This window comes from Petromyzon marinus, chromosome 35 (genome assembly GCF_048934315.1).
Source record: "Petromyzon marinus isolate PM22_M1 ecotype Great Lakes invasive population chromosome 35, UKy_Petmar_22M1.pri1.0, whole genome shotgun sequence".
Taxonomy (NCBI): Eukaryota; Metazoa; Chordata; class Hyperoartia; order Petromyzontiformes; family Petromyzontidae; genus Petromyzon; species Petromyzon marinus.
This window is the reverse complement of record NC_133701.1, coordinates 13,746,742-14,316,741: the sequence shown is the minus strand read 5'-3', so window position 1 is coordinate 14,316,741 and position 570,000 is coordinate 13,746,742. Positions and strand designations below refer to the sequence as shown.

The 570,000-nt window shown below is 48.1% G+C and overlaps 4 protein-coding genes and 1 pseudogene across 16 annotated transcripts; 2 read left to right on the top strand and 3 right to left on the bottom strand.

Annotated features, from left to right (window-relative positions):
* The first annotated feature begins 14,633 nt into the window (after positions 1 to 14,633).
* Positions 14,634 to 48,186, top strand: ERCC8 (ERCC excision repair 8, CSA ubiquitin ligase complex subunit). Of its 5 annotated transcripts, XR_004405243.2 has the most exons (14): positions 15,026 to 15,502; positions 17,639 to 17,734; positions 20,791 to 20,892; positions 22,925 to 23,048; positions 23,589 to 23,670; positions 23,844 to 23,912; positions 24,351 to 24,417; positions 28,239 to 28,363; positions 28,613 to 28,737; positions 29,020 to 29,217; positions 29,755 to 29,844; positions 30,330 to 30,435; positions 31,782 to 31,841; positions 47,051 to 48,186. XR_004405243.2 is itself a non-coding variant. In XM_032980097.2 (13 exons), the coding sequence occupies exons 3-12, from the start codon at positions 20,792 to 20,794 to the stop codon at positions 30,390 to 30,392; spliced, it is 1,044 nt and encodes a 347-aa protein (XP_032835988.1). In that variant the 5' UTR covers positions 14,634 to 14,657; positions 17,639 to 17,734; position 20,791; the 3' UTR covers positions 30,393 to 30,435; positions 47,051 to 48,186. The 5 variants fall into 5 exon arrangements, 4 of the variants coding, with proteins under 4 accessions (XP_032835988.1, XP_032835989.1, XP_032835986.1 ...); XM_032980097.2 differs by lacking the exons at positions 15,026 to 15,502; positions 31,782 to 31,841 and adding an exon at positions 14,634 to 14,657; XM_032980098.2 differs by lacking the exons at positions 15,026 to 15,502; positions 31,782 to 31,841 and adding an exon at positions 14,639 to 14,657 and having other exon boundaries at positions 17,639 to 17,757.
* A 1,314-nt stretch (positions 48,187 to 49,500) lies between these two features.
* On the bottom strand, positions 49,501 to 63,852 carry LOC116957753 (very long chain fatty acid elongase 4-like; annotated as a pseudogene).
* Positions 63,853 to 98,817: 34,965 nt separating this feature from the next.
* LOC116957751 (tyrosine-protein kinase SRK2-like) lies at positions 98,818 to 139,416 on the top strand. Of its 4 annotated transcripts, none has more exons than XM_032980094.2 (8): positions 98,818 to 99,398; positions 99,692 to 99,807; positions 103,562 to 103,722; positions 104,503 to 104,671; positions 109,897 to 110,055; positions 114,399 to 114,580; positions 130,590 to 130,746; positions 137,534 to 139,416. In XM_032980094.2, exons 1-8 carry the CDS (start codon positions 99,085 to 99,087, stop codon positions 137,935 to 137,937), a joined length of 1,662 nt encoding a protein of 553 aa, XP_032835985.1. In that variant the 5' UTR covers positions 98,818 to 99,084; the 3' UTR covers positions 137,938 to 139,416. The 4 variants fall into 4 exon arrangements, with proteins under 4 accessions (XP_032835985.1, XP_032835984.1, XP_032835983.1 ...); XM_032980093.2 differs by having other exon boundaries at positions 99,692 to 99,822; XM_032980092.2 differs by having other exon boundaries at positions 98,818 to 99,422.
* Positions 139,417 to 244,549: 105,133 nt separating this feature from the next.
* Positions 244,550 to 401,402, bottom strand: LOC142929848 (uncharacterized). 2 transcript variants are annotated; one of them, XM_076071956.1, is made up of 5 exons: positions 400,690 to 401,402; positions 395,234 to 395,405; positions 256,793 to 257,012; positions 250,580 to 250,814; positions 244,550 to 245,753 (listed from the first exon to the last, which is right to left on the bottom strand). In XM_076071956.1, exons 3-5 carry the CDS (start codon positions 256,964 to 256,966, stop codon positions 245,296 to 245,298), a joined length of 867 nt encoding a protein of 288 aa, XP_075928071.1. In that variant the 5' UTR covers positions 256,967 to 257,012; positions 395,234 to 395,405; positions 400,690 to 401,402; the 3' UTR covers positions 244,550 to 245,295. The 2 variants fall into 2 exon arrangements, with proteins under 2 accessions (XP_075928071.1, XP_075928070.1); XM_076071955.1 differs by lacking the exon at positions 395,234 to 395,405 and having other exon boundaries at positions 400,690 to 401,397.
* A 4,953-nt stretch (positions 401,403 to 406,355) lies between these two features.
* On the bottom strand, positions 406,356 to 537,863 carry LOC116957755 (CMP-N-acetylneuraminate-beta-1,4-galactoside alpha-2,3-sialyltransferase-like). 5 transcript variants are annotated; one of them, XM_076071951.1, is made up of 12 exons: positions 537,762 to 537,848; positions 525,233 to 525,318; positions 521,701 to 521,865; positions 516,225 to 516,267; positions 515,182 to 515,274; positions 507,471 to 507,565; positions 503,092 to 503,155; positions 502,344 to 502,436; positions 501,554 to 501,740; positions 481,353 to 481,499; positions 426,616 to 426,762; positions 406,356 to 413,607 (listed from the first exon to the last, which is right to left on the bottom strand). In XM_076071951.1, exons 3-12 carry the CDS (start codon positions 521,816 to 521,818, stop codon positions 413,518 to 413,520), a joined length of 1,077 nt encoding a protein of 358 aa, XP_075928066.1. In that variant the 5' UTR covers positions 521,819 to 521,865; positions 525,233 to 525,318; positions 537,762 to 537,848; the 3' UTR covers positions 406,356 to 413,517. The 5 variants fall into 5 exon arrangements, with proteins under 5 accessions (XP_075928066.1, XP_075928065.1, XP_075928067.1 ...); XM_076071950.1 differs by lacking the exon at positions 525,233 to 525,318 and having other exon boundaries at positions 537,762 to 537,863; XM_076071952.1 differs by lacking the exon at positions 525,233 to 525,318 and having other exon boundaries at positions 537,740 to 537,844.
* Positions 537,864 to 570,000: the final 32,137 nt, after the last annotated feature.

Below are 570,000 nucleotides of genomic sequence, written 5' to 3'. Positions count from 1 at the left end.
TAGTTTCCTTATTCACCAAGGTTCCTGTACCTGACACCATCGCAATCATTGAAGACTTGGTTAATCAAGGACTAAACACTGAGGTACCCCCCTTGTGAGACACTGTTTAACCAATACATACTTCACTTGGAATGGAACTTTCTACAAACAAACTGAGGGCACCCCAATGGGCTCCCCTCTATCTCCGGTTATAGCTAACATTTTCATGGAGAAATTTGAGACTGACGCCATCCAGACTGCCACTCTGCGCCCAACCTTATGGAAGAGGTACGTGGATGACACTTTTGTCATCTGGACACATGGCCGGCCTGCTCTAGACCAATTCTTCGACCACATCAATTCCATACACCCAGCCATCAGATTTACCATGGAAGTCGAAAAAGATGGCAAGCTACCTTTGTCGGATGTCCTAATTAAAAAGAGACCTGATGGTTCAATGAGCCACTCTGTCTACAGGAAAGCTACCCATACGGATGCTTATCTGAAACCGGATTCCCACCACCATCCATCACAGAAGAATTCTCTCATCAAGACTCTGTATCATAGAGCCCAATGCATATCCGACAAGGAACACATAGGCAGTGAACTCAAGCACGTACACCAAGCTCTTAAGGTTAATGGTTACTCCGACTTTACAATCCGCAAAGCTATCACTCAAACCACGAAGAAGGACCCTCTTGAGGAGCCTTTCAAAACCATCACTTTACCCTACATTGCGGGGATCACAAAAAAGATCTCCAAAATCTTGAATAAACACAAGATCCAGGTCCGTTTCAACACATTACATAAAATCCGTGATCTAGTTCCGTCTGTAAAAGATGTGATTCCGGACATACAATACCCTGGTGTCTACAAACTAAGTTGCTTCTGTGGTAGTAGTTACATTGGAGAAACCAAACGCCATGTCTCGGACCGCATTCGTGAACACAAAGCAGACCTTAAACACGGTAGGACCAACACCTCGGCCGTGGCAGATCATTGTTATAATTCAGTAGGCTCACATGACATTGACTTTTCCAAGACAGAGGTTCTTTGTAAGCCATCTGGCTACCATAAGAGATTCGTTCATTAGGCTATCCACATATGCAAGCACAGAGACAATTTCAACCGAGAACATGGATTCTGGCTTAGAAATCATTGGAAAGATTTGATAAACCATTTCAGGTCTTAATTGATTGTTCACGCTTACAGTGGCTTTCAGACAGCATACATTCAATTTTTCGTCTCCCCCCTCCTCTTTTCAGAACATAGATGGACTAGTCCTTCTAAATAAACTGCCAAATCGCTGCGCGTGGCGCTAACGTTTTAAATAAATAAATAAATACACCGTTTAAAAATACATTTATGCAAACCGACACACCTGATGACGACCGTTTGTGTTATGGTCGAAACGTCGTGAGAATTTTTATTGTTTTATATATATTTTATTATTTTATTGTTTCCCTTCAACGTGACTTTACCAAAAGGACTAAGAATATGAATTACTGCAGTCACGAAAGCTTAAAATCAAAATTTAACCGCCTCTACGGGGAGGGTTTTCACATAACTTTAAGATTCTTCAACAAACTCCGGGATAAGAAGGCTCAGCTGATCGAGTCTCTCATCTTTCTGAAGAGATGCCGCGACTCTGGGGTAATACCAATCGCATTTACACTGACCTCTGCTGCTGTAACTTCTTCTAATGCGAAATGAATTCTTTTCAAAACTAGCTTAGCTCTCATCTCAGAAAAAATCAGACTTATACGCACCGAACTAGATCAGTTAGACAAGACAATCTACAAATCACACTTTTCATTGACGGCAACAATGTCTACATCGGATTGGGAACATGTAGACAATATGACTGCCTCTTCAGCTGCTACTATGTCGACCAAATGTAAGGACAACCTGATTTCCAAATTTAACCTCCTATTCAACAAAAGACCGGACCCACACACCAAAAAGTTAGACGTTAACAAAGTCGTAATTAATCGCAGTAACAGTTCTATTTCCGATGGTCTGAAATCCGTTTTAGCTAAAGGTCTAAACTTTGCAGTCACACCTAAACACATACCAGTTAATGATATAATTGCCCAAGTAGACGTTGCTCTCAGTGGCCTGGGTCACATCGCTGCAGACGTAGCAAGATCTGAAATCGCTGCAACCCTCAAAAACGCTAAGATGCCAGCTAGCAACCTCAGCAAAGATGAGCGTTTTGAATTATATAAATTAAAAAAGAGGGATGATATTGTAGTCCTCTCAGCTGACAAGGGCAATGCTACTGTCATCATGGATAAAATAGAATACAACAACAAAATTAAATAATTACTCGACGATGGTAGTTATACAAAAATAAAAAGAGATCCCACCAACAGCCTCGTCACACAAACCAACAAAATAACTTCTGATTCAACCGCATTAATTGATCAATCTAAACAGTTTTCGTTGAAACCTTCTGCTGCCAGGCCACCAAGATTATACGGCTTACCAAAAATACATAAAGCAGATACACCCCTTCGTCCCATCGTCTCTACTATCAACTCCTCACCTACAAACTGGCTCGTTTTTTGTCTGAAATCCTGCGTCCTTTCACTGGAAAAACCACCTCTGCGGTACAAAATTCTACTCCCCTGGTATCGACAATCAAGGGTATTTCCCTGTCCCCAGACGACCTGCTTGTCAGTTCTGATGTAGTTTCCTTATTCACCAAGGTTCCTGTACCTGACACCATCGCAATCATTGAAGACTTGGTTCAACAAGGACTAAACACTGAGGTACTCCCCCTGGTGAGACACTGTTTAACCAAAACATACTTCACTTGGAATGGAACTTTCTACAAACAAACTGAGGGCACCCCAATAGGCTCCCCCCTATCTCAGGTTATAGCTAACATTTTCATGGAGAAATTTGAGACTGACGCCATCCAGACTGCCACTCTGCGCCCAACCTTATGGAAGAGCTACGTGGATGACACTTTTGTCATCTGGCCACATGGCCGGCCTGCTCTAGACCAATTCTTCGACCACATCAATCCCATACACCCAGCCATCAGATTTACCATGGAAGTCGAAAAAGATGGCAAGCTACCTTTGTCGGATGTCCTAATTAAAAAGAGACCTGATGGTTCAATGAGCCACTCTGTCTACAGGAAATCTACCCATACGGATGCATATCTGAAACCGGATTCCCACCACCATCCATCACAGAAGAATTCTCTCATCAAGACTCTGTATCATAGAGCCCAATGCATATCCGACCAGGAACACATAGGCAGTGAACTCAAGCACGTACACCAAGCTCTTAAGGTTAATGGTTACTCCGACTATACAATCCGCAAAGCTATCACTCAAACCATGAAGAAGGACCCTCTTGAGGAGCCTTTCAAAACCATCACTTTACCCTACATTGCTGGGATCACAAAAAAGATCTCCAAAATCTTGAATAAACACAAGATCCAAGTCCGTTTCAACACATTACATAAAATCCGTGATCTGGTTCTGTCTGTAAAAGATGTGATTCCGGACATACAATACCCTGGTGTCTACAAACTAAGTTGCCTCTGTGGTAGTAGTTACATTGGAGAAACCAAACGCCATGTCTCGGACCGCATTCGTGAACACAAAGCAGACCTTAAACACGGTAGGACCAACACCTCGGCCGTGTCAGAGTGAACACAAAGCAGACCTTAAACACGGTAGGACCAACACCTCGGCCGTGTCAGATCATTGTTATAATTCAGTAGGCTCACATGACATTGACTTTTCCAAGACAGAGGTTCTTTGTAAGCCATCTGGCTACCATGAGAGATTCGTTCATGAGGCTATCCACATATACAAGCACAGAGACAATTTCGACCGAGAAGATGGATTCTGGCTTAGCAATCATTGGAAAGATTTGATAAACCATTTCAGGTCTTAATTGATTGTTCACGCTTACAGTGGCTTTCAGACAGCATACATTCAATTTTTCGTCTCCCCCCTCCTCTTTTCAAAACATAGATGGACTAGTCCTTCTAAATAAACTGCCAAATCGCTGCGCGTGCCGCTAACCTTTTTTTAAAATAAATAAATAAATACACCGTTTACAAATAAATTCATGCAAACCGACACACCTGATGACGACCGTTTGTGTTATGGTCGAAACGTCGTGAGAATTTTTATTGTTTTACATATATTTTATTATTTTATTGTTTCCCTTCAACGTGACTTTACCGAAAGGACTAAGAATATGAATTACTGCAGTCACGAAAGCTTTAAATCAAAATTTAACCGCCTCTACGGGGAGGGTTTTCACATAACTTTAAGATCCTTCAACAAACTCCGGGATAAGAAGGCTCAGCTGATCGAGTCTCTCACCTTTCTGAAGAGATGCCGCGACTCTGAGGTAATACCAATCGCATTTACACTGACCTCTGCTGCTGTAACTTCTTCTAATGCGAAATGAATTCTTTTCAAAACTAGCTTAGCTCTCATCTCAGAAAAAATCAGACTTATACGCACCGAACTAGATCAGTTAGACAAGACAATCTACAAATCACACTTTTCATTGACGGCAACAATGTCTACATCGGATTGGGAAAATGTAGAAAATATGACTGCCTCTTCAGTTGCTACTATGTCGACCAAATGTAAGGACAACCTGATTTCCAAATTTAACCTCCTCTTCAACAAAAGACCGGACCCACACACCAAAAAGTTAGACGTTAATCGCAGTAACAGTTCTATTTCCGATGGTCTGAAATCCGTTTTAGCTAAAGGTCTAAACTTTGTAGTCACACCTAAACACATACCAGTTAATGATATAATTGCCCAAGTAGACGTTGCTCTCAGGGGCCTGGGTCACATCGCTGCAGACTTAGCAAGATCTGAAATCGCTGCAACCCTCAAAAACGCTAAGATGCCAGCTAGCAACCTCAGCAAAGATTAGCGTTTTGAATTATATAAATTAAAAAAGAGGGATGATATTGTAGTCCTCTCAGCTGACAAGGGCAATGCTACTGTCATCATGGATAAAATAGAATACAACAACAATATTAAAGAATTACTCGACGATGGTAATTATACAAAAATAAAAAGAGATCCCACCAACAGCCTCGTCACACAAACCAACAAAATAATTTCTGATTCAACCGCATTAATTGATCAATCTAAACAGTTTTCGTTGAAACCTTCTGCTGCCAGGCCACCAAGATTATACGGCTTACCAAAAATACATAAAGCAGATATAACCCTTCGTCCCATCGTCTCTACTATCAACTCCCAACCTACAAACTGGCTCGTTTTTTGTCTGAAATCCTGCGTCCTTTCACTGGAAAAACCACCTCTGCGGTACAAAATTCTACTCCCCTGGTATCGACAATCAAGGGTATTTCCCTGTCCCCAGACGACCTGCTTGTCAGTTTTGATGTAGTTTCCTTATTCACCAAGGTTCCTGTACCTGACACCATCGCAATCATTGAAGACTTGGTTCATCAAGGACTAAACACTGAGGTACTCCCCCTGGTGAGACACTGTTAAACCAATACATACTTCACTTGGAATGGAACTTTCTACAAACAAACTGAGGGCACCCCAATGGGCTCCCCCCTATCTCCTTTTATTGCTAACATTTTCATGGAGAAATTTGAGACTGACGCCATCCAGACTGCCACTCTGCGCCCAACCTTATGGAAGAGGTACGTGGATGACACTTTTGTCATCTGGCCACATGGCCGTCCTGCTCTAGACCAATTCTTCGACCACATCAATTCCATACACCCAGCCATCAGATTTACCATGGAAGTCGAAAAAGATGGCAAGCTATCTTTTTTGGATGTCCTAATTAAAAAGAGACCTGATGGTTCAATGAGCCACTCTGTCTACAGGAAAGCTACCCATACGGATGCTTATCTGAAACCGGATTCCCACCACCATCCATCACAGAAGAATTCTCTCATCATGACTCTGTATCATAGAGCCCAATGCATATCCGACCAGGAACACATAGGCAGTGAACTCAAGCACGTACACCAAGCTCTTAAGGCTAATGGTTACTCCGACTATACAATCCGCAAAGCTATCACTCAAACCATGAAGAAGGACCCTCTTGAGGAGCCTTTCAAAACCATCACTTTACCCTACATTGCGGGGATCACAAAAAAGATCTCCAAAATCTTGAATAAACACAAGATCCAAGTCCGTTTCAACACATTACATAAAATCCGTGATCTGGTTCTGTCTGTAAAAGATGTGATTCCAGACATACAATACCCTGGTGTCTACAAACTAAGTTGCCTCTGTGGTAGTAGTTACATTGGAGAAACCAAACGCCATGTCTCGGACCGCATTCGTGAACACAAAGCAGACCTTAAACACGGTAGGACCAACACCTCGGCCGTGGCAGATCATTGTTATAATTCAGTAGGCTCACATGACATTGACTTTTCCAAGACAGAGGTTCTTTGTAAGCCATCTGGCTACCATGAGAGATTCGTTCATGAGGCTATCCACATATACAAGCACAGAGACAATTTCAACCGAGAAGATGGATTCTGGCTTAGCAATCATTGGAAAGATTTGATAAACCATTTCAGGTCTTAATTGATTGTTCACGCTTACAGTGGCTTTCAGACAGCATACATTCAATGTTTCGTCTCCCCCCTCCTCTTTTCAGAACATAGATGGACTAGTCCTTCTAAATAAACTGCCAAATCGCTGCGCGTGGCGCTAACCTTTTTATATATATATAAATAAATACACCGTTTAAAAATAAATTTATGCAAACCGACACACCTGATGACGACCGTTTGTGTTATGGTCGAAACGTCGTGAGAATTTTTATTGTTTTATATATATTTTATTATTTTATTGTTTCCCTTCAACGTGACTTCACCGAAAGAACTAAGAATATGAATTACTGCAGTCACGAAAGCTTTAAATAAAAAATTTCACTCAGTAATGTTAAAGCGAGAAGGATATGAACTTGGGACCTTAAACATAAACACACTACACACTCAGTAAATGTTAAAGCGAGAATCATTGTATTATACTGATCGATAATACGAAGTTAGACAACGGGACCAAGTTGAGACTAGCATAACTGCATACGATTGATTGGATTATCCCGGTTGATAACACCACCTCGTCAACGAGGTGGGGCCTGATTATCATAAAGGCTATCATTCACATAACCACACCCATTTGTATAAATTAATATGATTACCTCTCGAATTAGCATAATTTATACGCATAATTACATAAATTAACATACTTTCGGATTAATTATGCACATTTAAATATTCTTTTAATTATCATTATTTACATCAATTTTCACACACCCACATATACAACACCGGGGTTGTGAGCGGTAGGAGAGTGGAGACCCAGGGTAGGGGAGAAATAGCACCAGGCTAGGGGGGACTACTTTATCCGGCTGGCCGAGTTGACCGAACCGTCGGCCAGTGCTGTGGGAAGAGCCCGTTAGCCTGGGAGGCGTAGGGATTCCCAGTACCTTTCCCCTGGGGAGATTGGCTTCGCCGAGTCCGGTGTTAACCCTTCCCCAACCCTTAGGCGGGAAGCCCTAAATAAACAGTTGGCGTCAGCCCCCACAACGACTGCTCTCTGTGTCATCATTTACGCCGCAACATATATATAAGATATATATTTAAAATTAACCTTATGACGATTGCTTGTGTTGCGATCGAAACGTCGTGATATATTTATTATTTTTATATCTACGTGGTTTTACCGAAAGACCCAAAGAATAAGACCTATTTCATTTTAAGGTTATAATCCCTTGTTCATCATGACGTCCTTTTTACTTTGATGTCTCAATAGCATTACGGAGATCGCGTGACATGAGGGAACTGCCTTTGTAGTGAGGGTTGTAAGTTGACGCCGAGGAGGGGGGAAGAGGCGTCTCGGCCCTCCATGTGGAGTGACGTCAGCCGCTAATTATTATGAATTGGGGGGTGTTCATTTGGAGGACGTCACCTTATAATGATTATTGAGGGGGGATGTTTGATGTTGAGTGACGTCACCTACTCATGATTATTAATGAGGAGAGAGGGTGCTCCATGTGGAGTGGCATCACCTGCTCATGATAATTAATTAGGGGGGGGGGGGTCCATGTGGGGGACGTAACCTGTTCATGATCATTAATGAGGGCGGCTGGTCGACGTGGAGTGACGTTACGAGTGTAGTGTTGTGGATTCTGGATACGTCGGACGCAGGTCTTGGAGGCGACACTATTTATTCAAAACAATATCCGGCAGTACAGCCCGGCACACTCAGGGCAACGGCCCTTCTATTACCCTTACCTAGGGAGGTACTGCCTCCGGGCTAACTCAGCCGATACAGGACTGCTACTCTAGATTCTCCGGCTATGGGTGCCTAGGGGAGGCTAATCTAACCCGACCTAGCCAGGGTGCGGGTTCCAACCACTGCCCCGCTCGGACCTGACCCTTACAAGGACATCGGGCCGGGGGTTCCCAGGGTCTCACCACTGAGCCATACAGAGTTCCGGCCCTGACAAGGGCAGCGGGGCTAGGGGTCCCAGGGTCCTAGCTGACCAGTCTTCTTGCTTCTGTCTTCAACTGGCCCCGAGCCTGTAGAGAGGTGCAGCTTATATACACCTCCCCACCCGAGGGGCGGGGTCCCGAGGGATCCTAGGACACCCCACAGCCCCCACCCGCTGGGAGGGGCTGCGGGGGATCCCAGAACACCCCACAACCCCCTCCCCCTGGGAGGGGCCCCGGGGGCTCCCAGGTCACTCCACAGCCCCCTCCTGCTCCGGGGCTAGGGATATTGCGACTGCCCCTACTGGACTATGTCAGCCCTTACAGGTAAGTGTACACAGTTCGTTTACGTCGCTACACATAGCCCATACAAGCCCCTACACGAGCGTAGCACACAGATATTCTTGGCTCATTAAAATAGATAATAATGGGGGGGGGGGGGGGAGTGTCCATTTGGAACGTCAACTGCTCATGATTATTAATAAATGGGGCTGGTCGATGTGGAGTGACATTACGAGCGTTAAAGACAGACATTCCTGGGTGATTATAGTAGGTATACGAGCGCGTATGAGATATAATCGAAGTTGTTTGTATTTTCCCCGTTGATGATCTATCTGGCTGCCTGCAACCCGCAAGTCGATGTGGAGACATGGCGAGATTAAAGCGTTTTTTTTATTACAGCAGTGATTAAAGAAGTCTAACTTTTTGGGGAAATCCCAGCTTCCTCGAGGGCCTCGGTGGTGATCTAAATTCAACAATTGAGGCTTTTTTTTAAAGAGTTGCAACGAGTTTAGGAGTAAAGAGTTTCCTGGAATTGAGCAAAATGTAATCGTGAGAAGGATGAATTAGACCTTAATGAGCGTTTTAAATAGAGTACAATAATTGACGAGGCATTTAAAGGATGAGTTGTAAGGAAGAGTTGTTTGTGAGAAAGAGCTGAGTTGCAAGGAGTTAAAAGTGTAAATGCATTGTAAGGGGGAGTTAGGAGTTGGAAAAGTTGTGAGGAGCCAGTAGTTGTGAATAGCGTCGAGTCGGTAGTTGTGAGGATAAATGAGGAATCGGTAGTTTGGAGGAGTCGGGAGTTGTGAGGAGTCGGTAGTTGTGAAGAGTTGGTAGTCGTGAGGAGTGGGTAGTTGTGAGTTGTGATAAGTTGGTAATTGTGAGTAGTGTAGAATCGGTAGCTGTGAGAAGTCGGCAGTTGTGAGTAGTCAGTAGTTGTTGAGAAATTAGGGCATGAGAGACCTTCACCCATGGCTGATCCATGAACCCGATGCAGAGGACGTACACACTCAGCAGGGAGTGTTGGATCCTAACACGCACACTCTACTTTAGTTCACACAGGGGGACGAGCTTACTAACACGTAGTTAGGTCAAAACATTGAGGCAGTTGTTTATCTTCGCTGTACAGCCAGTGGTGAGAATTCGACATTCCAATGGCGACATTCCTATGGCGGGGGTGAGTAAATTGGACTTTACCGAAAGAACCAAGAATATGAATCCCTGCAGTCATGAAAGCTTTAAATACAAATTTGGACAACCGCTGTTGATTTTCCTTCGGAGGTATGATAGGCTGATTCAATTCTCATCCCCAACCAGGTCTGCAACTCGCAACCTTTCCAATCGTGAGCCCCTTGTTTTTCCGCAAGTACTACTTCAGCAGTTTACTTGCTGTAGTTGTCTCACCTGATGACGATTGCTTGTGTTGCGATCGAAACGTCGTGATATATTATTTTTTCTACCTCGGTGACTTTACCGAAAGAACCAAAGAGTAAGGTATGTGTAAAGATGTAACTGTCGACCATTGTAATGATTTAACTCCGTTCAATACAATCCATATTCACATTTCATTTAACGATTTTATCAGTTTTGGTGCAACTCTGGTGATAATATCACCTTGAATATACCCAGTCTCAGGAAGCTAAGCAGAGTTGAACCTGGATACTACTCTGGATAGGTGACCATGCATTGTACAAACAAGCTGGCATGGAGCTTGCGGGCCCCATACAGGATGCTCAACCATGCAGAGCAATCTATTGTTGTGGTGTACTGTGTTCCCACGTCTATTTCTCCCCTCTTAATCGTTTCATCTGAGTCAGTATACTACTCTGGAGGCATATAACGAGTCTATGAAATTCCACAATTCCAACATCGTGAGTTTGATTCAGTTATCCATGTTGTGAAAAACATCAACGCGTTCGTGAATAACACGATGGCCTTATTTGTACAACTTGATCGGGTGCGTCTTATAATCTGGCAGGTGTGTGTGTGATCGGAATTCCATGCCTTTACTCGCTGCGTCTGATAAGCCATGAGATGCGTGCATGGCCATATTTGAATTACTTTATTGAGTGCGTCTTATAATCGGGTGGGTGCGTTTGTGACAATATGTGTAACTTTACCGAGTGTGTGTCTTACAGTTCGGTAGTTGTGTGCACAGGGCATCAAAATTGTACAGCTTTATTGGGAGCGTCTTATAATCCGTTGATTTGAAGCTTTCGTGACTGCAGGAATCCATACTCTTTGGTTCTTTCGGTAAAGTCACGTAGGTGTAGTGGGTTCCAGGACACGGAGACGGCAGAATAGAAGCAGCACTATTTATTTAAACCTTAACAAGGGTTACACTAGAAGGGGTAGCGGCCCCTCCACCCGTATAACTCAGGAACACACCCCAGGCTCTCTAGCCTAAGCTCTAGGCTCCCAGTTCCTCCTGGTAGGGCTCTAAGGGAGGCTATCAGATCCGGCCCTGGTTAGGCACAGATCTCGGCACCCCGCCGACCAGACCGGCCCTTAGAAGGACTCTGACTCTGGGGCTCTGGGGCCGCACCACTGACTTGCTGTGCCGGCCCTGAAAAGGGCAGCGGTCACAGGAGTTCCAGGGTCTCACCTAGCTGGCCTTCTTTCTTCACTGGTTGCTTCAGCCTCGGGCCCCACACTCTGCCCCGAGCTCCCTGGCTCCCCGCACTTTATACCCACTGGAGCCTTAGCGGACGTTGTTGTAGCCACCAAGGTGTGGGTGAACCACACCTTCCCGTGCCATGTGTTTATTCCCCATAGCACCCCTACATAGGTATAAAATAAATCAGGGCGTTTTGGGCGCAACACAAGCGTCCGTCATAAGGTGAGAAAGCATGATCTGCTGCTGAGGCAGACTGTTTTAAAAAGGTTTGAAATGGGTGTAGCCCAAGGGTAATAAAGAAGTGGGTGGGGCTAGTGATGTGAAATTAGCATGTAAATGGAAGATCGGAGAGCGGCCTCCTCAACGAGGGCACGGAAGTGGCTATGTTAATGTGAAAGATTAGCATGTTAATGTAAGATCGAAGAGTGGCCTCCACGAGGCAAGAGCGTCAACGAAAGAGAACCACCGCAACAGTGGCCATGCCAGTAATATACACAGCTCATAACACAGTAAGAACCAACTATACATCGAGGCTGAGGGAGCAGAAGTGACCATGTTAATGAGACCCCAGCCAGTTAATGCAAAAGCATCCCACAGGGCAATGCAACTCAGAGAGTCGGAGATAACAGCCAAATGGCAGGAAGGATGGAAGCATCACAGCGAGTTATGACTTTACCTGGTTAATAACACATCAGCTGTACTAACTCAGCTCACTTGGTTTCTCTAATTAAGGACATCTCACTGTCTCCAGATGATTTGCTTGTCAGTTTCGATGTAGTCTCTCTGTTCACCAATGTACCTGTACCTGACACCATTGCAATCATTGAAGACTTGGTCCAACAAGGACTGAATCCAGATGTACCAACTTTGGTAAGGCACTGCCTTACAAACACATACTTCACCTGGAATGGTACATTCTACAAACAAAATGAGGGTATGCCAATGGAACCTCCCTTATCGCCAGTGGTAGCGGATGTTTTCATGGAGAAATTTGAGACAGATACCATCCAGACATCCACCCTACGTCCTTCCTTGTGCGATACGTAGATGACACGTTCGTCATCTGGCCACATGACCTGCTAGCACTGAACCAATTTCTCAACCACATCAATTCCATACACCCGTCTATCAAATTCACCATGGAAGTGGAAAAGGATGGCAAGCTACCATTCCTGGATGTTTTGATCGAGAAGATACCTGATGGCTCGTCGGGACATTCGGTCTACAGGAAAGCCACCCACACGGATGCCTATCTAAAGCCTGACTCCCACTACCATCAAGCCGAGAAGAATTCGCTCATCAAAACACTACACCATAGGGCCCGTTGCATCTCCAACAGGCACCACCTAGCCAGTGAGTTGAAGCATGTACACCAAGCCCTCAGGATGAACGGATACTCGGACCGTACAATCCGCAAAGCTGTCTCCCCAGCCATGGGGAGACAACCTTCTGAGGATTCAACCAAAACCATCACTTTACCATACATAGCAGGGGTTACCAAAAATATTTCCTAAATCTTAAACAAACACAAGATCCGGGTTAATTTCAACACAGTACACAAAATCCGTGATTTAATCCCATCTGTAAAGGATGTGATTCCTGACATGCAATACCCTGGTGTCGACAAACTGAGTTGTGGTTGCGGCAGCAGTTACATTGGGGAAACGAAACGACATGTCTCGGACCAGGTTCGTGAACACAAGGCAGATCTGAAACATGGGAGGACCAATACCTCTGCCGTTGCTGATCATTGTTTTGAGGCTGTGGGTTCACACGAAATCGATTTTTCCAAGATGGAGGTACTCTGCAAACCTATCGGCTACCTTCAGAGATGTATTCATGAAGCCATCCAGATATATAAACACAGACACAACTTCAACCGAGAAGATGGGTACAAACTGAGCAATCATTGGAAGGACGTTATTAACCAGGTAAAGTCTTAACTGACTGTTTTTGTTTCCATCCTACCTGCCTATGTCAGCTGTTATTTCCGACTCTGTGTGTGTGTGTCTCTCTCTCTATGCCTCTCTCTTAGATCTCTCATGCTCACGTCCTTTGCATTGCACTCTCATGCCTTTGGATTGCACTCTCATGCTCACATGTCCTTTGGATTGCACTATTATGCTCACATGTCCTTTGGATTACACGCTCATGCTCACATGCCCTATAGTCCATCTCTCACAATTGCAGGACGTTATTAACCAGATAAAGTCATAACTCGCAGTGATGCTTCCATCCTTCCTGCCGTTTGGCTGTTATCTCTGACTCTCTGAGTTGCATTGCCCTGTGGGATGCCTTTGCATTAACGGGCTGGGTCTCATTAACATGGCCACTTCTGCTCCCTTTGCCTCGATGTATCGTTGGTTCTTACTGTGTTATGGGCTGTGTGTCTCACTGGCATGGCCACTGTTGCGGTGGTTCTCTTGCATTGACGCTCTTGCCTATTGAAGGCCACTCTCCGATCTTACATTTACATGCTAATTTCTCACGTTAACATCACTAGCCCCGCCCACTTCTTTATGACCCTTGGGCTACACCCATTTCAAACCTTTTTAAAACAGTCTGCCTCAGCAACAGATCATGATTTCTTACCTGATGACGGACGCTTGTGTTGCGCCCGAAACGTCATGATTTATTTTGTGACTTTACCGAAGAAACCAAAGAGCATGTTTGTACAGTATAACTTTATTCGATGTGTCTTAAAAACAGGCACGTGTACATTTTGACTTAAAACTTTCGTGATTGCAGGAATTCATATTATTTTGTTCTTTCGGTAAAGACACATGGATAGAAAAATAATAATGTATTTCTATTTCATTTTTGTCACTGAAAGAACCCGAATAAGTCAACATTATAGACTGCCATTACGCTCACTCAGGTTCAGTTTTATAACCATTGCTACAGTCTACATTATAGACTGCCAATAGGCTCACCAGCATAAAAAAACAGGCTGCAGTCTACCAGGCTACAGTCTACATAAAAGACTGTCAGTACGCTCACTTTGATTATTTTAATTATATTTTGTATTCTATCTACGTGACTTTATTGGGTGTGGTTTATAATCGGATAGGTTCGTGTGACTCTTTGGAGGAGGCTCGTGAAGTACGCTGCTGGGCAGTTGGGGGCAGTCACCCTCCATCAACAACTGAGGGCAGGGGAGCGACGCTCATAACAGCGAGCGGAGCGCCGGACGGATACAATTCAGCGAGTTGGCACAGCTGGTGCATCTCCCGGTCATTTCAGTCAACCAGCCGATGGCACCTGCTGGGTCTGTCCCGAGACCTCCTGGTCAGCGAGCCTTCGACACTTCATGTGGCCTCAAAGTGCACCTAGCCTGGCACAGACGCCGTGGTGACGTCACCGTCACTTCGTGGCGAATGGCCGGGTATTGGTGCGACTTAAATTGTCAAACGTTATTGGGTGCGTCTTATAATCCGGTACGGGTATGGGACCCGAATTTTATAACTTTATTGAGTACGTGTTATATGGTAGGTGTGTACGTGGGTGACCAGAAATGTACAACTTTGTTGGGTGCGTCTTATAATCCGGTAGTTGTGTGTGACTGGAATCGTATACCTTTGTTGGGTGCGTCTTATAATCCGGTAGTTTTGTGTGACCGCAATGTTTTCAACTTTATTAGCTGCGGTTTGTGGGAGAGAGACCCACAATTGTATAACTTTATTGGCACCGCGCACAACTTTCGCCCTATGTAGCAACTCACGTTCTGGTGCATACGGGTTTACCCTGTGGGTAGAATCCTCGATTACCACGCTCAACAGACGGATGCGCGAGTTTTCGATTGATCAATCGTTGAGGGGGGGGGGTAATTGATTTAATCGATTGCATGGAGGTCGGTCGGCGATGCCGAGCCGCCTCATTCATGGGCCGGGGCCTCCGCGACCTGGGCCTCGGTGCGGCCTGAGCGGGGGGAGAAGCCTGAAGTAGGCCGAAGTAGCGCGATATCGTTACCACTGTCTTGGGGGGCGTCATTGTTATTATCACTGCTGCTACAACACCAGTGGCTTCGTTATTATAGTTGCGTTGATGCTATGAGTCATGTTGGGTCTCCTGTCGTCGCGGCGCAACGGAGCGGACGAGCCGCCCAGGCTGCGCGTCGCCGAGTCCACGCGAAGGTGCGGCACGGGCGTGTGGGGGGGGGCTCTGTTTTCTTGCTTGCGGCAGCAAGGCATCAGCAGTGTGTCCAGCAGATAGATGTCAATCGTTAAGGCTCTGCTAGACATGATGAGAGGTTATTCGGTAGAGAGGTCGGTGTAATTTTTGCTTTTCGTTGAAAGTGCGGAGTACAGTAGTTTTGCTATAGGGTCCATTGGGGTTTCATGGGCCACAATTGCCCGGTGGTTTTTTACATTTTCCATTCATGGAGATGTGTACATGAACCTGTGGATGTTCTGATGCGGTTGATGGCCACGCCAGTGACTTCGAGGATTGGTGGCCTTTCCTTAAGACAGATGCGAATGCGTAAGATTTAGTGATTGTTTTGCGCGTGATTGAGAATGCCGTGGTCATTGCGAGATTGTGGGGTGATTGCGCAAGAGTAAGGAGGTACGAGTGAATGCTGGTGCTGCTGTGTGAGATTATTGGAGTGTGAGAATCCGAAAGTGTTGAGAATCCGTGAGATAAGTCAGTACCTCAGCCGTGATAGGGTGAGACTTGCCGAGTGCGTGAGGAGGGGAGATCAGTGACAGAAGGGAGAAGGGGAGACCTTGATGTCCCATTTCATGCGGGGGGGGCGGTCGGATGGCGTCTCGTGACACGATGGAGAGAGCGGCTCTTACCCCTATCGGGAGATCAATGGTCCAGGATGAGATCTATTAATCTAGTGGAAGGGGGGTCCTTATGACCCACAGTGTTGGGCTCTTAATGTCAAAAGAGTGAGGCTCCCTGTCACAAGACCTCAAGGTGGGGTGCTGCCTGATGACCCAATCGAGGTGACTGCTGCACAATATAGTAGAGGGGGGCTCAACGCAATAGAGAGTTGGACCCTTTATACCACAGAGGGGGCACTTCATGACCACGTAATTTTAAGGGGCCTTATCCTCAGCGGACGTGTACAGTAGATTCGATTGTCCACGTGAGGTTTATCTAATTTGTGGAGTAACTACGCACCTGAAATTTTGATATCAATTAATAACTCAAGGATGTTCCCTTAAGCCCAAATAAATAACATTAAAAATATTCTTGGAAATGCTTATTTCAAGTAAAATATTTAAATCAAACAAATATTTGCTCCGGTTATTCCGAAATTCACGTGATCGCCTCTACAGTACAGTCGTTATACATCTTTACAACAGCGGGCAGAGTTTGATGTTGATTGCCGTGGCTCTGCTATCCACTTAGTGGGCGGACTCTTCTGGGCGGGAGCAGCAAAGTAATCACTGCACGCGCATCATTGATCGTTAGTTTTTGTCATAGAGATCAGCAGAAAGTGTATATTTTTGCATTATCCGCGATTTTGAATTATCCACGTCTGTCCTCCCCGTCATTAGCATGGATAATCGAGAGTATACTATAGTTTGTTTTCCTATGTGGATGTGAAAGCTGGACAGTTACAAAGCCCCGAAGCAAACTAGAAGCAGCAGAAATGTGTTATTTTAGAAGGCTGTAAAAAACCCATCTGGAATAGACAACATGAGAAATACATGTATTTAAGATAGAAAGAGAATAAGAATAAATAATGAGAGAACGGCAGACTAAATATGTTTTGATTGGGGAAATGATGGTGAATTAAGTACATAAGCAATTGGATATAAATGGGAGTATCTTCAGTAAATATCACGGAAAGAGCTAAATGGAAGGCCATGATTGCAGACATCTTTGAGAAGAACATGGCAAATGAGAATGAGAGAGATCCTCAGCATAATCCATGCAAGGGTTGTACTGCTTGAGATTTCTCCCATGAGTGCCAGGTTCCTTTTGTGTGTGCATGATGGCGAGCAGTAGTGTAGCGGTTCACACGCTGCAATACGAACCCGGCAACACGATTTCGATTCCCGCTAACGGCCAACACCAGTGACGATTATCTGAACCGGTCCTGGGCCTCTCTGAGATTAACTCAGTCTTAAATGAGTACCTGTGTGATGTGTAAACATCACCACTGGGGATCTAAAGGCCACCGTGCGTGGTGCTGGCTACCCACCTCCTCGTGTGCCGTGTCGGCCTTCATAGGTGCTCACTAACAGCACTTGCCCCAACAGTCTGTTTAGGCTATACAGGGGATCTTTGTCTTTGCATGATTGTGAGCTGTGCAGGGTGTTCAACCTGGAGCTGAGCAGTGAGCGGGACGTGGAGTGCGTGCACAGCAGTGGCGTCAATGTCCTCGACATCGACCAAGCAGAAAATAAGTAGTGCGTGGCCACACCAGCAGCATGTAAATTGTCGCCTAACATGCGTGTTCTTTTGTATAATAATAAGTCCATCTTGTAACACGCCAATCAGTATTACACACACTCTTAAAGACAGAAAACTAGTCGGAGGCATGAGGAACCACAGACAAGCAGGAAGGCAGCCGCGCAGTGAGCCAGCGCCAATAATTGCCCAAGCTCTGTAGTCGTATATAGTAACGTGTCAAGTGTGGGTTTGCTGTACTGCCTTTAGAGTATTTATCATTTTTGACCAGGTCGCTTCTGAAAAATTGCTATATAGCTCAGTGGGCTTTACCTGGTAAAATAAAAACATTGCTGAGTTTTTAGTTTGGCAAGCCACAGTATGGCACCTCGACGCCCACGGGAAGTGAGTCTCGCATCATCTGCGATCCACCAACCCTTTTCTCCAAAATGCTGTATAACAGGCATAGCGTCAGCACTTCCCCAACTATAAAGGAGTTGATCAGCAATTTTTTTATTTTCACATTGAGGTTTGGTGGTTGAGCTAGCGGACGGTGTAGCCTGGTAGTAGCCTGTTCGATGGCTAGCGATGGCTAACCATCGAGCCATGGTTAGCCATCGAACAAAGGCGGTCACTGCATCGCGTACTTTCGGATGCGCTTCTGCGGCCGTTTGGAACACTTCCGTCCGAGATTAGGAAGCCATTGGAGCTATGCACATTTAAATCAAGGTTGAAAACCCATTTCTTTAGAGCTGCTTTTTGTGTTTAGTTGTCCTTCCACTGCACCTCCAATTATCATGGTTGGCAACGTACGGTGCGAAAGAAGTTCAACATACATGCATATAAATTTTGATTTAAAGCTTTCGTGACTGCAGTAATTCATATTCTTAGTTCTTTCGGTAAAGTAACTTTGAAGGGAAACAATAAAATAAAATATAAAAAACAATAAAAATTCCCACGACGTTTCGAGCATAACACAAACGGTCGTCTTCAGGTGTGTCGGTTTGCATAAATTTATTTATTTTTAAACGGTGTATTTATTTATTTATAAAAAAAAACGTTATCGCCACGCGCAGCGATTTGCAGTTTATTTAGGACTAGTCCATCTATGTTCTGAAAAGAGGAGGGGGGAGACGAAATTTGTTTTAATGTATGCTGTCTGAAAGCCACTGTAAGCGTGAACAATCAATTAAGACCTGAAATGGTTTACCAAATCTTTCCAATGATTGCTAAGCCAGAATCCATCTTCTCGGTTGAAATTGTCTCTGTGCTTGTATATGTGGATAGCCTCATGAACGAATCTCTCATGGTAGCCAGATGGCTTACAAAGAACCTCTGTCTTGGAAAAGTCAATGTCATGTGAGCCTACTGAATTATAACAATGATCTGCCACGGCCGAGGTGTTGGTCCTACCGCGTTTAAGGTCTGCTTTGTGTTCACGAATGCGGTCCGAGACATGGCGTTTGGTTTCTCCAATGTAACTACTACCAGAGGCAACTTAGTTTGTAGACACCAGGGTATTGTATGTCCGGAATCACATATTTTACAGACGGAACCAGATCACGGATTTTATGTAATGTGTTGAAACGGACCTGGATCTTGTGTTTATTCAAGATTTTGGAGATCTTTTTTGTGATCCCCGCAATGTAGGGTAAAGTGATGGTTTTGAAAGGCTCCTCAAGAGGGTCCTTCTTCATGGTTTGAGTGATAGCTTTGCGGATTGTATAGTCGGAGTAACGATTAGCCTTAAGAGCTTGGTGTACGTGCTTGAGTTCACTGCCTATGTGTTCCTGGTCGGATATGCATTGGGCTCTATGATACAGAGTCTTGATGAGAGAATTCTTCTGTGATGGATGGTGGTGGGAATCCGGTTTCAGATAAGCATGCGTATGGGTAGCTTTCCTGTAGACAGAGTGGCTCATTGAACCATCAGGTCTCTTTTTAATTAGGACATCCAAAAAAGGTAGCTTGCCATCTATTTCTACTTCCATGGTAAATCTGATGGCTGGGTGTATGGAATTGATGTGGTCGAAGAATTGGTCTAGAGCAGGCCGGCCATGTGGCCAGATGACAAAAGTGTCATCCACGTACCTCTTCCATAAGGTTGGGCGCAGAGTGGCAGTCTGGATGGCGTCAGTCTCAAATTTCTCCATGAAAATGTTAGCTATAACCGGAGATGGGGGGAGCCCATTGGGGTGCCCTCAGTTTGTTTGTAGAAAGTTCCATTCCAAGTGAAGTATGTATTGGTTAAACAGTGTCTCACCAGGGGGGGTACCTCAGTGTTTAGTCCTTGATGAACCATGTGATTCCGGACATACAATACCCTGGTGTCTACAAACTAAGTTGCCTCTGTGGTAGAAGTTACATTGGAGAAACCAAACGCCATGTCTCGGACCGCATTCGTGAACACAAAGCAGACCTTAAACACGGTAGGACCAACACCTCGGCCGTGGCAGATCATTGTTATAATTCAGTAGGCTCACATGACATTGACTTTTCCAAGACAGAGGTTCTTTGTAAGCCATCTGGCTACCATGAGAGATTCGTTCATGAGGCTATCCACATATACAAGCACAGAGACAATTTCAACCGAGAAGATGGATTCTGGCTTAGCAATCATTGGAAAGATTTGATAAACCATTTCAGGTCTTAACTGATTGTTCACGCTTACAGTGGCTTTCAGACAGCATACATTAAAAAAAAATTCGTCTCCCCCTTCCTCTTTTCAGAACATAGATGGACTAGTCCTAAATAAACTGCCAAATCGCTGCGTGTGGCGCTAACGTTTTTTTAATAAATAAATAAATACACCGTTTAAAAATAAATAAATTTATGCAAACCGACACACCTGAAGACGACCGTTTGTGTTATGGTCGAAACGTCTTGAGAATTTTTATTGTTTTATATATATTTTATTATTTTATTGTTTCCCTTCAACGTGACTTTACCGAAAGAACTAAGAATATACATGCATATATGCAATGCTTTCCAGAGAATAATGAAAGCCGGTGGTAGTACCTGCGTGTTGCTGTCTTTGTGAATGAAGTGGCTGTGGATTAATTTTTGTGCACAACAGTATGCTCTCTGGAGGAGCTGATGGAGTGATTGCCATCTACAACCTGGAGAATGTCTCCCAGAAACCTCAATACACATGCAAGGCCATCTGCACAGTGGGCAGGTGACTAAATTATGTTATTGTATTTCCTAGTAGGCATCTTACCGTTCTTTGCAAGTTGCATAAATTGTGTATAATTGTTAGTATTTTTAATCATTTTTAATTGGTAAAAAGATTCATAATTATCTATTCGTCAGGTGGTAGGATAGTCGTTGGCTGCACTACACGTTGCTGATATCATCTCCCTGTTCATGAAGGCGTCCCTGTTCTCCTCTGCCTGAGTGATAATTTCCTTCAATAATGTTCTGCATGTAAGTCCTATTCCTTCCACGGTTGGCTACGTACGGTGCGAAAGAAGTTGTACATGCATACAGTGAGGGAAAAAAAGCATTTGATCCCCGGCTGATTTTGTACATTTGCCCACTGACAAAGAAATTATCAGTCTATAATTTTAATGGTAGGTTTATTTGAACAGTGAGAGACAGAATAACAACAACAAAAATACCGAAAAACGCATGTCAAAAATGTTATAAATTGATTTGCATTTTAATGAGGGAAATAAGTATTTGACCCCTCTGCAAAACATGACTTAATACTTGGTGGCAAAACCCTTGTTGGCAATCACAGAGGTCAGACGTTTCTTGTAGTTGGCCACCAGGTTTGCACAAATCTCAGGAGGGATTTTGTCCCACTCCTCATTGCAGATCTTCTCCAAGTCATTAAGGTTTCGAGGCTGACGTTTGGCAACTCGAACCTTCAGCTCCCTCCACAGATTTTCTATGGGATTAAGGTCTGGAGACTGGCTAGGCCACTCCAGGACCTTAATGTGCTTCTTCTTGAGCCACTCCTTTGTTGCCTTGGCCATGTGTTTTGGGTCATTGTCCTGCTAGAATACCCATCCACGACCCATTTTCAATGCCCTGGCTGAGGGAAGGAGGTTCTCACCCAAGATTTGATGGTACATGGCCCCGTCCATCGTCCCTTTGATACGGTGAAGTTGTCCTGTCCCCTTAGCAGAAAAACACCCCCATGTTTGATGGTGGGGATGGTGTTCTTGGGGTCATAGGCAGCATTCCTCCTCCTCCAAACACGGCGAGTTGAGTTGATGCCAAAGAGCTCCATTTTGGTCTCATCTGACCACAACACTTTCACCCAGTTGTCCTCTGAATCATTCAGATGCTCATTGGCAAACGTCAGACGGGCACGTATATGTGCTTTCTTGAGCAGGGGGACCTTGCGGGCGCTGCAGAATTTCAGTCCTTCACGGCGTAGTCTGTTACCAATTGTTTTCTTGGTGACTATGGTCCCAGCTGCCTTGAGATCATTGACAAGATCCTCCTGTGTAGTTCTGGGCTGATTCCTCACCGTTCTCATGATCATTGCAACTCCACGAGGTGAGATCTTGCATGGAGCCCCAGGCCGAGGGAGATTGACAGTTCTTTTGTGTTTCTTCCATTTGCGAATAATCACACCAATTGTTGTCACCTTCTCACCAAGCTGCTTGGCAATGGTCTTGTAGCCCATTCCAGCCTTGTGTAGGTCTACAATCTTGTCCCTGACATCCTTGGAGAGCTCTTTGGTCTTGGCCATGATGGAGAGTTTGGAATCTGATTGATTGATTGCTTCTGTGGACAGGTGTCTTTTATACAGGTAACAAGCTGAGATTAGGAGCACTCCCTTTAAGAGTGTGCTCCTAATCTCAGCCCGTTACCTGTATAAAATACACCTGGGAGCTAGAAATCTTTCTGATTGAGGGGATCAATTACTTATTTCCCTAATTAAAATGCAAATCAATTTATAACATTTTTGACATGCGTTTTTCTGGATGTTCTTGTTATTCTGTCTCTCACTGTTCAAATAAACCTACCATTAAAATAATAGACTGAGCATTTCTTTGTCATTGGGCAAACGTACAAAATCAGCAGGGGATCAAATACTTTTTTCCCTCACTGTACATGCATACATTCCCCCTCTCTATAACTCCCTACTTGGCCTTAGAACTATGAATGTGCATATGCTTTTCTGTGCAGCATCTTTAGATGCAGTCACAATCACATTGTATTGTTGTCAAGAGCACTTGTACCTGGTATTGCAGGTCCCATGCACATGTGCACCAGTACAGTGTGGAGACGGTGCAGTGGTACACCCACGACACAGGAATGTTTCTGTCGAGCTCCTTTGACAAGACACTCAAGGCATGGGACACCAATGCTTTGGAGGTGAGAACACATCTCACCGCCGTGAGCGCCACTGGCAAGATGTTAACTACCTTGCCTGGCATACAGGAGGTCGTGGGTTTCATCTCAACCCTGACGCCTGTATATTTGGAGTTTCCATTATGTCCCCATGGTCGCGTGACTTTGTCTCCGAGTCCTTTAGTTTTTCTCTCCACATTTAGAAACATGCGTTTAGAGTATTTGGCTGCTATAGATTTCCACGTGATAAGCCACTTCGTTGAGCTATCATTTGTGGCCAGTTTGCTTCTGAAAAAGAGCTATATAGCCAAGTGGGCTTTACCTGGTAAAATAAAAAAAATTGCTTAAATAGCAGTGTGACCCATGCAGTAGACTACTCCTGCAACTTCTCATTGGCTCTTCGCTGGAATATTGCGAAAAGAATGATGTACTTTACTCGGAATTTGTAGTACGTGTTTGATGAGATATATCGAGTGTAAAATTATACCGCTGACGTGAACAAGGATGTATTTTAATAATTTGTTTTTGTTTTGCATACTGCCGCTGGTGGGTTTCTTCATACAGCCTGCAGAAATTTACACATTTTCGGAAAAGGTTTATTGTCACCATATGTCTCCAATTGCAACGCAGCACTCCCTAATTGCAGGTAAGATTTAAATGTAGTATAACTTGGGTTTATGCCAAATAATTTGACAAGTTTTACTTTTTAAATAATATGATCCCAACCATGTTTCAATAAACCCTGATAACTAATAATTAAACAGTAAAAAAACGCTTGTATTTAAATTCTGCTCTCGTTTTGCTCCCTGATGACTCAAGTTGGAACCAGTGGCAGCAAAGTGCAGCTGTGTGACCTGAGAACGGGCTCGAGCACTCACATCCTGAACGGTGAGAGCTGTTTTTGCTGTCTTGAGAGCACCCATAATGGTTGGCTTCACCACTATAGGGCAGGGGTGAGGTTTCTTATAGCCCACGGGCCAGCCACAGCCTATGTCATTACTTGGTACGGTCCGCGGCTTCACGAGACCTACCTTTTCAAAATGGCCACCAAACAATATTTATCCATCACCGTTAGGATCTTAGCCATACGAATTGGTTACTGGAGGGCAATAATTTCGACCTGGCAACACCATGTTTCTAATGTCAATGTAAGGGCCTCTTGTAGTGACAGAAGCAACTTGGTGGTGTGCGTTAATAGTGGTTGCCTGCCAAAGGCAATGGAAAGTCCTCTTTGGCTCTCAGTAAGGAAAAGGGTTCTTAATCCCTGCTGTAACAACATGGAGTGTAGCGGAGTGGCACAGGTGCTGACTGCAGCTCTTCCTGCAGGTCACCGGAACGCGGTGCTTGCAGCTCGCTGGTCGACGCGGCACGAGTTTGTCCTGGCTACTGGAAGGTACCAGCCAAGTGAGCGCATGCCGCACCATACTGAATTAAAAATTGTTTACATTCAGCGCCCTTGCACAATGAATCCTGGAAACCCCCACGCATGTATTAGAAAATGAGAGAGAAGTAACCAGGTAGAGAAAGACTAAAGAGACAAGATAAGAGAAATAGAGGATGCGGTTTAAAATATGCGTCTTCAGCGAGGGCTTAAAAGTCTCCATCGACCGCGAGGAATTTCAGACATACAAACAAAAGCTCGTTGGTCACCCCAGATTCTAAGCCTGGAGCGGCGGTTATGCTGACTAGGGTACAAACGATAGATCTGAGAGATCTCAGTGGAGTCTGTGGCTGAATCAACTCCTGGATGATATATGATGGAGCAAGCTTATTTTAAAGCCAACAACGCGAGTAGGAGAAGCTTAAACTCAATGTGGGTTTGAAAATAATCTGCCAAGTGCATCACTTGTGTTTGATTTCAAATGCATACTCAACTAAGCATGTCTCAATTAGCTCCCTTCGCATTTTGATAATTTGTTAATTTCGTTTTATTGCATTATGGATAATAAGTTTAACACATAGGCTTTCATATTCTTGGTTCTTTCGGTAAAGTCACGTAGAAGGGAAATAAAAAAATAAAAATTATCACGACGTTTCGATTGCAACACAAGCAATCATCATCAGGTGTGAAAACCACAGCAACAAAAATTTAGAAAAAAGTGGGTTTTTTTTCTTAACGTTAGCACCACGGACAGCGACTAACGGTTGTTCAGACGGACGAGTCCATCTATGCTCGGAATAGAGGAGGGGGGAGAGAACGAGAATGGAATGCGGTCTGAAAGTCACCATAAGCGTGAACAAAATCAATCAAGACCCGAAATGGTTTATCACATCCTTCCAATGACTGCTAAGCCAGAATCCATCTTCTCGGTTGAAATTGTCTGTGTTTGTATATGTGGATAGCCTCATGTGGATAACAAGCAATCATCTACACCTGATGATGATTACTTGTGTTGCAATCGAAACGTCGTGAGAATTTAATTGTTTTTATTTATTTTTTCCCTTCTACGTGACTTTACCGAAAGAACCAAGAATATGAATCCCTGCAGTCACGAAAGCTTTAAAACGAAATTTAGGCTTTCACGTGCTGGCGGGTTTAATGACACATTTATATTTATGCGATCTAACCCAACAAAAAAAACCTCTTCTGGATTCTAGATAATCACATGCAAAAAAGTTTGCAAAGCGATTATCGGTTTTCGCACATATATAAAGCTGCAGCCCTGTGTGCGTATGCTTGTCTTTTTGAATGCCACTGGTGCCTTATTAGTCCATGAGCCCAGAGCGGATATTTCTCTTGTCGATACTACTTGGGGTCACGTAATTTTACTAGTTCCAATTTCTTTACGTGGCCAATAATAGTAAATAACCATACTCTTTGTTTTTTTTCAAGTAAAGTCACGTAGGTATGAAATAAAATAAATCACGACATTTCGGGCGCAACACAAGCGTCCATCAGGTGGGAAAGCATGGTTTGCTGCTGAGGCAGACTGTTTTAAAAGGTTTGAAATGGGAGTAGCTCAAGGGTTATAAAGAAGTGGCCGGGGCTAGTGATGTAAATGAGATAAATTAGCATGTAACTGTAAGATAGGAGAGCAGCCTCCTCGACGAGAGCACAGAAATGGCTATGTTAATGTGAGGGATTAGCATGATATTAATGTGAGAAATTAGCATGTAAAAGTAAGCTAGGAGAGCGGCCGCCTAGACGAAGTGGCTATGTTAATGTGAGATTAGCATAATGTTAGCATGTAACTGTATAAAAGGAGAAGAGCGGCCTCCTCGATGAGGGAGTGCAACCCAACGGGTGTAATCCGAAGGGCCTGTGAGTATGAGAGTGCAATCCAAAAGACATGTGAGCATGAGAGTGCAATCCAAAGGCATGAGAGTGCAATGCAACGGACATGTGAGCATGAGAGATATAAGAGAGAGGCATAGACAGATAGACACAAAGAGTCGAAGTAACAGCTGACATATGCAGGTTGGATGGAAACATCACAGTCAGTTAAGACTTTACCTGGTTAATAACGTCCTTCCAATGATTGCTCAGTTTGTACTCATGCTCTCGGTTGAAGTTGTGTCTGTGTTTATATATCTGGATGATTTCATGAACAAATCTTTGAAGGTAGCCGGTAGGTTTGCAGAGTACCTCCGTTTTGGAAAAATGTATTTCGTGTGAGCCCACAGCGTTAAAACAATGATCAGCAACGGCAGAGGTATTGGTCCTACCGTGTTTCAGATCCGCCTTGTGTTCACGGACGCGGTCCGACACATGTCGTTTCGTTTCCCCAATGTAACTGCTGCCGCAACCACAGCTCAGTTTGTAGACAACCAAAACCATCACTTTACCGTACATAGCAGGGGTTACCAAAAAGATTTCCAAAATCTTAAAACAAACACAAGATCCAGGTTCGTTTCAATACAGTACGCAAAATCCGTGATTTAATCCCATCTGGAAAAGATGTGATTCCTGACATGCAATACCCTGGTTTCTACAAACTGAGCTGTGGTTGCAGCAGGAGTTACATTGGGGAAACGAAACGACATGTGTCAGACTGCGTCCGTGAACAAAAGGCGGATCTGAAACACGGTAGGACCAATACCTCTGCCGTTGCCGATCATTGTTTTAACGCTGTGGGCTCACGAAATCCATTTTTCCAAGACGGAGGTACTCTGCAAACCTACCGGCTACCTTCAGAGATTTGTTCATGAAGCCATCCAGATATATAAATACAGACACAACTTCAACCGAGAGGATGGGTACAAACTGAGCAATCATTGGAAGGACGTTATTAACCAGGTAAAATCTTAACTGACTGTGATGTTTCCATCCAACCTGCATATGTCAGCTGTTATTTCGACTCTGTCTCTCTCTCTATGCCTCTCTCTTAGATCTCTCATGCTCACATGTCCGTTGCATTGCACTCTCATGCCTTTGGATTGCACTCTCATACTCACAGGCAATTCAGATTACACCCGTTGGGTTGCACTCCATCGTCGAGGAGGCCGCTCTTCTCCTTTTCTACAGTTACATGCTAATTTCTCACATTAACATCATGCTAATCTCTCACATTAACATAGCCACTTCTGTGTCCTTGTCGAGGAGGCCGCTCTCCTATCTTACAGTTACATGCTAATTTCTCACATTTACATCACTAGCTCCGGCCACTTTTTTATAACCCTTGAGCTACTCCCATTTAAAACCTTTTTAAACAGTCTGCCTCAGCAGCAGACCATGCTTTCCCACCTGATGATGGACGCTTGTGTTGCGCCCGAAACGTCGTGACTTATTTTATTTTATACCTACAAGACTTTACCGAAAGAACCAAGCAGTATGGATTCCTGCAGTCAAGAAAGCTTCAAATCAAGAATGATAGCCACTTGAATGGAGTGGGGGTTAGCAAGTAATTCACCCCTATATGCCGTGTAAATAAATGAGTAAGAATAAAGTTTTGCTGCTTATGTGATACCAATTTCTGCTATGGCCCATGGACTATAATGCAATTTGCATGTCCAGCATTTATTTACAACTGCATCTCTTATGATGGCTGCCGTTAACCACTTAAATTGAAATATGCCGTGCGGTGGCTGCAAGGATAAAGTGAACTAATTACATGCAACAAATGGGGATAAAAAATACTCTTAACAAAAATCTTACATGCGCATTTACATGTATTATGGGCATAATCAATTTTAATCAATGTCGTTACACAAGTCTCATTACTCTGTGTGGTCGTGTGTGTACATTTCTCTCACGCTTGTTCTGCTTAACACAAGTCGTGATAACAGTGCGAAGTTGTGGGACGTGAGGAAGGCCACGGGCTGTTTGCTCACCCTGGATCAGCACAAGGGCGAGGCCTGGGGAGGCTCCAATTCCTCGAGCAGCAGAGACCGCAGCGGAAGTAGGAACGCAAGCCCCCCACTGTCTTCTCCACATTGGACGTTAGACCCAGCGTCGTGGCCACTCCATGCCCGCACACACAGCTTATCCCGTTTGTAACAATCTAACAAGGAATTACCGTCAGAGAGCCATATAACAAGGATAATTTTCGCATTAACGATTCCGCGACCCTCACCAGGACAAGCGGATAAGAAACGAACGAGCGAGGCCGTTTTCCTGCTAAGTGTGGTGCCGTTGTGAACATCTGCAGCGCAGACATCGCACGGCGGACACGTCAACGGGCTCTGCTTCACCAAGGATGGGCTCCACCTCCTCACCCTGGGCACAGACGACCGCCTAAAGCTCTGGAGGACCGACACGGGCACAAATCTTCTGGTAATGCAACACTTTTTTGCACAGGCGACATGTTTTATCTCGAGCAATTGGTGTCATTTAGTATTCCTCTTGAGACGAACCACGGATGTCCAGTGCTTGTACTGAAACAAAAGTTGGGTGTGGAGTTGCTGCCATTGCCAGACTTGACAGGCGAGCTGGAATAGCGCCGGAGCAAAGTAGAATGTTGGAGCACATTTTTATATGGTCGCAATGGTGGTTGCGTCTTCACAGTCGGCCCATTATGGCTTCACAACTTGGCCCCGTACCCTCACTTTCCCACAGGTGAACTACGGCCGGGTCAGCAACGGTTCCCGCAAAGGGGTGAAGTTCGCCATGTCGGCAGACTGCTCACCGGACCTCGTGTTTATTCCGATGGGCAGTCACGTAACTGCGTTTGAGATCCACTCCGGGCGGGTACACACCCAGCTCAGTGGCCACTACAACAAGGTCAACTGCTGTGAATATTATTCAGACTTCCAGGTGAGAAAAGCCTCAACTCGGCCGCCTATGTGTACCCATCCGTTTATCACTGCTCCGATGCGAAGTCGCACAAGGCAACAGGTCACGAACCTCCGCCACATGGTGTTTTCACTCATTGTCAAGTGCTATATACCAGTTAGAACTTTTTCGGAACAGAGAATGAATAAAAATATGTATGGCCTTCTAAAAACACACGTTTTACTCGTAAACAGTGTAAAAATTACTTTTTATATTTTGTCAAATAAATGCATTTAGGATGCAGGGAAAGTTTTATGTCAAAATCAGGCCACATGTGACTGATTATGTCTATTTACATTTGTAATTAGGACACAAGTGTAAATACAATGCATACATCATCCTGCCGAACACCAGTATTTTGCTGTTCAAAGAGAAACAATTCCGTAATTGGAATGACAATCTATTCAACCCGTACAACGACATTTTGATTCAAATAAGCCGAGTTATTTCTTAAGCTTCTGAATGGAAACCCAGACGAGAGGTATAGATGCTCAATGGCTCACGTCTGGCACTTCACAGGAGCTGTATAGTGGCGGTAATGACAGTAACATCCTGGTCTGGGTGCCCAACATGGGCAGGACTCAACCGGAGGAGGAAGAAACAGACAAGGTGAGACACCTCTAGGGTCACTGGAACTGCAAAACAATAATTAGAAGGTATGCTTGATGAGTGTCATTGTTGCAGAGGTCTCTCGGAGCACTTTACCTACGTCATATGAAGTGACTTACATCACATCCTATCTCAACACATTTGTAAGGGCACTCCCAGTGGCAGCTGTCCCTGTGCATCACAAGGTGGTGACTTGGTACCTGACCTGCAAATGTTAGTCTGCCAGGAGAGGATGATGATTCCTATGTGGAGACACAAAATTTAGTCATTTTGGGATTACGGAATGTAATAAACCACAAAATATATAAACGCCATTACTTGAAAACTACCGATTAAACATTTTATTACGTACAATTATCACACATAAATGCGGCCATATAAAATACATTTGAACTTGGTGTTTTTTGTAATAAAAATTACTTTTTTGTGTTGATAGCAAATGTATTTGAGCTGAATAATGTGTTTTGTTTTCGTGCACAATGCAGAAGTCTGGAAGCAAGCAGCGCAGTGGCTTCCAGGATTCCTGGAGCAGTAGCGATGAAGATTAAGTTGGACGGGGACCACCAGCTGATGACGATGATGACAACGCATGTATGCGTATTTTTTGTGCATATTTTTTTCTCTGCGTCCAGTTGTACAATTTTTTTCTAAAGGTAATAAGATAACGGGTTTACACTTTTATACCATGCGACGATGGAGTCGAATAATGGCGTCTTATCATCGCACATTAAAAAGTGTAACTTTTTTGCTTTTACTAAGACGTGAGTAACTTATACTGGGACAGTTTTTTTGTTGTTCTCTTTATTGTCCAAGTAGGTGTAGGTGCAATGTCTTGATCTGAAAGCTGCCTTAATGGGTAGAGTTTAACTGGTTCCGGTTTATTGAGCAGCAGAGCACGAAGCCAGCAGCAACTTAGTCTGTATCCTTCAGTGTTTACGTGAAGGAGTACAGAGTAGTTTGTTACATATTGATCCACACAAGTTTGACAGTAGCTTCCTGTTCGTTGAGTAGCACAGCCAATAGGACTGGGGTGGGGTCATAAAATTTTGCTATTACACTGTTGTGCTTTCCCCGCACTTCCGATTAGCACGGTTGGCTACGTACGGTGCAACCAACATACACACGTACATACCTCAGCTGGGGTCTTCAATGATGGTTTGGCTATGCAGACAGGTGCACATCTATGTTAAAACACGATCATTGCCAACTCGACGTGTTACATTTGTAGTGGGTTCCAGTGACACGGAGACGGTAAAGTAGAGGCAGTACTTATTTATTTATAACAAGGGGTCATACTGAAGGGGTAGCGGCCCCTTCACCCAAATACACTTAGGAATATCCCCCTAGGCTATCTAGCCTAAGCCTATGTTCCCCGGTTCCTCCAGCTAAGGGCTCTAGGGGAGGCTGTCTGATCTGGCCCTGGTTAAGCGCAGATCACGGCACCCCACCAACCAGACCGGCCCTTAGAAGGACGTCGGCTCTGTGGCTCCTGGGGCCGTACCACTGGCTTGCCCTGCCGATCCTGAGAAGGACAGCGTCAGGGGAGTCCCAAGGTTCTACTTAGCTGGTCTTCCTTCTTCCCTGGTACTTCATTCTTGGCCCCAACACTCTGCCCCGAGCTCTCTCACTCCCCGCCCTTTATACCCACAAACCACTGGGCGGGGCTGTAGAAGCGGACGTGGTTTTAGCCACCTAGGATCACAACAAGGATCGGCTGTACCTCTGCATTTCACAACACCCCTACATCACCCCCTCCCGTACAACTCGCAGCCGTCCCGGCTGTAACAACATCAACAATAAAAATATAACAAAACCCCATCTGTGCGTGCCTCATAATAACAAACACCCCAACAAATAACCAAGCCCACCTATACAAAATTTCACTATGTACAATATATATACATTCTTCCCCCCCCCCCCCCCGCATTCAACCCGAGCCACCCATCCGTGCAGAAAAGGAAGAACATAACAAGTGCAACAAGAAGTCACAACAACCGGTACGTTTTAGCACGAGTCCGTTTTGCGGGCCCATCGTAGGGGAGAAACCTGGCCGTGCCGGCGGTGGGCGCTGTCCGTGCGGGTGCACAACCCCCCAACGTCCCGGGAGGGAGCCCTCATCCCCGCTGGGTGGCGCAAGCGGCCTGGAGGCCGTCATCCTCGGGGCACCTGAAGATGGCACAGTTAGTGATACATCAGGGCCAGGTGGCAGAGTTGCCGTCCCAGAGTCAGCGGACACATCACATGCTCGGCCTGTGTGGTGTGGTGGAGGGGCGCGAGGTGTCACAAACGGCTTCAGCCGCGAGGGGTGGACGTACCAGCGGCGTTTTCCCCACTGAATGCGGATATATTGTGGCCGCATGACTTGTACAATTACCACCGGACCCCTCCATGGCCGCAACAATTTTGCCGAGGTTGTCAACGGCACTTGAGGGCAGTGCAACCAAGCCTTGTCCCCGGGCTTCCAAGTGTAGTGTTGTAAGGACGAGCAGACTTCTTTAGGAGGCACACTCTGTTTATTGTATTATTTCCTTATACAACGCTTAACACACAGAGGGATATTCGGTCCCCTCACCCGATACCCTAGGGAGGTACAGCCTCCGGACCTGGCGGGACTCACACGTCTACCGCTAACCTTGATACCTAAGGAGGTACAACCTCCGGACTTGGTGGGACTCACACGTCTACCGCTATCCTAGTCCTCCGGCTAGGACCTAGGGGAGGCTATCTGACCCACCGCTGGCCCGGTGGGTCCTGACCGCTGGGTATGCCGAGCCTTAGCCCTTAGAAGGGCTGGGAGGCTGGTCCAGGGTCCTAGCTAGGCTTCAGCCCAGTCTTCGTGCCGGGAGAGAACTCCCCGATGTCCGTTGGGTCACCCGTCTTATACTCCTTCGTGGCCAGGTAGAACCAATCATACATTCCCACGTGGAACCGTCTGATTGGTTCGTACCAAACCCTGGCCACGATCCGTTTCACCTCGACTGACCCCAACCGTTGTACCCAGGGGTAATGCTGCACTGCCCTGGTGGCAATGCAGGTTACGCAACAGCGCGTAGTTAACACCTCTACATCACCTCCTTCGGAAGCTCCAGCCGTCCCGGCTGCAACAATGAGAAACTCCGAAATTACCAACGGTAGAAGAATTGTGAGTGTGACTCACGAACAACAAGAACAAGAACAATAAAACCCCTATAAATACCCCCCTTAACAACATAACGTATGTACAAGGCACTAGACATGCCAAAAAAACATAACAACCGGCGAGATTTCGCGCGCGTGTGTTTCGCGGGACCATCGTAGGGGATGGCAGGCTTTGTCGGCGGCACAAGGGAAGGAGGAGGATGAGCCAGAGCATCTGGTGGCCCTTTAGGCATCTCCACGGGGACTCCTGCTGCTCCACGGTCCATTGAGGCCGAACGTGGCCTGCATGGAGCCATCACTCCCGCGTCATCTGCAGGAGGAATGACACGCCTGCGCTGTGGGTTAGGCACCAACGGGGCAACATCTGGCTCGTCGGATGCTTTGCACACTCGGCCCCCGTGTCGTGTGTGTTGTGGAGGGACGCGTGGCGTGATGAAGGGTTTCAGCCGAGAGGGGTGAACGCACCAGCGACGCCATCCCCAGCGAATTTTAACACATTGGGGACGCAGGACTTCCACTACCTCAACCGGGCCTCGCCATGGTCTGAGGAGTTTGGCCAACTTGGACACCAGCACCTGGGGACAGTGGAGCCATGTCCTGTCTCCCGGTGCCCACCGATGCGTGTACGTCCGAGGGTCACGCAGTCGCAAATTCGCCCGTTTTGCGGGAAGCCGAATTTTCAATGTCGGCCTCCCGTGCCTCGGCCAACTTCCGGAGGTTGAATCGCAAGTGGTCAACGAGCTTTGACTTTTGCGGTGGCTGTTCGATTTCCAGCCGAACATCGGTGGGAGGAAAGGCATCCCTGCCGTAAATTAGAAAGAACGGGGAAAATCCCGTCGCCGCGTGAGGTGCCATACGGTATGCGGCGAGGACCCCCGGAACCTGCAAGTCCCAATCGAGGTGGGATTCATCGACCTGATGGCATAACATAGCGGTGAGAGTTCTATGAAGGCGCTCCACCATGCCGTCGGTCTGGGGATGGTAGGGCGAAGTGCGCACTTTCTTAGTGCCCAACAGGCGGCACACATCATTCAGCAAGGCTCCCGAAAAATTTCTTCCCTGATCGGTCAGCAACCATTCTGGTGCGCCCTTGTCCAGGACGTAGCCCTGAACAAAGGCGTCCAGAACGGCCGCCGCCGACTGGTTGGGGAGGGCCCAGGCCATAGGCCACCGTGTAAAATACTCTACCCCAACCAGAAGGGACTTATTACCCCGTGGCGTAGTAGGAAAAGGGTCCAAAATATCGAGAGCCACCAACTCATTTATACGAGAGACCGAAATGGTTTGCAGGGGTGGACATGCCGGTTTAGCCGGCGGTTTACGTTGCGCAAAATGGGTGCATCCCAGCAAAATGTCAGTGATGTCGCGCAGCATGCCCGGCCAGAAAAATTGCAACCACAACAACCCAATGGTCTTATGAACACCCAGGTGTAATAAACGCTCATGCTCCGCCCATACGGCTTGGCATCGCAAGGCGGACGGCACGACGATTTTATGTTGACACGAGTCAGCATCCCAATGCATCAACAAGCCGTGCTTCATGACGAATGAATTAAATTTGCCCTGTCTTGGAGCCGCATTATTCGCGTGGCGACGCAACCTCAGTAACGACATGTCATCGCTCTGGTGCCGACCCCATTCGGCCAAAGTTATCCCCAGCAAATCATCACTGGCCATTGGATCTGCATGATCCAACATCGGCGCTGAGGCGGCAGGAAGTGCGGCTGACACCGTTGTGAGAGGCGCGACCTGCGCAGGCAGTGGCGGCTTACAACGGCCCGAGCCCAAAAAGCACGCACATTTTTGAGCCGGCGGGAGGCGAGACAACGCATCGGCATTCGTGTGTTGTGCACCCCTACGGTAAGTGACATTGAAATCGTAGTCCTGAAGGACTTCGAGCCACCGAGAAAGCTGCCCGGACGGTTAGTCAACCCGCAGAGCGTACTGTAAAGCCGAATGATCAGATCGCACGGTAAAATGTTGACCATACAGGTACGGCCTGTATTGCTGAATAAAAAAAACAATGGCCAGCAGCTCACGTCTGGTCACATAGTATCTTTGTTTAGCAAGAGACAAGACTCTGCTACCATAGGCAACAACCCTTTCAATGCCATCAACTTTTTGGGACAGAACACCCCCAATCCCCGTATTGCTTGCGTCGGTGTCCAACACGAGTGGCACAGAAAAATCGGGGTACGCAAGGGACGGTGCCGTCACGAGCGCGTTCCGCAAGGAGTCGAACGCGGCCCGTTCTGCGTCCCCCCAATGAAACGCCACCCCTTTTGACGTAAGGGCGTGGAGCGGCTTGGCAATCGTCGCGAAGCCAGCAACAAACCGGCGATAGTACGACGCAAAACCAATAAAACTACGAACATCGCCCGCAGATGTAGGGGTCAGCCAATGTTGAACACATTTGGTTTTTTCAGGGTCGGTAGAGATGCCCGAGCGGCTAACTATGTGGCCCAGATAGCGCACAGACTCACACAGAAGGTGACACTTCTGCGGCTTGAATTTCAAGTTAGCGGCCCGCATTTTCAAGAAGACAGCACGTAACCGTTCGATGTGTTCGCCGAACGTGCGGCTAAAGACGATGACGTCGTCAAGATAAATGAGACATGAGTCCCACTGGAGCCCAGCGAGGACCAGCTCCATGAGCCTCTGGAACGTCGCTGGGGCCGAGTGGAGACCCATGGGCAATCTATTAAACTCGAAAAGGCCCTGTGGTGTCCGAAAAGCAGTCTTAGGTTTTGACGCTTCGTCGAGGGGGAGTTGCCAAAACCCCGACAGAAGGTCCAAGGTGGAGAAATAGTGCGCCCCTGCCAGGGCATCCAATGACTCGTCCATACGAGGGAGAGGGTAGGCGTCCGCTACCAACATTTTATTTAGGCGCCGAAAATCAACGCAAAAACGGAGACTGCCATCGTGCTTTTTGACCAGCACTATTGGAGCACCCCAGGGACTAGTGGAGGGAGAAATTATATCGGCCTCCAGCTTGTCATCCACAGCCGATTTAACATGCTGTTTCTCCGCCGGGCTAAGCTGAAACGGGTTTTGTCGAATCGGGGCAGCGTCACCGGTATCAATGTGGTGACGCAGCAGCTTGGTGCAGCCAATATCAAATTTAGATTTACTGAAGACATCGGAAAATTCTCGCAGAAGAGCACGCAATTTAATTCGCTGCGAATGAGACAGAACACCCGTGTCTGTGCAGAGCACGACCAACCATCTCTCATTCGATTCGGAAGGAGGTGGGACCTGCGCCGTGTCATGCACGTGTCCCGCGACTCCGGTCCCCAACGGCACCGGAGTCGCGTGAGCGAGCACAGTTCCTTGCGGAATGACGGTTGTGGACAATCCGACATTCAAAACCTGCAAGAACGGCTCCTTGTCGGCTGCTACGAGGGTCTGTGCAGCCACCAAATCTAACCCCTTAGCAGCTGCGTTTGAAGGCCCCAGCAAAATGCCATGTGCCGAGGCCTCCGGGGCTAGCGGTTTTTTAAGTTGCAAGGGCACGAGCATTTGTGTCCCTGCCGGAATGCGGACTGTGCTCGCGACAAACGCCTGCACCGAGGCATTAGCCATGCGCGGATGTGAGGGTGTGGGCAAGAACGCCATCCGTCGACCCGACGGGAGTTCGATGCAGCCTTGATCTACAAGGATCTTAATAGGCATTTTCGCGAGAAAATCAGTGCCTAACAAACACGGCACGGCGAGGGAAGAGACCAAAATAGGCCTTGCTAATTTAATGTCTACAATCGAAATTTGCGCCCGAATTTGCCCGATAATGTCCAGCGAACTGCCATTAGCGGCGAAACACGGGATAGAAACCCGTTCCAAGGGGCGGCATCGTACGGGCAGTATATTGTAAATCAAATCCGAAATTATCTTAGACGACGCACCAGTATCGATCAACACGCGAAATTCCACACCCTCGATTGATCCGACAACCACGGACGAACCTGCCGTCGCCGCGACTACCCTATGGGCCAACTCAGACCACTGCCCAGGTCCGAGTGGCCGCGAACAAACGCCAGAATACCCCCCATCACACGCCGAATCGCGAGCCCTTCTTATGGTGCGTTGCGGTGTGTATGGTGTGAATGAGGGCCGAGCGTGAGAGGCGTCGCGACTTGCCTGGTTTTGCCGCGATGCCGTGGACGTCCTGTAGTCCTGGCCCCGGGATGCGGAGGGGCGTTGTCGAGGCGCACGGCAGTCAGAGGAGATGTGGCCTCGTCGGCCACAGTTGAAGCACGTCACGTCGCCGTGTGGAGAAGGCTGTCCCCGCTGCTGGTCCTTGCAGCGACCAGCGTGGTCGGACGATCGCTGGCCCGTTGACCTGGTCGCCATGAAGGCCCGGTCGGGGGAGAACTCGGCGTCCCTGCTGGCAGGCTCCGACGTCGAAGCCGAGGCGGCGATGGTCGATTCCGTGTGGAGCAGCAGATGTGCGTGGATGCACCGAGCGGCTCGTAGCGAGCACATACTGTCGTCATCCACCGCTTGGATGACGATGCACAGCTCGCGCGCCAGCTCCAGCATCTTCTGGAGAACGATGGCGTCGATGGCCTCGTCGTCCATCCGAGGGTAACCCGCTCTTGCCATCGCCAGTAGAGCGGTCCGGAATGCCAACGGAGACTCTTTAGGGCGGCGTCGCCTGTCGTAAAATCGGCTGCGGACGTCGGATGGAGGCCCGTAGACTTTGGACATCCGTCGGAGGGCCAATTAAAGAGTCGCCCTTTTGTGCCTGGGGATGGTGAGGAGCGAGGCGAGAGCGTCGTCGTCCAGAGTGGCCGGTAGCGCTCGGAGCGCCTGTGCGTCCGACCAGCCCACCATTTCTTGGTGGCTCAGGAAACGATGCTGGAACGCCATCCAGTCACCCCCTTCAGATGTGAATTCCCGGAAGATGGGCAGGCGTTGTTGGAGGGCGGACGTCGTCTCCCCCTCAGCTTGCACCGTCTCGAGCCGGAGATCGGCGATTTCCCGGCCGATAGAGTCTACTGTACCGTGTCGGTACAGTGATGACGCGGCGTCCGCTGAGGAACTTGAATTCGCAGCGTCGCGTGCTGATGACGTTGCGGGTTTTGATTGGCCCCCCGCGTTCCCAGGCTGCCTCTGGCTTCCGCTTCCGGCGGGATCACGTGGTTCTCCGGCGGGAAAATCAAAATGTCCGCCCCGGCCGATGGCGGGAACGTCTGCCGGCGGTTGACTCGGCCTGCCCGCGACCTCCAAGTTGATATCTTCGAGAATGGAGGCCGCGTCGTGTAGGAGTTGGGCGAGACGGCCGTGTGCTGCCCTGAGTCCGTCCCCCATGGCAGGGGGAGCGACCGGCTGCTCAACCGGTGGCTGGGCGGCCGTCAACGTGGCAGCGTTTTCAGCGGAGCTGGCGGTGCTTGCAGGTGAGACAGCGTTATCTTCGTTCTGGCTCCGCGCGTGGGCTGAACTTCTGGTTTCCATTTCCAACCACTTCTGACACCAGTTGTAGTGTTGTAAGGACGAGCAGACTTCTTTAGGAGGCACACTCTGTTTATTGTATTATTTCCGTATACAACGCTTAACACACACAGAGGGATATTCGGTCCCCTCACCCGATACCCTAGGGAGGTACAGCCTCCGGACCTGGCGGGACTCGCACGTCTACCGCTAACCTCCTTGATACCTAAAGAGGTACAACCTCCGGACTTGGCGGGACTCACACGTCTACCGCTATCCTAGTCGTCCGGCTAGGACCTAGGGGAGGCTATCTGACCCACCGCTGGCCCGGTGGGTCCTGACCGCTGGGTATGCCGAGCGTTAGCCCTTAGAAGGGCTGGGAGGCTGGTCCAGGGTCCTAGCTAGGCTTCAGCCCAGTCTTCTGTCTTCGTGCAGGGAGAGAACTCCCCGAGGTCCGTTGGGTCACCAGTCTTATACTCCTTCGTGGCCAGGTAGAACCAATCATACATTCCCACGTGGAACCGTCTGATTAGTTCGTACCAAACCCTGGCCACGATCCGTTTCACCTCGACTGACCCCAACCGTTGTACCCAGGGGTAATGCTGCACTGCCCTGGTGGCAATGCAGCTTACGCAACAGCGCGTAGTTAACACCTCTACACAAGCATGGGTGTGTGACTTGTGCGACTGCAACCTTTTGTTGGCCTTCTGACGAGAATGAGAGTTTTGGGCGGCTGCCTCCCGCGCTTCGGTCAACCTCCGGATGTTAAATTTGATGTGGTCGGCCAATTTTGATTTCTCGTTTGGTTCGGAGACCCGCAACTGAGTTGTAATAGGTGGGTCAACATCGCGACCATACATCAGGAAGAATGGCAAGAAACCGGTCGCCGTGTGAGGAGCCATCCTGTAGGCCGCCAAAACACCCGGGATCTGAAGGTCCCAATCGGTCTGGGAGTTACACACTTGGTGACACAACAAAGACGTGAGGGTCCTGTGCAGGCGTTCTACCATACCATCAGTTTGCGGGTGATAGGGAGAAGTTTGAATTTTCTTTGTACCCAGAAGCGCACACACCTCGTGCAGAAGGACACCAGAGAAATTCTTCCCTTGGTAAGTCAGCAGCCGTTCAGGAGCACCTTTGTCGAGGACATAGCCCTGGACAAAGGCCTCGGCGACGGCCGCTGCTGACTGGTTGGCGAGGGGCCATGCCATAGGCCAGCGTGTAAAGTATTCCACCCAAACCAGCAGGTACTTGTTACCCTTAGGGGTCGTAGGGAAGGGCCCCAATATGTCAAGTGCAACGAGTTCATTAACCCAAGAGACTAATTGACTGTATCGGTGGACAGGCGGCTCTCGCTGGTGGTTTCCGTTGGGCGCATTGAGTGCATGCACCCAGGAGGTCATCCACGTCCCTAGCCATACCCGGCCAGAAGAAGTCCAGCTGGAGCATGGCAAGGGTCTTGTGGGTCCCCAAGTGCAAAAGCCGCTCGTGAGCAGCCCACACAGCCTTACCCCGTAGAGCAAAAGGCACCACCAGCCTGTGCCGGCGGGCCTTCCCGTCCCAATGCAGCAGGAGCCCCTGGCGCAATCCGAACGAGTCAACGCCCGTCACTCCCTTCAAGGAATCCCTCGTACAACGACGCAACGCGAGGAGGGATGCGTCCTCCATCTGGAGGCGCCCCCATTCCGTAACGGGCAACCCCAGCAAGGAGTCCTTACCCCCCTGCTCGATAGGACCCACCAACAAGGGGTCCTCGGTGGCAGCAGCAAGGACTGGAGCGTCGAACGCGGTGCCATCATCTGGCGGCTTGCAACGCCCCGAACCCGTGAGGCAAGCGCAATCGGAGGCGGGTGGCAGACGAGACAGGGCATCCGCATTAGCATGTCGAACACCCTACCGATACGTGGTAGTAAAATCAAAGTCCTGAAGGACCTCGAGCCATCGGGACAATTGCCCCGAGGGCTGCTCTACCCGCAAAGCATATTGTAATGCCGCATCGTCTGTACGGACGGTGAAATGCCACCCGTACAGATATGGCCGATATTGTATGAAATATACAATGGCCAACAGCTCCCGACGCATGACACAATATCTCTGCTCCGCCGGGGACAGGACCCTACTGCCATAAGCCACCATGCGCTCCACACCATCGATGACCTGCGAGAGCACACCCCCGATACCCATATTGCTGGCGTCAGTATCGAGCAGGAAAGGTTGGGAAAAATCGGGGTAGCTTAATGGTGGAGCCTGCACGAGAGCATCGCGAAGGGAACGGAAAGCGATCTCCTCGGCCTGGCCCCAACAAAACCTCGCTCTCTTTGCCGTCAGGGCATGCAAAGGTTTGGCAACGGTAGCAAAGTTTGCAACGAACCGCCGATAATAGGATGCAAAACCAATAAAACTCCTGACCTCAGCCACCGAGGTGGGGGTCGGCCGGGAGCTGACACACTGCGTCTTCGCGGGATCGGTAGAAATTCCCGATCGGCTGACGATGTGTCCTAAATACCGCACGGATTCCCGGAGCAGGTGGCATTTTTGCGGCTTGAATTTCAAATTTGCAGCGTGCATTTTGAGGAACACGGCGCGCAATCACAACAGGTGTTCGTCAAATGTTTTGCTGAACACGATGACATCGTCCAGATAGATGAGACAAACGTCCCATTGCAAGCCAGCCAAAACCAGTTCCATAAGGCGCTGAAACGTCACCGGAGCAGAATGTAAGCCCATGGTTAACCGGTTAAATTGAAATAGGCCTTGAGGTGTACGAAAAGCAGTCTTCGGTCTGGACTCATCCAATGGGAGTTGCCAAAATCCGGATAACAAGTCCAGTGTGGAAAAAAAAGTGCGCCTGCCAAAGCATCCAGGGAATCGTCCATCCGGGGAAGTGGATACGCATCGGCCAGAGATTTTATTTAGGCGCCGAAAATCTACACAGAATCGCAAGGACCCATCGTGCTTTTTGACAAGCACTATGGGTGCTCCCCATGGGCTGGTGGACGGAGATATGATATCTGCGGCCAATATGTCATCTGCAGCCAATTTGACATGATCCTTTTTGGCGGGACTCAACAGAAAAGGATTTTGGCGTATCGGGGCATTGTCACCCGTGTCGATATGATGTCGCAACAATTTGGTGCATCCAATATCATACTTATGTTTGCTAAAGACATCGGAAAATTCGATCAGAAGGGTGCGTAAGTCGGCGCGCTGGGAGCCGGAGAGATCGCTTGTTTCGGAACATAGCGCATCCGCCCAACCCTCGTCCTCAACGGGACGTGGGTAAGTCGGAGGACCACTCCCCATTTGCCCCGCAACCGTTTCTACTACGGGTACCGGCGTCGCGTGTGCAAGCACGGTGCCTTGGTTAACTACGGCCGTCTGCGCTCCGACGTTAAGGACCATGATGAATGGTTCATCGCTCCCCTTAACGATCGTTTGCGCGGCCACCAAATCCAATCCCCAGCCCTCGAGGGCCCCAACAGGACACCGTGATCCGTCACACCCGGAGCGGAAGATCGACGCAACCGGAGAGGCACGAGCATTTGCGCGCCCGGTGGTACCCGCACTGTACGGGTGACGACTGCCTGTACCGTTGTGCATGCCGCCCGTGAGGTGACGGGGGAGGACAGGAACGCTACACGTTGGCCCGAAGGGAGCTCGATGCACCCCTGATCAATTAACATTTTAATCGGCATTTTGGCCAAAAAGTCTGTCCCCAACAAGCACGGAACCGCTAGCGAGGAAGAAACTAATATTGGCCCAGACAATTTTATATCCCCAATGCAAATTTGTGCTCGGATTTGGCCTATGATACCCAACAAACCCCCGTTTGCTGCGTAACACGGAACATCAACTGGCAGCAAGGGGCGGCTCTGCACAGGAAGGATATTATAGATCAAATCCGAGACAATAGTCGCTGACGCACCCGTATCGACGAGGACCCGCACCTCAACCCCGTCTATACACCCCGCGACCACGGACGTACTCGCCGACGCAGCAACAACACGGTGGGCCAATTTGGTCCACTGACTCGGCCCTAGCGCCCTCTCGACCCCGCCACAACCCGACGAACCCACGGTCGAACCCCGGGGTTTGTGCACTGGAGCGCGCGAGGTAGGGATATGTGTGTGCACAGGCCGAGCATGTGTGGTGCCGCGACTTGCCGGAGTTAGATGCGGGGGTGGGTAGGCTGGAGCACTGTCCGGCTGTGGTCCCGGCCGTGGCTGTCACGGTGCCCGGCATCCCGCAGCCACGTTGTAACAGGTGATGAGCACACCCGATGCTTTAGGTTGCTCCTGGCGGCCCGATGATGGTGGGACCGTCCTCCCCCCGGACCTCCACTCCGTAGGGCGACCCGCCGCGAAGACCTCCTCGGTGGGGGGGGTGGGGGTCGGCGTCCCAGCACACACTGCAGCCGCTCCGTTGGGGACGAGAGGTGGTCGACACCGTGACAAGAGATGTGCGTGGATGCACTTCGCCACCCGCAAGGAACACATGTCTGTGTCGTCCGCTGCGACGATAACAATCTGGAGCTCTTGAGCCAGCGCCAGAAGTTTCACCATAGCGTCCACCCCTTCACCGTCCATGCGCCGGAAAGCCGCCTTTGCGAGGGCCAGGAGAGCCATGCGGTATGCCAGCGGTAATTCCTTCTGGCCCCTGCGCCACTCGTAGAACGCCTGTCGACAGTCCAACAGCGGCCCATAGACTGTGGTGAGGACTCGTAGTGCAGACTGCAGCGTAGTGCGCGCCGCCTTGGGAGCCGTGGTGAGCGTGGTGAGGGCGTCATCGTCCAAGGTGGCCGGCAGTGCGTGAGCGCCTCGCCGTCCGTCCACCCGGACATCTCCTGATGGGCGAGGAAACGACGCTCGAAGGCCCCCCAGTCGCCTCCGTCAGATACAAATTCTTTGAACACCGGTAGACGTTGAAATGTCTGCTCCTCTTCCGGATGCCGCCTTGCGCAGTCCCCGCCGTTCCTGACATCATCGGAGTGCATGAGGGTTCCCATCGGCGGTCGCACAGGTGATGACGTCGCGACCACCGGTTGGCTCTGGCAGTGAGCGTCTGTCGGTGATGACGTGACGACCGGTGATTGGCCCCCGGTGTCCACGTGGTGCTGCGATTCCCGAATCACCGCGGCGGACATCGTCATGGCGGCAAGTCCAAAATCTGGCGGGAGCTCGGTGGCGGAAATGGCCATTGCTCGGCGTTCCCCGCCCTGCTGCCTCGGCGCCAGCAACCCCGCGCGGTTGATCTCCTCCAGCGTGGCGGCCGCGGCGTGCAGCAGCTCAGCCAGTCGGGAGTGAGCCGCCCGCAAGCTGTCCCCCATCGGCGGCCAGTCTCCATCTGCTGCGGCTGCTGGGCCGTCCCTGGATCCTCGGTCAGATCCTCTGGCTCTCCCCCAACAGCCCCAGCCGAGTCGTCCTCCGTCACAGGTTCTTGCGAGCGGTTCGTCCGTCTTGTATCCATTTTAAAACCACTTCTGACACCAGTTGTAGTGGGTTCCAGTGACACGGAGACGGTAGAGTAGAGGCAACACTTATTTATTTATAACAAGGGGTCACACTGAAGGGATAGCGGCCCCTTCACCCGAATACACTTAGGAATATCCCCCTAGGCTATCTAGCCTAAGCCTATGTTCCCCGGTTCCTCCAGCTAAGGCAGTGGTTCTTAACCTTGTTGGAGGTACCGAACCCCACCAGTTTCATATGCGCATTCACCGAACCCCTCTTTAGTGAAAAATAAAATGTGATTTTTTTCAAATTCAAGACATAGATATGTTTTTTACTGGTACACAAAATGAGCCGTGCATGAACATTACCTTGTTCAAAGAATAAAACCAACACAATGCATAAACTCACAACAAATTACATACCTGGAATTCAATGTGACTTCTGCTGTTGCCTTTGAGAGATCAGTTCAGATATGCGTGGCTTCACCTTGGCAAGTGCCACTCTCATGTCATTTTCACAGCAAAGTCTGTTCCTTTTCTTCGTTTTTATGTCCAGCATCCTCGAAAAGGATTGCTCACAAAGATATGTTGTAACAAATGGTATAAAAAAATCCAGGGCTTTCTTAGCAATAACTGGATACTTGTTCATTTGTCGACACCAAAACGTTGAGAGCGTTGTTGTTCTGAAGAGTTGCTGTTGAACCTGGCTCTGCTGAATTTCAATGATTTCGTCGAGGAATTCATCATTGACATCTGCTGTTTCAACAGCAAACGTGAACGGCTGTCTCACCCATGCTGGATATGACTCTCTTGTAGGGAAATATCCGTCGAGAGACTTTGCAAGCTCATCTAAGTGCGTGGCAATTGTTTGCTTCAGTTCCGTGGATACAGAAATATCTCCGATTCCAGACACATCTTCGATCTTACTTGCACAGTCGTCCAGAAGCGGGAAGTTTGCGAAGTTATTGTTCTCTGTTCGTCGTTTCCATAACGGTAGCTTTTTTTGAAAAGCCTTCAGGTGTTCTTCCGCTTCCATGATATTGACTCCACCACCCTGCATCTGCTGATTGAGATGATTGAGAGCTGCGAATATATCAGCCATGTACGCTAAAATGAGAATGAACTCAGGATTTTTGAAGCAATCTGCATGGCAGTGTTGGTGCTCTTGCAAAAACAGGGCTAATTCCACACGCATGGCAAAAACACGATTCAGCACCTGTCCCCGGGATAACCACCGAATATTAGAATGGAGCAGAAGTACCTCAAATTCAGAGCCCATTTCTTTACACAGCTCACTGAAGATGCGGTGCCTCAGAGCACTTTTTCGCACATAGTTCACACATTCCACCACAGTTTTTAATACTTCTGTCATTTTTGGAGGTAAGGTTTTTGTTGCCAACGCATGCCTGTGCAGAATACAATGCGTCACAATGATGTGTGGTGCATCGGCCTTTACTAGCGCACCAAAACCAGACTTTCTTCCCAGCATGACTGGAGCTCCGTCCGTACAAACTGCAGAAACCATATCCCATGAAAGATTGTTGTCTCTGAAGAAGTCATCCACAAGCTTCTTCACATCGGCTGCCTTCGTTGTTGTTGTAAGAGGCTTACAAAATAAAAACTCTTCTTTTATCATGTCGTCTTTCACATAGCGTACAAAAACAGCAAGCTGGCTTAGATCAGAAACGTCTGTGGTTTCGTCGAGTTGAAGGCTGAATTTTGCCGGGCTTGAAATCAGATCCGCGACTACTTGAGCCAAGATGTCTTTACTCATGTCTTCTATTCTGTCACTGACGGTGTCATTTGAAAGGGGAATTTGGGATAATTTACCTTCGGCCGCTGTTCCGAGTATCAGATTCGCCATCTTTAATGCAGCTGGTTTCACAAGTGTTTCACCAATGGTGTGTGGCTTGCCCTGCTTTGCGATCAGGTAAGCAACTTCGTACGATGCTGTCAGGATCGGTTTGTTAACAGGTACAAATCCAAGAGCAGGCAGAGTGGCCCTTTCATCGAATCTGGCTCTCTTCACCCTGAATTCAGCAAGTGTTGTGTTCTTGTATTCCCCGTCTCCATGCAGCTTCAAGAAGTGTTCCTTTAGTTTTGCCGGTGCAAGACTAGAGTTGCTCAACTTGGCGTTGCAAATCATGCAGATAGGACGCTCACTCCCATCACGTTCCGTGATACATGAGAATCCATGTTGTACATATTCGTCCGACCACTTTCTTCTTTTGCCCGACATAGTTAGTATGGATAAAATATTAAAGAAATCACACGACGTACGACAACAACAGTCACACGTTGACTACTGAGTACGCACTAAATTTCCCGCAGCGCTGATTGGCCAAGCAGTGTAGCATGATCATCTGCAGCCAGTGATGGCCAAGCGGGCCGTGTGTGTCATCACAAATTTACACAATAATTCAAGTGTGTCCGGACCTCCGTGGCGGGGGCTCTGCCGAACCCCTGAGATAGACTCACCGAACCCCTGGGGTTCGATCGAACCCAGGTTAAGAACCACTGAGCTAAGGGCTCTAGGGGAAGCTGTCTGATCTGGCCCTGGTTAAGCGCAGATCACGGCACCCCACCAACCAGACCGGCCCTTAGAAGGACGTCGGCTCTGTGGCTCCTGGGGCCGTACAACTGGCTTGCCCTGCCGATCCTGAGAAGGACAGCGGTCAGGGGAGTCCCAGGGTTCTACTTAGCTGGTCTTCTTTCTTCCCTGGTACTTCATTCTTGGCCCCAACACTCTGCCCCGAGCTCTCTCACTCCCCGCCCTTTATACCCACAAACCACTGGGCGGGGCTGTAGAAGCGGACGTGGTTGTAGCCACCTAGGATCACACCAAGGATCGGCTGTACCTCTGCATCTCACAACACCCCTACACATTTACTGTAATGTGGATTTATTAAAAAATACCAGTGGATGAGTATGGACGTAATGATGCAGCAGTTCATAAATATATATTTTGGCTCAATACATGTATTTGATTCACATGTTTTAATGTAAGTGGTTCACAGGACCCCCTCACACTGTTAAGAGGGCAATATAATTAACTATTTAAAGATGCTGTTTTCTTGAATCAAATTGTGATCCTACTGAACGGTTACGTTTTTATTGTGAGGGGTGGGTGTGAACTATTACCCATGTCGATCATGATGATTGTATAACTCTGGCTCCCTTATCCTCACGCAGTGACAGTGCTGCAATGGGGACACCGGGGGGAGGATGGACACATTTTTTACGTCACCTCACAAGTAACTTTCACGGAATGCGGTGCTTCAATTTCAACCAACGTTGACGGTGCAAGGTGGTGGAATCGGGATTGGTGACATTTCACTTGGCACTCGGTGCCTCTTAGGGGCAGCAAACCGAGGAATCGCCCCTCCAACCCTTCATTCACATCTATGTCCCTTTACACACCATGTGATGTTTAGCCGGTGCTGCTGCTTCTTCTACTAAACGTGGCGATCATCAACCGAACCCTCTCTTCAATGTGATTCAACGTTTGGTGGCCAAATTTCCCAATTGAACTACCACATCGGCGCCATTCAGAAGCGAGATCCTGCCATGAGATATTTCGCGCATGTTGAATTTGTTCAGAAAGTATGAGATAAGTGGGATTTTTTGTATCCTTTGGATATCGGTCTCTTATAAAGGGTAGATAATATATTTAAGCACCAGTCCCTCGCACACAACTAGTTCTCCAGCTTCAAGAATGCCGTCAAATGTACATAGTTCATAGCAGGATACGTCGATCACTGGCCTGTTTCACATCTCGTGCGAATTCAATATTTAGAAATGGACCTCAAATAAAAACTGACAAGTTGTGGAGGACGGTGTGGGTGTGATGAGGCCAACATTCGTCGGATGTGCTGCTCAATTGTGAGCTGGTTTGTTTCACTTGTATATGTATCACCACCATTCCTCAGTTTAAAAAATTGAATAAGTTATCCCATTGGCCGTTAAAGCACATGACATTTCACCAATCCTGTGCTATCCCCATGTAAATGAAATCTCAAAGTGTCACACTGTGAACGTTCTTTCTTCAGCTGAGGGTGGGTGATGACAAGTCATGAGATGCTGATTAGATGTGTATTCAGCCCCCCACTGCGAGACGCGATCACCAACAGCTTCCCTTTCAGTGGTGATGTGCTGTCTCTAACGTGTCCTTGCAGGCACTTGGTATCGACATTATCACAAGGGACCATCTGTGAATTTTACTAAGCACAAGTTTGGGAGCTGCAGTCATTACCAGAACATGCTGTCTTTATCAATGGTTTTCAATGTTCGTATAACATACATGAATAAAATATTCGACCAAAAGTAAAGTACTGGATGCGAATCCAACTGAGTGTAATGGAACCGGCAAGCTCACCGCCACTAGCTCTAACGAGACACGTTTGGGCGAATTGCGATGTTAAAAAAAAAATGCATCTGGCAGTCACGGTCGTTTGTTGGGGGGGAGTGTTCACTGCTTATTCTGTCATTAACCACTGCTGCTGTGATTATGGTGATTTACAATTAACATGGGTCCGTGTGTCGGCTGAAAGGGGTCTCTGCCAATTATTTTTCCAGGAATGCCTTGCCGAGTCTCAGACTATTTAAAGATGTTGCTGCTACTGCATTGCAATGTTTGGCCAGTGCTCAATCCGTGTTTGGCATTTGTGGTGAAGTATGGCCCAACAATGTTCCATGTCTGACATGGTATGAGTAGGCCTTAAATAAAAGTTGACAACTGAATATACTGATTGAAAACAAGAAGAATTGCAACAATGATGCATAGCACTATGGAGGAACCTTTATTCTCTACCTTTTCACGAAAGTGCTACATTGGGATGTTTGGCAAATTCCAATGATGAAAGTTTGGCTTGTAGGAGGAACCGAACACATGGGGAAATACAGGTACAGTAGACTCGAGTATTCGCGCTAATGATGGGAAGGACGGCCGTGGGTAACTCAATCGTGGATAATCCAAAAATATCCATTTTCCGTGAATCTCTATGCCAGTGATAACACTTTCCTGCTCCCGCGCAGAAGACTCCGCCCACAAACTGGACAGAGCAACGCCACTCAAAATCAAACTCCACCTACTGTAATGATACACTACAATACTGTAGAGGCGATCACGTGGATTTTGGATTAACCAGGGCACATTTTGTTCGGTTTAAGTACGTGACTTGTAATAAACATTCCAAAAATAATGTATAACTTTTTTTATATTATTTGGGCTTAATCGAAAACCCATGAGTTATTAATTTGTCAAAATCTCAGATGCGTAGTTAATCCACAAATCGGATAAACCGCATGCGGATGATCGAGAGTCAACTGTATTTTGATTCTGGTTTAGGGTCCAATCCTTGAGTCATCATTGCATCACGTGTACTCTTTTTCCGAGAATAGCATCTATATGGCGAACAATGTTACCACGTAATCGCTCCTCAAACACGGGATAATGCAGCAGCAAGATTCCAAACTAAATTCTCACTTGGCACCTCTAGACTGCTGAGTGCGCAATTATAAGTGAAATTAAAGCACAAGTTGGCCCCACGCCGACTTCAATACATTTAACCTCCCTATAGTGTAACGCGCGTTAGAAACCCCCTAAATGGGTCTCGAGCCTGTGCCGATGAAAGTGACATCAGTTAAGCAAGGGCCCGAGTGCTCGGGAACGGCTCACGGAGACTTAGCCTTGTCCCTGCGGTATGTCTGAATGTAGAAGTTGAGGGAGAGAATGATGAGGGTGACGATGTAGAAGAACACCAACGTCATTGAAGCCGTCGGAGAAGTCGCAGTCGGTGAAGAGGTTGTAGCTCGTGTGCAGTGCGATAGCGACAAATTGTGTCTGGAAATGACAATCGTCATTAACAACACGGTCAGCCTTGTCGCATCACGAGCACCTCACTCGTCATCACCATCAATTTGACACGTCGGCTTTCGCGACCAATATCCATAATTATAATTAATGAGGCTGGTTATAAAAAAACGTCGTCCTCGAATTGTAAATGTAGTGGGTTTACTCTCCAAGACACCGGTGTGCTGAACTAGTAACTAGTTGGCACGTTTTGTTCACGTGATGAACTTAATTGGCTGTCGGGTGGTAGCGGGTTTAACGGCACATTTATAGTTACGCGATCTAACCCAAAAAAAATCACCATCAAAGCATCAGTCGTCATGGCAACAGTGATCTTCACCATTACCCCACAGGTGTAGGTTCAGCTTCTAGTCCAGTGGCGTGCCGCTTAGGTATATAGGCGTGGGACAGCGTGCGAGTGGCCGGGGGGTGGGGATAAGGAGGCTCACATCGAGGATTTGGGGGCGCATTATGGTTCGCGGGATGCATGGGGCGACGGCAGCACCGGCGAAGACGGGGGGGTTGGGGGTCGTGTTGGGGGCGGTGCTTACGAGCTGGAGGATGGTGAGGTAGCGCTTCCACCACAAGTACTTTTGCTCCGCGGGCCCCAGCACGGAGAGGCCGTAGTAGGTGTATATGAAGACGTGCACGAACGAGTTCACCATCCCTATTAAGAATGCTGAGTCACAAATCAACTGCTCGCTCGTTCAATATTTAACGCGTTTTGATCAAGCCATTTAGTTTGCAGGGAACGCCTGCGTTTTGCCGCTCCTGTCTGCCATTAACTTTCTATCTAACTTCCATCTGATTTTCGATACTGTTTCTGTAATGTTTTACATTTTTTTTATATAACTAGCAGGTGTACCCGTTCTTCGCACGAAAGTAAAGTTGTCCATCACAGATGTGACGTGACCGCTCACTTGTGCAATATATTATATCCATTATTTCCCCCCCCCCCCCCAGATTAAAAAGTATACTTTTATACCTTTTACATTGTGTACAGTATGGAAGCTAGCCACATGCCAAATTTAAAGTTTGTAGCCTAGTATAGTATATTCATTATAACCCCCCCCCCCAGCCGCGTATTTGTGCGGGATACATGGCCTACGAGGAGGGTTGGGGGGGGGTGTGACGTCGGCACGCACACTGCGTAACGCTGCCGCATGCGGGTGACTTGACATGTCACCGCTCATTTTCCGTGCAATATATTATATCCATTATTGCGCCCCCCCCCCCCCCAATACAAAAGTCATTTTTTTAATACTTTTTGCATTGTGTACAGTCTGGAAACTACCCACAAGTTTGTTGCATGTTGGGAAGTATGGTAACATTTCGAACAGGCACACATCCAACTACATGTATGGCAATAGGAGGGTCTTTGTGTGTGTATGCGTACGAACGTGTTTTCGGTTTGTGCGTCTTTGTGTCCACATGAGTCTATGTATCAGTGTGTGTCTGCTCTTGTGTATCTCTTTGCATCTGCCTGTGCTTGAACATATGTGTGAGTGTGTATCTCAATGTGGGGAGCAGTGGTGGTGTAGTGGTTAGCGTGTTGTGCTACGAACCAGGCGATCCGAGTTCGATTTCTGCACCACGGCCAACATCAATGACGATGATCTAAACCAGTCCTGGGCCTCCCGTAGGTTGACTCAACCTCAAATGAGTACCTGGTGCGGTGTACACATTGCCACGATGGAGACAAAAGGCAGCCCAGCATGGTTCTGGCCATCCACCCCCCTCGTGTGCCGTGCCGGCTTTCGTAGGTGCTCACTAACAGCACTTGCCCCAACAGTCTGTTGAGGCTATAACGGGGATATTTGTATTTTAATCTGTTTGTGGGGAACGCTAGCACAGTGGCTGCTCAACTAACCTGGAGACTCAACTTTTATTCCCGCTCATGGCCAACATCATTGACTAATATCTGAATAATCTAATATCTGATCTGCGGGCTGCCGGAAGCTTCAGCGACCCTTCTTCTTCCTGCCGCCTGCCACTGCCACCCTGCTGCTGCGGCAGGGATCTCACCTCGCGCCTGCCGCTTGCCTCACTCGTGCTGCTCTGCTGCATGCCAGTGTGCTCACTGAATCACAATGCCGTTGCTGAGCAATACATTCATGAACGATCATCTATTTTGCCCTTTAGAGCTGGCACGGTGCTAACCATATTGTGAATTAAAGCGACGCCGTCAGGATTTTCCTTTCATGGGAGGCCCTGGTTATCCGGTTATGGTCTCGCATTTACCCTCAGTTACTACGCCATTCTGAGTGCCAGTTCCTTTTCTGAGGTTCCATTAACTTGGCTTTTCACGCTAAGATTGCAAAACTGTACAGCCGTTGCTGCATTTTTTTGGTTCAACCGTTCCTCCTAATACCGACCCGTTCCTACTCGTTGCCCTGAATGAGAATAGGGACAACTTAATTTATCCTGGAGGAATATTATGAGCTGTGAAGCTCTTTTTTTCACGGAATGTCAAAACGCACGTCCACCGAAAAGCCACGGGGGTTCACGTGAACTCACCCTGCCCACCAGGAACATACTTCACACACAGCCACCAGTTGATGATCATGGAGGAGTGGTGGTACACGTGCAGGAACGTGATCTGGTTGAACTTCTTCCTCAGGATGAAGAACACCTGAATCGAGGACACCGCCAGCGGTGGACAGAGGAGGCGGGGGGAAACTCTTACACCGTGGGGCTCAAACTGTTACTCAGGGCTGTCACTGCCACCATGGTCTGTGAATGATGCTTGAGTTCAGGGCATGATGTGGTGTTGCCACCTGTCCCGAGGCTTGAACGGGCCTGCCCGGGAATTGCACCTGTACACTATACCACTACAGTCACTGGCGGAGCCAGTGGGGGGTGGGGGAGGGGTGGACAGGCACGTGCCTCCCAATGACCCGATCGAAATCTCTCATTTCGATCGGATCATTGGGGTTTATTAGTAATAAATCGGCATTTTCCAACCCCCACTGCCACTCTGTAGCATATTATTACGTGCCAGGGACTCTGAGATGATAGGACAATAGTCTGAGTCTATAATTGGCAATAAGCAAAGCAGTTATAAGTGACTCAGAATTGTACGCAGTTGCGTATACAGTACACGACTTATCTTAAGGCAAACCTTCAGCGAGCGCGATGCCGATCACACACGGTTCGAATTCGACCCTCGATCGATGGCTGCGCCATCGCCGCACACGCGTCAAATGAAAAGCAAGGGATAAGTCCGTTCTAACAACTATCATTTTTCATGGCTGGAGGGGTTGCCCCCCCTACCTGAAAATCCTGGCTCCGACATTGGCTACAGTACACACGACTCCACTTGCATACACGACTGCACAATTTCATTACACCAACTAAAATACCACGCAACTAAACAACACCACTAAACTAAATTCTCACTTATTCTTGGTTGTTTTGGTAAAGTCACGTAGAAGGAAAATAATAAAAATATAAAACAATACAATTCTCACGACGTTTCGACTGCAACACAAGCAATCATCATCAGGTGTGAAAACCACAGCAAGAAAATTTGAAAAAAGTGGCGGTTTTTTAACGTTAGCACCACGGAGAGCGATTTGGCAGTTTATTCAGATGGACGAGTCCATCTATGTTCGGAAAAGAGGAGGGGGGAGACGAAAATAATGGATGCGGTCTGAAAGCCACCATAAGCGTGAACAATCAATTAAGACCCGAAATGGTTTATCAAATCCTTCCAATGATTGCAAAGCCAGAATCCATCTTCTCGGTTGAAATTGTCTCTGTGTTTGTGTATGTGGATAGCCTCATGAACGAATCTCTCATGGTAGCCAGATGGCTTGCAGATAACCTGTCTTGGAGAAGTCAATGTCATGTGAGCCTACTGAATTATAATAGTGATCTTCCACGGTCGAGATGTTGGTCCTACCGTGTTTTAGGTCTGCTTTGTGTTCACGAATGCGGTCCGAGACATGTCGTTTGGTTTCTCCAATGTAACTACTACCACCAGAGGCAACTAAGTTTGTAAACGCCAGGGTACTGTATGTCCGGAATCACATCTTTTACAGACGGAACCAGATCACGGATTTTATGTAATGTGTTGAACTGGACCTGGATCTTGTGTTTATTCAAGATTTTGGAGATCTTTTTTGTGATCCCCGCAATGTAGGGTAAAGTGATGGTTTTGAAAGGCTCTTCAAGAGGGTCCTTCTTCATGGTTGGAGTGATAGCTTTGCGGATTGTGTAGTCGGAGTAGCCATTAGCCTTAAGAGCTTGGCTATGTCTTCCTGGTCGGATATGCATTGGGCTCTATGGTGCAGAGTCTTGATGAGGGAATTCTTCTGGGATGGATGGTGGGAATCCGGTTTCAGGTAAGCATCCGTATGGGTAGCTTTCCTGTAGACAGAGTGGCTCATTGAACCATCAGGTCTCTTTTTTTATTAGGACATCCAAAAAAAGGTAGCTTGCCATCTTTTTCGACTTCCATGGTAAATCTGATGGCTGGGTGTATGGAATTGATGTGGTCGAGGAATTGGTCTAGAGCAGGCCGGCCATGTGGCCAGATGACAAAAGTGTCATCCACGTACCTCTTCCATAACGTTGGGCGCAGAGTGGCAGTCTGGATGGCGTCAGTATCAAATTTCTCCAGTAAAATGTTGGCTACAACCGGAGATAGGGGGGAGCCCATTGGGGTACCCTCAGTTTGTTTGTAGAAAGTTCCATTCCAAGTGAAGTATGTATTGGTTAAGCAGTGTCTCACCAGGGAGGGGACCTCAGTGTTTAGTCATTGATGAACCAGGTCTTCAATGATTGCGATAGTGTCAGGTACAGGAACTTTGTTGAATAAGGAAACTACATCAAAACTGAAAAGCAGGTCGTCTGGGTACAGGGAAATACCCGTGATTGTCGATACTAGGTGAGTAGAATTTTGTACCGCAGAGGTGGTTTTTCCAGTGAAAGGCCGCAGGATTTCAGACAGAAAACGAGCGAGTTTGTAGGTGGGGGGGTTGATATTAGAGATGATGGAACGAAGGGGTGTATCTACTTTATGTATTTTTGGTAAGCCGTATAATCTTTGTGGCCTGGCAGCAGAAGGTTTCAACGAGAACTGTTTGGTTTGATCAATTAATGCGGTTGAATCAGAAATTATTTTGTTGGTTTGTATGACGAGGCTGTTGGTGGGATCTCTTTTTATTTTTGTATAGCTGCCATCGTTGAGTAATTCTTGAATTTTGTTGTTATATTCTATTTTATCCACGATGACAGTGGCATTGCCCTTGTCGGCTGAAAGGATGACAATGTCATCCCTCTTTTTTAATTCATATAATTCAAAACGCTCATCTTTGCTGAGGTTGCTAGCTGGCATCTTAGCGTTGATGATGGTTGCAGCGATTTCAGATTTTACTACGTCTGCAGCGATGTGACCCAGGCCCTTGTGAGCCACATCTACTTGGGCAATGATATGATTAACTGGTATGTGTTTAGGTGTGACTGCAAAGTTTAGCCCTTTAGATAAAACGGATTTCAGACCATCGGAAATAGAATTGTTACTGCGATTAATTACGACTTTGTTAACGTCTAGCTTTTTGGTGTGTGGTTCCGGTCTTTTGTTGGAGAGGAGGTTAAATTTGGAAATCAGGTTGTCCTTACATTTGGTCGACATAGTGGCAGCTGAAGAGGCAGTCATATTGTCTACATGTTCCTAATCTGATGCGGACATTGTTGCCATCAATAATAAGTGTGATTTGTATCTTGTCTAACTGATCTAGTTTGGTGCGTATAAGTCTGATTTTCTCTGAGATAAGAGCTAAGCTAGTTCTGGAAAGAATTCGTTTCGCATTAGAAGAAGTTATAGCAGCAGAGGTCAGTGAAAATTCGATTGGTATTACCCCAGAATCGTGGCATCTCTTCAGACAGGTGAGAGACTCGATCAGCTGAGCCTTCTTATCCCGGAGTTTGTTGAAAGATCTCAAAGTTATGTGGAAACCCTCCCCCGTAGAGGCGGTTAAATTTTGATTTAAAGCTTTCGTGACTGCAGTGATTCATATTATTGGTTCTTTCGGTAAAGTCACGTAGAAGGGAAACATTAAAATAATAAAAATATAAAACAATACAATTCTCACGACGTTTCGTGGATGACACTTTTGTCATCTGGCCACATGGCCGGCCTGCTCTAGACCAATTCCTCGACCACATCAATTCCATACACCCAGCAATCAGATTTATCATGGAAGTCGAAAAAGATGGCAAGCTACCTTTTCTGGATGTCCTAATAAAAAAGAGACCTGATGGTTCAATGACCCACTCTGTCTACAATAAAGCTACTCGTACGGATGCTTACCTGAAACCGGATTCCCACCACCATCCATCCCAGAAGAATTCCCTCATCAAGACTCTGCACCATAGAGCCCAATGCATATCCGACCAGGAACACATAGCCAGTGAACTCAAGCACGTACACCATGCTCTTATGGCGAATGGTCACTCCGACTACACAATCCGCAAAGCTATCACTCCAACCATGAAGAGGAGCCTTTCAAAGCCATCATTCTACCCTACATTGCGGGGATCACAAAAAAGATCTCCAAAATCTTGAATAAACACAAGATCCAGGTCCGATTCAACACATTACATAAAATCCGTGATCTGGTTCCGTCTGTAAAAGATGTGATTCCGGACATATAGTACCCTGGTGTCTACAAACTAAGTTGCCTCTGTGGTAGTAGTTACATTGGAGAAGCCAAGGCCGTGGCAGATCACTGTTATAATTCAGTAGGCTCACATGACATTGACTTCTCCAAGACAGAGGTTCTTTGTAAGCCATCTGGCTACCATGAAAGATTCATTCATGAGGCTATCCACATATACAAACACAGTGACAATTTCAACCGAGAAGATGGATTATGGTTTAGCAATCATTGGAAGGATTTGATCAACCATTTCGGGTCTTAATTGATTGTTCACGCTTACGTGAACATTCAGTTAAGACCGCATCCATTATTTTCGTCTCCCCCCTCCTCTTTTCCGAACATAGATGGACTCGTCCATTTGAATAGCTGCCAAATCGGTCTCCGTGGTGCCCTACGTTAAAAAAACTGCCACTTTTTTCAAATTTTCTTGCTGTGGTTTTCACACCTGATGATGATTGCTTGTGTTGCAGTCGAAACGTCGTGATAATTTAATTGTTTTATATTTTTATTATTTCTTTTTTCCCTTCTACTTGACTTTACCGAAAGAACCAAGAATATGAATCCCTGCAGTCGCAAACGCTTTAAAGCAAAATTTACATTCTCACTTGCTCACTTATTTTTCCCTCATTAACTCATGCATGTCTCATCTACTCCTACCTCAAAGTATCCTCCTCTACCGGAGCGGATAGCATTCCCGTCTTTGCTCTGATAACTGTTGCTCACCTAATATACAAACCTACAGGCCATTTTTTCAACCTGTCCATAAAAGAAGCATCAGTGCCTCTAGAATGGAAACATTCCTATGTTCGTCCAAAGGGGGCCCTAAAGATGATCCAAATAACTACCGACCTATCTCATTTTTGTCCCTATTGATTAAAAATTTTGAAAAAATTTGAAACTACCAAATTCGCAGTTTCCTGTCCGACAATAATCTCTTACATCGAAACCAATTTGGGTTCCGAAAAACATACAGCACTACATCTGCTGCATTAGACTCTCTGAATCACATTTATAGTAGCCGTGATAGTAAGCAGTACTGCGCCAGTCTTTTTCTTGACTTGTCCAAAGCCTTTGATACAGTCGACCACAACACCCTGCTTAGTAAACTAAGTTGCCTCCGTTTCTTCAAACACGCAATGGAATAGTTTAAAAATTACCTCTCTTCTCGCACCCAAACTGTATTCATAGATGGTTGGAGGTCAAACAGTGTTAATATAACAAAAGGTTATCCATAGCGTTCCATCCTCGGCCCCTCTTGTTCTCTCTTCATGTCAATGACTGACCTGGATCATTCCAGGGTAAATCTGTTTGCAGATGACACGATGCTGATTACTGCGGACTGCTCTCTAGACGACGTGATTGCTAAGCTCCAGGGTGATATCAACAAACTACAACATCAGCTAGTTGCTCTAAAACTAGTCCTGAATACCTACAAAACAAAGGTGCTATGCTTCTCACCAGGATTAAAGCAGGAACTTATTTTTCCCCGATTACATTCCTTACAAAATTATCAAATAGAGCAAGTAAAGATTTATAAGTATCTTGGGTTCATCTTGGATTCAAAACTGGATTTTCAAGATTACATTGATTATATTGGTAAAAAGACAAAATAAAAAAAATGTTTTTCTGTTTTCTTGGTTCTTTCGGTAAAGTCACGTAGAATGGAAATAAAATAATACAAATAAAACGTAATAAAATAAAATTCTCACGACGTTTCGGCCACAACACAAGTCGCCTTCTTCAGGTGAAGAAACAGGACTGTACAGAAGACAGCGCTTGAGTGAACACTGCCAAGCATGGACAGCGTCTTTTAAGCTGTGTGGGAGGAATTAACATATGAACTAGCATGTTCATATGAGGGACAAGCTTCGGAACGGAGGAGGGGGGCTGGGTAAAAAAGAAGAAGAAAACAGCCACGGTGCGCTGCTCTGTCCTGTGTTGCGTTATAACTATGCTATAAACTGGACTACTATACAATACAATATTATACCTTCCAATCTAAACTACAAGGTATAATATCATATCCATAGACAAATTCCACCTTTGAATTGTACAATGCATTACTATACACTACCCTATACTTTAGACTATAAAATATTAGACTTGTAATATTACACTACGTCTTATTCTATCAACCCATCTGTATACCACACTGCTGTATATTCACTATACAATTACGATACTATATATTGCCTTATGAATTATGTTAAACATTACAATGTTATACTATTTATTATTATACAACATGCTATAAACCATACCATTGACAGTCGTGTGAAAGGTATTAAGAGGCAGTGCCAGCGAATGGACTGCGGTCTGAAGGTCACCGTAAAATAAATCAATTAAGAACCGAAATGGTTTATAACATCTTTCCAATGGTTACTAAGCCAGAATCCATCTTCTCGGTTGAAATTGTCTCTGTGTTTGTATATGTGTCCTCTGCCTGCCGGTGTGGAGACGCCGGCAAGCATAGGACGCGTCTCTCCTTAAGTTGCGCCGGCGTGTCAGGGAGACCGCCGATGGCACGGCTCCACGAGGTGTCGCCTCGTTTGTCCTACAAGGCGGGCTGCTCATGTATTGGGATGGAGGATTGCGCCGTTATGCTATTGTTGTCCCTACCGCCCTGCGTGGCGAGGTTGTATGGGCTGTGCATAAACGATTGTTGCATCTCGGAGTGCAAAAGACGCTGGCCGCTCTTAAATTGGACTTTTATTGGCCAGCCATGGCCTCCGACATCGACGATCTGCTTAAGGGCTGCGTACAATGTGCCCGGTGGAAGCTGCCAGCGAGATCCTATTGCCCTCCGCTGCAATCCATCCAGGTGTCGCGTTTTAACGAAATTGTTGCCCTCGATATTCTCGGGCCATTTCTTACTTCCATACGTGGAAATAGGTACTTGCTCGTGGGCGTTGAGTATTTCTCACACTGGCCTATGGCCTGGCTGCTCCCGAATCAATCGGCTGTGACTATTACCGAGGCGTTCCTCAATAGCTATGTTCTGGATAAGGGTGCCCCCGAGCGCCTCTTGATGGATCAAGGTAAAAAAATTGCATCCAAGCTTCTGCGTGAGGTTTGCGATTTGCTGGGGATGAAAAAGGTATGCACATTGCTGTACCACCTGCAACCAGATGGCATGGTCGAACGCCTACACCGGACTCTGACCTCCATGTTGAGTCACTTGGTCAGCGAGTCACAAGTCGATTAGTGCTTGCATATTCCTGCGGTTCTCGTCGCTTATAGGATGACCCTCACACATCCACCGGCTACTCTCCTTTCTTTTTGATGTATGGGAGGGAGTATGATCCTCCCATCGATGTGCAGTTACAAGCCGCGCCCGCCGCGAAAGTGTCCAAAATTTCTGATTCAGTTCGTTTCACTCTTGCCAAACTTTCCGAGGCGTGGGAAGCTGCCAGTGTTAACTGCCTGGCCAGACAGTTGGCCAACGAGCGGCTCAAGGGAGCCCGTATTTCCCTGTGCGATTGGTCTCCGGGGGACAGGGCCTGATTGCATTGTCTGCAGGTGCCAGTGGGCACATCTCTCAAAGTGCTGCAACCATGGAGAGGGCCGGTTGATGTGGTTCGGGTCGTGCACCCGCAATGTGTCAAGATTAGGTTTGGTAAGCGGAGCTGGTTTGTGCACCCCTCTCATCTTAAGCTGTTTATTGCGCCGTGTGAGTTTGTTTCATCTCCATATCGCAGGAGCTGAGTGTCGGGTGTGCCCGATGAGCCGGGGCGTGCATCTGCCGACGCTGATCCTCAGGAGAGTGTTTTTGTTCCGCCCCCAGGCGCTGCGCAATTGATGCCTCACACGCGGCCGCTCGTGTCGGCCTCGCGTACTCTGGACATGAAGGACCCGACGACCCGGCCTACTGCTCTTCGTGAGGAGCCGGTTTGTACGGGTCGATCCGCGGCGGATGCAACGAGAGGGGAGGGGGAGGTCGACCCGGCCGGTCGAAAACGACCGGAACCCAGGCAATCGCGATAGGGCATCGGCGTTCATATGGTACGATACGTAACTTGGAACAAAAAATCCTGCAGCATCTCAAGCCAGCGTCACAATTGACCTAAGGGCTGATCCACACACAGCGCGTACTGGAGCACCGTGTGATCGGAGAGCACCTCGAAATGTCTCCCGTGCAAGTATGGCCAATATTGTTGCACAAAAACCACAATGGCCAATAGTTCTCGGCGCATTACGCAGTACCGCTGCTCGGCAGCAGACAGCACCCTGCTACCATACACGACCACGTGCTCCACGCCATTGACAACCTGGGATAACACCGCACCAATGCCGGTATTACTGGCATCCGTGTCCAACATGAATGGCAACGAAAAGTCGGGATAACGAAGAGGAGGGGCATTAACCAGCCCATCACGAATGGAGCGGATCGCAGCTTCCTCCACTTCTCCCAATGAAATTTTTGGCCTTTAGCTGCCAATGCGTGGAGAGGTTTTGTAATAGATGCGAAACCCATGACAAATCGGCGATAGTAAGAGGCAAAGCAGATAAAACTGCACACCTCGCTGGCCAAGGTGGGGGTCTGGCCACGTACGAACGCAAGCAGTTTTCTCCGGGTCTCTTGTGATGCCCGATTCGCTAACTATATGGCCCAAGTATTGAACAGATTTTTGGAGCAGATGACCTTTTTGGGGCTTGAATTTCAAGTCGGCCGCACGCATCTTAACTAAAACAGCCCGCAGGCTATCCAAATGCTCATCAAACGTGCGACCGAAAACAATGACGTTCAAATATATTATGCACGAATGCCACTGGAGGCCCGCTAAAACGAACCCCGTTAGACGCTGAAAGGTGGCCGGCGCGGAGTTGAGCCCCATCGGAAGCCGGTGAAACTCAAACAACCCTTGCGGTGTTCTAAAAGCCGTCTTGGGCCTTGAAGCCTTGTCAAGCGGCAGCTGCCAAAAGCCCGACAGCAGGTCGAGGGTGGAAAAGAACCACGCGGCCGCTTAAAGTGTCCAACGAATCGTCCATACGAGGCAAGGGGTATGCATCCACAACAGAAACCTTGTTAAGCTTGCAGAAATCAACACAAAACCGCAAACTGCCATTGTGCTGTTTAACAAGTACGATCGGAGCACCCGATGGACTGGTGGATGGCGAAATTACATCTGCGGCCAACATCTCATCAACCGCCGCCCGAACATGTTCCTTTTCGGCTGGGCACAGGTGGTAAAGATTCTGACGAATGGGAGCGGCATTTCCCGTGTCAATATTGTGGCTGAAAAGGGACATGCGACCGATATCAAATTTGCTTTTACTAAAAATGTCGGAAAATTCTCGCAGGAGCTCTCTCAGCCTCCCCATTTGTCTCACAGATAAATCGCTGCATTCAGAGCACAGTCCATCCATCCAGCCCTCATTCACATCCCGAGGTTTGTGAGCCCGAACGCTGACCCCGACCTTCCCCACGACATCCTTCTCCGGACACGCCGGAGACACATGCGCAATCACGGAACCCTCCTAAATGACCGTCATGTCCGACCTGGCATTAAAAACTTGTATGAATGGTTCCTGGTCCCGGGACATCAGCGTCTGAGCCGCTACGAGTGACATCCCCCGACTAAGCTTATTTGAGGGACCCAACACAATACTGTCCTCCTCAGCATGCACTTTGAGCGGTTTACGCAATCGAAGGGGCACAAACATTTGCGCGCCGGGTGGAATCCACACCGTTCGGCATGCAAGCGCTTGCACCATGTCGTTAGCAGAACACATGCGGGTCGGAGATGGGAGAAATGCCATATGCTGTCCCGACGGCAATTCCAAACAGCTCTGGTCGATACAAATCTTCAGGGGCATTTTGCCGAGGAAATCAGTCCCCAGTAAGCACGGAACAGCCAGGGCGGAAGAAATCAAAACATGGCCAGACAATGTGACATCGGCAATGGGTAACTCAACAGTTATGCGACCGATCATCCCCAACGATCCGCCGTTGGCGGCGAAACATGAAGCATCCACCGGCTCCAAACCCGACACCGGGGGGGGCAAAATATTGTAAATGAGGTTGGAAATAATGGTTGAAGGCATGCCGGTGTCAACTAGCATGTGAATCTCAACCCCCTCAATGAACTCAAGCACAGCCGACGACCCCACGGCCGCTGCAACCACTCGATGTGCCAGCTCAGACCACTGATCCGGTCGGAGCGGCTGCGGGTCGCGAACATGCACCGACTCCCCCTGAACCCGCGCGCGACCTCAACGCAAATCAGATCCCCCCCGATGGGTGAAGTGAACCCCGGGGCCGAGTGTGGGGTGTGCCGAGACTCGCCTTAGGAAGCTGGGAGTCGTAGGAAGGCGGACGTCCCGGGGGCTACCATCGAGGAACCCGGCAGTGGGATTTGACGTGTCCCGGCAGGCCGCAGTTGTAGCAGGCGACCCGTCCACTGCTGGACTGGGATGATGCAGACCTCGTTCACCGCCGGTCGTCCCGTCGCCGATCGTCGTCACCCCGACGAATGCCGCTCCGCTGGTGCAGCGAGCATGCAGGAGCAGGCTCCTCGTCTGTGTGGGGCCCGGGCTCCGTGGAAGACGTAGCGCATGCCACCAACATCGTGTCACGTTGCATGGTCTGCTGCGCCTGTAAACACCTGGTGATCTTGAGTGAAGACACCTCACCGTCCTCGGCGGGGAGCACAGTATGGAGGTCGTTCGCGACTCCCAACATCTTCTCGAGGACCAAGGCGTCAAGGCCGTCGTGGTCCATTTTTGGGAACGCGGCCTGCGCCAGCGCCAAGAGCACACTTCGGTAGGCGAGAGCTGACTCACCATCCCCTTTGCGTCTTACGGCGAACTTCTGGCAGGTGTTCAGTGGAAGCTCGAAAACAGCAGCCATCTGCCAAACGCCTGCATGCGGTGGACCTCTCGGATGGCGGGATGGCGTGGAACGCTGCCAATGCATCGTCGTCTGGGGCGGCGGGCAGCGCTTTCAGAGCGTCCGCCTCCGTCCATCCCGCGAAGTCGGCATTGGTGAGAAATCGCCGCTTAAACGCCACCCAGTCGCTGCTGGTGGCAACAAATTATTTGATGAAGGGCAGTCAACGGCGGAGAGACTGAACGTAAATCGACGAGGACGCCCCCACTTCAAGCTTGGCAGGCTCAACGCTCTGCACTGGTGGACAAATGGCGCCTGCGAGTGCAGGCAGCATCGATGGCATTCCCGCCTTCTATGAAATGGCGGCCGAGTCACCCCGTCTGGACAACTCCGCCGCTCTCTCCTTCACCATCGAGGACAGGGAACGCATCTCGACAAGGATCGAGGATGCTGCTTAAAGGAGGTCAGCAAGACGCCTGTGCGTGTCCCTGATGAGCGTCTCCAATGAAGGCGAGGCGCCGCGTGCCCTGACTGTGCTCTACTCTGCCGGCAGCGCCTCCGCTCCTTCTTTGACGGCCGTGGGCGGAATTAGCTCGTCGTCATCTTCGTTGTCCGACGCCTGTACACGAACTCTGCGACGTGTAGGCATGACTTTGCAAGTTGGCCACTTTTGACACCAGTTGTAGTGAGTCCAACTGAATCGCAGACGTTGTCTTGGGAGCAACACTATTTATTAAATCAACTCAACACACAACATAATGTAACCTACACTCAGGTGTTGAACGCCCATCTAACCACGCTACAGCAGAACTAGACACGGTCCCGCGATCCCGGTCCAGACCACGAGCTGGGTCTCGGACCGCGTGGCTAGAGGCTTTTTCAACCCGACATGGATCTTCACTCACCAACAGTCAAGAACTCCGAGCCCCACACGGGCCCTGTTGTATATATAGGCCTTTTTCCAAAAAATTATATTAAAAATAATTCTGCCAATGTTTTTAAAAATAATCGATAAAAAATTAAAATAAAACAAACACCCTCAAACCCGCTACCTCCCACAAGCACCAAGCATCTGGAGGTCGTAAAAGGTCATTAAATAATAAACTCCGGGGCAAAAGGAAGGTTAACGACGATCTGCAAAATCTCCAGATTGTCAAAGGACCGCATGCCATGACCTCCCCGGACTTTTTGGACAGTTCACAAACATATCTCCAGAGCCATAAAAACAGGCACATAGCAGAGACAAACGGACATTACAACTGGCGTTTTTTTTTACAGCAAAAGTTTGAAACTCAGCAAAAAGAACAAATCGACGATATAGACTGCAGTCTATATTAGTGGCTTTATTATTACTTATTTTATTTCACCCTTATTCAACTCATATATTGTTTCTTATTGTATCTTTCTATCTACGTTACTTAACCAAGAGAACCAAAGTACATGAGTTCCTGCAATCACGACAGCTTACGTCCAAACTAAGCTGTATCATTGACCTTAGGATATCAAAATATAACTCGAGAATAAAAGCACGAATCCCTGATACAGACAGGGAATCAAAAGTTAATAAAACCCTTGAAATACCGGAGGTAACATCTAATGACGTCACACATCTTGGTTAAACATAAACCAAATAATACTCACGAGATATTTGACGGGGGTAACTCATAAGAGATGCAAAATAATAAGTCTTACATACAAGACCAGATAATATGTATTCCATGGAATCAGAGCCTCCCCGACCACCTTTGTCTTCCAACAATTTTGATACATATTAAGGGTGTCTTCTCTCGAGTAGGAAAGGGGGGGGGATGCAAACAAACATCCATTTTATGGAAAGCAGTCACTCTGGGGTCACCAAGAGAAGGGGGGGGGGCAATCAGGCACGGCCATGGAGAGAGAGCATGACAGAGGGCATCTGTTTTTTTTCTTTCTCGAAAGAGACGCGGAGAGAGGGGAGAGAATTTCAGATATAACCAACGACACAGATCATGCAAGTTGAGTGCTACGACAAGCGACAGAGAGTACTGCGATGGGCAGGCTCCGGGGCATGGCCTCGACATTAGCAATGAGTGTTGTGTCTCGCAGAGAAGAGGGGCGAGGTGATGCTCAGTGCTGAGTTCGGCATGGACCGACAGAGTATCGCTGGAAGTTTTATTCTACATTTATCCTGATGTTTTGAGTCGCTTGCAAAGTCAAGGATTGCGATAAGTTTTGTTGTACTAAGCTTTCACAGTTGTTTAAGAGGTATGCGAATACAATTTACAAGTTTTGAGAGTGAGTGCCAGCTCCCACGGGCAGCTGCAGCTCGAGTTGAACTGATGAGCAACGTCAAGCAATCAACCTCGAGAAAGGGCGGAGAGCGCCAAGCATCGACCAAGCCAGCATCGCAGAGAACCAGCTGCATGTGTAATCGTGCACTGCCAGAGAGCACGGAACAGGAGAGAGCACGCAGCTGCGCCACCAGCACCACCGAGCAAGGGTGGCATCTGCCAGCGGACAAGCGGCGAGTGCTATTGAGCACCTTCAAAGACAAGCATCGTACCAACTCAGCTCATCCAGCAGTGACAAGAGGGCCATCTGTCAGCGGACAAGCGGCGAGCACTACGAGCACCTTCAAAGACAAGCGTCGTGTCAACTCAGCTCATCCAGCAGGAAGAGAGACCTGAACAGCCGCCTGTGAGGAAGAGGAAAGCGCCGGCGAGAGTGCCGTGGGTTCAACCCCACACACCGACCAGCACCAGCTGGGAACCAGTGACAAGAGTGAGGAACGGCGGCCAGCGGACGAGCTGCGGGTGCTATCTGACGACGGAATCAATGCGCACCGCCGACGGCGAGCGTCGTGCCGACTCGTCATCCAGAAGCGGACAAGCAGCTGCAGACAACCCCCCAGTGCGAGAGAGAGCAACGAAGCCGTTTGTATGACACGCCCACCCTCACACACTCACCACCCCGCAGGAAACAAACTCAATTTTGGTACAAGGAATGCCCAACCTCGGCGTCTGCTTTACGCAAATAATTGATCAAAGAAGAGACATGCACACAACACGCATATCGGGACTAATAAGATTGTTCCAAAAAGTTATCTTTGTTGTTTCAAGAAGGGTTGCCATTCCAAGGTGGTGCGTTATAAATTAGCTGATGATGAAGAACATTGCTGCCCATTGAGTTACATGGAAACGATTGTTAGAAGTATTTTACACAATAAAGGTTTTTGGGTTAGATCGCGTTATTTATAAATGTGTCGTAACCCTCCACTACCTGACACGGCCAATCAGCAAAAAAGCGTCACGTTGACAAAAGACAAATAATTCACTACTTTAGCCCACCGGTGTGTTGAAGAGTGAATCCACAACATTTACAGTTTGAGTACGACGTTTCGCTGGTAATTACATTCAGCATCATCGGGCAATTCGCCAGAATGGTAAAGCCCTCACTTGCTCCCGGTCTTAAATAGAGCAGCAGGGTGACGTCATCATTTAACTCATTTCAGGTGCAGTGAGTTGAGGCGGAGGGGGGTATTGTAATTATATAATCGATTGGTAATCAGTCAATGGTTATGATTAGTAATGAGTTGTAGATTAGTAATTAGTTGTAATGTGTGTTATTGTGACTATATGCTACGTTAGTAATCCGTTATTTAGTATGTGTTTCCCCTATAAGGAATTGTAACATGTATTATTTAATAATACGCTTCCAAGCCGCACTAAGCCTGTAGCTGTCAGAGCGATTAAAGTTATTTCTATTCCTCTCAATTTCAATGGATTATCTAATTAGTCTTTGCCAGTAATAATTAGTTTTACACAACACTTCAACGTTATCAAAATCAATTGAGTGTCCTTGTTGACAAGCATGTTCTGCCACTGCCGACAGTTGTGTTTGAGATAATTTAATATTTCTTTGATGTTCTTTTAGTCGTATGCTGATGTTACGTCCCGTCTGTCCAATATAGCATCTGTCACATAAACAATTAATCCGATATACACCTTCTGTTGATAATTTAGGTAATGCGTCTTTAGTGCAAGATACTAGTTTTGAATTTTGTGTACTGTACCAAATCTTACTGTAATCATCTCAATGCACAAAACCCGGCCATCTAGTTCACCATGGAAATGGAGGTGAATAACACACTCCCGTTCCTAGAAATTTTGCTTGGACATGGCCTAAACTGTAAAATAACACAGCGTTTACACAAAGCAAACGCACACTGATGCCTATCTGAATGCAGATTCGCATCATCATCCAGCTCAGAAATCCTCTCTTGTCAAGACGCTCATACATCGGGCTAAAACTGTGTCAGATGGTGAAAGTCTAGCGAGAGAGATCAAACACGTTAAAGAAGCACTACGACAGAATGGCTACAATAATACTCAAATTAACAGAGCACTGAATGCCAAATCACGATCGCAAAGCAATACTGCTGAAAGCGATCAGATTGTTAAAACAATAAAAATTCCATATATCTCAGGAGTAACTGACAAATTAGCCTGTGTTTTGCAAAAGCAAAACATTACAGTAAGATTTGGTACAGTACACAAATTCAAAAACTACGTAATCATTGAGGGTTAAATGTACGGATCAATGGCGAGAACATCTCCAGGAGTACTGTGTTGACAATTCCAAGCATAAGAGTTTGCATATTAGAGTGTGATGTTTTTAGTTAGAAATTAAAATTGCTTAACACAGAAGAGTCTGAGTGGTGCCTTCCTAAGCTCATGCATAATAACCTCAATTATGAGAACTGTATCCTGCAGTGAGATTTGAATTTGGAGACCTGACATAAACACACTAAGACATAATCAGTAAATGTTAAAGCGAGAATAATTGTATTATCCTGCTTGATAATACAACCCTAGACAACGAAGCCAAGCTTAATCAGCATAATTACATCACACTTGCATAACTTCATACAATTCATCGTATTATCCCGATTGATAATACGATCCTAGACAACGAAGCTGAACCTAATTATAATAACAACATACATGAGCATAGTCACATATATTTGCATAAATTAATACAATAACACCTCCCTGATTAGCATCAATTATGTGCATAATTACATACATTAGCATAATTTCTGAAAATTACGCATTTTTATTTTATTTCATTTTTAGTATTTTTATTATTTTTTAAGACCCGGCATATACAACAGCCCCCCGTTATATCGACCCGGGCTGGGGCTGGCTCCACCTCTTGCCCCACCCACCTTCTAGATCTCTTGAGCTCTTTCCTGAAGGCTTCCGAGAGCTCCTCTATATGACGTGACAACCCAGCGGCCCACGTCCACCGGTGGCCCCCCTTCAATATAATCTGGTCACGTGTCGGCAGGTCAACCAGCGTACCATGCCCCAACGTAACCCTGGCTGGCTGACACTCGCTCCCTCACCGGGAGCCCGCACCGCACACTGTACATGGTGCCTCTGCGCTAACTAGCGCTCACCCAAGCCCTGTTAGGGCTGGTACTACGCCCAGTAGCCGGGCTGCACGTAATGACAACATTATCCGCCGTTGCCTCGCAAGGCCGGAACCACAGAGTGACATTCACAGTCACTACATTATTATTGGACGCGATGTGAATTATGTCCACCACGTGTAGTAATAGAGTTAATGATAAGTCTTTGGTTCTTCCGGTAAAGTCATGTAGAAATAAATTTCATAATCGAATACGACATTTCGATTGCAACGCAACCATAATCAGGTACAAATGAATGAGAAAACAAACATAGTAAACTTGAACATACAATGCAATACAACACAGAGAGTCGGCCAACAAAACAGTCAACACCCTACCTGTTTGATTACGTTCTTCCAAATTTGCTACATTTGAGAGAGAAAAAACAAAGACACAGAGACACAGACAGACACACAAGCAGAGAGAGACTCACACAGAGACAAACAGAGAGAGACACACATATCGGCACACAGAAAGACAACGTCTCTGTGTCGAGGCCTTAAATAGAGAGGGGGGGGGATGGGGCAGAGGAGGAGTTGTGTGGAATTCCTGCCCATAGCGGCCGGAGGAGAGAATGGACCCTGCAGTCACGAAAGCTTTGAATCTAGTTTTAATGATAAGTGTCACCATTTATACGGTGCCTACCATGCAGTACACCTCATTACTGTAGTCGAGATGATGTGAATGAAGTCATCGCTGCAGTAGAGGTGATGATGCGTTCGCTAGAGTAGATGTGATAATTATGTGATGATAATTAACTTTGTTTAGCTGTCATTTGTGGCCAGATCGCTTCTGAATGATAAGTTACTATCTCAGTGGGCTTTGCTTGGTAGGATGGGGGATGGTTTAGTTTTATTTGTGTGTTTGGGGTGATTTGTATTACCTTGTACTTTGCACTATCACGTTTTTTTGTGTTGTTGAATGTTCTTACTGGACATCTGTGAAAAGAGCTTCATAACTTATCAGATTCCTCCTGCAGTATAAATACATCTGATTCTGATGATGTCCCTTCCTGCTGGGTAGACACGGTGTCCAGAAGCTCGATAATCTTGGAGAACCACCAGCACACGCTCGCCATCTGTACAAAGATAAACCAACAACATTTACAATTCGAGTACGTCTCGCCAGTAATTACAACCAGCATCATCAGGCGACAGTTGCATTTCTGGAAAACCCCTCCTGTTTCGGTCTTAAATTAAGAGATAAATGTGATGTCGTCACTTGTGAGCCAATCAGGTGCGAAGGCCAGACGGGGGGTAAAGTATAGATATAAATTGCAATGGATATCCATTACCGGTTGGGTTATTCAAATGGTAATCAAATACATTATGCATGTACATCCTGCTGTTTATTGTGTGAAAGAAATCGCAGTACCTGTTATTGTCTGCTCACAGATAATTATCAACATCGACGTTTGGTGACCTGTATAGGCATGCAGTTAAGCAGTGTGTAGTGACTGGCAGCGTCACTACTGCATGCATACACACACACGCACACGTGTGACGTCATTATGCGGGGGAGCGTCACGACCCCGCGGGTCTACACACACACGCGTGACGTCATCCCGTCTGGAGGCGGGGATGACGTCAGGGCTGGTTGAGCACTCAGGATGCCGGGGGTGAGGCCATAGGGGGTGGTGTGAGGCCATGGCACTCTGTGTGAACCCGACCGCACACGTGACCGAAACCCGGTGGGGGGCTGGGGCCCCGGAGGGCACGTGGGCAGCCAGGGGGCTTCGAGAGGGTTCTCGAAGGGGGGCGTGACCGGGGTGGAGCCCGGGAACGCCGAGGCCCATATAAGCAGCCTTATCTCTATGTTCAGGGCTGTTTGTGTCAAGTATGGAAGAGGCACTGTGAAGACATCCCATGATGATGATTGCTTGTGTTGCAGTCGAAACGTTGTGAGAATTTCATTGTTTTATATTTTTATTATTTTATTGTTTCCCTTCTACGTGACTTTACCGAAAGAACCAAAAATATGATTCCCTGCAGTCACGAAAGCTTTAAATCAAAATTTAAACATCCCAAGAGTCAAGCCTCCAGTCAGTGGACCAGCCAGGAGCCCTCCTGGCTGAGTCGCCCTAGAGTATCCCAGAGTCTGTATGTAGTGTGCTGGTGTGTGTTAGACAGAATAGGTCGGTGGTTACCACCCTATGTTAAGTGTAACGTGTTGGTGTCAATAGTCGTGTGGGTGCTACCGTCCCCTGCCATCACTGTATTGTCGGGACCATTGCTCTCCGACTCCCCCGTAACACTCGTCCCACTACCCCCCGGCTGCTCTGTGGGGTCCGGGCTACCGACCCCCAATTCCTCGCCCCCTTGCGCCCCCGACTTTGCGGCTGCCCACGTCACCATGTTTCCATTGACACAGTGGTCTGTTTTTACGCTCGCGGTGCGCTTTGCCGTTCAGAGGCGGTGTGCCGCAGTGAGCGCGCTCACCAGTAAAATCTCCGTCCCGCCCGTAAACAAACAGGCGCGGCGCGTGTTTCCCTCCCACCCGCGCTCCACGTGTTCCGATAATAACAAACACGCCCCTACTCTCTGCCCAGCCCCGTACACCAATCGCACGCGAGGGGGTTGGAGCCGAGGGATGGGCGGGCGGGATGTTTGCCGTGCGCGCGCCGCTGATTGGGGAGGGTCGCTCAGCTCTGAGTTAAAGGCCCCGCTCAAACAGTCGCGCGAATACGCACGCGCTCGGCGCTTTAACTAGCGACTTCGCGATTAGACACTTGTGTGGGTGCGTGACCGCAACACAGCCACCCAGGTACGCGATCGCTAAGCACTTTTGTGAGCGATATCACGGGTACGCGAGCCCTGGGCACCACCGAAAGTCGCCACGTATGCCCATACGCGCCGCACAGTACTGTACACAATTGCACGGGTGCGCGATCGCAACGCCGTCAAACCGGTATGCGAGCGCTACGCGCCACTGTAAACAATCGTGCGGGCACGTAAACACCACATGCTTCGTCTCGAGGTGAACAGCCGCGCATACACGTAGACACCCAGCACACTCTGCCCTCCACTTCACGCTCCCAAAAGACCACACAACACAGTTTTATCCCCCCACTAGCGAATTTTATTTACCTCAAGTAACCAATTTTATCTACGTGTGATGGTATGGGTCAGTGGACGCTAGTCTATCCCTCGGAGGTCTTCGATTCAATTTATCCTACCGATCGCCCCGCTCTCTACCCTGGATTTAAAACGCTTAAACTTACACCTCTCTCCCTCGCACTTACTTCCACCTGATGTACTGACCGCTGTAAGGGGATGAGGCGGCGAGATGTCTCTGCAGAGGGGCGAGCCTGTCGGTGCTGGAGTACATCTCACGGACATCTCGGATGGCTGACTCTGCTGCTCCTGGAACCGCGATGATCTTGAAGAAGAACTGACTTGCTATCTGAATCCCCCTCCCTTTATCCTACCTACAACAAAGGAATTTCGCCGTTTCGGTCTCTTGGCCTCCCGTCCAATTAGGGGCTCGGATTTTCCCGCCCTATCGATACCCGGATCCCAGCTCGGGTGACGTCGCCACAGTGATCTCACCGACGTCCGCTCTCTGTTCTCCCGCTACCAGTCCACTGACCCGTGCTTGTGCGTGTGTGGTTCCACTCGATGTGGCTCGATGGTCCTTGCCGTGACCATGCAACTTTAATATTAGGTCGCGGCGCCGCAGTGCATGGCAGCTATAGGGGGAAGATCGCCCAATTTCCCGGCCGCAGGAAACCATGAAGTTCGATCCCACTAGGGACTTTTGGACAAAAACCTATCAGCCGGGTGACCTCCCCTCCCGGCTCTACGTGGGGCGTGTGTGCATTCGTGCGGGGGGGGGGGGGTGGGAGGGGGTGGCGAGGGCGCACCGCGTCGGCGTCGGCATCCCCCGGTGGCGGCTTCGCGGCGGTGGGCACGACCTCGGCAGAGCGGCTCTGCTGCGGCGGCCTCACGACTGTGCAGTGGGCAAAACGCGGACGTCTGAGAAGGCACCGGCCCCGGGAGAGTGGCGGGAAATCCGAGGCATCGGTGACGGCGTCGCGGTGGTGGGCGCGGTTCCGCTGGAGCGGCTCCGCTGCGGCGGCACCACACTTGCCTCCCAAGAAGTTGTGTGTGCCTAATTGAGCCCATTTCAAGTGTATTACTTGATAATTTGCTTCCAAGCAACACTACGCCCGTAGCTATCAGAACGGTTACACTTATTTTATTTCTCTCAATTTCAATGGATTATCTAATTAGTCTTGGCCAGTAGCAACTAGTTTTGCACAGACTTCAACATCAAAATCAATTGAGTGTCCTTGTTCTGCCACTGCCGATACCTATATTTGGTGTTTTTTTTGTCTCATGCTGCTTACTTCATTTATACTCGCGACAATGGCACGAATGGTTATTCTTAGTTAAGTGGCATTATTCTTCTTGGTTCTTTCGGTAAAGTGTTGTAGAATAGAAATAAAATAATAAAAATGAAACATAATAAAATAAATTCTCACGACGTTTCGGCCACAACACAAGTAGCCTCCTCAGGTGAAGAAACAGAACTGTCGGGAAGACAGCACCTAAAGCGCTGTTTCGGCCACAACACAAGTAGCCTTCCTCAGGTGAAGAAACAGAACTGTCGGGAAGACAGCGCTTTAGGTGACTTTACCGAAAGAACCAAGAAGATGAATCCCTGCAGTCACGAAAGCTTTAAATCGAAATTTAAGTGGCATTAGTTTGCAAAGTAAATCTGCGTGAACTGAGGAGACAATTTCACTTAATAACTGTTCCAGAACTGGCCGCTGTTCTGTAGTTGATTTGAAGCTTTCGTGACTGCTGGAATCCATGCTCTTTGGTTCTTTCGGTAAAGTCACGTAGGTAGAAAAATAATAGATGACGACGTTTCAATCGCAACACAAGGATTCGTCATCAGGTGGGACAACCACAGCAATAAAAAATTGCTGAAGTGGGCAAAAGAGCTCTTGTTGCAGCAGCTCTTTGGCCCACTTTAGCAATTGTTTCTTGCTGTGGTTGTCCCACCTGATGACGGACGCTTGTGTTGCGCCCGAAACGTCGTGATTTAATTTATTTTATTTTATACCTACGTGACTTTACCAAAAGAACCAAAGAGTATGTTCTGTAGTTATTTGAATGAGTTTCCTTTCGTGTATGTATATTGAACTTCGTTTGCACCATATGTAGCCAACCGTGATAATCGGAGGTGCGGGGAAGGACAACACACTAAATGTTGTTGTATATGTCGGTTATGAAATTTTGATTAAATGAAATTTTGGAAAAAAGCGTAATCATCTGAAATTATGTTAATTGATGTAATTATGAGCATAAATTATGCTAATTCGGGATATAATCGTATTAATTTATGCGAGTGGGTGTGATTATGCTAATTCAAGCCATTATGATAATTAGGCCCCGCCTCGCTGACAAGGGTTGTATCATCAATTGAGATAATACAATTAATCTTATTAAGTTATGCAGGTGTGCTGTAAGTATGTCAGATTAAACCCGGCATCGTTGTTTAACTTCATATTAACGCTCGGTAATACAATTATTCTCGCTTTAACATTTACTGAGTGTATTAGTGTGTTTATGTCAGGTCTCCAATTCAAATCTCAACGCATGAAACAGGAAGGAAACACACCAAACTTCTGTGTTTAAGCAGTTTATTCTAAATGAAACCTTAACTCTAATATAATATGTGAACTCTCAATCTTGGAATTTTCAACACAGTATCGATACAGTAACCATCAACGATTGCGTTGTTTCACTTTGGCACTTGTGATTAATTTCACCGAATAACGTGAGCTCAGTTGGTGAGAGAGAGAGAGTCGTTAAAAAATGCATGCTATTCTACACAAAAACCTTAACCCTATAATATGCAAATTTGTATACTTGAAATTAGCCACACAGTACTGCACTCATTCATGAATCCATATGAAACCCTCAATGCAAATTCTTATCACGTTGTTACTGGGTATCAGAGCAATTGATTCTTATGCAGTGTAACACGAGCACGTGCGGCGATTATGAACGAAAGGTCCTTAAAAATTATGCAACGATATTCATACGAAAAGGCAATCAAACAATTATTATTTCCAAAGGCACAAATATACGTCAATAGATTCATCAGCAAGATTGTATAATTAAAGAAAAGGCGTGGAGTAAGGGCATGTGATGGTGTACGTTTCTCTCACGGGAGATTAATTAATTCGTGGACAAGATTGTATGATAAGGAAACCAGGTTTACCCGATATTCTCCCCGCGAGCATAGCTCTGTGGCGGTGTCAAGGATTAATTCGTTTTGATGAATCTATTGGTAATTTATGCGATTCGAAGTACAACCCAAAACAAAAGAATAAAGAAGGAAAAATTATTATGAATGTACTTATAAACGACGGATTGTTATCACTCGGTCTGCCGCGATGCCTTCATGGCCACTGAATGTTCACGTATTTGATGATCAGGCTTCTTGATAATGATTCGTGTATGTGTTGAGTGATCTGGATTGGGTTGAGTTGGTCAGTGTTCGGAATCAATTCTTTGCATCAGGCAGACGTCAGGTGATGTGGTGGCAGTGTGTGGCAGAGTGCATATCATACAAACAGCGGGGTTTTCCTCTTTCACGCGGTCGGCTGGAGTTTGGCTGATGCAGATTGATGAGTTGACACAGTGCTGAAGTCGCGATGATCTGTCAGTAGATGGCGCTAGTAGCTCATCCGCTCGCAGCGAGCACGGTTGTACGCCGTCGACGTGACGCTCACTGGTTGCGCGCTCTCGAGCGCTGAACGCTCTATGGTGGCTGAATCTTTTGCTCAAGGGCAGCTGGTCAGGCTCTTTCCGCTGCTGGATGAGCCAAGTCGCACGCACTCTTCGCTGGTTCGCTGACCCTTTTGCTCACGGGCGGCTGGTCAGGCTCTTTCCGCTGCTGGATGAGCCAAGTTGCACGCGCTCTTCACTGGTTCGCTGACCCTTTTGCTCACGGGCGGCTGGTCAGGCTCTTTCTACTGCTGGATGAGCCGAGTCGGCACACGCTTGGCCGCTGGCAGCTGGCACTCGATGTAGAAATAAAAGTCTTTGAGCGATACTTCGTCTTTCAGCTCTGAACTCATGCTCGCTGATACAGGCTATTCGGCGAGCCTCACCATTCTCAGTTGATCGCGGGGCCACCCTGGGCCTGCCGCTCGCCACCCTCTTCTGTAGCTCCTGAGCTTATGAGCTGGAAGTGTGTGTCGTGCTGCTGTTATATCTGAAAATCTCCGCTCTGCGTTGGTGGGGATCTGTCCATGGTGCGTGTGTGTGTTTGTCCGTGTGTGTATCATTTTATTACATTGATCACCGCCCCCTTCTCAAGCCATCCCTTCAGCCGTGGGACACAGATGGCCCCCCCTTGCAACAACAGTGTAATTTCCCTGCTCTGGTGTTACATCCCTTTCTCGTGCTGTGGGAAGACAAAGGCGGCTGGGAGGCTCTGATTTCATGGAATACTTTATCTGGTCTTTCTGTGTTAGACCTATTTCTTGTACCTCTACTGAATTACCCCAGGTCTAATCTCTTGTGATTATTATTGGTTTATGTTTAACCAAGATTTGTAATGTACCATTTAGATGTTACCACCATGATTCCGGGCTTTGCTAAGCTTTGTTCTCAGTCCGTGCCGCAATGGGTCGGTGTTTATTCGCGAGTAATTTCCGATATCCGGAGGTTGGATATATAGCTTAGTTTGGACTTAAGCTTTCGTGATTGCAGGAACTCATGTACTTTGGTTCTCTTGGTAAAGTCACGTAGATAGGAGATATAATAAGAAACAATACGTGAGTTGAATAAGGGTGAAAGAAAATAAGTAATAATAAAGCCACTAATATAGACTTATTCTTATAGCAAAGCTTTAACTTTTTCCGTGAAGAAAAAATTGTTATAATGTTTGTTTGCCCTGTGCTCTGTGTCCGTGTCTGTGATTCTGGGTATTTATTTGTGAACCGTTGTGGGGGCTACCGTCCCCCGCCATCACTGAATTGTCGGGGCCGTTGCCCACCGACTCCCCCGTCCCATTCATACCGCTACCCCCCGGCTGCTCTGTCAGGTCCAGACTACCAACCCCTAATGTTTCGCCCCCCTATACCTCTGCCTGGGATGTCGACCGCGTTTGCATAGCTTAATTAGCGGCTCGTACGCTTTGCGCTTGCGATGCGCTACACTGTTCAACGGCGGCGTGCCGCGGTGAGCGCGCTCGCAAAGTAAAACCCCGTCCTGCACGGGAATAAACAGGCGCGGCGCGCCGCCGTGGGATTCCCTCCCACCCACGCTCCACGCGCTTAAGCAAAAACAAACACGCCACGATTACTTTGCTCCGATTTAACGGGCCGTTTACACAGCTGCGTTTTCGCGCATGCCAGGCGCTTAATTCGCTACCTCGCGATTAGACAATCACGCGGGTGCACGACCGCCACCCCGTCACGCAGGCGCGCGAGCGTTAAGCGCTACTGTAGGCGATTGCATAGGTACGCGAGCGCTGGGCACCACCGAAAATAGTCGTGTAGGTACGCGCGCGCTGAACAATACTGTAAACGATCGTACAGGTACAGACACTAAGCACGCTCTACTCCCTCATTCGCCGCAAACAGCCGCGTATGCGCGCAAACACAAAACACTCTCCACCCTCCACTTCACGCTCCCAAAAGACCACACAACACAGTTTTATCCCCCCACTAGCGAATTTTATTTACCTGAGCAACTCGTTTAAACTACGCGTAAGTGTGTGCCTCAGTGGCTGCCAGCCTACCTTCCCGGGGATTCTAGGCTGAACAACTCATTACTAATCATAACCATTGACTGATTACTAATCGATTATATAATTACAATACCCCCCCACCCTCCGCCTCTAATCACTGCACCTGATATGAGTTAAATGATGATGTCACCCTGCTGCTCTATATAAAACCGGGAGCAAGCGAGGGCTTTACCATTCTGGCGAATTGCCCGATGATGCTGGATGTATTTACCAGCGAAACGTCATACTCAAACTGTAAATGTTGTGGATTCACTCTTCAACACACCGGTGGGCTAAAGTGGTGAATTATTTGTCTTTTGTCAATGTGACACTTTTTTTGCTGATTGGCCGTGTCGGGTAGTGGAGGGTTACGACACATTTATAAATAACGCGATCTAACCCAAAAACCTTTATTATGAATAATTTTGGTCGCGAAAGCCTACGTGTTAAACTGAACCTACTCTGTCTATCGCTCCGCTCTCTACTCCCGATTAACTCACTCCGGACTCACTTCTCTTACACACGCTTACTTCCCTTCCGCTGCGCTGAACGTTGTAGAAGGAGGAGATGGTAGGTCGGCCTCGTCGAGAGTGGAGCCTGGCTGCGTTGGAGTTCGTCACACGGACGTCCCGAACGGCTGCCTCTGTTGCTTCATAGACCGCGAAGATTTTGAAGAAGACCGCCCTTGCTACCTGAATCCCCCTTCCTTTATCCCACCTGCAAAAAGGAATTTCGCCGTTTCGCTCCCTTGACCTCTCGTCCAATCAGGGGCTCGGATTTTCCCGCCCGTTCGATACCCGAATCCCAGCTCGGATGACGTCGCCGCAGTGATCTCTCCAAAGTCCGCTCTCTGTTCTCCCACTACCAGTCCACTGACCCATGCTGGTGTGTGTGTGGTTCCACTCGCGGTGGCTCGATGGCCCTTGCCGAGACCATGCAAATTTAATATTAGGTCACGGCGTCGCAGTGCATGTCAGCTACAGGGGGAAGATCGCCCAATTTCCCGGCCGCAGGAAACCATGAAGTTCGATCCCATTAGGGACTTCTGGAAAAAAACCTATCGGCCGGGTGACCTCCCCTCCTGGCTCTACGTGGGGCGTGTGTGTGTTCGTGCGGGGGGGGAAGGGGGGGAAAGGGGGGGGGGGTGGCGAGGGTGCGCCGCGTCGGCGTCGGCATCCCCCGGTGGCGGCTTCACGGCGGTGGGCACGGCCTTGGCAGAGCGGCTCTGCTGCGGCGGCCTCACGAATGTGCAGTGGGCAAAACGCGGACGTCTGAGAAGGCACCGGCCCCGGGAGAGTGGCGGGAAATCCGAGGCATCGGTGACGGCATCGCGGCGGCGGGTACGGCTCCGCTGGAGCGGCTCTGCTGTGGCGGCACCACACCATTCTTTGGCAATCTGGAGATTCGCAGATAGTCGTAACCTCTCTTTGCCCTGGAGATTATTATTTATTCATTTTTAATGGCCTTTTTACGATCTCCATCTGCTGTTTACTGGGATGAGGTAGCTTGCTGGTTCGAGGGTGCTATTATTTATTTATCGACTATTAAAAAAAATATCGGCAAATATTATTATTGATATTAATTGTGGAAAAAGGGCCGTATACAACAATGTACACACAAAAAACTAATTCTGTGCTGTGTGAATTAGTTGAGGACAATTTATTATATACAGCTACCTAAGCTTAAGGAGGCACTTTTGATGTTGAACTTTTAGGTCCGCAATGGCCAAGATATAAAATGGCCACCATGTAAGACTTCAAAAACGCATAACCCTCTGGAATAGGGAGTGATAAAGGCATCATTTCTGCATCTAATACCGCGTTTCTGATGCCTACAAACACACTGAACGCGTCTGAATAGGGCTATGTCTCATAATATCTGGGTGTAAACTACAATGAAGAACATTGCCTTATTGAAAATATTTATATGAAATTACGTAACATATATTGCTGAACCTTGATTTAAATGTGTAAATATACACGAGTATAGCAATTTAACTCACAAAACCAACTGACAGGCATCATCTGTCATTACCAATTAACCAAAAATAAGAAAATGTTGGTGCTATATAATTATACGTCTCGTCATAAAGTAGTATTAATTGCACTACATAAAAACAATGGTAGAACACTTTCTTCACCTAACATTAACATGTATTTCCCCCCCCCCCCTCAAATATGTTCAGAAAATTGCTGCCATTGCCTGCAGGCACACTTGCAAGCTCCAGTGGTAAGTCAGTCTCGCGCAATACGATGCAATCGTGCGACATGTGCACACCTTCATACGTCCACATGGGACAACATCCTTGCACCGCTCTGGAGTTTGATCAAGTGATAAAAGATTTTGGTGACAGCTGTCCAATCTTACATTTTATGTGTGCACGGCTGCAGGTGACGGTAAGAAAGGCTGCGGATCGGTGGCTCAGTTCCATACCACGCTTTGGTAGCGTTACTGGTTGAACGTAAAATGGAAGAACGTTGCATCCTTCATTGTTTTTACAAAGATCTTTAAAAGTGATTTTGTTGAACATTTTCCATGCAAGCATTTTTGCTTATGTCCGGCAAAAAGTAGGATATACAGAATCACATCCCAGTGAAAGCACGGAATGGGATGAGGGCTTCAAATACCGGCTTGAGCTGCTGGCTAATTTTACACACCGGGATGCATTATAGTTGTGTAGTGAGTCCAACTGAGTTGCAGACGTTATCTTGGGAGCAATAATATTTATTATACAACAGCACGCAACATAATACGATCTACACTCGGGTCTCGAATGCCCATCTAACCACGTTATGGCAGAACTAGACACGGTCTGCTATCCCAGTCCGGACCACAAGCTGGGTCCCGGACAGCGTGGCTAGAGGCTTCTTCTCCCCGATGTGGATCTTCGTAAGACCAGCACACGAAGAACCCCAAGCTCCTCACAGGGCCCTCATGATATGCCCCCGGGCTGGGGCTGGCTCCGCACTTCACCCCGCCCACCTTCCAGGTCTCTCAAGCTCTTTCTCGAAGGTTCCTGAGAGCTGTTTTGGACCACTGGATTGCCCCGCGGCCCCCATCCACCTGTAGCACCCCTCCAATATCATCCGGTCATGTGTCAGTAGGTCAACCAGTGTATCATGCCCCAACGTAACCCTGGCTGACTGACGCTCGCTCCCTCACTGGAAGCCCGCACCGCACACTGCTCGCGGTGCCTCCGCGCTAACCAGCACTCACCCAAGCCCCGCTAGGGCTGGTACTACACGCCATAACCCGGGCTGCCCATAATGACAACACATTATCCGCCGTGGTTTCGTAAGCCCCGGCACCATACAGTGACAACCAATGTTACTACCAACTCCCACCCAAGTAAGCAACCGACGTAAAGTCAAACAGAACATAAGAACAAGTGTGCTCCAACAACATAATAAATTACCCAACCCAACTGTACTATACACGGAAAAAAAATGGTCAAAGCAATAATTGCGCCGCACGAGATCCCCACAATCAACATCTCCCACCCACAACATGTAACAACGCCCATGAGCTCGATGGCGAGCAGGATCTGCCAAATACACGCCACGACTCACGCGAGCGCGACAGCCCATGACGGTGTGGGAGTGTGCAATGCGCGGGGATCACGCAATTCGAGTCTTTGAACAAGTCCGTAATGCCGGTCCTCCAGACGGGTTGGGCTCGACCACCTTGGGAAGGCCGGGGGGGGGGGCAAGAAATCGAAGCCGGCTCCTCACGAAAAGCAGTAGGCCGGGTCATCGGGTCCTTAGCATTCCGAGCACGCAAGGCCAACACAAGCAGCCGCGTGCGAGGCATCAGTCACGCAGCACCTGGGGGCGGAACAGAAACACTCTCTTGAGGACCCGCGTCGGCAGACGCATGCCCCAGCTCGTCGGGCACACTCGATACTCGGCCCCTTCAAAATGGAGATGAAACAAACTCACATGACCCGAACCACATCAATCGGCCCTCTCCAAGGTTGCAGCAATTTAGGAGATGTGCCCACTGGCACCTGCGGACAATGCAACCAGGCCCTGTCCCCTGGCGACCAATCGTACAGAGAAACACGGGCACCTTTGAGCTGCTCGATGGCCAGCTGCCAAGCCCGAGAGTTAACACTGATGGCTTCCTGTGTCTCGGTAAGTTTCCCCATCGTGAACCGAATCGAGTCAGAAATTTTGGACACCTTCGGGGCAGGCGCGGCCTGCAACTGGACATCGATGGGAGGATCATACTCTCTCCCATACATCAAAAAGAAGGGAGAGTAGCCGATGGACGTGTGAGGGGTCATCCTATAAGCGGCAAGAACCGCTGGGATATGCAAATCCCAATCGACCTGTGACTCGCTGACCAAGTGACTCAACATGGAGGTCAGAGTCCGGTGTAGGCGTTCAACCATGCCATCCGTTTGCAGGTGGTATGGCGACGTGCGTACCTTTTTCAATTCCAGCAGATCGCAAATTCCATGCAGCAGCTTAGAGGAAAAATGTTTGCCCTGATCCGTCAAGAAGCGCTCAGGGGCACCCTTATCCAGAACATAGCCATTAAGGAACGCCTCGGTAATAGCCACAGCCGATTGATTTGGGAGCGGCCAAGCCATAGGCCAGTGTGAGAAATACTCAATGCCCACAAGTAAGTATTTGTTGACACGTGCAGGAGTGGGAAACGGCCCAAGAATAACAAGGGCAACAATTTCATTTACCCATTACACCTGGATGGATTGCTGTGGAGGTGAACAGGATCTCGCCGGCGGCTTCTGCTGGGCACATTGCACGCAGCCTTTCAGTAGATCCTCAATGTCGGAGGCCATGGCCGGCCAATAAAAATCCAATTTAAGCGCGGCCAGCATCTTCTGCATTCCGAGGTGCAACAGCTGTTTATGCACAGCCCACACAACCTCGCCACGCAGGGCAGTAGGGACAACAATAGCATAACGTCACAATCCTCCATCCCAATACAGGAGCAATCCTCCCCACAGCACAAACGAGTTAACACCCCGTGGAGCCGTATCATCGGCGGTCTCCCTGACACGCCGGCGCAACTTAAGGAAGGACGTGTCCTCCGCCTGCTGGCGTCCCCATACCTTATAGTCCAGCCCCAAAGTTGCATCCCGCTCAATGAGGACATCGCCCGTCCCCCCCATCACGTCCGCGGCAGATGCAACGAGAGGGGAGGGGGAGGTCGAGCCAGTCGGTCGACAATGACCCGAACCAGAAAAACAAGCACACTTTCGGGTGCTGGCAATCGCGATAGGGCATCGCCGTTTGTATGGCGAGAACCCTTACGATACGTGACATTGCATGAAAAATCCTGCAGGATTTCGAGCCAGTGCGACAATTGATCGGAGGGCTGATCCACACGCAGTGCGTATTGGAGCACCGCGTGATCAGAGCACACTTCAAAGTGTCGCCCGTACAAGTATGGCCGATATTGCCGCACAAAAACCACATAGGCAAACAGTTCCCAACGTGAACGCGTACCGCTGCTCCGCCGGAGACAGCATCCTGCTGCCATACGCAACCACGTGCTCCACGCCATTTACGACTTGGGATAACACGGCACCAATGCCGGTATTACTGGCGTCCATGTCCAAAATGAATGGCAACGAAAAGTCGGGATAACGCAGGGGAGGGGCATTAACCAGCCCATCGCAAATAGAGCGGAAAGCAGCCTCTTACTCCTCCCTCCAATGAAATTTTTGGCCCTTTGCTGTCAGGGCGTGGAGAGGTTTAGTCATAGACGCGAACCCCGCGACAAATCGGCGATAATAAGAGGCAAAGCCGATAAAACTGCTCACCTCGCTGGCCTAGGTGGGGGTCAGCCAGCAAATGACATTTTTGGGGCTTGAATTTCAAGTCGGCTGCATACATCTTAACGAAAACAGCCCGCAGGAGATCCAAATGCTCATCGAATGTGCAGCCAAAAACTATGACGTCATCCAATTAGATTAGGGACAAATCTCACTGGAGGCCCACCAAAACCAATTCCATCAGCCTCTGAAAAGTGGCCGGCGCAGAATGGGGCCCCATCGTAAGCCACTTAAACTTGAACAACCCTTGCGGTGTCTGGAATGCCGCTTGGGCCTTGAGGCCTCGTCAAGCGGCAACTGCCAAAAACCCGACAAAAGGTCCAGGGTGGAAAAGAAGCGCGCACCTGTCAAAGCATCCAACGAATCGTCCATACGAGGCAGGGGGTATGCATCCGTGACAGAAACTTTGATAAGTTTTCGGAAATCGACACAAAAACGCAGACTGCCATCATGCGTCTTAACAAGGACGATTGGAGCACCCCATGGACTGGTAGACGGCGAAATGATATCCGCAGGCCAACATTTCATCTACCGCCGCACGAACCTGTTCCTTTTCGGCCGGACTCAGGCGGTAAGGATTCTGCCAAATGGGGGTGGCATTCCCATGTCAATATGGTGGCTCAACAGAGACATGTGACCAATACCAAATTTAGTTTGACAAAAATGTCTGAAAACTCCCGTAGGAGCGCTCTCAGCTTCCCCATTTGCCTCGCGGACAAAATGGCGCCCGCGAGTGCGGGCAACGGCGATGGCATTTCCGCCTTTTGTGAAATGGCGGCCGAGTCACCCTGTCCGGACATCTCCGCCACCCCCTCCTTCGCCGTCGAGAGAAGGGACCGCATCTCGACGAGGATGGAGAACGCCGCTTGGAGGTCAGCGACACGGCCATGCATGTCCCTGATGAGCTCCTCCACTGAAGGCGAGGTGCTCCGCGCCCCGACTGTGCTCTGCTCCGCGGGCAGCATCTCCGCTCCTTCCTCGGTGGCTGTGGGCAGAATCAGCTCCTCGTCATCTTCATTGTCCGACGCATGTACACGAACTCTGCGACGTGGAGACATGACTCGTCTACCGTTAGCTACAGCCTAGCGAGTTGGCCACTTCCGACACCAGTTGTAGTGAGTCCAACTGAGTCGCAGACGTTATCTTTGGAGCAACACTATCTATTATTCAACAGCACACAACATAACACACTACACTTGGGTCTTGAATGCCCATCTAACCACACTACGGCAGAACTAAACACGGTTCACCATTCCGGTCGGGACCACAAGTTGGGTCCCAGACTGCGTGGCTAGAGGCTTCTTCTCCCCGACGTGGATCTTTGTAACACCAGCACATGAAGAACTTCGAGCTCCTCACGGGGCCCTTGTTATATGCCCCTGGGCTGGGGCTGGCTCCACCCTTCGCCCCACCCACCTTCCAGGTCTCTCAAGCTCTTTCTCAAAGGTTCCTGAGAGCTCTTTTAGACCACTGTGACTGCCCCGCGGCCCCTGTCCACCAGTGCCCCCCCTCCAATATCATCCGGTCACGTGTCAGCAGGTCAACCACCATATCATGCCCCAACATAACCCTGGCTGGCTGATGCTCCCTCTTGCTCCCTCACTGGGAGCCCACACACCCACACTGATCGTGGTGCCTCCACGATAAACAGCACTCACTGAAGCCCCGCTAGGGCTGGTACTACACCCCGTAACCCGGGCTGCCCATAATGACAACACATTATCCGCCGTGGCTTCGTAAGCCCCAGCACCATACAGTGACAGCCACAGGCACTACAGTTGTAACGTGTGGGTGTGCCCGTCTTCACACCACTTAATTTCATGAAAATGTGCCACCAGTTGCACCCATACACCCGTGCCACGTCCGTGATACAGCAACAGCAGCCTCTGCACCGGTGTGCATGCAGTGCAAGACAAATCCTTGCATCTGCCTCCTCATGGTTGGCTTGCAGTGTCACGGTGGCTAGGAGATGTTAACTACCTCACCTGGTAATCAGGAGGTTGTAGGTTCAATCCCAACCTCTGATGAATGTGTATTTGGAGTTTGCATGGATTTTTCTCTGGGTCTTCCAGTTTCTTAACTCCACATTTCGAACCAACATGTGAAAGCAAACTAGTTTGAGCAGTGGTTCTTAACCTTGGGTGCAGGCACCCTCTGGGGGTACGAGATGCCCTGTCTGGGGGTGCGATACATGCCAGATGTTTTAGAAGGTAAATAATCGAAACACAAATTAAGCACGGGCACATAAGTACAACTACTTTGCTTCATCAAACCTATGTATTCATGAACATAAATGTTTAAATTATTTAGAACCAAAAGGGTGCAAGGCTGCAGTAAAGGTTAAGAACCACTGGTTTAAAGTATTTGGCTGTTATAAATTTCCACGTGATAAGCCACTTCGTTGAGATATAATTTGCGGCCAGGTTGCATCTGAAAAATAGCTATATATCTCAGTAAGCCTTATTTGGTAAAATAAATACATAAAATTAAAATCAGGTTGGATGTCTGTATTTTGTACTTTCTCTGGAATCCACTAGCAAGCTACGCTTCTGCTTTGCCTGCAGGAGCATTTGCGATCAGCTGATTTGAGAGAAAGTGTGTTGGGTCTGCTCTGTCAGTCTTCCCCTACCCTTTTGATCAGACGAGGAAGTTTGAGCGTTTCTTCCTTCCTTTTAATAAGGCCTCGACTGATGTTTCTTAACGATGATCAACAGCAGCATCGATCATTATAAGGGTTCTTCCCGCGTGAATGACACGTTTTGGCAAACGCATTTGGCCAGTTCAGCAACATTCGTGACCCATGCAGGTTTACCAAGTGGCACCGCTAGGGATTTGGCCATCCTCCAGGTTTTCCCTCCACATTTAGAAAGATACATTGAGATTATTTAGATGATTTTGGTGTCCAAATGATTGGCCACTTTGTTGAGCTATCATTCGTGACCAGGTTGCTTCTGAAAAATAAGTTAATACGTCAGTGAGCTTTGCCTGGTAGGATGAGGATGGTTTAGTTGTGTTTGTATATTTTTGGGTGATTTGTTTACCTTACTTGTATTTTGCACTACTATCATATATTTGCATTGTTGTTGGAACGTCCTTACTCGTCCCTAATGGACATCTGTAAAAAAGAGCTTTGTAGCTCATCGGATTCCAATAGAAATAAATATTCCGATTTAAAATTTCATCAAGGGTAACCTCTGGTGGGCAGGTCAAAAACCATGGTTATCGCATCAGCTACAATGGCTTTATCGCCAGTCCTTAAGACTGCCATTTGTATATGCGAGGACAACTGGCACAGTCATCAGTTCATGTTGTTACCAGGCTGGAAGACAGCGATGAGGTGCTGAAGTATGTTCCTGTCTGCCTCCATGGTGGATTATTTTCCATTTGGTTTCTGTTTTTACTTCATAGAGGGATACGAAGGCCAGTGCCTTTGACATGTGTAGGCTATCTCCGACCATTATCAGGGATGACGAATCTTTATTTCACAAAAGTATTAAGCTGCACTTGAACCAGCTCCCGGGCATTCAGAAGGGACTCGTGCATATCACTGGTTGGAGGAGGAGGCCGTCACGTGGCTCTGTGGGTACGTGGGCTGACGTCCACTCACAACATATTATGCTGACATATACATTTATTTTGCTTGCATATCTGGCGCTCTAACTGTATGACAGTCACGCGTTAAAGCATTTGCTAAATAAAAAAACGAGTTGCCAAATTCTAGTAGAGTGTGGTATTTAAATTAGTGATTGCTATTGTTTGGCTGGAACGGGTGGGTGAATGTGAAGGCGTGAGTACCTGTAGAGGGTAGGGGGGCACGGGCTTGTAACAAGGGAGTGCGGGTAAGATTATTGCAGGGGTTATACATAGGGAGAGACCGAGATAGTGGAGAACAGAAGGGGGGAGCGCTACCAGGATGGGGCGGAGTTTGGATTTGGAGGGAAGAGGGTGAGCAGCAGTTTTCGGCCGAAACCGAAACCAGACCGAAAGTAAAAAAATACTAGAGGCCGAAACCGAAGCTGAAACCGAAAGTTGAACTACACTTTCGACCGAGACCAAAACAGAAATGTATAACAGGTCCCTGCAGGGTGGGCTGGTAGGAACATTGGAATTTTGCGCAATTTTATTTTTACACCCCAACAGCACGAGATTTCACTTCGTTAAAGTATTGAAAGGGGACGGACGGACACATTAATCTATTGCAGGCTGGTACACTCAGTTTACAACTTCGTTCCTACCAGTATAACCGAAGTTACTGAACACAAAATTTATGAAATATGTCATGATGCAATGCTACTAAAAAATGCAATAACAAGAATAATCTAAAATTAGCGGTCCTCACGCTCACTCCAAATAAGACCAGGCCACCAGATACATCAGTGAATCATTACCCAATTATTAAAATTCAATATCAAATGATTTTCACCTTTAATACTTACTGTTAAATCACAATCTTGGGGACAGAAATACCGAGTCACGTCAAAGGTTTTCGAGAAGGAATGATGCGAACAGGCAAACTTACGAAACAAATTAAACAATATTCCCAAAAATCCTGACCGTTTTTGTCTCTCTCGCAGCGCGGAGAAGCAAGAATTACACCTTATCGCAAGGGCGATCTGCACACCCGACGCGGGGCTTAATAATGCCCCCCCACCCCGCAACCACGAGTAGCAAAACCAGGCGAGCAGGTTTTAAGTTAAAGAAAATCGCAAAACATCTATATGATGATAAGACACAGAATGACGAAAATTAATAAAACTGAATAAGAGCCAAGATAACGGGGTGGATCAAACTGGTTGAATATAAAATCTAAATGATATTTGAGCGATGTTAACTCAAGGTATAGAGAGATAGAAAGATCCCGGCCACCTTTGTCTCTCCCCGCAGCACGTGATAAAAATATGCAGACGCTCGAAAGAGCATCTTCACTTGGAAATAAAATCAAATACCCTGAATCACAGGCAGGATCATAACTGTATGTGATACGATACCAACTGTGATGAGAAATATGAAACTTTAAAAACTAACCATTTCTTTGTGCGTCGTAAACTTGTACAAAAAGGGGGGGGGGGGACCCGCCCGGGGGGGAACCCGCCCCTCCCTCCGGATGGATAGCGTAGACCAGTGGTTCTTAACCTTGTTGGAGGTACCGAACCCCACCAGTTTCATATGCGCATTCACCGAACCCCTCTTTAGTGAAAAATAAAATGTGATTTTTTTCAAATTCAAGACATAGATATGTTTTTTACTGGTACACAAAATGAGCCGTGCATGAACATTACCTTGTTCAAAGAATAAAACCAACACAATGCATAAACTCACAACAAAATACATACCTGGAAATATATGTGACTTCTGCTGTTGCCTTTGAGAGATCAGTTCAGATATGCGTGGCTTCACCTTGGCAAGTGCCACTCTCATGTCATTTTCACAGCAAAGTCTGTTCCTTTTCTTCGTTTTTATGTCCAGCATCCTCGAAAAGGATTGCTCACAAAGATATGTTGTAACAAATGGTATAAAAAAAATCCAGGGCTTTCTTAGCAATAACTGGATACTTGTTCATTTGTCGACACCAAAACGTTGAGAGCGTTGTTGTTCTGAAGAGTTGCTGTTGAACCTGGCTCTGCTGAATTTCAATGATTTCGTCGAGGAATTCATCATTGACATCTGCTGTTTCAACAGCAAACGTGAACGGCTGTCTCACCCATGCTGGATATGACTCTCTTGTAGGGAAATATCCGTCGAGAGACTTTGCAAGCTCATCTAAGTGCGTGGCAATTGTTTGCTTCAGTTCCGTGGATACAGAAATATCTCCGATTCCAGACACATCTTCGATCTTACTTGCACAGTCGTCCAGAAGCGGGAAGTTTGCGAAGTTATTGTTCTCTTTTTGATTTAAAGCTTTCGTGACTGCAATGATTCATCTTCTTTGGTTCTTTCGGTAAAGTCACGTAGAATGAGAATAAAATAATAAATTGATAAAATAAAATAACACAATAATATTCTCACGACGTTTCGGCCACAACACAAGCGGCCTTCATCAGGTGAAGGGGGCGAGACTGTCTGGTAGGACAGCGCTGGAGTGAGAGAGCCACGTTCAGATCACGGCTTTTAAGCTGTGTGAGAGGAACAAAGAGCCCTCAATTTCCGTACGGAAATTTGACCACCTAATATTAGAATGGAGCAGAAGTACCTCAAATTCAGAGCCCATTTCTTTACACAGCTCACTGAAGATGCGGTGCCTCAGAGCACTTTTTCGCACATAGTTCACACATTCCACCACAGTTTTTAATACTTCTGCCATTTTTGGAGGTAAGGTTTTTGTTGCCAACGCATGCCTGTGCAGAATACAATGCGTCACAATGATGTGTGGTGCATCGGCCTTTACTAGCGCACCAAAACCAGACTTTCTTCCCAGCATGACTGGAGCTCCGTCCGTACAAACTGCAGAAACCATATCCCATGAAAGATTGTTGTCTCTAAAGAAGTCATCCACAAGCTTCTTCACATCGGCTGCCTTCGTTGTTGTTGTAAGAGGCTTACAAAATAAAAACTCTTCTTTTATCATGTCGTCTTTCACATAGCGTACAAAAACAGCAAGCTGGCTTAGATCAGAAACGTCTGTGGTTTCGTCGAGTTGAAGGCTGAATTTTGCCGGGCTTGAAATCAGATCCGCGACTACTTGAGCCAAGATGTCTTTACTCATGTCTTCTATTCTGTCACTGACGGTGTCATTTGAAAGGGGAATTTGGGATAATTTACCTTCGGCCGCTGTTCCGAGTATCAGATTCGCCATCTTTAATGCAGCTGGTTTCACAAGTGTTTCACCAATGGTGTGTGGCTTGCCCTGCTTTGCGATCAGGTAAGCAACTTCGTACGATGCTGTCAGGATCGTTTTGTTAACAGGTACAAATCCAAGAGCAGGCAGAGTGGCCCTTTCATCGAATCTGGCTCTCTTCACCCTGAATTCAGCAAGTGTTGTGTTCTTGTATTCCCCGTCTCCATGCAGCTTCAAGAAGTGTTCCTTTAGTTTTGCCGGTGCAAGACTAGAGTTGCTCAACTTGGCGTTGCAAATCATGCAGATAGGACGCTCACTCCCATCACGTTCCGTGATACATGAGAATCCATGTTGTACATATTCGTCCGACCACTTTCTTCTTTTGCCCGACATAGTTAGTATGGATAAAATATTAAAGAAATCACACGACGTACGACAACAACAGTCACACGTTGACTACTGAGTACGCACTAAATTTCCCGCAGCGCTGATTGGCCAAGCAGTGTAGCATGATCATCTGCAGCCAGTGATGGCCAAGCGGGCCGTGTGTGTCATCACAAATTTACACAATAATTCAAGTGTGTCCGGACCTCCGTGGCGGGGGCTCTGCCGAACCCCTGAGATCGACTCACCGAACCCCTGGGGTTCGATCGAACCCAGGTTAAGAACCACTGGCGTAGACAGACGCCTTCGAGATGAATCGAAGCGTCTGTTTCCCTTGATGGTTTATGGCTTGAGGAAGACCCGAACAGAACCATGTCATAAATGACACACACAAACATACACACTGACACACGAACCCTCACCACCGACACACAACCAGATCAAAGGTAGCTCCGCCTCGTGAGGAGGAGCTAAGGGTAGAAATTTTGGCATAAAAAGAGAGTGCTCCAGCATTGAATTCAACTCATCAGCCTGCGGGGCCAGCTCAACAGGAGAAGACTCATCTCAGCAGAAGACCAGCAACTCATCTCAGCAGAAGACCAGCCACCACCGACGCAGAAGAAGCCTCTACAAAATCGCCAGATTGGCGAGTGTCGCCGATAGGCGACACGCTGCCCGCTGTTGGTGGCCAGCGCAACTACGAGCGAATCGTGAGCCTGCAATCTACAACCGCGCCGCCGACGGCGCACCAGCGTGCCAGCTGGTCGCAGACGTACTGCGAGCATCATCTACCGACGGAGGGGGCGCCCACGGCAAGCAACTTCACCAACAACCACGCCGCTGCGAGCGGGCGAGCTTCTAGCGCCATCTACCGACGGTCATCGCAACTATAACAACGTATCAACTGGTCAACTCGTCAACCGACGTTAGCCGAGTCCGAACCAACTACTGAAAGGAGAATCAACTAATACGTATGATGCACACTGCCCCCCACTACACGACAAACCAGACGTCTGCTTGACGCAAAGAATCAATTCCGAACACTGACTACTCAACAATTCATATCACTCACCATACACGGGTCATTAACAAAAGCCTAAAACCTCAAGTCAGTAAACCATCCGTGACTGTGAGAGTATCGCAACGACCGAGTGAACAATCCGTTGTTTATAAGAGTGTTCATAATTTTCCTCGTTAATATTTTGTTGGGGCTGTACTTCTAATCGTATAAGTTACCAACTGATCCATCAATACAGATTAATTCTTGGCACCTTCAACGGAGCGCCACCCAAGGGGGTGAATAGCGTGTTCAACCGGTTTCCCTGTCAGGGATCTGGCCACAATTAATTAAAAGATTGGTCCAAGATAAGAATCTCAAAGGAAAACATTGCGGCCATTGAATCGTGGATACGGTCACTTGGGAGTGTTTGAGTCGTTCGTTTTTAATTGCATAATCTTGCTGATGTATCCATGAATGAACATAACGAATCTATGAATGCATATTTGTGCCTTTAGGAATAATAATGGTTGAGTGTCTTTTCATATGAACAGCGTTGCATAACAATCAATCGTCCTGCTGTTAACGTGACAAGAATTTGCATTCAGGTTCGCGTATGATCAATGACCGAGTGCCGTGTTGTGTAACAATTAAAGTATACGATTTTGCATATGATAGAGTTAAGGTTTTGGTAGGATAGTTCTGCATGTTTTAATCTCTCTCTCAACAACCGATTAATTGCGTTATGTGTCGGGAATTAACCACAGGTGCTGTTATCGAAGTAAAACAACGCAATCGTGATGGTTACCATGTTAATGCTGTGTTGAAATTCCGAGATTGAGAGTGCTCATATTATCCAAAAATTAATGTTTAGCTAGGAAATAAAATTGATTAAAGCAGAAGGGTTGTGTGTGATTCTTTCCGTGATTCTGCATAAGAATTGTTCTGCGATTGAGATCTGAATCTTGGGGGACCTATCATAAGCACACTAACACACATAATCAATAAACGTTAAAGCGAGATAATCGTATCCTTATTGATAATACGGAGTTAAATAACAAAGTCGAGTTGACTCTCTTATTCACGCTCACAACACCTGCATAACTGCATACGATTAATTGCATTGTTCCAATTGATAACCCAACCTTCGTCACCGAGGCTGGGCCAGATTATCACGACCTGCATTATCATAACCACACCCACTCGCATACATTAATACGATTATCTCTCGAATTAGCATAATTTATACGCAAAATAACACACATTAACATAATTTTGGATAAATTATGCAAATTTTAAATTTCATTTAATTTTCATTATTTTCATCAAATTTTCAAAACCATATACAACAGCCCGCTCCAATCGCAGGTGCCGTAGTCTCCAGTACCCGGACATCTCGATCCGTGGTGAGAGCAGGTGCGTGAAGCTGCATCCCGGCAAGTCACCGTGGCGACCTCTCGTGACATCGCAGAATCATGACCAGGGGGCGCAGCTATGGAGGGTGGGGGTGGGTGGCAATGTTCTGCGATGCATAGGGGCCCAGTCAGCCACAAGGTGGGCCCTGAATCAACAGATATACAAGTGCAAGGACAGTACGGGGTGATGTAGGGACAGTACGGCTTCCCCGTGGCCGTGGTTACTAATTAGCGTGATGGGAACAGACAGGGTCACGTAAGGGTGATATGGGACTTAAGTAGTCGTTAATAATGATTGATGTGACGGGCACTGACAGGGTCATGTGAGGATAAGCACGGGACCTAGACGGTCGTAAATGGTAATTTGGACAGAGACAGACAGGGCGAGGTGCGGCGAGAGAGTGCTCGGGAAGAGGGGCGTGGCCGCGTAGTGAGGGGGATAAAAGCCGGCGTGGAACAGGGCTCTGGATTGCTGTTGTGGGGGAACCAAGGAACTGCCGTCGCCATCGTTATCTTGGAGCAGGTCGTCTTCATCATCCAGGGACGGGCACCTTGTAGTCTTCGAAGGCTACAGTTATATTGTCTCCGTGACTGCTCCTGTGTAGCTAGCCAACTACACAGGGAGCATCGCGTAAGGTCACAAGCTACCTAAGTGTATCTAGTCACTCGCGAAAAACTAATTTCTCAATAACACTGTGGCGCTACAAGTAAAACAATATATAGTAGGTGACGTTTCAGGCAATGACCCATCTTCATAAGACAACATATACATGTGCTGTGAATACGGATTATTATCCAAAACATCGCCTTTTAAATGTTTCCATTTAAAGTCCTCTAATGTTGTTCTTATTGATAAACAAAACTGCTCAAGTTGGGCCCCCCACAATTATGAGGGTGGAGAAGGGGGGAGGCTGCTTGTGAACAGCACCAAGCACAATGTGAAAGTGGAGCCTCGTGACCGCCGTCTTCTCTTGCTATCACCGCCTCCTCTCACCCGCTCTACGCAACTCATTCACCCTTGGCGTCTGTATGGCGACTTGACAAGCGGTGTTTTTCATGCAGCCCCTTCCTATTAGGGTGGCTAGGATACAGATGGTAACTACCTTCACCTGGTATGTAGGAGGTCATGGGTTCGATCCCGACCCTGGCGCCTGCTGTATATTTGGAGTTTGTGTGTCACTCTCTCCCAGTGGCCGCGTGTATTTTTCTGCGGGTCCTCCGCTTTTCCCCTCCACATTTAGAATAAATGTGCGTTTATAATATTTGGACTGCTATAAATTTCCATGCAACAAGCCACTTTGTTGAGCTATCATTTTAGGCCAGGTCGCTTCTGAAAAAGAGCTATATGGCTAGCAAAAAAAAAGAATCTGCCACGGTTTTTCAGAGAGATGTACATCTTATCTCGACATATTCGAAATGACACCCCGATCAGCAGCTGTCTGCGTGGCACAATGTGACTCGGCACCTAGCCTGCAAACGGGGCATAAGGCTGCCAGTTATTGGGCGATTGCTCTGTGGTCTAGCCTAGGGCACCTCCAGTGGTACAGTAGCTGTCCCTGTGCGTCACAAGGTTTACTCGGTCACCACCTGGCCGGCAAAGTGGGAATTAGTCTACTGCCAGTAGTGGGCGATGATTGCTGCTGCTGTGTAATGCCGATTGCTGCTCATGTATCTGCCCACATTGCGTGGCTGGCCAGAAGCGCACCTGCAAGCGGTGTGTCACAGCAGTGCGTGGTGGGTGCGGTACCTCGCCCAGTCGCATCTCGCCTCGTAGTTTTTTGTGGGAGGGGCTAGGGTGTCGAGATGTGGCGGGGGGTCCCATCTACAGGATGCAACATGAAGCGCAATGCTGCAATGTAACACATTGCAGAATGAGGAACACAGCACGATTGCAGCTCTAGTTGCTTATTTATTTGGGTCTCCTGCAGAGGGGAAACTGTGCCCACAATATATTAAATTACAATGGCAATGGGGAAACTGATACGGCCACACGTTTGGCTCTGGAGTTGGTGGTCTGGACAAGGCTGAGAGCGCTGTAATGTGCGTGCAAATTTGTGGTTGCATCGTAATGTAGATGGAGGTGGTGTGGGTCATGCTGAAGTTAGATGCAGGGGTCACGCAGGGCACCACGCTCAGGAAAGTAAGGCGCGGGAAAGTTAGGAGCGAAAAAGGGGGGGGGGGGGATAGATTGGGAGGGGACCCCCCAAGATACCGATTGGTGAGAAAGCAGAAGAGGGGATACAAAGAGGTGTGGGACAAAGGATCGGGCCTCCTGGGAAGATAGGCTGGGACTCGAATCTTATATAGATGTATAAAGCGCCTTAATGCCAGGCATATAATCAGTTCTAGTGTGAGCAACCACGAGGGGGCAAACAGAGGGAGGTGTGAGCGAGTTGACAGAGGATAACGGGAATAAAGGCGGGTCTGAGCTAGGGGGAGGAGCCACCAAAGGGGTACTTAAGGGGGACCCCGTGACGAAGACGTGCTCGTTGTGGGGAGCCAGGGCACGGATCGATTGGAGAGGGCTCTTGCTCTTCGTCGCCGGGCGGTGTTGGTTGAACCCCCGTACCGGGCAGACGAGTGGGAGAGCCAAGGGGATAGCCGAGAGTAGGGCACCGAGTATTCAGAAAGGATCGGCTGAGAGGGTAGGACGAAATAGTGTCCGGGGTAAGGACCCAGATAGAGAGCACCTACCTCTGGTGTGAGCTTAGAGTACTGAATGTAACAGTGTTAGTAGAACGGCAACAGCCCTTATATAAATCCCGTCTCCGCGTGGTTCTACTGCACAACACAATTATGAAATTGTATATAAAATGTTTGAGATAAAGTGTAGGATTATTTAAAAAATGGTGGTGTAGTTCTGGTGACAGAATGGAATCGACTGCAACTGGTCGTGTCATGTCGCTTACCCTACACGCGTTCATGCTGAAGGAACAGAGGCGTTCATGATGAGGACCTTCAATGGCATGCATTTCGCAGAACGATAGAAGGTGCCTTGTATCTTTATATGTATGTTGAACGTCTTTTGTTCTGTACGTAGCCAACCGTGATAATTGCAGCACACTTCTGTGTGTATGTGTTGTCAATTCTGGACATTACGCACCAAATGAAGGCTTTAAACAAATTCATATTAACCAAACTAAAAAAACTAAACTTTTTTATTTTACCAGGTAAGGCCCACTGAGCTATATAGCTCTTTTTTAGAAGCAACCAGGCCACAAATGAGCTCAGCGAAGTGGCTTATCACATGGAATACACCATAAACGCATGTTTCTAAATGTGGAGGGAAAAAACGGAGGACCGGAGAAAAATCCATGCAACTACGGGGAGAGAGAACGTGCAAACTCCAAATATACAGGCGTGAAGGTTGGGATCAAATCCATGATCTCCTGTATACCAGGCAAGGTAGTTAACATTTAGCCACCGCGGCGCTATTGACTGCTTTGACGCGTTAGAAATATGGAACTTTCACATTGATACCCGAAACAAATATTTAAGCGTGGAGAGCGGTGCATGTTTGGAATTCCACTGAGATGTGGAGAGGACGATACGAATTCGAGAACGTACACAGTTTAAAATAACATCACGTAGTTAAGAAAGGTAAGTGGGGATTGGGCCAGGAAACGACACAGATAGAAGGGATGAGGGATCGGAGTGGTGTGCAGGGTAAATTGTTATATCGCACGACCGTGAGGTGGCGACGGTTTTGGAGAGGCCTTCATCTATGCAGCAGTGGATCAATCATGGCTGATGATGAGCCATGTATGTCCCTAATTGAGGTGTTTTTTGGTTAGATCGCATAAATATAAATGTGTCGTTAAACCCACCACCACCCGTCAACCAATTAATAAGGTTTTTCATGTAAACAAACCGTGACAATTACGAGTTCAGGACATGGGTATCTTGGAGAATAAACCCACAACATTTACATTTACAATGCTGTGGGTCGCGAAAGCCTACGTGTTAAAATGCATTTCCCAGTTTCCACATCCCCACAGTTGTATAAAACAATAATCACGACATCAACTTGTAACGCACCGCCACTGCCGCACGGTATTCGCTCGCTCTCGTAGAGAGGGGACAAGCCAGAGGGGTGCGAGGAGGAACCAACAGATAAGCGGGAAGGCAGCAGCCAGGCGGTCAGCCAGCAGCCACAATTGCCCAATCTCTGTGGTCGAAAGCAAATTTAGTAAAATGAGGAAGTGTAATGCAATGCCGTGCTTGTTTGTTTCACACAACTTCTAATTTAGCAATCTTTGGAAGAACGTAATCGACCAGGCTATGCGGTAACAGTGCATTGCATTACACTTCCTAATATTACTAAATTTGCTTTCGACCGTGCTTGTTTATAAGTCCATTCTCTCCTCTGGCCACTATGAGCAGTAATTCCACACAACGCTCCGTGCTTGTTTGTTTAGAAGTCCAGGGTCCAGCTCGTCCGTTCCCAATGGGCAGGAATTCCACACAACTCCCCCTCTGCCCCAACCCTCTCTCTCTAAGGCCTCGACACAGAGACGTTGTCTTTCTGTGTGCCTTTGTGTCTATATTTGTCTCTGTGTGAATCTCTCTCTGCTTGTGTGTCTGTCTGTGTGTCTTCGTATCTATGTTTAGTCTCTCTCTCAAATTCAGAAATCTCTGGAAGAACATAACCAGGTGGGATGTTGACTGTTTTGTTGGCCGACTCTGTGTTGTATTGCATTATATTTCCAAGTTTACTATGTTTGTTTTCTCATTAATTTGTACCTAATGATGGTTGCTTGTGTTGCAATCGAAACGTCGTATTCTATTATTATTATTTAATTTATTTCTACGTGACTTTACCGAAAGAACCAAAGAGTATATTAAGATGTGTTCAGCGAATGAAGAGTGTTTACATGTGGGAGGACACCTGAAGCACCCGGATAAAACCGACACGTGCGAGGCAGCAACTCTACCCCATACAGAGGGAATGGGTGGATTCCACGTTTTTGGTGTATGAGAGTACTTTACTCCAATAAAACGGGCAATGCTTGAATAATAAGCAGATATTTGCAGTTGTAGATCTAATGAAAAGTCCGTGTTTGATCTGGAGTTGGGGGGGGAGGACGATATAGTGTAATTTCATTGCAACTAATTACAGCTGGGATTATAGTCATTAATGTCGTGTGGGGAACGGCGGCGCAGTCGTAAGGGCACTGCATGACAAACCCAGCGACCAGAGTTAGATTTCCCACTCACGGCCAGTAATAGCGACGAATATATAAAGCAGTTCTGCTCCTACCCTAGGTTGACTCAGCCCTAAACGAGTACCTGGCCCAGTGTGTAAACATAATTTGGGGTAGAAAAAGGTGGCCAGCCGGTCGTGGTGCTGAACACCCTCCTCGTGTGCCATGCTGGCCTTAGCGGGTGCTCGCTTCTGCAGCACTTGACCCAGCAGTCTGTTAAAGGCTATACCGTAACGTGGAATCTGTGTCTTTGTAATAATGCTCCGTGGAGTGTTAGATAGTAATCAAACGCGAGTGTTATCACTGTGGTGAACTGTCATACCAGGATTATTGTAGGAGTGGTCATATTGGTAGATATAACTATTTGTAGATTTTTTTTACACATTGTTTACTTCAGTAGTAGTGAATTGGGATATGGATCATTACCACAGTAGTAGCTGGTGGTTCCCACAGTGGTAGGTGAATAATATCACCACTCATTTGCCAAAATTAAGAAAACCTGGCCACGTCTTCTTCCCCTAGTGAGGTGTTGAGTGCCGCCATGGTGGCTTGCCCCTGGAGTCACAGCGTACCGTGACGGAGGTTTCAACAACACCAGCTGAGAGAGAGAACATCGATGATCGAGAATGAGAGAGACAGAGAGAACAACGCCGGAGAAACCTCCCATGTGCCGCTCTGCACAGCTCAATTGTTGTTGTTTTGGATAGAGCAAAATTCCGAGTTCAGCTCCTGGTGGGGGCGGAAAAACCCGCGGTGAGCTTGTGGCCAAACTTCCCTCCACGCAAGGGCGGTCGGCGGGGGGGGGAGAGTTTAAATGAGGAAGGCTCGGCTCCGTGTTTTACTCGAACCACGCCTTGTCAGCTTCTGCTCGGGCTCCTCGGTCCCTCGGCAGCAACGCGTCCACGTGGGCCGCCGCGTTCCATCGCAGTGGCTGTGTCGTTACCGATCTTCTGCTGCTCCTGCTGCTGCGCACTGTGACGAGCGGCATCGGCTGCGTAGATCAAAGTTAACCACCACGCGACTCGTGAGGACCCCGCTCAGATGGTGCAGAGCCAGGATATGGCAGCGTGGCCCACGGGGCTGTGAGCCGGCTCGGCATGGGCCAGACGAGTGGTAAAACCAGGGGCTTGGCCGCGACCCAGTGGCGGCACCACGGCTCCTCAGATCCACACGCCTCGGACCGTACGCCAACCCACACTCTGTGGTCCGGATCCCAGATCGGCGACACCGAGGATCTCCGGGGGCTCGTGAGAAACCCTTCGCGAGACAGCGAGGGGTTCCGAGTCGACTTTGCGTGCCCCGACGATGGCGCGGAGGTTCTGCGGGAACCTCCTGGCCCCGGGGGCTCGGGGCGCGAGGTGGGGGGGGGCCCGGGGCGCAGCTCCGGCGCCGCAAACCTCCACGCCGAGCCGTACGTGAGCGGTGATGGGAGAGGGTGAGGAATGAGTGGTGAGGGTTGATGAACAACGAATGGAGGTGACGAGTGAGGAGTGGTGGGCGAGTGATGGGGGAGGAGTAAGAGTTGAGTAAAAGGTTCCACTCCTCCCCGTGCCCCCCTCACTATACCCCCCCTCACCGTGCCCCCTCCTCACCATGCCTCCCCTCACCGTGCCCTCTCCTCACTGTGCGCCCCCCCCTCACCGTGTCCCCCTCACCGTGCCCCCCCTCCCCACCGTGCCCCCCTCACCGTGTTCCCCTCCCCAGGTGGTTCTTCGGCACCGTGAGTCGCGTCGAGGCGGAGCGCGTGCTGCTATCCAGCGCCAACGAGCACGGCGCCTTTCTGCTGCGGGACGGAGGTGCTGGCAGGTTCAGCCTCTCGGGTGAGATCCGGATGGGTGAGTGGTGAGGGTGTGAGTGAGTGTGATGAGAGTGGTGAGTGATTGGTGATGGTGTGAGTGTTATGAGAACAGGATGAGGGTGTGAGTGTGTTGAGAGGGCTGAGTGGTGAGTGTGATGAGAGTGGAGTGAGTGTGATGAGAGGGGTGAGCATATAGGCGAACTAGGCAGTCGCTTAGGGCGTCAAGTTAAGTGAGGCGCCAAATTCAAGGAAAAAAATACAAATGTAAAAAAATACAAATAAATCTAACGAAGATGTCATTATTTCAATTCCTGCGCGTGTACAGAGGGACTATGAATAATACATTTCTGAGAATGTATTATGTAAAATATTTTATTTACTACAAAAATACCGTAAATTGCGGCATAGTCGACCAAAAATTTTCATGCAAAAATCTCATCACATGTCAACAAAGGTGCAAAATATTAAGGAATTAAAGGAATGCCACAGTATAAACACGTATTTGATGTTTATAATATGCCAAATATCATGGGTGTCCACAGGAATTTAAGTAGGATCGTTTTAAACCTGTTTAAATATTAATCTACAATAAAAAGCAAGTGTCAGATCACCTGTAGTTCGAGTCATGTAATGTTCTGTGGTCAACAACATGTTTTTTTTAACGCAGGATTATACTTAAGATGATTACTTCAACACAGGCTATACGATAATGACAATCCTTAACATTTATATTACAACTAGCGGGAAGTACCCGGCATTGCCCGGGTCTTACAAATATTTCAAAACTACTCTTAAAAATCTAACAGCAGTGCGTACTGACTGTGGTGGTACCTGCTATGATTACAGCAATGCATACTGTGGTGGTACCTGCTTTCACTGCAGCAGTGCATGCTGTGGTGGTACCTGTTATGATTACCGCAGTGCATACTGACTGTGGTGGTACCTGCTATGATTACAGCAATGCATACTGTGGTGGTACCTGCTATGATTACAGCAGTGCATACTGACTGTGGTGGTACCTGCTATTATTACAGCAGTGCATACCGACTGTGGTGGTACCTGCTATCACTACAGTAGTACATGCTAACTCTATAGCAGTATTTATCGACTATATAGCACAAAGTACTCACTTGACAGAGTGGCGTGGTGAAGCCTAGTCCAGCCGGCCGAGGTGGCACCTTGGCAGGCTGGGGCTGGGTTGCTATCCCTGACCCCCCCCCCCCCCCAGCCACGATCTCCCTGGCCGTTCTGCAGTAATATCTACGGCCTATAGTTGTAGCATCTAGCTACTGTATAGTAGTAATAACTGCACGCATCGGGGTGGGGGGGACATAACACAGTGAAGAATTAATGTCAGCGTTTAGTGTATTATTATTATAGCATTTTTAACGCGAAAGAAAATGTCCCCCTCACTCCCACCGAAGACGTGCGACTTGGCATGGGCCGACCCCCCCCCCCCAGGCGCGTGAGTTGGTATGGTCGTATGGTCGTACATGCGGCATAAACAAATAAAAGGGAAGCGCACCTAAATCACTAATTAAACTAATTTAAAGTTGACGGATGTGAAAAAGGCATAGCGCTTGCTCACGGCGGGGCTTACGGCGTGGTACCTGTGTTTTTTTTTACGTGAACCCCACCGTTGGAGAGGCAAATCGTTCGCAAGCGCGCGAACACACACAAACCCACAAACAAACCCACAGATAATGTTTTACTTTTCGATTTAAAGCTTTCGTGACTGCAAGGATTCATCTTCTTTGGTTCTTTCGGTAAAGTCACCTGAAGAAGGCCACTTGTGTTGTGGCCGAAACGTCGTGAGAATTTTATTGTTTTATTTTATTATTTTATTCTCATTCTACGTGACTTTACCGAAAGAACCAAAGAAAATGTTTTACTTTTATATATGTAGAAGATTGTGTTGTGTGTGGGCGAGTGGGTGGACAGGGGTATGTCTGTGTGTGGGTGGGCTGGTGGATGGGTGAGTGTAATACTGCTGCTGATTATGATTTTGTATATGGTGGTACTAATGATGCTGTACAGTGAGGGAAAAAAGCATTTGATCCCCTGCTGATTTTGTACGTTTGCCCACTGACAAAGAAATGATCAGTCTATAATTTTAATGGTAGGTTTATTTGAACAGTGAGAGACAGAATAACAAGAAAATCCAGAAAAACGCATGTCGAAAATGTTATAAATTGATTTGCATTTTAATGAGGGAAATAAGTATTTGACCCCCTTTCAATCAGAAAGATTTCTGGCTCCCAGGTGTCTTTTATGCAGGTAACGAGCTGAGATTAGGAACACACTCTTAAAGGGAGTGCTCCTAATCTCAGCTTGTTACCTGTATAAAAGACACCTGTCCACAGAAGCAATCAATCAATCAGATTCCAAACTCTCCACCATGGCCAAGACCAAAGAGCTCTCCAAGGATGTCAGGGACAAGATTGTATACCTACACAAGGCTGGAATGCACTACAAGACCATTGCCAAGCAGCTTGGTGAGAAGGTGACAACAGTTGGTGCGATTATTCACAAATAGAAGAAACACAAAATAACTGTCAATCTCCCTCGGCCTGGGGCTCCATGCAAGATCTCACCTCGTGGAGTTGCAATGATCATGAGAACGGTGAGGAATCAGGCCAGAACTACACGGGAGTATCTTGTCAATGATCTCAAGGCAGCTGGGACCATAGTCACCAAGAAAACAATTGGTAACACACTATGCCGTGAAGGACTGAAATCCTGCAGCGCCCGCAAGGTCCCCCTGCTCAAGAAAGCACATATACATGCCCGTCTGGAGTTTGCCAATGAACATCTGAATGATTCAGAGGACAACTGAGTGAAAGTGTTGTGGTCAGATGAGACCAAAATGGAGCTCTTTGGCATCAACTCAACTCGCCGTGTTTGGAGGAGGAAGAATGCTGCCTATGACCCCAAAAACACCATCTCCATCGTCAAACATCGAGGTGGAAACATTATGCTTTGGGGGTGTTTTTTCTGCTAAGGGGACAGGATAACTTCACCGCATCAAAGGGACGATGGACGGGGCCATGTACCGTCAAATCTTGGGTGAGAACCTCCTTCCCTCAGCCAGGGCATTGAAAATGGGTCGTGGATGGGTATTCCAGCATGACAATGACCCAAAACACACGGCCAAGGTAACAAAGGAGTGGCTCAATAAGAAGCACATTAAGGTACTGGAGTGGCCTAGCCAGTCTCCAGACCTTAATCCCATAGAAAATCTGTGGAGTGAGCTGAAGGTTCGAGTTGCCAAACGTCAGCCTCGAAACCTTAATGACTTGGAGAAGATCTGCAAAGAGTGGGACAAAATCCCTTCTGAGATGTGTGCAAACCTGGTGGCCAACTACAAGAAACGTCTGACCTCTGTGATTGCCAACAAGGGTTTTGCTATCAAGTACTAAGTCATGTTTTGCAGAGGGTCAAATACTTATTTCCCTCATTAAAATGCAAATCAATTTATAACATTTTTGACATGCGTTTTTCTGGATTTTTGTTGTTATTCTGTCTCTCACTGTTCAAATAAACCTACCATTAAAATTATAGACTGATAATTTCTTTGTCAGTGGGCAAACGTACAAAATCAGCAGGGGATCAAATACTTTTTTCCCTCACTGTATGTGATGGTGCTATATGTGATGGTGCTAATGATGATTTGGTTGTGATGGTGTTGATGATGATGGCGCTGTACGTGATGGTGCTGGTGTACGATCGCGATGGCACTGTAAGCGCTGCTCATGACTGTGGTGGGGGTGGTGCAGTGCGCGACGGAGACCTGGTGAAGCACGTGCGCGTGAGGAAGACCCGCACAGGATTCTCCATCTCGAAGGAGCGCAGCTTCGCAAGCCTCGCCGCACTCGTGGAGTCTCTCTGCAGCGGCGACTCCGCGCTCTGCATCCAGCTCCGGGCGCCATGCCGTGCGGTACGTGCGTGTCTGCGTGCGTGTCTGTGTGCGCAAGTGTCTGTGTATGCTGTCTGGGGAGCGGTGGTCCAGTGCATAGCGCGCTGCACTACAACCCAGCGATCGAGTTCGATTTCCGCTCACGGTCAACACCAGTGATGAATATCTGAACCGGTTCTGGGCCTCCCCTAGGCCGACTAAGCCTCAAAATTAGTACCTGGTGCGGTGTGTAAAAATATCGCGACTGTTGGAGACAAAGGCATCCGAGCGTGGTGTTGGCCACCCACCCCCACGTGTGCCGTGCCGGACTTCACAGGTGCTCACTAACAGCACTTCTCCTAACAGTCAAAGCTACACGGGGGATCTTTGTGTGTATGTGTCTTGTGTGCTCATACGTGTGTGTGTGTTTGGGGAGCAGCGGTGCAGCAGTTGATGCTGTTGCGCTACAACTCCGGCTACCCAAGTTCAATTCACGCTTAACGCCACCAACACCAGTGACAGTTACCTGATCCGGTCCTGGGCCTCGTCTAGGTCAGCTCAGCCTGAAATGGGCACTCCCCCCACTCGTGTGCCGTCCCAGCCCCAACAGTCTGTTTAAAGACTATACAGGGAATCGTGATGTGTGCGTATGTGAAGTGTCACTCCCAGGTGTCAGTGTCAATCCCAGGTGTGGTGTTACTCCCAGGTGTGGTGTCACTCCCAGGTGTCAGTGTCACTCCCAGGTGTGATGTCACTCCCAGGTGTGGTGTCACTCCCAGGTGTGGTGTCAGTGTTATTCCTAGGTGTCGGTGTCACTCCCAGGTTCCCGAGGGAGAGGGCCCTGAGACCACGGGATCGCTGGGCGACGTGTGGGAGGTCCCTGCCGAGGCAGTGAGCCTCGAGCGGAAGCTGGGAGAGGGGGAGTTCGGGGAGGTGTGGCAGGGCCTGTGGAACCACTCCACCCCCGTTGCCATTAAGACCCTGAAGCCAGGTGAGAGATGTGGAGACAGGAGAGAGGTGGAGGCAGATGTGTTGTACAGTGCCTTGTGACCTCCTGATGAAAGTTACTTTAGAAACGTAGATTATTATTATTAAATGTAGGTGAGATGTACAAGCAGGTGTGATGTAAAGACACACAAGACAAATAACGGTGAATCACTAGGCTAGGTGAGAGTGCAAACCTGGTGACCCAGGCCCGTGGTTGAACTTGTGCCGAGACGGGAGATATCTAAGTTACGTGTAACCTTCAGAATCGTAATCAGGAAGCTAACCAACAACACACCACAAAGTCATTGGTCGCATGTTTCTAAATTTCATGACACGTGATAAATTGGTAACTTGAAGCATGTTTGTTTACAGGCCGTCCTCAGACCTCCGTCGGGTTACTTTCCTAGAAAAGGTTCCAAAAGTCCAAACAACACAAGTCGAGACCGATATTCTCAGAAACAATGATATAATAGGGAGTTACGGTCCTGACCAAGGGTCCGATATGCAACTTCATGCACATTTTAATACATCTATATATATAAAAAGGGAAATTTGTGGATATGTGTCTGTTAGAAATGTTTAGCATACTTCCCAACATGCTACAAACTTTCAATTTGGCATGTGTGTAGCTTCCATAGTGTACACAATGTAAAAAAGTATAAAAATAGACTTTTGTATTTTAGGGGGGAGAATCATGGATATAATCTATTGCACAGCAAGTAAGCGGTGACGTCACATCTGTGATGGACTAAACTATTATTTTCCGTGTGAAGAACGGGTACACCTGCTAGTAGCATATACAATCAACTACCAATCAATATATAATGTACAATAAGTGTTTAGAAAGTTCATAATTCCTGGCTTATTTGGACTGAATATTTGCAGTTTAAAGAGGGGGAATTACCATAGGAAATATTATCAACACCATTACTAGAACTTTTCCTTTTATCGGCCACTAGCGGGAAGTACCCAGTGTTGCCCGGCTCTTAAAAATATTTCAAAACTACTCTTAAAAATCTGACAGCAGTGCATACTGTGGTGGTACCTGCTATGATTACAGCAGTGCATACTGTGGTGGTACCTGCTATGATTACAGCAGTGCATACCGACTGTGGTAGTAATTGCTATGATTACAGCAGTGCATACTGTGGTGGTACCTGCTATGATTACAGCAGTGCATCCCGACTGTGGTGGTACATGCTATCACTACAGTAGTACATTCTGACTCTATATCAGTATTTATCGACTGTATAGCACAAAGTACTCACCTGACAAAGTGGCGTGGTGAGGCGTAGTCCCGTGCAGAGCCTCCGGCCTCGCCTAGATTGTCCAGCCGGCCGAGGTGGGACCTTGGCAGGCTGGGGTTGGGCTGCTACCCCTGACCCCCCTCCCCAGCAACGATTTCCCCGGCCGCTCTGCAGTAATATCTACGGCCTATAGTAGTAGCATCTAGCGACTGTATAGTAGTAATAACTGCACGCATCGGGGTGGGAAGGAAATCATACAGTGAATAATTTACCTGAGCATTTAGTGTATTTTTATAGCATTTTTAACGCGAAAGAAAATGTCCCCCTCACTCCCACCGAAGACGTGCGACTTGGCATGGGCCGTTCCCCCCACCAAAGGCGCGTGAGTTGGTATGGTCGTGCATGCGTCATAAATAAATAAATAAAAGGGGAGCGCGCAAAAATCGCACTAAATCGCTATTTCAATTAATTGAAAGTTGACAGATGTGAAAAAGGAATAGTGCTTGCTGCCCGCGGGGCTTACGGCGTAGTACCTGGCTACTTTTTTCTTACGTAAACCCCACCGTTGGAGAGCCAAGTGCGCGACCACACACAAACCCACACACAAACCCACAAACCCACACACAATTTTTGACTTTTATATATATATTTTATAAGGATGAGATTAATCAAAATGCTTACACATCAATCAGGATGCACAGAGGTCTAGCACCAGATCGAGGAGTCGGGAGGCAGACTGAGTGGACATCATAACGTGAGTGCAGTCCGACCACTGTGAGCAACATCACAGGGGTGCCAATTTACGTGCCATGAGTGCGGATCAACGTAAGTCAAGGACCGCCTCTATTTTGATTAACCAGGTGAGAAACTCGACTCAGGGGGACCAGGATAGCCTACTAAGGTGACTGAAACTATTTATTTTATCTTCTTGGTTCTTTCGGTAAAGTCACGTAGAATGAGAATAAAATAATAAAAATTAAACATAATAAAATAAAATTCTCACGACGTTTCGGCCACAACACAAATAGCCTTTTTCAGGTGAAAAAACAGGACTGTCTAGAAGACAGCGCTCGAGTGAACACTGCCAAGCATGGGCGGCGTCTTTTAAGCTGTGTGGGAGGAATTAACATATGACATAACATGTTAATATGAGAGCGCGACGGAGGGGGAGGGGGGTGCTGGGTGACAGAGCAACGGTGCGTTGCTCTGTCCTATGCTATAAGCTGGACTACTATACCATGCAATATTATACCTTCCAATCTAAACTATATGGTATATATCTATGGATACATTTCACCTTTGAATTATACAATGCGTTACTGTACACTACCCTATACTTTAGACTATAAAATATTAGACTTGTAATATTACACTGTCTTATTCTATCAACCCTACTGTATACCACACTGCTGTATATTCACTACAAAATTACGATATTATATATTGCCTTATGAATTATGTTAAACATTACAATGTTGTACTATTTATTATTATACTACATGTTATAAACCATATCATTGACCGTGGTGTGAAATGTATTAAGGGGCAGTGCCAGCGAATGGACTGCGGTCTGAAGATCACCGTAAAATGCAATTAAGAACCGAAATGGTTTATAATGGTTACTAAGCCAGAATCCATCTTCTCGGTTGAAATTGTGTCTGTGTTTGTATATGTGGATGTTAGACGTTAACAAAGTCGTAATTAATCGCAGTAACAGTTCTATTTCTGATGGTCTGAAAGCCGTTTTAGCTGAAGGGCTAAACTTTGCAGTCACACCTAGAAACATACCAGTTAATGATATCATTGCCCATGTCGACGTGGCACTCAAGGGCCTGGGTCACATCGCTGCAGACGTAGCAAGATCTGAAATCGCTGCAACCCTCAAAAAAGCTAAGATACCACCTAGCAACATCAGCAAAGATGAGCGCTTTGAATTATCTCAATTAAAAAAGAGAGATGACATTGCCCTTGTCGGCTGAGAGATGACATTGTCATCTCTCAGCCGACAAGGGCAATGCCACTGTCATCATGGACAAAATAGAATATAACAACAAAATTCAGGAACTACTCAACGATGGTAGCTATACAAAAATAAGAAGAGACCCCACCAACAGCCTGGTTACTAAAACCAACAAAATCATTTCTGATTCAACAGCATTAATTGATCAAACCAAACAGTTCTCGTTGAAACCTTCTGCAGCCAGACCACCAAGATTATATGGCCTTACAAAGATACATAAAGAAGATACACCCCTTCGTCCCATCGTCTCCACTATCAACTCCCCACCTACAAACTGGATCGTTTTCTATCTGATATCCTGCGACCTTTTACTGGAAAAACCACTTCTGCAGTACTAAACTCTACTCACCTGGTATCGACAATCAAGGGTATTTCCTTGTCTCCAGACGACCTGCTTGTCAGTTTTGATGTGGTTTCCTTATTCACCAAAGTTCCTGTACTTGACACCATCACAATCATTGAAGACTTGGTTCATCAAGGACTGCATACTGATGTACTCCCCCTGGTGAGACACTACTTAACCAACACATACTTAACCTGGAATGGAACTTTCTACAAACTAAGGGCACCCCAATGGGCTCCCCCCTATCTCCGGTTGTAGCCAACGTGTTCATGGAAAAATTTGAAACTGACGCCATCCAGACTGCCACTCTATGCCCGACCTTATGGAAGAGGTACATGGATGACACTTTTGTCATCTGGCCACATGGCCTGCCTGCTCTAGACCAATTCCACGACCACATCAATTCCATACACCCAGCCATCAGATTTACCATGGAAGTCGAAAAAGATGGCAAACTACCCTTTTTGGATGTCCTAATTAAAAGGAGACCTGATGGTTCAATGAGCCACTCTGTCTACAGGAAAGCTACCCATATGGATGCTTACTTAAAACCGGATTCCCACCACCATCCATCCCAGAAGAACTCCCTCATCAAGACTCTATGCCATAGTGCCCAATGCATTTCCGACCAGGAACACATTGCCACTGAACTCAAGCACGTACACCAAGCTCTCAAGTCTAATGGTTACTCCGACTACACAATCCGCAAAGCCATCACTCCAGTCATGAAGAAGGATCCGCTTGATGAGCCATTGAAAATAATTCATAAGGCAATATATAATGTCGTAATTGTGTAGTGAATATACAGCAGTGTGGTATACAGTAGGGTTGATAGAATAAGACATAGTGTAATATTACAAGTCTAATATTTTTTAGTCTAAAGTATAGGTTAGCATACAGTAACACATTGTATAATTCAAAGGTGCAATTTATCCATAGATATATTATACCATATGGTTTAGATTGGAAGGTATAATATTGCATTGTATAGTAGTCCAGCTTAAAGCATAGGACAGAGCAACGCACCGTTGCTCTGTGTCACCCCCCCCCCTTCTCCGTCACGCTCTCATATTTACATGCTAATTCATATGTTAATTCCTCCCACAGCTTAAAAGACGCCGCCCATGCTTGGCAGTGTTCACTCGAGCGCTGTCTTCTAGACAGTCCTGTTTCTTCACCTGAAGGTTACTTGTGTTGTGGCCGAAACATCGTGAGAATTTTATTTTATTATGTTTAATTTTTATTATTTTATTCTCATTCTACGTGACTTTACCGAAAGAACCAAGAAGATGAATCCCTGCAGTCACGAAAGCTTTAAATCGATATTTATTTTATTTTACCAGGTAACGCCGAACTGAGTTACATAGCTTTTTTTAAAAGCGACCTGGTTATCACAAATTATAAGCTCAACGAAGTGGCTTATCAATGTGGATATTTATAGCAGCAAGCCAAATACTCACATTTTTCAAGAGTGACCTGGATCACCAAAAATTACAACATATAATAAATAACACAAAAAGGGACCAATGAAGCGAGTAGAGGTGGATCAGAGCAAAGAGCACCGCGTGGCAGGGGCTCGTTTGAACGGATCGTGCTCAAGTGGGCTGGACCCTCCACAGGACATGCAGACGCAGAGAGCTTCCTGGAGGAGGCGCAGCTGATGAAGGCGTTCCGGCACCCGCATCTGGTGGCGCTCTACGCGGTGTGCACCACCAGCGAACCGTTCCTCATCGTCACCGAGCTCATGCCACATGGCAGCCTGCGCCAGTGCCTGCAGGGTATGGCGCGCGGAGACACGGGCATCCGGAAACAGGGAGACACGGATTCACAGAGACACGAGCATGCAAAGACACGCGCATGCAGCAAACACGAGCACGTAGAGACATGGAGACACAAGTACGCAGAGACACAAGCATGCCGAGATGCGCACCTGTACACAGAGACAAAGATCCTCCGTATAGCCTAAACAGACTGTCAGGGGTAAGTGCTGTTAGTGAGCACATGACGACTAGCACAGCACACGAGGGGGTAGGTGGCCAGGACCATGCCTGGCCGCATTTGATGTTTACACAATGTAGCAGGTACTCATTTTAGGCTGAGTTGACCTCAGGAAAAACTGATTCAGATAGCCATCACTGGTGTTTGCCATGAGCCGGAACTGAACTCAGGTTGCTAGGTTCCCAGCGTAGCGCAGTAACCACTGCAACTACTGCTCCCCACAGATACAGAGAGACATGTTACAGACAAGCGTGCAGACAGAGACGCGTGTACACAGAGATGCGCGCTTGCACACGATGCTAACAGGACACAATGGCATGGGGTTTCCAGCGCCACGCCCGGCTGCCTTTGTCTCTCTCACCAGTTTAAACACTGCACCAGGTACGGCACTCATTTGAGGCCGAGTCGATCTAGTGACTGACCGTGGCACAGCCGCCCTGTCCCAGTCACGGCTACATAGTCCCAGGGATGCAAAGGTAAGTGGTTGCTGTGTGCTAAAAAGGGAAGGAGGGGGCACGGGATTGGAAACGATGGGTAGCATCTAGAAGCATCCATCAGCATCCCCGCCTTGTGTGATGATGCTACGTCGAGGCAGCCGTTCAACTGCTTATTCCTACTCGCGCTGCGACGTAGTTCCATTCACTTGACTGTGTTATATCCAATTCGCGTTATAAAACGTGTTCCGGAATTACATTAATCGCGTTGTATCCAATCAGCGTTTTTAAAACAACACGCAGCGTTATTGGAGAACCAGACTGCACAGGGTAGGAGTCTCATTCAGAGAGAGTATGGTGTGGGTCACCACGATGACAAAACATGACATAAAGTTAAACATATCATGTGACATTTTTTGCCAGTATCAAAGTATGAAAACATAAGAATAAGTTTTACCCTTTCTGGCAAAAAACAGGAGGTTATCAGATGTTCACACCTTAAATAGATAGCTTTTGCAAGGGATCAAGTCTGTATTAACCATACATTCACCACAAAGTGAAACAATTGAGTGAATAGAAAGCGGACCAACAACAACCTGCCATTCCAGGGAGCAATCGAAATAGCGCACAAACATTCATAAACGCTACCGAAACTAAAGGTCGTATTCTAACGAGGCTCAGATAGTCGGCTTAGACGAACGAATTGCGTTTACACAACTCGGGTCTGGGTTTTTTGTGGCGAGCGTGCGAGAGAGTGAGATGGAGCCATAGCAGCGTTGGGTAAAAGTCCGATTTCGCCAACCGCGGTTTCTTATCAGCGGCGGCCAGCAGCGAAGGCTGCAGCGCGCCGGGTTCTAAACCACCGCGTGGGTGGGAGACGAGGAACAAACGACGATTCCCCCCCCACCCCCACGCTCCCACCACGTCTTGTGAAGAGACCCACCAAAGTCTACCCGTGCTGGGGCAACGCGCCACCCATGCTATGGTAGCTGCGGCACCTGCACGGCATCCACACCGCAGCCTTTGCAAACCTGTCGGGGGGTGGAGACGACGTCGTGGCGGCGCACTGCTGGCTGTAGGCGCTCGCTCGTTTGTCCGGCAACTAGAAACGCACCGCGCGCGCAATGCACGACGCGCACCGCACTAAATGTGCACGGGTTCGTTTGTGATTAGATTTGGCCAAAGCTGGAGAATTGAGGATTGAACAAAATGCATGCGATTTTGACTGCCTTTGCAAAACGCACTTCTCTAATAGTTGGGAAGGGGGGAGGGGATGTGTGCTTCCGGGAGTGTGGAGCTCAGGAGGTCGCTTCGAAGGGATCTTAGAAAGCAACTTGGTGATATTCTTAGTTTTTTTCGGTAAAGTCACGTTGAAGAGAAACAACAAAATAACAAAATATATATAAAACAATAAAAAATTCTCACGACGTTTCGACCATAACTCAAACGGTCATCATCAGGTGTGTTGGTTTGCATAAATTTATTTTTAAACGGCACATTTATTTATTTATAAAAAACGTTGGCGTCACGCGCAGCGATTGGCAGTTTGCCCAGGACTAGTCCATCTATATCACGGATCCGTGATCTGGTTCCGTCTGTAAAAGATGTGATTCCGGACATACAATACCCTGGTGTCTACAAACTAAGTTGCCTCTGTGGTAGTAGTTACATTGGAGAAACCAAACGCCATGTCTCGGACCGCATTCGTGAACATAAAGCAGACCTTAAACACGGTAGGACCAACACCTCGGCCGTAGCAGATCATTGTTCTAATTCAGTAGGCTCACATGCCATTGACTTTTCCAAGACGGAGGTTCTTTGTAAGCCATCTGGCTTCCATGAGAGATTCGTTCATGAGGCTATCCACATATACAAGCACAGAGACAATTTCAACCGAGAAGATGGATTCTATCTTAGCAATCATTGGAAAGATTTGATAAATAATTTCAGTTCTTGATTGTTCACGCTTACAGTGGCTTTCAGACAGCATACATTATAAAAATTTCGTCTCCCCCCTCCTCTTTTAAAAAAAAATAGATGGACTAGTCCTGGGCAAACTGCCAATCGCTGCGCGTGACGCCAACGTTTTTTATAAATAAATAAATGTGCCGTTTAAAAATAAATTTATGCAAACCAACACACCTGATGATGACCGTTTGAGTTATGGTCGAAACGTCGTGAGAATTTTTTATTGTTTTATATATATTGTTATTTTGTTGTTTCTCTTCAACGTGACTTTACCGAAAAAACTAAGAATATGAATTACTGCAGTCACGAAAGCTTTAAATCAAAATTCAACTTGGTGATGTCCACTTCCGCAGACCATTCTCGAACATGGGACATGGGGGGGGCATGTGACAGCTCGGACTGGACACGTCCACACCCTTGAGGCCGATGTCTTCAGCACGGCTGGAATCACTCGAAATGAGGGACATGAAATAGTATTAAAACAAAGGCTGTGACTACAAAGGGAACAAAAGGAACTGTACCCACACAAGGCTGCACCCATACAGTACTGTACTCATAGTGATACAGTATGATAGTACAGTACATGGTACAGTGCCTGATGAAGTACATTATACAGTATTGTACTCATGATCCCCTGAAGCCAGGAATGCCTCACCGAGCGTCACGCCAGCTTGAAGCGGCATGCCCCAACCGTTTGGATGTTTGGCCAATTTTGTTAATTCGACGAAACTGGAGAGCCCGGAGTAAACCCCCACCACACTTAATACTCGAGTGGGTAACATGCAAAGCGCCACCACGGTTAGATGCAAGGATTTTGCTTTGCACCGCCATCTTGTGGCCACATTGTAGCAGCTAAAGCCTATTACAACAACAGACCTTCAAAGTGTCGGGGCAGTCTTTCCCATCCGGGGTCACGCCAGGCTGAAGCTTCCGAGATGTGATGAAGTTATAAAGGGGAGCGAATAAGCGAGGGTGGATGCTGTGTGAGGCTGTTGAAATGGGAAATGTGTCGGCACGGACCCCGAGGTGTCTATGAATTCCACCAGTAGTGCAGGCTCAAGGTGTTACACCCTGTCACTCGAGAAGAGTGTCAACTCGTATCCATGATCCACTGGGCCTTCCGCTCGGCACTTGTGATTTGGAAACCGCACGGTCACAGGGGGAACCTCCCCATGGAGGCCGCCACGCAGAGGCGATGGGGAGCGCTGCGCCCCCACGGCTCAGTGAGTGAAGGCCTAGGGATGGAGGCAGAACTCACCCGACCACTCACCCGACCACCGACTCATCCGACCACTCACCCACTCACTTGTTCAATCATATACAAATGTGAGGCTGCGGCTGAGTTGGCAGTGGTGCACAGGCCCCGCCTTACCGGCAAGGTCGCCACTGGGCTTGACTCAGTCGATGCCACGAATTTATCGCCCAGAGTTCGGGTGGCAGCAACCGATTCCTGCCGAGGTCTGGTACCGCCAGTTCCACGTTGAATTTCACCACAATGAGACTACTTCAAGTTATAAGATATTAAACCGTGTGCCGACGAAGGGTGGTGGCGGCACTAATTAGTGTAGGTGATGTGGAACCCTCCTGTGCCCCTGCCCCCATCTTGCGCCCCCACCCAAGTGCGCCCCCATCCTCGTGTGCCCGTCCCCCCCGTTCCCCCTCCCCTCGCCCCCCCTCGCCCTCCCCTCGCCCCCCCTCGCCCTTCCCCTCGCCCCCCGCAGGCCAGATGCACTGGATGCTGGGAGTCCCCGAGCTGTTGGAGATGGCTGCGCAGGTGGCATCGGGCATGGCCTACCTGGAGGCCCAGAACTACATCCACCGCGACCTAGCGGCGCGGAACGTGCTGGTCGGAGACAACCTCACCTGCAAGGTGGCCGACTTCGGGCTGGCGCGCGTCATCAAGGTGGGTCGCTGTGCACCTGGGTGATGCGGTCGGCACTGTCACGATTACTGATGTCGATCCATGAATCTATCTTCGTCATCATCATCAACAGCAGCAACACCATCTGTCTCGGCCTCGCTGTACGCTGCGTTGCACCACTATCCAAGTAGATAACCTCGCATTCAATAAACCTTCAGACCCAGGGTGAACATCCGACTCCAAACGTATTTAATGAATTGAAGGAGGTAAAACTGATGTAAAAACAGCACAAAATGCAGCATTTCTTAATATTTGAATATCAATACAATGAATGAACACTACAGCATCATACCATTGTCTTAGATAACATGAAACTCAACAATATATCCTGGATGGACCAGGCACCTATATTAATACTGAATAGCTATACAAGAGAATAAGCTACTGTGTTAAATAAGGGCATATCGTGTAATCACCATACTGCAGCCTAAATGTGCAGCACTGCACATAACACTGAACTGTGGGTGAGATATTTCGTCATCCTTGCTCTAAAGATCGCAATAAGGTTACATGGGTACAAGTCTGACTGGACTTGTTCAATTACAAGTAATATTAACAATAATGCAAGTGACAGGCTTCGTTGTTAACTAGGCCACATATTTATCATAACAATTTAACAGCATTATAAACGTATTTTCAGCATTATAACGGCCATCCTAACATTATAACAGCATTCCCAGTATTATAAGAACATAAACGAACTTACAGACAATGCTTCTTAAAGTCCTACAATGAACAGATGCACCTATCTTGACTGAGACGCTATTTGTGCCTCCATTTGTACTCTGTGTAATGGCTGACACCCTGCCTTATGGCTTAGAGAATGTCAAATCGTAACTTCCTGCTCACATGACCAAACTCAACATCAATACAGGAAATTCCTGTGTATGCACACCCCCACACCTGCCGTGAGGCAGAACACTCCCCATCTGGTATCTAGGAGAAACCACCATTTATTTTCCATCCAATAAACAAATGGATAACAAACTTCAACGGGTCAACTTATTTGCGCATATTTTTGCGAGAGAGAAGTAGTACTGTCTCAGCTATAGGCCTGACGAAAGTTCTTGCGACACCTTGCTTCGCAATCATAATAACCTCAACCTTTTGAACTTTTCCATCGGCACTGGGAATCGTCTTGAGGATGCGGCCCATTGGCCACTCATTTCGTTTGACTTGGTTGTCCTTCAGTAGAACGAGGTCACCTTCTTGGATGTCTGGTCTGTTCGACTGCCACTTGCTGCGCACTTGAAGTGTCGTAAGGTACTCGTTTTTCCAGCGACGCCAGAACGTGTTGGCGAAGCTCTGCATTTGTCTCCATTGATGTCTGTAAAGGTCTGCAGTGCTGACCTCCTTGGTGGGTGCTGTGAGCACATCTGTCTTCTGGATAAGAAGTGTAGCAGGAGTCAAGATGAATGGTGACTCCGGGTCGGTTGAGACAGGGATCAGGGGTCTTGAGTTAATTATAGCTGAGACATTGGCCATGAGAGTGGTCAAGACCTCATGAGAGAGCCGTGTGGACCCGACATCACACAGCATGGAGTCGAGAATGCGTCGAGCAATCCCGATCATGCGTTCGCAGGCTCCACCCATATGCGAAGAGTGAGGAGGATTGAAGATCCATGTGTAGCCTTGGTCACTAAGGTATTTCCCTACAGAATCATCTTCAACATTTTCCGTATTGATCTTAAGCTCTTTACATGCTCCAGTGAAATTGGTTCCACAATCAGAACGGAGTTGCTTGGCTGGCCCTCTGATGGCGAAGAATCTCCGGAGTGCATTTATAAAGCTCTAAGAGTCCATGGACTCGATGACTTCGATGTGCACTGCTCGTGTACTCATATAGGTGAACAGCACTGCCCAATGTTTGCTGTTCGCGAGCCCTCCTCTGTTGTGGCGGGAGATGACTGTCCACGGTCCGAACACGTCGATCCCTACAGAGGTGAAGGGAGGTTCCATACTGAGTCGATCAGCTGGGAGGTCTGCCATTTTCTGTTCTTCCTATTTTCCACGTATCTTGCGACACCTGCTACACTGTTTTATTGGGCTGGTGATGTACCTCTTTGCTCCAACAATCCACAACCCTGCAGATCGGATTGCTCCTTCTGTGCAGTGCCGACCTTGGTGCTTGACCTTCTCATGGTAGTAGCGCACAAGTAAAATTGCGATGTGGCTCTGGCTTGGGATTATGAGGGGGTTTCGTTCACTCTCATCTAATTTTGCATTCCCTAGCTGACCACCGACCCTGAGCAAGCTGTCGTTGTCCATTCTGGGGTTTAATTTCCTGAGGGAGCTGACCCTAGGAAGATCTTCTTCCTTGTTGATGGACTTGATCTCACTTGCATAAGCTGCATGTTGCACACAGCGGAAGATTAATTTCCTTGTTCTGGAAAGCTCATCTTCAGTGCGTGGCACTGTGCAGTTATACCACACATTGCAGCTACCAGTGGTCCCTCTCATCGGGCAATGGAAGCAGTCTACGATATGCATTAGATGTGCTATCGCTCGCACGAGCGTCGTCCATTTCGATGAATGTTCAAAATGGTGTGGACTCAGTGGACTTTTTGGTGGCACATTTGTGACCAAAGTTGTCACTTGAGGACGAATCTCCCTGTCTGACTCGGGCTCTACGAGTCGAAAAGTCTCTTTGGTAGTACATGGGCCACCGTCACGTCGTGGGAGGAACGCTGGACCAATCAGCCAGATGGTTTGCTTCAGCAGAGATGCAGGGATGGACCTAGTTGTGAGATCTGCTGGATTCTGTTCAGTTGGAATGTAATTCCATTGCTCTGGCTGCGTCGATCTCCTGATGCGTTCCACCCTGTTGCTGATGTAGGCGTAGAACCTTCTGGTTTGGTTGTTTATGTAGCCTAGTAGACCTTGCTGTCCGTGTAGAACTTAACCGCATCCAGTTTAATGTCCAATTCGTCTAAGATCAGTTTCGTCACTTCTGTAGCTAGAATGGCTCCACACAGCTCGAGCCTTGGGATGGTATGTTCTGGTTGTGGGGCTAATTTGGCCTTGCCTAAGATGAACCCAAGGTATGGCGCAATGAGTTGAGCCGTGAGATGGCTTGCTCTCTATTGTTGGGTAGCCGGCATCTGGGATTACGAAATGGCAGAGGGGCAACCCAGCTGTATGACTCATCTTGGAAGAACTCTCTGTCCATTATTTTCAAGAATTCTTTATCCTCTAGTGATGGAGCAGGTTTGTCATCGTCCTTCTTTGTCACAAACACATATGTCCAACATCATCTTCTTGTGTTTCCAGCGTGGAGGTTTCTTCATACGTCTGCATGGTACAACCTTGACTTCTCTCTTCCAGTTTCTCTTTCAGCGTAAAGTGGTTGGGACACGGTTTGAAGAGCAACGTGCGTCCATTCGTGAGCATAATTGTTCTGAATGTGCTCATGCGGTCTGATTTGTGTGTTCCATCGAGACAGACATCACCTACGATGGCTCATCTTAGGTTGAGTCTCTGGGCATGGGGAGCATCGTGAGGTCTGTTGCGTTAATCGCGAAACTTGTGGACTCTCAGCATGTCCCTGCCAAGCAGAAGTAAAATCTGTACCCCGTGATCCAATGGCGGGATGAACTCTGCTATGGGTTTCAGGTGTGGGTGTTGACGTGCGACATCGGGCGTGGGAATCTCACTCTTGTTGTCTGGTATCTCATTGCACTCTATCACCATAGGAAGAGCTAGCTTCATGGTGCTATCTATGGTTTCTACCATGAGGCCGTTCTCTCTTCTTTCCGCTGTCTCCATCAGTCCTGACAATGTTCTGAACGTGTATGGAAAGGAATTCCCACATACGCTTAGCTGATCAAAGAACTCTGACCTTGCCAATGACTTGTTGCTCTGGCCGTCCATTATGGCGTACATTCTTACTGCCCTTTCAGGATGTCCTTTGGGAAATACTCGGACGAGGCATATCTATGAGCAAGATTTTCCTTGGAAGCCTTCTCCACAGACTTCTGTGCATTTGGTTGTGATTGACGAAGTGGATGCGGTGGTCTCACCTTGCACCCCGCCGTGCACTGCTTCGGGATCGGAAGTCTTAGTGCCACAAGGTTTGGAGTAAAATGTTTGCAGAGCAGTTGTGTGTTTGTCGCTGCCACATTCCTCGCACTTGATATCTGCCTTGAAATTCCGTGCAAGGTGGTTTGTAGAAGCACAGCATTTGAAGCACACTCCAAATTCGTTCAACATATTCTTCCGCTCTTCCAGTGGCTTCCTGCTGAACTCACGGCATTTCTGGAGGGAGTGAGGTTTATAATGCAATGGGCATTGCCTTTCTGGATCTTCTTTCTTTTTCTTTGTGATAGTTGCCTGGACGGAGTTTGCAAATGCCTACTCTTTGTTTCTATTCGGTAAAGTCACGTAGGTAAAAAATAAACCAACAAAAATCACGACGTTTCGGCCACAACACAAGCGGCCTTCATCAGGTGAAGGGATCAGGCTGTCTCGAGGACAGCGCTGGAGTGAAACACAGCCACGCTCAGACCGCGACCTTTAAGCTGTTTGCGAGGAAACAAGGTGCCTTGACAAAGTAATTAGCATAAAAATTAGCATTTGATTGGCCGACTTAGCATAGAGGTGGTGTACGTGCGGGTGCACATGCCGTTTGGCGCGGGGGGGGGGGGAGTTTACCTATTGATGGTGTGAAAAGGGAATTTTTAAGAGCTGCGAAAGTTTGGGGTACCACTACTTGAAAAATATACTGTACCATTGAAAATTGGTTTAATGTTTGGTTCGATTTAGAACATCTTTCCAATGGTTGCTTAATTTGAAACCATCTTCTCGGTTGAAATTGTGTCTGTGTTTGTAGATCTGAATTGCCTCGTGAACAAATCTCTGATAAAAACCCGTGGGTTTGCAAAGAACCTTGGTATCGGAGAAAATTAAATCTAGAATTTGCAAATGCCGTAGGAGAGACCTCAGTCTTGTGTATAGAGATTGGCATTCTCGCTGTTCCTCGTCTCGCTATTGCCCTTTCCATTTTTGGGAGATGTGGACTGGAGATCCCTGTGGTGCCAAACATGAAACCATGGTCATTTCTGATCCTAGCCATGTTGCGGAAAAACATTGAGAAAAACGAGAATGGGTGGAATGCGACCTGATGCTCTGACTTGTATCTTGAACCCTCTGTTCTCCATTTTCCCTGCACGTCGAATCGCAATTTCTCTACAGTGGGGTTCACTCCATGGTAGGTATTCAAGAAAATGAGACCTGGTAAGTAGGGGTCAGCCTGGGCTGATTCAAGCTCCATCAGAAGATATCCAAGCTCTCGTATCCTTTTATTGTCTCGACCAGAGATTTTTGTAAAGTTCTGCAACTTTTTGAAGAAAGCCTTCTCAATGGTTTCTGGGCTACTATAGCATTCCTCGAGCCTCTCCCACACCGCATGCAGGCTTGAGGCAGGGTCGTCTATGTTTGCAGACCAGATCCTCTTTGCGTACTCTGCAGATTCGTTTCCTAACCATTTTACCAACAGGTCGAGTTCTTCACTTGCAGAGATGTCTGCATTTCTGATTCCTGAAGGTAGATCTCCAGGCTCGATCGTTCTCAGAGTGGTCATAAAACTTTATGAGTCCTGTGTTGATTAATTTGCGGTGAGCCAGGTACCTAGCAACGTTCCCTATGCCTGCGGATCCAGGGTGTGTCCATACTGGCGCTTGTGAGGTGCTATTATTGGTTGTATTGCCTTGCAGGCCATCATTCGCGATGGCGTTGGATTGTGGGCCCAAAAGGTTTCGATCACGTTGGTCTGATCCCTTTATGTGACTGTCTGGAATGTGGGTCTGACTTGATGTATCCTTGTCTGACCCCACATGTGCGACGCTGAGTCGGCAATTGACTGCCAGGGCAGGGTATGCATTTTCACCATTCCCATAGAGAGCATTCATGTTCACTCTGCGTGGAGATGGCGATGCCTCAACGTCCACCCTTTGTTCAGTATCGTTTGGTGGAGGAGCCATTGGTGCATTGTTCAGACCAGTCCAAAATATTTTTTTTCTGGTGAGTCGATCATGGTCCTTGACAGGCATCTGAGTACCAAACTCACTCCAGTTCTCTTTCTTATCCAGATTGGCTGCTGCTTCGAGCACCTCTGCCTGGGCCTTTGCAGCAGCTGCTTCTTTTATAGGTTGTAGGGTGCTTAACTTAGCATCCAGCTCAATTTTCTTCCGTATGGCAGGAGCCACCAATGTACTATCTTGTTTTTGTATGTGGGCCTTTTCAATTAGCATGGCTTCCTTTTCAGCCATGTAATATATACGAGCGTTTGCTGCTTCTGCTGCTGCACGTGCCTGAGCTGCTGCCATACTGGTAGATATCTGTAAGTGTGCTGAGCCTTTAGATGTTGTGGTGGATTTGGATGAGACAGAGTGCTGAGATCGTGTCTCTCTTAAGCCCTCCACATGGTCCATTGCGTCTTGTATCACTGCCTTCGCATTATCATCGAGCAGTTCAAGGAAGTCCTCTTGCATGCGCACTCCCTCGACGCACTCGTCTGTTTTCACCTTCTTCAGGAGTGAGATGTATTTATTTGCCAGCAGCTTGTAACTTGAACTGCTCACTTTCACTCGATCTATGGCCCGCTGAATTGAGGCCACTGTGTCTGAGGCGTTTTGAGCTTCAGGTATATCTGCTTCAACCCAGTCCAATGCCCTTTGTATCCTGGCATTAAGGTCTTGCTTCTCAGCGTCATAGCTTTTCAAGGCCCGTTGTGTCAGCCTCACCTCTCTTTGGGGCCTTGAACTCCCTTGGTCCTCTTGAGGCACGATGGGAGGTCCTGGATTGCTCAAATAACTTGCTTCAGCATCTCTCCCTGCTGAACTGTAGCTTTCCGTGCTGCGATGCTTGCAACACAAATTGAATGTAGTCTCGCTGCAGAGCTGGCTGCTTGAGAGCTCCAAGCCTGAGGAGCTGGCTGATTGAGAGTTCCAAGAAGACTGTCTTTTTACTGTCTCGGCCTCACTGTGCACTGCGTTGCACCACTATCCGAGTAGATAACCTTGCATTCAATACACCTTCAGAGCCAGGGTGAACATCCAACTCCAAACGTATTTAATTAATTGAACGAGGTAAAATTGATGGAAAAACACAGCACAAAATACAGCATATGTTCATTCATTGTATTGATATTCCAAGTATTAACAGATGCTGTATTTTGTGCTGTGTTTTTCCATCAGTTTTACCTCGTTCAATGCATTAAATATGTTTGGAGTCGAATGTTCACCCAGGCTCTGAAGGTTTTTTGAATGCGAGGTTATCTACTCGGATTGTGGTACAACGCAGCGCACAGCGAGGCCGAGACACCGTCACTACCAGTAAGCATGAAGGTTCTCAATCATCATAGCCACAACCACTACAAACAACACATTCTCACAATACCAATACCCGCCATTTGCCACGAAGTGACGTCACCACGGCGCCTGTGCCAGGCCAGGTGCACTTTGGAGCCACGTGAAGTTTTTAAGGCTTGCTGACCACTCAGGTGCCATGGGTTGGCTGACTGAGATGACCAGCAGATGCACCAGCTGTACCCCCTACTGTGCCAAATTGCTGTATCTTAGTCGCCTGGTGCTCCGCTCCTTGTGAGTGTAGCTCCTCTGCCCTAAGTTGTTGTTAGACAGTGACTGCCTCCAACTGCCCGGTAACATCCTTCACGAGCCTCCTACACAGAGGCCGATCTTGACACCACTGGTACCAGTCTTAGGCAAGCTCCACACCCCCCCGTATCGCATCAGTCCATCTGTTCTCATCATCTTCATGGTAAGTCAACAACTCATCGCCGTTGCATATTGATGCATCATAGCTCAGCACGTGTGCGCGCACGTCTGTAAACACACGCAGGGAGTTGATTTTTATTGAACTTGTGACGGTTGTGTGAGTGTGTGGTGGCCAGGCTGTAATGGTCGTGTTGTGTGAGTCTATGGTGGCCAGGCTGTGATGGTCGTATTGTGTGAGTGTGTGGTGGCCAGGCAGTGATGGTCGTGTTGTGTGTGAGTGTGTGGTGGCCAGGCAGTGATGGTCGTGTTGTGTGTGAGTTGTGGCCGGGCTGTGATGGTCGTGTTGTATGTGAGTGTGTAGTGGCCAGGCAGTGATGGTCGTGTTGTGTGTGAGTGTGTGGTGGCCAGGCAGTGATGGTCGTGTTGTGTGTGAGTTGTGGCCTGGCTGTGATGGTCGTGTTGTATGTGAGTGTGTGGTGGCCAGGCAGTGATGGTCGTGTTGTGTGTGAGTGTGGTGGCCGAGCTGTGATGAAAATTTGATGGAAATAATGTAAGCTAAGTGAAATGTGAAATTTGTATAATTATGTTAATTAGTGTAATTATGTACATACATTATGCTAATTCGAGAGATAATCTTATTAATTTATGCGAGTGGGTGTGGTTATGATAGTGAAGGTCGTTATGATCATTAGGTCCAGCCTCGGTGACGAAGGTTGGTTATTAATTGGAATAACGCAATTAATCGTATGCAGTTCTGTAGGTGTTGTGCGCGTGAATGAGAGAGAGTCAACTCGACTTTGTTATTTAACTCCGTATTATCAATAAGGATATGATTATTTTCGATTTAACGTTTATTGATTAGGTGATGGATTATGTGTGTTGGTGTGCTTATGATAGGTCCCCCAGAGCTCAGATTTCAATCGCAGATCAATTATTATGCAGAATCACGGAAAGAATCACACACAACCCTCTTGCTTTAATCAATTTTATTTCCTAGCTAAACTTTTATGTTTGGTTAATATGAGAACTCTCAATCTCGGAATTTCAACAAAGCATTAACACGGTAACCATCACGATTGCGTTGTTTCACTTTGATAACGGCACCTGTGGTTAATTCCCGACGCGTAACGCAATTGATGGGTTGTTGAGAGAGAGATTAAAACAAGCATAAACTAAATTTTGATTTAAAGCTTTCGTGACTGCAGTAATTCATATTCTTAGTTCTTTCGGTAAAGTCACGTTGAAGGGAAACAATAAAATAATAAAATATATATAACAATGAAAAAATTCTCACGACGTTTCGACCATAACACAAACGGTCGTCATCAGGTGTGTCGGTTTGCATAAATTTATTTATTTTTTAACGGTGTATTTATTTATTTATAAAAAAAACGTTAGCGCCACGCGCAGCGATTTGGCAGTTTATTTAGAAGGACTAGTCCATCTATGTTCTGAAAAGAGGAGGGGGGAGACGAAAAATTTAATGTATGCTGTCTGAAAGCCACTGTAAGCGTGAACAATCAATTAAGACCTGAAATGGTTTATCAAATCTTTCCAATGATTGCTAAGCCAGAATCCATCTTCTCGGTTGAAATTGTCTCTGTGCTTGTATATGTGGATAGCCTCATGAACGAATCTCTCATGGTAGCCAGATGGCTTACAAAGAACCTCTGTCTTGGAAAAGTCAATGTCATGTGAGCCTACTGAATTATAACAATGATCTGCCACGGCCGAGGTGTTGGTCCTACCATGTTTAAGGTCTGCTTTGTGTTCACGAATGCGGTCCGAGACATGGCGTTTGGTTTCTCCAATGTAACTACTACCACAGAGGCAACTTAGTTTGAAGACACCAGGGTATTGTATGTCCGGAATCACATCTTTTACAGACGGAACCAGATCACGGATTGTATGTAATGTGTTGAAACGGACCTGGATCTTGTGTTTATTCAAGATTTTGGAGATCTTTTTTGTGATCCCCGCAATGTAGGGTAAAGTGATGGTTTTGAAAGGCTCCTCAAGAGGGTCCTTCTTCATGGTTTGAGTGATAGCTTTGCGGATTGTATAGTCGGAGTAACCATTAGCCTAAAGAGCTTGGTGTACGTGCTTGAGTTCACTGCCTATGTGTTCCTGGTCGGATATGCATTGGGCTCTATGATACAGAGTCTTGATGAGATAATTCTTCTGTGATGGATGGTGGTGGGAATCCGGTTTCAGATAAGCATCCGTATGGGTAGCTTTCCTGTAGACAGAGTGGCTCATTGAACCATCACGTCTCTTTTCAATTAGGACATCCAAAAAAGGTAGCTTGCCATCTTTTTCGACTTCCATGGTAAATCTGATGGCTGGGTGTATGGAATTGATGTGGTCGAAGAATTGGTCTAGAGCAGGCCGGCCATGTGGCCAGATGACAAAAGTGTCATCCACGTACCTCTTCCATAAGGTTGGGCGCAGAGTGGCAGTCTGGATGGCGTCAGTCTCAAATTTCTCCATGAAAATGTTAGCTATAACCGGAGATAGGGGGGAGCCCATTGGGGTGCCCTCAGTTTGTTTGTAGAAAGTTCCATTCCAAGTGAAGTATGTATTGGTTAAACAGTGTCTCACCAGGGGGGGTACCTCAGTGTCTAGTCCTTGATGAACCAAGTCTTCAATGATTGCGATGGTGTCAGGTACAGGAACCTTGGTGAATAAGGAAACTACATCAAAACTGACAAGCAGGTCGTCTGGGGACAGGGAAATACCCTTGATTGTCGATACCAGGTGAGTAGAATTTTGTACCGCAGAGGTGGTTTTTCCAGTGAAAGGATGCAGGATTTCAGACATGTAGACAATATGACTGCCTCTTCAGCTGCTACTATGTCGACCAAATGTAAGGACAACCTGATTTCCAAATTTAACCTCCTCTTCAACAAAAGACCGGACCCACACACCAAAAAGTTAGACGTTAACAAAGTCGTAATTAATCGCAGTAACAGTTCTATTTCCGATTGTCTGAAATCCGTTTTAGCTAAAGGTCTAAACTTTGCAGTCACACCTAAACACATACCAGTTAATGATATAATTGCCCAAGTAGACGTTGCTCTCAGGGGCCTGGGTCACATCGCTGCAGACGTAGCAAGATCTGAAATCGCTGCAACCCTCAAAAACGCTAAGATGCCAGCTAACAACCTCAGCAAAGATGAGCGTTTTGAATTATATAAATTAAAAAAAATGGATGATATTGTAGTCCTCTCAGCTGCCAAGGGCAATGCTACTGTCATCATGGATAAAATAGAATACAACAACAAAATTAAAGAATTACTCGACGATGGTAGTTATACAAAAATAAAAGAGATCCCACCAACAGCCTCGTCACACAAACCAACAAAATAATTTCTGATTCAACCGCAGGTGTGACTGCAAAGTTTAGACCTTTAGCTAAAACGGATTTCAGACCATCGGAAATAGAACTGTTACTGCGATTAATTACGACTTTGTTAACGTCTAACTTTTTGGTGTGTGGGTCCGGTCTTTTGTTGAAGAGGAGGTTAAATTTGGAAATCAGGTTGTCCTTACATTTGGTCGACATAGTAGCAGCTGAAGAGGCAGTTATATTGTCTACATGTCTGAAATCCTGCGTCCTTTCACTAGAAAAACCACCTCTGCGGTACAAATTTCTACTCACCTGGTATCGACAATCAAGGGTATTTCCCTGTCCCCAGACGATCTGCTTGTCAGTTTTGATGTAGTTTCCTTATTCACCAAGGTTCCTGTACCTAACACCATCGCAATCATTGAAGACTTGGTTCATCAAGGACTAAACACTGAGGTACCCCCCATGGTGAGACACTGTTTAACCAATACATACTTCACTTGGAATGGAACTTTCTACAAACAAACTGAGGGCACCCCAATGGGCTCCCCCCTATCTCCGGTTATAGCTAACATTTTCATGGAGAAATTTGAGACTGACGCCATTCAGACTGCCACTCTGCGCCCAACCTTATGGAAGAGGTACGTGGATGACACTTTTGTCATCTGGCCACATGGCCGGCCTGCTCTAGACCAATTCTTCGACCACATCAATTCCATACACCCAGCCATCAGATTTACCATGGAAGTCGAAAAAGATGGCAAGCTACCTTTTTTGGATGTCCTAATTAAAAAGAGACCTGATGGTTCAATGAGCCACTGTCTACAGGAAAGCTACCCATACGGATGCTTATCTGAAACTGGATTCCCACCACCATCCATCACAGAAGAATTCTCTCATCAAGACTGTATCATAGAGCCCAATGCATATCCGACCAGGAACACATAGGCAGTGAACTCAAGCACGTACACCAAGCTCTTAAGGCTAATGGTTACTCCGACTATACAATCCGCAAAGCTATCACTCAAACCATGAAGAAGGACCCTCTTGAGGAGCCTTTCAAAACCATTACTTTACCCTACATTGCGGGGATCACAAAAAAGATCTCCAAAATCTTGAATAAACACAAGATCCAGGTCCGTTTCAACACTTTACATGCAATCCGTGATCCGGTTCCGTCTGTAAAATATGTGATTCCGGACATACAATACCCTCGTGTCTACAAACTAAGTTGCCTCTGTGGTAGTAGTTACATTGGAGAAACCAAACGCCATGTCTCGGACCACATTCGTGAACACAAAGCAGACCTTAAACACGGTAGGACCAACACCTCGGCCGTGGCAGATCATTGTTATAATTCAGTAGGCTCACATGACATTGACTTTTCCAAGACAGAGGTTCTTTGTAAGCCATCTGGCTACCATGAGAGATTCGTTCATGAGGCTATCCACATATACAAGCACAGAGACATTTTCAACCGAGAAGATGGATTCTGGCTTAGCAATCATTGGAAAGATTTGATAAACCATTTCAGGTCTTAATTGATTGTTCACGCGTACAGTGGCTTTCAGACAGCATACATTAACATTTTTCGTCTCCCCCCTCCTCTTTTCAGAACATATATGGACTAGTCCTTCTAAATAAACTGCCAAATCGCTGCGCGTGGCGCTAACGCTTTTTTTTATAAATAAATACACCGTTTAAAAATAAATAAATTTATGCAAACCGACACACCTGATGACGACCGCTTGTGTTATGGTCGAAACGTCGTGAGATTTTTTTTATTGTTTTATATATATTTTATTATTTTATTGTTTCCCTTCAACGTGACTTTACCGAAAGAACTAAGAATAAGAATAAACTATTCTACCAAAACCTTTACTCTATCCTAGGCAAATTCGTATACTTGAATTGTTACACAACACGGCACTCGGTCATTGATCATATGCGACCCTTAATGCAGTTCTTGTCACGTTGTTAACTAGTAAGACGATTGATTATAATGCAACTCAATGACAGCAGTATTTTTTGTTATCAATTGATTTTTAATGAACCACCTTGGAGTGGCAACCCTTCTTGATTATCCCGATATGCGTATCGTGTGTCTTCTTTATCACTGGTTCAATTCTTTGCGTAAAGCAGACGCCGAGGTTGGCATCTCGTGTCCAAAAATGGGTTTGTTTGTTTGTTGCGGAGCGGTGGGGTTGTGAGGGGGAGAGTGTGGGGGAGGGGGTGGGGCATACGTACAGGCTGCGACAGTTTCTGTACACCGCTGGCTGGAAGAGTCGGCGAGACGCTCGCCGTCGTCGCGCGATGATGGGTGTTGAGTGCGGGCCCGCTGCCCTCTCCAGGTGCTGCCCGAATGCTCTCAGCGTTGGTGGCGCATGGTAGCGAGAAGGAGCGCGCGCGAATGGCGCGCGCTCCCTCTCCTTGAAGATGCGCAAACGCGCCCGTGCTGGTTCGCTGACAGCAGTTCTCTCCACTGCTGGATGAGCTGCGCCGGCACGCGCTTGCTTGGCGGTTGCTTGGAGGTGCTGGCCGCGCTCTTTCCGCTGCTGGTTGAGCCACGTTGCACGCGTTCTCTCTGTGGAGATGCTGAGGTTGTTGGCGGCTGGCCAAGCTTTTCCGCTGCTGGATGGCTGCTGCACGCTCTTTCTGTTCGTTGGCAGCAGCAGGCTTTCTTCACTGCTGTAGTAGCTGAGTCGGCACAACGCTTGGCCGCTGGTTCGTTGACTCTTTTGTTTGTTGGCGCTGGACGCTCTGCTTTTCCGCCGCTGGATGGCTGGCATTTGATGTAAGAATAAAGTTGCGAGTGATACTTTGCCTTTCGGCTCTGAACTATGCTCGTTGATACATCGCGACTCAGCGATCCTCGCTACTCAGCGAGGCTCGCGCTCCTTGGAGCCAGCCGTTAGCTGCGACTGCTCGTGTCTTGTCGACTTCTTGAACGTTGATTTGTCTTTACTGTCTTGACTGAACTTTTGAAAGATGCTCAGCCGTTATATTCAAAAATAATTCTCCGCTCCGCGCAGTGAAGGGGCGGGGGGGGGGCGTGGTCTGTGTGTGTGTGCGTTCGTGTGTGTGTGTTCGTCAAGCCATGTGTTATATAATTCTGGGGGGGAGGAGGGGGCGACCCTCTTCCCTTGACTGGTTTATTACTGTTTATTGCTCATCTGGATTTTCTGGTTTAATGGCCCTATTACGGTGGGCATCTGGTTTCCTGTGTGGTTTTTTTTGCCACTTAAAAAAAATGATATATAACGGCAAATATTATTGTTAATCTTAATTTTGGAAAAGGCTCGATATCCAACATGTGAGTGTGTGGTGGCCAGGCAGTGATGGTCGTGTTGTGTGTGAGTGTGTGGTGGCCAGGCAGTGATGGTCGTGTTATGTCTGAGTTGTGGCCGGGCTATGATGGTCGTGTTGCGTGAGTGTGTGGTGGCCAGGCAGTTATGGTCGTGTTGTATGTGAGTGTGTGGTGGCCAGGCAGTGATGGTCGCGTTGTGTGTGAGTGTGTGGTGGCCAGGCAGTGATGGTCGTGTTGTGTGTGAGTGGTGGCCGGGCTATGATGGTCATGTTGTATGTGAGTGTGTGGTGGCCGGGCTGTGATGGTCGTGTTGCGTGTGAGTGTGTGGTGGCCAGGTTGTGATGGTCGTGTTGTATGTGAGTGTGTGGTGGCGAGGCTATGATGGTCGTGTTGTGTGAGTGTGTGGTGGCCGGCTGTGATGGTCGTGTTGTATGTGAGTGTGTGGTGGCCAGGCAGTGATGGTCGCGTTGTGTGTGAGTGTGTGGTGGCCAGGCAGTGATGGTCGTGTTGTGTGTGAGTGGTGGCCGGGCTATGATGGTCATGTTGTATGTGAGTGTGTGGTGGCCGGACTGTGATGGTCGTGTTGCGTGTGAGTGTGTGGTGGCCAGGTTGTGATGGTCGTGTTGTATGTGAGTGTGTGGTGGCGAGGCTATGATGGTCGTGTTGTGTGAGTGTGTGGTGGCCGGGCTGTGATGGTCGTGTGGTATGTGAGTGTGTGGTGGCCAGGCAGTGATGGTCGCGTTGTGTGTGAGTGTGTGGTGGTCAGGCAGTGATGGTCGTGTTGTGTGTGAGTGGTGGCCGGGCTATGATGGTCATGTTGTATGTGAGTGTGTTGTGGCCGGGCTGTGATGGTCGTGTTGCGTGTGAGTGTGTGGTGGCCAGGTTGTGATGGTCGTGTTGTATGTGAGTGTGTGGTGGCGAGGCTATGATGGTCGTGTTGTGTGAGTGTGTGGTGGCCGGGCTGTGATGGTCGTGTTGTATGTGAGTGTGTGGTGGCCAGGCAGTGATGGTCGTGTTGTGTGAGTGTGTGGTGGCCGGGCCGTGATGGTCGTGTTGTATGTGAGTGTGTGGTGGCCAGGCAGTGATGGTCGTGTTGTGTGTGAGTTGTGGCCGGGCTATGATGGTCGTGTTGTGTGTGAGTGTGTGGTGGCCAGGCAGTGATGGTCGTGTTGTGTGCGAGTGGTGGCCAGGCTATGATGGTCGTGTTGCGTGTGAGTGTGTGGTGGCGAGGCTGTGATAGTTGTGTTAAGTGTGAGTGTGGGGAGCAGTGGTGTAGCAGTTAGTGTGCTGCGCTATGAACCTGGCAACACGAGTTCGATTCCCGCTCACGGCCAACACCAGTGACTATTATCTCAACCGGTCCTGGGCCTCCCCTAGGTCGACTCAGCCTCAAATGAGTACTTGGTGCAATGTATAAACATTGCCACTAAGGAGACAAAGGCGGCCGGGCATGGTGTTGGCTACCCACCCCCTCGTGTTCCGTGTTTGCCTTCATAGGTGCTTGCTAAAAATACTTTCCCCAACAGTCTGTTCAGGCTATATATGGGGGATCTTTGTTTTTTGACGGCCGTGTTGTGGACTTGTCGTTTGGTGGTCGCTCAGGACGAAACCTATACGGCCAAGCTTGGCTCTCGCTTCCCCATCAAGTGGACGGCACCCGAGGCAATCAACTACAACAAGTTCACGAGCAGGTCGGACGTGTGGTCCTACGGGATCCTGCTCCATGAGATCTTCACCTACGGGGAGGAGCCCTACCCCGGTGAGCACTCACCTTCTCACTCACTCGTCTACTTGTTCAATCACTCTCTCACTCACCTACTAACTCACGTGGATACTCGCACATTCACCCACCTGGTTTACTCACTTGCCTAGCTACTTATTCACTTACCAGAATACTCACTCACTAGCCTCGTTACAAACGCATTCACCTGCATGCACAGTCACTCACTCACCTGCCTGCACACTCACTCACCTAGCTACACCATAACACACGCACCTGGCTACACATTCACTGTCATCTCAATTTGCTTGATGATATGCATGGCAGGTCACTGATCTATATAAATGTTACTTAGTGGCGGTGCTGGTACTGAGCATTGAGGAAGGCTATTGTTCATGGTTCTCTTGTGGCGGTGTTCACCAGTGAGCTGCACCTTGAGAGTGCAGTTGCTGAGCATCGAGTAGGTGAAGAGTTGCAGCAGGCCATGACACCAAACGGTGTTATGGGCAGCAGAGAGGTCACCAGTTGCTGTGCCGGTTTTCTGTTGACTCTGGAGACCAGGCAATGATCAGACTGCAGAAGTCGGTTGGGAGGCAGTTGGGCGTCGATAATGGGGAAGAGTCGGCTACGGCACGTTCCGGCAGCTTGGAGGTGGAGGACAAGAGGGATGAGAGTGGCCTGCAGCTGGAGTCTTGCGGCTTTCTGGGTTTCAGAATGGCGATGACTTGGCTTGCTTCCATGCTACCTGTGTATGACCGTGAAAAGGATTTGCAAGTCATTATTGTCCATACAGTCACAGGTTCTTGAGCAACTCAGGACACACAGGCCATCATATCCTCGATGCCTTGGTAGGCTTTGTGGCCCCGAGGGCTGCTTTAACTTTCAGCAACGGTTGCGTGGCCCCATCAGATCTCTTGCTGACGGTCGTTGGCTCAAGGTGATGGGGAGTGGTTTCGTGGCAGCATGTATGTGGCGGGCTTGTCCACTGCCCTTACTTGAGCAGCATGGCAGCGTGAGAAATCCGAGGCATTCACTGCGGTTGTTGGCGTTCTGCGCTCTGTTGGCTTTGAGCCACCCCAGGAGTTCTGGGGGACCTGCCAGGCATTACGACTGGAGTGACTGAAGTCTGAGTCTACGGTGACAGTTCTGATGAGGTCTTTCAAGAGTTCTGGTTGCCAACATGACGCTGTAGCTTTTCCGATGCCCATGTTTATGAATTAGTAAAAAATGTCAGGCTTTGGCTCCAGGTTCTTCAATTGAGCAGCGGTTACTTTTTCGTAGCCAGGTCATTTAGCCTTCTGAAATTTTAATTCAGCCATGTGGTGTGTGAAATTACGACCGGTATCAGGAATCTGGCAGTGTATGATTGCCAGTTTGTGTTGGCTTTTTGGAAAACTATAATTTCGCTGGCCTATGGCCGCATTATTCTAACTTCTCTGAAGGGCTTCTTGGCGCTTCGCCCATCGCCCCCAATGATATCCTCTTATTACTCCCCCCCCATGTGTGCAGATTATACTGACTCTATTGTATGTAGGGTGTGTAGGCATATATGCCTACAAAAAACATTTCATTTGGGGGGGGGGGGGGTTGGGGATTGAATTTATTTTGGGGGGAGGGGGATTGACATTTTTTTGGAAATATGTTGAATCAACTTTTTACTACTCTTTGTTTTTTTCGGTAAAGTCACGTAGGTAAAAAATAAATAAAATAAATGAAAACTAAATTAAATCACGACGTTTCGGGTACAACACAAGCGTCCTTCTTCAGGTGGGGACAACGTAGCGAAAGCACAAACGCTTAAGTGTGTCTCAGAGATGGTTGTGACGAGGGATTATATAGTCGTGGGGCATGGAGGGAGGGGGGGGGGACCATGGTGAGTGTGGGGGCGAGGTGTGGGCTGGAACGAGAAGTTGCAAAACAGAGGGTGCACTGGGAGGCAACTGGTGGAGCTGAGACTGAGGCTTTGTGATGTAGATGGCGGAAGTAAATAAGCAAGATAGGATTAAGCCGCTTTTTTGTTATCCTGCCGGATGGGTAAGTTAGAAATGCACAGGCTAACAACATAAGGAGTATTATATATATATATTCTTAGCTCTTTCGGTAAAGTCACGTTGAAGGGAAGCAATAAAATAATAAAATAAATATAAAACTTTATATTTCATTATGTTATTGTTTCCCTTTAACGTGACTTTACCGAAAGAGCTAAGAATATGAATTACTGCAGTCACGAAAGCTTTAAATCAAAACATAAGGAGTTCAAACTGAAATGTGCACGCTAAAAAACAACTTGTGGTACACACTACCATGGCGATGGTAGTGTGTAAAACTGGGGGTAACAGACTGGGAATATGGGTATGTTCATGGAATACATCTAAACTGGCTGTCTAGCAGAAAACTGCCTGGTAGCTAAAGTTTGACTTGGTTAATCACATCTTTCCAATGATTGCTCAATTTGAATCCATCACCTCGGTTGAAGTTACATCTACTGCATGTTTGTATATCTGGATGGCTTCATGGACAAATCTTTGGTAGTTTCCAGGAGGCTTGCAGAGCACCTTGGTATCGAGAATAGAATGTCATAATACCAGTTTACTGCTAGACAGCCAGTTTAGATGTATTTTCATAAATATACCCATATACCCAGTCTGTTACCCCCAGTTTTACACACTACCATCGCCATCGCCATGGTAGTGTGTACCACAAGTTGTTTTTTAGCTTGCACATTTCAGTTTGAACTCCTTACGTTGTTAGCCTGCGCATTTCTAACTTACCCACCCGGCAGCATAACAAAAAAGCGGCTTAATCCTAGCTTGCTTATTTACTTATGCCATCTACAACACACAGCCTCAGTCTCGGCTCCACCAGTTGCCTCCCAGTGCACCCTTGGTTTTGCAACTTCTCCTTCCAGCCCACACCCCGCCCCCACACTCACCATGGTCCCCCCCTCCCTCCATGCCCCACGACTATATAATCCCTCGTCACAACCATCTCTGAGACACACTTAAGCGTTTGTGCTTTCGCTACGTTGTCCCCACCTGAAGAAGGACGCGGGTGTTGTGCCTGAAACGTCGTGATTTAATTTAGTTTTCATTTATTTTATTTATTTTTTACCTACGTGACTTTAGCCAAAAAACCCAAAAAGTATGAATCCTGCAGTCATGAAATCTTCAAATCTAGAATCAACTTTTTACTCCCACATATCTAAGGGGGGGGGGGGGGTTCACTTTCTATAACTTTTTGATCCATGCCTTTTGAAAGGCTTTAATAATATAGTTGATGGATAAACAGAATGCCGGGCTTTTATAATAGACTAGCAGGGAGTACCTGGCTTCGCCTGGAGAAAAATATATTTAAAAACTTGTCTGCTCTTAACAAACATAACAAATACATGCACAAATACGAAAATACGAAGCTATTATAAAATCACGGCGTTCCGTTTGTCTGTACATTTGTCCGTCAACAAAACTAGAAGATTTAAACTTCGATTAAAAGCTTTCGTGACTGCAAGGATTCATCATCTTTGGTTCTTTCGGTAAAGTCACGTAGAATGAGAATAAAATAATACATTTATAAAATAACATAAAACAATAAAATTCTCACGACGTTTCGGCCACAACACAAGCGGCCTTCTTCAGGTGAAAGGAACAGACCCGTCGGGACGACAGAGCTTCAATGAACGTTGTTAAGATTCGTAGCGTCTTTTTAAGCTGGTTTAGAGAAGTGAGGCACCTTGTCAATGGGGTTTACATATAAAACAGGAGAATATAGCATTGAAATAACTGAGTGATTAGCTTGTGACTGGTCATATAAATAGCTATGTTAAAGTCAAAGCCTACACATCCACAGAGGCACCTAGTACAAATCAAACAGGAGAATTTAGCATTGAAATAACTGAGGGATAAGCTTGTGACTGGTCATAGAAATAGCTATGTTAAAGTCAAAGCCTACACATCCACAGAGGCACCTAGTACAAATCAAACAGGAGAATTTAGCATTGAAATAGCTGAGTGATTAGCTTGTGACTGGTCACAGAAATGGCTATGTTAAAGTCAAAACCTACACATCCACAGAGGCACCTAGTATAAATCAAACAGGAGAATTTAGCATTGAAATAACTGAGGGATTAGCTTGTGACTGGTCATAGAAATAGCTATGTTAAAGTCAAAGCCTACATATCTACAGAGGCACCTAGTACATGGACGCCAAAGGGGCTGCAACAACTCGACTATCATATAGTAAACCGATGTGAAAACTAGAAGAGCCTTTCAGAAGGCCTGAATCAAAAAGTTATAGAAAGTGGGGGTGAAAAGTTGATCCAACAGGTTTCTATTGTCGACCCCCCCTTCAAAAATGTTTTTACCCCCCCCCACCCAATTTTATTTTTATTTTGTAGGCATATATACCTACATACCCTACATACAATAGAATCAGTAGTATCTACTGACTCTACAGTAGCATCTACTGACTCTACAGTAGTATCTACTGAGTTTCCATTAATAACTACTGAGTTTCCAGTAGAATCTACTGACTCTATAGTAGTATCTACTGACTTTATAGTAGTAACTGCACACATGGGGTGGGGGGAGGAGAAGAGGACATCAGTGGGGGTGATGGCGAGGTGCGAAGCGTCGATAAGCCCTCCGCAGGAGCTGAATAAGTGTTTTCTTAGCCCGTGCTGCAGCAGTAGTTGTGCAGATTCTGGCTGGTCTTCATACACACTGTTCAGGATTTTCCTCAGCGTGTGCTCCTTTAGCAGTAACTGTGCAGTCTCTGGCTTGTCTTGATTGAGGCTACTTTGGAGTTTCCATCAGCCTGAGGTGCTTTCATTGTTTGTTTGCTGTTGAGACAGCTGTTTCTCCTCCACTGTTTGCTTTGTGGACACAGTGCTGCCACTCTCTTTGTATTTGTTTTGGAGAGGCGTGTTTTTTTTCTTTTTGGCATATTTTCTTTTAACCAAAATGACCAAGTCTTTAACATGAGAGAACCTCCCATCGTCGCTAAGCAACCGTGTTTGCATTGCTAGGGGCAACCGCGAATCGGCGCACTGTTCAAAGTTATCATTATGATCAGTGTATATTTTACAAAATTAGATTTTCTTAATTTAGATTGGACCAAGGGCAAAACAAATAGCAGGTGTTCATCCGGGTGTTTAGTTTATTTGTGTACTTTTTTGAAATGTAAACCCAATAGTTTGTCAGTTAAAATCATTACAAGGAAGGCAGACACAGACAGAGAGACCAACAGACAAAAAAATGATGTTTATAGGTAAGATGGTCGAAAGTTGTTCGTGAAGCAATTACTGGCTGTCCGTCCTTGTCCTCTGTGAAAAAGAGCTTTGTCGCTCATGGATTCCTCCAGTATAAATACATAATTTGATTCTGAAGCACAAGTCTGGGTTACAGTATTTTTTCCATCGGGCTGAGTGAAAATTTGCCCAGCTGTTCGGGTCGTATATGAGGAACATGTCACGACTTGAGACCAATCCTTATATTCTGAGTAGCCCCCGTTGAGTGAAGGTGGCTATTTAAGTCACCCCACATCTGTAGCTGACTTAAGTGGCTGTTTGCAGAGGTGGTGATGACCATTCCTATTCAGGTCACCTGTATACAGTGGATGACCATCACGTCACCGACTGCGATGGTTATTGTCGATGTGCCATTGCTTGTGTTGGTGGACTTGAGACTGGAGTCCCCTTGGCCTTGCCTGATGAAGATTGCAAGGAGGCCATGTTTAGGATGTTTGATGGCAGTAACGTGATCTTGAGACCTCGTTCCGATCGGTTTACAGACATTGATTTTAAGGGGCGTTTTTTCTTATCAGCGTTTAGCTCTACTGATCGTTCGCTCATTTCCCAGTCCACTTGTCCTGGTGAGGGTCGTGTCGGCAGCATGTTGAGTAGGGTGGTCCAGACCTCCCTTTCCCTGGCAACAGACTGTAGCTCTTCCTGGGGAATTCCCAGGCGTTCGCAGACCAGCTGAGCGCCATATTCCCGCCAGCGTGTCCTGGGCCAGCCCAGGGGATCTTCGCCCAGTGGGACTTGCCTGGTATAGTTCCAAGGGGAGTCTGGCTCCTCTTGATTCGGAGGAGCAGCGACTCGACTCTGAGGCTCTCCCGGATTACCGAGCTCCTCACCCGATTACAGAGAGTGAGCCTGGAAACCCTGCAGAGAAACCTCATTTCAGCCCCTTGTACCCGTGATCTTATCCTTTTGGTCATTACCTAAAGCTCTATTCGTATATATTTAAGTGATTTGTTTTCCTTTCCTATACTTTGCACTCGTATTTTTGTATTGTTTTTTTTTGTTGTAATCAGGGAGGTTATTTGATGTTATTTGCATTATTCTAGTCTGCATCTCTAGTTTGCATTAATTCAGAGATGTTCTGGTCAAACCATGGTGAATTATCACCTTTTATTCTGAATTTGTTTAATGAGGCATGTTTGTCAATTATTTTTAGGAATTAACTCTCCAAGCACTTTCAGAAACTGGAATTTTGCTCACCATATCCCAGTTGTATTGGTGTTCAGAGTATTTGGGCTGCAATAACTTTCCACATGACGATAAGCCACTTGGTTGAGCTATCAGTTGTGATAGCCAGGTCGCTTTTGTGAAAAAAAGATACACAGCTTAGTGGGCATTACCTGGTAAAATAAAAAAAATAGTTTTCATTTAGTTTTGTGTTTAAGGTGACAGGAAAATACGTGTGGCCGCCATGGGAAGGGGGCTACCATTCCCAAACTTCCGGTGAGCATCTGCCATCCACATAAGCATGCACTCTGCCGACCCCACACCACACACCGCCCCATCTCCCTTTTCTTGCGGCCACAGGGATGAGCACCCACGAGTCCCTGGAGGCAGTGCAGCGCGGTTACCGGATGCCGCGCGTGGCCGGCTGCCCGCAGGCCGTGTACGGCGCCATGCTCGCCTGTTGGCAGGTGGCCTCCGACGCGCGGCCCACCTTCGCTGACCTCGAGTCGCACTTCTCCTCGCTGTCTGGGGTTGCGGCAAACGACCCCAACAAAGCTCAACACTCGACGGGCTGGGGGGATGAGCGAGCCGCGACGCTGGGGTCCCGGCGATCACAGCTGCCTTCAGCCACGACGACGAGGAGCAGGACGAGGAATAGCGAAACCCTGCCTCACGACCTCACGCTGCCCAGGAAGAGCTCGTGTCGTGATGGCAAAGATGGGTCTGACGACAAGGTGGATTTGGTGAAGTTTATTCTCCGATAGTCACAAGTGTTGTTTCATCATTAGATTTTAGCGACTTAAAGATGTTTTCATTGTTGATGTGACAGAACAAGCGACCTTTTGGGACCGAGGACTTGACGGGAGCTGTTCCACGTGCACGTGAAGTGAGGGTTCCTGCAACGGTTTAGTTTTTGTCCAAAACTTGGTGAATTGTCGAGCAGCATTTGTGATGACCTGAAGTCAGTCCAGTGACTTCCTTTGTTCGTGGTTGGTTCAGCGACTTTGCACTTCACGGGATTGGCAACACCAACATCTGTATCACGTCTCCAGGCCAGATCCAGTGTAAATGACTGCGCAGGCATCACGCCATCTGTTTTCCACTTGAGAGGAATTTTACCTTTGGCGAGTAATAATAATAATCGGATCGATTTCCCCCGGCGATTAACGTTTCTCTGCAGCAAAGCACTTGTGTGGGCAATGGCGGAGCCAGGATTTTCAGGTAGGGGGGGCAACCCCTCCAGGAATGAAAAATGATAGTAGTTGTTAGTAAGGACTTGTCCCTTGCTTTTTATTCAATGCATGTGTGGCGATGGCGCAGCCATCGATCGAGGGTCGAATTCGAACTGTGTGTGATCGGCATCGTGCTCGCTGAAGGTGAATGCCTTCAGGGAAGTCGTTCACTGTATACGCAACTGCGCACAATTCTGAGTCACTTATAACTTTTTTGCCGTTGCTTATTGCCAATTATGGACTCAGAATATTGTCCTATCATCTCTTAGAGTCCCTGGCACGTTATAATATGCTACACAGTGGCAGTGGGGGTCGCAAAATGCCGATTTATTACTAATAAACCCCAATGATCATTGGGGGGGGCACGTGCCACTCCACCCCCCCGCCCCCCCCCCCCACTGGCTCTGCCAGTGCGTGTGAGAAAGGGCAATGGCGCAAACCATTCCCCAAGCTCTGCCATCCCTTGTGTGTCAATGTGTTATCCATCAATTAATGAGTGTTTGCATGTGGGAGGAAAGTGGAGCACCCAGGGAGACCCCTACGCGCGTGCGAGGGGGCAACCCAATACAGAAGCACCAGACGGAGTCCACAGCTTTGCTGCACCACTGAGGCAGGGTACGGCTCTTCCTCGATGCCCACACGAGGGGAGTTTCACAACGGCATTTATACAGTGATCCACCAACCATCGCTGCCTCCCAAAGTGCTGGATAACGGACCACATGCAGCATATCCGCCACCACCACCTGCATCACCCGGCTTTTTGTCTGACACAAGGTGATGCGCCGCTTACTGGGAGCCTCGTGGCGGTTGGGAACATTGTGTCTCATGACACAGTCGCACACTCTTAATGAAATTGAGAAAAAAAAAACAAGGATATTATATTTTTACAGTTAGAGATCACTGTGAATAATGATTGCCTAAAGACGCCCCTGGAAAGTTTTTGTTGTTTTAAATATCTTAAATGATAGGTGTCTTCATAAAATAACAATAAAGCATTGACCGTGTCTAGTAGTCCAAGCATATCGTGTCTTTTTTTACGTGTGAACTTCTTTCGCAACGTATGTAGCCAACCATGGTCATCGGAGGTGCGGGGGAAGGACAACAAACTAAACACAACAACAAAACCCCACAGCCCTCCCAAGGGACACCACACCACTCCAAAGGGACCCCCCACACCCCTCCCAAAGGGCCCTACACCCCTCCCAAGGGACCTCGCACCCCTCCGGGGGTAAACCCGTAACAGCTCGTCACCCCACACGGTACACGAGGGGCCTGTCCGCCAGGGGGAGCTGTGGCTTTAGTCATCGCACTAACCCCGAGACCGATGACTTTGTGGGACAAGAGGCGTCCTTGCTGCCTGAAGACATCTGGAAATTAACCCAGCACGATCAAGTGAGTGGCTCTGCTGATGAGACACTAAATGTCGAAACCGGTCCAATTTTTGCTTGCAGATAATTAAGGTATTTTTGGGTTAGATGACGTAAATATAAATGTCGTTAAACCCACAATCGGCCGACAGCCAATTAGAAAGGGTTGTCACGTAAACAAAACGTGCCAATTAGTTACTACTTCAGCACACCGTTGTGTTGGAGAGTAAACTCACAACATTTACAATTCGATTACGATTTTCGCTGGTGATTACAACCAGCTTAATCGGGCGATAGCCATAGTTATGCAGTCGTCCTTTTTTGGTCTTATGAGTAATATTGGCTGCGAAAGCCTACTGTTTTGCTTGCGTTGGACCAATGCTGTAAAATTACGCACGACCAGAAGGTTACGTGGCTGATGGCATGTGTGAAGGAAGTTCATGATTAATTTGTGGCTTACATTATCCACGACGCTGGGCGGTGGCTTCGCTGCACGTGACTGCTACCTGGTAAGCCGGCGCTGTGGAGGCAGCAGCAAGGGTTGGTGGATCACCACCACATGCGATGAGTATTCACACTCGGCTCGTTGTGAGAAGTCGATAGACAAAAATGTGAACTCCCGTCTGGGATAAAGTGTTTTACGTCGCACGCGTGGACTTTCTCCGGGTGCTCCGGATTCCCCCCATCGCAGCAGTGGCGGCGTTTGGCTCCGCCATCGAACAAAGATGGTCACTGTGTCGCGCGCTTTCAGATGCAATTCTGCGGTCGTCTGGAACGCTCTCCCTTTAGATATTATCAAGGCACTGGAGCTATGCACTTTTAAATCTAGATTGAAAACTAATTTCCTTAAAACTGATTTTTGTGTTGAGTTTGTTGTCCTTCCCCTGCACCTCCGATTATCACTGTTGGCTATGTACGGTGCAAAAGAATGTCAACATACAGTGAGGGAAAAAAGTATTTGATCCCCTGCTGATTTTCTACGTTTGCCCACTCACAAAGAAATGGTCAGTCTATAATTTTAATGGTAGGTTTATTTGAACAGTGAGAGACAGAGTAACAACAAAAAAATCCAGAAAAACGCATGTCAAAAATATTATAAATTGATTTGCATTTTAATGAGGGAAATAAGTACTTGACCCCTCTGCAAAACATGACTTAGTACTTGGTGGCAAACCCCTTGTTGGCAATCACAGAGGTCAGACGTTTCTTGTAGTTGGCCACCAGGTTTGCACACATCTCAGAAGGGATTTTGTCCCACTCCTCTGCAGATCTTCTCCAAGTCATTAAGGTTTCTAGGCTGACGTTTGGCAACTCGAACCTTCAGCTCCCTCCACAGATTTTCTATGGCATTAAGGTCTGGAGACTGGCTCGGCCACTCCAGGACCTTAATGTGCTTCTTCTTGAGCCACTCCTTTGTTGCCTTGGCCGTGTGTTTTAGGTCATTGTCATGCTGGAATACCCATCCACGACCCATTTTCAATGCCCTGGCTGAGGGAAGGAGGTTCTCACCCAAGATTTGACGGTACATGGGCCCGTCCATCGTCCCTTTGATGCGGTGAAGTTGTCCTGTCCCCTTAGCAGAAAAACACCCCCAAAGCATAATGTTTCCACCTCCATGTTTGACGGTGGGGATGGTGTTCTTGGGGTCATAGGCAGCATTCCTCTTCCTCCAAACACGGCGAGTTGAGTTGATGCCAAAGAGCTCCATTTTGGTCTCATCTGACCACAACACTTTCACCCAGTTGTCCTCTGAATTATTCAGATGTTCATTGGCAAACTTAAGACGGGCATGTGTATGTGCTTTTTTGAGCAGGGGGACCTTGCGGGCGCTGCAGAATTCCAGTCCTTCACGGCGTAGTGTGTTACCAATTGTTTTCTTGGTGACTTTGGTCCCAGCTGCCTTGAGATCATTGACAAGATCCTCCCGTGTAGTTCTGTGCTGATTCCTCACCGTTCTCATGATCACGAGTTGAGATCTTGCATGGAGCCCCAGGCCGAGGGAGATTGACAGTTATTTTGTGTTTTTTCCATTTGCGAATAATTGCACCAACTGTTGTCACCTTCTCACCAAGCTGCTTGGCAATGGTCTTGTAGCCCATTCCAGCCTTGTGTAGGTCTACAATCTTGTCCCTGACATCCTTGGAGAGCTCTTTGGTCTTGGCCATGATGGAGAGTTTGGAATCTGATTGATAGATTGCTTCTGTGGACAGGTGTCTTTTATACAGGTAACACGCTGAGATTAGGAGCACTCCCTTTAAGAGTGTGGTCCTAATCTCAGCTCGTTACCTGTATAAAAGACACCTGGGAGCCAGAAATCTTTCTGATTGAGAGGGGGTCAAATACTTATTTCCCTCATTAAAATGCAAATCAATTTATAACATTTTTGACATGCGTTTTTCTGGATTTTTTTGTTATTCTGTCTCTCACTATTCAAATAAACCTACTATTAAAATTATAGACTGATCATTTCTTTGTCAGTCGGCAAACGTACAATATCAGGAGGGGATCAAATACTTTTTTCCCTCACTGTACATACTCATGAATTGACCTTAATATATTGAGCATCGCAGAGCTTGCTGTGCCGGCTTCTCCGCGTGACTGCTGCTGCTTCTGCTGCCTTCCCCACTCCTCGAATGTGGTTCCTCCTCCCTTGGCACCCCTGAGTCGTCCCCCTCCCCTCTCTTTACGATAATGAGGAGCGAACACCCAGAGACGCCGCTCAGAGATGGAGGTGACATCTGCAAGAGAAAGCTCCCCCTGCTTTCTCCACGTGGAGCCACGCGGAGCTCGAGGCTCCCAGCAGATGTCGTTCACGACGCCCAGGTGGCATGAATTAGCCCGCAGAACTGAGGTCAGGTTCACGTGGGTCTTCAGCAAGCAGCCGAAACGCTGTTGATGATGATAATTTATCTTTGACGATCGTCATGGAGACATCATCTCCAACTTCATCTCGGATTAATCGGACGCCATGAAATATTCATGAAGGGCGTTTGTCGCATTACCACGCGTGAATACTGATATGGAGGCACGCGTGTGTCGATACGCAGACGCACGTAACTGACTTGGGGCAAGTGCTGCGAGCGAGCATCTGTGAAGGCCGGCACGGCATACAAGGGGGTGGGCTGGACAGCATCATCCCTGGCCGCCTTTGTCTCCCCAGTGGCGATGTTTACATACGGCACCAGGTACTTATTTGAGGCCGAGTCGTCCTAGGAGAGGCCCAGGACTGGTTCAGATAATTGTCACTGGTGTTGACCGTGAGCGGAAATCGATTTCTGGTTCCAGGGTTCGGAGCGCAGCGCGCTAACCGCTCCACTACTACTCCCCAGAGACTCACGCACACACACACAGACTCACGCACACACACACAGACTCGCACACACACAAACTCACGCACACACGCGTGTGAAGTCGTGCGCCTCTGACTCGCGCTGAAATGACTCCGCACTTCTGTCTCGGCGCCACCTGACACCGGGACAGCCCCCCCGTTTCTCTCCCCCTGGGCCCTCCTCTGCAGACACAATAGCGACACTGCTCGCTCTGTACCCCCCACCACTACCCACTACCCCCCACTTCCTACAATAGCGACACTGCTCGCTCTGTACCCCCCACCACTACCCCTACCCCTCACTTCCTACAATAGCGACACAGGTCGCCCTGTGCCCCCATCCTGCCCCCCCCCCACTTCCTATAATAATAGCGACATAGGTAGCTCTGTACCCCCCACCCCCTGCCCCCCAGCTGTAACCCTACCCGGGTAGCAGGGGCAGCGGCGGAGCGAGACGCACGGAACCCGATCCCAGCCTCGGCGGAGGTCGCCTAAATGCACTCTTTATCGCCCGCCCGCGCATTGTGATGCTTTCTGTGACCCCCCCCAATCCGTCCCCCTTTGCCCCTCAGTGCCCCCAGGGTTCACTGCTCGTGTCCGGAGCTCACAGCTGGGGACGTGGAGCGTTGATGGGCTCCCCCCTCTCGCCCGCCCATCCACCCTCCTGCTTGCTATACATCTCCACATCATGATACGCTGATTCATCGCCAGGTCGTTTCTGAAAAAGAGCTACAAAGCTCAGTGGGCCTTACCTGGTAAAATAAATAAATAAAACAGGCTCGTAGTAGTCCCCAATTGTCTCTGACTTTGAGCAGTGGCTTCTGGAGATTTAAACGCGAAGTCAAAGCAGTTTTTGGCAGTTGTTGGAAATGTCGCATTCCCAAGACGGGAACAAGTCTCTCCACTGTATCTACTCCGGAGGGCGGCATGAGACGCGTCACAGCCTCTTATCTATCCACTGCTGTATGAAGGCCTCCCCACACCTTTTAAATGATGGGGGATTGTTTGGTCATACTTCACCACGCTGGTCACTATGGGTTGTTGAAGGCGCGGGGGTGGAGGGGATCTAGGACCGGTTCAAGTATAATTCGCCACTGTGGTCCGGAATAAAATTCATGCACCTACACCTCCGATTAACACGGTTGGCTACGTACGGTGTGAAAGAGGTTCAACATACATCCATGTTTATAGCAAGCTAACTGCTGCGCCACCGCTCCACGCCAATAAAAACGAATTTCCAGGGGTGTGTGTTTTACTGTCACTGAGAAGAGAGGGGCACATCTTAAAGTTTCGGCCTACTGGCCTTCTGCAGGAATATTGAGGTTCACGGAGAGTCTTAAACTTACTGGAGCATCGAGGAAAACTAAACACGATTTGGCGATGCTGCTGCTGCTGCGATGGCAATGGTGCACGAGTACAAGTACCACCACTCAACACATTCGTAAATATAACACTGCGTCAACTTGAAATGAAAAAATATGTATAATATGGGACGATTTGAGCAACATGCCCTTCTATACAGCACGTACATATACAAATAATTTCATTTTATATATAGCGTCATTCATGCAATAGCATCCCGCAACGCATATTAACTTATTATCCGTATCATATGATCTGGCACGTCACGTAAATTGACGATAAAGAAGATACATTGGCCGGAATGTCGTCTAAAAAAAGAAGATAGTTTAAGGCCACACAGACACCGTGTTATTACTGACGAACGTGTTGAGTGTGTTGTTGTCGCGTGTGGTAAGTGGGGCAGAGTGGTCGCGGCGGTGCCGTTGTCTTTGATGTTCATTGAGTGTCAGGAGCGTGGGAAGACGTTCAACTACATTCCAGGAGTTCATGTGCGGAGTGCCGCACTCAAGTACAATGCGCTTTTTCCAAGTGTGTACGTGAAACAATCCAATATACAGACGAAGCTCCCATTCGTTACACATGGGACTGTTTAAATAGCAGGGTTTGCGGTGACATATCCGGGCTGTGAATGCGAGAAGGCAGGCAGTGAGTGCATTTCGCATCCATGCGTGTGTGCGTGAGTGAGCGTGTGGCAGGGGGCCAGTTCACCTGGCCTGGCCAGACTAATTCCATGGCCATTCTGTTTTCTCAATGTTAGTCTCTGGCCATTCCGTTTTCTCAGTGTTAGTCTATGGCCATTCCATTTTCTCAGTGTTAGCCTCTGGCCATTCCGTTTTCTCAATGTTAATCTATGGCCATTCCGTTTCATCAGTGTTAGTCTATGGACATTCCATTTTCTCAGTGTTAGACTATGGCCATTCCGTTTTCTCAGTGTTAGTCTATGGCCATTCCGTTTCCTCAGTGTTAGTCTATGGCCATTCCATTTTCTCAGTGTTAGTCTATGGAAATTCCATTTTCTCAGTGTTAGTCTATGGCCATTCTGTTTGCTCAGTGTTAGTCTCTGGCCATTCCGTTTTCTCAATGTTAGTCTATGTCCATTCTGTTTTCCAGTGTTAGCCTCTGGCCATTCCGTTTTCTCAATGTTAATCTATGGCCATTCCGTTTCCTCAGTGTTAGTCTATGGACATTCCATTTTCTCAGTGTTAGTCTATGGCCATTCGGGTTTCTCAGTGTTAGTCTATGGCAATTCTGTTTTCTCAGTGTTAGTCTATGGCCATTCTGTTTGCTCATTGTTAGTCTCTGGCCATTCCGTTTTCTTAATGTTAGTCTATGTCCATTCTGTTTTCCAGTGTTCGTCTATGGCCATTCTGTTTACTCAGTGTTAGTCTATGGCATATCTGTTTTCTCAGTGTTAGACTCTGACCATTGCGTTTTCTCAGAGTCAGTCTCTGGCCATTCCGTTTTTCCAGTGTTAGTCTATGGCCATTCCGTTTTTCCAGTGTTGGTCTATGGCCATTCTGTTTATCCAGGGTTAGTCTATGGTCGTTCCGTTCTCTCAGTGTTAATCTACGTGCATTCCGTTTTCTCAGTGTTAGTCTCTGGCCAATCTGTTTCCCTGGTGTTAGGCTATGGCCATTCCGTTATCTTGGTGTTAGTCTGTGGCCATTTCATTTTCTAGTGTTAGTCTATGGCCATTCCATTTTCTCAGTTTTAGTCTATGGACATTCCATTTTGTCAATGTCAGACTATGGCTATTCCGTTCTCCCAGTGTTAGTTCATGACCTTTCCGTTTTCCCAGTGTTAGTCTATGGCCATTCCGTTTTCTCAGTGTTACTCAATGGCCATTCTGTTTTCGCAGTGTCAGTCAATGGCTATTCTCTTTTCTCAGTGTTAGTCTCTGGCCATTCCGTTTTCTCAGTGTTAGTCTATGGCCATTCCATTTTCTAAGTGTTAGCCTCTGGCCATTCCGTTTTCTCAATGTTAATCTATGGCCATTCCGTTTCATCAGTGTTAGTCTATGGACATTACATTTTCTCAGTGTTAGACTATGGCCATTCCGTTTTCTCAGTGTTAGTCTATGGCCATTCCGTTTCCTAAGTGTTAGTCTATGGCCATTCCATTTTCTCAGTGTTAGTCTATGGAAATTCCATTTTCTCAGTGTTAGTCTATGGCCATTCTGTTTTCCAGTGTTAGCCTCTGGCCATTCCATTTTCTCAATGTTAATCTATGGCCATTCCGTTTCCTCAGTGTTAGTCTATGGACATTCCATTTTCTCAGTGTTAGTCTATGGCCATTCGGGTTTCTCAGTGTTAGTCTATGGCAATTCTGTTTTCTCAGTGTTAGTCTATGGCCATTCTGTTTTCTCAGTGTTAGTCTCTGGCCATTCCGTTTTCTCAATGTTAGTCTATGTCCATTCTGTTTTCCAGTGTTAGTCTATGGCCATTCCATTTTCTCAGTGTTAGTCTATGGCCATTCCGTTCTCTCAGTTTTGTCTATGGCCATTCTGTTTTCTCAGTGTTAGTTTCTTGCCATTCCGTTTTCTTAGTGTTAGTCTCTGGCCATTCCATTTTCTCAGTGTTAATTTACGTCCATTCCGTTTTCTCAGTGTTCATATATGGGCCATTCCGTTTTCTCAGTGTTAGTCTATGGCCATTCGGGTTTCTCAGTGTTAGTCTATGGCAATTCTGTTTTCTCAGTGTTAGTCTATGGCCATTCTGTTTGCTCATTGTTAGTCTCTGGCCATTCCGTTTTCTCAATGTTAGTCTATGTCCATTCTTTTTCCAGTGTTAGTCTATGGCCATTCTGTTTACTCAGTGTTAGTCTATGGCATATCTGTTTTCTCAGTGTTAGACTCTGACCATTGCGTTTTCTCAGAGTCAGTCTCTGGCCATTCCGTTTTTCCAGTGTTAGTCTATGGCCATTCCGTTTTTCCAGTGTTGGTCTATGGCCATTCTCTTTATCCAGGGTTAGTCTATGGTCGTTCCGTTTTCTCAGTGTTAATCTACGTGCATTCCGTTTTCTCAGTGTTAGTCTCTGGCCAATCTGTTTCCCTGGTGTTAGGCTATGGCCATTCCCTTATCTTGGTGTTAGTCTGTGGCCATTTCATTTTCTAGTGTTAGTCTATGGCCATTCCATTTTCTCAGTTTTAGTCTATGGACATTCCATTTTGTCAATGTCAGACTATGGCTATTCCGTTCTCCCAGTGTTAGTTCATGACCTTTCCGTTTTCCCAGTGTTAGTCTATGGCCATTCCGTTTTCTCAGTGTTACTCAATGGCCATTCTGTTTTCTCAGTGTCAGTCAATGGCTATTCTCTTTTCTCAGTGTTAGTCTCTAGCCATTCCGTTTTCTCAGTGTTAGTCTCCGGCCAATCCATTTTCTCAGTGTTAGTCTATGGCCATTCTGTTTTCTCAATGTTTTTCGATGGCCATTCCATTTTCTCAGTGTACGTCTATGTCCATTCCGTTTTCTCAGTGTTAGTCTCTGGCCATTCCATTTTCTCAGTGTTAGTCTATGGCCATTCGGGTTTGTCAGTGTTAGTCTATGGCAATTCTGTTTTCTCAGTGTTAGTCTATGGCCATTCTGTTTGCTCAGTGTTAGTCTCTGGCCATTCTGTTTACTCAGTGTTAGTGTATGGCTTTCCGTTTTCTCAGTGTTAGTCTATCTCCATTCCATTTTCTCAGTGTTTATCTACGGCCATTCTGTTTTCTCAGTGGTAGTCAATGGCCATTCCCTTTTCTCAGTGTTAGTCTCTGGTCATTCTGTTTTCTCAGTGTTAATCTTTGGCCATTCTATTTTTGCAGTGTTAATCTATGGCCTATCCGTTTTCTCAGTGTTAGTCTATGGCCATTTCGTTCTCTCAGTGTTTGTCTATGGTAATTTTGTTTTATCAGTGTTAGTTTCTGCCCATTCTGTTTTCCCAGGGGGAGTCTATGGCTATTCCATTTACTCAGTGTTAACCTATGTCCATTCCGTTTTCTCAGTGTTATTCTCTGGCCAATCCGTTTCACCGGTGTTAGGCTATGGCCGATCCATGATCTTAGTGTTAGTCTATGGCTATTCCATTTTCTAGTGTTAGTCTTTTGCCATTCCATTTTCTCAGTTTTAGTCTATGGACATTCCATTATCTCAGTGTTCGTCTATGGCCATTCTTCTTTCTCAGGGTCAGCCAATGGCCATTTCGTTTTCCCAGTGTTAGTCTATGGCCATTCCATTTTCTCAGTGTTATTCTATGGCCATTCAATTTTCTCAGTGTTCGTCTATGGCCATTCTTCTTTCTCAGTGAAAGTCAATGGCCATTCCTTTTTCTCAGTGTTAGTCTCTGGCCATTCCATTTTCTCAGTGTTAGTCTATGGCCATTCGGGTTTGTCAGTGTTAGTCTATGGCAATTCTGTTTTCTCAGTGTTAGTCTATGGCCATTCTGTTTGCTCAGTGTTAGTCTCTGGCCATTCCATTTTCTCAATGTTAGTCCATGGCCATTCCGTTTTGCAGTGTTAGTCTATGGCCATTCTGTTTACTCAGTGTTAGTGTATGGCTTTTCCGTTTTCTCAGTGTTAGTCTATCTCCATTCTATTTTCTCAGTGTTGATCTATGGCCATTCTGTTTTCTCAGTGGTAGTCAATGGCCATTCCCTTTTCTCAGTGTTAGTCTCTGGCCATTCTGTTTTCTCAGTGTTAATCTTTGGCCATTCCATTTTTGCAGTGTTAATCTATGGCCTATCCGTTTTCTCAGTGTCAGTCTATGGCCATTTCGTTCTCTCAGTGTTTTTCTATGTTAATTTTGTTTTATCAGTGTTAGTTTCTGCCCATTATGTTTTCCCAGGGGAATCTATGGCCATTCAATTTTCTCAGTGTTAACCTATGTCCATTCCCTTTTCTCAGTGGTAGTCTATGGCCATTCCACTTTCTCAGTTTTAGTCTATGGACATTCCATTTTGTCAGTGTCAGACTATGGCCAATCCTTTATCTTAGTGTTAGTCTATGGCCATTCCATTTTCTAGTGTTAGTCTTTTGCCATTCCATTTTCTCAGTTTTAGTCTATGGACATTCCATTTTCTCAGTGTTCGTCTATGGCCATTCTTCTTTCTCAGTGTCAGCCAATGGCCATTCCGTTTTCCCAGTGTTAGTCTATGGCCATTCCATTTTCTCAGTGTTAATCTATGGCCATTCCATTTTCTCAGTGTTCTTCTATGTCCATTCTTCTTTCTCAGTGTCAGTCAATGGCCATTCCGTTTTCTCAGTGGTAGTCTATGGCCATTCCGTTTTTCCAGTGTTCGTATATGGGCCATTCCGTTTTCTAAGTGTTAGTCTATGGCCATTCGGGTTTCTCAGTGTTAATCTATCGCATTTCTGCTTGCTCAGTGTTAATCTCTGGCTATTCTCTTTTATCAGTGTTAGTTTCTGCCCATTCTGTTTTCCCAGGGGGAGTCTATGGCTATTCCATTTTCTCAGTGTTAACCTATGTCCATTCCGTTTTCTCAGTGTTATTCTCTGGCCAATCCGTTTCGCTGGTGTTAGGCTATGGCCGATCCATGATCTTAGTGTTAGTCTATGGCTATTCCATTTTCTAGTGTTAGTCTTTTGCCATTCCATTTTCTCAGTTTTAGTCTATGTCAATTCCGTTTTCCAGTGTTAGTCTATGGCCATTCTGTTTACTCAGTGTTAGTCTATGACCATTCAGTTTTCTCAGTGTTAGACTCTGGCCATTGCGTTTTCTCAAAGTCAGTCTCTGGTCATTCCGCTCAGGGTAAGTCTATGGACATTCCATTTTCTCAGTGTTCGTCTATGGCCATTCTTTTTTCTCAGTGTCAGCCAATGGCCATTCCGTTTTCCCAGTGTTAGTCATTGGCCATTCCATTTTGTCAGTTTTATTCAATGGCCAATCCATTTTCTCAGTGTTCGTCTATGGCCATTCTTCTTTCTCAGTGTCAGTCAATGGTCATTCCGTTTTCTCAGTGGTAGTCTATGGCCATTCCGTTTTTACAGTGTTCATATATGGGCCATAACGTTTTCTCAGTGTTAGTCTATGGCCATTCGGCTTTCTCAGTGTTAGTCTATGGCATTTCTGTTTTCTCAGTGTTAGTCGATGCCATTCTGCTTGCTCAGTGTTATTCTCTGGCCATTCCGTTTTCTCAATATTAGTCTATGTCCATTCCGTTTTCCAGTGTTAGTCTATTGCCATTCTGTTTACTCAGTGTTAGTCTATGGCCTTTCCGTTATCTCAGTGTTAGACTCGGGCCATTGCGTTTTCTCAGAGTCAATCTCTGGCCATTCCGTTTTCTCAGTGTTAGTCTATGTCCATTCCGTTTTCTCAGTGTTAATCTATGGCCATTCTGTTTTCTCAGTGTTAGTGTCTGGCCATTCCATTTTTTCAGTGTTCTTCAATGGTCATTTCGTTTTCTCAGTGTTAATCTATGTGCATTCCCTTTTCTCAGTGTTAGTCTCTGGCCAATCCGTTTCCCTGGTGTTAGGCTATGGCCATTCCGTTTTCTTAGTGTTAGTCTATGGCCATTCCATTTTCTAGTCTTAGTCTATGGCCATTCCATTTTCTCAGTTTTAGTCTATGGACATTCCATTTTGTCAGTGTCAGACTATGGCCATTCCGTTCTCGAAGTGTTAGGTTATGACCATTCCGTTTTACCAGTGTTAGTCTATTGCGATTCCGTTTTCTAAGTGTTACTCTATGGCCATTCTGTTTTCTCAGTGTTAGTCTATGGCCATTCGGGTTTGTCAGTGTTAGTCTCTAGCCATTCCGTTTTCTCAGTGTTAGTCTCTGGCCATTCCATTTTCTCAGTGTTAGTCTATGGCCATTTGGGTTTGTCAGTGTTAGTCTATGGCAATTATTTTTTCTCAGTGTTAGTCTCTGGCCATTCCGTTTTCTCAATGTTAGTCTATGTCCATTCAGTTTTCCAGTGTTAGTCTATGGCTATTCCGTTTTCTCAGTGTTAGTCTATGTCCATTCCGTTTTCTCAGTGTTAATCTATGGCCATTCTGATTTCTCAGTGGTGGTCAATGGCCATTCCGTTTTCTCAGTGTTAATCTATGGCCATTCTGTTTTCTCAGTGGTAGTCAATGGCCATTCCGTTTTTTCAGTGTTAGTCTCTATCCATTCCGTTTTCTCAGTGTTAGTCTATGACCATTCCGTTTTCTCAGTGTTAGTCTATGGCAATTTCATTCTCTCAGTGTTTGTCTATGGTAATTCTGTTTTATCAGTGTTAGTTTCTGCCCATTCTGTTTTCCCAGGGGGAGTCTATGGACATTCCATTTTGTCAGTGTCAGACTATGGCCATTACGTTCTCTCAGTGTTAGCTTATGACCATTCCGTTTTACCAGTGTTAGTCTCTGGCCATTCCATTTTCTCAGTGTTAGTCTATGGCCATTCTGTTTTCTCAATGTTAGTCTATGGCCATTCCATTTTCTCAGTGTTCGTCTGTGTCCATTATGTTTTCTCAGAGTTAGTCTCTGGCCAATCCGTTTGCCTGGTGTTAGGCTATGGCGATTCCGTTATCTTAGTGTTAGTCTATGGCCATTCCGTTTTCTCAGTGTTAGTCTATGGCCATTCTGTTTTATCAGTGTTAGTCTCTGGCCATTCCTCTTTCTCAGTGTTAGTCTATGGCCATTCCGTTTTCTCAGTGTTAGTCTCTGGCCATTCCATTTTCTCAGTGTAAGTCTATGGCCATTCGGGTTTGTCATTGTTAGTCTATGGCAATTCTGTTTTCTCAGTGTTAGTCTATGGCCATTCTGTTTGCTCAGTGTTAGTCTCTGGCCATTCCATTTTCTCAATGTTAGTCTATGTCCATTCAGTTTTCCAGTGTTAGTCTATGGCCATTCTGTTTACTCAGTGTTAGTCTATGGCCATTCTGTGTTCTCAGTGTTAGTCTATGTCCATTCCGTTTTATGAGTGGTAGTCTCTGGCCATTCTGTTTTCTCAGTGTTAGTCTATGGCCATTCTATTTTCTCAGTGTTAGTCTATGTCCATTCCGTTTTCTCAGTGTTTGTCTCTGGCCATTCCATTTTCTCAGTGTTAGTCTATGGCCATTCGGGTTTGTCAGTGTTAGGCTATGGCCATTCCATTTTCTCAGTGTTAGTCTATGGCCATTCCGTTTTCTCAGTGTTACTCTATTGCCCTTCTGTTTTCTCAGTGTCAGTCAATGGCTATTCTCTTTTCTCAGTGTTAGTCTCTAGCCATTCCGTTTTCTCAGTGTTTGTCTCTGGCCATTCCGTTTTCTCAGTGGTAGTCCATGGCCATTCCGTTTTTCCAGTGTTAGTCTATGTCCATTCCGTTTTTCCAGTGTTAGTCTATGGCCATTCTGTTTTCCCAGGGTTAGTCTATGGCCATTCCATTATCTCAGTTTTAGTCTATGGACATTCCATTTTGTCAGTGTCAGACTATGGCCATTACGTTCTCCCAGTGTTAGTTTATGACCATTCCGTATTCCCAGTGTTAGTCTCTGGCAAATCCGTTTCCCTGGTGTTAGGCTATGGCGATTCTGTTATCTTAGTGTCAGTCTATGGCCATTCCATTTTCTAGTGATAGTCTATGGCCATCCCATTTTCTCAGTTTCAGTCTATGGACATTCCATTTTGTCAATGCCAGACTATGACCACTCCGTTCTCCCAGTGTTAGTTCATGACCATTCCGTTTTCCCAGTGTTAGTCTATGGCCATTCCATTTTCTCAGTGTTAGTCTATGGCCATTCCGTTTTCTCAGTGTTAGTCTATGGCCATTCCATTTTTTCAGTGTGAGACTTTGGCCATTACTTTTTCTCAGTGTTAGTCGCTGGCCATTCCTCTCTCTCAGTGTTAGTCTAGGGCCATTCCGTTTTTCCAGTGTTAGTCTATTTCCATTCCGTTTTTCCAGTTTTAGTCTATGGACATTCCATTTTGTCGTTGTCAGACTATGGCCATTACGTTCTCCCAGTGTTAGTTTGTGACCATTCCGTTTTCTCAGTGTTACTCTATGGCCATTCTGTTTTCTCAGTGTCAGTCAATGGCTATTCTCTTTTCTCAGTGTTAGTCTCTAGCCATTCCGTTTTCTCAGTGTTTGTCTCTGGCCATTCCATTTTCTCAGTGGTAGTGTCTGGCCAATCCGTTTCCCTGGTGTTAGGCTATGGCTATTCCGTTATCTTAGTGTTAGTCTATGGCCATTCCATTTAATAGTGTTAGTCTATGGCCATTCCATTTTTTCAGTTTCACTCTATGGACATTCCATTTTGTCAGTGTCAGACTATGACCATTCCGTTCTCCCAGTGTTAGTTCATGACCATTCCGTTTTCCCAGTTTTAGTCTATGGCCATTCCGTTTTCTCAGTGTTAGTCTATGGCCATTCCGTTTTCTCAGTGTTACTTTATGGCCATTCTGTTTTATCAGTGTCAGTCAATGGCTATTCTCTTTTCTCAGTGTTAGTCTCTAGCCATTCCGTTTTCTCAGTGTTTGTCTCTGGCCATTCCGTTTTCTCAGTGGTAGTCCATGGCCATTCCGTTTTTCCAGTGTTAGTCTATGTCCATTCCGTTTTTCCAGTGTTAGTCTATGGCCATTCTGTTTTCCCAGGGTTAGTCTATGGCCATTCCATTATCTCAGTTTTCATCTATGGAATTTCTATTTTGTCAGTGTCAGACTATGGCCATTACGTTCTCCCAGTGTTAGTTTATGACCATTCCGTTTTCCCAGTGTTAGTCTCTGGCAAATCCGTTTCCCTGGTGTTAGGCTATGGCGATTCTGTTATCTTAGTGTCAGTCTATGGCCATTCCATTTTCTAGTGATAGTCTATGGCCATCCCATTTTCTCAGTTTCAGTCTATGGACATTCCATTTTGTCAATGCCAGACTATGACCACTCCGTTCTCCCAGTGTTAGTTCATGACCATTCCGTTTTCCCAGTGTTAGTCTATGGCCATTCCATTTTCTCAGTGTTAGTCTATGGCCATTCCGTTTTCTCAGTGTTAGTCTATGGCCATTCCATTTTTTCAGTGCGAGACTTTGGCCATTACTTTTTCTCAGTGTTAGTCGCTGGCCATTCCTCTCTCTCAGTGTTAGTCTAGGGCCATTCCGTTTTTCCAGTGTTAGTCTATTTCCATTCCGTTTTTCCAGTTTTAGTCTATGGACATTCCATTTTGTCGTTGTCAGACTATGGCCATTACGTTCTCCCAGTGTTAGTTTGTGACCATTCCGTTTTCTCAGTGTTACTCTATGGCCATTCTGTTTTCTCAGTGTCAGTCAATGGCTATTCTCTTTTCTCAGTGTTAGTCTCTAGCCATTCCGTTTTCTCAGTGTTTGTCTCTGGCCATTCCATTTTCTCAGTGGTAGTGTCTGGCCAATCCGTTTCCCTGGTGTTAGGCTATGGCTATTCCGTTATCTTAGTGTTAGTCTATGGCCATTCCATTTAATAGTGTTAGTCTATGGCCATTCCATTTTTTCAGTTTCACTCTATGGACATTCCATTTTGTCAGTGTCAGACTATGACCATTCCGTTCTCCCAGTGTTAGTTCATGACCATTCCGTTTTCCCAGTTTTAGTCTATGGCCATTCCGTTTTCTCAGTGTTACTCTATGGCCATTCTGTTTTGTCAGGGTAGTCAATGGCCATTCAATTTTTTCAGTGTTAATCTATGGCCTTTCCGTTTTAATAGTGGTAGTCTCTGGCCATTCTGTTTTCTCACTGTTAGTCTATGGCAATTTCTTTCTCTCAGTGTTTGTCTATGGCCATTCCGTTTTTCCAGTGTTATTCTATTTCCATTCCATTTTTCCAGTTTTAGTCTATGGACATTCCATTTTGTCAGTGTCAGACTATGGTCATTGCGTTCTCCCAGTGTTAGTTTATGACCATTCCTTTTTCTCAGTGTTACTCTATGGCCATTCTGTTTTCTCAGTGTCAGTCAATGGCTATTCTCTTTTCTCAGTGTTAGTCTCTAGCCATTCCGTTTTCTCAGTGTTTGTCTCTGGCCATTCCGTTTTCTCAGTGGTAGTCCATGGCCATTCCGTTTTTCCAGTGTTAGTCTATGTCCATTCCGTTTTTCCAGTGTTAGTCTATGGCCATTCTGTTTTCCCAGGGTTAGTCTATGGTCATTCTGTTTTCTCAGTTTTAATCTATGTCCATTCCGTTTTCTCAGTGTTAGTCTCTGACCAATCCGTTTCCCTGGTGTTAGGCTATGGCCATTCTGTTATCTTGGTGTTAATCTATGGCCATTCCATTTTCTAATGTTAGTCTATGGCCATTCCATTTTCTCAGTTTTCATCTATGGAATTTCTATTTTGTCAGTGTCAGACTATGGCCATTACGTTCTCCCAGTGTTAGTTTATGACCATTCCGTTTTCCCAGTGTTAGTCTCTGGCCATTCCATTTTCTCAGTGTCCGTCTGTGTCCATTACGTTTTCTCAGAGTTTGTCTCTGGCCAATCCGTTTCCATGGTGTTAGGCTATGGTGATTCTGTTATCTTAGTGTTAGTCTTTGGCCATTCCATTTTCTCAGTTTTTGTCTATGGCCATTCCGTTTTCTCAGTTTCAGTCTATGGACATTCCATTTTGTCAGTGTCAGACTATGACCATTCCGTTCTCCCAGTGTTAGTTCATGACGATTCCGTTTTACCAGTGTTAGTCTAATGCGATTCTATTTTCTGAGTGTTATTCTATGGCCATTCTGTTTTCTCAGTGTTATTCTCTGGCCATTCCTCTTTCTCAGTGTTAGTCTATGGCCATTCCGTTTTCTCATTTGTAGTCTATGGCCATTCCGTTTTTCCAGTTTTAGTCTATGTCTATTCGGTTTTTCCAGTGTTAGTCTATGGCCATTCTGTTTTCCCAGGGTTAGTCTATGGTCATTCTGTTTTCTTAGTGTTAATCTAAGTCCATTCCGTTTTCTCAGTGTTAGTCTCTGACCAATCCGTTTCCCTGGTGTTAGGCTATGGCCATTCTGTTATCTTGGTGTTAGTCTATGGCCATTCCATTTTCTAGTGTTAGTCTATGGCCATTCCATTTACTCAGCTTTTAGTCTATGGACATTCCATTTTGTCATTGTCAGACTATGGCCATTACATTCTCCAGGTGTTAGTTTATTACCATTCCGTTTTCCCAGTGTTAATCTCTGGCCATTCCATTTTCTCAGTGTTAGTCTATGGCCATTCTGTTTTCTCAATGTTAGTCTATGGCCATTCCATTTTGTCAGTGTGAGACTATGGCCATTACGTTTTCTCAGTGTTAGTCGCTGGCCATTCCTCTCTCTCAGTGTTAGTCTATGGCCATTCCGTTTTTCCAGTGTTAGTCTATTTCCATTCCGTTTTTCCAGTTTTAGTCTATGGACATTCCATTTTGTCAGTGTCAGACTATGGCCATTACGTTCTCCCAGTGTTAGTTCATGACCATTCCGTTTTCCCAGTGTTAGTCTATGGCCATTCCGTTTTCTCAGTGTTACTTTATGGCCATTCTGTTTTATCAGTGTCAGTCTATGGCCATTCAATTTTCTTAGTGTTAGTCTATGGCCATTCCGTTTTCTCAGTGTTAGACTATGGCCATTCCGTTTTCCCAGTATTATTCTATGGACATTACGTTTTCCTTCGGTTAGTCTATGGCCATTCCGTTTCCCTAGTGTTAGGCTATGGCCATTCCATTTTCTGAGTGTTAGTCTATGACCATTACGTTTTCTCAGTGTTACTCTCTGTATATTCCGTTTTCTCAGTGTTAGTCTGTGGCCATTCCGTTTTCTCAGTTAAATCTATGTCCATTCTGTTTTCTCAGTTTTAGCCTCTTGCCATTCTGTTTCCCTAGTGTTAGGCTATGGCCATAGGCTACCACTGAGAAAATGGAATGGCTATTGACTGACACTGAGAAAATAGAATGGCCATAGACTAACACTGGGAAAACGGAATTGCCATAAACTAACCCTGGGAAAACGGAATGGCCATAGACTAACACTGGGAAAACGGAATGTACGTAGACTAACACTGAGAAAATGGAATGGCCATAGACTAACACGAGAAAACGGAATGGCCGTAGAATAACCCTGGGAAAACGTAATGGCCATAGACTAACACTGATAAAATGGAATGGCCATAGTCTAACACTGAGAAAACGGAATGGCGAGAAACTAAGAGTGTTAGTCTATTTCTATTCCGTTTTCTCATTGTTAGCCTTTGTACATTCCGTTTTCCCAGTGTTAGTCTAAGAACATTCCGTTTTCTCAGTTAAATCTGCGTCCATTCCGTTTTCTCAGTGTTAAGCTATGGCCATTCAATTTTCTTAGATTTAGTCTATGGCCGTTCCGTTTTCACAATGTTAGACTATGGTCAATCCGTTTTCCCAGTATTATTCTATGGCCATTACGTTTTCCCAGGGTTAGTCTATGGCCATTCCAATTTCTCAGTGTTACTCTATGGCCATTCTGTTTTCTCAGTGTTAGTTAATGGCCATTCCGTTTTCTCAGTGGTAGTCTATGGCCATTCCGTTTTCTCAGTGTTAGACTATGGCCATTCCATTTTCCCAGTATTATTCTACGGCCATTACGTTTTCACAGGGTTAGTCTATGGCCATTCTGTTTTCTCAGTGTTAGTTTATGGCCATTCTCTTTTCTCAGTGTTGGTCTCTAGCCATTCCGTTTTCTCAGTGTTAGTCTATGGCCATTACGTTTTTTAAGGGTTATTCTATGGCCATTCCATTTTCTCAGTGTTAGTCTCTGTCCATTCCTCTTTTTTAGTGTAAGTCTATGGCCATTCTGTTTTATCAGTGTTAGTCTATGGCCATTACGTTTCCCAGGGTTATTCTATGGCCATTCTGTTTTTACCGTGTTAGTCTATGGCCATTCCGTTTTCTCAGGGTTAGTCTATGGCCATTCCGATTTCCCAGGGTTAGTCTATAACCATTCCGTTTTCTAAGTGTTAGACAATTGTCATTCCGTTTTCCCAGTGTTAGTTAATGGCCATTCCGTTTTCCCGGGGTTAGTCTATGGCTATTCCGTTTTCCCGGTGTAAGTCTTTTGGCCATTCCGTTTTCTAAGTGTTAGACAATTGTCATTCCGTTTTCCCAGTGTTAGTTAATGGCCATTCCGTTTTCCCAAGGTTAGTCTATGGCCATTCCGTTTTCTCAGTGTTAGGCTCTGGCAATTCCTCTTTTTCAGTGTTAGTCTATGGCCATTCCGTTTTCTCAGTGTTAGTCTCTGGCCATTCCATTTTCTCAGTGTAAGTCTATGGCCATTCGGGTTTGTCAGTGTTAGTCTATGGCAATTCTGTTTTCTCAGTGTTAGTCTATGGCCATTCTGTTTGCTCAGTGTTAGTCTCTGGCCATTCCATTTTCTCAATGTTAGTCTATGTCCATTCAGTTTTCCAGTGTTAGTCTATGGCCATTCTGTTTACTCAGTGTTAGTCTATGGCCATTCTGTGTTCTCAGTGTTAGTCTATGTCCATTCCGTTTTATGAGTGGTAGTCTCTGGCCATTCTGTTTTCTCAGTGTTAGTCTATGGCCATTCTGTTTTCTCAGTGTTAGTCTATGTCCATTCCGTTTTCTCAGTGTTTGTCTCTGGCCATTCCATTTTCTCAGTGTTAGTCTATGGCCATTCGGGTTTGTCAGTGTTAGGCTATGGCCATTCCGTTTTCTCAGTGTTAGTCTGTGGCAATTTCGTTCTCTCAGTGTTTGTCTATGGTAATTCTGTTTTTTCAGTGTTAGTTTCTACCCATTCTGTTTTCCCAGGGGGAGTCTATGGCCATTCCATTTTCTCAGTGTTAGTCTATGGCCATTCCGTTTTCTCAGTGTTACTCTATTGCCCTTCTGTTTTCTCAGTGTCAGTCAATGGCTATTCTCTTTTCTCAGTGTTAGTCTCTAGCCATTCCGTTTTCTCAGTGTTTGTCTCTGGCCATTCCGTTTTCTCAGTGGTAGTCCATGGCCATTCCGTTTTTCCAGTGTTAGTCTATGTCCATTCCGTTTTTCCAGTGTTAGTCTATGGCCATTCTGTTTTCCCAGGGTTAGTCTATGGCCATTCCATTATCTCAGTTTTAGTCTATGGACATTCCATTTTGTCAGTGTCAGACTATGGCCATTACGTTCTCCCAGTGTTAGTTTATGACCATTCCGTATTCCCAGTGTTAGTCTCTGGCAAATCCGTTTCCCTGGTGTTAGGCTATGGCGATTCTGTTATCTTAGTGTCAGTCTATGGCCATTCCATTTTCTAGTGATAGTCTATGGCCATCCCATTTTCTCAGTTTCAGTCTATGGACATTCCATTTTGTCAATGCCAGACTATGACCACTCCGTTCTCCCAGTGTTAGTTCATGACCATTCCGTTTTCCCAGTGTTAGTCTATGGCCATTCCATTTTCTCAGTGTTAGTCTATGGCCATTCCGTTTTCTCAGTGTTAGTCTATGGCCATTCCATTTTTTCAGTGTGAGACTTTGGCCATTACTTTTTCTCAGTGTTAGTCGCTGGCCATTCCTCTCTCTCAGTGTTAGTCTAGGGCCATTCCGTTTTTCCAGTGTTAGTCTATTTCCATTCCGTTTTTCCAGTTTTAGTCTATGGACATTCCATTTTGTCGTTGTCAGACTATGGCCATTACGTTCTCCCAGTGTTAGTTTGTGACCATTCCGTTTTCTCAGTGTTACTCTATGGCCATTCTGTTTTCTCAGTGTCAGTCAATGGCTATTCTCTTTTCTCAGTGTTAGTCTCTAGCCATTCCGTTTTCTCAGTGTTTGTCTCTGGCCATTCCATTTTCTCAGTGGTAGTGTCTGGCCAATCCGTTTCCCTGGTGTTAGGCTATGGCTATTCCGTTATCTGAGTGTTATTCTATGGCCATTCCATTTAATAGTGTTAGTCTATGGCCATTCCATTTTTTCAGTTTCAGTCTATGGACATTCCATTTTGTCAGTGTCAGACTATGACCATTCCGTTCTCCCAGTGTTAGTTCATGACCATTCCGTTTTCCCAGTTTTAGTCTATGGCCATTCCGTTTTCTCAGTGTTACTCTATGGCCATTCTGTTTTGTCAGGGTAGTCAATGGCCATTCAATTTTTTCAGTGTTAATCTATGGCCTTTCCGTTTTAATAGTGGTAGTCTCTGGCCATTCTGTTTTCTCACTGTTAGTCTATGGCAATTTCTTTCTCTCAGTGTTTGTCTATGGCCATTCCGTTTTTCCAGTGTTATTCTATTTCCATTCCATTTTTCCAGTTTTAGTCTATGGACATTCCATTTTGTCAGTGTCAGACTATGGTCATTGCATTCTCCCAGTGTTAGTTTATGACCATTCCTTTTTCTCAGTGTTACTCTATGGCCATTCTGTTTTCTCAGTGTCAGTCAATGGCTATTCTCTTTTCTCAGTGTTAGTCTCTAGCCATTCCGTTTTCTCAGTGTTTGTCTCTGGCCATTCCGTTTTCTCAGTGGTAGTCCATGGCCATTCCGTTTTTCCAGTGTTAGTCTATGTCCATTCCGTTTTTCCAGTGTTAGTCTATGGCCATTCTGTTTTCCCAGGGTTAGTCTATGGTCATTCTGTTTTCTCAGTTTTAATCTATGTCCATTCCGTTTTCTCAGTGTTAGTCTCTGACCAATCCGTTTCCCTGGTGTTAGGCTATGGCCATTCTGTTATCTTGGTGTTAGTCTATGGCCATTCCATTTTCTAGTGTTAGTCTATGACCATTACGTTTTCTCAGTGTTACTCTCTGTATATTCCGTTTTCTCAGTGTTAGTCTGTGGCCATTCCGTTTTCTCAGTTAAATCTATGTCCATTCCGTTTTCTCAGTTTTAGCCTCTTGCCATTCTGTTTCCCTAGTGTTAGGCTATGGCCATAGGCTACCACTGAGAAAATGGAATGGCTATTGACTGACACTGAGAAAATAGAATGGCCATAGACTAACACTGGGAAAACGGAATTGCCATAAACTAACCCTGGGAAAACGGAATGGCCATAGACTAACACTGGGGAAACGGAATGGCCATAGACTAACACTGATAAAATGGAATGGCCATAGTCTAACACTGAGAAAACGGAATGGCGAGAAACTAAGAGTGTTAGTCTATTTCTATTCCGTTTTCTCATTGTTAGCCTTTGTACATTCCGTTTTCCCAGTGTTAGTCTAAGAACATTCCGTTTTCTCAGTTAAATCTGCGTCCATTCCGTTTTCTCAGTGTTAAGCTATGGCCATTCAATTTTCTTAGATTTAGTCTATGGCCGTTCAGTTTTCACAATGTTAGACTATGGCCAATCCGTTTTCCCAGTATTATTCTATGGCCATTACGTTTTCCCAGGGTTAGTCTATGGCCATTCCAATTTCTCAGTGTTACTCTATGGCCATTCTGTTTTCTCAGTGTTAGTTAATGGCCATTCCGTTTTCTCAGTGGTAGTCTATGGCCATTCCGTTTTCTCAGTGTTAGACTATGGCCATTCCATTTTCCCAGTATTATTCTACGGCCATTACGTTTTCACAGGGTTAGTCTATGGCCATTCCGTTTTCTCAGTGTTAGTTTATGGCCATTCTCTTTTCTCAGTGTTGGTCTCTAGCCATTCCGTTTTCTCAGTGTTAGTCTATGGCCATTACGTTTTTCCAGGGTTATTCTATGGCCATTCCATTTTCTCAGTGTTAGTCTCTGTCCATTCCTCTTTTTTAGTGTAAGTCTATGGCCATTCTGTTTTATCAGTGTTAGTCTATGGCCATTACGTTTCCCAGGGTTAATCTATGGCCATTCTGTTTTTACCGTTTTAGTCTATGGCCATTCCGTTTTCTCAGGGTTAGTCTATGGCCATTCCGATTTCCCAGGGTTAGTCTATAGCCATTCCGTTTTCCCAGGGTTAGTCTATGGCCATTCCTTTTTCCCAGGGTTAATATATTGCCATTCCGTTTTCCCAGTTTTAGTCTATGGCCATTCTCTTTTCTCAGTGTCATTCAATGGCCATTCCGCTTTTTCAGTGGTAGCCTATTTCCATTCCGTTTTCTCAGTATTAGACTATGGCCATTCCATTTTCTCAGTGTCAGTCAATGGCCATTCCGTTTTGTCAGTGGTAGCTAATGGCCATTCCGTTGTCTCAGTCGTAGTCTATGGTGATTCCGTTTTTCCAGTGTTAGTCTATTGCCATTCTCTTTTCCCAGGGTTCGTCTATGGTCATTCCATTTCCCTAGTGCTAGGCTATTGCCATTCTGTTTTTTCGGTGTTAATCTATGTCCATTCCGTTTTCTCAATGTTAGTCTCTGGCCATTCCATTTTCTCAGTTTCATTCTATGGAATTCCATATTGTTAGTGTCAGACTATTGCCATTACGTTCTCCCAGTGTTAGTATATTGCCATTCCATTTTCTCAGTGTTAGTCTATGCCATTCCGTTTTCTCAGTGTTGCTCTATGGCAATTTTGTTTTTTCATTGTCAATCAATGGCCATTCCGTTTTCTCAGTGTTACTCTATGCTCATTCTGTTTTCTCAGTGTCAGTCAATGGCCATTCCGTTTTCTCAGTGTTAGTCTATGGCCATTCAGTTTTTTCAGTGTTAGTCTCATTCCATTCCTCTTTCTAAGTGTAAGTCTACGGCCATTCCGTTTTCCCAGGGATAGTCTATGATCATTCCGTTTTCTCAGTGTTAGTCTATGGCAATTCCGTTTTATCAGTGTTAATCTATGTCCATTCCGTTTTGTCAGTGTTAATCTATGGCACGTCCTTTTTCCCACTGTTAGTCTATGGCTATTCCGTTTTTTTCGTGTTAGAATGTGGCCATTACGTTTTCACAGTGTTAGTTAATGGCCATTCCGTTTTCCCGGGGTTAGTCTATGGATATTCCGTTTTCCCAGTGTTAGTCTTATGGCCATTCCGTTTTCTAAGTGTTAGACAATTGTCATTCCGTTTTCCCAGTGTAAGTTAATGGCCATTCCGTTTTCCCAGGGTTAGTCTATGGCCATTCCGTTTTCTCAGTGTTAGGCTCTGGCAATTCCTCTTTTTCAGTGTAAGTCTATGGCCATTCCATTTTCGCAGTGTTAGTCCATGGCCATTCCGTTTTCTCAGTGTTAGTCTATGGCCATTACGTTTTCCCAGGGTTATTCTATGGCCATTCCGTTTTCTCCGTGTTAGTCTATGGCCATTCCGTTTTCCCAGGGTTAGTCTATGGCCATTCAGTTTTCCCAGTGTTAGTCTATGGTCATTCTATTTCCTCAGTGTTACTCTATGGCCATTCTGTTTCTCAGTGTTAGACTATGACTATTCTGTTTTCTCAGTGTTAGTCTCTGGCCATTCCGTTTTCTCAGTGTTAGTCTATGGCCATTCCATTTTCGCAGTGTTAGTCCATGGCCATTCCGTTTTCTCAGTGTTAGTCTATGGCGATTACGTTTTTACAGGGTTATTCTATGGCCATTGCGTTTTCTCCGTGTTAGTCTAAGGCCATTCCGTTTTCTCAGTGTTAGTCTACGTATATTCTGTTTACCCAGTGTTAGTCTATGGCCATTCCGTTTTCCCAGGGTTACTCTATGGCCATTCTGTTTTCTCAGTGTCAGTCAATGGCCATTCCGTTTTCTCAGTTTCATTCTATGGAATTCCATATTGTTATTGTCAGACTATTGCCATTACGTTCTCCCAGTGTTAGTATATGGCCATTCCATTTTCTCAGTGTTAGTCTATGCCATTCCGTTTTCTCAGTGTTGCTCTATGGCAATTTTGTTTTTTCATTGTCAATCAATGGCCATTCCGTTTTCTCAGTGTTACTCTATGCTCATTCTGTTTTCTCAGTGTCAGTCAATGGCCATTCCGTTTACTCAGTGGTAGTCTATGGTCATTCCGTTTTCTCAGTGTTAGTCTATGGCCATTCAGTTTTTTCACTGTTAGTCTCTGGCCATTCCTCTTTCTAAGTGTAAGTCTACGGCCATTCCGTTTTCCCAGGGATAGTCTATGGTCATTCCGTTTTCTCAGTGTTAGTCTATGACAATTCCGTTTTATCAGTGTTAATCTATGTCCATTCCGTTTTCTCAGTGTTAATCTATGGCACGTCCTTTTTCCCACTGTTAGTCTATGGCTATTCCGTTTTTTTTCGTGTTAGAATGTGGCCATTACGTTTTCACAGTGTTAGTTAATGGCCATTCCGTTTTCCCGGGGTTAGTCTATGGCTATTCCGTTTTCCCAGTGTTAGTCTTTTGGCCATTCCGTTTTCTAAGTGTTAGACAATTGTCATTCCGTTTTCCCAGTGTTAGTTAATGGCCATTCCGTTTTCCCAGGGTTAGTCTATGGCCATTCTGTTTTCTCAGTGTTAGGCTCTGGCAATTCCTCTTTTTCAGTGTAAGTCTATGGCTATTCCATTTTCGCAGTGTTAGTCCATGGCCATTCCGTTTTCTCAGTGTTAGTCTATGGCCATTACGTTTTCCCAGGGTTATTCTATGGCCATTCCGTTTTCTCCGTGTTAGTCTATGGTCATTCTATTTCCTCAGTGTTACTCTATGGCCATTCTGTTTCTCAGTGTTAGACTATGGCCATTCTGTTTTCTCAGTGTTAGACTATGACTATTCTGTTTTCTCAGTGTTAGTCTCTGGCCATTCCGTTTTCTCAGTGTTAGTCTATGGCCATTCCATTTTCGCAGTGTTAGGCCATGGCCATTCCGTTTTCTCAGTGTTAGTCTATGGCGATTACGTTTTTACAGGGTTATTCTATGGCCATTCCGTTTTCTCCGTGTTAGTCTAAGGCCATTCCGTTTTCTCAGTGTTAGTCTACGTATATTCTGTTTACCCAGTGTTAGTCTATGGCCATTCCGTTTTCCCAGGGTTACTCTATGGCCATTCTGTTTTCTCAGTGTCAGTCAATGGCCATTCCGTTTTCTCAGTTGTAGTCTATGGCCATTCCGTTTTCTCAGTGTTAGATTATCGCAATTCCATTTTCTCAGTGTTAGTCTCTGGACATTCCGTTTTCTCAGTGTTAGTCTATGGCCATTCCGTTTTCTCAGTGTTAATCTATGGCACAACCCTTTTTCCCACTCTTAGTCTATGGCTATTCCGTTTTCTTAGTGTTAGACTGTGGCCATTACGTTTTCCCAGTGTTAGTTAATGGCCATTCCATTTTCGCAGTGTTAGTCCATGGCCATTCCGTTTTCTCAGCGTTAGTCTATGGCCATTACGTTTTCCTAGGGTTATTCTATGGCCATTCCGTTTTCTCCGTGTTAGTCTATGGCCATTCCGTTTTCCCAGGGTTAGTCTATGGCCATTCAGTTTTCCCAGTGTGAGTCTCTGGTCATTCTATTTTCTCAGTGTTACTCTATAGCCATTCTGTTTCTCAGTGTTAGACTATGGCCATTCCGTTTGTTCAGTGTTAGATTATGACTATTCTCTTTTCTCAGTGTTAGTTGCTGGCCATTCCTCTCTCTCAGTGTTAGTCTATGGCCATTCCGTTTTTCCAGTGTTAGTCTATGCCATTACGTTATCTCAGTTTTACTCTATGGCCATTCTCTTTTCTCAGTGTCAGTCAATGGCCTTTCCGTTTTCTCAGTGTTACTCTATGCCCAGTATTAGTCTATGCCCAGTGTTAGTCTATGGCCATTCCATTTTCCCAGTGTTAGTCTATGCCATTCTCTTCTCTCAGTGTTACTCTATGGCCATTCTCTTTTCTCAGTGTCAGTCAATGGCCATTCCGTTTTCTCAGTGTTACTCTATGCCCATTCTATTTTCTCAGTGCCAGTCAATGGCCATTCTGTTTTCTCAGTGGTAGTCTATGGCCATTCCGTTTTCTCAGTGCTAGACTATGGCCATTCCGTTTTCTCAGTGTTAGTCTCTGGCCATTCCTCTTTTTCAGTATAAGTCTATGGCCATTCTATTTTCTCAGTGTTACTCTATGGCCATTCTGTTTTCTCAGTGTCAGTCAATTGTCATTTCGTTCTCATTGGTAGTCTATAGCTATTCTGTTTTCTCAGTGTTAGACTATGGCCATTATGTTTTCTCAGTGTTAGACTATGACTATTCTGTTTTCTCAGTGTTAGTCTCTGGCCATTCCGTTTTCTCAGTGTTAATCTATGGCCATTCGATTTTCTCAGTGTTAGTCTATGGCGATTACGTTTTTCCAGGGTTATTCTATGGCCATTCCGTTTTCTCCGTGTTAGTCTAAGGCCATTCCGTTTTCTCAGTGTTAGTCTACATATATTCTGTTTACCCAGTGTTAGTCTATGGCCATTCCGTTTTCCCAGGGTTACTCTATGGCCATTCTGTTTTCTCAGTGTCAGTCATTGGCCATTCCGTTTTCTCAGTTTCATTCTATGGAATTCCATATTGTTAGTGTCAGATTATTGCCATTACGTTCTCCCAGTGTTAGTATATGGCCATTCCATTTTCTCAGTGTTAGTCTATGCCATTCCGTTTTCTCAGTGTTGCTCTATGGCAATTTTGTTTTTTCATTGTCAATCAATGGCCATTCCGTTTTCTCAGTGTTACTCTATGCTCATTCTGTTTTCTCAGTGTCAGTCAATGGCCATTCCGTTTACTCAGTGGTAGTCTATGGTCATTCCGATTTCTCAGTGTTAGTCTATGGCCATTCAGTTTTTTCACTGTTAGTCTCTGGCCATTCCTCTTTCTAAGTGTAAGTCTACGGCCATTCCGTTTTCCCAGGGATAGTCTATGGTCATTCCGTTTTCTCAGTGTTAGTCTATGGCAATTCCGTTTTATCAGTGTTAATCTATGTCCATTCCGTTTTCTTAGTGTTAATCTATGGCACGTCCTTTTTCCCACTGTTAGTCTATGGCTATTCCGTTTTTTCGTGTTAGAATGTGGCCATTACGTTTTCACAGTGTTAGTTAATGGCCATTCCGTTTTCCCGGGGTTAGTCTATGGCTATTCCGTTTTCCCAGTGTTAGTCTTTTGGCCATTCCTTTTTCTAAGTGTTAGACAATTGTCATTCCGTTTTCCCAGTGTTAGTTAATGGCCATTCCGTTTTCCCAGGGTTAGTCTATGGCCATTCCGTTTTCTCAGTGTTAGGCTCTGGCAATTCCTCTTTTTCAGTGTAAGTCTATGGCCATTCCATTTTCGCAGTGTTAGTCCATGGCCATTCCGTTTTCTCAGTGTTAGTCTATGGCCATTCCGTTTTCCCAGGGTTATTCTATAGCCATTCCGTTTTCTCCGTGTTAGTCTATGGCCATTCCGTTTTCCCAGGGTTAGTCTATGGCCATTCAGTTTTCCCAGTGTTAGTCTATGGTCATTCTATTTCCTCAGTGTTACTCTATGGCCATTCTGTTTCTCAGTGTTAGACTATGGCCATTCCGTTTTCTCAGTGTTAGACTATGACTATTCTGTTTTCTCAGTGTTAGTCTCTGGCCATTCCGTTTTCTCAGTGTTAGTCTATGGCCATTCCATTTTCGCAGTGTTAGGCCATGACCATTCCGTTTTCTCAGTGTTAGTCTATGGCGATTACGTTTTTACAGGGTTATTCTATGGCCATTCCGTTTTCTCCGTGTTAGTCTAAGGCCATTCCGTTTTCTCAGTGTTAGTCTACGTATATTCTGTTTACCCAGTGTTAGTCTATGGCCATTCCGTTTTCCCAGGGTTACTCTATGGCCATTCTGTTTTCTCAGTGTCAGTCAATGGCCATTCCGTTTTCTCAGTTGTAGTCTATGGCCATTCCGTTTTCTCAGTGTTAGATTATCGCAATTCCATTTTCTCAGTGTTAGTCTCTGGACATTCCGTTTTCTCAGTGTTAGTCTATGGCCATTCCGTTTTCTCAGTGTTAATCTATGGCACAACCCTTTTTCCCACTCTTAGTCTATGGCTATTCCGTTTTCTTAGTGTTAGACTGTGGCCATTACGTTTTCCCAGTGTTAGTTAATGGCCATTCCATTTTCGCAGTGTTAGTCCATGGCCATTCCGTTTTCTCAGCGTTACTCTATGGCCATTACGTTTTCCTAGGGTTATTCTATGGCCATTCCGTTTTCTCCGTGTTAGTCTATGGCTATTCCGTTTTCCCAGGGTTAGTCTATGGCCATTCAGTTTTCCCAGTGTGAGTCTATGGTCATTCTATTTTCTCAGTGTTACTCTATAGCCATTCTGTTTCTCAGTGTTAGACTATGGCCATTCCGTTTTCTCAGTGTTAGATTATGACTATTCTGTTTTCTCAGTGTTAGTCGCTGGCCATTCCTCTCTCTCAGTGTTAGTCTATGGCCATTCCGTTTTTCCAGTGTTAGTCTATGCCATTACGTTTTCTCAGTTTTACTCTATGGCCATTCTCTTTTCTCAGTGTCAGTCAATGGCCTTTCCGTTTTCTCAGTGTTACTCAATGCCCAGTATTAGTCTATGCCCAGTGTTAGTCTATGGCTATTCCATTTTCTCAGTGTTAGTCTATGCCATTCTCTTTTCTCAGTGTTACTCTATGGCCATTCTCTTTTCTCAGTGTCAGTCAATGGCCATTCCGTTTTCTCAGCGTTACTCTATGCCCATTCTATTTTCTCAGTGCCAGTCAATGGCCATTCTGTTTTCTCAGTGGTAGTCTATGGCCATTCCGTTTTCTCAGTGCTAGACTATGGCCATTCCGTTTTCTCAGTGTTAGTCTCTGGCCATTCCTCTTTTTCAGTATAAGTCTATGGCCATTCTATTTTCTCAGTGTTACTCTATGGCCATTCTGTTTTCTCAGTGTCAGTCAATTGTCATTTCGTTCTCATTGGTAGTCTATAGCTATTCTGTTTTCTCAGTGTTAGACTATGGCCATTATGTTTTCTCAGTGTTAGACTATGACTATTCTGTTTTCTCAGTGTTAGTCTCTGGCCATTCCGTTTTCTCAGTGTTAATCTATGGCCATTCGATTTTCTCAGTGTTAGTCTATGCCATTCCGTTTTCTCGGTGTTACTCTATGGCCATTCTGTTTTCTCAGTGTCAGTCAATGGCCATTCCGTTTTCTCAGTGGTAGTCTATGGCCATTCCGTTTTCTCAGTGTTAGAATATGGCCATTCCGTTTTCTCGGTGTTAGTCTATTGCCATTCTGTTTTCTCGGTGTTAGTCTCTCGCTATTCCGTTTTCTCAGTGTTAGTCTCTGGACATTCCGTTTTCTCAGTGTCAGTCTATGGCAATTCCGTTTTCTCAGTGTTAATCTATGGCACTTCCTTCTTCCCACTGTTAGTCTATGGCTATTCCGTTTTCGTCGTGTTAGACTGTGGCCATTACATCTTCCCAGTGTTAGTTAATGGCCATTCCGTTTTCCCATGGTTAGTCTATGGCCATTCCGTTTTCCCATTGTTAGTCTATGGCCATTCCGTTTCTCAGTGTTAGTCTCTGGCCATTCTAATTTCTCAGTGTTAGTCTCTGGCGATTCCTCTTTTTCAGTGTAAGTCTATGGCCATTCCATTTTCGCACTTTTAGTCCATCGCCATTCCGTTTTCTCAGTGTTAGTCTATGTCCATTACGTTTTACCAGGGTTATTCTATGGCCATTCTGTTTTCACCGTGTCAGTCAATGGCCATTCCGCTTTCTCATTGGTAGTCTATAGCCATTCTGTTTGCTCAGTGTTAGACAATGGCGATTCCATTTTCTCAGTGTTAGTCTATGGCCATTCCGTTTTCTCAGTTTTAGTCTATTGCCATTCCGTTTTATCAATGTTAGTCTATTGCCATTCCATTTTCTTAGTGTTCGTCTATGGCCATTCTGCTTTATCAGTGTTAGTCTCTGGCCATCCCATTTTCTCAGTATTAGTCTTTCGCCATTCCGTTTTCTCAGTGGTAGCCTATGACCATTCCGTTTTCTCAGTGTTAGACTATGGCCATTCCGTTTTTCCAGTGTTAGTCTCTGGCCATTCCGTTTTCTCAGTGTCAGTCAATGGCCGTTCCGTTTTCTCAGTGTTAGTTTATGGCCATTACGTTTTCCAAGGGTTATTCTTGACCATTCCGTTTTGTCCGTGTTAGTCTATGGCCATTCCGTTTTCTCAGTGTTAGTCTACGTACATTCCGTTTTCCCAGTGTTAGTCTATGGCCATTCCGTTTTCCCAGGGTTAGTCTATGGCCATTCCGTTTTCTCATTGGTAGTCTATAGCCATTCTGTTTTCTCAGTGTTAGACTATGGCCATTCCGTTTTCTCAGTGTTAGACTATGACCATTCTGTTTTCTCAGTGTTTGTCTCTGGCCATTCCGTTTCCCTAGTGTTAGGCTATGGCCATTCCATTTTCTTAGTGTTAGTCTATGGAGATTCCATTTTCTAGTTTTAGTCTATGGCCATTCCGTTTTCTCAGTTTTAGTCTATTGCCATTCCGTTTGATCAGTGTTCGTCTAAGGCCATTCCATTTTCTCAGTGTTCGTCTATGGCCATTCTGCTTTATCAGTGTTCGTCTATGGCCATTTTGTCTTCTCAATCTTAGTCTATGGCAATTCCCTTTCCTCATTGTTCGTCTATGGCCATTCTGCTTTCTCAGTTTTAGTCGCTGGCCATTCCATTTTCTCAGTATTAGTCTTTGGCCAATCCCTTTTATCAGTGGCAGTCTATGAAGGGTAGGTGTGTGTGCAGTCTGTGTAGGGTAGGTGGGTATGCAGTGGGCGTAAGGTAGGTGTGTGTGCAGTGTGTGCAGGCTAGGTGTGTGTGCAGTGTGTGTAGGGTTTTGTGCAGTGTGTAGGGTCCGTGCAGTGTGTGTGGGGTAGGATTGTGTGCAGTGTGTGTGGGGTAGGTGTGCGTCCAGTGTGTGTAGGGTAAGGGTGTGTGCAGTGTATGATGGCTAGGTGTGTGTGCAGTGTGTTTAGGGTAGTTGTATGTGCAGTGTGTGTAGGGTAGGTGTGTATGCAGTGGGTGTAGGGTAGGTGTGTGTGCAGTGTGTGCAGTGTTTGTAGGGTAGGTGTGTGTGCAGTGTGTGAAGGGTAGGTGTGTTTGCAGTGTGTGTAGGGTAGGTGTGTATGCAGTTGGCGTAACGTAGGTGTGTGTGCAGTGTGTGCAGTGTTTGTAGGGTAGGTGTGTGTGCAGTGTGTGAAGGGTAGGTGTGTGTGCAGTGTGTGTAGGGTAGGTGTGTGTGCAGTAAGTGTAGGGTAGGTGTATTTGCAGTGTGTGAAGGGTAGGTGAGTGGGCAGTGTGTGTAGGGTAGGCGTGTGTGCAGTGTGTGTAGGGTAGGTGTGTGTGCAGTTTGTGAAGGGTAGGTGTGTGTGCAGTGTGTGTAGGGTAGGTGTGTGTGCAGTTCGTGTAGGGTAGGTGTGTGTGCAATGTGTGTAAGGGTAGGTGTGTGTGCAGTGTGTTTAGGGTAGGTGTGTGTGCAGTGTGTTAAGGGTAGGTGTGTGTGCAGTGTGTGTAGGGTAGGTGTGTGTGCAGTGTGTGTAGGGTAAGTGTGCGTGCAGTGGGTGTAGGGTAGGTGTGTGTGCAGTGTTTGTAGGGTAGGTGTTTTTGCAGTGGGTGTAGGGTAGGTGTGTGTGCAGTGTGTGTAGGGTAAGTGTGTGCAGTGTGTGAAGGGTAGGTGTATGTGCGGTGTGTTTAGGTAGGTGGGTGTGCAGTGTGTGTAGGGTAGGTGTGTGTGCAGTGTGTGAAGGGTAGGTGTGTGTGCAGTGTGTGTAGGGTAGGTGTGTGTGCAGTGTGTGTAGGGAAGGTGTGTGTGCAGTGTGTATATGGTAGGTGTGTGTGCAGTGAGTGAAGGGTAGATGTGTGTGCAGTGTGTGCAGTGTGTGTAGGGTAGGTGTGTGTGCAGTGTGTGAAGGGCAGGTGTGTGTGCAGTGTGTGTAGGGTATGTGTGTATGCAGTTGGCGTAAGGTAGGTGTGTGTGCAGTGTGTGCAGGCTAGGTGTGTGTGCAGTGTGTGTAGGGTTTGTGCAGTGTGTGAAGGGTCCGTGCAGTGTGTGTGGGGTAGGTTTGTGTGCAGTGTGGGTGGGGTAGGTGTGTGTCCAGTGTGTGTAGGGTAAGTGTGTGTGCAGTGTATGGTGGCTAGGTGTGTGTGCAGTGTGTATAGGGTAGGTGTGTGTGCAGTGTGTGTAGAGTAGGTGTGGGTGCAGTGGGTGTAGGGTAGGTGTGTGTGCAGTGTGTGCAATGTTTGTAGGGTAGGTGTGTGTGCAGTGTGTGAAGGGTAGGTGTGTATGCAGTGTGTGTAAGGTAGGTGTTGTATGCAGTGGGCGTAAGGTTGGTGTGTGTGCAGTGTGTGCAGGCTAGGTGTGTGTGCAGTGTGTGTAGGGTTGTGCAGTGTGTGTAGGGTCCCTGCAGTGTGTCTGGGGTAGGTGTGTGTGCAGTGTGTGTGGGGTAGGTGTGTGTCCAGTGTGTGTCGGGTGTGTGTGCAGTGTATGGTGGCTAGGTGTGTGTGTGCAGTGTGTTTAGTGTTGGTGTGTGTGCAGTGTGTGTAGGGTAGGTGTGTGTGCAGTGTGTGAATGGTAGGTGTATGTGCAGTGTGTGTATGGTAGGTTTTTGTGCAGTGTGTGTCGGGTAGGTGTGTGTACAGTGTGTGTAGGGTAGGTGTGAGTGCAGTGTGTGTCGGGTAGGTGTGTGTGCAGTGTGTGTATGGTAGGTTTGTGTGCAGTGTGTGTATGGTAGGTGTGTGTGCAGTGAGTGTAGGGTAGGAGTTGTGCAGTGAGTGAAGGGTAGGTGTGTGCAGTGTGTGAAGGGTAGGTGTGTGTGCGGTGTGTTTAGGTAGGTGGGTGTGCAGTGTGTGTAGGGTAGGTGTTTGTGCAGTGTGTGAAGGGTAGGTGTGTTTGCAGTGTGTGTAGGGTAGGTGTGTATGCAGTTGGCGTAAAGTAGGTGTGTGTGCAGTGTGTGCAGTGTTTGTAGGGTAGGTGTGTGTGCAGTGTGTGAAGGGTAGGTGTGTGTGCAGTGTGTGTAGGGTAGGTGTGTGTGCAGTAAGTGTAGGGTAGGTGTATTTGCAGTGTGTGAAGGGTAGGTGTGTGGGCAGTGTGTGTAGGGTAGGCGTGTGTGCAGTGTGTGTAGGGAAGGTGTGTGTGCAGTTTGTGAAGGGTAGGTGTGTGTGCAGTGTGTGTAGGGTAGGTGTGTGTGCAGTGCGTGTAGGGTAGGTGTGTGTGCAGTGTGTGTAGGGTAGGTGTGTGCAGTGTGTTTAGGGTAGGTGTGTGTGCAGTGTGTTAAGGGTAGGTGTGTGTGCAGTGTGTGTAGGGTAGGTGTGTGTGCAGTGTGTGTAGGGTAAGTGTGCGTGCAGTGTGTGTAGGGTAGGTGTGTGTGCAGTGGGTGTAGGGTAGGTGTGGGTGCAGTGTGTGTAGGGTAGGTGTTTGTGCAGTGGGTGTAGGGTAGGTGTGTGTGCAGTGTGTGTAGGGTAAGTGTGTGTGCAGTGTGTATATTGTAGGGGTGTGTGCAGTGTGTGTAGGGTAGGTGTGTGTCCAGTGTTAGTAGGGTAGGTGTGTGTGCAGTGTGTATATGGTAGGTGTGTGTGCAGTGTGTGTAGGGTAGGTGTGTGTGCAGTAGGTGTAGGGAAGGTGTGTGTGCAGTGTGTATATGGTAGGTGTGTGTGCAGTGAGTGAAGGGTAGATGTGTGTGTGTTGTGTGCAGTGTGTGTAGGGTAGGTGTGTGTGCAGTGTGTGAAGGGCAGGTGTGTGTGCAGTGTGTGTAGGGTATGTGTGTATGCAGTTGGCGTAAGGTAGGTGTGTGTGCAGTGTGTGCAGGCTAGGTGTGTGTGCAGTGTGTGTAGGGTTTGTGCAGTGTGTGAAGGGTCCGTGCAGTGTGTGTGGGGTAGGTTTGTGTGCAGTGTGGGTGGGGTAGGTGTGTGTCCAGTGTGTGTAGGGTAAGTGTGTGTGCAGTTTATGGTGGCTAGGTGTGTGTGCAGTGTGTGTTGGGTAGGTGTGTGTGCAGTGTGTGTAGAGTAGGTGTGGGTGCAGTGGGTGTAGGGTAGGTGTGTGTGCAGTGCGTGCAATGTTTGTAGGGTAGGTGTGTGTGCAGTGTGTGAAGGGTAGGTGTGTGTGCAGTGTGTGTAGGGTAGGTGTGTATGCAGTGGGCGTAAGGTAGGTGTGTGTGCAGTGTGTGTAGGGTTTGTGCAGTGTGTGTAGGGTCCCTGCAGTGTGTCTGGGGTAGGTTTGTGTGCAGTGTTTGTGGGGTAGGTGTGTGTCCAGTGTGTGTCGGGTGTGTGTGCAGTGTATGGTGGCTAGGTGTGTGTGCAGTGTGTTTAGTGTTGGTGTGTGTGCAGTGTGTGTATGGTAGGTGTGTGTGCAGTGTGTGAATGGTAGGTGTATGTGCAGTGTGTGTAGGGTAGGTTTGTGTGCAGTGTGTGTCGGGTAGGTGTGTGTGCAGTGTGTGTAGGGTAGGTGTGTGTGCAGTGTGTGTCGGGTAGGTGTGTGTGCAGTGTGTGTATGGTAGGTTTGTGTGCAGTGTGTGTATGGTAGGTGTGTGTGCAGTGAGTGTAGGGTAGGAGTTGTGCAGTGAGTGAAGGGTAGGTGTGTGCAGTGTGTGAAGGGTAGGTGTGTGTGCGGTGTGTTTAGGTAGGTGGGTGTGCAGTGTGTGTATGGTAGGTGTGTGTTCAGTGGGTGTAGGGTAGGTGTGTGTGCAGTGTGTGCAGTGTTTGTAGGGTAGGTGTGTGTGCAGTGGGTGAAGGTAGGTGTGTGTGCAGTGTGTGTAGGGTAGGTGTGTATGCAGTGGGCGTAAGGTAGGTGTTTGTGCAGTGTGTGCAGGCTAGGTGTGTGTGCAGTGTGTGTAGGGTTTTGTGCAATGTTTTTAGGGTCCGTGCAGTGTGTGTGGGGTAGGTGTGTGTGCAGTGTGTGTAGGGTAGGTGTGTGATGTGTGGGAAGGGTAGGTGTGCTTCCAGTGTATGTAGCGTAGGTGTGTTTGCAGTGCGTGTAGTGTAGGTGTGTGTGCAGTGTGTCTAGGGTAGGTGTGTGTGCATTGTGTGTAGGATAGGTGTGTGTTCAGTGTGTCTAGCGTAGGTGTGTATGCAGTGTGTGTAGGGTAGGTGTGTGTGCAGTGTGTGTATGGTAGGTGTGTGTGCAGTGTGTACAGTGTGTGCAGTGTGTGTCGGGTAGGTGTGTGTGTGGTGTGTGTATGGTAGGTGTGTGTCCAGTGTGTGAAGGGTAGGTGTGTGTGCAGTGTGTGTAGGCTAGGTGTGTATGCAGTGGGCGTAACGTAGGTGTGTGTGCAGTGTGTACAGGCTAGGTGTGTGTGCAGTGTTTGTAGGGTTTTGTGCAGTGTGTGTAGGTTCTGTGCAGTGTGTGTGGGGTAGGTGTGTGTGCAGTGGGTGTAGGGTAGGTGTGTGTGCAGTGTGTGCAGTGTTTGTAGGGTAGGTGTGTTTGCAGTGTATGAAGGGTAGGTGTGTGTGCAGTGTGTGTAGGGTAGGTGTGTGTGCAGTGAGTGTAGGGTAGGTGTGTTTGCAGTGTGTGAAGGGTAGGTGTGTGTGCAGTGGTTGTAGGGTAGGCGTGTGTGCAGTGTGTGTAGGGTAGGTGTGTGTGCAGTGTGTTAAGGGTAGGTGTGTGTGCAGTGTGTAGGGTAGGTGTGTGTGCAGTGCATATAGGGTAGGTGTGTGTGCAGTGTGTGTAGGGTAGGTGTGTGTGCAGTGTGTGTAGGGTAGGTGTTTGTGCAGTGTGTGAATGGTAGGTGTATGTGCAGTGTGTGCATGGTAGGTTTGTGTGCAGTGTGTGAATGGTAGGTGTTTGTGCAGTGTGTGTATGGTAGGTTTGTGTGCAGTGTGTGTCGGGTAGGTGTGTGTGCAGTGTGTGTAGGGTAGGTGTGTGTGCAGTGTGTGTCGGGTAGGTGTGTGCAGTGTGTGTATGGTAGGTTTGTGTTCAGTGTGTGTATGGTAGGTGTGTGTGCAGTGAGTGAAGGGTAGGTGTGTGCAGTGTGTGTAGGGTATGTGTGTATGCAGTGGGCGTAAGGTAGGTGTGTGTGCAGTGTGTGCAGGCTAGGTGTGTGGGCAGTGTGTGTAGGGTTTTGTGCAGTGTGTGTAGGGTCCGTGCAGTGTGTGAGGGGTAGGTTTGTGTGCAGTGTGTGTGGGGTAGGTGTGTGTGCAGTGTTTTATGGGTATGTGTGTGTGCAGTGTGTAGGGTAGGTGTGTGTGCAGTGCATGTAGGGTAGGTGTGTGTGCAGTGTGTGTAGGGTAGGTGTGTGTGCAGTGCGTGTAGGGTAGGTGTGTGTGCAGTGAGTGATGGCTAGGTGTGTGTGCAGTGTCTGTAGGGTAGGTGTTTGTGCAGTGGGTGTAGGGTAGGTGTGTGTGCAGTGTGTGTAGGGTAGTTGTGTGTGCAGTGTGTATATGGTAGGTGTGTGTACAGTGTGTGTAGGGTAGGTGTGTGTGCAGTGGATGTAGGGTAGGTGTGTGTGCAGTGTGTGTAGGGTAGGTGTGTGTGCAGTGAGTGTAGGGTAGGTTTATTTGCAGTGTGTGAAGGGTAGGTGTGTGTGCAGTGGTTGTAGGGTAGGCGTGTGTGCAGTGTGTGTAGGGTAGGTGTGTGTGCAGTGTGTGAAGGGTAGGTGTGTGTGCAGTGTGTGTAGGTTAGGTGTGTGTGCAGTGCGTGTAGGGTAGGTGTGTGTGCAGTGTGTGTAGGGTAGGTGTGTGTGCAGTGTGTTTAGGGTAGGTGTGTGTGCAGTGTGTTAAGGGTAGGTGTGTGTGCAGTGTGTAGGGTAGGTGTGTGTGCAGTGCATGTAGGGTAGGTGTGTGTGCAGTGTGTGTAGGGTAGGTCTGTGTGCAGTGTGTGTAGGGTAGGCGTGTGTGCAGTGTGTGTAAGGTAGGTGTGTGTGCAGTGTGTGTAGGGTAGGTGTGTGTGCAGTGTGTGAAGGGTAGGTGTGTGTGCAGTGTGTGTAGGGTAGGCGTGTGTGCAGTGTGTGTAGTGTATGTGTGTGTGCAGTGTGTGTAGGGTAAGTGTGTGTGCAGTGTGTGTAAGGTAGGTGTGTGTGCAGTGGGTGTAGGGTAGGTGTTTGTGCAGTGTGTGTAGAGTAGGTGTTTGTGCAGTGGGTGTAGGGTAGGTGTGTGTGCAGTGTGTGTAGGGTAGGTGTGTGTGCAGTGTGTATATGGTAGGTGTGTGTACAGTGTGTGTAGGGTAGGTGTGTGTGCAGTGGGTGTAGGGTAGGTGTGTGTGCAGTGTGTGTAGGGTAGGTGTGTGTGCAGTGTGTATATGGTAGGTGTGTGTGCAGTGAGTGAAGGGTAGATGTGTGTGCAGTGTGTGCAGTGTGTGTAGGGTAGGTGTGTGTGCAGTGTGTGAAGGGCAGGTGTGTGTGCAGTGTGTGTAGGGTAGGTGTGTATGCAGTGGGCGTAAGGTAGGTGTGTCTGCAGTGTGTGCAGGCTAGGTGTGTGTGCAGTGCGTGTAGGGTTTTTTGCAGTGTGTGTAGGGTCCGTGCAGTGTGTGTGTGGTAGGTTTGTGTGCAGTGTGTGTGGGGTAGGTGTGTGTCCAGTGTATGTAGGGTAAGTGTGTGTGCAGTGTATGGTGGCTAGCTGTGTGTGTAGTGTAGGTGTGTGTGCAGTGTGTGTAGAGTAGGTGTGTGTGCAGTGTGTGCAGTGTTTGTAGGGTAGGTGTGTGTGCAGTGTGTGAAAGGTAGGTGTGTGTGCAGTGTGTGTAGGGTAGGTGTGTATGCAGTGGGCGTAAGGTAGGTGTGTGTGCAGTGTGTGCAGGCTAGGTGTGTGTGCAGTGTGTGTAGGGTAGGTGTGTGTGCAGTGTGTGAAGGGTAGGTGTGTGTGCAGTGTGTGTAGGGTAGGTGTGTGTGCAGTGCGTGTAGGGTAGGTGTGTGTGCAGTGTGTGTAGGGTAGGTGTGTGTGCAGTGTGTTTAGGGTAGGTGTGTGTGCAGTGTGTTAAGGGTAGGTGTGTGTGCAGTGTGTAGGGTAGGTGTGTGTGCAGTGCATATAGGGTAGGTGTGTGTGCAGTGTGTGCAGGGTAGGTGTGTGTGCAGTGTGTGTAGGGTAGGCGTGTGTGCAGTATGTGTAGGGTAGGTGTTTGTGCAGTGCGTGTAGGGTAGGTGTGTGTGCAGTGTGTGAATGGTATGTGTATGTGCAGTGTGTGTATGGTAGGTTTGTGTGCAGTGTGTGTCGGGTAGGTGTGTGTGCAGTGTGTGTATGGTAGTTGTGTGTGCAGTGTGTACAGTGTGTGCAGTGTGTGTCGGGTAGGTGTGTGTGTAGTGTGTGTATGGTAAGTGTGTGTCCAGTGTGTGAAGGGTAGGTGTGTGTGCAGTGTGTGTAGGCTAGGTGTGTATGCAGTGGGCGTAACGTAGGTGTGTGTGCAGTGTGTACAGGCTAGGTGTGTGTGCAGTGTGTGTAGGGTTTTGTGCAGTGTGTGTAGTTTCCGTGCAGTGTGGGTGGGGTAGGTGTGTGTGCAGTGGGTGTAGGGTAGGTGTGTGTGCAGTGTGTGCAGTGTTTGTGGGGTAGGTGTGTTTGCAGTGTATGAAGGGTAGGTGTGTGTGCAGTGTGTGTAGGGTAGGTTTGTGTGCAGTGAGTGTAGGGTAGATGTGTTTGCAGTGTGTGAAGGGTAGGTGTGTGTGCAGTGGTTGTAGGGTAGGCGTGTGTGCAGTGTGTGTAGGGTAGGTGTGTGTGCAGTGTGTGAAGGGTAGGTGTGTGTGCAGTGTGTGTAGGGTAGGTGTGTGTGAAGTGCGTGTAGGGTAGGTGTGTGTGCAGTGTGTGTAGGGTAGGTGTGTGTGCAGTGTGTTTAGGGTAAGTGTGTGTGCAGTGTGTTAAGGGTAGGTGTGTGTGCAGTGTGTAGGGTAGGTGTGTGTGTAGTGCATATAGGGTAGGTGTGTGTGCAGTGTGTGCAGGGTAGGTGTGTGTGCAGGGTGTGTAGGGTAGGCGTGTGTGCAGTGTGTGTAGGGTAGGTGTTTGTGCAGTGCGTATAGGGTAGGTGTGCGTGCAGTGTGTGAATGGTATGTGTATGTGCAGTGTGTGTATGGTAGGTGTGTGTACAGTGTGTATATGGTAGGTGTGTGTGCAGTGAGTGAAGGGTAGATGTGTGTGCAGTGTGTGCAGTGTGTGTAGGGTAGGTGTGTGTGCTTTGTGTGAAGGGCAGGTGTGTGTGCAGTGTGTGTAGGGTAGGTGTGTATGCAGTGGGCGTAAGGTAGGTGTGTCTGCAGTGTGTGCAGGCTAGGTGTGTGTGCAGTGTGTGTAGGGTTTTTTGCAGTGTGTGTAGGGTCCGTGCAGTGTGTGTGGGGTAGGTTTGTGTGCAGTGTGTGTGGGGTAGGTGTGTGTCCAGTGTATGTAGGGTAAGTGTGTGTGCAGTGTATGGTGGCTAGGTTTGTGTGCAGTGTGTGTAGGGTAGGTTTGTGTGCAGTGTGTGTAGAGTAGGTGTGTGTGCAGTGGGTGTAGGGTAGGTGTGCGTGCAGTGTGTGCAGTGTTTGTAGGGTAGGTGTGTGTGCAGTGTGTGAAAGGTAGGTGTGTGTGCAGTGTGTGTAGGGTAGGTGTGTATGCAGTGGGCGTAAGGTAGGTGTGTGTGCAGTGTGTGCAGGCTAGGTGTGTGTGCAGTGTGTGTAGGGTTTTGTGCAGTGTGTGTAGGGTCCGTGCAGTGTGTGTGGGGTAGGTGTGTGTGCAGTGAGTGCAGGGTAGGTGTGTGTGCAGTGTGTGAAGGGTAGGTGTGTGTGCAGTGTGTGTAGGGTAGGGGGGTGTATGCAGTGGGCATAAGGTAGGTGTGTGTGCAGGTTGTGCAGGCTAGGTGTTTGTGCAGTGTGTGTTGGGTCTGTGCAGTGTGTGTGGGGTAGGTGTGTGTCCAGTGTGTGTAGCGTGTATGTGCAGTGTATGGTGGCTAGGTGTGTGTGCAGTGTGTTTAGGGTTGTTGCGTGTGCAGTGTGTGTAGGGTAGGTGTGTGTGCAATGTGTGAATGGTAGGTGTATGTGCAGTGTATGTATGGTAGGTTTGTGTGCAGTGTGTGTCGGGTAGGTGTGTGTGCAGTGTGTGTAGGGTAGGTGTGTGTGCACTGTGTGTCGGGTGTGTGTGTTCTGCAGTGTGTGTATGGTAGGTTTGTGTGCAGTGTGTGTATGGTAGGTGTGTGTGCAGTGAGTGTAGGGTAGGAGTTTGTGCAGTGAGTGAAGGGTAGGTGTGTGCAGTGTGTGAAGGGTAGGTGTGTGTGCGGGGTGTTTATGGTAGGTGGGTGTGCAGTGTGTGTAGGGTAGGTGTGTGTGCAGTGGGTGTAGGGTAGGTATTCGTGCAGTGTGTGCAGTGTTTGTAGGGTAGGTGTGTGTGCAGTGTGTGTAGGGTAGGTGTGCGTGCAGTGTGTATAGCGTAGGTGTGTATGCAGTGTGTGTAGGGTAGGTGTGTGTGCAGTGTGTGTATGGTAGTTGTGTGTGCAGTGTGTACAGTGTGTGCAGTGTGTGTCGGGTAGGTGTGTGTGTAGGGTGTGTATGGTAGGTGTGTGTCCAGTGTGTGAAGGGTAGGTGTGTGTGCAGTGTGTGTAGGCTAGGTGTGTATGCAGTGGGCGTAACGTAGGTGTGTGTGCAGTGTGTACAGGCTAGGTGTGTGTGCAGTGTGTGTAGGGTTTTGTGCAGTGTGTGTACGTTCCGTGCAGTGTGTGTGGGGTAGGTGTGTGTGCAGTGGGTGTAGGGTAGGTGTGTGTGCAGTGTGTGCAGTGTTTGTAGGGTAGGTGTGTTTGCAGTGTATGAAGGATAGGTGTGTGTGCAGTGTGTGTAGGGTAGGTGTGTGTGCAGTGAGTGTAGGGTAGGTTTGTTTGCAGTGTGTGAAGGGTAGGTGTGTGTGCAGTGGTTGTAGGGTAGGCGTGTGTGCAGTTTGTGTAGGGTAGGTGTGTGTGCAGTGTGTGAAGGGTAGGTGTGTGTGCAGTGTGTGTAGGGTAGGTGTATGTGCAGTGCGTGTAGGGTAGGTGTGTGTGCAGTGTGTGTAGGGTAGGTGTGTGTGCAGTGTGTTTAGGGTAGGTGTGTGTGCAGTGTGTTAAGGGTAGGTGTGTGTGCAGTCTGTAGGGTAGGTGTGTGTGCAGTGCATATAGGGTAGGTGTGTGTGCAGTGTGTGCAGGGTAGGTGTGTGTGCAGTGTGTGTAGGGTAGGCGTGTGTGCAGTATGTGTAGGGTAGGTGTTTGTGCAGTGCGTGTAGGGTAGGTGTGTGTGCAGTGTGTGAATGGTATGTGTATGTGCAGTGTGTGTATGGTAGGTTTGTGTGCAGTGTGTGTCGGGTAGGTGTGTGTGCAGTGTGTGTATGGTAGTTGTGCGTGCAGTGTGTACAGTGTGTGCAGTTTGTGTCGGGTAGGTGTGTGTGTAGTGTGTGTATGGTAGGTGTGTGTCCAGTGTGTGAAGGGTAGGTGTGTGTGCAGTGTGTGTAGGCTAGGTGTGTATGCAGTGGGCGTAACGTAGGTGTGTGTGCAGTGTGTACAGGCTAGGTGTGTGTGCAGTGTGTGTAGGGTTTTGTGCAGTGTGTGTAGGTTCCGTGCAGTGTGTGTGGGGTAGGTGTGTGTGCAGTGGGTGTAGGGTAGGTGTGTGTGCAGTGTGTGCAGTGTTTGTGGGGTAGGTGTGTTTGCAGTGTATGAAGGGTAGGTGTGTGTGCAGTGTGTGTAGGGTAGGTGTGTGTGCAGTGAGTGTAGGGTAGGTGTGTTTGCAGTGTGTGAAGGGTAGGTGTGTGTGCAGTGGTTGTAGGGTAGGCGTGAGTGCAGTGTGCGTAGGGTAGGTGTGTGTGCAGTGTGTGAAGGGTAGGTGTGTGTGTGCAGTGTGTGTAGGGTAGGTGTGTGTGCAGTGCGTGTAGGGTAGGTGTGTGTGCAGTGTGTGTAGGGTAGGTGTGTGTGCAGTGTGTTTAGGGTAGGTGTGTGTGCAGTGTGTTAAGGGTAGGTGTGTGTGCAGTGTGTAGGGTAGGTGTGTGTGCAGTGCATATAGGGTAGGTGTGTGTGCAGTGTGTGCAGGGTAGGTGTGTGTGCAGTGTGTGTAGGGTAGGCGTGTGTGCAGTGTGTGTAGGGTAGGTGTTTGTGCAGTGCGTGTAGGGTAGGTGTGTGTGCAGTGTGTGAATGGTATGTGTATGTGCAGTGTGTGTATGGTAGGTTTGTGTGCAGTGTGTGTCGGGTAGGTGTGTGTGCAGTGTGTCTAGGGTAAGTGTGTGTGCAGTGTGTGTCGGGTTGGTGTGTGTGCAGTGTGTGTATGGTAGGTTTGTGTGCAGTGTGTGTATGGTAGGTGTGTGTGCAGTGAGTGTAGGGTAGGTGTTGTGCAGTGAGTGAAGGGTAGGTGTGTGCAGTGTGTGTAGGGTATGTGTGTATGCAGTGGGCGTAAGGTAGGTGTGTGTGCAGTGTGTGCAGGCTAGGTGTGTGAGCAGTGTGTGTAGGGTTTTGTGCAGTGTGTGTAGGGTCCTTGCAGTGTGTGTGGGGTAGGTTTGTGTGCAGTGTGTGTGGGGTAGGTATGTGTGCAGTGTTTTATGGGTAGGTGTGTGTGCAGTGTGTAGGGTAGGTGTGTGTGCAGTGCATGTAGGGTAGGTGTGTGTGCAGTGTGTGTAGGGTAGGTGTGTGTGCAGTGTGTGTAGGGTAGGCGTGTGTGCAGTGTGTGTAGGGTAGGTGTGTGTAGTGCATGTAGGGTAGGTGTGTGTGCAGTGTGTGAAGGGTGCAGTGTGTGTAGGGTAGGAGTTTGTGCAGTGGGTGTAGGGTAGGTGTGTGTGCAGTGTGTGTAGGGTATTTGTGTGTGCAGTGTGTATATGGTAGGTGTGCGTACAGTGTGTGTAGGGTAGGTGTGTGTGCAGTGGATGTAGGGTAGGTGTGTGTGCAGTGTGTGTAGGGTAGGTGTGTGTGCAGTGAGTGTAGGGTAGGTGTTTTGCAGTGTGTGAAGGGTAGGTGTGTGTGCAGTGGTTGTAGGGTAGGCGTGTGTGCAGTGTGTGTAGGGTAGGTGTGTGTGCAGTGTGTGAAGGGTAGGTGTATGTGCAGTGTGTGTAGGGTAGGTGTGTGTGCAGTGCGTGTAGGGTAGGTGTGTGTGCAGTGTGTGTAGGGTAGGTGTGTGTGCAGTGTGTTTAGGGTAGGTGTGTGTGCAGTGTGTTAAGGGTAGGTGTGTGTGCAGTGTGTAGGGTAGGTGTGTGTGCAGTGCATGTAGGGTAGGTGTGTGTGCAGTGTGTGTAGGGTAGGTCTGTGTGCAGTGTGTGTAGGGTAGGCGTGTGTGCAGTGTGTGTAAGGTAGGTGTGTGTGCAGTGCGTGAAGGGTAGGTGTGTGTGCAGTGTGTGAAGGGTAGGTGTGTGTGCAGTGTGTAGGGTAGGCGTGTGTGCAGTGTGTGTAGGGTAAGTGTGTGTGCAGTGTGTGTAGGGTAGGTGTGTGTGCAGTGGGTGTAGGGTAGGTGTGTGTGCAGTGTGTGTAGGGTAGGTGTTTGTGCAGTGGGTGTAGGGTAGGTGTGTGTGCAGTGTGTGTAGGGTAGGTGTGTGTGTAGTGTGTATATGGTAGGTGTGTGTAAAGTGTGTGTAGGGTAGGTGTGTGTGCAGTGGGTGTAGGGTAGGTGTGTGTGCAGTGTGTGTAGGGTAGGTGTGTGTGCAGTGTATATGGTAGGTGTGTGTGCAGTGAGTGAAGAGTAGATGTGTGTGCAGTGTGTGCAGTGTGTGTAGGGTAGGTGTGTGTGCAGTGTGTGAAGGGCAGTAGTGTGTGCAGTGTGTGTAGGGTAGGTGTGTATGCAGTGCGTGTAGGGTAGGTGTGTGTGCAGTGTGTGAAGGGTAGCTGTGTGTGCAGTGTGTGTAGGGTAGGTGTTTGTGCAGTGGGTGTAGGGTAGGTGTGTGTGCAGTGTGTGTAGGGTAGTTGTGTGTGCAGTGTGTATATGGTAGGTGTGCGTACAGTGTTTGTAGGGTAGGTGTGTGTGCAGTGGATGTAGGGTAGGTGTGTGTGCAGTGTGTGTAGGGTAGGTGTGTGCAGTGAGTGTAGGGTAGGTGTGTTTGCAGTGTGTGAAGGGTAGGTGTGTGTGCAGTGGTTGTAGGGTAGGCGTGTGTGCAGTGTGTGTAGGGTAGGTGTGTGTGCAGTGTGTGAAGGGTAGGTGTATGTGCAGTGTGTGTAGGGTAGGTGTGTGTGCAGTGCGTGTAGGGTAGGTGTGTGTGCAGTGTGTGTAGGGTAGGTGTGTGTTCAGTGTGTTTAGGGTAGGTGTGTGTGCAGTGTGTTAAGGGTAGGTGTGTGTGCAGTGTGTAGGGTAGGTGTGTGTGCAGTGCATGTAGGGTAGGTGTGTGTGCAGTGCGTGTAGGGTAGGTGTGTGTGTAGTGTGTATATGGTAGGTGTGTGTAAAGTGTGTGTAGGGTAGGTGTGTGTGCAGTGGGTGTAGGGTAGGTGTGTGTGCAGTGTGTGTAGGGTAGGTGTGTGTGCAGTGTATATGGTAGGTGTGTGTGCAGTGAGTGAAGAGTAGATGTGTGTGCAGTGTGTGCAGTGTGTGTAGGGTAGGTGTGTGTGCAGTGTGTGAAGGGCAGTAGTGTGTGCAGTGTGTGTAGGGTAGGTGTGTATGCAGTGGGCGTAAGGTAGGTGTGTCTGCAGTGTGTGCAGGCTAGGTGTGTGTGCAGTGTGTGTAGGGTTTTTTGCAGTGTGTGTAGGGTCCGTGCAGTGTGTGTGGGGTAGGTTTGTGTGCAGTGTGTGTGGGGTAGGTGTGTGTCCAGTGTATGTAGGGTAAGTGTGTGTGCAGTGTATGGTGGCTAGGTGTGTGTGCAGTGTGTGTAGGGTAGGTGTGTGTGCAGTGTGTGTAGAGTAGGTGTGTGTGCAGTGGGTGTAGGGTAGGTGTGTGTGCAGTGTGTGCAGTGTTTGTAGGGTAGGTGTGTGTGCAGTGTGTGAAAGGTAGGTGTGTGTGCAGTGTGTGTAGGGTATGTGTGTATGCAGTGGGCGTAAGGTAGGTGTGTGTGCAGTGTGTGCAGGCTAGGTGTGTGTGCAGTGTGTGTAGGGTTTTGTGCAGTGTGTGTAGGGTCCGTGCAGTGTGTGTGGGGTAGGTGTGTGTGCAGTGAGTGTAGGGTAGGTGTGTGTGCAGTGTGTGAAGGGTAGGTGTGTGTGCAGTGTGTGTAGGGTAGGGGGGTGTATGCAGTGGGCGTAAGGTAGGTGTGTGTGCAGGTTGTGCAGGCTAGGTGTGTGTGCAATGTGTGAATGGTAGGTGTATGTGCAGTGTATGTATGGTAGGTTTGTGTGCAGTGTGTGTCGGGTTGGTGTGTGTGCAGTGTGTGTAGGGTAGGTGTGTGTGCACTGTGTGTCGGGTGTGTGTGTTATGCAGTGTGTGTATGGTAGGTTTGTGTGCAGTGTGTGTATGGTAGGTGTGTGTGCAGTGAGTGTAGGGTAGGAGTTGTGCAGTGAGTGAAGGGTAGGTGTGTGCAGTGTGTGTAGGGTAGGTGTGTGTGCAGTGTATATGGTAGGTGTGTGTGCAGTGAGTGAAGAGTAGATGTGTGTGCAGTGTGTGCAGTGTGTGTAGGGTAGGTGTGTGTGCAGTGTGTGAAGGGCAGTAGTGTGTGCAGTGTGTGTAGGGTAGGTGTGTATGCAGTGCGTGTAGGGTAGGTGTGTGTGTGCAGTGTGTGAAGGGTAGCTGTGTGTGCAGTGTGTGTAGGGTAGGTGTTTGTGCAGTGGGTGTAGGGTAGGTGTGTGTGCAGTGTGTGTAGGGTAGTTGTGTGTGCAGTGTGTATATGGTAGGTGTGCGTACAGTGTTTGTAGGGTAGGTGTGTGTGCAGTGGATGTAGGGTAGGTGTGTGTGCAGTGTGTGTAGGGTAGGTGTGTGCAGTGAGTGTAGGGTAGGTGTGTTTGCAGTGTGTGAAGGGTAGGTGTGTGTGCAGTGGTTGTAGGGTAGGCGTGTGTGCAGTGTGTGTAGGGTAGGTGTGTGTGCAGTGTGTGAAGGGTAGGTGTATGTGCAGTGTGTGTAGGGTAGGTGTGTGTGCAGTGCGTGTAGGGTAGGTGTGTGTGCAGTGTGTGTAGGGTAGGTGTGTGTTCAGTGTGTTTAGGGTAGGTGTGTGTGCAGTGTGTTAAGGGTAGGTGTGTGTGCAGTGTGTAGGGTAGGTGTGTGTGCAGTGCATGTAGGGTAGGTGTGTGTGCAGTGCGTGTAGGGTAGGTGTGTGTGTAGTGTGTATATGGTAGGTGTGTGTAAAGTGTGTGTAGGGTAGGTGTGTGTGCAGTGGGTGTAGGGTAGGTGTGTGTGCAGTGTGTGTAGGGTAGGTGTGTGTGCAGTGTATATGGTAGGTGTGTGTGCAGTGAGTGAAGAGTAGATGTGTGTGCAGTGTGTGCAGTGTGTGTAGGGTAGGTGTGTGTGCAGTGTGTGAAGGGCAGTAGTGTGTGCAGTGTGTGTAGGGTAGGTGTGTATGCAGTGGGCGTAAGGTAGGTGTGTCTGCAGTGTGTGCAGGCTAGGTGTGTGTGCAGTGTGTGTAGGGTTTTTTGCAGTGTGTGTAGGGTCCGTGCAGTGTGTGTGGGGTAGGTTTGTGTGCAGTGTGTGTGGGGTAGGTGTGTGTCCAGTGTATGTAGGGTAAGTGTGTGTGCAGTGTATGGTGGCTAGGTGTGTGTGCAGTGTGTGTAGGGTAGGTGTGTGTGCAGTGTGTGTAGAGTAGGTGTGTGTGCAGTGGGTGTAGGGTAGGTGTGTGTGCAGTGTGTGCAGTGTTTGTAGGGTAGGTGTGTGTGCAGTGTGTGAAAGGTAGGTGTGTGTGCAGTGTGTGTAGGGTATGTGTGTATGCAGTGGGCGTAAGGTAGGTGTGTGTGCAGTGTGTGCAGGCTAGGTGTGTGTGCAGTGTGTGTAGGGTTTTGTGCAGTGTGTGTAGGGTCCGTGCAGTGTGTGTGGGGTAGGTGTGTGTGCAGTGAGTGTAGGGTAGGTGTGTGTGCAGTGTGTGAAGGGTAGGTGTGTGTGCAGTGTGTGTAGGGTAGGGGGGTGTATGCAGTGGGCGTAAGGTAGGTGTGTGTGCAGGTTGTGCAGGCTAGGTGTGTGTGCAATGTGTGAATGGTAGGTGTATGTGCAGTGTATGTATGGTAGGTTTGTGTGCAGTGTGTGTCGGGTTGGTGTGTGTGCAGTGTGTGTAGGGTAGGTGTGTGTGCACTGTGTGTCGGGTGTGTGTGTTATGCAGTGTGTGTATGGTAGGTTTGTGTGCAGTGTGTGTATGGTAGGTGTGTGTGCAGTGAGTGTAGGGTAGGAGTTGTGCAGTGAGTGAAGGGTAGGTGTGTGCAGTGTGTGAAGGGTAGGTGTGTGTGCGGTGTGTTTATGGTAGGTGGGGGTGCAGTGTGTGTAGGTTAGGTGTGTGTGCAGTGGGTGTAGGGTAGGTGTGTGTGCAGTTTGTGCAGTGTTTGTAGCGTGGGTGTGTGTGCAGTGTGTGAAGGTAGGTGTGTGTTCAGTGTGTGTAGGATAGGTGTGTATGCAGTGGGCGTAAGGTAGGTGTGTGTGCAGTGTGTGCAGGCTAGGTGTGTGTGCAGTGTGTGTAGGGTTTTGTGCAATGTGTGTAGGGTCCGTGCAGTGTGTGTGGGGTAGGTGTGTGTGCAATGTGTGTAGGGTAGGTGTGTGATGTGTGGGAAGGGTAGGTGTGTGTCCAGTGTGGGTAGCGTAGGTGTGTTTGCAGTGCGTGTAGGGTAGGTGTGTGTGCCGTGTGTCTAGGGTAGGTGTGTGTGCAGTGTGTGTAGGGTAGGTGTGTGTGCAGTGTGTCTAGCGTAGGTGTGTGTGCAGTGTGTGTAGGGTAGGTGTGTGTGCAGTGTGTGTATGGTAGGTTTGTGTGCAGTGTGTACAGTGTGTGCAGTGTGTGTCGGGTAGGTGTGTGTGTAGTGTGTGTATGGTAGGTGTGTGTCCAGTGTTTGAAGGGTAGGTGTGTGTGATGTGTGTGTAGGCTAGGTGTGTGTATGCAGTGGGCGTAACGTAGGTGTGTGTGCAGTGTGTACAGGCTAGGTGTGTGTGCAGTGTGTGTAGGGTTTTGTGCAGTGTGTGTAGGTTCCGTGCAGTGTCTGTGGGGTTGGTGTGTGTGCAGTGGGTGTAGGGTAGGTGTGTGTGCAGTGTGTGCAGTGTTTGTAGGGTAGGTGTGTTTGCAGTGTATGAAGGGTAGGTGTGTGTGCAGTGTGTGTAGGGTAGGTGTGTGTGCAGTGAGTGTAGGGAAGGTGTGTTTGCAGTGTGTGAAGGGTAGGTGTGTGTGCAGTGGTTGTAGGGTAGGCGTGTGTGCAGTGTGTGTAGGGTAGGTGTGTGTGCAGTGTGTGAAGGGTAGGGGTGTGTGCAGTGTGTGTAGGGTAGGTGTGTGCAGTGCGTGTAGGGTAGGTGTGTGTGCAGTGTGTGTAGGGAAGGTGTGTTTGCAGTGTGTGAAGGGTAGGTGTGTGTGCAGTGGTTGTAGGGTAGGCGTGTGTGCAGTGTGTGTAGGGTAGGTGTGTGTGCAGTGTGTGAAGGGTAGGGGTGTGTGCAGTGTGTGTAGGGTAGGTGTGTGCAGTGCGTGTAGGGTAGGTGTGTGTGCAGTGTGTGTAGGGTAGGTGTGTGTGCAGTTTGTTTAGGGTAGGTGTGTGTGCAGTGTGTGTCGGGTGTGTATGTTCTGCAGTGTGTGTATGGTAGGTTTGTGTGCAGTGTGTGTATGGTAGGTGTGTGTGCAGTGAGTGTAGGGTAGGAGTTTGTGCAGTGAGTGAAGCGTAGGTGTGTGCAGTGTGTGAAGGGTAGGTGTGTGTGCGGTGTGTTTATGGTAGGTGGGGGTGCAGTGTGTGTAGGGTAGGTGTGTGTGCAGTGGGTGTAGGGTAGGTGTGTGTGCAGTGTGTGCAGTGTTTGTAGGGTAGGTGTGTGTGCAGTGTGTGAAGGTAGGTCTGTGTTCAGTGTGTGTAGGATAGGAGTGTATGCAATGGGCGTAAGGTAGGTGTGTGTGCAGTGTGTGTAGGGTAAGTGTGTGTGCAGTGTGTGTAGGGTAGGTGTGTGTGCAGTGCGTGTAGGGTAGGTGTGTGTGCAGTGTGTGTAGGGTAGGTGTTTGTGCAGTTGGTATAGGGTAGGTGTGTGTGCAGTGTGTGTAGGGTAGGTGTGTGTGCAGTGTGTATATGGTAGGTGTGTGTGCAGTGTGTGTAGGGTAGGTGTGTGTGCAGTGTGTATATGGTAGGTGTGTGTGCAGTGAGTGAAGGGTAGATGTGTGTGCAGTGTGTGCAGTGTGTGTAGGGTAGGTGTGTGTGCAGTGTGGGAAGAGCAGGTGTGTGTGCAGTGTGTGTAGGGTACGTGTGTATGCAGTGGGATCAAGGTAGGTGTGTGTGCGGTGTGTGCAGGCTAGGTGTGTGTGCAGTGTGTGTAGGGTTTCTTGCAGTGTGTGTAGGGTCCGTGCAGTGTGGGTGCGGTAGGTTTGTGTGCAGTGTGTGTGGGGTAGGTGTGTGTCCAGTGTGTGTAGGGTAAGTGTTTGTGCAGTGTATGGTGGCTAGGTGTGTGTGCAGTGTGTGTAGGGTAGGTGTGTGTGCAGTGTGTGTAGAGTAGGTGTGTATGCAGTGGGTGTAGGGTAGGTGTGTGTGTGTGTGCAGTGTGTGCAGTGTTTGTAGGGTAGGTTTGTGTGCAGTGTGTGAAAGGTAGGTGTGTGTGCAGTGTGTGTACGGTAGGTGTGTGTGCAGTGTGTGAAGGGTAGGTGTGTGTGCAATGTGTGTAGGGTAGGCGTGTGTGCTGTGTGTGTAGTGTAGGTGTGTGTGCAGGCTAGTTGTGTGTGCAGTGTGTGTAGGGTTTTGTGCAGTGTGTGTAGGGTCCGTGCAGTGTGTGTGGGGTAGGTGTGTGTGCAGTGAGTGTAGGGTAGGTGTGTGTGCAGTGTGTGAAGGGTAGGTGTGTGTGCAGTGTGTGTAGGGTAGGGGTGTGTATGCAGTGGGCGTAAGGTAGGTGTGTGTGCAGGTTGTGCAGGCTAGGTGTTTGTGCAGTGTGTGTAGGGTCTGTGCAGTGTGTGTGTGGTAGGTGTGTGTGCAGTGTGTGTGGGGTAGGTGTGTGTCCAGTGTGTGTAGGGTGTGTGTGCAGTGTATGGTGGCTAGGTGTGTGTGCAGTGTGTTTAGGGTTGGTGTGTGTGCAGTGTGTGTAGGGTAGGTGTGTGTGCAGTGTGTGAATGGTAGGTGTATGTGCAGTGTGTGTTTGGTAGGTTTGTGTGCAGTGTGTGTCGGGTAGGTGTGTGTGCAGTGTGTGTAGGGTAGGTGTGTGTGCAGTGTGTGTCGGATAGGTGTGTGTGCAGTGTGTGTATGGTAGGTTTGTGTGCAGTGTGTGTATGGTAGGTGTGTGTGCAGTGAGTGAAGGGTAGGTGTGTGTGCAGTGTGTGCAGTGTTTGTAGGGTAGGTGTATGTGCAGTGTATGTGGGGTAGGTGTGTGTCCAGTGTGTGTAGGGTAAGTGTGTGCAGTGTATGGTGGCTAGGTGTGTGTGGAGTGGGTGTAGGGTAGGTGTGTGTGCAGAGTGTGCAGTGTTTGTAGGACAGGTGTGTGTGCAGTGTGTGAAAGGTAGGTGTGTGTGCAGTGTGTGTAGGGTAAGTGTGTGTGCAGTGTATGGTGGCTAGGTGTGTGTGCAGTGTGTGTAGGGTAGGTGTGTGTGCAGTGTGTGTAGAGTAGGTGTGTGTGCAGTGGGTGTAGGGTAGGTGTGTGTGCAGTGTGTGCAGTGTTTGTAGGGTAGGTGTGTGTGAAGTGTATGTGGGGTAGGTGTGTGTCCAGTGTTTGTAGGGTAAGTGTGTGTGCAGTGTATGGTGGCTAGGTGTGTGTGCAGTGTGTGTAGGGTAGGTGTGTGTGCAGTGTGCGTAGAATAGGTCTGTGTGCAGTGTGTGCAGGCTAGGTGTGTGTCCAGTGTGTGTAGGGTTTTTTGCAGTGTGTGTAGGGTCCGTGCAGTGTGTGTGGGGTAGGTGTGTATCCAGTGTGTGTAGGGTGGGTGTATGTGCAGTGTATGGTGGCTAGGTGTGTGTGCAGTGTTTGGAGGGTAGGTGTGTGTGCAGTGTGTGAAAGGTAGGTGTGTGTGCAGTGGGTGTAGGGTAGGTGTGTATGCAGTGGGTGTAAGGAAGGTGTGTGTGCAGTGTGTGCAGGCTAGGTGTGTGTGCAGTGTGTGTAGTGTTTGTGCAGTGTGTGTAGGGTCCGTGCAGTGTGTGTGGGGTAGGTGTGTGTGCAGTGAGTGTAGGTTAGGTGTGTGTGCAGTGTGTGAAGGGTAGGTGTGTGTGCAGTGTGTGCAGGCTAGTTTGGTGTGCAGTGTGTGTAGGGTTTTGTGCAGTGTGTGTAGGGTCCGTGCAGTGTGTGGGGGGTAGGTGTGTGTGCAGTGAGTGTAGGGTAGGTGTGTGTGCAGTGTGTGAAGGGTAGGTGTGTGTGCAGTGTGTGTAGGGTAGGGGTGTGTATGCAGTGGGCGTAAGGTAGGTGTGTGTGCAGGTTGTGCAGGCTAGGTGTTTGTGCAGTGTGTGTAGGGTCTGTGCAGTGTGTGTGTGGTAGGTGTGTGTGCAGTGTGTGTGGGGAAGGTGTGTGTCCAGTGTGTGTAGGGTGTGTGTGCAGTGTATGGTGGCTAGGTGTGTGTGCAGTGTGTTTAGGGTTGGTGTGTGTGCAGTGTGTGTAGGGTAGGTGTGTGTGCAGTGTGTGAATGGTAGGTGTATGTGCAGTGTGTGTTTGGTAGGTTTGTGTGCAGTGTGTGTCGGGTAGGTGTGTGTGCAGTGTGTGTAGGGTAGGTGTGTGTGCAGTGTGTGTCGGATAGGTGTGTGTGCAGTGTGTGTATGGTAGGTTTGTGTGCAGGGTGTGTATGGTAGGTGTGTGTGCAGTGAGTGAAGGGTAGGTGTGTATGCAGTGTGTGCAGTGTTTGTAGGGTAGGTGTATGTGCAGTGTATGTGGGGTAGATGTGTGTCCAGTGTGTGTAGGGTAAGTGTGTGCAGTGTATGGTGGCTAGGTGTGTGTGGAGTGGGTGTAGGGTAGGTGTGTGTGCAGAGTGTGCAGTGTTTGTAGGACAGGTGTGTGTGCAGTGTGTGAAAGGTAGGTGTGTGTGCAGTGTGTGTAGGGTAAGTGTGTGTGCAGTGTATGGTGGCTAGGTGTGTGTGCAGTGTGTGTAGGGTAGGTGTGTGTGCAGTGTGTGTAGAGTAGGTGTGTGTGCAGTGGGTGTAGGGTAGGTGTGTGTGCAGTGTGTGCAGTGTTTGTAGGGTAGGTGTGTGTGAAGTGTATGTGGGGTAGGTGTGTGTCCAGTGTGTGTAGGGTAAGTGTGTGCAGTGTATGGTGGCTAGGTGTGTGTGGAGTGGGTGTAGGGTAGGTGTGTGTGCAGAGTGTGCAGTGTTTGTAGGACAGGTGTGTGTGCAGTGTGTGAAAGGTAGGTGTGTGTGCAGTGTGTGTAGGGTAAGTGTGTGTGCAGTGTATGGTGGCTAGGTGTGTGTGCAGTGTGTGTAGGGTAGGTGTGTGTGCAGTGTGTGTAGAGTAGGTGTGTGTGCAGTGGGTGTAGGGTAGGTGTGTGTGCAGTGTGTGCAGTGTTTGTAGGGTAGGTGTGTGTGAAGTGTATGTGGGGTAGGTGTGTGTCCAGTGTTTGTAGGGTAAGTGTGTGTGCAGTGTATGGTGGCTAGGTGTGTGTGCAGTGTGTGTAGGGTAGGTGTGTGTGCAGTGTGCGTAGAATAGGTCTGTGTGCAGTGTGTGCAGGCTAGGTGTGTGTCCAGTGTGTGTAGGGTTTTTTGCAGTGTGTGTAGGGTCCGTGCAGTGTGTGTGGGGTAGGTGTGTATCCAGTGTGTGTAGGGTGGGTGTATGTGCAGTGTATGGTGGCTAGGTGTGTGTGCAGTGTTTGGAGGGTAGGTGTGTGTGCAGTGTGTGAAAGGTAGGTGTGTGTGCAGTGGGTGTAGGGTAGGTGTGTATGCAGTGGGTGTAAGGAAGGTGTGTGTGCAGTGTGTGCAGGCTAGGTGTGTGTGCAGTGTGTGTAGTGTTTGTGCAGTGTGTGTAGGGTCCGTGCAGTGTGTGTGGGGTAGGTGTGTGTGCAGTGAGTGTAGGTTAGGTGTGTGTGCAGTGTGTGAAGGGTAGGTGTGTGTGCAGTGTGTGCAGGCTAGGTGTTTGTGCAGTGTGTGTAGGGTCTGTGCAGTGTGTGTGGGGTAGGTGTGTGTGCAGTGTGTGTGGGGTAGGTGTGTGTCCAGTGTGTGTAGGGTTTGTGTGCAGTGTATGGTGGCTAGGTGTGTGTGCAGTGTGTTTAGGGTTGGTGTGTGTGCAGTGTGTGTAGGGTAGGTGTGCGTGCAGTGTGTGAATGGTAGGTGTATGTGCAGTGTGTGTATGGTAGGTTTGTGTGCAGTGTGTGTCGGGTAGGTGTGTGTGCAGTGTGTGTAGGGTAGGTGTGTGTGCAGTGTGTGTCGGGTAGGTGTGTGTGCAGTGTGTGTATGGTAGGTTTGTGTGCAGTGTGTGTATGGTAGGTGTGTGTGCAGTGAGTGTAGGGAAGGTGTTTGTGCAGTGAGTGAAGGGTAGGTGTGTGCAGTGTGTGAAGGGTACGTGTGTGTGCAGTGCATGTAGGGTAGGTGTGTGTGCAGTGTTTGTAAGGTAGGTGTGTGTGCAGTGTGTGTAGGGTAGGCGTGTGTGCAGTGTGTGTAGGTTAGGTGTGTGTGCAGTGTGTGAAGGGTATGTGTGTGCAGTGTGTTTAGGGTAGGCGTGTGTGCAGTGTGTGTAGGGTAGGTGTGTGTGCAGTGTGTGTAGGGTAAGTGTGAGTGCAGTGTGTGTAGGGTAGGTGTTTGTGCAGTGGATGTAGGGTAGGTGTGTGTGCAGTGTGTGTAGGGTAGGTGTTTGTGCAGTGGGTGTAGTGTAGGTGTGTGTGCAGTGTGTGTAGGGTAGGTGTGTGTGCAGTGTGTGTAGGATAGGTGTGTGTGCAGTGTGTTTCGGATAGGTGTGTGTGCAGTGTGTGTATGGTAGGTTTGTGTGCAGTGTGTGTATGGTAGGTGTGTGTGCAGTGAGTGTAGGGTAGGTGTTTGTGCAGTGAGTGAAGGGTAGGTGTGTGTGCAGTGTGTGCAGTGTTTGTAGGGTAGGTGTATGTGCAGTGTATGTGGGGTAGGTGTGTGTCCAGTGTGTGTAGGGTAAGTGTGTGTGCAGTGTATGGTGGCTAGGTGTGTGTGGAGTGGGTGTAGGGTAGGTGTGTGTGCAGAGTGTGCAGTGTTTGTAGGACAGGTGTGTGTGCAGTGTGTGAAAGGTAGGTGTGTGTGCAGTGTGTGTAGGGTAAGTGTGTGTGCAGTGTATGGTGGCTAGGTGTGTGTGCAGTGTGTGTAGGGTAGGTGTGTGTGCAGTGTGTGTAGAGTAGGTGTGTGTGCAGTGGGTGTAGGGTAGGTGTGTGTGCAGTGTGTGCAGTGTTTGTAGGGTAGGTGTGTGTGAAGTGTATGTGGGGTAGGTGTGTGTCCAGTGTTTGTAGGGTAAGTGTGTGTGCAGTGTATGGTGGCTAGGTGTGTGTGCAGTGTGTGTAGGGTAGGTTGTGTGCAGTGTGCGTAGAATAGGTCTGTGTGCAGTGTGTGCAGGCTAGGTGTGTGTCCAGTGTGTGTAGGGTTTTTTGCAGTGTGTGTAGGGTCCGTGCAGTGTGTGTGGGGTAGGTGTGTATCCAGTGTGTGTAGGGTGGGTGTATGTGCAGTGTATGGTGGCTAGGTGTGTGTGCAGTGTTTGGAGGGTAGGTGTGTGTGCAGTGTGTGAAAGGTAGGTGTGTGTGCAGTGGGTGTAGGGTAGGTGTGTATGCAGTGGGTGTAAGGAAGGTGTGTGTGCAGTGTGTGCAGGCTAGGTGTGTGTGCAGTGTGTGTAGTGTTTGTGCAGTGTGTGTAGGGTCCGTGCAGTGTGTGTGGGGTAGGTGTGTGTGCAGTGAGTGTAGGTTAGGTGTGTGTGCAGTGTGTGAAGGGTAGGTGTGTGTGCAGTGTGTGCAGGCTAGGTGTTTGTGCAGTGTGTGTAGGGTCTGTGCAGTGTGTGTGGGGTAGGTGTGTGTGCAGTGTGTGTGGGGTAGGTGTGTGTCCAGTGTGTGTAGGGTGTGTGTGCAGTGTATGGTGGCTAGGTGTGTGTGCAGTGTGTTTAGGGTTGGTGTGTGTGCAGTGTGTGTAGGGTAGGTGTGCGTGCAGTGTGTGTAGAGTAGGTGTGTGTGCAGTGGGTGTAGGGTAGGTGTGTGTGCAGTGTGTGTAGGATAGGTGTGTGTGCAGTGTGTGTATGGTAGGTGTGTGTGCAGTGAGTGTAGGGTAGGTGTTTGTGCAGTGAGTGAAGGGTAGGTGTGTGTGCAGTGTGTGCAGTGTTTGTAGGGTAGGTGTATGTGCAGTGTATGTGGGGTAGGTGTGTGTCCAGTGTGTGTAGGGTAAGTGTGTGTGCAGTGTATGGTGGCTAGGTGTGTGTGGAGTGGGTGTAGGGTAGGTGTGTGTGCAGAGTGTGCAGTGTTTGTAGGACAGGTGTGTGTGCAGTGTGTGAAAGGTAGGTGTGTGTGCAGTGTGTGTAGGGTAAGTGTGTGTGCAGTGTATGGTGGCTAGGTGTGTGTGCAGTGTGTGTAGGGTAGGTGTGTGTGCAGTGTGTGTAGAGTAGGTGTGTGTGCAGTGGGTGTAGGGTAGGTGTGTGTGCAGTGTGTGCAGTGTTTGTAGGGTAGGTGTGTGTGAAGTGTATGTGGGGTAGGTGTGTGTCCAGTGTTTGTAGGGTAAGTGTGTGTGCAGTGTATGGTGGCTAGGTGTGTGTGCAGTGTGTGTAGGGTAGGTTGTGTGCAGTGTGCATAGAATAGGTCTGTGTGCAGTGTGTGCAGGCTAGGTGTGTGTCCAGTGTGTGTAGGGTTTTTTGCAGTGTGTGTAGGGTCCGTGCAGTGTGTGTGGGGTAGGTGTGTATCCAGTGTGTGTAGGGTGGGTGTATGTGCAGTGTATGGTGGCTAGGTGTGTGTGCAGTGTTTGGAGGGTAGGTGTGTGTGCAGTGTGTGAAAGGTAGGTGTGTGTGCAGTGGGTGTAGGGTAGGTGTGTATGCAGTGGGTGTAAGGAAGGTGTGTGTGCAGTGTGTGCAGGCTAGGTGTGTGTGCAGTGTGTGTAGTGTTTGTGCAGTGTGTGTAGGGTCCGTGCAGTGTGTGTGGGGTAGGTGTGTGTGCAGTGAGTGTAGGTTAGGTGTGTGTGCAGTGTGTGAAGGGTAGGTGTGTGTGCAGTGTGTGCAGGCTAGGTGTTTGTGCAGTGTGTGTAGGGTCTGTGCAGTGTGTGTGGGGTAGGTGTGTGCAGTGTGTGTGGGGTAGGTGTGTGTCCAGTGTGTGTAGGGTGTGTGTGCAGTGTATGGTGGCTAGGTGTGTGTGCAGTGTGTTTAGGGTTGGTGTGTGTGCAGTGTGTGTAGGGTAGGTGTGCGTGCAGTGTGTGAATGGTAGGTGTATGTGCAGTGTGTGTATGGTAGGTTTGTGTGCAGTGTGTGTCGGGTAGGTGTGTGTGCAGTGTGTGTAGGGTAGGTGTGTGTGCAGTGTGTGTCGGGTAGGTGTGTGTGCAGTGTGTGTATGGTAGGTTTGTGTGCAGTGTGTGTATGGTAGGTGTGTGTGCAGTGAGTGTAGGGAAGGTGTTTGTGCAGTGAGTGAAGGGTAGGTGTGTGCAGTGTGTGAAGGGTACGTGTGTGTGCAGTGCATGTAGGGTAGGTGTGTGTGCAGTGTTTGTAAGGTAGGTGTGTGTGCAGTGTGTGTAGGGTAGGCGTGTGTGCAGTGTGTGTAGGTTAGGTGTCTGTGCAGTGTGTGAAGGGTATGTGTGTGCAGTGTGTTTAGGGTAGGCGTGTGTGCAGTGTGTGTAGGGTAGGTGTGTGTGCAGTGTGTGTAGGGTAAGTGTGAGTGCAGTGTGTGTAGGGTAGGTGTGTGTGCAGTGGATGTAGGGTAGGTGTGTGTGCAGTGTGAGTAGGGTAGGTGTTTGTGCAGTGGGTGTAGTGTAGGTGTGTGTGCAGTGTGTGTAGGGTAGGTGTGTGTGCAGTGTGTGTAGGATAGGTGTGTGTGCAGTGTGTATATGGTAGGTGTGTGTGCAGTGGGTGTAGGGTAGGTGTGTGTGCAGTGTGTTTAGGGTTGGTGTGTGTGCAGTGTGTGTAGGGTAGGTGTGTGTGCAGTGTGTGTAGGGTAAGTGTGTGTGCAGTGTGTGTAGGGTAGGTGTGTGTGCAGTGGATGTAGGGTAGGTGTGTGTGCAGTGTGTGTAGGGTAGGTGTTTGTGCAGTGGGTGTAGTGTAGGTGTGTGTGCAGTGTGTGTAAGGTAGGTGTGTGTGCAGTGTGTGTAGGGTAGGCGTGTGTGCAGTGTGTGTAGGTTAGGTGTGTCTGCAGTGTGTGAAGGGTATGTGTGTGCAGTGTGTTTATAGAAGGCGTGTGTGCAGTGTGTGTAGGGTAGGTGTGTGTGCAGTGTGTGTAGGGTAAGTGTGAGTGCAGTGTGTGTAGGGTAGGTGTGTGTGCAGTGGATGTAGGGTAGGTGTGTGTGCAGTGTGTGTAGGGTAGGTGTTTGTGCAGTGGGTGTAGTGTAGGTGTGTGTGCAGTGTGTGTAGGGTAGGTGTGTGTGCAGTGTGTGTAGGATAGGTGTGTGTGCAGTGTGTATATGGTAGGTGTGTGTGCAGTGGGTGTAGGGTAGGTGTGTGTGCAGTGTGTTTAGGGTAGGTGTGTGTGCAGTGTGTGTAGGGTAAGTGTGTGTGCAGTGTGTGTAGGGTAGGTGTGTGTGCAGTGGATGTAGGGTAGGTGTGTGTGCAGTGTGTGTAGGGTAGGTGTTTGTGCAGTGGGTGTAGTGTAGGTGTGTGTGCAGTGTGTGTAAGGTAGGTGTGTGTGCAGTGTGTGTAGGGTAGGCGTGTGTGCAGTGTGTGTAGGTTAGGTGTGTGTGCAGTGTGTGAAGGGTATGTGTGTGCAGTGTGTTTAGAGAAGGCGTGTGTGCAGTGTGTGTAGGGTAGGTGTGTGTGCAGTGTGTGTAGGGTAGGTGTTTGTGCAGTGGGTGTAGTGTAGGTGTGTGTGCAGTGTGTGTAAGGTAGGTGTGTGTGCAGTGTGTGTAGGGTAGGCGTGTGTGCAGTGTGTGTAGGTTAGGTGTGTCTGCAGTGTGTGAAGGGTATGTGTGTGCAGTGTGTTTATAGAAGGCGTGTGTGCAGTGTGTGTAGGGTAGGTGTGTGTGCAGTGTGTGTAGGGTAAGTGTGAGTGCAGTGTGTGTAGGGTAGGTGTGTGTGCAGTGGATGTAGGGTAGGTGTGTGTGCAGTGTGTGTAGGGTAGGTGTTTGTGCAGTGGGTGTAGTGTAGGTGTGTGTGCAGTGTGTGTAGGGTAGGTGTGTGTGCAGTGTGTGTAGGATAGGTGTGTGTGCAGTGTGTATATGGTAGGTGTGTGTGCAGTGGGTGTAGGGTAGGTGTGTGTGCAGTGTGTTTAGGGTAGGTGTGTGTGCAGTGTGTGTAGGGTAAGTGTGTGTGCAGTGTGTGTAGGGTAGGTGTGTGTGCAGTGGATGTAGGGTAGGTGTGTGTGCAGTGTGTGTAGGGTAGGTGTTTGTGCAGTGGGTGTAGTGTAGGTGTGTGTGCAGTGTGTGTAAGGTAGGTGTGTGTGCAGTGTGTGTAGGGTAGGCGTGTGTGCAGTGTGTGTAGGTTAGGTGTGTGTGCAGTGTGTGAAGGGTATGTGTGTGCAGTGTGTTTAGAGAAGGCGTGTGTGCAGTGTGTGTAGGGTAGGTGTGTGTGCAGTGTGTGTAGGGTAGGTGTTTGTGCAGTGAGTGAAGGGTAGGTGTGTGTGCAGTGTGTGCAGTGTTTGTAGGGTAGGTGTATGTGCAGTGTATGTGGGGTAGGTGTGTGTCCAGTGTGTGTAGGGTAAGTGTGTGTGCAGTGTATGGTGGCTAGGTGTGTGTGGAGTGGGTGTAGGGTAGGTGTGTGTGCAGAGTGTGCAGTGTTTGTAGGACAGGTGTGTGTGCAGTGTGTGAAAGGTAGGTGTGTGTGCAGTGTGTGTAGGGTAAGTGTGTGTGCAGTGTATGGTGGCTAGGTGTGTGTGCAGTGTGTGTAGGGTAGGTGTGTGTGCAGTGTGTGTAGAGTAGGTGTGTGTGCAGTGGGTGTAGGGTAGGTGTGTGTGCAGTGTGTGCAGTGTTTGTAGGGTAGGTGTGTGTGAAGTGTATGTGGGGTAGGTGTGTGTCCAGTGTTTGTAGGGTAAGTGTGTGTGCAGTGTATGGTGGCTAGGTGTGTGTGCAGTGTGTGTAGGGTAGGTTGTGTGCAGTGTGCGTAGAATAGGTCTGTGTGCAGTGTGTGCAGGCTAGGTGTGTGTCCAGTGTGTGTAGGGTTTTTTGCAGTGTGTGTAGGGTCCGTGCAGTGTGTGTGGGGTAGGTGTGTATCCAGTGTGTGTAGGGTGGGTGTATGTGCAGTGTATGGTGGCTAGGTGTGTGTGCAGTGTTTGGAGGGTAGGTGTGTGTGCAGTGTGTGAAAGGTAGGTGTGTGTGCAGTGGGTGTAGGGTAGGTGTGTATGCAGTGGGTGTAAGGAAGGTGTGTGTGCAGTGTGTGCAGGCTAGGTGTGTGTGCAGTGTGTGTAGTGTTTGTGCAGTGTGTGTAGGGTCCGTGCAGTGTGTGTGGGGTAGGTGTGTGTGCAGTGAGTGTAGGTTAGGTGTGTGTGCAGTGTGTGAAGGGTAGGTGTGTGTGCAGTGTGTGCAGGCTAGGTGTTTGTGCAGTGTGTGTAGGGTCTGTGCAGTGTGTGTGGGGTAGGTGTGTGTGCAGTGTGTGTGGGGTAGGTGTGTGTCCAGTGTGTGTAGGGTGTGTGTGCAGTGTATGGTGGCTAGGTGTGTGTGCAGTGTGTTTAGGGTTGGTGTGTGTGCAGTGTGTGTAGGGTAGGTGTGCGTGCAGTGTGTGAATGGTAGGTGTATGTGCAGTGTGTGTATGGTAGGTTTGTGTGCAGTGTGTGTCGGGTAGGTGTGTGTGCAGTGTGTGTAGGGTAGGTGTGTGTGCAGTGTGTGTCGGGTAGGTGTGTGTGCAGTGTGTGTATGGTAGGTTTGTGTGCAGTGTGTGTATGGTAGGTGTGTGTGCAGTGAGTGTAGGGAAGGTGTTTGTGCAGTGAGTGAAGGGTAGGTGTGTGCAGTGTGTGAAGGGTACGTGTGTGTGCAGTGCATGTAGGGTAGGTGTGTGTGCAGTGTTTGTAAGGTAGGTGTGTGTGCAGTGTGTGTAGGGTAGGCGTGTGTGCAGTGTGTGTAGGTTAGGTGTCTGTGCAGTGTGTGAAGGGTATGTGTGTGCAGTGTGTTTAGGGTAGGCGTGTGTGCAGTGTGTGTAGGGTAGGTGTGTGTGCAGTGTGTGTAGGGTAAGTGTGAGTGCAGTGTGTGTAGGGTAGGTGTGTGTGCAGTGGATGTAGGGTAGGTGTGTGTGCAGTGTGAGTAGGGTAGGTGTTTGTGCAGTGGGTGTAGTGTAGGTGTGTGTGCAGTGTGTGTAGGGTAGGTGTGTGTGCAGTGTGTGTAGGATAGGTGTGTGTGCAGTGTGTATATGGTAGGTGTGTGTGCAGTGGGTGTAGGGTAGGTGTGTGTGCAGTGTGTTTAGGGTTGGTGTGTGTGCAGTGTGTGTAGGGTAGGTGTGTGTGCAGTGTGTGTAGGGTAAGTGTGTGTGCAGTGTGTGTAGGGTAGGTGTGTGTGCAGTGGATGTAGGGTAGGTGTGTGTGCAGTGTGTGTAGGGTAGGTGTTTGTGCAGTGGGTGTAGTGTAGGTGTGTGTGCAGTGTGTGTAAGGTAGGTGTGTGTGCAGTGTGTGTAGGGTAGGCGTGTGTGCAGTGTGTGTAGGTTAGGTGTGTGTGCAGTGTGTGAAGGGTATGTGTGTGCAGTGTGTTTATAGAAGGCGTGTGTGCAGTGTGTGTAGGGTAGGTGTGTGTGCAGTGTGTGTAGGGTAAGTGTGAGTGCAGTGTGTGTAGGGTAGGTGTGTGTGCAGTGGATGTAGGGTAGGTGTGTGTGCAGTGTGTGTAGGGTAGGTGTTTGTGCAGTGGGTGTAGTGTAGGTGTGTGTGCAGTGTGTGTAGGGTAGGTGTGTGTGCAGTGTGTGTAGGATAGGTGTGTGTGCAGTGTGTATATGGTAGGTGTGTGTGCAGTGGGTGTAGGGTAGGTGTGTGTGCAGTGTGTTTAGGGTAGGTGTGTGTGCAGTGTGTGTAGGGTAAGTGTGTGTGCAGTGTGTGTAGGGTAGGTGTGTGTGCAGTGGATGTAGGGTAGGTGTGTGTGCAGTGTGTGTAGGGTAGGTGTTTGTGCAGTGGGTGTAGTGTAGGTGTGTGTGCAGTGTGTGTAAGGTAGGTGTGTGTGCAGTGTGTGTAGGGTAGGCGTGTGTGCAGTGTGTGTAGGTTAGGTGTGTGTGCAGTGTGTGAAGGGTATGTGTGTGCAGTGTGTTTAGAGAAGGCGTGTGTGCAGTGTGTGTAGGGTAGGTGTGTGTGCAGTGTGTGTAGGGTAAGTGTGAGTGCAGTGTGTGTAGGGTAGGTGTGTGTGCAGTGGATGTAGGGTAGGTGTGTGTGCAGTGTGTGTAGGGTAGGTGTTTGTGCAGTGGGTGTAGTGTAGGTGTGTGTGCAGTGTGTGTAGGGTAGGTGTGTGTGCAGTGTGTGTAGGATAGGTGTGTGTGCAGTGTGTATATGGTAGGTGTGATGTGCAGTGGGTGTAGGGTAGGTGTGTGTGCAGTGTGTTTAGGGTAGGTGTGTGTGCAGTGTGTTTAGGGTTGGTGTGTGTGCAGTGTGTGTAGGGTAGGTGTGTCTGCAGTGTGTGTAGGGTAAGTGTGTGTGCAGTGTGTGTAGGGTAGGTGTGTGTGCATTGGATGTAGGGTAGGTGTGTGTGCAGTGTGTGTAGGGTAGGTGTTTGTGCAGTGGGTGTAGTGTAGGTGTGTGTGCAGTGTGTGTAGGGTAGGTGTGTGTGCAGTGTGTGTAGGATAGGTGTGTGTGCAGTGTGTATATGGTAGGTGTGTGTGCAGTGGGTGTAGGGTAGGTGTGTGTGCAGTGTGTGTAGGGTTGGTGTGTGTGCAGTGTGTGTAGGTTAGGTGTTTGTGCAGTGTGTGTCGGGTAGGTGTGTGTGCAGTGTGTGTATGGCAGGTTTGTGTGCAGTGTGTGTATGGTAGGTGTGTGTGCAGTCAGTGTAGGGTAGGTGTTTGTGCAGTGAGTGAAGGGTAGGTGTGTGCAGTGTGTGAAGGGTAGGTGTGTGTGCAGTGCATGTAGGGTAGGTGTTTGTGCAGTGTGTGTAGGGTAGGTGTGTGTGCAGTGTGTGTAGGGTAGGTGTGTGTGCAGTGTGTGTAGGGTAGGCGTGTGTGCAGTGTGTGTAGGGTAGGTGTGTGTGCAGTGTGTGAAGGGTATGTGTGTGCGCAGTGTGTGTAGGGTAGGTGTGTGTGCAGTGTGTGTAGGGTAGGTGTGTGTACAGTGTGTGTAGGGTAAGTGTGTGTGCAGTGTGTGTAGGGTAGGTGTGTGTGCAGTGGATGTAGGGTAGGTGTGTGTGCAGTGTGTGTAGGGTAGGTGTTGTGCAGTGGTTGTAGTGTAGGTGTGTGTACAGTGTGTGTAAGGTAGGTGTGTGTGCAGTGTGTATATGGTAGGTGTGTGTGCAGTGTGTGTAGGGTAGGTGTGTGTGCAGTGGGTGTAGGGTAGGTGTGTGTGCAGTGTGTGTAGGATAGGTGTGTGTGCAGTGTGTATATGGTAGGTGTGTGTGCAGTGAGTGAAAGGTAGATGTGTGTGCAGTGAGTGCAGTGTGTATATGGTAGGTGTGTGTGCAATGAGTGAAGGGTAGATGTGTGTGCAGTGTGTGCAGTGTATGGTGGCTAGGTGTATGTGCAGTGTGTGTAGGGTAGGCGTGTGTGCAGTGTGTGTAGGGTAGGTGTGTGTGCAGTGTGTGTGGGGTAGGTGTGTGTCCAGTGTGTGTAGGGTGTGTTTACAGTGTATGGTGGCTAGGTGTGTGTGCAGTGTGTTTAGGGTTGGTGTGTGTGCAGTGTGTGTAGGGTCGGTGTGTTTGCAGTGTGTGTATGGTAGGTTTGTGTGCAGTGTGTGTCGGGTAGGTGTGTGTGCAGTGTGTGTAGGGTAGGTGTGTGTGCAGTGTGTGTCGGGTAGGTGTGTGTACAGTGTGTGTATGATAAGTTTGTGTGCAGTGTGTGTATGGTAGGTGTGTGTGCAGTGAGTGTAGGGAAGGTGTTTGTGCAGTGAGTGAAGGGTAGGTGTGTGCAGTGTGTGAAGGGTAGGTGTGTGTGCAGTGCATGTAGGGTAGGTGTGTGTGCAGTGTGTGTAGGGTAGGCGTGTGTGCAGTGTGTGTAGGTTAGGTGTGTGTGCAGTGTGTGAAGGGTATGTGTGTGCAGTGTGTTTAGGGTAGGCGTGTGTGCAGTGTGTGTAGGGTAGGTGTGTGTGCAGTGTGTGTAGGGTAAGTGTATGTGCAGTGTGTGTAGGGTAGGTGTGTGTGCAGTGGATGTAGGGTAGGTGTGTGTGCAGTGTGTGTAGGGTAGGTGTTTGTGCAGTGGGTGTAGTGTAGGTGTGTGTGCAGTGTGTGTAGGGTAGGTGTGTGTGCAGTGTGTATATGGTAGGTGTGTGTGCAGTGTGTTTTGGGTATGTGTGTGCAGTGGGTGTAGGGTAGGTGTGTGTGCAGTGTGTGTAGGATAGGTGTGTGTGCAGTGTGTATATGGTAGGTGTGTGTGCAGTGGGTGTAGGGTAGGTGTGTGTGCAGTGTGTTTAGGGTTGGTGTGTGTTCAGTGTGTGTAGGGAAGGTGTGTGTGCAGTGTGTGAATGGTAGGTGTATGTGCAGTGTGTGTATGGTAGGTTTGTGTGCAGTGTGTGTCGGGTAGGTGTGTGTGCAGTGTGTGTAGGGTAGGTGTGTGTGCAGTGTGTGTCGGGTAGGTGTGTGTGCAGTGTGTGTATGGCAGGTTTGTGTGCAGTGTGTGTATGGTAGGTGTGTGTGCAGTCAGTGTAGGGTAGGTGTTTGTGCAGTGAGTGAAGGGTAGGTGTGTGCAGTGTGTGAAGGGTAGGTGTGTGTGCAGTGCATGTAGGGTAGGTGTGTGTGCAGTGTGTGTAGGGTAGGTGTGTGTGCAGTGTGTGTAGGGTAGGTGTGTGTGCAGTGTGTGTAGGGTAGGTGTGTGTACAGTGAGTGAAGGGTAGGAGTGTGTGCAGTGTGTGAAGGGTATGTGTGTGCGCAGTGTGTGTAGGGAAGGTGTGTGTGCAGTGTGTGAATGGTAGGTGTATGTGCAGTGTGTGTATGGTAGGTTTGTGTGCAGTGTGTGTCGGGTAGGTGTGTGTGCACTGTGTGTAGGGTAGGTGTGTGTGCAGTGTGTGTAGGGTAGGTGTGTGTGCAGTGTGTGTCGGGTAGGTGTGTGTGCAGTGTGCGTAGGGTAGGTGTGTGTGCAGTGTGTATATGGTAGGTGTGTGTGCAGTGTGTGTAGGGTAGGTGTGTGTGCAGTGGGTGTAGGGTAGGTGTGTGTGCAGTGTGTGTAGAATAGGTGTGTGTGCAGTGTGTATATGGTAGGTGTGTGTGCAGTGAGTGAAGAGTAGATGTGTGTGCAGTGTGTGCAGTGTGTATATGGTAGGTGTGTGTGCAGTGAGTGAAGGGTAGATGTGTGTGCAGGGTGTGCAGTGTATGGTGGCTAGGTGTGTGTGCAGTGTGTGTAGGGTAGGCGTGTGTGCAGTGTGTGTGGGGTAGGTGTGTGTGCAGTGTGTGTGGGGTAGGTGTGTGTCCAGTGTGTGTAGGGTGTGTGTGCAGTGTATGGTGGCTAGGTGTTTGTGCAGTGTGTTTAGGGTTGGTGTGTGTGCAGTGTGTGTAGAGTAGGTGTGTGTGCAGTGTGTGAATGGTAGGTGTATGTGCAGTGTGTGTATGGTAGGTTTGTGTGCAGTGTGTGTCGCGTAGGTGTGTATGCAGTGTGTGTAGGGTAGGTGTTTGTGCAGTGGGTGTAGTGTAGGTGTGTGTGCAGTGTGTGTAGGGTAGGTGTGTGTGCAGTGTGTATATGGTAGGTGTGTGTGCAGTGTTTGTAGGGTAGGTGTATGTGCAGTGGGTTTAAGGTAGGTGTGTGTGCAATGTGTGTAGGATAGGTGTGTGTGCAGTGTGTATATGGTAGGTGTGTGTGCAGTGAGTGAAGGGTAGATGTGTGTGCAGTGTGCGCAGTGTATGGTGGCTAGGTGTGTGTGCAGTGTCTTTAGGGTTGGTGTGTGTGCAGTGTGTGTAGGGAAGGTGTGTGTGCAGTGTGTGAATGTTAGGTGTATGTGCAGTGTGTGTAGGGAAGGTGTGTGTGCAGTGTGTGAATGTTAGGTGTATGTGCAGTGTGTGTCGGGTAGGTGTGTGTGCAGTGTGTGTAGGGTAGGTGTGTGTGCAGTGGTTGTCGGGTAGGTGTGTGTGCAGTGTGTGTATGGTAGATGTGTGTGCAGTGTGTGTAGGGTAGGCGTGTGTGCAGTGTGTGTAGTGTAGGTGTGAGTGCAGTGTGTGAAGGGTAGGTGTGTGTGCAGTGTGTGTATGGTAGGTGTGTGTGCAGTCAGTGTAGGGTAGGTGTTGTGCAGTGAGTGAAGGGTAGGTGTGTGCAGTGTGTGTAAAGGGTAGGTGTGTGTGCAGTGCATGTAGGGTAGGTGTGTGTGCAGTATGTGTAGGGTAGGTGTGTGTGCAGTGTGTGTAGGGTAGGCGTGCTGTGCAGTGTGTGTACGGTAGGTGTGTGTGCAGTGTGTGAAGGGTAGGTGTGTGTGCAGTGTGTGTAGGGTAGGTGTGTGTACAGTGTGTGTAGGGTAAGTGTGCGTGCAGTGTGTGTAGGGTAGGTGTGTGTGCAGTGGATGTAGGGTAGGTGTGTGTGCAGTGTGTGTAGGGTAGGTGTTGTGCAGTGGTTGTAAGGTAGGTGTGTGTGCAGTGTGTGTAGGGTAGGTGTGTGTGCAGTGTGTATATGGTAGGTGTGTGTGCAGTGTGTGTAGGGTAGGTGTGTGTGCAGTGGGTGTAGGGTAGGTGTGTGTGCAGTGTGTGTAGGATAGGTGTGTGTGCAGTGTGTATATGGTAGGTGTGTGTGCAGTGAGTGAAGGGTATATGTGTGTGCAGTGTGTGCAGTGTGTATATGGTAAGTGTGTGCAGTGAGTGAAGGGTAGATGTGTGTGCAGTGTGTGCAGTGTATGGTGGCTAGGTGTGTGTGCAGTGTGTGTAGGGTAGGCGTGTGTGCAGTGTGTGTGGGGTAGGTGTGTGTGCAGTGTGTGTGGGGTAGGTGTGTGTCCAGTGTGTGTAGGGTGTGTGTGCAGTGTATGGTGGCTAGGTGTGTGTGCAGTGTGTTTAGGGTTGGTGTGTGTGCAGTGTGTGTAGGGTAGGTGTGTGTGCAGTGTGTGAATGGTAGGTGTATGTGCAGTGTGTGTATGGTAGGTTTGTGTGCAGTGTGTGTCGGTAGGTGTGTGTGCAGTGTGTGTAGGGTAGGTGTTTGTGCAGTGTGTGTCGGGTAGGTGTGTGTGCAGTGTGTGTATGGTAGGTTTGTGTGCAGTGTGTGTATGGTAGGTGTGTGTGCAGTGAGTGTAGGGAAGGTGTTTGTGCAGTGAGTGAAGGGTAGGTGTGTGCAGTGTGTGAAGGGTAGGTGTGTGTTCAGTGCATGTAGGGTAGGTGTGTGTGCAGTGTGTTTAGGGTAGGTGTGTGTGCAGTGTGTATACGGTAGGCGTGTGTGCAGTGTGTGTAGGGTAGGTGTGTGTGCAGTGTGTGAAGGGTAGGTGTGTGTGCAGTGTGTGTAGGGTAGGCGTGTGTGCAGTGTGTGTAGGGTAGGTGTGTGTGCAGTGTGTGTAGGGTAAGTGTGTGTGCAGTGTGTGTAGGGTAGGTGTGTGCAGTGTGTGTAGGGTAAGTGTGTGTGCAGTGTGTGTAGGGAAGGTGTGTGCGCAGTGGATGTAGGGTAGGTGTGTGTGCAGTGTGTGTAGGGTAGGTGTTTGTGCAGTGGGTGTAGTGTAGGTGTGTGTGCAGAGTGTGTAGGTTAGGTGTGTGTGCAGTGTGTATATGGTAGGTGTGTGTGCAGTGTGTGTAGGGTAGGTGTACGTGCAATGGGTTTAAGGTAGGTGTGTGTGCAGTGTGTGTAGGATAGGTGTGTGTGCAGTGTGTATATGGTAGGTGTGTGTGCAGTGTGTGTAGGGAAGGTGTGTGTGCAGTGTGTGAATGGTAGGTGTATGTGCAGTGTGTGTATGGTAGGTTTGTGTGCAGTGTGTCGGGTAGGTGTGTGTGCAGTGTGTGTAGGGTAGGTGTGTGTGCAGTGGTTGTCGGGTAGGTGTGTGTGTGCAGTGTGTGTATGGTAGGTGTGTGTGCAGTGTGTGTAGGGTAGGCGTGTGTGCAGTGTGTGTAGTGTAGGTGTGAGTGCAGTGTGTGAAGGGTAGGTGTGTGTGCAGCGTGTGTATGGTAGGTGTGTGTGCAGTCAGTGTAGGGTAGGTGTTGTGCAGTGAGTGAAGGGTAGGTGTGTGCAGTGTGTGTGAAGGGTAGGTGTGTGTGCAGTGCATGTAGGGTAGGTGTGTGTGCAGTATGTGTAGGGTAGGTGTGTGTGCAGTGTGTGTAGGGTAGGCGTGTGTGCAGTGTGTGTACGGTAGGTGTGTGTGCAGTGTGTGAAGGGTAGGTGTGTGTGCAGTGTGTGTAGGGTAGGTGTGTGTACAGTGTGTGTAGGGTAAGTGTGCGTGCAGTGTGTGTAGGGTAGGTGTGTGTGCAGTGGATGTAGGGTAGGTGTGTGTGCAGTGTGTGTAGGGTAGGTGTTGTGCAGTGGTTGTAGGGTAGGTGTCGGTGCAGTGTGTGTAGGGTAGGTGTGTGTGCAGTGTGTATATGGTAGGTGTGTGTGCAGTGTGTGTAGGGTAGGTGTGTGTGCAGTGGGTGTAGGGTAGGTGTGTGTGCAGTGTGTGTAGGATAGGTGTGTGTGCAGTGTGTATATGGTAGGTGTGTGTGCAGTGAGTGAAGGGTAGATGTGTGTGCAGTGTGTGCAGTGTGTATATGGTAAGTGTGTGCAGTGAGTGAAGGGTAGATGTGTGTGCAGTGTGTGCAGTGTATGGTGGCTAGGTGTGTGTGCAGTGTGTGTAGGGTAGGCGTGTGTGCAGTGTGTGTGGGGTAGGTGTGTGTGCAGTGTGTGTGGGGTAGGTGTGTGTCCAGTGTGTGTAGGGTGTGTATGCAGTGTATGGTGGCTAGGTGTGTGTGCAGTGTGTTTAGGGTTGGTGTGTGTGCAGTGTGTGTAGGGTAGGTGTGTGTGCAGTGTGTGAATGGTAGGTGTATGTGCAGTGTGTGTATGGTAGGTTTGTGTGCAGTGTGTGTCGGTAGGTGTGTGTGCAGTGTGTGTAGGGTAGGTGTGTGTGCAGTGTGTGTCGGGTAGGTGTGTGTGCAGTGTGTGTATGGTAGGTTTGTGTGCAGTGTGTGTATGGTAGGTGTGTGTGCAGTGAGTGTAGGGAAGGTGTTTGTGCAGTGAGTGAAGGGTAGGTGTGTGCAGTGTGTGAAGGGTAGGTGTGTGTTCAGTGCATGTAGGGTAGGTGTGTGTGCAGTGTGTTTAGGGTAGGTGTTTGTGCAGTGTGTATACGGTAGGCGTGTGTGCAGTGTGTGTAGGGTAGGTGTGTGTGCAGTGTGTGAAGGGTAGGTGTGTGTGCAGTGTGTGTATGGTAGGTTTGTGTGCAGTGTGTGTCGCGTAGGTGTGTATGCAGTGTGTGTAGGGTAGGTGTTTGTGCAGTGGGTGTAGTGTAGGTGTGTGTGCAGTGTGTGTAGGGTAGGTGTGTGTGCAGTGTGTATATGGTAGGTGTGTGTGCAGTGTTTGTAGGGTAGGTGTATGTGCAGTGGGTTTAAGGTAGGTGTGTGTGCAATGTGTGTAGGATAGGTGTGTGTGCAGTGTGTATATGGTAGGTGTGTGTGCAGTGAGTGAAGGGTAGATGTGTGTGCAGTGTGCGCAGTGTATGGTGGCTAGGTGTGTGTGCAGTGTCTTTAGGGTTGGTGTGTGTGCAGTGTGTGTAGGGAAGGTGTGTGTGCAGTGTGTGAATGTTAGGTGTATGTGCAGTGTGTGTAGGGAAGGTGTGTGTGCAGTGTGTGAATGTTAGGTGTATGTGCAGTGTGTGTCGGGTAGGTGTGTGTGCAGTGTGTGTAGGGTAGGTGTGTGTGCAGTGGTTGTCGGGTAGGTGTGTGTGCAGTGTGTGTATGGTAGATGTGTGTGCAGTGTGTGTAGGGTAGGCGTGTGTGCAGTGTGTGTAGTGTAGGTGTGAGTGCAGTGTGTGAAGGGTAGGTGTGTGTGCAGTGTGTGTATGGTAGGTGTGTGTGCAGTCAGTGTAGGGTAGGTGTTGTGCAGTGAGTGAAGGGTAGGTGTGTGCAGTGTGTGTAAAGGGTAGGTGTGTGTGCAGTGCATGTAGGGTAGGTGTGTGTGCAGTATGTGTAGGGTAGGTGTGTGTGCAGTGTGTGTAGGGTAGGCGTGCTGTGCAGTGTGTGTACGGTAGGTGTGTGTGCAGTGTGTGAAGGGTAGGTGTGTGTGCAGTGTGTGTAGGGTAGGTGTGTGTACAGTGTGTCTAGGGTAAGTGTGCGTGCAGTGTGTGTAGGGTAGGTGTGTGTGCAGTGGATGTAGGGTAGGTGTGTGTGCAGTGTGTGTAGGGTAGGTGTTGTGCAGTGGTTGTAAGGTAGGTGTGTGTGCAGTGTGTGTAGGGTAGGTGTGTGTGCAGTGTGTATATGGTAGGTGTGTGTGCAGTGTGTGTAGGGTAGGTGTGTGTGCAGTGGGTGTAGGGTAGGTGTGTGTGCAGTGTGTGTAGGATAGGTGTGTGTGCAGTGTGTATATGGTAGGTGTGTGTGCAGTGAGTGAAGGGTATATGTGTGTGCAGTGTGTGCAGTGTGTATATGGTAAGTGTGTGCAGTGAGTGAAGGGTAGATGTGTGTGCAGTGTGTGCAGTGTATGGTGGCTAGGTGTGTGTGCAGTGTGTGTAGGGTAGGCGTGTGTGCAGTGTGTGTGGGGTAGGTGTGTGTGCAGTGTGTGTGGGGTAGGTGTGTGTCCAGTGTGTGTAGGGTGTGTGTGCAGTGTATGGTGGCTAGGTGTGTGTGCAGTGTGTTTAGGGTTGGTGTGTGTGCAGTGTGTGTAGGGTAGGTGTGTGTGCAGTGTGTGAATGGTAGGTGTATGTGCAGTGTGTGTATGGTAGGTTTGTGTGCAGTGTGTGTCGGTAGGTGTGTGTGCAGTGTGTGTAGGGTAGGTGTTTGTGCAGTGTGTGTCGGGTAGGTGTGTGTGCAGTGTGTGTATGGTAGGTTTGTGTGCAGTGTGTGTATGGTAGGTGTGTGTGCAGTGAGTGTAGGGAAGGTGTTTGTGCAGTGAGTGAAGGGTAGGTGTGTGCAGTGTGTGAAGGGTAGGTGTGTGTTCAGTGCATGTAGGGTAGGTGTGTGTGCAGTGTGTTTAGGGTAGGTGTGTGTGCAGTGTGTATACGGTAGGCGTGTGTGCAGTGTGTGTAGGGTAGGTGTGTGTGCAGTGTGTGAAGGGTAGGTGTGTGTGCAGTGTGTGTAGGGTAGGCGTGTGTGCAGTGTGTGTAGGGTAGGTGTGTGTGCAGTGTGTGTAGGGTAAGTGTGTGTGCAGTGTGTGTAGGGTAGGTGTGTGTGCAGTGTGTGTAGGGTAAGTGTGTGTGCAGTGTGTGTAGGGAAGGTGTGTGCGCAGTGGATGTAGGGTAGGTGTGTGTGCAGTGTGTGTAGGGTAGGTGTTTGTGCAGTGGGTGTAGTGTAGGTGTGTGTGCAGAGTGTGTAGGTTAGGTGTGTGTGCAGTGTGTATATGGTAGGTGTGTGTGCAGTGTGTGTAGGGTAGGTGTACGTGCAATGGGTTTAAGGTAGGTGTGTGTGCAGTGTGTGTAGGATAGGTGTGTGTGCAGTGTGTATATGGTAGGTGTGTGTGCAGTGAGTGAAGGGTAGATGTGTGTGCAGTGTGCGCAGTGTATGGTGGCTAGGTGTGTGTGCAGTGTCTTTAGGGTTGGTGTGTGTGCAGTGTGTGTAGGGAAGGTGTGTGTGCAGTGTGTGAATGGTAGGTGTATGTGCAGTGTGTGTATGGTAGGTTTGTGTGCAGTGTGTCGGGTAGGTGTGTGTGCAGTGTGTGTAGGGTAGGTGTGTGTGCAGTGGTTGTCGGGTAGGTGTGTGTGTGCAGTGTGTGTATGGTAGGTGTGTGTGCAGTGTGTGTAGGGTAGGCGTGTGTGCAGTGTGTGTAGTGTAGGTGTGAGTGCAGTGTGTGAAGGGTAGGTGTGTGTGCAGCGTGTGTATGGTAGGTGTGTGTGCAGTCAGTGTAGGGTAGGTGTTGTGCAGTGAGTGAAGGGTAGGTGTGTGCAGTGTGTGTGAAGGGTAGGTGTGTGTGCAGTGCATGTAGGGTAGGTGTGTGTGCAGTATGTGTAGGGTAGGTGTGTGTGCAGTGTGTGTAGGGTAGGCGTGTGTGCAGTGTGTGTACGGTAGGTGTGTGTGCAGTGTGTGAAGGGTAGGTGTGTGTGCAGTGTGTGTAGGGTAGGTGTGTGTACAGTGTGTGTAGGGTAAGTGTGCGTGCAGTGTGTGTAGGGTAGGTGTGTGTGCAGTGGATGTAGGGTAGGTGTGTGTGCAGTGTGTGTAGGGTAGGTGTTGTGCAGTGGTTGTAGGGTAGGTGTCGGTGCAGTGTGTGTAGGGTAGGTGTGTGCAGTGTGTATATGGTAGGTGTGTGTGCAGTGTGTGTAGGGTAGGTGTGTGTGCAGTGGGTGTAGGGTAGGTGTGTGTGCAGTGTGTGTAGGATAGGTGTGTGTGCAGTGTGTATATGGTAGGTGTGTGTGCAGTGAGTGAAGGGTAGATGTGTGTGCAGTGTGTGCAGTGTGTATATGGTAAGTGTGTGCAGTGAGTGAAGGGTAGATGTGTGTGCAGTGTGTGCAGTGTATGGTGGCTAGGTGTGTGTGCAGTGTGTGTAGGGTAGGCGTGTGTGCAGTGTGTGTGGGGTAGGTGTGTGTGCAGTGTGTGTGGGGTAGGTGTGTGTCCAGTGTGTGTAGGGTGTGTATGCAGTGTATGGTGGCTAGGTGTGTGTGCAGTGTGTTTAGGGTTGGTGTGTGTGCAGTGTGTGTAGGGTAGGTGTGTGTGCAGTGTGTGAATGGTAGGTGTATGTGCAGTGTGTGTATGGTAGGTTTGTGTGCAGTGTGTGTCGGTAGGTGTGTGTGCAGTGTGTGTAGGGTAGGTGTGTGTGCAGTGTGTGTCGGGTAGGTGTGTGTGCAGTGTGTGTATGGTAGGTTTGTGTGCAGTGTGTGTATGGTAGGTGTGTGTGCAGTGAGTGTAGGGAAGGTGTTTGTGCAGTGAGTGAAGGGTAGGTGTGTGCAGTGTGTGAAGGGTAGGTGTGTGTTCAGTGCATGTAGGGTAGGTGTGTGTGCAGTGTGTTTAGGGTAGGTGTTTGTGCAGTGTGTATACGGTAGGCGTGTGTGCAGTGTGTGTAGGGTAGGTGTGTGTGCAGTGTGTGAAGGGTAGGTGTGTGTGCAGTGTGTGTAGGGTAGGCGTGTGTGCAGTGTGTGTAGGGTAGGTGTGTGTGCAGTGTGTGTAGGGTAAGTGTGTGTGCAGTGTGTGTAGGGTAGGTGTGTGTGCAGTGTGTGTAGGGTAAGTGTATGTGCAGTGTGTGTAGGGAAGGTGTGTGCGCAGTGGATGTAGGGTAGGTGTGTGTGCAGTGTGTGTAGGGTAGGTGTTTGTGCAGTGGGTGTAGTGTAGGTGTGTGTGCAGTGTGTGTATGGTAGGTGCGTGTGCAGTGTGTATATGGTAGGTGTGTGTGCAGTGTGTGTAGGGTAGGTGTACGTGCAGTGGGTTTAAGGTAGGTGTGTGTGCAGTGTGTGTAGGATAGGTGTGTGTGCAGTGTGTATATGGTAGGTGTGTGTGCAGTGAGTGAAGGGTAGATGTGTGTGCAGTGTGCGCAGTGTATGGTGGCTAGGTGTGTGTGCAGTGTCTTTAGGGTTGGTGTGTGTGCAGTGTGTGTAGGGAAGGTGTGTGTGCAGTGTGTGAATGGTAGGTGTATGTGCAGTGTGTGTATGGTAGGTTTGTGTGCAGTGTGTCGGGTAGGTGTGTGTGCAGTGTGTGTAGGGTAGGTGTGTGTGCAGTGGTTGTCGGGTAGGTGTGTGTGCAGTGTGTGTATGGTAGGTGTGTGTGCAGTGTGTGTAGGGTAGGCGTGTGTGCAGTGTGTGTAGTGTAGGTGTGAGTGCAGTGTGTGAAGGGTAGGTGTGTGTGCAGTGTGTGTATGGTAGGTGTGTGTGCAGTCAGTGTAGGGTAGGTGTTGTGCAGTGAGTGAAGGGTAGGTGTGTGCAGTGTGTGTGAAGGGTAGGTGTGTGTGCAGTGCATGTAGGGTAGGTGTGTGTGCAGTGTGTGTAGGGTAGGTGTGTGTGCAGTGTGTGTAGGGTAGGCGTGTGTGCAGTGTGTGTACGGTAGGTGTGTTTAGTGTGTGAAGGGTAGGTGTGTGTGCAGTGTGTGTAGGGTAGGTGTGTGTACAGTGTGTGTAGGGTAAGTGTGCGTGCAGTATGTGTAGGATAGGTGTGTGTGCAGTGGATGTAGGGTAGGTGTGTGTGCAGTGTGTGTAGGGTAGGTGTTGTGCAGTGGTTGTAGGGTAGGTGTGTGTGCAGTGTGTGTAGGGTAGGTGTGTGTGCAGTGTGTATATGGTAGGTGTGTGTGCAGTGTGTGTAGGGTAGGTGTGTGCAGTGGGTGTAGGGTAGGTGTGAGTGCAGTGTGTGTAGGATAGGTGTGTGTGCAGTGTGTATATGGTAGGTGTGTGTGCAGTGAGTGAAGGGTAGATGTGTGTGCAGTGTGTGCAGTGTGTATATGGTAAGTGTGTGCAGTGAGTGAAGGGTAGATGTGTGTGCAGTGTGTGCAGTGTATGGTGGCTAGGTGTGTGTGCATTGTGTGTAGGGTAGGCGTGTGTGCAGTGTGTGTGGGGTAGGTGTGTGTGCAGTGTGTGTGGGGTAGGTGTGTGTCCAGTGTGTGTAGGGTGTGTGTGCAGTGTATGGTGGCTAGGTGTGTGTGCAGTGTGTTTAGGGTTGGTGTGTGTGCAGTGTGTGTAGGGTAGGTGTGTGTGCAGTGTGTGAATGGTAGGTGTATGTGCAGTGTGTGTATGGTAGGTTTGTGTGCAGTGTGTGTCGGTAGGTGTGTGTGCAGTGTGTGTAGGGTAGGTGTGTGTGCAGTGTGTGTCGGGTAGGTGTGTGTGCATTGTGTGTATGGTAGGTTTGTGTGCAGTGTGTGTATGGTAGGTGTGTGTGCAGTGAGTGAAGGGTAGGTGTGTGTGCAGTGTGTGTAGGGTAGGCGTGTGTGCAGTGTGTGTAGGGTAGGTGTGTGTGCAGTGTGTGTAGGGTAAGTGTGTGTGCAGTGTGTGTAGGGTAGGTGTGTGTGCAGTGTGTGTAGGGTAAGTGTGTGTGCAGTGTGTGTAGGGAAGGTGTGTGCGCAGTGGATGTAGGGTAGGTGTGTGTGCAGTGTGTGTAGGGTAGGTGTTTGTGCAGTGGGTGTAGTGTAGGTGTGTGTGCAGTGTGTGTATGGTAGGTGCGTGTGCAGTGTGTATATGGTAGGTGTGTGTGCAGTGTGTGTAGGGTAGGTGTACGTGCAGTGGGTTTAAGGTAGGTGTGTGTGCAGTGTGTGTAGGATAGGTGTGTGTGCAGTGTGTATATGGTAGGTGTGTGTGCAGTGAGTGAAGGGTAGATGTGTGTGCAGTGTGCGCAGTGTATGGTGGCTAGGTGTGTGTGCAGTGTCTTTAGGGTTGGTGTGTGTGCAGTGTGTGTAGGGAAGGTGTGTGTGCAGTGTGTGAATGGTAGGTGTATGTGCAGTGTGTGTATGGTAGGTTTGTGTGCAGTGTGTCGGGTAGGTGTGTGTGCAGTGTGTGTAGGGTAGGTGTGTGTGCAGTGGTTGTCGGGTAGGTGTGTGTGCAGTGTGTGTATGGTAGGTGTGTGTGCAGTGTGTGTAGGGTAGGCGTGTGTGCAGTGTGTGTAGTGTAGGTGTGAGTGCAGTGTGTGAAGGGTAGGTGTGTGTGCAGTGTGTGTATGGTAGGTGTGTGTGCAGTCAGTGTAGGGTAGGTGTTGTGCAGTGAGTGAAGGGTAGGTGTGTGCAGTGTGTGTGAAGGGTAGGTGTGTGTGCAGTGCATGTAGGGTAGGTGTGTGTGCAGTGTGTGTAGGGTAGGTGTGTGTGCAGTGTGTGTAGGGTAGGCGTGTGTGCAGTGTGTGTACGGTAGGTGTGTTTAGTGTGTGAAGGGTAGGTGTGTGTGCAGTGTGTGTAGGGTAGGTGTGTGTACAGTGTGTGTAGGGTAAATGTGCGTGCAGTGTGTGTAGGATAGGTGTGTGTGCAGTGGATGTAGGGTAGGTGTGTGTGCAGTGTGTGTAGGGTAGGTGTTGTGCAGTGGTTGTAGGGTAGGTGTGTGTGCAGTGTGTGTAGGGTAGGTGTGTGTGCAGTGTGTATATGGTAGGTGTGTGTGCAGTGTGTGTAGGGTAGGTGTGTGTGCAGTGGGTGTAGGGTAGGTGTGAGTGCAGTGTGTGTAGGATAGGTGTGTGTGCAGTGTGTATATGGTAGGTGTGTGTGCAGTGAGTGAAGGGTAGATGTGTGTGCAGTGTGTGCAGTGTGTATATGGTAGGTGTGTGTGCAGTGAGTGAAGGGTAGATGTGTGTGCAGTGTGTGCAGTGTATGGTGGCTAGGTGTGTGTGCAGTGTGTGTAGGGTAGGCGTGTGTGCAGTGTGTGTGGGGTAGGTGTGTGTGCAGTGTGTGTGGGGTAGGTGTGTGTCCAGTGTGTGTAGGGTGTGTGTGCAGTGTATGGTGGCTAGGTGTGTGTGCAGTGTGTTTAGGGTTGGTGTGTGTGCAGGTTGTGTAGGGTAGGTGTGTGTGAAGTGTGTGAATGGTAGGTGTATGTGCAGTGTGTGTATGGTAAGTTTGTGTGCAGTGTGTGTCGGTAGGTGTGTGTGCAGTGTGTGTAGGGTAGGTGTATGTGCAGTGTGTGTCGGGTAGGTGTGTGTGCAGTGTGTGTATGGTAGGTTTGTGTGCAGTGTGTGTATGGTAGGTGTGTGTGCAGTGAGTGTAGGGAAGGTGTTTGTGCAGTGAGTGAAGGGTAGGTGTGTGCAGTGTGTGAAGGGTAGGTGTGTGTTCAGTGCATGTAGGGTAGGTGTGTGTGCAGTGTGTTTAGGGTAGGTGTGTGTGCAGTGTGTATAGGGTAGGCGTGTGTGCAGTGTGTGTAGGGTAGGTGTGTGTGCAGTGTGTGAAGGGTAGGTGTGTGTGCAGTGTGTGTAGGGTAGGCGTGTGTGCAGTGTGTGTAGGGTAGGTGTGTGTGCAGTGTGTGTAGGGTAAGTGTGTGTGCAGTGTGTGTAGGGTATGTGTGTGTGCAGTGGATGTAGGGTAGGTGTGTGTGCAGTGTGTGTAGGGTAGGTGTTTGTGCAGTGGGTGTAGTGTAGGTGTGTGTGCAGTGTGTGTAAGGTAGGTGTGTGTGCAGTGTGTATATGGTAGGTGTGTGTGCAGTGTGTGTAGGGTAGGTGTGTGTGCAGTGGGTGTAGGGTAGGTGTGTGTGCAGTGTGTGTAGGATAGGTGTGTGTGCTGTGTGTATATGGTAGGTGTGTGTGCAGTGAGTGAAGGGTAGATGTGTGTGCAGTGTGTGCAGTGTGTATATGGTAAGTGTGTGCAGTGAGTGAAGGGTAGATGTGTGTGCAGTGTGTGCAGTGTATGGTGGCTAGGTGTGTGTGCAGTGTGTGTAGGTTAGGCGTGTGTGCAGTGTGTGTGGGGTAGGTGTGTGTGCAGTGTGTGTGGGGTAGGTGTGTGTCCAGTGTGTGTAGGGTGTGTGTGCAGTGTATGGTGGCTAGGTGTGTGTGCAGTGTGTTTAGGGTTGGTGTGTGTGCAGTGTGTGTAGGGTAGGTGTGTGTGCAGTGTGTGAATGGTAGGTGTATGTGCAGTGTGTGTATGGTAGGTTTGTGTGCAGTGTGTGTCGGTAGGTGTGTGTGCAGTGTGTGTAGGGTAGGTGTGTGTGCAGTGTGTGTCGGGAAGGTGTGTGTGCAGTGTGTGTATGGTAGGTTTGTGTGCAGTGTGTGTATGGTAGGTGTGTGTGCAGTGAGTGTAGGGAAGGTGTTTGTGCAGTGAGTGAAGGGTAGGTGTGTGCAGTGTGTGAAGGGTAGGTGTGTGTGCAGTGCATGTAGGGTAGGTGTGTGTGCAGTGTGTTTAGGGTAGGTGTGTGTGCAGTGTGTGTAGGGTAGGCGTGTGTGCAGTGTGTGTAGGGTAGGTGTGTGTGCAGTGTGTGAAGGGTAGATGTGTGTGCAGTGTGTGTAGGGTAGGCGTGTGTGCAGTGTATGTAGGGTAGGTGTGTGTGCAGTGTGTGTAGGGTAAGTGTGTGTGCAGTGTGTGTAGGGTAGGTGTGTGTGCAGTGGATGTAGGGTAGGTGTGTTTGCAGTGTGTGTAGGGTAGGTGTTTGTGCAGTGGGTGTAGTGTAGGTGTGTGTGCAGTGTGTGTAAGGTAGGTGTGTGTGCAGTGTGTATATGGTAGGTGTGTGTGCAGTGTGTGTAGGGTAGGTGTGTGTGCAGTGGGTGTAGGGTAGGTGTGTGTGCAGTGTGTGTAGGATAGGTGTGTGTGCAGTGTGTGCAGTGTATGGTGGCTAGGTGTGAGTGCAGTGTGTTTAGGGTTGGTGTGTGTGCAGTGTGTGTAGGGAAGGTGTGTGTGCAGTGTGTGAATGGTAGGTGTATGTGCAGTGTGTGTATGGTAGGTTTGTGTGCAGTGTGTGTCGGGTAGGTGTGTGTGCAGTGTGTGTAGGGTAGGTGTGTGTGCAGTGTGTGTCGGGTAGGTGTGTGTGCAGTGTGTGTATGGTAGGTGTGTGTGCAGTGTGTGTAGGGTAGGCGTGTGTGCAGTGTGTGTAGGGTAGGTGTGTGTGCAGTGTGTGTAGGGTAGGTGTGTGTGCAGTGTGTATATGGTAGGTGTGTGTGCAGTGTGTGTAGGGTAGGTTTGTGTGCAGTGTGTGTCGGTAGGTGTGTGTGCAGTGTGTGTAGGGTAGGTGTGTGTGCAGTGTGTGTCGGGTAGGTGTGTGTGCAGTGTGTGTATGGTAGGTGTGTGTGCAGTGTGTGTATGGCAGGTGTGTGTGCAGTGAGTGTAGGGAAGGTGTTTGTGCAGTGAGTGAAGGGTAGGTGTGTGTCCAGTGTGTGTAGGGTGTGTGTGCAGTGTATGGTGGCTAGGTGTGTGTGCAGTGTGTGTAGGGTAGGCGTGTGTGCAGTGTGTGTGGGGTAGGTGTGTGTGCAGTGTGTGTGGGGTAGGTGTGTGTCCAGTGTGTGTAGGGTGTGTGTGCAGTGTATGGTGGCTAGGTGTGTGTGCAGTGTGTTTAGGGTTGGTGTGTGTGCAGTGTGTGTAGGGTAGGTGTGTGTGCAGTGTGTGAATGGTAGGTGTATGTGCAGTGTGTGTATGGTAGGTTTGTGTGCAGTGTGTGTCGGTAGGTGTGTGTGCAGTGTGTGTAGGGTAGGTGTGTGTGCAGTGTGTGTCGGGAAGGTGTGTGTGCAGTGTGTGTATGGTAGGTTTGTGTGCAGTGTGTGTATGGTAGGTGTGTGTGCAGTGAGTGTAGGGAAGGTGTTTGTGCAGTGAGTGAAGGGTAGGTGTGTGCAGTGTGTGAAGGGTAGGTGTGTGTGCAGTGCATGTAGGGTAGGTGTGTGTGCAGTGTGTTTAGGGTAGGTGTGTGTGCAGTGTGTGTAGGGTAGGCGTGTGTGCAGTGTGTGTAGGGTAGGTGTGTGTGCAGTGTGTGAAGGGTAGATGTGTGTGCAGTGTGTGTAGGGTAGGCGTGTGTGCAGTGTATGTAGGGTAGGTGTGTGTGCAGTGTGTGTAGGGTAAGTGTGTGTGCAGTGTGTGTAGGGTAGGTGTGTGTGCAGTGGATGTAGGGTAGGTGTGTGTGCAGTGTGTGTAGGGTAGGTGTTTGTGCAGTGGGTGTAGTGTAGGTGTGTGTGCAGTGTGTGTAAGGTAGGTGTGTGTGCAGTGTGTATATGGTAGGTGTGTGTGCAGTGTGTGTAGGGTAGGTGTGTGTGCAGTGGGTGTAGGGTAGGTGTGTGTGCAGTGTGTGTAGGATAGGTGTGTGTGCAGTGTGTATATGGTAGGTGTGTGTGCAGTGAGTGAAGGGTAGATGTGTGTGCAGTGTGTGCAGTGTATGGTGGCTAGGTGTGATTGCAGTGTGTTTAGGGTTGGTGTGTGTGCAGTGTGTGTAGGGAAGGTGTGTGTGCAGTGTGTGAATGGTAGGTGTATGTGCAGTGTGTGTATGGTAGGTTTGTGTGCAGTGTGTGTCGGGTAGGTGTGTGTGCAGTGTGTGTAGGGTAGGTGTGTGTGCAGTGTGTGTCGGGTAGGTGTGTGTGCAGTGTGTGTATGGTAGGTGTGTGTGCAGTGTGTGTAGGGTAGGCGTGTGTGCAGTGTGTGTAGGGTAGGTGTGTGTGCAGTGTGTGTAGGGTAGGTGTGTGTGCAGTGTGTATATGGTAGGTGTGTGTGCAGTGTGTGTAGGGTAGGTTTGTGTGCAGTGTGTGTCGGTAGGTGTGTGTGCAGTGTGTGTAGGGTAGGTGTGTGTGCAGTGTGTGTCGGGTAGGTGTGTGTGCAGTGTGTGTATGGTAGGTGTGTGTGCAGTGTGTGTATGGCAGGTGTGTGTGCAGTGAGTGTAGGGAAGGTGTTTGTGCAGTGAGTGAAGGGTAGGTGTGTGTGCAGTGTGTGTCGGGTAGGTGTATGTGCAGTGTGTGTATGGTAGGTGTGTGTGCAGTGTGTGTAGGGTAGGTGTGTGTGCAGTGGGTGTAGGGTAGGTGTGTGTGCAGTGTGTGTAGGATAGGTGTGTGTGCAGTGTGTATATGGTAGGTGTGTGTGCAGTGAGTGAAGGGTAGATGTGTGTGCAGTGTGTGCAGTGTGTATATGGGAGGTGTGTGTGCAGTGAGTGAAGGGTAGATGTGTGTGCAGTGTGTGCAGTGTATGGTGGCTAGGTGTGTGTGCAGTGTGTGTAGGGCAGGCGTGTGTGCAGTGTGTGTGGGGTAGGTGTGTGTGCAGTGCGTGTGGGGTAGGTGTGTGTCCAGTGTGTGTAGGGTGTGTGTGCAGTGTATGGTGGCTAGGTGTGTGTGCAGTGTGTTTAGGGTTGGTGTGTGTGCAGTGTGTGTAGGGTAGGTGTGTGTGCAGTGTGTGAATAGTAGTTGTATGTGCAGTGTGTGTATGGTAGGTTTGTGTGCAGTGTGTGTCGGTAGGTGTGTGTGCAGTGTGTGTAGGGTAGGTGTGTGTGCAGTGTGTGTCGGGTAGGTGTGTGTGCAGTGTGTGTAGGGTAGGTGTGTGTGCAGTGTGTATATGGTAGGTGTGTGTGCAGTGTGTTTTGGGTAGGTGTTTGTGCAGTGGGTGTAGGGTAGGTGTGTGTGCAGTGAGTGTAGGGAAGGTGTTTGTGCAGTGAGTGAAGGGTAGGGGTGTGCAGTGTGTGAAGGGTAGGTGTGTGTGCAGTGCATGTAGGGTAGGTGTGTGTGCAGTGTGTGTAGGGTAGGTGTTTGTGCAGTGTGTGTAGGGTAGGCGTGTGTGCAGTGTGTGTAGGGTAGGTGTGTGCAGTGTGTGAAGGGTAGGTGTTTGTGCAGTGTGTGTAGGGTAGGCATGTGTGCAGTGTGTGTAGGGTAGGTGTGTGTGCAGTGTGTGTAAGGTAAGTGTGTGTGCAGTGTGTGTAGGGTAGGTGTGTGTGCAGTGGATGTAGGGTAGGTGTGTGTGCAGTGTGTGTAGGGTAGGTGTGTGTGCAGTGTGTGTCGGGTAGGTGTGTGTGCAGTGTGTGTATGGTAGGTGTGTGTGCAGTGTGTGTATGGCAGGTGTGTGTGCAGTGAGTGTAGGGAAGGTGTTTGTGCAGTGAGTGAAGGGTAGGTGTGTGTGCAGTGTGTGTCGGGTAGGTGTGTGTGCAGTGTGTGTATGGTAGGTGTGTGTGCAGTGTGTGTAGGGTAGGTGTGTGTGCAGTGGGTGTAGGGTAGGTGTGTGTGCAGTGTGTGTAGGATAGGTGTGTGTGCAGTGTGTATATGGTAGGTGTGTGTGCAGTGAGTGAAGGGTAGATGTGTGTGCAGCGTGTGCAGTGTGTATATGGGAGGTGTGTGTGCAGTGAGTGAAGGGTAGATGTGTGTGCAGTGTGTGCAGTGTATGGTGGCTAGGTGTGTGTGCAGTGTGTGTAGGGTAGGCGTGTGTGCAGTGTGTGTGGGGTAGGTGTGTGTGCAGTGCGTGTGGGGTAGGTGTGTGTCCAGTGTGTGTAGGGTGTGTGTGCAGCGTATGGTGGCTAGGTGTGTGTGCAGTGTGTTTAGGGTTGGTGTGTGTGCAGTGTGTGTAGGGTAGGTGTGTGTGCAGTGTGTGAATAATAGGTGTATGTGCAGTGTGTGTATGGTAGGTTTGTGTGCAGTGTGTGTCGGTAGGTGTGTGTGCAGTGTGTGTAGGGTAGGTGTGTGTGCAGTGTGTGTCGGGTAGGTGTGTGTGCAGTGTGTGTAGGGTAGGTGTGTGTGCAGTGAGTGTAGGGTAGGTGTGTGCAGTGTGTGAAGGGTAGGTGTGTGTGCAGTGTGTGTAGGGTAGGCATGTGTGCAGTGTGTGTAGGGTAGGTGTGTGTGCAGTGTGTGTAGGGTAAGTGTGTGTGCAGTGTGTGTAGGGTAGGTGTGTGTGCAGTGGATGTAGGGTAGGTGTGTGTGCAGTGTGTGTAGGGTAGGTGTGTGTGCAGTGTGTGTCGGGTAGGTGTGTGTGCAGTGTGTGTATGGTAGGTGTGTGTGCAGTGTGTGTATGGCAGGTGTGTGTGCAGTGAGTGTAGGGAAGGTGTTTGTGCAGTGAGTGAAGGGTAGGTGTGTGTGCAGTGTGTGTCGGGTAGGTGTGTGTGCAGTGTGTGTATGGTAGGTGTGTGTGCAGTGTGTGTATGGTAGGTGTTAGTGCAGTGAGTGAAGGGTAGATGTGTGTGCAGTGTGTGCAGTGTGTATATGGGAGGTGTGTGTGCAGTGAGTGAAGGGTAGATGTGTGTGCAGTGTGTGCAGTGTATGGTGGCTAGGTGTGTGTGCAGTGTGTGTAGGGTAGGCGTGTGTGCAGTGTGTGTGGGGTAGGTGTGTGTGCAGTGCGTGTGGGGTAGGTGTGTGTCCAGTGTGTGTAGGGTGTGTGTGCAGTGTATGGTGGCTAGGTGTGTGTGCAGTGTGTTTAGGGTTGGTGTGTGTGCAGTGTGTGTAGGGTAGGTGTGTGTGCAGTGTGTGAATAGTAGGTGTATGTGCAGTGTGTGTATGGTAGGTTTGTGTGCAGTGTGTGTTGGTAGGTGTGTGTGCAGTGTGTGTAGGGTAGGCGTGTGTGCAGTGTGTGTAGGTTAGGTGTGTGCAGTGTGTGAAGGGTAGGTGTGTGTGCAGTGTGTGTAGGGTAGGCATGTGTGCAGTGTGTGTAGGGTAGGTGTGTGTGCAGTGTGTGTAGGGTAAGTGTGTGTGCAGTGTGTGTAGGGTAGGTGTGTGTGCAGTGGATGTAGGGTAGGTGTGTGTGCAGTGTGTGTAGGGTAGGTGTGTGTGCAGTGTGTGTCGGGTAGGTGTGTGTGCAGTGTGTGTATGGTAGGTGTGTGTGCAGTGTGTGTATGGCAGGTGTGTGTGCAGTGAGTGTAGGGAAGGTGTTTGTGCAGTGAGTGAAGGGTAGGTGTGTGTGCAGTGTGTGTCGGGTAGGTGTGTGTGCAGTGTGTGTATGGTAGGTGTGTGTGCAGTGTGTGTAGGGTAGGTGTGTGTGCAGTGGGTGTAGGGTAGGTGTGTGTGCAGTCTGTGTAGGATAGGTGTGTGTGCAGTGTGTATATGGTAGGTGTGTGTGCAGTGAGTGAAGGGTAGATGTGTGTGCAGTGTGTGCAGTGTGTATATGGGAGGTGTGTGTGCAGTGAGTGAAGGGTAGATGTGTGTGCAGTGTGTGCAGTGTATGGTGGCTAGGTGTGTGTGCAGTGTGTGTAGGGTAAGCGTGTGTGCAGTGTGTGTGGGGTAGGTGTGTGTGCAGTGCGTGTGGGGTAGGTGTGTGTCCAGTGTGTGTAGGGTGTGTGTGCAGTGTATGGTGGCTAGGTGTGTGTGCAGTGTGTTTAGGGTTGGTGTGTGTGCAGTGTGTGTAGGGTAGGTGTGTGTGCAGTGTGTGAATAGTAGGTGTATGTGCAGTGTGTGTATGGTAGGTTTGTGTGCAGTGTGTGTCGGTAGGTGTGTGTGAAGTGTGTGTAGGGTAGGTGTGTGTGCAGTGTGTGTCGGGTAGGTGTGTGTGCAGTGTGTGTAGGGTAGGTGTGTGTGCAGTGTGTATATGGTAGGTGTGTGTGCAGTGTGTTTTGGGTAGGTGTGTGTGCAGTGGGTGTAGGGTAGGTGTGTGTGCAGTGAGTGTAGGGTGTGTGTGCAGTGTATGGTGGCTAGGTGTGTGTGCAGTGTGTTTAGGGTTGGTGTGTGTGCAGTGTGTGTAGGGTAGGTGTGTGTGCAGTGTGTGAATAGTAGGTGTATGTGCAGTGTGTGTATGGTAGGTTTGTGTGCAGTGTGTGTTGGTAGGTGTGTGTGCAGTGTGTGTAGGGTAGGTGTGTGTGCAGTGTGTGTCGGGTAGGTGTGTGTGCAGTGTGTGTAGGGTAGGTGTGTGTGCAGTGTGTATATGGTAGGTGTGTGTGCAGTGTGTTTTGGGTAGGTGTGTGTGCAGTGGGTGTAGGGTAGGTGTGTGTGCAGTGAGTGTAGGGAAGGTGTTTGTGCAGTGAGTGAAGGGTAGGGGTGTGCAGTGTGTGAAGGGTAGGTGTGTGTGCAGTGCATGTAGGGTAGGTGTGTGTGCAGTGTGTGTAGGGTAGGTGTTTGTGCAGTGTGTGTAGGGTAGGCGTGTGTGCAGTGTGTGTAGGGTAGGTGTGTGCAGTGTGTGAAGGGTAGGTGTGTGTGCAGTGTGTGTAGGGTAGGCATGTGTGCAGTGTGTGTAGGGTAGGTGTGTGTGCAGTGTGTGTAGGATAAGTGTGTGTGCAGTGTGTGTAGGGTAGGTGTGTGTGCAGTGGATGTAGGGTAGGTGTGTGTGCAGTGTGTGTAGGGTAGGTGTGTGTGCAGTGTGTGTCGGGTAGGTGTGTGTGCAGTGTGTGTATGGTAGGTGTGTGTGCAGTGTGTGTATGGCAGGTGTGTGTGCAGTGAGTGTAGGGAAGGTGTTTGTGCAGTGAGTGAAGGGTAGGTGTGTGTGCAGTGGATGTAGGGTAGGTGTGTGTGCAGTGTGTGTAGGGTAGGTGTGTGTGCAGTGTGTGTCGGGTAGGTGTGTGTGCAGTGTGTGTATGGTAGGTGTGTGTGCAGTGTGTGTATGGCAGGTGTGTGTGCAGTGAGTGTAGGGAAGGTGTTTGTGCAGTGAGTGAAGGGTAGGTGTGTGTGCAGTGTGTGTCGGGTAGGTGTGTGTGCAGTGTGTGTATGGTAGGTGTGTGTGCAGTGTGTGTAGGGTAGGTGTGTGTGCAGTGGGTGTAGGGTAGGTGTGTGTGCAGTGTGTGTAGGATAGGTGTGTGTGCAGTGTGTATATGGTAGGTGTGTGTGCAGTGAGTGAAGGGTAGATGTGTGTGCAGTGTGTGCAGTGTGTATATGGGAGGTGTGTGTGCAGTGAGTGAAGGGTAGATGTGTGTGCAGTGTGTGCAGTGTATGGTGGCTAGGTGTGTGTGCAGTGTGTGTAGGGTAGGCGTGTGTGCAGTGTGTGTGGGGTAGGTGTGTGTGCAGTGCGTGTGGGGTAGGTGTGTGTCCAGTGTGTGTAGGGTGTGTGTGCAGTGTATGGTGGCTAGGTGTGTGTGCAGTGTGTTTAGGGTTGGTGTGTGTGCAGTGTGTGTAGGGTAGGTGTGTGTGCAGTGTGTGAATAGTAGGTGTATGTGCAGTGTGTGTATGGTAGGTTTGTGTGCAGTGTGTGTCGGTAGGTGTGTGTGCAGTGTGTGTAGGGTAGGTGTGTGTGCAGTGTGTGTCGGGTAGGTGTGTGTGCAGTGTGTGTAGGGTAGGTGTGTGTGCAGTGAGTGTAGGGTAGGTGTGTGCAGTGTGTGAAGGGTAGGTGTGTGTGCAGTGTGTGTAGGGTAGGCATGTGTGCAGTGTGTGTAGGGTAGGTGTGTGTGCAGTGTGTGTAGGGTAAGTGTGTGTGCAGTGTGTGTAGGGTAGGTGTGTGTGCAGTGGATGTAGGGTAGGTGTGTGTGCAGTGTGTGTAGGGTAGGTGTGTGTGCAGTGTGTGTCGGGTAGGTGTGTGTGCAGTGTGTGTATGGTAGGTGTGTGTGCAGTGTGTGTATGGCAGGTGTGTGTGCAGTGAGTGTAGGGAAGGTGTTTGTGCAGTGAGTGAAGGGTAGGTGTGTGTGCAGTGTGTGTCGGGTAGGTGTGTGTGCAGTGTGTGTATGGTAGGTGTGTGTGCAGTGTGTGTATGGTAGGTGTTAGTGCAGTGAGTGAAGGGTAGATGTGTGTGCAGTGTGTGCAGTGTGTATATGGGAGGTGTGTGTGCAGTGAGTGAAGGGTAGATGTGTGTGCAGTGTGTGCAGTGTATGGTGGCTAGGTGTGTGTGCAGTGTGTGTAGGGTAGGCGTGTGTGCAGTGTGTGTGGGGTAGGTGTGTGTGCAGTGCGTGTGGGGTAGGTGTGTGTCCAGTGTGTGAATAGTAGGTGTATGTGCAGTGTGTGTATGGTAGGTTTGTGTGCAGTGTGTGTTGGTAGGTGTGTGTGCAGTGTGTGTAGGGTAGGCGTGTGTGCAGTGTGTGTAGGGTAGGTGTGTGCAGTGTGTGAAGGGTAGGTGTGTGTGCAGTGTGTGTAGGGTAGGCATGTGTGCAGTGTGTGTAGGGTAGGTGTGTGTGCAGTGTGTGTAGGGTAAGTGTGTGTGCAGTGTGTGTAGGGTAGGTGTGTGTGCAGTGGATGTAGGGTAGGTGTGTGTGCAGTGTGTGTAGGGTAGGTGTGTGTGCAGTGTGTGTCGGGTAGGTGTGTGTGCAGTGTGTGTATGGTAGGTGTGTGTGCAGTGTGTGTATGGCAGGTGTGTGTGCAGTGAGTGTAGGGAAGGTGTTTGTGCAGTGAGTGAAGGGTAGGTGTGTGTGCAGTGTGTGTCGGGTAGGTGTGTGTGCAGTGTGTGTATGGTAGGTGTGTGTGCAGTGTGTGTAGGGTAGGTGTGTGTGCAGTGGGTGTAGGGTAGGTGTGTGTGCAGTGTGTGTAGGATAGGTGTGTGTGCAGTGTGTATATGGTAGGTGTGTGTGCAGTGAGTGAAGGGTAGATGTGTGTGCAGTGTGTGCAGTGTGTATATGGGAGGTGTGTGTGCAGTGAGTGAAGGGTAGATGTGTGTGCAGTGTGTGCAGTGTATGGTTGCTAGGTGTGTGTGCAGTGTGTGTAGGGTAAGCGTGTGTGCAGTGTGTGTGGGGTAGGTGTGTGTGCAGTGCGTGTGGGGTAGGTGTGTGTCCAGTGTGTGTAGGGTGTGTGTGCAGTGTATGGTGGCTAGGTGTGTGTGCAGTGTGTTTAGGGTTGGTGTGTGTGCAGTGTGTGTAGGGTAGGTGTGTGTGCAGTGTGTGAATAGTAGGTGTATGTGCAGTGTGTGTATGGTAGGTTTGTGTGCAGTGTGTGTCGGTAGGTGTGTGTGAAGTGTGTGTAGGGTAGGTGTGTGTGCAGTGTGTGTCGGGTAGGTGTGTGTGCAGTGTGTGTAGGGTAGGTGTGTGTGCAGTGTGTATATGGTAGGTGTGTGTGCAGTGTGTTTTGGGTAGGTGTGTGTGCAGTGGGTGTAGGGTAGGTGTGTGTGCAGTGAGTGTAGGGTGTGTGTGCAGTGTATGGTGGCTAGGTGTGTGTGCAGTGTGTTTAGGGTTGGTGTGTGTGCAGTGTGTGTAGGGTAGGTGTGTGTGCAGTGTGTGAATAGTAGGTGTATGTGCAGTGTGTGTATGGTAGGTTTGTGTGCAGTGTGTGTTGGTAGGTGTGTGTGCAGTGTGTGTAGGGTAGGTGTGTGTGCAGTGTGTGTCGGGTAGGTGTGTGTGCAGTGTGTGTAGGGTAGGTGTGTGTGCAGTGTGTATATGGTAGGTGTGTGTGCAGTGTGTTTTGGGTAGGTGTGTGTGCAGTGGGTGTAGGGTAGGTGTGTGTGCAGTGAGTGTAGGGAAGGTGTTTGTGCAGTGAGTGAAGGGTAGGGGTGTGCAGTGTGTGAAGGGTAGGTGTGTGTGCAGTGCATGTAGGGTAGGTGTGTGTGCAGTGTGTGTAGGGTAGGTGTTTGTGCAGTGTGTGTAGGGTAGGCGTGTGTGCAGTGTGTGTAGGGTAGGTGTGTGCAGTGTGTGAAGGGTAGGTGTGTGTGCAGTGTGTGTAGGGTAGGCATGTGTGCAGTGTGTGTAGGGTAGGTGTGTGTGCAGTGTGTGTAGGGTAAGTGTGTGTGCAGTGTGTGTAGGGTAGGTGTGTGTGCAGTGGATGTAGGGTAGGTGTGTGTGCAGTGTGTGTAGGGTAGGTGTGTGTGCAGTGTGTGTCGGGTAGGTGTGTGTGCAGTGTGTGTATGGTAGGTGTGTGTGCAGTGTGTGTATGGCAGGTGTGTGTGCAGTGAGTGTAGGGAAGGTGTTTGTGCAGTGAGTGAAGGGTAGGTGTGTGTGCAGTGTGTGTCGGGTAGGTGTGTGTGCAGTGTGTGTATGGTAGGTGTGTGTGCAGTGTGTGTAGGGTAGGTGTGTGTGCAGTGGGTGTAGGGTAGGTGTGTGTGCAGTGTGTGTAGGATAGGTGTGTGTGCAGTGTGTATATGGTAGGTGTGTGTGCAGTGAGTGAAGGGTAGATGTGTGTGCAGTGTGTGCAGTGTGTATATGGGAGGTGTGTGTGCAGTGAGTGAAGGGTAGATGTGTGTGCAGTGTGTGCAGTGTATGGTGGCTAGGTGTGTGTGCAGTGTGTGTAGGGTAAGCGTGTGTGCAGTGTGTGTGGGGTAGGTGTGTGTGCAGTGCGTGTGGGGTAGGTGTGTGTCCAGTGTGTGTAGGGTGTGTGTGCAGTGTATGGTGGCTAGGTGTGTGTGCAGTGTGTTTAGGGTTGGTGTGTGTGCAGTGTGTGTAGGGTAGGTGTGTGTGCAGTGTGTGAATAGTAGGTGTATGTGCAGTGTGTGTATGGTAGGTTTGTGTGCAGTGTGTGTCGGTAGGTGTGTGTGAAGTGTGTGTAGGGTAGGTGTGTGTGCAGTGTGTGTCGGGTAGGTGTGTGTGCAGTGTGTGTAGGGTAGGTGTGTGTGCAGTGTGTATATGGTAGGTGTGTGTGCAGTGTGTTTTGGGTAGGTTGTGTATGCAGTGGGTGTAGGGTAGGTGTGTGTGCAGTGAGTGTAGGGAAGGTGTTTGTGCAGTGAGTGAAGGGTAGGGGTGTGCAGTGTGTGAAGGGTAGGTGTGTGTGCAGTGCATGTAGGGTAGGTGTGTGTGCAGTTGGTGTAGGGTAGGTGTTTGTGCAGTGTGTGTAGGGTAGGCGTGTGTGCAGTGTGTGTAGGGTAGGTGTGTGCAGTGTGTGAACGGTAGGTGTGTGTGCAGTGTGTGTAGGGTAGGCATGTGTGCAGTGTGTGTAGGGTAGGTGTGTGTGCAGTGTGTGTAGGGTAAGTGTGTGTGCAGTGTGTGTAGGGTAGGTGTGTGCAGTGGATGTAGGGTAGGTGTGTGTGCAGTGTGTGTAGGGTAGGTGTTTGTGCAGTGGGTGTAGTGTAGGTGTGTGTGCAGTGTGTGTAAGGTAGGTGTGTGTACAGTGTGTATATGGTAGGTGTGTGTGCAGTGTGTGTAGGGTAGGTGTGTGTGCAGTGGGTGTAGGGTGAGTGTGTGTGCAGTGTGTGTAGGATAGGTGTGTGTGCAGTGTGTATATGGTAGGCGTGTGTGCAGTGAGTGAAGGGTAGATGTGTGTGCAGTGTGTGCAGTGTATGGTGGCTAGGTGTGTGTGCAGTGTGTGTAGGGTAGGCGTGTGTGCAGTGTGTGTGGGGTAGGTGTGTGTGCAGTGTGTGTGGGGTAGGTGTGTGTCCAGTGTGTGTAGGGTGTGTGTGTGCAGTGTATGGTGGCTAGGTGTGTGTGCAGTGTGTTTAGGGTTGGTGTGTGTGCAGTGTGTGTCGGGTAGGTGTGTGTGCAGTGTGTGTATGGTAGGTTTGTGTGCAGTGTGTGTATGGTAGGTGTGTGTGCAGTGAGTGTAGGGAAGGTGTTTGTGCAGTGAGTGAAGGGTAGGTGTCTGCAGTGTGTGAAGGGTAGGTGTGTGTGCAGTGCATGTAGGGTAGGTGTGTGTGCAGTGTGTGTAGGGTAGGTGTGTGTGCAGGGTGTGTCGGGTAGGTGTGTGTGCAGTGTGTGTATGGTAGGTTTGTGTGCAGTGTGTGTATGGTATGTGTGTGTGCAGTGAGTGTAGGGAAGGTGTTTGTGCAGTGAGTGAAGGGTAGGTGTGTGCAGTGTGTGAAGGGTAGGTGTGTGTGCAGTGCATGTAGGGTAGTTGTGTGTGCAGTGTGTGTAGGGTAGGTGTGTGTGCAGTGTGTGTCGGGTAGGTGTGTGTGCAGTGTGTGTAGGGTAGGTGTGTGTGCAGTGAGTGTAGGGAAGGTGTTTGTGCAGTGAGTGAAGGGTAGGGGTGTGCAGTGTGTGAAGGGTAGGTGTGTGTGCAGTGCATGTAGGGTAGGTGTGTGTGCAGTGTGTGTAGGGTAGGTGTTTGTGCAGTGTGTGTAGGGTCGGCGTGTGTGCAGTGTGTGTAGTGTAGGTGTGTGCAGTGTGTGAAGGGTAGGTGTGTGTGCAGTGTGTGTAGGGTAGGTGTGTGTGCAGTGTGTGTAGGGTAGGTGTGTGTGCAGTGTGTGTCGGGTAGGTGTGTGTGCAGTGTGTGTATGGTAGGTGTGTGTGCAGTGTGTGTATGGCAGGTGTGTGTGCAGTGAGTGTAGGGAAGGTGTTTGTGCAGTGAGTGAAGGGTAGGTGTGTGTGCAGTGTGTGTCGGGTAGGTGTGTGTGCAGTGTGTGTATGGTAGGTGTGTGTGCAGTGTGTGTAGGGTAGGTGTGTGTGCAGTGGGTGTAGGGTAGGTGTGTGTGCAGTGTGTGTAGGATAGGTGTGTGTGCAGTGTGTATATGGTAGGTGTGTGTGCAGTGAGTGAAGGGTAGATGTGTGTGCAGTGTGTGCAGTGTGTATATGGGAGGTGTGTGTGCAGTGAGTGAAGGGTAGATGTGTGTGCAGTGTGTGCAGTGTATGGTGGCTAGGTGTGTGTGCAGTGTGTGTAGGGTAGGCGTGTGTGCAGTGTGTGTGGGGTAGGTGTGTGTGCAGTGCCTGTGGGGTAGGTGTGTGTCCAGTGTGTGTAGGGTGTGTGTGCAGTGTGTATATGGTAGGTGTGTGTGCAGTGAGTGAAGGGTAGATGTGTGTGCAGTGTGTGCAGTGTGTATATGGGAGGTGTGTGTGCAGTGAGTGAAGGGTAGATGTGTGTGCAGTGTGTGCAGTGTATGGTGGCTAGGTGTGTGTGCAGTGTGTGTAGGGTAGGCGTGTGTGCAGTGTGTGTGGGGTAGGTGTGTGTGCAGTGCCTGTGGGGTAGGTGTGTGTCCAGTGTGTGTAGGGTGTGTGTGCAGTGTATGGTGGCTAGGTGTGTGTGCAGTGTGTTTAGGGTTGGTGTGTGTGCAGTGTGTGTAGGGTAGGTGTGTGTGCAGTGTGTGAATAGTAGGTGTTTGTGCAGTGTGTGTATGGTAGGTTTGTGTGCAGTGTGTGTCGGTAGGTGTGTGTGAAGTGTGTGTAGGGTAGGTGTGTGTGCAGTGTGTGTCGGGTAGGTGTGTGTACAGTGTGTGTAGGGTAGGTGTGTGTGCAGTGTGTATATGGTAGGTGTGTGTGCAGTGTGTTTTGGGTAGGTGTGTGTGCAGTGGGTGTAGGGTAGGTGTGTGTGCAGTGAGTGTAGGGAAGGTGTTTGTGCAGTGAGTGAAGGGTAGGGGTGTGCAGTGTGTGAAGGGTAGGTGTGTGTGCAGTGCATGTAGGGTAGGTGTGTGTGCAGTGTGTGTAGGGTAGGTGTTTGTGCAGTGTGTGTAGGGTAGGCGTGTGTGCAGTGTGTGTAGGGTAGGTGTGTGCAGTGTGTGAAGGGTAGGTGTGTGTGCAGTGTGTGTAGGGTAGGCATGTGTGCAGTGTGTGTAGGGTAGGTGTGTGTGCAGTGTGTGTAGGGTAAGTGTGTGTGCAGTGTGTGTAGGGTAGGTGTGTGTGCAGTGGATGTAGGGTAGGTGTGTGTGCAGTGTGTGTAGGGTAGGTGTTTGTGCAGTGGGTGTAGTGTAGGTGTGTGTGCAGTGTGTGTAAGGTAGGTGTGTGTACAGTGTGTATATGGTAGGTGTGTGTGCAGTGTGTGTAGGGTAGGTGTGTGTGCAGTGGGTGTAGGGTGAGTGTGTGTGCAGTGTGTGTAGGATAGGTGTGTGTGCAGTGTGTATATGGTAGGCGTGTGTGCAGTGAGTGAAGGGTAGATGTGTGTGCAGTGTGTGCAGTGTATGGTGGCTAGGTGTGTGTGCAGTGTGTGGAGGGTAGGCGTGTGTGCAGTGTGTGTGGGGTAGGTGTGTGTGCAGTGTGTGTGGGGTAGGTGTGTGTCCAGTGTGTGTAGGGTGTGTGTGTGCAGTGTATGGTGGCTAGGTGTGTGTGCAGTGTGTTTAGGGTTGGTGTGTGTGCAGTGTGTGTCGGGTAGGTGTGTGTGCAGTGTGTGTATGGTAGGTTTGTGTGCAGTGTGTGTATGGTAGGTGATTGTGCAGTGAGTGTAGGGAAGGTGTTTGTGCAGTGAGTGAAGGGTAGGTGTCTGCAGTGTGTGAAGGGTAGGTGTGTGTGCAGTGCATGTAGGGTAGGTGTGTGTGCAGTGTGTGTAGGGTAGGTGTGTGTGCAGTGTGTGTCGGGTAGGTGTGTGTGCAGTGTGTGTATGGTAGGTTTGTGTGCAGTGTGTGTATGGTAGGTGTGTGTGCAGTGAGTGTAGGGAAGGTGTTTGTGCAGTGAGTGAAGGGTAGGTGTGTGCAGTGTGTGAAGGGTAGGTGTGTGTGCAGTGCATGTAGGGTAGTTGTGTGTGAAGTGTGTGTAGGGTAGGTGTGTGTGCAGTGTGTGTAGGGTAGGCGTGTGTGCAATGTGTGTAGGGTAGGTGTGTGTGCAGTGTGTGAAGGGTAGGTGTGTGTGCAGTGTGTGTAGGGTAGGCGTGTGTGCAGTGTGTGTAGGGTAGGTGTCTGCAGTGTGTGTAGGGTAAGTGTGTGTGCAGTGTGTGTAGGGTAGGTGTGTGCAGTGGATGTAGGGTAGGTGTGTGTCCAGTGTGTGTAGGGTGTGTGTGCAGTTTACGGTGGCTAGGTGTGTGTGCAGTGTGTTTAGGGTTGGTGTGTGTGCAGTGTGTGTCGGGTAGGTGTGTGTGCAGTGTGTGTATGGTAGGTTTGTGTGCAGTGAGTGAAGGGTAGGTGTGTGCAGTGTGTGAAGGGTAGGTGTGTGTGCAGTGCATGTAGGGTAGGTGTGTGTGCAGTGTGTGTAGGGTAGGTGTGTGTGCAGTGTGTATCGGGTAGGTGTGTGTGCAGTGTGTGTATGGTAGGTTTGTGTGCAGTGTGTGTATGGTAGGTGTGTGTGCAGTGAGTGTAGGGAAGTTGTTTGTGCAGTGAGTGAAGGGTAGGTGTGTGCAGTGTGTGAAGGGTAGGTGTGTGTGCAGTGCATGTAGGGTAGGTGTGTGTGCAGTGTGTGTAGGGTAGGTGTGTGTGCAGTGTGTGTAGGGTAGGCGTGTGTGCAGTGTGTGTAGGGTAGGTGTGTGTGCAGTGTGTGAAGGGTAGGTGTGTGTGCAGTGTGTGTAGGGTAGGCGTGTGTGCAGTGTGTGTAGGGTAGGTGTGTGCAGTGTGTGTAGGGTAAGTGTGTGTGCAGTGTGTGTAGGGTAGGTGTGTGCAGTGGATGTAGGGTAGGTGTGTGTGCAGTGTGCGAAGGGTAGGTGTGTGTGCAGTGTGTGTAGGGTAGGCGTGTGTGCAGTGTGTGTATGGTAGGTGTGTGTACAGTGGGTGTAGGGTAAGTGTGTGTGCAGTGTGTGTTGGGTAGGTGTGTGTGCAGTGGATGTAGGGTAGGTGTGTGTGCAGTGTTGTAGGGTAGGTGTTGTGCAGTGGTTGTAGGGTAGGTGTGTGTGCAGTGTGTGTAGGGTAGGTGTGTGTGCAGTTTGTATATGGTAGGTGTGTGTGCAGTGTGTGTAGGGTAGGTGTGTGTGCAGTGGGTGTAGGGTAGGTGTGTGTGCAGTGTGTGTAGGATAGGTGTGTGTGCAGTGTGTATATGGTAGGTGTGTGTGCAGTGAGTGAAGGGTAGATGTGTGTTCAGTGTGTGCAGTGTGTATATGGTAGGTGTGTGTGCAGTGAGTGAAGGGTAGATGTGTGTGCAGTGTGTGCAGTGTATGGTGGCTAAGTGTGTGTGCAGTGTGTGTAGGGTAGGCGTGTGTGCAGTGTGTGTGGGGTAGGTGTGTGTGCAGTGTGTGTGGGGTAGGTGTGTGTCCAGTGTGTGTAGGGTGTGTGTGCAGTGTATGGTGGCTAGGTGTGTGTGCAGTGTGTTTAGGGTTGGTGTGTGTGCAGTGTGTGTAGGGTATGTGTTGTGCAGTGTGTGAATGGTAGGTGTATGTGCAGTGTGTGTATGGTAGGTTCGTGTGCAGTGTGTGTCGGGTAGGTGTGTGTGCAGTGTGTGTAGGGTAGGTGTGTGTGCAGTGTGTGTCGGGTAGGTGTGTGTGCAGTGTGTGTATGGTAAGTTTGTGTGCAGTGTGTGTATTGTAGGTGTGTGTGTGTGCAGTGAGTGTAGGGAAGGTGTTTGTGAAGTGAGTGAAGGGTAGGTGTGTGAGGTGTGTGAATGGTAGGTGTGTGTGCAGTGCATGTAGGGTAGGTGTGTGTGCAGTGTGTGTAGGGTAGGTGTGTGTGCAGTGTGTGTAGGGTAGGCATGTGTGCAGTGTGTGTAGGGTAGGTGTGTGTGCAGTGTGTGAAGGGTAGGTGTGGGTGCAGTGTGTTTAGGGTAGGAGTGTGTGCAGTGTGTGTAGAGTAGGTGTGTGTGCAGTGTGTGTAGGGTAAGTGTGTGTGCAGTGTGTGTAGGGTAGGTGTGTGTGCAGTGGATGTAGGGTAGGTGTGTTGTGCAGTGTGTGTAGGGTAGGTGTTTGTGCAGTGGGTGTAGTGTAGGTGTGTGTGCAGTGTGTGTAGGGTAGGTGTGTGTGCAGTGTGTATATGGTAGGTGTGTGTGCAGTGTGTGGTAGGTGTGTATGAAGTGGGTGTAGGGTAGGTGTGTGTGCAGTGTGTGTAGGATAGGTGTGTGTGCAGTGTGTATATGGTAGGTGTGTGTGCAGTGAGTTAAGGGTAGATGTGTGTGCAGTGTGTGCAGTGTATGGTGGCTAGGTGTGTGTGCAGTGTGTGGATGGTAGGTGTATGTGCAGTGTGTGTATGGTAGGTTTGTGTGCAGTGTGTGTCGGGTAGGTGTGTGTGCAGTGTGTGTAGGGTAGGTGTTTGTGCAGTTTGTGTCGGGTAGGTGTGTGTGCAGTCAGTGTAGGGTAGGTGTTTGTGCAGTGAGTGAAGGGTAGGTGTGTGCAGTGTGTGAAGGGTAGGTGTGTGTGCAGTGCATGTAGGGTAGGTGTGTGTGCAGTGCGTGTAGGGTAGGTGTGTGTTCAGTGTGTGTAGGGTAGGCGTGTGTGCAGTGTGTGTAGGGTAGGCGTGTGTGCAGTGTGTGAAGGGTAGGTGTGTGTGCAGTGTGTGTAGGGTAGGCGTGTGTGCAGTGTGTGTAGGGTAGGTGTGTGTACAGTGTGTGTAGGGTAGGTGTGGGTGCAGTGTGTTTAGGGCAGGAGTGTGTGCAGTGTGTGTAGAGTAGGTGGGTGTGCAGTGTGTGTAGGGTAAGTGTGTGTGCAGTGTGTGTAGGGTAGGTGTGTGTGCAGTGGATGTAGGGTAGGTGTGTTGTGCAGTGTGTGTAGGGTAGGTGTTTGTGCAGTGGGTGTAGCGTAGGTGTGTGTGCAGTGTGTGTAGGGTAGGTGTGTGTGCAGTTTGTATATGGTAGGTGTGTGTGCAGTGTGTGGTAGGTGTGTATGCAGTGGGTGTAGGGTAGGTGTGTGTGCAGTGTGTGTAGGATAGGTGTGTGTGCAGTGTGTATATGGTAGGTGTGTGTGCAGTGAGTTAAGGGTAGATGTGTGTGCAGTGTGTGCAGTGTATGGTGGCTAGGTGTGTGTGCAGTGTGTTTAGGGTTGGTGTTTGTGCAGTGTGTGTAGGGAAGGTGTGTGTGCAGTGTGTGAATGGTAGGTGTATGTGCAGTGTGTGTATGGTAGGTTTGTGTGCAGTGTGTGTCGGGTAGGTGTGTGTGCAGTGTGTGTAGGGTAGGTGTGTGTGCAGTTTGTGTCGGGTAGGTGTGTGTGCAGTCAGTGTAGGGTAGGTGTTTGTGCAGTGAGTGAAGGGTAGGTGTGTGCAGTGTGTGAAGGGTAGGTGTGTGTGCAGTGCGTGTAGGGTAGGTGTGTGTTCAGTGTGTGTAGGGTAGGCGTGTGTGCAGTGTGTGTAGGGTAGGCGTGTGTGCAGTGTGTGAAGGGTAGGTGTGTGTGCAGTGTGTGTAGGGTAGGCGTGTGTGCAGTGTGTGTAGGGTAGGTGTGTGTACAGTGTGTGTAGGGTAAGTGTGTGTGCAGTGCGTGTAGGGTAGGTGTGTGTGCAGTGCATGTAGGGTAGGTGTGTGTGCAGTGTGTGTAGGGTAGGTTTGTGTGCAGTGTGTATATGGTAGGTGTGTGTGCAGTGTGTGTAGGGTAGGTGTGTGTGCAGTGGTTGTAGGGTAGGTGTGTGTGCAGTGTGTGTAGGGTAGGTTTGTGTGCAGTGTGTATATGGTAGGTGTGTGTGCAGTGTGTGTAGGGTAGGTGTGTGTGCAGTGGGTGTAGGGTAGGTGTGTGTGCAGTGTGTGTAGGATAGGTGTGTGTGCAGTGTGTATATGGTAGGTGTGTGTGCAGTGAATGAAGGGTAGATGTGTGTGCAGTGTGTGCAGTGTATGGTGGCTAGATGTGTGTGCAGTGTGTTTAGGGTTGGTGTGTGTGCATTGTGTGTAGGGAAGGTGTGTGTGCAGTGTGTGAATGGTAGGTGTGTGTGCAGTGTGTGTCGGGTAGGTGTGTGTGCAGTGTGTGTATGGTAGGTTTGTGTGCAGTGTGTGTATGGTAGGTGTGTGTGCAGTCAGTGTAGGGTAGGTGTTAGTGCAGTGAGTGAAGGGTAGGTGTGTGCAGTGTGTGAAGAGTAGGTGTGTGCAGTGCATGTAGGGTAGGTGTGTGTGCAGTGTGTGTAGGGTAGGTGTGTGTGCAGTGTGTATATGGTAGGTGTGTGTGCAGTGAGTGGAGGGTAGATGTGTGTGCAGTGTGTGTAGGGTAGGTGTGTGTGCAGTGTGTGTAGGGTAGACGTGTGTGCAGTGTGTGTAGGGCAGGTGTGTGTGCAGTGTGTGAAGGGTAGGTATGTGTGCAGTGTGTGTAGGGTAGGCGTGTGTGCAGTGTGTGTAGGGTTGGTGTGTGTACAGTGTGTGTAGGGTAAGTGTGTGTGCAGTGTGTGTAGGGTAGGTGTGTGTGCAGTGGATGTAGGGTAGGTGTGTTTGCAGTGTGTTTAGGGTAGGTGTTGTGCAGTGGTTGTAGGGTAGGTGTGTGTGCAGTGTGTGTAGGGCAGGTGTGTGTGCAGTGTGTATATGGTAGGTGTGTTTGCAGTGTGTGTAGGGTAGGTGTGTGTGCAGTGGGTGTAGGGTAAGTGTGTGTACAGTGTGTGTAGGATAGGTGTGTGTGCAGTGTGTATATGGTAGGTGTGTGTGCAGTGAGCGAAGGGTAGATGTGTGTGCAGCGTGTGCAGTGTGTGTAGGGTAGGTGTATGTGCAGTGTGTGAAGGGCAGGTGTGTGTGCAGTGTGTATAGGATAGGTGTGAATGCAGTGGGCGTAAGGTAGGTGTGTGTGCAGTGTGTGCAGGCTAGGTGTGTGTGCAGTGTGTGTAGGGTTTTGTGCAGTGTGTGTACGGTCCGTGCAGTGATTGTGGGGTAGGTTTGTGTGCAGTGTATGTGGGGTAGGTGTGTGTCCAGTGTGTGTAGGGTAAGTGTGTGTGCAGTGTATGGTGGCTAGGTGTGTGTGCAGTGTGTGTAGGGTAGGTGTGTGTGCAGTGTGTGTAGAGTAGGTGTGTGTGCAGTGGGTGTAGGGTAGGTGTGTGTGCAGTGTGTGCAGTGTTTGTAGGGTAGGTGTGTGTGCAGTGTGTGAAAGGTAGGTGTGTGCAGTGTGTGTAGGGTAGGTGTGTATGCAGTGGGCGTAAGGAAGGTGTGTGTGCAGTGTGTGCAGGCTAGGTGTGTGTGCAGTGTGAGTGCAGTGTGTGTAGGTTTTTGTGCAGTGTGTGTAGGGTCCGTGCAGTGTGTGTGGGGTAGGTATGTGTGCAGTGAGTGTAGGGTAGTTGTGTGTGCAGTGTGTGAAGGGTAGGTGTGTGTGCAGTGTGTGTAGGGTAGGGGTGTGTATGCAGTGGGCGTAAGGTAGGTGTGTGTGCAGTGTGTGCAGGCTAGGGGTGTGTGCAGTGTGTGTAGGGTCTGTGCAGTGTGTGTTTGTTAGGTGTGTGTGCAGTGTGTGTGAGGTAGGTGTGTGTCCAGTGTGTGTAGGGGTGTGTGCAGTGTATGGTGGCTAGGTGTGTGTGCAGTATTTTTAGGGTTGGTGTGTGTGCAGTATGTGTAGGATAGGTGTGTGTGCAGTGTGTGAATGGTAGGTGTTATGTGCAGTGTGTGTATGGTAGGTTTGTGTGCAGTGTGTGTCGGGTAGGTGTGTGTGCAGTGTGTGTAGGGTAGGTGTGTGTGCAGTGTGTGTCGGGTAGGTGTGCGTGCAGTGTGTGTATGGTAGGTTTGTGTGCAGTGTGTGTATGGTAGGTGTGTGTGCAGTGAGTGTAGGGTAGGTGTTTGTGCAGTGAGTGAAGGGTAGGTGTGTGCAGTGTGTGAAGGGTAGGTGTGTGTGCAGTGTGTTTATGGTAGGTGTGTGTGCAGTGTGTTTAGGGTAGTTGTGTGTACAGTGGGTGTAGGGTAGGTGTGTGTGCAGTGTGTGCAGTGTTTGTAGGGTAGGTGTGTGTGTGCAGTGTGTGAAGGTAGGGGTGTGCAGTGTGTGTAGGGTAGGTGTGTATGCAGTGGGCGTAAGGTAGGTGTGTGTGCAGTGTGTGCAGGCTAGGTGTGTGTGCAGTGTGTGTAGGGTTGTGTGCAATGTGTGTAGGGTCCGTGCAGTGTGTGTGGGGTAGGTGTGGGTGCAGTGTGTGTAGGGTAGGTGTGTGTGATGTGTGGGAAGGGTAGGTGTGTGTCCAGTGTGTGTAGCGTAGGTGTGTTTGCAGTGATTGTAGGGTAGGTGTGTGTGCAGTGTGTCTAGGGTAGGTGCGTGTGCAGTGTGTACAGTGTGTGCAGTGTGTGTCGGGTAGGTGTGTGTGTAGTGTGTGTATGGTAGGTGTGTGTCCAGTGTGTGAAGGGTAGGTGTCTGTGCTTTGTGTGTAGGGTAGGTGTGCAGGGTGTGTCGGGTAGGTGTGTGTGCAGTGTGTCTATGGAATGTTTGTGTGCAGTGAGTGAAGGGTAGATGTGTGTGCAGTGTGTGCAGTGTGTGTAGGGTAGGTGTGTTTGCAGTGAGTGAAGGGTAGGTGTGTGCAGTGTGTGTGTGTGTGCGGTGTCAGCAGTGTGTGTAGGGTAGGTGTGTTTGTGCAGTGTGTGTATGGTACATGTGTGTTCAGTGAGTGTAGGATAGCTGTGTGTGTGCAGTGAGTGAAGGGTAGGTGTGTGTGCAGTGTGTGTGTGCGGTATGTGCAGTGTGTGTAGGGTAGGTGTGCGTGCGGTGTGTGAAGGGTAGGTGTGTGTGTGCAGTGTGGGAAGGGTAGGTGTGTGTGCAGTGCGTGTAGGGTAGGTGTGTGTGCAGTGTGTGTAGGGTAGGTGTGTGTGCAGTGTGTGCAGGCTAGGTGTGTGTGCAATGTGTGTAGGGTGTGTGCAGTGTGTATAGGGTGGGTGCAGTGTGTGTGGCTAGGTGTGCGTACAGTGTGTGTAGGGTAATTGTGTGTGCAGTGTGTGAATGGTAGTTGTGTGTGCAGTGTGTGTGCAGGGCGTGCAGTGTGTCGGGTAGATGTGTGTGCAGTGTGTGTATGTTAGGGTTGTATGCAGTGTGTGTATGGTAGGTGTGTGTGCAGTGAGTGTAGGGTAGGTGTGTGTGCATTGAGTGAAGGGTAGGTGTGTGCAGTGTGTATGTGTGCGGTGTCAGCAGTGTGTGTTGGGTAGGTGTGTGTGCAGTGTGTGTATGGTAGGTGTGTCTGCAGTGAGTGAATGGTAGGTGTGTTTGCAGTGTGTGTGTGTGCGGTGTGTGCAGTGTGTGTAGGGTAGGTGTGTGTGCAGTGTGTGTAGGGTAGGTGTGTGTGCAGTGTGTGTATGGTAGGTTTGTGTGCAGTGTGTGTATGGTAGGTGTGTGTGCAGTGTGTGTGCGGTGTGTGCAGTGTGTGTAGGGCATCTGTGTGTGCAGTGTGTGAAGGGTAGGTGTGCGTGCAGTGTGTGTAGGGTAGGTGTGAGTGCAGTGCGTGTATGGTAGGTGTGTGTGTAGTGGGTGTAGGGTAGGTGTGTCTGCAGTGTGTGTAGAGTAGGTGGGAGTGCAGTGCGTGTAGGGTTCGTGTGTATACAGTGGGTGTAGGGTAGGTGTGTGTGCAGTGTGTGTAGGGTAGGTGTGTGTGCAGTGTGTGTAGGGTAGGTGTGTGTGTGCAGTGTTCGTAGGGTAGGTGTATGTGCAGTGGGTGTAGGGTAGGTGTGTGTGCAGTGTGTGTGTGTGCGGTGTGTGCAGTGTGTGTGTATGGTAGGTGTGTGTGCAGTGTGTGTGCGGTTGTGCAGTGTGTGTAGGGTAGGTGTGTGTGCAGTGTGTGTAGGGTAGGTGTGTGTGCAGTGTGTGTAGGGTAGGTGTGTGTGCAGTGTGTGTAGGGTAGGGGTGTGTGCAGTGCGTGTAGGGTAGGTGTGTGTGCAGTGCGTGTAGGGTAGGTGTGAATGCAGTCGGTGTAGGGTAAGTGTGTATGCAGTGGGTGTAGGGTAAGTGTGTGTGCAGTGTGTATAGGGTAGGTGTGTATGCAGTGGGTGTAGTGTAGGTGTGTGTGCAGTGTGTGTAGGGTAGGTGTGTGTGCAGTGTGTGTAGGGTAGGTGTGTGTGCAGTGTGTGTAGAGTAGGTGTGTGTGCAGTGCGTGTAGGGTAGGTGTGAATGCAGTCGGTGTAGGGTAAGTGTGTGTGCAGTGTGTGTAGGGTAGGTGTGTATGCAGTGGGTGTAGGGTAGGTGTATGTGCAGTGTGTGTAGGGTAGGTGTGTGTGTGCAGTGTGTGTAGGGTAGGTGTGTGTGCAGTATGTGGGGTCGGTGTGTGTCCAGTGTGTGTAGGGTAAGTGTGTGTTCAGTGTGTGTGGGGTAGGTGTGTGTGCAATGGGTGTAGTGTGTGTGTTGTGTATTCTGTGCGCAGCTTATGTGCAGTGTGCGTGTAGTGTGAGTGTATATTGAGGTTGTGTGAGTGTTATGTGGGGGCGTGTGTATGGGGAGCGATAGTGTAGCGGCTAGGGCGCTTCGAACCCAATTATCTGAACCGGTCCTGGGCCTCCCCTAGGTCGACTCAGCCTCAAAATGAGTACCTAGTTTGTAAACATCGCCACTAGAGAGACAAAGGCGTCCAACCGTGTAAGCTTTCATAGATGCCCGCGAACAGCACTTGTCCCAAAGTGGAGGTTGAGGTAATGCAGGTGATCTTTGTCTTTTGGTGTGTGTGTGTAGTGTGGCGGGCACTGGAGGGAAAGGGTGTGTTTGTGTATGTAAGTGGTATGTGATGTTTGCCTGTTGTCTTTGTGTTTGTCTGTGTGTATTGCTCGCGAACAGCACTTGTACGGTTGTACCAACAGCATATGTAGGGTACACGGGGGATCTTTGTCGTTGTATGTGCATATCTATACGCATGTGTGCGAGTGTATTCGTGTGTGTGTGTGCGCCCCTGGTATAACTCGGGGGTGTGTACTGTTAAGTGTGTAATTGGTAGGAAGGGCTGTGTGTGTGTACCTGGTATGTGTGTGCGTGTGTGCTCATAAAGAACATTAAATACTTTCCATACCCGGGTGAGTGACAGGCAAGCGGATGCTCGCTTCATAACCCATCGCGCCCAGATCCCTCGACTGTCACCTCGCCGAGGCAATAGCTGTTCATATCACCTCACTGGTAGTTGGAGGCTAAGCCAAGTGGACTCACTGGCAGGTGGAGCCACGAGCAGGTGGATTTGTTTTCCATCTTCTCCTTTGGCTCCACTACGATCATCATTAAAATAACTCCATCTCTGGATCCTGACACCACTGGAAGATATCACCCCATCCCCAGCCTCCCTCTCCTGGGCAGAAGTCCATGGAAGGGTCATTCTCTACCCCCTCCGTCAATCACTCTTCCTGCTTGTGATCTTCATGACCCAGTCACATCTGGTTTCCGTCAAGGCCACTCAATGAAAACAACCCTCTGGAGTGTAGGCAACGACCTACTTTACACCGGACAATGGTCCCCATTCCTTGCTTATTGGAATACACTGCTGGCTTGGATACCTTTGATTATCCCAGCCTCCGTTGAATCCGGCTCCCACCTCTTACGCGTTAATCCCAGTCCTTACAGAGGCTTCCCTCCTCTCATAAATGCCTACGTAATGGTGTTCCTCAATCCACTGCATGTCTTCCCACTTGAAAACATTATGTTCAGCCGATGACACCCATACTCAAGTTGCCGTGCATTCGCCTGATCCTGCTTCACGAGCACATGATTTGTTGCTGCTGCTGTTGCTGCGTTGGCATTGGTGCAAAAGCGCAGTTAACAAAACGTCTCAACACACTCGCCAACCAACACTGTGACCTTACAAGAATACACATCTCTAGAATTGGCAACATTTCAGGCAGTGGCCCTTCTAATGTCACACTAACTACTACCTCACGTGCAGGACTTGGGCGATGTGGCCCTATTCCATCTCATCTGAAGGTTCCTGCAAACATTTATACATATTGATAAATATTCCTAAAGCCGAGGTCCTTCTTGGCAAGCAGCCTCCCCATGCCCTCAGCATTGAACCACCTCGCAGGATTTTCTGACTTAATTCTGACATCAAGTCGGAAGTCAAACATTTAAATGCGCTCTGCAACAATGTTGCTTGTAACACAGTTGTTCAGTTTAACACGTAGGCGTTCGCGACCAATACTATAATAATAGAGGGTGGGGGGGGGGGTTAGATTGCGTTAAACATGCCAATAAGCGCCTGATTGGCTCACAAGTGACGACATCACATTTAATCCCTTTGTTTAAGACCGAAACAGGAGAAGAATTTCTCCACAACTCCGTGGCTGTCGCCTGACGAGGCTGGCTGTAATTACCGGGCGAAACGTCACGGTACTCGAATTGTAAATGTTGTGGAAGGGCTCACCTGGTCCTAATGGGGCTAGAAGGGCTCACCTGGATGTCATGGGGCTAGAAGGGCTTACCTGGTCGTCATGGGGCTAGAAGGGCTCACCTGGTCGTCATGGGGCTAGAAGGGCTCACCTGGTCGTCATGGGGCTGGAAGGGCTCACCTGGTCGTCATGGTGCTAGAAGGGCTCACCTGATCATCATGGGGCTAGAAGGGCTCACCTGGTCGTCATGGGGCTGGAAGGGCTCACCTGGTCGTCATGGGACTATAAGGGCTCACCTGGTCGTCATGGGGCTAGAAGGGTTCACCTGGTCGTCATGGGGCTAGAAGGGTTCACCTGGTCGTCATGGGGCTGGAAGGGCTCACCTGGTCATCACGGTAACCAAATCCAGCATGGCAAATTGCTTTCTATGCACATACCGAAAATGTTAAATCAAGATTCGTTTAGTTTGTGTTTTTTTTTAGAAAGGCAAATAAGACGCTCATCTTAGAACTCTTCTCTAAAGCTTTATTTTTGTATTCTCCTGCCATGAGGCCAGACGGGCCCAGGCCGGCCTTCGGGCCTACCCAGCCCTGCTATCCTTGAACACAAGCCATGTCGCATAAATGTGCAACTGTTGCAAAATATGAATGCTGCGTGCAACATTATAAGAATGCTTAATGTGAAGCCACGCCACAAGGCTGCCCCCAAAAACGTCTCGAATCACTGCCATAGTCCGTGCAGAGCTCGCCTCGCGTCCTCACATCTGTCAACTTCGGCAGGATCTCTTACCTCCTCCATCTGCACACTATCTCTCTTCCTATTCCAGGTTTCCATTTCCCTCCTCCCTCCCCACCCCCATCTGCTGCGACCGAGATGCTGGGTCCACGCCTGCGTCACCGACTGCCCCGTAGTGCTGGCTACCCACGGCTCTGTGGCTCTCCTCTCTACAGCCTCTCTCTCTCCCCTCAGATCCCTCCTCAGACTCTGACGCACCTCCCGCTTCCCTCCCTCCCCACCTATCCTGCGAGGGCGCTTCTGAAACCGCTTCCCCACTCGCTCCCAACTTGAGAGATTCGTTCCAAGACCACCCTCTGTTTTCAAGACCTGAAATGATCTTGCTCTCAACTCCACTCCCCTGCTGGACCACTTCGCTCGGGCAGTCCCCGCGCTTTTGGTGAAACCCAAAGTCATTCTTCAGACTGTGGGGAGGTCACTCCTCCCCTGATTCTCACCACCACCCCCCATCCACCCACCCATCCGCCGTGTCTGGAATTATTTCCCCTCGGTTGTCCACACATCTGATGAACTCCTCCCCCCTTAACTCATTCTTCCACCTTTGCCAACTGAACATTAACGTCCCATTAAACGCTCACTATATTTCCCCCCACCTATCTGCCCTTTCCAATTCCCATATAAAATCGTCACCCATTATTGTTGTCTTATTCCCCCTTTATCCTCTCACCTAAGTCCACCCCACTTGGCCAAACGTTGTTGTTCCACGAATCTGCTCTCGTTGGCGACACGGGGGTGGCGGGGCGGTGACTGCCCGCGCGTGAACCGAGACGGCTCACTGCGCAAGATGCGTTGGCACGCCCCCTGTACACTCAGCCCAACCTCGTGGGTCGCGCGTTATCCTTTTTCTTATGCGTGCACGATTTTTGAGTGCGTCTATTGCGTGGATTGCCTGCCTTTTGGATGCGGGGTCCTGGAGGCGGATCTTGGCTGCTGTACGCTATGATGCGCACGCTGCTCTGGGAAGTTGCACTGTTCGTGGGTCCTGTTATCCGCGACCTATCGTTTGTGCTCCTCTTATCCGTGAACATGTTGCTGATAATAAGATTCACTTAGCGCTTCTGGAAGCTTGCTTCCTAACTAATAATTAATTTATAAAATATGAATAAGAGGGTCAAGTCACCCCACCTGATACCTCTACTGGACATGTGTGAAAAAAGCTTTATAGCTCATTGGATTCCTCTAGTATAAATACACATTCTGATTATGATTATCCGTGACAATGTGCATGCCATCGAGTGAATTAAGTACTTCCCAGGAGATTGCCTGCGGATAAACACGGATGAATGTTCCACATTACTCCTCTTTCTCATAATGTTTTGGAAAATAGGATACTTTTCATAAATAGGCTTTCATATATTTGCCGACGCGACAAGTTGATTTGATTGTTTTCCTTACCCCGTGCAACCGATTAGCATGGTTGGCTACGTATGGTGCAAAAGAAGTTAAACATACATATACATACTATAAGGTGGTGGATTGTCATATTTTAAAATGTACACGACACCTACATGATCTAACCCACCAAACTCAGGATAATAACATTTTGCAGATCGATAAAGGAGCTGCGAGATAACAGTGGATAACAGGGTTGCGGTTGAGAGGCGTTACACTGTAAACTCTAAACAACATCATCGTCACCATCATCATCACCATCATCATCACCACCATCATCGTCAACACCACCATCATCGTCACCGTCATCGTCGTCATCTCACCACCATCGTCACTATCATCGTCACAAGGCACGCAGCCCAGAGCCCTATCGCGTCTATCAAGGTCAGCATCGGGACGGGGTTCAGCGTCCCATGATAGCAGCCGTTACTGCCACGGGACTCTAACCGTGACCTTGACTCCTCCGAGGCAGCGCTCCCACACCTGAGAGCCGCCCGGACGCCGAGACTGAAACCAGGAACACGGCAACTCGGGTGCGCTCCAGACTCTTAACACGTGAGGTTTAATGAGAACCGTTTACAGGTACAAATAAAATACACAGCGTCAGTCAACGTATAAGTTACCTGCATAAATAAAATAAATACGTATTAAATAGATTTTTTGCAGTTACAAAATTATATTTAAAAATGCATTGCATCAACCATTGTTACAGTTCAAAATGAACCTGTCAATTGCTAATGAAGGGAGCCTATCCTGTCATCCAATCGGGGCACGCGACCCTCCGCCCAGCATCCCACACATACAGTACCCCTCCCCCACACTTTGTTCACCTGCACATTGTCACTAAAATACACCTGGACTGCACATAACCTCCCCCCCCCCCCCGCCCTCTACAACCAGGGTACGAATAGAACATCCCACTGGTTGAACCCCTACAGCTGTTTAATGGAACACTTAACTCTCGCTCCCGTCGGGTGAGCCCCCCGTTGGGGGTCTGCGTCGAAGATGAAGGTGGAGGACACAGCGCTGCTAATACTATACACCGAGCTAAATGTACGCTGGCGTGTCACACAAGACCACGATGACGACGACGACACCGAATAGGGGAAGAGTCTTCACAAAATGTACAGCGTGTGCGCGCCTCAGCACGAGTCCCCTTTCCGTCAGGCCGGTCCTCCTCGCTCCGTCTCCACAGCGGGGGGGAGCGGGGGCGGGGGGGTAGCTCCCTCGTTTGCTCGTCCGCCCGAAGGCAGTTCGTTGGTTCGCCGCGTGGGGCTTCGTCAGCGCAGGCACCTGCAGCCATTGGCGGAGACATTCTCCAGCGTCTTCCACTCCAGCGACGAGTCCATGAAGGACACGTCCTCGAAGCCCACGGGCCGGCAGCAGGGCTGCGCGCTACTCCGCGATGCCACCAGGTCACCCTTCAGGTCGAGCAGGTGCTCCAGCACCATCTGGTACATGTTGCGGTCCTGGCGGCAGCTGCCGCCACAGTACTTGAAGCGCAGCGTCTCGTCCGAGTCGTAGCCCAGTCCCAGCTCCCTCACGGTGACCTGCACGACACGCAACCGGCACGACTGGTCGGCCTTGCGGCCGCGGCCACCACCGCCATTGCCGCGGCCACGGCCGCCCTTCTTGCCCAGGCGGCTCCGCCTCTCCCCGTGTAGCGAGCGCTCTGTACGGAGCAGGACTCGCCGAAGGGGCCCGGGGACGCCGGGTGCCCAGCCGAGCCTCGAGTCGTCTGCGGCATGGAGCGGACGGGGCGGAGAGAGGGGGCACGCAGGCATGTGTGAGACCTCGGCGAAGGCCGCAGGCCACTCTCCTCGCCGCACACACCACGCTCCTCACCACGCACGCTCCTCACCATGCACAACGCTCACCAGCCCTAACACCCTTCACGAGACAAAGCACTCATCAGCGATAACATATTTCACCACTCACACACTGCTCACCACCTCTCACCGGCACTTATACCCTTCATCGCACACCGCTCACCAGCACTAACACCCATTACCACTCACCGCTCGCACACCGCTCATCAACTCTAACCAGCACTAACACTCCTCGCTACTCACATCTCACCAGAGCTGCCGACCCTCTGTTATTAAACTGGGTTCTCAAGTCCAGCAAGCTGATGGCATCCACCCAGGTCACTGATGACTACACAAAAAAATGTTCATGCTAAATTTGGGTTGCACTTAGCTAACTTCTACTCACGCTGTGACCATCATGCGACAAACCTTGTAGAACAAGAAGGGATCTCAGAGGTAGCACTGTGATATCCGCTTCCGTCGGCTTTTTTTGCATAGATTGTCATTATGCTCGTTCACCCGGGAAAGCCCTCACACTGAGACTCGATACTTTTTCAGGAGGCTCCTGTCAGGTTGTTGTAGTAGAGGGAGCGATGCTGCTGCTGTCCCTGTATGTCATCCCAATTCAGAATTTTAAAGGGTTTTTTTTTCATTTTGGGATGTTTTGACTAATACCGGTTACGCTGGACGTTTTACATATATAATAAAACATCTATTTTAGCTGCAAAAGATGGCAACTGCCGTACTATAAATATAATTGATTCCCTCAACGCGTTACAAAATGATAGCAACCAGCGGGATTGTAATGCTCTTCACATGGACAGACATCTCCACCAGCAGCGGCGTATACATCTCTCCTTCTGAACCCAACACGATAACAACAGCAACGACACCACCACACGACCTGTAACAACAACAACACGATAACAACACCACCGCCACACGACCTGCCTGTACATTGCATCTTAATGTCGCTGCATGTTAAATGCCTTACGAATGCACGAATTAAACAATTTGATTGCAGTATTTAAACAAAATCCAATTGTGAGTTAACAATAATAAAAAATAAGTGAGAAGTAACCGGGGAGTACAAAGAGAATAACTTTTCAATTACAGGAGGTAGTTGTTCAGCCGGGACTTAAAACGTCTCCATTGACTACGGGTTCCTAACTTCCAAGGACAGGGAATGCCAGAAGCCTGGGTGCTGTACAAACGAAAGCCCCATTACTCCAGGTTCGCACCTTGGGAGCACGGTACACCGAGTAGGGCATGATCGGTCGATGTCAAGAGATGACATGACAATTTTTTAGTGCTAAAAAAATATAAACTATTTTTTATTTTACCAGGTAAGGCCCATTGAGCTATTTTGCTCTTTTTCAGAAGCAACCTGGCTATCACAAATGATAGCTCAACGAAGTGGCTTATCATGTGGAAATTTATAGCAGCCAAATAACTGTAAACGGATGTTGATTATAAATGTGAAGGGAAAAACCAGAGGACTCGTAGAACAATCAATGCCACCACGGGGAGAGAGACATGCAAACTCCAAATATACAGCAGGCATCAGAGTCGGGATAGAACCCACGACCTCCTGTATGCCAGGCGAGGCAGAATATATATTGCCACTGGGGCCACCAATGCAGAGTTGACTCATGAAGCTAATGCAGGGTTGAATAGTAAACAGTGACCTCCCTCCCACTGAGCCAGGTCCACCCTGGACCAGTGCAGGCATCACTTGCCACCGATGTTAGCAGCGGCCAGAAATCAAAACTTTTAACACCTCAAGAGTTCATAGCTCCACTCCTGTGTATACACGTGTGTTTGTCTATGGGTACGTATGTATAGATGCACACACACACACACACGTATACATGTGTGTGTGCGTACGGTATTATGTGCTAGAGTAGTGGAGTGGTTAGCGTACCGCGCTACAAACGACCCGAGTTCGATTCCCACTCACAGCCGGACATCAGTGACAAATATCTGAACCAGTCCTGGGCATCCCCTTAGGTCGATTTAAAAATGTGTATCTAGCGTGATGTTTCATAAACACTAGCAGTGGGGAGACAAAGATGGCCGGGGCGTGGTACTCGCCATACCACGCCTTCTCGTATGCATTCCCCGGCCTTCATGGGTTCTACTCGCGAAGTGCCCTTGCCCCGACGGACTGCTAGAGGTGGCATCTCTGAGTGGGCACGCATAACGTTCTGTCGGCGCGCCACCTCGAGGTGACGCGCTGGGTTTGGCAGTTGAAGGGGGATTCTCATGCTCGGCATTGTGAGGGAAGGGGACAAAGTGGGTGGACGGGTGGGTGGGTGGATGAGTTTTACTGACGTCACCCAGGGCTCCGCTTTGCTCTCACCGCCACACGCGACGTCACCACGAGCCGGGGGGACAGGTGCTGCGTTTAGAGTGGTAATGGGGTGGGGGGTTGCGCCATTGCACACCGATCGGCGCGATCGGCACGGAGCGACGCTGGCGAGGCAGAGTAGCCGCCGGGTACGGCACGACGGCCCGCGCCCAAGTGGCCGCCGCCGCACCGGGGGGGCTGCCCTCATGGTCACCATGGAGGTACCCCCCTCCTCCCCGCGATTGCTACGAAGCAGGGGCGGGGGGTTTCGCCAATTTGGTTGATTTGGAGGCGGCTCACCGAAATCTTAGGAAAGGCCCACTGAGCTATGTAGCTCTTTTGTCAGAAGCGACCTGGCCAATCGCAAACGATAGCTCAACGAAGTGGCTTATCATCATGAGGAAATTCATATCAGCAGCAAAATACTCTGAACGTGTGACGTTGACTTCAAATGTGGAGGGGAAACCGGGAGGACCCGGAGAAAAAATCCACACGACTACACGCAAACTTCAAATATTCAGCAAACGTCAAGGTCGGGATCGAACCCACGACCTCCTGTATACCAGGTTTCAAGTTTCAAGTTTTCAAGTTTTCAAGTTTCATTTATTAGGTATAGCCCTGTGAGCCATGCGGCTCTTAAGTCGCGTGCAACAAACATAATTTTAACACAGAACATCTTAAAGCGACAACGCGTAACAGAAACATCCTGGAATAAACCAGCAAATATTCCACGCAAAAAAAACGTATTAAAACGCTGTGTGCAAAAATCAATGTGGTGCAAACCAACAACAACAACTATAAGACAATTTAAGACCAGGTGAGGAAGATAACATCTCCTAGCCACCGTGGTGCCTCCCTGTTGTTCACCACCACCACCACATCTAGTGTTCCTCTCGCCGTGGCTGTGGCTATGAGTCACCAACTGCAGCCTAACAACCAACGAAACTGGAAAGTATTCCGTGACGAATGGAAGCCCTGATTGAGAGAGTAAGCGTCTGACATGGAACAACGGCAGTGGGGAAGATTAAGGGTGGGGCACGGGGGTGGTGGAGGGGGGGCACGTGGGGAGGACGCAGGGGTCTCGTTATCTCCCCCTTAAACTCCAGTGCTCGTGACCCCCCCCCCCCACCACGGGCCAAGGGTCACCGGTCTTCATCAGTCAAACACAACAGACGTTCTTAACACACCGCATTAGCCCGACGATGAGGGTGGCAACGATTGTGTAGCCACCCTGGGATATGGCAAGGTGGCTGGAGACTCAGACTGGATTTAGCACCTACTTTATTTCATTTTAAAATAATTTCTCAACGAAACTAAGAATAATCTAAATTTCAGATGTTACACCGGGTGTATTTCGCATCTCAAATCTCTTTGATTCAATTATAATCCGCTATCAATTCAACATGCTCCAAAAAACACGTTAAAATATCAGTATGAATAAACGATTTCAATTGGCCATTTGTTTTACGTGTCTTTGTCAACTGCATTTAAACAGTTATTTGACCATCAATTTTTATTAAGCTAATAATTAAATACATTTGTTTTTTCTGAGTAAAACACTCAGCAATTTTTGTTAGGTGTGACACTGTCCCTACTTTACTCCGTAACCTTTCAACCCAATCATTTCGTCTTGTCTTACTCCACACCCGGGACGTGAATTACTGCTCCAGACTCGCGGCCTCAGTGATGATGAACACCACCAAAACAAAAAGTCAAAGATCTCCTGTATAGCCTCTATTAGACTGTCGGGGCAAATGCTGTTAGCGAGTAGCGCCTATGAAGGGCACATGAGAGGTGGGTGGTCAGCACCGTGTCCGGCCGCCTTTGTCTCCCCAAGTGGCGATGTTGACACACTGCAACAGCTACTCATTTGAGGCTGAGTCGACCTAGGGGAGGCCCAGGACCGATTCAGAAAATCGTCACGAGCGTTGGCCATGAGCGGGAATCGAACTTAGGTCGCCGGGTTTGTAGCGCAGCATAGCATTAACTGTTGGACTACCGCTCCCCACATGAACACCACCACCTCCACCACAACCACTACAACCACCACCACCACGACCACCACCACTATGACCAGCATCACCACGACCACCACTATGACCACCACCTCCCACGACGGCTTCAGGAGAGGGACTCTGCTCTGACCTGTGAGCGCGCCATCAGCAGCACGGGAATGCACCCGTGGGGCCCCATGGCCGAACACGGTCATTAGGCTGTCTCTGATGGGGGTCACATGGCTGATGGGCAGGGTCACATGACTGATGAGGTCACACGACTGTCTACTTTAGGGATCACGTGACTCTCTCGGACGAAGTCACCCGACTCGAATGGGGTCAACGCGATGGATGAGATCACGAGTCACGTGACTCTCGGATGGGGGTGGTGGGGCGGTCACGTGACACTCACGCTGCTGGTGCCGCGCGTCATCCTCGGCGGCGCTGGTCAGGGCGGGGGGCGCCGTGGGTGCGATGAGGTCGGCGAGGTGGTCGGGGTCGATAGAGTCGGCGGGGTCGATGGGGTCGGCGGGTCGCACCTGTAGGCCCGAGGAGGGTGGCGTCGTACTCATTGTGTGCCGCCCGCTCGCCCCGGGGGGGATGGAGGCAGAGGCCGCCATGAGGAGCAGCAGCAGAGATGCTGCCGCCTGCGGGAGATAAGAGACGCGGTTTGAGAGCGAGTCAACGGGGGGCAAGCCGCAGGGCCGCAAATCGGGAGGCTGGGTGTTAATGTAGCTGGGCGTACGTCGGCTTCATTGATACGAGCCCCCATTGCCACGTGTTCCTAAGCGGGTGCCCACTCTTGGACGCTCCTATTTCGTATTCCACAAGAAACGGGATGACTCCGCACATGGGGTGAGGGTATGTGCCGTCACCGCCCGCGCAGGTAGCGCCGCCGTCGCCCCTGCCAGCAGCTTCCCTCGCCGGCCGTCCTGGCAGTGATGAGCGGCGCTGTCGCTCCGGTGCTCGCCGTTTGGTTCACCCCACCCCCCCCGGTTGGAAGACACAACACTCTCGCTGCCTCTCTGCCGTCAAGGACGTCGCATGCCCAGTGTGGAATCTGTTTTCCTCGTCCTAATTTGGCCTTGGTCAATCCACTGCTGGATGAGGGTTCCCCAAAGCAGTGGCCTCCCGATAACCCCCACAGGTCCCACGATGCAACAATGCCTCCCACCCAGGTTGGCTGAGCCTGAGTTAGATCCCATGAGATCGCTAGGCAATCCTACGCTGTTGCCAGTCTCGGAGTTGAATGCGCATGGATTTTTGTTCCAGACGCATTCTGTGAACTGGGCGATAGGGTCAGAGTCTGGGTTTAGGTCAGGGTTGAGGTGAGAATCAGGGTTGAGGTCAGGGTCAAAGTCACAGAACATTTTTGGCCAAGCCTCTGTTGTAGAAATAAGGGTTTGGCTTAGCGTTTCAGTAGGGGTTAGGGCTGGAGGTCGGGTTATGGTTAGAGATACGGTTTGGTTAAGGCTAAAGTGAGGGTTATGGATAAGACTAGAGTTAGGCTGAGGGTTATAGTGAGGGTGACGGCAAGAGCTGGGTTTAGGTTTATTTTTTGAGGCAGGGCTAGGTTTAAGTTTGGATCATGGCTCAGGCTACAGGGCTGGCATTGACATGGTTAGAGTTAGGTCTGAGTGAAGCATTAAAGTAGGAGAGCGGTGCATCCCGCGGGCCGTCGGGACACCCACGGTGGAGAGGGGTTCGGACAGTGGCTCTGCCAGGGAGGGCTCGCATCGGCCGGCAGGATCCAGCACAATGAGTCACGTTCTCGTGGCGCTGTATTCTATCTCCAGCATTTGGCGAGCGCAGGGATACCGCCGCGGCCAAGACTCAGGTGGCTTCCCCAATGGCGACGCGAGTTCACGCAAAGTGACGTTCCTGTCGGACCGCCCTCACCGGGGTTATCGTGATCCCACGTCTCGGCCAGATGGGACGCAGCTCTCAGCCTCGGTGGACAATGTCGACGGTGCAACGCCGCACGCCGGCGGACAAGCGGAATGCACAGCAGGCCGGGTGGGAGAGCAGCTGCCAGGGAGAAGCTGCCCTTGAAGCTGCGCTCAACGCCCTCGCCTGCACCTCACTCATGCCTCACTCGCCTCGAGCTCGAGCATGAGCATCTACCTGCTTGCGCCTCGTGCCTCGCCCGCCCCTCACCTGCACCTTGCCCGCCCCTCACCTGCAACTCACCCGCATCTCACTTGCCTGTGATTCACTCGCCTGTGCCTCACTCGCCTGCACTTCACTCGCCTGCACCTCGCTTACACCTCGAGCGTGAGTGCCTCCCCCATGAAGCCCCACGAAGAGGATATTTACCCTGCGCCTCTACAGAGGTGTGTGAGAGACAGGGAGTTGTGTGCGGGGTTTAACCAGGTTGGATTATGCAAGGAGCTCACAGATAACCCGAAAGATCTGGAAACAGTGCAATCAGTGAGCTTCTCCAGCAGGCGAGGGTTACGTAGCTGGAGCTAGAGAAGAGATGGAAGAAGGCATGGAGATGATCTGGTAAGGACGATGTGGACCTGAGTTGGACTTGCCGATAATTAACCGGTACGAGCGTTGTCAAGATCGGCTTCTGCAGAGGAGGCTCGTGAAGGACACTACTGGCCAGTTGCAGGCAGTCGCCCTCCAACAACAATGGAGGGTGGTATAATGATGCTCAAAATAACGAGCGGAGCTCCGGGGCGCGGAAACAGCAAGTTGGCACAGTGGGGAACGCAGGTGGTGCATTTGCCAGTCATCTCAGGCAATCTACCGATAACAGCTGGGTCCGTCCTGTGATCTTCTCCAGCGAGCCTTCGAAACTTAACGTGGCCTCAAATTGCACCTGGCCTGGCACAAGCGCCATGGTGACATGACCGCCACTTTGTGGCAAATGGTTGCTGTTGTTGGTCTGTGAGTGAGACGGGTGTCAATTAGCAATTGTGGGTGAGAAATGTTTATGTGATTGAGACAGTGTGTGTGAAAGTGAGACAGGAGTGAGACAGGTGGCTGTGATACAGGTGTGAGGCAGGTGGCTATGAGTGAGACAGGTGTGAGTGAGACAGGTGTGTGTGAGGCAGGTGTGTTTGAGTGAGACAGGTGTGAGACAGGTGTGAGTGAGACAGGTGTGGAACAAGTGTGTGTGAGTGAGACAGGTGTGTTGTGTAAGTGAGACAGGTGCATGTGAGAGTGAGGCAGGTATGTGTGAGAGTGAGGCAGGTGTCTGTGAGGCAGGTGTGTGAGAGTGAGGCAGGTGTGTGTGAGAGTGAGGCAAGTGTGTTGTATGAGTGAGGCAAGTGTATTGTGAGAGTGAGACAGGTGTGTGTGAGAGTGAGGCAAGTGTATTGTGAGAGTGAGACAGGTGTGTGTGAGAGTGAGGCAAGTGTGCTGTGAGAGTGAGACAGGTGTGTGTGAGAGCGAGACAGGTGTGTGTGAGAGTGAGGCAGGTGTGTTGTGAGTGAGGCAGGTGTGCTGTGAGTGAGGCAGGTGTGTGTGAGAGTGAGGCAGGTGTGAGTGAGGCAGGTGTGCTGTGAGAGTGAGGCAGGTGTGTTGTGAGTGAGGCAAGTGTGTGTGTGTGAGACAGGTGTGTGTCAGAGGGAGGCAGGTGTGTGTGAGAGTGAGGCAGGTGTGCGTGAGAGTGAGGCAGGTGTGTGTGAGAGTGAGACAGGTGTGTGTGAGAGCGAGACAGGTGTGTGTGAGAGTGAGGCAGGTGTGTTGTGAGTGAGGCAGGTGTGCTGTGAGTGAGGCAGGTGTGTTGTGAGAGTGAGACAGGTGTGTGAGAGTGAGACAGGTGTGTGTGAGAGTGAGACAGGTGTGTTGTGAGTGAGGCAAGTGTGTGTGAGAGTGAGGCAGGTGTGTTGTGAGAGTGAGACAGGTGTGTTGTGAGTGAGGCAAGTGTGTGTGTGTGAAACAGGTGTGTTGTGAGAGTGAGACAGGTGTGTGCGAGAGTGAGGCAGGTGTGTGTGAGAGTGAGACAGGTGTGTGTGAGAGTGATGCAGGTGTGTGTGAGAGTGAGGCAGGTGTGTGTGAGAGTGATGCAGGTGTGTGTGAGAGTGAGGCAGGTGTGTGTGAGAGTGAGGAAAGTGTGTTGTGAGTGAGGCAGGTGTGTGTGAGAGTGAGACAGGTGTGTGTGAGAGTGAGGCAGGTGTGTGTGAGAGTGAGGAAAGTGTGTTGTGAGTGAGGCAGGTGTGTGTGAGAGTGAGACAGGTGTGTGTGAGAGTGAGACAGGTGTGTGAGAGTGAGACAGGTGTGTTGTGAGGCAGGTGTGCTGTGAGAGTGAGACAGGTGTGTGAGAGTGAGGCAGGTGTGTGTGTGTGAGACAGGTGTGTGATAGTGAGACAGGTGTGAGAGTGAGACAGGTGTGAGAGTGAGACAGGTGTGTGAGAGTGAGGCAAGTGTGTGTGTGTGAGACAGGTGTGTGTGAGAGTGAGACAGGTGTGTTGTGAGAGTGAGACAGGTGTGTGTGAGAGTGAGACAGGTGTGTGTGAGAGTGAGGCAGGTGTGTGTGAGAGTGATGCAGGTGTGTGTGAGAGTGAGGCAGGTGTGTGTGAGAGTGAGGAAAGTGTGTTGTGAGTGAGGCAGGTGTGTGTGAGAGTGAGACAGGTGTGTGTGAGAGTGAGGCAGGTGTGTGTGAGAGTGAGGCAGGTGTGTGTGAGAGTGAGGAAAGTGTGTTGTGAGTGAGGCAGGTGTGTGTGAGAGTGAGACAGGTGTGTGTGAGAGTGAGACAGGTGTGTGAGAGTGAGACAGGTGTGTTGTGAGGCAGGTGTGCTGTGAGAGTGAGACAGGTGTGTGAGAGTGAGGCAGGTGTGTGTGTGTGAGACAGGTGTGTGAGAGTGAGACAGGTGTGAGAGTGAGACAGGTGTGAGAGTGAGACAGGTGTGTGAGAGTGAGGCAAGTGTGTGTGTGTGAGACAGGTGTGTGTGAGAGTGAGACAGGTGTGTTGTGAGAGTGAGACAGGTGTGTGTGAGAGTGAGACAGGTGTGTGTGAGAGTGAGGCAGCTTTGTGTGAGAGTGAGGCAGCTGTGTGTGGGACACAGTTGTGTCGTGTGTGTGAAAAAACGGTGGCTCAACGGGGGGCGGGGGGGTATCTTTGTGTGTTGTGTGATGATGACTCACGTGAGTGAGTGGGTGCGTGTGTGTTTGACGCTAAGTGGGTGTGTGAACCAGGTGCGACTGTGTGAGCGTGTGTGTGTATGTATTCGAGAGACGACGACCCAAGGTGTATTTACACGTTTATGGTCTGGGTGTCACGGACTGGGTTGCTTGCAGGTGCAAAGCGTGGGGGTAGGGAGGGTTCGTGTGCAGCTCCGGCGTAGAGGAGAGGTCTGTGTGTGGTCACTGAGTGACTGGGGGGTTAATGTGTTGTCCCGGTGTGATGCCGGCGTGGCTGTGCGGAGCCATGCCCATAGATACACGCTGGCTATGGTTGCCCTCTAGGCTATTTATAGAGTGTGTGAGTGTGCGTGTGGCGCATGTGTGTGTGGCGCATGTGTGTGTGTGTGGCACATATGTGTGGCGCGTGTGTGGCACATGTGTGTGAGTGTGCGTGTGGCGCATGTGTGTGTGTGGCACATGTGTGTGAGTGTGCGTGTGGCGCATGTGTGTGTGTGGCACATGTGTGTGAGTGTGCGTGTGGCGAATGTGTGTGTGTGTGGCACATGTGTGCGTGGCATGTGTGTGGCACATGTGTGTGAGTGTGTGCCCGTGCTGTCTGTAGAGAGGGGTAGTGTAGCGGTTAGCGCGCTGCGCTACGAACCTAGCGATCCGGGTTCGATTCCCACTCACGAACATCAGTGACGACCCACAACCTCCTTGTGGGCCGTGCCGGCCTTCATAGGTGCTCGCTAACAGCACTTTCCCATCCAGTCTGCCAAGGCTGCACGGGGGAGCTTCGTCTTTGTGATGGGCGTGTCGTTGTTGTGTGTTTAGTGGCGTGTGTGTAAGGGTATGCGGGGGCGGGAGTAAGAGTGTGAGCGCGAGTGTGAGTTTGTAATCGAGTGTAAGGGGTGTAGGAATGTGGCCGTGAATGTGTGAGCGCGTGTGTCAAATGTAACAATGTGTATTAGCGCGCGCGTGTGTGTGTGTCGCGGTTCGTGTAGCGTGTGTGTGTTGCGGTGCGTGTAGCGTGTGTGTCGCGGTGTGTGTGTGTAGCGTGTGTGTCGAGGTGCGTGTAGCGTGTGTGTGTCGCAGTGTGTGTGTCGCGGTTCGTGTAGCGTGTGTGTGTAGCGTGTGTGTGTGTAGCGTGTGTGTGTCGCGATGTTTGTGGGGAGCGGTTAGCGCGCTGCGCTACGGACCCAGCGACCCGAGTTCGATTTCCGTTCACGTCCAACACCAATGACGATTATCTGAACCGGTCCTAGGTCTCTCCATAGGTCGACTCAGCCTCAAATGAGCGCCTGACGTGGAGTGCGGTGCGATGTGTAAACATTGCCAGTGGGGATACAAAGGCGGCCAGGCGTGGTGTGTTGGCCACTCACTCCCGTCGTGTGCCGTTCCGGCCTTCGCTCACAGCACTTGCCCCCTACAGTCTGTTAAAGGCGACACGGGGGATCTATGTCCTTGTGCGTGTGTGTAAGAGAGAGAGTGTGTGTGCGTGTGTGTGACGGTGCCAGCGTGCGCCAGGGACTCGCCTCCACTATCTCACCGTTCTGCTCTCTCGTGCTCTCGCTGTGCGCTCTTTGGAACTCGCCGCGCGCTCTCTAAAGGCTGCTGCTGCGCCCTCGGGGCCTCCCACGCCGCCCTCCGGGGCTCCCGCTGCGCCGCCGCGCTGTCTGGAGGCGAACGTGCGTTCAGGGGCACCGGCAGTGCGTGCGCGCATGGCGCTGCTGGTGGTGGTGGTTCCGCGCCGGGGTCCGGGCGCGCTCCTGCCAACGAAACGGCGAGGGGTGCAAAGATCACACGGAGCGAGCGAGGTTGGAGGCTGCTGCTGCCCGTGCGCAACGTTTGTTTACGTTCCCTCCACCACCAGCAGTGCCAGCAACAGCACCGCTAGCAGGAGCAGCGCTAGCAGCAGGAGCAGCGCTAGCAGCAGGAGCAGCAGGAGCAGCAGGAGCAGCACGGGGCCCACGCGCCCGGGGAGCCTCAGCCCCAGCCGGGGCCGTGCCCGGAAGGAGACTCCGATCGACGCGTCGCACCCACGGCACATGGAGGAACCAGTTGGCTGAGTTCGAGATTATTGTTAGTGGAGGAGGGGTGGAGGATAAATCTCGAGGCAAGCACTCCGCGACAATTGGCTGACGTCAACAAGGGTGTCAATCACCGCTCAGGAATCCGCGCTCGGGGTTTGTCGACCGGGGGCGGTCATCGTCGCTCTTGCGTTGGGACGCGCGGGCACAAGAGGCGTGGGGGGAGGCGGAACACCGCGGGCACAGTTGCCGGCTCCTCTTGCGTATCATTGCCACTGAAGGCCCATTCCAACCCCCACGACACCCTACCCCGCCCTTCAAATCAGTGAGGGTGGCCCGGCTGGGCTCAGTGGACATAGCACTCCGAGCCGGCATCGCTGAACGCCTGGGTTGTAATCCGGGTTCTCGATTGTAACGAATTGATGGTCTCAGCCCGGTTACCAATGACTTTCACAGAGACCCATAGACCTACGCAGAGACCCACAGCCAGAGAGACTCATAGACTTACATCGACTGAGTTGTGATTAAAGCGGGTTCCCAAGTGTTGTGAGTTGATGGTCTCAGCCCAGTGACCAATGGCCGGACAAGAACAACCTTGACACTAAATGTGTGCTACTTTATCAGCCCCGCCTTGTTACAGCTCTTGAGCATTAACATTTTGCAGTTGATTGACAGGCAATGAACACTCTTAGCAGGGCACGTGGGCCCTGACGGCGAGCGGTTCCATTCGCTGTCACAGGCTGATGCACTGCTAGCTAGCTGCGTGATCCCGAGGGAATTAACGAAGGAATTTAAAAGCCACGTGTGCACTCTCACCGCACGAAGATACCCGCTATAGCCTTTAACAGGTTGTTGGGGCAAGGGCTGTTAGCAAGCACCTATTAAGGCCGGAACCGCACGGCACACGATGGGGTGGTGTGGCCAATTTCACGCTGCTTGGCTGCTTTGGTCTCCCCAACGCGGATGTTTACAGACCGTACCAGGTACTCGTTTGAGGCTGAGTCGACCTTGGGGAGGCCCAGGACCAGTTCACAATTCCTTCACCGATGTTGGCTGTAAGCGGGAATCAAACTCGGGTCGCTGAATCTGTGGCGCAGTGCGCTAACCACTGTGCCACCGCTCCCCACAAATACGCTCGGCGCGTGTCCCCTGTGCACCTGCACGCCGCACCCCGTGGCACAGAAGGTGTGGAGACCGCGCATCCAATCGATTGTTTACATTCACATTCTGTTCACAGGGAATAGGCGTGCACGCGCGGGCGTGAGAGACGCGTGCACGCGTGTGTTAGATGCGTGTGAGATACATGTGTGAGATGTGTGTGTGTGTTGAACGTCTTTCGCATCCTACGTAGCTAACTGTGCAAATCGGAGGTTCGGGGAAGGACAACAAACTAAACGCAAAAAGCAGTTCTAGAGAGTTTTCCATCTAGATGACGATTTAATAGAGCTCCCAGTGGCTTCCTAATATTGGAAGGAAGAGTATTCCAGACGTCCACAGTTAATCTGAAAGCGCGTGATGCAAAGATGCGTTTACACGCGTGTGGAATGCGTGTACACGTAGGTGAGATGCGTGTACACGCGTGTGATATGTAAGAACGTTTCATTGTATACGTACATGTCTGTACTGGATATGATGCAACGTAAAGCAACAGTCTGGGTGAATGATAATACGGCACTGACCAATTCACTCTGGTCACTCGCTCAGCGGCGGCTAGTCGCCTCCTTATCACTCTTCTGTCGCTACTACTACTGTGGTTTAACTGTTACCGTGACCTTCACTCGTTGATGCTTCCACCCACTTACCGGCCCACTCACTGACTCCCCTACTCACCCACCTACTTACCTAATAACACACCTACTCACCCACTCACATACCTACTCACCCACTCGCCCACCCACTCACCCACCCACTCACCCATCTACGGACCCACCCACTCAAACATCTCACCCACTAATTCACCCAACTACTCAACCACTAATTCACCCACCTACTCACCCACTAATTCACCCACTTACTCACCCACTCGCCCACCTACTCACCCACTCGCCCACCCACTCACCCACCTACTCACTCACCCAACCACTCACACCTACTCACCCCTACTCACCCACCTACTCACCCACCCATCCACTCACCCACCCACTCAACCATCTACTCACCCACGCACACACTCGGTCACCCAGCCACTCACCCACCTAGATTTGAAGCTTTCGTGACTGCAATGATTCATACTGGTTTTTTTTTCGGTAAAGTCACGTAGGTAAAATAAAATAAAACAACTAAATTAAATCACGACGTTTCGAAGGCAACACAAGCTTCCGTCTTGATTTAATTTAGTTTTTTTATTTATTTTACCTACGTGACTTTAACGAAAAAACCAAAGAGTACTCACCCACCTATTCACCCGCTCACCACACTACAGGTCACGATACTTCTCTTACTGCTTCTTTCCTCATACCGCTCCTCTTTGGACCATCATGCCACCTAATTCCTAAACATTGACATCTAGCTGCTGAACATTGATATATAGCTCCTGAACATTGCCATCTAGCTCCTGAACAATGACGTCTATCTCTGAACATTGGCATCTAGCTCCTGAACATTTACATCTAGCTCCTGAACGTTGACAACTAGCTCCTGAACAATGACATCTAGCTCCTGAACAATGACATCTAGCTCCTGAACATTGACATCTAGCTCCTGAGCATTGACATCTAGCTCCTGAAGAATGACATCTATCTCATGAACATTGGCATCTAGCTCAGAAACATTGACATCTAGCTCATGAACATTGACATGTAGCTCCTGAACATTGACATGTAGCTCCTGAACACTGAGATTTATCTCCTGAACAATGCCATCTATCTCCTGAACATTTACATCTAGCTCCTGAACATTGACATCTCGAACCTGAACATTGACATCTAGCTCCTGGATATTGATATCTAGCTCCTGAACATTGACATGTAGCTTCTGGACATTGACATCTAGCTCCTGAACAACGACATATAGCTCCTGAGCATTGACATGTAGCTCCTGAACAATGACATCTAGCTCCTGAACATTGACATCTAACTCCTGAACATTGACATATCGTACCTGAACATTGTCATCTAGCTCCTGAACATTGACATCTAGCTTCTGAACATTGACATCAAGCTCCTGAACATCGAAATCTAGCTCCTGAACAATGACATCTAGCTCCTGAACATTGACATTTAGCTCTTGAACATTGCCATCTATGTCCTGAACATTGGCATCTAGCTCCTGAACAGTGACATCTAGCTTCTGAACATTGAGAACTAGCTCTTGAACATTGACATCTAGCTCCTGAACATTGAGGTCTAGCTCCTGAACAATGACATCTAGCTCCTGAACATTTACATCTAGCTCCTGAACATAGGCATCTAGCTCCTGAACAATTAAATCTAGCTCCTGAAGATTGATATCTAGCTCCTGAACAATGACATCTAGCTCCTGAATAATAACATCTAGCTCTTGAACAATGACATCTAGCTCCTGAACAATGACATCTAGCTCCTGAACATTCACATCTAACTCTTGAACAATGCCATCTAGCTCCTGAACAACGACATCTAATTCCTGAACATTGACATCTAGCTCCTTAACATTGACATCTCGAACCTGAACATTGACATCTAGCTCTTTGACATTGATATCTAGCTCCTGAACATTGACATGTAGCTTCTGGACATTGACATCTAGCTCCTGAACAATGACATATACCTCCTGAACATTGACATGTAGCTCCGGAACATTGACATGTAGCTCCTGAACAATGACATCTAGCTCCTGAACATTGACATCTAACTCCTGAACATTGACATCTCGTATCTGAACATTGTCATCTAGCTCCTTAACATTAACATCTAGCTTCTGAACATTGACATCAAGCTCCTGAACATCGAAATCTAGCTCCTGAACAATGACATCTAGTTCCTGAACAATGACATCCAGCTCCTGAACATTGACATTTAGCTCTTGAACATTACCATCTAGCTCCTGAACATTGGCATCTAGCTCCTGAACAGTGACATCTAGCTCCTGAACATTGAGATCTAGCTATTGAACATTGACATCTAGCTCCTGAACATTGAGGTCTAGCTCCTGAACATTGACATCTAGCTCCTGAACATTTACAGCTAGCTCCTGAACATAGGCCTCTAGCTTATGAACAATGAAATCTAGCTCCTGAAGATTGACATCTAGCTCCTGAACAATGACATCTAGCCCCTGAACAATGACATCTATCTCCTGAACAATGACATCAAGCTCCTGAACAATAACATCTAGCTCCTGAACATTCATTTCTAGCTCTTGAACAATGACATCTAGCTCCTGAACAATGACATCTAGATCCTGAACATTGACATCTATCTCCTCATTGGCATCCAGCTCCAGAACATTGACATCTAGCTCCTGAACATTAACATCTAGCTCCTGAACAATGACATCTAGCTCTTGAACATTGACATCTAGCTCCTGAACAATGACATCTAGCTCCTGAACATTGACATCTATCTCCTGAACATTGACATCTAGCTCCTGAACATAGGCATCTAGCTCCTGAACAATGAAATCTAGCTCCTGAAGATTGACATCTAGGTCCTGAATAATGACATCTAGCTCCTGAACAACGACATCTAATTCCTGAACATTGACATCTAGCTCCTGAACATTGACATCTCCAACCTGAACATTGACATCTAGCTCTTTGACATTGATATCTAGCTCCTGAACATTGACATGTAGCTCCTGGACATTGACAACTAGCTCCTGAACAATGACATATACCTCCTGAACATTGACATGTAGCTCCAGAACATTGTCATCTAGCTCCTGAACATTAACATCTAGCTTCTGAACATTGACATCAAGCTCCTGAACATCGAAATCTAGCTCCTGAACAATGACATCTAGCTCCAGAACTTTGGTATCTAGCTCCTGAACATTGACATCAAGCTCCTGAACATTGACATCTAGCTCCTGAACATTGTCATCTAGCTTCTGAACATTGACATCTAGCACCTGAACATTGAGATCTAGCTCCTGCACATTGACATCTAGCTCCTGAACATTGCCGTCTAGCTCCTGAACATTGACATCTATCTCCTGAACATTGACATCTAGCTCCAGAACAATGACATCTATCTCCTGAACATTGACATCTAGCTCCAGAACAATGACATCTAGCTCCTGAACATTGACATCTAGCTCCTGAACATTGACATCTAGCTTCTGATCATTGACATCTATCTCCTGAACAATGACATCTAGCTGCTGAATATTGACATCTAGCTCCTGATCATTGCCATCTAGCTCCTGCACATTCACATCTAGCTCCTGAACATTGACATCAAACTCCTGAACATTGGCATCTAGATTTCGATTTAAAGCTTTCGTGACTGCAATGATTCATCTTCTTTGGTTCTTTCGGTAAAGTCATGTAGAATGATAATAAAATAATAAATTGATAAAATAAAATAACACAATAATATTCTCACGACGTTTCGGCCACAACACAAGCGGCCTTCATTAGGTGAAGGGGGCGAGACTGTCTGGTAGGACAGCGCTGGAGTGAAAGAGCCACGTTCAGATACGGCCTTTAAGCTGTGTGAGAGGAACAAAGCGCCTTGACAAAGGAATTAGCATATAATTTAGCATTGAAATGGCTGAATGATTAGCTTGTGACTGGTCACAGAAATAGCTATGTTAAAAGTTAAAGCATACACACCCGCAGAGGCACCCATTGTTAAAGGGATTAGCATAGAATTTAGCATTGAAATAGCTAAGTTAAGGCATACACATCTTGACAATGGAATTAGCATAGAATTTAGCATTGAGATAGGTGAGTGATTAGCTTGTACCTGCTGCAGAAATAGAGCTTGTACCTGCTGTAGAAATAGCTACGTTAAAGTCAGAGCATACAGATTCACCGATGCCCTTAGTACAAATCAAACAGGAAAATTTAGCATTGAAATAACTAGGCGAATCCAGCATTGAAACAACTGAGGGATTAGCTAGTGACTGGTCACAGAAATGACTACACATCTGAGCTATTCACAGTACTATATAGTGAACCAATAAAAACTAAAATATAAATTACCTTCATGTTATAAATAAACTCTATATTCTCCAATCAGCTAAGCTACCAACAATAAGTCGTTATATATCACAATGCTATATGGCGAAAAAATGGGTGGATTCTTACCCTCAAATTTCAGCACCACGGATAGCTACGGGCCCCGTTCAGACGGACGAGTTCGTCCATGGTCGGAACAGAGGAGGGGGAGAGAGACAGCTGCGAGGCCCTAGTATGCTCCATATTGTAAAACTATACCATTAACCGTGGTGTGAGAGGTATTAAGAGGCAATGCTGGCGAAAGAGCTGCGGTCTGAAGGTCATCGTAAAAATACAATTAATTAAGAACAGAAATGATTTAAAACATCTTTACAGTGGTTACTAAGCCTGAATCCATCTTCTCGGTTGAAATTGTCTCTGTGCTTGTATATGTGAATGGCCTCATGAACGAATCTCTCATGGTAGCCGGTTGGTTTGCAAAGAACCTCCGTCTTGGAGAAGTCAATGTCATGTGAGCCCACTGAGTTATAACAGTGATCTGCCACGGCAGAGGAGTTCGTCCTACCGTGTTTCAAGTCTGCTTTGTGTTCGCGGATGCGGTCCGAGATATGTCTTTTGGTTTCTCCAATGTAGCTACTACCACAGAGGCACTTTAGTTTGTAAACGCCCGGGTACTGTATGTCTGGAACAGCATCTTTTACAGATGGAATTAAATCACGGATTTTATGTACTGTGTTGAATCGGACCTGGATCTTGTGTTTGTTCAGGATTTTGGAGATCTTTTTAGTGACCCCTGCAATGTAGGGTAAGGTGATGGTTTTGAGTGGCTCCACAAGAGGATCCTTCTTCATGACTGGAGTGATGGCTTTGCGGATTGTGTAGTCGGAGTAGCCATTAGCCCTGAGAGCCTGGTGTACGTGCTTGAGTTCACTGGTAATGTGTTCCTGGTCGGAAATGCATTGGGCTCTATGGTATAGAGTCTTGATGAGGGAGTTTTTTCTGGGATGGATGGTGGTGGGAATCCGGTTTCAAGTAAGCATCTGTATGGGTAGCTTTCCTGTAGACAGAGTGGCTCATTGAACCATCATGTCTTCTTTTAATTAAGACATCCAAAAAGGGTAGTTTGCCATCTTTTTCGACCTCCATGGTAAATCTGATGGCTGGGTGTATGGAATTGATGTGGTCGTGGAATTGGTCTAGAGCAGGCTGGCCATGTGGCCAGATGACAAAGGTGTCATCAACGTACCTCTTCCATAAGGTCGGGCGTAGAGTGGCAGTCTGGATGGCGTCAGTTTCAAATTTTTCCATGAATACGTTGGCTACAACCGGAGATAGGGGGGAGCCCATTGGGGTGCCCTCAGTTTGTTTGTAGAAAGTTCCATTCCAGGTGAAGTAAGTGTTGGTTAAGCAATGTCTCACCAGGGGGGGTACATCAGTATGCAGTCCTTGATGAACCAGGTCTTCAATGATAGCGATGGTGTCAGGTACCGGGACTTTGGTGAACAAGGACACCACATCAAAACTGACAAGCAGGTCGTTTGGGGACAGGGAAATGCCTTTGATTGTCGATACCAGGTGAGTAGAATTTAGTACCGCAGAGGTGGTTTTTCCAGTGAAAGGTCGCAGTATATCAGCAAGAAAACATGCCAGTTTGTAGGTGGGGGAGCTGATAGTAGAGACGATGGGACGAAGGGGTGTATCTTCTTTGTGTATCTTTGGAAGGCCATATAATCTTGGTGGTCTGGCAGCAGAGGGCTTCAACGAGAACTGTTTGATCTCATCAATTAATGCTGTTGAATCGGAAATTATTTTGTTCGTTTTGGTGACCAGGCTGTTGGTGGGATCTCTTTTTATTTTTGTGTAGCTGCCATCGTTGAGTAGTTCTTGAATTTTGTTGTTATATTCTGTTTTGTCCATGATGACAGTGGCATTGCCTTTGTCGGCTGAGAGGACGACAATATCATCCCTATTTTTTAATTGAGATAATTCAAAACGTTCGTCTTTGCTGATGTTGCTGGGTGGCAACTTAGCGTTTTTGAGGGTTGCAGCGATTTCAGATCTTGCTACGTCTGCAGAGATGTGACTCAAGCCCTTGAGTGCAACATCGACATGGGCAATGATATCATTAACCGGTAAGTGTCTCGGTGTGACAGCAAAGTTTAGACCTTTAGCTAAAACGGATTTCAGACCATCAGAAATGGAACTGTTACTGCGATTAATTACGACTTTGTTGACGTCTATCTTTTCGGTGTGTGGATCCGATTTTTTGCTGGAGAGGTGATTGAATTTGGAAATCAAATTGTCCCTACATTTGTTCGACATAGTGGCAACCGAAGAGGTAGTCATATTGTCTACATGTTCCCAATCCGATGTAGACATTGTTGCTGTCAATTTCAAGTGTGATTTGTAGAGTGTCTTGTCTAACTGATCGAGTTCGGTGCGTGTAAGTCTGATTTTTTCCGAGATAAGAGCGAAGCTAGTTCTAGGTACAAGCTCTATTTCTGCAGCAGGTACAAGCTAATCACTCACCTATCTCAATGCTAAATTCTATGCTAATTCCATTGTCAAGATGTGTATGCCTTAACTTAGCTATTTCAATGCTAAATTCTATGCTAATCCCTTTAACAATGGGTGCCTCTGCGGGTGTGTATGCTTTAACTTTTAACATAGCTATTTCTGTGACCAGTCACAAGCTAATCATTCAGCCATTTCAATGCTAAATTATATGCTAATTCCTTTGTCAAGGCGCTTTGTTCCTCTCACACAGCTTAAAGGCCGTATCTGAACGTGGCTCTTTCACTCCAGCGCTGTCCTACCAGACAGTCTCGCCCCCTTCACCTGATGAAGGCCGCTTGTGTTGTGGCTGAAACGTCGTGAGAATATTATTGTGTTATTTTATTTTATCAATTTATTATTTTATTATCATTCTACGTGACTTTACCGAAAGAACCAAAGAAGATGAATCATTGCAGTCACGAAAGCTTTAAATCGAAATTTAACCGCCTCTACGGGGAGGGATTCCACACATCCTTAAGATCATTCAACAGACTTCGGGATAAGAAGGCTCAACTAATCGAGTCTCTCACCTTTCTGAAGAGATGCCGCGACTCTAAGGTAATACCAACCGCATTTACACTAACCTCTGCTGTTGCAACTTCTCTCAATGCAAAACGAATTCTAGCTAGAACTAGCTTCGCTCTTATCTCGGAAAAAATCAGACTTACACGCACCGAACTCGATCAGTTAGACAAGACACTCTACAAATCACACTTGAAATTGACAGCAACAATGTCTACATCGGATTGGGAACATGTAGACAATATGACTACCTCTTCGGCTGCCACTATGTCGAACAAATGTAGGGACAATTTGATTTACAAATTCAATCACCTCTCCAGCAAAAAATCGGATCCACACACCGAAAAGATAGACGTCAACAAAGTCGTAATTAATCGCAGTAACAGTTCCATTTCTGATGGTCTGAAATCCGTTTTAGCTAAAGGTCTAAACTTTGCTGTCACACCGAGACACTTACCGGTTAATGATATCATTGCCCATGTCGACGTTGCACTCAAGGGCTTGAGTCACATCTCTGCAGACGTAGCAAGATCTGAAATCGCTGCAACCCTCAAAAACGCTAAGTTGCCACCCAGCAACATCAGCAAAGACGAACGTTTTGAATTATCTCAATTAAAAAATAGGGATGATATTGTCGTCCTCTCAGCCGACAAAGGCAATGCCACTGTCATCATGGACAAAACAGAATATAACATCAAAATTCAAGAACTACTCAACGATGGCAGCTACACAAAAATAAAAAGAGATCCCACCAACAGCCTGGTCACCAAAACGAACAAAATAATTTCCGATTCAACAGCATTAATTGATGAGATCAAACAGTTCTCGTTGAAGCCCTCTGCTGCCAGACCACCAAGATTATATGGCCTTCCAAAGATACACAAAGAAGATACACCCCTTCGTCCCATCGTCTCTACTATCAGCTCCCCCACCTACAAACTGGCATGTTTTCTTGCTGATATACTGCGACCTTTCACTGGAAAAACCACCTCTGCGGTACTAAATTCTACTCACCTGGTATCGACAATCAAAGGCATTTCCCTGTCCCCAAACGACCTGCTTGTCAGTTTTGATGTGGTGTCCTTGTTCACCAAAGTCCCGGTACCTGACACCATCGCTATCATTGAAGACCTGGTTCATCAAGGACTGCATACTGATGTACCCCCCCTGGTGAGACATTGCTTAACCAACACTTACTTCACCTGGAATGGAACTTTCTACAAACAAACTGAGGGCACCCCAATGGGCTCCCCCCTATCTCCGGTTGTAGCCAACGTATTCATGGAAAAATTTGAAACTGACGCCATCCAGACTGCCACTCTACGCCCGACCTTATGGAAGAGGTACGTTGATGACACCTTTGTCATCTGGCCACATGGCCAGCCTGCTCTAGACCAATTCCACGACCACATCAATTCCATACACCCAGCCATCAGATTTACCATGGAGGTCGAAAAAGATGGCAAACTACCCTTTTTGGATGTCTTAATTAAAAGAAGACATGATGGTTCAATGAGCCACTCTGTCTACAGGAAAGCTACCCATACAGATGCTTACTTGAAACCGGATTCCCACCACCATCCATCCCAGAAAAAACTCCCTCATCAAGACTCTATACCATAGAGCCCAATGCATTTCCGACCAGGAACACATTACCAGTGAACTCAAGCACGTACACCAGGCTCTCAGGGCTAATGGCTACTCCGACTACACAATCCGCAAAGCCATCACTCCAGTCATGAAGAAGGATCCTCTTGTGGAGCCACTCAAAACCATCACCTTACCCTACATTGCAGGGGTCACTAAAAAGATCTCCAAAATCCTGAACAAACACAAGATCCAGGTCCGATTCAACACAGTACATAAAATCCGTGATTTAATTCCATCTGTAAAAGATGCTGTTCCAGACATACAGTACCTGGGCGTTTACAAACTAAAGTGCCTCTGTGGTAGTAGCTACATTGGAGAAACCAAAAGACATATCTCGGACCGCATCCGCGAACACAAAGCAGACTTGAAACACGGTAGGACGAACTCCTCTGCTGTGGCAGATCACTGTTATAACTCAGTGGGCTCACATGACATTGACTTCTCCAAGACGGAGGTTCTTTGCAAACCAACCGGCTACCATGAGAGATTCGTTCATGAGGCCATTCACATATACAAGCACAGAGACAATTTCAACCGAGAAGATGGATTCAGGCTTAGTAACCACTGTAAAGATGTTTTAAATCATTTCTGTTCTTAATTAATTGTATTTTTACGATGACCTTCAGACCGCAGCTCTTTCGCCAGCATTGCCTCTTAATACCTCTCACACCACGGTTAATGGTATAGTTTTACAATATGGAGCATACTAGGGCCTCGCAGCTGTCTCTCTCCCCCTCCTCTGTTCCGACCATGGACGAACTCGTCCGTCTGAACGGGGCCCGTAGCTATCCGTGGTGCTGAAATTTGAGGGTAAGAATCCACCCATTTTTTCGCCATATAGCATTGTGATATATAACGACTTATTGTTGGTAGCTTAGCTGATTGGAGAATATAGAGTTTATTTATAACATGAAGGTAATTTATATTTTAGTTTTTATTGGTTCACAATATAGTACTGTGAATAGCTCAGATGTGTAGTCATTTCTGTGACCAGTCACTAGCTAATCACTCAGTTGTTTCAATGCTGGATTCGCCTAGTTATTTCAATGCTAAATTCTCCTGTTTGATTTGTACTAAGGGCCTCGGTGAATCTGTATGCTCTGACTTTAACGTAGCTATTTCTACAGCAGGTACAAGCTCTATTTCTGCAGCAGGTACAAGCTAATCACTCACCTATCTCAATGCTAAATTCTATGCTAATTCCATTGTCAAGATGTGTATGCCTTAACTTAGCTATTTCAATGCTAAATTCTATGCTAATCCCTTTAACAATGGGTGCCTCTGCGGGTGTGTATGCTTTAACTTTTAACATAGCTATTTCTGTGACCAGTCACAAGCTAATCATTCAGCCATTTCAATGCTAAATTATATGCTAATTCCTTTGTCAAGGCGCTTTGTTCCTCTCACACAGCTTAAAGGCCATATCTGAACGTGGCTCTTTCACTCCAGCGCTGTCCTACCAGACAGTCTCGCCCCCTTCACCTGATGAAGGCCGCTTGTGTTGTAGCCGAAACGTCGTGAGAATATTATTGTGTTATTTTATTTTATCAATTTATTATTTTATTATCATTCTACGTGACTTTACCGAAAGAACCAAAGAAGATTGGCATCTAGCTCCTGAACTTTGGCATCTAGCTCCTGAACATTGATATCATGCTCCTGAACATTGACATCTAGCTCCCGAACATTGACATCTAGCTCCTGAACATTGACATCTAGCACCTGAACATTGAGATCTAGCTCCTGCACATTGACATCTAGCTCCGGAACATTGACATCTAGCTCCTGAACAATGACATATAGCTCCTGAACATTGACATGTAGCTCCTGAACATTGACGTCTAACTCCTGAACATTGACACGTCGCACCTGAACATTGTCGTCTAGCTCCTGAACATTGACATCTAGCTTCTGAACATTGACATCAAGCTCCTGAACATTGAAATCTAGCTCCTGAACAATGGCATCTAGCTCCTGAACGATGACATCTAGATTCTGAACATTGACATTTAGCTCCTGAACATTGCAATCTAGCTGCTGAACATTGACATCTAGCTCCTGAACATTGGCATCTAGCGCCTGAACATTGACATCTAGCGCCTGAACATTGAGATCTAGCTCCTGAACATTGACATCTAGCTCATGAACAATGACATCTAGCTCCTGAACATTGGCATCTAGTTCCTGGACATTGACATCTAGCTCCTGAACTTTGACATCTAGCTTCTGATCACTGACATCTATCTACTGAACAATGACATCTAGCTGCTGAACATTGACATCTAGCTCCTGATCATTGCCATCTAGCTCCTGAACATTGACATCTAGCTCCTGAACATTGACATCAAGCTCCAGAACATTGACATCTAGCTCCTGAACTTTGGCATCTAGATCCTGAACATTGACATCAAGCTCCTGAACAATGACATCTAGCTCCTGAACATTGACATCTATCTCCTGAATATTGACATCTAGCTCCTGAACATTGACATCTAGCTCCTGAACATTTACATCAAGCTCCTGACCATTGGCATCTAGTTCCTGAACTTTGGCATCTATCTCCTGAACATTGATATCTAAATCCAGAACAATGACATCTACCTCCTGAACAATGACATCTAGCTCCTGAACATTGGCATCTAACTCCTGAACATTGACATCTAGCTCCTGAACAATGACATCTAGCTCCTGAACAAAGGCATCTAGCTCCTGAACAATGATATCTAGCTCCTGAACATTGACATCTAGCTCCTGAACATTGCCATCTAGCTCCTGAACATTGACATCTTTCTCCTGAACATTGACATCTAGCTCCTGAACATTGACATCTAGCTTCTGATCATTGACATCTATCTCCTGAACAATGACATCTAGCTGCTGAATATTGACATCTAGCTCCTGATCATTGCCATCTAGCTCCTGACCATTCACATCTAGCTCCTGAACATTGACATCAAGCTCCTGAACATTGGCATATAGCTCCTGAACTTTGGCATCTAGCTCCTGAACATTGACATCAAGCTCCTGAACATTGACATCTAGCTCCTGGACATTGACATTTAGCACCTGAACATTGAAATCTAGCTCATGCACATTGACATCTAGCTCCAGAACATTGAGATCTACCTCCTGAACATTGACATCTAGATCCGGAACATTGAGATCTACCTTCTGAACAGTGACATCTAGCTCCTGAACATTGAGAACCTAACTCTTGAACATTGACATCTAGCTCCTGAACATTGAGGTCTAGCTCCTGAACATTGACATCTAGCTCCTGAACATTGACATCTAGCTCCTGAAGAATAACATCTAGCTCCTGAACAATGACATCTAGCTCCTGAACAATGACATCTTGCTCCTGAACATTCACATCTAGCTCTTGAACAATGCCATCTAGCTCCTGAACAATGACATCTAATTCCTGAACATTGACATCTAGCTCCTGAACATTGACATCTCGAACCTGAACATTAACATGTAGCTACTTGCCATTGATATCTAGCTCCTGAACATTGACATGTAGCTTCTGGACATTGACATCTAGCCCTGAACAATGACATATAGCTCCTGAACATTGACATCTAGCTTCTGAACATTAACATCTAGCTTCTGAACATTGACATCAAGCTCCTGAACATCGAAATCTAGCTCCTGAACAATGACATCTAGCTCCTGAACTTTGGCATCTAGCTCCTGAACATTGACATCAAGCTCCTGAACATTGACATCTAGCTCCTGAACATTGTCATCTAGCTTCTGAACATTGACATCTAGCACCTGAACATTGAGATCTAGCTCCTGCACATTGACATCTAGCTCCTGAACATTGCCGTCTAGCTCCTGAACATTGACATCTATCTCCTGAACATTGACATCTAGCTCCAGAACAATGACATCTAGCTCTTGAACAATGACATCTAGCTCCTGAACATTGACATCTAGCTTCTGATCATTGACATCTATCTCCTGAACAATGACATCTAGCTGCTGAATATTGACATCTAGCTCCTGATCATTGCCATCTAGCTCCTGCACATTGACATCTAGCTCCTGAACATTGACATCTAGCTCCTGAACATTGACATCCAGCTCCTGAACATTGATTTCTCGCACCTGAATATTGACATCTAGCTTGTGAACATTGATATCTAGCTCCTGAACATTGACATCTAGCTTCTGGACATTGACATGTAGCTCCTGAACATTGGCATGTAGCTCCTGAACATTGACATCTAGCTCCTGAACATTGACATTTAACTCCTGAACATTGACATGTCGCACCTGAACATTGTCATCTAGCTCCTGAACATTGACATATATCTCCTGAACATTGACATCTAGCTCCTCAACATTGACATCTACCTCCTGAACACTGACATCTAGCTCCTGAACATTAATATCTAGCTCCTGAGCATTGACATCTAGCTTCTGGACATTGACATCTAGCTCCTGAACAATGACATATAGCTCCTGAACATTGACGTCTAACTCCTGAACATTGACACCTCGCACCTGAACATTGTCGTCTAGCTCCTGGACATTGGCATCTAGCTCTTGAACATTGAAATCAAGCTCCTGAACAATGACATCTAGCTCCTGAACATTGACATCTATCTCCTGAATATTGACATCTAGCTCCTGAACATTGACATCTAGCTCCTGAACATTGACATCAAGCTCCTGAACATTGGCATCTAGTTCCTGAACTTTGGCATCTATCTCCTGAACATTGACATCTAACTGCTGAACATTGACATCTAGCTCCTGATCATTGCCATCTAGCTCCTGAACATTGACATCTAGATCCTGATCATTGCCATCTAGCTCCAGAACATTGACATCTAGCTCCTGAACTTTGGCATCTAGCTCCTGATCATTGACATCTATCTCCTGAACATTGACATCTAGCTCCTGAACATTGCCAAGTATCTCCTGAACATTGGCATCTAGCTCCTGAACATTGACATATAGCTCCTGAACATTTACATCTACCTCCTGAACATAGGCATCTAGCTCCTGAACATTAACATCCAGCCCATGAACATTGACATCTATCTCCTGAACAATGACATCTAGCTGCTGAACATTGGCGTCTAGCTCCTGAAAAATGACCTCTAGCTCCTGAACATTGACATCTAGCTCATGAACATTGGCATCTAGCTCCTGAACATTGACATCTAGCTCCTGAACAATGACATCTAGCTCCTGAACATTGGTATCTAGCTCCTGAACATTGACATCTAGCTCCTGAACATTGACATCTAGCTTCTGATCATTGACATCTATCTCCTGAACAATGACATCTAGCTGCTGAATATTGACATCTAGCTCCTGATCATTGCCATCTAGCTCCTGAACATTCACATCTAGCTCCTGAACATTGACATCAAGCTCCTGAACATTGGCATATAGCTCCTGAACTTTGGCACCTAGCTCCTGAACATTGACATCAAGCTCATGAACATTGACATCTAGCTCCTGGACATTGACATTTAGCACCTGAACATTGAAATCTAGCTCATGCACATTGACATCTAGCTCCGGAACATTGAGATCTACCTCCTGAACATTGACATCTAGCTCCTGGACATTGACATTTAGCACCTGAACATTGAGATCTACCTTCTGAACAGTGACATCTAGCTCCTGAACATTGAGAACCTAACTCTTGAACATTGACATCTATCTCCTGAACATTGAGGTCTAGCTCCTGAACATTGACATCTAGCTCCTGAACATTGACATCTAGCTCCTGAAGAATAACATCTAGCTCCTGAACAATGACATCTAGCTCCTGAACAATGACATCTTGCTCCTGAATATTCACATCTAGCTCTTGAACAATGCCATCTAGCTCCTGAACAATGACATCTAATTCCTGAACATTGACATCTAGCTCCTGAACATTGACATCTCGAACCTGAACATTAACATGTAGCTACTTGCCATTGATATCTAGCTCGTGAACATTGACATGTAGCTTCTGGACATTGACATCTAGCCCTGAACAATGACATATAGCTCCTGAACATTGACATCTAGCTTCTGAACATTGACATCAAGCTCCTGAACATCGAAATCTAGCTCCTGAACAATGACATCTAGCTCCTGAACTTTGGCATCTAGCTCCTGAACATTGACATCAAGCTCCTGAACATTGACATCTAGCTCCTGAACATTGTCATCTAGCTTCTGAACATTGACATCTAGCACCTGAACATTGAGATCTAGCTCCTGCACATTGACATCTAGCTCCTGAACATTGCCGTCTAGCTCCTGAACATTGACATCTATCTCCTGAACATTGACATCTAGCTCCAGAACAATGACATCTAGCTCTTGAACAATGACATCTAGCTCCTGAACATTGACATCTAGCTTCTGATCATTGACATCTATCTCCTGAACAATGACATCTAGCTGCTGAATATTGACATCTAGCTCCTGATCATTGCCATCTAGCTCCTGCACATTGACATCTAGCTCCTGAACATTGACATCTAGCTCCTGAACATTGACATCCAGCTCCTGAACATTGATTTCTCGCACCTGAATATTGACATCTAGCTTGTGAACATTGATATCTAGCTCCTGAACATTGACATCTAGCTTCTGGACATTGACATGTAGCTCCTGAACATTGGCATGTAGCTCCTGAACATTGACATCTAGCTCCTGAACATTGACATTTAACTCCTGAACATTGACATGTCGCACCTGAACATTGTCATCTAGCTCCTGAACATTGACATATATCTCCTGAACATTGACATCTAGCTCCTCAACATTGACATCTACCTCCTGAACACTGACATCTAGCTCCTGAACATTAATATCTAGCTCCTGAGCATTGACATCTAGCTTCTGGACATTGACATCTAGCTCCTGAACAATGACATATAGCTCCTGAACATTGACGTCTAACTCCTGAACATTGACACCTCGCACCTGAACATTGTCGTCTAGCTCCTGGACATTGGCATCTAGCTCTTGAACATTGAAATCAAGCTCCTGAACAATGACATCTAGCTCCTGAACATTGACATCTATCTCCTGAATATTGACATCTAGCTCCTGAACATTGACATCTAGCTCCTGAACATTGACATCAAGCTCCTGAACATTGGCATCTAGTTCCTGAACTTTGGCATCTATCTCCTGAACATTGACATCTAACTGCTGAACATTGACATCTAGCTCCTGATCATTGCCATCTAGCTCCTGAACATTGACATCTAGATCCTGATCATTGCCATCTAGCTCCAGAACATTGACATCTAGCTCCTGAACTTTGGCATCTAGCTCCTGATCATTGACATCTATCTCCTGAACATTGACATCTAGCTCCTGAACATTGCCAAGTATCTCCTGAACATTGGCATCTAGCTCCTGAACATTGACATATAGCTCCTGAACATTTACATCTACCTCCTGAACATAGGCATCTAGCTCCTGAACATTAACATCCAGCCCATGAACATTGACATCTATCTCCTGAACAATGACATCTAGCTGCTGAACATTGGCGTCTAGCTCCTGAAAAATGACCTCTAGCTCCTGAACATTGACATCTAGCTCATGAACATTGGCATCTAGCTCCTGAACATTGACATCTAGCTCCTGAACAATGACATCTAGCTCCTGAACATTGGTATCTAGCTCCTGAACATTGACATCTAGCTCCTGAACATTGACATCTAGCTTCTGATCATTGACATCTATCTCCTGAACAATGACATCTAGCTGCTGAATATTGACATCTAGCTCCTGATCATTGCCATCTAGCTCCTGAACATTCACATCTAGCTCCTGAACATTGACATCAAGCTCCTGAACATTGGCATATAGCTCCTGAACTTTGGCACCTAGCTCCTGAACATTGACATCAAGCTCATGAACATTGACATCTAGCTCCTGGACATTGACATTTAGCACCTGAACATTGAAATCTAGCTCATGCACATTGACATCTAGCTCCGGAACATTGAGATCTACCTCCTGAACATTGACATCTAGCTCCTGGACATTGACATTTAGCACCTGAACATTGAGATCTACCTTCTGAACAGTGACATCTAGCTCCTGAACATTGAGAACCTAACTCTTGAACATTGACATCTATCTCCTGAACATTGAGGTCTAGCTCCTGAACATTGACATCTAGCTCCTGAACATTGACATCTAGCTCCTGAAGAATAACATCTAGCTCCTGAACAATGACATCTAGCTCCTGAACAATGACATCTTGCTCCTGAATATTCACATCTAGCTCTTGAACAATGCCATCTAGCTCCTGAACAATGACATCTAATTCCTGAACATTGACATCTAGCTCCTGAACATTGACATCTCGAACCTGAACATTAACATGTAGCTACTTGCCATTGATATCTAGCTCGTGAACATTGACATGTAGCTTCTGGACATTGACATCTAGCCCTGAACAATGACATATAGCTCCTGAACATTGACATCTAGCTTCTGAACATTGACATCAAGCTCCTGAACATCGAAATCTAGCTCCTGAACAATGACATCTAGCTCCTGAACTTTGGCATCTAGCTCCTGAACATTGACATTAAGCTCCTGAACATTGACATCTAGCTCCTGAACATTGTCATCTAGCTTCTGAACATTGACATCTAGCACCTGAACATTGAGATCTAGCTCCTCACATTGACATCTAGCTCCTGAACATTGCCGTCTAGCTCCTGAACATTGACATCTATCTCCTGAACATTGACATCTAGCTCCAGAACAATGACATCTAGCTCTTGAACATTTACATCTACCTCCTGAACATAGGCATCTAGCTCCTGAACATTAACATCCAGCCCATGAACATTGACATCTAGCTGCTGAATATTGACATGTAGCTCCTGATCATTGCCATCTAGCTCCTGCACATTGACATCTAGCTCCTGAACATTGACATCTAGCTCCTGAACATTGACATCCAGCTCCTGAACATTGATTTCTCGCACCTGAATATTGACATCTAGCTTGTGAACATTGATATCTAGCTCCTGAACATTGACATCTAGCTTCTGGACATTGACATGTAGCTCCTGAACATTGGCATGTAGCTCCTGAACATTGACATCTAGCTCCTGAACATTGACATCTAACTCCTGAACATTGACATGTCGCACCTGAACATTGTCATCTAGCTCCTGAACATTGACATATATCTCCTGAACATTGACATCTAGCTCCTCAACATTGACATCTACCTCCTGAACACTGACATCTAGCTCCTGAACATTAATATCTATCTCCTGAACATTGACATCTAGCTTCTGGACATTGACATCTAGCTCCTGAACAATGACATATAGCTCCTGAACATTGACGTCTAACTCCTGAACATTGACACCTCGCACCTGAACATTGTCGTCTAGCTCCTGGACATTGGCATCTAGCTCTTGAACATTGACCTCAAGCTCCTGAACAATGACATCTAGCTCCTGAACATTGACATCTATCTCCTGAATATTGACATCTAGCTCCTGAACATTGACATCTAGCTCCTGAACATTGACATCAAGCTCCTGAACATTGGCATCTAGTTCCTGAACTTTGGCATCTATCTCCTGAACATTGACATCTAACTGCTGAACATTGACATCTAGCTCCTGATCATTGACATCTAGCTCCTGAACATTGACATCTAGATCCTGATCATTGCCATCTAGCTCCAGAACATTGACATCTAGCTCCTGAACTTTGGCATCTAGCTCCTGATCATTGACATCTAGCTCCTGAACATTGACATCTAGCTCCTGAACATTGCCAAGTATCTCCTGAACATTGGAATCTAGCTCCTGAACATTGACATATAGCTCCTGAACATTTACATCTACCTCCTGAACATAGGCATCTAGCTCCTGAACATTAACATCCAGCCCATGAACATTGACATCTATCTCCTGAACAATGACATCTAGCTGCTGAACATTGGCGTCTAGCTCCTGAAAAATGACCTCTAGCTCCTGAACATTGACATCTAGCTCATGAACATTGGCATCTAGCTCCTGAACAATGACATCTAGCTCCTGAACATTGGTATCTAGCTCCTGAACATTGACATCTAGCTCCTGAACATTGACATCTAGCTTCTGATCATTGACATCTATCTCCTGAGCAATGACATCTAGCTGCTGAACATTGACATCTATCTCTTGATCACTGCCATCTAGCTCCTGAACATTGACATATAGCTCCTGAACATTGACATCAAGCTCCAATACATTTACATCTAGCTCATGAACATTGACATCTAGCTCCTGAACATTGACATCTAGCCCCTGAACATTGTGATATAGCTCCTGCACATTGACATCTATCTCCTGAACATTGACATCTAGCTCCTGAACATTGACATCCAGCTCCTGAACATTGATTTCTCGCACCTGAATATTGACATCTAGCTTGTGAACATTGATATCTAGCTCCTGAACATTGACCTCTAGCTTCTGGACATTGACATGTAGCTCCTGAACATTGACATGTAGCTCCTGAACATTGGCATCTAGCTCCTGAACATTGACATCTAACTCCTGAACATTGACATCTCGCACCTGAACATTGGCATCTATCTCCTGAACAATGACAGTTAGCTGCTGAACATTGACATCTATCTCCTGAACAATGACATCTATCTCCTGAACATTGACATCTAGCTCCTGAGCATTGGCATCTAGCATCTGAACATTGACATCTAGCTCCTGAACAATGACATCTAGCTCATAAATATTGGCATCTAGCTCCTGAACATTGACATATAGCTCCTGAACATTGACATCTAGCTCCTGATCATTGTCATCTATCTCCTGAACAATGACATCTAGCTGCTGAACATTGACATCTAGCTCCTGATCATTGCTAGCTAGCTCCTGAACATTGACATCTAGCTCCCGAACGTTGGCATCTATCTCCTGAACATTGACATCTAGCTCCTGAACATTGACATCTAGCTTCTGATCATTGACATCTATCTCCTGAACAATGACATCTAGCTGCTGAACATTGACATCTATCTCCTGATCATTGCCATCTAGCTCCTGAACATTGACATCTAGCTCCTGAACATTGCCAACTATCTCCTGAACATTGGCATCTAGCTCCTGAACATTGACATATAGCTCCTGGACATTTACATCTACCTCCTGAACATAGGCATCTAGCTCCTGAACATTAACATCCAGCCCATGAACATTGACATCTATCTCCTGAACAATGACATCTAGCTGCTGAACATTGGCGTCTAGCTCCTGAAAAATGACCTCTAGCTTCTGAACATTGACATCTAGCTCATGAACATTGGCATCTAGCTCCTGAACATTGACATCTAGCTCCTGAACAATGACATCTAGCTGCTGAACATTGACATCTATCTCTTGATCATTGCCATCTAGCTCCTGAACATTGACATCTATCTCTTGATCACTGCCATCTAGCTCCTGAACATTGACATATAGCTCCTGAACATTGACATCAAGCTCCAACACATTGACATCTAGCTCCTGAACTTTGGCATCTAGCTCCTGAACATTGACATCAAACTCCAAAACATTGACATCTAGCTCCTGCACTTTGGCATCTAGCTCCTGAACAATGACATCTAGCTTCTGATCATTGCCATCTATCTCCTGAGCAATGACATCTAGCTGCTGAACATTGACATCTATCTCTTGATCATTGCCATCTAGCTCCTGAACATTGACATATAGCTCCTGAACATTGACATCAAGCTCCAAAACATTGACATCTTGCTCCTGAACTTTGGCATCTAGCTCCTGAACATTGACATCAAGCTCATGAACATTTACATCTAGCTCATGAACATTGACATCTAGCTCCTGAACATTGACATCTAGCCCCTGAACATTGTGATATAGCTCCTGCACATTGACATCTAGCTCCTGAACATTGACATCTAGCTCCTGAACATTGACATCCAGCTCCTGAACATTGATTTCTCGCACCTGAATATTGACATCTAGCTTGTGAACATTGATATCTAGCTCCTGAACATTGACCTCTAGCTTCTGGACATTGACATGTAGCTCCTGAACATTGACATGTAGCTCCTGAACATTGGCATCTAGCTCCTGAACATTGACATCTAACTCCTGAACATTGACATCTCGCACCTGAACATTGGCATCTATCTCCTGAACAATGACAGCTAGCTGCTGAACATTGACATCTATCTCCTGAACAATGACGTCTATCTCCTGAACATTGACATCTAGCTCCTGAGCATTGGCATCTAGCATCTGAACATTGACATCTAGCTCCTGAACAATGACATATAGCTCCTGAACATTGACAACTAGCTGCTGAACATTGGCATCTAGCTCCTGAACATTGACATCTAGCTCCTGAACATTGACATCTAGCTTCTGATCATTGACATCTATCTCCTGAACAATGACATCTAGCTGCTGAACATTGACATCTATCTCCTGATCATTGCCATCTAGCTCCTGAACATTGACATCTAGCTCCTGAACATTGCCAACTATCTCCTGAACATTGGCATCTAGCTCCTGAACATTGACATATAGCTCCTGGACATTTACATCTACCTCCTGAACATAGGCATCTAGCTCCTGAACATTAACATCCAGCCCATGAACATTGACATCTATCTCCTGAACAATGACATCTAGCTGCTGAACATTGGCGTCTAGCTCCTGAAAAATGACCTCTAGCTCCTGAACATTGACATCTAGCTCATGAACATTGGCATCTAACTCCTGAACATTGACATCTAGATCCTGAACAATGACATCTAGCTTGTGATCATTGACATCTATCTCCTGAGCAATGACATCTAGCTCCTGAACATTGACGTCTAGCTTCTGGACATTGACATGTAGCTCCTGAACATTGACATGTAGCTCCTGAACATTGGCATCTAGCTCCTGAACATTGACATCTAACTCCTGAACATTGACATCTCGCACCTGAACATTGGCATCTATCTCCTGAACAATGACAGCTAGCTGCTGAACATTGACATCTATCTCCTGAACAATGACGTCTATCTCCTGAACATTGACATCTAGCTCCTGAGCATTGGCATCTAGCATCTGAACATTGACATCTAGCTCCTGAACAATGACATATAGCTCCTGAACATTGACATCTAGCTGCTGAACATTGGCATCTAGCTCCTGAACATTGACATCTAGCTCCTGAACATTGACATCTAGCTTCTGATCATTGACATCTATCTCCTGAACAATGACATCTAGCTGCTGAACATTGACATCTATCTCCTGATCATTGCCATCTAGTTCCTGAACATTGACATCTAGCTCCTGAACATTGCCAACTATCTCCTGAACATTGGCATCTAGCTCCTGAACATTGACATATAGCTCCTGGACATTTACATCTACCTCCTGAACATAGGCATCTAGCTCCTGAACATTAACATCCAGCCCATGAACATTGACATCTATCTCCTGAACAATGACATCTAGCTGCTGAACATTGGCGTCTAGCTCCTGAAAAATGACCTCTAGCTCCTGAACATTGACATCTAGCTCATGAACATTGGCATCTAGCTCCTGAACATTGACATCTAGCTCCTGAACAATGACATCTAGCTTGTGATCATTGACATCTATCTCCTGAGCAATGACATCTAGCTGCTGAACATTGACATCTATCTCTTGATCATTGCCATCTAGCTCCTGAACATTGACATATAGCTCCTGAACATTGACATCAAGCTCCAAAACATTGACATCTAGCTCCTGAACTTTGGCATCTAGCTCCTGAACATTGACATCAAGCTCCAAAACATTGACATCTAGCTCCTGAACTTTGGCATCTAGCTCCTGAACAATGACATCTAGCTTCTGATCATTGACATCTATCTCCTGAGCAATGACATCTAGCTGCTGAACATTGACATCTATCTCTTGATCATTGCCATATAGCTCCTGAACATTGACATATAGCTCCTGAACATTGACATCAAGCTCCAAAACATTTACATCTAGCTCCTGAACATTGACATCAAGCTCATGAACATTTACATCTAGCTCATGAACATTGACATCTAGCTCCTGAACATTGACATCTAGCCCCTGAACATTGTGATATAGCTCCTGCACATTGACATCTAGCTCCTGAACATTGACATCTAGCTCCTGAACATTGACATCCAGCTCCTGAACATTGATTACTCGCACCTGAATATTGACATCTAGCTTGTGAACATTGATATCTAGCTCCTGAACATTGACATGTAGCTCCTGAACATTGACACCTAGCTCCTGAACATTGACATCTAACTCCTGAACATTGACATCTCGCACCTGAACATTGTCATCTAGCTCCTGAACATTGACATCTAGCTCCTGAACATTGACATCTAGCTCCTGAACAATGACATCTAGCTCCTGAACATTGGTATCTAACTCCTGAACATTGACATCTAGCTCCTGAACATTGACATCTAGCTTCTGAAAATTGACATCTATCTCCTGAGCAATGACATCTAGCTGCTGAACATTGACATCTATCTCTTGATCACTGCCATCTAGCTCCTGAACATTGACATATAGCTCCTGAACATTGACATCAAGCTCCAATACATTTACATCTAGCTCATGAACATTGACATCTAGCTCCTGAACATTGACATCTAGCCCCTGAACATTGTGATATAGCTCCTGCACATTGACATCTATCTCCTGAACATTGACATCTAGCTCCTGAACATTGACATCCAGCTCCTGAACATTGATTTCTCGCACCTGAATATTGACATCTAGCTTGTGAATAATGATATCTAGCTTCTGAACATTGACCTCTAGCTTCTGGACATTGACATGTAGCTCCTGAACATTGACATGTAGCTCCTGAACATTGACATCTAGCTCCTGAACATTGACATCTAACTCCTGAACACTGACATCTCGCACCTGAACATTGGCATCTATCTCCTGAACAATGACAGTTAGCTGCTGAACATTGACATCTATCTCCTGAACAATGACATCTATCTCCTGAACATTGACATCTAGCTCCTGAGCATTGGCATCTAGCATCTGAACATTGACATCTAGCTCCTGAACAATGACATCTAGCTCCTAAATATTGGCATCTAGCTCCTGAACATTGACATATAGCTCCTGAACATTGACATCTAGCTCCTGATCATTGTCATCTATCTCCTGAACAATGACATCTAGCTGCTGAACATTGACATCTAGCTCCTGATCATTGCTAGCTAGCTCCTGAACATTGACATCTAGCTCCCGAACGTTGGCATCTAGCTCCTGAACATTGACATCTAGCTCCTGAACATTGACATCTAGCTTCTGATCATTGACATCTATCTCCTGAACAATGACATCTAGCTGCTGAACATTGACATCTATCTCCTGATCATTGCCATCTAGCTCCTGAACATTGACATCTAGCTCCTGAACATTGCCAACTATCTCCTGAACATTGGCATCTAGCTCCTGAACATTGACATATAGCTCCTGGACATTTACATCTACCTCCTGAACATAGGCATCTAGCTCCTGAACATTAACATCCAGCCCATGAACATTGACATCTATCTCCTGAACAATGACATCTAGCTGCTGAACATTGGCGTCTAGCTCCTGAAAAATGACCTCTAGCTTCTGAACATTGACATCTAGCTCATGAACATTGGCATCTAGCTCCTGAACATTGACATCTAGCTCCTGAACAATGACATCTAGCTGCTGAACATTGACATCTATCTCTTGATCATTGCCATCTAGCTCCTGAACATTGACATCTATCTCTTGATCACTGCCATCTAGCTCCTGAACATTGACATATAGCTCCTGAACATTGACATCAAGCTCCAACACATTGACATCTAGCTCCTGAACTTTGGCATCTAGCTCCTGAACATTGACATCAAACTCCAAAACATTGACATCTAGCTCCTGCACTTTGGCATCTAGCTCCTGAACAATGACATCTAGCTTCTGATCATTGCCATCTATCTCCTGAGCAATGACATCTAGCTGCTGAACATTGACATCTATCTCTTGATCATTGCCATCTAGCTCCTGAACATTGACATATAGCTCCTGAACATTGACATCAAGCTCCAAAACATTGACATCTTGCTCCTGAACTTTGGCATCTAGCTCCTGAACATTGACATCAAGCTCATGAACATTTACATTTAGCTCATGAACATTGACATCTAGCTCCTGAACATTGACATCTAGCCCCTGAACATTGTGATATAGCTCCTGCACATTGACATCTAGCTCCTGAACATTGACATCTAGCTCCTGAACATTGACATCCAGCTCCTGAACATTGATTTCTCGCACCTGAATATTGACATCTAGCTTGTGAACATTGATATCTAGCTCCTGAACATTGACCTCTAGCTTCTGGACATTGACATGTAGCTCCTGAACATTGACATGTAGCTCCTGAACATTGGCATCTAGCTCCTGAACATTGACATCTAACTCCTGAACATTGACATCTCGCACCTGAACATTGGCATCTATCTCCTGAACAATGACAGCTAGCTGCTGAACATTGACATCTATCTCCTGAACAATGACGTCTATCTCCTGAACATTGACATCTAGCTCCTGAGCATTGGCATCTAGCATCTGAACATTGACATCTAGCTCCTGAACAATGACATATAGCTCCTGAACATTGACATCTAGCTGCTGAACATTGGCATCTAGCTCCTGAACATTGACATCTAGCTCCTGAACATTGACATCTAGCTTCTGATCATTGACATCTATCTCCTGAACAATGACATCTAGCTGCTGAACATTGACATCTATCTCCTGATCATTGCCATCTAGCTCCTGAACATTGACATCTAGCTCCTGAACATTGCCAACTATCTCCTGAACATTGGCATCTAGCTCCTGAACATTGACATATAGCTCCTGGACATTTACATCTACCTCCTGAACATAGGCATCTAGCTCCTGAACATTAACATCCAGCCCATGAACATTGACATCTATCTCCTGAACAATGACATCTAGCTGCTGAACATTGGCGTCTAGCTCCTGAAAAATGACCTCTAGCTCCTGAACATTGACATATAGCTCATGAACATTGGCATCTAGCTCCTGAACTTTGACATCTAGCTCCTGAACAATGACATCTAGCTTGTGATCATTGACATCTATCTCCTGAGCAATGACATCTAGCTGCTGAACATTGACATCTATCTCTTGATCATTGCCATCTAGCTCCTGAACATTGACATATAGCTCCTGAACATTGACATCAAGCTCCAAAACATTGACATCTAGCTCCTGAACTTTGGCATCTAGCTCCTGAACATTGACATCAAGCTCCAAAACATTGACATCTAGCTCCTGAACTTTGGCATCTAGCTCCTGAACAATGACATCTAGCTTCTGATCATTGACATCTATCTCCTGAGCAATGACATCTAGCTGCTGAACATTGACATCTATCTCTTGATCATTGCCATCTAGCTCCTGAACATTGACATATAGCTCCTGAACATTGACATCAAGCTCCAAAACATTGACATCTAGCTCCTGAACATTGACATCAAACTCATGAACATTTACATCTAGCTCATGAACATTGACATCTAGCTCCTGAACATTGACATCTAGCCCCTGAACATTGTGATATAGCTCCTGCACATTGACATCTAGCTCCTGAACATTGACATCAAGCTCCTGAACATTGACATCCAGCTCCTGAACATTGATTTCTCGCACCTGAATATTGACATCTAGCTTGTGAACATTGATATCTAGCTCCTGAACATTGACATGTAGCTCCTGAACATTGACACCTAGCTCCTGAACATTGACATCTAACTCCTGAACATTGACATCTCGCACCTGAACATTGTCATCTAGCTCCTGAACATTGACATCTAGCTTCTGAACATTGACATCAAGCTCGTGAACATTGAAATCTAGCTCCTGAACAATGACATCTAGCTCCTGAACATTGAAAATAAGCTCCTGAACATTGCCATCTAGCTGCTCACCATTGACATCTAGCTCCTGAACATTGGCATCTAGCTCTTGAACATTGACATCTATCTCCTGAACATTGAGATCTAGCTCCTGAACATTGACATCTAGCTCCTGAACATTTACATCTACCTCCTGAACATAGGCATCTAGTACATGAACATTAACATCCAGCTCCTGAACATTGACATCTATCTCCGGAACAATGACATCCAGCTGCTGAACATTGACATCTAGCTTCTGAACAATGACATCTAGCTCCTGAACATTGACATCTAGCTCTGAGCACTGGCATCTAGCGCCTGAACTTTGACATCTAGCTCCTAAACAATGGCATCTAGCTCCTGGACATTGGCATCTAGCTCCTAAACATTGACATCTAGCTCCTGAACATTGGCATCTAGCTTCTGATCATTGACATTTATCTCCTGAACAATGACATCTAAATGCTGAACATTGACATCTAGCTCCTGATCATTGCCATCTAGCTCCTGAACATTGACATCTAGATCCTGAACATTGACGTCAAGCTCCAGAACATTGACATCTAGCTCCTGAACTTTGGCATCTAGCTCCTGATCATTGACATCTAGCTCCTGAACATTGACATATAGCTCCTGAACATTTACATCTACCTCCTGAACATAGGCATCTAGCTCCTGAACATTAACATCCAGCCCATGAACATTGACATCTATCTCCTGAACAATGACTTCTAGCTGCTGAACATTGGCGTCTAGCTCCTGAAAAATGACCTCTAGCTCCTGAACATTGACATCTAGCTCATGAACATTGGCATCTAGCTCCTGAACTTTGACATCTAGCTCCTGAACAATGACATCTAGCTCCTGAACATTGGTATCTAGCTCCTGAACATTGACATCTAGCTCCTGAACATTGACATCTAGCTTCTGATCATTGACATCTATCTCCTGGGCAATGACATCTAGCTGCAGAACATTGACATCTATCTCTTTATCATTGCCATCTAGCTCCTGAACATAGACATATAGCTCCTGAACATTGACATCAAGCTTCAAAACATTGACATCTAGCTCCTGAACTTTGGCATCTAGCTCCTGAACATTGACATCAAGCTCATGAACATTTACATCTAGCTCATGAACATTGACATCTAGCTCCTGAACATTGACATCTAGCCCCTGAACATTGTGATATAGCTCCTGCACATTGACATCTAGCTCCTGAACATTGACATCCAGCTCCTGAACATTGATTTCTCGCACCTGAATATTGACATCTAGCTTGTGAACATTGATATCTAGCTCCTGAACATTGACATCTAGCTTCTGGAAATTGACATGTAGCTCCTGAACATTGACATGTAGCTCCTGAACATTGACATCTAGCTCCTGAACATTGACATCTAACTCATGAACATTGACATCTCGCACCTGAACATTGTCATCTAGCTCCTGAACATTGACATCTAGCTTCTGAACATTGACATCAAGCTCGTGAACATTGAAATCTAGCTCCTGAACAATGACATCTAGCTCCTGAACATTGAAAATAAGCTCCTGAACATTGCCATCTAGCTGCTGACCATTGACATCTAGCTCCTGAACATTGAGATCTAGCTCCTGAACATTTACATCTACCTCCTGAACATAGGCATCTAGTACATGAACAATAACATCCAGCTCCTGAACATTGACATCTATCTCCGGAACAATGACATGCAGCTGCTGAACATTGACATCTAGCTTCTGAACAATGACATCTAGCTCCTGAACATTGACATCTAGCTCTGAGCACTGGCATCTAGCGCCTGAACATTGACATCTAGCTCCTGAACAATGGCATCTAGCTCCTGGACATTGGCATCTAGCTCCTAAACATTGACATCTAGCTCCTGAACATTGACATCTAGCTTCTGATAATTGACATTTATCTCCTGAACAATGACATCTAACTGCTGAACATTGACATCTAGCTCCTGATCATTGCCATCTAGCTCCTGAACATTGACATCTAGATCCTGAACATTGACATTAAGCTCCAGAACATTGACATCTAGCTCCTGAACTTTGGCATCTAGCTCCTGATCATTGACATCAAGCTCCTGAACATTGACATCTAGCTCCTGAACATTGCCAACTAGCTCCTGAACATTGGCATCTAGCTCCTGAACATTGACATCTAGCTTGTGAACATTGATATCTAGCTCCTGAACATTGACATCTAGCTTCTGGACATTGACATGTAGCTCCTGAACATTGACATGTAGCTCATGAACATTGACATCTAACTCCTGAACATTGACATCTCGCACCTGAACATTGTCATCTAGCTCCTGAACATTGACATCTAGCTTCTGAACAATGACATCAAGCTCGTGAACATTGAAATCTAGCTCCTGAACAATGACATCTAGCTCCTGAACAATGACATCTAGCTCCTGAACATTGAAAATAAGCTCCTGAACATTGTCATCTAGCTGCTGGCCATTGCCATCTAGCTCCTGAACATTGGCATCTAGCTCCTGAACATTGAAATCTAGCTCCTGAACATTGAGATCTAGCTCCTGAACATTTACATCTACCTCCTGAACATAGGCATCTAGTACATGAACATTAACATCCAGCACCTGAACATTGACATCTATCTCCTGAACAATGACATCTAGCTGCTGAACATTGACATCTAGCTTCTGTACAGTGACATCTAGCTCCTGAAAATTGACTTCTAGCTCTGAGCATTGGAATCTAGTGCCTGAACATTGACATCTAGCTCCTGAACAATGACATCTATCTCCTGAACATTGGCATCTAGCTCCTGAACATTGACATCTAGCTCCTGAACATTGACATCTAGCTTCTGATCATTGACATTTATCTCCTGAACAATGACATCTAACTGCTGAACATTGACATCTAGCTCCTGATCATTGCCATCTAGCTCCTGAACATTGAGATATAGCTCCTGCACATTGACATCTAGCTCCTGAACATTGCCATCTAGCTCCTGAACATTGACATCTCGCACCTGAATATTGACATTAGGCTTGTGGACATTGATATCTAGCTCCTGAACATTGACATCTAGATTCTGGACATTGACATCTAGCTCCTGAACAATGACATATAGCTCCTGAACATTGACATGTAGCTCCTGAACATTGACATCTAGCTCCTGAACATTGACGTCTAACTCCTGAACATTGCCATTAAGCTCTTGAACATTGAAATCTAGCTCCTGAACAATGACATCTAGCTCCTGAACATTGCCATCTAGCTGCTGACCATTGACATCTGGCTCTTGAACATTGGCATCTAGCTGCTGAACATTGACATCTAGCTCCTGAACATTGGCATCTAGCTCATGAACATTGACATCTAGCTCCTGAACATTGAGGTCTAGCTCCAGAACATTTACATCTACTTCCTGAACATAGCCATCTAGCTCCTGAACATTAACATCCAGCTCCTGAACATTGACATATATCTCCTGAACAATGACATCTAGCTGCAGAACATTGACATCTAGCTCCTGAACAATGACATCTAGCTCCTGAACATTGACATCTAGCTCCTGAACATTGGCATCTAGCTCATGAACATTGACATCTAGCTCCTGAACAATGACATCTAGCTCCTGAACATTGGCATCTAGCTGCTGAACATTGACATCTAGCTGCTGAACATTGACATCTAGCTCCTGAACATTGACAACTAGCTTCTGATCATTGACATCTATCTCCTGAACAATGACATCTAGCTGCTGAACATTGACATCTAGCTCCTGATCATTGCCAATCTAGCTCCTGAACATTGACATCTAGCTCCTGAACATTGACATCAAGTTCCAGAACATTGACAACTAGCTCCTGAACTTTGGCATCTAGCTCCTGAACATTGACATCAAACTCCTGAACATTGACATCTAGCCCATGAATATTGACATCTAGCTTGTGAACATTGATATCTAGCTCCTGAACATTGACATCTAGCTTCTGGACATTGACATCTAGCTCCTGAACAATGACATATAGCTCCTGAACATTGACATCTAGCTCCTGAACATTGGCATCTAGCTCCTGAACATTGACATCTAGCTCCTGAACATTGAGATCTAGCTCCTGAACATTGACATCTAGCTCCAGAACATTGAGATCTAGCTCCTGCACATTGACATCTAGCTCCTGAACATTTACATCTAGCTCCTGAACATAGGAATCTAGCTCCTGAACATTAACATCAGCTCCTGAACATTGACATCTATCTCCTGAACAATGACATCTAGCTGCTGACCATTGACATCTAGCTCCTGAACAATGACATCTATCTCCTGAACATTGACATCTAGCTCCTGAACATTGACATCTCGCATCTGAACATTGTCATCTAGCTCCTGATCATTGACATCTAGCTTCTGAACATTGCCATTGACATCTAGCTCCTGAACAATGACTTCTAGCTGCTGAACATTGGCGTCTAGCTCCTGAAAAATGACCTCTAGCTCCTGAACATTGACATCTAGCTCATGAACATTGGCATCTAGCTCCTGAACATTGACATCTAGCTCCTGAACAATGACATCTAGCTCCTGAACATTGGTATCTAGCTCCTGAACATTGACATCTAGCTCCTGAACATTGACATCTAGCTTCTGATCATTGACATCTATCTCCTGGGCAATGACATCTAGCTGCTGAACATTGACATCTATCTCTTTATCATTGCCATCTAGCTCCTGAACATAGACATATAGCTCCTGAACATTGACATCAAGCTTCAAAACATTGACATCTAGCTCCTGAACTTTGGCATCTAGCTCCTGAACATTGACATCAAGCTCATGAACATTTACATCTAGCTCATGAACATTGACATCTAGCTCCTGAACATTGACATCTAGCCCCTGAACATTGTGATATAGCTCCTGCACATTGACATCTAGCTCCTGAACATTGACATCTAGCTCCTGAACATTGACATCCAGCTCCTGAACATTGATTTCTCGCACCTGAATATTGACATCTAGCTTGTGAACATTGATATCTAGCTCCTGAACATTGACATCTAGCTTCTGGACATTGACATGTAGCTCCTGAACATTGACATGTAGCTCCTGAACATTGACATCTAGCTCCTGAACATTGACATCTAACTCATGAACATTGACATCTCGCACCTGAACATTGTCATCTAGCTCCTGAACATTGACATCTAGCTTCTGAACATTGACATCAAGCTCGTGAACATTGAAATCTAGCTCCTGAACAATGACATCTAGCTCCTGGACATTGAAAATAAGCTCCTGAACATTGCCATCTAGCTGCTGACCATTGACATCTAGCTCCTGAACATTGAGATCTAGCTCCTGAACATTTACATCTACCTCCTGAACATAGGCATCTAGTACATGAACAATAACATCCAGCTCCTGAACATTGACATCTATCTCCGGAACAATGACATGCAGCTGCTGAACATTGACATCTAGCTTCTGAACAATGACATCTAGCTCCTGAACATTGACATCTAGCTCTGAGCACTGGCATCTAGCGCCTGAACATTGACATCTAGCTCCTGAACAATGGCATCTAGCTCCTGGACATTGGCATCTAGCTCCTAAACATTGACATCTAGCTCCTGAACATTGACATCTAGCTTCTGATAATTGACATTTATCTCCTGAACAATGACATCTAACTGCTGAACATTGACATCTAGCTCCTGATCATTGCCATCTAGCTCCTGAACATTGACATCTAGATCCTGAACATTGACATCTAGCTTCTGTACAGTGACATCTAGCTCCTGAACTTTGGCATCTAGCTCCTGATCATTGACATCAAGCTCCTGAACATTGACATCTAGCTCCTGAACATTGCCAACTAGCTCCTGAACATTGGCATCTAGCTCCTGAACATTGACATCTAGCTTGTGAACATTGATATCTAGCTCCTGAACATTGACATCTAGCTTCTGGACATTGACATGTAGCTCCTGAACATTGACATGTAGCTCATGAACATTGACATCTAACTCCTGAACATTGACATCTCGCACCTGAACATTGTCATCTAGCTCCTGAACATTGACATCTAGCTTCTGAACAATGACATCAAGCTCGTGAACATTGAAATCTAGCTCCTGAACAATGACATCTAGCTCCTGAACAATGACATCTAGCTCCTGAACATTGAAAATAAGCTCCTGAACATTGTCATCTAGCTGCTGGCCATTGACATCTAGCTCCTGAACATTGGCATCTAGCTCCTGAACATTGAAATCTAGCTCCTGAACATTGAGATCTAGCTCCTGAACATTTACATCTACCTCCTGAACATAGGCATCTAGTACATGAACATTAACATCCAGCACCTGAACATTGACATCTATCTCCTGAACAATGACATCTAGCTGCTGAACATTGACATCTAGCTTCTGTACAGTGACATCTAGCTCCTGAAAATTGACTTCTAGCTCTGAGCATTGGAATCTAGTGCCTGAACATTGACATCTAGCTCCTGAACAATGACATCTATCTCCTGAACATTGGCATCTAGCTCCTGAACATTGACATCTAGCTCCTGAACATTGACATCTAGCTTCTGATCATTGACATTTATCTCCTGAACAATGACATCTAACTGCTGAACATTGACATCTAGCTCCTGATCATTGCCATCTAGCTCCTGAACATTGAGATATAGCTCCTGCACATTGACATCTAGCTCCTGAACATTGACATCTAGCTCCTGAACATTGACATCTCGCACCTGAATATTGACATTAGGCTTGTGGACATTGATATCTAGCTCCTGAACATTGACATCTAGATTCTGGACATTGACATCTAGCTCCTGAACAATGACATATAGCTCCTGAACATTGACATGTAGCTCCTGAACATTGACATCTAGCTCCTGAACATTGACGTCTAACTCCTGAACATTGCCATTAAGCTCTTGAACATTGAAATCTAGCTCCTGAACAATGACATCTAGCTCCTGAACATTGCCATCTAGCTGCTGACCATTGACATCTGGCTCTTGAACATTGGCATCTAGCTGCTGAACATTGACATCTAGCTCCTGAACATTGGCATCTAGCTCATGAACATTGACATCTAGCTCCTGAACATTGAGGTCTAGCTCCAGAACATTTACATCTACTTCCTGAACATAGCCATCTAGCTCCTGAACATTAACATCCAGCTCCTGAACATTGACATATATCTCCTGAACAATGACATCTAGCTGCAGAACATTGACATCTAGCTCCTGAACAATGACATCTAGCTCCTGAACATTGACATCTAGCTCCTGAACATTGGCATCTAGCTCATGAACATTGACATCTAGCTCCTGAACAATGACATCTAGCTCCTGAACATTGGCATCTAGCTGCTGAACATTGACATCTAGCTGCTGAACATTGACATCTAGCTCCTGAACATTGACAACTAGCTTCTGATCATTGACATCTATCTCCTGAACAATGACATCTAGCTGCTGAACATTGACATCTAGCTCCTGATCATTGCCAATCTAGCTCCTGAACATTGACATCTAGCTCCTGAACATTGACATCAAGTTCCAGAACATTGACAACTAGCTCCTGAACTTTGGCATCTAGCTCCTGAACATTGACATCAAACTCCTGAACATTGACATCTAGCCCATGAATATTGACATCTAGCTTGTGAACATTGATATCTAGCTCCTGAACATTGACATCTAGCTTCTGGACATTGACATCTAGCTCCTGAACAATGACATATAGCTCCTGAACATTGACATCTAGCTCCTGAACATTGGCATCTAGCTCCTGAACATTGACATCTAGCTCCTGAACATTGAGATCTAGCTCCTGAACATTGACATCTAGCTCCAGAACATTGAGATCTAGCTCCTGCACATTGACATCTAGCTCCTGATCATTTACATCTAGCTCCTGAACATAGGCATCTAGCTCCTGAACATTAACATCAGCTCCTGAACATTGACATCTATCTCCTGAACAATGACATCTAGCTGCTGACCATTGACATCTAGCTCCTGAACAATGACATCTATCTCCTGAACATTGACATCTAGCTCCTGAACATTGACATCTCGCATCTGAACATTGTCATCTAGCTCCTGATCATTGACATCTAGCTTCTGAACATTGCCATTGACATCTAGCTCCTGAACAATGACATCTAGCTCCTGAACATATACATCTAGCTCCTGAACATTGGCATCTAGCTCATGAACATTGACATCTAGCTTCTGAACATTGACATCAAGCTCCTAATCATTGCCATCTAGCTCCTGAACATTGAGATATAGCTCCTGCACATTAACATCTAGCTCCTGAACATTGACATCTAGCTCCTGAACATTGACATCTCGCACCTGAATATTGACATTAGGCTTGTGGACATTGATATCTAGCTCCTGAACATTGACATCTAGATTCTGGACATTCACATCTAGCTCCTGAACAATGACATATAGCTCCTGAACATTGACATGTAGCTCCTGAACATTGACATCTAGCTCCTGAACATTGACGTCTAACTCCTGAACATTGACATCTCGCACCTGAACATTGTCATCTAGCTCCTGATCATTGACATCTAGCTTCTGAACATTGCCATTAAGCTCTTGAACATTGAAATCTAGCTCCTGAACAATGACATCTAGCTCCTGAACAATGACATCTAGCTCCTGAACATTAAAAAATAGCTCCTGAACATTGCCATCTAGCTGCTGACCATTGACATCTGGCTCTTGAACATTGGCATCTAGCTGCTGAACATTGACATCTAGCTCCTGAACATTGGCATCTAGCTCATGAACATTGACATCTAGCTCCTGAACATTGAGGTCTAGCTCCAGAACATTTACATCTACTTCCTGAACATAGCCATCTAGCTCCTGAACATTAACATCCAGCTCCTGAACATTGACATATATCTCCTGAACAATGACATCTAGCTGCAGAACATTGACATCTAGCTCCTGAACAATGACATCTAGCTCCTGAACATTGACATCTAGCTCCTGAACATTGGCATCTAGCTCATGAACATTGACATCTAGCTCCTGAACAATGACATCTAGCTCCTGAACATTGGCATCTAGCTGCTGAACATTGACATCTAGCTGCTGAACATTGACATCTAGCTCCTGAACATTGACAACTAGCTTCTGATCATTGACATCTATCTCCTGAACAATTACATCTAGCTGCTGAACATTGACATCTAGCTCCTGATCATTGCCAATCTAGCTCCTGAACATTGACATCTAGCTCCTGAACATTGACATCAAGTTCCAGAACATTGACAACTAGCTCCTGAACTTTGGCATCTAGCTCCTGAACATTGACATCAAACTCCTGAACATTGACATCTAGCCCATGAATATTGACATCTAGCTTGTGGACATTGATATCTAGCTCCTGAACATTGACATCTAGCTTCTGGACATTGACATCTAGCTCCTGAACAATGACATATAGCTCCTGAACATTGACATCTAGCTCCTGAACATTGGCATCTAGCTCCTGAACATTGACATCTAGCTCCTGAACATTGAGATCTAGCTCCTGAACATTGACATCTAGCTCCAGAACATTGAGATCTAGCTCCTGCACATTGACATCTAGCTCCTGAACATTTACATCTAGCTCCTGAACATAGGCATCTAGCTCCTGAACATTAACATCAGCTCCTGAACATTGACATCTATCTCCTGAACAATGACATCTAGCTGCTGAACATTGACATCTAGCTCCTGAACAATGACATCTATCTCCTGAACATTGACATCTAGCTCCTGAACATTGACATCTCGCACCTGAACATTGTCATCTAGCTCCTGATCATTGACATCTAGCTTCTGAACATTGCCATTAAGCTCTTGAACATTGAAATCTAGCTCCTGAACAATGACATCTAGCTCCTGAACAATGACATCTAGCTCCTGAACATTAAAAATTAGCTCCTGAACATTGCCATCTAGCTGCTGACCATTGACATCTGGCTCTTGAACATTGGCATCTAGCTGCTGAACATTGACATCTAGCTCCTGAACATTGGCATCTAGCTCCCAAACATTGACATCTAGCTCCTGAACATTGAGGTCTAGCTCCAGAACATTTACATCTACTTCCTGAACATAGCCATCTAGCTCCTGAACATTAACATCCAGCTCCTGAACATTGACATATATCTCCTGAACAATGACATCTAGCTGCTGAACATTGACATCTAGCTCCTGAACAATGACATCTAGCTCCTGAACATTGACATCTAGATCCTGAACATTGGCATCTAGCTCATGAACATTGACATCTAGCTCCTGAACAATGGCATCTAGCTCCTGAACATTGGCATCTAGCTGCTGAACATTGACATCTAGCTGCTGAACATTGACATCTAGCTCCTGAACATTGACAACTAGCTTCTGATCATTGACATCTATCTCCTGAACAATGACATCTAGCTGCTGAACATTGACATCTAGCTCCTGATCATTGCCAATCTAGCTCCTGAACATTGACATCTAGCTCCTGAACATTGACATCAAGTTCCAGAACATTGACAACTAGCTCCTGAACTTTGGCATCTAGCTCCTGAACATTGACATCAAACTCCTGAACATTGACATCTAGCCCATGAATATTGACATCTAGCTTGTGAACATTGATATCTAGCTACTGAACATTGACATCTAGCTTCTGGACATTGACATCTAGCTCCTGAACAATGACATATAGCTCCTTAACATTGACATCTAGCTCCTGAACATTGGCATCTAGCTCCTGAACATTGACATCTAGCTCCTGAACATTGAGATGTAGCTCCTGAACATTGACATCTAGCTCCATAACATTGAGATCTAGCTCCTGCACATTGACATCTAGCTCCTGAACATTTACATCTAGCTCCTGAACATAGGCATCTAGCTCCTGAACATTAACATCAGCTCCTGAACATTGACATCTATCTCCTGAACAATGATATCTAGCTACTGAACATTGACATCTAGCTCCTGAACAATGACATCTATCTCCTGAACATTGACATCTAGCTCCTGAACATTGGCATCTAGCTCCTGAACATTGACATCTAGCTACTGAACAATGACATCTAGCTCATGAACATTGGCATCTAGCTCCTGAACATTGACATATAGCTCCTGAACATTGACATCTAGCTTCTGATCATTGACATCTATCTCCTGAACAATGACATCTAGCTGCTGAACATTGACATCTATCTCCTGATCATTGCCATCTAGCTCCTGAACATTGACATCAAGCTCCTGAACATTGGCATCTAGCTCCTGAACATTTACATCTAGCTCCTAAACATTGACATCTAGCACCTGAACATTGAGATCTAGCTACTGCACATTGACATCTAGCTCCTGAACATTAAGATATAGCTCCTGAACATTAACATATAGCTCCTGAACATTGACATCTAGCTCCTGAACATTGACATCAAGCTCCTAAACATTGGCATCTAGCTCCTGAACTTTGGCATCTAGCTCCTGAACATTTACATCAAGCTCCTGAACATTGACATCTAGCTCCTGAACATTTACATCAAGCTCCTGAACATTGACATCTAGCTCCTGAACATTGACATCTAGCTCCTGAACATTGACATCTAGCACCTGAACATTGAGATCTAGCTCCTGCACATTGACATCTAGCTCGTGAAGATTGAGATCTAGCTCCTGAACATTGACATCTAGCTCATGAACATTGACATCTAGCTCCTGAACTTTGACAACTAGCTCCTGAACATTTACATCTAGCTCCTGAACATTGACATCTAGAACCTGAACATTGAGATCTAGCTACTGTACATTGACATCTAGCTCATGAACATTGACATCTATCTCCTGAACTTTGACAACTAGCTCCTGAATATTGACATCTAGCTCCTGAACATTGGCATCTAGCTCCTGAACATTGACATCTAGCTCCTGAACAACGACATCTAGCTCCTGAACATTGACATATAGCTCCTGAACATTTACATCTAGCTTCTGATCATTGACATCTATCTCCTGAACAATGACATCTAGCTGCTGAACATTGACATCCAGCTCCTGATCATTGCAATCTAGCTCCTGAACATTGACATCTAGCTCCTGAACTTTGACATCAAGCTCCTGAACATTGGCATCTACCTCCTGAACTTTGGCATCTAGCTCCTGAACATTGACATCAACCTCCTGAACATTGACATCTAGCTCCTGAACATGGACATCTAGCCCCCTGAACATTGAGATATAGCTCCTGCACATTGACATCTAGCTCCTGAACATTGACATCTAGCTCCTGAATATTAACATCTAGCTCCTGAACATTGAGATCTCGCACCTGAATATTGACATCTTGCTTGTGAACATTGATAACTAGCTCCTGAACATTGACATCTAGCTTCTGAACATTGACATGTAGCTCCTAAACATTGACATCTAGCCCCTGAACATTGACGTCTAACTCCTGAACATTGACATCACGCACCTGAACATTGTCATCAAGCTCCTGAACATTGACATCTAGATAATGAACATTGACATCAAGCTCATGAACATTGAAATCTAGCTCATGAACATTGACATCTAGCTCCTGAACTTTGACAACTAGCTCCTGAACATTTACATCTAGCTCCTGAACTTTGACAACTAGCTCCTGAATATTGACATCTAGCTCCTGAACATTGGCATCTAGCTCCTGAACATTGACATTTAGCTCCTGAACAACGACATCTAGCTCCTGAACATTGACATATAGCTCCTGAACATTGACATCTAGCTTCTGATCATTGACATCTATCTCCTGAACAATGACATCTAGCTGCTGAACATTGACATCTATCTCCTGATCATTGCCATCTAGCTCCTGAACATTGACATCAAGCTCCTGAACATTGGCATCTAGCTCCTGAACATTTACATCTAGCTCCTGAACATTGACATCTAGCACCTGAACATTGAGATCTAGCTACTGCACATTGACATCTAGCTCCTGAACATTAAGATATAGCTCCTGAACATTAACATATAGCTCCTGAACATTGACATCTAGCTCCTGAACATTGACATCAAGCTCCTAAACATTGGCATCTAGCTCCTGAACTTTGGCATCTAGCTCCTGAACATTTACATCAAGCTCCTGAACATTTACATCTAGCTCCTGAACATTTACATCAAGCTCCTGAACATTGACATCTAGCTCCTGAACATTGACATCTAGCTCCTGAACATTGACATCTAGCACCTGAACATTGAGATCTAGCTCCTGCACATTGACATCTAGCTCGTGAAGATTGAGATCTAGCTCCTGAACATTGACATCTAGCTCATGAACATTGACATCTAGCTCCTGAACTTTGACAACTAGCTCCTGAATATTGACATCTAGCTCCTGAACATTGGCATCTAGCTCCTGAACATTGACATCTAGCTCCTGAACAACGACATCTAGCTCCTGAACATTGACATATAGCTCCTGAACATTTACATCTAGCTCCTGAACATTGACATCTAGAACCTGAACATTGAGATCTAGCTACTGCACATTGACATCTAGCTCATGAACATTGACATCTATCTCCTGAACTTTGACAACTAGCTCCTGAATATTGACATCTAGCTCCTGAACATTGGCATCTAGCTCCTGAACATTGACATCTAGCTCCTGAACAACGACATCTAGCTCCTGAACATTGACATATAGCTCCTGAACATTTACATCTAGCTTCTGATCATTGACATCTATCTCCTGAACAATGACATCTAGCTGCTGAACATTGACATCCAGCTCCTGATCATTGCAATCTAGCTCCTGAACATTGACATCTAGCTCCTGAACTTTGACATCAAGCTCCTGAACATTGTCATCTACCTCCTGAACTTTGGCATCTAGCTCCTGAACATTGACATCAACCTCCTGAACATTGACATCTAGCTCCTGAACATAGACATCTAGCCCCCTGAACATTGAGATATAGCTCCTGCACATTGACATCTAGCTCCTGAACATTGACATCTAGCTCCTGAATATTAACATCTAGCTCCTGAACATTGAGATCTCGCACCTGAATATTGACATCTTGCTTGTGAACATTGATAACTAGCTCCTGAACATTGACATCTAGCTTCTGAACATTGACATGTAGCTCCTAAACATTGACATCTAGCCCCTGAACATTGACGTCTAACTCCTGAACATTGACATCACGCACCTGAACATTGAGGTCTAGCTCCAGAACATTTACATCTACTTCCTGAACATAGCCATCTAGCTCCTGAACATTAACATCCAGCTCCTGAACATTGACATATATCTCCTGAACAATGACATCTAGCTGCAGAACATTGACATCTAGCTCCTGAACAATGACATCTAGCTCCTGAACATTGACATCTAGCTCCTGAACATTGGCATCTAGCTCATGAACATTGACATCTAGCTCCTGAACAATGACATCTAGCTCCTGAACATTGGCATCTAGCTGCTGAACATTGACATCTAGCTGCTGAACATTGACATCTAGCTCCTGAACATTGACAACTAGCTTCTGATCATTGACATCTATCTCCTGAACAATGACATCTAGCTGCTGAACATTGACATCTAGCTCCTGATCATTGCCAATCTAGCTCCTGAACATTGACATCTAGCTCCTGAACATTGACATCAAGTTCCAGAACATTGACAACTAGCTCCTGAACTTTGGCATCTAGCTCCTGAACATTGACATCAAACTCCTGAACATTGACATCTAGCCCATGAATATTGACATCTAGCTTGTGAACATTGATATCTAGCTCCTGAACATTGACATCTAGCTCCTGAACATTTACATCAAGCTCCTGAACATTTACATCTAGCTCCTGAACATTTACATCAAGCTCCTGAACATTGACATCTAGCTCCTGAACATTGACATCTAGCTCCTGAACATTGACATCTAGCACCTGAACATTGAGATCTAGCTCCTGCACATTGACATCTAGCTCGTGAAGATTGAGATCTAGCTCCTGAACATTGACATCTAGCTCATGAACATTGACATCTAGCTCCTGAACTTTGACAACTAGCTCCTGAACATTTACATCTAGCTCCTCAACATTGACATCTAGAACCTGAACATTGAGATCTAGCTACTGCACATTGACATCTAGCTCATGAACATTGACATCTATCTCCTGAGCTTTGACAACTAGCTCCTGAATATTGACATCTAGCTCCTGAACATTGGCATCTAGCTCCTGAACATTGACATCTAGCTCCTGAACAACGACATCTAGCTCCTGAACATTGACATATAGCTCCTGAACATTTACATCTAGCTTCTGATCATTGACATCTATCTCCTGAACAATGACATCTAGCTGCTGAACATTGACATCCAGCTCCTGATCATTGCAATCTAGCTCCTGAACATTGACATCTAGCTCCTGAACTTTGACATCAAGCTCCTGAACATTGTCATCTACCTCCTGAACTTTGGCATCTAGCTCCTGAACATTGACATCAACCTCCTGAACATTGACATCTAGCTCCTGAACATGGACATCTAGCCCCCTGAACATTGAGATATAGCTCCTGCACATTGACATCTAGCTCCTGAACATTGACATCTAGCTCCTGAATATTAACATCTAGCTCCTGAACATTGAGATCTCGCACCTGAATATTGACATCTTGCTTGTGAACATTGATAACTAGCTCCTGAACATTGACATCTAGCTTCTGAACATTGACATGTAGCTCCTAAACATTGACATCTAGCCCCTGAACATTGACGTCTAACTCCTGAACATTGACATCACGCACCTGAACATTGAGGTCTAGCTCCAGAATATTTACATCTACTTCCTGAACATAGCCATCTAGCTCCTGAACATTAACATCCAGCTCCTGAACATTGACATGTATCTCCTGAACAATGACATCTAGCTGCAGAACATTGACATCTAGCTCCTGAACAATGACATCTAGCTCCTGAACATTGACATCTAGCTCCTGAACATTGGCATCTAGCTCATGAACATTGACATCTAGCTCCTGAACAATGACATCTAGCTCCTGAACATTGGCATCTAGCTGCTGAACATTGACATCTAGCTGCTGAACATTGACATCTAGCTCCTGAACATTGACAACTAGCTTCTGATCATTGACATCTATCTCCTGAACAATGACATCTAGCTGCTGAACATTGACATCTAGCTCCTGGTCATTGCCAATCTAGCTCCTGAACATTGACATCTAGCTCCTGAACATTGACATCAAGTTCCAGAACATTGACAACTAGCTCCTGAACTTTGGCATCTAGCTCCTGAACATTGACATCAAACTCCTGAACATTGACATCTAGCCCATGAATATTGACATCTAGCTTGTGAACATTGATATCTAGCTCCTGAACATTGACATCTAGCTTCTGGACATTGACATCTAGCTCCTGAACAATGCCATATAGCTCCTGAACATTGACATCTAGCTCCTGAACATTGGCATCTAGCTCCTGAACATTGACATCTAGCTCCTGAACATTGAGATCTAGCTCCTGAACATTGACATCTAGCTCCAGAACATTGAGATCTAGCTCCTGCACATTGACATCTAGCTCCTGAACATTTACATCTAGCTCCTGAACATAGGCATCTAGCTCCTGAACATTAACATCAGCTCCTGAACATTGACATCTATCTCCTGAACAATGACATCTAGCTGCTGAACATTGACATATAGCTCCTGAACAATGACATCTATCTCCTGAACATTGACATCTAGCTCCTGAACATTGAGGTCTAGCTCCAGAACATTTACATCTACTTCCTGAACATAGCCATCTAGCTCCTGAACATTAACATCCAGCTCCTGAACATTGACATATATCTCCTGAACAATGACATCTAGCTGCAGAACATTGACATCTAGCTCCTGAACAATGACATCTAGCTCCTGAACATTGACATCTAGCTCCTGAACATTGGCATCTAGCTCATGAACATTGACATCTAGCTCCTGAACAATGACATCTAGCTCCTGAACATTGGCATCTAGCTGCTGAACATTGACATCTAGCTGCTGAACATTGACATCTAGCTCCTGAACATTGACAACTAGCTTCTGATCATTGACATCTATCTCCTGAACAATGACATCTCGCTGCTGAACATTGACATCTAGCTCCTGATCATTGCCAATCTAGCTCCTGAACATTGACATCTAGCTCCTGAACATTGACATCAAGTTCCAGAACATTGACAACTAGCTCCTGAACTTTGGCATCTAGCTCCTGAACATTGACATCAAACTCCTGAACATTGACATCTAGCCCATGAATATTGACATCTAGCTTGTGAACATTGATATCTAGCTCCTGAACATTGACATCTAGCTTCTGGACATTGACATCTAGCTCCTGAACAATGACATATAGCTCCTGAACATTGACATCTAGCTCCTGAACATTGGCATCTAGCTCCTGAACATTGACATCTAGCTCCTGAACATTGAGATCTAGCTCCTGAACATTGACATCTAGCTCCAGAACATTGAGATCTAGCTCCTGCACATTGACATCTAGCTCCTGAACATTTACATCTAGCTCCTGAACATAGGCATCTAGCTCCTGAACATTAACATCAGCTCCTGAACATTGACATCTATCTCCTGAACAATGACATCTAGCTGCTGAACATTGACATCTAGCTCCTGAACAATGACATCTATCTCCTGAACATTGACATCTAGCTCCTGAACATTGACATCTCGCACCTGAACATTGTCATCTAGCTCCTGATCATTGACATCTAGCTTCTGAACATTGCCATTAAGCTCTTGAACATTGAAATCTAGCTCCTGAACAATGACATCTAGCTCTTGAACAATGACATCTAGCTCCTGAACATTAAAAATTAGCTCCTGAACATTGCCATCTAGCTGCTGACCATTGACATCTGGCTCTTGAACATTGGCATCTAGCTGCTGAACATTGACATCTAGCTCCTGAACATTGGCATCTAGCTCCCAAACATTGACATCTAGCTCCTGAACATTGAGGTCTAGCTCCAGAACATTTACATCTACCTCCTGAACATAGCCATCTAGCTCCTGAACATTAACATCCAGCTCCTGAACATTGACATATATCTCCTGAACAATGACATCTAGCTGCTGAACATTGACATCTAGCTCCTGAACAATGACATCTAGCTCCTGAACATTGACATCTAGCTCCTGAACATTGGCATCTAGCTCATGAACATTGACATCTAGCTCCTGAACAATGACATCTAGCTCCTGAACATTGGCATCTAGCTGCTGAACATTGACATCTAGCTGCTGAACATTGACATCTAGCTCCTGAACATTGACAACTAGCTTCTGATCATTGACATCTATCTCCTGAACAATGACATCTAGCTGCTGAACATTGACATCTAGCTCCTGATCATTGCCAATCTAGCTCCTGAACATTGACATCTAGCTCCTGAACATTGACATCAAGTTCCAGAACATTGACAACTAGCTCCTGAACTTTGGCATCTAGCTCCTGAACATTGACATCAAACTCCTGAACATTGACATCTAGCCCATGAATATTGACATCTAGCTTGTGAACATTGACATCTAGCTACTGAACATTGACATCTAGATTCTGGACATTGACATCTAGCTCCTGAACAATGACATATAGCTCCTGAACATTGACATCTAGCTCCTGAACATTGGCATCTAGCTCCTGAACTTTGACAACTAGCTCCTGAATATTGACATCTAGCTCCTGAACATTGGCATCTAGCTCCTGAACATTGAGATCTAGCTCCTGCACATTGACATCTAGCTCCTGAACATTTACATCTAGCTCCTGAACATAGGCATCTAGCTCCTGAACATTAACATCAGCTCCTGAACATTGACATCTATCTCCTGAACAATGATATCTAGCTACTGAACATTGACATCTAGCTCCTGAACAATGACATCTATCTCATGAACATTGACATCTAGCTCCTGAACATTGGCATCTAGCTCCTGAACATTGACATCTAGCTACTGAACAATGACATCTAGCTCATGAACATTGGCATCTAGCTCCTGAACATTGACATATAGCTCCTGAACATTGACATCTAGCTTCTGATCATTGACATCTATCTCCTGAACAATGACATCTAGCTGCTGAACATTGACATCTATCTCCTGATCATTGCCATCTAGCTCCTGAACATTGACATCAAGCTCCTGAACATTGGCATCTAGCTCCTGAACATTTACATCTAGCTCCTGAACATTGACATCTAGCACCTGAACATTGAGATCTAGCTACTGCACATTGACATCTAGCTCCTGAACATTAAGATATAGCTCCTGAACATTAACATATAGCTCCTGAACATTGACATCTAGCTCCTGAACATTGACATCAAGCTCCTAAACATTGGCATCTAGCTCCTGAACTTTGGCATCTAGCTCCTGAACATTTACATCAAGCTCCTGAACATTGACATCTAGCTCCTGAACATTTACATCAAGCTCCTGAACATTGACATCTAGCTCCTGAACATTGACATCTAGCTCCTGAACATTGACATCTAGCACCTGAACATTGAGATCTAGCTCCTGCACATTGACATCTAGCTCGTGAAGATTGAGATCTAGCTCCTGAACATTGAAATCTAGCTCATGAACATTGACATCTAGCTCCTGAACTTTGACAACTAGCTCCTGAACATTTACATCTAGCTCCTGAACATTGACATCTAGAACCTGAACATTGAGATCTAGCTACTGCACATTGACATCTAGCTCATGAACATTGACATCTATCTCCTGAACTTTGACAACTAGCTCCTGAATATTGACATCTAGCTCCTGAACATTGGCATCTAGCTCCTGAACATTGACATCTAGCTCCTGAACAACGACATCTAGCTCCTGAACATTGACATATAGCTCCTGAACATTTACATCTAGCTTCTGATCATTGACATCTATCTCCTGAACAATGACATCTAGCTGCTGAACATTGACATCCAGCTCCTGATCATTGCAATCTAGCTCCTGAACATTGACATCTAGCTCCTGAACTTTGACATCAAGCTCCTGAACATTGGCATCTACCTCCAGAACTTTGGCATCTAGCTCCTGAACATTGACATCAACCTCCTGAACATTGACATCTAGCTACTGAACATGGACATCTAGCCCCCTGAACATTGAGATATAGCTCCTGCACATTGACATCTAGCTCCTGAACATTGACATCTAGCTCCTGAATATTAACATCTAGCTCCTGAACATTGAGATCTCGCACCTGAATATTGACATCTTGCTTGTGAACATTGATAACTAGCTCCTGAACATTGACATCTAGCTTCTGAACATTGACATGTAGCTCCTAAACATTGACATCTAGCCCCTGAACATTGACGTCTAACTCCTGAACATTGACATCACGCACCTGAACATTGTCATCAAGCTCCTGAACATTGACATCTAGATAATGAACATTGACATCAAGCTCGTGAACATTGAAATCTAGCTCATGAACATTGACATCTAGCTCCTGAACTTTGACAACTAGCTCCTGAACATTTACATCTAGCTCCTGAATTTTGACAACTAGCTCCTGAATATTGCCATCTAGCTCCTGAACATTGGCATCTAGCTCCTGAACATTGACATCTAGCTCCTGAACAACGACATCTAGCTCCTGAACATTAACATATAGCTCCTGAACATTGACATCTAGCTTCTGATCATTGACATCTATCTCCTGAACAATGACATCTAGCTGCTGAACATTGACATCTATCTCCTGATCATTGCCATCTAGCTCCTGAACATTGACATCAAGCTCCTGAACATTGGCATCTAGCTCCTGAACATTTACATCTAGCTCCTGAACATTGACATCTAGCACCTGAACATTGAGATCTAGCTACTGCACATTGACATCTAGCTCCTGAACATTAAGATATAGCTCCTGAACATTAACATATAGCTCCTGAACATTGACATCTAGCTCCTGAACATTTACATCAAGCTCCTGAACATTGACATCTAGCTCCTGAACATTGACATCTAGCTCCTGAACATTGACATCTAGCACCTGAACATTGAGATCTAGCTCCTGCACATTGACATCTAGCTCGTGAAGATTGAGATCTAGCTCCTGAACATTGACATCTAGCTCATGAACATTGACATCTAGCTCCTGAACTTTGACAACTAGCTCCTGAACATTTACATCTAGCTCCTGAACATTGACATCTAGAACCTGAACATTGAGATCTAGCTACTGCACATTGACATCTAGCTCATGAACATTGACATCTATCTCCTGAACTTTGACAACTAGCTCCTGAATATTGACATCTAGCTCCTGAACATTGGCATCTAGCTCCTGAACATTGACATCTAGCTCCTGAACAACGACATCTAGCTCCTGAACATTGACATATAGCTCCTGAACATTTACATCTAGCTTCTGATCATTGACATCTATCTCCTGAACAATGACATCTAGCTGCTGAACATTGACATCCAGCTCCTGATCATTGCAATCTAGCTCCTGAACATTGACATCTAGCTCCTGAACTTTGACATCAAGCTCCTGAACATTGGCATCTACCTCCTGAACTTTGGCATCTAGCTCCTGAACATTGACATCAACCTCCTGAACATTGACATCTAGCTCCTGAACATGGACATCTAGCCCCCTGAACATTGAGATATAGCTCCTGCACATTGACATCTAGCTCCTGAACATTGACATCTAGCTCCTGAATATTAACATCTAGCTCCTGAACATTGAGATCTCGCACCTGAATATTGACATCTTGCTTGTGAACATTGATAACTAGCTCCTGAACATTGACATCTAGCTTCTGAACATTGACATGTAGCTCCTAAACATTGACATCTAGCCCCTGAACATTGACGTCTAACTCCTGAACATTGACATCACGCACCTGAACATTGTCATCAAGCTCCTGAACATTGACATCTAGATAATGAACATTGACATCAAGCTCGTGAACATTGAAATCTAGCTCATGAACATTGACATCTAGCTCCTGAACTTTGACAACTAGCTCCTGAACATTTACATCTAGCTCCTGAACTTTGACAACTAGCTCCTGAATATTGACATCTAGCTCCTGAACATTGGCATCTAGCTCCTGAACATTGACATCTAGCTCCTGAACAACGACATCTAGCTCCTGAACATTGACATATAGCTCCTGAACATTTACATCTAGCTTCTGATCATTGACATCTATCTCCTGAACAATGACATCTAGCTGCTGAACATTGACATCCAGCTCCTGATCATTGCAATCTAGCTCCTGAACATTGACATCTAGCTCCTGAACTTTGACATCAAGCTCCTGAACATTGGCATCTACCTCCTGAACATTGACATCTAGCTCCTGAACATGGACATCTAGCCCCCTGAACATTGAGATATAGCTCCTGCACATTGACATCTAGCTCCTGAACATTGACATCTAGCTCCTGAATATTAACATCTAGCTCCTGAACATTGAGATCTCGCACCTGAATATTGACATCTTGCTTGTGAACATTGATAACTAGCTCCTGAACTTTGACATCTAGCTCCTGAACATTGACATCAACCTCCTGAACATTGACATCTAGCTCCTGAACATGGACATCTAGCCCCCTGAACATTGAGATATAGCTCCTGCACATTGACATCTAGCTCCTGAACATTGACATCTAGCTCCTGAATATTAACATCTAGCTCCTGAACATTGAGATCTCGCACCTGAATATTGACATCTTGCTTGTGAACATTGATAACTAGCTCCTGAACATTGACATCTAGCTTCTGAACATTGACATCTAGCTCCTAAACATTGACATCTAGCTCCTGGACATTGACGTCTAACTCCTGAACATTGACATCACGCACCTGAACATTGTCATCAAGCTCCTGAACATTGACATCTAGCTAATGAACATTGACATCAAGCTCGTGAACATTGAAATCTAGCTCCTGAACAATGACATCTAGCTCCTGAACAATGACACATAGCTCCTGAATATTGAAAATTAGCTCCTGAACATTGCCATCTAGCTGCTGACTATTGACATCTAGATGGTGAACATTGGCATCTAGCTCCTGAACATTGGCATCTAGCTCCTGAACATTGAGATCTAGCTCCTGAACATTTACATCTAGCTCCTGAACATTGAGATCTAGCTCCTGAACATAAACATCAGCTCCTGAACATTGGCTTCTATCTCCTGAACAATGACATCTAGCTGCTGAACATTGACATCTATCTCCTGAACAATGACATCTATCTCCTGAACAATGACATCTAACTGCTGAACATTGACATCTAGCTCCTGATAATTGCCATCTAGCTCCTGAACATTGACATCTAGCTCCTGAACATTGAAATCTAGCTCCTGAACAATGACATCTCGCACCTGAATATTGACATTAGGCTTGTGGACATTGATATCTAGCTCCTGAACATTGACATCTAGCTTCTGGACATTGACATCTAGCTCCTGAACAATGACATATAGCTCCTGAACTTTGACATGTAGCTCCTGAACATTGACATCTAGCTCCTGAACATTGACGTCTAACTCCTGAACATTAACATCTCGCACCTGAACATTGTCATCTAGCTCCTGAACATTGACATCTAGCTTCTGAACATTGACATCAAGCTCGTGAACATTGAAATCTAGCTCCTGAACATTGACATCTAGCTCCTGAATATTAACATCTAGCTCCTGAACATTGAGATCTCGCACCTGAATATTGACATCTTGCTTGTGAACATTGATAACTAGCTCCTGTCAATTGACATCTAGCTTCTGGACATTGACATTTAGCTCCTGAACAATGACATCTAGCTCCTGAATATTGACATGTAGCTCCTGAACATTGACGTCTAACTCCTGAACATTGACATCTCGCACCTGAACATTGTCATCTAGCTCCTGAACATTGACATCTAGCTTCTGAACATTGACATCAAGCTCGTGAACATTGAAATCTAGCTCCTGAACATTGACATCTAGCTCCTGAATATTAACATCTAGCTCCTGAACATTGAGATCTCGCACCTGAATATTGACATCTTGCTTGTGAACATTGATAACTAACTCCTGTCAATTGACATCTAGCTTCTGGACATTGACATTTAGCTCCTGAACAATGACATATAGCTCCTGAACAATGACACATAGCTCCTGAACATTGAAAATGAGCTCCTGAACATTGCCATCTAGCTGGTTAACATTGGCATCTAGCTCCTGAACATTGGCATCTAGCTCCTGAACATTGAGATCTAGCTCCTGAACATTTACATCTAGCTCCTGAACATTGAGATCTAGCTCCTGAACATAAACATCAGCTCCTGAACATTGGCTTCTATCTCCTGAACAATGACATCTAGCTGCTGAACATTGACATCTATCTCCTGAACAATGACATCTATCTCCTGAACAATGACATCTAATTGCTGAACATTGACATCTAGCTCCTGATAATTGCCATCTAGCTCTTGAACATTGACATCTAGCTCCTGAACATTGAAATCTAGCTCCTGAACATTGACATCTCGCACCTGAATATTGACATTAGGCTTGTGGACATTGATATCTAGCTCCTGAACATTGACATCTAGCTTCTGGACATTGACATCTAGCTCCTGAACAAAGACATATAGCTCCTGAACATTGACATGTAGCTCCTGAACATTGACATCTAGCTCCTGAACATTGACGTCTAGCTCCTGAACATTGACATCTCGCACCTGAACATTGTCATCTAGCTCCTGAACATTGACATATAGCTCCTGAACATTGAAAATTAGCTCCTGAACATTGCCATCTAGCTGCTGAACATTGACATCTAGCTTCTGGACATTGACATCTAGCTCCTGAACAAAGACATATAGCTCCTGAACATTGACATGTAGCTCCTGAACATTGACATCTAGCTCCTGAACATTGACGTTTAGCTCCTGAACATTGACATCTCGCACCTGAACATTGAAAATTAGCTCCTGAACATTGCCATCTAGCTGCTGACCCTTGACATCTGGCTCTTGAACATTGGCATCTAGCTGCTGAACATTGACATCTAGCTCCTGAACATTGACATCTAGCTCCTGAACATTGTGGTCTAGCTCCGGAACATTTACATCTACCTCCTGAACATAGCCATCTAGCTCCTGAACATTAACATCCAGCTCCTGAACATTGACATATATCTCCTGAACAATGACATCTAGCTGCTGAACATTGACATCTAGCTCCTGAACAATGACATCTAGCTCCTGAACATATACATCTAGCTCCTGAACATTGGCATCTAGCTCATGAACATTGACATCTAGCTTCTGAACATTGACATCAAGCTCGTGAACATTGAAATCTAGCTCCTGAACATTGACATCTAGCTCCTGAATATTAACATCTAGCTCCTGAACATTGAGATCTCGCACCTGAATATTGACATCTTGCTTGTGAACATTGATAACTAGCTCCTGTCAATTGACATCTAGCTTCTGGACGTTGACATTTAGCTCCTGAACAATGACATCTAGCTCCTGAACATTGACATGTACCTCCTGAACATTGACGTCTAACTCCTGAACATTGACATCTCGCACCTGAACATTGTCATCTAGCTCCTGAACATTGACATCTAGCTTCTGAACATTGACATCAAGCTCGTGAACATTGAAATCTAGCTCCTGAACATTGACATCTAGCTCCTGAATATTAACATATAGCTCCTGAACATTGAGATCTCGCACCTGAATATTGACATCTTGCTTGTGAACATTGATAACTAGCTCCTGTCAATTGACATCTAGCTTCTGGACATTGACATTTAGCTCCTGAACAATGACATATAGCTCCTAAACATTGACATCTAGCTCCTGAACATTGACGTCTAACTCCTGAACATTGACATCACGCACCTGAACATTGTCATCAAGCTGCTGAACATTGACATCTAGCTAATGAACATTGACATCAAGCTCGTGAACATTGAAATCTAGCTCCTGAACAATGACATCTAGCTCCTGAACAATGACACATAGCTCCTGAACATTGAAAATTAGCTCCTGAACATTGCCATCTAGCTGGTTAACATTGACATCTAGCTCCTGAACATTGGCATCTAGCTCCTGAACATTGAGATCTAGCTCCTGAACATTTACATCTAGCTCCTGAACATTGAGATCTAGCTCCTGAACATAAACATCAGCTCCTGAACATTGGCTTCTATCTCCTGAACAATGACATCTAGCTGCTGAACATTGACATCTATGTCCTGAACAATGACATCTATCTCCTGAACAATGACATCTAACTGCTGAACATTGACATCTAGCTCCTGATAATTGCCATCTAGCTCTTGAACATTGACATCTAGCTCCTGAACATTGAAATCTAGCTCCTGAACATTGACATCTCGCTCCTGAATATTGACATTAGGCTTGTGGACATTGATATCTAGCTCCTGAACATTGACATCTAGCTTCTGGACATTGACATCTAGCTCCTGAACAAAGACATATAGCTCCTGAACATTGACATGTAGCTCCTGAACATTGACATCTAGCTCCTGAACATTGACGTCTAGCTCCTGAACACTGACATCTCGCACCTGAACATTGTCATCTAGCTCCTGAACATTGACATCTAGCTCCTGAACATTGAAAATTAGCTCCTGAACATTGCCATCTAGCTGGTTAACATTGGCATCTAGCTCCTGAACATTGGCATCTAGCTCCTGAACATTGAGATCTAGCTCCTGAACATTTACATCTAGCTCCTGAACATTGAGATCTAGCTCCTGAACATAAACATCAGCTCCTGAACATTGGCTTCTATCTCCTGAACAATGACATCTAGCTGCTGAACATTGACATCTATCTCCTGAACAATGACATCTATCTCCTGAACAATGACATCTAACTGCTGAACATTGACATCTAGCTCCTGATAATTGCCATCTAGCTCTTGAACATTGACATCTAGCTCCTGAACATTGAAATCTAGCTCCTGAACATTGACATCTCGCACCTGAATATTGACATTAGGCTTGTGGACATTGATATCTAGCTCCTGAACATTGACATCTAGCTCCTGGACATTGACATCTAGCTCCTGAACAAAGACAATTAGCTCCTGAACATTGACATGTAGCTCCTGAACATTGACATCTAGCTCCTGAACATTGACGTCTAGCTCCTGAACATTGACATCTCGCACCTGAACATTGTCATCTAGCTCCTGAACATTGACATCTAGCTCCTGAACATTGAAAATTAGCTCCTGAACATTGCCATCTAGCTGCTGACCCTTGACATCTGGCTCTTGAACATTGGCATCTAGCTGCTGAACATTGACATCTAGCTCCTGAACATTGGCATCTAGCTCCCGAACATTGACATCTAGCTCCTGAACATTGTGGTCTAGCTCCGGAACATTTACATCTACCTCCTGAACATAGCCATCTAGCTTCTGGACATTAACATCCAGCTCCTGAACATTGACATATATCTCCTGAACAATGACATCTAGCTGTTGAACATTGACATCTAGCTCCTGAACAATGACATATAGCTCCTGAACATATACATCTAGCTCCTGAACATTGGCATCTAGCTCATGAACATTGACATCTAGCTCCTGAACATTGGCATCTAGCTGCTGAACATTGACATTTAGCTGCTGAACATTGACATCTAGCTCCTGAACATTGACATCTAGCTTCTGATCATTGACATCTATCTCCTGAACAATGACATATAGCTCCTGAACATTGAAATCTAGCTCCTGATCATTGCCATCTAGCTCCTGAACATTGACATCTAGCTCCTGAACATTGACATCAAGCTCCAGAACATTGACAACTAGCTCCTGAACTTTGGCATCTAGCTCCTGAACATTGACATCAAACTCCTGAACATTGACATCTAGCCCCTGAATATTGACATCTAGCTTGTGAACATTGATATATAGCTCCTGAACATTGACATCTAGCTTCTGGACATTGACATCTAGCTCCTGAACAATGACATCTAGCTCCTGAACAATGACATATAGCTCCTGAACATTGACATGTAGCTCCTGAACATTGACATGTAGCTCCTGAACATTGATATCTAGCTCCTGAACATTGATGTCTAACTCCTGAACATTGACATCTCGCACCTAAACATTGCCATCTAGCTCCTAAACATTGACATCTAGATTTGAACATTGACATCAAGATCGTGAACATTGAAATCTAGCTCCTGAACAATGACATCTAGCTTCTGAACAATGACATCTAGCTGCTGACCATTGACATCTAGCTCCTGAACATTGGCATCTAGCTCCTGAACATTGACATCTAGCTCCTGAACATTGACGTTTAGCTCCTGAACATTGACATCTCGCACCTGAACATTGAAAATTAGCTCCTGAACATTGCCATCTAGCTGCTGACCCTTGACATCTGGCTCTTGAACATTGGAATCTAGCTGCTGAACATTGCCATCTAGCTGCTGAACATTGACATCTAGCTTCTGGACATTGACATCTAGCTCCTGAACAAAGACATATAGCTCCTGAACATTGACATGTAGCTCCTGAACATTGACATCTAGCTCCTGAACATTGACGTTTAGCTCCTGAACATTGACATCTCGCACCTGAACATTGAAAATTAGCTCCTGAACATTGCCATCTAGCTGCTGACCCTTGACATCTGGCTCTTGAACATTGGCATCTAGCTGCTGAACATTGACATCTAGCTCCTGAACATTGACATCTAGCTCCTGAACATTGTGGTCTAGCTCCGGAACATTTACATCTACCTCCTGAACATAGCCATCTAGCTCCTGAACATTAACATCCAGCTCCTGAACATTGACATATATCTCCTGAACAATGACATCTAGCTGCTGAACATTGACATCTAGCTCCTGAACAATGACATCTAGCTCCTGAACATATACATCTAGCTCCTGAACATTGGCATCTAGCTCATGAACATTGACATCTAGCTTCTGAACATTGACATCAAGCTCGTGAACATTGAGATCTCGCACCTGAATATTGACATCTTGCTTGTGAACATTGATAACTAGCTCCTGTCAATTGACATCTAGCTTCTGGACGTTGACATTTAGCTCCTGAACAATGACATCTAGCTCCTGAACATTGACATGTAGCTCCTGAACATTGACGTCTAACTCCTGAACATTGACATCTCGCACCTGAACATTGTCATCTAGCTCCTGAACATTGACATCTAGCTTCTGAACATTGACATCAAGCTCGTGAACATTGAAATCTAGCTCCTGAACATTGACATCTAGCTCCTGAATATTAACATCTAGCTCCTGAACATTGAGATCTCGCACCTGAATATTGACATCTTGCTTGTGAACATTGATAACTAGCTCCTGTCAATTGACATCTAGCTTCTGGACATTGACATTTAGCTCCTGAACAATGACATATAGCTCCTAAACATTGACATCTAGCTCCTGAACATTGACGTCTAACTCCTGAACATTGACATCACGCACCTGAACATTGTCATCAAGCTGCTGAACATTGACATCTAGCTAATGAACATTGACATCAAGCTCGTGAACATTGAAATCTAGCTCCTGAACAATGACATCTAGCTCCTGAACAATGACACATAGCTCCTGAACATTGAAAATTAGCTCCTGAACATTGCCATCTAGCTGGTTAACATTGACATCTAGCTCCTGAACATTGGCATCTAGCTCCTGAACATTGAGATCTAGCTCCTGAACATTTACATCTAGCTCCTGAACATTGAGATCTAGCTCCTGAACATAAACATCAGCTCCTGAACATTGGCTTCTATCTCCTGAACAATGACATCTAGCTGCTGAACATTGACATCTATCTCCTGAACAATGACATCTATCTCCTGAACAATGACATCTAACTGCTGAACATTGACATCTAGCTCCTGATAATTGCCATCTAGCTCTTGAACATTGACATCTAGCTCCTGAACATTGAAATCTAGCTCCTGAACATTGACATCTCGCTCCTGAATATTGACATTAGGCTTGTGGACATTGATATCTAGCTCCTGAACATTGACATCTAGCTTCTGGACATTGACATCTAGCTCCTGAACAAAGACATATAGCTCCTGAACATTGACATGTAGCTCCTGAACATTGACATCTAGCTCCTGAACATTGACGTCTAGCTCCTGAACATTGACATCTCGCACCTGAACATTGTCATCTAGCTCCTGAACATTGACATCTAGCTCCTGAACATTGAAAATTAGCTCCTGAACATTGCCATCTAGCTGGTTAACATTGGCATCTAGCTCCTGAACATTGGCATCTAGCTCCTGAACATTGAGATCTAGCTCCTGAACATTTACATCTAGCTCCTGAACATTGAGATCTAGCTCCTGAACATAAACATCAGCTCCTGAACATTGGCTTCTATCTCCTGAACAATGACATCTAGCTGCTGAACATTGACATCTATCTCCTGAACAATGACATCTAACTGCTGAACATTGACATCTAGCTCCTGATAATTGCCATCTAGCTCTTGAACATTGACATCTAGCTCCTGAACATTGAAATCTAGCTCCTGAACATTGACATCTCGCACCTGAATATTGACATTAGGCTTGTGGACATTGATATCTAGCTCCTGAACATTGACATCTAGCTCCTGGACATTGACATCTAGCTCCTGAACAAAGACAAATAGCTCCTGAACATTGACATGTAGCTCCTGAACATTGACATCTAGCTCCTGAACATTGACGTCTAGCTCCTGAACATTGACATCTCGCACCTGAACATTGTCATCTAGCTCCTGAACATTGACATCTAGCTCCTGAACATTGAAAATTAGCTCCTGAACATTGCCATCTAGCTGCTGACCCTTGACATCTGGCTCTTGAACATTGGCATCTAGCTGCTGAACATTGACATCTAGCTCCTGAACATTGGCATCTAGCTCCCGAACATTGACATCTAGCTCCTGAACATTGTGGTCTAGCTCCGGAACATTTACATCTACCTCCTGAACATAGCCATCTAGCTTCTGGACATTAACATCCAGCTCCTGAACATTGACATATATCTCCTGAACAATGACATCTAGCTGTTGAACATTGACATCTAGCTCCTGAACAATGACATCTAGCTCCTGAACATATACATCTAGCTCCTGAACATTGGCATCTAGCTCATGAACATTGACATCTAGCTCCTGAACATTGGCATCTAGCTGCTGAACATTGACATTTAGCTGCTGAACATTGACATCTAGCTCCTGAACATTGACATCTATCTTCTGATCATTGACATCTATCTCCTGAACAATGACATATAGCTCCTGAACATTGAAATCTAGCTCCTGATCATTGCCATCTAGCTCCTGAACATTGACATCTAGCTCCTGAACATTGACATCAAGCTCCAGAACATTGACAACTAGCTCCTGAACTTTGGCATCTAGCTCCTGAACATTGACATCAAACTCCTGAACATTGACATCTAGCCCCTGAATATTGACATCTAGCTTGTGAACATTGATATATAGCTCCTGAACATTGACATCTAGCTTCTGGACATTGACATCTAGCTCCTGAACAATGACATCTAGCTCCTGAACAATGACATATAGCTCCTGAACATTGACATGTAGCTCCTGAACATTGACATGTAGCTCCTGAACATTGACATCTAGCTCCTGAACATTGATGTCTAACTCCTGAACATTGACATCTCGCACCTAAACATTGCCATCTAGCTCCTAAACATTGACATCTAGATTTGAACATTGACATCAAGATCGTGAACATTGAAATCTAGCTCCTGAACAATGACATCTAGCTTCTGAACAATGACATCTAGCTGCTGACCATTGACATCTAGCTCCTGAACATTGGCATCTAGCTCCTGAACATTGACATCTAGCTCCTGAACATTGAGATCTAGCTCCTGAACATTAACATCTAGCTCCAGAGCATTGAGATCTAGCTCCTGAACATTGACATCTAGCTCCTGAACATTTACATCTAGCTCCTGAACATAGGCATCTAGATCCTGAACATTGATGTCTAACTCCTGAACATTGACATCTCGCACCTAAACATTGCCATCTAGCTCCTAAACATTGACATCTAGATTTGAACATTGACATCAAGATCGTGAACATTGAAATCTAGCTCCTGAACAATGACATCTAGCTTCTGAACAATGACATCTAGCTGCTGACCATTGACATCTAGCTCCTGAACATTGGCATCTAGCTCCTGAACATTGACATCTAGCTCCTGAACATTGAGATCTAGCTCCTGAACATTAACATCTAGCTCCAGAGCATTGAGATCTAGCTCCTGAACATTGACATCTAGCTCCTGAACATTTACATCTAGCTCCTGAACATAGGCATCTAGATCCTGAACATTAACATCAGCTCCTGGACATTGACATCTATCTCCTGAACAATGACACCTAGCTGCTGAACATTGACATCTAGCTCCTGAACAATGACATCTATCTCCTGAACATTGACATCTAGCTCCTGAACATTGGAATCTAGCTCCTGAACATTGACATCTAGCTACTGAACAATGACATCTAGCTCATGAACATTGGCATCCAGCTCCTGAACATTGACATATAGCTTTTGAACATTGACATCTAGCTTCTGATCATTGACATCTATCTCCTGAACAATGACATCTAGCTGCTGAACATTGACATCTATCTCCTGATCATTGCCATCTAGCTCCTGAACATTGACATCTAGCTCCTGAACATTGACATCTAGCTTCTGGACATTGACATCTAGCTCCTGAACAATGACATCTAGCTCCTGAACAATGACATATAGCTCCTGAACATTGACATGTAGCTCCTGAACATTGACATGTAGCTCCTGAACATTGACATCTAGCTCCTGAACATTGATGTCTAACTCCTGAACATTGACATCTCGCACCTAAACATTGCCATCTAGCTCCTAAACATTGACATCTAGATTTGAACATTGACATCAAGATCGTGAACATTGAAATCTAGCTCCTGAACAATGACATCTAGCTTCTGAACAATGACATCTAGCTGCTGACCATTGACATCTAGCTCCTGAACATTGGCATCTAGCTCCTGAACATTGACATCTAGCTCCTGAACATTGAGATCTAGCTCCTGAACATTAACATCTAGCTCCAGAGCATTGAGATCTAGCTCCTGAACATTGACATCTAGCTCCTGAACATTTACATCTAGCTCCTGAACATAGGCATCTAGATCCTGAACATTAACATCAGCTCCTGGACATTGACATCTATCTCCTGAACAATGACACCTAGCTGCTGAACATTGACATCTAGCTCCTGAACATTGGAATCTAGCTCCTGAACATTGACATCTAGCTACTGAACAATGACATCTAGCTCATGAACATTGGCATCCAGCTCCTGAACATTGACATATAGCTTTTGAACATTGACATCTAGCTTCTGATCATTGACATCTATCTCCTGAACAATGACATCTAGCTGCTGAACATTGACATCTATCTCCTGATCATTGCCATCTAGCTCCTGAACATTGACATCTAGCTCCTGAACATTGACATCAAGCTCCTGAACATTGGCATCTAGCTCCTGAACATTTATATCTAGCTCATGAACATTGACATATAGCTCCTGAACATTGACATGTAGCTCCTGAACATTGACATGTAGCTCCTAAACATTGACATCTAGCTCCTGAACATTGACGTCTAACTCCTGAACATTGACATCTCGCATCTGAACATTGTCATCTAGCTCCTGAACATTGACATCTAGCTTCTGAGCATTGACCAAAAGCTCGTGAACATTGAAATCTAGCTCCTGAACAATGACATCTAGCTCCTGAACAATCACACATAGCTCCTGAACATTGAAAATTATCTCCTGAACATTGCCATCTAGCTGCTGACTATTGACATCTAGCTGGTGAACATTGACATCTAGCTCCTGAACATTGGCATCTGGCTCCTGAACATTGAGATCTAGCTCCTGAACATAAACATCAGATCCTGAACATTGACATCTAGCTCCTGAGCATTGGCATCTAGCACCTGAATATTGACATCTAGCTCCTGAACAATGACATCTAGCTCCTGAATATTGGCATCTATCTCCTGAACATTGACATATAGCTCCTGAACATTGACATCTAGCTCCTGATCATTGTCATCTATCTCCTGAACAATGACATCTAGCTGCTGGACATTGACATCTAGCTCCTGATCATTGCCATCTAGCTCCTGAACATTGACATCTAGCTCCTGAACATTGACATCAAGCTCCTGAACATTGGCATCTAGCTCCTGAACATTGACATCTGGCTCTTGAACATTGGCATCTAGCTGCTGAACATTGACATCTAGCTCCTGAACATTGGCATCTAGCTCCCGAACATTGACATCTAGCTCCTGAACATTGAGGTCTAGCTCCAGAACATTTACATCTACTTCCTGAACATAGCCATCTAGCTCCTGAACATTAACATCCAGCTCCTGAACATTGACATATATCTCCTGAACAATGACATCTAGCTGCTGAACATTGACATCTAGCTCCTGAACAATGACATCTAGCTCCTGAACATTGACATCTAGCTCCTGAACATTGGCATCTAGCTCATGAACATTGACATCTAGCTCCTGAACAATGACTTCTAGCTCCTGAACATTGGCATCTAGCTGCTGAACATTGACATTTAGCTGCTGAACATTGACATCTAGCTCCTGAACATTGACAACTAGCTTCTGATCATTGACATCTATCTCCTGAACAATGACATCTAGCTGCTGAACATTGACATCTAGCTCCTGATCATTGCCAATCTAGCTCCTGAACATTGACATCTAGCTCCTGAACATTGACATCAAGTTCCAGAACATTGACAACTAGCTCCTGAACTTTGGCATCTAGCTCCTGAACATTGACATCAAACTCCTGAACATTGACATCTAGCCCATGAATATTGACATCTAGCTTGTGAACATTGATATCTAGCTACTGAACATTGACATCTAGCTTCTGGACATTGACATCTAGCTCCTGAATAATGACATATAGCTCCTGAACATTGACATCGAGCTCCTGAACATTGGCATCTAGCTCCTGAACATTGACATCTAGCTCCTGAACATTGAGATCTAGCTCCTGAACATTGACATCTAGCTCCCTAACATTGACATCTAGCTCCTGCACATTGACATCTAGCTCCTGAACATTTACATCTAGCTCCTGAACATAGGCATCTAGCTCCTGAACATTAACATCAGCTCCTGAACATTGACATCTATCTCCTGAACAATGATATCTAGCTGCTGAACATTGACATCTAGCTCCTGAACAATGACATCTATCTCCTGAACATTGACATCTAGCTCCTGAACATTGGCATCTAGCTCCTGAACATTGACATCTAGCTACTGAACAATGACATCTAGCTCATGAACATTGGCATCTAGCTCCTGAACATTGGCTTCTATCTCCTGAACAATGACATCTAGCTGCTGAACATTGACAACTATCTCCTGAACAATGACATCTATCTCCTGAACAATGACATCTAGCTGCTGAACATTGATATCTAGCTCCTGATCATTGCCAATCTAGCTCCTGAACATTGACATCTAGCTCCTGAACATTGACATCAAGTTCCAGAACATTGACAACTAGCTCCTGAACTTTGGCATCTAGCTCCTGAACATTGACATCAAACTCCTGAACATTGACATCTAGCCCATGAATATTGACATCTAGCTTGTGAACATTGATATCTAGCTACTGAACATTGACATCTAGCTTCTGGACATTGACATCTAGCTCCTGAATAATGACATATAGCTCCTGAACATTGACATCGAGCTCCTGAACATTGGCATCTAGCTCCTGAACATTGACATCTAGCTCCTGAACATTGAGATCTAGCTCCTGAACATTGACATCTAGCTCCCTAACATTGACATCTAGCTCCTGCACATTGACATCTAGCTCCTGAACATTTACATCTAGCTCCTGAACATAGGCATCTAGCTCCTGAACATTAACATCAGCTCCTGAACATTGACATCTATCTCCTGAACAATGATATCTAGCTGCTGAACATTGACATCTAGCTCCTGAACAATGACATCTATCTCCTGAACATTGACATCTAGCTCCTGAACATTGGCATCTAGCTCCTGAACATTGACATCTAGCTACTGAACAATGACATCTAGCTCATGAACATTGGCATCTAGCTCCTGAACATTGGCTTCTATCTCCTGAACAATGACATCTAGCTGCTGAACATTGACAACTATCTCCTGAACAATGACATCTATCTCCTGAACAATGACATCTAACTGCTGAACATTGACATCTAGCTCCTGATAATTGCCATCTAGCTCTTGAACATTGACATCTAGCTCCTGAACATTGAAATCTAGCTCCTGAACATTGACATCTCGCACCTGAATATTGACATTAGGCTTGTGGACATTGATATCTAGCTCCTGAACATTGACATCTAGCTTCTGGACATTGACATCTAGCTCCTGAACAAAGACATATAGCTCCTGAACATTGACATGTAGCTCCTGAACATTGACATCTAGCTCCTGAACATTGACGTCTAGCTCCTGAACATTGACATCTCGCACCTGAACATTGTCATCTAGCTCCTGAACATTGACATCTAGCTCCTGAACAAAGACATATAGCTCCTGAACATTGACATGTAGCTCCTGAACATTGACATCTAGCTCCTGAACATTGACGTCTAGCTCCTGAACATTGACATCTCGCACCTAAACATTGAAAATTAGCTCCTGAACATTGCCATCTAGCTGCTGACCCTTGACATCTGGCTCTTGAACATTGGCATCTAGCTGCTGAACATTGACATCTAGCTCCTGAACATTGACATCTAGCTCCTGAACATTGTGGTCTAGCTCCGGAACATTTACATCTACCTCCTGAACATAGCCATCTAGCTCCTGAACATTAACATCCAGCTCCTGAACATTGACATATATCTCCTGAACAATGACATCTAGCTGCTGAACATTGACATCTAGCTCCTGAACAATGACATCTAGCTCCTGAACATATACATCTAGCTCCTGAACATTGGCATCTAGCTCATGAACATTGACATCTAGCTTCTGAACATTGACATCAAGCTCGTGAACATTGAAATCTAGCTCCTGAACATTGACATCTAGCTCCTGAATATTAACATCTAGCTCCTGAACATTGAGATCTCGCACCTGAATATTGACATCTTGCTTGTGAACATTGATAACTAGCTCCTGTCAATTGACATCTAGCTTCTGGACATTGACATTTAGCTCCTGAACAATGACATCTAGCTCCTGAACATTGACATGTAGCTCCTGAACATTGACGTCTAACTCCTGAACATTGACATCTCGCACCTGAACATTGTCATCTAGCTCCTGAACATTGACATCTAGCTTCTGAACATTGACATCAAGCTCGTGAACATTGAAATCTAGCTCCTGAACATTGACATCTAGCTCCTGAATATTAACATCTAGCTCCTGAACATTGAGATCTCGCACCTGAATATTGACATCTTGCTTGTGAACATTGATAACTAGCTCCTGTCAATTGACATCTAGCTTCTGGACATTGACATTTAGCTCCTGAACAATGACATATAGCTCCTAAACATTGACGTCTAACTCCTGAACATTGACATCACGCACCTGAACATTGTCATCAAGCTGCTGAACATTGACATCTAGCTAATGAACATTGACATCAAGCTCGTGAACATTGAAATCTAGCTCCTGAACAATGACATCTAGCTCCTGAACAATGACACATAGCTCCTGAACATTGAAAATTAGCTCCTGAACATTGCCATCTAGCTGGTTAACATTGGCATCTAGCTCCTGAACATTGGCATCTAGCTCCTGAACATTGAGATCTAGCTCCTGAACATTTACATCTAGCTCCTGAACATTGAGATCTAGCTCCTGAACATAAACATCAGCTCCTGAACATTGGCTTCTATCTCCTGAACAATGACATCTAGCTGCTGAACATTGACATCTATCTCCTGAACAATGACATCTATCTCCTGAACAATGACATCTAACTGCTGAACATTGACATCTAGCTCCTGATAATTGCCATCTAGCTCTTGAACATTGACATCTAGCTCCTGAACATTGAAATCTAGCTCCTGAACATTGACATCTCGCTCCTGAATATTGACATTAGGCTTGTGGACATTGATATCTAGCTCCTGAACATTGACATCTAGCTTCTGGACATTGACATCTAGCTCCTGAGCAAAGACATATAGCTCCTGAACATTGACATGTAGCTCCTGAACATTGACATCTAGCTCCTGAACATTGACGTCTAGCTCCTGAACATTGACATCTCGCACCTGAACATTGTCATCTAGCTCCTGAACATTGACATCTAGCTCCTGAACATTGAAAATTAGCTCCTGAACATTGCCATCTAGCTGGTTAACATTGGCATCTAGCTCCTGAACATTGGCATCTAGCTCCTGAACATTGAGATCTAGCTCCTGAACATTTACATCTAGCTCCTGAACATTGAGATCTAGCTCCTGAACATAAACATCAGCTCCTGAACATTGGCTTCTATCTCCTGAACAATGACATCTAGCTGCTGAACATTGACATCTATCTCCTGAACAATGACATCTATCTCCTGAACAATGACATCTAACTGCTGAACATTGACATCTAGCTCCTGATAATTGCCATCTAGCTCTTGAACATTGACATCTAGCTCCTGAACATTGAAATCTAGCTCCTGAACATTGACATCTCGCACCTGAATATTGACATTAGGCTTGTGGACATTGATATCTAGCTTCTGGACATTGACATCTAGCTCCTGAACAAAGACAAATAGCTCCTGAACATTGACATGTAGCTCCTGAACATTGACATCTAGCTCCTGAACATTGACGTCTAGCTCCTGAACATTGACATCTCGCACCTGAACATTGTCATCTAGCTCCTGAACATTGACATCTAGCTCCTGAACATTGAAAATTAGCTCCTGAACATTGCCATCTAGCTGCTGACCCTTGACATCTGGCTCTTGAACATTGGCATCTAGCTGCTGAACATTGACATCTAGCTCCTGAACATTGGCATCTAGCTCCCGAACATTGACATCTAGCTCCTGAACATTGTGGTCTAGCTCCGGAACATTTACATCTACCTCCTGAACATAGCCATCTAGCTTCTGGACATTAACATCCAGCTCCTGAACATTGACATATATCTTCTGAACAATGACATCTAGCTGCTGAACATTGACATCTAGCTCCTGAACAATGACATCTAGCTCCTGAACATATACATCTAGCTCCTGAACATTGGCATCTAGCTCATGAACATTGACATCTAGCTCCTGAACATTGGCATCTAGCTGCTGAACATTGACATTTAGCTGCTGAACATTGACATCTAGCTCCTGAACATTGACATCTAGCTTCTGATCATTGACATCTATCTCCTGAACAATGACATCTAGCTCCTGAACATTGAAATCTAGCTCCTGATCATTGCCATCTAGCTCCTGAACATTGACATCTAGCTCCTGAACATTGACGTCTAACTCCTGAACATTGACATCACGCACCTGAACATTGTCATCAAGCTGCTGAACATTGACATCTAGCTAATGAACATTGACATCAAGCTCGTGAACATTGAAATCTAGCTCCTGAACAATGACATCTAGCTCCTGAACAATGACACATAGCTCCTGAACATTGAAAATTAGCTCCTGAACATTGCCATCTAGCTGGTTAACATTGGCATCTAGCTCCTGAACATTGGCATCTAGCTCCTGAACATTGAGATCTAGCTCCTGAACATTTACATCTAGCTCCTGAACATTGAGATCTAGCTCCTGAACATAAACATCAGCTCCTGAACATTGGCTTCTATCTCCTGAACAATGACATCTAGCTGCTGAACATTGACATCTATCTCCTGAACAATGACATCTATCTCCTGAACAATGACATCTAACTGCTGAACATTGACATCTAGCTCCTGATAATTGCCATCTAGCTCTTGAGCATTGACATCTAGCTCCTGAACATTGAAATCTAGCTCCTGAACATTGACATCTCGCTCCTGAATATTGACATTAGGCTTGTGGACATTGATATCTAGCTCCTGAACATTGACATCTAGCTTCTGGACATTGACATCTAGCTCCTGAACAAAGACATATAGCTCCTGAACATTGACATGTAGCTCCTGAACATTGACATCTAGCTCCTGAACATTGACGTCTAGCTCCTGAACATTGACATCTCGCACCTGAACATTGTCATCTAGCTCCTGAACATTGACATCTAGCTCCTGAACATTGAAAATTAGCTCCTGAACATTGCCATCTAGCTGGTTAACATTGGCATCTAGCTCCTGAACATTGGCATCTAGCTCCTGAACATTGAGATCTAGCTCCTGAACATTTACATCTAGCTCCTGAACATTGAGATCTAGCTCCTGAACATAAACATCAGCTCCTGAACATTGGCTTCTATCTCCTGAACAATGACATCTAGCTGCTGAACATTGACATCTATCTCCTGAACAATGACATCTATCTCCTGAACAATGACATCTAACTGCTGAACATTGACATCTAGCTCCTGATAATTGCCATCTAGCTCTTGAACATTGACATCTAGCTCCTGAACATTGAAATCTAGCTCCTGAACATTGACATCTCGCACCTGAATATTGACATTAGGCTTGTGGACATTGATATCTAGCTCCTGAACATTGACATCTAGCTTCTGGACATTGACATCTAGCTCCTGAACAAAGACAAATAGCTCCTGAACATTGACATGTAGCTCCTGAACATTGACATCTAGCTCCTGAACATTGACGTCTAGCTCCTGAACATTGACATCTCGCACCTGAACATTGTCATCTAGCTCCTGAACATTGACATCTAGCTCCTGAACATTGAAAATTAGCTCCTGAACATTGCCATCTAGCTGCTGACCCTTGACATCTGGCTCTTGAACATTGGCATCTAGCTGCTGAACATTGACATCTAGCTCCTGAACATTGGCATCTAGCTCCCAAACATTGACATCTAGCTCCTGAACATTGTGGTCTAGCTCCGGAATATTTACATCTACCTCCTGAACATAGCCATCTAGCTTCTGGACATTAACATCCAGCTCCTGAACATTGACATATATCTCCTGAACAATGACATCTAGCTGCTGAACATTGACATCTAGCTCCTGAACAATGACATCTAGCTCCTGAACATATACATCTAGCTCCTGAACATTGGCATCTAGCTCATGAACATTGACATCTAGCTCCTGAACATTGGCATCTAGCTGCTGAACATTGCATTTAGCTGCTGAACATTGACATCTAGCTCCTGAACATTGACATCTAGCTTCTGATCATTGACATCTATCTCCTGAACAATGACATCTAGCTCCTGAACATTGAAATCTAGCTCCTGATCATTGCCATCTAGCTCCTGAACATTGACATCTAGCTCCTGAACATTGACATCAAGCTCCAGAACATTGACAACTAGCTCCTGAACTTTGGCATCTAGCTCCTGAACATTGACATCAAACTCCTGAACATTGACATCTAGCCCCTGAATATTGACATCTAGCTTGTGAACATTGATATATAGCTCCTGAACATTGACATCTAGCTTCTGGACATTGACATCTAGCTCCTGAACAATGACATCTAGCTCCTAAACAATGACATATAGCTCCTGAACATTGACATGTAGCTCCTGAACATTGACATGTAGCTCCTGAACATTGTCATCTAGCTCCTGAACATTGACATCTAGCTCCTGAACATTGAAAATTAGCTCCTGAACATTGCCATCTAGCTGCTGACCCTTGACATCTGGCTCTTGAACATTGGCATCTAGCTGCTGAACATTGACATCTAGCTCCTGAACATTGGCATCTAGCTCCCGAACATTGACATCTAGCTCCTGAACATTGTGGTCTAGCTCCGGAACATTTACATCTACCTCCTGAACATAGCCATCTAGCTTCTGGACATTAACATCCAGCTCCTGAACATTGACATATATCTCCTGAACAATGACATCTAGCTGCTGAACATTGACATCTAGCTCCTGAACAATGACATCTAGCTCCTGAACATATACATCTAGCTCCTGAACATTGGCATCTAGCTCATGAACATTGACATCTAGCTCCTGAACATTGGCATCTAGCTGCTGAACATTGACATTTAGCTGCTGAACATTGACATCTAGCTCCTGAACATTGACATCTAGCTTCTGATCATTGACATCTATCTCCTGAACAATGACATCTAGCTCCTGAACATTGAAATCTAGCTCCTGATCATTGCCATCTAGCTCCTGAACATTGACATCTAGCTCCTGAACATTGACATCAAGCTCCAGAACATTGACAACTAGCTCCTGAACTTTGTCATCTAGCTCCTGAACATTGACATCAAACTCCTGAACATTGACATCTAGCCCCTGAATATTGACATCTAGCTTGTGAACATTGATATATAGCTCCTGAACATTGACATCTAGCTTCTGGACATTGACATCTAGCTCCTGAACAATGACATCTAGCTCCTGAACAATGACATATAGCTCCTGAACATTGACATGTAGCTCCTGAACATTGACATGTAGCTCCTGAACATTGTCATCTAGCTCCTGAACATTGACATCTAGCTCCTGAACATTGAAAATTAGCTCCTGAACATTGCCATCTAGCTGCTGACCCTTGACATCTGGCTCTTGAACATTGGCATCTAGCTGCTGAACATTGACATCTAGCTCCTGAACATTGGCATCTAGCTCCCGAACATTGACATCTAGCTCCTGAACATTGTGGTCTAGCTCCGGAACATTTACATCTACCTCCTGAACATAGCCATCTAGCTTCTGGACATTAACATCCAGCTCCTGAACATTGACATATATCTCCTGAACAATGACATCTAGCTGCTGAACATTGACATCTAGCTCCTGAACAATGACATCTAGCTCCTGAACATATACATCTAGCTCCTGAACATTGGCATCTAGCTCATGAACATTGACATCTAGCTCCTGAACATTGGCATCTAGCTGCTGAACATTGACATTTAGCTGCTGAACATTGACATCTAGCTCCTGAACATTGACATCTAGCTTCTGATCATTGACATCTATCTCCTGAACAATGACATCTAGCTCCTGAACATTGAAATCTAGCTCCTGATCATTGCCATCTAGCTCCTGAACATTGACATCTAGCTCCTGAACATTGACATCAAGCTCCAGAACATTGACAACTAGCTCCTGAACTTTGGCATCTAGCTCCTGAACATTGACATCAAACTCATGAACATTGACATCTAGCTCCTGAACATTGACGTCTAGCTCCTGAACATTGACATCTCGCACCTGAACATTGTCATCTAGCTCCTGAACATTGACATCTAGCTCCTGAACATTGAAAATTAGCTCCTGAACATTGCCATCTAGCTGGTTAACATTGGCATCTAGCTCCTGAACATTGGCATCTAGCTCCTGAACATTGAGATCTAGCTCCTGAACATTTACATCTAGCTCCTGAACATAAACATCAGCTCCTGAACATTGGCTTCTATCTCCTGAACAATGACATCTAGCTGCTGAACATTGACATCTATCTCCTGAACAATGACATCTATCTCCTGAACAATGACATCTAACTGCTGAACATTGACATCTAGCTCCTGATAATTGCCATCTAGCTCTTGAACATTGACATCTAGCTCCTGAACATTGAAATCTAGCTCCTGAACATTGACATCTCGCACCTGAATATTGACATTAGGCTTGTGGACATTGATATCTAGCTCCTGAACATTGACATCTAGCTTCTGGACATTGACATCTAGCTCCTGAACAAAGACAAATAGCTCCTGAACATTGACATGTAGCTCCTGAACATTGACATCTAGCTGCTGACCCTTGACATCTGGCTCTTGAACATTGGCATCTAGCTGCTGAACATTGACATCTAGCTCCTGAACATTGGCATCTAGCTCCCGAACATTGACATCTAGCTCCTGAACATTGTGGTCTAGCTCCGGAACATTTACATCTACCTCCTGAACATAGCCATCTAGCTTCTGGACATTAACATCCAGCTCCTGAACATTGACATATATCTCCTGAACAATGACATCTAGCTGCTGAACATTGACATCTAGCTCCTGAACAATGACATCTAGCTCCTCAACATATACATCTAGCTCCTGAACATTGGCATCTAGCTCATGAACATTGACATCTAGCTCCTGAACATTGGCATCCAGCTGCTGAACATTGACATTTAGCTGCTGAACATTGACATCTAGCTCCTGAACATTGACATCTAGCTTCTGATCATTGACATCTATCTCCTGAACAATGACATCTAGCTCCTGAACATTGAAATCTAGCTCCTGATCATTGCCATCTAGCTCCTGAACATTGACATCTAGCTCCTGAACATTGACATCAAGCTCCAGAACATTGACAACTAGCTCCTGAACTTTGGCATCTAGCTCCTGAACATTGACATCAAACTCCTGAACATTGACATCTAGCCCCTGAATATTGACATCTAGCTTGTGAACATTGATATATAGCTCCTGAACATTGACATCTAGCTTCTGGACATTGACATCTAGCTCCTGAACAATGACATCTAGCTCCTGAACAATGACATATAGCTCCTGAACATTGACATGTAGCTCCTGAACATTGACATGTAGCTCCTGAACATTGTCATCTAGCTCCTGAACATTGACATCTAGCTCCTGAACATTGAAAATTAGCTCCTGAACATTGCCATCTAGCTGCTGACCCTTGACATCTGGCTCTTGAACATTGGCATCTAGCTGCTGAACATTGACATCTAGCTCCTGAACATTGGCATCTAGCTCCCGAACATTGACATCTAGCTCCTGAACATTGTGGTCTAGCTCCGGAACATTTACATCTACCTCCTGAACATAGCCATCTAGCTTCTGGACATTAACATCCAGCTCCTGAACATTGACATATATCTCCTGAACAATGACATCTAGCTGCTGAACATTGACATCTAGCTCCTGAACAATGACATCCAGCTCCTGAACATATACATCTAGCTCCTGAACATTGGCATCTAGCTCATGAACATTGACATCTAGCTCCTGAACATTGGCATCTAGCTGCTGAACATTGACATTTAGCTGCTGAACATTGACATCTAGCTCCTGAACATTGACATCTAGCTTCTGATCATTGACATCTATCTCCTGAACAATGACATCTAGCTCCTGAACATTGAAATCTAGCTCCTGATCATTGCCATCTAGCTCCTGAACATTGACATCTAGCTCCTGAACATTGACATCAAGCTCCAGAACATTGACAACTAGCTCCTGAACTTTGGCATCTAGCTCCTGAACATTGACATCAAACTCCTGAACATTGACATCTAGCCCCTGAATATTGACATCTAGCTTGTGAACATTGATATATAGCTCCTGAACATTGACATCTAGCTTCTGGACATTGACATCTAGCTCCTGAACAATGACATCTAGCTCCTGAACAATGACATATAGCTCCTGAACATTGACATGTAGCTCCTGAACATTGACATGTAGCTCCTGAACATTGACATCTAGCTCCTGAACATTGACGTCTAACTCCTGAACATTGACATCTCGCACCTAAACATTGCCATCTAGCTCCTAAACATTGACATCTAGATTTGAACATTGACATCAAGATCGTGAACATTGAAATCTAGCTCCTGAACAATGACATCTAGCTTCTGAACAATGCCATCTAGCTGCTGACCATTGACATCTAGCTCCTGAACATTGGCATCTAGCTCCTGAACATTGACATCTAGCTCCTGAACATTGAGATCTAGCTCCTGAACATTAACATCTAGCTCCAGAGCATTGAGATCTAGCTCCTGAACATTGACATCTAGCTCCTGAACATTTACATCTAGCTCCTGAACATAGGCATCTAGATCCTGAACATTAACATCAGCTCCTGGACATTGACATCTATCTCCTGAACAATGACACCTAGCTGCTGAACATTGACATCTAGCTCCTGAACAATGACATCTATCTCCTGAACATTGACATCTAGCTCCTGAACATTGGAATCTAGCTCCTGAACATTGACATCTAGCTACTGAACAATGACATCTAGCTCATGAACATTGGCATCCAGCTCCTGAACATTGACATATAGCTTTTGAACATTGACATCTAGCTTCTGATCATTGACATCTATCTCCTGAACAATGACATCTAGCTGCTGAACATTGACATCTATCTCCTGATCATTGCCATCTAGCTCCTGAACATTGACATCTAGCTCCTGAACATTGACATCAAGCTCCTGAACATTGGCATCTAGCTCCTGAACATTTACGTCTAGCTCATGAACATTGACATATAGCTCCTGAACATTGACATGTAGCTCCTGAACATTGACATGTAGCTCCTAAACATTGACATCTAGCTCCTGAACATTGACGTCTAACTCCTGAACATTGACATCTCGTACCTGAACATTGTCATCTAGCTCCTGAACATTGACATCTAGCTTCTGAGCATTGACCAAAAGCTCGTGAACATTGAAATCTAGCTCCTGAACAATGACATCTATCTCCTGAACAATCACACATAGCTCCTGAACATTGAAAATTATCTCCTGAACATTGGCATCTAGCTGCTGACTATTGACATCTAGCTGGTGAACATTGACATCTAGCTCCTGAACATTGGCATCTGGCTCCTGAACATTGAGATCTAGCTCCTGAACATAAACATCAGATCCTGAACATTGACATCTAGCTCCTGAGCATTGGCATCTAGCACCTGAACATTGACATCTAGCTCCTGAACAATGACATCTAGCTCCTGAATATTGGCATCTATCTCCTGAACATTGACATATAGCTCCTGAACATTGACATCTAGCTCCTGATCATTGTCATCTATCTCCTGAACAATGACATCTAGCTGCTGGACATTGACATCTAGCTCCTGATCATTGCCATCTAGCTCCTGAACATTGACATCTAGCTCCTGAACATTGACATCAAGCTCCTGAACATTGGCATCTAGCTCCTGAACATTGACATCTAGCTCCTGAACATTGGCATCTAGCTCCCGAACATTGACATCTAGCTCCTGAACATTGAGGTCTAGCTCCAGAACATTTACATCTACTTCCTGAACATAGCCATCTAGCTCCTGAACATTAACATCCAGCTCCTGAACATTGACATATATCTCCTGAACAATGACATCTAGCTGCTGAACATTGACATCTAGCTCCTGAACAATGACATCTAGCTCCTGAACATTGACATCTAGCTCTTGAACATTGGCATCTAGCTCATGAACATTGACATCTAGCTCCTGAACAATGACTTCTAGCTCCTGAACATTGGCATCTAGCTGCTGAACATTGACATCTAGCTGCTGAACATTGACATCTAGCTCCTGAACATTGACAACTAGCTTCTGATCATTGACATCTATCTCCTGAACAATGACATCTAGCTGCTGAACATTGACATCTAGCTCCTGATCATTGCCAATCTAGCTCCTGAACATTGACATCTAGCTCCTGAACATTGACATCAAGTTCCAGAACATTGACAACTAGCTCCTGAACTTTGGCATCTAGCTCCTGAACATTGACATCAAACTCCTGAACATTGACATCTAGCCCATGAATATTGACATCTAGCTTGTGAACATTGATATCTAGCTACTGAACATTGACATCTAGCTTCTGGACATTGACATCTAGCTCCTGAACAATGACATATAGCTCCTGAACATTGACATCGAGCTCCTGAACATTGGCATCTAGCTCCTGAACATTGACATCTAGCTCCTGAACATTGAGATCTAGCTCCTGAACATTGACATCTAGCTCCCTAACATTGACATCTAGCTCCTGCACATTGACATCTAGCTCCTGAACATTTGCATCTAGCTCCTGAACATAGGCATCTAGCTCCTGAACATTAACATCAGCTCCTGAACATTGACATATAGCTCCTGAACATTGACATCTAGCTCCTGATCATTGTCATCTATCTCCTGAACAATGACATCTAGCTGCTGGACATTGACATCTAGCTCCTGATCATTGCCATCTAGCTCCTGAACATTGACATCTAGCTCCTGAACATTGACATCAAGCTCCTGAACATTGGCATCTAGCTCCTGAACATTGACATCTGGCTCTTGAACATTGGCATCTAGCTGCTGAACATTGACATCTAGCTCCTGAACATTGGCATCTAGCTCCCGAACATTGACATCTAGCTCCTGAACATTGAGGTCTAGCTCCAGAACATTTACATCTACTTCCTGAACATAGCCATCTAGCTCCTGAACATTAACATCCAGCTCCTGAACATTGACATATATCTCCTGAACAATGACATCTAGCTGCTGAACATTGACATCTAGCTCCTGAACAATGACATCCAGCTCCTGAACATATACATCTAGCTCCTGAACATTGGCATCTAGCTCATGAACATTGACATCTAGCTCCTGAACATTGGCATCTAGCTGCTGAACATTGACATTTAGCTGCTGAACATTGACATCTAGCTCCTGAACATTGACATCTAGCTTCTGATCATTGACATCTATCTCCTGAACAATGACATCTAGCTCCTGAACATTGAAATCTAGCACCTGATCATTGCCATCTAGCTCCTGAACATTGACATCTAGCTCCTGAACATTGACATCAAGCTCCAGAACATTGACAACTAGCTCCTGAACTTTGGCATCTAGCTCCTGAACATTGACATCAAACTCCTGAACATTGACATCTAGCCCCTGAATATTGACATCTAGCTTGTGAACATTGATATATAGCTCCTGAACATTGACATCTAGCTTCTGGACATTGACATCTAGCTCCTGAACAATGACATCTAGCTCCTGAACAATGACATATAGCTCCTGAACATTGACATGTAGCTCCTGAACATTGACATGTAGCTCCTGAACATTGACATCTAGCTCCTGAACATTGACGTCTAACTCCTGAACATTGACATCTCGCACCTAAACATTGCCATCTAGCTCCTAAACATTGACATCTAGATTTGAACATTGACATCAAGATCGTGAACATTGAAATCTAGCTCCTGAACAATGACATCTAGCTTCTGAACAATGCCATCTAGCTGCTGACCATTGACATCTAGCTCCTGAACATTGGCATCTAGCTCCTGAACATTGACATCTAGCTCCTGAACATTGAGATCTAGCTCCTGAACATTAACATCTAGCTCCAGAGCATTGAGATCTAGCTCCTGAACATTGACATCTAGCTCCTGAACATTTACATCTAGCTCCTGAACATAGGCATCTAGATCCTGAACATTAACATCAGCTCCTGGACATTGACATCTATCTCCTGAACAATGACACCTAGCTGCTGAACATTGACATCTAGCTCCTGAACAATGACATCTATCTCCTGAACATTGACATCTAGCTCCTGAACATTGGAATCTAGCTCCTGAACATTGACATCTAGCTACTGAACAATGACATCTAGCTCATGAACATTGGCATCCAGCTCCTGAACATTGACATATAGCTTTTGAACATTGACATCTAGCTTCTGATCATTGACATCTATCTCCTGAACAATGACATCTAGCTGCTGAACATTGACATCTATCTCCTGATCATTGCCATCTAGCTCCTGAACATTGACATCTAGCTCCTGAACATTGACATCAAGCTCCTGAACATTGGCATCTAGCTCCTGAACATTTACGTCTAGCTCATGAACATTGACATATAGCTCCTGAACATTGACATGTAGCTCCTGAACATTGACATGTAGCTCCTAAACATTGACATCTAGCTCCTGAACATTGACGTCTAACTCCTGAACATTGACATCTCGTACCTGAACATTGTCATCTAGCTCCTGAACATTGACATCTAGCTTCTGAGCATTGACCAAAAGCTCGTGAACATTGAAATCTAGCTCCTGAACAATGACATCTATCTCCTGAACAATCACACATAGCTCCTGAACATTGAAAATTATCTCCTGAACATTGGCATCTAGCTGCTGACTATTGACATCTAGCTGGTGAACATTGACATCTAGCTCCTGAACATTGGCATCTGGCTCCTGAACATTGAGATCTAGCTCCTGAACATAAACATCAGATCCTGAACATTGACATCTAGCTCCTGAGCATTGGCATCTAGCACCTGAACATTGACATCTAGCTCCTGAACAATGACATCTAGCTCCTGAATATTGGCATCTATCTCCTGAACATTGACATATAGCTCCTGAACATTGACATCTAGCTCCTGATCATTGTCATCTATCTCCTGAACAATGACATCTAGCTGCTGGACATTGACATCTAGCTCCTGATCATTGCCATCTAGCTCCTGAACATTGACATCTAGCTCCTGAACATTGACATCAAGCTCCTGAACATTGGCATCTAGCTCCTGAACATTGACATCTAGCTCCTGAACATTGGCATCTAGCTCCCGAACATTGACATCTAGCTCCTGAACATTGAGGTCTAGCTCCAGAACATTTACATCTACTTCCTGAACATAGCCATCTAGCTCCTGAACATTAACATCCAGCTCCTGAACATTGACATATATCTCCTGAACAATGACATCTAGCTGCTGAACATTGACATCTAGCTCCTGAACAATGACATCTAGCTCCTGAACATTGACATCTAGCTCTTGAACATTGGCATCTAGCTCATGAACATTGACATCTAGCTCCTGAACAATGACTTCTAGCTCCTGAACATTGGCATCTAGCTGCTGAACATTGACATCTAGCTGCTGAACATTGACATCTAGCTCCTGAACATTGACAACTAGCTTCTGATCATTGACATCTATCTCCTGAACAATGACATCTAGCTGCTGAACATTGACATCTAGCTCCTGATCATTGCCAATCTAGCTCCTGAACATTGACATCTAGCTCCTGAACATTGACATCAAGTTCCAGAACATTGACAACTAGCTCCTGAACTTTGGCATCTAGCTCCTGAACATTGACATCAAACTCCTGAACATTGACATCTAGCCCATGAATATTGACATCTAGCTTGTGAACATTGATATCTAGCTACTGAACATTGACATCTAGCTTCTGGACATTGACATCTAGCTCCTGAACAATGACATATAGCTCCTGAACATTGACATCGAGCTCCTGAACATTGGCATCTAGCTCCTGAACATTGACATCTAGCTCCTGAACATTGAGATCTAGCTCCTGAACATTGACATCTAGCTCCCTAACATTGACATCTAGCTCCTGCACATTGACATCTAGCTCCTGAACATTTGCATCTAGCTCCTGAACATAGGCATCTAGCTCCTGAACATTAACATCAGCTCCTGAACATTGACATATAGCTCCTGAACATTGACATCTAGCTCCTGATCATTGTCATCTATCTCCTGAACAATGACATCTAGCTGCTGGACATTGACATCTAGCTCCTGATCATTGCCATCTAGCTCCTGAACATTGACATCTAGCTCCTGAACATTGACATCAAGCTCCTGAACATTGGCATCTAGCTCCTGAACATTGACATCTGGCTCTTGAACATTGGCATCTAGCTGCTGAACATTGACATCTAGCTCCTGAACATTGGCATCTAGCTCCCGAACATTGACATCTAGCTCCTGAACATTGAGGTCTAGCTCCAGAACATTTACATCTACTTCCTGAACATAGCCATCTAGCTCCTGAACATTAACATCCAGCTCCTGAACATTGACATATATCTCCTGAACAATGACATCTAGCTGCTGAACATTGACATCTAGCTCCTGAACAATGACATCTAGCTCCTGAACATTGACATCTAGCTCTTGAACATTGGCATCTAGCTCATGAACATTGACATCTAGCTCCTGAACAATGACTTCTAGCTCCTGAACATTGGCATCTAGCTGCTGAACATTGACATCTAGCTGCTGAACATTGACATCTAGCTCCTGAACATTGACAACTAGCTTCTGATCATTGACATCTATCTCCTGAACAATGACATCTAGCTGCTGAACATTGACATCTAGCTCCTGATCATTGCCAATCTAGCTCCTGAACATTGACATCTAGCTCCTGAACATTGACATCAAGTTCCAGAACATTGACAACTAGCTCCTGAACTTTGGCATCTAGCTCCTGAACATTGACATCAAATTCCTGAACATTGACATCTAGCCCATGAATATTGACATCTAGCTTGTGAACATTGATATCTAGCTACTGAACATTGACATCTAGCTTCTGGACATTGACATCTAGCTCCTGAACAATGACATATAGCTCCTGAACATTGACATCGAGCTCCTGAACATTGGCATCTAGCTCCTGAACATTGACATCTAGCTCCTGAACATTGAGATCTAGCTCCTGAACATTGACATCTAGCTCCCTAACATTGACATCTAGCTCCTGCACATTGACATCTAGCTCCTGAACATTTGCATCTAGCTCCTGAACATAGGCATCTAGCTCCTGAACATTAACATCAGCTCCTGAACATTGACATCTATCTCCTGAACAATGATATCTAGCTGCTGAACATTGACATCTAGCTCCTGAACAATGACATCTATCTCCTGAACATTGACATCTAGCTCCTGAACATTGGCATCTAGCTCCTGAACATTGACATCTAGCTACTGAACAATGACATCTAGCTCAAGAACATTGGCATCTAGCTCCTGAACATTGACATATAGCTCCTGAACATTGACATCTAGCTTCTGATCATTGACATCTATCTCCTGAACAATGACATCTAGCTGCTGAACATTGACATCTATCTCCTGATCATTGCCATCTAGCTCCTGAACATGGACATCAAGCTCCTGAACATTGGCATCTAGCTCCTGAACATTTACATCTAGCTCCTGAACATTGACATCTAGTACCTGAACATTGAGATCTAGCTACTGCACATTGACATCTAGCTCCTGAACATTAAGATATAGCTCCTGAACATTAACATATAGCTCCTGAACATTGACATCTAGCTCCTGAACATTGACATCAAGCTCCTAAACATTGGCATCTAGCTCCTGAACTTTGGCATCTAGCTCCTGAACATTTACATCAAGCTCCTGAACATTGACATCTAGCTACTGAACATTTACATCAAGCTCCTGAACATTGACATCTAGCTCCTGAACATTGACATCTAGCTCCTGAACATTGACATCTAGCACCTGAACATTGAGATCTAGCTCCTGCACATTGACATCTAGCTCGTGAAGATTGAGATCTAGCTCCTGAACATTGACATCTAGCTCATGAACATTGACATCTAGCTCCTGAACTTTGACAACTAGCTCCTGAACATTTACATCTAGCTCCTGAACATTGACATCTAGCACCTGAACATTGAGATCCAGCTACTGCACATTGACATCTAGCTCATGAACATTGACATCTAGCTCCTGAACTTTGACAACTAGCTCCTGAATATTGACATCTAGCTCCTGAACATTGGCATCTAGCTCCTGAACATTGACATCTAGCTCCTGAACAACGACATCTAGCTCCTGAACATTGACATATAGCTCCTGAACATTTACATCTAGCTTCTGATCATTGACATCTATCTCCTGAACAATGACATCTAGCTGCTGAACATTGACATCAACCTCCTGAACATTGACATCTAGCTCCTGAACATGGACATCTAGCCCCCTGAACATTGAGATATAGCTCCTGCACATTGACATCTAGCTCCTGAACATTGACATCTAGCTCCTGAATATTAACATCTAGCTCCTGAACATTGAGATCTCGCACCTGAATATTGACATCTTGCTTGTGAACATTGATAACTAGCTCCTGAACATTGACATCTAGCTTCTGAACATTGACATGTAGCTCCTAAACATTGACATCTAGCCCCTGAACATTGACGTCTAACTCCTGAACATTGACATCCCACACCTGAACATTGTCATCAAGCTCCTGAACATTGACATCTAGCTAATGAACATTGACATCAAGCTTGTGAACATTGAAATCTAGCTCCTGAACAATGACATCTAGCTCCTGAACAATGACACATAGCTCCTGAATATTGAAAATTAGCTCCTGAACATTGCCATCTAGCTGCTGACTATTGACATCTAGCTGGTGAACATTGGCATCTAGCTCCTGAACATTGGCATCTAGCTCCTGAACATTGAGATCTAGCTCCTGAACATTTACATCTAGCTCCTGAACATTGAGATCTAGCTCCTGAACGTAAACATCAGCTCCTGAACATTGGCTTCTATCTCCTGAACAATGACATCTAGCTGCTGAACATTGACATCTATCTCCTGAACAATGACATCTATCTCCTGAACAATGGCATCTAACTGCTGAACATTGACATCTAGCTCCTGATAATTGCCATCTAGCTCCTGAACATTGACATCTAGCTCCTGAACATTGAAATCTAGCTCCTGAACAATGACATCTCGCTCCTGAATATTGACATTAGGCTTGTGGACATTGATATCTAGCTCCTGAACATTGACATCAAGCTTCTGGACATTGACATCTAGCTCCTGAACAATGACATATAGCTCCTGAACTTTGACATGTAGCTCCTGAACATTGACATCTAGCTCCTGAACATTGACGTCTAACTCCTGAATATTGACATCTCGCACCTGAACATTGTCATCTAGCTCCTGAACATTGACATCTAGCTTCTGAACATTGACATCAAGCTCGTGAACATTGAAATCTAGCTCCTGAACATTGACATCTAGCTCCTGAATATTAACATCTAGCTCCTGAACATTGAGATCTCGCACCTGAATATTGACATCTTGCTTGTGAACATTGATAACTAGCTCCTGTCAATTGACATCTAGCTTCTGGACATTGACATTTAGCTCCTGAACAATGACATCTAGCTCCTGAACATTGACATGTAGCTCCTGAACATTGACGTCTAACTCCTGAACATTGACATCTCGCACCTGAACATTGTCATCTAGCTCCTGAACATTGACATCTAGCTTCTGAACATTGACATCAAGCTCGTGAACATTGAAATCTAGCTCCTGAACATTGACATCTAGCTCCTGAATATTAACATCTAGCTCCTGAACATTGAGATCTCGCACCTGAATATTGACATCTTGCTTGTGAACATTGATAACTAGCTCCTGTCAATTGACATCTAGCTTCTGGACATTGACATTTAGCTCCTGAACAATGACATATAGCTCCTAAACATTGACATCTAGCTCCTGAACATTGACGTCTAACTCCTGAACATTGACATCACGCACCTGAACATTGTCATCAAGCTAATGAACATTGACATCTAGCTAATGAACATTGACATCAAGCTCGTGAACATTGAAATCTAGCTCCTGAACAATGACATCTAGCTCCTGAACAATGACACATAGCTCCTGAACATTGAACATTAGCTCCTGAACATTGCCATCTAGCTGCTGACTATTGACATCTAGCTGGTTAACATTGGCATCTAGCTCCTGAACATTGGCATCTAGCTCCTGAACATTGAGATCTAGCTCCTGAACATTTACATCTAGCTCCTGAACATTGAGATGTAGCTCCTGAACATAAACATCAGCTCCTGAACATTGGCTTCTTTCTCCTGAACAATGACATCTAGCTGCTGAACATTGACATCTATCTCCTGAACAATGGCATCTATCTCCTGAACAATGACATCTAACTGCTGAACATTGACATCTAGCTCCTGATAATTGCCATCTAGCTCCTGAACATTGACATCTAGCTCCTGAACATTGAAATCTAGCTCCTGAACATTGACATCTCGCACCTGAATATTGACAATAGGCTTGTGGACATTGATATCTAGCTCCTGAACATTGACATCTAGCTTCTGGACATTGACATCTAGCTCCTGAACAAAGACATATAGCTCCTGAACATTGACATGTAGCTCCTGAACATTGAGATCTAGCTCCTGAACATTGACGTCTAACTCCTGAACATTGACATCTCGCACCTGAACATTGTCATCTAGCTCCTGAACATTGACATCTAGCTTCTGAACATTGACATCAAGCTCGTGAACATTGAAATCTAGCTCCTGAACAATGACATCTAGCTCCTGAACAATGACATCTAGCTCCTGAACAATTACATCTAGCTCCTGAACATTGAAAATTAGCTCCTGAACATTGCCATCTAGCTGCTGACCCTTGACATCTGGCTCTTGAACATTGGCATCTAGCTGCTGAACATTGACATCTAGCTCCTGAACATTGTGGTCTAGCTCCGGAACATTTGCATCTACCTCCTGAACATAGCCATCTAGCTTCTGGACATTAACATCCAGCTCCTGAACATTGACATATATCTCCTGAACAATGACATCTAGCTGCTGAACATTGACATCTAGCTCCTGAACAATGACATCTAGCTCCTGAACATATACATCTAGCTCCTGAACATTGGCATCTAGCTCATGAACATTGACATCTAGCTCCTGAACATTGGCATCTAGCTGCTGAACATTGACATTTAGCTGCTGAACATTGACATCTAGCTCCTGAACATTGACATCTAGCTTCTGATCATTGACATCTATCTCCTGAACAATGACATCTAGCTGCTGAACATTGAAATCTAGCTCCTGATCATTGCCATCTAGCTCCTGAACATTGACATCTAGCTCCTGAACATTGACATCAAGCTCCAGAACATTGACAACTAGCTCCTGAACTTTGGCATCTAGCTCCTGAACATTGACATCAAACTCCTGAACATTGACATCTAGCCCCTGAATATTGACATCTAGCTTGTGACCATTGATATATAGCTCCTGAACATTGACATCTAGCTTCTGGACATTGACATCTAGCTCCTGAACAATGACATCTAGCTCCTGAACAATGACATATAGCTCCTGAACATTGACATGTAGCTCCTGAACATTGACATCTAGCTCCTGAACATTGACGTCTAACTCCTGAACATTGACATCTCGCACCTAAACATTGCCATCTAGCTCCTAAACATTGACATCTAGATTTGAACATTGACATCAAGATCGTGAACATTGAAATCTAGCTCCTGAACAATGACATCTAGCTCCTGAACAATGACATCTAGCTGCTGACCATTGACATCTAGCTCCTGAACATTGGCATCTAGCTCCTGAACATTGACATCTAGCTCCTGAACATTGAGATCTAGCTCCTGAACATTAACATCTAGCTCCAGAGCATTGAGATCTAGCTCCTGAACATTGACATCTAGCTCCTGAACATTTACATCTAGCTCCTGAACATAGGCATCTAGATCCTGAACATTAACATCAGCTCCTGGACATTGACATCTATCTCCTGAACAATGACACCTAGCTGCTGAACATTGACATCTAGCTCCTGAACAATGACATCTATCTCCTGAACATTGACATCTAGCTCCTGAACATTGGAATCTAGCTCCTGAACATTGACATCTAGCTACTGAACAATGACATCTAGCTCATGAACATTGGCATCCAGCTCCTGAACATTGACATATAGCTTTTGAACATTGACATCTAGCTTCTGATCATTGACATCTATCGCCTGAACAATGACATCTAGCTGCTGAACATTGACATCTATCTCCTGATCATTGCCATCTAGCTCCTGAACATTGACATCTAGCTCCTGAACATTGACATCAAGCTCCTGAACATTGGCATCTAGCTCCTGAACATTTACGTCTAGCTCATGAACATTGACATATAGCTCCTTAACATTGACATGTAGCTCCTGAATATTGACATGTAGCTCCTACACATTGACATCTAGCTCCTGAACATTGACGTCTAACTCCTGAACATTGACATCTCGCACCTGAACATTGTCATCTAGCTCCTGAACATTGACATCTAGCTTCTGAACATTGACCAAAAGCTCGTGAACATTGAAATCTAGCTCCTGAACAATGACATCTAGCTCCTGAACAATCACACATAGCTCCTGAACATTGAAAATTATCTCCTGAACATTGCCATCTAGCTGCTGACTATTGACATCTAGCTCCTGAACATTGACATCTAGCTCCTGAACATTGAGATCTAGCTCCTGAACATTAACATCTAGCTCCAGAGCATTGAGATCTAGCTCCTGAACATTGACATCTAGCTCCTGAACATTTACATCTAGCTCCTGAACATAGGCATCTAGATCCTGAACATTAACATCAGCTCCTGGACATTGACATCTATCTCCTGAACAATGACACCTAGCTGCTGAACATTGACATCTAGCTCCTGAACAATGACATCTATCTCCTGAACATTGACATCTAGCTCCTGAACATTGGAATCTAGCTCCTGAACATTGACATCTAGCTACTGAACAATGACATCTAGCTCATGAACATTGGCATCCAGCTCCTGAACATTGACATATAGCTTTTGAACATTGACATCTAGCTTCTGATCATTGACATCTATCGCCTGAACAATGACATCTAGCTGCTGAACATTGACATCTATCTCCTGATCATTGCCATCTAGCTCCTGAACATTGACATCTAGCTCCTGAACATTGACATCAAGCTCCTGAACATTGGCATCTAGCTCCTGAACATTTACGTCTAGCTCATGAACATTGACATATAGCTCCTTAACATTGACATGTAGCTCCTGAATATTGACATGTAGCTCCTACACATTGACATCTAGCTCCTGAACATTGACGTCTAACTCCTGAACATTGACATCTCGCACCTGAACATTGTCATCTAGCTCCTGAACATTGACATCTAGCTTCTGAACATTGACCAAAAGCTCGTGAACATTGAAATCTAGCTCCTGAACAATGACATCTAGCTCCTGAACAATCACACATAGCTCCTGAACATTGAAAATTATCTCCTGAACATTGCCATCTAGCTGCTGACTATTGACATCTAGCTGGTGAACATTGGCATCCAGCTCCTGAACATTGGCATCTAGCTCCTGAACATTGAGATCTAGCTCCTGAACATTTACATCTGGCTCTTGAACATTGAGATCTAGCTCCTGAACATAAACATCAGATCCTGAACATTGACATCTATCTCTTGAACAATGACATCTAGCTGCTGAACATTGACATCTATCTCCTGAACAATGACATCTATCTCCTGAACATTGACATCTAGCTCCTGAGCATTGGCATCTAGCACCTGAACATTGACATCTAGCTCCTGAACAATGACATCTAGCTCCTGAATATTGGCATCTATCTCCTGAACATTGACATATAGCTCCTGAACATTGACATCTAGCTCCTGATCATTGTCATCTATCTCCTGAACAATGACATCTAGCTGCTGGACATTGACATCTAGCTCCTGATCATTGCCATCTAGCTCCTGAACATTGACATCTAGCTCCTGAACATTGACATCAAGCTCCTGAACATTGGCATCTAGCTCCTGAACATTGACATCTAGCTCCTGAACATTGGTATCTAGCTCATGAACATTGACATCTAGCTGCTGAATAATTGACATCAACCTCCTGAAAATTGACAACTAGCTTCTGATCATTGACATCTAGCTCCTGAACATGGACATCTAGCCCCCTGAACATTGAGATATAGCTCCTGCACATTGACATCTAGCTCCTGAACATTGACATCTAGCTCCTGAATATTAACATCTAGCTCCTGAACATTGACATCTCGCACCTGAATATTGGCATCTTGCTTGTGAACATTGATAACTAGCTCCTGAACATTGACATCTAGCTTCTGGACATTGACATCTAGCTCCTGAACAATGACATATAGCTCCTGAACATTGACATGTAGCTCCTGAACATTGACATGTAGCTCCTAAACATTGGCATCTAGCTCCTGAACATTGACATCTAATTCCTGAACATTGACATCTCGCACCTGAACATTGCCATCTTGCTCCTAAACATTGACATCTAGCTTTTGAACATTGACATCAAGCTCGTGAACGTTGAAATCTAGCTCCTGAACAATGACACCTAGCTCCTGAACAATGACATCTAGCTGCTGACCATTGACATCTAGCTCCTGAACATTGGCATCTAGCTCCTGAACATTGACATCTAGCTCCTGAACATTGAGATCTAGCTCCTGAACATTGGCATCTAGCTCCTGAACATTGAGATCTAGCTCCTGAACATTTACATCTAGCTCCTGAACATTGAGATCTAGCTCCTGAACATGAACATCAGCTCCTGAACATTGTCATCTATCTCCTGAACAATGACATCTAGCTGCTGAACATTGACATCTATCTCCTGAACAATGACATCTAACTGCTGAACATTGACATCTAGCTCCTGATCATTGCCATCTAGCTCCTGAACATTGAGATATAGCTCCTGCACATTGACATCTAGCTCCTGAACATTGACATCTAGCTCCTGAACATTGACATCTAGCTCCTGAACATTGAAATCTAGCTCCTGGACATTGACATCTCGCACCTGAATATTGACATTAGGCTTGTGGACATTGATATCTAGCTCCTGAATATTGACATCTAGCTTCTGGACATTGACATCTAGCTCCTGAACAATGACATATAGCTCCTGAACATTGACATTTAGCTCCTGAACATTGACATCTAGCTCCTGAACATTGATGTCTAACTGCTGAACATTGACATCTCACACCTGAACATTGTCATCTAGCTCCTGAACATTGACATCTAGCTTCTGAACATTGACATCAAGCTCGTGAACATTGAAATCTAGCTCCTGAACAATGACATCTAGCTCCTGAACAATGACATCTACCTCCTGAACATTGAAAATTAGCTCCTGAACATTGCCATCTAGCTGCTGACCATTGACATCTGGCTCTTGAACATTGGCATCTAGCTGCTGAACATTGACATCTAGCTCCTGAACATTGGCATCTAGCTCCCGAACATTGACATCTAGCTCCTGAACATTAAGGTCTAACTCCAGAACATTTACATCTACCTCCTGAACATAGCCATCTAGCTCCTGAACATTAACATCCAGCTCCTGAACATTGACATATATCTCCTGAACAATGACATCTAGCTGCTGAACATTGACATCTAGCTCCTGAGCAATGACATCTAGCTCCTGAACATTGACATCTAGCTCCTGAACATTGGCATCTAGCTCATGAACATTGACATCTAGCTCCTGAACAATGACATATAGCTCCTGAACATTGACATGTAGCTCCTGAACATTGACATCTAGCTCCTGAACATTGACGTCTAACTCCTGAACATTGACATCTCGCACCTGAACATTGTCATCTAGCTCCTGAACATTGACATCTAGCTTCTGAACATTGACATCAAGCTCGTGAAAATTGAAATCTAGCTCCTGAACAATGACATCTATCTCCTGAACAATGACATCTAGCTCCTGAACATTGAAAATTAGCTCCTGAACATTGCCATCTAGCTGCTGACCATTGACATCTGGCTCTTGAACAATGGCATCTAGCTGCTGAACATTGACAACTAGCTCCTGAACATTGGCATCTAGCTCCCGAACATTGACATCTAGCTCCTGAACATTGAGGTCTAACTCTGGAACATTTACATCTACTTCCTGAACATATCCATCTAGCTCCTGAACATTAACATCCAGCTCCTGAACATTGACATATATCTCCTGAACAATGACATCTAGCTGCTGAACATTGACATCTAGCTCCTGAACAATGACATCTATCTCCTGAACATTGACATCTAGCTCCTGAACATTGGCATCTAGCTGCTGAACATTGACATCTAGCTCCTGAACATTTACGTCTAGCTCCTGAACATTGACATATAGCTCCTGAACATTGACATGTAGCTCCTGAACATTGACATGTAGCTCCTAAACATTGACATCTATCTCCTGAACATTGACGTCTATCTCCTGAACATTGACATCTCGCACCTGAACATTGTCATCTAGCTCCTGAACATTGACATCTAGCTTCTGAACATTGACATCAAGCTCGTGAACATTGAAATCTAGCTCCTAAACAATGACATCTAGCTCCTGAACAAATCACACATAGCTCCTGAACATTGAAAATTATCTCCTGAACATTGCCATCTAGCTGCTGACTATTGACATCTAGCTGGTGAACATTGGCATCTAGCTCCTGAACATTGGCATCTAGCTCCTGAACATTTACATCTGGCTCCTGAACATTGAGATCTAGCTCCTGAACATAAACATCAGATCCTGAACATTGACATCTATCTCCTGAACAATGACATCTAGCTGCTGAACATTGACATCTATCTCCTGAACAATGACATATATCTCCTGAACATTGACATCTAGCTCCTGGGCATTGGCATCTAGCACATGAACATTGACATCTAGCTCCTGAACAATGACATCTAGCTCCTGAATATTGGCATCTAGCTCCTGAACATTGACATATAGCTCCTGAACATTGACTTCTAGCTCCTGATCATTGTCATCTATCTCCTGAACAATGACATCTAGCTGCTGGACATTGACATCTAGCTCCTGATCATTGCCATCTAGCTCCTGAACATTGACATCTAGCTCCTGAACATTGACATCAAGCTCCTGAACATTGGCATCTAGCTCCTGAACATTGACATCTAGCTCCTGAACATTGGCATCTAGCTCATGAACATTGACATCTAGCTCCTGAACAATGACATCTAGCTCCTGGACATTGGCATCTAGCTGCTGAACATTGACATCTAGCTGCTGAACATTGACATCAACCTCCTGAACATTGACAACTAGCTTCTGATCATTGACATCTAGCTCCTGAACATGGACATCTAGCCCCCTGAACATTGAGATATAGCTCCTGCACATTGACATCTAGCTCCTGAACATTGACATCTAGCTCCTGAATATTAACATCTAGCTCCTGAAAATTGACATCTCGCACCTGAATATTGACATCTTGCTTGTGAACATTGATAACTAGCTCCTGAACATTGACATCTAGCTTCTGGACATTGACATCTAGCTCCTGAACAATGACATATAGCTGCTGACCATTGACATGTAGCTCCTGAACATTGACATGTAGCTCCTAAACATTGGCATCTAGCTCCTGAACATTGACATCTAATTCCTGAACATTGACATCTCGCACCTGAACATTGCCATCTTGCTCCTAAACATTGACATCTAGCTTTTGAACATTGACATCAAGCTCGTGAACATTGAAATCTAGCTCCTGAACAATGACACCTAGCTCCTGAACAATGACATCTAGCTGCTGACCATTGACATCTAGCTCCTGAACATTGGCATCTAGCTCCTGAACATTGACATCTAGCTCCTGAACATTGAGATCTAGCTCCTGAACATTGACATCTAGCTCCTGAACATTGAGATCTAGCTCCTGAACATTTACATCTAGCTCCTGAACATTGAGATCTAGCTCCTGAACATGAACATCAGCTCCTGAACATTGTCATCTATCTCCTGAACAATGACATCTAGCTGCTGAACATTGACATCTATCTCCTGAACAATGACATATAACTGCTGAACATTGACATCTAGCTCCTGATCATTGCCATCTAGCTCCTGAACATTGAGATATAGCTCCTGCACATTGACATCTAGCTCCTGAACATTGACATCTAGCTCCTGAACATTGCCATCTAGCTCCTGAACATTGAAATCTAGCTCCTGGACATTGACATCTCGCACCTGAATATTGACATTAGGCTTGTGGACATTGATATCTAGCTCCTGAATATTGACATCTAGCTTCTGGACATTGACATCTAGCTCCTGAACAATGACATATAGCTCCTGAACATTGACATTTAGCTCCTGAACATTGACATCTAGCTCCTGAACATTGACGTCTAACTCCTGAACATTGACATCTCACACCTGAACATTGTAATCTAGCTCCTGAACATTGACATCTAGCTTCTGAACATTGACATCAAGCTCGTGAACATTGAAATCTAGCTCCTGAACAATGACATCTAGCTCCTGAACAATGACATCTAGCTCCTGAACATTGAAAATTAGCTCCTGAACATTGCCATCTAGCTGCTGACCATTGACATCTGGCTCTTGAACATTGGCATCTAGCTGCTGAACATTGACATCTAGCTCCTGAACATTGGCATCTAGCTCCCGAACATTGACATCTAGCTCCTGAACATTAAGGTCTAACTCCAGAACATTTACATCTACCTCCTGAACATAGCCATCTAGCTCCTGAACATTAACATCCAGCTCCTGAACATTGACATTAATCTCCTGAACAATGACATCTAGCTGCTGAACATTGACATCTAGCTCCTGAGCAATGACATCTAGCTCCTGAACATTGACATCTAGCTCCTGAACATTGGCATCTAGCTCATGAACATTGACATCTAGCTCCTGAACAATGACATATAGCTCCTGAACATTGACATGTAGCTCCTGAACATTGACATCTAGCTCCTGAACATTGACGTCTAACTCCTGAACATTGACATCTCGCACCTGAACATTGTCATCTAGCTCCTGAACATTGACATCTAGCTTCTGAACATTGACATCAAGCTCGTGAAAATGGAAATCCAGCTCCTGAACAATGACATCTAGCTCCTGAACAATGACATCTAGCTCCTGAACATTGAAAATTAGCTCCTGAACATTGCCATCTAGCTGCTGACCATTGACATCTGGCTCTTGAACAATGGCATCTAGCTGCTGAACATTGACATCTAGCTCCTGAACATTGGCATCTAGCTCCCGAACATTGACATCTAGCTCCTGAACATTGAGGTCTAACTCCGGAACATTTACATCTACTTCCTGAACATAGCCATCTAGCTCCTGAACATTAACATCCAGCTCCTGAACATTGACATATATCTCCTGAACAATGACATCTAGCTGCTGAACATTGACATCTAGCTCCTGAACAATGACATCTATCTCCTGAACATTGACATCTAGCTCCTGAACATTGGCATCTAGCTGCTGAACATTGACATCTAGCTCCTGAACATTGGCATCTAGCTCATGAACATTGACATCTAGCTCCTGAACAATGACATATAGCTCCTGAACATTGACATGTAGCTCCTGAACATTGACATCTAGCTCCTGAACATTGACGTCTAACTCCTGAACATTGACATCTCGCACCTGAACATTGTCATCTAGCTCCTGAACATTGACATCTAGCTTCTGAACATTGACATCAAGCTCGTGAAAATTGAAATCTAGCTCCTGAACAATGACATCTAGCTCCTGAACAATGACATCTAGCTCCTGAACATTGAAAATTAGCTCCTGAACATTGCCATCTAGCTGCTAACCATTGACATCTGGCTCTTGAACAATGGCATCTAGCTGCTGAACATTGACAACTAGCTCCTGAACATTGGCATCTAGCTCCCGAACATTGACATCTAGCTCCTGAACATTGAGGTCTAACTCTGGAACATTTACATCTACTTCCTGAACATATCCATCTAGCTCCTGAACATTAACATCCAGCTCCTGAACATTGACATATATCTCCTGAACAATGACATCTAGCTGCTGAACATTGACATCTAGCTCCTGAACAATGACATCTATCTCCTGAACATTGACATCTAGCTCCTGAACATTGGCATCTAGCTGCTGAACATTGACATCTAGCTCCTGAACATTTACGTCTAGCTCCTGAACATTGACATATAGCTCCTGAACATTGACATGTAGCTCCTGAACATTGACATGTAGCTCCTAAACATTGACATCTATCTCCTGAACATTGACGTCTATCTCCTGAACATTGACATCTCGCACCTGAACATTGTCATCTAGCTCCTGAACATTGACATCTAGCTTCTGAACATTGACATCAAGCTCGTGAACATTGAAATCTAGCTCCTAAACAATGACATCTAGCTCCTGAACAAATCACACATAGCTCCTGAACATTGAAAATTATCTCCTGAACATTGCCATCTAGCTGCTGACTATTGACATCTAGCTGGTGAACATTGGCATCTAGCTCCTGAACATTGGCATCTAGCTCCTGAACATTTACATCTGGCTCCTGAACATTGAGATCTAGCTCCTGAACATAAACATCAGATCCTGAACATTGACATCTCCTGAACAATGACATCTAGCTGCTGAACATTGACATCTATCTCCTGAACAATGACATATATCTCCTGAACATTGACATCTAGCTCCTGGGCATTGGCATCTAGCACATGAACATTGACATCTAGCTCCTGAACAATGACATCTAGCTCCTGAATATTGGCATCTAGCTCCTGAACATTGACATATAGCTCCTGAACATTGACTTCTAGCTCCTGATCATTGTCATCTATCTCCTGAACAATGACATCTAGCTGCTGGACATTGACATCTAGCTCCTGATCATTGCCATCTAGCTCCTGAACATTGACATCTAGCTCCTGAACATTGACATCAAGCTCCTGAACATTGGCATCTAGCTCCTGAACATTGACATCTAGCTCCTGAACATTGGCATCTAGCTCATGAACATTGACATCTAGCTCCTGAACAATGACATCTAGCTCCTGGACATTGGCATCTAGCTGCTGAACATTGACATCTAGCTGCTGAACATTGACATCAACCTCCTGAACATTGACAACTAGCTTCTGATCATTGACATCTAGCTCCTGAACATGGACATCTAGCCCCCTGAACATTGAGATATAGCTCCTGCACATTGACATCTAGCTCCTGAACATTGACATCTAGCTCCTGAATATTAACATCTAGCTCCTGAAAATTGACATCTCGCACCTGAATATTGACATCTTGCTTGTGAACATTGATAACTAGCTCCTGAACATTGACATCTAGCTTCTGGACATTGACATCTAGCTCCTGAACAATGACATATAGCTGCTGACCATTGACATGTAGCTCCTGAACATTGACATGTAGCTCCTAAACATTGGCATCTAGCTCCTGAACATTGACATCTAATTCCTGAACATTGACATCTCGCACCTGAACATTGCCATCTTGCTCCTAAACATTGACATCTAGCTTTTGAACATTGACATCAAGCTCGTGAACATTGAAATCTAGCTCCTGAACAATGACACCTAGCTCCTGAACAATGACATCTAGCTGCTGACCATTGACATCTAGCTCCTGAACATTGGCATCTAGCTCCTGAACATTGACATCTAGCTCCTGAACATTGAGATCTAGCTCCTGAACATTGGCATCTAGCTCCTGAACATTGAGATCTAGCTCCTGAACATTTACATCTAGCTCCTGAACATTGAGATCTAGCTCCTGAACATGAACATCAGCTCCTGAACATTGTCATCTAGCTCCTGAACATTGAGATATAGCTCCTGCACATTGACATCTAGCTCCTGAACATTGACATCTAGCTCCTGAACATTGCCATCTAGCTCCTGAACATTGAAATCTAGCTCCTGGACATTGACATCTCGCACCTGAATATTGACATTAGGCTTGTGGACATTGATATCTAGCTCCTGAATATTGACATCTAGCTTCTGGACATTGACATCTAGCTCCTGAACAATGACATATAGCTCCTGAACATTGACATTTAGCTCCTGAACATTGACATCTAGCTCCTGAACATTGACGTCTAACTCCTGAACATTGACATCTCACACCTGAACATTGTAATCTAGCTCCTGAACATTGACATCTAGCTTCTGAACATTGACATCAAGCTCGTGAACATTGAAATCTAGCTCCTGAACAATGACATCTAGCTCCTGAACAATGACATCTAGCTCCTGAACATTGAAAATTAGCTCCTGAACATTGCCATCTAGCTGCTGACCATTGACATCTGGCTCTTGAACATTGGCATCTAGCTGCTGAACATTGACATCTAGCTCCTGAACATTGGCATCTAGCTCCCGAACATTGACATCTAGCTCCTGAACATTAAGGTCTAACTCCAGAACATTTACATCTACCTCCTGAACATAGCCATCTAGCTCCTGAACATTAACATCCAGCTCCTGAACATTGACATTAATCTCCTGAACAATGACATCTAGCTGCTGAACATTGACATCTAGCTCCTGAGCAATGACATCTAGCTCCTGAACATTGACATCTAGCTCCTGAACATTGGCATCTAGCTCATGAACATTGACATCTAGCTCCTGAACAATGACATATAGCTCCTGAACATTGACATGTAGCTCCTGAACATTGACATCTAGCTCCTGAACATTGACGTCTAACTCCTGAACATTGACATCTCGCACCTGAACATTGTCATCTAGCTCCTGAACATTGACATCTAGCTTCTGAACATTGACATCAAGCTCGTGAAAATGGAAATCTAGCTCCTGAACAATGACATCTAGCTCCTGAACAATGACATCTAGCTCCTGAACATTGAAAATTAGCTCCTGAACATTGCCATCTAGCTGCTGACCATTGACATCTGGATCTTGAACAATGGCATCTAGCTGCTGAACATTGACATCTAGCTCCTGAACATTGGCATCTAGCTCCCGAACATTGACATCTAGCTCCTGAACATTGAGGTCTAACTCCGGAACATTTACATCTACTTCCTGAACATAGCCATCTAGCTCCTGAACATTAACATCCAGCTCCTGAACATTGACATATATCTCCTGAACAATGACATCTAGCTGCTGAACATTGACATCTAGCTCCTGAACAATGACATCTATCTCCTGAACATTGACATCTAGCTCCTGAACATTGGCATCTAGCTGCTGAACATTGACATCTAGCTCCTGAACATTTACGTATAGCTCCTGAACATTGACATATAGCTCCTGAACATTGACATGTAGCTCCTGAACATTGACATGTAGCTCCTAAACATTGACATCTATCTCCTGAGCATTGACGTCTAACTCCTGAACATTGACATCTCGCACCTGAACATTGTCATCTAGCTCCTGAACATTGACATCTAGCTATTGAACATTGACATCAAGCTCGTGAACATTGAAATCTAGCTCCTGAAAAATGACATCTAGCTCCTGAACAAATCACACATAGCTCCTGAACATTGAAAATAATCTCCTGAACATTGCCATCTAGCTGCTGACTATTGACATCTAGCTGGTGAACATTGGCATCTAGCTCCTGAACATTGGCATCTAGCTCCTGAACATTGAGATGTAGCTCCTGAACATTTAAATCTGGCTCCTGAACATTGAGATCTAGCTCCTGAACATAAACATCAGATCCTGAACATTGACATCTATCTCCTGAACAATGACATCTAGCTGCTGAACATTGACATCTATCTCCTGAACAATGACATATATCTCCTGAACATTGACATCTAGCTCCTGGGCATTGGCATCTAGCACATGAACATTGACATCTAGCTCCTGAACAATGACATCTAGCTCCTGAATATTGGCATCTAGCTCCTGAACATTGACATATAGCTCCTGAACATTGACTTTTAGCTCCTGATCATTGTCATCTATCTCCTGAACAATGACATCTAGCTGCTGGACATTGACATCTAGCTCCTGATCATTGCCATCTAGCTCCTGAACATTGACATCTAGCTCCTGAACATTGACATCAAGCTCCTGAACATTGGCATCTAGCTCCTGAACATTGACATCTAGCTCCTGAACATTGGCATCTAGCTCATGAACATTGACATCTAGCTCCTGAACAATGACATCTAGCTCCTGGACATTGGCATCTAGCTGCTGAACATTGACATCTAGCTGCTGAACATTGACATCAACCTCCTGAACATTGACAACTAGCTTCTGATCATTGACATCTAGCTCCTGAACATGGACATCTAGCCCCCTGAATATTGAGATATAGCTCCTGCACATTGACATCTAGCTCCTGAACATTGACATCTAGCTCCTGAATATTAACATCTAGCTCCTGAAAATTGACATCTCGCACCTGAATATTGACATCTTGCTTGTGAACATTGATAACTAGCTCCTGAACATTGACATCTAGCTTCTGGACATTGACATCTAGCTCCTGAACAATGACATATAGCTGCTGACCATTGACATGTAGCTCCTGAACATTGACATGTAGCTCCTAAACATTGACATCTAGATCCTGAACATTGACGTCTAATTCCTGAACATTGACATCTCGCACCTGAACATTGCCATCTAGCTCCTAAACATTGACATCTAGCTTTTGAACATTGACATCAAGCTCGTGAACATTGAAATCTAGCTCCTGAACAATGACACCTAGCTCCTGAACAATGACATCTAGCTGCTGACCATTGACATCTAGCTCCTGAACATTGGCATCTAGCTCCTGAACATTGACATCTAGCTCCTGAACATTGGGATCTAGCTCCTGAACATTGGCATCTAGCTCCTAAACATTGAGATCTAGCTCCTGAACATTTACATCTAGCTCCTGAACATTGAGATCTAGCTCCTGAACATAAACATCAGCTCCTGAACATTGGCATCTAACTCCTGAACAATGACATCTAGCTGCTGAACATTGACATCTATCTCCTGAACAATGACATCTATCTCCTGAACAATGACATCTAACTGCTGAACATTGACATCTAGCTCCTGATCATTGCCATCTAGCTCCTGAACATTGAGATATAGCTCCTGCACATTGACATCTAGCTCCTGAACATTGACATCTAGCTCCTGAACATTGAAATCTAGCTCCCGAACATTGAAATCTAGCTCCTGAACAATGACATCTAGCTCCTGAACAATCACACATAGCTCCTGAACATTGAAAATTATCTCCTGAACATTGCCATCTAGCTGCTGACTATTGACATCTAGCTGGTGAACATTGGCATCTAGCTCCTGAACATTGGCATCTAGCTCCTGAACATTGAGATGTAGCTCCTGAACATTTACATCCGGCTCCTGAACATTGAGATCTAGCTCCTGAACATAAACATCAGATCCTGAACATTGACATCTATCTCCTGAACAATGACATCTAGCTGCTGAACATTGACATCTATCTCCTGAACAATGACATCTATCTCCTGAACATTGACATCTAGCTCCTGAGCATTGGCATCTAGCACCTGAACATTGACATCTAGCTCCTGAACAATGACATCTAGCTCCTGAATATTGGCATCTAGCTCCTGATCATTGACATATAGCTCCTGAACATTGACTTCTAGCTCCTGATCATTGTCATATATCTCCTGAACAATGACATCTAGCTGCTGGACATTGACATCTAGCTCCTGATCATTGCCATCTAGCTCCTGAACATTGACATCTAGCTCCTGAACATTGACATCAAGCTCCTGAACATTGGCATCTAGCTCCTGAACATTGACATCTAGCTCCTGAACATTGGCATCTAGCTCATGAACATTGACATCTAGCTCCTGAACAATAACATCTAGCTCCTGGACATTGGCATCTAGCTGCTGAACATTGACATCTAGCTGCTGAACATTGACATCAACCTCCTGAACATTGACAACTAGCTTCTGATCATTGACATCTAGCTCCTGAACATGGACATCTAGCCCCCTGAACATTGAGATATAGCTCCTGCACATTGACATCTAGCTCCTGAACATTGACATCTAGCTCCTGAATATTAACATCTAGCTCCTGAAAATTGACATCTCGCACCTGAATATTGACATCTTGCTTGTGAACATTGATAACTAGCTCCTGAACATTGACATCTAGCTTCTGGACATTGACATCTAGCTCCTGAACAATGACATATAGCTCCTGACCATTGACATGTAGCTCCTGAACATTGACATGTAGCTCCTAAACATTGACATCTAGCTCCTGAACATTGACGTCTAATTCCTGAACATTGACATCTCGCACCTGAACATTGCCATCTAGCTCCTAAACATTGACATCTAGCTTTTGAACATTGACATCAAGCTCGTGAACATTGAAATCTAGCTCCTGAACAATGACACCTAGCTCCTGAACAATGACATCTAGCTGCTGACCATTGACATCTAGCTCCTGAACATTGGCATCTAGCTCCTGAACATTGACATCTAGCTCCTGAACATTGAGATCTAGCTCCTGAACATTGGCATCTAGCTCCTGAACATTGAGATCTAGCTCCTGAACATTTACATCTAGCTCCTGAACATTGAGATCTAGCTCCTGAACATAAACATCAGCTCCTGAACATTGGCATCTATCTCCTGAACAATGACATCTAGCTGCTGAACATTGACATCTATCTCCTGAACAATGACATCTATCTCCTGAACAATGACATCTAACTGCTGAACATTGACATCTAGCTCCTGATCATTGCCATCTAGCTCCTGAACATTGAGATATAGCTCCTGCACATTGACATCTAGCTCCTGAACATTGACATCTAGCTCATGAACATTGACATCTAGCTCCCGAACATTGAAATCTAACTCCTGGACATTGACATCTCGCACCTGAATATTGACATTAGGCTTGTGGACATTGATATCTAGCTCCTGAACATTGACATCTAGCTTCTGGACATTGACATCTAGCTCCTGAACAATGACATATAGCTCCTGAACATTGACATGTAGCTCCTGAACATTGACATCTAGCTCCTGAACATTGATGTCTAACTCCTGAACATTGACATCTCGCACCTGAACATTGTCATCTAGCTCCTGAAAATTGACATCTAGCTTCTGAACATTGACATCAAGCTCGTGAACATTGAAATCTAGCTCCTGAACAATGACATCTAGCTCCTGAACAATGACATATAGCTCCTGAACATTGAAAATTAGCTCCTGAACATTGCCATCTAGCTGCTGACCATTGACATCTGGCTCTTGAACATTGGCATCTAGCTGCTGAACATTGACATCTAGCTCCTGAACATTGGCATCTAGCTCCCGAACATTGACATCTAGCTCCTGAACATTGAGGTCTAACTCCGGAACATTTACATCTACCTCCTGAACATAGCCATCTAGCTCCTGAACATTAACATCCAGCTCCTGAAAATTGACATATATCTCCTGAACAATGACATCTAGCTGCTGAACATTGACATCTAGCTCCTGAACAATGACATCTAGCTCCTGAACATTGACATCTAGCTCCTGAACATTGGCATCTAGCTCATGAACATTGACATCTAGCTCCAGAACAATGACATCTAGCTCCTGAACATTGGAATCTAGCTGCTGAACATTGACATCTAGCTGCTGAACATTGACATCTAGCTCCTGTACATTTACATCTAGCTTCTGATCATTGACATCTATCTCCTGAACAATGACATCTAGCTGTTGAACATTGACATCTAGCTCCTGATCATTGCCATCTAGCTCCTGAACATTGACATCTAGCTCCGGAACATTGACATCAAGCTCCAGAACATTGACAACTAGCTCCTGAACTTTGGCATCTAGCTCCTGAACATTGACATCAAACTCCTGAACATTGACACCTAGCCCCTGAATATTGACATCTAGCTTCCGAACATTGAAAATTAGATCCTGAACATTGCCATCTAGCTGCTGACTATTGACATCTAGCTGGTTAACATTGGCATCTAGCTCCTGAACATTGGCATCTAGCTCCTGAACATTGAGATGTAGCTCCTGAACATTTACATCTAGCTCATGAACATTGAGATCTAGCTCCAGAACGTAAACATCAGCTCCTGAACATTGGCATCTATCTCCTGAACAATGACATCTAGCTGCTGAACATTGACATCTATCTCCTGAACAATGACATCTATCTCCTGAACAATGACATCTAACTGCTGAACATTGACATCTAGCTCCTGATCATTGCCATCTAGCTCCTAAACATTGAGATATAGCTCCTGCACATTGACATCTAGCTCCTGAACATTGACATCTAGCTCCTGAACATTGACATCTAGCTCCTGAACATTGAAATCTAGCTCCTGAACATTGACATATCGCACCTGAATATTGAAATTAGGCTTGTGGACATTGATATCTAGCTCCTGAACATTGACATCTAGCGTCTGGACATTAACATCTAGCTCCTGTACAATGACATCTATCTCCTGAACAATGACATCTAAATGCTGAACATTGACATTTAGCTCCTGATCATTGCCATCTAGCTCCTGAACATTGGCATCTAGCTCCTGAACATTGACATCTAGCTACTGAACAATGACATCTAGCTCATGAACATTGGCATCTAGCTACTGAACATTGACATATAGCTCCTGAACATTGACATCTAGCTTCTGATCATTGCCATCTAGCTCCTGAACATTGACATCTAGCTCCTGAACATTGACATCAAGCTCCTGAACATTGGCATCTAGCTCCTGAACATTTACATCTAGCTCCTGAACATTGACATATAGCTCCTGAACATTGACATGTAGCTCCTGAACATTGACATGTAGCTCCTAAACATTGACATCTAGCTCCTGAACATTGACGTCTAACTCCTGAACATTGACATCTCGCACCTGAACATTGTCATCTAGCGCCTGAACATTGAAATCTAGCTCCTGAACAATGCCATCTAGCTCCTGAACAATCACACATAGCTCCTGAACATTGAAAATTATCTCCTGAAAATTGCCATCTAGCTGCTGACTATTGACATCTAGCTGGTGAACATTGGCATCTAGCTCCTGAACATTGGCATCTAGCTCCTGAACATTGAGATCTAGCTCCTGAACATTTACATCTGGCTCCTGAACATTGAGATCTAGCTCCTGAACATAAACATCAGATCCTGAACATTGACATCTATCTCCTGAACAATGACATCTAGCTGCTGAACATTGACATCTCCTGAACAATGACATCTATCTCCTCAACATTGACATCTAGCTCCTGAGCATTGGCATCTAGCACCTGAACATTGACATCTAGCTCCTGAACAATGACATCTAGCTCCTGAATATTGGCATCTAGCTCCTGAACATTTACATATAGCTCCTGAACATTGACATCTCGCACCTGAACATTGTCATCTAGCTCCTGAACATTGACATCTAGCTTCTGAACATTGACATCAAGCTCGTGAACATTGAAATCTAGCTCCTGAACAATGACATCTAGCTCCTGAACAATCACACATAGCTCCTGAACATTGAAAATTATCTCCTGAACATTGCCATCTAGCTGCTGACGATTGACACATAGCTGGTGAACATTGGCATCTAGCTCCTGAACATTGGCATCTAGCTCCTGAACATTGAGATCTAGCTCCTGAACATTTACATCTGGCTCCTGAACATTGAGATCTAGCTCCTGAACATAAACATCAGATCCTGAACATTGACATATATCTCCTGAACAATGACATCTAGCTCCTGAACAATGACATCTAGCTCCTAAATATTGGCATCTAGCTCCTGAACATTGACATATAGCTCCTGAACATTGACATCTAGCTCCTGATCATTGTCATCTATCTCCTGAACAATGACATCTAGCTGCTGGACATTGACATCTAGCTCCTGATCATTGCCATCTAGCACCTGAACATTGACATCTAGCTCCTGAACATTGACATCAAGCTCCTGAACATTAACATCTAGCTCCTGAACATTGAAATCTAGCTCTTGAACATTGGCATCTAGCTCATGGACATTGACATCTAGCTCCTGAACAATGACATCTAGCTGCTGGACATTGGCATCTAGCTGCTGAACATTGACATCTAGCTGCTGAACATTGACATCAACCTCCTGAACATTGACAACTAGCTTCTGATCATTGACATCTAGCTCCTGAACATGGACATCTAGCCCCCTGAACATTGAGATATAGCTCCTGCACATTGAAATCTAGCTCCTGAACAATGCCATCTAGCTCCTGAACAATCACACATAGCTCCTGAACATTGAAAATTATCTCCTGAAAATTGCCATCTAGCTGCTGACTATTGACATCTAGCTGGTGAACATTGGCATCTAGCTCCTGAACATTGGCATCTAGCTCCTGAACATTGAGATCTAGCTCCTGAACATTTACATCTGGCTCCTGAACATTGAGATCTAGCTCCTGAACATAAACATCAGATCCTGAACATTGACATCTATCTCCTGAACAATGACATCTAGCTGCTGAACATTGACATCTCCTGAACAATGATATCTATCTCCTCAACATTGACATCTAGCTCCTGAGCATTGACATCTAGCACCTGAACATTGACATCTAGCTCCTGAACAATGACATCTAGCTCCTGAATATTGGCATCTAGCTCCTGAACATTTACATATAGCTCCTGAACATTGACATCTCGCACCTGAACATTGTCATCTAGCTCCTGAACATTGACATCTAGCTTCTGAATATTGACATCAAGCTCGTGAACATTGAAATATAGCTCCTGAACAATGACATCTAGCTCCTGAACAATCACACATAGCTCCTGAACATTGAAAATTATCTCCTGAACATTGCCATCTAGCTGCTGACGATTGACACATAGCTGGTGAGCATTGGCATCTAGCTCCTGAACATTGGCATCTAGCTCCTGAACATTGAGATCTAGCTCCTGAACATTTACATCTGGCTCCTGAACATTGAGATCTAGCTCCTGAACATAAACATCAGATCCTGAACATTGACATCTATTTCCTTAACAATGACATCTAGCTGCTGAACATTGACATCTATCTCCTGAACAATGACATCTATCTCCTGAACATTGACATCTAGCTCCTGAACATTGGCATCTAGCACCTGAACATTGACATCTAGCTCCTGAACAATGACATCTAGCTCCTGAATATTGGCATCTAGCTCCTGAACATTGACATATAGCTCCTGAACATTGACATCTAGCTCCTGATCATTGTCATCTATCTCCTGAACAATGACATCTAGCTGCTGGACATTGACATCTTGCTCCTGATCATTGCCATCTAGCTCCTGAACATTGACATCTAGCTCCTGAACATTGACATCAAGCTCCTGAACATTAACATCTAGCTCCTGAACATTGAAATCTAGCTCTTGAACATTGGCATCTAGCTCATGGACATTGACATCTAGCTCCTGAACAATGACATCTAGCTGCTGGACATTGGCATCTAGCTGCTGAACATTGACATGTAGCTCCTGAACATTGACAAGTATCTCCTAAACATTGACATCTACCTCCTGATCATTGACGTCTAATTCCTGAACATTGACATCTCGCACCTGAACATTGCCATCTAGCTCCTAAACATTGACATCTAGCTTTTGAACATTGACATCAAGCTTGTGAACATTGAAATCTAGCTCCTGAACAATGACATCTAGCTCATGAACATTGGCATCTAGCTCCTGAACATTGACATATAGCTCCTGAACATTGACATCTAGCTTCTGATCATTGACATCTATCTCCTGAACAATGACATCTAGCTGCTGAACATTGACATCTATCTCCTGAACAATGACATCTATCTCCTGAACATTGACATCTAGCTCCTGAGCATTGAAATCTAGCTCCTGAACATTGACATCTAGCTCCGGAACATTGACATCAAGCTCCAGAACACTGACAACTAGCTCCTGAACTTTGGCATCTAGCTCCTGAACATTGACATCAAACTCCTGAACATTGACACCTAGCCCCTGAATATTGACATCTAGCTTGTGAACATTGATATCTAGCTCCTGAACATTGACATCTAGCTTCTGGACATTGACATCTAGCACCTGAACAATGACATATAGCTACTGAACATTGACATGTAGCTCCTGAACATTGACATGTAGCTCCTGAACATTGACATGTAGCTCCTGAACATTGACACATCTATCTCCTGAACATTGACGTCTAACTCCCGAACATTGACATCCCGCACCTGAACATTGCCATCTAGCTGCTTACTATTGACATCTAGCTGGTGAACATTGGCATCTAGCTCCTGAACATTGGCATCTAGCTCCTGAACATTGAGATCTAGCTCCTGAACATTTACATCTAGCTCCTGAACATTGAGATCTAGCTCATGAACATAAACATCAGCTCCTGAACATTGGCATCTATCTCCTGAACAATGACATCTAGCTGCTGAACATTGACATCTATCTGCTGAACAATGACATCTATCTCCTGAACAATGACATCTAACTGCTGAACATTGACATCTAGCTCCTGATCATTGCCATCTAGCTCCTAAACATTGAGATATAGCTCCTGCACATTGACATCTAGCTCCTGAACATTGACATCTAGCTCCTGAACATTGACATCTAGCTCCTGAACATTGAAAGCTAGCTCCTGAACATTGACATATCGCACCTGAATATTGAAATTAGGCTTGTGGACATTGATATCTAGCTCCTGAACATTGACATCTAGCTTCTGGACATTAACATCTAGCTCCTGTACAATGACATCTATCTCCTGAACAATGACATCTAACTACTGAACATTGACATTTAGCTCCTGATCATTGCCATCTAGCTCCTGAACATTGGCATCTAGCTCCTGAACATTGACATCTAGCTACTGAACAATGACATCTAGCTCATGAACATTGGCATCTAGCTCCTGAACATTGACAATAGCTCCTGAACATTGACATCTAGCTTCTGATCATTGCCATCTAGCTCCTGAACATTGACATCTAGCTCCTGAACATTGACATCAAGCTCCTGAACATTGGCATCTAGCTCCTGAACATTTACGTCTAACTCCTGAACATTGACATATAGCTCCTGAACATTGACATGTAGCTCCTGAACATTGACATGTAGCTCCTAAACATTGACATCTAGCTCCTGAACATTGACGTCTAACTCCTGAACATTGACATCTCGCACCTGAACATTGTCATCTAGCTCCTGAACATTGAAATCTAGCTCCTGAACAATGACATCTAGCTCCTGAACAATCACCCATAGCTCCTGAACATTGAAAATTATCTCCTGAAAATTGCCATCTAGCTGCTGACTATTGACATCTAGCTGGTGAACATTGGCATCTAGCTCCTGAACATTGGCATCTAGCTCCTGAACATTGAGATATAGCTCCTGAACATTTACATCTGGCTCCTGAACATTGAGATCTAGCTCCTGAACATAAACATCAGATCCTGAACATTGACATCTATCTCCTGAACAATGACATCTAGCTGCTGAACATTGACATCTCCTGAACAATGACATCTATCTCCTCAACATTGACATCTAGCTCCTGAGCATTGGCATCTAGCACCTGAACATTGACATCTAGCTCCTGAACAATGACATCTCGCACCTGAACATTGTCATCTAGCTCCTGAACATTGACATCTAGCTTCTGAACATTGACATCAAGCTCGTGAACATTGAAATCTAGCTCCTGAACAATGACATCTAGCTCCTGAACAATCACACATAGCTCCTGAACATTGAAAATTATCTCCTGAACATTGCCATCTAGCTGCTGACGATTGACATATAGCTGGTGAACATTGGCATCTAGCTCCTGAACATTGGCATCTAGCTCCTGAACATTGAGATCTAGCTCCTGAACATAAACATCAGATCCTGAACATTGACATCTATTTCCTGAACAATGACATCTAGCTGCTGAACATTGACATCTATCTCCTGACCAATGACATCTATGTCCTGAACATTGACATCTAGCTCCTGAGCATTGGCATCTAGCACCTGAACATTGACATCTAGCTCCTGAACAATGACATCTAGCTCCTGAATATTGGCATCTAGCTCCTGAACATTGACATATAGCTCCTGAACATTGACATCTAGCTCCTGATCATTGTCATCTATCTCCTGAACAATGACATCTAGCTGCTGGACATTGACATCTAGCTCCTGATCATTGCCATCTAGCTCCTGAACATTGACATCTAGCTCCTGAACATTGACATCAAGCTCCTGAACATTAACATCTAGCTCCTGAACATTGAAATCTAGCTCCTGAACATTGGCATCTAGCTCATGGACATTGACATCTAGCTCCTGAACAATGACATCTAGCTGCTGGACATTGGCATCTAGCTGCTGAACATTGACATCTAGCTGCTGAACAATGACATCTAACTGCTGAACATTGACATTTAGCTCCTGATCATTGCCATCTAGCTCCTGAACATTGGCATCTAGCTCCTGAACATTGACATCTAGCTAGTGAACAATGACATCTAGCTCATGAACATTTACATATAGCTCCTGAACATTGACATCTCGCACCTGAACATTGTCATCTAGCTCCTGAACATTGACATCTAGCTTCTAAACATTGACATCAAGCTCGTGAACATTGAAATCTAGCTCCTGAACAATGACATCTAGCTCCTGAACAATCACACATAGCTCCTGAACATTGAAAATTATCTCCTGAACATTGCCATCTAGCTGCTGACGATTGACACATAGCTCGTGAACATTGGCATCTAGCTCCTGAACATTGGCATCTAGCTCCTGAACATTGAGATCTAGCTCCTGAACATAAACATCAGATCCTGAACATTGACATCTATTTCCTTAACAATGACATCTAGCTGCTGAACATTGACATCTATCTCCTGAACAATGACATCTATCTCCTGAACATTGACATCTAGCTCCTGAACATTGGCATCTAGCACCTGAACATTGACATCTAGCTCCTGAACAATGACATCTAGCTCCTGAATATTGGCATCTAGCTCCTGAACATTGACATATAGCTCCTGAACATTGACATCTAGCTCCTGATCATTGTCATCTATCTCCTGAACAATGACATCTACCTGCTGGACATTGACATCTAGCTCCTGATCATTGCCATCTAGCTCCTGAACATTGACATCTAGCTCCTGAACATTGACATCAAGCTCCTGAACATTAACATCTAGCTCCTGAACATTGAAATCTAGCTCTTGAACATTGGCATCTAGCTCATGGACATTGACATCTAGCTCCTGAACAATGACATCTAGCTGCTGGACATTGGCATCTAGCTGCTGAACATTGACATCTAGCTGCTGAACATTGACATCAACCTCCTGAACATTGACAACTAGCTTCTGATCATTGACATCTAGCTCCTGAACATGGACATCTAGCCCCCTGAACATTGAGATATAGCTCCTGCACATTGACATCTAGCTCCTGAACATTGACATCTAGCTCCTGAATATTAACATCTATCTCCTGAACATTGACATCTCGCATCTGAATATTGACATCTTGCTTGTGAACATTGATAACTAGCTCCTGAACATTGACATGTAGCTCCTGAACATTGACAAGTAGCTCCTAAACATTGACATCTACCTCCTGATCATTGACGTCTAATTCCTGAACATTGACATCTCGCACCTGAACATTGCCATCTAGCTCCTAAACATTGACATCTAGCTTTTGAACATTGACATCAAGCTTGTGAACATTGAAATCTAGCTCCTGAACAATGACATCTAGCTCATGAACATTGGCATCTAGCTCCTGAACATTGACATATAGCTCCTGAACATTGACATCTAGCTTCTGATCATTGACATCTATCTCCTGAACAATGACATCTAGCTGCTGAACATTGACATCTATCTCCTGAACAATGACATCTATCTCCTGAACATTGACATCTAGCTCCTGAGCATTGAAATCTAGCTCCTGAACATTGACATCTAGCTCCGGAACATTGACATCAAGCTCCAGAACACTGACAACTAGCTCCTGAACTTTGGCATCTAGCTCCTGAACATTGACATCAAACTCCTGAACATTGACACCTAGCCCCTGAATATTGACATCTAGCTTGTGAACATTGATATCTAGCTCCTGAACATTGACATCTAGCTTCTGGACATTGACATCTAGCACCTGAACAATGACATATAGCTACTGAACATTGACATGTAGCTCCTGAACATTGACATGTAGCTCCTGAACATTGACATGTAGCTCCTGAACATTGACACATCTATCTCCTGAACATTGACGTCTAACTCCCGAACATTGACATCCCGCACCTGAACATTGCCATCTAGCTGCTTACTATTGACATCTAGCTGGTGAACATTGGCATCTAGCTCCTGAACATTGGCATCTAGCTCCTGAACATTGAGATCTAGCTCCTGAACATTTACATCTAGCTCCTGAACATTGAGATCTAGCTCATGAACATAAACATCAGCTCCTGAACATTGGCATCTATCTCCTGAACAATGACATCTAGCTGCTGAACATTGACATCTATCTGCTGAACAATGACATCTATCTCCTGAACAATGACATCTAACTGCTGAACATTGACATCTAGCTCCTGATCATTGCCATCTAGCTCCTAAACATTGAGATATAGCTCCTGCACATTGACATCTAGCTCCTGAACATTGACATCTAGCTCCTGAACATTGACATCTAGCTCCTGAACATTGAAATCTAGCTCCTGAACATTGACATATCGCACCTGAATATTGAAATTAGGCTTGTGGACATTGATATCTAGCTCCTGAACATTGACATCTAGCTTCTGGACATTAACATCTAGCTCCTGTACAATGACATCTATCTCCTGAACAATGACATCTAACTACTGAACATTGACATTTAGCTCCTGATCATTGCCATCTAGCTCCTGAACATTGGCATCTAGCTCCTGAACATTGACATCTAGCTACTGAACAATGACATCTAGCTCATGAACATTGGCATCTAGCTCCTGAACATTGACAATAGCTCCTGAACATTGACATCTAGCTTCTGATCATTGCCATCTAGCTCCTGAACATTGACATCTAGCTCCTGAACATTGACATCAAGCTCCTGAACATTGGCATCTAGCTCCTGAACATTTACGTCTAACTCCTGAACATTGACATATAGCTCCTGAACATTGACATGTAGCTCCTGAACATTGACATGTAGCTCCTAAACATTGACATCTAGCTCCTGAACATTGACGTCTAACTCCTGAACATTGACATATCGCACCTGAACATTGTCATCTAGCTCCTGAACATTGAAATCTAGCTCCTGAACAATGACATCTAGCTCCTGAACAATCACACATAGCTCCTGAACATTGAAAATTATCTCCTGAAAATTGCCATCTAGCTGCTGACTATTGACATCTAGCTGGTGAACATTGGCATCTAGCTCCTGAACATTGGCATCTAGCTCCTGAACATTGAGATATAGCTCCTGAACATTTACATCTGGCTCCTGAACATTGAGATCTAGCTCCTGAACATAAACATCAGATCCTGAACATTGACATCTATCTCCTGAACAATGACATCTAGCTGCTGAACATTGACATCTCCTGAACAATGACATTTATCTCCTCAACATTGACATCTAGCTCCTGAGCATTGGCATCTAGCACCTGAACATTGACATCTAGCTCCTGAACAATGACATCTCGCACCTGAACATTGTCATCTAGCTCCTGAACATTGACATCTAGCTTCTGAACATTGACATCAAGCTCGTGAACATTGAAATCTAGCTCCTGAACAATGACATCTAGCTCCTGAACAATCACACATAGCTCCTGAACATTGAAAATTATCTCCTGAACATTGCCATCTAGCTGCTGACGATTGACATATAGCTGGTGAACATTGGCATCTAGCTCCTGAACATTGGCATCTAGCTCCTGAACATTGAGATCTAGCTCCTGAACATAAACATCAGATCCTGAACATTGACATCTATTTCCTGAACAATGACATCTAGCTGCTGAACATTGACATCTATCTCCTGACCAATGACATCTATGTCCTGAACATTGACATCTAGCTCCTGAGCATTGGCATCTAGCACCTGAACATTGACATCTAGCTCCTGAACAATGACATCTAGCTCCTGAATATTGGCATCTAGCTCCTGAACATTGACATATAGCTCCTGAACATTGACATCTAGCTCCTGATCATTGTCATCTATCTCCTGAACAATGACATCTAGCTGCTGGACATTGACATCTAGCTCCTGATCATTGCCATCTAGCTCCTGAACATTGACATCTAGCTCCTGAACATTGACATCAAGCTCCTGAACATTAACATCTAGCTCCTGAACATTGAAATCTAGCTCCTGAACATTGGCATCTAGCTCATGGACATTGACATCTAGCTCCTGAACAATGACATCTAGCTGCTGGACATTGGCATCTAGCTGCTGAACATTGACATCTAGCTGCTGAACAATGACATCTAACTGCTGAACATTGACATTTAGCTCCTGATCATTGCCATCTAGCTCCTGAACATTGGCATCTAGCTCCTGAACATTGACATCTAGCTAGTGAACAATGACATCTAGCTCATGAACATTTACATATATCTCCTGAACATTGACATCTCGCACCTGAACATTGTCATCTAGCTCCTGAACATTGACATCTAGCTTCTAAACATTGACATCAAGCTCGTGAACATTGAAATCTAGCTCCTGAACAATGACATCTAGCTCCTGAACAATCACACATAGCTCCTGAACATTGAAAATTATCTCCTGAACATTGCCATCTAGCTGCTGACGATTGACACATAGCTCGTGAACATTGGCATCTAGCTCCTGAACATTGGCATCTAGCTCCTGAACATTGAGATCTAGCTCCTGAACATAAACATCAGATCCTGAACATTGACATCTATTTCCTGAACAATGACATCTAGCTGCTGAACATTGACATCTATCTCCTGACCAATGACATCTATCTCCTGAACATTGACATCTAGCTCCTGAGCATTGGCATCTAGCACCTGAACATTGACATCTAGCTCCTGAACAATGACATCTAGCTCCTGAATATTGGCATCTAGCTCCTGAACATTGACATATAGCTCCTGAACATTGACATCTAGCTCCTGATCATTGTCATCTATCTCCTGAACATTGACATCAAGCTCCTGAACATTGGCATCTAGCTCCTGAACATTTACATCTAGCTCCTGAACATTGACATCTAGCTCCTGAACATTGACATCAAGCTCCTGAACATTGGCATCTAGCTCCTGAACATTTACATCTAGCTCCTGAACATTAACAAATAGCTCCTAAACATTGACATCTAGCTCCTGAACATTGACGTCTAACTCCTGAACATTGACATCTCGCACCTGAACATTGTCATCTAGCTCCTGAACATTGAAATCTAGCTCCTGAACAATGACATCTAGCTCCTGAACAATCACACATAGCTCCTGAACATTGAAAATTATCTCCTGAAAATTGCCATCTAGCTGCTGACTATTGACATCTAGCTGGTGAACATTGGCATCTAGCTCCTGAACATTGGCATCTAGCTCCTGAACATTGAGATCTAGCTCCTGAACATTTACATCTGGCTCCTGAACATTGAGGTCTAGCTCCTGAACATAAACATCAGATCCTGAACATTGACATCTATCTCCTGAACAATGACATCTAGCTGCTGAACATTGACATCTCCTGAACAATGACATCTATCTCCTCAACATTGACATCTAGCTCCTGAGCATTGGCATCTAGCACCTGAACATTGACATCTAGCTCCTGAACAATGACATCTAGCTCCTGAATATTGGCATCTAGCTCCTGAACATTTACATATAGCTCCTGAACATTGACATCTCGCACCTGAACATTGTCATCTAGCTCCTGAACGTTGACATCTAGCTTCTGAACATTGACATCAAGCTCGTGAACATTGAAATCTAGCTCCTGAACAATGACATCTAGCTCCTGAACAATCACACATAGCTCCTGAACATTGAAAATTATCTCCTGAACATTGCCATCTAGAAGCTGACGATTGACACATAGCTGGTGAACATTGGCATCTAGCTCCTGAACATTGGCATCAAGCTCCTGAACATTGAGATCTAGCTCCTGAACATTTACATCTGGCTCCTGAACATTGAGATCTAGCTCCTGAACATAAACATCAGATCCTGAACATTGACATCTATTTCCTGAACAATGACATTTAGCTGCTGAACATTGACATCTATCTCCTGACCAATGACATCTATCTCCTGAACATTGACATCTAGCTCCTGAGCATTGGCATCTAGCACCTGAACATTGACATCTAGCTCCTGAACAATGACATCTAGCTCCTGAATATTGGCATCTAGCTCCTGAACATTGACATATAGCCGCTGAACATTGACATCTAGCTCATGATCATTGTCATCTATCTCCTGAACAATGACATCTAGCTGCTGGACATTGACATCTAGCTCCTGATCATTGCCATCTAGCTCCTGAACATTGACATCTAGCTCCTGAACATTGACATCAAGCTCCTGAACATTAACATCTAGCTCCTGAACATTGAAATCTAGCTCCTGAACATTGGCATCTAGCTCATGGACATTGACATCTAGCTCCTGAACAATGACATCTAGCTGCTGGACATTGGCATCTAGCTGCTGAACATTGACATCTAGCTGCTGAACATTGACATCAACCTCCTGAACATTGACAACTAGCTTCTGATCATTGACATCTAGCTCCTGAATATTGACATCAAGCTCGTGAACATTGAAATCTAGCTCCTGAACAATGACATCTAGCTCCTGAACAATCACACATAGCTCCTGAACATTGAAAATTATCTCCTGAACATTGCCATCTAGCTGCTGACGATTGACATATAGCTGGTGAACATTGGCATCTAGCTCCTGAACATTGGCATCTAGCTCCTGAACATTGAGATCTAGCTCCTGAACATAAACATCAGATCCTGAACATTGACATCTATTTCCTGAACAATGACATCTAGCTGCTGAACATTGACATCTATCTCCTGACCAATGACATCTATGTCCTGAACATTGACATCTAGCTCCTGAGCATTGGCATCTAGCACCTGAACATTGACATCTAGCTCCTGAACAATGACATCTAGCTCCTGAATATTGGCATCTAGCTCCTGAACATTGACATATAGCTCCTGAACATTGACATCTAGCTCCTGATCATTGTCATCTATCTCCTGAACAATGACATCTAGCTGCTGGACATTGACATCTAGCTCCTGATCATTGCCATCTAGCTCCTGAACATTGACATCTAGCTCCTGAACATTGACATCAAGCTCCTGAACATTAACATCTAGCTCCTGAACATTGAAATCTAGCTCCTGAACATTGGCATCTAGCTCATGGACATTGACATCTAGCTCCTGAACAATGACATCTAGCTGCTGGACATTGGCATCTAGCTGCTGAACATTGACATCTAGCTGCTGAACAATGACATCTAACTGCTGAACATTGACATTTAGCTCCTGATCATTGCCATCTAGCTCCTGAACATTGGCATCTAGCTCCTGAACATTGACATCTAGCTAGTGAACAATGACATCTAGCTCATGAACATTTACATATAGCTCCTGAACATTGACATCTCGCACCTGAACATTGTCATCTAGCTCCTGAACATTGACATCTAGCTTCTAAACATTGACATCAAGCTCGTGAACATTGAAATCTAGCTCCTGAACAATGACATCTAGCTCCTGAACAATCACACATAGCTCCTGAACATTGAAAATTATCTCCTGAACATTGCCATCTAGCTGCTGACGATTGACACATAGCTCGTGAACATTGGCATCTAGCTCCTGAACATTGGCATCTAGCTCCTGAACATTGAGATCTAGCTCCTGAACATAAACATCAGATCCTGAACATTGACATCTATTTCCTGAACAATGACATCTAGCTGCTGAACATTGACATCTATCTCCTGACCAATGACATCTATCTCCTGAACATTGACATCTAGCTCCTGAGCATTGGCATCTAGCACCTGAACATTGACATCTAGCTCCTGAACAATGACATCTAGCTCCTGAATATTGGCATCTAGCTCCTGAACATTGACATATAGCTCCTGAACATTGACATCTAGCTCCTGATCATTGTCATCTATCTCCTGAACATTGACATCAAGCTCCTGAACATTGGCATCTAGCTCCTGAACATTTACATCTAGCTCCTGAACATTGACATCTAGCTCCTGAACATTGACATCAAGCTCCTGAACATTGGCATCTAGCTCCTGAACATTTACATCTAGCTCCTGAACATTAACAAATAGCTCCTAAACATTGACATCTAGCTCCTGAACATTGACGTCTAACTCCTGAACATTGACATCTCGCACCTGAACATTGTCATCTAGCTCCTGAACATTGAAATCTAGCTCCTGAACAATGACATCTAGCTCCTGAACAATCACACATAGCTCCTGAACATTGAAAATTATCTCCTGAAAATTGCCATCTAGCTGCTGACTATTGACATCTAGCTGGTGAACATTGGCATCTAGCTCCTGAACATTGGCATCTAGCTCCTGAACATTGAGATCTAGCTCCTGAACATTTACATCTGGCTCCTGAACATTGAGGTCTAGCTCCTGAACATAAACATCAGATCCTGAACATTGACATCTATCTCCTGAACAATGACATCTAGCTGCTGAACATTGACATCTCCTGAACAATGACATCTATCTCCTCAACATTGACATCTAGCTCCTGAGCATTGGCATCTAGCACCTGAACATTGACATCTAGCTCCTGAACAATGACATCTAGCTCCTGAATATTGGCATCTAGCTCCTGAACATTTACATATAGCTCCTGAACATTGACATCTCGCACCTGAACATTGTCATCTAGCTCCTGAACGTTGACATCTAGCTTCTGAACATTGACATCAAGCTCGTGAACATTGAAATCTAGCTCCTGAACAATGACATCTAGCTCCTGAACAATCACACATAGCTCCTGAACATTGAAAATTATCTCCTGAACATTGCCATCTAGAAGCTGACGATTGACACATAGCTGGTGAACATTGGCATCTAGCTCCTGAACATTGGCATCAAGCTCCTGAACATTGAGATCTAGCTCCTGAACATTTACATCTGGCTCCTGAACATTGAGATCTAGCTCCTGAACATAAACATCAGATCCTGAACATTGACATCTATTTCCTGAACAATGACATTTAGCTGCTGAACATTGACATCTATCTCCTGACCAATGACATCTATCTCCTGAACATTGACATCTAGCTCCTGAGCATTGGCATCTAGCACCTGAACATTGACATCTAGCTCCTGAACAATGACATCTAGCTCCTGAATATTGGCATCTAGCTCCTGAACATTGACATATAGCCGCTGAACATTGACATCTAGCTCATGATCATTGTCATCTATCTCCTGAACAATGACATCTAGCTGCTGGACATTGACATCTAGCTCCTGATCATTGCCATCTAGCTCCTGAACATTGACATCTAGCTCCTGAACATTGACATCAAGCTCCTGAACATTAACATCTAGCTCCTGAACATTGAAATCTAGCTCCTGAACATTGGCATCTAGCTCATGGACATTGACATCTAGCTCCTGAACAATGACATCTAGCTGCTGGACATTGGCATCTAGCTGCTGAACATTGACATCTAGCTGCTGAACATTGACATCAACCTCCTGAACATTGACAACTAGCTTCTGATCATTGACATCTAGCTCCTGAATATTGACATCTTGCTTGTGAACATTGATAACTAGCTCCTGAACATTGACATCTAGCTTCTGGACATTGTCATCTAGCTCCTGAACAATGACATATAGCTCCTGAACATTGACATGTAGCTCCTGAACATTGACAAGTAGCTCCTAAACATTGACATCTAGCTGCTGAACATTGACATCTATCTCCTGATCATTGCCATCTAGCTCCTGAACATTTACATCTAGCTCCTGACCATTGACATATAGCTCCTGAACATTGACATGTAGCTCCTGAACATTGACATGTAGCTCCTAAACATTGACATCTAGCTCCTGAACATTGACGTCTAACTCCTGAACATTGACATCTCGCACCTGAACATTGCCATCTAGCTCCTAAACATTGACATCTAGCTTTTGAACATTGACATCAAGCTTGTGAACATTGAAATCTAGCTCCTGAACAATGACATCTAGCTCATGAACATTGGCATCTAGCTCCTGAACATTGACATATAGCTCCTGAACATTGACATCTAGCTTCTGATCATTGACATCTATCTACTGAACAATGACATCTAGCTGCTGAACATTGACATCTATCTCCTGATCATTGCCATCTAGCTCCTGAACATTTACATCTAGCTCCTGACCATTGACATATAGCTCCTGAACATTGACATGTAGCTCCTGAACATTGACATGTAGCTCCTAAACATTGACATCTAGCTCCTGAACATTGACGTCTAACTCCTGAACATTGACATCTCGCACCTGAACATTGTCATCTAGCTCCTGAACATTGACATATATCTCTTGAACATTGACATCTCGCACCTGAACATTGTCATCTAGCTCCTGAAAATTGACATCTAGCTTCTGAACATTGACATCAAGCTCGTGAACATTGAAATCTAGCTCCTGAACAATGACATCTAGCTCCTGAACAATCACACATAGCTCCTGAACATTGAAAATTATCTCCTGAACATTGCCATCTAGCTGCTGACTATTGACATCTAGCTGGTGAACATTGGCATCTAGCTCCTGAACATTGGCATCTAGCTCCTGAACATTGAGATCTAGCTCCTGAACATTTACATCTGGCTCCTGAACATTGAGATCTAGCTCCTGAACATAAACATCAGATCCTGAACATTGACATCTATCTCCTGAACAATGACATCTAGCTCCTGAACATTAACATCCAGCTCCTGAAAATTGACATATATCTCCTGAACAATGACATCTAGCTGCTGAACATTGACATCTAGCTCCTGAACAATGACATCTAGCTCCTGAACATTGACATCTAGCTCCTGAACATTGGCATCTAGCTCATGAACATTGAAATCTAGCTCCAGAACAATGACATCTAGCTCCTGAACATTGGCATCTATCTCCTGAACAATGACATCTAGCTGCTGGACATTGACATCTATCTCCTGAACAATGACATATATCTCCTGAACATTGACATCTATCTCCTGAGCATTGGCATCTAGCACCTGAACATTGACATCTAGCTCCTGAACAATGACATCTAGCTCCTGAACATTGGCATCTATCTCCTGAACAATGACATCTAGCTGCTGGACATTGACATCTATCTCCTGAACAATGACATATATCTCCTGAACATTGACATCTATCTCCTGAGCATTGGCATCTAGCACCTGAACATTGACATCTAGCTCCTGAACAATGACATCTAGCTCCTGAATATTGGCATCTGGCTCCTGAATATTGACATATAGCTCCTGAACATTGACATCTAGCTCCTGATCATTGTCATCTATCTCCTGAACAATGACATCTAGCTGCTGGACATTGACATCTAGCTCCTGATCATTGCCATCTAGCTCCTGAACGTTGACATCTAGCTCCTGAACATTGACATCAAGCTCCTGAACATTGGCATCTAGCTCCTGAACATTGACATCTAGCTCCTGAACATTGGCATCTAGCTCATGAACATTGACATCTAGCTCCTGAACAATGACATCTAGCTCCTGGACATTGGCATCTAGCTGCTGAACATTGACATCTAGCTGCTGAACATTGACATCAACCTCCTGAACATTGACAACTAGCTTCTGATCATTGACATCTAGCTCCTGAACATGGACATCTAGCCCCCTGAACATTGAGATATAGCTCCTGCACATTGACATCTAGCTCGTGAACATTGACATCTAGCTCCTGAATATTAACATCTAGCTCCTGAACATTGACATGTAGCTCCTAAACATTGACATCTAGCTCATGAACATTGACGTCTGCTTCCTGAACATTGACATCTCGCACCTGAACATTGCCTTCTAGCTCCTAAACATTGACATCTAGCTTTATAAAACATTGACATCAAGCTCGTGAACATTGAAATCTAGCTCCTGAACAATGACATATAGCTCCTGAACGTTGACATATAGCTGCTGACCATTGACATCTAGCTCCTGAACATTGGCATCTAGCTCCTGGACATTGACATCTAGCTCCTGAACATTGAGAACTAGCTCCTGAACATTGGCATCTAGCTCCTGAACATTGAGATCTAGCTCCTGAACATTTACATCTAGCTCCTGAACATTGAGATCTAGCTCCTGAACATAAACATCAGCTCCTGAACATTGGCATCTATCTCCTAAACAATGACATCTAGCTGCTGAACATTGACATCTATCTCCTGAACAATAACATCTATCTCCTGAACAATGACATCTAACTGCTGAACATTGACATCTAGCTCCTGAACAATGACATCTAGCTCCTGAATATTGGCATCTAGCTCCTGAACATTGACATATAGCCGCTGAACATTGACATCTAGCTCATGATCATTGTCATCTATCTCCTGAACAATGACATCTAGCTGCTGGACATTGACATCTAGCTCCTGATCATTGCCATCTAGCTCCTGAACATTGACATCTAGCTCCTGAACATTGACATCAAGCTCCTGAACATTAACATCTAGCTCCTGAACATTGAAATCTAGCTCCTGAACATTGGCATCTAGCTCATGGACATTGACATCTAGCTCCTGAACATTGACATCTAGCTTTTGAACATTGACATCAAGCTCGTGAACATTGAAATCTAGCTCCTGAAAATTGACATCTAGCTTCTGAACATTGACATCAAGCTCGTGAACATTGAAATCTAGCTCCTGAACAATGACATCTAGCTCCTGAACAATCACACATATCTCCTGAACATTGAAAATTATCTCCTGAACGTTGACATATAGCTGCTGACCATTGACATCTAGCTCCTGAACATTGGCATCTAGCTCCTGGACATTGACATCTAGCTCCTGAACATTGAGAACTAGCTCCTGAACATTGGCATCTAGCTCCTGAACATTGAGATCTAGCTCCTGAACATTTACATCTAGCTCCTGAACATTGAGATCTAGCTCATGAACATAAACATCAGCTCCTGAACATTGGCATCTATCTCCTAAACAATGACATCTAGCTGCTGAACATTGACATCTATCTCCTGAACAATAACATCTATCTCCTGAACAATGACATCTAACTGCTGAACATTGACATCTAGCTCCTGAACAATGACATCTAGCTCCTGAATATTGGCATCTAGCTCCTGAACATTGACATATAGCCGCTGAACATTGACATCTAGCTCATGATCATTGTCATCTATCTCCTGAACAATGACATCTAGCTGCTGGACATTGACATCTAGCTCCTGATCATTGCCATCTAGCTCCTGAACATTGACATCTAGCTCCTGAACATTGACATCAAGCTCCTGAACATTAACATCTAGCTCCTGAACATTGAAATCTAGCTCCTGAACATTGGCATCTAGCTCATGGACATTGACATCTAGCTCCTGAACAATGACATCTAGCTGCTGGACATTGGCATCTAGCTGCTGAACATTGACATCTAGCTGCTGAACATTGACATCAACCTCCTGAACATTGACAACTAGCTTCTGATCATTGACATCTAGCTCCTGAATATTGACATCTTGCTTGTGAACATTGATAACTAGCTCCTGAACATTGACATCTAGCTTCTGGACATTGTCATCTAGCTCCTGAACAATGACATATAGCTCCTGAACATTGACATGTAGCTCCTGAACATTGACAAGTAGCTCCTAAACATTGACATCTAGCTGCTGAACATTGACATCTATCTCCTGATCATTGCCATCTAGCTCCTGAACATTTACATCTAGCTCCTGACCATTGACATATAGCTCCTGAACATTGACATGTAGCTCCTGAACATTGACATGTAGCTCCTAAACATTGACATCTAGCTCCTGAACATTGACGTCTAACTCCTGAACATTGACATCTCGCACCTGAACATTGCCATCTAGCTCCTAAACATTGACATCTAGCTTTTGAACATTGACATCAAGCTCGTGAACATTGAAATCTAGCTCCTGAAAATTGACATCTAGCTTCTGAACATTGACATCAAGCTCGTGAACATTGAAATCTAGCTCCTGAACAATGACATCTAGCTCCTGAACAATCACACATATCTCCTGAACATTGAAAATTATCTCCTGAACATTGCCATCTAGCTGCTGACTATTGACATCTAGCTGGTGAACATTGGCATCTAGCTCCTGAACATTGGCATCTAGCTCCTGAACATTGAGATCTAGCTCCTGAACATTTACATCTGGCTCCTGAACATTGAGATCTAGCTCCTGAACATAAACATCAGATCCTGAACATTGACATCTATCTCCTGAACAATGACATCTATCTCCTGAACAATGACATCTAGCTGCTGGACATTGACATCTATCTCCTGAACAATGACATATATCTCCTGAACATTGACATCTATCTCCTGAGCATTGGCATCTAGCACCTGAACATTGACATCTAGCTCCTGAACAATGACATCTAGCTCCTGAACATTGGCATCTATCTCCTGAACAATGACATCTAGCTGCTGGACATTGACATCTATCTCCTGAACAATGACATATATCTCCTGAACATTGACATCTATCTCCTGAGCATTGGCATCTAGCACCTGAACATTGACATCTAGCTCCTGAACAATGACATCTAGCTCCTGAATATTGGCATCTAGCTCCTGAATATTGACATATAGCTCCTGAACATTGACATCTAGCTCCTGATCATTGTCATCTATCTCCTGAACAATGACATCTAGCTGCTGGACATTGACATCTAGCTCCTGATCATTGCCATCTAGCTCCTGAACGTTGACATCTAGCTCCTGAACATTGACATCAAGCTCCTGAACATTGGCATCTAGCTCCTGAACATTGACATCTAGCTCCTGAACATTGGCATCTAGCTCATGAACATTGACATCTAGCTCCTGAACAATGACATCTAGCTCCTGGACATTGGCATCTAGCTGCTGAACATTGACATCTAGCTGCTGAACATTGACATCAACCTCCTGAACATTGACAACTAGCTTCTGATCATTGACATCTAGCTCCTGAACATGGACATCTAGCCCCCTGAACATTGAGATATAGCTCCTGCACATTGACATCTAGCTCGTGAACATTGACATCTAGCTCCTGAATATTAACATCTAGCTCCTGAACATTGACATGTAGCTCCTAAACATTGACATCTAGCTCCTGAACATTGACGTCTGCTTCCTGAACATTGACATCTCGCACCTGAACATTGCCTTCTAGCTCCTAAACATTGACATCTAGCTTTATAAAACATTGACATCAAGCTCGTGAACATTGAAATCTAGCTCCTGAACAATGACATATAGCTCCTGAACATTGACATATAGCTGCTGACCATTGACATCTAGCTCCTGAACATTGGCATCTAGCTCCTGGACATTGACATCTAGCTCCTGAACATTGAGAACTAGCTCCTGAACATTGGCATCTAGCTCCTGAACATTGAGATCTAGCTCCTGAACATTTACATCTAGCTCCTGAACATTGAGATCTAGCTCCTGAACATAAACATCAGCTCCTGAACATTGGCATCTATCTCCTAAACAATGACATCTAGCTGCTGAACATTGACATCTATCTCCTGAACAATAACATCTATCTCCTGAACAATGACATCTAACTGCTGAACATTGACATCTAGCTCCTGAACAATGACATCTAGCTCCTGAATATTGGCATCTAGCTCCTGAACATTGACATATAGCCGCTGAACATTGACATCTAGCTCATGATCATTGTCATCTATCTCCTGAACAATGACATCTAGCTGCTGGACATTGACATCTAGCTCCTGATCATTGCCATCTAGCTCCTGAACATTGACATCTAGCTCCTGAACATTGACATCAAGCTCCTGAACATTAACATCTAGCTCCTGAACATTGAAATCTAGCTCCTGAACATTGGCATCTAGCTCATGGACATTGACATCTAGCTCCTGAACAATGACATCTAGCTGCTGGACATTGGCATCTAGCTGCTGAACATTGACATCTAGCTGCTGAACATTGACATCAACCTCCTGAACATTGACAACTAGCTTCTGATCATTGACATCTAGCTCCTGAATATTGACATCTTGCTTGTGAACATTGATAACTAGCTCCTGAACATTGACATCTAGCTTCTGGACATTGTCATCTAGCTCCTGAACAATGACATATAGCTCCTGAACATTGACATGTAGCTCCTGAACATTGACAAGTAGCTCCTAAACATTGACATCTAGCTGCTGAACATTGACATCTATCTCCTGATCATTGCCATCTAGCTCCTGAACATTTACATCTAGCTCCTGACCATTGACATATAGCTCCTGAACATTGACATGTAGCTCCTGAACATTGACATGTAGCTCCTAAACATTGACATCTAGCTCCTGAACATTGACGTCTAACTCCTGAACATTGACATCTCGCACCTGAACATTGCCATCTAGCTCCTAAACATTGACATCTAGCTTTTGAACATTGACATCAAGCTTGTGAACATTGAAATCTAGCTCCTGAACAATGACATCTAGCTCATGAACATTGGCATCTAGCTCCTGAACATTGACATATAGCTCCTGAACATTGACATCTAGCTTCTGATCATTGACATCTATCTACTGAACAATGACATCTAGCTGCTGAACATTGACATCTATCTCCTGATCATTGCCATCTAGCTCCTGAACATTTACATCTAGCTCCTGACCATTGACATATAGCTCCTGAACATTGACATGTAGCTCCTGAAAATTGACATGTAGCTCCTAAACATTGACATCTAGCTCCTGAACATTGACGTCTAACTCCTGAACATTGACATCTCGCACCTGAACATTGTCATCTAGCTCCTGAACATTGACATATATCTCCTGAACATTGACATCTCGCACCTGAACATTGTCATCTAGCTCCTGAAAATTGACATCTAGCTTCTGAACATTGACATCAAGCTCGTGAACATTGAAATCTAGCTCCTGAACAATGACATCTAGCTCCTGAACAATCACACATAGCTCCTGAACATTGAAAATTATCTCCTGAACATTGCCATCTAGCTGCTGACTATTGACATCTAGCTGGTGAACATTGGCATCTAGCTCCTGAACATTGGCATCTAGCTCCTGAACATTGAGATCTAGCTCCTGAACATTTACATCTGGCTCCTGAACATTGAGATCTAGCTCCTGAACATAAACATCAGATCCTGAACATTGACATCTATCTCCTGAACAATGACATCTAGCTCCTGAACATTAACATCCAGCTCCTGAAAATTGACATATATCTCCTGAACAATGACATCTAGCTGCTGAACATTGACATCTAGCTCCTGAACAATGACATCTAGCTCCTGAACATTGACATCTAGCTCCTGAACATTGGCATCTAGCTCATGAACATTGAAATCTAGCTCCAGAACAATGACATCTAGCTCCTGAACATTGGCATCTATCTCCTGAACAATGACATCTAGCTGCTGGACATTGACATCTATCTCCTGAACAATGACATATATCTCCTGAACATTGACATCTATCTCCTGAGCATTGGCATCTAGCACCTGAACATTGACATCTAGCTCCTGAACAATGACATCTAGCTCCTGAACATTGGCATCTATCTCCTGAACAATGACATCTAGCTGCTGGACATTGACATCTATCTCCTGAACAATGACATATATCTCCTGAACATTGACATCTATCTCCTGAGCATTGGCATCTAGCACCTGAACATTGACATCTAGCTCCTGAACAATGACATCTAGCTCCTGAATATTGGCATCTAGCTCCTGAATATTGACATATAGCTCCTGAACATTGACATCTAGCTCCTGATCATTGTCATCTATCTCCTGAACAATGACATCTAGCTGCTGGACATTGACATCTAGCTCCTGATCATTGCCATCTAGCTCCTGAACGTTGACATCTAGCTCCTGAACATTGACATCAAGCTCCTGAACATTGGCATCTAGCTCCTGAACATTGACATCTAGCTCCTGAACATTGGCATCTAGCTCATGAACATTGACATCTAGCTCCTGAACAATGACATCTAGCTCCTGGACATTGGCATCTAGCTGCTGAACATTGACATCTAGCTGCTGAACATTGACATCAACCTCCTGAACATTGACAACTAGCTTCTGATCATTGACATCTAGCTCCTGAACATGGACATCTAGCCCCCTGAACATTGAGATATAGCTCCTGCACATTGACATCTAGCTCGTGAACATTGACATCTAGCTTCTGAATATTAACATCTAGCTCCTGAACATTGACATGTAGCTCCTAAACATTGACATCTAGCTCCTGAACATTGACGTCTGCTTCCTGAACATTGACATCTCGCACCTGAACATTGCCTTCTAGCTCCTAAACATTGACATCTAGCTTTATAAAACATTGACATCAAGCTCGTGAACATTGAAATCTAGCTCCTGAACAATGACATATAGCTCCTGAACGTTGACATATAGCTGCTGACCATTGACATCTAGCTCCTGAACATTGGCATCTAGCTCCTGGACATTGACATCTAGCTCCTGAACATTGAGAACTAGCTCCTGAACATTGGCATCTAGCTCCTGAACATTGAGATCTAGCTCCTGAACATTTACATCTAGCTCCTGAACATTGAGATCTAGCTCCTGAACATAAACATCAGCTCCTGAACATTGGCATCTATCTCCTAAACAATGACATCTAGCTGCTGAACATTGACATCTAGCTCCTGAACAATGACATCTAGCTCCTGAATATTGGCATCTAGCTCCTGAACATTGACATATATCTCCTGAACATTGACATCTCGCACCTGAACATTGTCATCTAGCTCCTGAACATTGACATCTAGCTTCTGAACATTGACATCAAGCTCGTGAACATTGAAATCTAGCTCCTGAACAATGACATCTAGCTCCTGAACAATCACACATAGCTCCTGAACATTGAAAATTATCTCCTGAACATTGCCATCTAGCTGCTGACTATTGACATCTAGCTGGTGAACATTGCCATCTAGCTCCTGAACATTGGCATCTAGCTCCTGAACATTGAGATCTAGCTCCTGAACATTTACATCTATCTCCTGAACAATGACATCTAGCTCCTGAACATTAACATCCAGCTCCTGAAAATTGACATATATCTCCTGAACAATGACATCTAGCTGCTGAACATTGACATCTAGCTCCTGAACAATGACATCTAGCTCCTGAACATTGACATCTAGCTCCTGAACATTGGCATCTAGCTCATGAACATTGAAATCTAGCTCCAGAACAATGACATCTAGCTCCTGAACATTGGCATCTATCTCCTGAACAATGGCATCTAGCTGCTGGACATTGACATCTATCTCCTGAACAATGACATATATCTCTTGAACATTGACATCTATCTCCTGAGCATTGGCATCTAGCACCTGAACATTGACATCTAGCTCCTGAACAATGACATCTAGCTCCTGAATATTGGCATCTAGCTCCTGAACATTGACATATAGCTCCTGAACATTGACATCTAGCTCCTGATCATTGTCATCTATCTCCTGAACAATGACATCTAGCTGCTGGACATTGACATCTAGCTCCTGATCATTGCCATCTAGCTCCTGAACGTTGACATCTAGCTCCTGAACATTGACATCAAGCTCCTGAACATTGACATCTAGCTCCTGAACATTGACATCTAGCTCCTGAACATTGACATCTAGCTCATGAACATTGACATCTAGCTCCTGAACATTGACATCTAGCTCCTGAACATTGACATCTAGCTCCTGAACATTGACATCTAGCTTCTGATCATTGACATCTATCTCCTGAACAATGACATCTAGCTGCTGAACATTGACATCTAGCTCCTGATCATTGCCATCTAGCTCCTGAACATTGACATCTAACTCCTGAACATTGACATCAAGCTCCTGAACATTGGCATCTAGCTCCTGAACTTTGGCATCTAGCTCCTGAACATTGACATCAAGCTCCTGCACATTGACATCTAGCTCCTGATCATTGCCATCTAGCTCCTGAACATTGACATCTAGCTCCTGGACATTTACATCAAGCTCCTGAACATTGGCATCTAGCTCCTGAACTTTGGCATCTAGCTCCTGAACATTGACATCAAGCTCCTGAACTTTGGAATCTAGCTCCTGAACACTTACATCAAGCTCCTGAACATTGACATCTAGCTCCTGAACATGGACATCTAGCCCCCTGAACATTGAGATATAGCTCCTGCGCATTGACATCTAGCTCATGAACTTTGAGATCTAGCTCCTGAACATTGACTTCTAGCTCCTGAACATTGACATCTAGCTCCTGAACATTGGCAACTAGCTCATGAACATTGACATCTATCTCCTGAACATTAACATCTAGCTCCTGAACATTGACATCTAGCTCCTGAACTTTGACATCTAGCTCCTGAACATTGACATCTAGCTCCTGAACATTGACATCTAGCTCCTGAGCTTTGACATCAGCTGAACATTGACATCTAGCTCATGAACATTGACATCTATCTCCTGAACATTAACATCTAGCTCCTGAACATTGACATCTAGCTCCTGAACTTTGACATCTAGCTCCTGAACATTGACATCTAGCTCCTGAACATTGACATCTAGCTCCTGAGCTTTGACATCTAGCTCCTGAACATTGACATCAGCTCCTGAACATTGGCATCTATCTCCTAAACAATGACATCTAGCTGCTGAACATTGACATCTATCTCCTGAACAATAACATCTATCTCCTGAACAATGACATCTAACTGCTGAACATTGACATCTAGCTCCTGAACAATGACATCTAGCTCCTGAATATTGGCATCTAGCTCCTGAACATTGACATATATCTCCTGAACATTGACATCTCGCACCTGAACATTGTCATCTAGCTCCTGAACATTGACATCTAGCTTCTGAACATTGACATCAAGCTCGTGAACATTGAAATCTAGCTCCTGAACAATGACATCTAGCTCCTGAACAATCACACATAGCTCCTGAACATTGAAAATTATCTCCTGAACATTGCCATCTAGCTGCTGACTATTGACATCTAGCTGGTGAACATTGCCATCTAGCTCCTGAACATTGGCATCTAGCTCCTGAACATTGAGATCTAGCTCCTGAACATTTACATCTATCTCCTGAACAATGACATCTAGCTCCTGAACATTAACATCCAGCTCCTGAAAATTGACATATATCTCCTGAACAATGACATCTAGCTGCTGAACATTGACATCTAGCTCCTGAACAATGACATCTAGCTCCTGAACATTGACATCTAGCTCCTGAACATTGGCATCTAGCTCATGAACATTGAAATCTAGCTCCAGAACAATGACATCTAGCTCCTGAACATTGGCATCTATCTCCTGAACAATGGCATCTAGCTGCTGGACATTGACATCTATCTCCTGAACAATGACATATATCTCTTGAACATTGACATCTATCTCCTGAGCATTGGCATCTAGCACCTGAACATTGACATCTAGCTCCTGAACAATGACATCTAGCTCCTGAATATTGGCATCTAGCTCCTGAACATTGACATATAGCTCCTGAACATTGACATCTAGCTCCTGATCATTGTCATCTATCTCCTGAACAATGACATCTAGCTGCTGGACATTGACATCTAGCTCCTGATCATTGCCATCTAGCTCCTGAACGTTGACATCTAGCTCCTGAACATTGACATCAAGCTCCTGAACATTGACATCTAGCTCCTGAACATTGACATCTAGCTCCTGAACATTGACATCTAGCTCATGAACATTGACATCTAGCTCCTGAACATTGACATCTAGCTCCTGAACATTGACATCTAGCTCCTGAACATTGACATCTAGCTTCTGATCATTGACATCTATCTCCTGAACAATGACATCTAGCTGCTGAACATTGACATCTAGCTCCTGATCATTGCCATCTAGCTCCTGAACATTGACATCTAACTCCTGAACATTGACATCAAGCTCCTGAACATTGGCATCTAGCTCCTGAACTTTGGCATCTAGCTCCTGAACATTGACATCAAGCTCCTGCACATTGACATCTAGCTCCTGATCATTGCCATCTAGCTCCTGAACATTGACATCTAGCTCCTGGACATTGACATCAAGCTCCTGAACATTGGCATCTAGCTCCTGAACTTTGGCATCTAGCTCCTGAACATTGACATCAAGCTCCTGAACTTTGGAATCTAGCTCCTGAACACTTACATCAAGCTCCTGAACATTGACATCTAGCTCCTGAACATGGACATCTAGCCCCCTGAACATTGAGATATAGCTCCTGCGCATTGACATCTAGCTCATGAACTTTGAGATCTAGCTCCTGAACATTGACTTCTAGCTCCTGAACATTGACATCTAGCTCCTGAACATTGGCAACTAGCTCATGAACATTGACATCTATCTCCTGAACATTAACATCTAGCTCCTGAACATTGACATCTAGCTCCTGAACTTTGACATCTAGCTCCTGAACATTGACATCTAGCTCCTGAACATTGACATCTAGCTCCTGAGCTTTGACATCAGCTGAACATTGACATCTAGCTCATGAACATTGACATCTATCTCCTGAACATTAACATCTAGCTCCTGAACATTGACATCTAGCTCCTGAACTTTGACATCTAGCTCCTGAACATTGACATCTAGCTCCTGAACATTGACATCTAGCTCCTGAGCTTTGACATCTAGCTCCTGAACATTGACATCTAGCTCCTGAACATTGACATCTAGCTCCTGAGCAGTGACAGCTGAATCCTGAACATTGACATCTCAATCCTGAACAATGACATCTAGCTCCTGAACATTGACATCTAGCTCCTGTACATTAACATCTAGCTCCTGAACATTGACAATTAGCTCCTGAACATTGACATCTCGCACCTTCATATTGACATCTAGCTCCTGAACATTGATATCTAGCTCATGAACATTGACATCTAGCTTCTGGACATTGACATCTAGCTCCTGAACAATGACATATAGCTCCTGAACATTGACATGTAGCTCCAGAACACTGACATGTAGCACCTGAACATTGACATCTAGCTCCTGAACATTGACATCTCGCACCTGAACATTGTCATCAAGCTCCTGAACATTGACATCTAGCTTCTGAACATTGACATCAAGCTCCTGAACATTGAAATGTAGCTCCTGAACAATGACATCTAGCTCCTGAACATTGACATTTAGCTCATGAACATTGCGATCTAGCTGCTGAACATTGCCATCTAGCTCCTGAACATTGGCATCTACCTCCTGAACATTGACATCTAGCTCCTGAACATTGACATCTAAATCCTGAACATTGACATCTAGCGCCTGAACATTGAGATCTAGCTCCTGAACATTGACATCAAGCTCCTGAACATTTACATCTAGCTCCTGAACATAGGCATCTAGCTCTTGAACATTAACATCTAGCTGCTGAACAATGACATCTAGCTCCGAACAATGACATCTAGCTCCTGAAGATTGACATCTAGCTTCTGATCATTCACATCTATCTCCTGAACAATGACATCTAGCTGCTGAACATTGACATCTAGCTCCTGATCATTGCCATCTAGCTGCTGAATATTGACATCTAGCTCCTGAACAATGACATCTAGCTCCTGAACATTGGCATCTAGCTAGTGAACAGTGACATATAGCTCCTGAACATTGACATCTAGCTTCTGATCATTGCCATCTAGCTCTTGAACATTGACATCTAGCGCCTGAACATTGACATCTAGCACCTGAACATTCAGATTTAGCTCCTGCACATTGACGTCTAGCTCCTGAACATTGAGATATAGCTCCTAAACATTGACATCTAGCTCCTGAACATTGACATCTAGCTCCTGAACATTGACATCAAGCTCCTAAACATTGGCAACTAGCTCCTGAACTTTGGCATCTAGCTCCTGAACATTAACATCAAGCTCCTGAACATTGACATCTAGCTCCTGAACATTGAAATCTAGCTCCTGAACATTGACATCTAGCACCTGAACATTGAGATGTAGCTCCTGCACATTGACATCTAGCCCGTGAACATTGAGATCTAGCCCCTGAACATTGACTTCTAGCTCCTGAACATTGACATCTAGCTCCTGAACATTGGCATCTAGCTCCTGAACATTGACATCTATCTCCTGAACATTGACATCTAGTGCCTGAACATTGACATTTAGCTCCTGAACTTTGACATCTAGTTCTGGAACATTGGCATCTAGCTCCTGAACATTGGCATCTAGCTCCTGAACATTAACATCTAGCTCCTGAACAATGACATCTAGATCCTGAACATTGGCATCTAGCTCCTGAACATTGACATCTATCTCCTGAACAATGACATCTAGCTTCTGAACATTGACATCTAGCTCCTGAACATTGACATCAAGCTCCTGAACATTGGCATATAGCTCCTGAACATTGACATCAAGCTACTGAACATTGACATCAAGCTCCTGAACATTGACATCTAGCTCCTGAACATTGACATCTAGCTTCTGATCATTGACATCTATCTCCTGAACAATGTCATCTACCTGCTGAACATTGACATCTAGCTCCTGATCATTGCCATCTAGCTCCTGAACATTGACATCTAGCTCCTGAACATTGACATCAAACTCCTGAACAATGTCATTTAGTGCTGAACATTGACATCTAGCTCCTGATCATTGCCATCTAGTTCCTGAACATTGACATCTAGCTCCTGAACATTGACATCAAACTCCTGAACATTGGCATCTAGCTCCTGAACTTTGGCATCTCGCTCCTGAACATTGACATCAAGCTCCTGAACATTGGCATCAAGCTCCTGAACATTGACATCTAGCACTTGAACATTGACATCTAGCACCTGAACATTAAGATCTAGCTCCTGCACATTGACATCTAGCTCCTGAACATTGACATCTAGCTCCTGAACATTGACATCTAGCTCCTGAAACATTGACATCTAGCTTCTGATCATTGACATCTATCTCCTGAACAATGACATCTAGCTGCTGAAAATTGACATCTAGCTCCTGATCATTGCCATCTAGCTCCTGAACATTGACATCTAACTCCTGAACATTGACATCAAGCTCCTGAACATTGGCATCTAGCTCCTGAACTTTGGCATCTAGCTCCTGAACATTGACATCAAGCTCCTGAATATTAACATCTAGCTCCTGAACATTGATATCTATCTCCTGAACATTGACATCTAGCACCTGAGCATTGAGATCTAGCTCCTGCACATTGACATCTAGCTCCTGAACATTGACATCAAGCTCCTGAACATTGGCATATAGCTCCTGAACATTGACATCAAGCTCCTGAACATTGACATCAAGCTCCTGAACATTGACATCTAGCTCCTGAACATTGACATCTAGCTTCTGATCATTGACATCTATCTCCTGAACAATGTCATCTACCTGCTGAACATTGACATCTAGCTCCTGATCATTGCCATCTAGCTCCTGAACATTGACATCTAGCTCCTGAACATTGACATCAAACTCCTGAACAATGTCATTTAGTGCTGAACATTGACATCTAGCTCCTGATCATTGCCATCTAGTTCCTGAACATTGACATCTAGCTCCTGAACATTGACATCAAACTCCTGAACATTGGCATCTAGCTCCTGAACTTTGGCATCTCGCTCCTGAACATTGACATCAAGCTCCTGAACATTGGCATCAAGCTCCTGAACATTGACATCTAGCACTTGAACATTGACATCTAGCACCTGAACATTAAGATCTAGCTCCTGCACATTGACATCTAGCTCCTGAACATTGACATCTAGCTCCTGAACATTGACATCTAGCTCCTGAAACATTGACATCTAGCTTCTGATCATTGACATCTATCTCCTGAACAATGACATCTAGCTGCTGAAAATTGACATCTAGCTCCTGATCATTGCCATCTAGCTCCTGAACATTGACATCTAACTCCTGAACATTGACATCAAGCTCCTGAACATTGGCATCTAGCTCCTGAACTTTGGCATCTAGCTCCTGAACATTGACATCAAGCTCCTGAATATTAACATCTAGCTCCTGAACATTGATATCTATCTCCTGAACATTGACATCTAGCACCTGAGCATTGAGATCTAGCTCCTGCACATTGACATCTAGCTCGTGATCATTGCCATCTAGCTCCTGAACATTGACATCTAGCTCCTGGACATTGACATCAAGCTCCTGAACATTGGCATCTAGCTCCTGAACTTTGGCATCTAGCTCCTGAACATTTACATCAAGCTCCTGAACATTGACATCTAGCTCCTGAACATTGACATCTAGCTCTTGAACATTGACGTCTAGCACCTGAACATTGAGATATAGCTCCTGCACATTGACATCTAGCTCATGAACATTGAGATCTAGCTCCTGAACATTGACTTCTAGCTCCTGAACATTGACATCTAGCTCCTGAACATTGGCATCTAGCTCATGAACATTGACATCTATCTCCTGAACATTAACATCTAGCTCCTGAACATTGACATCTAGCTCCTGAACTTTGACATCTAGCTCCTGAACATTGACATCTAGCTCCTGAACATTGACATCTAGCTCCTGAGCTTTGACATCTAGCTCCTGAACATTGACATCTAGCTCCTGAACATTGACATCTAGCTCCTGAACAATGACATCTAGCTCCTGAACATTGACATTTAGCTCCTGAACATTGCGATCTAGCTGCTGAACATTGCCATCTAGCTCCTGAACATTGGCATCTACCTCCTGAACATTGACATCTAGCTCCTGAACAGTGACATCTAACTCCTGAACATTTACATCTAGCGCCTGAACATTGAGATCTAGCTCCTGAACATTAACATCTAGCTGCTGAACAATGACATCTAGCTCCTGAACAATGACATCTAGCTCCTGAACATTGACATCTAGCTCCTGAACATTGACATCTAGCTCCTGGACATTGACATCAAGCTCCTGAACATTGGCATCTAGCTCCTGAACTTTGGCATCTAGCTCCTGAACATTTACATCAAGCTCCTGAACATTGACATCTAGCTCCTGAACATTGACATCTAGCTCCTGAACATTGACGTCTAGCACCTGAACATTGAGATATAGCTCCTGCACATTGACATCTAGCTCATGAACATTGAGATCTAGCTCCTGAACATTGACTTCTAGCTCCTGAACATTGACATCTAGCTCCTGAACATTGGCATCTAGCTCATGAACATTGACATCTATCTCCTGAACATTAACATCTAGCTCCTGAACATTGACATCTAGCTCCTGAACTTTGACATCTAGCTCCTGAACATTGACATCTAGCTCCTGAACATTGACATCTTGCTCCTGAGCTTTGACATCTAGCTCCTGAACATTGACATCTAGCTCCTGAACATTGACATCTAGCTCCTGAACAATGACATCTAGCTCCTGAACATTGACATTTAGCTCCTGAACATTGCGATCTAGCTGCTGAACATTGCCATCTAGCTCCTGAACATTGGCATCTACCTCCTGAACATTGACATCTAGCTCCTGAACAGTGACATATAACTCCTGAACATTTACATCTAGCGCCTGAACATTGAGATCTAGCTCCTGAACATTAACATCTAGCTGCTGAACAATGACATCTAGCTCCTGAACAATGACATCTAGCTCCTGAAGATTGACATCTAGCTTCTGATCATTCACATCTATCTCCTGAACAATGACATCTAGCTGCTGAACATTGACATCTAGCTCCTGATCATTGCCATCTAGCTCCTGAACATTGACATCTAGCTCCTGAACATTGACATCAAGCTCCAGAACATTGACATCTAGCTCCTGAACTTTGGCATCTAGCTCCTGAACATTGACATCTACCTCCTGAACATTGACATCTAGCTCCTGAACATTGACATCTAGCCCCTGAACATTGAGATATAGCTCGTGCACATTGACATCTAGCTCCTGAACATTGACATCTATCTCCTGAACATTGACATCAAGCTTCTGAATAAATTGCTGCTGCTGCCACACGTGAGATGAGAATAGAAAGTCCAATTATTGACAGGAAATGGTCGACGAGTTTGGATGGTGCGTGCGAGTCGAAGGAGTGGAGGCCGAACTGGTGATTGACGCAAGCAGAGCCGAGAGCTGAGTTTTCTAAACAAGAGATGATTGTTTACAGAGGGACACAGCTGGAACCAGCAAGCGGTGGACTATGTACACCTTGGGGCAAATTATTGAAAGACGTTTTCAGGATCAAAGATAATGAAACGATCGAGCGCCCTTGGGAAAGGTGAATGCGATTATGAGCAGCAGCAGCATGCCGCTGTGTGTTTGAGGACGCACGTTGTCAAATCAGTGAGTGATACCTGCGATGGCCTCAGGCCGTGGATTAACACAAGATAAGAAGAGAGGGGGCAGAGCGGTGGTCAGCGGGAAGCCGACTTCCAAGCGTTGTGCCGAGCGTACACATAATAGCGCGGCAAATGAAAAGATGACTTCACGGTGATGTTGCTCAACTCCCGTTCACAGCCCTGAGCCCAGTAGTGTGAATTCCACATTCATATGGCGGGGGAGAGTCTCTCCATTAATCCACTGCTGTTGACTTCCCCAGAGAGTGGTACATCACTTAATCGCCTTCAGACGGAGTATGGGGCTGCGTCAAACGCCAGCATAGAGAGGCGCACGCAAACATTCAGAATCACACAAATATTCATCCGTAGATCCTTGAACAGATTGGTGAGACGAGTCCTGTTAGCGAGGACCCATGGAGGCTGGCACGGCACGGCGAGGTGGAGTTCGTGGCCAACAACAACGCCCGGACGTCTTTGTCTCCCCAATAATCATACCCCACCAGGTTACTAACTTACGGCGAGGCCCAGGACAGGCTCATATCTTCGTCACTGATATTGTGGCCCGTGAGCACGAATCGAACCCGGGTCCGCCGGGTTCATAGCACGGCGCGATGACCACTGCGCCACCACTCCCCACAACGGGTCAAACACGCACGCTCACGAGAAGTCACAGACGCCTCCTCCTCCTGCTGCTGCACGTCCTCCTCCTGCACGTCCTCCTCCTGCACGTCCTCCTCCTGCACGTCCTCCTCCTGCACGTCCTCCTCCTGCACGTCCTCCTCCTGCACGTCCTCCTCCTGCACGTCCTCCTCCTGCACGTCCTCCTCCTGCACGTCGTCGTCAAAGTCCCCACGATGCAGAAGATCGCTGGCTACGACCTCCCGCGAAGCTTCTGGAGCCACAAACCCTTAAACTCACACAAACCACGGCAGCAGCTGCTGCTGCAGTGGACACTCCATGTTCATGGTGATGTTGATGATGTTGATGATGATGTTGATGATGATGTTGATGATGATGTTGGTGATATTGGTGATGTTGGTGATGATGATTTTGGTGATGATGATTTTGATGATGTTGGTGATATTGGTGATGTTGGTGCACAAATGGGAGATTAAAACTCTCCGGGCAGTATGCAGCTATCTGTGGTCATCACCCAGAACACAACCACAGAACGCGTACCCACTCGGCGCGTACCCACTCAGCGCGTACCCACTCAGCGCGTACCCACTCAGCACGTACCCACTCAGCACGTAGCCACTCAATGTCCATGGAGAAGGCATCGTCTTCGTCACAGTGATTCACCACTCCGCTACTCCTGACTCCACAGTCATCTGGCTCAACCACCTCGATCTCAGAATGGCAGCTCTTGCTCTTCACCAACGTCAGCCACACGAAGGATGCTCACGATCACTCACAGACGGAATCAATACAAAAACCAACCCAGCGATGCAGAGCACGGGGGAAATAGACGCGCGATTGGGACGCGCGGACACTGAGAGCACAGGAGGAAGGGGTGGACCAGAGAGCAGCAACAACGTGAGAATTAAGGGATGTGCTTGGGGTCAGGACACGCCGTGGCTGAAAGGGGTTGATGATGATGACGATGAAGATGGCTCGGGACGAGGCTGTGGTAACGGAATTGCAGGCAACCAATCCCGTCCCATTTGGAGGTCTAAACAGTACAGCCTCAAGATCAAGATCCAGCTGTATAACAGCAACGTTAAATCGGTGTTGTTGGATGGCTCGAGAGAGTTGGCGTGTTGTCAAGACCGACACGGGGACCTTCCATAACAGATGACTCAGGAGAATCTACTACTGCTGCATCTTCTGGCCAAACAAAATCCAGAACACCGAACTGTACAAGAAGACCCGTTGTCTGAATATCACACAAACGAGAAATTGAGAGACGGCGAATCAAATAGCTCGGAGATGTACTCAGAGTGGGCCAGGACCGTACACCAAAACATCGCCCACACGATGAACACCACGGGGCAAAAGGGTACCTGGGAGACCCGAGACGGCATAAGACCGTGATGGACGAGCTGGTAGCAGCGATCACCCTCTCTTGGGGCGAGGCTCAACATGTTTCCAAGAACAGGAAGAAGTGGAATTGAACTCATTGTGGCCTTATGTCCCATAGGGGATGAGGAGGATTAATTACCTCACCGACAAAGGCGAGAGGACGCACAGAGAGCGAGCACGGTGCAACCCCGGAGATGGAGCAATGAGATCGGTCAAGCCACGTGCATGAGCGAGATGCCTCGTGGCATCGCAGGATGGCGAGAGATGAGTGTTGCGAGGAGATACATTCAAGCAGCACCGGATAGCGCGTGGCAGCTTGAGCGAGTTAACACGCGATCCAGGAGTCACACGGATGTAGCAGAGGCTTCAGCGAGAGTTGTGCCATTGTGACGCGTACTGTCGTGTACTGAGGGCACAACATCGACCCCTCGTCTACGCTTGGAGGATGCAGGAAGCGAGTGTGGTTAGCGAGCACCTATTAAGGTCGGAGCGCCCGCGAGCGAGACGGCGACGTGGTCAACAACAACGCCACCACTGACGCTCAACACGCCGCACTTTTTTCAGGCTGAATCGACCTAGCGCAGATCCAGGGCAGGTAATAACAAGATTGCCACCGTATGATGATGTTGATGATGTTGATGATGTTATCCGGGAGACCGTGAGCGGTAATATAACCCAGGGGGCCGGCTTCGTCGGCGCGGTGAGACCCACGGTGACACAAACACGTGGGCGGTGAGACCCACGGTGACACAAACACGTGGGCGGTGAGACCCACGGTGACACAAACATGTGGGCGGTGAGACCCACGGTGATACAAACACGTGGGCGGTGAGACCCACGGTGACACAAACACGTGGGCGGTGAGCCCCACGGTGACACAAACACGTGGGCGGTGAGACCCACGGTGACACAAACACGTGGGCGGTGAGACCCACGGTGACACAAACACGTGGGCGGTGAGACCCACGGTGAGACAAACACGTGGGGGGTGAGACCCACGGTGAGACAAACACGTGGGCGGTGAGACCCACGGTGACACAAACACGTGGGCAGTGAGACCCACGGTGACACAAACACGTGGGCGGTGAGACCCACGGTGACACAAACACGTGGGCGGTGAGACCCACGGTGACACAAACACGTGGGCGGTGAGACCCACGGTGAGACAAACACGTGGGCGGTGAGACCCACGGTGACACAAACACGTGGGCGGTGAGACCCACGGTGACACAAACACGTGGGCGGTGAGACCCACGGTGACACAAACACGTGGGCGGTGAGACCCACGGTGACACAAACACGTGGGCGGTGAGACCCACGGTGAGACAAACACGTGGGCGGTGAGACCCACGGTGAGACAAACACGTGGGCGGTGAGACCCACGGTGACACAAACACGTGGGCGGTGAGACCCACGGTGACACAAACACGTGGGCGGTGAGACCCACGGTGACACAAACACGTGGGCGGTGAGACCCACGGTGACACAAACACGTGGGCGGTGAGACCCACGGTGACACAAACACGTGGGCGGTGAGACCCACGGTGACACAAACACGTGGGCGGTGAGACCCACGGTGACACAAACACGTGGGCGGTGGGACCCACGGTGACACAAACACGTGGGCGGTGAGACCCACGGTGACACAAACACGTGGGCGGTGAGACCCACGGTGACACAAACACGTGGGCGGTGAGACCCACGGTGACACAAACACGTGCGCGCCGCTCGGTACCAGCGCCGGGTACCACTGCGGTGTGTGCTGTGTGTGTAGTGTGTACTGTGTGTGCGGTGTGTACTGTGCGTGTGTTTAGTGTGTACTGTGTGTGGTGTGTACTGTGTGTGTGTGGTGTATACTGTGTGTATGTGTGGTGTGTACTGTGTGTGTGGTGTGTACTGTGTGTGTATTGTGTACTGTGTGTGTGATGTGTACTGTGTGTGTACTGTGTGTGTGGTGTATACTGTGTGTGTGGTGTGTACTGTGTGTGTGGTGTGTACTGTGTGTGTACTGTGTGTGTGGTGTGTACTGTGTGTGTGGTGTGTACTCTGTGTGTGGTGTGTACTGTGTGTGTGTACTCTGTGTGTAGTGTGTACTGTGTGTGTGTAGTCTGTACTGTGTGTGTGGTGTGTGTACTCTGTGTGTGTAGTGTGCACTGTGTGTGGTGTGTACTGCGTGTGTGGTGTGTACTGTGTGTGTGGTGTGTACTGTGTGTGTGGTGTACACTCTGTGTGTGTGTCGTGTGTACTGTGTGTGTGTGGTGTGTACTCTGTGTGTGGTGTGTACTGTGTGTGTGTCGTGTGCACTGTGTGTGTAGTCTGTACTGTGTGTGTGGTGTGTACTGTGTGTGGCGTGTACTGTGTGTGTGTAGTCTGTACTGTGTGTGTGGTGTGTACTGTGTGTGTGGTGTGTACTGTGTGTGTGGTGTTCACTCTGTGTGTGTGGTGTGTACTTTGTGTGAGTGGTGTTTACTGTGTGTATGTGTGGTGTGTACTGTGTGCGTGGTGTGTGGTGTGTACTGTGTGTGGTGTGTACTGTGTGTGTGGTGTGTACTGTGTGCGTGGTGTGTACTGTCTGTGTGTGGTGTGTACTGTGTGTGTGTGGTGTGTACTGTGTGTGTGGTGTGTACTGTTGTGTGTGGTGTGTACTGTGTGTGTGGTGTGTACTGTGTGTGTGTGGTGCGTATTGTGTGTGTGTAGTGTGTACTCTGTGTGTGTGGTGTGTATTGTGTGTGTGTGGTGTGTACTGTGTGTGTGGTGTATACTGTGTGTATGTGTGGTGTGTACTGTGTGTGTGGTGTGTACTGTGTGTGGTGTGTACTGTGTGTGTGTGGTGTGTACTGTGTGTGTGGTGTGTACTGTGTGTGGTGTGTACTGTGTGTGTGGTGTGTATTATGTGTGTGTGGTGTGTACTGCGTGTGTGGTGTATACTGTGTGTATGTGTGGTGTGTACTGTGTGTGGTGTGTACTGTGTGTGTGCTCTGTGTGTATTTAGTGTGTACTCTGTGTGTATGGCGCGTACTTTGTGTGTAGCGTCTACTGTATGTGTGGAGTGTACTCTGTGTGTGTTTAGTGTGTACTCTGTGTGTGTGGTGTGTACTCTGTGTGTGTAGTGTGTAATCTGTGTGTAGTCTGTACTGTGTGTGGTGTGTACTGTGTGTGTGGTGTGTACTGTGTGTGTGGTGTGTACTGTGTGTGTGGTGTGTACTCTGTGTGTGTGGTGTGTACTGTGTGTGTGGTGTGTCCTGTGTGTGTGGTGTGTACTGTGTATGTGGTGTGTACTGTGTGTGTGGTGTGTCCTGTGTGTGTGGTGTGTACTGTGTGTGTGGTGTGTACTGTGTGTGTGGTGTGTACTGTGTGTGTGGTGTGTATTGTGTGTGTGGTGTGTACTGTGTGTGGTGTGTACTGTGTGTGTGGTGTGTACTGTGTGTGTGGTGTGTACTGTGTGTGTGGTGTGTATTGTGTGTGTGGTGTGTACTGTGTGTGGTGCTCTTCATACTGCGTGTGCTCTATAATGTACACATCAGAGCATCAACAGGCCGATGCGCACACCTCCTTCATACATGAGAGGAGATTAAAGACAATTTAAAGACACAAAAGCTCATCATTTGGATTGCATGTGGCCATGGAATCCAAACGATGGACCATACAGAGACCCGCATGGATACATAGAGACCCATAGAGATAGAGACCCATCGAGATAGAGACCCATCGAGATAGAGACCCATCGAGATAGAGACCCATCGAGATAGAGACCCATCGAGATAGAGACCCATAGAGAGACATTAATGACGAGCCAGCGTGCTGCGCTTGTGACTGTTGCAACCCAAACTGTGGACCGTACAAGTTGGCCACTGGAGTCTGTGCAAAGCGACACCAACTCGTTGTCTCTCTCTCTCTCCTGGAGCCCTCTCGTCGGGGCCAGCAGTAGACCTCACATTGTGCTTGTTGTATCTCCTGAACAGCTGCTATCTTGCACAAGAATAGCGATGTATACTCTACGCGTGCTCTCCCTCTCTCCGTGAGTGCTCTGTTGTTGGTGGTTCGGGGTCCCCAGGACCGCTGTCATCTTTCGCCGTCTCTGCCTCTCACCTGGGCGCCAGGTGACCCGGGGTGGCCGCTACGGGCCGCATGGCCGCGGCTCCATCGTCGCTTCTGGCAGCGGCGACTCCAGCAGCGGAGCCGCGTTCATTGCGTGGCAGCAGCAGCAGCAGCCGCAGCAGCAGCAGCAGGGCTGCTCTTGTTGTTCGGGGCGCAGTAACTCTCTCGCCGCTGGGGCAGCAGTGACAAGCGCGGTTCGGGAGTCCGAGAGTCGTCTTCTCTCCTCTTGGCCTCTCGCTCCGGCTGGTTCAGAAACTCTCCGATCGGGGCCAGTCGCTCTCTCTCTGTCTCTCCTGTGGACGGTGACCCTTCTATCCTGGCCAGCCACAGCGACTAAATGAGTCGTCAGCTCTCTCTCTCTCCCCCCGCGTGCTTTAATTCGGGTCCTTGGGTAGCCGAGAAGCCTGGTCCGGTGATGTCTCGCACAAGGCACGCGATTCTTGGAGGAGACGGAGTGGACACGGAGGAGCGAGCGAGCGAGGAGTCGGAGCGAGGAGGCGCTGTGGGGACTGAGCAGCGGCGGCGGGAGGAGGCGAAGGAGGCGGCAAAGCGCGGACCCCGCGGGGCGGGGGAGGAGGAGGAGACGACGATGCGAGCCCCGTGCACACGGAGATGGGCAGGGCGCATGCACACAAAGGCAAAGATGCACCGCGTAGCCCTGGATGCTGTTGGGGCAAAGTGCTGCTGCTGTAGTTAGCCAGCACCCCGACTACGAGGGGTGGCGGGGTTACGGTTCGAACCGCGCCCCTTGCCGCCTTTGTCTCCCTAATACCGATGCTTAGATACCGCACTTGGGAAACCCATTTAAAGCTGCGTCGACCTTGGAGAGGCCCAGGTCCTGTTCAGATATAATAACAATGTAAAAAATTATCGCTTTTCAACATTCCTGGATTACTGATAAGCCGAATCAATTGGCATATTTGGCCCCACGTGACAACTTTAGTTGATTGGTTCTGCAGGGCGGTGAACAGCTATTATAATAATGATGATACAAAAATGGCATCATACCTACATTTTATTTGTCGTGGAAAAGCTACGTAAAGAAAAGACAAATAAAGGCAGGCACGGCGCACAAAAGCTGTGGTGTGGTTAGGATTGAGTCGTGACGCCTTTGTCATCCTGCGGCGGCACTCATTTCAAGGCTGAGTTGACCTCGTCGCAGGCCAGGATCGGGTTCAGGTGTGTCGTCACGCGGGTTGTTCGCCGTCAGCCGACATCGAACTCTCGGATCGCAGGGTTCGTATCGCGCATTGCGCTAACCACTGTGCCACTGCTCCCCAAGGACAAAGACCCCCGTATGGCCTCTGACAGACTGTTGGGGCAAGAGCTCTTAGCCAGCACCTATGAAGGCCGGCACGGCACACGAGGCGGTGGGTGGCCAGCACCATGCCTGGCCGCCTTTGTCTCCCTCGTGGCGACGTTTACACATCGAGGCCGAGTCGACCTAGGGGAGACGAGTTCAGATAATTACCCTCACCGTGGTTTGCCGTGAGCGGGAATCGAACTCGGATCACCGGGTGTATAGCCAGCGCATTAAACACTGCACCACCACTCTCCCACACGTATAGACGCTATGTGCATTGTAAACACACGGATACACATACATACACACACGTGCACATCCTTATCTAAATACCGGGACGCCACAAACTCTCGCACACACACGGATAGACACACACACACGGATAGACACACACACGGATACACACACACAGATAGACACACGCGGATAGACACACACATGGATAGACACACACACGGATAGATACAAACACAGATAGACACACACACGGATAGACACACACACAGATAGACACACACGGATAGACACACGGATAGACACACGGATAGACACACAAACAGATAGACACACACGGATAGACACACACAAGGATAGACACACGGATAGACACACGGATAGACACACACACGGATAGACACACACATGGATAGACACACACACGGATAGATACAAACACAGATAGACACACACACGGATAGACACACACACACGGATAGACACACACACAGATAGACACACACGGATAGACACACGGATAGACACACACGGATAGACACACACACGGATAGACACACGGATAGACACACGGATAGACACACACACGGACAGACACACGGATAGACACACACATGGATATACACACGGATAGACACACGGATAGACACACACGGATAGACACACACACGGATAGACACACGGATAGACACACACACGGATAGACACACACACGGATAGACACACGGATAGACACACACGCGGATATACACACGGACACTCACAACAAACACCTCGAACGTTACACTCCACATGCGCTTACACAAAATAACCAAACGCGTTCCTCGATAACTCTCGATAACTCTCAATAACTCTCAATAACTCTCGATAACACAAGAAAGTACATGATCGGCGACGTTTCGGTCAATGACCTTTCTTCATAGCACACAGCAAGAGAAATAGGGTGGTTGATGAGAGCTGGAGAGCGCGCTGATCACCCCGGGGCCCGATGAGATTGACATGTCAGCTGTTTTCTCGTGACCAGCTGTGTCAGTAAGCGTCCGAGTCGTCGCCCTACTCGAGGTGATGGAAGGGCTCGGAGCCACTCTGGCTACCGAGCGGTGTGACGAGTCACGTGCCAATCTAAAAACCCGTGACATCAGACCCCCGTTGTGTAAACAGGCGCAGTCTCTGATTATTGTCCAACTCAGTCGGCCTACTGGCCCTCTCTCCTTACATGCTATGAAGGGCCATTGCCCGAAACATCCCCTCCAATTGTTTTGTATTATTAAAGCCCCCCACACACAGTGTATACACCACGCACACACACACGGTGTATACACCACGCACACACACACGGTGTATACACCACGCACACACAGTGTATTCACCACGCACACACAGTGCATACACCACGCACACACAGTATATTCACCACGCACACACAGTTTATACACCACGCACACACACAATTTATAAACCACACACAATGTATGCATCACACACACACTGTATACATCACACACAGTGTATACATCACGCACACACACACAGTGTATACACCACGCACACACACACAGTGTATACATCACGCACACACACTGTATACATCACGCACACACATAGTATATTCACCACGCGCACACACACAGTGTATACACCACGCACACACAAAGTGTATACATCACGCACACACAGTATATTCACCACGCACACATACAATTTATAAACCACACACAGTGTATACATCACACACACACAAAGTATATACACCACGCACACACACAAAGTGTATACACCACGCACACACACACAGTGTATACATCACGCACACACACAAAGTGTATACACCACACACACAACGTTTATACACCACGCACACACACACAAAGTGTATACACCACGCACACACACAAAGTGTATACACCAGGTACCCACAAAGACAACGATCCCCGTATAAAGCCTTGGCACAGACTGCCCGGGAAAGTGCCGCTGGATACACAACACGTGAGAAGCGACAACAAACGGAAAGGATCACGAATACAGCCTCGCATGCATTATTTGGGTAAATGATGTAAGCGAGCACCTATTAAAGCCGGCTCAGTACAATTGCCTTTCCGAGTGTTGATGTTTGTTCACCTCACCAGGAACACGTCAAAGGTCGAGTTCACCTCGGGGGGAGGACCATCGCAGGTTCAGATTCAACTCGGCCACTGAGGTTGCAAGTGAAATGGAAGCGTGCGTTACGTCCTCGGGTCCTCGTCATTCGCCACCGAGTATCGGTGACATCACCTCTGTGCTTGTGCCAGGCTAGGTGCACTTTGAGGTCCTCACGTGAAGTGCTGCTGGCAGGTCACGGGACACACCCAGTATGTGTGCATGTTGCACTTCTTTCGCACCGTACCTAGCCAACCGAGCTAATCTGAGGTGCGGGAGCTAATTGGAGACCCAGGTGTTATGGGTTCGCTGAGTGTTATGGGTTCGTTTTAGAGTGCATCACGTGTTCCCCGCTGTGTTTTAGCCGCCCGTCGCTTCGCTCGTTTGCGTGAGCGTCGCTCCTCCACCCTCCGTTGCTGTTGGTAGGACGGCTGCCTCCAACTGCCCAGTAGCGTCCTTCACGAGCCTCCTCCATCAGAGGCCGATCTTGGCACCGCTTGCACTAGCATCTCCACTGACCACTAGCATCTCCACTTACCGCATCATCTCCAGCCCGTGCCGTGCCCGTTTACCTCCCCAAACTCCATACGGCCAAACAGAAGCCGCTTGGAGCATGCGGTGGCTGGGCATGCGGACTAGATGACCCAGCCAACGCAGCTTCGCCTGCCGGAGGAGCGAACCGATGACATTGTCCATATGTTTGAAGGTTACAGCAATCTAATCTGGACAAAACCCAGGATGGATCGTATCCAGACCGGCCTCAATCGTTCCAAGCGGGCGCAGGTGTTTCTATTAAATGGGAAAAAGGGGTATAGCTGTGGTCAGCGTGAAACCTACTTCCAAACTTCGTGCGGAGCGGACTCGAGGCGACTTCCACAGAAGAGCGCGGCAAATGAAAGATGACTTCACGGAGACGGCGATCATATCTTGTTTACAGCCCTGAGCCGAGTGGTGGGAATTCAGCATTCATATGGCAGGGGGAGAGTCTATCCATAGTACAACCGTTGTTGACTTACCGACAAACTGGTGCTCACTTAATCGACTCCAGATGGACTGTGAGCTGCTTCAACCCCCACCAGTCACTCACACCTTCAGATCCACGCAACGATGTCTCGTATAGTCTTGAACAGACTGTTGGCGAGCACCTACTAAGGTGATATTCATGCATTGTTGGCTCTAAGCTGGAATCGAGCTCGGGTTGCCAGGTTCGTAACGCAGTACGCTAACCAGTGAAACCGCTCACACACAAAGATCCCCCATAGAGCCTATAACAGACTGTTGGGGCAAGTGCTGTTAGCGAGCACCTATGAAGTCCGGCACGGCAGACGAGGTAGGTGGCCAGCCGTCTTTGTCTCCCTAGTGGCGACATTTATACATCGCACCAAGTACATTTAAGTCTGAGTCGGCCTAGGGGAGTCCCATGACCACACACACCCACATATTCTCACACAACCACCGGCCCCCACCAACACCCCACCCACAACACCCCAATACATGCACACACCAACACCCCACCCACACACCCACATCCCCACCCACCAACACACACCAACACCCCCAAACACAAAAACAAAGAGCCCCCGTATAGCGTTAACAGACTGTTGGCATGTTCTGTTAGCGAATAGCACCAATGAAGGCCGGCACGGAACATGAGGGGTGGCCAGCAACCACGCCCAGCCGCCTTTCTCTCCCGAGTGGCGATATCTACATACTGCACCACCAGGTACTCATTTGAGGCTGAGTCGGCCTAGGGGAGGCCCAGGACCAGTTCAGATAATATAATCGTCACTGGTGGTGGCCGTGAGCGGGAATCGAACTCGGGTGACCTTGTTCGTAGCGCAGCGCACAGACCACTACACTACCGCTCCCTCAAATACCGCCCACCTACCCACACACCAATACATACTAACAACCCCTCACACCCACCAACTAACATACACACACCAACACCCCCCACACAGACACACACACAGGGGACGCGATGTCCACAGAGCCGGGGTTTATTTACAAGGAGAAGGCCGGTGCCGTGAGCTGGCAGCGCACGTGGTTAGCAGATCGCCGGGCTTGTTAATGGTCGCTAAATAAATACTCGAGAAACGAACATCGCCAAACAGCCCCCAACGTAAATACGCAACCCTGCAGCCACCACCACCACCACCGTCAGTGGCTCTGCGTTGAGAACGCGAACTCGCCCACGCGGGGGGTTTCACGCCACAGCGTCGCTCGCTCCTTTGCCCGGACTCCAACCCTGGCTCTCGGATTTGAGCCGTGGCCCTTTCCCGGTGCACCCGAGGTGCCAGGGCGCAGCGCCAGCGGCGTGCACGATACGCAGTGCACAACATATCGAGGGTGTGATGAGAGGGAGTGTGCGCTACAGAGTGTGGACTAAAGGAGGCAGCCGAGCGGATAGCGCGCTGCGCTAACGAACCCGGCGACGCGAGTTCGATTTCCGCTCACGGTCAACACCAGTGACGAATACCTGAACCGGTCCTGGGCCTCCCCTAGGTCGACTCAGCCTCAAATTAGAACCTGTTGCATTGTGTAAACATCGCCTCCTTGGGGAGACAAAGGCGGGCGGGCGTGATGCGGCTGGTCACCGACCCCATCGTGTGCCATGCCGGCCTTCATAGGTGGTCGCTCACAGAACTTTCCCAAAGTCTGTTAAGGCTACACGGGGATCTTTGTCTTTTGATGGGAGGGTGCGGCACGGTCCACAGATCTTCAGGCATCCGCTGTGCTCCGTCAATGGGGAAGTTGCGCGGTTCGCAGCGTGCGCGGAGCTGTCATCGGAGTGGACTTCCACCGAGGGAGCCTTCAAGAGGAGTCCCGCGCGCAGACGCACAGACTCGCGGTCGTGGCCACGTGCTCGTGAAGCGGTTGGGCTTCGTGGGGACGACTGCGGGTTTCAGACCCGACCCAAGAAGAACCCCACGGCTTCTTTATCTTGTAGCGAGACCCCGCGAGGCAGCACCGCGGGAGTTGCCTCTTACGTTTCGTTTCCTTTCAAACGAGGTCCGCGCGTTTTTTGACGATTTGTGTGTTTTCGTTATCGTTGCTGTGTCCGTCACTGCCAAACTCACTTTCGTCAAATAACATTTGTGTGAACATGAGTGTTACTTTAAAGATGCTGTCAAGGAAGTGTGCTGCGATATTTATTTGCTTCGTTCTTTCTTTCTCAAACGACACCACTGCGAGTGGGATTCGCCGCAGCGCTCTCGAGAGTAAATTGAAAGTCTCCGCGTGGAGAAACGGAAACCTGTAAAATAACTCACTGGGCGCGGACCCCATGGGTAGGGGACACGCGGCCCTGGGAATCCGTAAGGGGTGTCCGAGCGGGCCGCGACCCCAAATCAACCCCTCGACACGCCGACCTCAACACAGAAGCTAAGCCCCTCCGAGCCTGCTTCGTGCCTGCATCGCAGAGACCGCTGTTGAACCCCACGGGTATTTCAGAGGCGCGGTGTGTCCACGAGATTTGCGGCACACTGATGAATTGTTAACAAGCAAAAACAACTGCAAAGGTTATGTATTTAAAGTGTTGTGCCCTCATACACGTGGGTTATCACGTCACGTCCCGGTTTTCCTCCCAAATAAAGCCAAACGTTTATTGCAGGAGGAAAGCCATATCAGTATAACATGGTTGGCTCGCTTACTCGGTTTAAATCAGCATGCGCAATGCCGCGTGGATCAGCCCCTACTGATGAACACAGCGCGGGACACATTCGCTGATATCCACGCGTCCTTATTTTGCGTGGGCCATGAGCCAATATGTCAATCTTCCCCCATCACAGTAGAAGCCGATTATATACACACCTTATAAGTACAGTTCTGATATATGCAACACACCCTAACATTACACCGGCGGGAAGACGCATGGCAGCTTCTGATACAAATACTCTACACTTGGAATACCGTGTTCCACCAGCTCCTCCACCACCACCACCACACTGCAGGTCACAGCAGCAATCCACTCACTCACTCACCACACTGCAGCTCACAGCAATCCATTCATTTACCCCCCCCCCCCCCCCCCACAGAGACCACCCTGCAGGTTACAGCAACCTTCTCACCCATTCACTCGACACACTGCAACAAACAGCAACTCACTCGTGATTAGCATCGTTGTCCTACCCACACCTCCGATTAACACGATTGGCTCCGTACGGTGCGAAAGTTCAACATAAACTGTATACAACCCATTTACTCACTCACTCACCCACCCACTTGCCACACAGCAATCCACTCACTCGCAAACACACTCACTCACCCGCTCACACACTCACTCTCACCCACTCACCAACTCACACTCAGCCACTCACACCCACTCACTCACACCTACTCACTCACTCACACTTACTCATCACTTCTCTTTCTACTTCTCCCCTCGCGCCGCTTCACTTTGGAATTCCCTCCCATCGCCGTCTATCGCCCCCAAGCATAAACAACAACCTTGCCCAGTTGAGACAAGTGTTAAACCTCATCCATTCCAACCTTGATAAGAGCTGTTTGTTGCCAGCCGAATGCCGTTTCGGACCTTTTGCTCAGCAACTATCAAAAATAACAAAACACCAAAGAGAACAGATACGTGTGGCCTTGCTCCCAAAGCGAAGCGCTCGGTCGCTCAGCACCCAGCTTCTTCCGCTCAATCAGCAAGGCCTCCTTGGTCTCCCTTTCGGCTGTCACTTGGCCGGATCAGTCGAACGCACAGCATGGAGGTAGCACGGACGATGGGATCCGCCCGATGGCGCCTTCAAAAACACCGTGTATGAGGAGGGAGCCTCCGACGATAACGCAAAGTCGCGGTTTGGTCTTCTAGGTCTCACGTGCAGTGCGCTTAGAAATCACGGCCACTTCGGTGGCGGCGGGGGGATGAGAGCCGGCACCCTCGGTGTGACGGGGGTCTTGATGGTAGCGAAGGAGCTGCGAACTGTTCATCATCACCTTGCTTGCTGCTGCTGCTGCTGCTGCTTGGACAACAGCTGCTGGGACCAGGGTACGAGGAGGAGGAGCAGCCGAAGCAGCGAGATATGGGGCGAAGGACAGATGCGTGAGGTGGCAGAAGAAAAAGAGGGCACAGGGGTAGCTCGGTCACAGCCAAGAAGCTGGGAGGAGGTGGGGGAAGAGCTACGAGAAGCAGCTGCTGATGAGGAAGCGGTGGGAGGAACCTGGAGAGAGATGCGAGAATAAGAGACTGGGAGAGCTCAAGAATACAGAGGGAGAAGAGAAGTCGTCTCCTCCTCTTCGCAGAGATACCCACGGACATCTCTGGGCAGGAGGGAGGGGGCTCTGTCTAGAAATTATTTGTGAGCTCCTCTCCTAAGCTATCGCTTTTCTTTGTTCTGAGCAGCAAACCCAGGTGATGGGACATCAACATCAGCTACCATTCTCCACGAAGTGGTGGTGATATCAGCAAGGAATTTGTGCCAGGCTAGGTGTAATCTGAAACTATATGTAGTGTCAAAAGCGTCGCTGGCAGGTGGTGATGGGATGGACCCAGGTGCCATGGGTTGACTGAAATGCCCGACAGATGCACCACCTGTGCTCTCTACAGTGCTAACTCGCTCGATAGGCCACTCGGTGCTCCGCTCGTTGTTGTGAGCGTCGCAACGTCACCCTCCATTCTTGATGGAGGGCGACTGCCTCCACCTGCCCAGCAGCGTCCTTCATGAGCCTCTTCCACAGAAGTCGTTCTTGACACCGCTGGTACCAGTTATCGGCAAGTTTCCGATACCACATCAACCCCTCCCCCCACCCCCCCGAGTACGTGATGTACCCAAGGCATGCTCTTTCATACTGAGTGAGAGTTCCACAGGACATGACGAAGCCAATGAAAGGATAACGCCGCTCTCCTGAAACTTCCACTGCCAAACCAGAGCTGGCCACGAGCAACATTGCCCAGTTAAGCGAACACCTCCACCCTCTCTACAAGCACCCGGGCGTTTTGCTTTGGTAGGGGTGATCCTAAGGCCCCATCTCTTTGTGATATCCTCTATACCAAGCAAAAAAGTCTATAATTTTTTCTCGGAGTGAGCAACAGCATATCTAAACAGCATATTCTAAACAACCGCATATCTAAGATGTTTTATCAGTTTGGGAGACGTCTCTAGATATCGCCCGGCATCAACTAGCCTCCCACTGCAAATGTACCGGATATAAATTCCACTGCGACTGCCATGGAAAGCTACTCCAACTACGTGCTGAAAAAGTGAAATAGCGTACGGGCCAGAGGTCATCCCTATCACACCGCAAGGCAAACAGGGTATGGCTCCCACTCCAGACCACACAGCTATAGCTGGGCCTACCCACCTTAATGAAGGGCCTTAATGATCACAAGCAGAAGATCAGGGACCTGGAAAGCACCAATAAACTAAAGCATTCGTTTTTTTGTAATGGTATCATAGGCCTTGAGCATGTCAATAATGTAGAGATCTAGATTCCGTTAAAATTATTTGGCAAGGCTGGTGAGTCAGATGCCTTCCATGGTCTCCTCTACCAGGTGTGGCGCCATGAGTTATCTTATTTGAGGACTTAATTGCCCAAGTCGGTCACGAGACTCGCACTTGGGTGATAGTGATTTGAGAAAATGAGCCAGATCAGCTCAACAAACATGGTACTGAGCCAACGGGTTTGTAATCACCTACACAACTGTTCCGCCATCGACACATTAGACGCCATCTTGGGTGCGCGCCGGGTCTGAGAAAAAAACGTGTACTGGACTACGCAATGGAAGAAGAGTGAATGTGAGGCCATGCCTTTGATACCTAGAGGAACCTATCGTGGGTGTGGTCCGGGCACCGAACCATCGGCTTGCCATCTGTATGATGGCGCCGACTTCTGTTCGTGCACTGCAGCGGTGGTGGATGTCAACCTACGGTGCCCCCTTTCAAGCCCGCAATGGCGAGCTGTTAAAAGCTGCAGACGAGTATTTGACGACTGCTTTGCTGTTCAGTTTGGCGTCTGGCTCCCTCCCTTCTGATGCCGAGAGGGAAAATGGTCAAGGTTCAGGACCGTGGCTCACGCAGCCACGAACGCTGCACCGTGGTATCCAGTCCGGACCTCCCTGGATGATGATGGAGTAGGTGTTTTCAGCGAGCCGAGATAAAAGCAGCAGACCAAATTCTGCACAACATCAGTCGCGCGCGTCTGTGCACAGACGCGCGCGACGCCTGCGCCGCGTCAACTCTGGCGAGCGACCCCCACGGCAGCAGCAAAGTGCCATTGAGGCGAGCGCCAGAAGAATTTTCCCGCAACCACGCTCTCGGCCTTAACGCAACTTTAGAACGCGACGACTCCTCGATACACACCAACAGCGAGGCTGCGTGACCTTCGAAGGAATAATACCGTTACAATGTATATGTACACACACGCACAAGCGCACACACACGCATGCACGCGCATGCGCACGCAGCGCCACGTACGTAAAAATGATATACTGTAGCGTTCAAAACGTAGTGAGTGAAAATCTGCTGCGCGAGTGCCAACACAAACGTGAATGCTGAAGGTTGTAATACTGACAATGACGCAGCAAATCAAGAGCTCGCGTTCGAGAGTCCTGTAAACTGCCCGCGTCTCAATCCCGCGTGTCCCCAATGCAATACTGCTGAGCGGGCACGGCGTGAGCTCCCCCCCCGGGGACACACAGAGTCGGTGGCTTTGATCTCGCCAGAATTCCTCCCGCCCAGCAGTGTAGCATCCCGGAGGTTACGGGCACAGAGATGGGCGCCGCTCGGCCTTCGACGACTCGTTAACACTGATGGTGGTGTCGGGCTCGGTGGGCCACGGGCCGACCACCCGGATAATATACATGCGAGCTTGATTAGTAATCTACACGTCCCCCCCCACCCCCAGCGCCCTCCTCCACCCTCGGAGATGATATTCTCACGAAGAATAAAATGTACGCATAAAATCATTATAAATATGTAATGGGAGTGCGATTGGTAGACTAAGGCTATAAAATCTATACAGGTCGAGTGGGAATGTCGTCTCCGCTAGGACGGCAGGGGTAGCGGAGGTAGCCGGGGGGGGGGGGGGGACATTTTAAGTACTTTTGGGGGGGGGTGTCAGGATGAAAAGTTTAAACTTAACATTTAAAAAAATAATACTAATATTTTTAAAAGCGCTACAATTGTACATTCCAGCAGGACCAGCGGGTCGATCCCATGGCAGCGTCGCCCTCACCATACAAGGGAACGTCAGTGCCGCCTCCTGGCCGAAGAAACCCAGAGTGCGATTGTTAATCGAGAACACAAAGTAACACTGATTTAGCGCCGCCATCACCGTCGTCGTCACCGTCGGGGTCCGTCATCACGCGGCGCAGATTCACGCCGGGCTCCCCACGGCGCTCTTCCGTCGACATCTCGGTTCCTCTCTCGGCTCCTCTTCGCCGGGGCCGCCAGTCCGACGCGTCCGGGAGCGCGTGCGCTTGATGGCCGGACGGGTGGGCGGTCGGTCGGTCGGGCGGGGGAGGGCCACGGGTGGCACCGCGCGTGCCGGGGTTTGGCACCGCGCGTGCCGGGGTTTGGCACCGCGTGTGCCGGGGTTTGGCACCGCTCGCCGCCGCTGCGCATTGGGAGCGCGCCAATGCGCGCGCGCGACGTGATATGCTCAACACTCACGTACGTAGCGGGGGGTGTTTTTGTTTTGTTGTCATTTTGATTTGAAGTTTCCTCAGTCCGAGCGTCGTGCGCGAGTCGCTTTTTGCCGATTTGTTTTTCGTTCACAGTACGTGGAGATGGAGTGCAGAACCATTTCCTTTCCCCATAGCGGCAAACGAAGAGAGGGGGGGGGGACCGCAGCGCCCGCCCGCTGCATACATCAGTGTCAAACAAACATGAGCTTGCGACTGCCTGTTTACGTTCTCCCAAATACCTTTAAACGCCTGCCCCTACCACTCCGCCTCTTGCCGCCGCTGTCATTGCGCAACCTGGGTCGCCAAGAAAAATTTGGCACTTGTCGCAGTTACGAACGCGAAACAAAAGTTAGCGACGTTTTTTTTTGCTGGCTCTTTAAAGTATTTTGCTACTTGTTTTGCTTTCAGCTTATTTTACATCGCAGGTTGAGTGAAGAGGAGGTCCATGGTCGCCAAGTCAGCTCCTGCGATGGCTCCTCGCCTCGACCCCCCCCCGCCCCCCCACAGCCCCCCGGGGTCAGATGCCTCCCGTCAGGTCCCTGATGACTCTGCCCCGCACGAGCTTCCGCAGGAAGTCCTTCTCCCTCGCGATGTTGTGAGTCCACGACTGCGGGGTAGGGGGGGGGGGGATCGGCAGCGGTGGGAGAAGAGGGGAAGGAGGAGGAGGGGGGATGGTGAACAGTCAGGGGGGGGGACGAGGACGGTCGGGGACAGCGAGGGGTGGCGATGCGGTGCGCCGAGCGGGGAAGGGGGAGGGGGGCCAGGGCCGGGAGGAGGCGACATGGAGGAGGAGGGAGTGGGAAGATTTGGCAAGCGAACACCGAGGCAGGCGGCGCGGGTGAGGACATTGGCAAAAACGGAGGGCGGCTCGAGATCTTATCCGCATTTGTCGCGGATTATATAATTTGCTTTGAGCTCAGGCGCCACCGTAGCTGTGCGGGCGCTGGTGCTCCCTCCGAGCAAGCACTTTGTAAATAAACTTCAAGTCCACCTCACTAGGAATGACAGGAGCTGCAGCAACAACAAAAAAACAAAAAAACTAATTCTTTATGGGCCTCGGGGCCCCACTTTTCAGTCCCCTAAAACCCAAACAGCCCCGTTTGTTTGTGTGCTAATAGATGGGGGGGGGGGGAGCGGTGGGGGCACACTGCAGCACTGCCAGCCAGGCAGGACCTCTCACTGCAGCGAAAAACCACTCGAAAACAGCAAACATGGAATGTGTAAAGAAAGGAGAGGACGACGGCTTATCCATTGTGAGCAGCCCGCTTGTCCCAATCGCAGTAAACACCCGCTGGGGTAAACGCTCTCTCGCTGACCCGTGATAGAGCCCCTGGAGTAATCTCGCTGTGGGCTCGACCCCGGGGCGGGACATGTCGCGCGTGCGTGCCACAGACCCCCCTCTCCCACAGAACCCCCTCAACCACAGACCCCCCTCAACCACAGACCCCCCTCTACCACAGACCCCCATGAGGGGTCGGCCCCCCAGGGGGGGCTAAAGGTGGCCGCGCGGGGCAGCGGCGGCACTCGGAGTCCGCTTGCTTGTGCCGGCCCCCGTGAGCCGTTTGCGATGCAGCCTTTGTGATTTTAACACGTAGTAGTAGCAGTGCTTTCTTGACCAATTATATCCACGATAGAGGTTTTTGTTTGGTTAGACCGCGTGAATACCCACGACCACTACCCCACACAGCCAAATAGTAAGGTTTGTCACGTAAACAAAACGTGCCGATTAGTTACTAGTTTAGCACACCGGTTGTGTGTTGGAGAGTAAACCCACTACAACATTTACAATTCGAGTGCCGTGACGTTCACCTGGTAATTACAACAACCAGCCTTGTCAGGCGACAAACAGTTGCGGAGAAAGCCTCCTCCTGTTTAATGTAGTCATGTAAATTACAATGGATATCTATTATTAGTTTGGATTATTCACAGTTAATGTACGTACATTATGTACAATATGTGAATCTAACAGTATGCAGAGGAGCAATTAATCCGGTACACACATTCTGTTCAAAGCTTTGCTAATACATCTTTCATATTCTTAGCTCTTTCGGTAAAGTCACGTTGAAGGGAAACAATAAAATATATATAAAACAAAAATTCTCACGACGTTTCGACCATAACACCATAACAAAAACGGTCATCATCAAACGGTCATCATCAGGTTTTTCACACCTGATGATGACCGTTTGTGTTATGGTCGAAACGTCATGAGAATTGTTATTGTTTTATATATATTTTATCATTTTATTGTTTCCCTTCAACGTGACTTTACCGAAAGAGCTAAGAATATGAATTACTGCAGTCACGAAAGCTTTAAATCAAAATTTAATACATCTTTCGTTTCGAGTATGCCATAAATGTCCACGCGACAATCCACTTGGTTGAGCTGTCACTTGTGGCGAGGTGGCTTCTGAAGAAGAGCTACATAGCTCAGTGGGCCTTACCTGGTAAAATAAAAAAAAACTGTTTTAATAGCTTAATATGCAATACCCATTATTGGCTGCTTACAGTTCATCACCATTCGCGTATAGTGACCTGTATAGGCATACAGTTAAACAGCGTACTATTATTTGGTAATAGGCTTCCAAGCAGCACTAAGCCTGTAGTTATTTGAACGTTTAAAATGATTTTAATTTCTCTAGATTTCCTAATTAGTCTTGGCCAGTCGTAAGTAGTTTAACACAAAACATCAACTTATCGAAATGAATTAAGTGTACTTGTTGGTATGCGTGTTCGGCAACTGTTCTTTTAGTCTCATGGTGATGAAGGAATTAAAACTGTTAAAATACCATACATTGCGGGAGTAACTGATAAACTAGCCAGAATTTTGGAAAAAACATTCGAGTAAGATTTGGCACGGTACATAAAATACAAAAACTAATGTCTGGTACTAAAGATGTATTGCCAAAGCTATAAACAGAAGGTGTGTACTGGATTAATTGCTCCTTTGGTAAATGTTACGTTGGTCAGACGGGCGGTGGCGGGTTTAACGACACATTTATATTTACGCGATCTAACCCAACAAAAACCTCTATCATCCTTCGCGATGTCAAAATGAGAATGATGGCGGCGACGCGGTCTCGCGCTCGCCCGCTCACCCGCTGGCCCTTGGCCGCTGGCAGTCGGGTGCTGGCCGGTCGGGCGCTCACAGCGGGGAGGCCAATGCAACCGAGTCGGCTCACGCGGTGTCCGCGACTGGCACCCCGAGCGCCGTGCGGCGCCACCCCTCGGCTGCCCTAGCTTCCTCTTCCCCTCTAAAGGAGCTGCGGTCGAGGCAGCCGGGGCAGCGTGAAGTCATAGCACTGAGCCGGCGCCGCTGAACATATCTAGGTTTGACTCTAAAGGTTCAGCCACCCATGGTAAACCGGTTCTCAAGTGTGGTGAGTTGATCGTTGGAGCCCTGGCACCAGTGATGACAGAGACCTGTAGACTCACACAGAGACCCATAGATTCACACAGACTGGGTAGTGATTTAACCGGGTTCTCAAGTGTATCGAATCGATGGTCTGAGCCCAGTTAACGACAAATGCACGCGAAAAAATAACGTAAAATTTTGTGCGAGTCTATGAATTTGGCAAAATTCCAACCAGTGAGAATTAGCAACGTCGGTTTGACTGCCACGTAACAAAACATTTATCTGCATCAGGCCACGTGGCTAAGCGATTCTCCTATGCCGTGCGAATAAGAAATAACCTGAAGTCGTTTTGCGACATCAGTTTCCGAGGTGCGACGCGGCGCTCTGCGAGGGCGATTAATTAACTCGCACCAACATCAGCGTCAGGCCGATGTTGGTGCCAGTGCACGCAACATCAACGGTCGCCATTCAGAGGCGGTGATATCACCGCTGCCCTTGTGCCAGGCTGGGTGCGCTATAAGGTCACGTGACGTGTCGAATGGTAAGGGACAAACCCAGGTGCCATGGGTTGACTGAATGAGTTGACTGACAGATGCACAACCTCTGCTCCCCACTGCGTTTTAGCCACCTGACACTCCGCTCGTTGTTGTGAGCATCGCTCCTCTGCCCTCCGTTATTGTTGAAGGGTGACAGCCTCCAACTGCCCAGTAGCGTCCTTCACGAGCCTCCTTCATAGAGGCCTAATTTAACCACTGTTACCAGTCATCAGCAAGTTCACTCAGCTACACATACTCCTGTCACACATCAGCCCATCTCTTCTCAAGCCAATGCAGCATCCATTTAGCTCCCTCTATGCAGCCAAACAGAAGCTGTTTGGGCATGCGGTGGATGGGCATGCAGGCTACAGCGAGGGAAAAAAAGTATTTGATCCCCTGCTGATTTTGTACGTTTGCCCACTGACAAATAAATTATCAGTCTATAATTCTAATGGTAAGTTTATTTGAACAGTGAGAGACAGAATAACAACAAGAAAATCCAGAAAAACGCATGTAAAAAATGTTATAAATTGATTTGCATTTTAATGAGGGAAAAAAGTATTTGACCCCCTCTCAATCAGAAAAATTTCTGGCTCCCAGGTGTCTTTTATACAGGTAACGAGCTGAGATTAGGAGCACACTTTTAAAGGGAGTGCTCCTAATCTCAGCTTGTTACCTGTAGAAAAGACACCTGTCCACAGAAGCAATCCAAACTCTCCACCATGGCCAAGACCAAAGAGCTCTCCAAGGATGTCAGGGACAAGATTGTAGACCTACATAAGGCTGGAATGGGCTACAAGACCATTGGCAAGCAGATTGGTGAGAAAGTGACAACAGTTGGTGCGATTGTTCGCAAATGGAAGAAACACAAAAGAACTGTCAATCTCCCTTGGCCTTGGGCTCCATGCAAGATCTCACCTCGTGGTTGCAATGATCATGAGAACGGTGAGGAATCAGCCCAGAACTACACGGGAGGATCTTGTCAATGATCTGAAGGCAGCTGGGACCATAGTCACCAAGAAAACAATTGGTAACACACTACGCCGTGAAGTACTGAAATCCTGCAGCGCCCGCAAGGTCCCCACGCTCAAGAAAGCACATATACATGCCCATCTGAAGTCTGCCAATGAACATCTGAATGATTCAGAGGACAACTGGGTGAAAGTGTTGTGGTCAGATGATACCAAAATGGAGCTCTTTGGCATCAACTCAACTCGCCGTGTTTGGAGGAGGAGGAATGCTGCCTATGACCCCAAGAACACCATCCCCACCGTCAAACATGGAGGTGGAAACATTATGCTTTGGGGGTGTTTTTATGCTAAGGGGACAGGACAACTTCACCGCATCAAAGGGATGATGGACGGGGCCATGTACCATTAAATCTTGGGTGAGAACCTCCTTCCCTCAGCCAGGGCATTGAAAATGGGTCATGGATGGGTATTCCAGCATGACAATGACCCAAAACACACAGCCAAGGCAACAAAGGAGTGGCTCAAGAAGAAGCACATTAAGGTCCTGGAGTGGCCTAGCCAGTCTCCAGACCTTAATCCCATAGAAAATCTGTGGAGGGAGCTGAAGGTTCGAGTTGCCAAACGTCAGCCTTGAAACCTTAATGACTTGGAGAAGATCTGCAAAGAGGAGTGGGACAAAATCCCTCCTGAGATGTGTACAAACCTGGTGGCCAACTACAAGAAACGTCTGACCTCTGTGATTGCCAACAAGGGTTTTTCCACCAAGTACCAAGTCATATTTTGCAGAGGGCTCAAATACTTATTTCCCTCATTAAAATGCAAATCAATTTATAACATTTTTGACATGCGTTTTTCCATATTTTTTTGTTGTTATTCTGTCTCTCACTGTTCAAATAAATCTACCATTAAAATTATAGACTGATCATTTCTTTGTCAGTGGGCAAACGTACAAAATCAGCAGGGGATCAAATACTTTTTTTCCCATTGTACAAGATCCAGCCATTGTAGCCTCGCCTACCAGAGGAGATCAGCGATGGGACTGTGTCCAGCTCATTTAAGGATCTCTGAGCTCTTCACACAATCTAGTCTGGTAAAACCCAGGCTGAATCGTAGGCAGGCCAGCTAGCCCAGATGTTCCTTTAAATGGGTCCACGTTTCGCAAGCATAGAGAAGGGAGGGCAAGACTGTGGCCGAGCGACAGGCCGGGTAGCTTACACGCAGTTTCACGCAGCCGATGAAGAGCTAACACTGCTTGACTGATTAAGAGTGAGACTCGTGCTGTCCAGGTTATGGCAAATTATCAACTCTCTAAAACTGCCCATTACTCATGGGGAGTTGAGGGGGTGGATATTTTGCTGACACAAATTACCCAGCCAGGTGCATTATTATTTTGATTGGGCTCATGGTTCAGTAGGAGTCACCAACTCTGAGCAGCAATTACCAGAGCATCAGTATAACATGGTTGACCAAATAGGAAGCCATCCCTTGACCACACCTGAGCATTGATCAGCTTCCTATTGTATTATCTGTACCAGAAGGGAATTCCTCTGATAAAACCATGGAAAGCTTATTTAACCACATTTGCAGAACGGACGTTAAATAATGTAGGAGCCAGAGGACATCCCTGTTGCAGCTCAAGGTGAAAGGGGAAATGACTCCCAGCCACGTAACTGGCTGGGAGTCAAGAGACCCTGAAAGCACAAACAACAACCCAGAGCCCTGGTGTACTGATGGTATACTAGGCCTTGACCATGTAAAAAAAGCAGATATGTAGGTTCTGTTGAAATGAACTAGAACTCTGCTGTAGCAGACGGACAAGGAATGTAACGTTTGTGCAGGACCGCCTCAGGCTAAAACCACATTGGGGCTCCGCAAGCCTCTCCTCGGGTGACAATGAACAATCCTTTCCAGGACCTTTGCCAGCTTCACTGAGGAGGGAATGCTACAGTAGTTGTTACAAACAGTGCGGTCTCCCTTCTTAAAATGGGGGACCACCAGAGCATCTTTACAATCCTGGAAAACCTGTCCTGTTGTCCAGACGGTTGTAATTATGTCATAAAGGGCAGCCTGCACACAATCACCACCCTCTCTGAGCAGTTCGCTTGGGAGGTCATCTCTGGTCGGCGCTCTTCCCGGTCTCAGGCTTTGGATCGCTCTTAAAACCTCCTCAGCAGATGGTACATCATCAGCCAGACACTCACAGGGAGTGGCTAATTCCTCTAATATTTGAGGGTGACTGCAGCCCCAGCAGGGTCAACCCCACCTTTCCCCGTAATGTTATGTGGGCTGAGGGGTTTTTCCTGCCCCAGGACAGCAATGCTCAGCAAACCTGCAGACCTGTTCCTGGGGGTCGGAGATCGGATCACCACCTTTTCCCTTGGGGACGGTAATAGGTGTGGTGCTGCGAGTTACTTTTTTGATGGAAATAAAGAGTGATTTGTGATCGTGAGCTGCTGAGGCATTTCCATCTCCTCAGCATCCCAAAACCACCACTCATCCTTGCAGAGGCGCATGGATCTCTAACCCTCTGAATGGGCTTGTCCCTTTCCCTCAGCTATCTCGAACACCTCCTCTGTCAGCAAGGTTTTCTGGGGAGGTTTGGTCTGCGTACCCAATGTAGCCGTTGCAGCTGCATGAACCACGGACCTGAACCTCACCCATTTCCCCTTGGCATCAAAAGGAGGGGGGGGGTGATTCTAACCCCAGCTGCAAACAATGATGGCAATCTCACTTTCAAACTTTCATCAGCTAGATGACACCAAGCCTCTGTGGGTTTGAATGGGGTCCTAGGTGGTTGCCCAACACCGCAGTGCAAATAACAAGCCAATGATTAGTGGGTAAATCACCCCCACCGTTGGTCCTGGTGTCAAGGACATGGGCCTGCAATCTCTGTTCCACCACTCTGCAGGCCAGCAGATGTTCTTTCTTGGACCCGGTGTACATCCATGTTGTGTGCATTCACTGAAGCCGGAACAGCGTATTCGCGACTACAAGACCATGGGCTGCACAGAAGTCTAGCAGCCTCCTGCTTTTATTGACCTGATCTGGCCCATGCTTTCCAATCATTCCGGTCCAGGTGCATGTATCATGACCAACTCGGGCATTAACGTCACCCAACAAAATGACTTTGTCCTGAGGGGCCACTTTAGACAACATTGTGGAAAGGTCAGAGAAGGCATCTTACTCAACAGCCTCACCTATATTACTCAAATAATTATTCATTTTGTGTGAGAGAGTAAGCCACCATTACCACCATTTCATGCCTCCCTTGATGTGGAAGTGAGCCCACAGTAGCCTGGGAATCAGCACACTCCCACACCCCCTTCAGTATTTTGCTCAAAGAAGAACCCCTCCCTGTTGTTTGGCAGTCTCCTGCTCCAAGTAAAGGACTGTCCACCCCTCATGGTGACCACAGCCACAACCATGTGACCGTAAAAAATGAAAGCCTGTCACAGTGGCACAGGCGGTGCCAGCGCAGCTCCATACAGGAGAGCGGGCAGCCTCTACTCCTCAAGTGAGCGCTCAATCATTCGGCGTGGATCGACCGTTTCTGAACGAACCCGGAGGGGGTGGGGTGAGTGCTTCAGCCTCCCTGCTCAGCTATATGGGGTTTGGCAAGGAGACGTTATGAGAGCCTGTCCCAACCGAGGCCTCCGGCACAAGCAAAATATTCATCGGCTGTTTCCATCGTGAGTTTTTTCTGAAGTCGAATGAAAGTCGAACGCGTTACGAGCTCCTCACTAAACACACAAAGACAAAGGTCCCCCGTGAAGCCTTAACAGATTGTTGGGGGAAAGTTGTGGTTAAGGGACGCACAAAAAAAATATCCCCCGTATAGCCTGAACAGACCTTTGGGGAAAGTACTGCTAGCGAGCACCTATGAAGGGCGGCACGGCACATGAGGGGGTGGGTGGCCAACACCACGCTGGGCGGCCTTTGTCTCCCTAGTGCGATGTTTACACACTATACAAGGTACTCATTTTAACTCGGGTCGCTGGGAATGTAGCGCAGCTAACCGCTGTAACACTACCCACTAAGGGACGCACACAAGCAAATACACAAACAAAGAATCAAACACACTCACCTTTCTAGATTTAAAGCTTTCGTGACTGCAAGGATCCATACTCTTTGGTTCTATTCGGTAAAGTCACGTATGTAAAAAATAAACAACAAAAAATCACGACGTTTCGGCCACAACACAAGCGGCCTTCATCAGGTGAAGGGATCAGGCTGTCTCGAGGACAGCGCTGGAGTGGAACACAGCCATGCTCAGACCGCGACCTTTAAGCTGTGTGCGAGGAAAACAAGGTGCCTTGACGAAGGAATTAGCATAAAAAATTAGCATTTGATTGCCCGATTTAGCATAGAAGTGGTGTACATGCAAGTGCACATGCCGGTTGGCGCGGAGGGTGGGGAGGGGAGTTTCCCTATTGATGGTGTGAAAAGGGAATTTAAGAGCTGCGAAAGTTTGGGGTACCACTACTTGAAAAATATACTGTACCATTGAAAATTAGTTTAATGTTTGGTTCGATTTAGAACATCTTTCCAATGGTTGCTTAATTTGAAACCATCTTCTCGGTTGAAATTGTGTCTGTGCTCGTAGATCTGAATTGCCCCGTGAACAAATCTCTGATAAAAACCCGTGGGTTTGCAAATAACCTTGGTATCGGAGAAAATTATATCGTGATCACCCACAGCGTTGTAACAATGATCAGCTACGGCAGAAGAATTCGTTTTACCGTGTTTAAAATCTGATGTGTGCTCGTGAATTCGGTCAGAGACATGTCGCTTTGTCTCCCCGATATAGCAATCACCGCAGGTACAACTCAATTTGTAAACCCCGGGGTGCTGTAAGTCAGGAATGACATCCTTCACGGATGGGATCAGATCACGAATTTTGTGTACTCTATTGAACCGGACCTGGATCTTGTGTTTGTTTAGAATTTTGGAAATCCTTTTATATACGGTAGTGTGATGGTTTTGACCGGAGTATCAAGTGGTTGTTTCTGTATGGAGGGAGAAACAGCTTGGCGGATGGTACGGTCAGAGTATCCATTCCTTTTGAGGGCCAGGTGTACATGTTTGAATTCACTGGTCAGGTGGTGTTGGTCCGAAATGCAATGAGCCCTATGGTATAAAGTTTTGATGAGAGAATTCTTCTGGGCTGGGTGGTGGTGGGAATCAGGCTTCAAGTAGGAATCCGTGTGGGTGGGTTTCCTGTAGACAGAATGCCCCAATGAGCCATCAGGTCTTCTCTCAAACAGAACATCCAAGAATGGTAGCTTGCCATCTTTCTCCACCTCCATGGTGAATTTGATGGCGGGATGTCTGGAATTGATGTGGTGTAGGAAAAGGTTCAGAGCTGGGAGGCCATGTGGCCAAATGACGAAAGTGTCATCCACATATCTCTTCCACAGGGAAGGTCTGAGGGTGGAAGTCTGGATGGCGTCTGATTCAAATTTCTCCATGAAAATATTGGCTATCACTGGTAACAAGGGGGATCCCATGGGGGTACCCTCATTTTGTTTGTAGAAGGAGCCATTCCAAGTAAAGTAGGTATTGTTGAGGCAGTGCCTAACCAGTGCAGGTGTATCGGGGTCTAGTCCATGTTGGACCAAATTTTCAATTATTTCAATGGTATCAGGCACTGGGACCTTGGTGAACAAAGAGACCACATCGAAGCTGACAAGGATATCATCAGGGGACAGTACAACGTCTTTGACCATAGAGACCAATTGGGCTGAGTTAAGTACTGCTGAGGCGGTCTTGCCAGTGAAAGGCAGCAATGTATCTGACAGAAAACGGGCCAGTCTATAGGTAGGGGAGTTGATCGTGGATACGATGGGTCGTAGTGGGGTGCCTTCTTTATGAATCTTGGGAAGACCATAGAATCTAGGGGGTCTTGCAGCAGAAGGTTTCAGGGAAGAACGTTTAGTTGGGTCGATTAGGGAGGTCGAACTTGTGATGATCTTGTTGTTTTTTATCGCTAGGCTATTGGTAGGGTCATTTTTAATTTTTGAGTAACTTCCATCGTGAAGCAGATTCTGGGTTTTGTTGTTGTATGAATCTTTATCCATAATTACAGTAGCGTTGCCTTTATCGGCTGAGAGGATAACTAAATCACTTCTGTTTTTTAAATTCGCGAGTTCATATCGGAGTAGCCTTATCTTCTCTGAGATTGAAGATAGGCTGGCCTTAAACAGAATCTGTTTAGAATTCGGAGAAGATACAGCAGCAGAAGTGAGTGATATGAACTCGATACTTTAGACAGGACTCTCCTACAAGCTCATTTAATGTTAACACAAAAAATGTCACCTTCTGATTGCAATCACGTAGACAACATGACTGCTTCTTCTGCTGATTCACTGTCAGTCAAATGTAAAGCTAACCTGATTTCTAAATTCAACCACCTATCAAAGAAGAACCCAGTTCCACATATAACAAAACTAGATGTTAACAAAATCGTCATTAATCAGAGTAGCACCCCGATTTCGGACAATCTGAAAACAGTACTGGCTAGGGGACTGAATTTCACTGTCACCCCAAAACACATACCAGTAGATGATATCATCTCTCAGGTCGATGTAGCCCTCAAAGGCGTGGGATACATCCAAGCAGACGTTGCGAGAGCTGAAATAGCCACTATTCTTAAGAATGCTAAGAAACCCATTAGTAACATCAGCAAAAATGAACGCTCTGAACTCGCGAATTAAAAAAACAGAAGTGATATAGTCATCCTCTCAGCCAATAAAGACAACGCTACTGTAATTATGGATAAAGATTCATACAACAACAAAATCCAGAATCTGCTCAACGATGGAAGTTACTCAAAAATAAAAAATGACCCTATCACAATAGCCTAGCGATAAAAACCAACAAGATCATCACAAGTTCGACCTCCCTAATCGACCCAACTAAACGTCCCTCCCTAAAACCTTCTGCTGGAAGACCCCCTAGATTCTATTGTCTTCCCAAGATTCATAAAGATGGCACCCCACTACGACCCATTGTATCCACGATCAACTCCTCTACCTATAGACTGGCCCGTTTACTGTCAGATACCTTGCTGCCTTTCACTGGCAAGACCACCTCAGCAGTACTTAACTCAGCCCAATTGGTCTCTATGGTCAAAGACGTTGTACTGTCCCCTGACAATATCCTTGTCAGCTTCGATGTGGTCTCTTTGTTCACCAAGGTCCCTGTGCCTGATACCATTGAAATAATTGAAAATTTGGTCCAACATGGACTAGACCCCGATACATCTGCACTGGTTAGGCACTGCCTCAACAATACCTACTTAACTTGGAATGGCTCCTTCTACAAACAAAATGAGGGTACCCCCATGGGATCCCCCTTGTCACCAGGATAGCCAATATTTTCATGGAGAAATTTGAATCAGACGCCATCCAGACTTCCACCCTCAGACCTTCCCTGTGGAAGAGATATGTGGATGACACTTTCGTCATTTGGCCACATGGCCTCCCAGATCTGAACCTTTTCCTACACCACATCAATTCCAGACATCCCGCCATCAAATTCACCATGGAGGTGGAGAAAGATGGCAAGCTACCATTCTTGGATGTTCTGTTTGAGAGGAGACCTGATGGCTCATTGGGGCATTCTGTCTACAGGAAACCCACCCACATGGATTCCTACTTGAAGCCTGATTCCCACCACCACCCAGCCCAGAATAATTCTCTCATCAAAACTTTATACCATAGGGCTCATTGCATTTCGGACCAACACCACCTGACCAGTGAATTAAAACATGTACACCTGGCCCTCAAAATGAATGGATACTCTGACCGTACCATCCGCCAAGCTGTTTCTCCCTCCATACAGAAACAACCACTTGATACTCCGGTCAAAACCATCACACTACCGTATATAGCAGGCGTTGCTAAAAGGATTTCCAAAATTCTAAACAAACACAAGATGCAGGTCCGGTTCAATACAGTACACAAAATTCGTGATCTGATCCCATCCGTGAAGGATGTCATTCCTGACTTACAGTACCCCGGGGTTTACAAATTGAGTTGTACCTGCGGTGATTGCTATATCGGGGAGACAAAGCAACATGTCTCTGACCGAATTCGCGAGCACTAATCAGATTTGAAACACGGTAAAACGAATTCTTCTACCGTAGCTGATCATTGTTACAACGCTGTGGGTGATCACGATATAATTTAATCCGATACCAAGGTTCTTTGCAAACCCACGGGTGTTTATCAGAGATTTGTTCACGAGGCAATTCAGATCTACAAGCACAGACACAATTTCAACCGAGAAGATGGATTCAAATTAAGCAAAAATTGGAAAGATGTTCTAAATCGAACCAAACATGAAACAAATTTTCAATGGTACAGTATATTTTTCAAGTAGTGGTACCCCAAACTTTCACAGCTCTTAAATTCCCTTTTCACACCATCAATAGGGAAACTCCCCCTACCCCCTCCCCCCCCGCGCCAACTGGCATGTGCACTTGCATGTACACCACTTCTATGCTAAGTCGGGCAATCAAATGCTAATTTTTTATGCTAATTCCTTTGTCAAGGCACTTTGTTTCCTCGCACACAGCTTAAAGCTCGCGGTCTGAGCATGGCTGTGTTCCACTCCAGCGCTGTCCTCGAGACAGCCTGATCCCTTCACCTGATGAAGGCCGCTTGTGTTGTGGCTGAAACGTCGTGATTTTTTGTTGTTTTATTTTTTACTTAAGTGACTTCACCGAATAGAACCAAAGAGTACAGACTCACCTCCTTGATGGCCGACATCTTGGTGCTCTCGTAGTAGTGCAACGGAGCGCTCAGGTTGCTCATATCGTAGCCAAAGCCAGCGACGTCCACCTCGTCGCAGTTGTGCAGCGCCATCGTGATGGCCACCGTGCCCAGTGTGGGGATGTTCTGCACAGTCAGAGGCGACAGCAGACACGCTGAGTTCACGAGACACACACTTAGACCAGCAGACACACTGAGTTCACGAGACACACATTTAGACCAGCAGACACACTGAGTTCACTAAACACACACTTAGACCAGCAGACACGCTGAGTTCACTAGACACACACTTAGACCAGCAGACACGCTGAGTTCACTAGACACACACTTAGACCAGTAGACACGCTGAGTTCACTAGACACACACTTAGACCAGCAGACACGCTGAGTTCACTAGACACACACTTAGACCAGCAGACACGCTGAGTTCACTAGACACACACTTAGACCAGCAGACACACTGAGTTCACTAGACACACACTTAGACCAGCAGACACACTGAGTTCACGAGACACACATTTAGACCAGCAGACATGCTGAGTTCACTAAACACACACTTAGACCAGCAGACACGCTGAGTTCACTAGACACACACTTAGACCAGCAGACACGCTGAGTTCACTAGACACACACTTAGACCAGTAGACACGCTGAGTTCACTAGACACACACTTAGACCAGCAGACACGCTGAGTTCACTAGACACACACTTAGACCAGCAGACACGCTGAGTTCACTAGACACACACTTAGACCAGCAGACACACTGAGTTCACTAGACACACACTTAGACCAGCAGACACACTGAGTTCACTAAACACACACTTAGACCAGCAGACATGCTGAGTTCACTAGACACACACTTAGACCAGCAGACACACTGAGTTCACTAGACACACACTTAGACCAGCAGACACACTGAGTTCACTAAACACACACTTAGACCAGCAGACATGACGAGTTCACTAGACACACACTTAGACCAGCAGACACGCTGAGTTCACTAGACACACACTTAGACCAGCAGACACGCTGAGTTCACTAGATACACACTTAGACCAGCAGACACACTGAGTTCACTAGACACACACTTAGACCAGCAGACACGCTGAGTTCACTAGACACACACTTAGACCAGCAGACACGCTGAGTTCACTAGACACACACTTAGACCAGCAGACACGCTGAGTTCACTAAACACACACTTAGACCAGCAGACAAGCTGAGTTCACTAGACACGCACTTAGACCAGCAGACACGCTGAGTTCACTAAACACACACTTAGACCAGCAGACAAGCTGAGTTCACTAGACACACACTTAGACCAGCAGACACGCTGAGATCACTAAACACACACTTAGACCAGCAGACACGCTGAGTTCACTAGATACACACTTAGACCAGCAGACACACTGAGTTCACTAGACACACACTTAGACCAGCAGACACGCTGAGTTCACTAGACACACACTTAGACCAGCAGACACGCTGAGTTCACTAAACACACACTTAGACCAGCAGACACACTGAGTTCACTAGACATACACATAGACCAGCAGACACGCTGAGTTCACTAGACACACACTTAGACCAGCAGACACGCTGAGTTCACTTAACACACACTTAGACCAGCAGACACGCTGAGTTCACTAGACACACACTTAGACCAGCAGACACGCTGAGTTCACTAAACACACACTTAGACCAGCAGACAAGCTGAGTTCACTAAACACACACTTAGACCAGCAGACAAGCTGAGTTCACTAGACACACACTTAGACCAGCAGACACACTGAGTTCACTAGACACACACTTAGACCAGCAGACACACTGAGTTCACTAAACACACACTTAGACCAGCAGACATGCTGTGTTCACTAGACACACACTTAGACCAGCAGACACACTGAGTTCACTAAACACACACTTAGACCAGCAGACACACTGAGTTCACTAGACACACACTTAGACCAGCAGACACACTGAGTTCACTAAACACACACTTAGACCAGCAGACATGACGAGTTCACTAGACACACACTTAGACCAGCAGACATGACGAGTTCACTAGACACACACTTAGACTAGCAGACATGCAAAGCTCAAGATGGCAGCGGCGGCGCCGTGTGTAACGTGTGTAGCAGCGTGTGAGTTGTTTTTGTGAGTTGTTTTGTGAGTGTAAACTGTGCGTGAGAATGTGTGAAAATGTGAGTGAGAATGAGCTGTGTGTGAGCTGCGTGTGAGTGTGTGTGAGTGAGCCACTATTAAGACCTTCATGATGGTGAGCGGGCCCCGGTAAAACTACGTGGCCGTGAGTGAGAGCCATTCCCTGTACACCTTGGGGTGCGACAGGGATGTCCTCTGGCTCCCACATTATTTAACATCTATTTTGACCACGTAGTTTGTGAAGCCTTTCAATAGCTGTACTGGGGGAATCTCCATTTGGTACAGATATAACTGGAGGCTGATCGATGCCCGGGTGCGGTCAAGGGATGGCTCCCTATTGCTCAACCAGGTTATGTATGCCGATGATTTGGTAATAGCTGCTCATTCAGAGGAGGAGTTGGAGACGCCGCTGCTGAGACTGGAGCGTGCCACTAAGAGATGGGGCCTTACCATCAGCCCCACCAAAACTAAGCACCTGCCTAGGTATTTTGTACCATCGGACACTCCACCCCCACAACTCCCAATCGGTGATGGGGCAGTTGTGGAGAGAGTGGAGAGTTTCCCATACCTGGGCAGTGTGCTTATGACCGGCCCCAGTTTAACAGCAGAGGTCTCACTCCGAATGAGTCAGCCTCAAGATCTTTTCATCGGTTACGTAACGCTGTGTGGAAGTTACCTGGTCTGTCGCTCCACACTAAGCTTCTCGGCCACGAGAAGACCTCTACGCTTGCGAAACGTGGACCCCCTTAATGGAGCACCTTCGCCGGTTGGAAACATTTAGGCTGAAACTAGATATGATGCCTTCGTGACTGCAGGAATTAATCTTTTCTTATTTCTACGTGACTTTACCGAAAAAACCAAAGATTAACATTTAGGCTGGCCTGCCTACGATCCATCCTGGGTTTAACCAGGCTGGATTGTGTGAGTAGCTCACAAATCCTTGAAAGATCTGGGCAAGGTCCCATCGTTGAGCTCCTCCGGCAGGCAAGGCTGCGTTGGCTGGGTCATGTAGCCCGCATGCCCAGCCACCGCATGCCGAAACAGCGTTTGGTCAGCCGGATCGAGGGGGCTAAACGGGTGTTGCACGGGGTAGAGAAGAGATGGAGTGATGTGGTACAGGAGGACGTGGAGCTGAGTGGACTTGCCGATGACTGGTACCAGCGGTGTCAAGACCGGCCTCTGTGGAGGAGGCTCGTGAAGGACGCTACTGGGCAGTTGGAGGCAGTCGCCCTCCAACAACAACGGAGGGCGGAGGAGTGACGCTCACAACAATGAGCGACACTCACAACAACGAGCGGAGCGCCGGGTGGCTAAAGCACAGCAGGTTGGCACAGTAGAGGGCACAGGTGGTGCATCAACCAGTCATCTCATTCATCTTAGTCAGTCGACCCGTGGCACTTGGGTCTGCCCCGTGGCCTCCTGCCCGCGGGCGTTCGACACTTCACGTGGCCTCAAGGTGCACATGGCCTGGCACAAGCGTCGTGGTGACGTCACCGCCACTTAGTGGCGAATGGCGGTTGTTGTTGTGAGCCACAATAAACTACACTAGTCTGGACAGGCAGGTTTGCGTGCTTCCGCCTGCACGTACACCCATCATCATCACAATCCATCTTCACCACCCATCATGATTACCATTCATCACCAACACCATCACCCATCATCAACACTCCGGTAATCAATAAATGTTCTTATGGAACATTCTTAATCTATAAGTAAATTAAACGTAATTGAGGATTCAGGCTTTGCCTAGAAACAGGTTAGTAGGCCTCAAGCATTAGGCCTAACAGTTTAAACTTTAAATTGGTTACCCAACTAAGGTGTTTAATAACTTAACAATTGCAGAGATCGTTAGGTGGCAGATCTTCAGTCACCCCTAAATCTGTTAGTGCATTTTTAACTAACTTGAGGATTAATTCTCACGCCGCAAGCTTTGTCTAATAATAGGTTGGTAGGCCTGAGGCCTAAAGATTTAAACTTTAATTTAGTTCCCCATTTAAGGTATTTAATAACTTAACCTTTTTACAGAGGTCCTTCGATGGGAAATTATCAGTCACCTCTTAATCTATAAGTATTTTTAAAACTCAATTGAGGATCAATTATCTTGCCGCAGGCTTCGCCTAGTACCAGATTAGTAGGCCTAAATGTAAAAACTTTAAATTTGTTTACTCATAGAAGGTGTTTAATAATGTAACAATTATCTGTCATGTTGTCATGGTTCGAGCTGTTCATAAATGTTGCAGAGGTAAAGGTGCAGTCCTGCAACTGCCGGCTCATGCTGCCACGAGAGGAAGCTCTTGAAAGCCTGATTAGATCTTCCTCAAGACATGTCCCAGGCCTAGTTAATAGTGCGACGGACCACAAGCTGTGTTCCTGCCAAGGCAACATTGCCACGGACTCCAAGCTGTGTACCTGCTAAGTCAACATTGCCACGGACTCCAAGCTGTGTTCCTGCCAAGGCAACATTGCCATGGACCCCAACCTGTGTTCCTGCCAAGGCAACATTGCCATGGACCCCAAGCTGTGTTCCTGCCAACGCAACATTGCGACGGACCCCAAGCTATGTTCCTGGAAAACTACACGGAGAGCGTCAAGACGGCCAAGGGTCGTGAATGAAGAGCCCCCTGTGTGGGCTTCAGTGGGGCCGTCTGGTCGGGCAGCAGAGACATGAGAGGCCAAGAAACGACATTCCAGTCGTGGGCTGAGTTCAAGGAGGGCTAGCTCGAGCACCATCCTGCGGCGGGGAAAGGAGGTGGTGCAAACGGTTCAGCCGAGCCCACAACAGCCAAAAATCTGCTGTCCCTGTCTGGGGGGGAGGGGGGCGCTGTTCAACCCGAGCACATGGGAGAGAAGCCGTGCACTTGTGACGAGTGCGGCAAGACGTTTTCTCGCGCTCGGCCTACAAGTATATATATTTTTTCTTTTCCGCTTGTGTGTTAATCTGTGTTTACCCCGGATATTTTAGAAATGGCAATTCTCCTGCTGTGTATCCTACTGCTGTCCCTCCCGGCCATATCTAGTGCCACACTCAACTCTACAAACAGCTACCCTCGTTACTTTGCGTCCATACTTGTTGCTCGATTTGCCACTACACCTGCTAATGAAACAGCTCATAGACACTTCTACACTCCATCATTGTATTCTTTTAAACCCTATCTTTGTCCCATTACTTCACCAGCACTCCTTCCAAACTTCATTCTGCTCTTAAAAATAACACCATCTGCGAGCTACTGCTATTCGTCCAAGGTTCGCCGCTCTTCATCCTTTCACAGAAAACACTTGTGCAAACTATTAATTCTACTTTTCCTATTTCTGGGTGGTATTGAGCTTCATCCTGGCCCAAATGAAAAGAACTCGTATAATTCTGTAGATTTTTCCGGCAGGAAAGGTGTTGGTGCTCTACATGTCATCATCAGAGGGCTTGTGATTAAATTAAGTCAACTAAAACTAGAAGTGGCAAATCTTGACCTGGGCATTTTTTGCCTAACAGAAACATTTTTCACTCCTGCCGTCAATGACTTGTAGATTGTGATTGACAACTACAACCTTTTTCGGCTTGACTGAGGATCTAAAGGAGGTGGAATTGCCATCTATGTTCGTAATACTATTGCATGTTCACTAGCTCACTCCTTGTTTAAAAAATGTTGCTTTGAAGGTCTGGCTCTCAAAATAACTCTCCCAAATAATCAACAGATATTGGTAGTGTGCTGCTATCGACCGCCTAATGGTAAGGATGTTGAAGCTGCATCTGCACTGAGAGAGCTTTTTGGCGGCTTCCCTAAATGTGAAATAGTTTTAGTGGGTGATCTAAATTGGAATTGGCTAAACCCGCCGGCCGTGGCCACAAATTTTGCAGATGAATTTAATCTGTTTCAATTAATAAATGTCCCCACAAGACTCAACCTAAAAAACCCGGGACAGTCATCTCTGCTTGATGTCCTATTGACAATGGCCCCTCACAATTTCACACTGACTGGTGTTCTGGGAAATAACCTTAGTGATCACTCCTTCATTTTTGGTGTGAGATCATCAGCCAGACTAAAAGCCCCCCTAAATTGGTTAATAAGCACTCTATGAGACACTTCAGCACTCAGGCATTTACTAATGATGTGCTTCACTCGGATATTGACAAGGTCTGTGATATCCCCAACCTGACTACGACTCGGGAGACCTTCAGGTACATGTTTCTCCAAATTCTTAACAAACATGCTCCGTTGGTTAGATTTAAAACGAAAGGCAACCGCCCACCATGGTTTGATCCTTTGATTACAAAGCTCATGAAAACTAGGGATAAGGCTTGGGCATGTGCTCAGAAAAGTAATTTGGTCAATGACTGGCTAGAATACAGGATTTTAAGGAATAGATGCATCAAAAATATGTGGCATGCAAAACATGCCTACTTTTCCTCCACTCTCCTGGAATCACATGGAAATGCCAGGATTTTCTGGAAAACAATAAAATGTATCGAAAAGGCATCCAAAACAGACAATCTGCCCGTTGAGCTTAACCGAAATGGGGAATATTTTTCAGATCCCAAAAAAATAGCTGACAATTTTCCTCTACCGGAACAGATAGTATTCCCGTCTTTGCTCTACTGTTGGTCACCTAATATACAAACCTATAGCCCATATTTTCAACCTGTCCATCAAAGAAGGATCAGTCCTCTAGAATGGAAAATTCCTATGTCCATCCACTTCACAAAGGGTGCCCTAAAGATGATCCAAATAACTACCGACCTATCTCAATTTTGTCCCCGTTGATGAAAATTTTTGAAAAATTATTGACCTACCAAATTAGCAGTTTCCTGTCCACCAACAATCTACTACATTTAAAACAATCTGGGCTCCGAAAAAAATACAGCACCACATCTGCTGCATTAGACTCTCTGAATCACATTTACAGTAGCCTTAATAATAAGCAGTACTGTGCCTGTCTTTTTCTAGACCTGTCCAAAGCTTTTGATACAGTAGACCACAACACCCTGCTTAGTAAACTAAGTTGCCTCGGTTTTTCTGAAAACGCAGTAAAATGGTTACAAAATTACCTCTTTTCTCGCACCCAAACTGTATTCACAGATGGTTGGAGGTCAAACAGTCTTAAGATAACAAAAGGGGTTCCACAGGGTTCCATCCTTGGCCCCCTTTTGTTATTTCTTTATGTCAATGACTTGGGCACTGACCTGGGTCATTCCAGGGTAAATCTTTTTGCAGATGACACGATACTGATTACTGCTGGCCGCTCTCCGGATGACGTGATTGCTAAGCTAAAGGGTGATTTCAACAAACCACAACATCAGCTAGTTGCTCTTAAACTAGTCCTGAATACCTCCAAAACCAAGGTGCTATGCTTCTCACCAGGACTAAAGCAGGAAGTTGTTTTTCCCCAATTACATTCCTTAAATAATTATCAAATAGAGAAAGTCAAGATCTATAAGTATCTTGGGGTCATCCTGGATTCAAAACTGAATTTTGAAGATCACACTGATTATATTGGTAAAAAGGCAAAAATAAAAATTGGTTTTCTGTATCGACACAAGCACTGCTTCCCCCCAATGTTCCGTTTGGAATTGATAAAAGCTACCATACTGCCTCTACTTGACTACTGTGACATCGTCTATAAATCAGCCCCAAGTACTGTACTGAACATGCTTGATTCCATCTATCACTCGGCCTTAAGATTCACATTGAACTGCCCATATAGGACTCACCACTGTGATCTCTACATTGGGTCAAACTTAACATCTCTTAATGTTGGACGGCTTGTGCACCAGATCTTATTTATTCACGATGTATTTACAAAAAAATCCGAAGACTACCTGCTGGATCTCCTCTGTTTCAAACAAATTTGACCTCAGGTCTTCGCTCATTTACCAGCTTCACATTCCCTATTGCCGTACAAAAACTGGAGGAAGGGCCTTTGCTATTGATGCCCCCAGAGTCTGGAATGCTATTGCCAATAAACTGCAACTTGAATTGCTACCAATGAGATTTTCTCTCAAAACTGCTCTAGAGGAGTTGTACACCGCTAGCTGCCACTGCTATTCATTGGCATAAAATAAAATAAAATGTTTCACTCCGGATGACGCTGCAAAGTATTATCTGTATTTTGATTTAGCGTGCTGATCTTAAAGGTGCATTGAAAAATTTGATACTCCGACTGATGCTTCTGTTGTTGTGGAGTAACTCATGCAGCCAGCTATGGCTCTAGTATTTGGTGTTACATGTTATTTATGTAGTTTATTGGAAAAATTCAGTCACAGTCCCTGTGATCACTGTTACGTTGTAATTATGGCTTTAGTTTTTGGTGATTTGAAAAGGTTTTTTGGTTTGGACATGTTTGTTTTGTTGTAGTACGGAGTTAGACTGATGGCCTTAATCTAAGTTTTCTTGTTGTTGTTGTTTGACTTGCATCCCACTGGGATTTTTTGTACACAGCGTTAGTGTATGGTGCTTTTTTCAGGAATGTTTTGCTGTTTTTTTTCATGGATTTTCTGTTTGCACAGTCACATAGTCAGTTTAAGATGTTTTTCTTGTTCATGTTTTTGTTTTGTTTGTTTGTTGTGGTTGCACCCGATTCAAGAGCCGAATGGCTCACAGGGCTATACCAAAAAAACTGAAACTGAACTAGATACACACTTAGACCAGCAGACAGGCAGAGTTCACTAGAAACACACTTAGACCAGCAGACACGCAGAGTTCACTAGACACACACTTAGACCAACAGACACGCCGAGTTCACTAAACACACACTTAGACCCGCAGACACGCTGAGTTCACTAGACACACACTTAGACCAGCAGACACGCTGAGTTCACTAAACACATACTTAGACCAGCAGACACGCTGAGTTCAATAGACACACACTTAGACCAGCAGACACGCTGAGATCACTAAACACACACTTAGACCAGGAGACACGCAGAGTTCACTAGACACACACTTAGACCAGCAGACACGCTGAGTTCACTAGACACACACTTAGACCAGCAGACACGGACAGTTCACTAGACACACACTTAGACCAGCAGACACGCAGAGTTCAATAGACACACACTTAGACCAGCAGACACGCTGAGTTCACTAGACACACACCTAGACCAGCAGATACGCTGAGTTCACTAGAAACACACTTAGACCAGCAGACACGCAGAGTTCACTAGACACACACTTAGACCAGCAGACACGGACAGTTCACTAGACACACACTTAGACCAGAAGGCACGCTTCGTTCACTAGACACACACTTAGACCAGCAGACACGCTGAGTTCACTAGACACACACTTAGACCAGCAGACACGGACAGTTCACTAGACACACACTTAGACCAGCAGACACGCAGAGATCATAAGATACACACTTAGACAAGCAGACAGACAGTTCACTAGACACACACTTAGACCAGAAGGCACGCTTCGTTCACTAGACACACACTTAGACCAGCAGATACGCTGAGTTCAATAGACACACACTTAGACCAGCAGACACGCTGAGATCACTAAACACACACTTAGAACAGCAGACACGCAGAATTTACTAGACACACACTTAGACCAGCAGACACGCAGAGTTTACTAGACACACACATAGACCAGCAGACACGCTGAGTTCACTAAACACACACTTAGACCAGCAGACACGCCGAGTTCACTAGATACACACTTAGACCAGCAGACACGCTGAGTTCACTAGACACACACTTAGACCAGCAGACACGCTGAGTTCACTAGACACACACTTAGACCAGCAGACACGCTGAGTTCACTAGACACACACTTAGACAAGCAGACACGCAGCGTTTACTAGACACACACTTAGACCAGCAGACACGCAGAGTTTACTAGACACACACTTAGACCAGCAGACACGCTGAGTTCACTAAACATACACATAGACCAGCAGACACGCTGAGTTCACTAGACACACACTTAGACCAGCAGAGACGCTGAGTTCACTAGACACACACTTAGACCAGCAGACACGCTGAGTTCACTAGACACACACTTAGACCAGCAGACACGCTGAGATCACTAAACACACACTTAGACCAGGAGACACGCAGAGTTCACTAGACATACAGTTAGACCAGCAGACACGCTGAGTTCACTAGACAAACACTTAGACTAGCAGACACGGACAGTTCACTAGACACACACTTAGACCAGCAGACACGCAGAGTTCAATAGACACACACTTAGACCAGCAGACACGCTGAGTTCACTAGACACACACCTAGACCAGCAGATACGCTGAGTTCACTAGACACACACTTAGACCAGCAGACACGCTGAGTTCACTAGACACACACTTAGACCAGCAGACACGCAGAGTTCACTAGACACACACATAGATCAGCAGACACGCGGAGTTCACTAGACACACACTTATACCAGCAGACACCCAGAGTTAACTAGACACACACTTAGACCAGCAGACACGCTGAGTTCACTAGACACACACGTAGACCAGCAGACACGCTGAGTTCACTAAACACACACATAGACCAGCAGACACGCTGAGTTCACTAAACACACACTTAGACCAGCAGACACGCTGAGTTCACTAGACACACACTTAGACCAGCAGAGACGCTGAGTTCACTAGACACACAGTTAGACCAGCAGACACGCTGAGGTCACTAGACTCACAATTCGACCAGCAGGCACGCTGAGTTCACTAGACACACACTTAGACCAGCAGACACGCTGAGTTCAATAGACACACACTTAGACCAGCAGGCACGCTGAGTTCACTAGACACACACATAGACCAGCAGACACGCTGAGTTCACTAAACATACACTTAGACCAGCAGACACGCTGAGTTCACTAGACACACACTTAGACCAGCAGACACGGACAGTTCACTAGACATACACTTAGACCAGCAGACACGCAGAGTTCATAAGATACACACTTAGACCAGCAGACACGGACAGTTCACTAGACACACACTTAGACCAGAAGGCACGCTTCGTTCACTAGACACACACTTAGACCAGCAGACACGCTGAGTTCACTAGACACACACTTAGACCAACAGACACGCCGAGTTCACTAAACACACACTAAGACCAGCAGACACGCTGAGTTCACTAGACACACACTTAGACCAGAAGGCACGCTTCGTTCACTAGACACACACTTAGACCAGCAGACACGCTGAGTTCACTAGACACACACTTAGACCAACAGACACGCCGAGTTCACTAAACACACTTAGACCAGCAGACACGCTGAGTTCACTAGACACACACTTAGACCAACAGACACGCCGAGTTCACTAGACACACACTTAGACCAGCAGACACGCTGAGTTCACAAAACACACACTTAGACCAGCAGAGATGCAGAGTTCAATAGACACACACTTAGACCAGTAAAGACGCAGAGTTTAATAGACACACACTTAGACCAGCAGACACGCTAAGTTCACTAGAGACACACTTAGACCAGCAGACACGCTGAGTTCACTAGACACACACTTAGACCAGCAGACACGCTGAGTTCACTAGACACACACTTAGACCAGCAGACACGCTGAGTTCACTAGACACACACTTAGACCAGCAGACACGCTAAGTTCACTAGACACGCACTTAGACCAGCAGACACGCTGAGTTCACTAGAAACACACTTAGACCAGGAGACACGCTGAGTTCACTAGACACACACTTAGACCAGCAGACACGCTGAGTTCACTAGACACACACTTAGACCAGCAGACACGCTGAGTTCACTAGACACGCACTTAGACCAGCAGACACGCTGAGTTCACTAGACACACACTTAGACCAGCAGACACGCTGAGTTCACTAGACACGCACTTAGACCAGCAGACACGCTGAGTTCACTTAACACACACTTAGACCAGCAGACACGCTGAGTTCACAAGACACACACGTAGACCAGCAGACATGCTGAGTTCACTAGACACACTTAGACCAGGAGACACGCTGAGATCACTAAACACACACTTAGACCAGCAGACACGCTGAGTTCACTAGACACACACTTAGACCAGCAGACACGCTGAGTTCACTAGACACACACTTAGACCAGCAGACACGCAGAGTTTACTAGACACACACTTAGACCAGCAGACACGCCGAGTTCACTAAACACACACATAGACCAGCAGACACGCTGAGTTCACTAAACACACACTTAGACCAGCAGACACGCTGAGTTCACTAGACACACAATTCTACCAGCAGACACGCCGAGTTCACTAGACACACACTTAGACCAGCAGACACGCTGAGTTCACTAAACACACACCTAGACCAGCAGACACGCTGAGTTCACTAGACACACACTTAGACCAACAGACACGCTGAGTTCACTAGACACGCACTTAGACCAGCAGACACGCTGAGTTCACTAGACACGCACTTAGACCAGCAGACACGCTGAGGTCACTAGACACACACTTAGACCAGCAGACACGCTGAGTTCACTAAACACACGCTTAGACCAACAGACACGCTGAGTTCACTAAACACGCACTTAGACCAGCAGACACGCTGAGGTCACTAGACACACAATTCGACCAGCAGACACGCTGAGTTCACTAGACACACACTTAGACCAGCAGACACGCTGAGTTCAATAGACACACACTTAGACCAGCAGGCACGCTGAGTTCACTAGACACACACATAGACCAGCAGACACGCTGAGTTCACTAGACACACACGTATACCAGCAGACACGCTGAGTTCACTAGACACACAATTCTACCAGCAGACACGCCGAGTTCACTAGACACACACTTAGACCAGCAGACACGCTGAGTTCACTAAACACACACCTAGACCAGCAGACACGCTGAGTTCACTAGACACACACTTAGACCAACAGACACGCTGAGTTCACTAGACACGCACTTAGACCAGCAGACACGCTGAGTTCACTAGACACGCACTTAGACCAGCAGACACGCTGAGGTCACTAGACACACACTTAGACCAGCAGACACGCCGAGTTCACTAGACACACACTTGGACCAGCAGACACGCTGAGTTCACAAAACACACACTTAGACCAGCAGAGATGCAGAGTTCAATAGACACACACTTAGACCAGTAGAGACGCAGAGTTTAATAGACACACACTTAGACCAGCAGACACGCTAAGTTCACTAGACACACACTTAGACAAGGAGACACGCTGAGATCACTAAACACACACTTAGACCAGCAGACACGCTGAGTTCACTAGACACACACATAGACCAACAGACACGCTGAGTTCACTAGACACACACTTATACCAGCAGACACGCTGAGTTCGCTAGACACACACTTAGACCAGCAGACACGCTGAGTTCACTAGACACACACTTAGACCAGCAGACACGCAGAGTTTACTAGACACACACTTAGACCAGCAGACACGCCGAGTTCACTAAACACACACATAGACCAGCAGACACGCTGAGTTCACTAAACACACACTTAGACCAGCAGACACGCTGAGTTCACTAGACACGCACTTAGACCAGCAGACACGCTGAGTTCACTTAACACACACTTAGACCAGCAGACACGCTGAGTTCACAAGACACACACGTAGACCAGCAGACATGCTGAGTTCACTAGACACACACTTAGACCAGGAGACACGCTGAGATCACTAAACACACACTTAGACCAGCAGACACGCTGAGTTCACTAGACACACACTTAGACCAGCAGACACGCTGAGTTCACTAGACACACACTTAGACCAGCAGACACGCAGAGTTTACTAGACACACACTTAGACCAGCAGACACGCCGAGTTCACTAAACACACACATAGACCAGCAGACACGCTGAGTTCACTAAACACACACTTAGACCAGCAGACACGCTGAGTTCACTAGACACACACTTAGACCGCAGACACGCTGAGTTCACTAGACACACACGTATACCAGCAGACACGCTGAGTTCACTAGACACACAATTCTACCAGCAGACACGCCGAGTTCACTAGACACACACTTAGACCAGCAGACACGCTGAGTTCACTAAACACACACCTAGACCAGCAGACACGCTGAGTTCACTAGACACACACTTAGACCAACAGACACGCTGAGTTCACTAGACACGCACTTAGACCAGCAGACACGCTGAGTTCACTAGACACGCACTTAGACCAGCAGACACGCTGAGGTCACTAGACACACACTTAGACCAGCAGACACGCTGAGTTCACTAAACACACGCTTAGACCAACAGACACGCTGAGTTCACTAAACACGCACTTAGACCAGCAGACACGCTGAGGTCACTAGACACACAATTCGACCAGCAGACACGCTGAGTTCACTAGACACACACTTAGACCAACAGACACGCTGAGTTCACTAGACACGCACTTAGACCAGCAGACACGCTGAGTTCACTAGACACGCACTTAGACCAGCAGACACGCTGAGGTCACTAGACACACACTTAGACCAGCAGACACGCTGAGTTCACTAAACACACGCTTAGACCAACAGACACGCTGAGTTCACTAAACACGCACTTAGACCAGCAGACACGCTGAGGTCACTAGACACACAATTCGACCAGCAGACACGCTGAGTTCACTAGACACACACGTAGACCAGCAGACACGCTGAGTTCACTAGACACGCACTTAGACAAGGAGACACGCTGAGATCACTAAACACACACTTAGACCAGCAGACACGCTGAGTTCACTAGACACACACATAGACCAACAGACACGCTGAGTTCACTAGACACACACTTATACCAGCAGACACGCTGAGTTCGCTAGACACACACTTAGACCAGCAGACACGCTGAGTTCACTAGACACACACTTAGACCAGCAGACACGCAGAGTTTACTAGACACACACTTAGACCAGCAGACACGCCGAGTTCACTAAACACACACATAGACCAGCAGACACGCTGAGTTCACTAAACACACACTTAGACCAGCAGACACGCTGAGTTCACTAGACACGCACTTAGACCAGCAGACACGCTGAGTTCACAAGACACACACGTAGACCAGCAGACATGCTGAGTTCACTAGACACACACTTAGACCAGGAGACACGCTGAGATCACTAAACACACACTTAGACCAGCAGACACGCTGAGTTCACTAGACACACACTTAGACCAGCAGACACGGTGAGTTCACTAGACACACACTTAGACCAGCAGACACGCAGAGTTTACTAGACACACACTTAGACCAGCAGACACGCCGAGTTCACTAAACACACACATAGACCAGCAGACACGCTGAGTTCACTAAACACACACTTAGACCAGCAGACACGCTGAGTTCACTAGACACACACTTAGACCGCAGACACGCTGAGTTCACTAGACACACACGTATACCAGCAGACACGCTGAGTTCACTAGACACACAATTCTACCAGCAGACACGCCGAGTTCACTAGACACACACTTAGACCAGCAGACACGCTGAGTTCACTAAACACACACCTAGACCAGCAGACACGCTGAGTTCACTAGACACACACTTAGACCAACAGACACGCTGAGTTCACTAGACACGCACTTAGACCAGCAGACACGCTGAGTTCACTAGACACGCACTTAGACCAGCAGACACGCTGAGGTCACTAGACACACACTTAGACCAGCAGACACGCTGAGTTCACTAAACACACGCTTAGACCAACAGACACGCTGAGTTCACTAAACACGCACTTAGACCAGCAGACACGCTGAGGTCACTAGACACACAATTCGACCAGCAGACATGCTGAGTTCACTAGACACACACTTAGACCAACAGACACGCTGAGTTCACTAGACACGCACTTAGACCAGCAGACACGCTGAGTTCACTAGACACGCACTTAGACCAGCAGACACGCTGAGGTCACTAGACACACACTTAGACCAGCAGACACGCTGAGTTCACTAAACACACGCTTAGACCAACAGACACGCTGAGTTCACTAAACACGCACTTAGACCAGCAGACACGCTGAGGTCACTAGACACACAATTCGACCAGCAGACACGCTGAGTTCACTAGACACACACTTAGACCAGCAGACACGCTGAGTTCAATAGACACACACTTAGACCAGCAGGCACGCTGAGTTCACTAGACACACACATAGACCAGCAGACACGCTGAGTTCACTAGACACACACGTATACCAGCAGACACGCTGAGTTCACTAGACACACAATTCTACCAGCAGACACGCCGAGTTCACTAGACACGCACTTAGACCAGCAGACACGCTGAGTTCACTAAACACACACCTAGACCAGCAGACACGCTGAGTTCACTAGACACACACTTAGACCAACAGACACGCTGAGTTCACTAGACACGCACTTAGACCAGCAGACACGCTGAGTTCACTAGACACGCACTTAGACCAGCAGACACGCTGAGGTCACTAGACACACACTTAGACCAGCAGACACGCCGAGTTCACTAGACACACACTTAGACCAGCAGACACGCTGAGTTCACAAAACACACACTTAGACCAGCAGAGATGCAGAGTTCAATAGACACACACTTAGACCATTAGAGACGCAGAGTTTAATAGACACACACTTAGACCAGCAGACACGCTAAGTTCACTAGACACACACTTAAACCAGCAGACACGCTGAGTTCACAAAACACACACTTAGACCAGCAGAGATGCAGAGTTCAATAGACACACACTTAGACCAGTAGAGACGCAGAGTTTAATAGACACACACTTAGACCAGCAGACACGCTAAGTTCACTAGACACACACTTAGACCAGCAGACACGCTGAGTTCACTAGACACACACTTAGACCAGCAGACACGCTGAGTTCACTAGACACACACTTAGACCAGCAGACACGCTGAGTTCACTAGACACACACTTAGACCAGCAGACACGCTAAGTTCACTAGACACGCACTTAGACCAGCAGACACGCTGAGTTCACTAGAAACACACTTAGACCAGGAGACACGCTGAGTTCACTAGACACACACTTAGACCAGCAGACACGCTGAGTTCACTAGACACACACTTAGACCAGCAGACACGCTGAGTTCACTAGACACGCACTTAGACCAGCAGACACGCTGAGTTCACTAGACACACACTTAGACCAGCAGACACGCTGAGTTCACTAGACACGCACTTAGACCAGCAGACACGCTGAGTTCACTTAACACACACTTAGACCAGCAGACACGCTGAGTTCACAAGACACACACGTAGACCAGCAGACATGCTGAGTTCACTAGACACACACTTAGACCAGGAGACACGCTGAGATCACTAAACACACACTTAGACCAGCAGACACGCTGAGTTCACTAGACACACACATAGACCAACAGACACGCTGAGTTCACTAGACACACACTTATACCAGCAGACACGCTGAGTTCACTAGACACACACTTAGACCAGCAGACACGCTGAGTTCACTAGACACACACTTAGACCAGCAGACACGCAGAGTTTACTAGACACACACTTAGACCAGCAGACACGCCGAGTTCACTAAACACACACATAGACCAGCAGACACGCTGAGTTCACTAAACACACACTTAGACCAGCAGACACGCTGAGTTCACTAGACACACACTTAGACCGCAGACACGCTGAGTTCACTAGACACACACGTATACCAGCAGACACGCTGAGTTCACTAGACACACAATTCTACCAGCAGACACGCCGAGTTCACTAGACACACACTTAGACCAGCAGACACGCTGAGTTCACTAAACACACACCTAGACCAGCAGACACGCTGAGTTCACTAGACACACACTTAGACCAACAGACACGCTGAGTTCACTAGACACGCACTTAGACCAGCAGACACGCTGAGTTCACTAGACACGCACTTAGACCAGCAGACACGCTGAGGTCACTAGACACACACTTAGACCAGCAGACACGCTAAGTTCACTAGACACACACTTAAACCAGCAGACACGCTGAGTTCACAAAACACACACTTAGACCAGCAGAGATGCAGAGTTCAATAGACACACACTTAGACCAGTAGAGACGCAGAGTTTAATAGACACACACTTAGACCAGCAGACACGCTAAGTTCACTAGACACACACTTAGACCAGCAGACACGCTGAGTTCACTAGACACACACTTAGACCAGCAGACACGCTGAGTTCACTAGACACACACTTAGACCAGCAGACACGCTGAGTTCACTAGACACACACTTAGACCAGCAGACACGCTAAGTTCACTAGACACGCACTTAGACCAGCAGACACGCTGAGTTCACTAGAAACACACTTAGACCAGGAGACACGCTGAGTTCACTAGACACACACTTAGACCAGCAGACACGCTGAGTTCACTAGACACACACTTAGACCAGCAGACACGCTGAGTTCACTAGACACGCACTTAGACCAGCAGACACGCTGAGTTCACTAGACACACACTTAGACCAGCAGACACGCTGAGTTCACTAGACACGCACTTAGACCAGCAGACACGCTGAGTTCACTTAACACACACTTAGACCAGCAGACACGCTGAGTTCACAAGACACACACGTAGACCAGCAGACATGCTGAGTTCACTAGACACACACTTAGACCAGGAGACACGCTGAGATCACTAAACACACACTTAGACCAGCAGACACGCTGAGTTCACTAGACACACACATAGACCAACAGACACGCTGAGTTCACTAGACACACACTTATACCAGCAGACACGCTGAGTTCACTAGACACACACTTAGACCAGCAGACACGCTGAGTTCACTAGACACACACTTAGACCAGCAGACACGCAGAGTTTACTAGACACACACTTAGACCAGCAGACACGCCGAGTTCACTAAACACACACATAGACCAGCAGACACGCTGAGTTCACTAAACACACACTTAGACCAGCAGACACGCTGAGTTCACTAGACACACACTTAGACCGCAGACACGCTGAGTTCACTAGACACACACGTATACCAGCAGACACGCTGAGTTCACTAGACACACAATTCTACCAGCAGACACGCCGAGTTCACTAGACACACACTTAGACCAGCAGACACGCTGAGTTCACTAAACACACACCTAGACCAGCAGACACGCTGAGTTCACTAGACACACACTTAGACCAACAGACACGCTGAGTTCACTAGACACGCACTTAGACCAGCAGACACGCTGAGTTCACTAGACACGCACTTAGACCAGCAGACACGCTGAGGTCACTAGACACACACTTAGACCAGCAGACACGCTGAGTTCACTAAACACACGCTTAGACCAACAGACACGCTGAGTTCACTAGACACACACTTAGACCAGCAGACACGCTGAGTTCACTAGACACACACTTAGACCAGCAGACACGCTGAGTTCACTAGACACACACTTAGACCAGCAGACACGCTAAGTTCACTAGACACGCACTTAGACCAGCAGACACGCTGAGTTCACTAGAAACACACTTAGACCAGGAGACACGCTGAGTTCACTAGACACACACTTAGACCAGCAGACACGCTGAGTTCACTAGACACACACTTAGACCAGCAGACATGCTGAGTTCACTAGACACGCACTTAGACCAGCAGACACGCTGAGTTCACTAGACACACACTTAGACCAGCAGACACGCTGAGTTCACTAGACACGCACTTAGACCAGCAGACACGCTGAGTTCACTTAACACACACTTAGACCAGCAGACACGCTGAGTTCACAAGACACACACGTAGACCAGCAGACATGCTGAGTTCACTAGACACACACTTAGACCAGGAGACACGCTGAGATCACTAAACACACACTTAGACCAGCAGACACGCTGAGTTCACTAGACACACACATAGACCAACAGACACGCTGAGTTCACTAGACACACACTTATACCAGCAGACACGCTGAGTTCACTAGACACACACTTAGACCAGCAGACACGCTGAGTTCACTAGACACACACTTAGACCAGCAGACACGCAGAGTTTACTAGACACACACTTAGACCAGCAGACACGCCGAGTTCACTAAACACACACATAGACCAGCAGACACGCTGAGTTCACTAAACACACACTTAGACCAGCAGACACGCTGAGTTCACTAGACACACACTTAGACCGCAGACACGCTGAGTTCACTAGACACACACGTATACCAGCAGACACGCTGAGTTCACTAGACACACAATTCTACCAGCAGACACGCCGAGTTCACTAGACACACACTTAGACCAGCAGACACGCTGAGTTCACTAAACACACACCTAGACCAGCAGACACGCTGAGTTCACTAGACACACACTTAGACCAACAGACACGCTGAGTTCACTAGACACGCACTTAGACCAGCAGACACGCTGAGTTCACTAGACACGCACTTAGACCAGCAGACACGCTGAGGTCACTAGACACACACTTAGACCAGCAGACACGCTGAGTTCACTAAACACACGCTTAGACCAACAGACACGCTGAGTTCACTAAACACGCACTTAGACCAGCAGACACGCTGAGGTCACTAGACACACAATTCGACCAGCAGACACGCTGAGTTCACTAGACACACACTTAGACCAGCAGACACGCTGAGTTCAATAGACACACACTTAGACCAGCAGGCACGCTGAGTTCACTAGACACACACATAGACCAGCAGACACGTTGAGTTCACTAGACACACACGTATACCAGCAGACACGCTGAGTTCACTAGACACACAATTCTACCAGCAGACACGCCGAGTTCACTAGACACACACTTAGACCAGCAGACACGCTGAGTTCACTAGACACACACTTAGACCAGCAGACACGCTGAGTTCACTAAACACACACTTAGACCAGCAGAGATGCAGAGTTCAATAGAAACACACTTAGACCAGTAGAGACGCAGAGTTTAATAGACACACACTTAGACCAGCAGACACGCTAAGTTCACTCGACACAAACTAAGACCAGCAGACACGCTGAGTTCACTAAACACACACATAGACCAGCAGACACGCGGAGTTCACTAAACACACACTTAGACCAGCAGACACGCTGAGTTCACTAGACACACACTTAGACCAGCAGACACGCTGAGTTCACTAGACACACACTTAGACAAACAGACACGCTGAGTTCACTAGACACGCACTTAGACCAGCAGACACGCTGAGTTCACTAAACACACAATTCGACCAGCAGACACGCTGAGTTCACTAGACACACACTTAGACCAGCAGACACGCTGAGTTCACTAGACACACACTTAGACCAGCAGACACGCTGAGTTCACTAGACACACACTTAGACCAACAGACATGCTAAGTTCACTAGACACGCACTTAGACCAGCAGACATGCTGAGTTCACTAAACACACACTTAGACCAGCAGACACGCTGAGTTCACTAGAAACACACTTAGACCAGGAGACACGCTGAGTTCACTAGACACACACTTAGACCAGCAGACACGCTGAGTTCACTAGACACACACTTAGACCAGCAGACACGCTGAGTTCACTAGACACGCACTTAGACCAGCAGACACGTTGAGTTCACTAGACACGCACTTAGACCAGCAGACACGCTGAGTTCACTAGACACACACTTAGACCAGCAGACACGCTGAGTTCACTAGACACGCACTTAGACCAGCAGACACGCTGAGTTCACTTAACACACACTTAGACCAGCAGACACGCTGAGTTCACAAGACACACACGTAGACCAGCAGACACGCTGAGTTCACTAGACACACACATAGACCAACAGACACGCTGAGTTCACTAGACACACACTTATACCAGCAGACACGCTGAGTTCACTAGACACACACTTAGACCAGCAGACACGCTGAGTTCACTAGACACACACTTAGACCAGCAGACACGCAGAGTTTACTAGACACACACTTAGACCAGCAGACACGCCGAGTTCACAAACACACACATAGACCAGCAGACACGCTGAGTTCACTAAACACACACTTAGACCAGCAGACACGCTGAGTTCACTAGACACACACTTAGACCGCAGACACGCTGAGTTCACTAGACACACACGTATACCAGCAGACACGCTGAGTTCACTAGACACACAATTCTACCAGCAGACACGCCGAGTTCACTAGACACACACTTAGACCAGCAGACACGCTGAGTTCACTAAACACACACCTAGACCAGCAGACACGCTGAGTTCACTAGACACGCACTTAGACCAGCAGACACGCTGAGGTCACTAGACACACACTTAGACCAGCAGACACGCTGAGTTCACTAAACACACACCTAGACCAGCAGACACGCTGAGTTCACTAGACACACACTTAGACCAACAGACACGCTGAGTTCACTAGACACGCACTTAGACCAGCAGACACGCTGAGTTCACTAGACACGCACTTAGACCAGCAGACACGCTGAGGTCACTAGACACACACTTAGACCAGCAGACACGCTGAGTTCACTAGACACACACTTAGACCAACAGACACGCTAAGTTCACTAGACACGCACTTAGACCAGCAGACATGCTGAGTTCACTAAACACGCACTTAGACCAGCAGACACGCTGAGGTCACTAGACACACAATTCGACCAGCAGACACGCTGAGTTCACTAGACACACACTTAGACCAGCAGGCACGCTGAGTTCACTAGACACACACATAGACCAGCAGACACGCTGAGTTCACTAGACACACACGTATACCAGCAGACACGCTGAGTTCACTAGACACACAATTCTACCAGCAGACACGCCGAGTTCACTACACACACTTAGACCAGCAGACACGCTGAGTTCACTAAACACACACCTAGACCAGCAGACATGCTGAGTTCACTAGACACACACTTAGACCAACAGACACGCTGAGTTCACTAGACACGCACTTAGACCAGCAGACACGCTGAGTTCACTAGACACGCACTTAGACCAGCAGACACGCTGAGGTCACTAGACACACACTTAGACCAGCAGACACGCTGAGTTCACTAAACACACGCTTAGACCAACAGACACGCTGAGTTCACTAGACACGCACTTAGACCAGCAGACACGCTGAGGTCACTAGACACACAATTCGACCAGCAGGCACGCTGAGTTCACTAGACACACACATAGACCAGCAGACACGCTGAGTTCACTAAACATACACTTAGACCAGCAGACACGCTGAGTTCACTAGACACACACTTAGACCAGCAGACACGGACAGTTCACTAGACATACACTTAGACCAGCAGACACGCAGAGTTCATAAGATACACACTTAGACCAGCAGACACGGACAGTTCACTAGACATACACTTAGACCAGAAGGCACGCTTCGTTCACTAGACACACACTTAGACCAGCAGACACGCTGAGTTCACTAGACACACACTTAGACCAACAGACACGCCGAGTTCACTAAACACACACTTAGACCAGCAGACACGCTGAGTTCACTAGACACACACTTAGACCAGAAGGCACGCTTCGTTCACTAGACACACACTTAGACCAGCAGACACGCTGAGTTCACTAGACACACACTTAGACCAACAGACACGCCGAGTTCACTAAACACACTTAGACCAGCAGACACGCTGAGTTCACTAGACACACACTTAGACCAACAGACACGCCGAGTTCACTAGACACACACTTAGACCAGCAGACACGCTGAGTTCACAAAACACACACTTAGACCAGCAGAGATGCAGAGTTCAATAGACACACACTTAGACCAGTAGAGACGCAGAGTTTAATAGACACACTCTTAGACCAGCAGACACGCTAAGTTCACTAGACACACACTTAGACCAGCAGACACGCTGAGTTCACTAAACACATACTTAGACCAGCAGACACGCTGAGTTCACTAAACACATACTTAGACCAGCAGACACGCTGATTTCACTAGACACACACTTAGACCAGCAGACACGCTGAGTTCACTAGACACACACTTAGACCAGCAGACACGCTGAGTTCACTAGACACACACTTAGACCAACAGACAAGCTGAGTTCACTAGACACGCACTTAGACCAGCAGACACGCTGAGTTCACTAGACACACACTTAGACCAGCAGAGATGCAGAGTTCAATAGACACACACTTAGACCAGTAGAGACACAGATTTTAAAAGACACACACTTATACCAGCAGACACGCCGAGTTCACTAAACACACACATAGACCAGCAGACACGCTGAGTTCACTAAACACACACTTAGACCAGCAGACACGCTGAGTTCAATAGACACACACTTAGACCAGCAGGCACGCTGAGTTCACTAGACAAACACATAGACCAGCAGACACGCTGAGTTCACTAAACACACATTTAGACCAGCAGACACGCTGAGTTCACTAGACACACACTTAGACCAGCAGACACGCTGAGTTCACAAGACACACACGTAGACCAGCAGACACGCTGAGTTCACTAAACATACACTTAGACCAGGAGACACGCTGAGTTCACTAGACACACACTTAGACCAGCAGACACGGACAGTTCACTAGACATACACTTAGACCAGCAGACACGCAGAGTTCATAAGATGCACACTTAGACCAGCAGACACAGACAGTTCACTAGACACACACTTAGACCAGAAGGCACGCTTCGTTCACTAGACACGCTGAGTTCACTAAACACACACTTAGACCAGCAGACACGCTAAGTTCACTAGACACAAACTAAGACCAGCAGACACGCTGAGTTCACTAAACACACACATAGACCAGCAGACACGCTGAGTTCACTAAACACACACTTAGACAAACAGACACGCTGAGTTCACTAGACACGCACTTAGACCAGCAGACACGCTGAGTTCACTAAACACACAATTCGACCAGCAGACACGCTGAGTTCACTAGACACACACTTAGACCAGCAGACACGCTGAGTTCACTAGACACACACTTAGACCAGCAGACACGCTGAGTTCACTAGACACACACTTAGACCAACAGACACGCTAAGTTCACTAGACACGCACTTAGACCAGCAGACATGCTGAGTTCACTAAACACACACTTAGACCAGCAGACACGCTGAGTTAACTAGAAACACACTTAGACCAGGAGACACGCTGAGTTCACTAGACACACACTTAGACCAGCAGACACGCTGAGTTCACTAGACACACACTTAGACCAGCAGACACGCTGAGTTCACTAGACACGCACTTAGACCAGCAGACACGCTGAGTTCACTAGACACGCACTTAGACCAGCAGACACGCTGAGTTCACTAGACACGCACTTAGACCAGCAGACACGCTGAGTTCACTAGACCCGCACTTAGACCAGCAGACACGCTGAGTTCAGTTAACACACACTTAGACCAGCAGACACGCTGAGTTCACAAGACACACACGTAGACCAGCAGACATGCTGAGTTCACTAGACACACACTTAGACCAGGAGACACACTGAGATCACTAAACACACACTTAGACCAGCAGACTCGCTGAGTTCACTAGACACACACATAGACCAACAGACACGCTGAGTTCACTAGACACACACTTATACCAGCAGACACGCTGAGTTCACTAGACACACACTTAGACCAGCAGACACGCTGAGTTCACTAGACACACACTTAGACCAGCAGACACGCAGAGTTTACTAGACACACACTTAGACCAGCAGACACGCCGAGTTCACAAACACACACATAGACCAGCAGACACGCTGAGTTCACTAAACACACACTTAGACCAGCAGACACGCTGAGTTCACTAGACACACACTTAGACCGCAGACACGCTGAGTTCACTAGACACACACGTATACCAGCAGACACGCTGAGTTCACTAGACACACAATTCTACCAGCAGACACGCCGAGTTCACTAGACACACACTTAGACCAGCAGACACGCTGAGTTCACTAAACACACACCTAGACCAGCAGACACGCTGAGTTCACTAGACACACACTTAGACCAACAGACACGCTGAGTTCACTAGACACGCACTTAGACCAGCAGACACGCTGAGTTCACTAGACACGCACTTAGACCAGCAGACACGCTGAGGTCACTAGACACACACTTAGACCAGCAGACACGCTGAGTTCACTAAACACACACCTAGACCAGCAGACACGCTGAGTTCACTAGACACACACTTAGACCAACAGACACGCTGAGTTCACTAGACACGCACTTAGACCAGCAGACACGCTGAGTTCACTAGACACGCACTTAGACCAGCAGACACGCTGAGGTCTCTAGACACACACTTAGACCAGCAGACACGCTGAGTTCACTAGACACACACTTAGACCAACAGACACGCTAAGTTCACTAGACACGCACTTAGACCAGCAGACATGCTGAGTTCACTAAACACGCACTTAGACCAGCAGACACGCTGAGGTCACTAGACACACAATTCGACCAGCAGACACGCTGAGTTCACTAGACACACACTTAGACCAGCAGACACGCTGAGTTCAATAGACACACACTTAGACCAGCAGGCACGCTGAGTTCACTAGACACACACATAGACCAGCAGACACGCTGAGTTCACTAGACACACACGTATACCAGCAGACACGCTGAGTTCACTAGACACACAATTCTACCAGCAGACACGCCGAGTTCACTAGACACACACTTAGACCAGCAAACACGCTGAGTTCACTAAACACACACCTAGACCAGCAGACACGCTGAGTTCACTAGACACACACTTATACCAGCAGACACGCTGAGTTCGCTAGACACACACTTAGACCAGCAGACACGCTGAGTTCACTAGACACACACTTAGACCAGCAGACACGCAGAGTTTACTAGACACACACTTAGACCAGCAGACACGCCGAGTTCACTAAACACACACATAGACCAGCAGACACGCTGAGTTCACTAAACACACACTTAGACCAGCAGACACGCTGAGTTCACTAGACACGCACTTAGACCAGCAGACACGCTGAGTTCACTTAACACACACTTAGACCAGCAGACACGCTGAGTTCACAAGACACACACGTAGACCAGCAGACATGCTGAGTTCACTAGACACACACTTAGACCAGGAGACACGCTGAGATCACTAAACACACACTTAGACCAGCAGACACGCTGAGTTCACTAGACACACACTTAGACCAGCAGACACGCTGAGTTCACTAGACACACACTTAGACCAGCAGACACGCAGAGTTTACTAGACACACACTTAGACCAGCAGACACGCCGAGTTCACTAAACACACACATAGACCAGCAGACACGCTGAGTTCACTAAACACACACTTAGACCAGCAGACACGCTGAGTTCACTAGACACACACTTAGACCGCAGACACGCTGAGTTCACTAGACACACACGTATACCAGCAGACACGCTGAGTTCACTAGACACACAATTCTACCAGCAGACACGCCGAGTTCACTAGACACACACTTAGACCAGCAGACACGCTGAGTTCACTAAACACACACCTAGACCAGCAGACACGCTGAGTTCACTAGACACACACTTAGACCAACAGACACGCTGAGTTCACTAGACACGCACTTAGACCAGCAGACACGCTGAGTTCACTAGACACGCACTTAGACCAGCAGACACGCTGAGGTCACTAGACACACACTTAGACCAGCAGACACGCTGAGTTCACTAAACACACGCTTAGACCAACAGACACGCTGAGTTCACTAAACACGCACTTAGACCAGCAGACACGCTGAGGTCACTAGACACACAATTCGACCAGCAGACACGCTGAGTTCACTAGACACACACTTAGACCAACAGACACGCTGAGTTCACTAGACACGCACTTAGACCAGCAGACACGCTGAGTTCACTAGACACGCACTTAGACCAGCAGACACGCTGAGGTCACTAGACACACACTTAGACCAGCAGACACGCTGAGTTCACTAAACACACGCTTAGACCAACAGACACGCTGAGTTCACTAAACACGCACTTAGACCAGCAGACACGCTGAGGTCACTAGACACACAATTCGACCAGCAGACACGCTGAGTTCACTAGACACACACGTAGACCAGCAGACACGCTGAGTTCACTAGACACGCACTTAGACAAGGAGACACGCTGAGATCACTAAACACACACTTAGACCAGCAGACACGCTGAGTTCACTAGACACACACATAGACCAACAGACACGCTGAGTTCACTAGACACACACTTATACCAGCAGACACGCTGAGTTCGCTAGACACACACTTAGACCAGCAGACACGCTGAGTTCACTAGACACACACTTAGACCAGCAGACACGCAGAGTTTACTAGACACACACTTAGACCAGCAGACACGCCGAGTTCACTAAACACACACATAGACCAGCAGACACGCTGAGTTCACTAAACACACACTTAGACCAGCAGACACGCTGAGTTCACTAGACACGCACTTAGACCAGCAGACACGCTGAGTTCACAAGACACACACGTAGACCAGCAGACATGCTGAGTTCACTAGACACACACTTAGACCAGGAGACACGCTGAGATCACTAAACACACACTTAGACCAGCAGACACGCTGAGTTCACTAGACACACACTTAGACCAGCAGACACGCTGAGTTCACTAGACACACACTTAGACCAGCAGACACGCAGAGTTTACTAGACACACACTTAGACCAGCAGACACGCCGAGTTCACTAAACACACACATAGACCAGCAGACACGCTGAGTTCACTAAACACACACTTAGACCAGCAGACACGCTGAGTTCACTAGACACACACTTAGACCGCAGACACGCTGAGTTCACTAGACACACACGTATACCAGCAGACACGCTGAGTTCACTAGACACACAATTCTACCAGCAGACACGCCGAGTTCACTAGACACACACTTAGACCAGCAGACACGCTGAGTTCACTAAACACACACCTAGACCAGCAGACACGCTGAGTTCACTAGACACACACTTAGACCAACAGACACGCTGAGTTCACTAGACACGCACTTAGACCAGCAGACACGCTGAGTTCACTAGACACGCACTTAGACCAGCAGACACGCTGAGGTCACTAGACACACACTTAGACCAGCAGACACGCTGAGTTCACTAAACACACGCTTAGACCAACAGACACGCTGAGTTCACTAAACACGCACTTAGACCAGCAGACACGCTGAGGTCACTAGACACACAATTCGACCAGCAGACATGCTGAGTTCACTAGACACACACTTAGACCAACAGACACGCTGAGTTCACTAGACACGCACTTAGACCAGCAGACACGCTGAGTTCACTAGACACGCACTTAGACCAGCAGACACGCTGAGGTCACTAGACACACACTTAGACCAGCAGACACGCTGAGTTCACTAAACACACGCTTAGACCAACAGACACGCTGAGTTCACTAAACACGCACTTAGACCAGCAGACACGCTGAGGTCACTAGACACACAATTCGACCAGCAGACACGCTGAGTTCACTAGACACACACTTAGACCAGCAGACACGCTGAGTTCAATAGACACACACTTAGACCAGCAGGCACGCTGAGTTCACTAGACACACACATAGACCAGCAGACACGCTGAGTTCACTAGACACACACGTATACCAGCAGACACGCTGAGTTCACTAGACACACAATTCTACCAGCAGACACGCCGAGTTCACTAGACACACACTTAGACCAGCAGACACGCTGAGTTCACTAAACACACACCTAGACCAGCAGACACGCTGAGTTCACTAGACACACACTTAGACCAACAGACACGCTGAGTTCACTAGACACGCACTTAGACCAGCAGACACGCTGAGTTCACTAGACACGCACTTAGACCAGCAGACACGCTGAGGTCACTAGACACACACTTAGACCAGCAGACACGCCGAGTTCACTAGACACACACTTAGACCAGCAGACACGCTGAGTTCACAAAACACACACTTAGACCAGCAGAGATGCAGAGTTCAATAGACACACACTTAGACCATTAGAGACGCAGAGTTTAATAGACACACACTTAGACCAGCAGACACGCTAAGTTCACTAGACACACACTTAAACCAGCAGACACGCTGAGTTCACAAAACACACACTTAGACCAGCAGAGATGCAGAGTTCAATAGACACACACTTAGACCAGTAGAGACGCAGAGTTTAATAGACACACACTTAGACCAGCAGACACGCTAAGTTCACTAGACACACACTTAGACCAGCAGACACGCTGAGTTCACTAGACACACACTTAGACCAGCAGACACGCTGAGTTCACTAGACACACACTTAGACCAGCAGACACGCTGAGTTCACTAGACACACACTTAGACCAGCAGACACGCTAAGTTCACTAGACACGCACTTAGACCAGCAGACACGCTGAGTTCACTAGAAACACACTTAGACCAGGAGACACGCTGAGTTCACTAGACACACACTTAGACCAGCAGACACGCTGAGTTCACTAGACACACACTTAGACCAGCAGACACGCTGAGTTCACTAGACACGCACTTAGACCAGCAGACACGCTGAGTTCACTAGACACACACTTAGACCAGCAGACACGCTGAGTTCACTAGACACGCACTTAGACCAGCAGACACGCTGAGTTCACTTAACACACACTTAGACCAGCAGACACGCTGAGTTCACAAGACACACACGTAGACCAGCAGACATGCTGAGTTCACTAGACACACACTTAGACCAGGAGACACGCTGAGATCACTAAACACACACTTAGACCAGCAGACACGCTGAGTTCACTAGACACACACATAGACCAACAGACACGCTGAGTTCACTAGACACACACTTATACCAGCAGACACGCTGAGTTCACTAGACACACACTTAGACCAGCAGACACGCTGAGTTCACTAGACACACACTTAGACCAGCAGACACGCAGAGTTTACTAGACACACACTTAGACCAGCAGACACGCCGAGTTCACTAAACACACACATAGACCAGCAGACACGCTGAGTTCACTAAACACACACTTAGACCAGCAGACACGCTGAGTTCACTAGACACACACTTAGACCGCAGACACGCTGAGTTCACTAGACACACACGTATACCAGCAGACACGCTGAGTTCACTAGACACACAATTCTACCAGCAGACACGCCGAGTTCACTAGACACACACTTAGACCAGCAGACACGCTGAGTTCACTAAACACACACCTAGACCAGCAGACACGCTGAGTTCACTAGACACACACTTAGACCAACAGACACGCTGAGTTCACTAGACACGCACTTAGACCAGCAGACACGCTGAGTTCACTAGACACGCACTTAGACCAGCAGACACGCTGAGGTCACTAGACACACACTTAGACCAGCAGACACGCTAAGTTCACTAGACACACACTTAAACCAGCAGACACGCTGAGTTCACAAAACACACACTTAGACCAGCAGAGATGCAGAGTTCAATAGACACACACTTAGACCAGTAGAGACGCAGAGTTTAATAGACACACACTTAGACCAGCAGACACGCTAAGTTCACTAGACACACACTTAGACCAGCAGACACGCTGAGTTCACTAGACACACACTTAGACCAGCAGACACGCTGAGTTCACTAGACACACACTTAGACCAGCAGACACGCTGAGTTCACTAGACACACACTTAGACCAGCAGACACGCTAAGTTCACTAGACACGCACTTAGACCAGCAGACACGCTGAGTTCACTAGAAACACACTTAGACCAGGAGACACGCTGAGTTCACTAGACACACACTTAGACCAGCAGACACGCTGAGTTCACTAGACACACACTTAGACCAGCAGACACGCTGAGTTCACTAGACACGCACTTAGACCAGCAGACACGCTGAGTTCACTAGACACACACTTAGACCAGCAGACACGCTGAGTTCACTAGACACGCACTTAGACCAGCAGACACGCTGAGTTCACTTAACACACACTTAGACCAGCAGACACGCTGAGTTCACAAGACACACACGTAGACCAGCAGACATGCTGAGTTCACTAGACACACACTTAGACCAGGAGACACGCTGAGATCACTAAACACACACTTAGACCAGCAGACACGCTGAGTTCACTAGACACACACATAGACCAACAGACACGCTGAGTTCACTAGACACACACTTATACCAGCAGACACGCTGAGTTCACTAGACACACACTTAGACCAGCAGACACGCTGAGTTCACTAGACACACACTTAGACCAGCAGACACGCAGAGTTTACTAGACACACACTTAGACCAGCAGACACGCCGAGTTCACTAAACACACACATAGACCAGCAGACACGCTGAGTTCACTAAACACACACTTAGACCAGCAGACACGCTGAGTTCACTAGACACACACTTAGACCGCAGACACGCTGAGTTCACTAGACACACACGTATACCAGCAGACACGCTGAGTTCACTAGACACACAATTCTACCAGCAGACACGCCGAGTTCACTAGACACACACTTAGACCAGCAGACACGCTGAGTTCACTAAACACACACCTAGACCAGCAGACACGCTGAGTTCACTAGACACACACTTAGACCAACAGACACGCTGAGTTCACTAGACACGCACTTAGACCAGCAGACACGCTGAGTTCACTAGACACGCACTTAGACCAGCAGACACGCTGAGGTCACTAGACACACACTTAGACCAGCAGACACGCTAAGTTCACTAGACACACACTTAAACCAGCAGACACGCTGAGTTCACAAAACACACACTTAGACCAGCAGAGATGCAGAGTTCAATAGACACACACTTAGACCAGTAGAGACGCAGAGTTTAATAGACACACACTTAGACCAGCAGACACGCTAAGTTCACTAGACACACACTTAGACCAGCAGACACGCTGAGTTCACTAGACACACACTTAGACCAGCAGACACGCTGAGTTCACTAGACACACACTTAGACCAGCAGACACGCTGAGTTCACTAGACACACACTTAGACCAGCAGACACGCTAAGTTCACTAGACACGCACTTAGACCAGCAGACACGCTGAGTTCACTAGAAACACACTTAGACCAGGAGACACGCTGAGTTCACTAGACACACACTTAGACCAGCAGACACGCTGAGTTCACTAGACACACACTTAGACCAGCAGACACGCTGAGTTCACTAGACACGCACTTAGACCAGCAGACACGCTGAGTTCACTAGACACACACTTAGACCAGCAGACACGCTGAGTTCACTAGACACGCACTTAGACCAGCAGACACGCTGAGTTCACTTAACACACACTTAGACCAGCAGACACGCTGAGTTCACAAGACACACACGTAGACCAGCAGACATGCTGAGTTCACTAGACACACACTTAGACCAGGAGACACGCTGAGATCACTAAACACACACTTAGACCAGCAGACACGCTGAGTTCACTAGACACACACATAGACCAACAGACACGCTGAGTTCACTAGACACACACTTATACCAGCAGACACGCTGAGTTCACTAGACACACACTTAGACCAGCAGACACGCTGAGTTCACTAGACACACACTTAGACCAGCAGACACGCAGAGTTTACTAGACACACACTTAGACCAGCAGACACGCCGAGTTCACTAAACACACACATAGACCAGCAGACACGCTGAGTTCACTAAACACACACTTAGACCAGCAGACACGCTGAGTTCACTAGACACACACTTAGACCGCAGACACGCTGAGTTCACTAGACACACACGTATACCAGCAGACACGCTGAGTTCACTAGACACACAATTCTACCAGCAGACACGCCGAGTTCACTAGACACACACTTAGACCAGCAGACACGCTGAGTTCACTAAACACACACCTAGACCAGCAGACACGCTGAGTTCACTAGACACACACTTAGACCAACAGACACGCTGAGTTCACTAGACACGCACTTAGACCAGCAGACACGCTGAGTTCACTAGACACGCACTTAGACCAGCAGACACGCTGAGGTCACTAGACACACACTTAGACCAGCAGACACGCTGAGTTCACTAAACACACGCTTAGACCAACAGACACGCTGAGTTCACTAGACACACACTTAGACCAGCAGACACGCTGAGTTCACTAGACACACACTTAGACCAGCAGACACGCTGAGTTCACTAGACACACACTTAGACCAGCAGACACGCTAAGTTCACTAGACACGCACTTAGACCAGCAGACACGCTGAGTTCACTAGAAACACACTTAGACCAGGAGACACGCTGAGTTCACTAGACACACACTTAGACCAGCAGACACGCTGAGTTCACTAGACACACACTTAGACCAGCAGACATGCTGAGTTCACTAGACACGCACTTAGACCAGCAGACACGCTGAGTTCACTAGACACACACTTAGACCAGCAGACACGCTGAGTTCACTAGACACGCACTTAGACCAGCAGACACGCTGAGTTCACTTAACACACACTTAGACCAGCAGACACGCTGAGTTCACAAGACACACACGTAGACCAGCAGACATGCTGAGTTCACTAGACACACACTTAGACCAGGAGACACGCTGAGATCACTAAACACACACTTAGACCAGCAGACACGCTGAGTTCACTAGACACACACATAGACCAACAGACACGCTGAGTTCACTAGACACACACTTATACCAGCAGACACGCTGAGTTCACTAGACACACACTTAGACCAGCAGACACGCTGAGTTCACTAGACACACACTTAGACCAGCAGACACGCAGAGTTTACTAGACACACACTTAGACCAGCAGACACGCCGAGTTCACTAAACACACACATAGACCAGCAGACACGCTGAGTTCACTAAACACACACTTAGACCAGCAGACACGCTGAGTTCACTAGACACACACTTAGACCGCAGACACGCTGAGTTCACTAGACACACACGTATACCAGCAGACACGCTGAGTTCACTAGACACACAATTCTACCAGCAGACACGCCGAGTTCACTAGACACACACTTAGACCAGCAGACACGCTGAGTTCACTAAACACACACCTAGACCAGCAGACACGCTGAGTTCACTAGACACACACTTAGACCAACAGACACGCTGAGTTCACTAGACACGCACTTAGACCAGCAGACACGCTGAGTTCACTAGACACGCACTTAGACCAGCAGACACGCTGAGGTCACTAGACACACACTTAGACCAGCAGACACGCTGAGTTCACTAAACACACGCTTAGACCAACAGACACGCTGAGTTCACTAAACACGCACTTAGACCAGCAGACACGCTGAGGTCACTAGACACACAATTCGACCAGCAGACACGCTGAGTTCACTAGACACACACTTAGACCAGCAGACACGCTGAGTTCAATAGACACACACTTAGACCAGCAGGCACGCTGAGTTCACTAGACACACACATAGACCAGCAGACACGTTGAGTTCACTAGACACACACGTATACCAGCAGACACGCTGAGTTCACTAGACACACAATTCTACCAGCAGACACGCCGAGTTCACTAGACACACACTTAGACCAGCAGACACGCTGAGTTCACTAGACACACACTTAGACCAGCAGACACGCTGAGTTCACTAAACACACACTTAGACCAGCAGAGATGCAGAGTTCAATAGAAACACACTTAGACCAGTAGAGACGCAGAGTTTAATAGACACACACTTAGACCAGCAGACACGCTAAGTTCACTCGACACAAACTAAGACCAGCAGACACGCTGAGTTCACTAAACACACACATAGACCAGCAGACACGCTGAGTTCACTAAACACACACTTAGACCAGCAGACACGCTGAGTTCACTAGACACACACTTAGACCAGCAGACACGCCGAGTTCACTAGACACACACTTAGACAAACAGACACGCTGAGTTCACTAGACACGCACTTAGACCAGCAGACACGCTGAGTTCACTAAACACACAATTCGACCAGCAGACACGCTGAGTTCACTAGACACACACTTAGACCAGCAGACACGCTGAGTTCACTAGACACACACTTAGACCAGCAGACACGCTGAGTTCACTAGACACACACTTAGACCAACAGACATGCTAAGTTCACTAGACACGCACTTAGACCAGCAGACATGCTGAGTTCACTAAACACACACTTAGACCAGCAGACACGCTGAGTTCACTAGAAACACACTTAGACCAGGAGACACGCTGAGTTCACTAGACACACACTTAGACCAGCAGACACGCTGAGTTCACTAGACACACACTTAGACCAGCAGACACGCTGAGTTCACTAGACACGCACTTAGACCAGCAGACACGTTGAGTTCACTAGACACGCACTTAGACCAGCAGACACGCTGAGTTCACTAGACACACACTTAGACCAGCAGACACGCTGAGTTCACTAGACACGCACTTAGACCAGCAGACACGCTGAGTTCACTTAACACACACTTAGACCAGCAGACACGCTGAGTTCACAAGACACACACGTAGACCAGCAGACATGCTGAGTTCACTAGACACACACTTAGACCAGGAGACACACTGAGATCACTAAACACACACTTAGACCAGCAGACACGCTGAGTTCACTAGACACACACATAGACCAACAGACACGCTGAGTTCACTAGACACACACTTATACCAGCAGACACGCTGAGTTCACTAGACACACACTTAGACCAGCAGACACGCTGAGTTCACTAGACACACACTTAGACCAGCAGACACGCAGAGTTTACTAGACACACACTTAGACCAGCAGACACGCCGAGTTCACAAACACACACATAGACCAGCAGACACGCTGAGTTCACTAAACACACACTTAGACCAGCAGACACGCTGAGTTCACTAGACACACACTTAGACCGCATACACGCTGAGTTCACTAGACACACACGTATACCAGCAGACACGCTGAGTTCACTAGACACACAATTCTACCAGCAGACATGCCGAGTTCACTAGACACACACTTAGACCAGCAGACACGCTGAGTTCACTAAACACACACCTAGACCAGCAGACACGCTGAGTTCACTAGACACGCACTTAGACCAGCAGACACGCTGAGGTCACTAGACACACACTTAGACCAGCAGACACGCTGAGTTCACTAAACACACACCTAGACCAGCAGACACGCTGAGTTCACTAGACACACACTTAGACCAACAGACACGCTGAGTTCACTAGACACGCACTTAGACCAGCAGACACGCTGAGTTCACTAGACACGCACTTAGACCAGCAGACACGCTGAGGTCACTAGACACACACTTAGACCAGCAGACACGCTGAGTTCACTAGACACACACTTAGACCAACAGACACGCTAAGTTCACTAGACACGCACTTAGACCAGCAGACATGCTGAGTTCACTAAACACGCACTTAGACCAGCAGACACGCTGAGGTCACTAGACACACAATTCGACCAGCAGACACGCTGAGTTCACTAGACACACACTTAGACCAGCAGGCACGCTGAGTTCACTAGACACACACATAGACCAGCAGACACGCTGAGTTCACTAGACACACACGTATACCAGCAGACACGCTGAGTTCACTAGACACACAATTCTACCAGCAGACACGCCGAGTTCACTACACACACTTAGACCAGCAGACACGCTGAGTTCACTAAACACACACCTAGACCAGCAGACATGCTGAGTTCACTAGACACACACTTAGACCAACAGACACGCTGAGTTCACTAGACACGCACTTAGACCAGCAGACACGCTGAGTTCACTAGACACGCACTTAGACCAGCAGACACGCTGAGGTCACTAGACACACACTTAGACCAGCAGACACGCTGAGTTCACTAAACACACGCTTAGACCAACAGACACGCTGAGTTCACTAGACACGCACTTAGACCAGCAGACACGCTGAGGTCACTAGACACACAATTCGACCAGCAGGCACGCTGAGTTCACTAGACACACACATAGACCAGCAGACACGCTGAGTTCACTAAACATACACTTAGACCAGCAGACACGCTGAGTTCACTAGACACACACTTAGACCAGCAGACACGGACAGTTCACTAGACATACACTTAGACCAGCAGACACGCAGAGTTCATAAGATACACACTTAGACCAGCAGACACGGACAGTTCACTAGACATACACTTAGACCAGAAGGCACGCTTCGTTCACTAGACACACACTTAGACCAGCAGACACGCTGAGTTCACTAGACACACACTTAGACCAACAGACACGCCGAGTTCACTAAACACACACTTAGACCAGCAGACACGCTGAGTTCACTAGACACACACTTAGACCAGAAGGCACGCTTCGTTCACTAGACACACACTTAGACCAGCAGACACGCTGAGTTCACTAGACACACACTTAGACCAACAGACACGCCGAGTTCACTAAACACACTTAGACCAGCAGACACGCTGAGTTCACTAGACACACACTTAGACCAACAGACACGCCGAGTTCACTAGACTCACACTTAGACCAGCAGACACGCTGAGTTCACAAAACACACACTTAGACCAGCAGAGATGCAGAGTTCAATAGACACACACTTAGACCAGTAGAGACGCAGAGTTTAATAGACACACTCTTAGACCAGCAGACACGCTAAGTTCACTAGACACACACTTAGACCAGCAGACACGCTGAGTTCACTAAACACATACTTAGACCAGCAGACACGCTGAGTTCACTAAACACATACTTAGACCAGCAGACACGCTGATTTCACTAGACACACACTTAGACCAGCAGACACGCTGAGTTCACTAGACACACACTTAGACCAGCAGACACGCTGAGTTCACTAGACACACACTTAGACCAACAGATAAGCTGAGTTCACTAGACACGCACTTAGACCAGCAGACACGCTGAGTTCACTAGACACACACTTAGACCAGCAGAGATGCAGAGTTCAATAGACACACACTTAGACCAGTAGAGACACAGATTTTAAAAGACACACACTTATACCAGCAGACACGCCGAGTTCACTAAACACACACATAGACCAGCAGACACGCTGAGTTCACTAAACACACACTTAGACCAGCAGACACGCTGAGTTCAATAGACACACACTTAGACCAGCAGGCACGCTGAGTTCACTAGACAAACACATAGACCAGCAGACACGCTGAGTTCACTAAACACACATTTAGACCAGCAGACACGCTGAGTTCACTAGACACACACTTAGACCAGCAGACACGCTGAGTTCACAAGACACACACGTAGACCAGCAGACACGCTGAGTTCACTAAACATACACTTAGACCAGGAGACACGCTGAGTTCACTAGACACACACTTAGACCAGCAGACACGGACAGTTCACTAGACATACACTTAGACCAGCAGACACGCAGAGTTCATAAGATGCACACTTAGACCAGCAGACACAGACAGTTCACTAGACACACACTTAGACCAGAAGGCACGCTTCGTTCACTAGACACGCTGAGTTCACTAAACACACACTTAGACCAGCAGACACGCTAAGTTCACTAGACACAAACTAAGACCAGCAGACACGCTGAGTTCACTAAACACACACATAGACCAGCAGACACGCTGAGTTCACTAAACACACACTTAGACAAACAGACACGCTGAGTTCACTAGACACGCACTTAGACCAGCAGACACGCTGAGTTCACTAAACACACAATTCGACCAGCAGACACGCTGAGTTCACTAGACACACACTTAGACCAGCAGACACGCTGAGTTCACTAGACACACACTTAGACCAGCAGACACGCTGAGTTCACTAGACACACACTTAGACCAACAGACACGCTAAGTTCACTAGACACGCACTTAGACCAGCAGACATGCTGAGTTCACTAAACACACACTTAGACCAGCAGACACGCTGAGTTAACTAGAAACACACTTAGACCAGGAGACACGCTGAGTTCACTAGACACACACTTAGACCAGCAGACACGCTGAGTTCACTAGACACACACTTAGACCAGCAGACACGCTGAGTTCACTAGACACGCACTTAGACCAGCAGACACGCTGAGTTCACTAGACACGCACTTAGACCAGCAGACACGCTGAGTTCACTAGACACGCACTTAGACCAGCAGACACGCTGAGTTCACTAGACCCGCACTTAGACCAGCAGACACGCTGAGTTCAGTTAACACACACTTAGACCAGCAGACACGCTGAGTTCACAAGACACACACGTAGACCAGCAGACATGCTGAGTTCACTAGACACACACTTAGACCAGGAGACACACTGAGATCACTAAACACACACTTAGACCAGCAGACTCGCTGAGTTCACTAGACACACACATAGACCAACAGACACGCTGAGTTCACTAGACACACACTTATACCAGCAGACACGCTGAGTTCACTAGACACACACTTAGACCAGCAGACACGCTGAGTTCACTAGACACACACTTAGACCAGCAGACACGCAGAGTTTACTAGACACACACTTAGACCAGCAGACACGCCGAGTTCACAAACACACACATAGACCAGCAGACACGCTGAGTTCACTAAACACACACTTAGACCAGCAGACACGCTGAGTTCACTAGACACACACTTAGACCGCAGACACGCTGAGTTCACTAGACACACACGTATACCAGCAGACACGCTGAGTTCACTAGACACACAATTCTACCAGCAGACACGCCGAGTTCACTAGACACACACTTAGACCAGCAGACACGCTGAGTTCACTAAACACACACCTAGACCAGCAGACACGCTGAGTTCACTAGACACACACTTAGACCAACAGACACGCTGAGTTCACTAGACACGCACTTAGACCAGCAGACACGCTGAGTTCACTAGACACGCACTTAGACCAGCAGACACGCTGAGGTCACTAGACACACACTTAGACCAGCAGACACGCTGAGTTCACTAAACACACACCTAGACCAGCAGACACGCTGAGTTCACTAGACACACACTTAGACCAACAGACACGCTGAGTTCACTAGACACGCACTTAGACCAGCAGACACGCTGAGTTCACTAGACACGCACTTAGACCAGCAGACACGCTGAGGTCTCTAGACACACACTTAGACCAGCAGACACGCTGAGTTCACTAGACACACACTTAGACCAACAGACACGCTAAGTTCACTAGACACGCACTTAGACCAGCAGACATGCTGAGTTCACTAAACACGCACTTAGACCAGCAGACACGCTGAGGTCACTAGACACACAATTCGACCAGCAGACACGCTGAGTTCACTAGACACACACTTAGACCAGCAGACACGCTGAGTTCAATAGACACACACTTAGACCAGCAGGCACGCTGAGTTCACTAGACACACACATAGACCAGCAGACACGCTGAGTTCACTAGACACACACGTATACCAGCAGACACGCTGAGTTCACTAGACACACAATTCTACCAGCAGACACGCCGAGTTCACTAGACACACACTTAGACCAGCAAACACGCTGAGTTCACTAAACACACACCTAGACCAGCAGACACGCTGAGTTCACTAGACACACACTTAGACCAACAGACACGCTGAGTTCACTAGACACGCACTTAGACCAGCAGACACGCTGAGTTCACTAGACACGCACTTAGACCAGCAGACACGCTGAGGTCACTAGACACACACTTAGACCAGCAGACACGCTGAGTTCACTAAACACACGCTTAGACCAACAGACACGCTGAGTTCACTAGACACGCACTTAGACCAGCAGACACGCTGAGTTCACTAGACACGCACTTAGACCAGCAGCCACGCTGAGGTCACTAGACACACACTTAGACCAGCAGACACGCTGAGTTCACTAAACACACGCTTAGACCAACAGACACGCTGAGTTCACTAGACACGCACTTAGACCAGCAGACACGCTGAGGTCACTAGACACACAATTCGACCAGCAGGCACGCTGAGTTCACTAGACACACACATAGACCAGCAGACACGCTGAGTTCACTAAACATACACTTAGACCAGCAGACACGCTGAGTTCACTAGACACACACTTAGACCAGCAGACACGGACAGTTCACTAGACATACACTTAGACCAGCAGACACGCAGAGTTCATAAGATACACACTTAGACCAGCAGACACGGACAGTTCACTAGACATACACTTAGACCAGAAGGCACGCTTCGTTCACTAGACACACACTTAGACCAGCAGACACGCTGAGTTCACTAGACACACACTTAGACCAACAGACACGCCGAGTTCACTAAACACACACTTAGACCAGCAGACACGCTGAGTTCACTAGACACACACTTAGACCAGAAGGCACGCTTCGTTCACTAGACACACACTTAGACCAGCAGACACGCTGAGTTCACTAGACACACACTTAGACCAACAGACACGCCGAGTTCACTAAACACACTTAGACCAGCAGACACGCTGAGTTCACTAGACACACACTTAGACCAACAGACACGCCGAGTTCACGAGACACACACTTAGACCAGCAGACACGCTGAGTTCACTAGACACGCACTTAGACCAGCAGACACGCTGAGGTCACTAGACACACAATTCGACCAGCAGGCACGCTGAGTTCACTAGACACACACATAGACCAGCAGACACGCTGAGTTCACTAAACATACACTTAGACCAGCAGACACGCTGAGTTCACTAGACACACACTTAGACCAGCAGACACGGACAGTTCACTAGACATACACTTAGACCAGCAGACACGCAGAGTTCATAAGATACACACTTAGACCAGCAGACACGGACAGTTCACTAGACATACACTTAGACCAGAAGGCACGCTTCGTTCACTAGACACACACTTAGACCAGCAGACACGCTGAGTTCACTAGACACACACTTAGACCAACAGACACGCCGAGTTCACTAAACACACACTTAGACCAGCAGACACGCTGAGTTCACTAGACACACACTTAGACCAGAAGGCACGCTTCGTTCACTAGACACACACTTAGACCAGCAGACACGCTGAGTTCACTAGACACACACTTAGACCAACAGACACGCCGAGTTCACTAAACACACTTAGACCAGCAGACACGCTGAGTTCACTAGACACACACTTAGACCAACAGACACGCCGAGTTCACTAGACACACACTTAGACCAGCAGAGATGCAGAGTTCAATAGACACACACTTAGACCAGTAGAGACGCAGAGTTTAATAGACACACACTTAGACCAGCAGACACGCTAAGTTCACTAGACACACACTTAGACCAGCAGACACGCTGAGTTCACTAAACACATACTTAGACCAGCAGACACGCTGAGTTCACTAAACACATACTTAGACCAGCAGACACGCTGAGTTCACTAGACACACACTTAGACCAGCAGACACGCTGAGTTCACTAGACACACACTTAGACCAGCAGACACGCTGAGTTCACTAGACACACACTTAGACCAACAGACAAGCTGAGTTCACTAGACACGCACTTAGACCAGCAGACACGCTGAGTTCACTAGACACACACTTAGACCAGCAGAGATGCAGAGTTCAATAGACACACACTTAGACCAGTAGAGACACAGAGTTTAAAAGACACACACTTATACCAGCAGACACGCCGAGTTCACTAAACACACACATAGACCAGCAGACACGCTGAGTTCACTAAACACACACTTAGACCAGCAGACACGCTGAGTTCAATAGACACACACTTAGACCAGCAGGCATGCTGAGTTCACTAGACAAACACATAGACCAGCAGACACGCTGAGTTCACTAAACACACATTTAGACCAGCAGACACGCTGAGTTCACTAGACACACACTTAGACCAGCAGACACGCTGAGTTCACAAGACACACACGTAGACCAGCAGACACGCTGAGTTCACTAAACATACACTTAGACCAGGAGACACGCTGAGTTCACTAGACACACACTTAGACCAGCAGACACGGACAGTTCACTAGACATACACTTAGACCAGCAGACACGCAGAGTTCATAAGATGCACACTTAGACCAGCAGACACAGACAGTTCACTAGACACACACTTAGACCAGAAGGCACGCTTCGTTCACTAGACACGCTGAGTTCACTAAACACACACTTAGACCAGCAGACACGCTAAGTTCACTAGACACAAACTAAGACCAGCAGACACGCTGAGTTCACTAAACACACACATAGACCAGCAGACACGCTGAGTTCACTAAACACACACTTAGACAAACAGACACGCTGAGTTCACTAGACACACACATAGACCAACAGACACGCTGAGTTCACTAGACACACACTTATACCAGCAGACACGCTGAGTTCACTAGACACACACTTAGACCAGCAGACACGCTGAGTTCACTAGACACACACTTAGACCAGCAGACACGCAGAGTTTACTAGACACACACTTAGACCAGCAGACACGCCGAGTTCACAAACACACACATAGACCAGCAGACACGCTGAGTTCACTAAACACACACTTAGACCAGCAGACACGCTGAGTTCACTAGACACACACTTAGACCGCAGACACGCTGAGTTCACTAGACACACACGTATACCAGCAGACACGCTGAGTTCACTAGACACACAATTCTACCAGCAGACACGCCGAGTTCACTAGACACACACTTAGACCAGCAGACACGCTGAGTTCACTAGACACACACTTAGACCAACAGACACGCCGAGTTCACTAAACACACACTTAGACCAGCAGACACGCTGAGTTCACTAGACACACACTTAGACCAGAAGGCACGCTTCGTTCACTAGACACACACTTAGACCAGCAGACACGCTGAGTTCACTAGACACACACTTAGACCAACAGACACGCCGAGTTCACTAAACACACTTAGACCAGCAGACACGCTGAGTTCACTAGACACACACTTAGACCAACAGACACGCCGAGTTCACTAGACACACACTTAGACCAGCAGACACGCTGAGTTCACAAAACACACACTTAGACCAGCAGAGATGCAGAGTTCAATAGACACACACTTAGACCAGTAGAGACGCAGAGTTTAATAGACACACACTTAGACCAGCAGACACGCTAAGTTCACTAGACACACACTTAGACCAGCAGACACGCTGAGTTCACTAAACACATACTTAGACCAGCAGACACGCTGAGTTCACTAAACACATACTTAGACCAGCAGACACGCTGAGTTCACTAGACACACACTTAGACCAGCAGACACGCTGAGTTCACTAGACACACACTTAGACCAGCAGACACGCTGAGTTCACTAGACACACACTTAGACCAACAGACAAGCTGAGTTCACTAGACACGCACTTAGACCGGCAGACACGCTGAGTTCACTAGACACACACTTAGACCAGCAGACACGCTGAGTTCACAAGACACACACTTAGACCAGCAGACACGCTGAGTTCACTAAACACACAATTCGACCAGCAGACACGCTGAGTTCACTAGACACACACTTAGACCAGCAGACACGCTGAGTTCACTAGACACACACTTAGACCAGCAGGCACGCTGAGTTCACTAGACACACACATAGACCAGCAGACACGCTGAGTTCACTAGACACACACTTAGACCAGCAGACACGATGAGTTCACTAGACACACACTTAGACCAGCAGACACGCTGAGTTCACTAGACACACACTTAGACCAGCAGACACGCTGAGGTCACTAGACACACAATTCGACCAGCAGGCACGCTGAGTTCACTAGACACACACATAGACCAGCAGACACGCTGAGTTCACTAAACATACACTTAGACCAGCAGACACGCTGAGTTCACTAGACACACACTTAGACCAGCAGACACGGACAGTTCACTAGACATACACTTAGACCAGCAGACACGCAGAGTTCATAAGATACACACTTAGACCAGCAGACACGGACAGTTCACTAGACACACACTTAGACCAGAAGGCACGCTTCGTTCACTAGACACACACTTAGACCAGCAGACACGCTGAGTTCACTAGACACACACTTAGACCAACAGACACGCCGAGTTCACTAAACACACACTTAGACCAGCAGACACGCTGAGTTCACTAGACACACACTTAGACCAGAAGGCACGCTTCGTTCACTAGACACACACTTAGACCAGCAGACACGCTGAGTTCACTAGACACACACTTAGACCAGAAGGCACGCTTCGTTCACTAGACACACACTTAGACCAACAGACACGCCGAGTTCACTAAACACACTTAGACCAGCAGACACGCTGAGTTCACTAGACACACACTTAGACCAACAGACACGCTGAGTTCACTAAACACATACTTAGACCAGCAGACACGCTGAGTTCACTAAACACATACTTAGACCAGCAGACACGCTGAGTTCACTAGACACACACTTAGACCAGCAGACACGCTGAGTTCACTAGACACACACTTAGACCAGCAGACACGCTGAGTTCACTAGACACACACTTAGACCAACAGACAAGCTGAGTTCACTAGACACGCACTTAGACCGGCAGACACGCTGAGTTCACTAGACACACACTTAGACCAGCAGACACGCTGAGTTCACAAGACACACACTTAGACCAGCAGACACGCTGAGTTCACTAAACACACAATTCGACCAGCAGACACGCTGAGTTCACTAGACACACACTTAGACCAGCAGACACGCTGAGTTCACTAGACACACACTTAGACCAGCAGGCACGCTGAGTTCACTAGACACACACATAGACCAGCAGACACGCTGAGTTCACTAGACACACACTTAGACCAGCAGACACGATGAGTTCACTAGACACACACTTAGACCAGCAGACACGCTGAGTTCACTAGACACACACTTAGACCAGCAGACACGCTGAGGTCACTAGACACACAATTCGACCAGCAGGCACGCTGAGTTCACTAGACACACACATAGACCAGCAGACACGCTGAGTTCACTAAACATACACTTAGACCAGCAGACACGCTGAGTTCACTAGACACACACTTAGACCAGCAGACACGGACAGTTCACTAGACATACACTTAGACCAGCAGACACGCAGAGTTCATAAGATACACACTTAGACCAGCAGACACGGACAGTTCACTAGACACACACTTAGACCAGAAGGCACGCTTCGTTCACTAGACACACACTTAGACCAGCAGACACGCTGAGTTCACTAGACACACACTTAGACCAACAGACACGCCGAGTTCACTAAACACACACTTAGACCAGCAGACACGCTGAGTTCACTAGACACACACTTAGACCAGAAGGCACGCTTCGTTCACTAGACACACACTTAGACCAGCAGACACGCTGAGTTCACTAGACACACACTTAGACCAGAAGGCACGCTTCGTTCACTAGACACACACTTAGACCAACAGACACGCCGAGTTCACTAAACACACTTAGACCAGCAGACACGCTGAGTTCACTAGACACACACTTAGACCAACAGACACGCCGAGTTCACTAGACACACACTTAGACCAGCAGACACGCTGAGTTCACAAAACACACACTTAGACCAGCAGAGATGCAGAGTTCAATAGACACACACTTAGACCAGTAGAGACGCAGAGTTTAATAGACACACACTTAGACCAGCAGACACGCTAAGTTCACTAGACACACACTTAGACCAGCAGACACGCTGAGTTCACTAAACACATACTTAGACCAGCAGACACGCTGAGTTCACTAAACACATACTTAGACCAGCAGACACGCTGAGTTCACTAGACACACACTTAGACCAGCAGACACGCTGAGTTCACTAGACACACATTTAGACCAGCAGACACGCTGAGTTCACTAGACACACACTTAGACCAACAGACAAGCTGAGTTCACTAGACACGCATTTAGACCAGCAGACACGCTGAGTTCACTAGACACACACTTAGACCAGCAGACACGCTGAGTTCACAAGACACACACTTAGACCAGCAGACACGCTGAGTTCACTAAACACACAATTCGACCAGCAGACACGCTGAGTTCACTAGACACACACTTAGACCAGCAGACCCGCTGAGTTCACTAGACACACACTTAGACCAGCAGACACGCTGAGTTCACTAAACACATACTTAGACCAGCAGACACGCTGAGTTCACTAAACACATACTTAGACCAGCAGACACGCTGAGTTCACTAGACACACACTTAGACCAGCAGACACGCTGAGTTCACTAGACACACATTTAGACCAGCAGACACGCTGAGTTCACTAGACACACACTTAGACCAACAGACAAGCTGAGTTCACTAGACACGCATTTAGACCAGCAGACACGCTGAGTTCACTAGACACACACTTAGACCAGCAGACACGCTGAGTTCACAAGACACACACTTAGACCAGCAGACACGCTGAGTTCACTAAACACACAATTCGACCAGCAGACACGCTGAGTTCACTAGACACACACTTAGACCAGCAGACACGCTGAGTTCACTAGACACACACTTAGACCAGCAGGCACGCTGAGTTCACTAGACACACACATAGACCAGCAGACACGCTGAGTTCACTAGACACACACTTAGACCAGCAGACACGATGAGTTCACTAGACACACACTTAGACCAGCAGACACGCTGAGTTAACAAGACACACACGTAGACCAGCAGACACGCTGAGATCACTAAACACACATCTAGACCAGCAGACACGCTGAGTTCACTAGACACACACTTAGACCAGCAGACACGCTGAGTTCACTAGACATACACTTAGACCAACAGACACGCCGAGTTCACTAAACATACACTTAGACCAGCAGACACGCTGAGTTCACTAGACACACACTTAGACCAGCAGACACGGACAGTTCACTAGACATACACTTAGACCAGCAGACACGCAGAGTTCATAAGATACACACTTAGACCAGCAGACACAGACAGTTCACTAGACACACACTTAGACCAGAAGGCACGCTTCGTTCACTAGACACACACTTAGACCAGCAGACACGCTGAGTTCACTAGACACACACTTAGACCAACAGACACGCCGAGTTCACTAAACACACACTTAGACCAGCAGACACGCTGAGTTCACTAGACACACACTTAGACCAGCAGACACGCCGAGTTCACTAGACACACACTTAGACCAGCAGACACGCTGAGTTCACTAAACACACACTTAGACCAGCAGAGATGCAGAGTTCAATAGACACACACTTAGACCAGTAGAGACACAGAGTTTAATAGACACACACTTATACCAGCAGACACGCCGAGTTCACTAAACACACACATAGACCAGCAGACACGCTGAGTTCACTAAACACACACTTAGACCAGCAGACACGCTGAGTTCAATAGACACACACTTAGACCAGCAGGCACGCTGAGTTCACTAGACAAACACATAGACCAGCAGACACGCTGAGTTCACTAAACACACACTTAGACCAGCAGACACGCTGAGTTCACTAGACACACACTTAGACCAGCAGACACGCTGAGTTCACAAGACACACACGTAGACCAGCAGACACGCTGAGTTCACTAAACATACACTTAGACCAGGAGACACGCTGAGTTCACTAGACACACACTTAGACCAGCAGACACGGACAGTTCACTAGACATACACTTAGACCAGCAGACACGCAGAGTTCATAAGATACACACTTAGACCAGCAGACACAGACAGTTCACTAGACACACACTTAGACCAGAAGGCACGCTTCGTTCACTAGACACACACTTAGACCAGCAGACACGCTGAGTTCACTAGACACACACTTAGACCAACAGACACGCCGAGTTCACTAAACACACACTTAGACCAGCAGACACGCTGAGTTCACTAGACACACACTTAGACCAGCAGACACGCCGAGTTCACTAGACACACACTTAGACCAGCAGACACGCTGAGTTCACTAAACACACACTTAGACCAGCAGAGATGCAGAGTTCAATAGACACACACTTAGACCAGTAGAGACACAGAGTTTAAAAGACACACACTTATACCAGCAGACACGCCGAGTTCACTAAACACACACATAGACCAGCAGACACGCTGAGTTCACTAAACACACACTTAGACCAGCAGACACGCTGAGTTCAATAGACACACACTTAGACCAGCAGGCACGCTGAGTTCACTAGACAAACACATAGACCAGCAGACACGCTGAGTTCACTAAACACACACTTAGACCAGCAGACACGCTGAGTTCACTAGACACACACTTAGACCAGCAGACACGCTGAGTTCACAAGACACACACGTAGACCAGCAGACACGCTGAGTTCACTAAACATACACTTAGACCAGGAGACACGCTGAGTTCACTAGACACACACTTAGACCAGCAGACACGGACAGTTCACTAGACATACACTTAGACCAGCAGACACGCAGAGTTCATAAGATACACACTTAGACCAGCAGACACAGACAGTTCACTAGACACACACTTAGACCAGAAGGCACGCTTCGTTCACTAGACACACACTTAGACCAGCAGACACGCTGAGTTCACTAGACACACACTTAGACCAACAGACACGCCGAGTTCACTAAACACACACTTAGACCAGCAGACACGCTGAGTTCACTAGACACACTCACTTAGATCAGCAGACACGCCGAGTTCACTAGACACACACTTAGACCAGCAGACACGCTGAGTTCACTAAACACACACTTAGACCAGCAGAGATGCAGAGTTCAATAGAAACACACTTAGACCAGTAGAGACGCAGAGTTTAATAGACACACACTTAGACCAGCAGACACGCTAAGTTCACTAGACACAAACTAAGACCAGCAGACACGCTGAGTTCACTAAACACACACATAGACCAGCAGACACGCTGAGTTCACTAAACACACACTTAGACCAGCAGACACGCTGAGTTCACTAGACACACACTTAGACCAGCAGACACGCTGAGTTCACTAGACACACACTTAGACAAACAGACACGCTGAGTTCACTAGACACGCACTTAGACCAGCAGACACGCTGAGTTCACTAGACACACACTTAGACCAGCAGACACGCTGAGTTCACAAGACACACACGTAGACCAGCAGACACGCTGAGTTCACTAAACATACACTTAGACCAGGAGACACGCTGAGTTCACTAGACACACACTTAGACCAACAGACACGGACAGTTCACTAAACACACAATTCGACCAGCAGACACGCTGAGTTCACTAGACACACACTTAGACCAGCAGACACGCTGAGTTCACTAGACACACACTTAGACCAACAGACACGCTAAGTTCACTAGACACGCACTTAGACCAGCAGACATGCTGAGTTCACTAAACACACACTTAGACCAGCAGACACGCTGAGTTCACTAGAAACACACTTAGACCAGGAGACACGCTGAGTTCACTAGACACACACTTAGACCAGCAGACACGCTGAGTTCACTAGACACACACTTAGACCAGCAGACACGCTGAGTTCACTAGACACGCACTTAGACCAGCAGACACGCTGAGTTCACTAGACACGCACTTAGACCAGCAGACACGCTGAGTTCACTAGACACACACTTAGACCAGCAGACACGCTGAGTTCACTAGACACGCACTTAGACCAGCAGACACGCTGAGTTCACTTAACACACACTTAGACCAGCAGACACGCTGAGTTCACAAGACACACACGTAGACCAGCAGACATGCTGAGTTCACTAGACACACACTTAGACCAGGAGACACGCTGAGATCACTAAACACACACTTAGACCAGCAGACACGCTGAGTTCACTAGACACACACATAGACCAACAGACACGCTGAGTTCACTAGACACACACTTATACCAGCAGACATGCCGAGTTCACTAGACACACACTTAGACCAGCAGACACGCTGAGTTCACTAGACACACACTTAGACCAGCAGACACGCAGAGTTTACTAGACACACACTTAGACCAGCAGACACGCCGAGTTCACAAACACACACATAGACCAGCAGACACGCTGAGTTCACTAAACACACACTTAGACCAGCAGACACGCTGAGTTCACTAGACACACACTTAGACCGCAGACACGCTGAGTTCACTAGACACACACGTATACCAGAAGACACGCTGAGTTCACTAGACACACAATTCTACCAGCAGACACGCCGAGTTCACTAGACACACACTTAGACCAGCAGACACGCTGAGTTCACTAAACACACACCTAGACCAGCAGACATGCTGAGTTCACTAGACACACACTTAGACCAACAGACACGCTGAGTTCACTAGACACGCACTTAGACCAGCAGACACGCTGAGTTCACTAGACACGCACTTAGACCAGCAGACACGCTGAGGTCACTAGACACACACTTAGACCAGCAGACACGCTGAGTTCACTAAACACACACCTAGACCAGCAGACACGCTGAGTTCACTAGACACGCACTTAGACCAGCAGACACGCTGAGGTCACTAGACACACACTTAGACCAACAGACACGCTGAGTTCACTAGACACGCACTTAGACCAGCAGACACGCTGAGTTCACTAGACACGCACTTAGACCAGCAGACACGCTGAGGTCACTAGACACACACTTAGACCAGCAGACACGCTGAGTTCACTAGACACACACTTAGACCAACAGACACGCTAAGTTCACTAGACACGCACTTAGACCAGCAGACATGCTGAGTTCACTAAACACACACTTAGACCAGCAGACACGCTGAGTTCACTAGAAACACACTTAGACCAGGAGACACGCTGAGTTCACTAGACACACACTTAGACCAGCAGACACGCTGAGTTCACTAGACACACACTTAGACCAGCAGACACGCTGAGTTCACTAGACACGCACTTAGACCAGCAGACACGCTGAGTTCACTAGACACACACTTAGACCAGCAGACACGCTGAGTTCACTAGACACGCACTTAGACCAGCAGACACGCTGAGTTCACTTAACACACACTTAGACCAGCAGACACGCTGAGTTAGTCAAGACACACACGTAGACCAGTAGAAATGCTGAGTTCACTAGACACACACTTAGACCAGGAGACACGCTGAGATCACTAAACACACACTTAGACCAGCAGACACGCTGAGTTCACTAGACACACACATAGACCAACAGACACGCTGAGTTCACTAGACACACACTTATACCAGCAGACACGCTGAGTTCACTAGACACACACTTAGACCAGCAGACACGCTGAGTTCACTAGACACACACTTAGACCAGCAGACACGCCGAGTTCACTAAACACACACATAGACCAGCAGACACGCTGAGTTCACTAAACACACACTTAGACCAGCAGACACTCTGAGTTCACTAGACACACACTTAGACCGCAGACACGCTGAGTTCACTAGACACACACGTATACCAGCAGACACGCTGAGTTCACTAGACACACAATTCTACCAACAGACACGCCGAGTTCACTAGACACGCACTTAGACCAGCAGACACGCTGAGTTCACTAGACACACACTTAGACCAGCAGACACGCTGAGTTCACAAGACACACACGTAGACCAGCAGACAGGCTGAGTTCACTAAACACACGCTTAGACCAACAGACACGCTGAGTTCACTAAACACACAATTCGACCAGCAGACACGCTGAGTTCACTAGACACACACTTAGACCAGCAGACACGCTGAGTTCACTAGACACACACTTAGACCAGCAGACACGCTGAGTTCACTAGACACACACTTAGACCAACAGACACGCTAAGTTCACTAGACACGCACTTAGACCAGCAGACATGCTGTGTTCACTAAACACACACTTAGACCAGCAGACACGCTGAGTTCACTAAACACACGCTTAGACCAGCAGACACGCTGAGTTCACTAGACACACACTTAGACCAGCAGACACGCTGAGTTCACAAGACACACACGTAGACCAGCAGACACGCTGAGTTCACTAAACACACACTTAGACCAGCAGACACGCTGAGTTCACTAGACACACACATAGACCAGCAGACACGCTGAGTTCACTAGACACACACTTAGACCAGCAGACACGCTGAGTTCACTAGACACACACCTAGACCAGCAGATACGCTGAGTTCACTAGACACACACTTATACCAGCAGATACGCTGAGTTCACTAGACACACGCTTAGACCAGCAGACACGCTGAGTTCACTAGACACACACTTAGACCAGCAGACACGCTGAGTTCACTAGACACACGCTTAGACCAGCAGAGATGCAGAGTTCACTAAATACACACTTAGACCAGCAAACACGGAAAATGCACAACACAACGTGTGAATTCTTTTTTGCAGGAAAGATTCTTCAAGTCTTCAAGCGATTTTCCGATTCTTTTTCGGGGGGGGGGGGGGGGGGGGGAAGGGGGCTGGGGTGTTCAGTTTGCAAACCCGTCTCAAAATGAAAGAAGATATGAGGACGTGGGAATGTGGGGGACACGGAGATGCACATACGTGGGGAGACGGGGTCACGGCTGGCGCAGGGTGTCTCGTTCAGCTGCTTGTCGTGCGTCGGTTTGGTAGGGCGTCGAGCCACCCCGTGCCTCGGACACTGTGTGAGCCCCCCCCCCCCCCCCCCCGAGGCCACACTCACCCCGTGGCCCATCATGCCATTGTTGACAGGAAGGCCGATGAAGGTGAAGGCAGCCTCTCGGATGAAGTACGGGTTGAGGATGCGGATGTCCTCTGGTCTCCTCGGGACCTGCGTGGCCACGGACTTCCAGAAGCCCTGGATTGGGTGCTGGGTGCGCGTTCCATGTACGTTTGCATGTTATCAGGTGTGTGTGCGTGCGTGTGCGCGTGTAGGTGTGTGTTTGTACGCGAGTGTGTGTATATGTGTGCGCGTGTAGGTGTGTGTGTTTTTGTACGCGAGTGTGTGTATGTGTGTGCGCGTGTAGGTGTGTGTGTGTGTGTTTGTACACGAGTGTGTGTATGTGTGTGCGTGTAGGTTTATTTGTATGCGGGCGTGTGAGCCCATGGGAAATAAGAAGCCACACATGCATCGGCGTAAGCTGCTTATCAAAGCCTTTGCAGAGGCGCCAACTCCACGCGTGTGGATTGGCCGCTTTAACGCCGCTTTTGCTTCTGCGAGAAAAAACGATTTGGTGACGGTTTTATTTTTCAGCATCTCCGCTCACCGTCATGGAAACAGAATATTCCACATTGCAGCAATTAACTAAGCTCATTGAGCCACGCGACATTCCGGATGCGCACGCGTACACACTCACACACGCGTACTAAGGGGATGTGTTCCCGATTTTCAAATTCGGATATCACAAGTGAATATTCTGGACAATCTGAAAACAAAACTTTCAGTTCGATACGGAGGCGTGCGATCGGGTGGAGCGATGACGCTCCGACTCGGCATGACCACTGATCCATGTGTGTCCTGTACGTGCGTTGACCGTCTTTCGCACCGTTCCAAGCCAACCACGCTTAATCGGAGGTTTTGCATCATCCCTCTTATTTAGAAGGACGCGGTAAATTATCAAAAGATATCCAAAAAAATACAATAACATTTTTAATAACCTAAATCCATCGATATCATTAAAAAAAGTTTCCCACCCTCTGATGCTGAGAACGTGTTGAGATTTAAATGCGCCAATGAGCACCTCTGACACGAAGCCTCAAACTGTCGGTTGTCACCGTGCGCCCAGAGCTTCACCACGGGGCGTCAATGGAGCGGCGGGGTGAGTCAACATTCGTGATTGATTCAAAAGCAATCCACTGTGCTCATGTCGGAGCTTCGGAAGTCGGTAAGAGCCCATCACACGCACTTACAGACTGTGTCGATACTCACGCACATGCAACAAAGACAAACTTCCCCTGTTATAGCCTTTACAAAGACTTTTGGGCAAGTGCTGTTCGAGAGCACCGATGAAGACCGGCACGGCACATGAGGGGGCGGGTGGCCAACACCACACCCGGCCGCCTATGCCTCCCCAGTGGTGATGTCTACACACTATACCAGGTGCTTATTTGAGGCTGAGTCGATCTAGGGCATGCCCAGGACCGGTTCAGATAATCGCCACTGGTGTTGGCCGTCTACAATTCTTTAGACGTCGTCTGCTTCAGAGATTAAATGTGCTGTTAATTATGGATGTTGATGTGCTGAATTCAAATATGGCAATTAAAATAACTGATTGGCAACTGTTCCCAAGATATTTACGTTTTTACATTTTACATCTATGTATATTGTGTAGATAGAGTTTTACTCATAAATTGTAAACCTAGGTCTTTTCATGTGTTTATGGTTGATTTACATGATCAAATGTCACCTGTCCTGTTCATGTAACACTTTAAAATCAGCTAAAGGGTTATATCAATAAAATGTATTATGAAACAAAAGACAAAAACTATTATGTGTCTATATAAGTACATAGTTTAGTCCTAATTCAGTGTCTACTCGGCGCTTATTGGCTTGTCTATTGTATTCATTAAATGGAGCATCTCTTGACACTGTCCAGCAATAGTCTGCAAACATTGATGGGCTCCATTTGCCCTGATAGCGTTTCTCCATTGTTGCAATGTCCTGGTGAAATCGCTCGCCATGCTCGTTGCTCACTGCTCCGCAGTTCGGTGGGAAAACATCTAGAGGAGAGTGCAAAAAAATGTATCTTTAGTGACTTGTTGAGGTTTTCCACCAACTCCCTGTAGTTGTCTGCCTTGTTGTTTCTGAGAAAATTTGTTGCCACTTACTGGAAGGTGTTCCATGCCGTCTTTTCCTTGCCATGTAATGCACTGTCAAATGCATCATCTCGAAGAAGTTCACGAATCTGAGGACCAACAAAGACACCTTTCTTTATCTTAGCTTCACTTAACCTTGGACGATTTCCACGGAGGTACTTGAAAGCTGCTTGTGTGTTGTCCATGGCTTTGACAAATTTCTTCATCAGACCCAGCTTGATGTGTAAGGGTGGTAATACAATATTCTTTTATTCAACAAGTGGTGGATGCTGAACACTCTCCCTCCCAGGCTCCAATGACTGTGGGAGTGGCCAATCTATCTTGATGTAGTGGGAATCTCTCACGCGACTATCCCATTCGCAGAGAAAGCAGCAGTACTTTGTGTATCCAGTCTGCAGACCAAGCAAGAGAGCAACAACCATCAAATCGCCTCATAGCTGCCACTGATGTTGGGTCATAGTTTATGCACCTCAAATCTTGTTTCATGTTGTCATAGGTTTCCTTCATATCGACTGCATGACCAACTGGAATTAATGGCAAAACATTGCCATTATGCAGCAAAACAGCTTTAAGACTCATCTTCGATGAATCAATTAACAGTCTCCACTCATCTGGATCATGAACGATGTTGAGGGCTGCCATCACACCAACGATGTTGTTGCAGGCTACAAGATCACCTTGCATGAAGAAGAAGGGGATAAGATCCTTTTGATGGTCACGGAACATGAAAACCCTAACATCACCTGCCAGGAGATTCCACTGCTACAATCTGGAGCCCAACAGCTCTGCCTTACTCTTGGACAGTTCCAAATCCCTGACAAGGTCACCTTGTGTTATGAGGTACGGTTCAGAGGAGGATGGGCGAAAATCTGGGTCATGTGACCTTGATGGTTCAGGACCAGAAGTTTCATCCTCTTCCTCGTCTAACTCAAGTGAGATTGATTCTGGTGCATCAGGAACCGGCAGTCCTTCTCCGTGGGGTACTGAGCATATAGCTGATGGAATGTTTGGATAATGCACAGTCCACTTTTTCTTCTTTGACACACCTTTCCCAACTGGAGGCACCATGCAGAAGTAACAATCGCTGATATGATCCTTTGACTCTCTCCAAATCATTGGCACTGCAAAAGGCATAGATTTCCTTTTCATGTTCAACCACTGGCGAATATTTGTTGCACAAGTGTTGCAGCATATGTGTGGGGCCCACATCTTATCCTGATCTCCAATTTTGCAGCCAAAATGAAGGTGATAGGCTTTTTTTATTTGAAGCTTTCGTGACTGCAGGAATCCATAGCTTTCCCACCTGATGACGCTTGTGTTGCACCCGAAACGTCGTGAGTTATTTTATTTGATATCTACGTGACTTTACCGAAAGAACCAAAGAGTATGTGATAGGCTTTCTTAACCATAGTGGTTATACTGTGCTTTTGCGATGCAAAAGTCCCTTCACCACAAACAAAGCAGAAGTCATCTGCTTTGTTCACACAATTACAAGGCATCTCTGCTCACTTTGGCTAAAAAGAATTGTGTCCCTTTGCAAAATCAAACATTGACAAATACGAGAGCACAACACTGTATGATTTCTAGAGCTGATATAGGGCAATTTGTTCAGTAGAGGGATGTAAGCCTAGTTATGCTTTCATCATCCATGACTTCTAGGAATAACATGATGCAATTCATAAAATGTATGACGCAATACCAGGGGTTCAGATTGCATCATTCATTGTTTTGCTCAAAAAGCAAGTCCTGTCCAAACCCAGTCATAGATTTATTCATAGATCCAGTCAAAGATGTATTTTAGTCATTTCTGGTTTAAAATGAGATCCCTTCCCTTTATAACTCACTTATCCTCCACCATTCCCAAGTCAAGTGTCGTATATACTAACCCAGTAGCATATCTTGAAAACTTGAGCCAATCAACAAGTTTAAGCGTAAAGTATTAAAGCTTTCGTGACTGCATAAAATTACTCATTGTTTTTTTCGGTAAAGTCACGTATGTAGAAATACAATAAAATTATATTATGTGTAAGATGTGCGTGTTTGAGCTGCCGCTCTCGCTCTGGCCCCTCCCCCCCTCCAACCGTATTTCCTATTTAAGCTTCTGTTCATCCCTCCGGCCCCCCCTCCTCTCTCTCTGCCTCCCTGTCCGTCTTTTCTCCCTCCTTACCTCTTGGTGGACTTGTATATGTATTTCTACTGACCGTGTACCTCGTATTTTTCATTCTATCTATGCTGGTATGTGCAATCCAAAGGTTGAACACGAAATTTAACACTCTTCTGAAATTCGTGGTCCGCCAGGAAGTGTCTAACTGTGTTGTTGGCCTGACTGGATGTGCTTCACATAATGTTTTTTCAGGTTTGTTGAATTCTCGTCTCTCATCTTTTTGTTGTATTTACCTCCGTGATTTGTTCTTGACACCTGATGAAGATCGCTTGCGTTGTGATCGAAACGTCGTGATTGTTTTTTGTTTTAATATAATTTATTGTATTTCTACATAAGTGACTTTACCGAAAAAAACAATGAGTAAGTTTAAGCGTCATTTTCATTCTTAGTGACCGAGAATTAGTAAAGTTGGACGACATTTATTTTGGAAGCATGGCTGTAGACCAGTGTATAATCGAACTCGGGTCGCCAAGTTTGTAGTCCAGCGCACTAACCGCTACACTGTCGCTCCCCATACACACACACAGGGCCACATACGCGCAACACACACATCCATCAACACACACGGGCACATACACACAGGAAGACAAAGATGCCCCTATAGCCTTGTAATAGCCTCTGCCGCGTGCAGATGTTTACACAGCCCACTGGGTACTCATTTGATGTTTAATTAACCTCGGGAAGGAATAGGACTGGCTCAGATATCACCTGCCACTGATGGTAGCCATGGCTGGGAATTGAACTCAAGTGTGCTGGGTTTGTAGTACAGTGCGCGAACCACCACACAACCACTTCCCCACACAACAACTGCCCGCCACTGTTTTTGGAAGGGTGACTGCCTCAAAAATGCCCAGTAGCATCCTTCACGAGCCTCCTCCACAGAGGCAGATCTTGAAACCGCTGGTATGGAGGTAGCGGATGAAAATTCACGGCATTTGACTGCTTAGGAGACCTCTGCTGAAAAAAACGGAGCTAGTCATAAAGCACACTGCCCATGTTTGGAATACTTCTCCACTCTCTTCAAAACTAACCCATCACTCATGGGGAATGGAGGGGGTGGAGTGTTTGATGACATAAAAACGTAGGCAGGTGCTTCGTTTTTGTGGGGCTAATGGTAAACCCCCCACCTCTGAACCCTTTCCCATACCGAGACATCTGCAAGTTGCAGGGTGGGTGTCCCGTTCACTGCTCAATCTAGGAACGCGCAAGTGGGTCAGCGTTAATTTTATTTCGAGAGGCGTAGTCTTGCGCCTGTTTTTAAAGGCGTTGCAGAGAACAGAAGCGACACGACCGGTATACTCTATGATAGCTGGCCCGAAAATTGCCACATTCCCTCGTACATGGCCTTGTGGGAGCGTCGGTAGTGATAAGGTTTTTTTTATTTTTTTTCCAGTTGCGTTTTGATGACGTACACGTACATCATCGGAACACAATCAGAACAAAAACTGATGAGGTACAGGTATGTCATCAGAACGGGAAAGAGGGTTAAGTGGCACGCTCCAGGTTCAGCAGCAATTTTGCAGATCATCAGCTTCTCAAACTACATAGTCAAAGCCAATATTAAGTGATGTAAAAGCTGAGGACATCCTTGCTGCACGCCAAGGTGAACAGGGAATGGCTCGTGACTCACAAAAACGTAGCCTCACTGAGGCCTGCCCACCATCATGAAGTTCTTTAATGATCGTAAGTAGAGGGTCTGGGTCTCTGAAAGCACGAATAATAACCCAGAGCCCTGGCCTATTCATAGTATCCTAGGCCTTGACCAGGTCAATAAATATTCTTGGGTCTTTCGGTAAAGTCACGTAGATAGGTTCAAAGAAAATTACAAAAAATAACAAAAAACTACGACGTTTCGATCGCAACACAACATTTTCGTCATCAGGAAACAGCTGCTGAGGCAGACTGTTTTGAAAAGTTTAAAATGGGTGTAGCACAAGCGTCATAAACTAAGTGGGCGGAGCTAGTGAGAAATTAGCATGTTAATGTAAGATAGGAGAGCGACCTCCATGACGAGGGCGTGGAGGTGGCTATGTAACTGTGAGAGATTAGCATGTTAATGTAAAGATAGGAGAGCGACCTCTAAGAGGGCGTGGAGGTGGCTATGTTAATGTGAAAGATTAGCATGTTAATGTAAGATAGGAGAGCGACCTCCACGACGAGGGCATGGAGGTGGCTATGTTACTGTGAGAGATTAGCATGTTAATGTAAGATAGGAGAGCGACCTCTAAGAGGGCGTGGAGGTGGCTATGTTACTGTGAGAGATTAGCATGTTAATGTAAGATAGGAGAGCGACCTCCACGACGAGGGCATGGAGGTGGCTATGTTACTGTGAGAGATTAGCATGTTAATGTAAGATAGGAGAGTGACCTCTAAGAGGGCGTGGAGGTGGCTATGTTAATGTGAAAGATTAGCATGTTAATGTAAGATAGGAGAGCGACCTCTAAGAGGGCGTGGAGGTGGCTATGTTACTGTGAGAGATTAGCATGTAAATGTAAGATAGGAGAGCAGCAATGTTGAGCTGGCGAGTGAGGTGGCTGTTTTAGTGTGGGAAATTTAACCTGTTAATGTAAAATCAGAGAGATAAAAATAACAACTAAAGTGGTAGGATGGGAACATCACAGCCAGTTATGACTTAAACTGGTTGATAACGTCCTTCCAATGTTTGCTCAGTTTATACCCATCTTTTCGATTGAAGTTGTGTCCGTCTTGAACCTATCTATGTGACTTTATCGAAAGACCTAAAAATATGAATTCCTAAAGTCACGAAAGCTTTAGGTCAAGATTCAGGTCAGTAAAGCATAGATGTAGGTCCTGTTGAAATTCTCTACACCTCTGCTGCAGCAGACGGACAGCTTCCGTGCAGGACCACCCTGGTTTGAAACCACATTGGGGCTCCACAAGCCTTACCTGAGCGTGCCTGGCAAGGCAATGTTAAATAACCCTTGCCAGGACACGGAGGTGGGAGATGCCCCGGTAGTTGTTACAATCAGTATGGTCACCGTTTTAGAAGAGGGGAACCACCAGGGCATCCTTCCAATCCTGCGGAAGCCGTCCTGTAATCCAGGCAGTTGTAAATATGTCATGAAAGGTAGCCTGCACACAATTCCACTCTCAGACTCTGGATCGCTCTTCGCACTGCCTCAACAGATGACACATCACAGGGAGCAGCGACTTCTTCCTACAATACACGAGGCACCACAGCCCCTTCAGGATGAATCCCACCTTGCCCCATGATGTTACCTGGGCTGAGGGGTTTCACCTCCCCCCAAGACCTTACAGGAATGCTCAGCAAACATGCTGACCTGTTCCTGATGGGAATAGGCATGGCACTGCAACTTACTGTTTTGATGGAATTAAATAGTGTCAAGGCATATTCTTTGGGTCTTTCAGTAAAGTCATGTAGATAGAAAAAATAAGAATAAAAGAATAAGAAAAATGAAAATAAAGTGAATCAAAAATATCACAACGTTTCGATTGCAACACAAGCAATCGTCATCAGGAGATGATGACGATTGCTTGTGTTGAAATCGAAACGTCGTGATATTTTTATTACTTTGTATTCACTTTATTTTCATTTTATTTGATTGTTATTATTTTTTCTATCTACGTGACTTTACCGAAAGACCCAAAGAATATGAATTCCTGCAGTCACGAAACCTTTAAGTCAAGATTTAGTGTCGAGGCAGTTTACATATTCTCAGCAAACCACGACCACCGCTCATCCGTACAACGCCACACGGCTTGCTGTCTTTCTCACCATACGTTTCGATTGCAAGCAGCTGCATGAGCCATAGTCCAGAACCTCACCGATTTCCATTCAGCATCAGAAGAGGGGGGGGGGGGGGCGGGGGCGATGCAAACCCCAGCAGCAAGCGAAGATTAAATTCTCGCGAGCCGAGATCAGGCCATTGTGGATTTGAATGGGGTCCTAGGTGGCCGTCCACCAGCGCAGTGCATGCACATCCCGGCACCAGCACATACACACCAACCCCCACCACATGGGCCCATACACAAAAACAAAGATTCACCATATAGCCTTAACGGACTATTGGAGCAAGTGCTGAACGGGAAATAAACTCGGGTTGCCAGGTTCATAGAGCAGCGCGCTAACCACTGCGCCACCGCTCCACACTTACAAACACACCCACATGCCCAAACACAACCCCCACACACCACACACGGACACAATCAGGTTTGTCCAGACACACACACAGACAAAGATCCCCCCCTCCCTCCCCGTATAGCCTCAGCAGACTGTTGGGGGCAAGTGCTGTTAGAGAGCACACACGCACACACACATAACAGCACCAGCTCAGACACACACACCCACACACAATAAACCAGTTCCAAGTGCCACTGAGGCTGACCCGTCGATGTCGACTTAATGCCTAATGTCGCCTGGCAGCTCTAATTGCGCAGTGTCTCGTTTATTTACTCGGAAGAGTTGTACTCCTTAAAAACCAATAACTCTACTGGAGGGGATGGTGGGGGTGGCCCAGGCACCCGCGTGTGGTCCCGCTCAGCCCTGGCCCCAACGGCTGGGGCTATCACGGCGCGATATTCACGACCGTGATGTTACCGTGAGAGAGAACACGGCGACACAAACGACCAGAGCCGACGTTTTCACGTGTCCAATTTTTGGGGTTTTTGAAGACGTTCAATGCATCTGAAAAAGTCAAGAGTCAAATATCGCTTGACGCGCGATATTTGTGAAAGCAATGGGAGAAGCCGGCTACCAACGACGGGCGTCGAGTTCGGGAGCGCGGTACGGCCAACGCTCTCTTTTCCTTTTTTATTTGAATGTCCAAGCGCAAGCGCGCGTGTTTGTTTTTTTATCGAGAGAGTCGCATCTTTAAGCAATCAGCGCTGTAGGGAGGGACGCGCCGGGCGGCCGCTCCGCACCCCTCCGCTTCACTCCGCGCGTTCCGCCTCGGCACAACGGAGAGCGAGGGGGGCCCCTGCAGTCTCCGCGGGGCTCTCGCGCTAGGGGGACGATGGCAACAACGGCCGCAGCGGCGGCCGCAGCGGCGGCGGCGTAATCTGTGAAACCCAAGCACCTCCCCACTTCACGTGCCGCAGGACCTTGCCACAAAACTTATACGATCCGGCGGGACATTTGCCAACAATGTTAGTGTGCGCACTCATTACGATTAGCAAAGCTATAAACGCGTTTGACATCCTGAACCCGTGGGAGAGCGGCACCATCTGCCGCTCTTGCTCTGCTTTCATGAGGCACCTATGTTCTCCCCCCCCACCCACCTCTGCCCCCGACCAGCACTGCTCTGGATCCTGACCGCTCTGACATTTTAACCCCGAGCGGGGTTCCCACATCCCTGAAGGGAGCGCGCACGACGAGGGCAACATCCAGAGCCGTGGCAACTCGGTCACTGTTGCAGCTTCCGGTCGAACATGGGCAGCAGGCGGCCTCGACCGGCCAGCGCGTGGCCGTGCTGCCCCGCTTGGAGTGGGCTCCCGAGCCCCCCGCCGAATCCGAGCCCGCCGCCGCCGCTCAAATTACACTCCGCGTCCCAGCTGCGCATCTTGCCAAAACCGTTTCGTCTGAAACAGTTCGGGGAAAAAAGTGCTTTTTCTCCGAGCATATCGGCTCGTCGGGATTCGGCGTGCAAATGACGTGGCCGCTCGAAGGAGCCACGTGGCGCCGCGGGCACTTTCGGCGCTCCACGCGGTCGCTCCACCTGGCAAGGAAGGTCAACCCTGAGAGCGGCCGGGAGCGCCCCGGGTGAGCTGTCAATCGACGGCGACGCTAGCGGCTCATCAGCGCTCGTGCTGCATTGCCGTCGCTGCCCTCGCCGCCCCCCCCGGCGTATTTAGAAAACGCTACGGCGACAACCGCGGCGATGTGCGTCCCACGACAACGCTGGCTCCTCCGGATTTTGATCAGCCACTTAACCCAGTTCGCCGCCATGCAGCTCGGTAACGGAGGGGCACGAAACGGCGCGAGCTGTAAGCGATACACGGGGCACCGCGCGACTCCCGGGTGGATGCACCCTGGGCGTACGAGACCACGAGACTTGACCTTTACAGGGTTAAGTAATCATCATTAGGAGTGACAATGTGGCTCAAGGCGCTTTTCCCCAATTCATTGATTTGCGATCGAGTAGCGAGGCGCCAAATACCTGCCATGGGAGCGATCACAATGTGTCAGTGGGCCCCCTTTCCGTAGTGCCAGAAGACAATCCGGATTGTGACGAGCCAAGGGGGGGTTGCGCTGCATGCGCGCGTGCGTGCGTTCAAACCCATTGTCACAAATCTCCGAGTATGGTGAAAAAGACAATTCCCGAGCGCAGGTTTTCCGACTTCTCAGGGTCCCGCTGCGCAGCATCGTTCACAATGGGGCGGATTGTCCCGGCGGCACGCGCATCAACGGCTTCACGCGGCTTAGGATTGAGGATCGAGCGCGCCGCATGCACCACCCCCACCGACCCCACCCCCACCGACCACCCCCCCCGCCGTCGGTCGGTCTCACGTCGCCACGGCCGCTCCCGGCCAAACGGTTCCGCTGCTACGTCACGACGCGCACGGAGGCCGTGCCAGGCGCAACTGCGAGACAATCGGGAGTATAAAGCGCAGCGGGAAGCGATACGCACGCTCGCGTTTGTGCGGGCGGGATTTATTGCCGTGTTTATCGGCGGCACTCCGCGAATCCCGACCACCACCCCCCCGCCACGGCCGTGACAAACGCATCCTCTGATTATTCTCATCGCTGAGACGCGTCTGGCAGTGCCGGGAGCTGGCGTGCACGCCTGCGCCGGCGCGCACCCCTGCGCGGCTCCTGTCGCCACGATTAGGGCACTGCGCTGATTGCACGGAGCCACCACTCTGTTGAATCAAGAGAGTTTTTGTTGTTACGAGACAAAGGGGAAAGGGCTCTTTAACATCGAGACGTTTCCTGCAGTAGCGACGTGTTATTGGGAAATGTGGTCACGATGTGACGATCGTAGCATGAGGCGTGGTGTGTGTACACATGCGCGTGTGTGCGCGTGTGTACGTATGTGGGGAGCGGTAGCGTAACGGTTAGCGTGTTGCACTATGAACCTGGCGATCCGAGTTCCATTCCCGCTCATGGCCAACATCAGTGACGATTATCTGAATTGGTCCTGGGCCTCCTCTTGGTCGATTCAGCCTCAAATAAGTACCTGATGTGGTGTGTAAATATCATAACTTAGGGAGACAAAGGCGACCAGGCAAGGTGTTGGCGCACCCACCCCCTCGTGTGCCGTTCCGGCCTTCATAGGTGCTCGCTAACAGCACTTGCGCCAAGTCTGTTCAAGCTGTACGGCGGAATTTGGCCTCTGTATGAATGCACGTATGATTGCACGTATGATTGTACATATGAATGTACGTATGAATGTACGTATGTGTGCGTTCGTCTGTGTGCAATGCGATCAAAGTTGAGCAAAAAAAAGCTAATCTCTAGGTAGGCACCAGGAAGCTTAGTGTGAAGTCACAAATACTCCGACCTCCAACAACTAAACATCACACAGCCTCATCCTCTACAACCACCACCACCACACAGCCTCATCCTCTACAACCACCACCACCACACAGCCTCATCCTCTACAACCACCACCACCACACAGCCTCATCCTCTACAACCACCACCACACAGCCTCATTCCTCTACAACCACCACCACCACACAACCTCATTCCTCTACAACCACCACCACCACCACACAGCCTCATCCTCTACAACCACTACCACCACCACCACCACCACACAGCCTCATCCTCTACAACCACCACCACCACCACACAGCCTCATCCTCTACAACCACCACCACCACCACCACACAGCCTCATCCTCTACAACCACTACCACCACCACCACACAGCCTCATCCTCTACAATCACCACCACCACCACCACACAGCCTCATCCTCTACAACCACCACCACCACACAGCCTTATCCTCTACAACCACCACCACCACACAGCCTCATCCTCTACAACCACCACCACCACACAGCCTCATCCTCTACAACCACCACCACCACCACACAGCCTCATTCTCTACAACCACCACCACCACACAGCCTCATTCCTCTACAACCACCACCACCACACAGCCTCATCCTCTACAACCACCACCACCACCACACAGCCTCATCCTCTACAATCACCACCACCACCACCACCACCACACAACCTCATTCCTCTACAACCACCACCACCACACAGCCTCATCCTCTACAACCACCACCACCACCACACAGCCTCATCCTCTACAACCACCACCACCACACAGCCTCATCCTCTACAATCACCACCACCACCACCACACAGCCTCATTCCTCTACAACTACCACCACCACCACACAGCCTCATCCTCTACAACCACTACCACCACCACCACCACCACACAGCCTCATCCTCTACAACCACCACCACACAGCCTCATCCTCTACAACCACCACCACCACCACACAGCATCATCCTCTACAACCACCACCACCACACAGCCTCATTCCTCTACAACCGCCACCACCACACAGCCTCATCCTCTACAACCACCACCACCACCACACAGCCTCATTCCTCTACAACCACCACCACCACACAGCCTCATTCCTCTACAACCACCACCACCACACAGCCTCATCCTCTACAACCACCACCACCACCACACAGCCTCATCCTCTACAACCACCACCACCACCACACAGCCTCATCCTCTACAACCACCACCACCACACAGCCTCATCCTCTACAACCACCACCACCACCACACAGCCTCATCCTCTACAACCACCACCACCACCACACAGCCTCATTCCTCTACAACCACCAGCACCACACAGCCTCATTCCTCTACAACCACCACCACCACACAGCCTCATCCTCTACAACCACCACACAGCCTCATCCTCTACAAACACCACCACCACACCGCCTCATTCCTCTTCAACCCAATATTATCCTTAAATATTTACCCAATCAAGCTTTACCAAGTCTCAAATACATAGGATACTCATTATTTTTAATTTTACCAGGTAAAAAGTCCATTCAGCTATACAACCTCTTTTTCATAAGCAACCTGGCAACAAATGATAGCTCAATGAAGTGGCTTATCACGTGGAAATGTATAGCCACCAAATACTCTAAATGCATATTTGTAAATGCGGAGGAATAACCAGAGGACCTGGAGAAAAATCCACGCGACCACAGGGAGAGAGACACGCAAACTCCAAATATACATGAGGAGTCAGGCTCGGGATAGAATCCACAACCTCCTGTATACCAGGCCAGGTAGTTAACATCTCCTAGCCAGCGCGACACTGGAGGATCCTGCATTGGGATGTTTCGCCAAATTACATCACTTGGTGTTGCAATGTGGGAGGGTGGAAACTGGAGAACTCGGAGAATTCCTGGCCGTCAAGGGGTGACACTGAGCACTGCCTGCTGACCTCCTCGCAGCCCCACGCCTACAGCACCTGGCAAGCCTTGGTGGGTCGCCTATTCAGCTCCTAACCCAGCTCAACCCTTGCTCAGATCTCCTGAGAGAGATCTAATGGCGTGCATTTCGGGTGATGTGGCCGTAGGCGTGGCGAGGGAGCCACCCCGACCGCACATGATCGCTGCTTAACGTCCGGCAGTTCACCACCAGCATTGGTTCATGCGAGCCTGACTCTGCTGATGAGACACGGTGTGTCAACACACTGTCCAGAGTTTTTGCTTGTGTCGAACCAATGCTACTATAAGTATTCAATCCCAGAAGATCGTGTGGCTGAAGGGATGTTTAAACAATCACTGCGTAGCCAGTTTGCTACTTGTATTCCCCAACCGCGACCCCAATGGCGATAGCAGCGCGTCATAGCGCGTAGCGGTCGTAGGGACATAGAGGGAGCGATAGTGTTATTCACGGTCAGGCGTGCACTCCTCTCCCGTCCCGTCCACCGTTTGGCTCGCACCTAGGCCGTAAGGACCCCCCGCAACCACCGGCAAATAAAATAAATCACTCTCGTCGCTTGCACAACGGCGACGCGGAATCGCCGGGCAGCCGCGGTTTATTTGCCGTGCCGACGACGCGCTGTGGCGATAGCGCGCAGGTGTGTGTGGACAAGAACGTGAGCACGCGTGCTTGTGCTTGTGTACGTGCGTTTGTGTGCACTCTGCGCTCGTGTGCCTGTGCGCGCGCGTGAAGTGCTAGTGCGGCGGTCGGCTCTATCAACCCGGTGACACGAGTTCGATTCCCGGTGACGAATATCTGCACCGGTCTTGGGCCTTTGCTAGGTCAACCAGTGCGGTGTGTAAACATTAGCTTCTGGGAAACAACGGCGGTACTGGCCACCCACTTTCTCGTGAGCCGTGCCAGCCTTAATAGGTGCTCGCTAACAGCACTTGCCCCAACAGTCTGTTCAAAGGCTACACCGGGACCTTTGCCTTTGCTGGGCACGAGCACGAGTGCGTGTACGTATGCAGAGAGCGTGCCGGTAGTGCGCGCACACACACACGCTATTAAGCGGCCCGGTCCCATCTCCTTCAAGCCAATTTCCCCGGGAGTGGCTGGCACTGATAAGGATGCTTATCTGTCTTTTAAACAAATTGACTGGAACTTATCAACGGGGGGGGGGGGGGGGGGTGTAGCTGAGTCAATTATGAAGTCGAGAGGCTGAGGACAAAGTGAACGTCTGCGTTGAGCTGAGGGGGCGGGGGAGGAACGAAAAAAATGGAAAACCAAATGGAAAGAAAACTCAACTGTTTTCTCAGCCCGTCTCACGAGCCAGCACCCGGCACGCCGGCCCGAATTCTTGAAAATGTTTTCACAAACCCCGCAAAGTCCCAAACGTCAATGTGAAGATTCTGTAGCATCCAACCGTGACTCGGGAGGGGGGGGGGGCAGCAGACACCCCCCCCCCCCCCAATAACCAGCAAAATTGAACCAAATACATCACCCGCTCTGTTTGGACAGCGCGAAAAGCGAGTCAGTGGCACCGGCTGGTGGGAACCGCGGCGCGAGCGCGGGACGACGGAGGAGGAGGAGCGGCGGTGCTGAGTGATTTGAACCCTGTGCCGTGCACGCGGTCCCTAGCCAGGGAGAGGCCCCCCGAGCGCGGCGCTCTGCTCCAAATTAAGCCGGCAAAATTTGGGAGGTGATTTGACGGTCGACTGAAGTCCGCCAGATTTTAATGAAGCCGTGCGGTGGAGAAACGCCGTTGTTTTTTAGTGTCACGCAAGCACGAGCGCCGCCCGGTGATTACAGTCCCAAGCCCGCTACCAGAAACCCGACGCTCTCGTTCATGAAAACAAAAATCGTGGCTATTAGCAGTTCGGTGGGCCAGGGATTTGAGGGGCGACCCTTTTTGCGTTGCCGTTGGGAGGTTCCTATCGCGTTACCTCATCAGCCACGAACACGACTTGCCCTCCCCGTCTCCTTTCCCCCCCATCCCCATCCTACCAGGCAAAGCCCACCTAGGTATTAACTTATTTTTCAGAAGCGACCTGGCCACAAATGAAAGCTCAGCAAAGTGGCCCATCATTTGGACATTGATAGCAGCAAAGTTTACAGTGGAGCCACGTACGAGGAGTCACCGCACAGGGGCCTCGCTCCACGCTGCCTGGAGGCGCCCCCCACCCCCCATCTCCACCCAGACCTCGCTCCATGGAGGGGTTTGACCGTCGCTCAGCACTTGTGGAGTGACGGCTCCTCGAGTGCTGAGCGGCGCTCAATGATTCACCGGCCTAGATGCAAACTCGGGTACAACTCCCAACTGGACGCGCTTCACTGCAGCGCCAGCGCCTGGCCACCGCTGGCGCCGACACTGCGCACCAAGAGCCCCCGGGGCAACCGGCGCCGTGGGTGGGGGAACGGTGCTGTGGGAACGGTGCCAGGGACGGGGGAACGGTGCCGTGGGTGGGGGAACGGTGCCGTGGGAATGGTGCCGGGGGCGGGGGAATGGTGCCGGGGACGGGGGAATGGTGCTGGGGACGGTGGGAGGCAGGCGAGCACGAGTAGGGCCCGACAGTGAGCACTAACAAACGTTGATTTACGACCTTGCAGCAGGCTCCCCCTGCCGCGAATGAAGATGAAGAAACGATTTAGAAACTCCACGAGAGCTCGGCAGTAAACAGCGACACGCGGGCCGAGCGGCCGTCGGGACGCGCAAGGGGCACACGGGCCACGGGGGGTCGCAAGGGTTTGATGGTGGCTCTCAAGCTTGGTCCGACTGAACATCGACGCCCGCGGCCTCCCGATACGGTAACGCCGAGCGTGTGGAGGCCGCGACGGCGACATCCCGGGCCTAAATTTCGATTTAAAGCTTTCGTGACTGCAGGGATTCATCTTCTTGGTTCTTTCGGTAAAGTCACATAGAATGGAAACAAAGTAATAAAAATAAAACATAATAAAATAAAACAAAATTCTCACGACGTTTCGGCCACAACACAAGTAGCCTTCTTCAGGTGAAGGAACAGAACTGTCGGGACGACAGCGCTTCCATGAACGCTGCTAAGATTCGTAGCGTCTTTTAAGCTAGGTGAGAGAAGTGAAGCGCCTTGACAAAGGAGTTTACATATCAAACAGGAGAATTTAGCATTGAATTAGCTGAGGGACTGGCTTGTAACTGGTCACAGAAATAGCTATGTTAAAGTCAAAGCCTACACATCCACAGAAGCATTTAGTATATGGACGCTAAAGGGCTGCAACTACCCAACTATCATAGAGTAAACCGATGTGAAAAAACTAAGTCTAAATTACATCAATATAATAAATGGACTCAATATATTCTTCAATAAGCTGAGCTATTAACACAAAACAACTGGGTATACACTATACTATATAATGAATACCATATAGTAAACCAATCAAAAACGAAAATATAAACTACCTCAATGTTATCAATATATACTCTCCAATCAGCTGAGCCACCAGACGTCAGTTTATTGGGAAAAACATTGAAAAGAAAATTAGTACAGAGACATGCACACTAACACACGCACGCACTAACACACGCGCACGCTGACACAGGCGCGTGCGCATACACACTCGGCTACAACGACAGAGGTCCCCCATCTAGCCTTAACAGACTGTTGGGGCAAGTGCACCTATGAAGGCCGGCACACCGCACTAGGGGGTGGATGGCCAGCACCGTGCCCCGGCCGCCTTTGTCTCCCTATTAGAAATATTGATGCTGAGTCGACCTAGGGGAGGGCCAGGACCGGTTCAGAAAATCGTCACTGGTTTTGGCCATGAGTGGGAATGTCGCCGGGTTTGTAGCTCAGATACACATATAGAAATTCATTTACGTGGTCACAAACATACAATCACATACCGTCACACACGCAGCCACACACACCCGGAGTCACACCCTATACATACACAGTCACACGTATATGGTCACACACAATTACAACAGTTACATACACACCCATTCACACATGCACCCACACACACACACTGTCAAACGCATTGTCGCACACGGTCACTCATGCGCACAGAGGCTCACACGCGCACGATCACGCACACATAAGCACGCACACACACACAAGCACGCTAACACGCGCACACAGGAGGAGCGGCGCGCACACACACGGGGACGGCCGCATGGCACTCTGTGCCAGCAGCAGGGATCACGCTGCGGCGGAGGAGGAACGCCATTTGCGTTCTTGTGGTTCGGGTGATTAAGTGCGGTCCGCATCAGCCGGGTTTCTCCCGCGCCCTGCCAAGGAGCGACGCGCATTCCAAAGTAATAGAGGTTTTTTTTTGTTTTCATCTCAAAATAACCGATCACGTTACCTGAGAGCTGTCGCTCAGAGCCGAGCTCGCCAAAGCCATTTTCCCCCCACCTCCCTCCCCTTTCTGGGCAAATGAAATAAATAAAATGGGACGGCTGCCGCTTTGTCGCGGCAGCACGGGGAGGGAGAAAAAAAGCAAAGCTTCCTCTGAAAATGGAAAATGTTTACACAGATTCGCCAGCGGCCCGAGACCCACGCAGGAATTTGAACGCAACAATCGCTGCGGCTCCGCGAGCCGTGGCGGCCGGGCCCCTCCGCCTCCTCCTCTGCCATGGCCGCGCTCGCCTTTCACTCCACGCCGTTTAAAAGCAGCCGCGCTCCGCGGTGCGGAACGGCGTCCCGCTCGCCGGGGGGGGCCGCCGCGCGCTGCCGCCCCATCACGGCGTCCCCGCGACTCTTTCCACTCCCCGGTCCACGAGCGAGCGAGCTTGTTTCTCTTTCCGCTACACCGGGAGGCCATTGTCGCGTGAGCATCGGACGCGCGCAAAAGTGAGCGAGCAAGCGGAGTGGCGGAAGAGCGTTGGATGAGGGAGGGTGCGCGGATCCCTCGCCCCCCCCCCCCCAGGGTTGAAGGCGGTTGTGGCGGCAGCAGCGCGTCGCTAAAGCGGGTCCTAGCAAGGGGCCCCCAACACCTCCCAGTGCCGCGCAGTAAACGCTTCTTGTTCGTGAAGCAATTGGGGCCTTCTGAAGCGTTACGCGTGCGGCCGCTCGGGTTGCGCAGGCCAAGCACGGCGAGGGGGGGGGGGGGCTGACGAGATTGAAAGTGACTCGGCCGCGGCGGTCGGCATATGGGATCACTCTGTGCATCGCCAAACATTTCTGAGCATCTTTCAAACAACAAGCAAAGCGCAAAGCTAAACATCACGTGTGTGTAGCCCCGTTGCGATCGCACAAAGGTGACCCACGAGGTCCGGGGCCCCCGGGCCCGCCTGCTCGGCCGCACTCCGCTGACAACGCGCCGCATGACCTCCCGCACCGCTGCCCGTGCTGACGATGGCCTCTCGCTGCTTTCTGCGGGCCGCCCCCCCTCCCCCCCTCCCCCACCTGCACCCCCCCACCCCACCGGCCCCCGTACCCGGCTCCGACACACGTGGTCTAAAAGGGCTCCGAGGTCACTTCATTCAAACGGCTTTTGAACGCTCGCAAAGCCCAAGCATGTGGCATTGAGAAACGCTGGGAACACCGGCGAGCGCTGTTCTCATACGGCGTGCGCTTTCTCTGCTAGCGCTGCTCTCCTTCTCTCTCTCTCTCCTGGTCTCTCGCTCTCTCTCGAGGCCTGCTAGGTGCAACACAATACGTGTTTGGGTTTATACAGCGTCTAAATGCTGTACCCGCATGTCAAGACACTGTGCGCAACAAACAGAGGGAGTGTTTATTCTTCATCGACAAAGGCAGACTGGGTCATTGGCGGTGGAGTAGAGGAGGATCTTGAGCTGAAACTTTGAGCAGGGGAAGGGACTCGACAGCATGTGTGGCTGGGGCACAGGGAGTCCCAGACCATGGGGGCAACAGAGCAGAATGAGCAACCTTCCACTGAACAAAGGTCGACTGGAGGCTTTGACAGAAAGTCTTGGTTGCTTGAGCTGACAGTGCGTGGAGGGGGAGTAGAGTGAGATGAGGGGAGAGGTAGGAGAGTGAATGGAAGGTAGTAGAGTGAGCTGAGAGGGGACAGGTAGGAGAGTCATTGGAGGGGGAATAGAGTGAGATGAGAGGGAAGCGGTAGGAGCGTGCGTGGATGATCTCAATTCGGGTAACTGTGTGATCTTGAAATTGATCTAGGATTGTATTGGGAGCCAGTGGAGGGACGGGAGCATTGTGGTGATGTCGTTTTTGTTGTGGGTGTGGATGAGAAGCCTTGCAGCGGCATTTTGAAGCTCGGCATCAGTGACCACTGCAAGGCTTTGGCCACCCTAGGCCAGTGCGGTGTCAAGAGTTCAGGAGGTCAAGCCAAGTTTATTTGTGCTTGCTCAAGGTGGAGTCTTTACCGACTGTGAACATTTAGCCAAACAGGAGGATAGACTCTCTCTCCAGTCTCACAGGTGTACTCTGTCTGCTTCTGTGTTATCACTTTTCTCCTCTGGTCTCTATCTCGGCTGTGGCTGTCGGCTATGCAATTAATGCCCCCTCTCTCTCTCGCTCTTGCTCAATCACCCATCCGCCTGTCCGCCCACCCGCTCGCCCGCTCACTCACCATCTTCTCACTGTACACGACGCTGCGCAGCCAGCGGAAATCGTGCGGCTTGAAGCCGGCGAAGACGAACAGCGAGTCGGCCTCGTACTTGCGCGGGTCCTGGATGGCGCCCTCGGGGTAGGTGATGCGCATGGTTGTGCGCGCGCCCACGTCGCGCTCGAACCCACGCACCGGAGCGTTGTTCAGCCTGAGGGCGGGCGGCGGCACAACAAAGCACTGTGGTTGTGGTGGTAGTGTCCGTGATGGTTGGTGGAGGAGGTGCCCACAATTGGGATGGTGGTGGTGAAGGTGCTGGTGGTGAAAGTGCTGGTGGTGATGGTAGTGGTGTTGGTGAAAGTGGTCAAGGTGTTGTGGGAGGTGGTGAAGGTGTTGTGGTGCAAGTAGTGACAGTAGTGAGGGTGTTCATGGTGGTGGTGTTTCACATAAGGGTGGTCGTTGTGGTGATGTTCGCAATCTTGGTGTATTGGTGGTGGTGCCCCTGAGGTGGTGGCAGTGTCCATGTGGTGGTGGATCAGCAGGAGACTTGATGATGAAAACATTAGACTCGGTCTCCGGGCGACGGACCCCGCACTGTGAAATGCGAAGCGATGCCGACACCGCTCTACATTCAGTCGTCAGCAGTTCCCCTCTCGGGGGGGGGGGGGGGGGGGGGGCGGCAGCTCGCTCAATAATCGGGGGAGACCCGGGAAGTGCACAGAGGTGACGCGGAGCCCAGAAAGCGCCGCGGGCCTCTGGCTCCGCTCACCGCAACGCTACTTTCGAAGCCGAGACCCGCGGCACTGCAACCCACCGAATGATGAAGTCGTACTCGTCGATCCGGGCGCCCAGCGACTTGTTGAAGAGGATTCCGCCGCTCCCCACGATCACGCAGCGCCTGCACGCGCTGCACCGCCACGCGTGCGCGGTCGGGGAGGGGGTCGCAGGTTAACGTCGCACGCGGGGAAAATCTGTTCGGGCCTCTCTTGCGCTCCCGTGGACGCGCCGGCCCCGTCGGGGGCGAGCGAGCTGCGGCGCGGACACCGCGCAGGAAACATTTCGAACGCGACGCCGGGAGAGGTCGGCGCCGCGTTGCAGAACGTCAACGCTGTCGCACGGTGTGAACCGAATGCCTCGGTAACAGCGCCACATTGACCGCAGGGGAGGACATGTGATCTCTCGGCGCAAGGTGGCCTTAGTAACCTGGAGGGGGGAGTGCTGGGACTTGGGGGTGGGGGCGCGGAGACCAGCGGTCTGTATTGGGGGGGTCGCCATACAGGCGCTGTGGGCCAACCTCGAAGCTAAAACAAAACAACCGAGTCTGGTCACAAAGGTTTCGCGGTAAACTCTGCATTTGGCTTCGAGTCCAGTGGTTTAGGATTCTTTAGAAAAAAAATACTGAGGTTTGTTAACATCGCGCCACTTGCGCTTGAAATGCGCCGGCCTCAGAATTCACCGCCGAGAACGCGTGGGGGCCCGATCCCGCGCTCGTTAGCAGCACATGTGCGCCCCCGCAAACCTGGCTGCCCCGTCAGACCTCGCCGGGCCCACGCTCCGCTCACCTCTGCAAGTGGAGAGGCAGGTCCGACTCTTTCGTCTTCGCCAAGATTTCGTTGACGATCTTTTCTGTAAGGACAAGGCAGGGCCGTCGTTAGGAACTCCGTCGTGAGGAATTCGAGCGGCCGCCAGCGGCGAGACGAGCACGGGCCACGCGGCGCTCGCGGTCTCGGCGCGCTCGCAATCACCACGACGTGCCGCTCTGCGCCGACATTCGTCGGGCGGGATGGCGAGCGGCGTGGAGGTGAGCAACGCAGCCGGAGCGGCGTTTACCTGCGAGCTTTCAACACCCCACGCGCATGCATCGTCGTTTAGAACGTCGGTCAATTGATCCAAACAGAGGGTACAGGGAGGCCGATCGAAAACGATGGCGAGCGGCGGCGGTGGCGAGTCGCGATGCGAGAAGCCGATTGTGTCGGATTGAAAGGCCGAGCCAGTGCCGTTCCACACACCCGGGGGGGGGGGGGGGGAGGGGTATGTAGCGGTGGCGCGTTTTCACCACGAAGGCTCATCCTGAATGACGGAACTGAACAACGTCTCCGTGCCATTCCCACCCCTCCCTCCTGGCTCCGCAGCCCATGCACCCGCCCGCCCGGCTGCCATCAGGACCCTTATCTCCAGACTCCACGGTGGATTTCCACGCCCGCCCCCCCAAAACAAACTCGCCGTATCGCGCGGCGCAGCCCAAACGCCAAGGGCCGTCACAAAAGCCGCCGCGCAATCAGGTGCCAACGCTCACGCCAGCCTCGCAAAGCCGCGACCCTCCGGCCGCGGCCGCCCCCATACCCCCCCTCCGCCATCATGGCCGGCGCTCCGCGCCACTGTAGGCGGGGTCGCCAAGGGAAGCGGTCGCCGGGCCTGCGGCCGGCCGGGGTTTACGGGCGCGATTGTCAGCGGGCTTGGCACGGTGCCACCTGCCGCCGGGGCTTGCGCGCGCACGTGTGTGCACGTGCATGTGTGCATAAGTGTGTACGTGCGTTTGGAGAGCAGTGACGCAGTGGAACCCGACCGCCCTAGTTTGATTCCCGCTCACGACCAACAACAATGGCGGATATTTGAACTGAACCTGGGCCTCCCCTATGTCCCCTTAAATGAGTACCTGGTACGGTGCATAAACATCACCACTGGGGAGACAAAGGTGGTCGGGCGCGGTGCTATGAAAGCCGTGCTGGCATTCACAGGCGCTCCCTAACAGCCCATGCCCCAAATGTCTGTGAAGGCCATAGGGGGGATTTGTTTTCATACATGTGTGTACATGCATGCATGTGTGTGCATGTCGATTCCTGCTCACGGCCACCAACATGAGTGACTTATCTGAACCGGTCTTGGGCCTCCCCTAGGTCAACTCAGCCTCAAATGAGTACCTGGTGCGGTGTGTATACATCGCCACTGGGGAGAAAAAGGCGGCTGGGCGTGGTGCTGGCCACCCACCGCCTTCGCGTGCCATGTCGGCCTTCATTAACAGCACTTGCCCCAACAGTCTGTATAGGCTATACGGGGGATCTTTGTACGTGCGTGGGTATGTGCGTGCATACGTATTTCGCCCCGGGTTTGACGAGCGACCACCGCTCCGATCGAGTGACCCTAAACGCCCGAGCCCAAGATCCCAGGCACGGCCGTGGCACTGCTCCGATCAAGTGACCCTAAATACCCGAGCCCACGATCCCAGGCAGAGCCACGTGTCTCGTCTCGTCAGGCATCCTGGGGTAGCACGGAGCGCAATAGAAGGCTGGCGGCAAAGTGCGGAGCGGGCGGTGTGGAGGGACGATCGCGTCGGAGATGCAGAACGAGGGGACGGACGCTACGAGGAACTGACGGGAAGTTGTCGGGGAGGTAGGTGGAGGTGTAGGCGCGACTCGCCACAGGTGGCTTGGCCGGGTTGATCAGGAAGACGATCGTTGACGGAAAAATGGAGAACGGAAAGCAGGAAGAGGAAGGACGCCGAAACGTACGCGGTCGAACGTATGCGGCATTCCGTGGGAAGATGCCGACAATAACAAATTGTGGAGAGCGTCCGTCACGCGGGACTCAAGCAGCGGCTGCGAGGGTGACACCGAGAGAGAGAGATCGACGATGGCCAGATGTAAGTAAAAAAAATATAGAGGATTAAGAAGCGCGCGTCAAAATCAAAGTTCACGAGATCGTGTGAAACCGCGGCCCCGGGGACGGAATCCATGCGGGCCACGGCGCTGAAAAATGGGGCCGCGGTATTAAAAATGGAAGCGGGAAACGATCCGAGACTCACCGTGCCATCACCCCGACCCCCGAGAAAGCGCTAATTCGTCTTACTGATGACTGTCAAAACAAGGGATTTTTTTTTAGAAATGTACTTGGCATTCCAATAAATATCTGTCTAACTGATAACTGTCAAAACACGATGTGCCAGCGACGTACATGGCCGTGCCATTAAACACAGAGCCCAGGGCGTAATTTTTCAATCCGGCCTGCCGTATATTTTTCTTCGTTGGTTATGATTTTAGGGAAAGAAAAAAATAGATTTAATTCCCGTTTGTGTCATGCTCTAAAAACCTGTCCTGTTTAAGACCTAAAACTAACACCACAGCAGTCCCAGTGGGCTCCACTCGGCGGTGGAAATCATCATCATCATCGTCGTCGGAGACGAGCAGAAAGCCACGGCACACAGCGATGTCTCTGAACCGCCACAACAACGGCCGCGCATCGCCCCGGGGGCATCCACCAGTGGTGTCCACCAGAGAAGTCCACCAGTGGTGTCCACCAGAGGTATCTCCAAGGGGTGTCCACCAGTGGTGTCCACCAGGCTTTTCCACCAGAGCCGTCCATCATTCACCGACACAGCCACCCCTCCACCACCCCCCACCCCACCACGTGCGTGAGAGGTTTCCTGGCCCTGGGCGACTGGACCACTCACGGTGCTGCTGGACTATTACCATTACTGAGCTCTCATTACTGAGCTATCATTACAGCTCTTAGGTGCCGGACACTTAGGTGCTGACATTTGGGGCCTGTGTGTTCAGCAAAAATGATTTAAAACACACGCACGCACGGCTACAATCCAAGACCACAGCCATAGCAACAGCTGGAACACGACACAGCCAAAACCGCAGCCCCAGCCACTACCCCATCCACAGCCACAGAAATGATTATAATCATCATCACAACTTCTACTACAGCAACAACAAGCTGAACCACGGTTACCACCACGACAGCAAACAGTCAAAGCCACAACCTGAACGACAGCTACAACCACAATCCCAGCCACAATCAATCTCAGCTACAATCTCAGCCACAATCCCAGCCACGACCACAATCCCAGCCACGACCACAATCCCAGCCACGACCACAATCCCAGCCACGACCACAATCCCAACCACGACCACAATCTCAGCCACGACCACAATCCGACCACAATCCCAACCACGATCACAATCCCAACCACGATCACAATCCCAGGCACGACCACAATCCCAGCCACGACCACAATCCCAGGCACGACCACAATCCCAGCCACGACCACAATCTCAGCCACAACCAAAATTCCAACCACGACCACAAACCCAAGCCACGACCACAATCTCAGCCACGACCACAATCCCAACCACGACCACAATCCCAACCACGACCACAATCCCAACCACGACCACATCCCAGCCACAACCACAATCCCAGCCACGACCACATCCCAGCCACGACGTGGCAGCCAAGGCACGGGGGGGGGGGGGGGGGGTGTGGGGATTTACCAACCGGAAGCAATTCCTATGCTCAGTGGGCACACGTGGAGCCGCGAGTGTGGAGCTGCGCACGCAAACTTGCGGCATTCGCTTACAGTCCGGGGATACGACAGCTTCCATCGTCACAGAGCAAGCCAAACGGTGCAGGTGAGACAAACGAGCACCGAGAAGCAATGAAGCGTGCTCGTGTACAGCCCTCCGTCCATCCACTGCCAATGACAACCGCCTACCCATCGCCAACCACGACCTCACCAATGCTCCTCGCCGCCAACTCAAGTCCCGATCCCACCTCTGGGATCGCACTGCTGCTGTCACCCTCTAAGACTCTCACCAAAATCCGGAATGCTGGCAAACAGACAAAACTCTTGGCCGGTTTCAACGTTCAATGTCTCATCAGCAGAGTCAGGCTTGACTGAACCAATGCTGGTGAATAGCCAGACGTGTAGAGGCAGCAAGGACCCCTAACCCTGTGAGATATTGGTCCTAGTTTGACACACAACTCTATAAAAATACCCAGCGCAAAGTAATCAATCAATACAAATGCCTGAGTCTTGGCCTTGGCTCACAGAACCACAGCCAGCGGGCCTACACTGTCGCCTTGTTTGTTATTTGTATTTCCTAAACGAGGGAGGGGATGGGGCAGGAAAGGGAGGCGAAGGGATGGTTGGACCAACCTTGGCCGCGGAGCCCGAAGGGCGGGGAAAAGTCTCGGAGTCTCCCCCACCTCTTGAAGCTCCTGTCCAGGAACATGGGCGCCACGCGGACAAACCTGCAGGACACAGGGTCACGTGACACAGACACGCGGTCACGTGACGCAGACACAGGGTCACGTGGCGCAGACACAGAGTCACATGACACACACATGCTCACATGACACAGACACATGATCACATGACACACCCGAGAGCAATCTCAGGTGACACACAGAGAGCGACCCGTGACACAGACTCCCATGGCACATACAAATCCGCGATTTCGCGTCACGCGGTCTTCGCGTGACGCGGTCTTCGCGTGACACGGACCGGATCTCTCGCGACACAGGCGGGGAATCATGTGACGGGGTGTCAATGACAAACAGGATCTAATGTGACGGAGGGACGGGATTTTGTGTAACGCAGATGCCCGCGACACACTCAGGACCCCCGTGTGATACAGACGGTCTCGCGTGACACGCGGGCGTCTCCTGTGACGCGGAACAACAAAGGGCCCGCTTCGTTGCTCTCCCCCAAACCCCCGGCGGCAGAGGGCTCCATCTTTCAGTGCCGTCGCCGGCACGAGGATTGACGGCGGGGCAGGTGTGGGGGAAGTGGGCGCCCGTTTCTCACGGATTCCAGCGCCGCCACCGCCACAACCGCCACAGCCACCACTGCCACGGCGGCCCCCCCGGCTCGGTGTCATGTTTAACGAGTTCGCCTTTTGGCCCAAAACGGCACTCGGCGGGCGCATGTGGCGGCATCGACAGGTGCTCGCGACGGTGGGGACGGCAGCTTTCCGGAAAACAAAACAAAACGTATCGTCAGGGAAAAACTCGATGGCAGAAGAAGAGACGTTGATCAGGAGCGGGGGATCTCCGGTGCCAATGCTCGAGGGGCAGGAGTTGCGGGGCCGCGCGAGCGAGCGACCGGGCCCAGCGCAGGATTGGCAAAAGCGGCAAACGGCTGCCGCTCCCCCAGCCTTGCCACCCGGCGAAACAAACGCCGAACGAAACCTGACGGGGCATTTCAACCAGAGATCTGCGCCGGCGTCGCTCGTGATTACAGGCAGGAGGGCGCATTCCCGTCCCACCCGGTTTGGTAGGCACCAGCGACGTGTTATGGGGGTCTCTGTCCGCTTCCGAAAACGAACCTGGCACTCGTCCTGAGACGAATCTTTTACTAGCGGTAAAGATATGGAGGCCGCGAGCAGCCCACCCGCGTGCGCCAGCATCTGGCTGGCTGGCGGACGTCCGAGCACAAGTTGGGCGCGCTCGTAAAAATCGTCTCGGAGCTGGACTCGCCCGCCAGATGAACGTGGGGCCAAGGGAGGGAGGGAGGAGTGCCAGGTTCGTTTTCGGAGGGAGGGAGGGAGGGAGGGGCCACCCGCCGCGAGCTTGCGGTGCAGCCACCGGCGCCCGTGATCCGAACTCGGCATTATCTCCCTCATGGATTGCGAAACCGGCCACATCGCCGACGTCAAAACCGCTTCGACATCGAGTGGCTGACGGTTGAGCTCCAGAATGTTAAGCCTTCACCGGGCGTGGACGCACTTCCCAGCGATCATTAATTGGGAAGCCGCGGGTCACGAGTCTGCCTTGCCCCGTTAATATTGTAAAAACCGTCCACCTTTGACCGCTGCAGTGATTGGACTCCACCCTTCAAACCCAATCAGCGGAGTCGCGTTGGAGGCAGCACGGCCAAGGATCCCTTAAGCTGACCAGAAACATGATTTATCCGGCTGTGTTTTAATTACTATTATGCAGGTAGCAGGAGAAGGGAGAGGAGGAGGCAGAGGAGGAAAAGCCAGTATTTCACTAAAGCAGGGCTCACCGAGTAAGACAGAACCCCTCGGCCGACAGACATGAGCGAACAAAAGCGAGCGGCGATGATGGCGACCCTAGAGACCGGTGCCGCAGCGCAGCACAACCACGCCATCAGGAAATCTCATTGGACGTTCGGGGCACGTCCGACAGGGACGACCGCGTGCGTCTGTCGACAAGTGTGAAGGCCGTGACGGAAAGCTTTCGCGATCTGACATCCCCCGCTGCAGAAGATTAAGATGTCAACGATAAGGCCGCCGCCGTCCTGATTAGCACAACAAGGGGCGGGTGGCACGCAGGGGGAGGGGGGAGTGTGGCGGGGATGCTGGAAAGACGGGGCATGAGTGGGGGGGGGGTGTGGGGGGATGGGGGGGCGGGGTGCGGGCCAGACGCTGCCCGTTATGCGGCCGTACGAGCCAGGAATAGCCGCGCGCGCTCTGAGAAGAGGCGATCGTTGTCACACGTCCCCCCTGACCTCATCCGCGCACAGGTTTGACACGCGTGCCAACGGACGAGCCGCCGCACGCGCGCACCGTGGCACTGCGTCTTTTTTATATGGCTGCCGCTGCTGTCGATGGAGAGCAGCAGCTGTGACGCTACGCTGAGGTGGTGGCGGGGTGGCGAATCGTCGCTGTGATGATGCTGTGAGCCTGGCACGAATTGACACTGTCGCGTCTTCAACCGCGTAACTTGTAAATAATCATGAGCATCGCCGGGAGAATATGACTTTCTGGGAGTGTGGTCTTCCAATACAAACGTCTGGAAGTTCAGCGGCAATGGATCAAGCTGAGACACTGAATGTCAAAACCGGGTCCAGAGTTTGCTTGGGTTGAAACAATGCTGCTGAAATTATGCTGCTGACGGAATGTGTAAAACATACTTTCTTGCTTTGTTCCTTCGAGGGATGGATGTGACGGAGGCCAATTGTCTGCTCATTACTGTCGCAATTTTTTTGCCCGAGTCTTCCTTTCGCTATTTACACCCCGAGAGATATTCCCACCATATCATCGTCATCGTGCCACGATTGGTAAAGGCGAGCCCACGCCAGCTCTGGAAATACGGAAAGCCCCCTTTCAACGATATGAAGCTGAACTGTTCCACTCTGGCCCCGATGAACGTCTCGGAACACGTATCACGCCGTGCGATGTGTCAGACAATGGTTGCGGAAGATAACGTCACAGAACCACATCTGAGGTCCCTTTACCCAGGTGCTCTTCACCCACACCAGATGCGCGCACGAGCTACTGCCTTTTAAAGCAAAGTTATTCATCCGCCTGGAAATCACCACATCCAGATCTGATATTGGTCACTGGGAAAACACCATCACCAACGACTCACTGAACTCGAGGAGCTGGTTTGACCACAGGCGCTTGAAACCTCTCAATGTTGCTGGTGGCTCAGTGCTCTGACCCGGTAGCGTAGTGCTTAGCAGTACGAACCCGGTGACCCAAGTTCAATTCCCGCTCACGGCCAACACCAATGACGATTATCTGAACCGGTCATAGGTCGACTCAGCCTCAAATGAGTACCTGGTGCGATGTCAGTTTAACACGTAGGTTTTCGCGACCAATAGCATCCATAAGAGAGGGTTTTTTTTGGGTTAGATCGTGTAAATATATAAATGTGTCGTTAAAATACGCTACCACCCGACACAGCCAACTAGTAAGGGTTGTAACGTAAACAGAACGTGGCCAATTCGTCACAAGTACAGCACACCGGTGTGTTGGAGAGCCAAGCAGCAACATTTACAATCTGAGTACGACGTTTGCCAGCAATTACAACTAGCTTCATCGGGCCAGATTTGTGGAGAAGTCCACCTGTTTCGTTATTTATATAGAGGCGTAGATGTGGTGACCACACTTTTGCGCTCTTGCGCTAAGTGGGGGGGGGGGGGATTAATGAGTCAACGTACATTATGCATGTGCATTAAGCCCTTTGATCTTGTCCTTCCTGTCCATTGTGTGTATTAAAATAGCCTACCAACTGTAGTCCCTATTGAAGTATGGTGACCTGTATAGGCATGCATTTAAATAATGTATTATTTGATGATTCGCTTCCACGCAGCACTCAGGCGGTAGCTATCCGAACGGTTAAAATAATTTTTAGTTACTTAAATTTCGATAGATTATCTAATTATTCTTGGCCAGTAGTAGCTAGTTTTGCACAGAACTTATAAAATCAATTGAGTGTCCTTGTTGGCACGCGTGTTCTGCTTACTGCTGACAGTTGCATTTGGGAGAATTTAATATATCTCTGCTGTTATTTTAGTATCGTGCTGATAATTCGTCCTGTTTGCCCAACATAACATTTACCACACGTGCAGTAAATCCTGTACACAGCTTCTGTTGATAGCTTCGGTAATACATATTTTGTACCAGATATTAAATTCTGTATTTTATGTACCGTGCCAAATCTGACTCGGATGTTTTGTTTTTCCAAACATCTGGCTAGTTTATCAGTTACTCCCATAATGTACGGTATTTTGATCGTTTTAATTACTTGGGCAGGTTCAATGCTCATGTTATTTGATTTGGTTTTGGCATTCAATGCCCTCTTGATTTGTGCATCATTTACAGCGCTTCTTTAACATGTTGAATTTGACTACTCAGACTGTTACCATCTGACACTTTCTTAGCTCGATGAATGAGCGTCTTGATAAGAGCAGATTTTTGTACGGGGTGATGGTGTGACTGCATTCAGATAGGCGTCAGTATGCGTTTCCTTTTGGTAAACTCTGTGTGATATTTTACCATTTCAACTCCGTCCGTGCAGAATATCCATTGGCGATGTGTAAATGAGGAGACAAAGGCGGCTGAGCGTGGTGTTGACCATCTACCCCCTCGTATGCCATGCCGGCCTTCATAAGTGCTCACTAACAGTACTTGCCCCAACAATCTTTTAAGGCTATACGGGGGACCTTTGTATTTGACCCCTGAGTTAAGGAGCGGTGGCACAGTGGTTAGCGCACCGTGCTACGAACCTGGCAACCCAAGTTCAATTCCCACTCACGACATCAACAGTGGCGAATATTTGAACCGGTCCCACCACCTCATGCGCCGTGGTGCTCATAAACGATCTGTTCAGGCTATCTGGGGGGACCTTTGTCTTTGTTTGACCCCTGAACCACCTGGTTACTCTCGCTTCCAAATAGAGATCAAGTTCAAGCTGAACAGGCACTAAAACCAACGCCAAGTGAACAGTCTCCTCATTGTGAAGGAGCGGGATTGCGTGTGGATGCTTCCTCTCCTCGCCCGCAACACTCTCATCCCATAGTTTCAGTTCCGGGATGTGGTCCACTGAGCTCTGTCGGAGCCCAGGGTGATCGTGCCGGACGCTGCAGGAACAGTTGCAAGCCAAGTCAAAGTGCTCAAACTGCCATTAGGGCTGCGCTCATCTCATGTTTACAGCCCTGGAGCCAGTAGTGGAAATTCCCAATTCCCATGGCAGGGATGAGTCAATGCATAGGACAATTATCGGGGACCCCACAAAGCGGTCATCATTTTATCAACCCCGGAGGGAGGGATGATGGGCTGAGTCAACCGCCCCCAACCAGAACTTGAACTCACAGCCTTCTGAATGCGAGCCGCTCGCTCTAGCGCTGGGCAGCCACCTGACTGAGCGAAAATACGAAATCTCCCTCTGTGGTAATGAACATCCAGGCCCACAGTTGAAACCTGGGGACCCCTTCCTGGGAAGCAGCCTGAGCCCGATGGAATTCGAGGGGGGCCAAGGAGCAGCGGGAGGTCACGGGCCCCGGCTCACTCGCTCGCTCGCTCCAGGAAGCAGCGGGCACGCAAAGAGGGCAGCCGGCGCTGCCCAGTGAAGCTCGACAAAGCCGCATGCCGCTGACGCAGCCCCGCCATGCCACGCGTGACCCCGAGAGGGGCCGCACGCCGTTACCGGCAGAGGGAACAAAATCGGGCCGGGTGAGCAGCCTCGCTCCCTCGCTGGCTCGCCCGTCCCGTCACCGCCTGTTGTGAAAGGTGAAGGGATTTGGAAGCTTAGGCTAAAACGCTTCGCTGTCGTCTGCGCTGCCTTCAAGGCGCAAGCTTTAGGGGCTGAACCGGCAAAAATCCTCCTGCGACTAAAATAAACAAATAGCGAGCGGCCAAGAGAGAGAGCGCGCGCATATACACGTTACGCAAACGCACACGCCGTGCAAGCCGCACAGAGGAGCTCGCGTGTGCAGCACACACACGCGTAACGTGCGCACGCTTTGTGCACGTGCAGAACACTCGCTCACTCACTGGCTCAGTCTCCTCCTCATCATTCTTCTATCGCTACTACCATGGTTACTGTGTTCCATGAACCTCAATAATTGATTCCTCCTGCTATGTTGAGAGCTCGGTCTACCAGACACCGACTGTTTCGTCTCATCCACCACACTCATCCGTACCGTGTTCAACGACCAAACTGCAGGTCACGACAACACACACCAATCACTAATCGACCACTCACTCACTATCCTATGCACCAACATACACAATCACTCACCCACCCACTCTTCCACTCACCCGCCCACCCACCACACAGCAGGTCACTTCACTTCTCTTTCAGCTTCGCACCGCTCCACTTTGGAATTCCCTCCTCCCATCATACTCATCATCATCATCGTCTTTCCCCCCACCCCTCACTCAATTCAAGACACGTGTTACACTCCAACTATTACCGCTTTGCTAACAGTGCTGTTGGTTGCTGGCCGCGTGACGAGACAGGCCTCTGCTTGGAAGTTGCGTAAACATATTTCAATAAAAAAGGGAAAATATAAAAATGTATTAAAAAAATAGATCGCTAGAACACGTCGCTGCGTGTGTTGGCCTCAAGCCCGGCCCGGCCGCTCACGACCGTCATCTGGAGCGCTCTCCGCACGCAACAAGGCCGCCACGCTCATTGTAATAAACTACAAGTAAACTATTTTATTCCACAAGGGAAGGGCCACTGATCTACATAGCTCTTTTTCAAGAGTGGATGACTTGCCCAAGCTATAAATCGGATCTATATAAACTACTTATTTATTTACATGTAGTTACTTGCTTTCCTTTTTCTCTATGTTGTACTCCTATCGTGATGTTTGTCCTGTTCGCTGTTCTAACTTGCTGACCCGCCCAAAACGGACATCTGTGAAAAAGAGCTTCATAGCTCATCGGATTCCTCTTCCTGCAGTCTAAATATTCCTTTATGACTGTCACGTGGAACTTCATAGTAGTCAAATAGTCTAAACACGTGACATTGATTCTAAATTTGGAAAAACCGAAGGACCCAGAGTAAAATCCACACGACCACGGAGAAAGAGACACACAAACTCCAAATATACAGCAAGCGTCGTCAGGGTCAGGATCGAACCCACGTCCTCCTGCATACCAGGCGAGGTAACCCCCCTAATGGACTCTTCCTCGTTTTTCTCTTCTCTGGACGTTTTTTTATTTTTCCACAGTTTTTTCACGTTCCATTTAAGCAGCGGTGCGGGGCTGCTCTCCGGCGCCCCGTCGCGTCCGCGCCGCGGGGAGCGCGACTCTTCACTCGTCGACGGGATATTTAAACAAAATACTCATTTATGTGCTGGTATACATTTGTACGTGGAGGTACGGAAAGGCGGCATTGTCTGCTAATAGTTTTTGTTGTTGCTGCTTATATTCTCTGCAATACCGCAAATTATGGTCTCGAACTAGGACCCACATCTAAGAGAGAGAGCCCTTTGCCTATGCACATCTGGACAGTTCACCAGCGTCGGTTCAAGCAAGCAAGACTGCTGACGAGACACAGAATGCGTTGAACCGATGCAGCTGAAATTATGCGTAAAGAAACGCTGGTATGTTTGTGAGCGGAGGGACAGTAGTGGTGGCGGCGTACGCGTTGGCTCCGCTACTCACTTGGGGAAGATGGCCGTCATCTGGCTGGGGGTGTAGCTCGCGCGGCACGCAGGCTCCGTGCCGTTCCCTCCTCGAGCATCTTCCGTGGCGGCCCTGGGGGGGACGGGGGGTTGGGGGGCGAGTGGGGTCAGGGGGATTGACCGAGTGGGGTCAAGGAACCGAGGTGTCAGGGGTCAGGAAGAGGGGGTGACAGGGGGTCGCAGGGATGAAGTCAGCGGGATCGGAGAGACGGGGTGAGCGGGAGATCAGCGCCGTGTCGGGCGGAGAACGTAAATCAACTTTGAGCGGCGGCCACCACCGCGGCCTCTCTGACATCTGCCCCTTCCCCCACCCCCGCTCTCCCCCCGTGCACCTGTGGAGAATCTGAGCGTCACCCCCTATGGATGTCTCCGCCGTGCCGCCCCAACCGCACTCACTGCTGCATCTCCTGATGTCTAACTCCACCCCGGGGACGGGGGCAGGGGACGTGCAGCTCCCCCCCACTTCCCCAAACCCCCACCATCCCCCACCACCCGCTCTTTGCTTACCCAAATTAAACAAAAGGCCGCAAGGAACCGGGGTTTAAACGGCAATTTGAAGAACTTTAACAATTCGGGGCCACGGCTTGAATCACAAACTCATTCCGTTTACCATCTCGGGAGTCACCTCACGCGCCTCTTCTCAACGCTGCTATTGCCTGCGCCCATTGGCTTAAGCGTTCCATTAGCATAACTCAAACAGCACCGTCGCAAGGCTCCCACCGCCGCCTCCGCGGGATGCTAAAAGACGAGTCGGCGACTTGTTACGCCCGCTTACGAAAACACGCCGAGCGAGAGTCGACGGCTTTGTTCACTTAAAGTAAATAAGCGATTTCTGCCGGCCCGAGGAGGAATTAACCTCTCGCACGATTCAGCAACGCGAGGGCCCCGAGCGGCATCATCATGGCGTAGAGGGATGGATGTTTTAACGGCGCCGGCATCTTCTTTATCGGCGGGCAAGTGAGCGAGTGGCGCGACCGCCGCGGCGGCCTAGCGGGATAATTACAAAGGCATGTCTCGACTCACCCTCGCGGCTCGAACTTCAGCACGAATCCCAGCCGATCAAACTCTGCAACGAAGAGAGAGAGGGGGGGAGGGAAACAAGCAGAACAAGGTCTCGTCACTCGGCGGCCCGGCCGCCCGGCTCTCCCACCGGGCCCTGCGGCCCCGAGGCAGCGGCCGCACTCGGGGCATTAACCGTGGCGCTTCCCACGACTTGAAACGTCGCGCCGAGCGCACACGGGCGGAGGCAGCCTGCGTAAAGTGGGAAAGGAGGCCTGCGCTCGTACGCAAGTCTGGCGCGGCACGCACGTTAAGGGCCGCAAGCGACACGTACCGTCGGGTCCGTGTGGGGTCGCTCGAGGCGCAGATGGGAACGGTGCGAGTTTTGTTTGAGGGACCGCAGGCCAGCGCTCGCCGCTGCCGAGCCTGCGCCGGGACACGGTGAATCGCGCGGAGGAAATCGCATTCCGAGTCGGTCGGCCGGTTCTTGGGCGCAGCGCGGGTCCTTCGGCCACGTCGAATTCGCAAGAGACGTCCGTTTGGACTTTGGGCCACCGTCGGAGCACGGGCGACGGTCACGGCGGTCCGGCCACGGTGGCGTCGGCGACTGCAGCGCCACTTCCTGCCTCTTTGGTCATGCGCGCTATGAGCGAGCTCACGGATCGGCCAGACCGGCGAGAACGGAGTCGGATCAATCAGTAAATGGGCGGCTGCTTGTCTCAAATTGTAATTGACAACGGCTGCATTAGATCGGAGGAAAGCTTTGTTTATTCTTTAAAATTGCTTGAAAACTACCTCGGAAAATATAACTCATGGAAATGTAATCCATTTGAATCATTTGAAACGTTTCTAACTCGCGTGCCGTGTGAAACTGCCACTGCTCAGGACTACTCAGAGCGACCCGGCACGGGACTTATGCGAGCGTAATTATTGACTCGTCTTACCCCGTTGTTAGAGGACCATTATAATAACCGCAGTTATCGGGGGGTCCAAAACAAAGAGGAGCTAGCGAGAGAGGGTTGGGGAGTGGGGAGGGGATACGGGCAGGAGACCCGGGATGTGGGACGCGGGACATTCTATTCCCAGCACCGCCGGCGACCCGCGCAGATTTATCGCCCCGCTTGGCCGTTTTACATAAGCATCCGAGCGGCTTCAAAACAACAAATCTCACCGCTCAGCATCTGGTATTTTGCGTTAGAAAGTTGATTTCACCTCCGCGCACTCGGGGCCCAGCGTGGTGTTTTTGTTTGGCGCGGCGCGGAATCGGTGGACGGGACGGGGGTCGGCCCGGCGCGACGCGCAAACATGGCACGGACCGTTTTGGCGAGCCCGCTGCTTTCTCTCAAAACAGCGACGGCGGCGAACAAAGTTGAAGAATCGCTCGCAAGACATTCATCAGCGGCGGCGAGGAGGAACCCTACCCCGCAATACCCCCCCCACTCCCCCCCTGAACCCAGGGGGCCGCAAGGCTGCGGGCACAACAGCGGCGCAGTGGCACGGATGCGTGGAATGCGCCCGGCGTGGGCACTGCCGGCGCTCCGCGCGGATAAGCCCTGCCATTTTTATACACTTTATCGGAGGGGCCACAGGCGCCTCAATCGCCCTCGCGCCATTACTCAGCACGCTGTTGCGATGAGAGGGTGCCTGCCGGTCATTTAGCCTGGGCACTTCTGGGCGACACTTCTTCGCGAGACGCCGGGAGAAACGCACGCATGAGATAATCGTGACTTCACCGGCCGCTGCATCACCCCAAAGAAATCCTCGACTCCTCGCGCACGTGCACGTGCACATACGCGCAAACACGCGCGTGAGATGCAACCGCGACTCTTGAAAGGACGAAGCTCATGACCGTGGCACTGCATTTTCGGCATGCTTCAAGCGTGAGATTTTCTCCTCCTTGTCACACAGACTGCCAAACTTTACGAGCAAACAGCCTCGGCGGACTACACCTCTGCCCACGCGCGCGTAAATAAAAGCATTTTTTGCGCGCATGAGATGTTTTTGCCCCGTGGATGCCACGAGGGCCGTAAACACGCTGCTCCGTGCACCCATGTAGAGGCGTCGCGCCGAGCAGATGACCCCCCCTCCCCCGCCGCGTGCCGTGTTTGTACAATCCCAGCGCCGCAAACCCTCGCTCGCCTCCACCACCACTCTGTGTCACGTCACCGCCGCAATTGTTAACATGCCCTCTCGCTGACAAACATCCGCGGGGGAATCAAACGGGGCGCACACGGGACCAGAACCGCGAGCGCCCCGTGCAGGGCAAGTGGTGGTGAGGGGGGTGTCCGCAAGCTGCCCTGTAGTTCTCATTAAAGACAAAACGTTTTTTTTTTTGTAAAAATAACTTTTGAGGCTCGGTCCGTGGACGGGCGCACGTTTGAATCAGACGGCGAGAAGAGCCGTGATGCCGGGAGAGATGCGGGGAGAGATGCTGGGGGAGATTCGGGGAGAGACACGGGGAGAGACACGGGGAGAGATGCCGAGAGACACGCAGGGAGAGACCGTGTGGAGAGACGCCGGGAATCCACGCCGGGAACCCACCGCGATGCAAAACCCTGCACCGTTCCGTCCGGCAACATCAACCACTAATCACTTGCCAACTTCCGCTTTATAGACAGGGCCTAATTTGGCAATGCGACCTGACTGCTTTGACAAGACAAAAAAAAACACACCCCCCAGCTCGGCCACTCACCAAAATAAAACCATCATCACCGTCGTGTTTATAGTGCGGCCATTCCGAGCTCAACACGGCACGCTCGAACGTAACTTGCCCCCGCGTCTCGTAAACTGGTCCTCGCGCTCGTATTTTGCATTTTGCCGCCGAATTCCGAGTGGGCTGCGGCAGGAGACAGGACCGCGGTCCGGGGCACGCACGCCCCGGTGGGCGGCGTGCCACTCGGTGCTCACTGGCACAGGGGTTTTGTATAGGGCGCCCCGCGTGGCATCGAGCACGTGTCCGTGGGTACCGGTGAGCTCGGCGTGGGCTACGTGGGCGCGGTTCCGACGAGATAAACATCTCGTGAGATCTGGCACGACACAGGACGGAACGCACCACGGCGACAATGTGTTCCCCACCGGGGCCACGCTGAGCAGCAGACGGGAGGCTCGAGGGGCCACTGCTCATGGTGACGATTCGGCACGGGACAATCCACACCCCCCACCGCCCCCCGGCGACTCCACAAAGTCCCCATTCTGGGACACAATTCTACTCCAGAATGAGCTCGAGCGTTGCGTCATTGTTGTTACTGTCGCCATCCATCTCACTCCAGCTCACGAGCTTATCTCATCGCTCCATCGCCGGCGGTGGTCATGCCGCTTCATCACCGGTGTCATCCGGCGACCATCAGTGGACATTTTCTCCCTTCGCTGCCGCTCCATCCAACGATGACGTGTCCAGCCCGACGCAACTCTTTTCAACGATCAACCTGGGCGTCTCTCGTTTTGTTTCTCGACTAATCCCTTCTCACCGTCACTCGGTGAACATTCCCAGCATACGTCTCTCCACTTGCGAAAACTTTTCGGGAACCGTATATACCCTAGATTCTCTTACATGCCTCCTGATTCAACGCCGCGTATCGCGAGCACAATAATCGAGTGTAATAATCGACGGATCGCTGCATTGTTATGACCAACTGCCACAGCCAGCATATAGAACGCCCCCGCTGGGCCGTGAGTAGCACCCTGGCAGGGTCACCTCTTCTCACCCATGCAGCTCAGGGCATCAGGCAGGGTCTGCAGGTGACAGCTGCACTCGAACTCAATGACCCTTGAGTTCCTCTCTTCCATCCTCCAGCTTCCTTCGTCCGATCTTGACTTGTTGCCTTTATATTCACCATGCGGGCCTTCCTTCTAGTCCATCAAGCGGCACTTTTTCTGTCTCAGACTCTCTTCAGTTCTCAGTGCACCCTGGGCAAGCATTGGGACTGCTTGCCCACTCGCCCATTCGCTACCCCGCCCGCTCCCCAGCCCACCCACCCGGTCGCCCACCCGCTCGCGGATCACCTGGGCAGCTGTGGTTGGAGAAGAGCACGGAGAACAATGGAGCAGCGAGAAGCCTGGAGTAGAGCTCCGCGCCGCCGCCGCTGCTGTGCTGCCCCCTGCTGCTCGTGGCACGCACGCGCAGGGCTCACGACGGGGAGCGTCACCGCAGGACTCGCCACGGACAGCGCCACTGCAGGGGGCACGGGGGTGGTGCATAGCGGGGGGCAGCTGGCGAGATGAACCCCTCGCCTCCCCGCAAATCGATGAAGATGTATCACAAATTCATCACCATCAGCCATCGTCAATCCAAGGCCTCTCCAAGCAGCCGCCATCTTCCGCGATCCCGCGATGTAACGATCCACCCGCGCAGGAACCAAGCTCACCGCTCCATCCCCCCGGTTGGACATCGGCTTGGGTGCGTTCCATCCATCGTCCATCATCCCTGCTATCCGTGACGCATCCTGTCCAGGCCCCACTCGCTTCTCTTCATAGTCTGGATGATGATGATGATGTTGTCTCTATCCTGTTCTCTAATCCACGCGTTCCTCGTCTCTCCGTCTCTCAGTGCCATCCCACGCGCGCGTCTCGTGCACTTGTCGCTTTTTGTTCCGCAAGTTTGGTTCGTGGCCGCGGTGTCGGCAGCAGGAGGTGCTGCTACCATGCTCTGGCGAGACACATTCTACTTCTTATCTTGGGCGTTTGTGACCAAAATACTCACTCTAGGGGCACAACAGCACTATGAGACACATCATGTAAAAACATGACAACAATAATATATATAGTTATAGCCTACGTATGTTTGTATACGGGGTGAAAACTTTACAATAGGTTTTACCCTTTCTGGCAATAAAACAGGTGCTAAGATGTTCAAACACCAAATAGAATCCTTTTTCAAGGAATCCTGTCTGCATTAACCACACGTTTGTTTGTCAACTCGTAATTTATGTTATTTTCGTGGCGATTTATTTCTGTGCGGTTAAATCAGGCGTGGTCCAAAACATCACCCATCACATATTTTTCTGTGATTATTGACGAGCGTGTGGATTTTTTAATTCGATACCTGAATTGCTTTTAGACGTTTTTTTACATCATTCAGTCGTACGCAAGCGAACCACCCCCACCGCGGCAGCCGTACGTACGCCCGCCGCGGAAACCGTTCCTCGATCCAATCTATTCGTGGCCGCCGCTGCAAGACGGGATGCAGGGGTCCACGTGGGGTGGTGCCCTGGACGTGACGTGGCCGGGAACCCAACGCCGAGCGCGACGGCCGCATTCCGCGCACTCGACGCGGTCCAGCGGCACGAGGGAGGGAACGCGTGGTGGGATGGCGACGGGCGCTGTACGGGGGGCGGTTAGCGGGGCAGGCGACGAGCAGTTGAGGACCTACGAGCGGCACGAGCGGCGTCGTCGCCGAGGGTTAATTGGAAGCGCAGAAGCAGCTCGAGCCCGGACTGGAAAATAAAATGGGGAGGGGGAGTGGGGTTATGGGGGAGAGGGTACGGAGGGGAGGGGCACTCACGTGGCTCGTGGGCCCAGGCCACCTGGTGCAGCTTGCCGGAGGAGTAGTAGAGGAACCCCACCACCAGGGTGAGGCAGAGCGCCGCAAGGACGCTGCGCGCCATCGGGAGCGCGCTCATCCTCACATCGTCATCCTCACATCGTCATCCTCACATCGTCCTGCCGTCTGCTCCCTCGCCCCGCATCGCGCACGCGGGGGGGGGGGGGGGGTGAGAAGTGATGATGAAGATGATGAGGGATGAAAGAGAGGCGGGTAAATGCGTGTTGGTAGAGCTCTGCGTGAAGGATGAGAGGGAAGTGAGTAAGGGGTGAGAGGGAAGTGAGTGAGGGGTGAGAGGGAAGTGGGTGAGGGGTGAGGGGGAAGTGGGTGAGGGGTGAGGGGGAAGTGGGTGAGGGGTGAGGGGGAAGTGGGTGAGGGGTGAGGGGGAAGTGGGTGAGGGGTGAGGGGGAAGTGGGTGAGGGGTGAGGGGGAAGTGGGTGAGGGGTGAGGGGGAAGTGGGTGAGGGGTGAGGGGGAAGTGGGTGAGGGGTGAGGGGGAAGTGGGTGAGGGGTGAGGGGGAAGTGGGTGAGGGGTGAGAGGGAAGTGGGTGAGGGGTGAGGGGGAAGTGGGTGAGGGGTGAGGGGGAAGTGGGTGAGGGGTGAGGGGGAAGTGGGTGAGGGGTGAGGGGGAAGTGGGAGAGGGGTGAGGGGGAAGTGGGTGAGGGGTGAGGGGGAAGTGGGTGAGGGGTGAGGGGGAAGTGGGTGAGGGGTGAGGGGGAAGTGGGTGAGGGGTGAGAGGGAAGTGGGTGAGGGGTGAGGGGGAAGTGGGTGAGGGGTGAGAGGGAAGTGGGTGAGGGGTGAGGGGGAAGTGGGTGAGGGGTGAGGGGAAGTGGGTGAGGGGTGAGGGGAAGTGGGTGAGGGGTGAGGGGGAAGTGGGTGAGGGAGGGAAGTGGGTGAGGGGTGAGGGGGAAGTGGGTGAAGGGTGAGGGGAAGTGGGTGAGGGGTGAGAGGGAAGTGGGTGAGGGGTGAGGGGGAAGTGGGTGAGGGGTGAGGGGGAAGTGGGTGAGGGGTAAGTGGGTGAGGGGTGAGGGGGAAGTGGGTGAGGGGTGAGAGAGAAGGGTGAGGGGTGAGGGGGAAGTGGGTGAGGGGTGAGGGGGAAGTGGGTGAGGGGTGAGGGGGAAGTGGGTGAGGGGTGAGAGGGAAGTGGGTGAGGGGTGAGGGGGAAGTGGGTGAGGGGTGAGGGGGAAGTGGGTGAGGGGTGAGGGGGAAGTGGGTGAGGGGTGAGGGGAAGTGGGTGAGGGGTGAGGGGGAAGTGGGTGAGGGGTGAGGGGGAAGTGGGTGAGGGGTGAGGGGGAAGTGGGTGAAGGGTGAGGGGAAGTGGGTGAGGGGTGAGAGGGAAGTGGGTGAGGGGTGAGGGGGAAGTGGGTGAGGGGTGAGGGGGAAGTGGGTGAGGGGTGAGGGGGAAGTGGGTGAGGGGTGAGGGGGAAGTGGGTGAGGGGTGAGGGGGAAGTGGGTGAGGGGTGAGAGGGAAATGGGTGAGGGGGAAGTGGGTGAGGGGTGAGAGGGAAGTGGGGGAGGGGTGAGAGGGAAGTGGGTGAATGATTGACATATAATGAGTGGGCACAGTGGTTGTAACACAGACACAACAACAACCGCCATTCGCCACTAAGTGGCGGTGACGTCACCACGACGCTTGTGCCAGGCCATGTGCACCTTGAGGCCACGTGAAGTGTCGAACGCCCGCTGGCAGGAGGTCAATGGGCAGACCCAGGTGCCACGTGTCGACTGACTGATGCACCACCTGTGCCCCCTACTGTGCCAACCTGCTGTGCTTTAGCCACCCGGCGCTCCGCTCATTGTTGTGAGCATCGCTCCTCCGCCCTCCGCTGTTGTTGGAGGGCGACTACCTCCAACTGCCCAGTAGCGTCCTTCACAAGCCTCCTCCAAAGAGGCCGATCGTGACACCGCTGGTACCAGTCATCGGCAAGTCCACGCAGCTCCACGTCCTCCTGTACCACATCGCTCCATCTCTTCTCTAGCCCGTGCCACGCCCGTTTAGTCCCCTCAATGCTGCCGAACAAAAGCTGTTTCAGCATGCGGTGGCTGGGCATGCGGGCTACATGACCCAGCCAACGCAGCCTTGCCTGCCGGAGGAGCTCACCGATGGGACCTTGCCCAGATCTTTCAAGGATGTGTGAGCTCACACAATCCAACCTGATTAAACCCAGGATGGATCGTAGGCAGGCTAGCCTAAATGTTTCTAACCAGCAAAGATGTTCCATTAAGGGGGCCCACGTGTCGCAAGCGTAGAGAAGGGAGGGAATGACCGTGGCCGAGAAGACCTGAAGCTTAATGTGGAGCGACAGACCAGGTAGCTTCCACACAGCGTTACGAAACCGATGAAAAGATATTGCCGCTCGACTGATTCGGAGTGAGACCTCTGCTGTTAAACTGGAGCCGGTCATAAGCACACTGCCCAGGTATGGGAAACTCTCCACTCTCTCCACAACTGCCCCATCACCGATTGGGATTTGTGGGGGTGGAGTGTCCGATGGTACAAAATACCCAGGCAGGTGCTTAGTTTTGGTAGGGCTGATGGTAAGGCAACATCTCTTAGTGGCATGCACCAGTCTCAGCAGCAGCGTCTCCAACTCCTCCTCTGAATGAGCCGCTATTACCAAATCATCGGCATACATAACGTGGTTGAGCAGTCGGGAGCCATCCCTTGACCGCACCCGGGCATCGATCAGCCTCCCATTATATCTGTACCAAATGGAGATTCCCCCGGTACAGCTATTGAAGGCTTCACGAACTACGTGGTCAAAATATATGTTAAATAATGTGGGAGCCAGAGGACATCCCTGTCGCACCCCAAGGTGGACAGGGAATGGCTCCGAGTCCCGGCCACGTAGTTTTACCTGGGCCCGCTCACCATCATGAAGGTCCTTAATGATCGTGAGCAGGGGGTCAGGGACTCCAAAAGCACGAAGAACAACCAACAGCCCAGGCCTACTGATGGTATCATAGGCCTTGACCAGGTCAATAAAGCAGCGATATAGGTCTTGTTGGAATTCCCTACACCTCTGCTGTAGCAGACGGAGAGAAATTATGGCATCTGTGCAGGACCGCCCTTTCCTGAAACCGCTTTGGGGCTCCGCAAGCCTCTCCTCAGCGTGCCTGGCAAGGCGATGTTGAATAATCCTTGCCAGGACGTTTTCCGGCACACTGAGGAATGAGATGCCCCTGCAGTTGTTACACAGACACACACACAGACACACACACACTCTATGTAATAACACCAACAGACAACTGCACATGGTGCAACCCCCGCTGTAGTTTCATGTTACGCGACTGACCTCCCCCTCGCTTCCCGGCCGATCAAGGCTCCGTGGCCCGACTGTTCCGGCGACGCTGGGCCAACCACTCGCTCGCACTCACGCTGGCCAATGAGTGACTCCGGGGAGGCGGCGTTACATAACGGGCTGCCCTGGTCAGAGTCCCCCCCGCTCCCCCGCTCCCAATGCACCCGCCCCTACCCCCTTGCCACCACTCACCACATCCCTGCAAGCCAAGTCGGTGCTCGAATTGTGTGGCGTTAACACCGACGGGCACCGACATGCCACGGCCACCGGTGGCACCTCTGCGCACGAAAAGAAAGCACGAACCAACAAATGAATCCACGACACCTCGCTGATCTCATATTCTTGGTTCTTTCGGTAAAGTCACGTAGAAGGGAAACAATAAAATAATAAAAATATAAAACAATAAAATTATCACGACGTTTCGACTGCAACACAAGCAATCATCATCAGGTGTGAAAACGACAGCAAGAAAATTCGAAAAAAGTGGCTTTTTTTTTTACTTTAGCACCACGGAGAGCGATTTGGCAGTTATTCAGATGGACGAGTCCATCTATGCGCAGAAAAGAGGAGGGGGAGACGAAAATAATGGACGCGGTCTGAAAGCCACCGTAAGCGTGAACAATCAATTAAGAACCGAAACGGTTTATCAAATCCTTCCAATGATTGCTAAGCCAGAATCCATCTTCTCGGTTGAAATTGTCTGTTTGTATATGTGGATAGCCTCATGAACGAATCTTTCATGGTAGCCAGATGGCTTGCAAAGAACCTCTGTCTTGGAGAAGTCAATGTCATGTGAGCCTACTGAACTATAACAGTGATCTGCCAGGGCCGAGGTGTTGGTCCTACCGTGTTTTAGGTCTGCTTTGTGTTCACGAATGCGGTCCGAGACATGTCGTTTGGTTTCTCCAATGTAACTACTACCACAGAGGCAACTTAGTTTGTAGACGCCAGGGTACTGTATGTCCGGAATCACATATTTTACAGACGGAACCAGATCACGGATTTTATGTACTGTGTTGAATCGGACCTGGATCTTGTGTTTATTCAAGATGCCAGCTAGCATCCTCAGCAAAGATGAGCGTTTTGAATTATATCAATTAAAAAAGAGGGATGACATTGTCATCCTCTCAGCCGACAAGGGCAATGCCACTGTCATCATGGATAAAATAGAATATAACAACAAAATTAAAGAATTACTCAACGATGGCAGCTATACAAAAATAAAGAGATCCCACCAACAGCCTCGTCATTAAAACCAACAAAATCATTTATGATTCAACTGCATTAATTGATCAAACCAAACAGTTCTCGTTGAAACCCTCTGCTGCCAGACCACCAAGATTATATGGCCTTCCAAAGATACACAAAGAAGATACACCCCTTCGTCCCACCGTCTCTACTATCAACTCCCCCACCTACAAACTGGCTCGTTTTCTGTCTGAAATCCTGCGGCCTTTCACTGGAAAAACCACCTCTGCAGTACAAAATTCAACTCACCTGGTATCGACAATCGCGGGTATTTCCCTGTCCCCAGACGACCTGCTTGTCAGTTTTTATGTAGTTTCCTTATTCACCAAAGTTCCTGTACCTGACACCATCGCAATCATTGAAGACTTGGTTCATCAATGACTAAACACTGAGGTACCCCCCCTGGTGAGACACTGCTTAACCAATACATACTTCACTTGGAATGGAACTTTCTACAAACAAAGGGCACCCAAGGGCTCCCCCCTATCTCCGGTTGTAGCCAACATTTTCATGGATAAATTTGAGACTGACGCCATCCAGACTGCCACTCTGTGCCCAACCTTATGGAAGAGGTACATGGATGACACTTTTGTCATCTGGCCACATGGCCGGCCTGCTCTAAACCAATTCCTCGACAACATCAATTCCATACACCCAGCCATCAGATGTACCATGGAAGTCGAAAAAGATGGCAAGCTACCTTTTTTATATGTCCTAATAAAAAAGAGACCTGATGGTTCAATGAGCCACTCTGTCTACAGGAAAGCTACCCATACGGATGCTTACCTGAAACCGGATTCCCACCACCATCCATCCCAGAAGAATTCCCTCATCAAGACTCTGTACCATAGAGCCCAATGCATATCCGACCAGGAACACATAACCAGTGAACTCAAGCACGTACACCAAGCTCTTAAAGCTAATGGTTACTCCGACTACACAATCGCCAAAGCTATCACTCCAACCATGAAGAAGGACCCTCTTGAGGAGACTTTCAAAACCATCACTTTACCCTACATTGCGGGGATCACAAAAAAGATCTCCAAAATCTTGAATAAACACAAGATCCAGGTCCAATTCAACACATTACATAAAATCCGTGATCTGGTTCCGTCTGTAAAAGATGTGTTTCCGGACATACAGTACCCTGGCGTCTACAAACTAAGTTGCCTCTGTGGTAGTAGTTACATTGGAGAAACCAAACGACGTCTCGGACCGCATTCGTGAACACAAAGCAGACGTAAAACACAGTAGGACCAACACCTCGGCCCTGGCAGATCACTGTTATAATTCAGTAGGCTCACATGACATTGACTTCTCCAAGACAGAGGTTCTTTGCAAGCCATCTGACTATCATGAAAGATTCGTTCATGAGGCTATCCACATATACAAACACAGAGACAATTTCAACCGAGAAGATGGATTCTGGCTTAGCAATCATTGAAAGGATTTGATAAACCATTTCGGGTCCTAATTGATTGTTCACGCTTACGGTGGCTTTCAGACCGCATCCATTATTTTCGTCTCCCCCCTCCTCTTTTCCGAACATAGATGGACTCGTCCATCTGAATAACTGCCAAATCGCTCTCCGTGGTGCTAACGTTAAAAAAACGCCACTTTTTTCAAATTTTCTTGCTGTGGTTTTCACACCTGATGATTGCTTGTGTTGCAGTCGAAACGTCGTGAGAATTTTATTGTTTTATAGTTTTATTATTTTGTTTCCCTTCTATGTGACTTTACCGAAGGAATCGAGAATATGAATCCCTGCAGTCACGAAATCTTTAAATAAAAACTCGCTGATCTCAAGGGGCATAAACCGATATCACACGAACTCCGCTCATCCTCACAACAGCAGCGGCGGCTTTTGGCCTAGCCATCGAACAGAGACGATGGTCACCGCATCACGCGCTTTCGGATACACTTCTGCAGCCGTCTGGAATGCTCTTCCTTCCGATATTAGGAAGCCACTTTTAAATCATCTAGATTGAAAGGTCATTTCATTCGAACTGCTTTTTGTGTTTAGTTTGTTGTCCTTGCCGCGCACCTCAGATTAGCACGGTTGGCTACGTGGGGCCCTTCTCCAACACAAAGGAGGGTCGCATTGCACTGCGAGCCGTCCGAACGGATTCTTCGTCTCGTGACGCCACGCGACGCTGACAGGAAAATTGGGATCAAAGATTATGGTGGCAAAATAACAACAACAAGAACAGAGCTCCGAGTCATTGTGGTCCATTCGGCGGCGGTGCCATTCCGTTTGGGGGTGAACCGAGCTGTGAGCTTCCCCCGTCACAGCAGTGCGCGCGCGCGCGACTGAGGCAACGTCTGTGGTGTCCGTGCAAGGCACCCGCTTGACTCAACCACACCTTTGCGTGTATGTATGTTGAACTACTTTTACACCGTACGTAGCCAACTGTGCTTCTCCAGCGGGGACGTTTGCCCAAACAATCGGCGAGGCTCACGGGTCCTTTGAAATCGAGGGGAATCGCAAGGACAGGGAGGGGCACGAGGAGCCCGGCGCCAGGGATTTAGTCGACTGGCGCCCCGAGGCAGCGTGGTCAAGGCGCTTCAGTCGTGCCACGTGGCCGGCGGGCGACGTCGTTCGCACGGCGCCACCGTCAGCCTCGCCGCGCGTCTGCGACGGCGCGGCCGCTCGTCGTGACGAGACGGCACGCGGCCCCGGGGGGAGGCCTTCGCCGCGGCTTGCACGCAAAGACGACGCGCGGGAAAGCGCGCGCACACAGAGACATAGACGAGGCGGCGGTAACTGAATTATCTAATAACCTCAATCCACAAACACATATATATGTTTCACCTTGCCTTAGCAGGTGCTCATATTCAAGGCTCATGAAGGCTGCAGCACTGGTTCGGCTACCACTCGCCACTGACGTTAACCGTGGCAGCTGGGAAATGAACTCGGCGAGGAAGGGAGTCAACAACAAGGGAGCAGTGCGGATCAGAGCGATAGCTCCACCGCTGCGTGGCTCCACCGCTGGGTGGCTACAAGCTGGGTAGCTCCGCGGGAGACGCCGTCTGACAGTGGAGGCGCGTGCGGCTCAGCCTGCGTTTTTGATTTTGGCCCCAGTAAGATTCCTCCATGAGACGTTCTAACGAGCGCCGTGAGTTCCTCTCTGGCTGCAGAGCCCAGCAGCACCGCGGCTGCTCGCTTTGACTTTCTCCCCCACTCTCTCTCTCTGTCTCGAGTGCTGCACGTGGCAATGTCCATGGCAGGGGAACTCCGCTGTCCTCGCTCCTTCCCCTCCCCTCCGTGGTGGTGACTGATGGCAGCCAGGCCTCACGCAGGCCATAGACGGCGTTGATCTCGGGAGCGACCTTCTGTGAATACTCAGTGGTGGGGGGTGGGGGGACGGGAAAGCCTTGGCGGGGCAGCTCTCGACCACCAAATTGCAATAATTAGTAAAGCTGGTCGCGCAACGAACGGTTTAACAATCGTCATCGGCCGTGGTCAATGCACTGCTGGATGAAGGCCTCCCCATGCCGCCGCCAACTTCCACACGATTCTGCGATGGAACGATCCATCCGGCACCTGGTGATGCACAAACTGATTCTGCCGCTCCATCTCCTTCACGGTGGAAGCCCTCTCGGGAGCGTTCCGTTCCTTGGCTGCCACTCCGTTGTTATTATTATTATTATACCTGACCATTGGCCATCGTCCCTTGTGACCGCGACACATCCTGTCCTGCCTAAGGCCTACTCGCTTCTCTTTGGAAGAAGTCACCAACCCACGGATATTCTCTAATCCACATGTTCCTCTGCCTCGGCTGAATATCAGCTTGCTGGCAGACCCGTGAGATGGCGCGTGACCAGCAACCACAGTTATAGGGAGAGGGAAACCCATGCGGTGTGCCGGGCATGGAAATATTGTCAGGGTTGTCGAGGCAGACAGACCCAGCTGCAATTGTAGTTAAACAAAGCGATTACCTGCTCATGAGATAATTTGAGGCAATGGTGCTCAACTCCTTTATTACAGCCTTGCAACGCCAGTTGTGAAATTCCACATTCCTATGGCGGGGCGGAGTCCAATCAGGCATAGCCGCAAACCGTCGGGACGCCTCAGGCAGACGTCGGAAAAACAGAGAAGGCCGGGAAGAGATGCAACTGTGCCGTGACGAGCAGCACCACACCTCGCCACACCACGCACACCGCAAACACCGCACACAACACAAACACCACACTCACCGCACACATGACACACACACCACACTTAACACACACACCACACACTCACTGTACACACCACACACAACACACACACCACACTCAACACACACCACACTCACCGCACACACGACACACACACCACACTCAACACACACACCACACTCACTGTACACACCACACACAACACACACACCACACTCAACACACACACCACACGCAATACACACACACACCACACTCAACACACACACCACACTCACTGTACACACCACACACAACACACACACCACACTCAACACACACCACACGCAATACACACACACACCACACTCAACACACACACCACACTCACTGTACACACCACACACAACACACACACCACACTCAACACACACACCACACTCACCGCACACACGACACACACACCACACTCAACACACACACCACACTCACTGCACACACCGCACTCACTGTACACACCACACACAACACACACACCACACTCAACACACACACCACACGCAATACACACACCACACTCACCGCACACACCGCACTCACTGTACACACAACACACACACCGCAAGCACCACACACACCGCAAGCACCACACACACCGCACACAACACAAACACCACACTCACCGCACACACAACACACACACCGCAATCAACACACACACCGCACGCTGTGCACCGCGGCGGTGGCGGTGAGCTCTCACCACCCGCCACGCGCCGCACCTCTGCGCCACCCCCTGCTTCACTGCCACCACCCTAACAACGAAGGGGGGGCGCTATCGCCAACGCTGCCCGTCCCGCCGCCTCAACTGCGCGGGCCCCGGAGCCACGCGTGGGCGGCGTGGAGAACGGGGGGCCCCGGTGCCTTCACGAGCCACCGGGGAAGAGGAAGGGGCGGGGGGGTGCGGAAGCCGTCCGTCGCCGCGGCGACGGCTTCACGGCCGACCCCGACGGTGGCGGCCACGAGGGGTTTGCGCTCAGCCTGCGCGGGCGTCAAATTTCCGACGATTTCTGCGAGGTGGCCGGCGCCGCGGTGAAGTACGGTCAAACAGCCCTCCACGACCCGCGCGGCGTGGGGAGGTCACGCGTCCTCGCGGTGGATTGACACAAGGTCCCCGTGCGTGTACGGATTACCAAGACCCGAAGCCTGCTGCCGTTTGTGACTGTTGGAGTGACTGCCGGCATAGCTACCAGCGTGACTGCCAGAGTGACTGCCAGCGTGACCGCCAGAGTGACTGCCAGCGTGACTGCCGGCATAGCTACCAGAGTGACTGCCAGAGTCACCGCCAGAGTGACTGCCAGAGTGACTGCCAGAGTGATTGCCAGAGTGACCACCAGAGTGACTGCCAGAGTGACTGCCAGAGTCACCGCCAGAGTGACTGCAGGCATAGCTACCAGCATGACAGCCAGCGTGACCGCCAAAGTGACTGCAGGCATAGCTACCAGCATGACTGCCAGCGTGACCACCAGAGTGACTACCAGAGTGACTGCCAGCGTGACCGCCAGAGTGACTGCCAACGTGACCGCCAGAGTGACCGCCAGAGTGACTGCCAGAGTGACCGCCAGAGTGACTGCCAGCGTGACCGCCAGAGTGACTGCCATAGTGACTGCAGGCATAGCTACCAGTGTGACTGCCAGCGTGACTGCCAGAGTGACTGCCAGAGTCACCGCCAGAGTGACTACCAGAGTGACCGCCAGAGTGACTGCCAGAGTCACCGCCAGGGTGACTGCAGGCATAGCTACCAGTGTGACTGCCAGAGTGACTTCTGGCATAGCTACCAGCATGACTGCCAGCGTGACCGCCAGAGTGACTGCCAGAGTGACTTCTGGCATAGCTACCAGCATGACTGCCAGTGTGACTGCCAGCGTGACCGCCAGAGTGACTGCCAGAGTCACCGCCAGAGTGACTACCAGAGTGACCGCCAGAGTGACTGCAGGTATAGCTACCAGTGTGACTGCCAGCGTGACCGCCAGAGTGACTGCCAGAGTGACTGCCAGAGTCACCGCCAGAGTGACTGCCAGAGTGACTGCAGGCATAGCTACCAGTGTGACTACCAGCGTGACCGCCAGAGTGACTACCAGTGTGACTGCCAGAGTGACTGCAGGCATAGTTACCAGTGTGACTGCCAGCGTGACCACCAGAGTGACTACCAGAGTGACCGCCAGAGTGACTGCCAGTGTCACCGCCAGAGTGACTACCAGAGTGACCGCCAGAGTGACTGCCAGTGTCACCGCCAGAGTGACTGCCAGAGTGACTGCCAGTGTCACCGCCAGAGTGACTACCAGAGTGACTGCCAGTGTCACCGCCAGAGTGACTGCCAGAGTGACTGCCAGTGTCACCGCCAGAGTGACTGCCAGAGTGACTGCCAGTGTCACCGCCAGAGTGACTGCCAGAGTGACTGCCAGTGTCACCGCCAGAGTGACTACCAGAGTAACCGCCAGAGTGACTGCCAGTGTCACCGCCAGAGTGACTACCAGAGTGACTGCCAGAGTGACCGCCAGAGTGACCGCCAGCAGGTTGCTTAAGGAGCCAACGAGGGCAGTGTATAACCAAGATGGCGATGTCCTCACCGTGGCCAAGCCCAGCGATTACGACATCGCTACCACCGCACCTCCTCACCACCACCGCACCTCCTCACCGCCACTCCTCACCACCACCACCGCACCTCCTCACCACCACCGCACCTCCTCACCACCACCGCACCTCCTCACCGCCACTTCTCACCACCACCACCGCACCTCCTCACCGCCACTCCTCACCACCACCACCGCACCTCCTCACCACCACCGCACCTCCTCACCGCCACTCCTCACCACCACCACCACCGCACTTCCTCACCACCACCGCACCTCCTCACCACCACCGCACCTCCTCACCACCACCGAACCTCCTCACCGCCACCGCACCTCCTCACCGCCACCGCACCTCCTCACCGCCACTCCTCACCGCCACCGCACCTCCTCACCGCCACTCCTCACCACCACCACCGCACCTCCTCACCACCACCGCACCTCCTCACCGCCACTTCTCACCACCACCACCGCACCTCCTCACCACCACCGCACCTCCTCACTGCCACCTCACCTCCTCACTGCCACCGCAACTCCTCACCACCACCGCACCTCCTCACCGCCACTCCTCACCACCACCACTGCACCTCCTCACCACCACCACTGCACCTCCTCACCACCACCGCACCTCCTCACCACCACCGCACCTCCTCACCGCCACCGCACCTCCTCACCGCCACCGCACCTCCTCACCGCCACCGCACCTCCTCACCGCCACCGCACCTCCTCACCACCACCGCACCTCCTCACCGCCACTCCTCACCGCCACCGCACCTCCTCACCGCCACCGCACCTCCTCACCGCCATCGTACCTCCTCATCGCCACTCCTCACCACCACCGTCACTCCTCACCGCCACCACACCTCCTCACCGCCACCGCACCTCCTCACCGCCACCGCACCTCTTCACTGCCATCGCACCTCCTCACCGCCACTCCTCACCCCCACCGCACCTCCTCACCGCCACCGCACCTCCTCACCGCCACCGCACCTCGTCACCACCACCGCGCTCTACTATTCATGCAGTCGACACACAGAGGCCACCAAGATCTACCCGGACAGCCTCGTACCGTGTGACCTTCGACTCTCACAGACTAACATGGAGACCCACAGGCTCACAAGGAGGCCCATGGGAGACTGCCCTGACAGTCCCCCATCATCTGCTCTTAAGTCTCCTCTTCCACTTGTGTCTCCGGGGGCAGCCTCCCCAACCAAGCACGAACTGGGCCCAACCCCGCTTGGCTCCCAGGACCTGGTGGGATCGTGCGTGTGCAGTGCCATTCGGTCGTCGGCTCCGCCAAAGGCATGGTTCATGCCGTCAGTAAACGGGTTAACGTGACCAGCCACTGGTGACCGCTACACTCGCGACGACGCTAAAATACAATTGATCTTCGAATAGGATTACGACCTTGAATATATCCTCTGCCATCATCGTCTCCTTTTCCCAAGCTCAATCACTCCCCAACTTGCCACTCACTCACCCACCAAGAACAACAACAACAACCGCCATTCGCCACTAAGTGGCGGTGACGTCACCACGACGCTTGTGCCAGGCCATGTACACCTTGAGGCCACGTGAAGTGTCGAACGCCCGCGGGCAGAAGGTCACGGGGCAGACCCAAGTGCCACGGGTCGACTGCCTGAGATGGCTGGCTGATGCACCACCTGTGCCCCCTACTGTGCCAACCTGCTGTGCTCTAGCCACCCGGCGCTGCGCTCGTTGTTGTGAGCCTCGCTCCTCCGCCCTCCGTTGTTGTTGGAGGGCGACTGCCTCCAACTGCCCAGTAGCGTCCTTCACAAGCCTCCTCCACAGAGGCCGATCTTGACACCGCTGGTACCAGTCATCGGCAAGTCCACTCAGCTCCACGTCCTCCTGTACCACATCACTCCATCTCTTCTCTAGCCTGTGCCGCGCCCATTTAGCCCCCTCGATCCGGCCGAACAAAAGCTGTTTCGGCATGCGGTGGCTGGGCATGCAGGCTACATGACCCAGCCAACGCAGCCTTGCCTGCCGGAGGAGCTCACCGATGGGACTTTGTCCTGATCTGGTTAAACCCAGGATGGATCGTCAGCAGGCCAGCATAAATGTTTCTAACAGGCGAAGATGTTTCATTGGGGGGGGGGGGGGTCCACGTTTCGCAAGTGTAGTGAGTTCAACTGAGTCGCAGATACATTTCTTGGAGGCAATACATTTATTAAATCACATTAACAACCTATGGTGGTGGACCACCAGGTTATCTACACTAATTACACGGGAATTAGCTACGATGGACCAGACCCTGGCCTGGGTCCGGGTCCACGTGTTGGTGACTTGTAGGGCATAGAACGTACAATGTAGATTCTTCAGGATGAACAATAGCAGCCGGTCCCTCTCGGGGACCTGGCTTTTATCCTTTATGGTGGAGCTGGCTCCGCCCTTAGCCACGACCACCTTCTGGAATCCTCTAGCAGGTTCCCGGCCCTGGCACGTGACCACCCCTAGCCCCCACCTGGGGGCCTTGTGTAGACTTTATCAGTCACGTGTCCTTCGGGGTCAACCAGAGTGCCATGGCCTTTAGTAACCCCATTCCCATGGCTGGCACTCTCACACCCTATCCTGTAGGGGTCGGCACTGCACGCAGAGCGTGGTGCCACCCAGCACTGCCAGTCAGTGCTCACTGAGCCCCTCTAGGGCCGTTACTGCACCCACAGGTACAGGTAGTCCTCAACTTACGATGGAGATGCGTTACGACGACCCCATCGTAAGTCAAAAATATCGTAAGTCGAACATGGCCTAGCCTACCCAGGAGTCTTAAAGAATGGTGATAATTTAGCAAAACAGAGCAATTTACAGTACCATACTGTATAAACTATATACTGTATGTATTTATTAATTCTAATACTGTATTGCACAGTAAAATGTAAAGTAAAAAACAAGGTAAATTCTTAGCCTACCTATATGAACTGCAATTTAACAGAAAGTTTTTTCAGGAAACAATCCTATCTGCTATAAAAACTTTAACATGCATTGAACGTATTGTATCGTGGTAATCCTAAAATAAAATCGCTAAAGCTACGTATCATACATGCATTGAACGTATCGGGCTTTGAAACACAAAAAACAGAACAAATACACGTGCTAACACCGAGACAACTTAACTCTGTCGACCGCTGGTGAGAATGAGGCATCACACAACACGGAAGATGCATACATCCCGGCAGCATCCCAACGTACAGTATCGTACCTCGTACGCTGCTGCGTTTGCCTGCCGCGCGAAATTTAAAATATTTTACAATTTTGTCGTATCGCTATCGCCATCGTAAGATCGAAATATCGTAAGTCGGACCATCGTAACTCGGGGACTACCTGTACGTGGTGCCCGCGATGTCGATACATTGCACGCCGTGCCTCTCTAGGGCCGTCATTACCCAGTGGTGACGATGTCACCACACAAGCGTAGAGAAGGGAGGGAATGACTGCGGCAGAGAAGACCTGAAGCTTCGTGCGGAGAGACAGATCAGGTATCTTCCACATAGCGTTACGCAACCGATGAAAAAATAATGCCGCTCGACTGATTCGGAGTGAGACCTCTGCTGTCAAACTGGAGCTGGTCATGAGCACACTGCCCAGATATGGGAAACGCTCCACTCTCTCCACAACTGCCCTATCACCAATTGGGAGATTGGGGGTGGAGTGTCCGATGTGGGGGTGGAGTGTCCGATGGTACAAAATACCCAGGCAGGTGCTTAGTTTTGGTGGGGCTCATGGTAAGGCCCCACCTCTTAGTGGCAAGCTCCAGGTTCAGCAGCAGGGCCTCCAACTCCTCCTCACTCACCCACCACACCTACTCACTCTCACTCACTCTCCCATGCACTCACCCAAACGTGAGTGGGGGTAAGCAGGGTGAGTGGGGGTGAGCAGGGTGAGTAGGGGTGAGCAGGGTGAGTGGGGGTGAGCAGGGTGAGTGGGGGTGAGCAGGGTGGTTTTGGCCATGTTTTTGTTTATTGTAGTACGGAGTTAGACTAATGGCCTTAATCTTAGTTGTCTTGTGTTTGTTGTTGTTGTTGTTTGACTTGCATCCCACTGGGATTTTTGCACACAGCGTTGGTGTACGGCGCTATTTCAGGAATATTTTTATGTTTTTTTCCTGGATTTTCTGTTTGCACAGTCACACATAGTCACTTTAAGACGTTTTCTTGTTCATGTTTTTGTTTGTCGCGGTTGCACCCGATTCAAGAGCCGAATGGCTCACAGGGATATACCAAATAAATGAGCTATGGAACTATGGAGTGGGGGTGAGCAGGGTGAGTGGGGGGAGAGCAGGGTGAGTGGGGTGAGCAGGGTGAGTGGGGGTGAGCAGGGCGAGTGGGGGTGAGCAGGGTGAGTGGGGTGAGCAGGGTGAGTGGGGGTGAGCAGGGTGAGTGGGGGTGAGCAGGGTGAGTGGGGGTGAGTAGGGGTGTGCGGGGTGAGCAGGGTGTGCGGGGTGAGCAGGGTGAGTGGGGGTGAGCAGGGTGAGTGGGGTGAGCAAGGTGAGTGGGGTGAGCAGGGTGAGTGGAGTGAGCAGGGTGAGTGGGGGTGAGCAGGGTGAGTGGGGTGAGCAGGGTGAGTGGGGGTGAGCAGGGTGAGTGGGGTGAGCAGGGTGAGTGGGGGTGAGTAGGGGTGTGCGGGGTCAACGGGGTGAGCGGGGTGAGCGGGCGACGCATACCGGGTGAGCGGGGTGAGCGTACCGGGTGATCAAGGTGAGCAGGGCGGTGTCTCTTCACGGCCAGGACACCCGACGGGGCCAGTGCATGGCGTCTGTAACAAAGTCGGCACAGTGGCTCACACTCACCAGCACTCACCAGCACTCACCAGCTCTCACCAACACTCACCAGCACTCACCAGCACTCACCAACACTCACCAACACGCACCAGCACTCACCAACACTCACCAGCACTCACCAGCACTCACCAACACTCACCAGCACTCACCAGCACTCACCAACACGCACCAGCACTCACCAGCACTCACCAACACTCACCAACACTCACCAACACTCGCCAACACTCACCAGCACTCACCAGCACTCACCAGCACTCGCCAACACTCACCAGCACTCACCAGCTCTCACCAACACTCACCAACACGCACCAGCACTCACCAGCACTCACCAGCACTCACCAGCTCTCACCAACACTCACCAGCACTCACCAGCACTCACCAACACTCACCAACACGCACCAGCACTCACCAACACTCACCAGCACTCACCAGCACTCACCAACACTCACCAGCACTCACCAGCACTCACCAACACGCACCAGCACTCACCAGCACTCACCAACACTCACCAACACTCACCAACACTCGCCAACACTTACCAGCACTCACCAGCACTCACCAGCACTCGCCAACACTCACCAGCACTCACCAGCTCTCACCAACACTCACCAACACGCACCAGCACTCACCAACACTCACCAGCACTCACCAACACTCACCAGCACTCACCAGCTCTCACCAACACTCACCAACACGCACCAGCACTCACCAACACTCACCAGCACTCACCAGCTCTCACCAACACTCACCAACACTCACCAACACTCACCAGCTCTCACCAACACTCACCAGCACTCACCAACACTCACAAGTTCTCGCCAACACTCACCAACACTCACCAGCTCTCACCAACACTCACCAGCACTCGCCAACACTCACCAACACTCACCAACACTCACCAGCTCTCACCAACACTCACCAACACGCACCAGCACTCACCAACACTCACCAACACTCACCAACACTCACCAGCTCTCACCAACACTCGCCAACACTCACCAACACTCACCAGCTCTCACCAACACTCGCCAACACTCACCCACCAGCACTCACCAGCTCTCACCAACACTCACCAACACTCGCCAACACTCACCAGCACTCGCCAACACTCACCAGCACTCGCCAACATACACACAAACACACATGCACACATACCCACATGCACACATACCCACACACACACACATACCCACACACGTACACACAAACACACGTACACACAAACACACATACCCACACACACATACACACAAACACACGTACACACAAACACACGTACACATAAACACACATACCCACGCACACACATACACACAAACACACATACCCACAAACACACATACATACACACATACCCACAAACACACATACACGCATATACACAAACACACATATACACATACACACCGAGAAGGACTCCAACCCGAACGGGATACCACGCACTGGCCATCAACGGCACCATACTGTGAACCCGCAGATACAAAGAGTCTCACAGAGATACACAGAGACACATAGAGATACACAGAATCTCCCAGAGATACACAGAGACTCACAGAGATACACAGAGACACATAGAGATTCACAGAGTCTCCCAGAGATACACAGAGTCTCACAGAGATACACAGAGACACATAGAGATACACAGAGACACATAGAGATACACAGAGACTCACAGAGATACACAGAGACACATGTAGATACACAGAGACTCACAGAGATACACAGAGACTAACAGAGATATACAGAGACACATAGAGATACACAGAGACTCACAGAAAAACACAGAGACACATAGAGATACACAGAGACTCACAGAGATACATAGATATACAAAGAGACTCACAGAGTTACAAAGAGACTCACAGAGATAGATAGAGACACACAGAAATGCCAAGAGACAGAGATACATAGAGAAACACATAGATGCCAAGAGACACATAGACATACGTAGATGTGCATTAAAGACAAGCCACAGCAGTGCGATTTTAGCCATGCAACCCAAACTCTGGACCACAGAGTAACCACTGTAGTCTGCGTGCCTTCAACAGAGGATGAAGAGCCAAACGACACGAGTTCTCCCCTCAAGCCCTCTTGTGGCGATCTCCAGATTGACACGTATGTATGTTGAACTTCTTTCGCACCGTACGTAGCCAACCGTGCTAATCGGACATCCAGCTCATGAAAACATTGCCACTGCTCCCAAGACGAGAGTAGAACCGCATACACGCCCCACCAGTGCCCCACCCGTGCCCCACCAGTGCCCCACCCGTGCCCCACCAGTGTTCCGCCCGTGCCCTACCCGTGCCCCACCAGTGTCCCACCAGTGCCCCACCCGTGCCCCACCAGTGTCCCGCCCGTGCCCTACCCGTGCCCCACCAGTGCCCTACCAATGCGCACCCGTGCCCCACCCGCCCCCGACCTGTGCCCCACCCGTGCACACACGCATGCGCACACGCATGCACACGCATGCACACGCACGCACACACACGCACGCACACGCATGCACACACACGCATGCACACACACGCACGCACACGCATGCACACACACGCACGCACACACACGCACGCACACACACGGGGCCATATGCCGACTGCCGGCCATCGCCACTCGCCGCTCATGTAGATCGCGCCTTGAGGGCACGGGGCCGGAGGGGCGACGGTGTTGGCATGCCAACAACTCCGCGGCCTCCACTCTGCGCCCACGAGCAGCTCGCCGACACTCAAAACGTTCCGGTGACGCGCTCCGGGGGCTGCGCCGCGTCACAAGCGTGACCGGGGCCGGGCCGGGCACGGAGGACCCGACTCACCCACCGTCTCAATGAGCGTGACGACCGCTTGCTGCATAATTCACGGTGCCCCCCCCCTCAACCCCCTACTACTCCGCGGGCGCGGAGAGGACGCGGCGTTGACAACTCACGGGCCCGGCGATCGCACGAGCGAGCGGCGCCATTAATCTCACTCGGCGTGCGCCCGCGACACGGGGCGAGCAAAAACCAACAGCCAGCACAAGCCGCGAACCACGGCCACTTGAGCACGAGCGGGCGGCAGTGACAACACGGGCGGCAGTGTGGCACTGACCCTGACGCACACAGAGACGTAGAGACACGGACGAGGACTCAGAGAGGGACGTAAACGCATTGACAGATACACGGACAGAGACACAGAGACAGATACACAGACAAAAACACAGAGACACATAGACAGATACACAGACCCATTAAGACACAGAGAGAGACACGCGCACACAGACGCCTTCATCTATAGCCAGGTGAGCGTGACGCACCTTGCTCACAGAGCGAGTGAGCGAGCGATCCGCTGCTCAACTGAGCATTGAGGCATCGGTGCTCATTCCACACTCGTGTTGCAGGGGGCGAGTCCACAGGACAACCGCTGTTGATTTCCCCCACGAAGTGGTTTCTTGTTTTATCGACCTCTGGATGGAGGGATGATGGGCTGAGTCAACCTGTCTCCCACCTCCCAACCAGAATGTGAACTCGCGATGATGATGCTACGCAACTGAATAGAGGACCGGTCCTTGACGGCCGTCACATCCCCAGTGTGACGCTGGTCGCCAAGCTCACACGCGATGAACACCGTGGCCATAAAAAAGGAAAAACAAATAAACCGTGGGCGACGTTTCGGGCAATGGCACTTCTTCATGGCAGAGAGATGTTCTCCCTGCACGATTGTTCGTCGTGCAGAGAACCCAGCAGCAGGTCAGGGCAGAGAGAGCATCGCCCTGGGCCATTGCCCGAAACGTCGGCCAATATTAATTTCCACCTGGAGGGCCCCACACACGGCCGGGTGCCATTACGGCCGAGCGCGAGGAGTAACGCCGTTGTTTGTGCTCAGGCGCCCCGTCACACGCCAACACGAGGGGCCATTGTGACTCGCAGGGGATAATGGCGCGCGCGAGGAGCGGTGGGACCGTGGGCGCCTCGGTGGTTAATGCGACACTCGCGGGGTTGGCAACCGTTCGCAGGGTCCACACGAACCGGCGGTGTGCACCACGGAATCGCGTACGGCAGGGGTCCCCAACCCCCAGGCCGCGGACCGGTACCGTACGTGCGAGTGTAAGGAACCGGACCGCTCAGCAGGACGTGAGCGGTGGGCGAGCGAGCGAAGCTTCGTCATCTGTATTGACAGATGAAGCTTCCTCATCTGTATTGACAGATGAAGCTTCATCGTCATCTGTATTGACAGCCGCTCCCCATCGCTCGCATTACCGTCTGAGCTCCGCCTCCTGTCAGATCAGCGGCGGCACCCCCAGATGGGACCGTCTAGCCTCAGGAAAACAAGCTCAGGGCTCCCACTGATTCTGCATTATGGTGAGTTGCATAATTATTTCATTATATATTAAAATGTAATAATAATAGAAATAAAGTGCACAATAAATGTAATGCGCTTGAATCATCCCGAAACCATCCCCCCCTCCCCCACCGGTCCCTGGTGCCAAAAAGGTTGGGGACCGCTGGCGTACGGCATCGCGTGGGGCATCGCGTTCGTGTGAGTGTGTGTTGACTGGGTGCGATGTTCACTGTGTAAACATGCACTGTGTGTGTTGTTTGAGTGTGTAGAGTGGTAGTGTAACAGTTAGCGCGTCGCGCTACGAACCTGGCCACCCGAATTCGATTCCCGCACACAGGCAACACCAGTGACGATAATCTGAACTGGTCCTGGGCATCCCCTAGGTCGACTCAGCCTAAAAAAGTACCTATTGCGGTATGGAAACAGCGCCACTGGAGAGACAAAGTTCGGCCGGGCGTGGTGCTGGCCACCCACCCCCTCGTGTGCTGTGCCGGACTTCAGAAGTGCTCGCTAGCAGCACTTGCCCCAACAGTCTGTTAAGGCGATACGAGGGATCTTTGTTTATGGTGTGGAGAGCGATAGTGCAGTGGTTAGCACGCTACACTACGAACTTGGTGACCTGAGCTCCATTCTCGCTCACGGCCAACACCAGTGACTGGTCAAGGGCCTCCCCTAGGTCGGCTCAGCTTCAAATAAATACCTGGTGCAGTGTGAAAATATTGCCAACGGGGAGGCAAAGACGGCAAGATATGGTACTGTTCACCAATCTCGTGTGCCGTGTCGGCCTTCATAGGTGCTCGCTAACAGCACTTGCCCCAACAGTCAAGTTCAGGGTATACGGGGATCTTTGTCGCGGATTGACGCGAAGTGACACTGCAGCAGCGTGTGCGCGCTGCGACCCACGAGCGCCGTGCCACGCACAGGGACATCTGTGAGTATGAATATTTAACGGGTCGCAAACCCAGAGGGGCCCGGGCTGGACCCAGCGCCAACAACGAACCTCAAACCGGACACAAAAACCGCAGAGGAGCGGCGAAAACTTAGGACGGCCACATTCGCTGCAATCACCTGCACACGTCCTGCCCACGGGCTGCCCACGAACTGCTTCCCACGGACTACTGGCTTAACTGGCAGTGTGGCACCGACAGCAGCAGCAGCACCACAAGATTACGTTAATTGGATTCTGCCTCCCGGTCTGCATAGCTCTCTGAGGGGTGGCCTGGAGTCTATTAATTGCACCCAATCCCCCTACCCACCCTCCTCGAATAAGCAGCACCTCCTCGCCCCCGTGCTCCCCCTTACGTACAGCTCAATTGCACCGTACGTTCACTTGCGTGTGCTCACTGGGTGAACGCAGTGAACGCACACATGGAACATCCAACTGTTGTTGCAACACTCAGGGAGTTTCAGCAACGACTTGGCAAGTCCCTCAGCATATCGACATCAAATCTCCAGCACCGTCCTCCCGTCTGAAATCGACCGAGACGTCATCTATTTTGGGAGAGTGCCTCCACACTCCTCTGTCGGCTGTTAAGAACCCCCAGGTGGCGTTGGGACATTTCCTCCATTAATGGTAACGATCGGGGACTCGGCAAACTGCGTATGCGGTGTGGGCGAACCATCAGGTGCACATCGCTGATGGCTACCCCAGTACAACAAGCGGACTAGTGCACTCAGCTACCCCAGTACAACAAACAGACTAGTCCATTCAGTTACCCCAATACAAGTGGATTAGTCCACTCATTTACCCCATACAACAAGCAGACTAGTCCACTCAGCTACACCAATACAACAAGCAGACTATTCAGTTACCCCAATACAACAAGTGGATTAGTCCACTCATTTACCCCAATACAACAAGCAGACTAGTCCACTCAGCTACCCCAATACAACAAGCAGACTAGTCCACTCAGCTACCCCAATACAACAAGCAGACTAGTCCACTCAGCTACCCCAATACAACAAGCGGATCAGTCCACTCAGCTACCGCAATTCAACACGCGTGTTCTGGTTGAACGAGCGGACTTCACTCAGCGACCACTCCGGATGCCGTGTAAAAAGGCTCACAACACTAAACGTACAACTGTGGCCCTGTTGCTTTTTTGAAATATCACACAAAAGAGACTGGGTGAGATGTCCACTGCAATCACGCACGCCATTATATATGTGTGTACACATGTCCTTCCGTGTTTGCTGTGTGTGTTGGTGTACCGTGAGCGAGTGTGCGTGTGTGCTTTTGTTGTTGTTAAGTGTGTATGTGTGGGTGAGTGGATGTATGCGTGGGTGGATGAGTATGTACGTGTGGGTCAGTGAGTTTATGCATGGGTGAGTGTGTACGTGTGGCTGAGTGTATGCGTGGGCAAGTCTGTGTGGTTGATGTGTGTGGTTATGGGGGAGCGGCAGTGTAGCGGTTAGCGCGCTATGATACAAAGCCGGCGACTCAAGAGTCTAATTTTCCTGCTCACGACCAACAGTTATGATTATCTGAACCAGTGCTGGGCCTCCCCTACGTCGACTCAGCCTCAAATAAGTACCTGGTGCGGTGTGGTAACATCGCCACTCGGCAGAGAAAGGCGGCCGGGCGTGGGGCTGTCTACCCTCCGGCCTTCATTGATGCTCGCTAATGGCATTTACGTATATGGGGTATCTTTGTATGATTATAGACGTCACATCAGTGCATCTTTGCTGTGATGGCGTTAACCGACGCCCTGGACGGGAGCTTGGCGAGTCTCCAGATGCCACTTCTCGAGGGCAGAGTGTCGTCTTTGTCTGCTAACGAGCGACTCGCATCACTTCCTTCCTTCCACCAGATCCCACGGCAGCTGGGATCTGGCGGACGGAAGGAAGCGACGTTCCGCTCACCACGGGACCTCCCAGGAGGCTCTCCAGTCTTCTGCTCACGGCTTCCGATGGTGAGAACCGGAGCGACCTCCCGCTTGCTCAAACGATTAATCGAGGAAACCGGTTGCTCTCGTCTCCCGTTTTACAGCCCCGAGCCTACAGTGGTAATTCCACATTCCTACGTTGTTTATCGACCTCGGAGGGATGATGATGGGCTGAGTAAACTCCTAACCAACGAGGATTTGAACTCGCAACCTTTCCCACTGGAACTCTCTCGCATTACTGCTGGGCCGCCACTTGGCCGGTCACTTTGGCTTATAAATAAAAAAGTGCCAGCTCCCCCCCCCCTCCCCTCCCATATATTGGAGGTGCCCCCCCTTTAGTGCCTCATTTGCCGTGCCCGAGAGGTGCTGTGCAGCAGCAGCAGCAGCCGAGTCCCGAACACTGCAGGGACGCCGTGGAGGAGGCCCGTGGCGTCCACTGCGTCCCGCCGGGACCCACGCGAGCACGGGAGGGGGGGGGGGAGGGGCAGGGTAGAGCTCCAAATAGGACAATTGGCCCTGGGTCCCTCACGAAAGAGGGCCCCAGGCCAGTCGCGGGAGCGCAGGCCTCACACGTGGCATTCTGTCCCCCGGGGCCTCCGGGAAACCTCTGGGTGGGCCCTGCACAAGGCCCCGTAATTATTAGATCCCACCTCGGCGAACGCAGCGTGTGCGAGAGACAGCAGTCCGTGAGGCCCTATCGTAGCTGTAGGCTGTCCGGACGCAATCGACCTCATTCAGAAGTGATAAAGTGCGAATATCTTTAATGGGAGTCTCTCTGGGTTGGGCGTTCTGTCAGCCCAGAGTGTTTCATATTTTGTTAAATATTAAAGCGCCATTCCACAAGGATTCGAAAATCATCGGCCGCTTTGCCATTTGCCAATACCTCTGCACAGCAGCGAAGCTCTGGGAAGCCATGGGAAATCAGCTGCAACAGCCACAGTTGCAGAGTAAATCACTGCCCTTTGAGAGGCAATGGAAACGAGGACAATTATCTCCAGTTGAACTTTTAATTCCCTGTTGCCCCAATTGTCCCAAACCACTCCACCATAGAGAGCCGAAAGACTCTGGCCACCACCACCACTACCATCACCACTGCTGCCACCACCGCCACCACCACCGCCACCACCGCCACCACCACCGCCACCAACGCCGCCGCCACCGCCGCCATCAATGCCGCCGCCGCCACCACCGTCAACGCCACCACCGCCTCCACCGCCTCCACCGCCACCAAGATCGCGTGCGCCCTGGGGCCCAATTTTCTGAAGGGGCGAGCGGCGGGGGGCTCCAGGTGTGAGACGAGGCTCACGCCAACCCCCCACACCCACCCCTCCTCCACCGGTTCCACCGCTCCACCGACTCCACCGGCTACATCAGCTACATCAGCTACATCAGCTCCACCGACTCCACTGGCTCCATCAACTCCACCGGCTCCACCGCTCCACTGCTCCACCGGCTCCTCAGGCTCCACCGCTCCACCGGCTCCACCGCTCCACCACTGCACCGGCACCTCAAGCCCCACCGCTCCACCGCTCCACCAGCTCCACTGGCTCCTCAGGCTCCACCGCTCCACCAGCTCCTCAGGCTCCACTGCTCCACCGGCTCCACCGCTCCACCACTGCACCGGCTACATCGGCTCCACCACTGCACCGGCACCTCAAGCTCCACCGCTCCACCGGCTCCTCCGGCTCCACCACTCTACATGCTCCACCGGCTCCACCACTCTACCCCTCCACCGGCATCTTAAGCTTCACCGCTCTACCGGCCCCACCCCTCCACTGGCTATATCAGATTCACTGGCTCCACCGGCTCCACTGGCTCCACCGGCTCCACCGGCTCTGCCTCCAAGCGGCACTCGTTTCTGCCGAGGCTCATCGCCGAACCCGCCCGTACCAGCAAGTACCCCCAAGTACCTGCCAGGACCCGCACGTGCCCGCCCGTACCTGCAAGTACCCCCAAGTACCCGCTAGCTCCCACAAGAACCCGCCCATTCTCACCAGTACACGCAAGCACCCCCAAGTACCAGAGAGGAGGAGGACACTCTCTCTCTCGCTCTGCTGAAGCCTTCTCGTCATGACCAGCAGCATGGGCATCGAGCTACTGAACATTCCCAGGAAGAGAATGTTTAGTTGCTCGCCCTGCGCAGCGTCTCGAAAAGCGTCAGTCCTGAGAGGTGATTCAAACCTAAATGATAATTCCCCATGAACCACGCGTCTCCCGCCATCTGTCTCCGCGTCTCACGGGGGAGGAACGCGCGCAAGGCACCAGTAGTTTGTCGAGTTTTGGCTACGTACGGTGCACACGGAGGACTAGAACTGGTGACTTTGACAGATACCGGCCGTGGCTGACTGGGGGGCAGGGGGAGAGCAGCGTTCGAGCTGTAATCGCACGGCAAAATAACAAAAGTCGTGAAACATGAAAGCCACAAGACGTCCAGGCGAATCCAAGTGGAGGATTCGGGCGCCCGGGATCTCGCACGATGGACGAGTCGATGGTCGTCTCAGCCAGGTCGTGCCTCCAAATAGCGCGGTTGGCTATGTATCGTGCCCAAGAAGTTCACACATACATGCATCGACCACCAATATACTACCAACACCACACCGCCACTACTACTATCATCACCACCACCACTATACCACAAACACCACACCGCCACTGACATCCACTATTCCCGCATCTCTGATTAGCACGGTTGGCGAAGTACGGGGCCAAAGAAGTTCAACGTACCTACGGTACATACGTACATACGTACTTACGGTACATACGTACTTACGGTACATACGTACTTACGGTACATACGTACTTACGGTACATACGTAAATACGTACTTACGGTACATACATACGCACATACGTACTTACGTGTCGCCACCGACAGCGCACGCGAGACACGCAGCGCTCGAGCTGGGCTCCTCGTGACAAGTCGCTCGTCTCCAGCAGTGTGGACGGGCAGCGTTGCCGCGAGCCCTGCACTGGCAGGAGACTCAGGGGTAAGTCCAGCGGCGGTGTAAACAGAAGCCCAGCTCCAGACTGGAATCGTGGGCCGGACAGTACGGCAATCGTTGATAAAGATTTTAAGTGAAAAAAAATGTTAGTGAAATTTTGTCTTCTTAATTGCATAATTGTTATCCGTTGTTTATTATTGTGCATTCTTGAATGTACGTCATTGTTTGTTGTTGTCATATTGACGAGTAAACAAATATAACTATAACCTAAACTATTATTTTATTTTACCAGGTAAGGCCCACTGAGCTATATAGCTCTTTTTCAGAAACAAATTGGCCACAAATGGTACCTCAACAAAGCGGCTAATTTGTAAATGTATAGCAATAAAAATAAATATAAACGCATGTTTACAAATGTGGAGGAAAAACCAGAGGACCCGAAGAAAAACCCACAAGACCACAGGGAGAACATGCACACTCCAGATATACAGGCATCAGGATTCCGATCAAACACACGACTTCTGTATACCAGGCAAGGGAGATAACATCTCGCCACCGGTTACCCTGGGTGACGAGTGGTGGAGCTGTCTGTGCCCAGCCCAGCCTGGCTCCTCCCAATAAACACGCCGGAGTTCCGTTGCACCTCCTTCCTGTAACTCTCCGTGATGCAATCAATTCCCTCTCTACCCAGCATAGGAAGCCGAGACTGTAATTCACGAGAGGGTCCTGCCTTTTGGTTGTTTGACCAACACCACTATCCCTCTGCTGACCACAACCGGATTCCAATTCACGAACTCCATCCTGCCCAGTTGCGTGTCAGGTGACACGAGAGCACACAGCGGAGCGACCAGGAGTAAGTGGCTGCTACCATCTCCTTCCTCTCTGTCTGCCTCTTCCCTTGTACCGCTTAACTCTGGGAAGTCCCTCCTGCCATCGTCTATTCTTCGACAAGCACGAATAATAATAGCAGCCTCACTCAATTCAATAATAATACCCGTGCTCATTCAAAAACCGTGTTACAACTGTGATGGCTCTGTCTGTTGCTGGCCGCTTGACGTTTTGGACCCGTGAGACCATAACAAATAAACAATGGGTCACACTGTCTCCGGACTATAGTGGAAGAATCCGATGAGCGACACAGCTCTTTTTAACAGATGTCCAGTATTTCACAGATGACCTTGAGAAAGCATGGCCACATCGTAGCTGGTGCCCCCCCCCCACCCCCGTGGATCTGTCCGGCGCCAGGTTATGGGTTAGGGTTCATGTAAGGCTAAGGATAAGGAGCTGGGGTTAGAGGTAATATGTGTGTATGATGAACTTCTTTCACACCGTATGTAGCCAACCGTGCTAATCGGAGGTTAGGGGTTAGGGTGACAGATTAGGGTTAAGATCAGGGCTAAAGTGTTAGAGATTATGGTTAAGGGTTAAAGGTAAGGATTAGAGGTGAGGGTTATTGGTTAGGGTTAGAGATTTGGGTTACGGGTTAGGGGTTAACGGTTAAGGTTAGAGTTAATAGTTAGGTTAGAGGTTAATGTTTAGGTTTAGAGGTTAATGGTTAGGGTTAGAGGTTAACAGGGTTATCAGTTAATGGTTATGGTTAGAGGTTAATAGTTACGGTGAGAGGTTAACGGTTAGAGTTAATGGTTAGAGGTTAGGGTTAGCTGCAGCCATCGGAGGGCGGAGGTGGGGGTGACACCATCACCACGCCTTTGACAGCACTTGGTGACAGCGGCTCCGCTAAGCCCAGGGGCCTCCCCGGAGCCACGCGCCGCCGCCGACGGCCCCCTCCCCCTGCAGGATAATTGCACCTCCGGTGAGTGCTGGTTAAAGGCACGCTGGCGCAACACGAGCCCCGCTAATTTAATTTCCATACGCAACACGGTGGAGGGCCGGCCGCGTTATTAAATACGCAGCGCAAAAGCGGCCACGCAGATCCCCCCAGCAGCGAGGACGCGGAAATAGGGAGCAAACCTCTATGCCGCCACCACCACCGCCACCACGACCTCCACAACCACCGCAACCGTCACCACGACCTCCGCCACAACCGCCACCACCGCCACAACTACCGCCACGACGACCACCGCCACCACAACTACCGCCACGACCTCTGCCACCATCGCCACCACGACAGCCACGACCTCCACGACCTCCGCAACCGCCGCAAACGACTGCCGCCACCGCGCGGTGGCCGAGACGCCGTGGTTTATGGGGGAACGTGAAACGCAAGAAGTGGGAGCTGCCAGCGCCCGAGACGGTTCTGTGTGAACCAGTGAGCGCCCGGTTTGGCCCCTCCACATGGCCCTCCCTCCCTCTCCCACATGAACAGCGATGGAGCGTCCTTGCTTTTGTCTCCAAAATCCATCGTACACACTGCCTTCTTTCTTCCGGTTCAATGCCAGTTCAACGCAAGCAAAAATCTGTGGACTGGTTTCGACATTCAGTGTCCCGTCAACAAAATAGATATTAGGGTGCTCCCAGAAAGCCGTGTGGCCAATGGGGATGCGTGGAACGACGCTTGTATTGTTCACGTGGAAGGATAGCTACGCGAAGGGGAAGGACTCTGCAGATACATTTCGTCACTTATATTCTCCGCAATGACACTGTTTCCTTTTATTATTGTGCATGTTGATGTTTTAGCTCCGATATGTATAAATATACAGACGTGCATGCACACACATTAGTGAGCAATATCTTGACTTAAAGCTTTCGTGACTGCAGGAATTCAATTTCTTGGGTCTTTCGGTAAAGTCACGTAGATAGGTTCAAAGAAAATAAATAATAACAAAAAACTATGACGTTTCGATGGCAACACAACCGGTCGTCTTCAGGAAAAGGGGGGTTAGCTTCCAAGGCAAACTGTTTATAAGGGTTTGAAATGGGCATAGCCCAAATGTCAGCAGCCAATGATAATGTAAGTGGTGGGCAGCCAACCCGACGGTGTTTGGTTTTCCACCAAAGGGCTGCCAGGTGAAAATTTGCATGTTAAAGAGAGATGAGCAAGTTAATCGCAGAGCCACAACCAAGGGGTCGGCGTGAGAAGTGACTGCTAGAGTGAACCGAGTGAAAGCGCAAGTTTGAAATGGGAGTAAAGCACAACCAATATCACAAAGTGGTAGGATCGGAACATCATAGCCAATTATGATAAACTGGTTAATAATGTCCTGCCAATGATTGCTCAGTTTGTAACCATCTTCTCGGTTGAAATTGTGTCTGTGTCTATGTATATTTATGGCTTCATGAACGAATCTTTGATGATAGCCAGTGGGTTTGCAAAGTACCTTCTTCTTAGAGAAATCAAATTCGTGTGAGCCCACCGCATTAAAACAATGATCAGCCACGGTCGAGGTATTGGTCCTACCGTGTTTCAGATCTGCCTTGTGTTCACGAACACGGTCCGAGACATGTCGCTTAGTTTCCCCAATGTAACTACTACCGCAGACACAGCTTAGTTTGTAGATGCCGGGGTACAGCATGTCAGGGATCACATCCTTCACAGATGGGATCAGATCACGAAATTTAAGTACTGTGTTAAATCGAACCTAGATCTTGTGTTTGCTCATGATTTTGGAAATCTTTTTGGTGACCCCTGCTATGTATGGCTAGGTGATGGGTTTTGATAGGGTCCTCAGATGGTTATTTCCCAACGGTTGGGGTGATAGCTTCACGGATTGTGTAGTCTGAATATCCATGGTGTACGTGTTCCAGTTCACTGGCTATGTGATGACGGTCGGAAATATGGTGTAGAGTTATGATGAAGTTTTAGGTAGGCATCCGTATGGGTGACTTTCCTGTAGACAGAGTGTTCCATTGAGCCATCTGATCTCTTTTCGATTAAAACATCCAATAATGGTAACTTTCCATCCTTTTCCAACTCCATGGTAAATTTGATGGCTGGGTGTATGGAATTTATGTGGTTGAGGAATTGGTTCAGAGCTGGTCGGCCATGTGGCCAGATGGCGAATGTGTCATCTACGTACCTCTTCCACAAGGACGGACGTAGCGTGGATGCCTGGATGGCATGTGAAAACATTGCGATCGAAACGTCGTAGTTTTTTATTATTTTTTGCTATATTCTTTGAACCTATCTACATGACTTTACCGAAAGACCCAAGAATAGTGAGCAATACGCAGACACATGCATACACCACGATGTACCGCCGTTTCGCAAACACAGAGCCAGGCATCACAGCAGCAGCGCCACCCTCTACCCCGGGGGGATACTCGCCAAGTCCCAGGACTCTCTCGCAGGCCCGGGTCCTGGGATGTGCGGCCAGGACCACGGACGTGTGCTTCAGCTCAACAGTCGCGTAGAATTCGTCAGGGGCAGGTTCACTTTTAAAACCCGGGCTTACAGAGCCACAGACTCAAGGCACCCTGTAAGATTCGTAGCGTTCTGTGCCTAGGAGACAGGGGTTGGTGGATCACCACGCAAACTTTGCAAAACTCTCTTTCCCATGGACGTCAATGATGATTTAGGCTCTGGCTCGCCAGGAATAAGGTGGTGCGCAGCAAAAATGCAGCCTCCACCTGTTCTCTGTGGGTGCTCTGTTTTCCTCCCACGTGTAACACCTCGATGTATCATGACTGCAGAGCATGGGCAATTGTTGGTAGCGCCGACTCATCTCTTGGCGGCCTTTCCCGCTCGTCTGTGGTTCCTCCTCCTCCTCCCCGCACCTCCGAGTCATTCTCTTGGCACAGGAGCGAGCGGATAGTATGCGGCAGGCGGCGGCAGCGTGCTGACACGATGATGATTATAATTATTAGTAAGTGTAACCAGCAGCTGAGCGATGGTTAGACTCGTTTACTCGAACCCGAGGTTAACTGCATGAACGCCTCCTTCCTTTTCCTCCTCCTCGCATCACCGTCACCACCGCCGCCAGAACCCCTACGCCAGCAGCAGAGTGAGGGCCATGTTTCGCTATTGGTATCAAACATTTGCAGTCGTAATTTTCTGGGTGTTTATCAATCCTTGGCAATTGTGCAGCCACCAGAAACATCTCTTTGGGTGTTAAATTAAAATCTAAATCTGGTACATGGGATCGTGACAAGATATGCAGAGAATATACGCAAGTTACAAATCATGTTTATCATTAAAAGAATAGCAGAAAGTTAGTCATTTTAACGGTTAGTCCAGGTGGGAGCACGATCGCACTGATAAAGTGGTGCCTCAAATTGGCTGAGTCGCTGAAAATGAGCAGCACATCCGAGCACCGTGCTTCGCGAGACCATTCTGAAAGGCAGAGCAACGGTTCGGGAATTCGTCCGCTCCTGTGCACTCCAAACTCGCGACACGCGTCAAATTAAGCAAGGGGAAAGGCCTTCATCCAGCAGTGGATAGATCACGACTGACGATGACGCGAGTTGTACATTAGGGGTTCACGTGACCCTGTGTGGCCACTGGAGGTCGACAAACTCAAGAAACGTCTCACAATAAAATAACAAAACAAGCAGACAACGACCATACGCCTCTCTCTCTCCACATCACGTAACAAAAGTAAAGTTTTTTTTTTACAAATCCTATCGTTGACGCCACGCTCCTGGGGAGTGCAGAAGGGTTGGTGGCCTCGCCTCAAAACAAAACTCAAGCTGCAGGGGCCGGTGTCATTGGCATCGTCATCTTCCACGCCGTTTAACCACGGCGTCTTATGGTGGAGTGTAAAGTAAAAGAAAGATTGAAAAAATCAACAAAACGACTGCGTACTTGAATGGCGCCACGACGCCGGCAAGCATTGACCGCGCCGGACCGTTCGGACGCCCCGGCACGCTCACCGCGGGGGCTGCGGTACAACGGAGCTCCAGGAACACCTGGCCAGGAGGAACCGGGCCCGCCCGCGGCATCAGGGTTGCCCGGAGCTGGCCGCTGAAAAACGCCACAAGATTAATCAGCAGCTCGGGTTTGGGGGACCTTTCTTCCCCCCGCTTTCGAGGTGCGGCAGTCTTTTCACCGTGGCTGCCAAAACACAACCGGAGCTCGTAAAATCCCTGGAAGGGCACGCGGGCTGTTGGTCCCACATGGGGGCAGTGTGCGGGGCGCTCCGCAAGGAGCATGACTACGAGTGGTCATCTTCTGGGTTATTTCGGTAAAGTCACGTAGAATGGGAATAATAATCAAAATAATAATAAAATAATAATAGCAGGAAAAAATACGAGTGGTCATGTTTGTTTGGAGCATAGAAAACAAACACGAAGCGTGTCTGTAAATCAAGCTGGGAGTACGCCAAGCAATCTGCTCGTGGTGGGCACCAATGGAGTGTGCCACCCCGAGTCGGTAGCGACCACAGCCCCCACGGCTTGCAGCTGCCCCGCGTGTGACTGCGACCCCACCCAGCGCAAGCCATTGCATCGCCGCCCCCAGCGCGGACACCCCTGCCCCCATGGCATCGGGCATCCCACCGCTCCACCCCATGGCGCTGGGCACCTCACCGCTCCACCCCACGGCGCTAAGCGTCCCCACCGCTCCACCCCACAGCGCTAAGCGTGTCACCGCTCCACTCCACGGCGCTAAACGCTCCACGGCTCCACTCCACGGGGCTAAGCGCTCCACCGCTCCACCCCACGGCGCTAATCGCTCCACCGCTCCACCCCACAGTGCTAAACGCTCCACCGCCCCACCCCACAGCGCTAATCGCTCCACCGCTCCACTCCACAGCGCTAAATGCTCCACCGCTCCACTCCACGGGGCTAAGCGCTCCACCGCTCCACTCCACGGCGCTAAACGCTCCACCGCTCCACTCCACGGCGCTAAGCGCTCCACCGCTCCACTCCACGGCGCTAAACGCTCCACCGCTCCACTCCACGGCGCTAAACGTTCCACCGCTCCACTCCACGGGGCTAAGCGCTCCACCGCTCCACTCCACAGCGCTAAGCGCTCCACTCCACTCCACTAAATGCTCCACCGCTCCACTCCACGGGGTTAAGCGCTCCACCGCTCCACTCCACGGGGCTAAGCGCTCCACCGCTCCACTCCACAGCGCTAAGCGCTCCACTCCACTCCACTAAACGCTCCACCGCTCCACTCCACAGCGCTAAGCGCTCCACTCCACTCCACGGCGCTAAATGCTCCACCGCTCCACTCCACGGGGCTAAGCGCTCCACCGCTCCACTCCACAGTGCTAAATGCTCCACCGCTCCACTCCACGGGGCTAAGCGCTCCACCGCTCCACTCCACAGCGCTAAACGCTCCAACGCTCCACTTCACGGCGCTAAACGCTCCATCGCTCCACTCCACGGCGCTAAACGCTCCACTCCACGGTGCTAAGCGCCCCACCGCTCCACTCCACGGCACTAAGCGCCCCACCGCTCCACCCCACAGAGCTCATTCACAGACTGCAAAGCGAGCGACCATGCCTGACGAGAGGGGTGTGTGTTAGAGGAGAAGCCGGTACTCAATTGGATTTGCACGACCAAGAGTCGGGCGTGACTCACCACTTCCACCGCCCAACTAACGCTCTCCGTCAGCACTCATACGTGACTGATGGTACCCGCTCTGAGCGGTGCCGTCAGTCAGTGAAAGGTGGGCGGGGGGGCCTGGTGGGGGTGCCGAGACAAGCGATTCATCATGCAAAGGTTTCCTATTTAAGGTTCAATTAAATAAACCCACGAACTCCCGTATACCAGATGAGGCCGTCAACATCTCCTAGCCACCGCGGCGAGTTAACAACTCGCGCCGGAATAGACGAGTTAAACGTGACGAAACATTCCAACATAAAACAAAATCCTGACCGTCCCCCCCACCCGCCCCACCCGCCCCAAGTCGGTCACCTCTTTGGGGGCAGAAACCGGTACAAGGCGAGCAAAGCGCCGACGGTGCCGATAACCGACCGTGGTTCCTGCCGGACAGGTGGCCTGGAGTCAGGCAAGCCCAGCGGCCTCGCATGACTTCAGACCACCTGTCCGGCATTTGCGTGACACACAGCGTCTCATCATTAAAAAAACGGCGACACGAGCCGTCTCGCATCCCCATTTGAGCGGCGGTGAACGTGCAATGAAGGACGTCCATGGAGGAGATGGAGGAAAGTGAAATCGGTTCACGCGCGGGTCGCCCGATGGGTCGTCGCAGCGCGGGATCGTGGGCAGGCGGCAGCATGGGGAGGCCATCCACCAGCAGTGGATCGATGACGGCCGACGACGATGATGAAGGCGAGAATGACGATGATGACGTGGAACACGGACGCAGCGGGAGTAAGACTGTGGGTGGCGAGGAGCGAAAGCGCTAGATGGGGGAGGGGAGCGAGAAGGGGGAGGGGAGAGGGAGCCGGCAAACAGCCGACGCGCGGTGGCACGCGAGGGAGAGAGCAGAGCGACGCGCGGCCGCCGGGGACGCGAGGGCCAGGCGCTGGCTGCCCGCAAGCCCTCGCGACGTGGCGCTCCGTGACGCTTTTGTCGCTGGGCGCGGCCGCTGCTACGCACCGCCCTCGGCCAAGACCCGACACAGTGCGACCGAACGAGGACACGCACGAACGTATCGGCGGTACGCCGGCGGTGCCGTGGTATGACAAAAAATCAGATTTTTCGCAATAATTATTTATTTTCCATCAATTAGCAACCCCCGGTTAGAAAATATTGCGGGGTGGTGGTGGTGTGTCAAAATCATTCCTCGTGATGTCGAAGGGGTCGGAAGATGATTTTAGAACTGTTTTACGAGGACCGGTGTGTTACGCTGGACCGGTGTGCTGCCAATATGTCCAAATTCACACACAGATATATATACTGTATATATATAAGGCAACGTTTTTGGCAATGGTCCTTCTTCAGCAAATGCGTCACGTCAACCACAACATCGCTCATCTGCTATGAACAAAGGACCAGTGGCAGTGTTGTTGTTGACAAAACGTGCTGCGTTGTTGTTGTGCACCTCTGGCAACGCAGCAGCAACAGCGTCAAGTAACCTGGACAATGTTAACGGGTACTGAGGGCCAGAACATCCCCAATGCTGAGAAATGTACAAATCACTCATTGTTGATTCAACATATTGTGCATTGAACAACAGATTACAACACCCCCCGGCCCCGACCGTTGGGAAAACTTTGGCAGGACCCTCCTGACAAAGCGTTGTCGAGACTCGGCGAAGATTTTCCTGGGGCGAACAAACAGTCGCGCCTGAGAATGCGACGCTGGGAGGTAGGGAAGCTACATGCGGAGCCATGAGGCAGGCTCGTGAGCACGCTGCAGCGCGGCACCAATTCACGCCGCAGGCTCTGAAATGACACAGCACGTCGCGCGGGTTACACGCACCGAACAGGACGTGTTTACAAACGTAACGGCACGGCGGCCGTTCAAAATAATCGGGCGTTTTTACCTCGCGTTGATGAACCAACGCCGGCTTAAATTACTCACTCCCAGAAGGCCACGGCGGGGCTGATAGGATTTACGTGCAGGGACAGATGCAGGCAGGAGGCGTGTATTACCGTCCGCTTTGTTATTTAATATTTTTGTTAAATCCGTGTGCTCAGCGTTCTAAATCACACCCGCAAGCACGCACACACACACACGCACGCACAGACGCACGCACACACACACACACGCGCAGCTGAGCCCACTCGAGAGAGCACCAGAGAGCGGCGACCTCTCAAGTGGCGGCGCTCATGTGGGGCGGTACATGGGCCAGGCTCTCATCACGTGCCACGGTAACTGAGCAGCCACCGGTAACCTAGCAGGCTACGGTAACTAAGCAGGCCACGCTAATCGGGCAGGCCACAATAACTGAGCAGGTCACGATAACTGAGCAGGTCACGATAACTGAGCAGGTCACGGTACCTGAGTAGGCCACAGTAACCAGACAGGTCACGGTAACCGAGCAGGCCGGGCAAAACACTCACTTCCTGTGGTCAGTGATACAGTTAAACACCCCACATGTCAATCACACCGCCTCGTATAAATCACAGCGCTCACAGCTTGACCAAAACGACGAAAGAGAAATCCATTACTTAATCAACCAAAAGGGCACCATTTTAAGTAGCCAATTAGTGGATTAGCCAGGCAATTAGAGCCACGGGCTAATAGTGCTGTTCACTGCCAGATCACCACTGCTTTTGTTTTATATTGTAAACGCAATTGCTGAGCACAGGCTCCGAAGGCCAAACACACCCAAGCGAAGTTAATATTATTATTATGACCATAATTATTATTAGTATTGTGACTATCATAGTATAAGAGCTTCGGGCATATGAGACGATGACGACATCAAGGGGGAATTTTAAAAAAGTGGAGCAGTGCGAGGGGAAGAAGCAGAATTAGAAAAGCGTGATGAGTGGGTGGGTGGGTGAGTGGGTGGGTGAGTGGGTGGGTGAGTGGGTGAGTGAGGTTACAAAAATAAACTAAATTATTCACTCACTCACCCACCCACTCAGCCACTTACTCACCCACTCAACCATTCACTCACCCACCCACGGACTCACTTCTGCACCCACTCAACCACTCCCTCACCATGCTGAAATAAATATATAACCACTTGAGTGTCGCCAGCACCGTGGAGAGAAATCCATTGAAACTCTGCGCTGGAGAGGCCTTGAGAAGAATATTTGACAAAGCAGGCTGCGCTCGAGCGTGCGCGTACGTGCACCACAGCGCTCAGACACGCTCCGACAGATTTGCGTCTCAACGAGTAAGGGATCTCGGGCCGGGAGAGATCCTGGCAGCAGCAGCAGCAGGAGGAGGAGGTAACATGATCGGGCAGGCCCTGTGACACAGCACATGTGCTCGACAACACACGCCTAAAGTCCTGTGGTGCCTCAGCAACGCGGACGGCCCGCAACTCACCTTAAAACACTGCATCCGCCACCGAGACAGACTCCCATCATCTGGCCTGAGACTCACATAGACCCATAGACTCACATGATGACCAATGGATTCACAGAGACTCACAGAGACCCATATATATGCCATAACAGTCTCCCATCACCTGACATTACAGACTCACAAAGATCCATAGACTCACATGATGACCCATGGACTCACACAAAGACCCACAGAGACCCATAGATCTGCTGTGATAGTCTCCCATCACCTGACATTATATACTCACAAAGATCCATAGACTCACATGGTAACCTATAAACTCACACAAAGAACCATAGATCTGCCCTGACAGTCTCCCACTGAGCTCAACCCCATACCTGTCAACCCTGTATCAGTGCCTCCCTTATAACAAACCAATTCAGACCTTATTGGTTACCCCATGCACTTATACATCTCAACGTTCATCCTACAAAGTCCCGTCACATATTGTAACGGCTGTACACCATATGGACCTGAAAAAGCAATTTCCCTGTACACGAATTCGAGTAAACCGTATGGGTTGACAGGTATGGAACCCTGTGGCCGGACTGTGGCCGGGCAATTACTGTGGAGTGAGGCAGTGTCAGGTTTATTCACCGGGGTATCCTGTGTGAGTTTTATAGCTCATTGGATTACTCCAGTACAAATAAATATTCCATTTCTGATAGCAGTGAACATATAAAAATTCGCAATACCCCCAAAAAATGCACAATCTGTCGATTCAACAATCACCACATCTCTGGCTCGTGTTAACATCTCCTTTGTATTGTTGTTTTCTCACTTTCGAGTTGTTTATACACTTTTGTTGACTTGGTAACACCCGGGCTATCTGGGCCCCGGCTCGGCCGCATTTTGCCTTTAGCTCACACCAGGTCAAGTTGATATCCAGGACACAACCATTGGTTGACTTCCCCACAAAGTAGTACTCGTTTTAAAGACAGTGGAGGGATGATGGGCTGAGTCAACCACCCTCAAGTAGGCTTGGCGTTAAACAAGCTGTCTCTGTTCCTCCTTGTGCTCAATCCACACTTTTGCTCTCTCTCTCTCTTCTCGCCCCCCTTCACTGGAACAAACTTCCCCTCCACATTAAGGAGTCACCTTCGCTCACTCGTTTTGGCACCACACTCAAAACTCACACTTATTGTTCCCTCGATCACCTCACGACACCCCCCCCCCCCCTTAATCTCCCCCTCATAACCACCAACGTTACTCTTCCCTGTTCATATTCTCATTATATGACTTTCACTCATTCGCTATTCATTCAATCCATTCATCATAATTTACAATAAATCCCCGGGTTGCGGAAGATCTCACTTAGGGGCCGTCCATAAATGACGTCACGCACCTGGGGGGGGTCAATTGTGACGATGTGTGACGAGAGGGGGGGGGTTGAGAAATGTGACGTCACATCAAAATGCGCAACTTTCAATATAGACAACACGTTTTACTTAAATTTTGATTTAAAGCTTTCGTGACTGCAGTAATTCATATTCTTAGTTTTTTTGGTAAAGTCACGTTGAAGAGAAACAACAAAATAATAAAATATATATAAAACAATAAAAAATTCTCACGACGTTTCGACCATAACTCAAACGGTCGTCTTCAGACGTCTTCAGACGACCGTTTGAGTTATGGTCGAAACGTCGTGAGAATTTTTTTTCTTCAGACGACCGTTTGAGTTATGGTCGAAACGTCGTGAGAATTTTTTATTGTTTCATATATATTTTATTATTTTGTTGTTTCTCTTCAACGTGACTTTACCGAAAAAACTAAGAATACGTTCTACTTAATTAAATATACTTTTCAATAAATGTTTTCTCCAACATCAGGGTGCAGCGGCACATTAAATACGCACTACAATGACAATAGTTTAAAGCGATTTGAAGCATCTTTTTTTTTGGGGGGGGGGCAGAGCTTTGTGACGTCATATTTGAAGGAGGGTCTGACTCTTTGTGACGCCGTGTCACGCCTTTCGTAACCCGCGGGCTGCCTGTACTGTCATCAATTTTGCCTTCACCAAATTCACGCATCACAAATGTGCCCATTGCTTCCTCTAATCTATTACAGTCACCTAATCTCCATCAATACATTCGTATGTACTATTGTTAATTCTGTGTAAAGTGCCTTGGATAAGACGCTATGTAAATTAGTTTAAAATAAGACTGCAATTGCGATCCGCTCCCTCTCACGCTGATCCACCGGGCCTAGTAAACGTAACTCTGGTGTATTGTCTTCACGCGAATTTGAGCGGTAAATAATATTTCCCTAAGCACAAACGCCAATGGCATGTATCGCAATCGTAAGAGTCTATGTTTATCAATGGGTCGGTAAATGTAAACGCTGATAAATGTTGAACTTCTTTCACACCATACTTAGCCAACCTTGCTAATCGGAGGTGCGGGTGCAGGACGACAAACTAAGCACAAAACGCAGTTCTAAAGAAGTGAGTTTTCAATCTAGATTTTAAAGTGCATCGCCCCAGTGGCCTCCTAAGAAAGAGCGTTCTAGACGGCCGTAGAAGCGCATCTGAAAGCGCTCGATGCGGTGACCACCGTCTCTGTTCGAGGGCTAAGCCAAAAACCGCCGCCGCTGCTGCTGCTGCTGCGAGAATGAGCGGAGTTCGCGTGATGACGGTTTATGCCCCTTGACGAGATCAGCGAGGTGTCGTGGGTTAGTACCATACGCACGTTACCTGCCGTGCCGGGACGCAATGGCTCTCTCCTCGGGCGACGCCGCCCGGGCGCTGCGAGGGGACCGAGCGGGAGGTTGGCAACGGCGGTGACCGCATCGAATCCCCGTTACGCGATTAGATCTGGTGCACGGCAGGAGACACTGGTGACCGTGGCCGGCACAAGCTGCCGTTACCCAGACCCGCGCGCCCCGCGTGCCAATCCACTGCTGAATGAGGGGGGGGGGGGGTGCTCTCCCCCCTACGTGCTGCTCCAGCCGTGGAGGCTGTTCCAGCAAAACCTCCACCGCTGGGCGGTGCAGGGGTTGGCGAAGGCCAGGGGGCATCGCGCGGACGGTGGGGAGTGCAGAAGTACAGCACAACTGTGCACCGCCCCCGTCCCTCCTCTCTTTCTGCCGCCCAGCACCACGTTGCCCCGGGGGCACTGTGGCAACCCGCTTGTTGATCACCCGCTCCCAATCGGCCGACAAGGCTCAGCACCTGCTTGGATTTCAATATCAGAGTGAAAACGAGTCCTGTGCTTCATACTAACCACTCTTGGCAGCAGCGGCAACTGGGAAACACTTCATCCAGAAAGCTTAATATCTAATATCCCCCCCCCCCCCCCACTCTTAATCACTATGGCAACCGCAGAGTGAGGCACGGCTGGTTCCAAAGTCGAGCGCCTCCGCCATCGGGGATGCGCAGATTCCTCGATAGACTCTCGTTAGACTCGCGGTGCGTTCATAGAGCCCGTCCAAGGGGACTGTGACAAACAGCACTAGTCAACACGAAGTTGTCCATATATAGATTAAAGAGCGCAACACGTTTATTTTAACGGGGCAGGGTTATTGTTGCGAGAGTTTTGGGGGGAACGTGATGGCGATACAAAGGCAGGGATATTCCAAAGTGGAGGAGTGCGAGGGGAAGAATCAGAAAGAGAAGTGAGGTGACCTGCAGTGTGGTGGATAAGTGGGTGAGTGGGTTAGTGAGTGGGTTAGCGAGTGGGTGAGTAGATTAGTGAGCGGGTGATTCCCATGATGGGTGAGTGAGTTGGTGAGTGGGTTCGTGAGTGGGTGAGTGAGTGGGTTATTACCATGCCGTGCAGTATCCTACGGCTAGTATCACACCACCACGCAGTATCCTATGGTCAGTACCACACCACCACAGTGTTAACCAGGGCAGGCCTGCCAAATCCGAACGGCGAACCCCTGCAACATGCGGGGAACGCACTTACCCCTGGGCCAAGGAACACACTGCCTCGCCGGGGAGCGGTTGTGTGGCAGTTAGCACACCGCGCAACGAACCCAGAGACATGAGTTTGATTCCAACTCGTGACTCAACATGAGTGACAAACGTCGGAAGCAGGTTCTGGGCCTCCCCTTGGTCGCCTCGGCCTAAAATGAGTACCAGGTGCGGTATGTGAAAAACATCGAGCACTTGGGATACAAAGATGGCCGGGCATGGTGCTGGCCACACAACCCCCTCGTGCGCCGTGCCGACCTTCATAGTTGTTACTCCAACTGCAGCACTAGCCCCATACAGTCGGTTACAGACTATACGGAGATCTTTGTGTTTGTATATTATGTGATTGTTATGTAATTGTGTGGTTTAGCAGGTCGTGCACATTAGGGTACGTTTACGCCTGTAAAATAAACATCATATTACATGAAAGCATTTGTTGGCAGAGTGACTCGCGATGTTGACAAGTTGAATATTTAAATCGATATTTACCAACAGTAAACAATGATACTCAGCACCGTCATTAATATAATTAAATGTTTGCACTTCAAGTGTCAGTCATCTTTCCTCTTTACATCAACACTGCATTTATTAATAATTATGAGCCAGCCCCATCCCTGGGTCAGTGTTAATAACCTGTCCCTATCCCAGGGTCAGGGTTAATAACCTGACCCTAACCCAGGGTCAGGGTTAATAACCTGGCCCTATCCCAGGGTAGGGGTTCATAACCTGGCCCTATTCCAGGGCCATGGTTAATAACCTGGCCCTATCCCAGGGCATTAATAATTTAAAAACGGATTCTCATGTTTTGTTGATGTGAATTTTTTTTATAACCCCATACCTGAGGGCTTATTACAGTTGCTGAGCACAGGCCTCACAATGCCAAGTGGCCAGCAACGAACAGCACTGTTATCAAAGTTGAAATAGAGCTATTAGAATTGACACAATTCTTGAATTGAATACCGTTTGCATTGTTATTAAGACCTTTGGAGAAAGAGATGAAGATGATTAAGGGAGGAATTCCAGAGTGGAGCAGTGCAAGGGAAGAAGCAAAAATTTAAGTGGGGTGATCTGCAGTGTGGTGAGAGGGTGAGTGATTGACTAAGTAGGTGGGTGTGTGAGTCTATGAGTGGTTAAGTGAATTAGTGATTGGGTGGGTGAGTGAGTGGGTGAGTGAGTGGGTGGGTGAGGAAGTGGTTGAATGAGCGGGTGGGTGGATAAGTAAGTGTGGTTGAGTGATCGAGTGAGTGGGTGAGTTAGTGGGTGAGAGATAAGCGAGTGGGTGTGAGTGGACGAGTAGGATTTTGGACTTTTGACTTGCTAAATCCTATCTCTCATTCTTCCCTAAACTTTGTCTTACAAACTAAACACTGTACTCATGACTGTTACCTTTACTCCCAAGATCATTACTGCATACACACCTAATTCAGTGCTTACTTATCCAGTGGTAATTAAGGATCTGAACCCTCAAAATCTCCAGACACCCCAAATATGCACCGTACCAAGGACATAAACTCACGAGGCTCTCACTCATTCTCTGTGAACACCTGGAATCCCATTGCCTAAAGTAAACTCATATAGACTCACAGAAATCCATAGACCCATACAGAGACAGAGTATAAATCACTATAGACTAGCATTGCCCAGAGACTAACATTGCCCAACGACTTGTATTGCCCGGAGATTAACATTGCCCATTTGACTCACACACCTGCGTCTCTTACACATTAGTACAAAACACCCTGTATAAGTTTAATGTTTCTATAACTAAATGTCAACATAAGCTGCTCGAGTTGACTCACGCTACAGGGAATTTATTATGTTACAGTGACTTATGTTTGTGACAGTTGATTTTCAAGCCGATTTCTATTTGCATCATTGCGGTCACTTTACTGGTTTGCATCTGTACATTTTGTGTGTGTTTGTTGAATTTCTTTCGCGCTATACGTAGCCAACCGTGCTCAGCGGTTGGTGCCAACTTGAAACTTGGCAGGCACACAGGTAATGCAGTCCATCACGTGGCAGTCAAAAGAAATGAGAGCTTTAAACAGTTGCCAAATTAAGTGCAGAAGTAAATTGAATGTATGTATGTTGAACTTATTTCACACCGCACGTAGCCAACCATGCTAATCGGAGGTGCGAATGTGATGGGAGTTGTTTTTTTTCATCTGAGCCACCTGAACTGGGGATCTGGGTGGTACAAGCACAGCACTGCAATCTCCGAGCCGCATGGACAAGCCCGCCGGCTGACATGGCCAGGAGAGAGCGGCAGCACAGCAAGTGGGCTGCTCAACAAGTCTTCAAGGGGATAACGCTGCTGGCAGCGGTCCCCTCACCTGTGTGGAATCCTCCGGTTTCCTCCCGAATGAAAAAAAAGATAACTTTAAAATAACTGGCCAAACATCTCAATGCAGGACCCTACTGTATCTCTGCAGATTAACACAAAACCATAAGAGTCTTCATGGTGCCAAAGTCTGCCTCAATGAGCCTCTGGCATTAACAAAGGACCCTAAGAATCTTCAACATGCGTTGATCACATTTCACCAAAACGCTCCTTGGAAAGGCAATTGCCAAGCATGCTAATGGATGACACTCCGGGGACAGGGTCTTGAGATTCAGCGAGGCTTTGCTGGATACAGTGTAAGACACCGTTAAGTTTATTGTCCAATGCATTGTGCTCCATGCAGGACTGTGCAAAAAATAAGAGAACACCTCAGTGGGCTCTGCCTGTTAGGATGGGGATGATATTCTTGGTTCTTTCGGTAAAGTCACGTAGAAGGGAAACAAAATAATAAAAATATAAAACAATAAAATTATCACGACGTTTCGACTGCAACACAAGCAATCATCATCAGGTGTGAAAACCACAGCAAGAAAATTTGAAAAAAGTGGCGGTTATTTTCAACGTTAGCACCACGGAGAACGATTTGACAGTTTGTTCAGATGGACGAGTCCATCTATGTTCGGAAAAGAGGAGGGGGGAGACGAAAATAATGGATGGGGTCTGAAAGCCACCTTAAGCGTGATCAATCAATTAAGACCCGAAATTGCTGATCAAATCCTTCCAACGATTGCTAAGCCAGAATCCATCTTCTCGGTTGAAATTGTCTCTGTGTTTGTATATGTGGATAGCCTCATGAACGAATCTCTCATAGTAGCCAGATGGCTTGCAAAGAACCTCTGTCTTGGAGAAGTCAATGTCATGTGAGCCCACTGAATTATAACAGTGATCTGCCACGGCCGAGGTGTTGGTCCTACCGTGTTTTAGGTCTGCTTTGTGTTCACGAATGCGGTCCGAGACATGTCGTTTGGTTTCCCCAATGTAACTACTACCACAGAGGCAACTTAGTTTGTAGACGCCAGGGTACTGTATGTCCGGAATCACATCTTTTACAGACGGAACCAGATCACGGATTTTATGCAATGTGTTGAATTACACCAAAGTGTTATTGTTTCCCTTCTACATGACTTTACCGAAAGAACCAAGAATATGAATCCCTGCAGTCACGAAATCTTTAAATCAAAAGGATGGGGGTGGTTTAGTTTCATTTGTATATGTTTGGCTGATTGTTTACTTTTCTTGTACTCTGCACTACGATCATGTTTTTTGTATTGGACATCTGTGAAAAAGAGCGTTATAGCTCATCGGATTCCTCCAGTATAAATAAGTATTCTGATTCTATACACACGGCGCTATGCACGCGGGGTGACATACACGGAAAATACAAAAATCCCCCCATAGCTTTAACAGACTGTCGGGGCAAGTGCTGTTAGTGAGCACCTATGAAGGCCAGAACGGCACACGAGGGGGTGGGTGACCAGCACCACAACAAGTCGCCTTTGTCTCCCCAGTGGCGATGTTTTTACACACTGCACCAGGTAATTATTTGAGGCTGATTCGACCTCGGGGAGGCCCAGGACCGGTTCAGATAATCTTCACCAATGTTGGTCGTGAGCAGGAATCGAACTCGAGTCGCCATGTTCGAAGCGGAGCGTGCTAACCACTACACCACCGTTCCCCACGTAGACACACACACTACACGCTGGTACGTGGGGAACAAGGCAAGAGACCCATAGATTCACACAAACTGGGTAGTAATTACACCAGGTTCTGAAGTGTTGTGAGGTGATGGTCTCAACCCCTGTCAGTGACTCTCAGAGACCTAAAAACTCACACAGACAACCCACACACAGAGAGACCTGTAGACTCACACACAGACCCATAAATTCACACAAACTGGGAAGTAATTACACCAGGTTCTCAAGTGTCGTGAGGTGATGGTCTCAGCCCAGTCACCAATGATTGAACAATAAAAATGTGGCCCAATTCTCGTCTCCTATTTGACTGTCCCGTAATGCACATTACTCTCACGTGGGAGTGCGAGTGGGAAATCCTGCGCTTTACTGTGTGTGGACCAGCGGTCACTTGAAGAAGAAGGGATCTCAGAGGCAGTTCTGTGCTATCTGCTTCCGTGGGCCATTCTCTAAAACAAAGGAGGGTCGCACTGCTCTGCGGGAGAGACGCGAGTGGATTCCTCGTCTCGTGACGCCAAGACGCCGATGAACACAATCGTGTGGTCACGAGCACGTGACGCGGGGAGCACACAACACGGAGGACATCAGACGGCACCACCAGAGACGATAGACAAGAGAGCACAAGGCACAATGTATCGAGGACAAGACAGAACACGAGGGACAACAACAGGCGGGACAAACAGCACAAGGCCAAAACAGAGAGAGAGCACGACAGCACAACCACAGGACAAACGAACGGAAGAAGAGACAGGACACGAGAATCGGACGGCACGAGGGAGACGGAACGCACGAAACGAGATGGAGCTCCCACTCGGGTGGAGACAGCACGGGGGAGACAGGAGAGGAGCGGTGAGGCTCTGCATGGAGCATTGTGGCCACTGCCTTCCGTGCTGTGCTACACCAAGGTCCACTCAGCCACAAACTTAACCTGCTTACTCTCCCTCCTGGGCTAGGGCATTTGTCTAAACCCGTGTCTCTGCCCTCTCTGTCCTCGACTGTTGTCCCTGTGCCTCAGAGTCCTCGTCTCTGTGTCCAATATGTCCATGTCCTAGACTGTCTCTGTGTTTCTGTCCTAGACTGTGTCTCTGTGTCTCTGTCCTAGACTGTGTCTCTGTGTCTCTGTCCTAGACTCTGTGTCCCTGTGTCTCTGTCCTAGACTGTGTCCCTGTGTTTCTGTCCTAGACTGTGTCTCTGTGTTTCTGTCCTAGACTGTGTCTCTGTGTTTCTGTCCTAGACTGTCTCTGTTCTAGACTCTGTGTCTCTGTCCTAGACTGTGTCCCTGTGTCTCTGTCCTAGACTGTGTCTCTGTGTCTCTGCCCAAGACTCTGTGTATCTGTCCTAGACTATGTCTCTGTCCTAGACTCTGTGTCTATGTGTCTCTGTCCTAGACTCCGTGTCTCTGTGTTTCTGTCCTAGACTGTGTCCCTGTCCTAGACTATGTCCCTGTGTCTCTGTCCTAGACTGTGTCTCTGTGTCTCTGTCCTAGACTGTATATCTGCATCTCTGTCCTAGACTGTGTCTCTGTCCTACACTCTGTGTCTCTGTCCTAGACTCTGTGTCCCTCTGTCTCTGTCCTAGACTCTGTGTCTCTGTGCCTCTGTCCTAGACTGTGTCCCTGTGTCTCTGTCTTAGACTGTGTCTCTGTGTCTCTGTCCTAGACTGTGTCTCTGTGTCCCTTTCCTAGACTCTGTGTCTCTGTCCTAGACTGTCTCTCTCTTGAACTCTGTGTCGATGTGTCTCTGTCCTAGACTGTGTCTCTGTGTCTCTGTCCTAGACTCTGTGTCTCTGTGTTTCTGTCGTAGACTCTGTGTCTCTGTCCTAGACTCTGTCCCTGTGTCTCTGTCCTAGACTGTGTCTCTGTCCTAGACTCTGTGTCTCTGTCCTAGACTGTGTCTCTGTGTCTCTGTCCTAGACTCCGTGTCTCTATCCTAGACTCTGTGTTTCTGTCCTAGACTGTGTCCGTGTGTCTCTGTCCTAGACTGTGTCTCTGTCCTAGACTGTGTCTCTGTCCTATACTGTCTCTGTCCTAGACTGTGTCTCTGTGTCTGTCCTAGACTGTGTGTCTCTGCCCTAGACTCTGTGTCTCTGTGTCTCTGTCCTAGACTCCGTGTTTCTGTGTTTCTGTCCTAGACTGTGTCCCTATCCTAGACTGTGTCTCTGTCCTAGACTGTGTCCCTGTGTCTCTGTCCTAGACTCTGTGTCTCTGTGTCTCTGTCCTAGACTCTGTGTCTCTGTGTTTCTGTCCTAGACTCTGTGTCTCTGTGTCTCTGTCCTAGACTGTGTCCCTGTCCTAGACTGTGTCTCTGTGTCTCTGTCCTAGACTGTGTCTCTGTGTCTCTGTCTTAGACTGTGTCTCTGTCCTAGACTGTGTCTCTGTCCTAGACTGTGTCTCTGTGTCTCTGTCCTAGACTGTGTCTCTGTGTCCCTGTCCTAGACTGTGTCTCTGTGTCCCTGTCCTAGACTCTGTGTCTCTGTCCTGGACTCTGTGTCGATGTGTCTCTGTCCTAGACTGTGTCTCTGTGTCTCTGTCCTAGACTCTGTGTCTGTGTCTCTGTCCTAGACTGTGTCTCTGTGTCTCTGTCTTAGACTGTGTCTCTGTCCTAGACTGTGTCTCTGTGTCTCTGTCCTAGACTGTGTCTCTGTGTCCCTGTCCTAGACTCTGTGTCTCTGTCCTGGACTCTGTGTCGATGTGTCTCTGTCCTAGACTGTGTCTCTGTGTCTCTGTCCTAGACTCTGTGTCTGTGTCTCTGTCCTAGACTGTGTCTCTGTGTCTCTGTCCGAGACTCTGTGTCTCTGTCCTATACTGTCTCTGTCCTAGACTGTCTCTCTGTCCTAGACTGTGTCTCTGTGTCACTGTCCTAGACTCTGTATCTCTGCGTCTCTGTCCTAGACTCTGTCCCTGTGTCTCTGTCCTAGACTCTGTGTCCCTGTGTCTCTGTCCTAGACTCTGTGTCTCTGTCCTAGACTCTGTGTCTCTGTCCTAGACTGTGTCTCTGTGTCTCTGTCCTAGACTCTGTGTCTCTGTCCTAGACTCTGTGTCTCTGCGTCTCTGTCCTAGACTCTGTGGCTCTGTGTCTCTGTCCTAGACTCCGTGTCTCTGTCCTAGACTGTGTCTCTGTGTCTCTGTCCTAGACTGTGTCTCTGTCCTAGACTGTGTCTCTGTCCTAGACTGTGTCTCTGTGTCTCTGTCCTAGACTCTGCGTCCCTGTGTCTCTGTCCTAGACTGTGTCTCTGTGCCTCAGTCCTAGACTCCGTGTCCCTGTGTGTCTGTCCTAGACTGTGTCTCT

Bases quoted from the DNA above. Each gene is read 5' to 3' on its own strand.
- LOC116957751 (XM_032980090.2), top strand. From the start codon at position 99,085: ATGGGCCAGACGAGTGGTAAAACCAGGGGCTTGGCCGCGACCCAGTGG. The intron at 99,423-99,691 runs GTGAGGAATGAG...TCCCCTCCCCAG, and splicing joins GTGAGCGGTGATGGGAGAGG to GTGGTTCTTCGGCACCGTGA. The intron at 103,723-104,502 runs GTACGTGCGTGT...TGTCACTCCCAG, and splicing joins TCCGGGCGCCATGCCGTGCG to GTTCCCGAGGGAGAGGGCCC.
- LOC142929848 (XM_076071955.1), bottom strand. From the start codon at position 400,730: ATGCGGCCCGTAGCGGCCACCCCGGGTCACCTGGCGCCCAG. The intron at 257,013-400,689 runs GTGAGAGGCAGA...TTTCGTTGGCAG, and splicing joins CCGGGTCACCTGGCGCCCAG to GAGCGCGCCCGGACCCCGGC. The intron at 245,754-250,579 runs GTGAGTGTCACG...TCCATGCCGCAG, and splicing joins TGACGCGCGGCACCAGCAGC to ACGACTCGAGGCTCGGCTGG.
- ERCC8 (XM_032980095.2), top strand. From the start codon at position 15,426: ATGTTGGGTCTCCTGTCGTCGCGGCGCAACGGAGCGGACGAGCCGCCC. The intron at 17,735-20,790 runs GTGCGTGGCCAC...TGTGCACAACAG, and splicing joins GACCAAGCAGAAAATAAGTA to TATGCTCTCTGGAGGAGCTG. The intron at 23,913-24,350 runs GTGAGAGCTGTT...CTCTTCCTGCAG, and splicing joins GAGCACTCACATCCTGAACG to GTCACCGGAACGCGGTGCTT.
- LOC116957755 (XM_076071950.1), bottom strand. From the start codon at position 521,818: ATGAGCGCGCTCCCGATGGCGCGCAGCGTCCTTGCGGCGCTCTGCCTC. The intron at 516,268-521,700 runs GTGAGTGCCCCT...TCTTCGTTGCAG, and splicing joins GGCCTGGGCCCACGAGCCAC to AGTTTGATCGGCTGGGATTC. The intron at 515,275-516,224 runs GTGAGTCGAGAC...CGTCCCCCCCAG, and splicing joins CTGAAGTTCGAGCCGCGAGG to GGCCGCCACGGAAGATGCTC.